At 34.7% G+C, this 576,716-nt stretch overlaps 1 protein-coding gene and 1 long non-coding RNA gene across 8 annotated transcripts; one reads left to right on the forward strand and one right to left on the reverse strand.

The window, feature by feature from the left end:
* Positions 1–489: 489 nt before the first annotated feature.
* Positions 490–315,057, forward strand: GPHR (Golgi pH regulator). 2 transcript variants are annotated; one of them, XM_090412614.1, is made up of 15 exons: positions 490–733; positions 25,088–25,147; positions 50,117–50,220; positions 61,595–61,701; positions 69,012–69,116; positions 105,394–105,514; positions 129,550–129,630; positions 143,513–143,619; positions 158,913–159,001; positions 174,399–174,491; positions 207,598–207,693; positions 212,442–212,531; positions 273,258–273,323; positions 291,625–291,683; positions 314,637–315,057. In XM_090412614.1, exons 1-15 carry the CDS (start codon positions 692–694, stop codon positions 314,779–314,781), a joined length of 1,365 nt encoding a protein of 454 aa, XP_090268740.1. In that variant the 5' UTR covers positions 490–691; the 3' UTR covers positions 314,782–315,057. The 2 variants fall into 2 exon arrangements, with proteins under 2 accessions (XP_090268740.1, XP_090268741.1); XM_090412615.1 differs by lacking the exon at positions 174,399–174,491.
* A 9,992-nt stretch (positions 315,058–325,049) lies between these two features.
* LOC150093928 (uncharacterized) lies at positions 325,050–484,361 on the reverse strand. Of its 6 annotated transcripts, none has more exons than XR_016550335.1 (5): positions 484,273–484,361; positions 396,533–396,878; positions 370,112–370,160; positions 355,216–355,312; positions 325,050–325,199 (listed from the first exon to the last, which is right to left on the reverse strand). It is a non-coding gene; the product is annotated as an uncharacterized LOC150093928 (long non-coding RNA). The 6 variants fall into 6 exon arrangements; XR_016550333.1 differs by lacking the exon at positions 484,273–484,361 and adding an exon at positions 463,864–463,915; XR_016550334.1 differs by lacking the exon at positions 484,273–484,361 and adding an exon at positions 444,764–444,811.
* Positions 484,362–576,716: the final 92,355 nt, after the last annotated feature.

Consider the following 576,716-nt stretch of genomic DNA (forward strand, 5'->3'; position numbering starts at 1 on the left):
ATTTTTACGGTTATTATTTCCATGCTCCTCTATGGATTCCCAGAACTCATCTCTGGAGGCATAAAATATTTTGCTCTGGCTGGTTTCTTGTTCTGCGCAAAATCTTATGCAATGTTTGTTTGAGACTGACTAACTTATCTTCCGCTGAAACAACCGTATAAAGATTCCTCGTTTCATGACGAAAATTGAAACATCTCTTCCAAGCGGACGCATGTCACATTGTTCTTCAAACTGTAATATGGAGGTACATAACAGCAGTTTCTATAAATGAGCCCATATACATGTGATGACTTTTATCTTGCTATTGTGGATGCATATTTTATGCTCTTATCATTAGTCAAAATATAAATATGAATTTAAAAAAAAGGACCAGCTGTACTCGGAGACTGCAAATTTTTGTTGAACAAATAGTTACTGGTTCCGCCACTTTGCATTTTGGCGCTCTTCATCGCATTGGTGGCAATTTTCCGTCATACGTGATCAGTTTGGTTTGTTGATAGTTTTCACATGGATTACAGTAAAGGTTGCTATATTGTGATGGTTCGCCGTTGGTTGCAAGTCTGTGGTAAACTAATGATGATCTGAAAAATAATAATAAGAGCATTTTTTGCTCCCTTTTCGGATTAGAACTTCAAGATAATAACAGATTATTATTTGTTCTTCTTCTTTTATCATGACATGAATGTGAAATATGGCACTTGTGGAAGATACCTTAATCGTTTTCGTTACTCAGGTATTTAAATTTAAGAGCCATAAATGTTTTACACAGTTGCTCATATTTCTTTCAAGTTTGACCGCTCATATTTATTATTATTATTTAACACATTACGGCATTAACGTATAGACATATTACTCATTATGCATGCCTTTCCTATTTCTGAAACTCATTTCTCACATTGGTAGAGCCTCTGCTACTAATGGCTCAGTTAAATAAGTTTGAGCGCGGTTAGTAGTAGTTGGAAGGGGACCAATCGTTCGATGCTGTTGGGGTACTCTCCCTCGATGAGTCTTTGGACTCCCTGGAGGTGTCAAATAATAATGATAAGAGATAATTACTTGAAACAGCACATAACTGAAGGGACTCGTGGTGTGAGAGTGTTGAACCTGGTCATTGGTTCACAGGACATATAAGTAAGGTGTCCTCGTTACCACCATTTGGTGAAAGCGATCATGTGGTATTGACTTGGGAGGTTGCAAAATCTGTGGATTTTTCTGTTAAGAAGTGGCTTATATGGAACTACAGGTTGCAATTATAACAAGCTTCAGAGTGAGCTTGCAGCCATCCCATGGCAGAACATATTGCAGGGGAAAGATGTTAGCAGTGCATGAGATAAAATCAGCGGGTAACTGAGGAAGGCAATATCAGAATGTATTCCCATATTCAGGAAGACAAACAAGGTAGGCATTAGATGGATGAGTAGTAGTATTATGCTTGACCTGAAAAAAAAGAAAATGTTATGGAAAATCAGTACAAGGCTCAAGCTAGGAAGGTTACCAGCATAGTAAGAAAAGCTAAATCAGATTATGAGAAGATAGTAGCCAAGGAGATCAAGGGTAATCCCTAAGAGTTCTTCTGCTATGTGGCAAGTAAAAGGAAGAATGACTTTTGAAGGATAACCTCAGTGGGTGCTGATGATATTGAGGTGACCAATTCAAATGTAATAGTAGAGTTACTGAGTGATCACTTTTCAAAAGTCTATCACCCAAGTGAGGATATCTCTGTACCTGTAGCAATAACTAATGTGAGAATTGAAGCTAAAGAATCAGAGGTATTTAATATATTGCAAAATTTAAATGCAAACACTGCTGTAGGCTTAGATGGAATATCAGCTCTGGTGTTGTGTGAATGTGCAAATGAATTGTCAACCCTTCTTACTTGGATATTTAATTTAAGTTTGAACTCTGGTATGGTCCCTAGGGAGTGAAAGTTAGGCAAAGTGGTTCCTTTGCATAAGGGTGGCTCTAAAACTGTGGTAGTTAATTACAGACCAATCACCATCTCAGGAGTAGTGGTAAAAGTATTGGAAAAGTTGGTTAAAGACAAAATTCAAGAATGGGTGGATCAGGATATGATACTCTATAGAGGCCAACATGGTTTTGTTAAAGGTAGATCCTGCCTTAGCAATCTATTAACTTTTTATAATAGAATAACATCTGAGTTGGACAAAGGAAATGGTTACACAGTTGTACTTCTGGATTTTGCTAAGGCTTTTGACAGGACCCCATGGAATACTGTTGTGCAAATTGGAGCATATAGGGATGGATACTAAACTGATGATTTGAATAAGAGAATGGCTCAGGGAAAGATACCAGAAAGTGGTGTATGGAGGAGCAGAGTCCAGGATGAGGCAGGTGACCAGTGGTGTGCCTCAAACCTCTGTGCCTTTGGCCGTTGTTTAATTTGTACATAAATGATATAGAAAATGGCCTGAAGGGAGATATTCAGTTGTTTGCTGATGATGCAAAGTTGGGTAGTGCAATAAAAAATCCAGCTGATGTTGAGAGTTTGCAGGATGATTTAAATAAGCAGGCAGAATGGGCAAAAGGTAATGGATATCAGTTCGATGTGGAAAAGTGTACAGTTATGCATTTTGGGATTAAAAGATTACCAGCTGTGTACCACATTGATGGAACGGTACTCCAAGAGATTGATGAGACTAAGGACTTGGGGGGTGTTGGTGGATAGGGAGATGAAGTTCAGAGGGCACATTGCTAAGGTGTCCAAAGATTGCATATAGGTCAGATTATAATAAATTTAGTTTAATCCTTTATCCAATTGTGTGCAAACAAGGTTTGCGCCTGAAAGTATTTTCAGCACTGGGGTAAAGTGGTACAACACCAGGCAACTCCTTGCAAAGGTGGAGCAAGCTACCAACACTCCTATCTCAGTATCTCCCATAATGCAAAAACACATCTCCTTGCAGATATGTATAATGTTATGCATTAAGGGAAGGGCCACTACTCAGACTAGTTTTGACCTTTATTGAGGTCTCTTCAGTGGGAGCCAGGCTCAAGTGGAGATACCAAGGCAGAAGCATTAGCAAGGTCATCTCCTCCTATAGGAGCTTCCAAATGGTGTGCCACCTTTTTATTAAATTACTCTGGATTTAGAGAAAGATGTTGAAAGTTTATTTTTCACTTGGTCAGAATATAATAAATTTAGTTTAATCCTTTATCCAAGTGTGTGCAAACAAAGTTTGTGCCTGAGAGTATCTTCAGGACTGGGATAAAGTGGTACAACACCGGGCAACTCCTTGCAAAGGCCTGGCTCCCACTGAAGAGACCTGAATAAAGGTCGAAACTAGTCTGGGTAGTGACCCTTCCCTTAATGCATAACATTATACATATCTGCAAGGAGATGTGTTTTGCATTATGGTAGCTACTGAGATAGGAGTGTTGGTAGCTTGCTCCACCTTTGAAGGAAAACCCTCTACCTCTGTATGAGACTGGCTAACTCACCTTTAGTCGAAAGTGACCAGATAAAGGTTCCTCGTTTCATGGATGGGAATCGAGCCTAGGTCTTTCTCACCAAAGTGCTTTGTGTATACCGACAGCTATGGAGGCTCATATATATGTTATATAGTTTTGATAATTGGAGCAAATTTAACACTTTCAAAGCTATTTTAGAGTTGAAGAGCCTAATAGCATTACTTGGTTCATCTTGATATAATTTTCATATATAGATTCCATAAACAAGTCTTTTCCAGCAAAAGAAGAATAAAAAAGGAATGGAACAAAGTTTTTCTTTTTACTGTCTAAAATAATAGTAATAACTATATTATAACTTAATAATATTATTACATGATAATGTAAAGGAAAAGGAAGAATTTCTCTTAAAAAAATTCTTATAAATTCATAAGTTTGCACAGCCTATGAAGAGAAGGCATCACTTGATATTTGAAATGTTAATGTATATTTTCAGTGTTCTCATAGACATTACAACAAACGATTAACAGTAGCACTAACTGACCAGACACAAATAAAAAGCTATTCCAAGTAGGTATTATTAATTGAGAAATAGGTATATTATTATTTGAGCTAGAATGCCTATATTTCCTGATCATTCACTCTTGACAGTATGCTGACCATTTCATTCAGCAACAAATTTCAGTGATTCTTCATGAGAAATATCTGTGCCTTACTGGAAACTTAATTTTTCATCTTGCAAAATAAGCAAACCAACCAGAAGAATATTTACAATTTTCCAGACATAATGCATTGGCCTCATAGCCTTAGTTGCTTAGGATGCAATTCCAAATAACCAAACCAGTCTGCATCTACTCTCTTGTTAACCCTACTTTTATTCAAATGTGTAGGGATGATCCCCCCCCCCCACTGTTATAAAAAAAATTTCCTCTTGCATATTTAATATCAGATCCCTGTGTTTCTTTCATATCCTGATGTATTTTATGCCTTTATATTTTTTATTTTATTCTGAGCTGTCTTAACTATCTTAGTCACCGGTTTTAGGAAAGATGTGGAAATATTGTAGAAAGTTTGTCATTTGGGTTGGTTGAGTGGTTAGTACATCCATTTTCCAACCAACAAGCTGTGGGCCTGAATTGCATCATGGGCATGGATATTTGTGATTGTTTTTAGGTGGAGGTGAATTTCATCATTCTGTGTGATACCACTCATCTTCTTATTGGAAGACTGAAGTGAAGAAAAAAAAAAGTTCCATGTTTGGACCCTAGAGTAGGGTTTCCAGACTATGTAAAAAAATCAATTAAAATACAACAAATTATAAAAAATTAATTAAAAAATAGAAAAATCCTTAGCTCACTCATGGTACTCTAGGCTTATAATCTTTCATGAGTGAGAGTCACAAAAAAAAAAAAAAGTAAAGAGGTGGATAACTCATAATTAGTCATTTTATAGTTCCATATCTTAGTTATTCATTAATTCTGTACTTTCTTTGCTGTTTGCACATTTTCTTGAAACTCAGGTAACTAGTAATACATTGTATCAGTCTTAATGCACTTGAATTAAGGCTTTATAAAGTATAATCCAAGTTTCTCTGCTTATTAGTAGATAAAAATGGTTATGAAAATGGAAAGGATAACTGTTATGCTGAGAAACACTGATAAATAGAGATAAGCAAGTACTGATAAATACACTGATGAGGAAACTTATCAGTGTTTCTCAGCATAGCAGTTTTACTTTCCATTTTCATAACCACCTTTACAAAATCCCTAACTTCCTCGATGTCCTGGGACACCATCTCACTATGATATATAATCTACAATCTCTGAATCCAGAATGCAAAACCTTACAGTTGGCAACTAACAATGAAACTAATCTTCATTCTCTTATGCTCACACCATTAGTCTGTTGATGTTATCATTGTGCACCACTTCAAATTCATTTTAGGATTTTCCTAAAAATGAATGTTCCTAATTTTGCATCATCAGTGAATAATTTTATTCCTTCCTCCTGTATTTCAAACCTTTCACAGTATCATTAATATGCAAATTAATATTAGCTCAAGAACAAGATTCCTTTTATTTTCTGTAATATACCACCAAAATGCCCCTCCCTCCCCCATACATTACTTTTTTTTGTAATGTATGGGGGAGCATTTTTGTTACTCTTTTTTGCCCTCTTTCTACAGCTTCTTTATCTCCTCCAAATGCAGGAGACTAAATCTGTGCACAGTAGCCAGATGTAATTGTATCGAGGCAGTTTTTTGCAAATGTGATCTTTGAGTTTCTATTCAAATTCCTGTTCGCCATAATTCCAAGATTCCTAGCCTCATTCAATTTTTTTGTACCACAATCCCACTGTATAATATGCTGTTGGAAATCTCATAGTGTGAGACTCGTATAACTTTGTTTACTTGATAGCCATTATCATTTGCTCACATTTCCAGCCTAAGCTGGCCTGGTTGGTCGAGTGGTTAGCATATCTGCTTTACAGCCTGTGGGTTAGAATCCTGCCATGGGCATGGATGTTTGTGTGTGTGTGTGATTGTCTGTGAAATTACTATTTAAATCATTCTGTAAGTGCTGTATATCAGTAACATTTCTGATTTCCCTGCTTATCTTTATATCATCAGTAAACAACTGAACATCTGTTAGATCCTTCCAAATATCAGTAATGTATAGATTGAGCAATAGTGGTTCAAGGACTGATCCCTGGAGTATATCAGTGGTAATCTTAAATCTGGCAGATTCTCACCTCTTATATACCACTTTCTGATACCTGCCTATCAACCAGCCACTTTATATTTCAATCATATTCTCCAGTTTATGCAACAGTCTTCCATGTGGTATTCTATCAAATACCTTACCAAAGTCTAACAGTATCATAGTGTATCCATTCTTTTTATCAAATTCATCTCTAACATTATTAAACATTATAAAATATGAGCAAATGCTAAAATATGACTTCCCTTTATTCCTTGCAAAGTATAGCTTGTTTGTCTATCCATTTCTGAGTTCATACCAACTTTTCTAAACTCTTCACCACCACTATATTATATATTCTTGACATTTTTCGGGGATAACCCTTTGTTCACTCTCCTCTTGTACATGTATTGAAATTTTCTCTTATATACCTGTTATGTACCCCATTAGCAACTTATATGCTTCTACTATATTTCTACTTTTTTACCTCTCAGATATATTTTGTAACCCACAAGCTTTCAGTTTGTCTTTAACTGAAAGCATTCCACAGACCCATGACCATTTTGGTCACTTCTCTCAGGATCCATCAAAAACTTGAAATGTGGAAAAGCAGCTGGAGTAAATGTTATTTGTTCAGAAATGTTCAAATATGGAGTTATAAAAGTTTTGCAGTGGCTACACTGCGTAATCCAGAGAATCTGGTCAGAAGGTTGAATTCCAGATAATTGGAGTAGAGCTCATAGTTCCCATCTATAAACAAAAGTAATAAAGCTGAATGTTAGAATTGCAGAGGAGTTTCTCTACTAAGTGTTCCATGTAAGATTTATGTGAGTATACTTGAAAAGAGGCTGAGAAAAATTGTGGAAAAGAAACTCGGAAAACAAGCTGGGTTAGGCCAAATGGAGGTTGTCAGGATTAGAATTTTACTTTACAACAAATAGTTGAGAAATTATGAGAATATAGCAAAGATCTGTACTTAAGTTTCATAAATCTGGAAGAAGGTATGAAAAGGTGCCCAGAGAAGAGTTTTATAAAACACTACAATTATACTGGGCTAATAATGGTCTAAGAATAAATAGTATACATAGAGGCATATGTAGTGTTGAGAGAAATGGAAAGAACATCTATTCAGGATGAAAGATATCATCTTCCGCTTTTGGTAGCTGAGGAGAGAGAGAGAGACCAGCTGCAAGATGGAAAGACCAGTGAAGCAGAACCAGGCAAATGCCTAATCCTTGAAGAAAAGAAAAAGAAGATACATAGTCTATATTTAAGTTGTAATCGACAGTTAGAATTGAAGAAAATACAGGAAGATGGTTTGATGTCAAATCATGTGTAAGACAAGGATGCATGTTATCTCCACTCTTATTCATCATCTATATGGATCACATTAAAGGAAAGAAAGTGGCATTAAACCTGATATTAGAAGCAGAGATATCAAACTTAGTTCTTTACTTTATGCCAATGATGATGTACTCTTAATCACATCCATTGCAAATCTCCAGGCTTTTATTGAATTAAATAATAGCTGTAACAAATTTGGCATGAAAATTAGAACAGAAAAGACCAAAACTCTTAAAATAGGCAGGAATATAGAAAACCTCAGGTGCATTCTCAATGGTGAATCTATAGAACAAGTAAAATATTTTAGCTATTTACGCACAATTTTTAGTCAAGATAGCCAATTAAATTTGGAAATAGCAGAATAAGCCAAGCTGGTATGGTGGGGAGCCAACTGAATAATTTAAATAGAATAAGAGATAAATTAGCCAAAACACCAAACTAGCAGTATACAAAATAGTGTTCAAAGCAATTTTAAGTTAGGGATCTGAGAGTTGGGTTAGAAATAAAGCATTTGATAAATGACTAGAGACTACAGATATGTGAGTTCTGAGAAAAATTAGAGGAGTGAGCAGTTGGTGTCAAGGGAAGAATCATATTAAAAATGAAGATATTAAAAAGAAACTTAACATTATTAGCATTTGGGAATGGGTGAGCAGAGCTAATATATGGTGTGGCCACTTAAATAGAATGGGAGAAGGAAGGTTTTACAAGTGGATGTTTGATGTAAAGATGACAGCAAAAAGATCCAGAGGAAGATCAAGATCTAGGTAGATCGATTCAGTCAGAAGTGCCTTAAAAGAACAAAATGTGAAATACAAGTGCTGTCAAGTAACATATCAGGAAATTGATGATAAATGATGACTTCAGAAAAAGGTAAGTAAAATCGTGGAAGAGAAATTTGGAGAATCACAAGATGGGTTCATGCCAAATAGAGGTTATCAGGATAAGAGTTTCACTTGAAGACAAATAGGTGAGAAGTCATGGAAATATAACAAGGATCTGTATATTTAAGCTTTGTAGATCTGAACAAGGCATATGACAAGTTGCCGAGAGAAAAATAGTTCAAATCTCTACAATTATATAGTAAATAGGAGTTATAAGTCAGCAGTTAGAATTAAAGGAGTACAGGAAGATGGTTCGATGTTAAATCAGGTGTGATACAAGGATGTACATTATTCCCTCTGTTATTCCTCATCTGTATGGATGACATTATGAAGTGGCATTAAATCTAATGCCAAAATTGGAAATGTTAATTTGAACTCTTTACTTTATTCAGATAATGTTATACAAGTCTGCAGATGTTATACAAGCCCTTATAAATTGGATAAGTGCTGTAATAAACATCAACTGATTAGGAAACCTATAGAACAAAACATTTTAGTTGTTTAGGCATAATTTTTAGTGAAGATCTCAAATTAAATATGGAAATAGACAACAGAATCAAGAAAGCTGGTATGGAGAAGTCAACTGAATAAATATGTATGGAATAATAGCAATATTAGTCAAAACACTAAACTAGAAATAAAACACATAAAAGATTAGGGTGAACAGATGGCATCAGTAGCAGTCATATTAAAAATGAGAATATTAGGAAAGAACTTGAAGTTGCTAGCATTCAATCTGTTAACAGAGCTAATATCAGGTGGTATAGTCACATAAAGGAATAAGAGAAGATAGGTTAGCAAAAGAGGTGTGTTTTTAATGCCAAGAAGGCAGGAAAAAGACTCAGAGCAAGACCAAGATCTTGGTGGCTTGATACAATGAGGTACCTTAGAAAACTGATATATAAGATCTGACAATATTGGAGTCCTGACAGATAATAGATTGATATGGAGGAAAATTGTCCATAAGATGTTCTGTTATGATAGTACATCTCCTGAGAGTACATACCAGGAATGATGGTAGTGATTTAATCATTATGCAGGATATGCAATATTTTTGAATTACCACTGTCTCTAATTTAGCATCGTCAGCAAACAGTGTACTTGTAGCAGTGGGATGCACTTGCACCATGAATAATCTTGAAGGTTCTAGAAGCAGTTGATATAAGCATTGTTTGCTGTTGCTCGTAGTTAGTCTGTAGGCAGTTATAAAAGAAATGTGTGTGAGGTCACTTTGCCAGAATAATGTCTAATGTTAAACTCAAGCAGTGCATTAATCTTATATTCCTTGTGAAATTGAAGAAATCGCCAACCGAATGTTTAAAACTGTTGCAGGAAGTGTTCAGTGATAATGTAATGTCACGTGCACGAATGTTTGAATGGCACAAAGACTTTGCGGAAGGTCAAGAAAATGTTGAAAATGATGAATGATCAGGTCACCCTGTCATGGCAGGAACCGAACAAAACGTTGCAAAAATTAATGAAATTGTCCTCAACGATTGCTGATTAAGCATTTGGATGATAGCAGACACGGTACACATTGATAAGGAGACTATATGACAAATTTTGCGTGAGTAATTGAACATGAACAAAGTCTGTGCCAAAATGGTTCCCAAAAACTTGTGTCAGGAGCAGAAAGATGCCCGGAAACAAATTTGTACTCACATCATGGAATGGCTGACAGCAGAGCTGGACTTGCAGGAGAAGATCATCACATGTAATGAGACGGTGATTTTCCAGTACGATCCAGAAACAAAGAGACAATCGATGTACTGGAAAACTCCCACCTCACCGAGAATGAAAAAAACAAGAATGAGCAAGTCAAAACTGAAGACTATGTTGATCGTTTTTTTTTTTTTTTTATATATCAATGGCATGGTAATGGTTGAATGGGTACCAGAGGGTAAGACAGTTAACCAACATTATTACCTTGAGGTTCTGGCCTGCTGAGAGAACGAGTAAAGAAGCAATGACCTGATCTATGGAAGAACAACACTTGGATTCTCCATCAGAACAGCGCTCCATCCCACAGTGCACTGTCTGTAAATCAGTATCTGGCTGATAAGAAGATCCCACTGTTGGACCATCCACCTTACTTGCCGGACTTAGCTCCATCTGATTTTTACCTTTTTCCAAAGTTGAAATCCTCATTGAAGGTACCCATTTTCAGTCAGTGGATGAGGTAAAGAAGAAAGTGGCAGCGCTACTGAAGCAGATAACACCTGATGACTTGCAGCACTGCTTCCAACAATGGAAAATTCATATGCAACAGTATATAGATAGAGGGAAGTATGTTGAAGGGGGATAAAAATAAGTTGTAATAATAAACCACATTTTTGCAACAGTCTCGTTATTTAATAGTCACATATGTTGGTTATACAGAGCTTTTAATTTTTCAGGAAATGACAACATATACTAGAATCTTAATTAAAAACTTTAATCGATATCTTCCTATATTTCAGCAATGTTGCATTGTCATCTTCAGGGATCACAAAACAATGATATGTGCACGCAGGCACTAACACTAAGCAAATGAGGCTGAAGGAAAGCAACTGAAGTTGGTCCTAAAGGTGTCCCTTAGCAGGCTAAATTGGGTTGCCTTGGCTGTTGGGTGAATGTTCTTAAAATGCAAGCTTCCCAAATTTGGGACAGTCTCATGCACTGAAATTTGTTGATTTTTGTGAAGTTTTTCAGAGAGGGGGGCTGATTCCAGGAATAATCTTTCATACTTGTACTTGCTGCAGTGTCACAAAGTAGCCTTCTTCCAACATATTCTGTGGTGGGTGTCCACAATGCCTGTTCATCAAGTCCTGCGTGGCTATATTGGTGAAACTGGATGTAGTCTTTGTGTTTGGATATCCTGATATTACTTGTCCTGCTTGTTTGGCCATAGTAGGACAGTTTGCAGCTGCAAGGGATGCCTAGACTTACCTGGTACACTCCTACCTGGAGTATACCAGGTAGGTCTAGGGAATGTGGCTGGTCTTTGGTGGAGCAGATAAGAGATGCCAATTTCTTATGTGGTTTGTAACAGATTATCAGGTCATATTTTCTTAGGATTTTTGTTAGCTTTTTGGATGTACCCGAATATAAAGAATGATGATAAATTTAGAGTAATCTCTGTTATGAAGGGGGAGGAGGTTGTGGTTAATTGGTTTTAATATTTTTTGGATTTTTTTGTGGTTGTAGCCATTGGCTAAGAAAGTGTTAAGGATATGGTTCACTAGTTAGGGCATTGTTATCTGAACTGATTAATTTTGCCCTGTTATATAGGATTTTTATAATTCCATGTTGTTGGGAGGGTGGGAGGTGGTGTGACTGTTGGTGAATGTATCTACCTGTATGTGTCAGTTTTCTGTAAACAGAGAAAGCCAGAGATCCACACTCTCCCTTTCCTAGACAATGATTACATTCCAGCCTGATGGATCCCTGGCTTTCTCTGTTATTCCAAGATCCCCTGCCTCATCCACGTCCATCAATAGAGTATGTAGCCTCCCATCATTTTCCATCTATGGATCTCAAATTTCAAGACCTTAAATATAGCTGCATTAGATTGACATCCGTTCATTTGCTCACTTTTCCAGCTTATTCAAGACTTCTTGAAAATCCAAAGCATCAGCACTATTACTAATAACCCTTCCAAACTTCACATCATTTGCAAATAACTGAATATCTCCCTGCAGCCCATTTACAATATCTTTCACATAAAGGTTTTAAAAGCTTTGGTCAGAGAACCAATTCTTGTGGATCCCTCCCATTTTTGACCTTCCTCTTCCTTGATACAACTCTCCCATACACAACCTTTTGTATCAAACATCCCTATGATAGAAAACTTAATGAGTAAGTTTGTCATCCAACATAAGTTCCAGTCTATTCTTTTCATTTTATATTAGTGTTCAAGGAGTTTTGGTTTACCTAACTATTTTCGAGTAAGTTTCACAGCTTACACTTGTAACAAAAATTATATAGAATTTATTCAAAAACTTCAGTATGTTTTATCCAATGTTACATGAACATTGTAATGTTAGATGAAATATATTGGAGTTTTTGAACAAATTCTATATAATTTTTGTTACATGTATAAGCTGTGAAACTTACTTTAATATGCCTAGTGTGCATGTTCCACTACAGCTTTACAAATCCTAACTGTAGTTATTTCTTTGAAAATCTGCATGCTGCAGTGTATATGATTCTTTATATAGAAATTGTATATGTGATCTTTCAGGATTTCAGCATGGGAAAAAAATAATGCAAGTTTAATGTGTCAAAATGTAAAGTTATGCATTTTGGGATGAAAAGATATTGACAGAGGATTCTGGGGTAATAGTGGATATGGATTTGAAGTTTAGAGGGCACATTGCAAAAGTGAGAAACTAGCTCAACGGACCACTTGAAAGTTGGTGACAAATAGAGATAAAGAGATTTATTATTGTTATAGCCAAATCTATAACAATAAGTTGCACAACTACTGTGCACAGATTTTGTTTCTTTAAGAAGTGAAAATGTTATATCGAGTCCTCTATAACATTTTCATATATGCTGAGAATAAGTGACTATCTTTTTATGGCATTCTTCCTTCAGTTTATCCTTAATTTTTGTTGATGAAAACAGGGGATATATGATAGAAATATATATATACAGGGTGTTCGGGATAAATTTGACATATTTATAATTAATTATATTTTTCCGTAAGTTACATGTATTAACACACACTTCTCTTCATTTAAAAGTTTGGACCCTTCTTCATTCATATACAAGATGTCAGAAAGGATGGATAGCTGGAACCCACCTGAATCATGGAAGAGAATAACTTGTATCATGATGATTCGTGCCCGCCATCAAAATAAGGATATTACGACTGCTGCCCAATGCTCCCTGAATACAGTAAAAACAATCAGGCATGAACTAGAGACTTGCAATGGTGACTACGAGGATGTAGCAAGAAGAAAGATCCCTAGCAGACGATCTGATTGCGTTCGTACAGCAGAATTCCTCGCAAATCTGCAGGAACAGGTGTTGAAGAACCCTGGCATTGGAATTCGGGCTTTGTTCGTGGAGTTGCTAACTGTAGTCAAGCCCTGGATAACAAGGGTAGCCAATGGTAGGCCGTATGTATGGCAGCAGGATTCGGCCTCTTGCCACACCTCTGGGAAAAGTCAAAAATGGTTGTCTGAAAATTTCTACGACTTCACCAGTCCAAATGTTTGGCCTCCAAACTCCCCAGACCTTAACCCCATGGATTATTTTGTATGGGGCACAGTTGAAAAAGACACCAATCGCACTTCCAGTAATACAAAAGCCCCAGTTAATGGATAAAATTAAAACAGTTTTTGCGGCCCTTCCCAGGGAGACTGTAGCATCAGCTTGTTCGAGGTTCCGAAGCAGAATTGAAGCTGTGATCGATGCTAATGGTGGTTATTTTGAGTAAATCTTGTTGATAGTATTGTAATTAACTCTGCCTGTAATGTTTTTTTGTCAATTCATTAAATTTAATAGATACAAAGAAGATTTTCTTTTTCCTTACGAAACTGTCAAATTTATCCCGAACACCCTGTATATGTATGACAGAATGATCATTGACTCGGTTAACATACATAGTTTTATGAAGAATTAAATGACTAGAATCGAGATTTAAGCAAACAGATTTTAATATAAACACACTACTAGTTTCGGCCTGTAACAGCCTTCTTCAGGTGACATAAAAGAAAAAACACTAAACATTGAGGGTTAAAAGACTATGAACAACACAGACAGTCTTTATACATAATTAGCATGAAAACATTCATGTTTTCATGCTTCTCTGGCAGCCACTCTGTTATTATTTTGGTGACCTCTATGGAGTCAATAGACTCATTGTGGGAAGCCCATTCAACCAGCAACATTGTCTATCATAATGAGCTTTGAAGTTATTTACACTACCTGCATTCACAATGCACTCCGGCAATGCATTCCACTCACTAATAACTCCATGTAAAAAATCTCCTCACACACACGCCCTTCTTCATCACATCTTTATACAACTTCCTGGGATGGCCTCTTGTTCTTCCCATTTTAACATCCACTCTTTTTATAATTCCTTCTGTATTAATCTGATAGAATCCCTTAACTAACTTGAAGGTCTCTATCACATCTCCTCTTTACCTCCTATCCACAATCAACATTCTCTCAAATGCTCTTCATAACCGTCTGACCGTCTATCATCTTGATTATCTTGCCAAGTGGCCCAATCCCATTTTGATTTCCTAGCTCTCCAAATGATGTCTTTTATTTTTGTTAGGTCTCTTAAGTTCCTTGTTCCTTATTCTATCTAATCTGGATACTCTGAGTAAACTCCTCTTCATTGCTCTTTGGCAAACTTGGCACTTTTTTTTAAATCTGTATAGTGGTTTGTGCCCAAGTTTGGAAACCATTAGTCAAAGTTGGTAGGACAATCGTACCTAATAATTTTCTTTTTAGACAAATTGGAGAGATCCTCTTTCATTCAATGCTTCATTTCCCCAGTAGCTCTTCCAAGCACGGTTTGATTCTGCTCTGAATTTCAAGGTCAAAGCAGTTTGACATGGAGATCATTTATTCTAAGTATTTGTAGTTCTTTACATATATATATTATAGTATTTTCAACATCAGTGGGAATATGCTCATGGTTTTTGTCAATATTTTTATTTTTTGATAATCTATTATTAGACCTATTTCCTTGCTTTTTATGCTTAATTCATTGATCATCAGATTAAGTTGAGAGCCATCTTCAGCAAACAGAATGATGCCATCTGCAAAATGTGGATTGTAATCCACATTTTGGATTACAATCCACATTTTGCAGATGTGGATTGTAATCCACAATTGCAATCCACATCGCATGTGGATTGTAATTGTGGATTACAATTATAATTGTAATTGTAATCCACAATTACACTTACGATTGTAATTGTGGATTACATTTGTAATCCACAATTACATAAATAATTACATTCGTAGCTTCCATAATCATCCCAATCCAGATACCTGAAAATGGCTTCAAGGGGTGCTATAAAAAGTTTGGGAGCAATGAGATCACCTTGTTTGATGCCTCTCTGCATCCTAAAGAAGTCACTGCTTTCCTCCAACCTGATAGTGTCTCACTATTTTCATAAATAGTTAGTCAGATATATTTTTCCTCGATTCCCATGTCTTTCAAAGCACAGAAAAGAAGGTAATGTTCTATGGAATCAAATGTTTTGTTATAGTCAATGAATGATAAAGGTTTATTTTATTCTAAATATTTTTCTACTATTTAATTAACTGTGTGTAGATGGTCTATTGTAGAACATTTTTTTCTGAAACCTGCTTGTTCATATGGTTGTTCAGAGTCCAGATGGTTACAAATTCTTTTGAGGATTATTCTTGTAAAAATTTTATAGTTGTTTATATCTGATAAACAGATATCTGTAAAAATTTTATAGTTGTTTATATCTGATTGTATGCCTTTTTTTTGTGAAGAATTATTCCTGATTTCAGCCACTGATTAGGGAAAGTCTCATCTTTTAGGATTCTGTTGTACAGTTTAAGTAATAATGGTAGTAAGTTGTCCAACCCATGTTTGAAAAGCTCTGTGGGCACTTCATCTGGTTCTGGACACTTATTGTGTTTCATTTCTATTTCTGTTTGTTTGATCCAGTTATGCAGCTTGTATAAAGATCTTTGTAAAAAATCATTGGCGAATGCTTGAATTTCTTTTCTATTGTTTGCAATGTTTCTATTTTTATCTAAAAGACAGGGAATCCATTTTTTGCCTTCAGAAAGGCTATTTTTAGTGAGAGTCTATTTTATATTGCCTTGAATATTTCACTTGTATATTGAATTTTCTCAGATCATTTCAGATTTCTCTTTTGACAAATTCTGCAAATTTAATCTTATCTCTCAATGAATGTAATCTGTTTTTCTTTAGTATCTTAGTTTTTTTAGAGTTCTTATCATTCTTCCTGCCAGTAGAATTCTTTGCAAGTTTAATTAATTGAAGACTTAATAATAGTTTCAATATAGTTGCAAACATCTTGAACATCAGTTTCTGACTGTATCAGATTTTGAGAAGCAATCACTTTTGTCAAATTTGCTTTGTATTTTTCTTTTTGTTGGTCTATAACATTAACTTTTGACTTGCTTGGTTTGATACACTTAATCCTGTTTTTCTGTTATAATTTTCTATTGCCTTGTATGTGGCGAAGGAGTGGAAAAATATGCTTTGGGTTCAGACCTTTTGTCTGGGGAGGGAAAAGAGAACATTCTAGAACAAGACCAAATACATTGCATATCTAATTATAAGAATAGGCTAGGTTGTAATTATTATGTCTATACACAAATGCCAGGAGCATTAGAAACAATGGGGTTGAGTTTGTTGCTTTATTGAATACGATGTGGCCTAAGATTGTTGGCATTAGTGAAACCTGGCTATCAGAATCAGATATGGTAAGTGGGATCGAGTGTAACAGATATACTATTTTTAGGAATGACAGAAGAGATAGGAGAGGAGGAGGAGTACTACTAATGATGTCAGATGACCTAAGTCCAGTTAGGGTAGAAATACAGGAAAACAATGATGGTAACAATTTCCCATGTAGTGATGAGCTTGAGTCTATTTGGTGTGAAGTGGAGGTTAACAGAATGAAATATATGGTGGGGTGTTGCTACAGACCTGGCAGCTCAATTGTAAGGGATGAAGAAATGCATCGCCAATTTAGTCTTATGGGTACCAAGCGAATGATCGTTATGGGTGACTTTAATTTTCCAAACATTGATTTGGTAGAAGAGAAATCTCATGATCAGAAAGAACAGGAATTTATTGAATTGTTGCGAGATAACTTTCTCAAGCAGCATGTGAAAGAAGGAACTCGAGGTCAAAGAGTGCTGGATTTGCTCATAGCATCAGAAGGGATCTCTGTCAAGATTATGGCTATTTTTCCACCAATTGGTGACAGTGATTATGCTGTTCTTTCTTGGGAAGTATGTACTTGTATTGAAGCTCTGATTAAATCAGGCTACATGCTGAATTACAAAGCTGGAAATTATGATCGACTTAGAAGAATACTATCTTTGGTCCCATGGTATCAGTTACTGAATGGAAAAAATGTCAGCAATGCTTGGGAATCTTTGAAAAAGTGCTTGAATTAGGCGGTATCTGAATGTATCCCTAGTGTTCGAAGAATAAATAGGTTGGAAGTGAAATGGATGTGCAGCCTTATTATAGCTAGAGATCCACAAGAAGAAGATGATGTGGAAATAATATCGTGAGAATAAGAATGAAAGGAGCTATGAAATATATAAAGCTCAGGCCAGAAAAGTAACGAGTATTATGAGAAAAGCTAAAACGGAGTATGAAAAGAAATTGGCCATGCAAGCTAAAGGCAATCCAAAAGAATTTTATTGTTATGTCACAAGCAAAAGAAAGAATGGATGTGGAAGAATAACTTTATTGAATGCAGATGGTACACGAGTGTTGGAAGCTAAGGAGATTGTTCAGTTAATGAGTGCTCACTTTGCTAAGATATATCAACCAGGTGTATGTAGTATGGTGCACAGTGCTACTGCTACGTTGGATGAAGAGTTAGAGGTTCATGAAAATGAGGTTGAAGAGCTCTTGCATAACCTGGATAAGAATTTGTCAATAGGGACAGATGGAATATCTGCCTGTTTGTTAAAGGAATGTTCAGCTGAATTGGCTAGGCCTTTCACACATTTGTATAACTCGAGTCTCAGCTCAGGAATGATACCACAGGAATGTATGATGGTTCCATTGCACAAGGGTGGTGCAAAAATGGATATGTCTAACTACTGACCTATTAGTTTCTCTGGTGTGGTAGTGAAGATTTTAGAGAAGTTGGTAAGAACTTGCATACAGAAATGGATAGACAAGCATTCTATACTCTGCAGGGAACAGCATGGGTTTACTAAATGAAGGTCATGTTTTATAACAGTGTTACAGCCGAGTTGGATAAAGGGAATGGATACACTATGATAATGTTTAATTTTTCAAGGCATTTGATAGGATACCACATGATAGGCTGTTGTGTTAACTGCAGAATATGGGATTGGAACATAATCTGTTGACTTGAATCAGGGGATGGTTGACAGACAGATATCAAAAAGTGGTATACAGTGGGTTACCACTGGTACACCACTTTTTTAAGATACACCACTGGTTACCTTAAATCTGCTAGATTTAAGGTAACCAGTGGTGTATACCTCAGGATTCAGTCCTTGGGCCATTATTGTTCAATCTGTACATTAAGGACATCAAGCAGTGTCTATCATCAGATTTGCAATTGTTTGCTGATGATGCAAAGATAGGCAGGGCAATCAGGGATGCTACTGATATTCAGCAATTACAAAATGATTTGAATAGACTGGAAATCTGGGCAAATGAAAATGGCTGTCAGTTTAATGTTAGTAAGTGTAAAGTTATACACTTTGGCGTGATTAGAGTTCCAGTGGCATATTATATTAGCGGGGTTATGCTAGGAGAAACTGAAGAGGCAAAGGATCTTGGTGTATTGGTGGATGGATAAGAATTTAAAGTTCAAAGGTCACATAGCAAAAGTTGCAAATACAACTCAGAGGATAATTGCTATGTTGAAGCGAACCTTGACATGTAAGGATAAGGAAGTAATTTTGCCTCTTTATAAGGCTTTGATAAGACCACACTTGGGTAAGACCACACTTTTATCAAGGGGATAAAGAAGTTGTTGAAAGGGTGGAAAGAAGAGTTGCAAAGATTATATCTGGATTTTATGATTTAGATTATGAGGACAGATTGTGAGTATGTGGATTGCAGACTCTGGTTTACAGGAGAAAGAGGGGTGATATGATAGAGGTCTATAAACATTTGAATGGGTGTTATAGCATTTCAAACGATGAAATTTTTTGCGATATGGAAGGCGGGGAGAGAACACGGGGGGGCATCCATGGAAGTTACATTTATTTGCAGTCAAGAAAGGGATAGGAGCTAGGTTTTTCTCTCAGAGAGCAGCAAGTGAGTGGAATAATTTGCCCTTAGGGGTAGTGTGTGTGCATCTAGTGCAAATGAATTTAAGGGAAGGTATAATAGCTGGGTTGGGTAATTTACAGCCTCCCTCGATGAGTCCTTGACTCCCTGGAGGTCTCAGATGATAATAATAATAATAATAATAATGAGATCATTCCTCTGGTCATTCTGTGATCTGTACTAAATAAATCTAAAATTATTGAGCACCTGTACAGAGGTATATAGGCTTGTATTTAGGCAGAGAATGAAGTCAATCTCCCTCTTGCTATTTCCATCAGGAAAAATATCTGTCTGCCATCTGTTAAACCTCTTTTTGAATACTGAATTCATTATTGTTAAATTATTGCTTGCTGCTAAGTTAAATATAATTCTCCCTGTGCATTTCTAGAACTATAACTATATGGTCCTAGCACTTTGTCCTGTTGTGATGTCCTTAATCCTATTGTGACATTGAAGCCTCCCCATTGCTATTAACTCTTGTATTTTCTCTTTGGAAATTATACTTGATAGATGATTATAAAACTCTTCTATTTCTTTTAAACTATGACTTGAGGTAGGAGCATATACCTTAATGATTGAGATCTCTTTGTTTATGAGTTTTATTTTTAGGCTTGCAATTCTTTCTGAGTATCCTTTGAATTCTACTATATTTTGTTTCCATTTATTTTTTATAATGAATTCTGAATTGCAAGTATTTGTTCAGCTAGGTGCCTAACTTCTGATATTCCAGGTATATCCCCTTTTATAAATTTAAGGGCTTCTTCCAGTTCTAGCTTCCAGAACACTTAAATCTTTCCTCTGATTTAAGTGTGCTAGTGTTTAGAGTTGAAATGTGTAAGTTGGTGGTTTTCCTGTTTTTTTACATCCAATGAAGGCCTTCCAGAAGGATTTGAACCAACACCATCATTTCTCCTGGGAAGATTTGTCAATTTCAGTTTTAGCCTGTTTTGGCCCTGGGCAGTGCAGCTCTTATGTTTTCTGCAGTTACAATTAACATTATCACAAGATTCAACACTCTTGATCCTAAGTCTCCTCTTTCACATACTGTCAAGATTAATTATCCCTCAGTAATGTTATAAATTTTCTTTATTTTCAACTGTATGCTGTTTCATCCTTCCTGTGTTCCTAGACAGGAAGGAGATTTTAAACTCTTCCACAATTGTAGCAAGCTGTGATTTTACTTTGTGCATAACTTTTGTTTGCTTACACTATGGTAAAATATGGATGAAAACAAGAATATAATTTCTTGTGAAGTATAACATAGATTTCATAATAATAATAATTATTATTATTAACCTTCCAAACGGCCAGGACGTCTATAGACGTCCAACTAAATCTGGATATGATTCAGCCCACCTGTTTAAAGAACCAGGATGAGAAGTGCAATTTGACCATCCTGTCCATTAGAAGGTGTGATAAACCCTCACGCTGAAGAGATCGGTTAATCAGATTATCTCACGTTCGTAGCTACCTCTCAGTTGCCTATAACAAGAAACGCACATCCTTGTTCTATGCTGGTTAACTGGATTTTAGTTATATAGGATAGACTAAAAATCGAGAAATTACTTATATTTTTGTTTTCTCTTTTTATTGTACAATACAATTTTAATTTCTGGACAAAATAAAGGTCTTGCATATACCCAATATACAATTCATTTGTGAGATGGCAAGCAAGAGCAGCAGCAGCAATAGCAGTAATATTTTTCAAGATAATTATCAAATTTAGAATTTTTTGATAATAAAAGTGAACCTGGTCACTATAAATAAAGAAATCATTTTTGGCATAAATACTTCATCAGCCTGTAAAAGAAATGTCAGTTTTACTGTGTTAGGATATCTGAACAACAGAAACCAAAATAAGACATTCTTGCTTGAGGCAATTTAGTGCGACTTCTAGGAAACTTTCTGTCTTGTGTTTCTCAAAAGAGTAATCTAAGACTTTTAGCTTTTCCTCTAGGTAAGAGGATTATTGTCCAGCATTTCTAAGACGTATTTCAGAAATAGCAATCAGCAGAAATAGAAGTAGTAATATTTAGATTTTTTTTAAATAAAAAGAAACAGAAATAACACACTTGAAATTTCTTTGTGTGGTATACTGTTTTACATGTTGAAAATACAGCATAGTATTTCTAAATCTTAGAATAATTTCAGCAGACCGCTGATTTCAGATTCAAAGAAAGAGTACAGAATTAGAAGCTTCGATATACAACAATATATTTGCTTTATTTCTTTTGTCAAAACAGTAAACTGAAATAAGAGATTTTGAATGCTGACTGAAAGCTTTTAAAGCTATAGAAATTTAAAGTAGTTATGCAACTCATTTCCAGGACAAGAGAGGGGGGATTGCAGTAAAAAATCCTAAAAATGAGCATAAATTTTTAATCATTCCATACAAGATATCCTTCCTATTATATTTTCAACATATCTACAGTGGTTAAGCACTGGATATTATAGTAATGTGCATCCTACAAAAAAAAAAAAAAAAAAACCTCTGTTGCAATTTTCAGCAAAAGAAGAAGGCGAAGAGTCTGATAAAATACCATTAAGTATAAATTTTTGATACTAAAAAAGATACAATATCGGCAACCGAGTAATGCAGTTTATAATCATTTGTTGTTCATAAAAAAAACAACAAAACAATCGTTCCTGAAATTGAAATGTGACAATCCATATAAAGGTATTTTGCAAAGAAAGAAAGCAAAATGTCATATTTATTTCACTAAATGTTATTTAAAAATATAAATATTTGATAAAATATTTTAAACTTAAACAAACATTTGAAAATTCGCGAAAAAGAATCTATATTATCAATAAAGTGGAGGAAATTAACTATTACTAAAGTATATTCATTGCAAACTGATCTATGGTCATTTCAGGATTGATTATTTATTTTGGCAGATGTGAAACTTCTAATTTTTGGAAAGAGACACAAGAAATAAATTGTTCAGCAAAAAAAAAACAACAAAAAAAAAAACGATCAAATATCCTAGTACAGTGAAGAAAATTCGAACTAACAGAGTACATGTAAAGACAAGTGACACAAACGTTGCTCGACCACAGTTAATCCGCTAATGGCTCTCAAATCGCCATTAAGGGATTAACAGCGGTGGAGGGTGAATACTTGATAAAAGATAGAATGCCGATGAAGTTTTGATTCATGAAAACGTCTGGGGTAGTCTTGCTATTTCATCCACCTTGGCCGGTAGGAGGGTTAACATATAACCTCTGTAGAATCAAAAGGCTCATCATGGGAAGTCGATGAAAAATTATCAGTGCATCACGCTTTAAACCCATAATTTCTATCCTCTCCATACCTTAGAATTCCATGCACTAACCATTCTCCATGCAAAGAACCTGGGATGGCCTCTTGTTCTATCTACTCTATAAAAAATCTCCTCACATTAATATTGTAACAGTTTCTCACCAACTTACATCACAGCCATATCCCCTCTCCTCCTTCTACTTCAGTTCAACTGCAAGTTGCATTCCTTCAGTCTGTCTTCATATCCTACATTCCAGAGACCTGACAGTGACTTATTGAATCCTCTCTGGACCCTCTGCAAGATATCATCTCTTGAAAACCAGTATTCCATATATGACCTGATGAAGTTTGATCTATGCAGAAACAAAGAGGTATTTTCAAGGTCTTCCTCATAATTTCCATAATCCATTGTGATGTTGCCACAATTTTAGCAGTGTAATTCCTAAACTTCAAGTCTCTGTACACCACAAGTCCTGGATCTCTCATCTCTTCTGCTTTCTTCAGAATTTCCCCATTAATTGTATATTTTGCATTTTAAGACCTTATATTTTGCAACATTAAACTGGGAGCTCCACTCACTTGTTTTCTTGCACAATCTTTTCACATCCTTCTGCATGCATCCGTTCTGCTCCTCATAATTCTTCACAACTTTGCATCATCTGCAAACAGCTATGTATCTCCAGTTAAGCCTGCCTTTTCCATTATGAATAATACACAAACTAAATAATAATGGTCTCAAAACAGACTCCTGCAGCATACTCTGTGGTTACTGCTAAATTAATTGCATCTATATTTCAGATTGTTAGGAACCTTCGTAGTTCAGTCAGTATAGACAAAACTGTTTGGTCGGAAAGACCCAGGTTCGATTCCCATCAGTGATGTAAGGAATCTTTATCTGGTCTCTTCCAATGAAAGGTGAGTTAGCCGGTCTCATACGGAGGTAGGGTTTTTTTTTTTTTTTTTTACTTGGAAACTTGGGATTTTCATCCTCAGAACAGATGCATCTACAGATATAGGACACTTAGAGCCATAGGGAGTAACTGCCTTTTCCTCATATTATGGTGGGAAGGTTGGAAGGCTGTGGGAGCTTAAGTGTTTGTTAAAGCCACTGATGAATGGATATTTCAGATTGTTAGGGCACATCATCAGTAAACTAACAGTGGATATTCAAGTATAATATCTTTTTAATAATGTTTATCAAACAGGTTTATAGTTTGCCACTGACTTGGATGTCCTTATAAAGTGGCAATGAAAAACTCCTTTCACTTTTTAAGGACCGTTCTTTTTAGATTCTTGATCAACCAATTCTGGGATATTCTTAGCTCCTTTCCATTCTTTTAATATATGTAGTGATATCCCATCCAGTCCCACAGCCTTATTAACATTAAGCTTATTTACCTGGCCTGATTGGTTGAGTAGATAGCATGTATGTTCCACATAGCATATATGCAAATTCCACTTTAGGCATTGATGTTTACAGATATCTTTTAAGTGGTAGATGACTTTCATCATCAAGTGCGAGACCATCACTCTGCTTATCTGAAGCTTGAAGTGGTTTGAAAATGGTACCATTCTCTCTCTCTCTCTCTCTCTCACACACACACACACAATCTCTTTTCCTACCCATCATAGCTATCATACCATTCATAATCATAGCCCTTCTCCTCAGTTGCTTGCCACCTCAGCAATACATTGATGACTACCTTTCACACTTCTTTGCAAATCGTATGTTCCACCCAATAGTCAGTTCCTGTGCACTACTTCCCTGCTCCACAGCCTCAGCCACTCTTCCTGTTGTCCCTCCTTTCAAATGCACATTTGCTGTGTTCACTGCCTTTAAGAATGTAATCCAATGGTAGCATACTTTCTTCATTCCTTCTCACATTTCCCTCTCTTTTTCCATTATCCTACCTTTCAGCTTTCTGCTGTCATCATTCCATGACTTTTTTCACAGCAACCATCAGATCAGTGACCAGCTATTTAGAAGAATACAAATCATACATCTGCAATCACAACTATGGTCAATCTGGCCTTGCAGACCATGTTAATATGATTAACATGGTCTTAGGAATTAATAAGATTGGATACAACCCACAGGATCCTCTTTTCTCATAGAGGTCCTCATGCTGACAATACATTGGAATATATTAAATAACTGGAAAATATCAAAGTCAGAGGTACTGTGTAGAAATTTGCTACCATGTATGTGTTTGTATGTAGCCATAATATCTAAATTATTAAATTCCTTGTGGTATATGGTTAAAAATGGTGTAATTTTAATTTGTATTTAAAAAAATTCCTTTAATTGTTTCATCTTTTTTTCCCAATGTCATTGTGCAGCAAAACAGTCCCATAATTATAGTGGTTATACTATGTTAACCTTCATATTCATTTCTTTGAAGTAATAACTGGGCTATATGAGCATATTTATTTTTTTAATTGATTTTTTTTTAAAATTCAGGTTCTTTTTTTTGCTGGTGGATGGGTATTTTTTGTGAAACAACTCTTCAAGGACTATGAGGTAAGTTCAGATTCTTTCTCTCTCTCTCTCATGTAATATTACACAATTATATGTGCAGTGCTTTCCTGACTTGAATAGTTTTGCTTTGTGTCACTTGGGGAATAGACCTAAGTTCAAATGAGAAGTTGTAGGTGTTGATCTGAAATTAAGTCAAGACCTGCATGTACACATAGCACAGCACACATTCAGTCACATATATATATATGCACACAATAGGTCTTTGTTAGGGGAATTAATATGAAGGATTTTGTTCACTGCATTGTGTGTGGAAATGTATTCTTTTTGAAGAGTCAACGATTTCTTGAAGGAAAGTGAGACTATGTTGGAAGTGTTTTGAAAGTGAGTGCCAAATGTGTGGGGGTCAGTTAAACGTTATTATTATGCGACTCCTCCAAGGAGTCCAAAGACTCATCGAGGGAGGGCACCTACTCTTTAACTCTCCATCTCCACCACTCATTCCACCAACTACAATGAACCACAACTAACATCATCATCTACACCAATGCCATCTACTATCCATTAATATTTTCACAGACAATCACAAACATCCATGCTCACAGTGGGATTTGAACCTGCAGCCTTTTGGCTGGAGAGCAGATACGCTAACCACTCAGCCAAAGAGGCCAGCATATGATTAAGTAGCAGAGAATGTTGACACATATGACTGATAGTAAGAATGTTAGTGCAATTTCAGTGAAGATCAGGGGAAACAAAATGAGTCATCATTTTGAACGGGGGTCTCAAGAAGAAGGCAGCATGTATGACAGTGCAAGAGAAGAAGTGTTTGTCTTTCTTCTTCTCTTCAAGGGTTAGGCATTTGTCTGTTCCAGCTTCACTGGTCTTTTCATCTTGTCGCTCGTCTTCCCCCCCCCCGGTCTATATCTATCTACCTCTTTTGGTAGTCGATATCTTTCCATCCTAGACATGTTCTTTCCATTTCTCTCTATATTCCTTGATCTTTTCATTTATGTTATAAATATCTAGTTATTTTCTGTCTTTATTTCTTATATGGTCAAAATTTGTGCATCCTTTAATTGTTCTTAAAAATCTCATCTCTGCAGCTTGTATTTTACTTTCATCTTTCTTTTTAATTGTCCATGTAACAGAGTGGGAGCAGCCATTACTTTGTAAAATTTAGTTAAGTTTCTCGTCTTGTTTTTTTATTCAGCTTTTAATTGTTCCACAGATTTTCTGAAATTTCTTTATTTTTTTCATTATATCTTTATCTTTCAGATATGTTATTATAAATTAAAGATCCCAAGAAATTAGAGTCCTGGTTTAATCCTTTTTCCAAGTGTAAGCATAAAGTTTGTGCTTGAAGTAATTTCAGAACTGGGCAACTCATATAAAGAGGCTGATGACTTCACATTACTTGCCTTAGTCTTCCATAATGCAAAACACATATCCTTACGGACATGTATAATGCTATGCATTATAAGATGGGGTCACTACCCAGACCAGTTTCAGCCTTGATTGAGGTTTCATCAGTGGGTGCCAGACCCATCTGATACCAAGGCTGAAGTAATGCAGATGCTTACACTTGGATAAAGGATTAAACCAAGAATTTAATTTATAATATACACAAGTAGAAAAACTTGGGTTTATTATGTTATGTTATTGTGCAGCCTAAATAATTAAACTGTGTCATCTGGTCTATTATTTTATTTTCTATAACTATTTTGATCTTACGTGATCCTGACCTTTAAATTCCATGACTTTTGTTTTCTTTTGGGAAATTTTTGAATTGTATTGTTGGCTTATTTTGTTTAACTCGTAAACTGATTTTTGAAGGTCATCTTCATTGTCTTTGAATATAATATAATATAAGTGGAGGTTTCTGTGGTTTAGAAGTTCATAAGGCATATTCCGGTAATTGGACCACATTTTTTTAAATTAAGCTAAGAGCACAATAAAGAAATAAAACCCTAGATTGTTCCAAAGTAGTTAACCTTTCAACATTTTCTAATCCTCTCATGGATTTGTTTAGAATCTCCTCTGATTCTTTGATTTTAGCACTTGTGTGTCAGATGGCTATATCATCTGCATAGCAAGCTACTTTGGTGTCTTCTGTTCTTCCGAGAGTAGATAGTTTACAATATTTCTAAGTCTTTTATTCAGGATTTTACTGTAAATTTCGTAACTTGTATTTAATAAACTTATTTCTCTGTGATTTCCACGATTATCTCTGTCTCCTTTCTTAAATATAGATGTAATCTTAGCTTTTAACCAATCTGGTGGAACCTCATATTTTCTCCAATAGTTATTTATTAATTTTATTGGTATTGGCCTTGGTACAGGAAGAAAGTCTGATTTAAAATCAGCAATGTATTCATACATTGATAATTATGAAATACTGATAATTATGAAGAACGTGCCATTAAACCTGATATCCAAATTGAAAATGTTCAACTCAGTGTTGATTCCTCAGATGATGTTATACTTCTAAATCAATCCAGTACAAGTGCTCAGAACTTCTTACTGGCATTAATTCCTGGAATGGCAAGTAAAATACTTCAGTTATTTAAGTACACTTTTTTTAGTGAGGATGGTAAATTATTATTATTAAAAGAGACCTCCAGGGAGTCAGGGACTCATTGAGGGAAGCTACCTACTACATGCACCAGCTGTTATACTTGTTCTTGAATTCATTTACACTACTTGCACATGCAACATCTAAAGGCAATCCATTCATGCACTACTCTGAGAGAGCAATCTAGTCCTAATCCCCTTCTTGACATTATTCGTTCTCAACTTCCAAAGCTGCCCTCTTGTACTTTCCCCACAATCCATAAAATGAAAAATTCCGTCGTCGTCGTCGTCCGGTAGCATCCTCTAGCAAGAGGGTTGCAGCAGATGAGCAGCTCTTCTCCATTTCTCTCTGTCTGTCGCTTCCATCATTCTTAAACCAGTCCATTCCACAATGTCATTAAACCACTCTCTAATTGGTCTTCCACGTCTTCTCTTCCCCTCAACTTTCCCTTGTAATATAGTTCTTGTCAGGTGTCCCGAAGAACCTCTCAGAAGATGTCCTGCAAATCTAGTCTTTCTTTGCATAATATTCTTTAACAGTGTTCTTTCCATCCCAACTCGTCTTAAAACTTCTTGATTTGATATTCTTTCTGTATAGCTGATCTTTTCCATCTTTCTATAACACCACATTTCCAATGCATTAATTCTTTCCATATCTCTCTTTCTTAGTGTCCATGACTCACTTCCATAACTTGCAATACTCCAAACTGTTGCTTTAACTATTCCAATTCTAACACCTATTTTAGTGTTCTTGTTTATTAAAATTCTCTTCATTTCCATAAATGCTGATTTAGCTTTGCCTATTCTATTTCTAATGTCCAACTCTGAAGTTCCTTTCTCTGAGATCCAGCTACCTAAATATTGAAATCTTTCCTCCACATCTTATTTTTACATTATCTCCTATTTTTCTACCAATTATCATTATCTTGGTCTTTTTTGTGTTAATTCTTAGTCCATACTCTTTACAAGAGTTTTCAATTTTTTGAATAATTTGTTGTAACCCATTTTCACTTTCTGCCATCACTACTACATCATCCACATATCTTAAGTTATTAATGATTCTTTCGTTTATTTTTATTCCTTCTTCTACATCCTCAAGTGCCTCTCTAAACATTTGTTCACTATAAGTTAAACAATAATGGTGATAACTTGCATCCTTGTCTGACTCCTCTCTCCACTGGGAATTCTCCTGTTTCCTCTCCATTTACACACACTGACACTATTTGTTACCAATATAATCTCTTTAAAATTTCCAAATCATAAGAGTCAATATCAGTATTTTCTAGAATGTCAAAAAGCCTTTCATGTTTCACTGTATCAAATACCTTTTCAAAATCTAGAAATCCCAAAAACAACTTTCCACCATGGTTTAGTGTTTTCTCCCCAATAATTCTTAGACGAGTTATAGCCTCTCTAGTTCCTCTGTTGGTTCTGAATCCAAACTGTTCCTCGTTCATTTCTTTTTCTATTTTATTCCTAATTCTCTCTAAAATTATTTGCACCAGAATTTTTGCTGTGCGAGTTATAAGACTTATCATTCTAAAATTGTTACAGTCTAAAACTCCCGTCTTTTTTGGAATGGGGATAAAAATTGATCTTCTAAACTCCTCTGGTAATTCTTGTCCCTCATAAATTCCATTAATAATTTGCCATAACACTTCCATACCTTTTTCACCTATATTCCTTCCAAGTTCTATCTGTATACCATCTATTCCAGGGGATTTTCCTTCTTTCATCTTTTGAATTGCTAGATTCAATTCCTCCCTCATGATGCACATGTTCTTTCTGCCCACTATGTTCTTTCCTTTGATTTTCTCCTCTTTCCCTGTCTTCGTAAAGTTTACTTACACGTTCTTCCCATCTCTGTAATATCTTCTCTTTTTCTAACAGAATTTCACCTCTTTCATTCTTGATTGCTCCAGTCCTTAGCATCTTTCTCCTTCCTGTCATCATATTAATGTTTTTATAAACACCTTTTATGTCCTTTCTTTCTGCCTTTGCTGTTGTATCTTTACTTATTTCATCTAACCACTCTTCCTTTTTCCTTCTTATCTCTCTTTGTATCTCCCTACTCAAGTCTTTATACTGCTTTATTTTTTCTCCTCTGTTTTACTATTAACTAACGTTCTTCTTTGTGTTATTTTCCTCAAAATATTTTCCGTCATCCATGGTTTCTTTCTTTTCTCTCTTTCCTCCTCTCTTTTAGCTAAATGTAATTCTGTAGCAGTAATTATGCTTTCCTTCAGAATCTTCCATTTTTCACTTGCATCATCATTTTCTTGTATGTTTCTCTCGTTCATTTCTTCCTCTACTTTCTTTGAGAATTCATCGCTGTACTTGGTATCTTCAGCCGCTCCATGTTCCATGATTTGTTCCATTTCCCTGTAGTTTTTTAGATTAATCCTTATCTTAGTTGACAACAATATGTGATCTGTATCACAGTCTGCTCCTGGATATGTTGTCACATCTTTTATAATGTTTCTATATCTTTGGTTTATCAAAATATAATCGATCTGATTTCTTCTACTATTTATATCCTCCCCTGGGGCTTTCCATGTGTACAATCTTCTTGGATGTTTCTTAAACCAAGTGTTCATAATTGCTAAATCATGCTTTCTACAGAAATCCAACAACATATCTCCTCTTTCATTTCTCACACCCAATCCAAATATCCCAACAATATCTTCCTCCCTTCCTCTTCTGATTTTTGCATTCATATCGCCTTGTATTATAATTATATCTTTGATGGAATTAAAAATTCCATCAATCAACTGAATTCTGTATATTCCTTCAGAAGTTTGTAAATTTCAATCATATCACTCCTGTTTCTTCTATTTGCTAGTGTGTGCAGTCTACAAATTCTCAATTTCTCTTCATAATTGGTATTCCACAATATTTATATCATTTTTAACACACTCCTTTGCACTCTCTCTCTCCACAGTATCAGAATCACGATGGAAACAAGGAGACCAAACCTGTGCACAGTAGACTAGTGAGGTCTTATCAAGGCCTCATATAGAGGCAAAATGACATCCTTATCTCTACATGTCAAAGTTTGTTTCAGCATTGGAATTATCCTCTGTGTTGTATTTGCAATCTTTGTTACATGGCCCTTGAACTTCAACTTTCTATCTATTAAAACTCCAAGATCCCTAGCCTAATGATTTTCTAACATAATCCCACCAATGTAATATGACATTGGATATCTAATCTGACTGAAGTGCATGTTGTGGACTTACACAAGGACTTGAATAGATTGTAATGAGTAGGAAAGTGAGTGGATCTGTTTGTTTAGTGTTGCAAAGTATAGGTTCTGCAATTTGGTAAACGTTTACCAACACTGAACTGACAGCCATTTTCCAATGCCCACAATTCTAACCTATTCAAATCATTCTGCAAGTACTATACAGCTGCATTCCTGATTACCTTTTCTATCTTTGCATCATCAGCAAATGTGATAATTTACAGTAAATTAAATTTAAAAATAGGTAATAGAATAAAGAAAGCTAGTTAGGTGGGGAGCCAGTTGAATAAATGGGTATGGAATAAGAGAAAAATTAGCCAAAACATTAAGCTAGCAGTATAACGAGACCGTTCAAATCAATATTTGGAGAGTCTACTAGAAGGCTACTTTTTCCGGGCCATTGAGAAACAGCTTTTGAAAACATAAGTTTTATTTTTGTAGCAGTTAGTGATATTGATAAAATTTTATCAATTTTTCATAGCTTAGTGTACCTGTATGATTACAGAGCTTTGTTGATTTGATACAAATATTTCTTTTACTAAATTTTGAAGTTTGTGAAGAATAACAAAATGATGGTACAAATGAGATCTGTATTTCATGCAGTGCAAAAATCAGATGTAATTAACAGTGTAGAATTTTTGAGAATGGTTTATTGTTGTGAGTGAAACACATATACATGGCATAATATAGAGACTGAACAGGAGATGAGAGAAGATATAGGTATGTTGGAAGAAAATATTGGAGAGTTTAGGGAGAGCTAGGATACAGAAATGGGTTGATAACAGCAGCATTTTCTGTTATTGTTAGCATGGATTTGTTAAAGGAAAGTTATGTTTTTCAAATTTGCTTATGTACTGTGACAAGGTGACAAATATATTAGACAAGGGATATGCATGTACTGTCGTGTACTTGGATTTTGCAAATGCTTTTAATATATTGCCACATGGCAAGTTAGTATCTAAATTGAAATGGAGATTGGATAACAAACTGCTGATTTGTATAGGTATCAGCAAGTTGTATGTGGGGATGCAGTATCCTGAAAGAAGAAAGTCACTATTGTTGTGCTGCAGGGGTGGGGGGTGTCTTGTTTGGGGCCATTTGTTGTTCAATGTGTATGTTAGTGATGTTAGGATTGGTTTAACTGCAGACATGCAGCTGCTTCCAGATAATGCAAAATTGGGGAGAAGAATGAGGAGTCAAGCAGATGTTGTGGCCTTACACAAGTACTCAAATTGACTGTAATGAGTAGGAAAGTGAGTGGATTTGTTAGTTCAGTGTTGCAAAGTATAAGGTTCTGCAATTTGGTAAAGCATGATGGAAATCAAAGTGTACACTTGGTGGGGAGATTTTGAAGTAGATAAAGGAGATGAGAGAATCTGGGAGTGGCAATGGACCTTAAGTTTAAGAGTCACAATGCACAAATTGTGACATTGTGACATTTGAATATGGCAATGATGTGGCTTCATGTGTGCGGAACTAAAGAGCTTATAGTTCTTTTGTACATGGCCTTGATTAGGACTTGTGCACAGATTTGGTCACCTGGTTTTCATGATGATATATAAAGGGTCCACAGAAGATTTACTGTGGTGGTAATCTTTGGAATGTGGAGTATGAAGACAACTGAAGAAAATGCATTTTCCAGTCTAATGTTATGCCTTAATGCATAACATTAGACATATCCACAAGGATATGTGTTTTGCATTATAGGAGATACTGAGATAGGAGTGTTGGTAGCTTGCTCCACCTTGCAACGAGTTGCCCTGGTGTTGTACCACCTTACCCCAGTCCTGAGGATACTTTCAGGCGCAAACTTTGTTTGCTCACACTTGGATAAAGGATTAAACTAAATTTATTATTAGTATGAAGACAAATTGAAGGAACACAATTTGCAAAACCTCTTGAACAGAAGGAGGAGAAGATGGGATATGATTGAGACATATGTCAGTCAGGAGTTATTAATCAGCTTAATGTGGGAGGTTTTCATTGAATGGAAGGGAAGGTAGAACAAGAGGCCATCACTGGAAACTGTATAAGGAGAGTGCAAGTAAAGGAGTGATGAGCAAGTTCTTTCCATGGAGAATGGTTGATGAGTGGAATGCGTTGTCTGAGAGTGTGGCAAATGAAGATAGGCTTATTGAGTTTAAAACACATTTTGATGAGCTCAGTGTGTGCCTCCTGTGATGAGTCTTTTGACTCCATGGGGGTGTCTGGTATTATTAACTTATGGATCTAAGAGTTGGGTTAGAAATAAAATAGTTAATCAAAGACCACTGAAATGAGAGTTCTAAAAAAATTAGTGGGGGTGAACATATGACACCATTGGCAGAATCATATTAAAAATGAAGATTAAAAAGGAACTTGATATTATTATAGCTCTGCTCACACATTCAAGAATGTGTAAACAGAGCTAATAGATCATGGTCACTTAAAAGAGAATTGGAGAAGAAAAGTTAGAAAACAAGTGTTTGATGTCAGTATGGAGAAGAAAAAAGATCTAGAGGAAGATCAAGATATCTAGGTGGATGTAGTTAAGTATTTGGAGAGCAACAAAACAAAATACGTTTGGAAAACAGTTGTTAATATGAAGTTAGTAATAATATAAACTTAATCATTTAGTATTGTCATAGCATTCTTTATACCTCTCGAGTTTACACGTAAAGAATTTGATTATGATAATAATTGATGTAGAGGAAATTTTTAAGTACATGATTTGAGATGATGGTAGTGAGAACAGTCATTCCTGAAAATTGAGAAAGATTGTATTTAGCAAGGTTGTTAGGATAGATTTTTTTCTTGAAGAGTGATGAAAGTGGGATAGCTTGCTAGAGAAGATATAGGTATGTCTTGATTGTCAAATTGATTGTAATGAATAGGAAAGTGAGTGGATTTGTTAGTTCAGTGTTGCCAAGTCTAAGGTTCTGCAAGTTGGTAAAGAATGATGGGATGCAAAGTGTACACAGTGGAGAAATTTTGAAGTAGATAAAGGAGATGAGAGATCTGGGAGTGGCGATGGATCTTAAGTTCAAGGGTCACAATGCACAAATTGTGACATTGGAATATGGGAATGATGTGGAGGACCTTTATGTGTGGAAATAAAGAGCTTATAATTCTCTTGTATAAAGCCTTGATTAGGACTCATGTGAGTTAATGCATATTTCTTATATGCATTAACTCACAACAAACGTTGTGAGTGTTTTGTTGGTGAATGAATTCATGGACAGGTATCATAAGCAATGCATATTGTGTGAATCAAATTAGTGTTTGCCTCCAGCCATGATTCTTTTGATTCCATGAGATACTCTTAATAATAATCATAACGTTTCAAGTTTCTGAATGTGTTTAGCAAGGTTGTCAGGATAGATTTTTTCCTTGAGTGATGAAAGTAGGATATAGGTTGCCAGAGTTTGTTGTGAGTGTTTTGTTGGTGAATGAATTCAAGGATAGGCATGGTAAGTAATGCATGTTGTGTAAATCAAGTTAGTGTTTGCCTCCAGTCATGATTCTTTTGATTCCATGAGATACTCTTAATAATAATATTAACATTTCAAGTTTCTGATCTGTTAGAGTTAGTTTTCCAGTCTTATACTATGTGTGAATATTAACTGTTGCTATGCATGACATTTTTTGCAAACCACATAACTAACTTCTTACCATGTTCTCTGGTATGAAGGTTAATATCATGGTAATGCGACTAGTATGCTGTTTTTCTATTTCACTCACCTGTTAACTTTAGATGGATATATCAGAACAAACCTGATATGTAGGTGTTCCCGCCAGGAGTTTCTATTTACAACATGCTTCATCTGTTTTGTTTAAGTCTATGCCCCTCCCCCCCGTATCATATTGAGGCAGGACCAAGGAAGGCATTACAATTAATAACACCTTTGAAAAATGAGGAAAGTTGTTTGTGGTAGGTCTCTGAAAGATCTGATCAAATCATGTGTCTTAAATTTTTTGTTTGTCATAAGTAACTATGATACCTATCATAAATTTAGTTTAATCCTTTATCCAAGTGTGAGCAAACAAAGTTTGCACCTGAAAGTATCTTCAGGACTGGGGTAAGGTGGTACAACACCAGGGCACTCCTTGCAAAGGTGGAGCAAGATACCAACACTCCTTACTCAGTATCTCCCATAATGCAAAACACATCTCCTTGCGGATATGTCTAATGTTATGCATTAAGGGAAGGGCCACAACCCAGACTAGTTTCGACCTTTATTGAGGTCTCTTCGGTGGGAGCCAGGCCAAGTATTAGCAGGTCATCTCTACGTATAGGAGTTGCCAAATACCACCTTACCCCAGTCCTGAAGATACTTTCAGGCGCAAACTTTGTTTGCTCACACTTGGATAAAGGATTAAACTAAATTTATTATACTCTAACCAAGCGAAAAATAAACTTTCAACATCTTTCTCTAAATCCAGAGTAATTTATTAAAAAATGGTGACACACTATTTGGCAACTCCTATAGGTAGAGATGACCTGCTAATGCTTCTGCCTGGTATCTCCACTTGGGCCTGGCTCCCACTGAAGAGACCTCAATAAAGGTCGAAACTAGTCTGGGTTGTGGCAATTCCCTTAATGCATAACATTAGACATATCTGCAAGGAGATGTGTTTTGCATTATGGGAGATACTGAGCAAGGAGTGTTGGTAGTTTGCTCCACCTTTGCCAGGAGTGCCCTGGTGTTGTACCACCTTACCCCAGTCCTGAAGATACACTTGGGCCTGGCTCCCACTGAAGAGACCTCAATAAAGGTCGAAACTAGTCTGGGCTGTGGCCCCTCCCTTAATGCATAACATTAGACATATCCGCAAGGAGATGTGTTTTGCATTATGGGAGATACTGAGATAGGAGTGTTGGTAGCTTGCTCCACCTTTGCAACGAGTTGCCCTGGTGTTGTATCACCTTACCCCAGTCCTGAGGATACTTTCAGGCGCAAACTTTGTTTGCTCACACTTGGATAAAGGATTAAACTAAATTTATTATACTCTAACCAAGTGAAAAATAAACTTTCAACATCTTTCTCTAAATCCAGAGTAATTTATTAAAAAAGGGTGGCACACTATTTGGCAATTCCTATAGGTAGAGATGACCTGCTAATGCTTCTGCCTGGTATCTCCACTTGGGCCTGGCTCCCACTGAAGAGACCTCAATAAAAGTCGAAATTTATTAAAAAAGTAATTTATTAATTACTTTTTTATTTAATTTTTTACTTAATTACGATTAATTACCAGAGTAATTTATTAAAAAAGGGTGGCACACCATTTGGCAACTCCTATAGGTAGAGATGACCTGCTAATGCTTCTGCCTGGTATCTTCACTTGGGCCTGGCTCCCACTGAAGAGACCTCAATAAAGGTCGAAACTAGTCTGGGTTGTGGCCCTTTCCTTAATGCATTAGACATATCCGCAAGGAGATGTGTTTTGCATTATGGGAGATACTGAGTAAGGAGTGTTGGTAGTTTGCTCCACCTTTGCAAGGAGTGACCTGGTGTTGTACCACCTTACCCCAGTCCTGAAGATACTTTCAGGTGCAAACTTTGTTTGCTCACACTTGGATAAAGGATTAAACTAAATTTATGATACCTATTTGCAACAAGTTTTCCAGTGCCCTAGTCTTTATCACCATTTGGACCAATACTTGGGCACCCAAACATTCAAGAAACTGCTTTGGCAATTATGGCAGTTTTGACAGATCGATTCATCTATCTTTGATATCATCAGAGCAAGACAGATCTGGCACAAACACCCAGTATGTAGCAAGAGCAGCACATTACTGTACTGGGAATTTTTATTTATTTATTTTTGATTTGTCTTTGCTGATTGGATAGGCATAGTTATAAAAATTTACAGATGGAAGATTTATGTAGATAAATATTTAATAGATGTAAAATTTTTGCCTTATTGAAATATTTTAATTGAGTTCTATTATTCAATTCTATTAAAGATGTCTTTGATTCTAAAACAAAAATTTTGCATCTCTTAAATATTTATCCATGTCTTCTATCTCTAATTTTTTGTAGCTCTTTTCTTATGTTTTGTACTCGAAGAGTATGTTTGTTCAGTATGGATAAATTTGTGTCACACCTCGAACATGATTCAGTGTTAAACCTGAGTTGCAGACAAATCACAAGTTTCTTAAAACCAACAAGGGTGATCAATTAACAGTTGAATGATTATGGACATCCAGTGTATGGATAAAACCAACTAAACAGCATTTCACCTCATGCCATAGCTTTCTGTCTTCTGCAGAACCACTGAGTAAGAAAGCAGGAACCACCAAGCTAGACCTCTGATAAAAATCACCTTATGACACTAACATCTGGAATGAGCTACAACTGCCACTATTAGCTACTGCCTGGCAACTATCCCAGCTGGAATACTTAGGCAACTGTGTGTGTGTAGCAAAGATGGGATATCCAAACATGACTTCAGAAAATGGGGCTACTTGAAAGATTAAGGTCTTTGCAAGTGTGGTGAATTGGAAACTATGGAAAATATCTTTAGATGTTCCCACAATTGGATCAACCTTGCACAACCAGAGATTTGGCTGAGTGCACAGATACTGCTATCTGAAGTGGACTAGCATCTAAATTTGAATAGTCATGTTCTTTCTTATATGCATTAACTTGTATTACTATTGTCTTTTTACTGTATATTACAAACTATACTTCTTATTTTATGATTTGTGTAATTTAGCTGCTGAATTTTGCATTGTTTCTAGTGGACAATAAATAAATTGGATACTACACATGAGTTGTAGTATCTGATAAACTAAAGTAAACTAGGAATTTGTATACTCCAGATGATGATGATGACCTTAATATGAAGGTTGAATATGTTGGGGAATTAGAGTAATTATTTATTTGTCTCCATAATTTATTGAAATGAATCCCTAATCTAGGCTGTTTTCTTAAGTATGCTGTCTTATCAGAGTCCATCCTTCGAAATAAGGAAAATTAATGCAACTTTTATGAAATTTCAATGTAAGTGTAAAGGAGAGATATTCAAGTGCAGCCAATTACTTTTCTAAAATTCCAAAATTCATCTCGCACATCCAGAAACTACAATTCTGCCAACATACAGTAAAATAAGTTAAGAAAATTATATATCTGGAAGCTAAAGTCCATATCAAAGGTGGAACTGATAAAGATATAACACAAAATAATATAGCAATCATCCAAAAAAAAAGTGGTATTAGACAAAGACTCATCCAAATATCATGTTAAAACTAGAATAACGAGCTTCAAAGTCGCTATGAAGACCTTGTTATTATATGGATCAGACATCTGGAAACTGAAAAAAACAGGAAACCCAATTAAATGGTTTTCAAACAGTGTTTGAAAAAAATATTAAAAATATTTTGACCACAAATATAATAAAGGATAGATTAGATAAACAAAGTAAAAAAAAAATATTTTCAATGAAAGTGGATAGAGGAAAAATTCCATGGATCTCAGAAGAAAAAAAAAGGAAGAGAGGACTTCTTATATTAATTTGAATGACAGAAAAAGAAAGACAAATGATGGTTTGGAGATCTGAAGAAAGAGAGAGAACTGCAAAATACAGGTCATCATCATCATGCATATCAAGGATTTAGGCCTAGCATGTTACGGCCTTAGAAGTCATCGTTTAAGAGGATGTCCTGGTTTTCTTTTTCCTAATGGCTTGTATTTTAAGGCTTGTTTTGATAATCTTTCTGTTTTCATTCTTTGAACGTGTTCCATCCATTTATGTTTATATTTTTTAATTTTTTTCTATTACTAGTTCTTGGTTTAATTCTTTCATAATTTCTTCTTTTCTTTTGTGATCAAATAGGGTATACTTCGCAGTTTTTCTCATAAACTTCATTTCTGCTGTTGATAATCTTTGTTTGTCTTTTTGTTTTATTGTCTAGATTTTGCTTTCATACATTAAGACTGGTAGGGCTAATGTATTGTATACTTTTAGTCTGGTTTATTTTTGAACTAGGTTTGGTTTAAATATAGAGTTTATTACACGTTATTTTTAAATATTTTGCAATTTTTACGTTTATATCTTTTTCATATGTGATCATACATCCTAGGTAGTTAAATGAATTCACCTGTTCTAAGATCTTGTTATCTATTACTATTTTAGTTCTTGCTGGATCTTGTCCATTAAAGGCCATAGTTTTTGATTTTTCTGTTCATATTATCATACCATAATCTTTGGATATCTCATTTAGATCTAAAATAGCTTTCTGTAAGTGATCTTCATAATTTGTATTTATTATTTGGTCGTCGGCAAAGAGTAGAGTGTTTAAGTTTACTGTAGGAGAAAGTTTAATTCCTTGATGTAAGTTTTTATTCCATTTTATTATTATTTCATTTAAGTAGATATTAAAAAGAGTTGCTGAGAGGGGAAATCCCTGTCGGACCCCTTGGTTTATCTCTCTCGTATATGATAGCTCGTGATTTAATCTCATTTGTATTTATTTATTTTCATATATACTTGTGATAGCTTTTAGGATATTATTTGGTATTTGTCTTTCTTTTAATATGTTAAATAACGTTTCTTTTAACTTTGTCAAATGCTTTTTCAAAGTCAATAAATGCAATATGTGTTTCTAAATTGTATTCTCTTCTTTTCTCTATTATTAATTTTAGGCAGAAGGCCAGGTCTATACATGATCGTCCTTTTCTAAATCCATTCTGTACTTCCAAAATAAAGTTTTCGGATTATTTCATTAGTTTGCTATTTAAGATTCTGCTATATATTTTGTAACAGGAATTTAGTATACTGATACCGCTATAGTTTTTAGGGTCATCTCTATTACCTTTTTTAAAGATAGGAATCACAATTGCTTTTTTCCATTCTATTGGGGGGATACCAGTTGAGTAAACTTTATTTAAAAAATAAGAGTCTTTCTTTGAATCTTGTTCCTGCGTATTTATATAGTTCTGAACCTAGCTTATCTTCTCCAGGTGATTTTCCGTTTCTTGTTTCTTTCAGGCTGATTTCTAATTCTTCTTTAGTTATTTCATTTTTGTTAATTGTTTGCCAGTTGTCTTTTTTAAAATATTTGTCTGTCCACAGTTCTGTGTAGTAATTTAGAAGTTCTTCTAATTTCAATTCAGTGTTTAATATTATGTTTTCTTTGGTATCTGCATTTAAGTGTTTCAAAATCTTATATACATTGTGTCTTATTTTATATAAATTATGTTCTAAATTAGAAACAAATTTGTTCCCTGATTCTCTCTGTCTTTTTCTGACTTCTCTTTTAGCTATGGCTCTTATTCTTTTATATTCTATTTCATCTTCTAATCTTTTACTGCTTAACCATTTGTGATAGACTTCTTTTTTCTTTTTGATTATTTCTTTGATTGTATCATCCCAGATCTTCAGTTTTTTCCTTTTATTGAATTTTTTGGCCTTCATTTGCTGCTGCATTTAGTATTTTTTTTTATATTAAGCCATTCTATTTCTTCATTTTGTTTTATTTTATCTAGATATTGGTTAATTCTTTGTTCATTTAGCCATTGTACATTTGTGTCATTCAATAGTCTAGTTTTATAAACAAATGTTTCAATTTTTCTTTCTGTTCTTGTTACTTGTAAAATTAAGATTACCACCATTTAGGTGGTAATCTTAATTTTATTTTAACAAGGAAGTGGTCACTGCTTATTTCATATCCTCTGTGAACTCTAACATCTAGTGAAAATTTTGATGTCTTTTCATTTAATATGAAGTAATCTAATATTGATTTCCATCCTCTTGCTGCCCAAGTATATTTATGTATGTCTTTATGTTTATAAAAAAAATTCATTATTTTTAGGTTATTATAAACTACCAAGTCAATCAATTTTTTACCATTTCCGTTTAGAGTATGTTCTCCATGTATTCCTATATTATTATTAATTTTTGTGTTTCCAATTCTTGCATTTAAGTCTCCTACTAAAATTACTTAATCATTTTTTATTTATTTTATTATAAATGTTTTGTAGCTGATTATAAAAATCAATATTATCCTGTTCTCTTTCTTCTTCTGGGGCATATAAAAACCAATTATTGTTAATTAGCCTATCTATTTTTATTCTAGCTTCTGTTATTCTTTCATTCCATAATTTATAATGTTTTAACTGTTTTGAAAGGGAGTTATGAATCCAAACCATGACTCCTGCTTGTGCTCTTTGGCCTCTGTCTACTCCACTGTATATCACATTAAAATTTTCGGTTTTCATAGTTCCTTTTAATTTCTTTTTTGTTTCAGTGATTACTACTATTTAAAAATTTTTTTCATTTAATAATTGGTCTAATTCTATTTCTTTATATGCTATTCCTCTTACATTCCAGTTTGCTACATGTATTATATTTTGTCGTTTCCATTTTTGTTTTACCTTTTCCATTCCAGGGTCGTTTCCTATAGATTCAATCCGATTATCTTTTTCTGTTAGCTTACAAGTAGGATTATGTTCTCCATGTCAGGGGACTAGCCTGACGATGGAATAGTTCAGTGGTAGGGCTGCTACCTTAAGGCTTCTGAATTAGCCTTCTTCCGAATTTAAACCCATAGGAGGATTAGGGTATATTGAAGAGGAAAGAGTAGATTATAGAAGAATTATAGTAAGGTTTATAGAGAGGGCATAGTTGTAAGGCCAGAAATGAAAAAACCCCCCATGGGGTCTTTTCATTTCCATGCAAAATACAGGTAACTAGAATATATGAATTTTATTCTCTGGTGTGAGATCACCTCCCCACTTATTGGCGACCTGAAGTGGCTTGAAAGAGTTTCATGTTTGATCTCTATCCAGATTGTGCAAAAATAAATAAAGAGTATAAAAATTGATAAAAATGGGAAAAAAAAAACCTTAGCCCATCCACGGTATAAATGTTCTATAGTAGGGCTTCCCAAACTTTTATGGGTCAAGACCCACTTTCAAAAATGGCAATTTTTCGTTACCCACTCGCTTGTGATGCATATTTTAAAAGGAAGGGGGAGGGTTTGAATAAAAAAAATAGTGCTTTACTCCTTTTAAATTTTTTATTGAATACACTTAATTAATATATTAATTTATTAATCAGATACGTAATGAGGTGTATGTGAAGAATGACTTGTTTTTTATTTTTACTGATGACATCTTTGACGTCCACATTGATATATTATTGTTATTTTCAGACACAAGGTGTTTGATAATTGAAGTTTATTTCAAAATTTGTTTTTAATTCCTGTCATTGCCAAAAATCCAACTTTACACATGTATGAAGTAGTAAAAGGAAGCAGCACTCTTAAAGCTGCGGTAGAAAAAGTTGGATACGCGTTTTGAACAGCTAAAACTGTATCGCTTTTTTACGGTCAACATTCATTTTCAACGAAGTATCTTCGGACAAATCAATTTGCTTTGTCTGCCTTTGTAGATATACCAGTAGCCACATCGTCACTCTGAAATGGATTCACAATCCAGGTGCTTTTCTTACAATTTTTCATTTTGCTGAAATAATAATTGAAACTTTCTGTCAACAAGTCTAGATATGCGACTATTACAGATATTAAGTTGTTAGCTGGTGTCTCTTCATTTTCAATGATAAAAGTTTCGAATGTCTCAAAATAATCATATATTCAGTCTTTAATATTTTTTTCCCATAAATAAAGTTTTTTGGTAAAACCTTGAATTTTTATCATGTACCGCAAATATATCAGCTTCATCCATTCCTTGTAAGTACAAGTTTAGTTTGTTTAATTTCGAAAATATATCTGCCATAAGTGAGCTTCAGAACAAACTTCTCATCATGCCAAGACTTTTTTTTAATAACAGATTGTGTAATCATTTTCAAGTAATCAAGTCTAGTTAGCACTTTGCCCTTGATAGCCAATGTACTTTGCAGAAGAAGAGATTTATGGAAACTTCCCACAGTTTTTCAAATCAGCATGACTGTAACGACTCTTGATGAAATTTATGATTTTCACAGCAGTGTTTAAAATGTTTTTCAAATCATCTGACATAATTTTAGATATTAATGCTTCTCTATGAAGACTACGCTGAGTCCATGATGCATTCAGACTTAGTTTAAGAACACGTGTCACAATACTACTATTTTTACCACGCATTGCTCGTGCACCGTCTGTACATATATCAACACAATTCATCCAATGCATTTCCTTCGATTTTACATAAGTGTCAAGAGTTCCTAAAATTTCTCACTAGTACCTCGAATAATTGGTTTACCAAATAGTATGTCTTTATGTGCCTCATTGTTCCATATAAAATGGATAAAAACAGTCAATTGGGACAAACTTTGGATATCTGTCGACTCATCCAGTTGCATAGAAAAAAATTTACTTGCCCGTCTGAGTGGTTAGAAGATCAGTTTATTAACTCTGTTGATAAACTGATCTTCTAACCACTCAGACATTTCATCGATTCTGCGTGCAACCGTGTTATTTGAAAGTGAAATTAATTCAACCTCTTTCGAGCTCTTGTCACCAAACATAATTCCAACAGCATCTTTTTTTTATCGCTGGGAGTACTAATGACTCGAATGGTGTGAGGCTTACCAGATTGTGCAATTTTCAAACTAATGAGGTATGAGACATGCATAGTTTTTTCATTAATACTAGTGAAATAAGAGAGCATATTTTTTGATTCAGTTCTTTTAGTTTGCTTTCAAAAAATGAAGCAGCTTGTTTTTCAAATCTGCATGCTTTGTCTCAATATGTCGAAATAATTTTATCGCTGGGAGTACTAATGACTCTCGAATGGCGTGAGGCTTACCAGATTGTGCAATTTGCAAACTAATGAGGTATGAGACATGCATAGTTTTTTCATTAATACTAGTGCAATAAGAGAGCATATTTTTTTATTCAATTCTTTTAGTTTGCTTTCAAAAAAATGAAGCAGCTTGTTTTTCAAATCTACATGCTTTGTCTCAGTATGTCAAAATAATTTGTTTGGTCACATACTCTCATTTGCAAGAATCTCACAGCAAATAACACACTGTGGACATAGATCTCCTTTGTCACTCTTCCACGTAAATCCAAATTTGAAGTAGTCAGAATCATATTTTTTTACTGCATTTCATCGTTTTGATAATTCAAAACTTGTTGAAGGATTTTCATCAATTTTCTTTGATTGTTCGTTTCATCTGCAATAGATCCTTCGTTTTGGGTTTCCTTGTCAGCGACTTGCGTTTTCAGCATTACTACAGTAAATATTAAAAAGTAATAATTAGAGAAACACTTATTATTTATATAACATGCTAATTATTAAATTAAGAAAATACACTTTATTTGCTATTACAAACAATAACTTGCATCATTGTGCCTGTTATTTTAACCTGTGACAACATGTAGCTATACTAAGTATGTCGCAACATGTTGTCACGAGTTCGTTCCGGTGAGCATGTCTTGACCTGTTTGTATACTTATCTACATTTTTGAGCTATGTGCTGTAACAAAGTGTAATTGCTGTTGAGAGTTAATTTGATATAGATCTGTGAGCCGAGAGAAACTAGACAGAAATAGTAATTCTCATGTGATCTTTAACTGAATCGACTTTGAATTGTTCATCCGATGACTCTCAATGAGTAAAACTCTCCTAATGAACATGTAAAATACTCTCATATATTAATATTTAATGCGATCCACCCAAAATCAGCTTGTGACCCAGCAGTGGGTTGCTGCCCACACTTTGGGAATCTCTGTTCTATAAGTTTACTTTATGTGGGTGGGAACCACATAAGGTTCCCACCTAAAAATAATCTTTTTGTTTACCATGGGGCACAAAGAGGATAACCAAGCAGATGGCAGAGATTAGAGAGTTGTTCCAAAAAAATGATTGTAAAACTAAACAAAACCAAATAATTTTACAACCATATATTTTAATATAATCTCTAATTCGAAGTATTTTGTAAGAAGTAAAATAGAACTTCATTATTCTCACCAGTAGTCAGTATGTTGTATTTGCAGTCTGAAAGTAATTGCTTATGAACTTTATTATGTTGGATGGCTAGGTTGGATGAAAACAATGAACATAATGGTAATGACTACATGTGCTGGAGGAATAGGAGCAGTGGTACATGATGGATATTCCAGGAGTGTGCTGTGATAAGGCAACATTATTAAAAATGATTAAATTTGTATTAAAAAACTACTTTATTAAGAAAGAGTGTTTTGTTTGTTTGTACATAATATCAGTCCTTCATTTCTGATCTCTGAATGTGTTAATTTGGAAGAAAGGCATACATGGTTTGCTGTCTTTAACAATTTTTAGTTTGATTTCATATTATACTCGATTTGAAAAAGGTACATGAAATACCTTCAACACTGTTTCCTGTGTTGCAAAGGATGAAAGTAAATGTTAGTTAAAAAAAAAAAAAAAAAACATGGTTATCTAACAGGAAACCAGACTAATTGCACTTAGTTTACTGAGTAGAACTAAGCTGTTTGTGCCGTGGAGTGCCTGTAGGATTTTTATTCCCACACAAAGTTCAAAAAAAGAGTGCAAATACTCCAGCATGTGTACTACATAATCTTCGCCCACCTTTAGTCATTCAGAGTGGATGTAGATGTATTGTGTCAGCTTTGCATAGAGAATCATATTATATTATACTGTACATATTATATGTCCTAACACATACTTTGATGACAGTGCTTGACTTATACAGTCACACTATGAATGTCTTGCTATTCATAACAGTTCATGACTATTTTCAAATAAATAACTGTACAAAAATTATTTCTTCATTAATTTCCTGGATGTGTGTGGGAAATTTCTTCCTTAGCACACCTTAAATATATATCCCTAAATAGGTTGGTTGAAGATATTAAACACTCAAGTATGTTGGGGGAAGGGGAGAAGAAACCAAAGTGAAGTTATGTTCAAAACACTTTTTTTGTGTGTGTGTGGGGGGGAGAGGGGTCTTTAAGGGTCAAACCTGTATAACTGAGAGGAGACCTCCACCACAGCCTTTAAAGGAATGCAAAGAACTGACTAGGGCTTCTGATCATGTCCAATCCTCACCTTCTTTTGGTGCACCCTGTAAGGTATCTACCTGGATACTGAATGAATGAGGATGGACTGGCAGTTTGGAATTTAGTCGACCAAATTGTATTCTTATTGGTGTTAACCACAATGTAAAATGATGTTACAACATGACAGAATTTCATGCCAGCTGGGGCATTGCCTGGTTAAACAAAGCCCCAGGTTGTTTTCGCCAGGGAACCAGAGCAAACAGCGAAAAGTCAGCTAGTGGAACAAATCCTAAAACACACCCCAACTCAACATCACCAGAGTTCAAGATCAGTACTATCAACATAAGAAGCCTGAATGGGAAAGAAATGGAGCTAGCTGAGAAATTGGATAAGTACTAGATTGACATAATAGGGATGACTGAAAAAAAAGACAAAACCTGGTGAGATATTTCTAAGCAATAAATACAAAATGTTATATTCAGGCAATAACAATCAGGGAAAAGGAGTAGCTATAGTATTCCATACTAAATACAAGGCTAATCTTCATGAATGGCAGGCAATATCAAGTAGTGATGTAGGCAAATATCAAAATGGGGAACTGATGTGTAGAAGTGGAGGAATTTTTTGAGGTTTTAGAGAAAGCAACTAACATAATGAAAACTTGATCCTTGTTGAAGATCTAAATAGCAGAGTAGGAAATGATTTTCAGACATACAAAGATATTTTGGGAAAATTTGGAGAAAAGAGCAAATCTAATAATAATTGCAAATACCTAGTGGATTTCTACTCAAGACATGGACTGGTTATTACCAACACAATTGACCAACATAAAAATGTGCACAAATTTACATGGAGAGAAGAGGCAAGGAATAAGTCTCATTGACTATGTTATTGTTGATAATGATGTTTTCTCACTGGTGCAGGACACTAGGATGTACAGAGGATTTGAAATTGGAAGTGACCACCATTTATTTTTGAGCAGGATAAAATTGAATTTCACATTGAAAAGAAGAACATGTAAGAAAGTTTTAAAGTGAATAAAAGTTGAGCAGCTCTGAGATGTGAATTGTACACTAAAATACACAAAGATTATTGAAGAAAAAATGAAAGAGTTTGAGAACAGAAACCAAACCTTGGAGATGCAGTGGCAAGCCATGAAGAAAACATTGATTGATTCAGCCAGACAAGCATGTGGTGAGGTTGTCTGCAAGAATAGAAAAATCAGAACTCCATGGCAGACAAGAAGTTAAAGAGGCAGTGAAGGGAAAGAAGAAAGCATATCGAAAGTTCTTTACAAATAAGCCAGCTTGTGCTTTTAGAAAATACAGAGACAAATGTAAGAAAGCTAAACATTATGTAAAACTAGCTGAACAAAAGTCATAGGAAGACTTTGATAAGAACATCAGGAAGGTGTCAAAATATTCTGGAGGCTGTTGAAAAAGCTCCGAAGTTATTATTATGTGACACCTCCAGGGAATCCAAAGACTCATCGAGGGAGGGCACCTACTCCACAATTCTATTTCCACCAACTACAGTGAACTGCAGTTACCATAATCATCCACACCAGTGTCATCTACTGGCCACCACCACCCTAGAATTTTCACAGGCAATCATAAACATCCATGCCCATGGTGGGATTCGAACCTGCAGCCTTTTGGTTGGAGAGTAGATACACTAACCACTCGGCCAACCAGGTCGGCTGGTTGACTGAGGGGTTAACTCAAAATGGAGGAAAGAGTGCTGTAAAAGGAATTAAAGATGATAAAGGCACATGAAAATTGGAGAAAAAAAATCCTTCATGTATGAAATAATTACTTGAAAAATTGCTAAATGAAACAAGCAGTGACAGCACAGTGGTAAAAACACTCGACAGGCATGCAGTCAGGATTACATATTCTAACTTCAAGTAGAAAAAGCTTGAAATGTGGAAAGGCAGCAGGAGTGAATGATATTTGACCAGAAATGCTCAAGTATGGAGGTATAAAAGTCTTCCAGTGACTGCACTGCATAGTTCAGAAGGCCTGGACAGAGTGACGAATTTCAGATGATTGGAGTGCAGCTCTCATAGTACTCATATATAAAAAGGGAAATAAAACTGAATGTGAGAATTACAGAGGTATTTGTCTACTGAGTGTTCCTGGTAAGATATATGCAAGTATACTTGAGAAACGGTTGAGAAGAATTGAGGAAGACAAGCTGGGTGAAGAACAAGCTGAATTCAGGCCAAATAGAGGTTGTCAGGATCAGATTTTCACTTTACGACAGATAGTTGAGAAGTCATGGGAATATAACAAAGATCTCTATTTAAGTTTTGTGGATTCCTGCAAAAGGCATATGACAAGGTTAAGAGAAAAGCTATTCAAAATGCTACAGTCATATGTTGTCAATGGGGCATTATATCAAGCAACATTTTTTGAGTTGTTGTCAGCAGTTAGAATGAAGTACAGGAAGATGGTTTAATGTGAAATCTTGTGTCAGACAAGGATGTACATTATCCCCTCTGTTATTCATTATCTATATGGATCATATAAAGGAAAGCAGTATTGAACCTGATATCACTATTGGAGATGTTGTTATACTTTATCATCATCATGCATATGATGTTATACTTTTAAATAACTCCAATACAAGTCTGCAAGATTCCCTGACTAAATTGAATAACTGGTGTAATAAATTTAGTAAGAAAATCAGCAATAACAAAACAAAGACAATGAAAATAGGTAGAAACATTAAAAATATCAACTGCGTTCTGAATGGAGAACAAATAAAACATTTCAGCTACTTAGGCACAATTTTTATTGAAGATGGTAAATTAAAGAGGGAAGTAAACAACAGAATCAACAAAACCAGTGTGATAGCAAGTCAACTGAATAAATTTATATGGAATAAGAGAGAATTTAGTCAAAATACTAAATTAGCTGTATACAAGACAGTATTCAAACTAGTTTTAACTTATGGATCTGAGAACTGGGTTACAAATAAAACACTTGACCAGAGAGTAGTGATCACAGATATGAGAGTCCTGAGAAAGATTAGGGGTGTGAACAGATTTCATCAATGGCAATATCCTATTAAAAATGAGGATATTAGAAAGAACTTGACATTGTTAGCATCCAGGAATGTGTTAGCAGAGCTAATCTTAGGTGGTATGGCTACTTAAACAGAATGGGAGAGGAAAGATTAGCAAAACAAGTGTTCTCTGCCAGGTTGGCAACAAAAGGATATAGATGGATTGATACAGTAAAAAGTACCTTAGAAAATAGAATATAAGATCTGATACTGTTGGATTCTTGACAGATAACAAATCGATTTAGAGGAAAATTGTAGATAGGAAGTTAGTAATGATGTAAGTTTTTCATGCAGTATTACCATAATATCCTGTACATCCCTTTAGGGTACATGTCAGGAATTTGATGATGATGTGTGTGTGTGCTTGCATCAAAATTAGTTTTATCAATTCAGAAATAATAAAAAGTAAATCAGCATGGTGGCTTTTAAGTGATTCCTGAATAAATCACTTTGTTCTGAATCTCAAATGTAATAAATTGCCACTTTCATAACTTTTAATATTAGTTAAATTCTTAAGTCTACATATATGTTTGAGATGGGTGTACTTTGCCCAATCCTAAGAAAAAACCTTAAGTGAAGGCAGGACAATATGCACGTTGCCATTATAAGCAATTCTTTACTATTATGTATAATTCAGGTATTCATATGTGATGTTTTTAAATGTCCATAATTGACTTTATTGTCCAGGCTAATGTTCAAATTTTAATGTTGAACAAAGCTGAATTTTTAGTTAATCTGTTATTAGAAAGGATTTCCAGCTCCAAATCCACCCCCCAATTGGTTCAAGAGGAGTAAATATTCATCAACATACAGATATGATATGATGCTCTTGTAAATTGTTCTTTCTCTCACTAACGTTAATCTTTTTGATCATTTATTAGTATAATGTCGAATAAAAGTAAACTTTGTTATGTAATTTTAAAGAAAAATTTTGCTGTTATTGGATTGTGATATTCAGTTATGCAGTACTAAGTTAAACTTCCAGTTTTAGGACTTTTAACTCATACTGCATATAACTGTTTAGTAAATTAGGAAAGGAGAACTTATAAAGATACTGTATTTTATAAAAAACGATGTCATGCAAAGAAAAAAAGATCAGATAAATGTAATATATTTTTTTATAGAAAAAGTTTAGTTTGGTAGTTATGTTCTATGATTTTATTTTATATTTTACATCTGTATTTATTTTAATCATTAGGTTCATCATCTTTTGGTGCAACTGTTATTTTCAGTGACATTTTCCCTCTCCTGTACTATGTTTGAATTGATAATTTTTGAAATTTTAGGCATACTTGATTCTAGGTAAGTTAAACTAGAAATTTTATTTGTAATGCTACTGAATTGGAAAAAATATTCTCATTATTATTTATTATTATCATCACTGAACTACCATCAAGGTCCAGTGATGAATCTCTCTAGAGAACTTCATGTGATCCCTCTGGGCCTAACAAAGTCAGTCTCATAATTTAAAAAGTCATTTACTGTATAAATCCTCTAAGCAGTGCATTCTATTCAGCACACCAATCTCAAATTATAATTCAGATCATATTCTATAAATACTTTATTATTATATAGGCACCTCCATGAAGTCCAAAGACTTATTGTGGAAGACCCAAACTATCCACATAATCTGTCATACCTCTCCTTGAACCCATTAACAGACAGAGTGCTCACAACTGACACTGGCAACCCATTCCATTCATTCACCTCTCTCCAAGCAAAAAATTTAGTCCTCACACTCCTAAGCCATGCCTTTCCTCAACTTCCAGAGATGATCTTTGTTCTGCACCCTCTAGCTAAGTTCATATCATATTCTATAATTGATCCTGCATCAATCTTATGAACCCCTTTAAGTAACTTGTAACTTAAATGTTAAAATTTTAAAATGTTAAAATTTCTCTTCATCTATCAATGATCTTTTGCAATCCACACATCTCAATCTCTTCTCATAGGGCACATTCCACAGACCACTCACTAACTTGGTCGCTCACCTCTGAATCCTCTTCACCTCTCTCTGTCATCCTCGAGAAACCCAGCAGACTAGACCTGAGCACAGTAATCTATATGTGGATGTATCAAGCCATTATAAAGAGGAATAGCAACTTCCTTATCTCTACTTGTTAGTATTCTTCAATAACCAAGTAATCTTATGAACTACCATAGTAATATGCCCTCTAAACTTGAACTCTGTCAATCACAATCCCTAGCTTCATCTATTCTTGGAGTATGATTCATCAGTGTGGTACACAGTTTGTAATTGATTTATCCCAAAGTGCATAACTTTACACTTTTCTACATTAAATTGACAATCCATTATCTTTTGTTTATACAGACAGCCTATTTAAATCATCCTGCAAGCTGTCCATATTGTCTTGATTTTATTACTCTGCCTAATTTTGCATCATCAGCAAACAACATATTTCCGATATCATTTACGTACAAATTAAACAGTAGTGCTATTAACACTGAACCTTGTGACACTCCACTAGTCACCTGCTTTCTCTTGACTTCTGCTTCTCCATATACCAATTTTTGATATCTGTCCACAGTCACTCTCTTATCCACATGATCAGTGTCATATCCATCCCCTTTTGTTCTCATTTACATACAGAACTCCATATGGTATTCTGTCAAATGCCTTTGCAAAATCATCATGTAGCCATTTCCTTTATCCAACTCAGCTGTCACTCTGTTATAAAAAAGTTAGTAAATTACTAAGGTATGACTGACCCTTCGCAAAGCCATGTTATCCCTCATGTATCATATTCTAATCTACCCATTCTTGAATTCTCTTTTGGACCAGATTTTCCAGTATTTTTACCACCACAGCTGAGATAGTGATTGGTCTATAATTTGCTGCTACAGTCTTAGAACGTCCCCTTATTTCTTTGCCTGGTCTTTATTATTACTTCGGACCATCTGTTTCCTCTTCTTAGCTCAAAAAATTTCTTTTGCCGTTTTTCCAATTTTTTATTTTGTTCTTTTTCCTGTGAATTATAAGATTCAAGCACACTATTTCTTTATTTATGTCCATTTTGTTCTCCTCTGTTTTCACAGCTGCACATTCAACATTAATTCTGACATTTTCCATCCTACTATTGATACTGTCCACTTTGCTAACATTTGCTCTGTTCTCATCACCTAATAGGCACTCACTTTTGAAACATTTAACACACACTCTCTCTCCAGTTTCAATTTCCTTTCACATATCCTTTGATATTCGCAACGTATACATCTCGCATACACTGCACTGCACAAAGTCCTCAAATTCGAATCATCCAACAATATGGTTCTTTTCCGCCATTGTTCTACCACACAGTGGTGCCATAAGGATAATATCATATTTCAACAAAAAAAAAACTACAAGGTTTACTTACAAATTAAATAACTCAGCCAATCACACATCCGTTTAAAAACAAGAAGTTAACCTAATATTATCACTAAAGTATGAAAAAATTACTTATCCTTCAGAAGAGCTAATAACCATGCAACACACAATACATCACTTAACAGACTCCAAGATTTATATTAGAAGGTGATGATGCAGGAAACAAGATACGATATGGATGATGATGATGCTTTTCATCATCATCATCCATATCAGAAAGTCCTTTTCTCAGAAGCTTCTGCATGATTTCATGATTTGTCATGAAATCATGACATATAATTTTTCATATGTCATTTTCTTAATTATGTGTCATATGAAATCATGACACATAATTTTTCATATGTCATTTTCTTATCTAAATCTCTCTCTCTATATATACTGTAGCTCTTCATGTCTCTCTATTTTCCATGTCAAACCGCATGATCACTCTCTTCAGTTGGTAGCATCATGGTGACATCTTCTATTAACACTTGACAAGATGATGATATTAAGTCTAATACTTGAATCCTGTGTGTTGCTTCAACTACATGCTCCATAAGATAATTGTCCCTAAGGAGCTCAAGGAATTTGATTTCCTTACTGACTCATATTTCCTGCTTCCAGTCAATGCTACCATAGTTAAAGTTGCCTACCCATTATTATCAGCCATCTATAGTCTCCAGTCTCATCTGTCTGAACATTTCTAAATCATTTCTGTCTGCATTCCCTGACATGTAACAACATGCCACTAAATATCTAAAATGTGTGCTAATGTGAACCTCATGCTAAATGGCATCAAAGCTATTGTCGTTATTACTGATCTTCTCAAGTTCCACTGAGAGAATACAGTTTTTTGAAATCATCAGTAATACCCCATCTCCTCTTTTATCTTTTCTGTCTTGCTATATGCTATACACATCACATTATATATATATATATATATATATATATATATTTGTCGTGTTGCACCATCATTTTTTATTTTTGTCAGGTCAAAAATCTGAAATGTGTAAAGGCAGCAGGAGTAGATGATATTCGACCAGAAATGCTCAAGTATGGAGGTATAAAAGTCTTATAGTGGCTGCACTGCTCAGAAGGACAGAGGGACGAATTCCTGATGATTGGAGTAGAGCTCTCATAGTATCCATATATAAAAAGGGAAATAAAACTGAATGTGAGAATTACAGAGGTATTTGCCTACTGAGTGTTCCTGGTAAGATATATGCAAGTATACATGAAAAACGGTTGAGAAGGATTCTGGAAGACAAGCTTGGTGAAGAACAAGCTGGATTCAGGCCAAATAGCGGTTGTGAGGATCAGATTTTTACTACGACAGATAGTTGAAAAATCATGGGAATATAACAAAGATCTGTATTTAAGTTTGGTCAATCTGGAAAAGGCCTATGACAAGATGCCAAGAGAGAAGCTATTTAAAACGCTACAGTTATATGGTAGTAATGGGGCATTATATCAATAGTTGAGATGTTAATCTCAACTCTTTGCTTTATGTTATACTTCTAAATAAATCCGCTACAAGTCTGCAAGATTCCCTGACTAAATTGAATAACTGTTGTAGTAGATATGGTATGAAGGTCAGCATTAAAAAGACAAAAACAATGAAAATAGTCAGAAACATTGAAAATATCAACTGCATTGTGAATGGAGAACCTATAGAATGAGTAAAACATTTCAGCTACTTAGGCATGATTTTTAGTGAAGATGGAAATAGACAACAGAATCAACAAAGCTGGTATGGTAGGCAGTCAACTGAATAAATTTATATGGAATAAGAGAGAAATTAGCCAAAACACTAAATTAGCTGTGTACAAGATAGTATTCAAGCGAGTTTTAACTTATAGATCTGAGAGCTGGGTCAGAGTAAAACACTTGACCAAAGTCTAGTGACCGCAGATATGAGAGCCCTGAGAAAGATTAGGGGCATGAATAGATGGCATCAATGGCAATATCATATTAAAAACGATATTAGGAAAGAACTTGCCACTGTCAGATCCAGGAATGCGTTAGAAGAGCTAATCTCAGGTGATATGGTCACTTAAACAGAATGATAGAGGAAAGATTAGCAAAACAAGTGTTCTCTGCCTAGTTGGCAGGAAAAAGAACCAGAGGAAGACCAAGATATAGGTGGATTGATACAGTAAAAAGTGCCTTAGAAGATAGAAATATAAGATTTGATAATGTTGGAGTCTTGACAGGTAACAGAATGATTTGGAGGAAAATTGTAGATAGGAAGTTAGTAATGATGTCAATTTTTCATGTAGTACTATCATATCCTGTACACCCCTTGAGGGTATATATCAGGAATTTGATGATGATATATATATATATATATATATACACACACACACACACACACACATACATACATACAGTAAAATCCTGTTTTTAATTTCCCGCAATATACGTTTTCCTGCCATTACGTCATTTTCCGTTGGCCCTGTCTTAAAGCCTATTCTTACGATATATTGTTTTCCCACCATTAACAAATTGATATGGACATTATTTCCCATGATTTGCGGTTTTTTCTTTGGTGGCAACACTGATTTTCGAATCAGTCTCCTGTCATTCAAACTGGTTTCTGCAGAAATCTGCGCATTTCTGTTCCCAGATGGTGTTGCTTTCAGCTGTAGTTTCATTTCCACCATCACGGTGACTTGCACACTTGCAGTAGTGATGAGCAATACCGTAGTTTTTCAATCACGGTATGAATTGATATTACAGAATTTCTTCCATGTAATTTAGCATGTGATAGTTGCTTTCAAATTGCAGAGGTGGATGATCCATGTTAGTAACATGGAGAAAAAAGACAGAAAATGTATTTCAGCAGAAGAAAAGATGAGCAATTCTGAGACATGTAGATTGGCATGTCGGAACATGTGTGCAATTAGCAAAAAATCTTGGACTCTCCATGTCCACTTTGAACACGATAGTAAAGAACAGGTCACGCATTGAACTCAATGCAAAGCAATCTGGCACGATGTCAAAAAAACGAAAATATATGGTGAATAAAGGTGGTGGATATTGTCACGATCAAATGTTTAATGCTGATGAAACAGGATTGTTTTGGCAGAAAATACCTAGTCGAACTTACATTGCAAAGTCTGAGAAAAAGCAAAAGGGTTTAAAGCAAGCAAAGATTGAGTAATGTTGTTACTTTGTAGCAGTGCATCAGGGGATCGAATGTTGAAACTCCTCCTAGTAAATCGATCTCTAAGACCACGTGCTCTAAAAGGCAGAGATCTAAAACAGCTGCTGGTACATTGGATGACTAATACAAAGGCCTGGGTAACAACTGCTGTATTTACTGAAGGGTTCAATAATTGCTTTGTATCAGAAGTGGAAACATATATGAAGCAAAAAGCTCTCGATTTTAAAGTTTTATTAATTGTTGAAAATGCACCATGTCATCAGCATTTAGAACATCCAAATGTGCAGGATGTTTTTTCCACCCAATACAACAACCATTATTCAGCCATTAGATCAAGGCATAATTTCTACTTTTAAAAAATGTTACGCTAAGCACATGTTTCAATTTATACTGGATAAACTAGAAAATAAATCATTAACAATAACTGACATTTTGAAAAAATTTTCTATTTTGGACTGCTTAAATCATGCTGCACCTGGTATCATTGAAATAAGACCGTAAACTTTAAATGCCTGCTGGAAAGCAGCTTGGCCTGGATGTGTTGCAAACAGTGCAACCATTCAAACATCTATATTATCAGCTGAAATCATTACTTTGGCACATGAAATTGTGGAGAAGGTTTTGATACATTTAGCCAGAATGATGTAGACAAATTGCTTGTGGATAATGCCTTAAGTGACGATGATATTATTGGATATCGATTAACTTTAGATATCTTCGAAGATCCAGAAAACAATAGTGAAATGGAAGAAAAACCTGTCTCCCTCACTGCAAATATAATTTGAGAAGGTCTTGAACTGTGCAATAAATTGGAAAATCATTTTCTTGTTAATGACACAAATTCTGAATGAGCCTTTAAATTCCAACGTGAGCTGAAGAAATGTATGTCTGGATATCACGAGCTGTATAAAAAATTAGTAAAATCATCGTTGCAAAGTTTAATCACTGATTATATTATCAGAAGATAAAAATCAGCACAGAACGAGGTGAAGCTAATTCTGTTTGTGAAGAATCACTGCCTTAACCATACAGATCTGATGTATTAAGGCAATCTGACTATCTCTTCTGGTGATGAAAGTGATTTCGCACCAGTTCGCAAACATTGCCGAATATTGTCTAATAGTGATGATAATTCTGATGAAAAAATGTAAAAAAAATCGTTACTTTTCAATAAAATTAAATGAATAAAGCTTTAAAACAAACTCAGGTATTCTTTTTTTCCTGAATTTTTATAAACTTGTTTATGCGATTTTAGGTTAGTTTTAATTCATTGCTTTGGTTTTATGCGGTTTTAGAAAATTATGGAATGTATCCTTAATTTTTCAATGTAAGTTAGGTCTTTTTTGTGCAATTTTTTATATGTGGTTTTCTGTGGAATGTTTCTACCTCATAAAAAGAGACCCAGCTGTGTGTGTGTATATATGTATTTCTATTTTATCGTTCTACTATATAGTCATATAAGTTGTTTTTTTAAAACATGTCCAATAGTCGTGAAAACCTAATTTATGAAATGTTTAGCTTTATGACGAGGCTACCTATAGAAGTATCCAAGTTTTACAGAAGACATTATAGAGGATTGCTCTTTATATAAACAAGTTAGTGTTCCTCAAATATTGCTTAATGACATGTCCACAGAGTTCATTAGCTTTAAAGAAACCATCAAGACTGAATGAGCAAAGAGGATTTATTATAAAGCTAAACAAGAACTTCCCCAAGAATAAATTCTTGACACTAAATGTATTATAGCACAATTGAATTCCCATAAGGCATCTTCATCCACCTCCTTAGAACAAATATTAGATAATTTATGGCAATGCATTAAGAATATGCTTATCTCTCAAGCCACAAACAAATGTAAATTAATTTAAAAAATTTGATGGTTTGAAAGCAGACCAACAGAAATTAGTTAAACCAAAGGATCATATTTCTCTCAATGATATTATAATTGATGTCTAGCTACTATCTTTCAAACAGCGAAACAGATATTCTCAGTAAGGATTTTAACTTTGCAATTTCCCTTCATAGTATTCTCAAAGGACTCTTATTATCCAAAATTGAAAAGGTTACTTCTTTCCTTCCATCTCAGGAAACTAAATTAAGACAATTAGAATCTATCTTCGCTATTAACCAAGCAAAACCATCAAAAATGAATGTGTTACCAAAGCAGAACTCCAAGCATTAAAAAATTTAAAAGATAATGATATTATATAATAATGAAATGCTGCAATTATCCTAGATACCAAGGAATATTATTACAAAATGTCAGAGTTACTACATACAGATACTTCATTCTTGAAAATGGTCCAATTCAAGAATTACATAACCAAACTAATAATCTCCTCATAACTACTTTTGAATTCTCTAGAAAATTAAGATGAATTATCTATCTTATCTTTGCATCCTCTCATTCCTTGCCATTCTTATAAGCTATCTAAGAATCTGGCAAAATTATTGAAAGCTCTTACAGGTTTTTCTAATTCTCACATTTTTATTTATTTGTTCGTGTGGGATCCCCCTTCCTTTTCCTCCACTGTCCCTTAGGACTGGTTTAGCCCTCCTAATGAGAGATTAAGTATGTATTTTATGACTGTAGATCCATGTGTGTTCATGGTCCGGTTTTGCCTGTTCTGAGGGATGAAAAACCCAAGTTTCTGGGTGAAAAAAACCTACCAACTCTGTGTGAGACCTGTTAACTCATCTTTAGTTGAAAGAGACCAGATAAAGGTTCCTCACATCATGGATGGGAATCGAACGTCTTTCCGAGCAAAAGGCTTTGTCTATATCAACTGAGTTACTGAGGTTCTATAATTTTTACATTAAGAATTCTAAACACTTTGCTTCCACGATTAAAGACATACATCGACAAAAAAAAATGAAATATTCACCAGCTTTGATATGACTTCTCTATTTACTATTGTATCTGCAGAAGAAGTATTATTCTTTTACAAGATAAATTACTGACAGTTATTGTATAAATTCAGGCTATCACATTTTTAGAAACATGATCTACAAACAAAATTTCAGGTTTGCAATTGTCAACCCTCTGTGTACTATCAAATATATACTTAGAAGCCTTCAAGGAAAAAGCAGTCAACTCCTTTCCATTGAGAACAAGAATGAGAAAAAGATATATAGATGAATTCTTCTTGATTTGCAGCCATGGTCCAGATTCATTCCAGATGTTCTTAAATTATCTTAACAACCAACATCCTAGAATAAAATTTACAGGAACTAGAAGTAAACAGTTCCCTTTCTTTTCTAGATGTAAAACTTAGTCATGAAAACAGATATCTTCATGCTCAGTCCCATTATTATCCACCTCAAAAGATTGGTATTATTTCCACTTTGGGAACCTGTGCATATACTCTCATCAGCAATGAAGAACAGATTACCAAAGAATTAAAGTTGCTTTTATCAATTTTTCAGAAGAATGGTTATCATAAACAGTTAATTTCTAAACTCTCGTTTAATTCTCCTTCACCCCATGTTAAAGAAAGTAATGATGCGAATGGTTATATCACAATTCCATATATCAGCTTTCTAAAAATTGACAAAAATCCTCAAGAAATATAAGATTCATATCTTATTCATCCCTTAACAAAATTTCAATCTTGGCTTTGCCCGGTAACGCCAAAACATGACAGTGTCAGGTGTACTGTACTCTCTTTGGTGTGGCTGTAATTTCCCTTATTAAGGACAGATAGAAAAATTAACTGAGCTTTATATAGAAGAACATCTCAGAGATATCACTCATGGTAGAACCAGAGCACAGCCTTCTCCAGTCATGTTCTTAATTCTTCTGACCCATATGACCATCAATCCACTATACACTCAGTAAACTGGGATAGATCCGAAATCATATATAAACGGTGTGATGAACTTGAAAGAAAAATATTGGAATCAACAGAAATTGTACTAAATCTAGTTCACCCTTAATGTCAACCTCAACAATAGCTTTTCTTATTGTTACTCCTCTGCTATTTAGCTATGGCAGTCACAAGACCATATCCTTGTGCATGAGAACAACAAATGCATCTGGTTGAGAATTCATTCAAATATGAGCAATTTGTTGATAATTTTAAACTTTGGTAGATGCACTCAAGTAATGTTTTTATGCATCTGTTTAAGGCATCCAGTGAAGTCTTCCTGAAAGATGAAACTAGTAGTGCCTTTAGAAATAAATTAGTTATTTTGTATTTTATCATTAGGCTATATAGTCATATAGGTTATTTTTTAAAATATGCCCAGTAGCTGTGAAAACCTAATTTATGAATTATATATATATATATATATGTAGAAAGTTTTTTACTTTGGGTGTAAAATACGTTAGAGATACCAAGAAATTTTATACCTGGTTTTAATCCTTTTCCCAAGTAAGCAAAACAAGGTTTTGCGTGTGAAATATATTCACATCTAAGCTACTTGTATATAGAGGCTAATGAAATTACACGCCTGAAAGGGAGGGGAGTGCTTTGCATTATAGGATACATACTAAGGCAAGTAAAATGCAATTCATAATGGGAGGGTCACTACCCAGACTGGTTTCGACCTTTATTGAAGTCTCTTCAGTAGGAGCTAGACCCGGGAGAGATACCAAGGTTGAAGTAATGCAGAAGTCATATATATCTCATATACAAGTAGACAAAAGGTGCTTGACCTTTTTAATAAAAATCTGGATGAAAGAAAGATGTAGAAAGCTTTTTACCTTGGGTGTAAAACACGTTAAAGATACCAAGAAATTTTATACTTGGTTTTAATCCTTTTCCCAAGTAAGCAAAACAAGGTTTTGCATATGAATTATATTCATGTCTAAGCTACTTGTACATAGAGGCTAATGACTTCATATCACTTGCCTAAGTCAACAAAGGTCGAAACTGGTCTAGGTAGTGGCCCTTCCCATTATGCATTGCATTTTACATGCCTGAAAAGGGGGTGTGCTTTGCATTATGGGATACATACTAAGGCAAGTGATAAAGTCATTAGTATCTTAAATGACTAAGATACTTGTATATAGATGTGAATATATATATATATATATATATATATAATATAACGTGCTTATATAATGATGTTTCATCTGAAATCATTTTTATATATATTATATATATACAGGGTGTTCGGGATAAATTTGACAGTTTCGTAAGGAAAAAGAAAATCTTCTTTGTATCTATTAAATTTAATGAATTGACAAAAAAACATTACAGGCAGAATTAATTACAATACTATCAACAAGATTTACTCAAAATAACCACCATTAGCATCGATCACAGCTTCAATTCTGCTTCGGAACCTCGAACAAGCTGATGCTACAGTCTCCCTGGGAAGGGCCGCAAAAACTGTTTTAATTTTATCCATTAACTGGGCTTTTGTATTACTGGAAGTGCGATTGGTGTCTTTTTCAACTGCGCCCCATACAAAATAATCCATGGGGTTAAGGTCTGGGGAGTTTGGAGGCCAAACATTTGGACTGGTGAAGTCGTAGAAATTTTCAGACAACCATTTTTGACTTTTCCCAGAGGTGTGGCAAGGGGCCGAATCCTGCTGCCATACATACGGCCTACCATTGGCTACCCTTGTTATCCAGGGCTTGACTACAGTTAGCAACTCCACGAACAAAGCCCGAATTCCAATGCCAGGGTTCTTCAACACCTGTTCCTGCAGATTTGCGAGGAATTCTGCTGTACGAACGCAATCAGATCGTCTGCTAGGGATCTTTCTTCTTGCTACATCCTCGTAGTCACCATTGCAAGTCTCTAGTTCGTGCCTGATTGTTTTTACTGTATTCAGGGAGCATTGGGCAGCAGTCGTAATATCCTTATTTTGATGGTGGGCACGAATCATCATGATACAAGTTATTCTCTTCCATGATTCAGGTGGGTTCCAGCTATCCATCCTTTCTGACATCTTGTATATGAATGAAGAAGGGTCCAAACTTTTAAATGAAGAGAAGTGTGTGTTAATACATGTAACTTACGGAAAAATATAATTAATTATAAATATGTCAAATTTATCCCGAACACCCTGTATATATGTGTGTAATGTGCTTATGTAGTGATTTGTCGGAAATCATTTATATAAGCAGCAGCAGTGTCTCTGTGTATTTATTTATTTATTCCTTTGGTTATTTCTATTTTGTTTCCTAGCTCTCGATATCTACATTGGAAATTAGGCCTTTATGCAAGTCTCTTCATGCTCATAGTTATTCTTCCATTCTATTCTGGTTACTTTATTCTGAGTAATATCAGATTTGGTGAGTGCTAGTTTTGCTATTTTTTTATACTGTATTAAAATATTTAATGCATTTTTTATTATTATTATTATGACTAGAAAGGCCGGCAGTGAAGTAATGAGACCGATTGATTATTTTGTAATAATGGTAATAGCTGTTATCTTGTTCATGGCATTTCATTTATTTAAGTAGTATTCATCATGTTCACTTAGGCATAACTAACAGATACACTGCTTAGAAAGAAGTCAGCCAACACCATAGTGTGAATAACAAACGACCATCGTGCCCACCTTATGACAGTGATCAATAGGAATTTTGGACCATTCTTTCTGTAGGCTTGTAATGAGGTCCTGGCTTGTTGTGGGGCAGATATCGCTTGACCTCACCTGATGCTCCAGTTCATTTCACAGATGTTCAGTAGGGTCATCATAGCTCTGTGGAGGCCAATCAAGTGTGGTGACATTCATGTACATATAATCAATATGTTACAGCAGCAGAAGCAGCCTTATGACATGGTGAATTATCTTGCCGAAAGAGACAGTGGTCAGTTCCATAGAAATGCCCACAAAGTAGGAAGCATTGCATTGTCCAGAATGTTCAGATAACTCTTGTTGTTCAGTGTTCGTGGTACCAAACAGATGTCCGAGGCCAAACCAGGAAAAACAGGACCATACCATCACAGGGAGTGGTTTGGAAATTTTTGATAATCTAAACTGTGTTTGCAGATGATACAATGTCTGGAACTTGGCTGTTTGAGTGGGTGAAATTTTCTAAAAAGCAGATATGATATTATTGAATGAAAAGGTATTAGAAATTTATTGTTCTTTCACATCCAAGTATTTTGAAACTTGAAAGCAGTGAGAGCTTGTAAGAATACAATCATTAGCATTGAAGTTACCTTGGTAATGTACTGCTTAAAATACATGAATTCTTTTCAGGAGATTGTGTTTGGTTTTTGTTAGTACTTTTTTGATTAAAGTTTCACTAACCTGATAACTGTTTCACACAATTGGTTCTTATCAGAGGGAGTTCACGCAAAGCAGAAACCTTGTGTGAGCAAAAACCCTTTTCTGAATACTGTAGCAGTCCCATATTTGACAGTTGTCTTTTAAGTGGATCTGCAAATTATAATTGTTGAAGGAAAAACTGCCTTAGAAGTCTTTATTCGAATTAGTGTTTTAAAGCTGCTTAATGAAAGGATATTAAAAAAATTCATTAATCTTTCATAGCAAAATATTTTGAAAGTTAAAAAAAGTTTTGAAATTGACCAGTGAACTTATGAGAATATAACCTTTGGCATTGAAGTTGTCTGATATTGCTGTTCAAAAGGCATCAACTCTGTCCTGGGGACATTGTTGACCTTTTATTAGAATTTCTAAACTTTTAAAAGTTTAAAAGTTTCAAAATATTTAAAAATATTTAACTAAAAAATAATTCAACATATTTAATTGAGGTGCTTTATGACTCCAAATTGAAGTCTGTTATAATTTAACAATTATACTTCAACACACTAACCAAAAGAATGTTTATGCAGAGAACTTTCCAACATGAGATTGCTACAGTATTGAGAAGATTTAGTCCTCAAAATTTCTGTCTAGTCTCTGATGAGAAACAGTTTGAAACATCAGTCAGGTCAGTGAAACCTTAATCAAAAGTGCAAATGCAAAGGCTCCTTGGAAGAGTGCATGTCTTTTAAGTTATGCATTACATCATCATCATTTTCAGATATGTATTCTCAAGAAGTGTATGGTTACTATGATAGTACTACATGATTTACATTATTACTAATCTCCTATCAACAGTTTTCCTCCAAATTAGTGTATTATTTGTCAGCATTCCATTATTGTCGTATATAACATTTTGGTCTTCTAATACACTTCTGACTGAATCAGCCCATCTAGATCTTGGTCTGGATCTTTTCCCCTACTATCTTGGCACCAAACACCTGTTTCGCTTACCTTTTCCTCTTCCATTCTGTTTAAGTTACCATACCACCATCACATATTCTTGAATGCCAACAAGAATGGCCAAGTTCTTTCATAATATCTTCATTTTTAATATGATTCTTCCATTGATTGTATCTGTTTAGTCCCCTGATTTTCTCAGAACTTTTATATCTGCAGTTTCTAATCATTGATCAAGTGCTTTATTTCTAACAACTCTCAGATCTATAACCTAAAACTCAGTGTACTGCTAGTTATGTTTAGTTTCTGTTTCAGTTCACATAACCTATAACCTTGTGTATTGCTAGTTCAGTGTTTTGGTAATTTCTTTTTCCATTTCAAATGGCTCTCCACCATACCAGCTTGTTTATTCTGTTGTCTGTTTCCATATTTAATTTGCTATCACCACTAAAAAACTCTGCCTAAATAGCTGAGCTATTTTACTTATTCTATAGGTTCTCTATTGAGAATGCAGATGAAGTTTTCTATGTTCCTGCATATTTTCATCATCAAAACTATGCAAGAAAGAAAGTTGCAGGAAGAAAAAAAAAATGCTATGGAATTCTTGCCTAGTTGTTGATAATAAATTTCAATTTCAGAATTATTGAGAAAGAGAATTTTTGATTTATAGATACTAGGACACCCTCTTTACTTTATTGTCAAGCTTTGCGTATGACCAATTGTACGTAAGCTAATGTTGTTTGTGCTTTGCCTTCATTTTTTGATAATAACAGAATTAAAATATAATTTTAATTCTGTTAATTCAAAACTATACAAGAAAGCTGCAGGGGGGGAAAACAGTGGAATTCTTGCCTATTTGTTGATAATGAGCTCCAATGGTTAAATTATTATTATTATTATTACGGGTATCTCCATGGAGTCAGTAGACTCATCACGGGAGACCCAAACTATCAAAACAATATCTATCATGCCTCTTCTTGAATTTATTTACAGACGAAGAACTCACAACTGAGTCAGGCAGTGCATTTCACATATTCACCACCCTCCAAGCAAAAAATCTAGTTCTCACACTCTTGTTAACCACACTTTTCTTTAATTTCCAGGGATGGCCTTTTGTTCTTTTATCACATAGCTGAAATATTTCCCCTGCATCAATCTTATAAAAACATTTTAGTAATTTAAATGTTTCCATCATATCCCCTCTTCTTCGGTTATCAACAAACCTCTGCCATCCACAAGCTCTCAATCTATTAATGTAGGGAGTAATTTTTACATCGCTCACCAACTTAGTCACTCTCCTCTGACCCCTCTCCACAACCTCCAAGGTATCCAGGTGACTAGACTTGAGCACAGTAATCCAAATGTGGAAGTATCAACACCTTATAAAGGGGAATAATAACCTCTTTATCTCTGGATGTTAGTGTGTTCTTCAATAATCAAGTAATCCTATATGCAATCTTTGGACACCTTAGCAATGTGTCCTCTGAACTTCATCTCTCTATCCACCAACACCCCCAAGTCCCTAGCCTCATCAATCTCTTGGAGTACCATTCCATCAATGTGATACACAGCTGGTAATCTTTTAATCCCAAAATGCATAACTTTACACGTTTCTAGATTGAACTGACATGCATTACCTTTTGCCCATTTTGCCAGCTTATTTAAATCATCCTGCAATCTTTCAATATCAGCTTGATTTTTTATTGCACTAACCAACTTTGCATCATCAGCAAACAACTGCATATCTACCTTCAAGCCATTTCCTATATCATTTATGTACAAATTAAACAATAACGGCCCAAGTACGGAGCCCTGAGGCACGCCACTGGTCGCCTGCCTCATCCTGGACTCTGCTCCTTCATCTACTTTTTAGCATCTCTCCATGAGCCATTCTCTTATCCATATCACCAATTTAGTATTCATCCTCATCTGCTCTAATTTGCGTAAGTATTCCATGGGGTATCCTGTCAAAAGCATTACCAAAATTCAGTATATCACTGTATAACCATTTCCCTTGTCCAACTCAGATGTCATTCTATTATAAAAAGTTAATAAATTGCTAATGCTGGATCAATCTTTAACAAAACCATGTTGGCCCCTATACAGTATCATATTCTGATCCACCCATTCTTGAATTCTGTCCTTAACCAACTTTTCCAATATTTTTACCACAACTCTCAAGATGGTGATTGGTCTGTAATTAACTACTGCGGTCTGAGAGCCACCTTTATGCAAAGGAACCACTTTGCCTTCCTTCCACTCCCTATGGACCATACCAGAGTTCAAACTTAAGTTAAATAACCAAGTAAGAGGTGTTGACAATTCCTTTGCACATTCACGCAACACCCGAGCTGATATTCTATGTAAACCTACAGCAGTGTTTGCATTTAAATTCTGCAATATACTAAGTACCTCTGATTTATTAACTTCAATTCTCACATTAGTTATTGCTACAGGTACAGAGATATCCTCACTTTGGTGATAGACTTTTGAAAAGTGATCACTCAGTAACTCTACTATTACATCTGAATTGGCCACCTCAGTACCATCAGCACCCACTAAAGTTACCTTACCAAAGTCATTCTTCCTTTTACTTGTTACATAGCAGAAGAACTCTTTGGGATTACCCTTGATCTCTTGGCTAAGGTCTTCTCATAATCTGATTTAGCTTTTCTTACTATCTGGTAACCCTTCCTAGCTTGAGCCTTGTACTGCTCATGGGTGTACGGATCGCCTTTCTCCTTGTAAATTCTCCATAACATTTTTTTTTTTTTGCAGATCAAGCCTCATACTACTACTCATTCATCTAACACCTGCCTTGTTTGTCTTCCTGATCATGGGAATACATTCTGATATTGCCTTCCTCAGATGCCTGCTGATTTTATCCCATGCACTGCCAACATTTTTCCGCTGCAACATGTTCTGCCATGAAACGGCTTTAAGCTTATTCCTAAGTTTGTTATAATTACCTAACCTGTAGTTCCGTATATACCCTACCCTTCTTAAAAGAGAAATCCACAAATTTTGCAACCTCTCAAGTCAATACCACATGATTGCTCTCACCAATTGGAGGTAACGAGGACACCTTACTTATGCATATGTCCTCTGAACCTATGACCAGATCCAACACTCTCGCACCACGAGTCTCTTCAGTTATGTGCTATTTCAAGTAATTAGAAGTTGTATGAATTCCATTTCCTTTTTGCCACGTGATATTTCCTCCTTCCAATTGATATCACCATAATTAAAATCCCCCATAATAATCACTAACCTGGCACTCATTGCACTAATTTGCTGATATATCAATTTAATATCACCCCCCTGTATCCCTGGCCTATAGCAGCAACCAACTGTATATTTGATTGCTTTGGTCACTATTTCACACCAAACTGCCTCAAATGAACTATCATTCACACTTCTATCCTCTTGATATACTACTTTCTTTGGTTGCAACTCATCAGCTATCATTACCAGTACTCCTCCTCCCGTTCTGTCTTCTCTATCCTCCCTGAAAATACTGTGCCCATCACATTCAATTGCAGTAACTACATCTTCTGCTGACAGCCATGTTTCACTGATGCCTACAAGTTTTATTGAGATTGCACTGACTAATGCCAAAAATTCTTCCCTCTTATTTCGAATGCTTCTTGCATTAGTATACAAAAATTGAAGATTCCCTTTAGTTTTTGTACCAGCTTTAGAACTGATATACATTCTACTAATTTCAGTAGTCCCATGTCAATTTTTATTCACTCTATTCTTCAAATTATTCTGCAAAAAAGGATCAACAAATATACATTCACTGCATAATTTTCTCCCTTTTACACTCGGCCTTTTCAATTTTAGTTTCCCTGCCCAGTTACTTCAACTTGTTCAGAAAATAGTAACTTCTTCAAATGCTTATGACTTTCCACATTCAGATGCAACCCATCTCTTGCGTACAGCTCTCTTTTGCCTTCAAACACACTCCATACATCAACAAATTCCAGACCTCTTTTTTTTTTTTGCACATTCTTGCAATCATATCATTCATTATCATCGCTTGTCTACTTAACTCATAATTGTCAAAATGAGGCAGCACACACACACACTATCCTCCCTTTGACACTTTTCTTCTTCATGATATCTAACAATGCTCTTAAATCTTTTGCTACCTGATTAATACTACCACTCAGGTAGTATATCCACCATTTATATCCACCATAACTGTCATCTTTTCTGCATCATGCCCTCTCTTTATTGCTAAAGTCACTCTCTCTATTGTTCCACCAGACAAGCACTCCTCAGACATACCACTCTCCATACCCTTAATCATTGAATCACCATATATTATACCACTCATAACTTCATTCAAACCCAAACAAGCGTCTCTCATGGCCTCATTTTCTACATATTCTAAATGTGGTTAATGTATTGGAAAAGTTGGTTAAAAGTAAAATTAAGGAATAGGTGGATAGGAATATGATACTTTATAGGGGCAGTATGACTTTGTAAAATGTAGATCCTGCCTCAGTAATTTATTCACATTTTATAATAAGGTGAGAGCATATCATAGCCCAGCAGTATCATGGCTACACCATGATACTGCTGGTCTTTGCAAAGGCATTTGACAGAATACCACATGGAAAACTATTAGATGAGTTGGTGAAAATGGATATGAAGGACTGTGGCTGTCTTTGGGGAAGCAGATCAGAATGATAGTTTTTTTATATGGTCTGTAAGTGGGTTACCTCTTATAGACCTTATAAAATATATATAAGCATCCAAACTTATATTTTTTAGGATTGTTGGTAGTTTTTCAGGCGTACCCTGGATATATATAGAATGGTGATTGATTTGTTGTTGTCTATGTTTTGGAGGGGTGGGGGAAGAAGGGATGTGTGGTTATGGGGGGGTTTAATATTTTTTGGATTTGATGTAGGTTGCAGCTATTGACTATGAAGATGTCGTAAATGTCATTTCAAGTTCAGTGGTGAGGACATTATTATTGAAAGAAATAAATTTTGTCTTGTTATTAAGAAAATTATTCGGTTATTAAGAAACTGGCATTTTTTTTAAGGATTAAAAAAAATTGCCAGTCAATAAAAATAAACAGCCCTAATGAACATGGCCTTCATTACTTAAAAAAACAGTAAAAAGACTAATGGAAAAATCATAAAATACTTCACTGGGTGGGTTAGAGCTTGTTGATGATTCTCCACCAACACAAGCATCACCTACCAAAATAATATTCTTTGACAGGTGATATTTTTTAATAATAATGTATTAATTGGGGTTAGGTCCCCCAATATTGAAAAGCATTTAAATTTTGTTCTGAGCATTGCCAGAGCATTCAGACATTAAATATCATTATGTATTATTTTATGTTATTTGTTTCATTTTTATACAACTGTTGGCAGTGCCTTAACTACATATTTTTGTTTTTAGTACAGAGGCAGTTTATCAAACCACTTAGTATATCAGCATGGTTAGGATTTATGTATCTGTTTTGGAAATTAGGCGATCCTTTTCCAATTCTTAGTCCCAAGCATGGTAAGTCTTAATTGGTATGTTCTGTAGTCAAATAACTATTATATGAATAGTTTAACTATTATATGAATATAATAGCCCTTAGTGAGTACATTACTTTTAAGAACTTTAGAATCAAAGAGAACAACTTTGAGGAAATAAAAGTTGCAGAATTGATAAATAGAAAGTGAAAAGCGGTATAATCAAAATATGTAATTTGGAGAAACTTAGCTTCAAATCCACTTGAATAGATTTGGAATTAGCTTTCTAGAAATACTTTTTCATTGAAAGAATGGAAGTGTAAGAATCACTAAAACTGGCTATTGAGCATATGTGCTGGCACTCTTGGAGTGGTGTATTTGAGAATGGAAATTATCAAAGAATGCAGAATATACTTTCTTAGATCTCAAGTATGAATAGGACAGTTGTTAAAAGATGCAAGGGTTTCCTGGTATTAGTCACACTAATATTGGGAAACATCAAAAATAAGAGAAAGTGAGGACTTTTTTACTTTATTTATGTATTTATTAATTAATTAATTTTTTTTATGGGAGAACCCATCCATGAGAGGTTTCTCCTTGAGGGGAGAAAAGAATATGTGGAATTATAAGGTGAATGATTATAATAGACTTAGATACCAGCTTGGGATGGTTCTATGGTTGAAAATCTATCGAACTAACCCAAACTGGTTTGGGAATTAGAGATATCAGCACTGCATGAGAGAAATTTAAGAAATATTTAGTTGTAGCAGTGACAGATTGCAAGCTTCAAGTGAAAAGATAACATAATTTAGTGTAAAATGGATAACTAGAATATCAAACAGGAACTACATATGAAAAAGAAGTTATCAAATAACTATTAAGAGAGTAGATATTATTTCTGGAAAAATGTAGCAAAAATAGGCAAAAATGGCCATAAAAATTAATATTAAAAGAAAGGGTTCATAAAAATTCATTGAAAGATAGTTTACTGAATGGGAATTAATTGAAAAAGAAATTTGTTGAGTAAACAATTGATCAAACACCAATTTAATGAGTGGGAATTCATCGAGCAGCAATTCATCATATGACAATTTGTCATAAACCGCTGTTAATTCATAATTTTGAATTTGAAGATGAATTTCTTTCACCATTTATAGAAAGAGTAATTTTCTTGCAAATTATTGTTTTAAAGTGTTCTGTAACAACACCTAACATTATCTAAGATGCAGACAACATACGTAGATGGTCGTGAAGATTTTTTTTCTTATTTGTTGTATTTTAGAACATTATTCTGTGTTATCTGCTACTCTGTTTATCTCTCTAAACAAAAAAATTTTGTTCTACGTAATTTTTTCACAGTAATAATGTCAGATTGAAATCAAAACTGAAAAATTTTAATATAGATCTTAATTACAAAATTTCATTAAGTTTCATCCACCCAGCATAACACTATCAATGTCATTTCAAAACATCTTTGCCAAAATTTTCTAATAACAAAGCCACATGTAACTAAAACTATGTGCAGACAAATTCTTTTACATGTCCCAAATCCTGAAGTATATCAAATTCAACTAAGTCATAGAATTACCACAATGTATAATTTGGAGATGTTCATTTGTAGTCCTCAGTATAGTTGAAATAAAAATTGATATGATATGGCATGACAAATTTTTGTAAAAGGTTCAAGTATCAAATCTGAGTAAAATTCATCCCATAATAGCTATTGTATGGGTGTCATATAATTTTTTTTTTTTTCAGTTTAGCAGAAATATTTTCATTATGTACAATGAACATCTTTATTCGCATTTCAACATATTCTTTTACACAATCTTCAATGAAGTGCTGCATATATTTTCCATTGAATTTGATTGTAATTTTTTATGTAATAATTAATGTTTTATTATTTATTTTTATTTATTTGATTAAATTTGTGATTAAGAAAATTTAAGTTATTTGAAGATAATTACACAAAGAACATTCAAGATAATTAAAGTGCAAGTTAAACATGGGCATTGAAATGGTAATAATAATTCTGTTTATTGCACTCGACTACTAAAGTTTAGTACAGAACTGCTGAGTACATTTTTTTAATAAATAATAAATGTACATAATGTACATTAATTACATCCCCACCACCAATGTTGCATTGCACTGTTTTTCTTTTGTCCTGCTGACATCCTTCAAGCTTGTGTTTTAGCTTATCTGAGGATGCTTTTGATTTACTTGTAATATCAACATCATGTAAACTGTCCTACTTTGGCCAAACAGGCAGGACAGCAAATATCAGAATCTCAGAACACAAGGATTACATCCGATTTCACCAGTACAGCCACTCTGGGCTTGCAGACCACGCTCTGGATACTCGCCACAGAATAAGATGGAAGAAAGCCACAGTAATACACCGCAGCAAGTTCAAGTATGAAAGACTATTCATGGAATCAGCCTCGGCCCTTAGGAACATGCCAAACCTCAACAAATTTGGATGCATGAAACTGCCCCAAATTTGGGAAACTTTTATCAAAAGAACTTCAGCCCAAAGGCCAAGAACTACCTATATAGCCCGCCAGGGGGCACCATCAGGACTTTAGGAAAATGCTAGCGTCCTAGCCTCAGTCTCATTTGTTGTATTAGTACTTGTGTGCACGTGTCTTTTTAGTAAGTTCCCAAGAAGATGGCAACGTAACGTTCGCCGAAATATCGGAAAGTGTATATTAAAGTTTATTTAATCTATATTTCCAGTATACGCTGTCAATTCCTTAAATATTAGTTATTATGTCTAACCAGCGTATAAGCCTCTCAACAAGAATAACATCATGTAAAGTTTCTGTTTAATGCCACTTATGCTTCTGATTGAACACACAGAAACGAATACAAGTCAGATTCAAAACTGAATCTCTCTCTATCTCACGCACACATGCTACCCTCCCACATGTTCCTATTTTAATCATCTCATCTCTATTTATAGGCAGCAGGCTGAAGTGGGGGTCAGCATGTTTGTCTTTGTGTTGGCACTTCAGAGAACTTTTTATACCTGTTTGAAGTAATTTCTGTTTAATTTTCAGTACTGTTATAGTATCTGCATAGCACAGTTTTCAGCTCTCTATACGTCCCAAGGTTTCTCTTTTTGAATGGCATTTTGTTTATCATTGGGTATATAAAAGCTGTGGGTGTATTTCTTTAGTGATTGTTGTATTTATATGTGAGGTAGTTCATTGATTTGATCTTGTTATCTAATATGCTGTTTTGGTTATTCTGTAGTTAGGGTTGAAGTAGTGTTTTAACATGATTGTGTAGTGGCATAGGTGTTTTGCCTTAAATATTTTTGTTCTGTTATTGATCTTGTATGAGTAAGGCATCTTCTCTTTCTTCTCAGAAAATCAGTTTTATCATTTTATATTACAGTGAGTGTAATCTGTTCAGTTTATAGTCAGTGGCAAATGCATATCTAAAGATGTTTTCAATTAATACTTTATAGATTACTGTTTTAATTTATGTGTAAACTGTGGCTTTTAATTGGTATAGTTTGCTAGCGGGGCAGTGGGTCAAAGTTGTATAACTGAGAGGAGACCTCCACATAGCCTTTAAAGGAATGTGGAAAACCTACCAGGGCTTCTGACCTAAAGTCCGTTCCTCACCTTCTCGTGGTGCACCCTGTTAGGTATCTACCTAGATACTGAACGAACGAGGATGGGCTGGCAATTTGGAATTTAGCCGACCAAATTATATTCTTATTAGCTTAAACCAAAATACAAAATGGCTGGGGCGTCGCCCGGTTAAACAAGGCTCTCATTGTTTTTGCCAAGAAACCAGAGCGAACAGCAAAAAGTCAGCTACTGGAACAAATCTGAAAACACACCCCAACTCAACATCACCAGAGTTAAAGATCAGTACTGTCAACATAAGAAGCCTGAATGGCAAAGAAATGGAGCTAGCTGAGGAATTAGATAAGTACCTGATCGACATAATAGGGGTGACTGAAACAAAAAAGACAAAAACTGGTGAGATCTTTCTGAGCATTAAATACAAAATGTTATATTCAGGCAATGACAATCAAGGAAAACGAGTAGCCATGGTACAAAATAAAGACTTATTGTTACATAGACCATATATTTATAACGTACTTGTGTTCTTACAAATTGCCTACTGGTTTCACTAGTAACTGACTAGCTTTCTCAAGGCTTGCATAGTACAAAAAAAGGTAAATGCAAAAAAGGTTTAAAAAAAGGTTTAAAAATACAAAGAACCGTTAGTATCTGTTAGGTAGCTAGGGTGACACGTTCGCATGACATAACTACTCAGCATCATGAACACACGTTACATGCGCACACGTAATATGATTATTCGTGTACTGTAGCTCTGTTGAACTGAGGGAGTTAATTAGATTTTTCCAGGTATCGTTCAGAATGGTCCCTTGATTTCTGTTTAGGTTACTTCCCGTACGTAGTACAACTGCCGCTTCTTTAAATACTCGATGTCTGTAATCCTCGTCTATGTAGGGCATGGAGCTGTTATTCCATGCCCTAAAAGACCAAAACTGGTGAGATCTCTCAGAGCAATAAATACAAAATGTTATATTCAGGCAATGACAATCAAGGAAAGGAAGGAGTAGCCATAGTATTCAACACAAAATACGAGGCTAATCTTCTTGAATAGCAGACAGTCTCAAGTAGAGTGATGTGGGCAAACATGAGAATGGGGAACTGGACAATGAGACTTATTTGCACCTATGGTCCCACAGAAGGTTCTACTAAGGTAGAAGTGGAGGAATTTTTTGAGGCTTTAGAAAAAGCAACTGACACAATGAAAAAGGAAAAGTTGGTCCTTGTTGGGGATCTAAATAGCAGAGTAGGAAATGATTGTGAAACATACAAAAATATTTTGGGAAAATTTGGAGAAAAGAGCAAAGCTAATAATAATGGCAAATATCTGTTGGATTTCTGCTCAGGACATGGACTGGTTATTACTAACACTATGTTCCAACATAAAAATGTGCACAAATTCACATGGAGAGAAGAGGCTAGGAATAAGAAAAGTCTCATTGACTATGTTATTGTTGATAGTGATATTTTCTCCCTGGTGCAGGACACCAGAGTGTACAGAGGATTTGAAATTGAAAGTGATCACTATTTAGTCTTGTGCAGGATAAAATTGAATTTCATATTGAAAAAAATAACATGTAAGAAAGTTTTAATGCAAATAAAAGTTGAGCGGCTCTCAGATGTGAACTGTAGACTAAAATACACAAAGATTATTGAAGAAAAAATTAAAATGTTTGAGAACAGGAACCAAACCTTGGTTTGGTTCCTGTTCAAGTGGCAAGCCTTGAAGAAAGCTGTCATTGATTCTGCCAGATAGGCATGTGGTGAAGTTGTCTGCAAGGATAGAAAAGTCAGAACTCCATGGTGGACACAGGAAGTTAAAAAGGCAGTGAAGGAAAAGAAGAAAGCATATCAAAAGTTCCTGGCAAATAAGTCAGCTTGTGCTCTTAGAGAATACAGAGACAAATGTAGGAAAGTTAAACACTGTGTAAAACTAGCTAAACAAAAGTCATTGTTTAAAATCATTAAACTTGACATTGTCAGCATCCAGGAATGTGTTAGCAGAGCTAATCTCAGGTGGTATGGTCACTTAAACAGAATGGGTGAGGAAAGATTAGCAAAACAAGTGTTCTCTGCCAGGTTGGCAGAAAACAACCCAGAGGAAGACCAAGATATAGGTGGATTGATACGGTACAAAGTGCCTTAGACGATAGAAATATAAGATCTGATAATGTCAGAGTCTTGACAAGTAACAGACTGATTTGGAGGAAAATTGTAGATAGGAAGTTAGTAATGATATAAATTTTTCATGTAGTACTAACATATCCTGTTCACCCCTTGAGGATACATGGCAGGAATTTGATGATGATGATAGTTTGCTAGCTGTTATCCAGAATTTGGCAGGCAGTTTACATGGCCATTCCAATTTAGATCACCATTGAAGTGAAGTCTGAGGTATTGTATTGACCTGTGCAATAGTTGTGGTTTTAGTAGGATTGGTGTCTCAAATATGGGAGGGCAGATGTTGAATAGTGAAATACTTAACTTCTGTGGGTTGGGTTTGTGAGTTATTGAATATCATTAATTTGGTTTTCTCAGAGTTTATATGTATGCTATTTTCGGTTAGTCAATTGGCCATAAGGCTAATGCTGCATATTGGTGTAGTCATTATGAATGGACATCATGTCCATGTTGTATATTAGAAGTTCACTTTTTAATTGGAGTTGGTTAATGTCATGCTTGTATATGTTAAATAGAATTGGAGAAAGAACTTTCCTGTGGTGATTCATAGGTTGCTGGTAACTCTCTACTGTGGGTTAATCCTATGCGAGTAATGTACCTTCTATTTTCCAGGTACATTTTTAACCATAAGAGTAGAGGTCCACTAATTTCATTGTGTTTTAGCTTGTCCAGTAGGGTTTTGCATATAATTGTGTTGAATGCTTTTGTTAGATTGATAAAAACTTATGTTCTGATGTTATCTAATGCAGCATTTATTATGTCAGTGAAATCTTCCAGGAGCATTGTTTTCCTTTATTCTTTTGAAAACCACATTGTGTTGTTGGGAAAATGTGAAATTTTTCTGTATATGTGAAGAGTTTGTGATTGGTATTATTTTGTGTTTGTGATAATGATGAAATTATTATTAGGAAATCTAACTAGTCGAGTGGTTAGCCTAGTGGCTATGTGCTTTGCAATCATATGCCTGGGAAAGGAGTGTCCTGGGTTCGATTCCCATCGCCGACATGAGGAGCTTAAGGATCTTTCTCAGTCATAGCCATGTTAGCTGGTCTTGGGCATGGACAGCAGGGCTTTTTTGTCCCCAGTTTATTTGGGATTTTTCCACTCGCAAGCAGGCAAACCGGCCTTGTGAACACACACAGCTACAGCCATAGAATATACCTGGTGACATAGGGCTAATCACCTTATCCTCAGGATGGGAAAGGCTTAGAAGGGCATGAGATAGCTCTGTAACATGCCAGTAGGCCTAACACGTAGTAGGGAGAAGAAGGAAATTAATTAGGAAAGTAACGATTCAATATATTGTTGTTAGTGAACCATCTGACCTGATTATTATTAATGTATTTATTGCAAAATGCTGATATTCTGATGTGAAGGGAAAAAAGTTAAATTGGCAACCATATCATGATGTTAATCACTCATAAATTTCATTACCACAATATTTTGGTAACATGTGCAAGATACTAAAAAACAAAAGAGTGTTGTTTTTCACACTAAATTTGTTTCATGTTTGTTTTCTGTGATTAAGTACAGCTTAAATTTTGTATTTTATGTGCATACTTGCATATGGTTGCTTTTATGGCTTATGTTATTTTTGTTTTCAGTTTTGGATAACTGACTAATCTCTCACTTTCTTTCTTTGTTTTTTCACCCTTATTATATCAATTTTTTTGTATTGGAACTCTAAGCCTACAATTGTACCTTATAAAATTATTCTGCAAATCAACAGGTTAATTTTTGCCATTGTTTTGATGTTTCCTCCATTTTCTACACATGTATAAAGCACTTAAAACACTTAAAAAGCATCGTCATTATCATCATCAAATTCCTGATATATATACCCTCAAGGGGAGGGTATATAGGATATGATAGTACTACATGAAATATTACATCATTACTAACTTCCTATCTACAATTTCCTGTGATGCTTCATATATTCTGTTACCTGTCAAGACTCCAACATTATCAGATCTTATATTTCTATCTTCTAAGGCACTTTTTACTGTATCAATCCACCTATATCTTGGTTTTCCTATGGGTCTTTTTTCGCCAACCTGGCAGAGAACATTTGTATGGTCACTTAAACAGAACCCATCCTGTTTAAGTGACCATACTAACGCATTCCTGGATGCTGACAATGTCCAGTTCTTTCCTAATATCCTCGTTTTTAATATGATATTGCCATTGATGCCATCTGTTCACGCCACTAATCTTTCTCACGACTCTCATATCCACGGTCTCTAGCCTTTGGTCAAGTGTTTTATTTCTGACCCAGCTCTCATATCCATAAGTCAAAATTGGCTTGAATACTGTCTTGTATACAGCTAATTTAGTGTTTTGGCTAATTTCTCTTTTATTCTATATAAATTTATTCAGTTGACTTCCTACCATACCAGCTTTGTTGATTCTGTTGTCTATTTCTATATTTATTTTACCATCTTCACTAAAAATTATGCCTGAGTAGCTGAAACTCAGAGAACCTATAGTTACTTGTTCTATAGGTTCTCCATTCACAATGCAGTTGATATTTTCAACATTTCTGCCTATTTTCATTGTCTTTGTCTTTTTAATGCTGACCTTCATACCATATCTATTACAACAGTTATTCACTTTAGTCAGGGAATCTTGCAGACTTGTAGCGGATTTATTTACAAGTTTAACATCATTCGCATAAAGCAAAGAGCTGAGATTAACATCTCCAACTTCGATATCAGGTTTAATACCACTTTCCTTCATAATGTGATCCATATAGATAATGAATAACAGAGGGGATAATGTACATCCTTGTCTGACACCAGATTTAACATTAAACCAACTTCCTGTACTTTACTTCCTTCAATTTTAACTGCTCACAACTCAAATAAAGACTAAGTATTACTTGATATAATGTCCTATTGCCACCATATAACTGTAGCATATTGAATAGCTTCTCTCTTGGCACCTTGTCTTAGGCCTTTTCCATATCTACAAAACTTAAATACAGATCTTTGTTATATTCCCTTGATTTCTCAACTATCTGTTGTAAAGTGAAGATCTGATCCTGACAGCCTCTATTTAGCCTGAATCCATCTTGTTCTTCACCAAGCTTGTCTTCCACAATCCTTCTCAACCATTTCTCAAGTATACTTGCATAAATCTTACCAGGAACACTCAGTAGAGAAATACCTCTGTAATTCTCACATTCAGTTTTATTTCCCTTTTTATATATGGGTACAATGAGGAGTTCTACTCCAATCATCTGGCATTTGTCCCTCTGTCCAGGCTTTCTGAATTATGCAGTGCAGCCACTGTAAGACTTTTATACCACCATACTTCAGCATTTCTGGTCGAATATCATCTACTCCTTCTGCCTTTCCACATTTCAAGCCTTTGATGGCTTTTTCTACTTCAAGTGTGGATGTGTATTCCTGACTTTATACCTATTGAGTGTTTTTTTTTACCACTGTGCTATCACTGCTTGTTTCATTTAGCAATTTTTCGAAGTAATTACTCGATACTTCAAGGATATCTTTTTCTCCCGTTTTCATATCACTTTATCATCTCTATCTTTTACAGCATCTTTCCTCCATTTCTAAACTTCTTCAACGACCTTCAGAATATTTTGCCACCTTCTTGATATTTATTTTATATGTTCCTGCCAAAGTCCTCCCATGACTTTTGTTTAGCTAATTTTACACAGTGTTTAGCTTTATTACATTTGTCTCTGTATTCTTTAAGAGCACAAGCTGACTTATTTGCCAGGAACTTTTGATATGCTTTCTTCTTTTCCTTCACTGCTTCTGTAACTTCCTGTGTCCACCTTGGAGTTCTGACTTTTCTATTCTTGCAGACAACTTCACCACATGCCTATCTGGCTGAATCAATGACAGCCTTCTTCAAGGCTTGCCACTGAATCTCCGAGGTTTGGTTCCTGTTCGCAAACATTTTAATTTTATCTTCAATAATCTTTGTGTATTTTAGTCTAGAGTTCACATCTGAGAGCTGCTCAACTTTTATTTGCGTTAAAACTTTGTTACGTATTATTATTTTCGATATGAAATTTAATTTTATCCTACTCAAGACTAAATGGTGATTATTTCCAATTTCAAATCATCTGTAAACCCTAGTGTCCTGCACCAGTGAGAAACATTGCTATCAGCAATAATATAGAATATATAATATATAATCAATCAATAATATATAATCAATAATATATAATATATATACATATAATCAATGTACATACATATACATACAATGTACATAATATACAATGTACATAAAATACAATGTACATAATATACATACATATAATCAATAATATATATACAATCAATAATATATAATCAAGAAATAAGAAAGTCGATGAGACTTTCTTATTTCTTGCCTCTTCTCGCCATGTGAATTTGTGCACATTTTTATATTGGAATGTTGCATTAGTAATAACCAGTCCATGTCCTGAACAGAAATCCAACAGGTATTTGCCATTATTATTAGCTTTGCTCTTTTCTCCAAATTTTCCCATAATATTTTTGTATGCCTGACAATCATTTCCTTTTCTATTTAGATCCCCAACAAGGACCAACTTTTCCTTTTTCATTGTGTCAGTTGTTTTCTCTAAAGCCTCAAAAAAGTTCCTCCTCTTCTACCTTAGTAGAACTTTCTGTGGGACCATAGACACAAATAAGTCTCATTGTCCAGTTCCTCATTCTCATATTTTCCCACATCACTCTACTTGAGACTGCCTGCCTTTAATCTCGTATTTAGTGTTGCATAGTATGGCTACTTCTTCTTTTCCTTGATTGTCATTGCCTGAATATAACATTTTGCATTTATTGCTCAGAAAGATCTCACCAATTTTTGTCTTTTTTGTTTCGGTCACCCGTATTATGTTGATCTGGTATTTATCCTCAGCCTGCTCCATTTCTTTGCCATTCAGGCCTCTTATGTTGATAGCACCGTTCTTGAACTCTGGTGATTGAGTTGCAGTGGGTTTTAGGATTTGTTCCAGTAGCTGACTTTTCGCTGTTTTGCCCTGGTTCCCTGGTGAAAACACCCGGGGGCCTTGTTTAACTGGGCTACTCCCCTGCCGTCATGAAATTCTGTCATGTTATACCATCATTTTTTATTTTGGTTTAATCTAGTAAGAATAGAATTTGGTTGGCTAAATCCCAAATTGTTAGCCCATCCTCTTTCGTTCAGTATCTAGGGTAGATACCTAACAGGGTGCACCACGAGAAGGTGAGGTTTGGACAGAAGCCCTAATCGGTTTTCCGCATTCTTTTAAAGGCTAGGTGGAGGTCTCCTCTTAGTTATATAGCTTTGACCCACTTAAAAAGTATCATTCTCCAAATTGCTATTTTCATGGGTTCCTTGATAAAAAAAAAAAAAAAAAAAAAAAATTGTCTGTGTCCGAAAAAAAAAAAAAAGTATCTAAAAATTTCACTGCATTCCTTCCAGAGCACTTTGTACATAAATATGGAAACATAATATGTTCTGTTATCACCTCCTTTAACAGAGCATTTTCTATTCAACAATGTCTCTAGTTGCATTTCTAATGAAGTTGATTTAATTTGTTCTACGTATCTATTTGTTGTATTTTATTTTTAATTAGATTTCAAGAATAATAGAGGAAAAAAAATGTGTCTGGTGATATGAAAGCGTAAAATTGAATAGTATTTGAACCAGTAGCGAATTGATAGATACAGATACCAGAAGGAGAGATAATTTATTATTATTATTATTATTATTATTATTTGAGAATTACAGAGGAATTTCTCTACTAAGTGTTCCAGATAAGATTTATGCTTGCATAAATCTGAAAAGGGGTTAAGAATGATTATGGAAGAGCAACTTGGAGAATAACGAGCTGGGTTCAGTTCAAATAGAGGTTGTCAAGATCAGATTTTCACTTTGAGACAAATAGTTGAGAAAGTGTGTGGATATGACAAGGATCTGTACTTAAGTTTTTGTAGATCTATCTGGAAAAGGAATGTGACAAAGTGCCCAGAGAAAGCTTTTCAAAACACTACAATTATGTGGGTTGAATGGAAAATTCTCTCTTCTTCTCTTGTGCTCATGGTGGGTTTAGTTCCTCAAAGATGAATTTTTATCATTTCTTTTTGTCTGCTGTCTTTTTATGAAGTTCTATTATGGAGTTTAAGTGGATGCTTTCTTTAATGTTGTCATTCCATTTCTTTCTTGGTCTTCCTCTGCTGGGCTGTCCTTCAATTCTATCATTTTAATAATATGTTTGGTAGTCTTTCTATGTTCATTCTTAAAACATGTCCAAACCAGCTTAGTTGGCTCTTTTTTTTTAGTGCTGTAATTATTGCTTCTTTAAAGTTAAGTTCTTCTCTGAACTTTTTCATTTGTTTTTCTTTCTGTCCAGTTTGTTCTATTGATTTTTCTTAGGCATTTCATTTCAAAAGCATTGACTTCATCCGTTTCTGTTTTTTTTTTAAGCTCCAGCATTCTGAAGTCTGCCCATTGTTGTCCATCCATTAATGATTCTGTATTTGATGGTTTCACAATAGTATAGATCATCAGTGATAATTGATCCTAGGCAATTGAACTGCTTTGCTTGTTCCATATTATTCTTTCCATTTTCATTTGGATTGCTTCCCTTTTTCTTCCTATTACCATTAGTTTTGCTTTACTAAAATTGATTTTCATATCATATTTGTTACTTGTTTGATGCAGCTTGGTCAGGATATTTTCTAATATTTCTTGGCCGTCTATAGTGATTACTATGTCAGCATGCTTTAAATGTGTTATATTTCTTCTATTTACATGCATTTTTGGAAATTATGGAGACAACTACCGTGTTTGAATAAAAACTTTAGTTTAATATTACTAAAATTTTACAATTCGACGTTTCGACCTTTATGTCAAGGTCATCTTCTGGAGCGTACAAATATACACAAGAAACAAGCTATACTACAATCATACTGGTTCGTTAAAGACACTGACTAACCGCTACCACAATTGTTGGCCTGACCTCTGGTGAAAAAAAAGAAAAAAAAAATTATGCATCAATGCTAGAGTCCTATTATTTGTGTTGTCTACTATATACATATATTAACATCATTCCAGCCAGTTGGAGTGGAATGGTTTCTAATACTAGCGGATTGGCTAGAGTCCTGACTTATGTTGAATCTTTCATATTAGGTTGGCTGAATGTGTGCCATCCAGATCCTTGGAATTTTCATACCATCTTTATTGTTGATATTTGGGTGGTTTATCAGGATTTCGCAGGATTCTTTAAATTTTCTTTTGTACCATGTTTTTGTGTGGCGTAAGGAGCAGGTGCTTTTCCAGTTGATTTGGTGTAAGGTGTTAAGTGCATGGTCTGAGAGGCCTGCTTCACCATAATGGTTATATTTAATGTGTCTAATGTGTTCTTTCTTGCATATAGGGATTGGCCGTCCTGTTTCACCAATGTACGGTAAGTTACAGGTGCAGCGGATGCAATAGACTCCAGGATGTGCTAATGGGAGGAGAGGATCCTTAGAGGAGCTGAATATGGTTTTAAGTTTAGTGGGTGGTTTAAAGGTGGCATTGAGGTTATAATGTTGTAGGATTCTGTTGATTTTTTCTGATAAAACCCTTTAATGTATGGGATGGCTATGGTTTTACTGTAATCTAGATTCATTTTTGTTGTGGTTTTATAGAGTATTTTATTGACAGTATTTTTGTTATAGCCATTGTTTATGAATGTGTCACTAATGATTTTTAGTTTTTGTTTCAGGGCTTGCTGGTTAGAGCAAATAGTTGTGGCTCTGTTTTTAAGGGTGTTTATGACTCCATATTTTTGTGCTGGGTGGTGGTATGAATTCGCATGTATGTATTGGCCCGTGTGTGTGTGTCGGTTTTCGGTAGACCGTGAAGGATAGACTGCCTGAAGGAAGACATGTAACTAGTGTGTCTAGGAACGGGAGTGAATTTTGGTTTTCGATTTCGATGGTAAATTGTATGCGTTCGTGTTGTTTGTTTAGGTGGCTGAGGAATGTGTTTAGCGTTTGTCGCCCGTGCAGCCAGATCGCGAACACATCGTCAACGTATCTGAGCCAGATTGTCTGTCAAAGCGTGGCGGAATCAAGAACCCTTTGCTCAAAGGTTTCCATGTAGAAGTTCGCGATTGGAGGGGATAATGGTGAGCCCATGGCTGTACCTTCCTTTTGTAGGTAGAATTTGTTTTGCCACACGAAGTAACCAGACTTTAGTACGTGGGCAAAGAGGGCCGTAATGTCGGGCGGAAATTTGTTCTGTAGTAGGAGAATTGTGTCATTGATGGGGACATTAGTGAAAAGGGCAGAAACGTCAAAAAAACTGACTAATAAGTCGTCTTTGTCGAGTGTTATATTTTTGATTTTGTTTATAAAGTGTTGTGTGTTTTTTATGTAGGAGGGGGAATGACCTACCAACTCCTTGAGTGTTGCCGCTAATTTTTTGGCTAGGTGGTAATTGGGACTGTCTATTCCTTCCACTATTGGTCGAAGGGGCACATTTTGTTTGTGTATTTTCGGAACTCCATATATTATGGGGGGGGGGGCGTAGTGGGGGTTTGAGTTTTTTTTAACTGTGTCTGGTGGCCAAGAAGTGACGGACTTTAGTAGTTTTTCTGTTTTGTCCTTTATCCTTTTTGTTGGGTTATAATTTACCATTTTATATGTGTTGTTATTGGCTACTGGTTGGTTCATTTGTAGTATGTATGTTGACCTGTCAAGGACAACAGTGGCACTGCCTTTATCAGCTTTCGTTATTATTATGGTTTGTTTGGCTTTTAATGATTTAATTGCTGCTAATTCTGTTTTAGTCAGGTTGTTCTGTATGGTTTTCTTGGTATTTAGGACATTACTGGTTTCTAGTCGTATTTTATCTGCTATGTTGTTAGGTAGGGATCTGATGCCTCTTTCAGTGTGGTAGATAAAATCCAATTTGTTTACCTTTTTAGACGCTATTGCATAGTTCAGTCCTTTATTCAGCAGCGTGAGTTAGCCAATCAGAGGACTTCCTCCCCGAGAAACAACAATGAACAACAAACAAGGGAGACAAGGAGCGACCAACCACCGACAAGCAAGAACCATGTGATTAACCTATCAAGCCACACCCTTAACAACGCCGTTCCAACAACACAAATAATAGGACTCTAGTGTTGATGTATAATTTTTTTTTTTCACCAGAGGTCAGGCCAACAATTGTGGTAGCGGTTAGTCAGTGTCTTTAACGAACCAGTATGATTGTAGTATAGCTTGTTTCTTGTGTATATTTGTATGCTCCAGAAGATGACCTTGACATAAAGGTCGAAACGTCGAATTGTAAAATTTTAGTAATATTAAACTAAAGTTTTTATTCAAACACGGTAGTTGTCTCCATAATTTCCAAAAATGCATTCGGATCACCGTGCAAGCCTAAAAGAAAGGATTCTTCTATTTACAGTTATGCCTTCACACATCTGTAGTCCTTTGTCTACTACTTCTTTTAGGTACAGGTTGAATAAATATGGTGACAATGGACAGCCTTGCATAACTCCTTTTTAAATTTCTATTTGATCTGTTTCTATGTTTTTGTAATTCACTATTGTTTGTGTTTCTGAATAGTAATTCTTGATACAATTTAATAGATATTTGTTGAACCCTCTGTTTTCTAGAATTTTAATGAGTTTGCTTCTGTTCATTGAGTCAAAAGCCATTTTGAAGTCAATAAAACAGCAGCAGAGTTTTTTATTTTTGTCTCTCATAAGATCTACTAATCTGTTTAATGTGAAAATTGCATCTATCATACTTCTGCTATTTCTAAATCCCATTTGCTCTTCTTCCATCTGTTTTCATAGGAATGTTTAACTCTGTTTTGAAGAATCCTGATGAATATTTTATAGCATTGGCTTAGGTCTATAGTTAGTGCAGGATCTGACATCTCCTTTTTTGTGGATGAGTATGATCTGGCCTGTTCTCCATTCTGTTGGTAAATTTCCTTTCTTTAGTATTTTGATGAACAGTTCCCTTAGGTAATTTATTATGCTTTCTTCCCCTTTTTCTAGAAGTTCTTTTTTGAATGTTGTCTATGCCTGGTGCTTTATTATTTTTCATTTGTTTGATTGCTGTATGTAATTCTTCATTTAGTATGTCTTTTGTGTCAGAAGTTTCTTCTGGGTTGAAGGCGTCTGATCTATGTTTTCTTCAGCTGCAAATGTTTCTTTGAAATTATTAGTCTATATTTCTTTTATTGTTTCACGGCTACTTGTTGTGTTTCCATCTTTTTGCAATATTGAAACTGGGTTTGGTGAGTATGTTCTAGTTATCTCTTTAACTATTTCATAAATGGTCTCGAAGTCATGTTTTTTGTATGCTTCTTCACGTATTTTTGCTTTTTCTTCTAAATATGTGATTTTTGCTAATCTACAGTTTTTTGTCTATTTCTTTTTTCAAATTTTTGTATAATTTTTCTTCATTTTTTTTTCTTTTATTTTCTTCATTATCTTCTTTTGAGAGGTTAGTTTTGGATATTCTTTTTTTCTCCCATAAGTTCAAAATCTCTGACGTAAGCCAATCTTTATTTACTTTTGTCTGGTAGCCCAGGTGTTTTTGTTGCTGTTTTTTTAATAATTTCTTTACCCTTTTTTCAAGACTCTGAGACTGTATCTAAAGCAAGATACAGTAGTTCATGGTCTATATCCATTCACTCTTTTTTAATGTTTTGGCATTTTGGAAGGAATGTTTCCATGTCTTATTAATGATTATATAGTCTATACAGTTTTTGATTTTCTCTCTCTCTCTCTCTCTCAAAGATCCGGGAGACTTTTATTTTATGTAATCAATAAAAATGATATTCGCTGTCCTTCCTGTTTGGCCAAAGTAGGACAGCTTACAGCTGCAAGGGACCTGGTAAACACCAGGTAGGTCTAGGGGAAGTGGTTGGTCTTTAGTGGAGCAGATAAGGGACGCCAATTTTCTATACGGTCTGTAACACGAAGTCATGTTTTTTTTTTTGGATTTTGGTAATTTTTTCCGAGGTGCTTCTGAATGGTAATGGATTTAGAGTAATCCTTGTTGTGAAGGGGGTGGGGGTTGTGGTTCACCACTCTACCCACCCTTGGCCAACTTTTTTATGCAGACTTTTGAAGAGAAAGCCTTAAGCTCTGCCCCACAAAAACCAACCACATGGCTTCGCTATGTTGATGATGTGTTTGCTATTTGGCCACATGGCTCTGATACACTCCTCTCCTTCCTAACACACTTAAACAACCAACACCCCAGAATCAAGTTCACCCTGGAAAAAGAGAAAAACAATAGCCTCCCTTTCTTATACACACTAGTCACCTGCCAGCCTGATGGAACCTTGGTTTTCTCAGTTTATAGAAAACCCACCCATACAGGCAGATACATCCACCAACAATCCCCCCCCCCCCACCTCACAACAATAGGGAGTTATTAAAACATGACACAACAGGGCTAAACTTATCTGTTCAAATGACAATGCAATAACCACAGAACTGAACCACATCCTCAACACCTTCTCAGCCAATGCCCCCCCCCTCAAAAAAAATCCAAAAAATATTGAAACCAGTAAACCACAACCCCCCCCCCCCTTCACAACAAAGGATTACTCTAAATCCATTACCATTCCCTACATCTGAGGCACTTCAGAAAAAATTACCAAAATCCTAAAAAAAAAGATGACTTGACCTCGTGTTACAGACCATATAGAAAATTGGCTTCCCTTATCCGGTCCACTAAAGACCGACCACTTCCCCTAAACTACCTGGTGTTTACCAGGTCCCTTGCAGCTGTAAACTATCCTATTTTGGCCAAACAGGCCAAACTTTAGCTTCCTGCTTCATCCTCATTTATTGTGTGTGTAGTGCCTGCATGCACTTGTCTTTATTTTAAGTTCCTGTGAAGATGGCAACGTGACATTGCCGAAATATTGGAAATATAGATTAAAGTTTAATTTAATTTATATCCTGTGTATGTTGTAGATTCTTTAAATTATTTAATAAGCTTATAAAGAGGAATAATAAATTCTACATCTTTACTTGTTATTGTGTTTCAACATCCAAGTAATCTACTATGATAAAGAGCCAAGAGGCTTATTTTTTTTTTTATTTATTATCCCCTTAACTTAATCCAAGTAATCTATAGTTATTTCACCAACTTTTGCAGTATTCTGTTTGAACTTCAATTATCTGCCCACCATTAGCCCCAAGTCCCTTGTATTGTAAATTTCCTGCAGTTGTTTCCGCAATTCCTTCAATGTGATACATAGTATGTAACCTTTTCAACCCAAAATGCGTAACCTTTATTATTATTATTTTCATGACCTCCATGGAGTCATAAGACTCATCGTGGGAGTTCGACACTAGTCAGCATAGAGTCCATCATATCACTCCTTAAAATCATCCAGTCTGCACATTCATCGCCCTCTCAGGCAATGCATTCCATGCTCTTACCACTCTCCATGCAAAAATCTTACTTCTTACCCTTTTTCTCACCCCCTTCTTTTGAAACTTCCAGGGATGGATCCTTGTCCCTTTTCTCATTCTATCATATTAAAAATCTCCTTAGTGTTATAACCCTTCAACAACTTGAATGTATCGATCATACCCCCCCCCCTTTGCCTTCACTATCCATGCCTCAGTCTCTCCTCATAATCATTGTCGTATGGTCCTGATATCATTTTTGTTATGTCTCTGCACCCTCTCCAAGGTTACTTCATCCCCTTCAAATCCCAGTGACCAGATCTGAACACAGAAGTCCAAATGTTGTCTAATCAAAGATTTATACAATGTGACCAGTACACTTTTATTTCTCATGGTCAGTGTTCTCAACATTGCTGCAATTCTCTGAGCTGTCTTCACAGCCTTTGCAATATGTCTTTAGAACTTCAAATCTCTATCCACAATCTTCTCCATGATCTCTTGCTTCCTCTATTTCTTTCGGTATAACTTCACCAAGTGAGTATGAAGCATCCCATCTGTGGATCCCAAATTTTAAACCCTTACATTTAGTTGCATTAAACTGATATTACCATTCATTTGCCCACCTTTCCATCTTATTCAGATCCTCTTGAAGAGCCAAAACATCAACACTGTTACTAATAACCTTTCCAAGCCTTCACATCATCTGCAAACAACTGAACCTGTAGTCCTGTGACAATATCATTGACATAAAGTTTGAACTGTAATGGTCCCTGAACTGTAGCTTCTTGAACTCCACTTGTAACCTTCCTACTCCCTGATACTGCTCCCTGCTCCCCCATATGCAACGTTCTGATATCTATCAGAGAGCCAATCACCAATCCAATTCACTAACCTGCTATCCAAACTCATATGATGCAACTTAAAAATCAACTTGTCATGTGGTGCTCTGTCAAATGCCTTGGAAAAATCCAAAAAAAACTACAGTGTATGCCTACCTTCATCCACTGCTTTTGTTACTATATTGTAAAAAGTAACCAGATTACTAAAACCAGAGTGCTCTTTAACAAATCCATGCTGGCCTGCATAAATAATATTACCATCATTTTCCCAATTCTGTATACAAGTTCTCACCAATTTTTCCAAAATCTTAACAGCTACAGAAGAAATATAAATAGGCCTATAGTTTGATTCCTCCATTCTGCAACTACTCTTATGCAACGGTACTATCTTACCTTCCTTCCACTCCAGGAACTTGTCCCATTGCAAGACTTTCATTAAACAGTCAAGTTAATGGCACAGGCATTTCCACAGCACATTCCCTTAAAATATTTGGTGAAATCCCATCTAGTCCCCTTTCTTATTGATATTTAGCATACTTGGTATTCATAATACATCCTCTTCATTTACTTCTAACACTTCACCACTCATTATCCTTCTAGGAATAAAGCTTGTAGTACCAGGATGGAACACAATAATAAAGGAATCATTAAATAACTCAACTATGACATATGCTTGGGTCACCCAATTCCCATTTCCACCCATCAAGATAATCTGCCCACTATCCTTTTTCTTTCTACTTGCCACATGGTGAAAAACTCCTTGGGATTTTCTTTGGATTGCAGTTCCAGTCTCCTCTCATATTCTAATTTTTCTTACCTTACAATACTAGTCACTTTCTTTGCTTGAGCCTTATATTTCTCATGCAACTGCTCTCCACCTCTCTCTCTTTATACACCTTCCATAATCACTTTTTCTTCTGCAATTCCCCTTTTATCCCTTTTGTTACCCATTTGACTCCAAATTGCTTTATTTTCTTCACTTGATGTATGCAATCTGTCATTACTGTCAACAATTTCTTAAGTATCTCATGCGCTAATGATCCCTCTTCCTTCAAATTTTTTCATCCATTGTATTCATATTGCTGCAAGCTGGTTTCTAAGTCTGTGATAGTTGCCTGCCTTATAATTCCACATATCTTCTGTTTTGATACCTCCACATGCCTAATCATCCTCCAAGTCAGGACTACATAGTCACTCTCACCAACAATGAGGAACAAGTATGTCAATTCATTCACAGTGAGATCTTTTAATGCTATGACCAAATCTAAAGCTCTTAATCATCATGTTCTCTCCTTCACATGCTGTCTAAGACAGCTGTCCATCAAGTAATCCAAAAATTCAGTTTCCTTATTACTGCATGCTGTATCCTCTGCCCAGTTTATATAACTATAGTTGAAGTCCCCCATAATGATTGTTTGCTTCGTACTAGTCAAACTAATTTGTTTAAACATTTCCTGCTCATCATCATCTATATTCCCTGGTTTGTAGCAACATCCCACTAAATATTTTGTCTTATAAATATCTTTCTCACATCATATATTCTCAAAGGCATTAATGTTATTTCCACTGAGATTCTCTGACTTAAGAGCACACAATTCATCAATCATGAGTAACATTCCACTACCACGTTTACCTTCCCTATCCTGCAGAAATATACCATACCCTTCAATTTCTATCCCTGTTAGAACATCCTCCTCAGTTAACCAAGTTTCACTGATACCAATAACTGTTGGAGAGACTAAGTCAATCAATGCTGTAAACTTTATTCCTAATGCTTCTAGTATTTGTATACAGAAAAACTAGTGTAATGCCAGTATTCTTATAGCCATTATTACTCCCCTCATACTCCACCTGGCACTGTAATATAGTATACCCCCCCCCCTCATTTCTCTAGCCACTATCCATTTGAGACCATCCTTGCAAAACATGTGCACTAGTTTCCCTGTATTGACACACTCACTTGCCCAGAAAACAATAGTCTCTCCAAATGCCTGTGCCTATCCGTTTTCAAATTTAATCCATCCCTTGCATACAGAGTTCTTGTATCCTCCAACCTACTTCATGCATCCACATATTGTAGATCTCATTTCCTTCATATTCTTGCTATCATCTTGTTCATCATCACTGCTCTTCTCCTCTACTCCACATTATCATAGCAGTGCAGCGTGTCTAACATCAACCTCAAATCTCATGCTATATGATTCATGCTTCTTTTCAAGTCATTTGTCCCAACCATTACTTCCATCTCCACGCTTTCATCTCTCTTCACTGCCATTGCCACACGCTTTATCGTTTCACCAGGCAAACACTCCTATGGCACTCTATGTGCACATCCCGAATCACATGCCATTCCAATCAGATTTATTTATCCTTCTCTCACTGGCATCTCCAACTCTTAAGACTTCCAATCTCTCTCTCTCTCTCCTTTTTCTCCTGCTCTCCCTAATCCCTGTCACTTCTCTGTCACTTGCTTCCACACTCTCTCCTCGTTTTCTTCAATTTCCTTTCTGCCACACACATTCCTCTTTCTTCAATTTCCTCTCTTCCACTGTCTCTCCCATTCTCTCACCTTCCTCTCTCCTTTGCTCTCTGATGACTTGCTTTTACACTGACACAACTTTCTGCAATTCCTCTCTTCTCTTGTTTCTCTCATCTTCCAGTCTGATATCATTCTCTTACACCTACTTTCAATCTTCTCACACTAGTCAAACCTTCTATCCTTCCAAGATCTTTTCAATTTACCCTCCTCAACTCAGAAGTTCTATTTCTCACTCCACACATTGTGCTTTCAAATGAAATTCACAAACACAATCATGGCCATCAAAAAAATTACTGATTAAGAATTTTTTTTTTTTTTTTTTTTTTTTGTTGTATATGCAGCATTCCCATTTAAAATTTTCACTGGCCGTCACTGTAGGAGACATACAGCTGTTTGCTGAAGATGCAAAAATAAGCAGGATAATTAAGAGTAAGACAGAGATGCAGCACTTGTGGAATGATTTGAATACTAGAATTGTGGGCAAATGCAAATGGATGCTAGTTCACTGTTAGTAAATGAAAAGTTGTGCACTTCGTGTGATGTGATTTCCTTTAGCATATCTTCTCTCCTCCCTTTTTTTTTATTTCACCTATCAGTCAAGCATCCCACAAAGACTCACTCTGTCTTCATAGGTAGTATTCCACAGACCACTCACCTCTGGATGCTCTCCACTGCTTACTCATCCCCAAGAAACCCTGGTAACTATACCAGGGTTTCTTGGGGATGAGTAAGCAGTCTAGATTACTGAACACAGTAATCTAGATGTGGTTGTAACAAGGCTCTATAAAGAGGAATAATAATTCCCTCATCTCTGCTTGTTATTGTGTTCTTCAATAACCAACTAATCCTGTGAGCTACCCTGGCTACTTTAGCAATATGCTCCTCTGAACTCTAAATTTCAACTCTCTTCTATTACAGTTTGGCAAAAAAAAAAAAAAAAAACTACTGAACTTCAACACCCCCTTCAGTACATGCATATGTCATACCACTATGAAGTATGCCATTCGATTTCATGCAGTTTAATGGTGTAGAGTCTACGCCATTACATTTAGCTGCATCAGTGGTGTTAACATTGAAAGAAAAAACATTTATTGTTGAGCATTATTTTTGTATGAACGGAGTTGATAGAGCAAATGGTCCAAACCTATGACATGTTTGTTCATTGTTTCCATAAGTGTGTCCTGAGTAATTTTGTCATTATTGCCTTAATTCAGAGGTTCCGATATACTGGGAGTGTTCTGCCACAATGAAAAGGGCATTTGGGGAGACCACAAACTGTTAACACAAATGAGAATCACAGGTGCGTGCTGGAGCAAGTGTTACTGTCTCTGAATCACAGTCAATGATGAACAGTGGTAAAAACTTTAGATACCAAGTTGGCCATTACAGATAATCCTTAAGGAGCTGGGTTCCTTTTCGTATGTCATTCAGGTGGGTCAGTGTTTAACAGAAATAGATTACGCTGTGTGGTGAGACTGCTGCGCATGCATGTATTCTGGCTGGTTTCAGTTAAGATACATCCTTCCTCCTTAATGTCTGGTTCTTAGACAAAGCACATTTCTATTTAAGCGATCACATAAACAGAAGAACCTAGAGGTTTCTTGGTTTCTCGAGACCTGAATTTGTCCAAGAGAAACCTCTTCACAACGAGAAAGTCACTGCATGGTGTGCGGTTTCTGGCCATGGCATAATTGGGTCCTACTTCATTGAAGAGGATGGTGTAACCATTACCTTGAATAGCCAATGCTACATCAAGAATGCATTGGTTTCATTCACCCAGGATTTGCATAGGATGTGTCTCCTGTAAAAAAACATTCCATTTCATGCACAGGTATTCCAACAGTACAGAGCAACCTGTCACACATCACATGTTCTAGAGCCTGTTTATTAGAACACTTCCCTGGGAATCTTATTTCAAGGTTAACAGAATTCCTGTACCCTTCACGTTCTCCTGATCTCTCATCAGTTGATGCCTCATGGACTTCCATGACCTGCCTTCAAGCCTTGATGAACTAAGGTATAAAATTTACATGATATATCCAGCAGATGTCCAAGCCCTTGTTTCCCAAGATGACAGAGAACCTTCGTATGCACTATGAAACCTGTCTTGAAAGACAAGGTGCCTATTTTGAGCACATTATCTACCATTGTTAATGCTTTATGTGACCAAGATTCCACCGTTAGTTGTGGATATACATATCATCATGTGTAAACATATATTTCTTTGTTAATGAACCCATTTGCTCCATAACATATATCATTCTATTCAGTTTTTTTGTGGCCATACTATACTACTACACCCAAATCCTTGGCTTCATCAATTTCCTGGAGTAAGTAGATTTCCCTCAATGTGGCACATAGCTTGTAATCATTGTATCCCAAAATGCATAACTATATTCTTTCCCACATTAAATTGACATACATTATGATTTATCTGTACTGTCAGCCTATTTAAATCATTTTACAAGCTCTGAACATCACCTTGATTAACCATTACTCTACCCAACTTTGCATCATCAGCAAAAAAATTTGTTGCCTGGGTGGTCAAGTGGTTAACGTACCACTCTCCAACAGGCTGCTGATTCGAATCCTATTGTGGGCAGGGATGCTTGTGATTGCCTTGAGGTGGTAGATGAATTTGTGTGAGACTACCATTCCACTTATTGGAGGCCTGAAGTGACTTGAAAATGTTCCTTGTTTGGTCTCTAGAGGCAGAATTTCCAGACTATGTAAAAATAAATTTTTAAAAAATACAAAAAAAAAAAAAAAGTGAAATTGATAAAAATACAAATACAAATAAAAAAAAAAAATCCTTAGCTCACCCATGGTACAAAATGTTCTATAGATTCGTATATAACTTTTATGGATGGGGGCAACATAAAAACAAACAAAGAAACAACAACAAGAAGGAAAAAAAAAGAGAATATCTTCTCTTCAAATTATTTTCTACACCATTTATGTACAAATTAAATAGCAGTGGTCTAAGCACAGAACTCTGTGGCACACCGCTAGTAACCCTGGATTCTGCTCCTCCATATACTACTTTTTGGTATCTGTCCATCAGCCACTCTTATATCCATATCACCAGTTTCATATCCATCCCTATTTGCTGCAGGTTGCATAACAAAGTTCCATATGATATCCTGTCAAACTCCTTTGCAAAATCCAGCAGTATCATCATGTAACCATTCCTTATCCACCTTAGCTGTCACTTTATTATATAAATTTAGTAGATTACTAAGTCATTACCAACCCTTCACAAAGCATGCTACCTCTCATATTTGTATCCACCCATTTATTCTCTTTTTGACCAATTTTTTTTCAGTACCTTTACCACTACTCCTGAGATACTGATTGGTCTATTTTTTTACAACAAACTTAGATCTTCTTTTATTCAAAGGAATTGTTTTACACACCTTCTACTCTCTTTGGACTTTGCCAGAGCTGAGATTAAAATAAACAGCTATTCCCTGCACATTCTCTAAAACATGAGCCAATATCTCATCAATCCCACAGTTGTATTTGCATTCATATTCTGCAATATCCTAAATACTTCCAATTCTTCAATTTCTGTTCTCACATAAGTTCCTATCACCTCTGTCATAACAATATCATCACTTGGATGATATTTCTGACACATCTCACATCATTTCTGACACTCACAAAACATTTTCCAAACATCCTCTCATTCTCTACTTTCACACTACAAGCCATTCACCCTTAATAAAGAGTATGTTGGACGCTCACCACACTGCACAAAATTCCTCATGTTAAACTCTTTGAACAATAATTCCCTTGCAAAATGATCACTTAGTAATTCAACAATTTCATTTGCCTCTGTTATCTCTCTACCATCAGCACTCATCAAAGTTATCCTTCGATAATCATTCTTCCTTCTACTTGGCACATAAATAAATCCTGAAAGAAATCTTCAGGATTTCATTTTGCCTGCTTGGCTACTTTTTTCTCATAATCTGATTTTGCTGTCCTTATGATGTTGATCATCTTTCTCATTGTATACTGCATAACATTTTTTTAAAATTCTTTTTCTATGTATGTTCTTTTTTTATGTATTGTTCATGTTACTTAAAAGTGAAAGTTTATTCAATTATTTGGTTGGAAACTTAATTTATGGTTTTTGAGCACTGCACAATTTGAAAAAAATTGTACTTTTAAATGAACATTCCACCAGAATTATAATATTCTGAGTCTCACCTTTGTGTCTGTGCTTTTCATGAAAGATTTTTTTTCTCCAGTTGAGTATGTGTTGTTCATGTTACTTGAAAATTTATTAGTGGTTGTTTGGTTTGAAAATTATCATATAATTTTTGCTGACTAAACATAAAATGTTGTTACAAGGTGTAGTGTTACAAGTAGCACATGGCATATAGATAGGTGTTTTATTTTATTGGTACTTTTTTTTGCTTGCTTATGGCCATGCAATTGAGTGCATGTGTGTGTTGTATAAAGTGTTTTCTTGGCAACAGTGTTTAGCAGGAACAATGGCAGTCAAGGCATTATTGTTCAAAGAGTTTAACATGAGGAATTTTGTGCAGTGTGGTGAGCGTCCAACATACTCTTTATTAAGGGTGAATGGCTTGTAGTGTGAAAGTAGAGAATGAGAGGATGTTTGGAAAATGTTTTGTGAGTGTCAGAAATGATGTGAGATGTGTCAGAAGCAGAAAAAGAGACAAATGTTAATGATGAAAGATGTAAAAATGAGTGTTGTTGAGATTGTAGTTGAAGTGAGCCATAGTGGATGAAATAGTAAGAATATGCATAAGAATAAGATAAGAATAAGAATAATTGTTGTAAGGTAATCAGAATGATGAGGTATAAGTGGTGAGAGAAATAATGTGCTTGCACAGAGTCTTTCATGGGACAAAACACCTTCTCAAGCAACTTGAGAAAACTGACAGGAAGGAGAATGAATGGAGAGAGCATGAAAATGGGAATAGGATGGGGGCAGAGAAGAGTATAGTATGAAGCTTTTATGATAAGAGACATGACTGATGAGAACATGGCGAAACCATGTTTTCCTTTGTGCATACATCAAGGATGTCATTGAAGCCTGTATCATGTAGAGGGAAAATAAAAAGTCAGTTGTTTTGGCAGGCATGATTGATATGAAAGGTGAGAAATATGGAATGAAAGAAAATATGATTGAGTGGCTAGAAGAGTGATAGAGTAAAGATTATGAGTCTTATAATGTATTATGATAGGAATGAATCGAAAACAAGGGCCATGATTCCAAGTGAGTCAATGAAAAAATTGTGTAGGAGGAATGGTAGTGTGCAGTTGTAGATGCGTGTGGAGTGAATTTGATGGATGAAGCTTGTATCTGCCTACTGGATTGCAATTTGGAGAAAACATTGTTCAGTGAGTGGTTGGAGATGCAAAATCAAGGAAACTAGAGATATTTCTGAGACAAATGAGTATAAATACAGAAATCATCATTTAGTGTTGGGTGCAGGTTTATAGGTTGAATCTGAATGAGTTGGTAATTAAATTATGGAAGGATAATTATGTTCAATGGGATGTTGATATGCATGTATACAAAAAGCTGAAGCTTCTGAAATAAAGGTGAGCGAGGAGTTTTTGGTCTCCTTGACTTGGCCAAAAAATAATTGGCATCAGTGAAACCTGGTTGACAGAAGATGATGTTGGGATAGAATGTAAAGTATATTTTATTTTCAGAGAGAATAGAGGTAATAGTACCAGAGAGGAATATTACTGATGATAGCTGAAGAACTGTAACCTACAAACGTGGTTCAGAAGAATTTCAAGACTGTGAGTGACTTAATTTCAGATTATCTGTGTGATATTAGAAGCCTACAGGACCAAATATATTTCTGGTTGCTACTATACACTAAGGATGCACAGAAAGATGAGTGAGAAACAGATTAACATGAGTGCACACCAGGCAATTATCATGGATTTCAAATATGGAGAGGAAAGGGTGCATGGAAAGATGGAAATGGAATTTATACATGTATTTAGGGATAATTACCTGAAATAACATGTAAAGGAGTAGATTTGTGTGGAGGAAATATTATGAAAGGAAATTAGCCAAGCAGGTTAAAGGAAATCCTAAAGTTTTTTGCCATGTAGCGAGTAACATGTAGAACGATTATGGAAAGATGATGGTAGGAAAGTGAAAAACAGCAGGAAGAAATAGTTATCACTTTGCAAGAATATATCATTCACTTGCTGATGTAACAGAGACTGATGTGAGAATTGAGTTAGATGAATTGGAGGTGCTCAGCATATTGAGAAATATTAGTATGAATACAGCTGTGGGATGGGATGGCATATTGGCCCATGCGTTAGGGAATGTGAAAAAAAAACTCAGCAGTGTGATGACCAAGCTGTTTATTTTAAGTATCTGCTTTGTAAGGTTCCAAGGGAGTGGAAAGAAGTCAAGATAGTGCAATTATTTAAAAGAGGCCAAAAAGATAGAAATAATAAATTACAGACCAGTTAGTGTTTCTGGATTGGTGGTTAAAATATTGGAAAATTTGGTTGAATACAGAATTTGGGAATAGTTGGTGTGAATATGATAATCTCCGGTGGGATGCATGGTTTTGCAAAAATGATGGGTCCTGTCTCAGTAATTTATTAATTTACTTAGTAATTTATTTTTTATAATAGAGCGACAGCTGTGTTGGAAGTGGCTACACCATAATGCTGCTGGGCTGTGCATAGGCATTTGACAGAGCACAATATGGAAAGCTGTTACATAAAGTGGAACATGTGAGAATGGATATGAAGCAGGGTTATAGATGGGGGGGGGGAATAGTCAGGCACCATAGAGTAGTATATGGTGCCTGATTTAAAGGAAACTTACAGAAGCCTTGAGAATAAAGACATCTAGTGGAGTGCCTCAGGATTATGTGCTATAGTTACTGCTGTTTAATTTGTATATTAATGATATAGGGAAGAATTTGAAGAGGAGTATCCAGTTGATTGCTGATTATGCAAAGCTAGTGAGATAATACTTAATAAAAATTAGCAGTGGTGGTTGATGATGGTTGTCTATTTAATGTGGCAAAGTGTAAGATTATGCACTTTAGAGAGAAAAGATTATATACTGTTATATTGAATGGTACTGGACTGCAGGAAGTTGATGAAGTTTGTGTATGATGGTGGACAGGGATTTGAAGCTCAGAGGATATATTGCAAAAGTGGAAAAAATAAGCTCAAATGATAACTTTGATGTGATGAATATATTGACAAATAGAGATAGGGAGATTAGTGTGTCTCTTTATAAGGCTCTGATTTGGCTGCATCTTGACTGCTGTGCATGTACAGATTTCTTGACATTAGAGCCTTTCATGAACAGTTCCTTTTATCTGTAAATTACATCCTCAAAGTGCATCTTCTAGATGAGTGGTATTCAGAGGTTCCCAGATCAAGGCTTTGAGTAGGATGGGGATGATCAAACAAATCTGTCCAGCCAATCAATATCTGCAGTGTTGCCATGTACCATTTTGAATTGACTGTGGTGTCTCTTTTCCACAGTAAGGAATTAAATCATCTCTCTCTCTCTCTCTGCAGGATTTGAACCTGCAGCCTTTTGGCTGGAGAGTGGATACGCTAACCGCTCGGCCAACCAGTCTGGAAAAATTGAATTATTATTATTATTTGACATCTCCAAGGACTCATTGCAGAGGAGTTTCATTTTGGTACATAAGGGCTATTGCTATTTCCTGTTCAAAGTGTGGAAGCATGTGCCTTGTTTCCTACCTGTGAGCTTTATTGGACTATGTGGTATTGTCTTTATCTGTAAATGACTTCTGCACCCTTTGAGAAAGATGTCTGGCAAGAGAAACAAAAAAGGAAACTTACAGTGAAAAAAAAAAAAAAAAAGATAAAGACCAAATGAAGAAGTAGATTTGATAAAAGTGAATGTAGCATTGCCATTCAAAGGATCCAGAGATTGAGTGATTCTATGGTGAGAAACCATTTGTGATAATACTGATTCATAAGAGCACTCAGTCATCCTCTGCAGATGTCAGCATGAACAGAGTAACGAACTCTCAATCTCCTGCAGTTGGAAAATGGAAAGCATGTTGGCTATCATTAGAGCATGCCTTTGTCCTGGGCTGTCATACAAGAGAAGGTGAAGAATTTGTATGAAGATCTAGCAAAAGATGAAAAGCATCAAACCACACTTACAGCAAAAAACTGTTGGATGCTTTTCATCATTTGCTAGATCTTCATACAAATTCTTCACCTTCTCTTGTATGACTGCCCAGGACAAAGGTGTGTTCTAATGCTGGATCCACATAGCCAACATACTTTCCATTTTCCAATTGTAGGAGATTGAGATTTTATTACTCTATTTATGCTGAGATCTGCAGAGGATGACTGAGTGCTCTTACGAATCAGTATTATCACAAATGGTTTCTCACTAGAGAATCACTCAGTCCCTGGATCCTTTGAATTGTCACTATGTATTGCACAGTTTCAACTTGACTGATGAGACACAGCTGCATATCACTTGGTCACTGAAGTATTACATGAGCTCTTCAGAGTAAAGATAGCAGAAAGAGGTTACACATCTAGGGGTTACAGTCAGAAATTGAAAACTGGAAGTCAGGTTTCCACTGGGAGATTCTTGAAAAAGCAGCCTTCAACTTAATGTATTAATCTTGAAAATAAAGAACTATTTTAATAATTGTTTTATGCTTACTGAATATTTTATTTATTGCTCTATGCCTTAGTGCATTTTTGACTAAATAAATTTTGAAATTCGAATACGAATTTCTGAAACATTGAAATTCGAATACGAATAATGAAGTTGAATTATTCAAGTTTATTATATTAAGTCGAAACATGGGCGTTAAAGGCAAATACAATGAAAAAATTGGAAGCCTTTGAAATGTGGATATTTAGAAGGATGCTCAAGATTCCGTGGACAGAAAAGGTGAAGAATGAAGAGGTACTGAAAAGAATAAATAAAAATCGAGAATTAATCAATGTTGTAAAAAGAACTTCCTACATAGGGCATCTAATGAGAAACCATAACTATAACATTCTCCAGGTAATACCAGGTAAAATCAATGGAAAGAGAAAACCTGGAAGAAGAAAAATAAAATGGCTAGACAATATAAAAACTGGACTAAACTGAACACAGCTCTTAATCAGAGCCACTAAAGACAGAAGTAAATTTGCAAAGGTGGTCACTGAACTACATCAGGAAATAGCACTTAAAGAAGAATTTTGAAAGTTGGAATCTTGATTATTTGGAAATATAATGACTATTATCCCATGTTATAAGTTTCCCGTTTCACACATTTTTGATATATGTGGTGATTCCCAAGAATGCAACTCCATGTATAATGAGTTATCTGTGTGTGTGTGTGTGTGTGTGTGTGTGTGTGTGCGTGCGGACGCATATATAAATCCTCTAATGCCATTTTATTCCTCAAGGGGAATGTGTGGAGCTCTTTTAGTCCTGACTAACCTTTTTGGAAATTGGGAGGCAAATGGTTTCCACTCATAGCTGTTGCTGCAGTCTGAGCTTATGGCTAGTGAATTTTGAAGATATTGGAATGAAAATGAAGCACACACAACTGCCATTCATGATTCTAAACCTTAACACTTATGTGAAATAGTGAGTTCTCTGTTCAGTTTTTCTCAGATGCAGAGTAAAAAAGGCTCTGAGTTTCTCTGAGAAAAAAACCCTACTTGCCTATGTCAGAGAGTGACTAACCTGGAAACCTGTTGAAAAAAAGGCTTAAAAAGTTCCTGTAGTTACTAAAAGTGATAACACCTTTTCTTCTGGTGGTCAGTCACTCGTGGACACATTACATCTTTCCATATGACCGCATATCTGTTAATTCCATGCATGAGAATTTGAAGAACCTGTAGCACATCAATGTTGGCAATGACAAGTTAAGTAGGAATCTTCAAGTGTTTTTCTTAAACAGCATGAGGTTGTAGTCACAATGTGAGGGAAGGCTGTTGCAGAGGAGACATGGGCAGACAAAATGAAAGAAAGAGGATGAGAAGTTGGTTTGATATGTGTGTAAAGCCAGAGTGAATGGATGTTGATCAACAGCTGCTCATGTCTCAATACCATTAAAATACATATTAAAAAAAGGTATAAGGCAGAAACAGAAATCTGTGAGAAAGTAATTTAAGTTAGCTTGTAATGGAGAAGATAGCATCACTTTAATTGTATTGGCCTCTTCTGGATAGTATCAAGAATTTTTAGGGACGTTCTCAGAGCATGTGAGTTTGAAATTTATAGATGTAGTGGTGGTACATGTGAGAATAAAGTCTTTTGAACAAAAAGGACACAGAGTTTCTTGGAGACTGAGGAATGCTATTGATATAATATCTTTGAGTCAGGAAGGCATCAGTAAAGGAGAGCTATAAGGCATCAGAGATATAAATGAACCTACGTAGTGAACTTTCATCCTTCCTGCTGTTCTAACAGGAAGAAAACATTCTTCCTGTTAGAACAGCAGAAGATGTCTAAGTTTGTTCAAGATTATTTTGATGTCATTTGGGTGGAAGAGACATGCAGTGAATTGTTTTCGGCATAGTGCATAGCAATTTGTCCTGCAAATTGTTTATGCAAGAGTTGGAAAAGAAAAAAGATTCCAGGAGGTTACCATTACCTTTGAGCGATTTTACAATGGTGCCATCTGGGTATGCAAGCAGTAGAAGTATGGAAGAGTGGAAGTTGCACTCATTGGTCGTGACAAGGGAACAGAAGACATGACTGCTGTTCTAACAGGAAGAATGTTTTCTGCAATTGGCTATTTTAAATTCAAAGGTAGATTTTAATTTGTTGAGGATGTTTTGCAACTCTTGCAAGCTACAAATGCAGGTTGAGCATAAAGATGGAATTTTTCTCTTAAGCTATTGTGATATGATGAATATTTTGTTTTGGACTACTATGGTTACATCAGAAGATGATTTATAAAGATCATCATCTGATGTAAAATCAAAAAAAATGACTTTCAAAGGAGAAAACCCAATAAGAAGTAAAATAGTGATAGATAATAAAATATTAGTACAAGCAAATAGTTTCAAATACCTGAGACTGTGATAAAGATATAGACATTAAAATGTCAAAGTTTGTTAAACGGCATGATAAATGACATTTAGTACAAAATGTATTAAATGTTGTACTATGGATGGCTACATGTACATTTAGCCATTCATAGTACAAAAACATGCCAAACTCACACTATATAAAACATTCTCTCTAAACCACTTTATTATATAGAAGCGAAACATGAAAAAGAACAATGAATAATGGATTTAAACAGTAGAAATTAAATTTCTCAGGAAAACAGCTGGATATATCAACTGGGGCCATTAAAACAAATGAAGAAATTTTACATTCCATGAATATAAAACCAATGAATTACTATATAAGTAAATATAAACAAAAGTAGATAGAACATCTAAATTATTGAATTGACAATAGCAAACTATATAAGTAAATATAAACTTTGGTATACTTAGGGAATCAAGTGAAATTGGATGAAATCTTCCTTTTAGCAAATTCATTTCAGTTATTCAGTCATAACAAGCATTTGGATCATGAAAGTGGAAATAGTAAGCAGACCATGGAAAGAAAGAGCAAAAACATAGATATCACCCCATTTAGCACCATTCTGGTGCCAAAAGATACAGGTTTTGTTAAAGAGAAAAGAAAACTATTTAAGAAAAGATCTAGTATGTAAATATTGTATAAGGATACATTTAAATTTGCAGTGGGCTTAGCTCTGCCTTTAATCTATTCACCTATAGCAGTGGTTTCAACCTTTTTTACTATGCGAGCTACTTTTCTATAATAAGTTATTCGGCGATCTACTCTCTTATATAGATCACGTTTCCCCCAACCTGATATCTGATTACGCACAAATAAACAACTAAAAAAAAATACACAACTAAAAACTTTATTTCTGTATTTAAAAATTTTTTTTTTTTTGTTTAATTATTTTAATACAACAAAACAACAACAACAAATATATTGGAATAAAATATTTATTTCTCTATTTTGGAAAACCAAAGTTAGAAAAAACAAAAGATTGATTACAAACTCATAAGTTACAGGAAATGCTGGTCGATTAAAAAAAAAAAAAAAAGTTAATGTGAAATTTGGCATTGTTTGGACCTCGCAATATTTTCATAGTCAAGTTGATATGAAGAAATGGCCAATCGCAGACAATGATCATTTGTAATTTGGTTTCTTAATTGATTTTTTATGACGGTCATATTTCTGACAAGTATGTCTATCTGAAACATGACAGAATTTTTTGCGCAATGTCAGTTAATATTGGGAATTTTTCATGTGCATACTTCCAAATGACTTCATTGTTTATTGATTTTAAATGTAAACTATTCTGAATGTTTATTATCTCAAGTTCTACTTCAGTTTGGTTTATATCAAACAGCCCACTAATTTTATTTGAAATTTCTGTGATGTTCCTTGAATGGATTATTGATAAAAGATACAATCATTTCAGTTTTATTAAAATCTTTAAATCTTGAATTTATTTCTTCCTCCACTAATTCTATTTCATGAATAAATTCTTTTAAATCATAGCGAAGCATTTCTCAATTTTGTTCAAAAAATTTTAATAAATATAGGAGATGTCTAAATTCGCCGTCATTTATATTTTTCTTTAATAAAAGTAAGTATTAAGTTTAAGGGAGATGGTAAATCCCGTATTATTCTACAGCCGGGTACGAAACTCGGATCGGAATCCTAGAGTTTCATGCTGAAAAAACTATCAGTGAGCCCACGTGTAAGTAATCACTTGGGTAGTACAACACCAGGGCAACTCGGAGCAAAGGTGGAGTACGCTCCGTCACTATCCTTAATATTCTCTCATAATGTAAAATGCAGCTCCTAGGAGATGTATTACTATTTTACATTATGAGAAGAGGTCACTACCCAGACCAGTTTCAACCCTTTTTTGAGGTCTCATCAGTGAGCAGGTAGACCTGGGATATCAAGGTTTTAAGTGAACCGAACTTACATATATCTCTACTAACGAATTGCTAAACTAGTGTACTTATATATTGTTATTACTACGATAACAAGCCAAAAGGCTATTTTACTGGCGACATAAGTTAAGTTTAAGGGAGATAGATGGTGAATCCCGTATTATTCTACAGCCGGGTACGAAACTCGGATTGAAATCCTAGAGTTTCTAGATTACCCAGCTGTAGAATAATATGGGATTTACCATCTCCCTTAAACTTAACTTATGTCGCCGGTAAAATAGCCTTTTGGCTTGTTATCATATAAAAGTAAGTATTGTTGGAAAGTTTTTATTGAGCTTAACATGTCAATTAAATTTTTATTTCTACCTTGTAACTCTAAATTTAAATTGCTTAATTTTGTACAGAAATTACTAAAAATGATAAGTGTAACAACCATCTTTTATCACTCAATTGTGGATAAATATCTCCTTTTTCATCAAGAAAATTTTTATATCATTAATTAATACAAGAAATCTTTCTAAAAATTGACTTCTGCTGAGCCAGCGAACATTATTGTACAACAGAAGTTCCCTATCATCATCTGCCTGTAATTTAAATAACCATTGCAGGGCTTTTCCTTGAACAGAATTTACAATTTTAAATGTACTATCCAAAACCTCTTTTGTGTTTAATCATTTTAATGATTGTAAGTTGCCTGCCATCGGAAAGTTGTTTGAACTCTTTCTGATTGACTTCAGAGATGTTTATTTACACTTAGAGCCTGCAAGCCTTTCTCATACATACAAGTTTCAATAACAATCTTTCTAATGGCGCCATGTACAGCTTCAGCGACAAAAACATTGGCTTTGTTTTTAACACTGTAACATATTCTTATTAAAGCAGTATATACAGTTATCTTCAAAGGAGTTATTTATAAAAACATCTAATATAAACTCTACCGAGACAAACAAAATTTAACCTAAGACTTAACCTAAGTAAAAAATCGATGTAATGTGCTTTGGAATATTTAATATTTAAGCTACAATCGAGTTTTTACACTTTGCTTATAATCGTATTCACTCAGCTTGCTGTTTGACTTCCACTGATCAAAATTAATTTATTTACCCGGACTTATAAGAAAATTACTGATTTGACAATTTTAACAAAAAATAAATAAACAATAGCAATACACTTAAAGCAAATTAAATATAATACAAAATAATGATAAATAAAATATTATGTTTCCAGTTTTAATTAAATTTGTAAATAAGGAGGAATACACAAGAGATCGACCAAAAACCACTCTGCGATCGACCGGTTGAACACCCCTGACCTATAGCATTTATTTATTTATTCTTAATGATTAGTCTCCAGGCTAAAATGAGTCAGATATCATGTACATTATTATTATTATTCGTGACACCTCCAAGGAGTCTGAAGACTCATTGCGGGAGGACACCTGCTGTACAACTCTCCATCTCCACTGCTACACAGAACCTCTACTACCAATCACCTACATGAACGCTATCTATTGCGCGCAACCACCACCACAGCTAGTATTTTTTGTCTGTAAATTGCGTGTGTTCCGAAGGGCCACATGCAATTTACATTGTTGTATCACTTACTTTATTAATTTAAGATTTACAAATAAATAGCATTTTTTCTAATGAAATGCACCTATCTAATCTCTTTCTTTTTTTGCCTTCTTTATGAATTTAGAATAAATTAATAAGAATAATACTTCTAAATCAGGATACATTAAAATAGTAGTATCATGCTCAGTTCTGTTTAATTTTTCCCTTTAGGCATATTTTCAATTGAACAAGGAATTAGCCGAGTTGGAGTTATTGGAGTAACATTAATGGCACTATTATCTGGTTTTGGTGCTGTAAATTATCCTTATACTTCAATGGCATATTTCATGAGGTATAATTAATAAACATTATTTTGCTTGATTTGTTCTTTTGTAGATTTTCACTTTTTTGTTGTTTTTGTAGATTTTCAGAGTGTATATGTATTTTTATTTTATTTTATTTTATTTTTTATTAATTCATGAAATAAGTATTGGATTAGTGCAAAGAGACAAATTCACCTTTTGGTTATTTTTCATGCCATGGTTTGCTGATATACAAATTACAAATCCAATTGTGTTATTCCCTACTATATCCAGTCTTTATATTAAAGTCATTAATCTTTATATTACAGTCATGAAATGTAATATGGTATGATGCAAAAAAAAAAAAACAGCACAGAAATTCTACATCAATTTCAGTACACGTGCTATGAGATATGGCGTTTGACTGCATGCACATTAATAGAGGAGCACATATATAGAATCTATGCCATTACATTTAGCTGTAGTAATGGTGTTGACTTTGGGAGAAAAGACATTTATTGTTGAGCATTATTTTCATATGAACGGAGGTGTTAGAGCAAATGGTCCAAGCCTACAACATGTTTGTGAGCAATTTGTTCGTTGTTTTTGTAAGCATGCTCCAAGCAATAGTGTCATCATTACCTTAATTGGGAAGTTCCCTGGGAGACTCATTTCAAGATTCACAGAATTCCTGTACCCTTCACATTCTCCTGATCTCTTGATGCATTTGTTTAGGGTATGTTGAATGAATTAATGGGTATTGACCCACCATGACCCACCCTCAAACCTTGATGAACTAATGGATAAAATTACATGGGCAGATATGACAACCCTTGTTCTCCAAGATGACAGAGAACCTTCGCATGCACTACAAAACCTGTCTTGAAAGACAAGGTGTGAGCATGTAATCTGCCATTGTTAATGCTCTATTCGACCAAGATTCCATCAATAGTTGTGGGTGTACATATCATCATGTCTAAATGTATATTTCTTTGTTAATTAGCTTGTGTTTAACAGCAACAGATTATGCTGAATGTGGGAATACTGTGCATGCATGCTGGCCAGTGTCTATGAAGATCCATGCTTCCTCCTTAATATCTGGTTCTCAGACAAAGCACATTTCTATCTAAGTGATTACATAAACAGAAGAACCTACAGGTTTCTTGGTTTCTCGAGACCTGAATTTGTCCAAGAAACCTCTTCAAAACGAGAAGGGGCACCACTAGGTGTGCGGTTTCTGGCCATGGCATAATTGGGCCCTACTTCATTGAATAAGGTGGTGTAACCGTTGCCTTGAATAGCCAATGCTACATCAAGAATACGTTGGTTTCATTCACCCAGGATTTGCATAAGATGTGTCATGTAAAGATGTATCTTATGGACCAAGAAGTATTTTGGTCCAACAAGAAGACCAGGAGACCCATAGATATCAGATTCAATGTGGGATCTAATCCAAAGAAGGTGGTTGGAAAAACAAAGAGACACAGGGACTGAAGAATGTGAGAGGTTACATAGAAAAGTCAGAAGAACCATCAGGCAGCACAAGGAAAAGTTTTATACTAATAAATGTGAAGAGATAGAGTTCCAGATGAGGAGGCACAATTATAAAAGGATGTTTCATTTAGTTTGTGACCTAAAGCACAACTTTAAGCCTAAATTGAATGTCATCAATTTGGGCTTAAAACTAACAGAACTGGAAATCAAAAACAAATGGAAAGAATACTGTGAGTAACTGTACAACAGAAAGAATTAAGAAAATTTGGAGGAGCTTTCTCACCAGGAAAATTTCAATTTGGATCCTCCTCCACTTAAGCATGAGGTTGAAAGAGCAATTAAACAGCTTAATAGCAATAACGCCCTGCAGATGGAATCCCAGCAGAGTTATTTAAGGATACAGGGAATGGAGATATAAGAGTGTTTCATAAATTGAGAAAGAATTGAGGAAGTCATCAACATACTATCAGGATGATAGGTAACTTGTACGGGGAGCAAGAATTTTTCATTCAAAATCCTTGCCTAACTCCATTTCCAACCTGATTGGCTTGAGGTTGGAAAAAGAGTTAGACAAGGATGTCTACTTTCTCCTCACTTGTTTAGTATCTTTGCTCAGGACATCATGTGTGTAGCATTGGATGAGCTCAAGACTGGAAGTATGTTAGGTGGTAGATTGATCAGCATTCTGATCAATTTATGCTAATGATACAGTATGCTAATAATAATGATACAGTATGCTAATGATATAGTACTCCTCTGTAATGACAAGGAAGAACTAGTACAAATTCTTTCTTTTAAGGTTACACGGTGATCAGCATTCATATTTACAAATTTAGGGACGCAAAACACACGTGTTGAAATGATTATTTTACTTATTATTAATAAAATAACACTTGACGTTTCGACCCCTGTATTGAGGTGATCAGAAAGACACATGTGTATAGGAAACCAAGCTACATGCTCTTGCACTCTATAAAGGTAAATTAAATCTATGCTGTTAATTAATCTTTTTCTTAGCCTGACCTCTAGTGACAAAAAAAAAAAAAATAATAATAATTAAAAAATAAATAAAATAAATAAAAGACTACAATGAACTCTGCTAAAGTTCTCCTGTACTAAGATTCTTCTGGATTTGTACAGTTCAGATTGTTATACTACGATTTTCTTCTGGACTTGTACAGTTCAAGTTGCTATTGAATGTTAAGGGGGGGGGGGAACACTTCACCAAGTCTTCTTGTATTGAGATTTTTTTCCCTTTGGCTTGTTCTGGTTACTATAAAGGTTGCAAATGGGTTGCAAATTTCCTCCACATTCTTGGAATGGTTAGACCATCATTTCTGTTCAGATTTGGATTATGTTGAGCATTTCGCATGCTTCTTTAAATTTCCTCTCGAACCAGGTTTTGGTGCAGTGTAGGGACTTGGTACCTTTCCAATCGTTTCTGTGGTATGTTTGGAGTGCATGGTCAGAAAGTCCGGTTTTTCCAAAATCGAGGTATTTAATGTGTCGTTTGTGTTCGTCCTTCTTAATTGGGATGGTTTGCCCTGTTTCCCCTATGTATGGTAGGTTACATGTGCATTGTATTTTGTAAACCCCTGGGTGGCCTAGGTGTGGAAGAGGATCTTTGGAAGAACTGAGTAGGTGTCTTAATTTTGTCAGGGGGTTTAAAGGTGGTTTTTATGTTGTATTTGTGTAGTGTTCTATCTATTTTTTTTTTGGAAATGCCTCTAACATAGGGTATGGCAATAGCATTGTTGAAATCTTTTTTGATTTTAGTAGTATTTCTGTGGAGGATCTTCTGAATAGTTTTTTTTACTGTATCCATTTTTTATAAATGTATGGTTGATCTCATATTCCTGGTTTAGAGCTTGTTCATTTGAACAAATAGTTTGAGCTCTGTTTAAGGGTGCTTATGACCTCTAGTTTTTGTGTTGGGTGGTGATAAGAATTTTTGTGTATGTACTGACCTGTGTGTGTGTGTAGGTTTGTGGTAGACTGAGAAGGAGAGACAGCTTGAGGGAAGACGTGTGACAAGTGTGTCTAGGAATGAAAGAGAGTTGCTTTTTTCTATTTCAGTGGTGAATTGGATACGTTTGTGTTGTTTGTTCGGGTGGCTAAGGAATGTATTTAGTGCTTCGCAGCCATGGGACTAAATGGCGAAAATATCGTTGGTATATCTGAGATAAATTTTGGGCTTTAGGCCTGCTGACTCTAGAGCTCGTTGCTCAAAGTCTTCCATATAAAAGTTAGCTGTTGGGGGAGGGAGGAAAGTGATGAGCCCATTTCTGTACCCTCTTCTTGAAGGTAAAAATTGTTTTACCACACGAAATATCTGGAGCTGAGTACATGGGCAAAGAGGGCCGTGATGTCATGTGGAAATATCTGTAGGAGCAAGATAGTATCATTGATTGGGACATTGGTGAAAAGGGAAGTTATGTCAAAGCTGACTAATAAATCTTGGTCGTTTGAGTGTAATGTTTTTAATTTTGTTTATGAAATGTTTTTATGTAGGAAGGGGGAATGACCTACTAATTCCTTGAGCATGGCTGCTAATTTTTTGGCTAAGTGGTAATTTGGGCTGTCAATTCCTTCAACAATCGGACGTACTGGTGTGTCTGTTTTGTGTATTTTTGGCAGGCCATAAATTCTGGGCACGTGGGCATAATGAGGTATTAGTTTTTTTGTTGTTTCTCCTGGCCATGTGTTAACGGATTTAATTAATTCAGTTGTTTTCTTTTTTTTTGATGCATTTCATGGGGTTGTAGTTTACCATTTGGTAGGTGTTGTGGTCCGATACTAAATGGTTCATTTTTTCTATGTAAGTTGTCCGATCTAAAACAACAGTGCCATTCCCTTTATCTGCTATTGTACATTCTTGATGAAGTTAATGAGATCAGTAAGAACAGAGGACTTCAGCTGAATCCTAGAAAGACAAAGATTATGTTTATTAAGGGAAATACAGACAGGGAAGCTCCTGAGAAACGTGTTTGTACCTTAATGGAGAAAGAATTGAGGAAGTCAGCAAGTTGTTACCTGGGATCCATTATTAATGTGAAGAATTGCTGTTCTGAAGACATTAGAATATTAGGAATGACTAAAACAACAGTTGGATACTTGTCTAAAATCTGTAAGGATGGATCTATCTCCATGGGAACAAAGTTAAGGATTTTGGATACAGCTGTTTTTTTTCCAACAACGACTTATGGATCTGAGACTTGGAAAGTAAAGAAGTCTGATAGGAAAAGGATAGCTGCTTTTGAGATGTGGTGTTACAGATGGCTGTCGAAGATATTAAATACTGAAAGAGAGACAAATGAATGGATCAGTAGAACAAAGCTCCTTAAGAATATTGACAGAAGAAAGTTGAAATACTTGAGACACATTGAAAGGATGGAAGGAGGATGTCCAAGAACAGTAATGAAGGTAAAGTTCCTGGAAAAAGAGGAATGGGTAGACCGTCAACAAGATGGATGGATGGGTGGTGTGTCTGTGGAGTTACTGATCTTCAGAGTGTTGATGCTTCCAGAAAAGCATACAACAGGACAGCATGGCGAGGACTGGTGTGGCACATCTGAGCATTTAAGTGACTATACGGCATCTGTTGATGTCCAATGAAGAGATGGATGGAGAATGTTTCGTATTTGTATCCATGATGGTGCATTGACTTCAGAAATCAACATGTTATGTTTATCCAAAAGATGAAGCTCTAGTATATAAAACTTCAAATATTTACTATAAATCTAAATTATATACAAAAGTTAAAAATTCTATATATTAAGTAATTCACTTTATCTCTCTAAGGAGATCTGACATTCCTATACTGTATGAAATTAAAAGTAGTGAATTAATATTTACTATTCTGAATATCAACCATTTGATACATACAAATAGAATTACTCTATATGAGCTAAAAGAAAATTCTTTTACTTTCTGATAGTTGAATTCAGTTGTAAGGACATACCATCAAATACTTAAACTGAACATATCATGCAGCTAAAACTTCTGTAGATTCACTTGGCCATATGGAAATTCCCTTTACAGCATCTATTTTATCTTAAATTCCTTAAATAGTAGCTAAAGATCTCATTTGAATGTCTTCTTTCTTAAACAAGTTTCTTTAATGCATCTTTTTTTCATTTTCCTGAAGTAGGCATAAAGAATAATCACTCAAAGAATAGGAATACATTTAATTGAGCAGTTCCAAATGCATTTGTAATAAAAGGAACTTGACTGCAGATTCCATCTTGCTCCTTGGAACATATATCACTTTCATATATGAAGACTTGATACTTATACTGTTCTTCAATTATTAAATTCATGGTTCCTCTTTGGAAAGTAGTTCAAGTTACATACAAAAACTTTTCCGAGTTTATCAAACTTAACTTGGTAGTTTGTGAGACCTTTTTGGCTCTCCTTCTCTGCTTGCCTATTCTTTGCTTATTAGTGTTCTTGTTACACAGCAGAAACTGTTCTAAATTTAAAAAAAAAAAAAAAAAAAAAATTGATGCACATGTCTGTTACTGAGATTCAAAGCGAAACTCAAGTGACAACATGGCTGCTTCTAATACAGCAATTGCACACTATGAGGGTTTGACATAGAAATGGTAACAACTAAAATTAATTCAGAATATACACCCAACATTTCTATGTAAAGATTACAATATAATAAGTAATTTAAGTAATGAGCAAATTTATTACTTAAATTCATTTCTCTCATTTATTATGCTACCACTTAACCACATGGTAGCTTCGATAATACTAAGCATATAATGTATTACTAAATGCACACACACACACACATGTATTTTTAGATTATCTTATCATATAACAAAAACATATTTCAATTAATGAATTTCTCACTCAGTATACATAAAACTCTAAAAAACGAATCTCTTCTTTGGTGCATCAATCCGAAAATTGGTAAATATAGCAGCACATCACAACATCCTGTCTTGTGACTTCCTTTTTATCTTTTCATAACTCTTAGTGCCAATTAGCATCATTATGTTATTTATATATGAAATTCTTGGTCTGAATTTTGGCCTCTTTCCTTCTACAGTCCCCTCCATTATTTCTGTAATCAGTTCCCCATGTCTCAAATGGTGTCCAATTAGGCTTTTTCTTCTCTTATTGATGTGTTTCATTAATGACCACTCTTCATGAACTATATTCAGAACTTCTTCATTACTTTTCTTTTCTGTCCAACTAATTTTCATCATCTTTCTCCAGCACCAAAGTTCAAATGCCTCCAACTTTTTCATGTCTTGTTTTGTTAGATTCCAAGCCTCACAACCATATAATGCAATGCTCCATATGTATGTTTTCACTAGCCTTTTTTTTTTTTTAGCTGGATACTAAGTCCTTTACTGGTAAAAATGTTTCTTCTGGTATAGAATGCTTTTTTGGCTAGGATTATTCGTGCTTTAATATCTGATTGGTTTCTTCCATCTTCTGTGATAAGACTTCCAAGATATTTAAAAGAGAATACCTGTTGTAGTTGGTTATTATTTATTTCCAGGTTTATTTTCATTGGATTTGCTTTACTTGTAATTAATAATTTTGTTTTCTTATAATTAATTTTTAGGGTGTACTGTGTGAAGATTTCTTCCATCTTTGTTAGGGTGGCTTTCAGTTTGTTTTCGTTATCAGCTAAAACAGCTATATCATCCGCAAACCGTAGCCAGTTAATATCAATTCCATTTATCTTAATTCCAGTTTCTATTAGTTCTTTCAGTTTATTTATTTCATCTTCAATGTACAGATTAAACAATATGGGTGAAAGAGAGCACCCCTGTCTTCCTTACCCCTCTACGTATTTTTGCTATTGCGGTTTTTGTTGTATTGCTGGCTGCTTCTATTAGAGCTTCTTGATGCTTGTAAAGATTAAATATGAGCCTTCTATCTCTCTGAAAAAATGAATATAACAAGTAAATTGATTGTGAGATTTTTACATCATAACATGCTAGAATATATGATGATAAAAGCAGGAGATGAGCTCAGTCTGTAACTATTACAGTTGAAAGATAATAATACTGAAATTACTGTTGTAAAAATATTATTTGTCTCAGTTGTGAGGAGTATTAAACAGGATAACTTCCCAAAACTGGGATTGTTTTTAGGCAGTTATTCATAACTAAGCTTGTGATGATCAAAACTTTCTTTATATTATCTTTCTAACAAAAATCAACTTTAACACTCAAGTTTTCCATTTTCCAAATCCATGGAACTTATGGAAATTTGTTTAAGTTCCAGATCCATGGAACTTAATGTATTCTTGGTGCGCTCTCTCGACCATACTTGCACAAATCTACCTCTCTGCTTATGTATAAGAGCTGCATGAGCAAAGAATTATGTAAACATTTGGATAAGAAAGAGGAAGAACTTTTTCCTTTGAAGAGCAAAATAATGAGGGTTATTTATAAAGCAAATGGAAGGAGACTTGAAAGCTTATTTTGATTAGAAGTCTGCAAGCTTTTCAGACAGGCCTATGACATATGGAAGGAAAACTCTGGAAATGTCTTTTATTAAAGCCACCTTTATCTCCATCAGTTTCAACTCTGATTTCATCACAAAAAATAACAGATATGGATGGATGGATAGGCTTAGGTGTTGTGGTTATTCATAAATAATGCTTCACAGTGTGAACAATACTAAGAGAAAAAAAAATGTAATTAATTTATTGAACTTAATATTTGGCTGGTTTTCTACCCAGTATCTTCAGGGCACAAATTAAGGACAGTGTGCCAAAATTTGTATAGGATTGTTACACCATCAATTCTATTGCAGTTCACTGAATTCTGTAGAACATAAGCTACCTGAAGGAATTGTCTCTGTGATTTGAAAATAGGATCTGTGTAGTAGCCTCCTCTTGGCCTTCTTCCAAGGAATGTTGTACTAGTCCACTTTTTTGGTTGCCCATACCGAATATGCCTTTTTATTTTCTTCTTACCAAGTAATTTGTCTTGTCTGTGCAAAATGCTGGATCCCTCATTTGACATGGGGGGGAAGGAATACTGTAAAAAGGAGAGGATCCTGGTAGCCTGGAGGGTTCATGAAAGACCTATAAGTTTGCCTTGTAAGTTAAGGTATCCAAGTAGACTAGAGCCCCTGTTTTTTCCTCTTCAACGGTAAAAGCAATTTGGAAGTGGATATTTTTGTGCAAATGTAAAAGGTTTTCATTGTATAAGTTAGCAGTGGAGAAAAAAAATTGCTACAGCAATTCATTTAGAGAGTTCAGTTTGCTTAAGAGTTAAAATATCCTCATTTAATGCATTGCTTAAAGCGATTGCAGATATTGGGGATGGGGGAAATTTTGGAACAGAGCTTTAGTGTATTGTCCTCTCGAACTTAGTGAAAAAAGATGATGCATTAAAGCTCACTAAGTGATTGTTCTTCAGTTGAAGATTGATTCTCTGTAGTGGTTTCAAAGTATATGGAGGTTTTTTTTATATATAAGATGATTTTTTTCGATGTGCTTGTTGAGTTGTCAAATGTATAGCTAGTGAATAAATTAAAGATGCCAATAAATTATATTCTTGGTTTAACCCTTTATTCAAAAAGCAAACAAAGTTTGCACCTGTATTGTCAGGACTGGGCAACTCATGTATAAAAGCTAATGGCTTCACATCACTTACTTTAGTATCCCGTAATGCAAAGCACATATCCTTACAGACATGTATAATGCTATGCATTAAGGGAAGGGTCTCTACCCAGACTGGTTTTGACCTTTATTGAGGTCTCATCAGTGGGAGCCAGACCCAGAGGTGATACTGAGGTTTAAGTAATGCAGAAGTCATATTTTCATATAGAATGTAGCAACATCATTAGAAACATTAACATAGAGATAGAACTGGAAAGGCAGAAACAAGTAGAAGAAAGAAATTTTAAGATAAGAACATCAGCACTTAGCAGACAGCCCTTCAGCTGCATTCTTCAATAGATAATTTACAAAATTTCGCAAAGAAAGGAATATCACTGAATTCTGTGTTGATGGAGAAGACATGCCTACCACTAAAGACATCCTTGAATCCTTTCAAAAACACTGCAAAAATCTGTTGGAAGACAACTCTTGGAACATTAATGGCTTTCCTGTTCATATCCAAGATGGGCTTGACAGCTCCATTACATCATCTGAAGTTACCACAGCCATACAAGAAAATTCCCAGGGCCTGATGGTCTAGGGATAGAACTTTATCATTAGGCCTGGGATTTTATTCTTCCCATTCTAGTTACACAATTTAATTCCTTTCTCTCATCCGGACATATACCATGTGAATTTGTAGCAAGCTATACTGTCCTCATTCCTAAACCTAAGAGAGATCACACCTTAATCAGCAGCTGGAGATATATTTCTCTATCTAATACTGACTACAAGATATTTTTCTGCATTATCAATAACAGGCTCAAAGTGGGAATGAAATATATAATTAAAAGCACACAGGTGTATGGAGTATCAGGTCGAGCAGTAGAATTTAATCTATTCTGCTCGACCTGTATTCAAGCATTTGATAATGTCCGGCATCCCTTTCTATTCTACATCCTTCAGAAAATTGGTGTAGGTAAAAAACTGCTATCTGTTATCAAAGGAGCCTATGCCAATTCAACCACCTGCTTCCTAGTTAATGGGTTCCTGTCAGACCCAATGAAAATTCAAAAAGGAGTCGAGCAAGGTTGCCCTCTCAGCCCACTGCTCTTTGCATTGGTTCTTGAACCTTTCTTACAACAAGTCAACAATACATATGCTGTGCAAGGAATAACAGTTCCTTCAACTAATAAGGAAAATAATGTATTAGCATATGCCGATGATGATGTAGTCGGAACTTTAAAGGATAATGATTCCATTCCATACATATATATTTTTTGGTATCTTGGAAAAATTCAGCAAAAGCAGCGGATTAATTACACTGGCCAACAAAAAAAAAATTTTTTTTCTGCTGATTATGATCTAACACTTGTTTTTTACTAATTTGGGTGTGCTGATTTCAAATATCAAACCCATTTTTCTCTATCACATCAGGTTTTTCCTCTATGGCATTTTCTTTTTGCTAATTTGTAAGTTTTTGATAGTTTTAAGGAGGCAGTACTATTTAGAGGATCAAAAAAATCGATTTTTTAATATTATTTTCTGAAAGTATGTACTTTTAAAAATCTGTTCCTGACTTTTTATTAAGAAATTCGAAAAATTCCTGAAGATATAGCCTATTATTCAAAGCGGTGCGCAGATCAGAATCGGAGTGCTCACTGCTCTCGCTTGTTAGTAAACGAATAAATGCGTAAGAACCTGTAACAGCACGTACTGGCGCTTTGAATACGAGAGAGGCTGATAACCGACCTAATACATTTAGGTGATGAAAAGTAGGCGATGACAACTGCCTAAAACAAATGAATGCTATATGCGTCATAGTGGAAAAGAATGATCGAAATCAGTCAATTGTTAATCGATCGTGAAAGTATGATGAGCGCTTATAACGTTTCAATAAAGTCTCTGGTTTTTTTGTCTTGTTAATTGCATGTTAGTCGGCAGTGAAGAAAATACATCATGTCTACTACTCGAAATTGTGTCAATAGTGTAGATTCCTTCTGCTACATTTGTGGCAGCTTTACTGTTCCCAGTCAAAGGACAAATATCACTGATTTCGTTAAGAAAGTGTACTTTGCATACTTTGACGTAAAAATTGCAGATTAGGACAAGTCATGTGTAGAAAATGTACGACAATGGAGCAAGGGAAAACGCCAAAAATTAGCTTTTGGCATTCCAATGATTTGGCGTGAACCGAAAAATCACGTAGATGATTGCTATTTTTGTTTAGTTCAGACTTCTGGTTATAATAAGAAGAATAAGAAAAAAATTGTGTATCCAAATCTCGACTCAGCAATTCGGCCAGTTGCTCATGCCAATTTATAAAGGACTTCCTTTACTTGAGAACGAGCATGATCGGGATATGCCAGATGTTCTTGAGGAGCAAGACCCAGATGTTGATTTAGACAATGAAAATTTAATTTCTAGTTCTGGACCGCAACGTTTTACTCAAGCGGAATTGAATGACTTATAAAGAGATTTGGGCCTATCAAAGGAATCATCGGAATTGTTAACTTCAAGATTAAATGAAAAAAACTTACTGGAGCAAGATACAAAGATAACTTTTTATCGTAGCAGGGAAAGTAATCTTGTACAATATTTTAAACACGAGTGTGGGTTTGTTTACTGTAACAATGTGTCAGGTTTACTAACTGAAATGAATGCCGTACAACATCATCCAAATGAGTGGCGTTTATTTATCGACAGTTCAAGCAGAAGTCTCAAGTGTGTCTTACTGCACAATGGAAATGTATATGGCTCAATTCCTATTGGCTATTTTCAGTCCACTTAAAAGAAACATATGAGGATATTAAAAAGGTTCTGAAGTTATTAAAATATACAGACCATAACTGGATCATCTGTGTGGATCTTAAAATGGTGAACTTTTTACTTGGCTTTCAAAGAGGATATACAAAGTTTCCGTGTTTTCTATGCTTCTGGGATAGTCGAGCTAGAAACCAACACTGGAGTCAGAAATGTTGGCCTCTTAGAATATCCTTAAATGTTGGGGAACAGAATGTTATAAATCAACCTTTAATCGACAGAGTAAAAATCATTTTTCCACCTCTACACATCAAACTAGATCTTATGAAGCAGTATGTTAAAGCTTTAGATTTACAAGGTGACTGTTTTCAATACATATGTAAAAAATTTCCACGACTTAGTTATGAAAAATTAAAGCCGGTGTATTTGATGGACCGCAAATTAGAACTTTAATGAGAGACCCAAATTTCATCAACTCTATGGATGAAATTGAGAAAGAGGCCTGGACTTCATTTACGATGGTTGCGAATAATTTTCTTGGAAACAAAAAAGCGTGCAATTACAAAGATCTAGTGGAAACAATGCTTGAAAATTTCCAGCGCCTAGGTTGCAACATGAGCATAAAGCTTCATTTCCTATACAGTCATCTTGATAGATTTCCCGAGAATTTAGGTGCTGTAAGCGATGAACAAGGCGAAAGAGTTCATCAAGACTTAAAAATCATGGAAGATCGGTACCAAGGAAGATGGGATTCTCACATGATGGCAGACTTCTGTTGGAGTATTCAAAGGGATTGCCAAAACAGAACACACAGCAGAAATTGCTACAAACAAAAATTTATTCCCTGAAACTCGTGTAAGTAAAATTGTTATTTTTTTATAAATATTCTTGTAATTTTTAATGAATATTGTTAAGTAGTTATGTATCTAATTATCGGCCTCTCTCGCATTCAAAGTGCCAGCACGTGCCGTTGCAGGTTCTTACGCATTTATTCGTTTACTAACAAGCGAGAGTGGTGAGCGCTCCAATTCTGATCTGCACACCGCTTTGAATAATAGGCTATATCTTCGGGAATTTTTCGAATTCCTTGATAAAAATTTAGGAACAGATTTTTAAAAGTACATACTTTCAGAAAATAATATTAAAAAATCGATTTTTTTGCTCCTCTAAATAGTACTGCCTCCTTAAAACTATCAAAAACTTACAAATTAGCAAAAAGAAAATGCCATAGAGGAAAAACCTGACTTGATAGAGAAAAATGGGTTTGATATTTGAAATCAGCACAAATTAGTAAAAAACAAGTCTCATATAAAAGTCAGCAAAAATTGTGTTGGACTGTGTTATTAATGCAGACAACACAAAATTAAAAGTTTATGGAAAGTGGGATCTTGGAGGCATTCCTTTTGGACTAACCCCAGAGAGAGAAAACCCCTCATTATACTTGGAATTCCCTTCTCCACTTACCGAATATTACCAGTCCAAGAACTTATATACAAGAACTTGGAAATGTTAGAAGACTGAAAAATAGGACTGTTCTCCTTTTCTTCTAAAGCCATAGTACTCAAACCCATAATCTTTCCTGCTCATTTATACATAATAAATATTACAGACATCACAGAAGCTGAAGAAAAGCAATTATATAGTAAACCTCTGCAATTTTTTTGGTCTAGCCATTACCAAGAAGTTAAGAAGGAATTTCTTCAACTATCAATGAAGCATAGAGGATTTGGACTTCAAGTCTTAAAATTCTGCTATTTAAGCATTACAGCTTCAAAAATCCATAGAATATTGCAAACTAATCACACATGTGCAGACCTTCTCTGGTACTACTTGGGTTTTCATCTTCCCCTGTTTGGAATTAATGATTATAAAGGTCCAAAAGCTGAGATTGTTCCTGAATACTACAATACTCTGGAATTGACATTCTTTCCATTAAAAAAAAGTAAACTTTGGTATAAAGAAATCTTTAATCTCTTTCACTGCAAAGTTCCACAGTTGGGTACTGACAACAATATTTTGTTTCATAATTTGATTAAGTTCCAAGGGTACCCTAACAGGAAGGATCTTGCTTGGAGAATTGCATATGGTCGCCTTCCAGTCAATGCCATCAAATAGAGGTACTTTAGCATCGGAGATCCAATCTGTGACACCTGTTGCCAATTAGAAACAGTCGAACATGCATTCTACAGCTGCGCTCTTGTTCTGCGTATTTGGAACAGATTATGTAATGTGTTGGGCATGCCACTTTTTACAACAGAACAGGTTTTTTTTTTACAATACCCACCACCTGTCAGCAATGGGAGAATTTTGATTTTTATAATTAATGAATTAAAATACCATTTATGGAAGGTTAGAAAAAACAATGGATTTGAAAACCAGCAATATGATATCCAAATGCTTTATAATATTGTATTGTGGAAATTTTATTGTTCAGTCAGACGTTTTTTGTATTTAGAAATAAGCTTTCTAAATAGAAAGGAGATATCAAAATTTATCACTAAATGGTGTAGACCACCCACATTATGCAATATTCACCAGGGGGATAAAATTCTGTCTATTCTTGCTATGAGAAATTTTTTAAATAGTTCCATCCTCTTAATTCAATGTAGTCTTATGGTGAATTGCAGGGATGACTGGAGAGAGCAATGCCAGGCAGAGAAGGCCAACTCAAGGCAGTTAACCCAGATGGGGCTAACCACCTGGGTATCAGTCATCTTTACGCTTTAGTTTCAATTGGCTTTTTGGTTGTTCATCTATATGAGATTGGTGAAAAAGGAAAACTGATAGCCTTTGGCTATATGATGATATAAAAGAGCTGAGGCCTTTTCTCTCTCTCTCATGCTATCTATCTGTCTTTTTTTCTCCTAATACTATCAGGCTCTCTTGCACCCCTATACTAACTACTCTAGGCCTATGATGAGCAACCCTTTACTTTTTTGCCCCAATAAAGGTCGAAACCGGTCTGGGTAGTGACCCTTCCCATAATGCATAGCATTATATATGTTCACAAGGATATGTGCTTTGCATTATAGGATACTAAGGCAAGTGATGTGAAGCTTTTACCACGAGTTGCCCCAGTCCTGAAAATACTTCAGGTGCAAATTTTGTTTGCTTACACTTGGATAAAGGATTAAACCAAGTATATAGTTTCTTGATATCTTTAATTTATAGTATAACGAAGTAAAAAAACTTCCAACAATCTTTCTCTAATCCAGAGTAATTTAATAATAAGTTGTGACATCTTTTGGCAACTCATATATGGAAATATGACTTCTGCATTACTTCAACCTTAGTATCACCTCTGGGTCTGGCTCACTAAAGAGACCTGAATAAAGGTAGAAACCAGTCTGGGTATTGACTCTTCCCATAATGCATAGCATTATTTGGCTCCCACTGAAGAGACCTCTATAAAGGTCAAAACTGGTCTGGGTTGTGACCCTTCCCATAATGCATAGCATTACACAAGGAGATGTGTTATGCATTATGGGATGCTAAGGCAAGTGATGTGAAGCCATACCACCTTTACCACAAGTTGCCCCAGTCCTGAAAATACTTCAGGTGCAAACTTTGTTTGCTTACACTTGGATAAAGGATTAAACCAAGTACAGTAGGACCCCAGTATCCGCGGTTTCACTTATCCGTGGTCAACCCCGGTCCGAAGATATTAACATACGAAACTTTCATAGTCTCTACAAACATTTGGCTTTGAAATAATGTTGGATCTAATATCCACATTGCTTATGTAATTTTACATCGCCAAAATGAAGTCATATGGCTCTTTCTTTTAGTAATAGTTCGGCTGATCTCAGAGATTGTCCAACACCAGGGCAAATCATTGCAAAGGTGGAGAAAGCTACATACATCTGAGGTTGCTAAGATTCCATTCACATTCAGATAACTTTATTACAGTATGTTGTTATAATTGTTCTGTTTTATTATTAGTTATTGTTGTTAATCTCTTACTGTGCGTAATTTATAAATTAAACTTTGTCATAGGTATTTATGTAGAGGAAAAAACATAGTATATATAGGGTTCGCTACTATCCGTGGAAGACGATGGAACCAAACCCTGCAGATACGGGAGGGGGGGTCCTACTGTATGTAATTTCTTGGTATCTTTAATTTTTAGTATAACCAAGTGAAAAAACTTCCAACAACATATATACACTGATATTTTTGGACTTAGCAAAAGTGTTGAATGAATTACCATATGGTAAGTCAGTTCACGAGCAGTGGGAATAAATAGTGTATTGGTTAGATAGATTGGCAATTGTGTCTCTCTGAACAATACCAGCATGTTGTGTTTGATGGGGCATTGTTACCCCTCAGAAAAGGAGGGTAACCAGTGGTGTGCCCCTAGGGTTCTGTTGTGGGGAGCATATGCTGTTTTAACTTGTTTGTAAATGATATGTCAAGTGGACTGACTGGAGATTATCAGTCGTTTGGTGATGCAGATTAGGGGAGAATTATAAGGAGCACTGCTGATGTTAATTCCCTTTAGGAAGAGTTGAATAGACTTTTGACTTGGACAAAGGAGTGGGGTTGCAGTTTTAATATTAATAAGTGCAAGGTGTGTTGCATTTTGGAGTGCCGAAATATAAGGCTGTGTATTATATTGACAGTACTGTACTGCCAATAGTGGATGAGTTGGAAGTGATGGTTGACAGACTGAAGTTCAGAGTGCATATTGCAAGTGTTGTAAAGACTGCATATTGTAGTGCCACTATGGTAAGAAGTACTTTAAGGATAACGAGATGTTTTGCCACTGTATAAAGCACTGGTCAGACCACACTTGGACTATTCTGCTCAGATTTGGTCACCTAGTTTTCAATGTAATGTGGACCATTGTTTTTTCCAAAGATGAGTGACTAAAGCAATATCAGGACTGCAGTGTTGTATATGGAGGGAGGCTGAGGAAATGTGGACAGGAGCAAAAGAGATAATATGAGAGAGATATTTAAGTTAATGAGGGGATTTTATTAAATTAATCTAGAAGGGATTATAAAAGGAGTAGAAGGTGAGAGGGGAAGAATCATAGGTCATCCCAGGAAGTTACCTAAGAATGTGTTGAAGATGGTGTGAGGAGTAGATTTTTTACATAGAGAATTGTCAGTAATTATAATGCTTTACTGGAATATGTTATTTATGCATGGAGTGTTTAGGATTTTAAGATTCAGTATGGCAAATGTGTTGTTAGTTGAATGAACCTTCCACGATGAGTCTGCTGGCTCCATGAAAGGTGTAATAATAATAATAAACTTCCCCAACAAAGATGTCTTGGATGCCAGTGTTCTCTTACACATGGGCACTATATTTATAATGTCTGCTTTCATACAAAATATAACTTTTTCTTTAAAGTTAAATTAACTTAATGTTATTAAATAAATTTGAAAAATTATTTCTCTTTCTGAGACAATCGAATAATGCACCCTTTTGTGGCAAAAGGACGGGCGATTAGATTAGTCCTGGTTTTCTTGCATACTTGACATAATTTGGAATACTAAAAACATACATTAGAAACATGACAGGTGTCATATTTCTAAGATATGTGATTTGATGATTACATTCCATTTATAACAGGTGAGCAGAGAACTAATTATAACATAAGCCTACACTCTTAAAATTTCATTTTTCTAACAATTTTTTAACAGATGGATGTATTGGTTTATTAGACTATATGACAAATCTATGGCTAAAGTGATTGATAAACAATAAATTACACAATAACCACAGTAATTAACTTTAATGAAATTAAAGTATAGATATTTTGTACTGAAAATCACAGTACATCAGTGTGTAGAAACAAGCAAATCAAAGGAATGGGAATACAAGGTACATATAACAGTCGTGTACCTTGTATTCTCATTCCTTTGATTTGCTTGTTTCTAACACTGATGATGTACTGTTATTTTCAGTATGAAATATCTGTGCTTTCATTTCATTAAAGTTAATTACTGTGGTTGTCATGTAATTTATTATTTATAGTCATGCCACAGTATAGTACCTTTAAAGATTAAAGTGATTGTTATCATTATCAAATTCCTGATGTGTCCAGGATACCATGATGGTACTGTATGGTTAAGTTTACATGATTACTAATCTCCTGTTTGCAGTCTTTCTTTAAATTAGCCTATTACTTGTCAGCATTTCAGTCTTGTCATATCTAATAGTTCAATCTTCTAGGCTACTTCTGACTGAATCAATCTACATAGATCTTGATCTTTCTGTGGGTCTTTTTTCTGTCATCAAGCACTCACTTGTTTTTTTAACCTTTCTTCTCTCATTCTGTTTAGGTGGCCATACCACCTTAGATTAGCTCTGTTCACACATATTGAATTAAGTTCTCTTCTAATATCATCATTGCTAATATGAATTTGTCACTGATACCATCTGTTCATTTCCCTAATTTTTCTCAGGACTTTCATATCTGTGGTTGCTAGACTCTGATTTAGCTATATTTCTAACCCAGTTCTTAGATCCTTAACTTTTAACTGGTTTAGTACTGTCTATCACATTGATAGTTTAGTTATTAATTGCATGTGCTCTTCTGGTTGGTTAGCCAGTTTTGAAGACAGAAAACTCTGAGTTTCTGGAAGGGGAAACCATGTCACCTACATATGAAGAAGGTAACATTATTTTTTCTTATGCTCTTCAATGCATATATTAACAGATCTTCCTGTCTGTCCAAAGTAGGTCAAGCTGAAAGCATAGGTTATAATGAATGAGATAACAGTAAGGAGAGAAACAGTGCACTTACATGGAGTCCTTCACAGGATAAAATGTGACCCCAAGCAACTGGAGAAATGATTGGTATGTGATACAGCAAGAGGGAGAATGGGGAGGGGGAGTGAATGGGGAAAGTATACAAGTGCAAAAGAAGCTGAGAATAGGAGACAGTATTGTATGGATATCTGATTATATGAGGTGTACTTAATGAGAAGGTGAAGGCATCATGTTTCCCAGGAACAAAGATCAAGGATATATGATTATATGTGTGTATATACAGGGTGTTCGGGATAAATTTGACATATTTATAATTAATTATATTTTTCCGTAAGTTACATGTATTAACACACACTTCTCTTCATTTAAAAGTTTGGACCCTTCTTCATTCATATACAAGATGTCAGAAAGGATGGATAGCTGGAACCCACCTGAATTATGGAAGAGAATAACTTGTATCATGATGATTCGTGCCCGCCATCAAAATAAGGATATTACGACTGCTGCCCAATGCTCCCTGAATACAGTAAAAACAATCAGGAATGAACTAGAGACTTGCAATGGTGACTACGAGGATGTAGCAAGAAGAAAGATCCCTAGCAGACGATCTGATTGCGTTCGTACAGCAGAATTCCTCGCAAATCTGCAGGAACAGGTGTTGAAGAACCCTGGCATTGGAATTCGGGCTTTGTTCGTGGAGTTGCTAACTGTAGTCAAGCCCTGGATAACAAGGGTAGCCAATGGTAGGCCGTATGTATGGCAGCAGGATTCGGCCCCTTGCCACACCTCTGGGAAAAGTCAAAAATGGTTGTCTGAAAATTTCTACGACTTCACCAGTCCAAATGTTTGGCCTCCAAACTCCCCAGACCTTAACCCCATGGATTATTTTGTATGGGGCGCAGTTGAAAAAGACACCAATCGCACTTCCAGTAATACAAAAGCCCAGTTAATGGATAAAATTAAAACAGTTTTTGCGGCCCTTCCCAGGGAGACTGTAGCATCAGCTTGTTCGAGGTTCCGAAGCAGAATTGAAGCTGTGATCGATGCTAATGGTGGTTATTTTGAGTAAATCTTGTTGATAGTATTGTAATTAACTCTGCCTGTAATGTTTTTTTGTCAATTCATTAAATTTAATAGATACAAAGAAGATTTTCTTTTTCCTTACGAAACTGTCAAATTTATCCCGAACACCCTGTATATATATATATATATATGATGATTTGTAATATTAACTCGGAATTGGGATATGTTCATATTTATATATACTGACTTAGATCCGTGAACTAGAAAAAAAACAATTAAATTAATCTTTCCTCGCTATTCTGTTTAAGTGACCATACTGTTAAATTGTGAATGAAACTATGTTGTGTAAATTATTTTTTTTTCATTCACATTTAACATTGATTATTATGTATTAATCATGATTTGTATAAAAATTATTTATTATTCCTTAATTTAGGATTACTATTTAAATATTTATTCTAAACTTAACCTACTATTAATTTGTTAAGCAATAATATGTGCAGAATTTATAATAACTAAAATATATATATGATGTAATGAAAAGTATTATTATAATTAATTCTATACGTAATGAAAAGGCTGATTAAGTAGCTCAAATATTCTGTTTATTCTTATTTGTGAAAATTTAACGTTATGTAATCACTCATGTAGTAGTAGAGCATTGTATTACATTAGCGAAATGTTTGCGTTTATTTGTTGTCATGGAGACACATGAAATAAACAAGCACGAGTCGAATAGAGCGTGACCTTCGGACTGAAAGGAGAGGAAAGATATTATATACAAAAAAAAAAGGATTTTGAATTAGAGGAGAGAGGAAGTTTTTGCGGAGCCGGAAGGAAAGTAGGATACAAGCAAAAGAAGTGGAAGAAAATTATAAGTTCTCTAGGGCAGAAATTCATGAGAATAGTGTTTAGAAGTGAGCCAAAACATAGTGAATCATATACTTAGCTGCAAGTGAAGTCAGCTGTGTTGTAAAGGAAAATCAATGCCGTATCCCGATAAATAAAGAACTGGACATTCAATGAAAAATTCTGATTAGTTCCAGTTAGTCTAGGATTGCGTCTTAATTCTATGTTGCCCTGAGAAGAATTATATTGAGATTAACTAGTTTCAGAAAAGTAAACAAGGAAAGATATCAGAGCCTTATTGATGTGTTTTTTTTTTTTTTTTGAGTAGTGAAGCGCAATTAACAGTAGTTCAGCTAAAATCGTTGAAGAATTTTTATTAATGTGTTCCGCTAACGTAAATAAGTTAATTCATAAGTGTGCTCACAATTAATAGATGTATTGAAGATTGTATCTGGTAAGAGTAGTCATACTTGTTTGTTTATTCTAACATTAACATATCTTCGAAGTTCAAAGTCCGAAATAAGATTGCTTGGAATATTGTCTATCTTGATTAGTGCTTCCTGTGAATTTAAACATTAAGTACAGCTGATAGATATGTGGGGACTGATTAAATAAGAAGTTTTGTTTTATTAACTTGAGTTAAGAAAGCATGTGATTTTGAAGCTGTGAATTGTATGTGAAAGTTTAGAACATTGAATTGGCATGAGTGACTTAGCAAGATGTATTAAGTTGATTGTATTGTTTCATTTTAAAGCAGAATTCTTGTATTTGTTATATATATCATATATTAAATGTTTTATTTTGTTGATCTAAATATTGTGTTTGCCTGAATTCCCTTTTATTGCACCGTTCATAAATATTCGAATCTTGCAGGAACCCCAAGTGGAATAGTAAATAATTTGGCCTAAACAAATGAGGAGACTGCTAACTTAATTAAGAATTGATCCTACTATTTTGTATAGACTAATCTAAAAATAGGGTGGCACAGTATAATTATAAATTTCTCTACTTTTGGATCGGTGATCAATTTGCAATTAGTTGTTATATTGATAAGAGTGACTTGAACCAAGATGGCGGATTTAGAACATAACATGAAAATAGAACGTCACGACAATACCACCTGAGATTAGCTCTGCTAATGCATTCCTGGATGCTAACAATGTCAAGTTTTTTCTTAATATCCTCATTTTTAATATAATATTGCCATTGATGCCATCTGTTCATGCCTCTAATCTTTCTCAGGACTCTCATATCTGCAATCTCTAGTCTTTGGTCAAGTGTTTTACTTCTGACCCAGCTCTCAGATCCATAAATTAAAACTGATTTGAGCACTGTCTTGTATACAGCTAATTTAGTGTTCTGACTAATTTCTCTCTTATTCCATATGAACTTATTCAGTAGACTTACTACCATACCAGCTTTGTTGATTCTGTTGTCTATTTCCATATTTAATTTACCATCTTCACTAAAAATCGTGCCTAAGTAGCTGAAATGTTTTACTTGTTCCACATGTTCTCCGTTCACAATGCAGTTGATATTTTCAACGATTCTGCCTATTTTCATTGTCTTTGTCTTTTTATTGCTGACCTTCACACCATATATATTACAAGCAGACTTGTAGCGGATTTATTTAGAAGTATAACATTGTCTGCATAAAGCAGAGCTTTATGCAGACAATGTTATACTTCAGACACTCCAATTTTGATATCATGTTTAATACCACTTTTCTTCATAAAGTGATCCATATAGATAATGAATAACAGAGGGGATAATGTACATCCTTGTCTCACACCAGATTTAACATTAAACCATCTTCCTGTACTTCCTTCAATTCTAACTGCTGACTTACAACTCAAATAAAGACTAAGTATTGCTTGATATAATGCTCCATTGACACCATATAACTGTAATGTATTGAATTGCTTCTCTCTTGGCACCTTGTCATATGCCTTTTCCAGATCGATAAAACTTAAAAATGCAGTTCTTTTTTCTATTCCCTTGATTTCTCAATTATTTGTCGTAAAGTGAAGATCTGATCCTGACAGCCTCTATTTGGCCTGAAACCAGCTTGTTCTTCACCAAGCTTTTCTTCCATAATTCTTCTCAACCCTTTCTCAAGTATACTTTCATAAATCTTACCAGGAACACTCAGTAGAGAAATACCTCTGTAATTCTCACAATCAGTTTTATTTCCCTTTTTATATATGGGTACTAGGAGAGCTCTACTCCAATCATCGGGAATTCGTCCCTCTTTCCAGTCCTTCTGAACTATGTAGTGCATCCACTCCAAGACTTTTATACCACCATGCTTCAGCATTTCTGGTCGAATATCGTCTACTCCTGCTGCCTTTCCACATTTCAAGCCTTTGATGGCATTTTCTTGTGTATCACTGCTTGTTTCATTTAGCAATTTTTTGAAGTAATTACTCCATACTTCAAGGATATCTTTTTCTCCTGTTTTCATGTCACCTTTATCATCTCTAACTCCTTTTACAGCACTGTTTCTTCCATTTCTAAGCTTCTTCAACACCCTGCAGAATATTTTGCCACCTTCTTGATATTTATTTTATATATTCTTGATATATGTATTCTTGAATTCATTCCTGTTGAATATTTTCTGCCATTGGTCTGTCACTTCTTGTTTCATTTAATATTCTTTCATAGTAATTACTCCATTAATTTAGAATATCTTTATCTTTAGTTTTCATATCACCTTCATCATTTCTGATTCCTCATTAAGAACTCTTTCCTTCATTTCTAAGCTTTTTCAATAGTCTCTAGAACATTTTGCCACCTTTCTGTTATTGATTCTCTATGTTCTTACCAAAACTTTCCATTACTCATCTTCTGTATTCTTATCAATTTTTTCCCATAACTTTTGCTTAACTACTTTTACACGGTGCATCACTTTCTGACAATTTTTCTCTGTATTTATTTATTTATTTTTTGCTTGGTAATCAGGTAAATTATAATTGACAAGAAATTATATTGATTTAATCCTATACTCAAGTGTAAGCAAACAAAGTTTGTGTGTGAAGTATTTTTCTTTAATACACTTCATTTTGCATTATGGGATACTAAGGCAACTGATACGAAGTCAACAGCTTCTCTATACAAGCAGCACAGTTTTAACAATACTTGATAGGTAGACTTTTTTTTTGCTTATGCTTTAGTATAACATTTTAGTATAGGATTAGCACAGTAATATAATTTCTTGTCTATTATATTATAATTTGTTTTTCTCTGTATTCTTTCACATATAAACTTACCTTCTAGGGAATTTCATTATGCTTTCTTCTTTTCCCCAACTGCTTCTGTCACTTTTTAAGTTCACCATGTAGTTCTGATGTTTCTCTCCCTGCAGATGCTTTACTATACTTTTTCTGTCTCAATCAACCAATGTTTTCTTTAGTTTCTACTGAGTTTCCAGGGACTGGTTTTTATTTTCAAACCCTTAATTTTTCTTGATCACGATATTGATACATTTTAGTATACACCTCACTTCTGAAAGTTGTTTGATTTGAATTCTTTTTAAAATTTTATCATATACTTTTTTTTTCAATATAACATTCAGTTTCATGATAGCTTTTTCAATTTCATAATTTTCTTCTTATTATTTTCTTATTTTTATTTATTTGTTTTTTTGAAATATAGGTCTGTGACACCATCTGACATTCAAGTTCAAGAAAAGAAAGTGTTACAAACAATGGATATGATTATTATGAAGAAAAAAAGGTTTGCTACTCATGTCAATATCTTTTTGAAATATTTAAAATATACAATAATTGAACATAAGAAAACATCTAAAATGGCTGTTTCACTGGCATAGACTGTGAGTGATACTTGCCTAATGTTACTTGTGCGTTTCATTATTTTTAGTGTATATTACAAAATTAAGCACTTCATTTAGAAGAAACGAAATGCAAGATTTATGTTTATCACCAAGCTAAAGGAACCAAAATATTGTTTTGTTTTGATGAAACAAAAGTTTTGATATGTGCACAGTAGTGTATTAGTAGTTTATTTAGCCTTTTCTTCAGCTTATGCTGCTTTCATTAGGAACTGTTATTACCGAAGGTATGATAACCAGGAGAAGTTTGTACATTGTCTTTTATTGTAGTAATAACCCCAAAAGGTTGACAGGTAGAAATAGAATCCCATGAGGTGAAGAATATTAGGGCTAATCTCCTGATGTGTGGATTTAAAAATGATTATGAAAGGAAACAGAACAAATAAATCTAGAGCTTGCCCTGATCCTTCCACCTTGAGAGTGAACATGGTATTGTCTGGCCGAAGCCTTCCTGGAAAACAGTTGATTGACAAGGAAAAGAGCAAGCCCTCTAAATCCCAAATGTGGAAAACACCTTTAATTGTTTTCAGTTATAACGTACGTACACTCTTAAAATGTGGAAAATTCTTTGAGCTATGCAGAGGAGCTGAACTGAATAAAATCGATACAATTTGTGTCCAAGAACACCACTGGAAAACTGACACAGACTGGAATGAAACTGCATCAACAGAAAAAAAATGGACTTTCATTTATTCTTCAGCAGAAAAACATGGCGACAGCAGCATAGGAATCTTAGCTAGTAAAAAATTATATAATATAATCTCTGCAATAGAGAAAGTTTCAACAGAATATTATCCATAACATTGGACTCAAACCCCAAGGCAACTATTACTTCAGTATACCTGTTCACAGAAGTTGCCGAAGAAGACAACAGATCAAAATTTTATGAAGAACTTGCCACTTATCTTTCAAACCTCCCAATGCATAATTGCCACAATAGGTGGAGATTTTAATGCACAAATTGGAGCAGACTTAGCAGGATCCACCAGAAATATAGGACAATATACATATCACCACACAACAAATCACAATGGACATCTGCTTTCAGAACTTTGCAATGACTACAACTATACCATTCTTCACATCAAATTTCCTCACTGTGCAAACAGAAAATGGACGAGAGCACCCAAATGGATCAAAATCTCAACTCAATCACATACTTATAAATGGTAAACGGGTTATCTCAATACAGAACTGTAGAGCCTACAACAACATCCTCTTTTTTAACTCGGAACACAGAATCATTAGTGCTCACATCAAGTTTCAGCTAACAGCTTAATGTGAGCACTAAGAAAACATCAATATGAATCCCTAAAAAGAGACCAAGAATCCCACACACAAAACATGTCAAACTTTGGAGGATTATCATAGAAACCATAAGACCAAAGAAGCTTTTCAAATTGTGAAACACATCTTAGTAACAAAGAAAGGAAACCCCAAAAATTAAGAATTAAAGATAATAATGGTAAAACTATAGAAGACAAAGATAAAGAATTATCAGAATGGAAAAACTGCTTTAAAAGTTTACTTAACATTAAAAACATTTCACGAACTCCAGTGCCCAGAATCAAAATAAGTGAAGAAATGCCTTTTTTTTGATGAACTCAAAGCAGCACTCAGCAAACAAAAAACATGTAAAGCCACAGGGAATCACAGTCGAAGCCATTCTCCATGGTGGTGACCAGATACAGAATATTTTACTCAATATATGCAATAATGCTCTCATGATAGGGGAAATACCTTCCCATTGGAAAGAAGGTATAATCATACCAATATAAAAAAAAAAGAAACGTAAATAAACCAGAAAAATACCATGGAATAACTCTACTACCTATAACTCTGAAACTTTCCAGTAAAATGATTCTTAATCGTATAGAATCTTATATTTCCCCACTAAGGATTTGTAAAGAACAGAAGCATATTAGAAGATTATTGGAAGATCCTAAAGACAAGAATATAAATTTCATAGACTTCACAAAGCCATTTGATTCCATTTGTAGAATCAACATGTTTAGAATTCTTTATCATTATGTATTCCCAACAAAATCATCGAAGCAATTGTAGCACCTTATCAAGATTTTCACACTCGTGTTCTTGTCAGTGGAGAAATCATAGAAAAATTTCTTATAACAACAGGAGTTCTTCCTCTTTATAATAACCCTAGACTACATTTTCAGAATGATTGAGGACAAATTCGGTGCATTGTTAACAAGCAACGATAAACAACTCTCAGCTATGCAGATGATGTAGTATTAATAGATTCATCTTTATCCAAGGTGCAATAACACTTTGAAAAACTATATCAAGCTGCAAAGATATTTGAATTGACAGTTAACTGAAATAAAACTAAAATACTCACAAACATAGTACAATGTTCCATCATTACAGAACACAACCAACCTTTAGAAAAAGTAGACTTCCAGTACTTGACTTAAATATAAATAATAACATATATAATAATAGAAATAATTAATAATAAATATAAATATAAATAATACTTTAAATGACATAATATTAAGAAAATATAAAGCTCTCAATCAACACAGGAATCTAAGAAATATATGGAAATTGTTCCCTTATTACCTTGGAAACAAAAATTAGGCTTTACAACGCACCCTCTCAGGCTATCTTCTTATATGGTGGAGAAAGATGGAATATTTCCACCCAAAAAGTAATAAAAAACCATTAATTAATAGCTTTAATACAACCTGCTTAAGACTGTTACTCGGTTACTCATGGAAGGATCATATTTGTAATTCCACTATTTTTAGAAGAGGCAAACCAAAAAACCTTGATTGAAACTCAATGCAGACATCAATTTGATTGACTGGGACATCAACTGAGACATCCTCTTTCTCCATACTTTTGACATCTTAGTTTTATACTCATTTATACAGTAAGCAGATATACTGTGACAAACCATACTTTTGACATCTTAGTTTTATACTCCTCCTCAAATGGACAGAGATGGAGAGGAAGATCAACTAAACAATTCTGGCAGTATATTAACCACCTTATCAGCACAGATACTCTCTCCAGGAGAAATAACTTAACTGGTTCAAAATAGTGATGCCTGGAAAGCTACATATAATAATTAACTTTTTCTTATTCCTATTTATTTAGTTTGTTTCCCTATTTACAAAGTGTAAATTGTAAATAAACCATGATGATGAGGTTAAGGGAAAAAAAAAAAATCTGAGCTACCTACTGGATATTGTGTTGCTTGTTGAATAGGTGCTTTATATTTATTAACATACTATCAGTATATGCTACACAGTTTTAGGCTGAATACACTGTTGTATACCGAAACCAGTTTCATTAAAATGAAGCTATGCTTTGGTTTCTTTAGCATAATAAATTGGGATTGATATATATTTATTAATCCCACATTTATATTGTATCATGGATGTAGATTAAGTTGTCATTATGGGTCAGATGAGTGAATTAGTTTAGGTGTTGGTAGTTTTCTGTTCAGTAGTTTCTATGGTATAATTCACAATACCCAAGTAACAAAATAAATAAGATATTTAGCTGCTGATATTTCATTGGTTTTACACCCAGCATTTTTATAGCACATTTGTTACAATGAACAAGCACTAACAATCTTATTTGTGGGAACAGTAACAAAAAATTAAAACAACTAACATCCTTATGTAGAACCCTCTACTGTTGGATAAAGAAAGAAGTTTTATAAATTTAAAGTGAGTTAGTCTTGTAATGACCGTCTCCCAGATTTTTGGTTAAATTAATACAGCCATACCCATTGAGTTTCAGGGAGTGTTTCATCGCTACTACTGCTGCTGACTCCAAAGACTGACTTGTAATGACTTCTATGATACATAGCACTTTGGTTTACCTTCCTCTAATCCTATGTGAAGGAATGTCTAAAACATAGTCTGCTAGTCCCAACTTGCTATGACGCTGGAAGCAAATGTACTTATCTTCTTCAAGGCAGATATCAACAGATTTTCCTGTCTGTCCATACTGATGGAATTCACAGGTACAATGCACTTTTTCCTTTGTACCTGTTTACCATTAGGTGAACAGATGTGGGTTTGCTAGTTTGATGTATAGTTTGAATATGATGTGGGGCTTATATTTATTAAGCATGCTGGCTGTCTTTTTGATGTGCTCTGGAGGTATGGAATAGTAACAGTTTTGCTCTAGTCATGTGTATTAGGAAAGTGGGGGGTATTAATATTTTATCTATTTTCTTTGGGTTATAGTCATTGGCTGAAAATTTATAGCAAAGGTAGGTGAGTTCAATGGCAGGAGCTATAGACAGACACCCCATTACGGTAATTTAAAATTCTTCTCACTAATAACTGTATGTTACTGCTTGCATACTGTGACAAACCATTTTTACTATAAAGATGCTAAGTATAAAACTAGCAAAATATTGATGGCTAAACAAACATCTTATTTTGTTCCTTTGGTGTTGCGAATTATATTGCAAAAGCACTGATATATATTATACGTGACAAGAGATTATATTCTTATTTTAATCCTTTACCCAAGTATAAGCAAACAAAGTTTGACTTGATGTACCTCCACAACTGGTTTCTTGCGTTTAGAAGCTGTTGACTTTACATCAATTGCCCTCAGTATCACAAAATGCAAAGCACACTTCTTTTAGGACATGTATTACTATACATTATGGAATGGATCACAATGCAAATTGCTTTTAACTTTCATTGAGATCTCATCGGTGGGAGCTAGACCGAGGAGGTACTAATACTAAGGTTAAATGAATGCAGAATCATATATTTTCCATATATGATACACTATTTCAATAATGCTTACCATAATAACAGAAAAATTAAAACAAAAATTGTGGAAATTATATCAGCGCACTTAGTACTACAAAAGTTGGCATTCGTATCACATAAAACATAGTGACCACAGCAGCAAATGATAAAAAAGAAAAAAAAAACAGTTAATTGTTAATCCCACTGTCCTCGGAAGAGCTCACTCTAGCTTTGAAGTCAGTGGGATTACTCTGCCTTATCATCCTTTTATTACTAATAATAGCACCCATCTCATTTTCATAAATGTATTATTTCCATTCCTTTACTGTGCATAAGTTATACACACACACTCAAAAATACTTAATTATTTAAATAAAGTTCTTAGTTTTTTATTAACTTTATTTAAAATGAATGAAAAATAAAGTATTGTAAAAATATGTTAATTTTGTTATTTTTTGTTATATTTATATTTACTTATATCAGATCTTACTAAACCTCTAATTAAAATCTTCAATTATCATACTGTCTGCACCATTGTAAAATTACGGTATGTTGATATATATACCCTTACCTATCTACCTTATTTACTCATTTGTCGCTCTTAAGTCTCATTAATTCCTTACTCATTCAAGTCTTCTTATTTCTCTATCTACTGGCCACTATAAACATATTGAATGATAGTGCACTGGACTGTTAACAAAGATTCTGCTTCAGGCTAGAGCCAATCCCTTTATTATAATTCTGGTATTAACTCTGTTTCTAATTTTGGAAAAATTTATTTGTTAACGCTGCGCCATCCAAAATTATTAGACTAGAGAAGCTTCGTCATCTGGGAGAAAACATTCAGAATGGCACAATATTCAATATTCAGACAATTACTATTCCAAATTTCACCAAAACTTATGTGACTTAACTTTACTGCAGTCGTGGCTATCCCCAAAATTCTGATTCGCACAGGTTCTCTTTATGAGTGGTGCATTGAGAACATAGATCAGGCAAGTTATTAGGTTGAAAAGAAAGGATTTATTTATTAAAGAAAACAGTAGAATTACTGATAATTATTTAACTAATTAAGTAATTATCAGTAATTACTTGCATGAGTAAACTAATTCAATCATGGAGGTGTAACCTGGGCATTCTTAATCATTCTCAACATGAAGCAATATCTAATACTAAACACATTATGAATTCCTTCTAATTATGTAACATCCATAGGTAATCATTTACCAAAATCTTATGGTGCCATTTGGCCCTTAAGGTTGCCAGATTTGTTACTTTCAGATTTTTGCTAATGGGGCTACCTGAAAGTTAAGGTGTATAAAAATGATCCTCACACAAGTGATGAACTGAAAAGAAACATCACTAAAGCAATCAGAGCAGTCAGTAATTCCATGTTTCGAAGAGTTGCCTCCAATTTGATAAAAAGATCATGTGCTTGTGCTCAAGAATGAGGTGGAAATTTTGAACATTTGCTTTAGAAATGTTATTTATTTTTGTCTTCGTAAAGATATGATTATAAGCTTTGTTTGTAGCAATTTAGTTCTATAAAGTTGGTCACTAATATTGAAAACTTCTAGGTTATTTTATATGCATGACATTTGGATCACCCTCTATATATGAATATTATTATGCATAAAACAATAATGATAAAAAATTTATTATGACTATTCCTAATTTATGTAATGTGTATATTTATCTAAAAATGTGTATGTGTATATATATATATATATTTTTTTTTTTTTTTTATTTTGTTTGTACTAAACCAAAAATATAATATGTGAATGACAATAGTTTGTATGATAACATTTTGTCAAACTTAAAGCTATGTAATCATTATCTGCCTTCTTGTGTAAAACTGTAAACTATAATTGCAAATCATTACTGTGATTGTTATTATTCTTCTGTTATGTTTGTGCTATGTACAATTTATATAAACTGCACATAGCACTAATTATAAGGATATTAATTGAAATCTCCACATATAAGAAATTATAGTATTATTGCCTAAATTTTATATAATATGCATATAATTTATTTGAGAAGTAATAAAGCATAAAGAATACATGTATGTATGCATGCATACCCCTCCCTCAACACACACACAAAGTTGTAAAATGGTGAAAATCACCATATTATTAAAATACTCCAGATCAGAGAAAGATATAGAATGTCTTTTCACTTGGTTACAAAGTATATTATTTACTAAACTGAATGAGAGTTTTTGCTCTCTCTTTCTCTTTTAAGGTTTCTGCCTGGTCTCTGAGGAGAACCAACTGTTTGAAACAGCTGTCAGACCAGCGAAACCTTGTCTAAGTGGACCAATAAAAAGCAAACATATGGACACTTGGGCAAGCGATCATGTCTTCTATATGGTTCGCGCTAGGGCAACTCATAAATGCCAGTGAATGTATTCCTGTAAGCTCTGATCAACTTTTTTTATGAAACTTTCATAGTTTCTGCATTCGGCTTTGAAATAATGCTGAATTTAATATCCACTTAATTTATATAAAAGTATATTATGCTTTACAAGAAATTATAATTGCAAACCATTACTGTGATTGTTATTATTCTGTTATATAAATTGCACCTAGCACAAATTATAAGAATATTAATTGAAATCCGAGTGAAGTGCATGTAAGAATTTATAGTATTATTTTAATATTATTAAAATAATATTATTCTTTTATTATTATTAAATAATTACATTATTTCATATTATTAAAATTTATAGTATTATTTTATTATTATAAATTCTATATATAGTATACTATAAATACCTTTATAGTAAACAAAGTTTACTATAAAGGTATTTATAGTATGTTTACTATAGAGTATTAAAAATACTCTTTATAAACAAAGTTTGACAATAGAGTATTTTTATGACTGGTCTACTAGTGAATATACAAGTAGACCATTTGTGAAGATACTTCACATAGAAGCAAATTCTGTATATACAAGCAGGACAGTTGAGGCAAAGAAAGTTTGTTAATGCTTATGCTCCTGATGAAGTATAACATTATTATTATTATTATTACAGTAACTTCCATGGAGTAAATGTGGGAAGGTCCACTTAACTAGTAACATTTATATTATACTGAATCTTGCAGTCATTTACCATTCCCGCATTCACAATACATTGCATGTCGGCAATGTGTTGAACTCATCAAGGGAGGCCACATACTTCATGCACCAGCTGTCATACTTATTCTTGAATTCATTCACACTGCTTGCACTCACAACATTATGGCAATCCATTCCAATCACACACCACCCTATGAGAAAAAAATATAGCCCTCACCCCTTCTTAGTGGCATTCATTCTCAGCTTCCACAGATGCCCGCTTGTCCTTTCCTCACCCTCATAAATTGAGAAATTCCATCAATTGAAATCCTGTATGACCTTTTCAGAAGGTTGTAAGTCAATCATATCATCCTGATTTCAACTGTTTGCTAGTGTCCGCAATTTGCAAATTCACAATTGTCTTCATAATCAGTATTCCACAATCCTGATATCATCTTTAGCACGCTCCTTTGCACTCTCTCTCTCCACTGTATAAGAATCACAACAGAAAGTAGGAGACCAGAACTTGGACTATTGTGTGCAGATCTTATCAAGGCCTTGGAAAGAAGCAAAATGACATCCTTATCTTTACATGTGAATGCAATTTTCAGCATTGCAATTATCTTTTGAGGTTGTATTTGCAATCTTTACGTCATGGCCCCTGAACCTCAACTTCTATCTACTAACATTCCAACATCCCTAGCCTGATTTCTTCTAGCATAATCCCACCAATATAATACAGCATTGGATATCAAATCACACCGAAGGGAATGGCTTTACATTTACTGACATTGAACTTGCATCCATTTTCCCATGCCCACAATTCCAGCTTATTCAAATCATTTTGCAAGTACTGCATATCAACAGCTTTCCTGATTACCCTACCTATCTTTGTATCATCAGCAAATAGCTGTATGTTGCTTGTTAGATCCTTCCCAATATCATTAATGTACAGATTGAATAACAGTGGACCAACCACTGGTTACCTTAAATCTTGCAGACTCACATCCCCCGTATACCACTTTTTGATGTTTGTCAGTCATTCCTCACACCCTGACATAAATTTCAGGGATGGCCTCTTGTTCTTTGCATTTCAACTTCCAGTCTTTTTATAATCCTGTCAGTATTAATCTGGTAAAATACCTTAATTAACTTGAAGGTCTCTGTCACATCACCTCTTTTCCTTCTATCAACCAAACTATTCAATCTATATTCCCTCAACTGCTCTGCATAACCAACATTCCAGAGTCCTGATATTGTTTTGGTCATTCGTGTCTGAATCCTTTCTATTATTTGCACATCACAGTGAAAACCGAGGGACAAAATTTGAGCACAATAGTCCATTTGTGGTCTGACCAGTGCTTATACAGAGGTGCCACCACCTTCCTATCCCTACATGCTAGTGTACTTCTTATCATAGCAGCAATATAATATGCAGTCTTTGCAACAATTACAATGTGCCATCGAAATTTTAGTCCACTGTCAACTATCACCCAAGGTCCTAGATCTCATCCATTTTCCAATGCACGTCTCCATCCATACAGCCTCATATCTCTGTTTCCCAAGTGCCTTGCATTTATTAATATTAAGACTACAACCCTACTCATTTGTCCAAGCTAAAAGTCTGTTCAAATCTTCCTATAGAGCAGTGTTTCTCAAACTTCAGATATCCACGTACCCTTCTTAAATTTTTATTATTACCAAGTACTCCTAATTAATTAAAAAATAAATTCATTAATTAAAAATAAATTAAAATTAATACATTGATTTAAAATATTAATTAAAATTAAATATTTATTTTATTTGAATTTATATGTTCATGTAAACAAAAAATGATTTATTTTTAAATTTTGGTTCACTAGTGATGTCAGACGACACACTCATCAATTTCATTTGATCCAGATGCAATATCAACGTTTTTTTGTTGCTTACAGCTACTTGTATTTGCTATATTGCTCTCTTTTGGGGGTTTTATAAATCCGATCTTTAACCAATGATCCACATGTAAGAATTTGAAAGCTAAAAAAAATACTGTATTTACTTGAATATAACTAACTTTTTTCCCAAAATTAAAGCTAAAAAATTGTGTTGCGAGATATGTGCGGGAATTTTCGGAAACTAAAGTTTTTAGAAAAAAACTGAAAATGGTGCAACTTATCAAGAAGCTCCTACTCGCTATCACTACTTTTGGCATCGAGAACAGTTTTTTGTGTGCATCGTCAAAGTCATCTGCCCAAATAGCATAATCTTCTTTCTCATTATTTCAAGCAAAATTACCAGTAATTTACAAGACTTGAGATACGTCGAGTAGCGAAGAACTGCATATGATTGGTGCAGTACAAAAGATAGTGCGAACCAAAGACAAATTAGAATTTCAACAGTTGAGTTGAAATGCTAATTCCCTTCAACCGAATTCCGTAATATCTGAAACACATTCACTATATATTTCTTAGTTTTAACACGCTAACGACGAGGGGGGGGTGTCAAGCAAAACCATATGTTTTACTGGCAACATATGGTTTTGCTTGGTCTATATAGAAGTTTCTGTTGGAGAGGGGATGTGATTCATTAGTCAGTGCCATTTTATCCTGGTTGTCTCTAATTGCACTGTTTGTTGAAAAATATAATGACTCCTTTAATTATGCATAGCCGAAAATTGCCACGTGCCCCATAACGACCTTTTGCGTACACCCCCCTGGGGGTATGCATACCACACTTTGAGAAACACTGCTATAGAGAATTAACATCAGCAATACTAGTGATAATTCTACCAAACTTTGCTTTGTTGGCAAACATTTGAAGATGTCAATCCACATCAAATATCATTAACAGATAAGTTAAACAGCAAACAGGTGCTTAAGGGTCAGAGCTGTATAACTGGGAGGATACCTCCATATAGTCTTTTAAGGAATGTGCAGAACTGCCAGGGCTTTGGACCTAATGTCCAATCCTCACTTTCTCATGGTGCACCCTGTTAGGTATACTGAACCTGGATACTGTTCAGTATCCAGGTTCAATATATATGGGCTGGCAATTTGGGATTTAGCCAACCCAACTGTATTCTTATTAGCTTAAACTTCAATGTAAAATGATGTTACAACATGACAGAATTTCATGACATCTGGGGCGTCACCAGTTAAACAATGCCCTCGTTTTTGCCAGGGAACCAGGGCGAAGAGCAAAAAAGTCAGCTACTGGAACAAATCATGAAACACACCCCAACTCAACATCACCAGAGTTCACGATCGGTATTATCAACATAAGAAGATTGTATGGGAAAGAAATGGAGCTAGCTGTGGAATTAGATAAGTACCAGATCGACAATCTGCCTGAGCAATAAATACAAAATGTTATATTCATGCAATGACAATCAATGCAAAGGAGTAGCAGCTATAGTATTTAATACTAAATATGCAGCTAATCTTATTGAGTGGCAGGCAATATCAAGCAGTGATGTGGGCAAATATCAGAATGGGGAACTGGACAATGAGACTTATTTGTGCCTATGATCCCACAAAAGGTTCTACTAAGATAGAAATGGAGGTGTTTTTTGAAGTTTTAGAGGAAAGCGACCGACACAATGAAAAAGGAATAGTTGGTTCTTGTTGGGGATCTAAATAGCAGAGTAGGAAATGATTGTCAGACATACAGAAATATTTTGGAAAATTTGGAGAAAAGAGCAAAGCTAATAATAATGACACATTCCTGTTGGATTTCTGCTCAGGACATAGACTGGTTATTACTAACACAATGTTCCAACATAAAAATATGGAGAGAAGAGGCAAGGAATAAGAAAAGTCTCATTGACTATGTTATTGTTGATAGTGATGTTTTCTTACTGGTTCAGTATACTAGGGTGTACAGAGGATTTGAAATTGGAAGTGATCACCATTTAGTCTTGAGTAGGATAAAATTGAATTTCATATTGAAAGTAAGAACATGTAAGAAAGTTTTAAAGCCTAATAAAAGTTGAACAGCTCTCAGATGTGAACTGTAGACTAAAATACACTAATTTTATTTGTGTAATATAAAAGTATTTTCAAAGTTTGAGTACAGGAACCAAACCTTGGAGGTTCAGCGGCAAATCCTGAAGAAAACATTGATTGATTCAGGCAGAGAAGAATGTAGTGAGATTGTCTGCAAGAATAGAAAAATAAGAACTCCATGGTGGACACAGGAAGTTGAAGAGGCAGTGAAGGAAAAGAAGAAAGCATATAAAAAGTTCCTGGCAAATAAGTCAGCTTGTGCTCTTATAGAATACAGAGACAAATGTAAGAAAGCTAAACATTATAAAACTAGCTAAGCAAAAGTTGTGGGAAGACTTTGGTAAGAACATAGACAATAAATATCAAGAAGGTGACAAGATATTCTGGAGGTTGTTGAAAAAGCTCAGAAATGGAGGAAAGAGTGCCGTTAATGGAAATAGAGATGATAAAGGTGACATGAAAACTGGAGAAAAAGAAATCCTTAATGTATGGAGTAATTACTTCAAAAAATTGCTAAATAAAGCAATCAGTAACAACACAGTAGTAAAAAACCTTAACAGGCATGCAATCAGAATACATATCCATACCTGAAGTATAAAAAGCCATCAAAAGTCTGAAATGTGGAAAGGTAACCGGTGTAGATGATATTCGACCAGAAATGCCAAGTATGGAGATATAAACATGTTCCAGTGACTGGACTGCATAGTTCAGAGGGACGGATTCCAGATGATTGGAGTAGAACTCTCATAGTACTCATATATAAAAAGGGAAATAAAACTGAATGTGAGAATTACAGACGTATTTCCCTACTGAGTGTTCCTGGTAAGATTTATGCAAGTATACTTGAGAAACAGTTGATAAGAATTGTGGAAGAGAAACTTGCTGAAGAACAAGCTGGATTCAGACCATATAGATGCCATCAGGATCAGATTTTCACTTCACGATGAATAGTTGAAAAATCATGCGAATATAACAAAGATCTGTATTTAAGTTTTATCATCATCATCAAATTCCTGCCATGTACCCTCAAGTGGTGTACAGGATATGATAGTACTACATGAAAAATTTATATCATTACTAACTTCCTATCTACAATTTTCCTACAAATCAGTCTGTTACTTGTCAAGACTCTGACATTATCAGATCTTATATTTCTATCGTCTAAGGCACTTTGTACCGTATCAATCCACCTATATCTTGGTCTTCCTCTGGGTGGATTAAAGTGAATGTAATGTCAAGTAAATTCTCAATGCAATACCAAAATTTGGAAATGGATTTTGCAAATCATTCTTATGAGCTTGCTGCAGCCCCAACTGATGTAATCATTTACTGTAGAGTATTTTGCAAAATCCTGGAGCATCATGGTATAACCATTTCTGATGTAGCTATTTCCTTTAGCTAATTTGACTTTCACATTTTTTATGAAATGTGAATAAATTACTAAGGCAGGACATAGCTTTTTCAAAGCTGTGCTGCCTACCATAGAGTGTCATATTCCTGTCTACAAATTCCTGTATTTTACCTTTAACCACACTTTCCAGTACTTGACTTTAAATTATTGGAAATCACACAATCATTTTCACAATGCTGAAAGTGATTGTGACTTTCTGAAATTTTGATGTAAAACCGTCAATTTCTTTTCCTTTTTGGTTCTCCAGTGAGTAGGTCTTGGAGAATGTCATCTTCCTTGTCCATTTCATTTTTACATTTTTTGTTCTATGAAACTTAGTTTCTTAGAGGATGGTATTTCCAGTTGGATACTAAAGCAGGACAGCTAGTACACAATTGAATTTAACCAATGCCTTCTTCCCCTTCAGCATCTACTGGAAATAGAATCCTTTGAGATCCTGTGATTTACTAGGTTGAGTGGACCCATGCATGCACTGCTTAGTAAATTAGTGGGATGCATATCTCAAAGTTTTTGAATTTGTTTGAACTATATTAATTCTTTATATTAATTTATTCTTTTACAGAATAGCATTAGCAGAAAGAGAAAAGTTGCAACAAGGAGCTGGTCGACAAGCATCTGGTATTTGGGGAATGCTGAAAAGTGTAGCATCATCTCATAATTGTACTGAAAGTATCCTTATTTTTTAATTAATTAATTATTTTTACCTTATATTAGAATAACATGAGTTGCTTAACGACTTGACCTTTATTTTTTTTTTAAATACATTTAAACCTTGGCAGCTAAGAAACTGCAGAATTATTAATCCATTTTGCATTCTTCTAAAAAATGCAAAATGGAATTTGCATTTCATTGTTTTTAACTTGAATGACCTTGTCATGTTTCAAATATCCATCCAATATTGTAATGTTATAAAAACACTGCAGTATTTGAAAGATAAATGGTATTATATAGCAAAATGGAAATGTAGGATTTTGTTGATTTGACTTTACAGTGTGATGCTTTGTTTATCCTTCTTTTGTTTCTAAGAAGTTTTTTCACTTAGTTATAAAGTACATTATATTATTATTACTGGTGTAATACAGATTTCTTCATGGAATTGGAAGACTCATCGGGTAAGATCCATTATTCACACAATACCTGTCATACTTCTCTTTAAACTCACTCACTGATGGACTCACAACCATGTCTGGCAACTCATTCCACCCATTCATCACCCTCAAGCAAAACATCTAGTCCCAAAATCAAACATCCCTTGCTAACTACCCTTTTACACAATTTCCATAGGATACTCCTTGTTCTCTCCCTTCTTGCCATGTACTGAAAAAAATCTTTAGTATCATCCTATAAAATCTCCTTAATAACTTATATGCTTCTGTCATGTCTCTTCTTTTCCGACCATCAGTCTGTTCTCATAGGGAGCATTCCATAGATGTGCGACAATCTGTCAGTCGCCTCTAGATTTCTCCACCAATTCATCCTCATGGAATTTGGGCATCCAGATGTGTGTGCAGTAGTCCAGATATGAACTTACTAAAGCCTTATATATAGGGGAATATATATCTCTATCCCTATTTGATGTGTTCTTTAACAACCACAAAGAGGATGGTCTGAAAAGTTCTCGGCCTTGACCATAGAGGGCAACACTATCAGTACGATTTTTTTTTTCTCTAAGTTGGTACATCTGTCATAAGCATCCATGTGAAATTGAAAGTCATTCTATCAAGTAGTTCGTTTTATACAACTATCTGAAGCAAAAGTGTTGTCTGTATCCCTTGAAATGGATAAAATTGAGTACCTTGCAATTATAAAATTCTTTGTAAAAGAAGGTTTAACGGCAAAAGAAATTCATTTGAAGTTCATAAAAGATTATGGGCATTCTTCTCTTTCCTTTTCGACAATTAAGAAATGGGCTGCTGAGTTTAGACACGGCCATACCAGCCTTGAAGATGATCCACATGAAGGACGTCCAAAAAGTGTAACAACACCAGAAATCATTGATCAAGTGCACGATATGGTATTGGATGACCGTTGAGTCAAAGTGCATGAAATTGCTGAGACTATAGGCATTTCAAAAGAACATATAGGATATATTTTTCATGAAGAATTGCAAATGAAAAAAGCTTTGCTCAAGATAGGTGCTGCACATGCACACAACAGATCAAAAACGCACTCACATGAAAATCTCTGAACAGTGCTTGGAACATTTTAACAAGAATAAAACTGATTTTGTGCGTTGATTTATTACCATGAATGAGACTTGGATTCACCATTACACACCAAAATACCAAAATCCAAACAACAGTCAAAACAGTGGACAGAAGCCGGCAGTTCAGCACCAAAGAAAACAAAATCGGTCCATCAGCAGGAAAGGTCATGGCATCGGTGTTTTGGGATGCTAAATGCATTTTGTTTATTAATTATCTTGAAAAGGGTAAAACAATAACTGGGGAATATTATTCCGATCTTTTAACCAGACTAGACGAAAAAATTCTTGAGAATAGACCTGGTTTGCAGAAGAAAAAATAGTCTTTCATCAGGGCACTGGCCCACAAAGATGTTTTGGCAATGGGAAAATTAAGGTATCTGCATTATGAATTGTTGGAACATCCACCCTATTCCCCAGATTTGGCTCCATCTGACTTCTATCACTTCCCAAAACTAAAACTCTTCGTCGCTAATCAGCACTTTTTTTCAAATCAAGAGTGATTGCAGCTGTAGAGGGATATTTTGAGAGCTTACTAAAAACCAGTACAGGGATGGGATAATGGCGCTGGAATAAATGCATTAATCTTAAGGGAGATTATGTTGAAAAATAAAAATAATTTTGAAATTATAAATTTTTTTTTTTTTTTCATGGTTAGGCTGAGAACTTTTCAGACTACCCTCGTAATATCATGTGTTGTTTTGGCTACCTTCAATATGCCCTTTAAAATTTAACTCCCAGGTCCTTGGCTTCATCAATTTCCTGCAGTTCAATTTCATCAGTATATGAGGGTGTGTTGAGAATTAGTGATAAACACCATGAAGGAATTGAAGTAGAACCATATAACTTACACGTTGCATCATTTGCAATTCTCTGAGAAAAAAGTCTTTCCCCCCTTGTTGCACAAACCAGTCGTTTTTGTTCTAGGTGTTTATCAATCCCCCTTGTAGTAAAAACATCTTGTGATCTCTTGCTTAATGATGCTATTTATTTGTCTAACTCCTACTTGATTTATTCTTCTGATTCTAGGTACTTCTGATACTGCTTTTTTCAAACATCCCCTTGTCCTCCTCCCATGCACCACCACCATTTCTACCCTCCAAATTCTTATGCCACGGCACTGCTGAAAACTGACTTCTCAGCTTGTCGTAATCACCTGCTTTGTAGTTCCACATATGTGGGTGGTCTGAAAATGCCTTGGCCTCGACCATAAATGGCAACACTATTGGGAAGATTTTTTTTTTCTAAGTTGGTACATCTGTCATAAGCATCCATATGAAATTGCAAGTCATTCTATTGTGTAGTTTGTTTTATACAGCTCTGAGAAACCAAAGTGTTTGTCTGTATCCTTTGAAATGGTTAAATTGAGTATCATGCGGTTATAAAATTCTTTGTAAAAGATGGTTTAGCACCAAAAGAAATTCATTCCTACTCCTTCGTTTTCGATAATCAAGAAATGGGCTGCCAAGTTTACACACGGCCTTACCAGCCTTGAGGATGATCCACATGAAGGACTTCAAAAAAGTGTAACAACACCAGAAATCATTGATTAAATGCACGATATGGTATTGGATGACTGGCGAATCAAAGTGCATGAAATTGCTGAGACTATAGGCATTTCACAAGAACATGTAGGATATATTTTGCATGAAGAACTGCAAATGAAAAAGCTTCGTGAAAGATGGGTGCCGCGCAGATCAAAAACGCACTCCCATGAAAATCTCTGAACACTTCTTGGAGTGTTTTAACAAAAATAAAACTAATTTTGTGTGTTGATTTTTTACTGCAGATGAGACTTCGATTCACCAGAATCCAAAGAGCAGTCAAAACAGTGGACAGAAGCCAGTTGTTCAGTGCCAAAGAAGACAAGGTCATGGCATTGGTGTTTTGGGATGCTAAAGACATTTTGTTTATTAATTATCTTGAAAAGGGTAAAAAAATAACCAGGGAATATTATTCCGATCTTTTAACGTGACTAGATTAAAAAATTTGTGAGAAAAGACCCGGTTTGCAGAAGAAAAAATCATCTTTTATCAGGACAATGCACCTGCCCACAAAAGTGTTTTATCAATGGGAAAATTAAAGGATCTGCACTATGAATTGTTGAAACATCTACCCTATTCCACAGATTTGGCTCCCTCTGACTTCTATTCCTTCCCAAAACTAAAACTCTTCCTGCTGGTCAGCATTTTTCTTTGAATCAAGAGGTGATTGCAGCTGTAGAGGGGTATTTTGCAGATCTTACTGAGAACCACTACAGGGACGGGATAATTGTGGTGGAGCATCGCTGGAATAAATGTATTAGTCTTAAGGGAGATTATGTTGAAAAATAAAGATAATTTTTAAATTATAAATTTGTTTTTTTGTTGTTAGGCCGAGAAATTTTCAGACCACCCATGTATATATCCCTTCTTAATAGAAAATTTGGCATGTCTGGCATTCTCCCAGGTCAAGAGTATGTGCTCACTTTCCCCAAGTGCAGGCTGCATAGCTAGATTGGTTGCTGTTAAGTTCTCTGATGCTGTAATCAGAACCGGCACTCTCAAATTATGTAGCATATTCAAGCAATGCAAGGTACAATCCCTTTCAGATGTGGAGATTACAATGCACTATGGAAAGGGTCGCTGCCCAACTACCCAGACCAGTTTTGACCTTAATTGAGGTCTTAGCAGTGGGAGCCAGCTCTAGGAGGTTACTGAGGTTAAATCAATATAATGTCACATATTTTCCATATACAATTGGTGAAATTGTGTATCGTTGTATTAAAATATACTGGGTAAGAGAAAATTGTCAGAAGTCTTTAATATCTGTGTCACATACAAAAGGTGTCAGGACCTATGACATAACTACTATGTGTGGGCATTTGGTTATTAAGTATATTATATTTGATATGAAATTATATTTTTTGTTTTAATCCTTGCTCAAGTGTAAGCAAACAAAGTTTATGTATAAAGTATCCTCATGACTAGTCACATCAGTTTTATGTGGCTCCCGTCCATGAAAGGTTCTTGTATCCTTTCTTTCGTGTTTGCATAGTGATCAGAATCATCATCATCAAATTCCTGCCATGTACCCTCCAGGGGTGTACAGGATATGATAGTACTACAAGACAAAAATTACATCATTACTAACTTCCTATCTATAATTTTTCTCCAAATCAGTCTGTTACTTGTCAAGACTCCAACATTATCAGATCTTATATTTCTATCATCTAAGGCACTTTGTACAGTATCAATCCACCTATATCTTGGTCTTCCTCTGGGTCGTTTTGCTGCCAACCTGGCAGAGAACACTTGTTTTGCTAATCTTTCTTTGCTCATTCTGTTTAAGTGACCATACCACTTAAGATTAGCTCTGCTAACGCATTCCTGGATGCTGACAATGTCAAGTTCTTTCCTAATATCCTCGTTTTTAATATGATATTGCCATTGATGCCATCTGTTCACGCCTATAATCTTTCTCAGTACTTTCATATCTGTGGTCTCTAGTCTTTGGTCAAGTGTTTTACTTTTGACCCAGCTCTCAGATCCATAAGTTAAAACTGGTTTGAACACTGTCTTGTAAACAGCTAATTTAGTGTTCTCACTAATTTCTCTCTTATTCCATATGAATTTATTCAATTGACTTCCCACCATACCAGCTTTGCTGATTCTGTTGTCTATTTCTATATTTAATTTACCATCTTCAGTAAAAATCATGCCTAAGTAGCTGAAATGTTTTCCTTGTTCCACAGGTTCTCAATTCAGAACACAGTTGACATTTTCAATGATTCTGCTTATTTTCATTGTCTTTGTCTTTTCATTGCTGACCTTCATACCATATCTATTACAACAGTTATTCAATTTAGTCAGAGAATCTTGCAGACTTGTAGCGGATTTATTTAGAAGTATAACATCATCTGCATAAAGCAAAGAGCTGATATTAACAGCTCCAATTTTGATATCATGTTTAATACCACTTTCCTTCATAATGTAATCCATATAGATAATGAATAACAGAGGGGATAATATACATCCTTGTCTCACACCAGATTTAACATTAAACCATCTTTCTGTACTTCCTTCAATTCTAACTGCTGACTTACAACTCAAATAAAGACTAAGTATTGCTTGATATAATGCCCTATTGACACCATATAACTGCAGCGTATTGAATAGCTTCTCTCTTGGCACCTTGTCATATGCCTTTTCCAAATCGACAAAACTTAAATACAGATCTTTGTTATATTCCCATGCTTTCTCGACTATTTGTCGTAAAGTGAAGATCTGATCCTGACAGCCTCTATTTGGCCTGAATCCAGCTTGTTCTTCACCAAGCTTGTCTTCCACAATCCTTCTCAACCATTTCTCAAGTGCAGCCCTGTAAGACTATTATACCACCATACTTCAGCATTTCTGGTCGCATATCATCTACTCCTGCTTCCTTTCTACATTTCAAGCCTTTGATGGCTTTTTCTACTTCAAGTATGGATATGTATTCCTGACTGCATGCCTGGTCAGTGTTTTTTACTACTGTGCTATCATCACTGCTTGTTTCATGTAGCAGTTTTTCAAAATAATTACTCCATACTTCAAGGATATCTTTTTCTCCTGTTTTCATGTCACCTTTATCATCTCTAACTCCTTTTACAGCACTGTTTCCTCCATTCCTAAGCTTCTTCAACAACCTCCAGAATATTTTGCCACCTTCTTGATATTTATTTTCTATATTCTTGCCAAAGTCCTCCCATGACTTTTGTTTAGCTAGTTTTACACAGTGTTTAGCATTTGTCTCTATATTCTCTAAGAGCACAAGCTGACTGATTTGACAGAAACTTTTGATATGCTTTCTTCTTTTCCTTCACTGCCTCTTTAACTTCCTGTGTCCACCAGGGAGTTCTGATTTTTTTTATCCTTGCAGACAACCTCACCACATGCCTCTGTGGCTGAACCAATCAGTGTTTTCTTCAGAGTTTGCCACTGAATCTCCAAGGTTTGATTCCTGTTCTCAAACTCTTTCATTTTTTCTTCAATAATCTTTGTGTATTTTAGTCTACAGTTCACATCTGAGAGCTGCTCAACTTTTATTCGCTTTAAAACTTTCTCACATGTCATTCTTTTCAATATGAAATTCAATTTTATCCTGCTCAAGACTAAATAGTGATCACTTCCAATTTCAAATCCTCTGTACCCTCTGGTGTCCTGCAGCAGGGAGAAAACATCACTATCAACAATAACATAGTCAATGAGACTTTTCTTATTCCTTGCCTCTTCTCTCCATGTGAATTTGTGCACATTTTTATGTTGGAACTGGGTGTTAGTAATAACCAGTCCATGTCCTGAGCAGAAATCCAACAGATATTTGCCATTATTATTAGCTTTGCTCTTTTCTCCAAATTTTCCCAAAATATTTTTGTATGTCTCACAATCATTTCCTACTCTGCTATTTAGATCCCCAACAAGGACCAACTTTTCCTTTTTCATTGTGTCAGTTGCTTTTTCTAAAGCCTCAAAAATTCCTCCACTTCTACCTTAGTAGAACCTTCTGTGGGACCATAGGCATAAATAAGTCTCATTGTCCAGTTCTCCATTCTCATATTTGCCCACATTAGTCTACTTGAGACTGACTGCCATTCAGGAAGATTAGCCTTATATTTTGTGTTGAATACTATGGCTACTCCTTCTTTTCCTTGATTGTCATTGCCTGAATATAACATTTTCTATTTATTGCTCAGAAAGATCTCACCAGTTTTGTCTTTTTTGCTTCAGTCACCCGTATTATGTCAATCTGGTACTTATCTAATTCCTCAGCTAGCTCCATTTCTTTGCCATTCAGGCTTCTTATGTTGATAGTACCGATCTTTAAATCTGGTAATGTTGAGTTGGGGTTTGTTTTCAGATTTGTTACAGTAACTGACTTTTCACTGTTCACCCTGGTTCCCTGGCAAAAACAACGGGGGCTTTGTTTAACCGGGCAACGCCCCAGCCGGCATGAAATTTTGTCATGCTCTACCATCATTTTTTATTTTGGTTTAACCAATAAGAATACAATTTGGTTGGCTAAATCCCAAATTGCCAGCCATTCCTCATTCGTTCAGTATCCAAGTAGATACCCAACAGGGTGCACCTTGAGAAGGTGAGGATTGGACATTAGGTCAGAAGCCCTGGTCGGTTCTCTGCATTCCTTTAAAGGCTATGTGGAGGTCTCCTCTCAGTTATACAGCTTTGACCCTTAAGCACCCCGGTGATCGGAATACATTATGAAAATTGTGATACAACTGCCGTGTTAGAGTAAAACTTTAGTTTAATATAAACCAAAATATACATTTAAAGTGTTGACTTTCACATTAAGGCCATTTTCTGGAGTATAATATGTATGTGTGTGTGTGTGTGTGTATATATATATATATATATGTATATATATATATACACACACACACAAAGAAACAAGCTGCACTACAATCTATGCATGCTAAAGTTACTGATCAACCATTAAACTATTTGCCTGACCTCGGGTGCTAAAAAAAGAAAAAACTTCACGACATCAAAGCTAGAGTCCTGTTATTATTATTATCTATTAGGTTACAAAGTTAAATTAAGCTTGAGAGTAACATGTTCATACAGAAAATAATAGATAAATCAATAAACAGAAAATAAAATTGATTAGAGTCCTAAAGTCAGAGTTTGGGATTTTTAAGCCCCCATTATTATTAAGATTGGGATGGTTAATCAACATTTCACAGGCTTCTTTAAATTTCTGTTCATTCCAAGTTTTTGTAATATGATGCAAAGAACAAGTATTTTTCCAATCTGTTTGATGTAGGATGTTAAGAGCATGATTTGAGAGGCCTGTTTCACCAAAATTGTTATATTTAATGTGTCGTTTGTGTTCTTTTTTACCAATAGGGATTATACTTCCAGTTTCCCCAATATTAGGTAATTTACAGGTGCAATAGATGCAATAAACTCCAGGGTATGCTAATGGGTGCCATTCATTGGCATTTATTTTCTGTTTTTATTAATTTTTGATGAGTGTGTGTTGCATGCTCGCTTTTTACATAATCTGGAAAGCGTGCTCTAAGAGTGACCAAGCATGAAACTTTTTCAAGCCACTTTGGGCCTCCAAGTAAGTAAGTAATGCAGTGGTCTCACACCAGGTAATGGAGTTTATCTGTTTCCTAAATCAATCACAAATATCCATGTGTTCATACAGGATTGAAATGAGCAACCTGTTGTGTGGAGATATGCTGCCAACTTGGACAGGCAGGCAAAATTGTCTTAATATGGGAAGTCAACAGCCTCTGTATCAGTAATAAACTGTGGAAGCACATAAGAAGCCTCAAACTTAACCGGTTTTGCATTCCTGTAAAAGATTGATTGTTGATTTCACATCATTTGTTTTAGTATGAGAAGTCAATAGCCTCTATACACAAGCAGATATGTTGTGAAGATACTTCACACAAAAACTTTGCTTACACTTGGTTAAGGATTAAAACAAGAAAATAATTTCTTGTTGTATATAATATATTTAATTTTCTTTGGTGCTTAAGTTTACTTTTTAGTGTTTTTGGTTTATTAAATGCCTGAAATATATGTTTTTATGGTTGAAATTTTTGATTTACAACCAACAGAAAACTTGACTATCTCTGCTTCATTAAAACTCTCAGTTATTGTCATATAAATGCAATAAATGGCTCATTGTATATATATTTTTTGTAGTTACAGGTAGACATTTTAAGAGATCATTACCTTGAATGGGGGGGGGGAGAAAGAAGGAAAGAATGAATGACCTATCAATGTTTATGAATGGAGTGGAGAATCAGAAAAGCATACTTGAATGGAAAAAAGGGGGGGGGGCATGAGGAAGCATTATGCTCAAAACAATTGGGACCACTGGCTGGTTAAGTTGTCAGGTTATATATTAATCATTATATGAATAATGAGATTTGGAAATAGTTATGTGGATTCCAATATAAGTTATTACTGTTTCATTGTAGGATGATCTTCTCAACCTGTTCCTCATTTCATTTTCTGTAAAAATCTCATATAATTTTCACTTGTTATGTTTGCCTTTTACAGTATTACAGTATATATACTGAGTGAAAATTTCAAATTAATAAGGAATACCATTTTTTTATATGATAATCTAAATATATATATAGTATCTGTTTGCATTTAGTAATACTAATGTATACATTAGTATTACTAGAGCTGCCATGTGGTTAAGTGCTGTGATATTAAAAGAAACTTAAATGTAGTTAAATAGTAAACTTGCTTACTGTTTACCATATGTTGCATGAAAATAACACTGTATGAATATTATTGTATGTTTGTTTACAGTAGTTTATCTATGTCACTATTACTATATGACGTGCAATCACTGTAAATTAAAGATACCAAGAAATTATATGCTTGGATAAAGGATTAAATCAAGTATATAATTTCTTGGTATCTTTAATTTATAGTATAACCAAGTGAAAAAACTTCCAAGTACAATCACTGTAGTAATGACAGCTATTTTGTCACTTGTGTTTCATTTTGAATCTCAGTAATGGACATGTTTTTAGAACAGCTGTTGCTGAGTAACAGTAATGCTAGCCAGCAAACAGTAGGCAAGCAAGGAAGGAGAGCCGGAAAGGTATAATAAACTACTGAGTTAAGTACTCTAATCTTGGGGAAAGTTTATCTTCTGTCTCAATTCTTCTCCAGTATTGCCACTACTCTTACACTCAGATGGTTTTATTGACATCATCAACCACAGAAAAAGCCCACCCCCAGGCTTCTTACTTCTCCTCTAATTCTTCTATGGTTGATCCTGGCAATACTCTTCACCCCTCCCCCCAACTATTTCAAAAACACTCACCACACATTGTCTTATTTGGCATTTTGCCAGAAAGAAATCAGAAGAATATTGTTCAAGTTAGATACCAAAGAAGTCTCTTCGTCCTAATGACATTTCTCTAATCATTCTAAAGTATGTGCTCCAGATTCTCTGTCACCTTTTTATGCTTTCATATTTCATTGGTGTTTATCCTACAAAATTAAAATTAACTCACATAAAATTCCTAAAAGGGGGGGGGGGGTTGACAAATCCTTACCATCAAACTACTATCCAGTTTCTCTTACCTCAGTTCTCTGTAAAGTAATGGACAGAACTATCAACATTCAACTTCTACACTCCCTTGAATGCACTCAACTTTAAAATAAATAAAAAAATTAAAAAAAAAAGCCAGTATTGATTCCTCAACTGTTGTTCAACAGGGTATCTGCTTGCCTATGTTGTCCATTTCTGGACAAATACTATGAAAAAATTTTGTGAGTCTCAGGTGGTTGCCCTTGATATCTCCAAGGCTTTTGAGATATTAAAACAAACAAACAAAATAAATAGGAGCTTCTTTATTAGAGCGACAGACCTATGGCCTGTCGCTCTAATAAACAAGCTCCCATCATTGGGTGAATCCTGTGACTTTTGCAACTGGATTACCAGCTTTCTGATGTGACATATTATAGGATGATGATTGAGAATTTTTTCTCTAACTAAAGCTGGGATTTGACAGGGCTCTGTTTCAAAAGATATATTTCGGTAATTACACCACATTTTTTATTATTCAGTTATACAAAATACTGAAATAATAGTTCCCGACAAGTTTCGTAAATCGGAGAATTTACATCTTCAGGGGGTAAATAGTATAACTTAAAGTTTAAACAAGAGAATTAATAAATACAAATCATAACCGTCTGGCTACTCATAAACTCAAATAACAGAATGCAAATATAAAACGTTATTGACGTTGAACAATACTGGATGATGTCACATGTTCTTGTTCTCGTTCATACGGTCCGAGCTCAGATTGAGGTAGATTTTTTATTAGAGCTGACCACACTTGATGGAGAATTAAACCTTGATTTTTATTGCATTGGGTTGGGTTTTTTAGCATATTAGCAGCTTCTTTAAATTTTCTTATATAACTGTTGTTTTCTATGTATGACATTGCCGTTCTTTGCCAGAGTATATCGTGTCCAGTGGAAGTGGTATGGAAAGCAAGACCTGTTTTTTGTTCTCTTTTGTATTGTACTTTGCCTTAACCCCACGTTTCCTACCAAAAATTGATATCATAGCACAAATAGAAAAAGGAATTAGAAATCTACCGGACAACACGGCAGATCTTATCCATATAGAAAGTACAGCTTTACTATTAAAAAGCAGATTATCTCATAGGAATCTACCTTACAATGAATACGCTTGCCTTAAGAAGTTAAAGGACAACAAAAATATTGTCATAATCAAAGCAGATAAAGGCACCGCAACTGTCGTTTTAAATGCTACAGAATATGATAACAAAATGAAAAATCTCCTGGAAGATACAAACACCTACAAACCCTTAGACAGAGACCCGACTTGGCATACACACAAAAAACAAATAATCTAATAAAAAAAAGTGCCTCTATGGATGGAAGAACTTAAAAAATACTTACAATCAAAACATCCTTTGATAACAAGAATATATGGTGTTCCAAAGATCCATAAGACAGATATACCTTTAAGACCAATAGTAGATGGAAGAGATTCACCGACTTCCAACTTGGCGAAATACCTCACCAACATGATCTCACAACATATAGGAAAAACATCTTCCTTCATAAAAAATAGTAAACATTTCATAGAAAAAGTGAAAGATATACATATTGGTCCAACAGACATCTTAGCAAGTCTAGACATTATTAGCTTGTTTACAAACGTCCCGAGACAAGAAATTTTGAATCTCCTAGAAGACCTCTTCCCTCCTGACATCTTATTGTATAAACAATACTTTTTTCAACTATCATGACAGAATCTGGGAACAAAAAGAAGGATTGGCCATGGGTTCATCATTATCACCGGTATTAGCAAACCTATTTATGGAAAAATTTGAAAACAATGCTCTTAAGAATTACCATAAAAAACCAAAAATATGGCTACGCTATGTGGACGATATTTTCATCATATTCAATGGAACAACAGATGAACTTATCAATTTCAAAGATTATCTCAACAATTTACACAACACCATAAAATTCACTTTAGAACAAGAAGAAAATAAAAAACTTCCTTTTCTGGATATTCTTTTAGAAGTTAATGAAGAAAGTAAACTCTCCTCAGTATATAGGAAGCTGACAAATACTGGAAGATTTCTAAATGCAACCTCACAACCACCATCCTTCATAAAAAATAAGCTTAATTAAAACTCTTCAAGACATAGCATAGAATATCTCCAGCACACAAGAAAGATGTAATGAAGAACTAAAATACTTAACACAAATCCTCCAACAGAATGGATATGAAACAAAAATCATCAAGAGAATCCTTAAAATGCCTCCAACTAACAACACAATAAAACAGGGTTACAGATAAGCTAGCCAAATTAATGAACAAACACAACTTAAAAGTAGCCTTCCTTCATATGGAAAAAATCTCAGGATTCCTACATCCACCAAAAACAGGAGTCTACAAAATCCATTGCTCTTGCGGGATTTGCTACGTAGGACAGACAGGAAGATCTGGAAAAATACGCATGGCTGAACACCAAAAAGACGTACAATACAAAAGAGAACAAAAACGGGTCTTGCTTTCCATACCACTTCCACTGGACATGATGTACTCTGGCAAAGAACGACAATGTCATACATAGAAAACAAGAGTTATATAAGAAAATTTAAAGAAGCTGCTAATATGCTAAAAAACCAGCCAGATGCAATAAAAATCAAGGCTTAATTCTCCATCAAGTGTGGTCTGCTCTAATAAAAAATCTACCTCAATCTGAGCTCAGACTGTATGAACGAGAACAAGAACATGTGACATCGTCCAGTATTGTTCAATGTCAATAACGTTTTATATCTGCATTCTGTTATTTGAGTTTATGAATAGCCAGACGGTTATGATTTGTATTTATTAATTCTCTTGTTTAAACTTTAAGTTATACTATTTACCCCCTGAAGATGTAAATCCTATGATTTGCGAAACTTGTCAGGAACTATTATTTCAGTATTTTGTATAACTAAATAATAAAAAATGTGGTGTAATTACCGAAATATATCTTTTGAACCAATTAGTCACAGAAGTCTACGCCTGCAAGGGCTTTGTTTTCTCACCCATCTTCTTACATGCATCAATAATCTACTCCAGTTGACTACCAACCTACACAGCTTTGCTGATGACAGTGCATTACATTCTTCCTCCTTATTTGACAAACCATGTATTACACAAATCAACCATAACCTCTGCCACCCTAAATTCTGATCTCCAAACCAATCTTGGATGGGATTTAACAATCTCATTAGTTTCAATGTGAGCAAAGCACAGTTATGTCTTATCTCCCACACAAAAACCACTTTCTTCCAGTTTTACTCTCAAATCAACAACTAGATCTCTAGACAAGATGGAAGCTCCCTAAAAGTATTTAACTTAGTACAGAAAAGGGCATTTGGAAAGATTAATGACCCATTTCCTACCACTTCGTTCCATCTAGTATCACACATACATGTTCAGTTTTCACTACTTACATCTTTTATAAATATTTTCATGGTCAGTGTTCTGAACTTGCATCAATAATTCCTTCACTGTTTGTTATGTCTATTGAAGCGTGTGCAGCATAAACCCCTCCTTCACAGTTCAACTCCATATCTACAGAACAAATTTCTTTGCCTCATTTATTCCTTCCACTTCTGCCTTCTGGAACAGTCTCCCATCTTATGTGTTTCCCAAGGAATACATTCCCAGCCCTTCAAACTAAATTTGGACAAATTCCTTCTTGTTCATCTATGTTATTAATGTACTATGGATTGCCCAACCTCTTAATATGGGATTATCATAATATCATCATCATCACAAACCATGGGCTCACAGCCCATTGGTGTCTGATTCCTCCTTCAACTATCTTCTTCCACCTTTCTTTGTGCAGTGCACAATGTCTATACACCCATTCCACACCAGTCCTTTATGTCATCTATACATTCTCTGTATGGTCTACCTCTTTTGTTTAGACCATCCATAATACCAAACATGAATGTCTTTATCTTCCGGTCCTCACTCATTCTGCAAATGTGTCCAAATAATTGCAGCTTCCGTTTTATAATCTTCTGCATTTGATTCTCCTTTAATCCTATCATAATATATATATATATATATATATATATATATTAATTCATTTTTTTTTCATGCACTTCTTGTTAGGTGTCATGTTAATTTAATAGTTGTAAAGAAATTTCACAGGTGAATCTGGTAATACAAAAAAAATGGTGTTATACTTCAGACATGAAATAAAATCCTTGAAAGTGTGGTATGGGATTGGTCTATATCAGTGTTTCTCAATGTGGGGCAATTTGAATATTTTGGGAGGCAATTAGAAAATGTACATGTACATATTTATATTATACTTTTTCAGAACTTGGCTGACTATTATGCTAGGGCAGGGACATCAAAATCTTTGAGACGTTGAGGTGGGGGCATGATCCAAAAAATGCTGAGAAACACTGGTCTATATTCATAAGAAATTGTCATGCATTAATTGTTAATTGCTCTGATAACACCTAATTATTTTTTCCTAATAAGGATGCATTCTGGAAAAATGTGATATTTGTATAAACAATTGTATTTCTTGTTTTCATGAAAATTACCTTCAAGAAATGTCTTTTTTTATATTTTATATAGATATTTCATTAAAGAATTAAAAATGTTGAATTTGTAGTTTTAACATGAATATCCTCTTATAGCGAAAATAGTTTCACCTTTAACCCTAGTTTAGATATTAGTCAACTAAAACAGGAAGTGAAAGCTTTAGAAGAACTTAGCAGACAACTCTTTCTAGAGGCAGTGGATATGCACAGCATGCAGGTATTGTATTCATTTTTAATATGATTGGTGCTGCATTCCACATCACTGTGCTGATGAGTCTCTATAGCTCACTAGGTAGCAAAAATATCTTTTAGTTACCAGTTTGGATAGTTTTGAATCCTCTCTAGGATGTGACTTTCAACTGGTTTTTTTTCCAGAACTCATCTGAGGTTGGGATGGGGAGGGATTCATTCATACATCATTCATTTCACACACAAGTTGACTAGATAAGATTAATTGTCTTGTCAAGTGTCGTCGCCTTCTAAGTGGTTGACTACTATAAACTTCTACCATGTATGGTTTTGTGCTTCTCTTTTGCATTCTTCATAAGACAAAAAGGTCCAGTCCTTGATATTTCCCATCCAATCTGTTCTTTGTCTTCGTCTTCTTCTTTGTATCATTTCTAAAAGTGTTTTTTTTTTTGTAGGGATTCATGTCTTAGTATGTGACTAAGGTAGGTGGTTTTCCGTTTCTTAATGGTTTTCAACAGAGTCCATGGGACTAAGGATTCTTCTGAGGATCCACATTTCAAAGGCTTTCAGTTTATTTTCACAGTATTTTGATATTGTCATGGCTGCTGCTCCATGTATAGCAGTCCAAATATATATGACTCTCTACTTGATCTAAAGTATTTCCTCTGATCTTAATATTTATATTTGATATTTTCCCTTTATCTCTTATTATCGGCTTGGTTTTGATTTTTTTGAAGTTGAAATTAAGTCCATATTTTTCACTTAATTTCACTGTCTCTTCTAGTAGATTTTCAAGATCTTTTTTTTTTTGTTTTCAACCAGTAGTACCATATCATCTGAATATCTTAAGTTGTTTATAATTCTTTCCTTGTCTGACACCTTCCTTACTGGGAATTCCTCTGAAACCTAATTTTTTAATGCATTCTATCAGTTGTTCATGTTCTACATTGTCAAAGGCCTTTGTGTAGTTGATTAAACATAAATCCACTTCTTTCTGCTTCTCTAGATATTTTTCTATAGTAGTTCTAATGTTGAAGAGTCCTTCTCTAATCCCTTTATTTTCCTGAAAACCAGTGTGTGTGTCTCATTGATTTCCAATTTCATTTTTATTTCTTTCTGGGATGATATATATCATCCCATAATTTTGCTATCTAACTGATCAGACTAATTGTTCTGTACTCTTCACATTTGATTGTCTTAGATTTTTAGGTATTGATAGGAGTGTCGAGTGCTTAAAATCTTATGGTAGGTGTCCAGTTTCATATATTCTGTTACATATGTCAGTCAGTGATCTTATGGCCTTATCATTTAAAGCCTTTAGGCATTCTGCCATAATTCCATCCATTCCTGGAGCTTTTCCTGGTTTCAGTTTCCTAATAGCATTTCTTACTTCCCTGGGTAAGAATAGTAGACCCCTCCAAATTTTCTTCTGATGGCTTATCTATTCTATCAATATTGTAGAGTTCCTTTGAATATTCTACTCATCTTTCTCTTATTTTGTCTTTCACCATTAGGATGTTTTCAATTTTTTTTTCAGAAAATGACGACATATACTAAAAGATTCATTAAAAAACTTTAATCAATTGATTAAAGTTTTTTCATTAATATCAGGGGCAGCTCGTGCATAGGCACTGTGGAACTGCAGCACCCCCAATTTTTCTCGATACATAAATATATTTATTAATTTATTTATATTTGCTTGTAATATTTAATTTTATCATTGTTGGATCTTAAATGAAAAGATTTCCTTAAAGAAATAATTTATTCAGGATTCAAAAAGTTTTGGCTAAACAACAACGAAAATGCTTGTATATAGGTAAAGATACAAATTGTTTAATGAATCATATGCTAGTACTATTTTATGTAATATTACTTAAAGGTAAACGATGTCAATTTTTTGTAAGAATTTATAATGGAAGAGGTGTTCTTTGTAACATATATGTTAAGGCATGTAACAGAAGTTCAAAGTCCACTAACGAAAGCCTTCGGTGAATTGCGTAGCCTACGGCAAATTGTCTACGTGCAGGGCCGCACGCACGCGCTCGTTGTTTTCCAGGAAAACGCGGCACACGCATGGAATTCTCCAGGAAGATGCAAATAGAAAAAATGACACGTGCACAAAAAAGAGGGTGCCGGGCAGAAAGGCATGGGAGTGAAGAGAGTGCCAAAGGTAGTGGATATAAAAAGGGTTTATCCCCCTTTCAAGGGGCTTTTTGTCTGTTTTGCTTTGGATTTTCTTGTGAAGTCGGGGCGAGTTTGAGTTCGGGATCTTATCGATAGTGTGTGGCTATTCAGGGCCATTGTTTCGAGATGTCGTACGGAAGAAATCGACGAGGAGATAATCGGCAGCATTCCGAGCAAGCTTGAAGGAACTGACCGCCATATACGTCCACATGGATCGATCCGAGCCATGCTGTTTCTAGTCCACGATGGGAAAGAAAGGCAGAACAATGAAGTCCAAGCCTAGCCTGTGAGACAATCGTCTAGAAGAAGACCGGACATTCCGTGGGACGAAGTAAGGATAAGATGACAGAATAAATATACTTCCAGAAATATGGTAATGTTAAAACCTTTTGTAATTTGTTAAGAAAGAGAGGAATATTGTGATATAGAAGAAAAGAGATGTTATGTTTCAGAACTCTATACTTGTAGGAAAAGGACTATAGCGAATAATGGATAACAGTGTTTTAAGTTTTAGGGCTATATCTCAAGTAATTAATTGAATGAATTGTAGTTTGAATTGTTGTGAGTAATGATCTATAAAGTTACCAATGTGATTGAATTAATTTGAGAGAATGTGTAGACTAGTAAGGATATTTGAATGATGCTAACAAATTTTGTGCTATGGAATTAACCCATGTTTAAATTGTTGTATAAAATACAGTTGTTATGCTTAACCTTTTTACTTATGATACCTATATTTCAGTTGAGTTTATTCTTGTAAATGTGTAACCTTAGGAATTTAATAAATGTATCTTGAATATCTTAACCTGGGTTTGTGCCTTGAATTGAATCCAATGCACTGTTTGCTAATATCTGAATCTGAGCGGGATAGAATTATTTGACAGAAACCATGACTGCAAACTAAAGTAAATTAAGTGACACAGATAAACTGTGATAAGAAGCAATTAGTAAATTGATTAGCTTAGTATGTTTTCTGAAGGTTACCTTGGTTAAGAGGAATTTCTAACCTATGGATCTGGCTGGCACAGCTTGATCAAACAAATATTGCTAGAACCTGATTTAGGAGGTGACTTCAGACCGTTATTACTGAGGATAGGGCTCTATTCAGAGGTCTATTCTTTGTTAATTATTTAATATACTTAATCATTTTAAGAATTGGCCAATTGTCTGGATAGGTTTTACAGTAAATCCGAGAGTGCAGTGTTATGTTAGTTTCATGAGTATAGACCATAGAAGTACATAGTTAAAGTGATAACACTACACAGTGATAATTTAAGACTAATAAAATAGGAAAAAGAACACAATAAAAATATAAAATTAAGGAAATGTCACGACATAACATCATCAACAATCCTATACAATTCTCTTATTTTGTATAAAAAATAATAAAAATCCATCTTGTAGCACTTAGGAGGGCAAAGGACGCTAGTAGCACTGTGTTTACCACAGTGTCATATTGGTATGCGCGCAAGCATATGTATGTCATAGTGAGATGCAAGCTATTAGCGTAATGCGACACTATCCATTGCGCAGTTCCACTGTTGTTCATATGCAGTTTTGCACCTCTTCGTAGTGCTTATCGTGTTTACTCCATCTCTTTAAATATTTGGACATTACAATTAAAGGATTTAATTGTAATGTCCAAAAATTGTAAATCCATTTCTTTAATTATAATTAAAGGAATGGATTTTATTTTTAAGTAATTTTGAATTATACTAAATTGTATAATTTTATCGATAATAAACAATATTTTTCATGAAGCAAAACAAGAAGAATATAATTTATTTTTAAGTAATTTTGAATTATACCAAACTATATAATTTTATCAATAATTGACAATATTTTTTCATGTTTACATTTTTTTTTAATTTCTACCATAATTTTGATATTTTATCCAAACACACTGTATTTACAGTGTGTATGTATATTTTGAAAGTTGCAGCCCCCCCCCCCCATGAACCACCACTGATTAATATTTTAGTAGACTTTGTCATTTCCTGAAAAATTTAAAGTCATGTATAACCAATGTATAAGTTTATCTGCAAGAATTAGGATATTTTCATTGGCATCTTCAGTGTAATGAGAGCCTACCCTTTTCCCAGATTTGCTACTTAGCTCCCTAACTTTTTTTTATGAAGTTCTCTGATCTGGTTTTGTGTTTTTTTGTCCAAAATCTCGATTTTCTTGCATTTGTTGTTGAGCCATGGTTCTTTTGCAATCCTGAATTCTTTCCTGATCTCCTTATTAAATTCAGGACGATTTTTGTGTTTCTTTTTTTCTTCCATCATTTTTAGTATCTTGTCATTCATCCAAGATTTACCCACCATCTTATCACATTTGAGAATTGTTTGTTTTACTGCCTTTTTTTATGCCCTCTTTAAATTTTTGCAATCTATCCTCAATCTCATCTTTAGGGTAAGGATACTTGGTGGGATCAGTAACATTAACAGCAGTTGATTATGCCAGTTCCTTTAAAAAATTATCTTGTATTTCTTGATTTTTAAGGGAACCAAGATGATATTTTTCTGTGTGTAGAGGTTTCATTGTGTTATTTAGTTTTATTGCTGCTTTAATGACCAGAGGGTTGTGGTCTGATCCAATATCAGCCCCTGGGTATGTTTTGACTTCACAGATGCTATTCTGAAATCTTTTTTTTAATCATGATATAGTCAATCTGGTTCTTATGCCTCCAGGGAATATCTTCTAGAAGGTTGGCTAAACAAAGTACATTATTCTTGTTATCATTATCAGAACATTATCAGATTGTTTTCTTCACAGCCCTGTATTAATGTTTCTCCTCTTGGATTTCTGTCTTAGGTTTCCCATGGTTTCCCATGCAAGGAAAGATCTTTTCTGAGCCTACTTTAGCATTCAGATCGCTCATTATGATGGTTATATCATCTGATTTGGCATTGTTAAGTGCATTTTAAACGTCTTCATAAAAGTGTTTTACATCATTTGAGAAGGAGGGACATAATTGCAAATGACTCTATGCGCAGGTTATGCAAGAGGAGTGGTGTGGAGTGAGTTTGATGGGCGAAAGGATTTATATAAGATTGATGGTTTGCATCTGAATGGATTTGGTGTGCGGAGACTGGAAAAAGTGTTGTTGAATGAAGTGAAAGTGGATGTGCAGAAGCAGGGAAACTAGAGTTATTAAGGTGGAGGAGGCAGAAGTGGATATGCAGACTTTAGGGAGACAGTTTAGTTTATGAATGTGTATAATATGCCTGAGCAAGTAAAGGACAACATATCCGAATGGGATAGTTAGTATAAGGCATCAGGATAGGGGTGGGACTAATGGGCTTCTGCATTTCATGTATATTAATGCCAGGAGTATTAGGAACAAGAAGGAAGAATTTTTGGCCTTGATTGGCTCTTCCAGGCCACAGGTTATTGGCATTAGTGAAACATGGCTGACAGAAGATGATATAGCTAATGGGACTGAATGTGAGGGGTATGGTGTGTTCAGGAGTGACAGGGAGAATAAAATGGGGGGAGGAGTGTTATTGATGATAGCTGATAAGCTGTAGCCAAGGAGAATAGAAGTGGAACTGCAGGATAGAGAAAAGCGCACATTTGAGGCTATTTGATGTGAGATTGAAACTAGCAGAACAAAATATACAGTTGGGTGCTGCTATAGCCCAGGTGATGGAATGGTGGAAATAGTATGCATAAGCAAATAGAAGAAATGAGTGGAAGGAGGGTAATTATTATAGGTGATTTCAACTATGGTAACATTGATTGGAAGGAGGAGAGGACACATGGGAGGAAGGAATTGGATTTTATGCAGTTATTAAGGGAGAACTATCTGTGACAGCATGTAATGAAAAATATTAGGGATCAGAGAGTGCTTGACCTAGTAATTGCATCCGAGAATTTGGCTGTAATGAATATGACCACGTTGCCACCATTTGGTGAGAGTGATCATAGGGTCTTGACCTGGGAGGTGTCTAAATGTGTGGAATTTTCAATTAAGACAGGGTACATGTGGAATTACCGGGCTGGTAATTCCACATGTATGTAAGGAGTGTTTGCAGGAGGCAATGGCTGACTGTATACCTAGGGTCTGAACAGTAAATCAGGTAGGGGTTAAATGGATGAATAACACCATTAAGCTTGAGCTGCAAAAAAAAAGAAACAACTGTGGAGGAAATTTAAGGAGAAAGGTGACCTGCAGGCACATGAATGGTATAAAGCGCAGGCCAGAAGGGTAACGAGTGTGGTAAGAAAAGCAAAAGCAGATTATGAAAGAAAATTAGCCATGCATGCTAAAGAGAATCAAAAATAGTTTTTTCGATATGTTGCAAGTAAAAGAAAACATGTATATGGCAGAATGATTTTAAAGAATGCCGATTGTAGAGAGGTAACCGAAACAGTTGATATGGTGGAATTACTGAATGAGCACTTTGCAAGAGTATATCATCCAGGTGGTGATATTGCAGGAATGAAGGAACCAACAGCTTACGGGAATTGTGGTGAATGAAATGGAGGTGAATAGTCAAAACCTTAATGTGAATACATCTGTGGGATTGGATGGTATACCAGCTCGGGTTTTACGTGAAGCAGCAAAAGAATTGTCAGTGCCCTTGACCATTTTGTTTAATTTGAGTCTCGGGTCTGGGTTAGTCCTGAGGGGGTGGAAAGAGGGGAAAATAGTGTCATTGCTATAGTCTATAAAATAATGGACAAGAATTTATAATTTTGTTTTCATCCTTTAACCAAGCATGAGCAAACAAAAATTTGCTATATAGTTTGAAGATATTTGCTATATCATGTGAAGAGTTTGATGACTGGGCAACTTGCGAAGAGTTTCCACCCAAATTAGTTTTGACATTTATTGAGGTCTCATCAGTGGGAGTTAGGCATCTGGAATTATTGAGAAATAAATCAATGCTGAAGTTCTGTTTGCTGTAATCAAGTAGCAAATCAGTATATCACTATATTAAAATCTTCTGGATTAGAGATAGTTGCAGAAAGTTTTTTTGCTTGGTTAAAAATTAACTACCATAATTATATTAGATGAGAATTTATTATATTCTTGTTTTACTTCTTAGACATGAGCAAACAAAAGTTTACTCTTGCTTTAGTAAAGTGAAATAACTTTCTAACCAAGCAAAAAAATCTTTCTTCAACTATCAGCAGTACAGCTTCAAAAATCCTTAAAGTATTACAGACCATCATGTATGCACAGATTTCTTTGATACTACCTAGTAATTTATCTACTATTGTCTAGTATTGGTAGCTAATGAATCAATACGTAGGTTGTGCAGAAGGAATGATTGTAGGATTTGTGATCTGTGCTTGATGTAAAGAAGGATTTTTATAATGCTGATGAACTTCATCTAAATAGTTTTGGTGTTAGGTGTCTAGAGAGAGCTTTGTTCTCTGAGCATGATGAAGCGCAAATTCAGGAAAAACTTAAGCAAATTGGGTGAAAGCACATGAGTTTGTGTGAAGGCACCCATGAGGCAATTGAATGTGAGAATTACCAAGTGTGTTTTTGGCATTAGTTAGTGCAACCTAGCTAAAAGTTATAGGCATTAGTGAAACTTGGCTAACAGGAGATGATATAGTTACAGGAATAGAATGTGAAGGGTTTGGTATTTTCAGGGAAGATAGGATAGGAAGGAGGGGTACCGCTGCTGATAATAGCAGATGAATTGCAGCCAAAAAGAAAGGAGATAGGTGGGAGGGTGGTTTTTCATTTGAAGCAGTGTGGTGTGAGATCAAGTCAAGTAAGATAAAATATACAGTTGGTTGTTACTATAGGTCAGGGAGTTCCACGGATGATCTGGAAGGTGTGCATTGGCAAATTAGTACAATGAGTACAGGTCAAGTGATTATTATGGGGACTTCAACTATAGAGATATAGACTGGTAGGAAGAAAGATCTACTGAGAGAGAATTACTTGAGGCAGGATATGAGAGTATTGGATCTGGTCATAGAATCAAAAGAGTTATCCATAACCAAGGTGGCCACATTGCCACTGATTGGCAAAAGTGATCATGCAGTTTTGACTTGGGAAATTGTAAAATATTCTTTCAAGAAGGAGAATATGTGGAACTACAAAGCAGTGAGAGTATGTGAATAATCTCACAAGGATGTGAAAATATTGGACCTGATCATAGGATCAGAAGATCTATCCATAACCAAGTGACTACATTGCCAAGTGACTACAATCTCCCAAGGCAAGACTGCATGGTCACTTTTGCCTCCAGTTGGCAAAAGTGACCATGCAGTCTTGCCTTGGGAGATTGTAAAATATTCTGTCAAGAAGGGGGTATATGTGGAACTATAAGGCAGGTGATTATGACAAGCTTTAGGAGGAAGTTTAAATTTGTGCCATGGAATAAAATGCTTCAGGGTAAGGATGTTAGTCGTGAATGGGAGATAGTTAAGGGTCATCTAGAGGAAGCAATATTAAATGTACACCTAAGGTTATGATGGATAATCAGATAGGAGTTAGATGAATAAGTAATATCATTAAGCATAAGCTGCAGAAGAAGAAAATGTTGTGGACAAGATATAAGAAGAAATGTGACCAGCAGTGGTGGCCAGTGAAAATTTTAAGTGGGGGTGCTGCATAAAAAAAAAAAAAAAAAAAAAAAATTCTTATTTAAATTAAGGGGATATTAAATCCCACATTGTTTTAAAACAGAATAAGAAACTCAAAGATTAGAATCACAGAGTTTCATGCCGAATATAGTAAACTATAAACGTATCGGCGATTACCAGCGTGAGCTAATGCAACTAGTCCTAGTACGTAGTACAATCTCGGGCAACTCGCAGCAAAGGTGGTAAAGTTCTGATCACTATTCTTGGTATTTTCCATAATGTAAAAACACATTTCCTAGGAAATGTATGCTGTTATTACATTATGGTGGAAGGTCACTACCCAGACCGGTTTCAGCCTTCATTGAGGCTTCATCAGTGAGTAGCTGGATGAAATATAAGTAAGTTATATACTCTGCTATACGAGTTGTCAAAAAGGTGCACCCATTAAGTTACTTAAATATAATGTTCATTTCAGCGATATAAACATTATTTAAATTAAGTATAAACTCTGGGGAAAAACCCCATATTATTATAATAATTATTATAATTATATATTATAATAATTATTATAATAATTTAAATAATTATTATAATAATTATTTAAATTAACTAGGGAGATCTTTCTGAGCAATAGATACAAAATGTTATATTCAGGCAATGACAATCAAGGAAAAGAAGGAGTAGCCATAGTATTCAACACAAAATACGAGGCTAATCTTGTTGAATGGTAGTCAGTCTCGAGTAGAGTAATGTGGGCAAATAGGAGAATGGGAAACTGGACAATGAAACTTATTTGTGCCTATGGTCCCACAGAAGGTTCTACTAAGGTAGAAGTGGAGGAATTTTTTGAGGCTTTAGAAAAAGCAACTGACGCAATGAAAAAGGAAAAGTTGGTCCTTTTGGGGATCTAAATAGCAGAGTAGGAAATTATTGTGGGACATACAAAAATATTTTGGGAAAATTTGGAGAAAAGAGCAAAGCTAATAATAATAATGGCAAATATCTGTTGGATTTCTGCTCAGGACATGCACTGGTTATTACTAACACCCAGTTCCAACATAAAAATGTGCACAAATTCACATGGAGAGATGAGGCAAGTAATAAGAAAAGTCTCATTGACTATGTTATTGTTGATAGTGATGTTTTCTCCCTTGTGCAGGACATCAGAGTGTACAGAGGATTTGAAATTGGAAGTGATCACTATTTAGTCTTGAGCAGGATAAAATTGAATTTCATATTGAAAAGAATAACATGTGAGAAAGTTTTAAAGCGAATAAAAGTTGAGCAGTTCTCAGATGTGAACTGTAGACTAAAATACACAAAGATTATTGAAGAAAAAATGAAAGAGTTTGAGAACAGGAATCAAACCTTGGAGATTTAGTGGCAAACTCTGAAGAAAACACTGATTGGTTCAGCCAGAGAGGCATGTGGTGAGGTTGTCTGCAAGGATAAAAAAAATCAGAACTCCCTGGTGGACACAGGAAGTTAAAGAGGCAGTGAAGGAAAAGAAGAAAGCATATCAAAAGTTCCTGTCAAATACGTCAGCTTGTGCTCTTAGAGAATACAGAGACAAATGCAAGAATGCTAAACACTGTGTAAAACTAGCTAAACAAAAGTCATGGGAGGACTTTGGCAAGGAACACGTTCAAAGAATGAAAACATAGAGATTACCAAAACAAGCCTTAAAGTACAAGCCATTAGGAAAAAGAAAACCAGGACGTCCTCTTAAATGATTCAACTATGATTTTTAAGGCCGGAACAGGCCATGCTAGGCCTAAATCCTTGATACGTATGATGGTGATGATGATGATGATGATGATAGAAAATAAATATCAAGAAGGTGGCAAAATATTCTGGAGGTTGTTGAAGAAGCTTATGAATGAAGGAAAGAGTGCTGTAAAAGGAGATAGAGATGATAAAGGTAACATGAAAACGGGAGAAAAAGATATCCTTTAAGTATGGAGTAATTACTTTGAAAAACTGCTAAATGAAACAAGCAGTGATGACAGCACAGTGGTAAAAAACACTGACCAGGCATGCAGCCAGGAATATATATCCATACTTGAAGTAGAAAAAGCCATCAAAGGCTTGAAATGTGGAAAGGCAGCAGGAGTAGATGATATTCGACCAGAAATGCTGAAATATGGTGGTATAGAAGTCTTACAGTGGCTGCACTGCATAGTTCAGAATGCCTGGACAGAGGGATGAATTCCTGATGATTGGAGTAGAGCTCTCATAGTACCCATATATTAAAAGGGAAATAAAACTGAATATGAGAATTACAGAGGTATTTCCCTACTGAGTGTTCCTGGCAAGATCTATGCAAGTATACTTGAGAAACGGTTGAGAAGAATTGTGGAAGAAAAGCTTAGTGAAGAACAAGCTGAATTCAGGCCAAATAGAGGCTGTCAGGATCAGATCTTCACTTTACGACAAATAGTCGAGAAAGCATGGGATTATAACAATGATCTGTATTTAAGTTTTGTCGATTTGGAAAAGGCATATGACAAGGTGCCAAGAGAGAAGCTATTCAATATGCTCCAGTTATATGGTGACAATGGGGCATTAAATTAAGCAATACTTAGTCTTTATTTGAGTTGTAATTCAGCAGTTAGAATTGAAGGAAGTGCAGGAAGATGGTTTAATGTTAAATCTGGTGTAAGACAAGGATGTACATTATCCCCTTTGTTATTCATTATCTTATATGGATCACATTATGAAGGAAAGTGGTATTAAACATGATATCAAAATTGGAGATGTTAATGTCAGCTCTTTGCTTTATGCGGATGATGTTATACTACTAAATAAATCTGCTACAAGTCTGCAAGATTCTCTGACTAAATTGAATAAGTGTTGTAATAGATATGGTATGAAGGTCAGCAATAAAAAGACAATGAAAATAGACAGGATCATGGAAAATGTCAACTGTGTTGTGAATGGAGAACCTATGGAACATGTAAAACATTTCAGCTACTTAGGCATGATTTTTACTGAAGATAGTAAATTAAATATAGAAATAGACAACAGAATCAGCAAAGCTGGTATGGTGGGAAGTCAATTGAATAAATTCATAAGGAATAAGAGAGAAATTAGTCAGAACACTAAATTAGCTGTATACAAGACAGTGTTCAAACCAATTTTAACTTATGGATCAGAGAGCTTGGTCAGAAGTAAAACACTTGACCAAAGACTAGAGACCGCAGATATGAGAATCCTGAGAAAGATTATAGCGTGAACAGAGGGCATCAATGGCAATAACACATTAAAAACGAGGATATTAGGAAAGAACTTGACATTGTCAACATGCATTAGCAGAGCTAATCTTAAGTGGTATGGTCACTTAAACAGAATGGGCGAAGAAAGATTAGCAAAACAAGTGTTCTCTTCCAAGTTGGCAGCAAAACGACCCAGAGGAAGACCAAGATATAGGTGGATTGATACTGTACAAAGTGCCTTAAATGATAGAAATATAAAATCTGATAATGTTGGAGTCTTGACAAGTAACAAACTGATTTGGAGGAAAATTGTAGATAGGAAGTTAGTAATGATGGAAATTTTTCATGTAGTACTATCATATCCTGTACATCCCTTGAAGGTACATGGCAGGAATTTGATGATGATTAAATTAAGGGGATATTAAATCCTACATTGTTTTAAAACCGAATAAGAAACTCAAAGATTGGTATCGGAGAGTTTCATGTCGAATATAGTAAACTATAAAAGTATCGGCGATTACTAGCATGAGCTGATGCAAGGAAAGAAAAAAATTCTTTTTTCCTAATCAGTCACGAATTTATTAATAAATAAATTTACATATTAAAAATTGCTTTATTAAAAATATTTCATCCTCACCACAAACAAACACGAATAATAAAAATTTTGTATAAATAGCAATGACATGTGCAAATGAATATCGGCGTTAGATCGCAGTGCATTTGTTTCATGTAAGATAATTGAAGATATATTCATACTGTCAAACGGACATGAATTTTGTAGTGCGGATTACATAAACCATGACAGCACACTCAACCGAAATGGACACACAACTCCATTGACATGCATAGAAAGGCTGATGTGTTCATTGTACCTGTTGATTAATTTTGATGGTATATATTAGAACATAGAATGATAAGTAAATAATTATTTATTTACTTATTGCTGATATTTCACTGGTGTTATAACCAGCATCTTCAGAGCACAAAACACAGTTTGTCACAGTATGTGAGTTAATATCCGACATAAGGAAATCATTGCTCTAAAAGAGATGGATAATAATACCACATTATCATAACAAAAGCAGAGACAAAGGGAATGCAACCGTGGTGATTGATGCAACAGAAGATGAAAACAAAATGCACATACTTCTACAAGACGAGTCAACATGCAAAATTATAGATCGCACTCCCACCAACATACAAAAGAATAAGGTGCGTAAATTACTGAAAAAAGTCACTTCCTGAAGTGACTTTTTTTTTTCAGTAATTTATGGTAATTTTTTCAGTAATTTTCTTTAGTCTTTTTCAGTAATAAAGCCTAAAGATACAGTAAACAAACTCAAGCCCTTCCAAGTTAAAACACCCAGGATATATGGAGCACCAAAAATTCACAAACAAGGTACACCCTTATGCCCTATTGTGGATAGTATTAATAGTTCCACATACAAACTGGCTAGACATTTATCTAAGCTACTAGCCACTCTCACAAACACTTCTGCCCACCTAAAAAGTATTTTAGAACACCATACCTTAAAAAGCTCAGACTTAATGGTGAATTTTGATATCAACTCATTATTCACAGATGTACCACTAATTGAAACCCTTGATTTGCTAAACTCACACTTTCCCTCTGATATATTTGAACTATTTAAATTCACAATACATGCAGGATATTTCACATGGAAAAGGAAAATATACAAACAATTAGATGGGATTGATGGACTCTGTCCCTTTTCTCCTCCCCCTTCTTGTATGTAGACACCAACTTCTACATAGAACAACTGGAAAAACTAGCTATCAATACAGCTCCTCTCAAACCAACGCTTTGGCTATGCTATGTTGACGATGTGCTTGCTATTTGGCCACATGGCCCAGGCACAATGGATACACTCTTAGGGCATTTAAATAGCCAACCCAAAAATCCACTTTACAATGGAAATGGAAGCTAATAAGGGTCTGCCCTTCCTGGATACGCTAATCACACGTCTCCGAGATGCTTTTCCTTACCATTCCCAGTTTTTAGAAAACTCACACGTACAGGGAGATATTTACACAAACAATTGCACCATCACCCTTTTCAACAGTATGATATCTTAAAAATGCTAACCCACAGAGTGAGAGCAATCTGTTCCAATGACAATGCTCTTGCTGCTGAACTGGCTCACTTATGCCACACCTTCTTAACCAGTGGCTATAATCTGCATAAGATAGAAAAAATACTAAATGCTCCCAAGAAACCCCTCCCACTATCCACTACGGTGAACTACAACAAAACAGTCACCATCCCATACGTTAAAGGCACATCTCTAGATATCGGAAAGATATCTAGAGTTCTCAATAAACATCAGCTATGCACTGTATTCAGACCTTGTGTCAAATTAGCAACTCTCATCCGTTTAACCAAGGACAGCATCTCTCCTTTATCACATCCAGGAGTCTACGAAGTACCCTGCTGTTGTGATCAAGCTTACTATGGTCAAACAGGAAGAACTGTGGACATCCACATCAGTGAACATAAAAAATACATCCGGCACTATTGCTATAGTCGGGCCTAGCAGGCCATGGATACCCCAGCACACAGGATCAACTGGAAGAAAATGAAAGTACTACACAGAAGCTTTTACAAGTCAGAGTAATTTTTCTTATAAGCAACAAAAGCCTTAAAACATGCTCTGAATCTCAACAAATATGACTGTATAAATTTGCCTAAAATTTGGGAGATAGTCATATTAAGACATAACTAGTACCTGCTTTCTCTCTCTTTTTTTTTACATTGAGGGTGCCTAATTAGGACTTTAGTCTTTGTGTTGTTGCTACAATTGTTCAGACTAATCCCATTGTTACACCATGTTGTTGTAATCTCACATACTCTGACAAACTGTGTTTTGTGCTCTGAAAATGCTGGTTATAACACAATTATAGTCATTATATCAGTTATTATAGTCATTATACCAGATGATTATACCAGTTATAATCATCAGTAAGAGCCAGAAGTGATGCCAAGCTCTCGAAGTAATGCAGAAGTCATATTTTCATATACAAGTAGCCAAAAGGTGTCACACCTTATTACTAAAATACTCTGGATTAGAGATAGATGTTGAGAGTTTTTTCATTTAGTTACACTATAAATTAAATGTGCCAAGAAATTATATTCTTGGTTTCATCCTTTATCCAAGTGTAAGCAAACAAAGTTTGTGCACAAAGTCACTTCATGACTGGGTTACTTGTATATATATAGAGGCTAATGACTGCACTTTGTTTGCTTATACTTGGATAGAAGATGAAACAGAAAATATAATTTCTTGGTATCTTTAATTTAAGGCAGTGTTATATAATATATATATATGTCATCAACTCTAAAATCGTTACTTCTTTCTAGAAAAATTTATTTCTTTGTGAAATGAATGAACCATTATCATCAACTTACATTGTATGTTAAAATACTTACCATTTATTTCCATACTGTAGGAAAGAATTGAGTGGTCCAAAACCTTGAAAGGAAAATATTTCAACTTTGTCGGCTACTTCTTTTCTTTATATTGTATATGGAAGATTTTTATTGTAAGTTAACTTTGCATATAGTTACTATTTGTTTTGATAATTTTTTATTAATGTTTTAATTACTATTTATATTATACCAGCTTAATATTAACACTATCAGGGATGTGCAGGCTTGAAGTGAGATCCACACCTCAAGTCTAGATTTTAAATATGCTTGACTGCAAAAGTAGAGCATATTAAGATCATAAAAGTGAAGGAAAAAATTGAATGTATAACATAATGCAGACATTATTAATACAGGTAGCAAGTTTTATCACTTGGCCAAAAGTAAAGTATGCTTGACAAGAAGGTAAAGTCTTGTTTTTATTCTTTACCCAAGCAGGAACAAACAAAAATTTGCATGGTAAACTCATCTGCATTGATTTAACTCTCAGTATTTGCCTAGTTCCAACTGATGAGACCTCAGTAAAGATTGAAACCAGTCTGAATAGTGACCCTTCCCATAATAGAAGACAATATACACATCTGAAAGGGGATGTCCCATGTGATCGATGAAATACTGACGCAGTTTGATGTGAAATCAGCACCTCTATAACCTAGTCATGAAGATACTTAATATTCAAAATTTTGGATGCTCATGCATGAGTAAAGGATAGAAACAAGAAAACAATTTCTTGTCAAGTATAATTTAATATAAAGAGTAGATGTCATTTAACAAGTTTATTCTTCCTTAAGAGCATTAGGTTAATACATTTTTTTTTAAATAACCATTACTAATTTATTGAAATAGCTGGTCATCTTATGGAAGAATTATCTGTTTTTTAATGATAAAAACTGTAAAGCAGCAGAAAGAAATGATATGAAAAATTTTGTTAGACAAGAAATGATATGAAAAATTTTGTTAGACAACCCCAAGGCAGATGTTATAATTATATTTTCTTTTTTCTTGTGGAAAAGCTTAGACATTGGTTATGCATTTTTACTAAATAGCTTAAGGAAATTACAACGTATACTAGGATATACATTAAAATAAATTTTAATACACTTCCAATATTCGGCAACATCACATTGTCATTTTCACAGGAACTTAAAAACAAGACATGTGCACGCAAGCACAACAAACAGTAAATGAGTACGAAGCAAGAAGCTATTCTTTTTCCTAAAAGTCCTGATGGTGCCCCCTAGTGGACAATGTTGGTATTCTTGGGCGATTGGGCTGAAGGTCTTCTGATGTAGGTTTCCCAAATTTGGGAAACATCAACATAGCGAAGCTATATGGTTGGTTTTTTGTGGGGCAGAGTTTAAGGAATTAAACTCTGCTTTAATTTAAGGCTTTCTCTTCAAAAGTCTCCATAAAGAAGTTAGCCAAGGGTGGAGAAAGTGGTGAACCATAGCTGTGCCCTCTATTTGTTTATATAATTTTCCTTGCCAAACAAAATAGCCTGAGTTCATTGTGAACTGAAATAGGGCTGTGATATCGGGAGGAAATTTAGCTTGGATTAGCTCTAAGGATTCTTTGAGTGGAACATTTGTGAATAAGGAGGAGACATCAAAACTGACCATTATGTCAGTGTGTTTGAGTGTAAGGTTTCTATGCTGGCTTTGAAGTGGGCTGAGTTTTTTATGTGTGAAGAGAAAGCCTTGAACTCTGCCCCACAAAAACCAACCATATGGCTTCGCTATGTTGATGGTGTTCGCTGTTTGGCCACATGGCTTCGATGCACTCCTCTTCTTCCTAACACACTTAAACAACCAACATCCCAGAATCAAATTCACCCTGGAAGAAGAAAAAACAATGTCCTTCCTTTCTTAGACACACTACTCACCTGCCAGCCTGATGGAACCTTGGTTTTCTCAGTCTATAGAAAACCCACCCATACAGGCAGATACATTCACTAACAATCCCCCCCCCCTCTCGCAACAATATGGAGTCATTAAGACACTACACAATAAGGCTAAACTTATCTGTTCAAATGACAATGCCCTAACCATAGAGCTAAGCCACTTTCTCAGCCAATTGGTACCCCCCCCCCCCCCCCAAAAAATCTGAAACCAATAAACCACAACCCCCCCCCCCCCTCACAACAAGGATTACTCTAAATCCATCACCATACCCTATATCCGAGCCACCTCGGAAAAAATTACAAAAATCCTAAAAAAACATGACTTAACTTCTTGTTATAGACTATATAAAAAATTGGCATCCCTTATCTGCTGTACTAAAGACCAACCTCCCCCCCCCCCCCCTGCCCTAGACCTACCTGGTGTATACCAGGTCCCTTGCAGCTGTAAGCTGACAAGCAGGACAGTTAATATAAGAATTTCAGAACACAAGGACTACATCCGGTTTCACCAATACAGCCACTATGGTCTTGCAGACCATGCACTGGATACCCGCCATAGAATATGGTGGAAGAAAGCTACAATAATACACTATAGTAAATTCAAATACGAAAGTCTTTTCATGGAATCAGTTTCAGCTCTAAGAAACAATCCAAACCTCAACAAATTTGGTTGCATGAGACTACCTCAAATTTGGGAAACCTCCATCAGAAGACCTTCAGCCCATTTGCCCAAGAATACCAACATTGCCTGCTACGGGGCACCTTCAGGATTTTAGGAGAAAGAATAGCTTCCTGCTTCGTCCTCATTTACTGTTTGTTGTGCTTGCGTGCACCTGTCTTGTTTTTAAGTTCCTGTGAAAATGGCAACATGACGTTGCGAAATATTAGAAGTGTATTAAAATTTATTTTAATGTATATCCTACTATACATTGTAATTTCCTTAAGCTATTTAGAAAAAAAAAAAAATATATATATATATATATATATATATTTTTTTTTTTTTTTTCTTTATACATAGTCCCTTTTGTAGATTAATATTTGGGCAAGTATTGCATTTCTTCTCCTGATATTATATGTAAAGAAATGCTGTTATGAAAGTTTCTTTTTTTTTGTTATTAAACAACAAAATTAAATGACAACCATGGTAATACACTTTAATTAAAGCACAGATGTTTCATACTGAAAATAACAGTATAACAGTAATCATCAAGTGTGTAGAAACAACAAGTAAATCAAAATCAGGAATGCAAGATACATGCAACAATTGGTTTACCAATTAAAAATGGTTGCCTCGAGCATAAGCAGTTCATATTAACATGAATAAATAATATACAAACGATTTTTGATGTTTACATAAATTGAAAATCCCCCAAACTTTTGGGAGAGAGTGACAGTCATTCCAATTCATGTTAAGCCATTATAAATGGCTTCACAACTTTCTTTTAAATGGCTTTCATATTTATAACTGCTTATATGGAGAAAACAAACTGCATCCCATAGGATACTGTGTTTAGTGTCAATGTTATGCTGTGCCAGACCAGACTTTAAGGTTTCACATATTCAATATAGTATTGATGTTCATTAATTCTTTTTTTCCACAGAATGACCTGTCTGCCCAAAGCATGTCAGATTACATTCACAAGGGATTTGGTAAACACCAGCTAAAGATAGAGGTGACAGTTTGTCTTTTGTAGATGGTAACAGATGAGAAATTTTGTTGATAGGAAAATATGTGGAAATAATACTTTAAAATTCTACCAATCAGTTCAAAAATACCAGAAATATAATGGATTATAACCCTGCAGTCTGGAGAAGAATCCTTAGGTGTTGGAACATAGGAATTAGTTATCTGCTAGATTTCATGAGGATTGTAACCATTCAATTCCATTAAAGTTTTGATAGTGAGAAGTACTTCCTGTAAGGAGAAGAGCACACATTATGTGCTCTATTAATTAATGACCTGATAATACCAACTTTTTGAGAGATGTGATAAACAGACTTTTGATGAATGTATTTGCCAGTAAAAGTAGGTTTCCAATAAACACTGGTTGACAGAATTAGAAGAAACACATGTATAAACCACAGTGAAAATTATTTAATTGTAAATATTTCATCCTAAGTATCTTAGGACATCATCAGTACAGTATTTAAACAAAAATTAGGAATAACATACAGTTAGGGAGCATGATTACAATAGAATCTCATGAAAATGTGCATAACGTGCTCAAGTAGTACACAAAAAAAAAAAAACATTAATTATTTAACACAGTTTTGTATGATAATTTCCCATACTTAAGGAATAGTAAGAATGTCGTTGCGGTTTAGGTTTGGTCTGTGTAGTAGGGCTTCAGAACTTTCTTGGTATAAACGTTCATGTTTAAATAAAGATCTATGTAAAAGTTTAGCCTTTTCCCAATGGATCCTATGGTTTGGATTTTCAATTCCGTGTTGAGAGAGGCCAGATTTCTGCGGTTTAAGAAGACGAATGTGGTCTTGATGTTCTGAGATGCGTTTCTGAACAGACCTACACGTCTGTCCAAAGTAAGATAATTTGCATGAGCATGGAATCTCATAAACACCAGGTAACATCAAGGGTGAGAATTTGTCCTTAGGAGAAGGTAATAAGTTGTAAATTTGGTTGATAGGTTTGTAAGTAGTGGCAAAATTGTATTTCTTCATAATTTTAGAAAGATGTTCTGAGATGCCTTTAACGTAAGGTATGGGAATCCTATGCACTTCTTCCTGTCTGGTTTGATGTATGCAGAAGTGACTGATGATTTTTTGAGTTGTTTTGGGATTATATCCATTTAGGATGGCTGTATTTTTGATAACTTCTAATTCCTGGTTTAAAGATTCTTCAGAGGAGCAGAATTTGTGTGCTCTGGAAACTAGTGATTTAATAATGCCAGATTTCTGAGATGGATGATGAGCAGAAGAATTGTGAATGCAGCGACCTGAGAATGTAGGCTTGCGAAAGACGGAAGTGGCGATGGAACCGTCTTCTTTTCTTTTGATGTGTAAATCCAAAAAAGAGATACCCTGTGGAGATTCTTTTTCTAACGTAAAGTTGATGTGATGATGAAGAAGGTTAATTTTATCTAGAAACAGTTGTAATTCAGGTTCGGGGTGATTCCATACTGCAAGTACGTCATCGACATATCTTAGCCAAATTTTTGGTTTGGGTTCAAAAGTGAATATTTTTTCCTCAAGGTGTTCTAGAAACAAATTTGCTAGGTTTGGTTTAATTATTTAACTGTGTTAAATAATTAACTTTTTTTGTGTGTGTGTGTGTGTGTGTGTGTGTGTGTGTGTGTGTGTGTGTGTGTGTGTGTGTGTACTACTTTAGCACGTTATGCACGTTTTCATGAGATTCTATTGTAATCAATGCTCCCTAACTGTATGTTATTCCTAATTTTTGTTTAAATACTGTACTGATGATGTCCTAAGATACTTAGGATGAAATATTTACAATTAAATAATTTTCACTGTGGTTTATACATGTGTTTCTTCTAATTATGAACGCACCACAGGTTTCGTTATTTAAACTGATTGACAGAGTACAAAAAAGCTGTGCAAGTAAGAAGAATGTCCAAGAATGGTAAACTATAAGCATTTTTATTTTTCCATGAATTGAATGTGCAGGTGAAGGCTATTGATCCAATGTAGGAAAGTGGCAAGTTCATTTTTGGAATGAGGCTAAATAGCAAATATGTCATTGACATAGTGAAACCAAAGAGAGGATTGGGGATGAATGGATGAGAACAAGGTATTATTATTATTACAGGCTACTCTATGGAGTCCTTACTCATTGGGTGGGGGCTAAACATCGTGTCAAGTACTATCCACCATCTATCATATTTTGCTTTGAACTCATTCATAGTCATGGTACCTGCAACAGACTCTGTCAACCTATTCCACTCATTCACTACTATCCAAGCACAAAAAAAAACCAGTGCTAACAGGCTTGCTAACTATATTCTTGCTCAGTTTCCAAGGATAGCCGCTAGTTCTCCCACCACTAGACCTGTCCTGAAAAATTTTCCCTGAATTAATCTTGTAAAAATTCTTCAGTAATTTGTATGTCTTGATCATATCATCCCTTTTCTTCCTGTCAACCAGTTTCTGTAACCCACAAATCTTTAATCTGTTCTCGCAAGGTTCATTCCATAGACCTGCTACCATCTTGATCACTTGCCTCTGGATCCTCTCCACTTCTTCCTCGTTGCCAAGAAACCATGGTGACCAGATCTGTGTGCAGTAGTCAAGATGGGGTCTTATCTTAGCGTCCCTGATTACCCTGCCTATCTTTCATCATCAGCAAACAATTGCACATCTGATGTTAGATCCTGCCTGATGTCATTAATGTATAGATTGAATAATAATTTTCCAAGGACTGAACCCTGAGGTACACCACTGGTCACCTCAAATCTGGACGATTCACATTCACTGTATACCACTTTTTGATCTGTCTGTCAACCATTCCCTGATCCAAATTAAGAGATTTTATTCCAATCCCATATTCTCTAGTTTATGCAATATCCTTTCTTGTGATATCCTATCAAATACCTTAGAAAAATTCAACATTATCATTGTGCATCCTTTTTCCTTTATCCAACTCAGCTGTAGCATTGTTATAAAGTATGAGCAAATTTCTTAAACATGACCTTCCTTTAGTAAACTCGTGCTGCTCCTTGCAGAGTATAGCTTGTTTGTCTGCCCATTTCTGTATGCGAGTTCTAACACAAGCAGGTTATTATTCCGATATAGAGGGGCCACTTTTGCTATGTCCTTTAAACTTTAACATCCTATTCATATTTCCGAATTTAGGGACACAAAACACACATGTTGAAATGATTATTTTACTTATTATTAATAAAATAACACAACGTTTCGATCCCTGTATTGAGGTCCCTTGTCTGAAAACTAGGAGCAATCTCTTAAAAATAGTAACATGGAATGTCGGAACACTCTACGAGGCGGGCAAATTAGACAACCTACTCCAGAAATTAGAAGTGATGAAAGCTAATGTTGCAGGTATCAGTGAAGTGAGGTGGACAGATACAGGCATAATATAAGAAGAAAAAATCAGACTATAATCTACTCTGGCAGTGACTTACACCTTAACGGAGTAGTGCTTGTCCTAAGTAATAGAATTGCAAAATCTCTACATGGATATTGGCCCATAAATGACAGAATCATAACAGCCAAAATAACTGCACAACCATTCAACTTGTATATTATCCAAGCATATGCACCATCCCAAGACCACTCAGATGAAGAGTTGGAATAATTTTATGAAGACATCCAAACTGTAATCTCTAGTGCTAAGTCAGATGATATTATTATAATGATGGGCGACCTAAATGCAAAAGTGGGTTCAGAAAAAATCTCATTTTGCATGAGAAACCAAGGGCTTGGAATCAGAAATGAAAGAGGTGGAACATTAATTCAATTCTGTGAAACCAATTACCTAATAATTGCCAACACACTGTTTAAACATCCTCCCAGAAGACTATATACATGGAAAAGTCATCTATAGAAATCAAATTGACTATATAATAATAAGCAAAAGATTCTGAAATGCAATAACACAAACAAGAACATATCCTGGAGCAGACATAGGATTGGACCACAACCCAGTGATTGCAAAAACCAAAATAAAACTTAAGATACCAAGCCAACCATTCATAAGAGAAACTTATAATTCAGACCTACTTAGCAACCAAGAAGTTAAATACTGCTTTATAAAAGAATCCACAAAATCCCTTAACAAGTCTGACACCACAACTCACACAGAAAATAGAACACCAATTGATGAAATTAACATGAACTGGCAAACATTCAAAATAGCATAAAAAGGAAAAGGAATAAACCTTGAATAAATGAAAAAATACTAAAGTTGATGGAACAAAGAAAAAAAGTTAAAGAACTAACCTGAATATAAAAGCATGAATAAAGAAATAAAAAAAGAATGCAGGAAAGCTAAAGAGGAATGGATTAAGAATAAATGTATAGATATAAAAAAATCTTCATAGAAAACACAGAAGCAGAGAAATGTATGAAAAGATCAGAAAAATGACAAGCAGGACAAATACAGTAAATCATGTAAGTATCATTAGGGACTCAAGATACCATATTCTAATGGATAAAAAAGAAATCATGGAAAGATGGATTGAATACACAAGGAAATTATACGAACAACAAAGAAATAATATTCCTGAACAGACTGATTTAGAAGGACCACCTATTTTACTCTGTGAAGTTGAAAACTGTATCAGAAAACTAAAACCATATAAAGCTGCAGGAATAGATAATATCTTGGCAGATTGGTTGAGGGCTCTCGATGAAGAAGGGCTGAAATTTCTAATAAAATTATGCAATAAAATATACGAGACTGGTTTCTACCGAAAGATTTTAATCACTCAATTTTCGTTCCAATTCCCCAAAAAAATAAAAGCCACAAATGCAAAGAGTTCAGGAAAATTAGCTTCATCAGTCAAGTATCAAAAGTCCTCCTATACTTATTCTTGAAAGAAATAAAAGAAAAATAAACATAGAAATAAATGATATGCAAAGTGGCTTCAAGGAAAATGTAGGTACAAGCTAAGGTATTTTCAACATCACAACTATCATAGAAAGATATCTAGAAAAACAAAGATGTGTACTTCTGCTTCATAGATTACAACAAGGCATTCAACAATGTTCAACATGAACAATTATTATAATTACGGCTATTATAGCCTATTTTTGTTTAGGAGTGTCCCTTATTTAAATACATTGGCTATCAATACTCAAGAGGGGTATATATATTTAGGGCATTACTGGTGAGTATAGAAGGCAATTAAGGTAGAATAAAAGAGGTGGAAAAATTTGGTACATACCTTTTTTGATTCTACGATGTCCTCTACTTCCATGATCTCGCTGAAGGTTGTTTACAAACAGGGGTGGGGAGAAGAGGGAGGGAGCGTGGGGGTGTGTTTAGATGTGGGAAAATAAGTTTGGATAACTCGGGTTAATATTAATAATATATATATAAATGGCAGGGTTAACGGGGTGTGGAACCGTTTCGGTCATGTGACCATCCTTGGAACTTTGTCGGAAATGAGTGTGCATGAACAATTAATTGAAATCATTTTAAAAACAGGCATGGATGAAAAAGACATTAGGCTAATAACTAGTTTTTACTGGGAACAGACTGCATCTTTGAGAATAAATAGAGAGACCTCAGAAGAATTCCCAGTTCAGAAAGGTGTGAGACAAGGTGTGTCTTTTCTCTGATTTTCTTTAACCTGTACACAGAAGAATGGCAGGACAGAAGATGAAATTAGAAAAAGGATTGAAATTGCAAGGTCAACTTTCAACAGTATGAAAAATCTACTGACATCTAGAGAATTAAAACAAGGAAACAGGACTAAGAGTCTCCATATGCTACGTATGGTCCACATTATTATATGGAGCAGAGACATAGACACTCTCCAATCCGAGTGTGAAAAAAATGGAGGCCTTTGAAATGTGGATGCTGCGAAGAATTATGAGGATATCATGAAAAGATAAATGAAGAGGTACTAGAGATGGTAGGTGTAAACAGGAGCCTGATGAAAGAAATTAAAAAGAGAAAAGTCAGCTATTTTGGACATATTCTGAGACATAACTGCCTACAAAGAACATTTCTCGAAGGAACTGTTGAATGAAAGAGAAGGAGAGGAAGACAAAGACTGGAGTGGATGAAAAATATAGAAGACTGGACCTATCTCTTATATGAGGAATGCAGCAGAGAAGCACAAAATATGACATGGTGGAGACAAATGGTAGTCAATCTCCTGGAGGGAGAAGACACCTGACAGGACAGGATTGAGGGCATCATCATCAGGTTACATGTGTATAGGAAACCAAGCTACATGCTCTTGCACTCTATAAAGGTAAATTAAATCTATGCTATTAATTAATCTTTTTCTTAGCCTGAACTCTAGAAATAAAAAATAATAAATAAATAAATAAAATAAAAAAATAAAATAAGATATAAAAAAAATAATTAATAAATAAATTAAATAAAAAATATTTGTACAGTTCAGATTGTTATACTACATTTTTCTTCTGGACTTGTACAGTTCAAGTTGCTATTGAATGTTAAGGGGAGAGGGGAACACTTCACCAAGTCTTCTTATATTGAGATTTTTCTTTGGCTTGTTCTAATTGCTATAAAGGTTGCAAATGGGTCCTCCAAATCCTTGGAATGGTTAGACCATAATTTTTGTTCAGATTTCGGTTATGTTTGAGCATTTCATATGCTTCTTTAAATTTCCTCTTGGACGAGGTTTTGGTGTGGTGTAGGGACTTGGTACCGTTGCAATCAATTCTGTGGTATGTTTCGAGTGCGTGGTCAGAAAGGCCAGTTTTTCCAAAATGGAGGTATTTAATGTGTCGTTTGTGTTTGTCCTTCTTAATTGGGATGGTTTGCCCTGTTTCCCCTATGTATGGTAGGTTACATGTGCATTGTATTTTGTAAACCCCTGGGTGGGCTAGGTGTGGAAGAGGATCTTTGGAAGAACTGAGTAGGTGTCTTAATTTTGTTGGGCTTTAAAGGTGGTTTTGATGTTGTATTTGTGTAGTGTTCTGTCTGTTTTTTCGGAAATTCCTTTAACATAAGGTATGGCAATAGCATTCTTGAAATCTTTTTTGTTTTTAGTGGTATCTCTGTGGAGGATCTTGTGAATAGTTTTTTTACTATATCCATTTTTCATAAATGTATGGTTCATGATCTTGTATTCCTGGTTTAGAGCTTGTTCATATGAACAAATCATTTGAGATCTGTGTTTAAGGATGCTTACGACTCCTAGTTTTTGTGTTGGGTGGTGATAAGAATTTTTGTGTATGTTAGACCATCATTACTGGCCTATGTAATGATGGTCTAACCATTCCAAGGATGTGAAGGACCCATTTGTCTGTAGGTTTGCGGTAGACTGAGAAGGAGAGACAGCTTAAGGGAAGATGTGACAAGTGTGTCTAGGAACGGAAGAGAGTTGTTTTTTCCTATTTCAATGGTGAATTGGATACGTTTGTGTTGTTTGTTCAGATGGCTAAGAAATGTATTTAGTGCTTTGCGGCCATGGGGCCAAATGGAGAAAATATTGTTGATGTATTCGAGCCAAATTTTGGTTCAAATACGTCGATGAAATAGAGTTAACGTGCCTAAATGGTTTAGGCATGCTGACTCTAGAGCTCGTTGCTCAGTCTTCCATATAAAAGTTAGCTATTGGGGGGGGGGGGGGGAAGTGGTGAGCCCATGTCTGTACTCTCTTTTTGAAGGTAAAAATTGTTTTGACACACGAAATATCCAGAGCGGAGTACATGGGCAAAGAGGGCCGTAATGTCGTTTGGAAATATATTCTGTAAGAGCAAGATAGTATCATTGATTGGGACATTGGTGAAAAGGGAAGTTATGTCAAAGCTGACTAATAAATCTTGGTCGTTGAGTGTAATGTTTTTTAATTTTGTTTATGAAATGTTGTGTATTTGTTATGTAGGAAAGGGAATGACCTACCAGTTTCTTGAGTGTGGCCACTAATTTTTTGGCTAAGTGGTAATTTGGGCTGTCGATTCCTTCAACAATCGGATGTAGTGGTGTGTCTGTTTTGTGTATTTTTGGCAGGCCATAAATTCTGGGCACGTGGACATAATGAGGTATTAGTTTTTTTGTTGTTTCTTCTGGCCATGTGTTATCGGATTTAATTAATTCAGTTGTTTTCTTTTTGACACGTTTCGTGGGGTTGTAATTTACCATTTGGTAGGTGTTGTGGTCCGTTACCAAATGGTTTATTTTTTCTATGCAAGTTGTCTGATCTAAAACAACAGTGCCATTCCCTTTGTCTGCTTTTGTGATTATAATGTCCATGTTATTTTTTAGGGATTTGAGGGCCAGTTTTTTCATTTTGTTTAGGTCGATAATTTTTTGTTTGAATTTAGTATACAGGATGTTTCCATGCATATTTTTCAGCTAGATTGGCGGGGAGGGATCTTAAACCTCTCTTGATATGATAAATGATATCAAGTTTGTTTACTGACCTCGGTGCAGTGGCATAGTTTAGACCTTTCTCCAGCAGTGAGAGTTCACCTTGGGTGAGATTGTAGTTTCATTGGTTGATAACCAGGCCATGGTCCGATGATGGTTGGTTGCTCCTAACTTCGTTTGTGGGTGATTGGCTGCTCCTTTCATTATGCCGTCCTCATTGTCTTGTGCTTACATGTTGTTGTAGTGCTTGAAACTTCATTATTAATTTTTCCTTGTTTTTAAGTAATATGTGCTTGGCCGAGTCGCCTGGGATCCTGTCTAAAATATCCCAAATTTATGGATTAACATAGCTGGATAGCTGTAATTTTAGTTGAAACTGTGGCTTGGGTAGATGCTAAGTTTTTTCGTGCCTCGTGGATCTGCTCCCTTAACAACGCTTTTTCCAACTGCGCATAGATACATCCTTTAACATCCTATCTCCACTAACATTCCCAAATGTCTCACTTTGTCAATTTCCTGAAGCACAGTTCCGTCAATGTGGTATGTAGCTGGTAATCTTTTCACCCCAAAATGCATAATCTTACACTTTGCCACATTAGACATCCATTGTTCTCCTTTACCCAGACTGCCAGTCTATTAACATCATCTGTATTAACTATTGCTCTATCCAATTTTGCATCATCGGCAAATAACTGAATAGTTCCTCTCAGATCCTTTTTTATATCACTAATGTACAAATGAAATAATAGCAGCCCAAGAACAGAGCCCTGTGGTGTGCCATTAGTCACAGGCCTTCTTTTGAACTCCACTCCTGAATAAACTACTCTCTAATAACTCTTCATCAACCACCCTCTTATCAACTTCATCAATGATATATCCATCCCCATGTGCTGCAGTTTATTGATTAGAATTCCATGTAGTATCCTATCAAAGGCTTTTGCAAAGTCCAGTTATAAAATGTGAGCAGGTTTTGTGAAGAGTGGACATAACCCATTCTTCACAAAACCATGCTCCCTCCCCCTCCCATACTGTATCCCATTTCCATCTGTCCATTCCTGTATTTTGCTTTTGACCAACTTCTCCAGTACCTTGACAACAACTCCTGATATATTCTGATCAATAAGTAATTTGCTACATCAATCTTGAAGCCTCCTTTATGCAATGGAATTATTTTCCTCTTTCTACTCCCTTGGGACTAACCGGAGCTGAGACTTAGATTAAACAATGTTGTCAAGGGCACTGACAATTCCTTAGCACCTTCATGTAAAACTTGAGCTGATATACCATCTAATCCCATAGCTGAATTCACATTAAGGTTCTGTAATATGCTATACACCTCCCTTTCATTTATCTCAGTTCCCATATAAGCCTTTGACTCTCTCATTACTGCAATATCTCCACTGAATAATATACTCTTGCAAAATGTTCACTTAGTAGAATTAAGTGAAGAAAGTGTTCACTTAATTCTACTATTTTGACTGATTCAGTTACCTCCCTACCATCAGCATTCATTAAAATCATTCTGTCATAAACATTTCTTCTTTTTACTTGCAGCATATCGGAATAACTGCTTGCGATTATATTTGGCCTACACTGCTAATTTCATTTCATACTCTGCTTTTGCCTTTCTTATCACACTGGTTACCCTTCTGGCCTGTGATGATGATATTCATCCATTTAACTTTCATATGATTTACTCCTCTTGATTCTTAAGTATGCAGTCTGCCATTATATCTCTCAAACACTCCTTTACCACTTCCCATGCACTATCAATCCAGCCATTGCAGTTATGACCACTCTCGCCAATTGGCAGCAATGTGTTCATATTGGTTATAGACAAATTTTCAGATGCAATTACTAGATCAAGCACTCTCAAACCCCTAGTATATTCCATCACATGCTGTCTGTGGTAATTATTCTGTTGGATTCTGAATGAAGAGAAATGGAAATTGTTAATATATCATTCAGAGTCCAACATAATCTACCATTCCCTGAGCAACATTTTTTTTTTTTTAAAACTAATAGTCTCATGCTCATAATTTGTTATTTATGTAATTTCTTCAAGTTATGTTAATCGATATTTATTTATTTATATGTGTTTGGGACAAATTACAGTTATGGAAAGCTGTGTATTAAAATATCATTAATTTTATGAATTTAATTCCTTTAATATAATGTTAGAAACTGTAATATATGTAATTTTGATATATCCAGAAGATTCTTTGTGGTATGAGAAATTATGTTATTTTTAGTTAGCGCATGTTTACTCTATACTATGCACAAGGCGAAGTTGATGTGAGCTAAACCGGTGGGAACCAGTTTTTGGTGGGAAAAAGGAAGGAGTAGATACGAAAACATAAATAAAAAGGAGAATCGAATAGAGTATAGGAGAACGGTAGCTGAAGACTGGAGGGGAATTTTGACATGCCGAAAACGGTATTTAAAGGACCAGGAATCACTTGGTATTTTAAGTTACCCTTTTCTGAGTTGGATTTTTACCAAAACTTCCCAATGCCTAGCAGTGAAATAGTGCAAGAAATAGATTAATACGTATGAGAAAACAAAGAAATAAGTAGATAACTTAAACCAAGTGCATAAAGATTATGCTCTCCTGAGTCTATAAATCAGTTACGGAAATGGAAGATTCTTTTAAGTTTGTGCTACTACATAGTAAGAGTCAATGAGGACTTAAAAATTGTGTTTCGAACATCTTATGATGTGTTGAAGTTATATCCTGGTAAGATTACCTTTGCTAAGATTACCTTAGCGAGAAGTAACGAATATTAATTCCTCCAAAAGTAAATCATTCCTGGTTGCAGTATTCAGCGAGTCAAGATTTAATATGTGATGTGCTAAGTTTGTGCTACTACATAGTAAGAGTCAATGAGGACTTAAAAATTGTTGTTCGATCTACTTATGATGTGTTGAAGTTATATCCTGGTAAGATTACCTTTGCTAAGATTACCTTAGCGAGAAGTAACGAATATTAATTCCTCTGAAAGTAAATCATTCCTGGTTGCAGTATTCAGCGAGTCAAGATTTAATATGTGATGTGCTAAGACTTTTCCTTCTTCAAATGACAAATGCTATGTTATTGAATTAAGTGTTCATTAACTGAATGAGAATACTGTGAAGCCTATTCGTTGTGATTTAGGAATCTCAAACTTACATGAACTAAAATTGATTAACTGAGCCTAAAGAATTACAAATTGAATGTCTGAATGTTCATGAGTTGTATTCTTCTGAATATCTTGAACTGATTTGATATTTAAAATTGTTTTGAAATGTAACCTTAATCAGAGTAGAGTTATGATATAAGCTCTTTGTAATAAGGAGGATAAGATCTGTTAAATATAATCTTTAATTATAAAGTTTAAGCTCAGCAGAGTAGTATACTAGAATCTCTATGAGAATTTTATATTCGTTCAGTCATAATGTCCCTGTTGGAATATTGTGTTATGATGTAATTTGTGTCATTGCATTAAATAATTTTGTTTGAATTGAATCTTGTATTTGCCTGATTGTTTCATTGCACCGCTCATTAAAATAATTCGAATCTCAGCGGGAACCCTATGTAATAAAAGTAAGAACCTCAGCCTAAATTCAGCTTTATAATAACCTGATACAGTTGAAGGTTAATTTATCTAAGTTGCTTTTGCAATTTCTGAATATGGAGTGGCATAGTATAATATAAAATATCTTCATATTCGATTGACATATCAGCCCTCAACTAATTGAATTTATAACAAGAGTTAATGAGAAGATAAAACGTAATTGAGAAGAGTTACGAATCCAATAATTCCTTAGTAACTGCATAAATTCCATTTCCTTCCTCCCATGTGTCCTCTCCTCCTTTCAATCTATGTTCCCTTAGTTGAAATCCCATATAATAATTACCTTCCCTCCATTCATTGAGTCTATTTGCCAATGCATACTATCCCCCATCATCTTTTCCATCCCCTAGTCAGTAGTAGCATCCAGCTGTATATTTTGTTCCGTTGGCCTCTGTCTCACATTAGATAGCCCTCAAGTGAGCTATTTTCACTGGCCTGCAGTTGGACTTCTATTCTCTGGTTGCAGTTCATTGGCTATAATAAAAAAAAAAAAAAATCTTCCAGATGGTCAAAAAATACTTTATCAAAGGTGGTAAAGTATTTATCATGACTGTGATAAATACCCATGATAGTGCCTTCAATCTGTTTATAGATCTTGTTTTTTCAACTGAAATATTCTGATTGTATAACAAATTCAAAAATCTTTGTTCACAACATCAGGAGGGAAATCATTATATAGTAAACTAGTAGTGTCAGATAACAGAATGTGCATAAAGATATCCTTGATTTTTTTTCAATGAAATATGTGGAATTCTTGATAAATAATGTAGATTGACCAATTATGGGCAGTTAACAAATATGAAAGAAAATTAGCAATTCTACAAGTGGGAGAGCCAATATAGTTTGTGGTGGGTCTTACTAGACAACCTTCTTTATGAATTTTTGGGAGACTGTATAAACTAAGAGTCCTTCCAAAATGGGTATGTAACTTATGCAGAGTCTTTTGATCCCAGCTAACAACTTAATCAATGGGCTTATTTAATTGTTTAATCTGTGTTTTTGTAGGATTATAACTAATTTCTTGATAGTTGGAGGTATCCTGTAATAAAAAAAAGTCACTAACAGACAACTTCTCTTTCACTGCCTGAGCCCCACCAAATGGTGACCAGTTTATCCCCACAGCAAATCTACACGCTAACTTTATAGACTTTTGAACACACAGATTGAAAAAGTCTGCAGAAACTGTTGATATTTCTAATGCTTTTGATTGCATTTAGTAGCAAAGGCTTTCTTAATTACTATCTTATATCTTATAGTCTCCCTCCCACCTTTTTAATTGGATTGATAGCATTGGTCATTTATTTTGCACTATGGTGGAGGTTTTCCTCTTTAATAGATTTCTCTTTCAGTACTGTGGGCTTTGTACTTTCACCCATGACCTCTCACTAACCACAAATCCAATCCTTAGTTTTGTTGGTGGCAGTATAGTCCATTCTGCTTATTCATTCACAAACCATATAATGATCAAATGAGTTAAGCTTCAATCTGTTGTTGTACAAGAAGTGCTTTTAAAACTGAACTTTCCCCCATTCTTAAGTGAAGTGAAGATAATGTAGTGACTTTCAGTGGCATCAAAAATGCTATCTTGTCTTATTTTTTCGAAGAAAGATCTTGTTTCACTTTCTGTTATCATTGATGACAAAATTGCCGAATTGCATCGCAGATAATATCTTACCTTTTGTATGCTTTAATGCAACAACCTGAAATTTGGAAAATGCTTAGCTTTTGAAGTAATTGATATTTTGATAGGGACGAAAGATATGGGTGCTTCACTAATAGGCTTCATATGTGGTGACAGCCAGCAAAAATTATTCTTATTTGTGCATTGGGTTATATCATGGTTTACTTCATATACCTATGTATGTACAGTTCCCTTTGGTAACGAAATTTTTGCTGCGTCATAATGACATATATCACTTCCATTTCATCCCCCTTCTGGTGACATTACTTCCGGTTCACACATCGGTGCAACTTCCCATAGACATCCATGTCACATGAACGACTGTTGGACAGGAAAGAGTCCCTATCAAAATATCAATTAATTCAAAAGCTAAGCATTTTCCAAAATTCAGGTTGGTTGCACTAAAGCATACAAAAGGTAAGATATTGTCTGTGATGCAATTCAGCAATTTTGTCTAGGAGTGAATTCAAGGAAATTGTAACAGGCAGAAACCTTAAGAGAGCGAAAACCCTTTTGCAATACTAAGGAATCATTGAAACGTCGTAAGGTGTATTTTTCGTAAGCAAACTCTCGGTTGGTGTGTAAAAGTATTTACTAAAATAAATTTATAAAAATTAAGTGGATATTAGATCCAGCATTATTTCAGAGCTGAATATAGAAACTATGAAAGTTTTGTAAAAGTAAGTTGACCAGAGAGCTTACGAGAATAACCCGCCGTTATTTATGAGGGTTTTTGCTCTCTGAAGATGACCCAATCAGTTCAAAGTAGCTGTCAGGATAGTGAAAACTAAAAAAAATGGAACCAATTAGAAAGCGAATTTATACATGCCTGGGCAGCACACATGTTTTCTAAGGTGGTTTGCACTAGGGCAACTCGTAAATGCTGGCGGGCGTATTCCCATAAGTTCTCTGGTCAACTTATTTTTACAAAACTTTCATAGTTTCTAAATTTGGCTTTGAAATAATGCTGGATCTAATATCCACTTGATTTTTATGAATATATATATATATATATATATATATACACATACATACAGTAAAACCCCTTTTTTACACTTTTCAGGGGACTGATGGAAAAAAGCGTAAATAACGGGAAATGTAAAAAAACATTAAAAAAAGGCTAAAAGATGATTTACTGCTAGTATGTGGTCTACATACTCGATTACAAAATTTAATAACTGAAAATAAATGAATTTACAATTACTTACATTTATCTATTTAAAAAAATCTTTAATTATTGATTGTTTTTGCTTTGCGTTTTTTTTTTTTTGACATATCGCCAGATTGCTTTGCATTGAGTTCAATACTTGACCTGTTTTTTACTATCATGTTCAAAGTGGACACGGAGAGTCCAAGATCTTTTTCTAAATGCACACGTGTTCTGGCATGCCAATCTACATGTCGCAAAATTGCCATCTTTTCTTCTACCGAAATACATTTTCTGTCTTTTTTCTCCATATTACTAACATGGATAATCAACCACCGCAACTTGAAAGCAACTTTCGCACGCTAAATTACGTAACAGAAATTCTGCAATATCAATTCGTACTGTGATTGAAAAATCACAGTACGAATTGATACAGAAATGTGCAGATTTCTGCAGAAATCAATTTGAAAATCAGTATTGACACCCGAGAAAAAAACGCAAATCACGGGGGAAATATCGTCCACATCAAGTTGTTAATGGCAGGAAAACAATATATCGTAAGAATAGGCCTTAAGACGGGACCAATGGAAAATGAAGTAAATGGCAGGAAAACGTGAATTGCGGGAACGTAAAAACGGGGTTTTACTGTATATATAACTTGCTTAAAAACTTGTTATTAGAACTTAAAACGTACTTGAGACCATGCCATTCTATGTCATTTATTTGTAGCTCACACATTCTCATTATAGAATCTTCGTTTTGTTACTTGTTTGATTTGTTATAGATGATACTCCTGATACCTGGGGGGGGGGGTGAAATTCTGTCATCGTGATCATCAAGTTCATGATATATTATTATTATTATCTGAGACCTCCAGAGAGCTCAGTACTCAACAAGGGAGACTCTACATCACCCAAACCAGCTGTTATAACTTCCCTTAAATTCATTCACACTAGATGCACTCACTACCTCTGAAGGCAAACTATTCGCTCACTCACTGCTCTGTGAGAGAAAGGCCTCTCACCCCATGGATGCCCCATGTTCTCTGCCCACCATCCACATAACAAAAAATTTCATTTTACAATATCCTATAACACCCATTCAGAAGTTTATAGACCTCTGGCATATCACTTCATCTTTTTCCTGTTAACCAGAGTCTGTGTAATCCACATACTCGCAATCTGCCATAATGATCTAACCATGAAGAAATCTTTGCCATCTGGCTCTATCTCTGGCCATTTCTGTCATCTCTCTGAAGCTTGATAATTATGACTTTTCTTTCAAAGACTGCAACCAAGTTCTTTTTGGTCTGTCTCTTGAATGTTTTCCTCCAGTGATTCTGTCCAAGGCTATGTTTAGTAATCTCTGAGAGGAGATTTTCTGGAGGTGTCCAAATCATCTTAATTGTCATTTAAGAATTATATCTGTAATATTTTCTCTATGAAATAATATAGTATCTATAATATAATATCTATAATATTTTCGTGTGAGAAGAGGGGCAGAACTGTCAAATGACCACCACCTTGTTGTGTGCACTTTATGGCTTCAGAAACTAGATGCTACTATCAACGCTGGTAGGCCTAAGAAGCTATACCACATGAAATGGGAGGCATTGGAAAATGAGGCTGTGAGGAAGAATTTTGTAGATGACATTCCCTCCATGTTAAAAGAGATTCCCAAGCATACTGCAGATGTTGAGGAGGAGTGGAAACTGTTCAGAACAGCTGTCACTGCCTCTGCATTCTCATGCTGTGGCAGAAAGCGGCTCGCCGTGGCAATGGGCAGTGAGAAAAGGACACTTTGGTGGAACCAAGAAGTCCAAAAATCTGTCCGGGCAAAAAAGGAGTCCTACCTAACATGGCTTAGGGTCAGGTCACCTGAGATGCGTTTGCGGTATGCTGAGGCACGAAAAGCTGCTGCTGAGGCAGTAAAGACAGCAAAGCAGAAGGCTTGGGAATTCTTTGGAGAAAGATTAGACTCATCCTATGCAAATACAAACAAAGTATTCTGGTAGGCTGTCCGCTGCCTTCGAGGGAGGAAATCGTGCACAGCAGGGGCAGTTAAGGCCTCTGATGGTGCACTTTTAACAAACCGAGAAGGATATCCTTTATAGATGGAGGGGAATACTTTGAGAGCCTTCTTAACCCAAGTGGCCCAGCAGTTGTGGACATCCAAGAGGTGCAGATCGGGGCAATGACTAGTCTCACAGCAGAAGAGGTCCATTTAGCAATAAAATTGCTAAAATCGGGCAAGGCTGCTGGCGATGATGAAATTCGGCCCGAAATGCTAAAAGCCTTAAATCGAGACGGTGTTCTCTTGCTGACTTGAGTGGGTCAGGCTGCTTGGATATCTGGACGAGCACCAAAGCAATGACAGACAGGCATAATAATACCAGTCTTCAAGAAGGGAGACCAGAAGGATTGCAATAACTATCGTGGCATCTCTCTGCTCAGCCATCCTGGGAAATTGTATGCTAGGTGCTTAGAAAGACGATGCAGGAGGATAGTTGAGTCAAAGTTCCAGGAAGAACAACGTGGTTTTCGTCCTGGTAGAAGCACAACTGACCAAATCTTCACTTTAAGGCAAGTCTTTGAGAAATCTTGGGAATATGCTAAGAATGTCTACACATGTTTTGTGGACTTGGAGAAGGCTTATGACGGGGTTCCTCGGGATAAGCTTTGGCAAGTAGTACAGGAGTATGGAGTGGATGGCCAACTATTAGCTGCCATCAAGTCCCTGTATGAATGCCCAGAGTTTTGTGCCAGGGCAGCACAAAGTCTGAACCTTTCACAGTCTCCGTTGGCCTCCGCCAAGGGTGTGTTCTGTCACCCCTCCTTTTCATAATATTTATGGACTGGATTGATAGGCACAGCTGATGCAGTGAGTGTGTCAGAATTGAAAGATGTAGCATTGGATGTCTGCTTTTTGCAGATGACCTAGCTCTGCTTAGCTCTTCAACAGATGACCTCCAGCGGACCCTGGATATGTTTGTAGCTGTTTGTGCAGATGCCGGAATGAAGATCAGTGTGGCCAAAACTGAAACATTTGTGGTCAAAAGACAACCATCCCAGTGCACTCTACATGTAAGTGGAGTCCCAATGATGCAGGTGGAGAAGTTTAAATACCTTGGATCCATATTCACGAATGATGGAAAATGGGACGTAGAGCTAGATACTCAAATTGGCTTAGCAAGCTCAATATTGCGAGAGCTTGGCCGTTCGGTAGTATTGAAGCAGGAGTTTAGCCAGAAGGCAAGGCTGGCTGTCTTCAATACTATCTATGGCCCCATCCTCACATATGGTCATGAGAGTTGGGTAATGACCGAAAGAATGCGGACATGAATCCAAGCGGCTGAAATGAGGTTCCTTCGAGGTGGTGTGGGGCTGACAAGACTTTACAGAGTCAGAAGTTCTGCAATTCGGGAAACCCTCAATACTCAACCGCTGCTTCTCTGTGTTGCGTTGGTACGGGCACCTGGTCAGAATGCCACAAGAGAGGCTCCCTCAGCAGGCCCTCTTTGCCAAGCCAGAGGGTGGGAGGCCACTTGGAAGGCCAAGGACTTGCTGGATAGATTATATCCAAAACCTTGGGTGGACACGTTTGGGAATCCCACCAGAACACCTGAGCTTGGTGGCAGAGGATCGTGACCATTGGAAGTTCCTCTTGCAGCTGTTGCCCCCACAACCCAATTAGGAAAGGTGAGCCTTGAAGATGTATGTATATTTTCTCTATGAACTGCTCACTTGTTTTTGTTCTGACTAACGAGTTATTTATTTTTCTTAAGCATTTCGTTTCAAACGCTCTAATTGTCTTTATTTCTTTCTGATTGAGTCTCCATGTCTTGGCACCATGTATTACTACAGGTATAATAATGGTTTTACAGAATTTTAGTTTGAGTCTTTTTGAAAAGCTGCTATTTTTTCCATATTTTGTTTAATTTATTTATATTAGACTGTGCTATGTTAAGTCTAGATTTTACTGTTTGTGTTGTTGAGGTTATGAGTAATGAGACTGCCAAGATATGTAAATTGCTTTACTTGCTTAAATATCTGATTTTCTAAATTTATTGAATATTTCCTCTCATCTCTTCCTATTTTCATTGTTTTTGTTTTGCATAGATTCATTTTATTAAATATTATTAAAATTAATTGTGTTAACAAAATTCTCCCAGTCCTGATGACATTTCACTGATTGTCCTGAAGGTTTGTGCTTGCTCCAGAGTTGACTGTACTATGTTGCATTTTAATTTTCTACTATTCCACTGGTATCTGTCCAGTAGTCTGTAAATTAGCCCATATTCAACTCATTCTCTAAGAAGGGCATTAAATCTTGCTATCTAATTAGCATCCAGTTTTACTCACTACTGTTCTTTCAAAATTAAAGAAAACTATTGCACTTCATTGCTATTTTGAGTCCTCTCAACTAATGAAATGATGCTAATAAGGATTCTACCATATGGGGTCTTCTTATATGTTACCTGCTTTTGGATAAATGCCATGAAAAAGTTCCATTGTGGAATTTCAAGTGGTTGTTCTTAATATTTCTAAGGTATTTGACTGGATTTTGCAGATGGCCCATCATATGGTCTATCTTCTGATTTCTGCAACTGAGTTGTCAGCTTTCTGTATGGATGCACATATGTGATGGTGGATGCATCTTTAGCTCAGACTTTGCAACTGTTCTTGGTGTTCCACAGTGCTTAATTCTTTCACCTGCTCTCTCCTTTCCATATATCTATAAACTTCTCCATTTGACTGTAAATCCAATAAACAGTTATGTTAATGACAGTACCCTGACTCCCCTTTCTTATTTGCAAGCCTTACACTGATCATCAAAATTTCCAGATTATCAGTATTTGTAAACCTTAATTCTGATCTGCAGACTTTTTAATAGGATGCTGCTGACTGTTAATTTCATTATTGGTAAAACTCAGTCCTGTTTTCATTTCTCTTTCATGCATGTACACACACACCCACAGAAAAAACTAAAATAACACCTAATTTTATCTTTGACAACATCTAAATCTTTAGATACTGAGATTTCTCTTGTTGGGATTACTCTAATTTCTCTCTCACACAGCATAATCCTGTTACAAGTATTGTCTCCTTGTCATCCAAAAGACTAGGCTTTCTCTTTGGCCCAAGGTATTAACTTATCTCTGTACAGCTATTAATTCTGTATAAATCACAAATCCACCCATTCATTGAACATTGTTCTTACATGTAGGGTTGTTCACCTGAGAACTTCCAAAAATATTTGACGTAGTTAGATTGAGCCATCTTTCATACTTCACTCTCTTTGACACAAACGTTCTCTTTCTCAAATGTTTCCATGAACACTGTTCATCAGAATTGGCATTGATAATTTTCCCACTCATTTCTAAATCTGTTAGAACTTGTACAATAGCTATTTAACACTGTTACATTTCAACTGCAGACTTACAGAAAAGAATTTTCTTCCTCTTCATTCATTCTTTCTGCTGCTGTCTTTTAGAGTAATCTTCCATTTTTTGTATTTCCAAAAGAGTATAATCTGTAGACCATCAAATCTGATGTTAACATTTCTTCTTCCTCCTCACCTTTCTGCTTGTCTGGTATGAATGTATTGCAGGTTGAAAATACCCTTTTGTGGATTGGGATTACCAAAAAAAAAAAACATGCATAGAGGATATGATTCTGTATTGAGAAAGAGGATCTTATGGACAAGTTAGCTGTATGCCTTTGAAGAAGATATTAGGCAACATCTGGACTGCTGTGCACAGATCAGGTTACTCGTGCATATTTAGGAGGAAATTGTGTCTGTAGGGTGTAATCAGGACCATCAGATGTTGAGTATGAGGATAGTTTAAGATAGTTTCCAGAGCTTTATTAGACAGATAGGAGTATCAGCAATAGAAAGACTTGGTGAGAGAAACTTATGAGATAGATGCAGGGGAGATATTGCTTGTAGTATATCTTGTAGTTATATTCATAACTACAAGAGTTCCACCAAAAACAATGTCTTCTTTCTCATGAAAGAAGACATTGTTTTTGGTGGCATTAAAATGGTTTTCTTGGCATCACACTTCATTTTTTACATTTTACATTAGCCAGGCACTATCAGCCTGGGGGGGACTTTTGGCCTCAAGCACCACATGTCGCCACTGGACACGGTCCTCTGCGACTGTCCGCCACGTTCTGGTCTCCAGCCCGACAGCCTGCAGGTCTTCCTTCTCCTGATCCGCCCATCTCCTTCTCGGTCTTCCTGGCTGCCTCTCTGATCGGGGTCAAGCCTCCCACACTTGTCTCACAGTCCTTTTAGGGCCCATATGGTACAGGTGCCCCAGCCACTGAAGACACCAGGTTCGCAGCTCCATCAAGACGTCTGCCGAGTTGCATAAAGCGTGTATGGCAGCTTTGGACTGCCCCCTCCAGACTCTGTCTGCCGTGACCCCTCCATAGATACGTCATAGCATCTTGTTCTCGAATACTCTCAGGTGATCAGCTTGTCTCGCCATGAGAGTCCACGCTTCAGCACTGTAGAGGAGAACAGGCCTGATCAAAGTCTTGTATAGTCCCACCTTTGTAGTCGAAGACAGCAAGTGCGAGGCAAAAAGGGGACGCACCTGATAATAGGCCACATTCCAACATTTACCCGATCTGGATATCAGTTCTTTCGTGACTGAAGACAACTTTGTTGTCTTCAGTCATGAAAGAACTCACGTACCTAAATACCTTCACCCTCTCAAACTGTGCAGCTCCCTCTGGATCTTGAGCAGCATGGCGACTCATAAAAAGGTATTTTGTCTTCTCGGTGTTTATCTTCAGGCCAACTTCTTCTGCAGCTTCTTCAATAGCAGTAACCAATGCCACTGCGTCATCCCGTTGATGCGCCATGATGTTCAGGTCGTCCGTCATGTTGGTAGGAACCGTTCTACAGTAGACCAACTCTTCACGCTGCATCAAGTTTTTGAAAAGTGCTGGGAATATAACCGGGACGTTCATAATATTTTCATAGGCTTTAGAAAAGTTTATGAAAATATTAGTCACCGAGACGGGCTTCAGGAGGAAGCCCGTCTGGTAGTCACCAAGTCACTCTTCTGCATATGGTGTGAGGCACATTAGCATAATGTTAGACATCTTACTGCTGTCAACTGGCTACAAGGTGATGTCTAACATTATGTTATAATGTTAGACATTATGGTATATTATGTTAGACATTATGTCATCCCCTATAGTTGCCACATTGAGCCTTATCTCCTTTCTTATATACTGGGGTGATCAGCGACTACTTCCACTCGTCTGGCAGCCATTATTCTCGCCAGATCATCAAGATGAGCCGGTGCAGCTGCTCCAGCAGGATATCCCTACCATTCTTCAGGAGCTCTGCCGGTATGCAGTCCATTCCTGGAGCCTTATTATTTTTCAGCATGCGGATAGCAAGAGTAATCTCACTAAATATCAGCTCTTCAATAAATGGTTCAGCATTTTGATCAGGAGTATAATCCCCTGATATTGACGTTCTAGCATTGACATTCAGCAAGTTCGCAAAATATCTACACCACTTAGTGAGAGCATCTTTTGAGTTTGTTAATAGATTTCCACTCTCATCTCTTATGGTTGCCGCTTGTGTTTGGGCACCTCACATGGCTTTGATTGTCCGGTACATCTCCCATCCATTATTCGTCAACCTGTTTCTCTCTATATTAGCCACTTTCTCATTAAGATACTTCCGCTTTTTTCCTGCATAGACATGTATTCACCACTCTTCTCACCCTCTCATATGCAGCTTTCTTCCTACTATCTGCTAGGTAGTTCAATAGTACTTCCCTTCGTTTCGCTACAGCTTCTTCACACACACAAACACAGTTCCGAGTACTTTTCGTCCTCTGTCGTCACCACTATAGTGTAGCATGTACCCCTGATTGCAGGTCGAGCCATGTCCCGGCCATCGTGCCTCTTGTACAGCACAAAGTCCAATTTTATACTGTCGTAAGACATTTGTCACATTAAAATGAGCTCTTTCTTTCACCAAACTTTGAATATTCCAGGTCCCAAAACGATTAATAATCGTCTCAAAGGCATCCGAATTCCGAGGCTTCTGTGCTGCTTGTTTCGTAACCAGTAGGGTTTTTTCAGGAGGGGTGGTTGACCCCCTTGCTAACCCTCCCCTTATATTAGGATTCTTTAACTAAATTGAGCAGCATAGTACTAGCAACAGAAATCCTTAAACAGTTGCATACAACAAAGTACTATAATAAGCTTCTACTCAAATTAGGCTTAGTTGCTCACACATTCTCTACCACTGCAGTTTCATAAAGTATACTCACTAAAAACCAATAGAAAATTTACACAAACCTATATGCAATGTGCTCAACCTAAACATCATAATTTTAAAAGAAATACTCCTCAACAAAAATATTTCACTAAAACGCATAAACAACTTTATACAGCTAAATCAGCCACATGTCACAATGCCACCTGAGTTACATATATAATTAATACGTAATCTTAAAATTCCATAGTATAGCACCAATTACTCCGGCAAAGGGGAACAGCATCCAGAGATCTGAATGAGAATTGCAGCATTGGATTGCAAAAACAAATGCAATCCATGTTGAAAGAGCTTTTCAGAAAGGCAACTATACCGGTAGAAGAACTAGCGCACCCTCCTATAACCTTTGTTAGGATGTCATCAGAAAATACCGAGAGTATAAGAAACGGTAGGAAAATGTAAATAAAAGATGGCTGAGAAGACCAGTCAATAGCTGCGTGCAAATCTCTCTTAAACTTTGCAATTACATGGAGATAGTAAATTTACGTCTTCATTCAGGTATATCCTACATTTTGGCAACTCCTTATAAAAGAATCTCCTGAATGTATCCTTCAGGACTGAAATACCAGGCATAGCTAATTTTCGTATTAGCTATAAGAGCTGGATATGTTGAAAGAGTTCATTCGGATTAGATTTCCACAATGTAGATCAAAAATTAGTTGATATTCAACTAACACATAATTCTAATGCTGAAATTCTTTTCACGTGCTTCATCACACTTCATCTGTGATAATATGAGGATCTCCATGCAAGATAACATATCTCTTCTTGAACCGACTTACGCTTCTAGCCTCTCTTGACATAAGTGTATCACATCACCTTTTTCCCCTTGATGTGATGCACTTTATCCTACAGTGGCCGTCACCATTTCCCTACTTTCCTGTAAACATGAAAACATCTGCTGCTCAACACCTATTTGCATTCTGGCTCCAAACTTACCAACTTCTCATCCACATCTTTTATTCCATCTACTTCTGTGTTTTGGAACAGTTTTTCCACAGTTTTAAGGACCACATTCTCTAGTTCTTCAAAAAATGTGAACAAGTTCCTTCTTTCTTCTTGACTACACATGGCAGTATAGATTTTGCAACCTCCAGTGAGGGGTATGGAAAGAAGAAGAGGGAACAGTCTACAGATAATATAAGTGATGTATGTCATGGGAAATAAGTCCCAGTCAAGGCCCCTTGAATTTGCTGTGCTCATACTCGCCATTCTCATACTCACAATTTCCAATACTTTAGGGATGGCAAGAACATCATTGCAGAACAATTACAAGAACATCCTACTTCACAGACCAAATCTAAACCGCAATGATGTTCTTGCCATCCCTAAAGTATGGGAAATTGTCATACAAAATTATGTAAAAATAACTGAATTGTAATTTAATTTAAGTTCAGGCCACAATGCACCACTGCACACAATTTGGATTCCATTGTACGTACGTGCCCTATACTTTGTGTCAGTCCTAGTATTGTTCTACTGTACTGATGATGTCCTAAGATACCTGGGACGAAATATTTACATAATAAAAAACCTACTACTGTGGTTCACATGTGTTAAATTTAGTCATAGAGTTAATTACACTTACTATTTTTAAATATTTTGCAATTTTTAGCTCTATATCTTTTTCATTTTCATATGTAATCATACATTCTAGGTAGTTAAATGTATTCCCCTGTTCTAAAATCTTGTTATCTACTATTTTAGTTTTTATTGGATCTTGTCCAAAGGCCATCGTTTTTGATTTTTCTGTTGATATTCTGTTGATCATTCCATAATCTTTGGTTATCTCATTTAGATTTAAAATAGCTTTCTGTAAGTTATCTTCAGAGTTTCTAATTATTATTTGGTCATCGGCAGAAAAGTGAGTGTTTAAGTTCATAGTAGGAGAAAGTTTAATACCTTGATGGAAATTTTTATTCCATCTGAGAGGGGACATCCCTGTCGGACTCCTTGGTTTATCTCTCTTGTATATGATAGCTCATGATTTAATCTTATTTATATTTGCATATATACTTATGATAGCTTTTAGAATATTATTTGGTATTTATCTTTCTTTTAATATGTTAAATAAAATGCTTCTTTCAAATGCTTTTTCAAAGTCAATAAATATAATATGTGTTTCTAAATTGTATTTCTTCTTTTCTTTAATATTAATTTTAGGCAAGGTCTATACATGATCATCCTTTTCTAAATCCATTCTCTACTTCTAAAATAAAGTTTTCAGAATATTTTATTAGTTTGTTATTTAAAGTTCTGCTATATATTTTGTAACAGGAATTTAGTATACTTATACCTCTATAGTTTTTAGGGTCATCTCTACTACTTTTTTTTTTTTTTTTTTTTTTTTTTTTAAAGATAGGAATTACAATTGCTTTTTTCTATTTTATGGAAAAAAGGTACGAGTCGTCCTGGTGTTGTACCACCTTACCCCCAGTCCTGAAGATACTTTCAGGTGCAAACTTTGTTTGCTCACACTTGGATAAAGGATTAAACTAAATTTATTATATTCTATTGGAGGGTTACCAGTTAGGAGTCTTTCTTTGAATCTTGTTCCTTCATATATGTATAGTTCTGAACCTACCTTATCTTCTCCAGGTGATTTTTCATTTCTTGTTTCTTTCAGGCTGATTTCTAATTCTTCTTTAGTTATTTCCTTTCATTTTCATTAAATGTTTTCCAGTTATCCTTTTTAAAATATTTATATAAATGTAACATTTTTAATTACAGAACTCTCATTCTTGTTTCAGTGTGAATTAAAAACAGCTTCTTAATGTCTGGTTTTAATTGACTTAATTTAAGTCTTAAATCGGGTTCAACGTTCAACTTATTCTTGTACTTGTTTTTGATATAAATGAGATAAGAAAGCCCACATCCACAAAGGTAAGTAGTTGCAAACACCAACAGAAATTTTACAGCTTTTTCTGAGATCATTTGATATGCATTTCTTCTTGCCAACCAGAAGTCTGTTAAATCCATCCTCTTGCCTGAGACTTCTCGATCAGTTCATCTTTCTCGGAAGGAGTTAATGTTTCTGGTAGGGTATCATCAATGGAAAACATTCTCTAATCCAAAATTCTGAAGCCAGGTTTTCAGGGAAGTATTCCTTGAAATCTGTTATTAGACTCCCAAGAATGCTTCCTTACATTCACTGCCAGTTCACTATGAAGAAGAATTTCATTCTCAGTTAAGAAAGTATCCAACAATGGAAAGGACCACGTGTTTTCAGTATCGATTTCTTTAATGATGAAGCCAAGTTTTTTCCTAAGAGCTGCAGTTTTATCCTTACCAAGAATAAGGAAGTATGCACACCCTGCAAGCTTGTGTTCAGCTGGTTTAAGTGGCAAAATAAATCTGCCAGGTAAGCCAACCAGGCAAGCCACAGTTCATCAGTGAAATAATTCAAGTCTGAGTCTGAGGATTTGTCAGAGAGAAAAATCTGCACTTCTGAACGAAGTTCAAACACGTGGCTCAATACATTTCCCCTTGACAGCCACCTAACTTTGGTGTGAAGTAAAAGAGAATCATGTTCAGCACCCATTTCATTGCACAAAATGGAAAATAGTCGTGAATTCATAGCTAGCTCTGGGCTTAATGAAGTTAACAATTCTCACACTTTCATTCAATATTGTCTTCAGAGCAACAGGCATATTTCTTGCAGCTAAAGCTTCATAATGAATGCTACAATGTACAAATTTTGCTTGTAGAGATACTTCTTTAATTTTTGCAACAACGCCACTGTGTTTCCCAACCATTGCACGTGCTCCATCAGAACAAACACCAACACATTTATTCCATTCTATATCATTCATTTTCATAAATTGGTGTAATTTTGAAAATATTTCATTTGAGGTTGTTCGAGCAGGCAGTGGTTCACAAAACAAGAACTCTTCCTTCACTGTTTTTCCCATCTATAAATCTTATATACGTAAGAAGATGGGCCATGCTGGTAATGTGAGTAGTTTCATCCAATTGTATGGAAAAATATTTACTGGCCTGAACTTTTTCTATTATCTGCTTCTTAACATTTGAAGACAAATCTGAAATTCTTCGTGATACAATGTCATTGGATAATGGAATCATTTCAAGTTGTTTTGCTGCTTTTTCCCAAAAAATTATTCTACCCATATCGGTAACTGGTATCCAGGTATTTGCTTATGCTTGGAATCGCCGAACTTTATATAGTTTCTGTCGGCATGAAACTCTTTGAGTTTCTTATTCGGCTAAGAAACAATATGGGATGCAATATCCCTTAACTTAAATAAATAAAAATAAATATGTAGCTACCTGTGTGACTCAGTGTTAACATTACTGCTTCTGTAGTGTTAAACTGCCAGAAGAAAAACTATTACAGGTTTGATTCTAGTCTCTGACTAGAGAAACTTTTACTAGAATTTTTTTTTTTTTTTAAGCTTACTCCTGAGTTAGTTGATCTCTGACACAAGCAAGTAGTTTTTTTCTCAGAAATTCAGATTTTTAACCCTGCAGCTTAAAAAAACATTGGCTATTGAACATGCACTATTTCAGATAGTAATACAAGGTGGTCATAATTAAAGAGCAGGTGTTCAGAGCAAAAAAATGTATGGGTAGAAATTTAACCAAACTTGGTGTAAGTATACTCTGGAACATGAGGTTTTCATTTACAGAAAAAAAAAAAAAAAAAAAAAAAAATGTACAAAATTCTGCCACCAGCAGACAGTTGGTGCTAGAATTGTGTGATATTTGCATAATCTCACTGTTTCTACTGACGAGTTAGTGGATATAAGGAATACAAACGGTTTTATGATAATACCGAAGTGCTATGGATCTCACCTTTCTGGAATGTGCTTTGCTAGTCAAGCTTTACTATGCAATGCAGTAATGCTAATGCCTCGTTTCAATAATTCTGGTATTTGAAGGATAGGAGAAAAGGCCCAGTGACAATAACAAATCTTAGAAAAATGATTTTACGATTTGAAAATAGCGGATCTTTACCAGTGAGGCCAGAACGAGGACGCAAATGGATTATTGCTCAACAAGTTGAGGAAGTTGCAACTGCTGTCGTGGAACATGGAATGAATAACGCACACGGGTCCAGCAGTACTCAGGCAGTATCAAGGCAACTGGACATGCCATACTCTACTGTGTGGAAAATCCTGTGCGAAATGCTGAGATTTTCTCGCCTAAAAGATCTATACTCAAGCTTTGCTTCATAGTGATGCAGAAACTTGAATGCAATTGCCCTGATGTTCTTAGCTTGAATGGAGGTTGGTGATGCATGACCATGGAAGATCTTGTGGAGGGACGAGGCACATTTTTATCTGAACTGTAGTGTTAACTCGCACAGTTGTCCCATTTGGTCTGTGAATAACCCTCATGTGTTCCATCAGCCCCCTTTACACTCACTGAAAGTCACAGTGTAGTGTGGCTTCGCTGCATTGTTTATTATTGGTCCGTACTTTTTCGAAGAACTTCACCTGACAGGACCAATGACTTGTACCACCTCTGCTGTTAGGTATCAAGAGATGCTGCATAACTGATCTCAACCCCTGTGACTTTTGGTTATGGGGCCATCTGAAACACATGATGTATGAAGGCATGTTCCTGACTTAAGTAACCTTGAAAGACAGAATAATGCAGCATGTGAGGCAATTCAATGCATATCTGTTGCATTCTGCTGTAGAAAATGTCATTCACAGAATGCAGTTCTTAGAACATCTGAAAGGACATATTTAACCACATCTGTAAGTTATCTGAGCATGAAAATTGATTTGTTGTGTCTCTTCTAGCCATCACTGTTTTATTAATCACAATCCACATACTTATAGTGCCAAATATCCCCTGTTGGTAGAATTTTGTACCATTTTTAATCTTCTGTAAATAAAATCCCCATGAGTGTACTTTCATTAAGTTTGGTTGAATTTCATCCAATACATTTTTTGCTGCAGAGCTCTGAACACCTCCTTTTTAATTATAGCCACCCTGTACTGGTTTCAGCATGTGAGAGATAGGGCCAGTTGTCTGCCATACCACTTTTCATGATCAAGGTTGGGAAATAAAAGCCATTAGTGGATTTATTTTTTATCTATACAAAACATATGTGGAAAACAATATATAAACCAATGTGTAATTGGAGGTTTTCAGTACTTTTAAAAAATTTTAAACTACTGCCAAATTATCCCCTCCCTCAAAAAAAAAATATATATAAAGAAATATTCATTTCTGTGGATGCAAAAATGGCATATTTAAGATGAATCGTGACAAAAAAAATTATCATTTTGATGTTGCTATGCAAATCTTAAATGAGTAAAAATGCAACAATTCAAGTGAGAAAGACGATGTTTTCCCTTTGAAGATTGAGTGCAGTTTTTTTAATTTATTTTGAATTTACATTGAATCTATTTACTGGTTTAACTCTGGTTACTAAGAACTGGACATTATTGTGAATTGTTGCATGTTTTTTATATTAGCATTTCTATCTTGAGAATGAATGAAAAGTATGTGCAAGGTAGTGTAATTTCTTTGTTTATCATTATAGGTGATATTAATATCTTTTCTTTCTTTCTTTTCTTTTTTCAGTGTTCTGTTAATATTGTCTTTGATAGAGTTGGAAAAGTGGATCCTGTAACAAGAGGGATAGAAATTACAGTAAATTATATGGATATCAACTTTGATGTAAGTAAATAAATTCTGAAAATTTTGAACAAAAATAGGCAATTTAGGAATATTATCATAGTGTTTTTGCACATTGGTATCATTTGTTTGTCTGACAGTACTAAGATCCACTGTATGCTACAATGTTCATGACTGCTTTTCATTTCATATTCTCTGGTTAATTTGTCTGTTTGCAGAATGAATATTGAATTATTCAAAAAAACTGGCTAACTCGCATTCATTTGAAAAAGCTCTTATATGATCTGCATGGCAGCAACAGATTCAGGTCTCTTTTATTCATCAACTTTCCATGTATTCAATTATATAGATATCACATCCCAAGATGTGATACTCTATAGCGGGCAGCATGGCTTTGTAAAGGTTAGGTCGGTCTTAGTAACTTATTCACATTTTATAATAAAGTGACAGCAGAATTGGATAAAGGTAATGGCTACACCATGATACTGCTTGACTTTGCCAAGGCATTTGACAGAATACTACATTGAAAACTATTTCAAAAACTGGAGAGGATGGGAATGGATATGAGGCTAGTAACATGAATCGAGGAATGGCTAATGGACAGACACCAGAGAGTAGTATATGGTGGAGTGTTCTAGGAGAATGATGGTAACTAGTGGAGTACCTCAGGGTTCATTACTAGGGTCACCACTTTTTGATTTGTATATCAAAGACATAGGGAAAGATTTAAGAGGGGCTATTCAGGTGAAGTCTTAGCTTCTTTATACGAGTTGCCCCAGTCCTGTAAATAGTTCAGGTGCAAACTTGTTTGCTTACACTTGGATAAAGGATTAAACTAAGTATATAATTTCTTGGTATCTTTAATTTATAGTATAAATAAGTTGAAAAAACTTCCAACCTCTCTCTAATCCAGAGTATTTTAATAATACTTATTTTATTTTAATTATTAAAATAAAATAAGTCATATTTCATATATACGCATATATGAAAATATGACTTTTGCATTACTTCAACATTCTTGCTCTTACTGATGAGACCTCAATAAAGGTCAAAATTGGTCTGGTAGTGACCCTTCTCATAATGCATAACATTATATATGTCCAAAAGGAGATGTGCTTTGCACTATGGGATACTAAGGCAAGTGATGTGATGTCTTAGCTTCTTTATACGAGTTGCCCCAGTCCTGAAAATAGTTTAGGTGCAAACTTGTTTGCTTAGACTTGGATAAGGGATTAAACGAAGTATATAATTTCTTTGTATCTTTAATTTATGGGGGGGGGCAATAATTGATAAAGGTGATGTAGATATTCTACAGGATGATTTAAATAAATTGGCATTGTGGACAAAGGATGATGCTTTTCAATTTAATGTTGCAAAATTAAGGTTATGCACTTCGGTTTGAAAAGTTGCATATGGTGTATCATATTGATGATATTGGTTTGCAGGAAATTGATGAGGTTAATGACTTGGGGATAATGGTGGACAAAATGTTCAAGTTCAGAGGGCATATTGCAAAAGTTTGCAACTTTTGCAATAAGTTACTATTTTACTAGATAGTAAAATGGCTCAATGAATTGCTTGGATGGTGAAAAAACACGTTAACAAGTAAAGATAAGGGAGTTATTAATTCCTCTTTATAAGGCTATGGTTTGGCCACATCTTGACTACTGTGCACACATTGGTCACCTGGGTTTCTTAGGGACTAGGAGGTGGTTGAGAAGATTCAGAGACAAGTGACCAAAATTATGACAGGTTTGTGGAATACTCTCTACGAGGATAGGGTGAAGGTTTGTGAGTTACAAAATTTAGTTGATAGGCAGAAAATAGAGGACATGATAGAAACTTTTAAGATATTAAAGGGGTTTTGTAAAATTGGTGCAAGTGAAAATTTTCAATATATGACAAATAATCAGAGAACTAGGGACCACCTGTGGAAGTTGTGTAAGAGTGTGGTTAGTAGAGATGTGCAGAACTGGAATGGATTACCAGAATTGATTGTAAGTTTCCTGATGGTGAATGGATTCAAGGAGAGGTATGACAGTATGATTTGTGTATATGATTTGATGTTGATTTGGTTATCCTGCGATGAGTATCCGGACTCCATGGAGATGCCACAAATAATAATAACTTTTCTTTGCTTCTTCTCAAATATGCTTTCATAATTCTTACTCTGGAATACCCATTAATGAAAATTTTTCTGTAATTTTTACATGGCTTTATTTACTAATCCCCACCCTTTTTTTTTTTAATTTCATCTCACTATCCATTACAGTGGTAGTGAAAGCTTCTGACACATTGGTACAATAATGATTAATCAGACCAACATTGATAAGCATAGATATGTATACCCCATGTGCTTAAATTATATAGATTATTTTTTTAAAGATGAGGATACTCTGTTCCAATATGATTTGAAATTCAACCTTCTGACCGTTCTGGATTATGCAGTACAGCAAACAAAACTTTTATATCTCCATATTTGAACATTTCTGATTGAATATCATCTACTTTGGCTGCTTTTCCATATTTCAGGTTTTTGATGACTTTTTTTTTTCTATCTGAACTATTGATATGTACTCCTGATTGCATTCTCTTGAGTATTTTCTACCACTATTCTTTGACTTTTTGTTTCAATTCAAATTCGTTTCAAACTTCTTGTTTGTTAAAATATCAATTTACTATTTAATATTTTAGTTGCAACAAAGGTGTGTAAATATCAAACTGATGTATTGGCACTTGTTTGGCAGATATGAAAGATTTGTTTCAAAGCATGGAACTATGACTAATTTTTATGTTAACCATATAGTTTGTAGATGATACTAGCTAGGTAGAATTATTACAGATGGTGCTCTTCAGTAGGATTTAAAACTAAAAGATGAGGAAAATAGATGAATTGCTAAGGTGCCGTTTTAATCTGGCTAGATGTAAAAATTTATACTTGGGGATTTGGAGATGGAGCATTTCATATTCTGGGGGACTCTACTGAAGGAGGATGCAAGGAATAAGAATTTGGGGTTATGGCCAACAGGAAGTAGAAGTTCAAGACAATGTATTCTAGTGGTAGTGAATGCTTCTGACAGATTGGTACAGTACTTATTAATCAGACCAACATGTCAATGAAAGCACATGGTATATACATATCTGTGTTTGTCAAAACACAGATATGTACAGGGTGTTCAGGATAAATTTGACAGTTTCGTAAGGAAAAAGAAAATCTTCTTTGTATCTATTAAATTTAATGAATTGACAAAAAAACATTACAGGCAGAGTTAATTACAATACTATCAACAAGATTTACTCAAAATAACCACCATTAGCATCGATCACAGCTTCAATTCTGCTTCGGAACCTCGAACAAGCTGATGCTACAGTCTCCCTGGGAAGGGCCGCAAAAACTGTTTTAATTTTATCCATTAACTGGGCTTTTGTATTACTGGAAGTGCGATTGGTGTCTTTTTCAACTGCGCCCCATACAAAATAATCCATGGGGTTAAGGTCTGGGGAGTTTGGAGGCCAAACATTTGGACTGGTGAAGTCGTAGAAATTTTCAGACAACCATTTTTGACTTTTCCCAGAGGTGTGGCAAGGGGCCGAATCCTGCTGCCATACATACGGCCTACCATTGGCTACCCTTGTTATCCAGGGCTTGACTACAGTTAGCAACTCCACGAACAAAGCCCGAATTCCAATGCCAGGGTTCTTCAACACCTGTTCCTGCAGATTTGCGAGGAATTCTGCTGTACGAACGCAATCAGATCGTCTGCTAGGGATCTTTCTTCTTGCTACATCCTCGTAGTCACCATTGCAAGTCTCTAGTTCATGCCTGATTGTTTTTACTGTATTCAGGGAGCATTGGGCAGCAGTCGTAATATCCTTATTTTGATGGCGGGCACGAATCATCATGATACAAGTTATTCTCTTCCATAATTCAGGTGGGTTCCAGCTATCCATCCTTTCTGACATCTTGTATATGAATGAAGAAGGGTCCAAACTTTTAAATGAAGAGAAGTGTGTGTTAATACATGTAACTTACGGAAAAATATAATTAATTATAAATATGTCAAATTTATCCCGAACACCCTGTATACTCTATGTGCTTTCATTATATGGATTCTTCTCATCAGGTAACATCCTTACTGCTGTCAGATATGCCCCCCTAGATTTTGAGGGAATGGACTTTACAAATGTTATAAAGGATGGTATAATATACTCTATACCATTATGGTAATGTATAGATTCTGTAGAATGTTATATTTATCCACAGTGATAAATGGTATAACAAAAATGATATTAGGACTAGGGAATGTTAGCTGTATGGAAAGATTAAGAAAGTGTATTCTACAGAAGTTGCTGATAAGAATAGGAGTGATATGAGTGTGACTTGTGCTGAATTGAAGAGATACTGGAGAGATTTTACAAATTGAAGAACCGAGGGACAGGTGTAAAGAGCCATTCTGGGCAATGCACAAAGAACCAAAAAGTTTATTTATTTATTTATTATTTTATTTTATTTTTTTTTAGAGTGAGTGATAGGTGCTTGGAATGTATTGCCATATTCTGAAATTATCTGACCTTAGAGACTTATAGCGCTTATGTAGTGCTGATGTGCAATAATTTTCTAACCTTTTGTAAGTGGGATTATTGTTTTATTAAAAATTATAATCAAAAAAGTTCAACCTCTCAGAATTTTAAAACATTAATTTCTTTATTATTTTATGAAATAGTAAAATATATATTTTTTAAAATTATAATTTTAAAATAGTTAAATATTTAAATTTCTAAAATGTCAGGTGAAGTTTTGGTCCCAGCACATTTCCTTTATTCTTGTTGGTGTGATTGTAGTTACATCTATACGGGGCCTTCTTATAACTCTAACTAAGGTAAGCATATTAATAACTTTTTTTACTTTGCAGTTTATAATATGTTGTTATAGTGTTGCATGTGATATTTTTTTAGATGAGATTTTTGGTTCTTAAGATCTTCCATATCCTTTGTTAAAAATATAGGGCAATATAGCCTTAACTAAAAATGTCCCTGAAAATGTTCTTTGCTAGATAGTAAAGAACAATTTTAGGGAGAAATATCAAAGTATTATATTTAAAAATTATAATTAAAAAACTGGCACAGGGCATATAAGATAATCCCAAAAATCTCTTTTCGAAATGTTTATTTTGTGCTACACTTACTATATAAGATGACAACAAATTTTACACTTACTGTTGACAGCTTACACATTATTTTAATATAATGTAGGCATAAGAATCACTTCAGGTATTTTCTTTACTGTAATTTATGGATGATGTGTTCCGATATGAAACGATTGGTAATATTGTTTATTACATTTATACCAGTCTTCAGTTTCGTATATTGTAATTCATATGAGCACCAGTTAGGTTTCACTAGGATTTTAATGAAAAATCTACATGCTTGTCCTACTGAATATGTTTATCAAATATAAATATTTATGTACAAAATAATTAATATATTGGCAATAATACAATATTGTCAGCCTGGTTGGCTGAGCGATTAGCATATCCACTCTCCAGCCAAAAGGCTGCAGGTTCGAATCCCTCTGTGGACATGGATGTTTGGAATAAGAATTTGGGGTTATGGCCAACAGGAAGTAGAAGTTCAAGACAATGTATTCTAGTGGTAGTGAATGCTTTTGACAGATTGGTACAGTACTTATTGTGAAAATACTAGTGGTGGTGGTGGTAGGCAGTAGATGGCATTGGTGTAGATGATGATGGTAGTTATGTTTCGTTGTGTTGATGGTTTGAGTAGTGGAGACAGAACTGTAGAGTAGGTGCCCTCCCTCAATGAATCTTTGGACTTCCTGAAGGGATCACATAATAATAATAATATCAATATGTTAACATGCCAAAAGCTTATTAGAATGGTACATATCTGGTAGCTTGACAATGTTTTCCATTACTGAATTCAACGATTTTTTATCCAGAGTATAAGACAATCCCTGTCATTTCTAATACTGCTTTAGGTATAAACAATGCATCCTTTGACTCCATGTAGGTCTGGTGTTAATGATAATAATAATAAAAACACCTGAAGAATGAAATAAAGAAATAACTTGGTTAGACTATAAATTATATATTTAGTTTAATCCTTTATCCAAGTGTAAGCAAACTGAGTTTGCACCTGAAGTATCTTCAGAACTGGGGCAACTCGTGGCATAGGTGGACCAAGTTCTCATCACTTTGCTTAGTATCCCATAATGCAAAGCACATCTTTTGGACATGTATAATGCATAGCATTAGGAGATGTGCTTTGCATTATGGGATACTAAGGAAAGTGATGAGAACTTGGTCCACCTATGCCACGAGTTGCCCCAGTTCTGAAGATACTTGAGGTGCAAACTCTGTTTGCTTACACTTGGATAAAGGATTAAACTAAATATATAATTTAAAGAAATAACTTATTGAGTTACTATTTCACATCTTCAGAGCAAAAATTACAATTATGGTAAGATGTAGAGCACTCATTCAGATTTGTTGCAGACACAATTCATATTGTAACTGAGAGGGAATCGGTGTCTTATCAAATTATTATTATTATTATTATTACTACGGGCTACTCCAGGAGTCCTTAGACTCATCGAGGGAGGCCCTAAACATCATGTTCACACAGCTGTTCAACATTCTCACAGTATCTATCATACCTTGCCTTGAACTTGCTCACTGTCATAGCACCCACAACAGACTCTGGCAGCTTATTCCACTCATTTACCACTCTAAAAGTAAAGAACCCAGCTCTAACACCCCTGCTAACCACGCTCTTGCCCAGCTTCCATGGGTGTCCCCTAGTTCTCCCACCACCAGTCCTGATCTCAAAAATATCATCTGAATTAATCCTATAGAATCCTTTTAGCAATTTGAATGTCTCAATCATATCTCCCCTTTTCTGCCTATCAACTAGTTTCTGCAACCCACAAATCTTCAACCTGTTCTCATATGGTTCATTCCATAGACCTGCTATCATCTTAGTCACTCGCCTTTGGATCCTCTCAACCTCCTCCCCATCAAGAAGGAACCGAGGTGACCAAATCTGGGCACGGTAGTCGAGATGAGGTCTTATCAAGGCTTGGTACAGAGGTACAATAACTTGTTTTTCTCTGCTCGTCAAGGTATTTTTCAACTACCAAGTGAATTGATGAGCTGATTTAGCTACTTTCGCAATGTGCCCCCTAAACTTCATCTCCCTATCCACCAACACTCCCAAGTCCCTGGCCTCATCAATCTCTTGGAGTACAGTTCCACCAATGTGGTATACTGCTGCTAATCTTTTCACTCCGAAATGCATAACCTTACATTTTGTCACATTAAATTGACATCCATTCTCCTTAGTCCAGAACTCCAATCTATCTAAGTCATCTTGCAAGACTGACATCTTCTGCATTCACTATCGCCCTACCCAACTTTGCATCATCGGCAAACAAATGAACTGTCCCACTTAGACCCTTCCCTATATCGTTAATGAACAGATTAAATAGCAGTGGTCCAAATTATCCTCTAGATGTGGTATAAAAAATAAAGTTAATAAAGAAATCAAACTATATATGGTTCTTATGAAGAATGACTGTCTCCTAGATCTTAGGCAAATTAATCAGCCATAATTATTGGGGGTGGGGATGCTAATTCTAAACATAATCTGTCATACCTATACTGACTTTTTTTTATTTTTTTTTATTATTTTTTATTTTTATTTTTATTACTTTTTTTATTAGCAGAGTTGTCATTTTCCCATTTAATCTTGTGTGAAGGCATGTCCCTAGCATGGTCTGCTTGTTCTTGCTTGCTATACAGCTGATTACAAATGTAGTTTTTACATTTTTCAAGGCAGATGATAACACTTCTACTCATCTGAACAAATACTGAAAACATCGACACAGACTGTCATACTGGCATAAAACAGATAGTAGTATAACAGATTATAAGATATAATAAAATAAAACTATTTCTTGCACCAAATGATAGGATTTTTCCCCTGTGAGGGGGGGACTTCAAATTTGAAACAGCAATGGTGTAGTAGATGAGTTTCAGACCATAAGATTCTGTGGTTATTATCAACTGCGTGATGTGCTATTTCTTAGATTTATAGATCATCATTGTATTTCTCAGGTTTATTTATAGATCCTTTATTCTTTTCTCAATAAAATGTCATGTTTGTCCAAAGCCTTCTTAGACATCCTTCTCTCCCACTCTTCTAGTGTACAGACTACTTCACTTTATTGTAAATCTATCTTTTCTGTCCATTATACATGGCAATATTCAGGCTCATCATCCATCACAAAAAATGGGCATGATCAAAACTTTTATGAATAGCACTCATGTTGTTTGCTCCACCACTCGTGATCTCAAACTAGAATTTGTCAACATCTAGTATGTTATGTAGCAGAATGATTTCTCCTCACAGAAGATTCAGAATGTCCATAACTTGTACAGGCCTATTCCTAAGCATCCAGAACGTATACGAAGAGTTTCAATTCCTTATGTTGCGAGAATTTCTGAGCTAATTTTGAAGTTCTTCTATAAATATAATTTAGCGCCACATTTTATCTCATCAAGAAACTCTCTTCTTTGTTACCTTCCACCAAGGATAAGCAGTTTTCTCTATCCTTCCCAGGTGTTTACCCAGTTTCCTGTGATTGTGATATCTTTTTCTTTGATCAAACAAGACATTCTGTTGAGAAAAAAACTGCAGGATATATAATAAACCTGACAAGTCTGGTCTAGCACAGCATGAAGTTGACACTGACTACAGAATCTTTTGGTCTAAGACTTATCTACTATACCATTGCCATTACAAATTTTAGAGTTTGTTCAAAGAAAGTGCTTAAGTATTATTGATTATAAGTACTACTACATTGTTCCCACTTGAACTGTAATGACTGTCTTTATTTGCCTAAAATTTAGAAGTCTCATTTTTATTAGTTTTAAGCAGCATTTTTTTAAATCACATCTCATAATCTGATGTACTGTATTATGCTAGTAATCCATTGTTGTTATTTTCAGATATTAACATTTAATTTAATAAAGTCTTATTAAGCATCTTGTGTCTTTGTACTGTTTTTATGTCATAGCGACATTAAACTACTAGTGGGGCCAAAATAGGCCAAGTGGCAGGGACAGGGAACCTTATGCACTTCGGGATGTGCAACAAATGACATCTTTCAGAGAACAGATGAAAATTGCTAGCTGAATCTGTGGGGTGAAGGTTTCATGAAGATTATATTTATGAAGAACTTTAGCTGTCATTTCAGATGGACCCTGATATAGAGGATGGGAAGATTTTTGTTGTGATTTTATGTGCCAGTTTTAGTAGGAATGAGAGATACATATTGTTACGCCCACACTTCAGAGAACCTAGTCTGGTAATCTGCCAAGAATAGTCAATTCATGCTGAAGGAAAGAAAGAAATAAAAGATCTATGAATTGGTCATAACACATAAAATCACGTGCTTTATACGTAAATTTTCCAACTGTTGTACAAGCAAAATAGTTACCACTTTAAGAACTAGAATTTTCGTAAAAGGAAAGCTAATTTTCCAACGTATCATAATAAACACTCATCCCACAGAACACATTGGTTATCCTAATATCGGAATGGATTCTCCTTCTTTTGACATGCACAGAAGTGTGCCGAAGGATCTTGCATCTGTGGCCGTACAGTAGTATTTTATCCATTTTATAGGATGGTGGCCATTGGCTAAAATTTGCAGGTTCACAGAGATAACTGAGTTTTCTGGTAAGGCTGTGTCATTAGAACAAATAACCTCGTCTCTTTGTATAAGTGTTTTTTGAAGATGCCGTACAGTTCGGACAGATAGTGGGATTATTGCTTAAGTAACTTCTTTTTTTTTTTAGTTAATCCCACACAAGAGATTGTGATACCTGTAACACATCAGTGCCATGTGTTAGCATTTATTAATATGTTTTTTGAACAACTGAAGGTTGTAGTTGTTAGAGGAAAATGTGTGGAGAGAGAGAAACTGTTTAGGAGTACAGAGGTTGCTGAAAATATGAAAAAGGAAGTATAAGTGGTAGCAGAATTATTTGCTAACTGATTGGGAAGCCTCCTGATACATTACTAAAGAGTTCAGTCATGTACTGCCTAGTTGCTAGCCTGGTGTACCCTCAAAAAGGGAGAGTTTCGGGGTCTCTACATGTTCATCATATCCATGAGACAGTCATCATCTACACCACATGCAAGAAGAAAGGGGAGGGGAAGAAACTGAAACCATACTCTGGAATTAAACATGGCAATAACCACACCAGGGCCCCCAATTAGCAAGATACTGTTGTTTTACTAAATAATGAAAATTATTACCACCTAGGGATCTATTTGGCATTTCCTCCAAATAGGATGGTATGTATTTGTGATGGTACATATACATTCCTGTGTGTGGGTGGGTTTCCTATAAACAGAAATGGATAAAGAACTGTTCAGTAGCTATGTACTTGGTATGTCTAGGATGGGATGATTGTTGTTGGATTCTTTTTGTTAATGAAATGCATCTTGAACGTTGTTTGTTTAAATATGTATCAAATGTGCCTATGTCATGAGACCAAATAACATAGCTAGACTCTTGATTTGTGTGTAGTTTTGTTAAGTGCTTGGTTTTCTGGAAATTCCATATAGAAATTGACTTTGGTGGTAAAGGAGAGAACATATTTGAATTATTCAAATTCACAATATACACTTAGGTTATTTTTCATAGAAAAATAACCTAAGTGTAGGTTATTTTTATAAGGTACCAAAATAGTCCTCATCATCCTGCCTTTAGCCAGTTTCTAGAATATAGAATTTCTACAAACCAACCACTTTATACTGGGTGTTTACTGTTTGGTCTGATGGCCTGGATATGTTCAATACATTTTTAGTGTATATAAACAGCCAGCATCCAAAAATACATTTCACTGTAGAAAGGGAACCAAAACTGTCTTCCCTTTTTGGACACACTAGTTATATGACTACCAAATAGTTCATTATCCTTTTCTGTTTATGGGAAACCTTCATACATAGTGAAAGGTACTTACATCAATAGTCACACTCTATCATCTATCCCAACAGTGTAGCATCCTCAAAACACTTAGACATAGAACCAGGGATATTTGTTGTTGCTATTATCACACCCTCCATGGACTTGGCAGACTCATTGTGGGAGGTTCATTCAACTGATAACAAATCTATCATATTGAATCTTAAAATCCTTAACACTCCCTGCATTATCAACAGTGGTAATGAAATTAGCAAACAGGTGAAAGAGGGTGAGAGCTAGAGTTTTTCTGTCATAGAGTGATGCGTGATTGGAATAGATTTCCATTGGATGTTGTGTGTGCAAGTAGTTGAATGAATTCAAGAACAAGTATAACAGCTGGTGTGTGTGTGTGTGTGTGTGTGTGGTCTCCCTCAATGAGTCCCTGATTCTCTGGAGGTCTCGCTTAAAAAATGTAAAAAATCTACTCCTCACACTCCCAGAGGTGGCCTCTGGTTCTTTCCCTCTCACCTTCTACTATTTACATAATCCCTTCTGGATTATGGAATCCAGAGGCGATTATGAAAATAATCCATCAAACTCTTGCAATACCCATTTCTTGAACCTCTCTCCATATCTAGCATCCCAGAGTCCTGATATTGTGTTAGATGCTCTCTCCAATGTTTCCACATCACATTGAACACGAGGTGACCAAATCTGAGCAAAATAGTCCAAGTGTGGGAAGACGTGCCTCCAGATTAATTTATAGATGAGATATAGATACTCTTGCCCCATTCCCTCTAGAGGGGGGGGGGAACTCTTAAAATATCTACTTGCTTTATGCTTTATACCCTGGATATGTTCAATACATTTTTAGTGTATATAAACAGCCAGCATCCAAAAATACATTTCACTGTAGAAAGGGAACCAAAACTGTCTTCCCTTTTTGGACACACTAGTTATATGACTACCAAATAGTTCATTATCCTTTTCTGTTTATGGGAAACCTTCATACATAGTGAAAGGTACTTACATCAATAGTCACACTCTATCATCTATCCCAACAGTGTAGCATCCTCAAAACACTTAGACATAGAACCAGGGATATTTGTTGTTGCTATTATCACACCCTCCATGGACTTGGCAGACTCATTGTGGGAGGTTCATTCAACTGATAACAAATCTATCATATTGAATCTTAAAATCCTTAACACTCCCTGCATTATCAACAGTGGTAATGAAATTAGCAAACAGGTGAAAGAGGGTGAGAGCTAGAGTTTTTCTGTCATAGAGTGATGCGTGATTGGAATAGATTTCCATTGGATGTTGTGTGTGCAAGTAGTTGAATGAATTCGAGAACAAGTATAACAGCTGGTGTGTGTGTGTGTGTGTGTGGTCTCCCTCAATGAGTCCCTGATTCTCTGGAGGTCTCGCTTAAAAAATGTAAAAAATCTACTCCTCACACTCCCAGAGGTGGCCTCTGGTTCTTTCCCTCTCACCTTCTACTATTTACATAATCCCTTCTGGATTATGGAATCCAGAGGCGATTATGAAAATAATCCATCAAACTCTTGCAATACCCATTTCTTGAACCTCTCTCCATATCTAGCATCCCAGAGTCCTGATATTGTGTTAGATGCTCTCTCCAATGTTTCCACATCACATTGAACACGAGGTGACCAAATCTGAGCAAAATAGTCCAAGTGTGGGAAGACGTGCCTCCAGATTAATTTATAGATGAGATATAGATACTCTTGCCCCATTCCCTCCAGAGGGGGGGGGGGACTCTTAAAATATCTACTTGCTTTATGCTTTATACAGATGATATTATAATCTGGATAAATCTGCTATAAGCCTGCAAGATTCCCTGACTAAATTGAATAATTTCTGTAATAAATTTGATATAAAAATCAACAATAAAAAGACAAAGTCAATGAAAATAAGCAGAAACTTTGAAAACATCAACTGTATCCTGAGTGGTGAATCTATAGAACAAGTAAAACATTTCAGCTATTTAGGCACAATTTTTACTTAAGATGACAAATTAAATATAGAAATAGACAACAGAATTAGTGAAGGAGAGATCCACATAGCCTTTAAAGGAATGCGAAGAACCGACAGGGCTTCTGACCTAATGTCCAATCCTCAAATTCTCTTGGTGCACCCTGTTGGTTATCTACCTGGATACTGAACGAACGAGGATGGGCTGGCAATTTGGGATTTAGCCGACCAAATTGCATTCCTATTGGTTAAACCAAAATACAAAATGATGGTACAACATGACAAAATTTCATGCCGGCTGGGGCATTGCCCGGTTAAAAAAGGCCCCCGTTGTTTTCGCAAGGGAACCAGGGCGAACAGCGAAAATTCAGCTACTGGAACAAATCTGAAAACACACCCAACTCAACATCACCAGAGTTAAAGATCAGTACTGTCAACATAAGAAGCCTGAATGGCAAAGAAATGGAGCTAGCTGAGGAATTAGATAAGTACCAGATCGACATAATAGGGGTGACTGAAACAAAAAAGACAAAAACTGGTGAGATCTTTCTGAGCAATAAATACAAAATGTTATATTCAGGCAATGACAATCAAGGAAAAGAAAGAGTAGCCATAGTATTCACAAAATACGAGGCTCATCTTCTTGAATGGCAGGCAGTGTCAAGTAGAGTGATGTGGGCAAATATGAGAATGGGGAACTGGACAATGAGACTTATTTGTGCCTGTGGTCCCACAGAAGGTTCAACAAAGGTAGAAGTGGAGGAATTTTTTGAGGCTCTAGAGCATAGGTTCCCAAAGTTGGCAGTACTACCCCTCCCCCAGTGGGTGCTGAAGCCTTCTAGGGAGGCTATAGTGGGATCAGAAGCATTTGGGGGTGTTCAGGCGGTCTAGGAGTCGGTGGCTGTTTATAAAAGAAATTAATAATATATATTTAAAAATTAATTGTTTGTGATTTTGCGATTAGATAATCATTTAAAATTTAAATATTGCATTTTAATTCATTTTATGCCCGTCTTACACGATCATTTTTTTTTTATCAATTTTCTATTTCAATTATTTAATCATTTGAAAATTTACCATGTCAGATAGAAATAGATGTCAATTTTCAATGTCAATGAGAAAATAGAGCATGTATATATGTGTGTATAATGGGGGGGTACAAAATTTATGTCTTGCAAAGTGGGCTGTGGCCCGAAAACGTTTGGTAACCTATGCTCTAGAGAAAGCTACTGACACGGTGAAAAAGGAAAAGTTGGTCCGTTGTTGGGGATCTAAATAGCAGAGTAGGAAGTGATTGTCAGACATACAAAAATGTTTTGGGAAAATTTGGAGAAAAAGAGCAAAGCTAATAATAATGGCAAATGCCTGTTGGATTTCTGCTCAGGACATGGACTGGTTATTACTAACACCATGTTCCAACATAAAAATGTGTAAAAGACTATGCTATTGTTGATAGTGATGTTTTCTACCTGGTACAGGACACCAGCGTGTATAGAGGATTTGAAATTGGAAGTGATCACTATTTAGTCTTGAGCAAGATAAAATTGAATTTCATATTGAAAAGAATAACATGTAAGAAAGTTTTAAAGCGAATAAAAGTTGAGCAGCTCTCAGATGTGAACTGTAGACTAAAATACACAAAGATTATTGAAGGAAAAATGAAAGAGTTTGAGAACAGGAACCAAACCTTGGAGATTCAGTGGCAAGCCTTGAAGAAAACATTGATTGATTCAGCTAAAGAGGCATGTGGTGAAGTTGTCTACAAGGATAGAAAAATTAGAACTCCATGGTAGACACAGGAAGTTAAAGAGGCAGTGAAGGAAAAGAAGAAAGCATATAAAAAAAGTTCCTGGCAAATAAGTCAGCTTAGAGAATACAGAGACAAATGTAAGAAAGCTAAACAGTGTGTAAAGCTAGCTAAACAAAAGTCATGGGAGGACTTTGGTAAGAATATAGAAAATAAATATCAAGAAGGTGGCAAAATATTCTGGAGGTTGTTGAAGAAGCTTAGGAAGAGGAAAGAGTGCTGTAAAAGGAGTTAGAGATGATAAAGGTGACATGAAAACGGGAGAAAAAGATATCCTTGAAGTATGGAGTAATTACTTTGAAAATTTGCTAAATGAAACAAGCTGTGATGACAGCACAGTGATAAAAAAACACTGACCAGGTATGCAGTCAGGAATACATATCCATACTTAAAGTAGAAAAAGCCATCAAAGGCTTGAAATGTGGAAAGGCAGCAGGAGTAGATGATATTCGACTAGAAATGCTGAAGTATGGTGGTAAAAAAGTCTTACAGTGGCTGCACTGCATAGTTCAGAATGTCTGGACAGAGGGACGAATTCCCAATGATTAGAGTAGAGCTCTCATAGTACCCATATATAAAAAGGGAAATAAAACTCGATGTGAGAATTACAGAGGTATATCCCTACTGAGTGTTCCTGGCAAGATATATGCAAGTGTACTTGAGAAACGGTTGAGAAGAATTGTGGAAAAAAAGCTTGGTGAAGAACAAGCTGGATTCAGGTCAAATAGAGGTTATCAGGATCAGATCTTCGCTTTACGACAAATAGTGGAGAAATCATGGGAATATAACAAAGATCTGTATTTAAGTTTTGCCGATTTGGAAAAGGCATATGACAAGGTGCCAAGAGAGAAGCTTTTCAATATGCTCCAGTTATCGCAATACTTAGTCTTTATTTGAGTTGTAAGTCAGCAGTTAAAATTGAAGGAAATACTGGAAAATGGTTTAATGTTAAATCTGGTGTAAGACAAGGATGTACATTATCCTCTCTGTTATTCATTATCTATATGGATCACATTATGAAGGAAAGTGGTATTAAATGTGATATCAAAATTGGAGATGTTAATGTCAGCTCTTTGCTTTATGCGGACGATGTTATTCTTCTAAATAAATCCACTACAAGTCTGCAAGATTCTCTGACTAAATTGAATAACCGTTGTAATAGATATGGTATGAAGGTCAGCAATAAAAAGACAAAGGCAATGAAAATAGGCAGAATCATTGAAAATGTCAACTGTGTTGTGAATTGGGAATCTGTGGAACAAGTAAAACATTTTAGCTACTTAGGCATGATTTTTAGTGAAGATGGTAAATTAAATATGGAAATAAACAACAGAATCAACAAAGCTGTATGGTTGGAAGTCAATTGAATAAATTCATATGGAATAAGAGAGAAATTAGTCAGAACATTAATTAGCTGTATACAAGACAGTGTTCAAACCAGTTTTAACTTATAGATCTGAGAAGTAAAACACTTGACCAAAGACTAGGGACCACAGATATGAGAATCCTGAGAAAGATTATAGGCGTGAACAGATGGCATCAATGGCAATATCATATTAAAAAAGAGAATATTAAGATAGAACTTGACATTGTCAGCATCCAGGAATGCGTTAGCAGAGCTAATAAGGTGGTAGGTCACTTAAACAGAGGCGAGGAAAGATTAGCAAAACAAGTGTTCTCTGCCGAGTTGGCAGGAAAACGACCGAGAGGAAGACCAAGAATAGGTGGATTGATATGGTACAAAGTGCCTTAGACAATAGGAATATAAGATCTGGTAATGTTGGAGTCTTGACAAGTAACAGACTGATTTGGAGGAAAATTGTAGATAGGAAGTTAATAATGATGGAAATTTTTCATGTAGTACTATCATATCCTGTACACCCCTTGAGGGTACATGGCAGGAATTTCATGATGATGATGGCATGGTAGGAAGTCAGCTGAATAAATTTATATGAAATAAGAAAGAAATTAGTCAAAACACTAAATTAGCTGTATACAAGACGGTGTTTAAGCAAATTTTAACTTATGGATCTGAGAGCTGAATTAGAAATAAAACACTTGATCATAGACTGGAAAGCACAGATATGTGAGTTCTTAGATTAGTGGCCTGAACAGATGGCATCAATGGAAGTATCATATTAAAAATTGGGATATTAGGAATCAACTTGACATTGTTAGCATTCAGGAATGTTTTAGTAGAGCTAATCTCAGATGATATGTCACTTAAGCAGAATGAGAGAGGAAAGATTAGCAAAACACATATTCTATGTCAGGTTTTCAAGAAAAAGACCCCCAGAGGAAGCCCAAGATGTAGGTGGATTGATACAATAAAAAGTGCCCTAGAAGAGAGAAATATAATATCTGTAATGTTGTTGTCTTGACAGATAACAAATTAATTTGGAGGAAAATTATCGATCAGAAGTTAGCAACGGTGTTACTTTTTCATGTTGTTATCATAATATCCTGTACGCCTCCTCCTGAGGGTACATATCAGGAATTGGATGATGAAATACCTACTATCCTGGATGGACTAGAATTGGATGATGCATCGGGTATTTTTTCTGGGGAGGAAGAGATGGACACTAACATCCACAATAACAGACATAAATAACTAGCAAATTCTTGCAATGGAACTGTTGCAGATTCTGCCAATACATGGGTGACATCAAGATCCTTGTGTAGAAACATAAGCCAGTGTACTTCGGTCTGCAAACATTTGAAACCTGCCCATGAAGGAGTCTGAGTAACCATAACTCCTTTTTAACAAGTTCCACTTAACATTGACATAGAGTCAGTTGCCACTTACCTCCCAGTAGGATCTTATATTACAGTATGCTGCACCCTCCTGATGTTACCCAGTGCCAGTATTTCCCAGGAAGCCTCTTGTTGAAGTTGCATTTCCTTGTATTTTTAATGGAGGATTTAAACAATCACAATAGACTGTGGTTTATATGTCAGAGGAAAAGTGGTGAAGCACGTACTCGGTAATATACTAAACCGCCTTGAAACTGGAAGTAATATCTTCTTTACATGCCTACTTAACTGCTATTGTCATAACAGTTTGTTCTCCATCCCTCTTTCCTGCTGTTTAAATGAGAAGTAAAAGATAGCATCTGTGGGTGGTGATACGTCAAAATCAATTTTGGTGCAATAAACAAAAGACGTGTCATAGACGTCTTTGTATGTTAAAGGGTTAAAAGTGGCATTGAGATTATAATGGTGTAGGATTCTATTGATTTTTTTCTGATAACCCTTTAATGTATGGGCTCTCTTACGCAGGTAACTATGTATTCCATTATGAATATTGCAATAGGAGATTGAGCTGACTAGAATATCTTCTCACTACATTATGGAAAATTATGGAGACGGCTACCATGTTAGAGCAAAACTTTAGTTTCATATAAACCAAAATGAACACTCAGCGTTTTGACCTAGATATTAAGGTCAGAGAAACAAGCTGCTACAATCCACATGTTTGCTAAAGTCACTGACCAATTGTTATAACAATTATTGGCCTGACCTCTGGTGAAAAAAAAAAAAAAAAAAAAAACTTTTACTACATCAAAGCTAGAGTCCTATTATTATTATCTATTGGGTTACAAAATTAAATTGAGCTGGAGAGCAACATGTTTATATATACAGGGTGTTCGGGATAAATTTGACATATTTATAATTAATTATATTTTTCCGTAAGTTACATGTATTAACACACACTTCTCTTCATTTAAAAGTTTGGACCCTTCTTCATTCATATACAAGATGTCAGAAAGGATGGATAGCTGGAACCCACCTGAATCATGGAAGAGAATAACTTGTATCATGATGATTCGTGCCCGCCATCAAAATAAGGATATTACGACTGCTGCCCAATGCTCCCTGAATACAGTAAAAACAATCAGGAATGAACTAGAGACTTGCAATGGTGACTACGAGGATGTAGCAAGAAGAAAGATCCCTAGCAGACGATCTGATTGCGTTCGTACAGCAGAATTCCTCGCAAATCTGCAGGAACAGGTGTTGAAGAACCCTGGCATTGGAATTCGGGCTTTGTTCGTGGAGTTGCTAACTGTAGTCAAGCCCTGGATAACAAGGGTAGCCAATGGTAGGCCGTATGTATGGCAGCAGGATTCGGCCCCTTGCCACACCTCTGGGAAAAGTCAAAAATGGTTGTCTGAAAATTTCTACGACTTCACCAGTCCAAATGTTTGGCCTCCAAACTCCCCAGACCTTAACCCCATGGATTATTTTGTATGGGGCGCAGTTGAAAAAGACACCAATCGCACTTCCAGTAATACAAAAGCCCAGTTAATGGATAAAATTAAAACAGTTTTTGCGGCCCTTCCCAGGGAGACTGTAGCATCAGCTTGTTCGAGGTTCCGAAGCGGAATTGAAGCTGTGATCGATGCTAATGGTGGTTATTTTGAGTAAATCTTGTTGATAGTATTGTAATTAACTCTGCCTGTAATGTTTTTTTGTCAATTCATTAAATTTAATAGATACAAAGAAGATTTTCTTTTTCCTTACGAAACTGTCAAATTTATCCCGAACACCCTGTATATATATATATATATATATATATATATATATAAATAAATAAATAAGAAAACTGTGATTATTCATACAAATTTCAACCAATTGGTATGGAATAGTTTCCAATAAAAGCTGAAAATTGCTTCAAGTCCTAAAATATGCTAGATACTAAGTAGGCTTAATATGTGCCATCCAAATTCTTGGAATTTTTATACCACCATTATTGTTGAGATTAGGGTGGTTAATCAGAATTTCACAGGCTTCTTTAAATTTTCTTTCATACCAGATTTTTGTATGATGTAAAGAGCAGGTACTTTTCCAATCAATTTGGTGTAGGGTGTTGAGAGCATGATCATCTGAGAGGCCTGCTTCACCAAAATTGTTATATTTAATGTGTCTTTTGTGTCCTTTTTTATGTATAGGGATTGTACGTCCAGTTTCACCAATATAAGGTAAGTTACAGGTGCAGTAGATGCAATAAAATCCAGGATGTGCCAATGGGAGGAAAGGATCCTTAGAGGAGTTGAATATGATTTTTAATTTTATAGATGGTTTAACCCTTTGACATACAAATTATTTTTAAAGTTGGAACTGATAAAACCTACACAAACTTCGTAACGTCTGCGATACGTCAAAATCAATTTTGGTGCAATAAACAAAAGACGTGTCATAGACGTCTTTGTATGTTAAAGGGTTAAAAGTGGCATTGAGATTATAATGGTGTAGGATTCTATTGATTTTTTTCTGATAACCCTTTAATGTATGGGATGGCTATGGTTTTACTGTAATCTATATTCTTTTTTGATGAAGTTTTATCAAGAACTTTATTAATGGTATTTTTGTTATAGCCATTATTTATAAATGTGTTGCTAATAATCTTTAATTCTTGTTTAAGAGTTTGTTGATTAGAGCAAATTGTTATAGCTTTGTTTTTAAGGGTGTTAATGACTCCAAATTTTTGTGATAGGTGGTGATATCAGTTGGTATGTATATATTGGCCAGTATTTGTCGATTTGCAGTAAACCATGAAGGATAGACTGCCTGAGGGAAGACGTGTTACCACTGTATTTAGAAACGGGAGCGAGTTCTGATTTTCAATTTCGATAGTAAATTGTATGCGTTCATGTTGTTTGTTCAGGTGGCTGAGGAATGTGTTTAAAGTTTGTCGACCGTGTGGCCAGATAACGAAAACATCATCAACATATCTAAGCCGCACTGTAGGTTTTAGAGTAAAGGAATCAAGAGCACTTTGCTCAAAAGCTTCCATATAAAAGTTAGCAATTTGGAGGGGATAGTGGTGAGCCCATGGCCATGCCTTCTTTTTGTAGGTAAAATTTATTTTGCCACACGAAGTAATTGGAACGTAGTACGTGGACAATGTCGGGCGGAAATTTGTTCTGTAGGAGAAGAATTGTGTCACTGATTGGGACATTTGGGAAAAGGGCAGAAATGTCAAAACTGACTAATAAATCATCTTTTCTGAGTTTTATGTTTTTAATTTTGTTTATAAAGTGTTGTGTTCTTTATATAGGAGGGGGAATGACCTGCCAACTCCTTGAGTGTTGACGCTAATTTCTTGGCTAGGTGATAATTAGGGCTGTCTATTCCTTTAACTATCGGCTGAAGCAGAATGTTTTGTTTGTGCTTTAGGAACACCATATATTCTGGGAGAATGGGCGTAATGGAGTATAAGTTTTTTAAGTGTCAGACGGCCAAGAAGTGACAGATTTAAGTAATTTCTCGGTTTTTTTTTCCCTTTATTCTGTTAGTTGGATTATAGTTTACAAGCTGATAGGTGCTGTTATAGGAGACTAGTTGATTCAACTGATGGATGATGTTGATCTGTCAAGGATGACAGTGGCATTACTTTTGTCTGATTTTGTTATAATTATATCTTGATTAGCTTTTAATGACTTGATTGCTGCTAGTTCTGTTTATATAAGATTGCTATATAAGGTTTTCTTTTAATTCAAAACATTGCTGGTTTCTAACCAAATTTTATCAGAGTGGCGGTGGTTGGCAGTAGATGGCATTGGTGTAGTTGTGGTCAGTTGGTGGATTGAGTGGTTGAGACAGAGTTGTAGAGCAGGTGCCCTCCCTCGATGAGTCTTTGGACTCCCTGGAGGTGTCAAATAATAATAATATTAATAGGAAGAGACTTAATGCCTCTTTCTGTGTGGTATATAAAATCCAGTTTATTAACAGTTCTAGGTGCTACTGCGAAGTTAAGGCCTTTATCAAGTAATGCAAGTTGACCGTTATTTAAGGTTATCAGAAAAAAATCAATAGAATCCTATACCATTATAATCTCAATGCTACTTTTAAACCACCTATAAAATTAAAAAACATATTCAACTCCTCTTAGAATCCTCTCCTCCCATTGGCACATCCTAGAGTTTATTGCATCTACTGCACCTGTAACTTACCTTATATTGGTGAAACTAGACGTACAATCCCTATACGTAAAAAAGAACACAAAAGATACGTTAAATATAACAATTTTGGTGAAGCAGGCCTCTCAGATCATGCTCTCAACACCCTACACTAAATTGATTGGGAAAATATCTGCTCTTTACATCATACAAAAATCTGGTATGAAAGAAAATTTAAAGAAGCCTGTGAAATTCTGATTAATCACCCTAATCTCAACAATAATGGTGGCATAAAAATTCCAAGAATTTGGATGGCATATTCAGCCTACTTAGTATCTAGCATACTTTAGGACTTTAAGCAATTTTCAGCTTTTATTGGAAACTATTCCATACCAATTAGTTGAAATTTATAATTACAGGTTTTTTTATTTTTTATTTATTTATATATACAGGGTGGCCATAAATTAACTCTCCCTCTTTGGAGGTATCTGTAGCTAAAACTAATACACGGAATGAGACTACATTTTATATTGAGACTTTCAAAGGCATGGGGAGATGAATTTCGCGAAAAAAAGATTTAGTACCAAAAGACAGGGAAGATTTTGGCACTGGCAGAGCTGAAAGCAGTCTAATATTTGCAGTAAATGCAGGTAAAAAGGATTATGCAAATTTTACTCTGCGTACATGACAGCAGTGCCACCAATTCCCCTCAAAAAGGGATTGGGAACGTTCCGGCAGTTATTCGAATGACTGACGAATTGTGCTCAATATGCGTACAGGTCCTATGTCAGCTGTAGCACTGAGAGCTATGATTAAGAAGTTTGAAGAAACTAGATCACTAGGAGTTAGACCTGGCAGAGGACGGAAAGCAGTGCAAGAAGAGACAGTAACAGACATTGCTACTGCGGTGTTCGACGACACAGAGACCAGTACTGGTCCAATTGCTCGTGCCATAGCTCGCAAACTTGATATGGCTTAAGGTACAGTCTGGAAAATCTTACGGAAAATGCTTCACTTCTATCCGTATAAGTTCAGTTGTGTGCAAGCACTAACTACGCAGATTATGATAAGCGCATGACCTTTGAGCTAACGTTTCTTGCCCGAATGGAGGTCGACAATGGCTGGCCTTGGAGAATATTGTGGGGTGATGAAGCTCATTTTTATCTGAATGGGTCGATCATCACTCACAACTGCAGAATTTGGGCACCTGAACATCCCCAAGTGATCCAGCACGTACCATTGCATTCTCCAAAAGTAACCGTGTGGTGTGGCTTCACAGCTGATTTCATAATAGGACCATACATTCAAGTCGCCGCTAGAGGGATTCATAGTGTGTAGTGTTCGTGAAAGCTCCTGATAAGATAAGCGTTATTTTCAGTTATCGTTGATAAATTTATTTTAATATTGTGTAGTTTTGTTTGCCTTGCGTATCTTAGTGCATCTCTTTGTGTGTTTTTGGTGTTTATAATTTGATAAAATACGTTACTAGTAAGTATGGCTCCAGTATGAAGGAAAATGGCAGTCAGTAATGATGGTTCACTATCTTCTTTCAAGAACGGTAATATAAAGGAGATGATTCAGTGTTCTATCTGCGAAATGTACGCTTTGCGGAGTGCAGTCAGAGTGTGGTTAGATGATAATAAAGGCGTGAATGTGTGTAGAAAATGTAGAGAGAATGAGGAATTGAAGTGTATTTCAGATCGTGAGTGTGACATTTTTGTCAAATTTCAGAATGAAGAAAATAGGGATACGACAAGAAACGGCTAGGTTGTACCAGAGAATTGTGAGAGTGTAAATGTAGAAAGTGTGAATGATAGTATTGATGGTTTTACAGAGAATGAAAAAAGATGAGATAGATGCAATGAGTGAGATCGCGTTGTTGAATGGTGCGATACAAAGGGCAAAACAGCAACTAGAGCAATTGGGTGCTGCTATAGACCAGGTGATGGAAAAGATGGTGGTGACAGTATGCACAAGCAAATAGAAGAAATGAGTGGAAGGAGGGTAATTATTATGGGAGATTTCAACTATGGTCGCATTGATTGGAGTGAGGAGAGGACACACGGGAGGAAGGAATTGGATTTTATGCTATTATTAAGGGATAACTATCTGCGACAGCATGTAATGGAAAATACTAGGGGTCAGAGAGTGCTTGACCTAGTAATTACATCTGAGGATTTGGGTGTAACAAATATGACCACATTGCCACCAATTGGTGAGAGTGATCATAGGGTCTTGACTTTGGAGGTGGCTAAAGGTGTGGAATTTTCAATTAAGACAGGGTACATGTGGAATTATCGGGCTGGAAAGTATGACAAGCTTAGGAGTTTGATTGGTTCAGTGCCATGGCATGTACAACTGCAAGGACTAGAAGTTGATAGTGCATGGGAGGCAGTTAAGAAGTGTTTGCATGAAGCAATGGCTGACTGTATACCTAGAGTCCGAACAATAAATCAAGTAGGGGTTAAATGGATGAATAACACCATTAAGCTTGAGCTGCAAAAAAAGAAACAACTATGGAGGGAATTTAAGGAGAAAGGTGACCGGCAGGCACATGAACGGTATAAAGCGCAGGCCAGAAGGGTAACGAGTGTGGTAAGAAAAGCAAAAAAGGATTACGAAAGAACATTGGCCATGCAGGCTAAAGAGAATCCAAATAATTTTTTAGATATGTAGCAAGTAAAAGGAAAAATGCACATGGCAGAATGATTTTAAAGAATGCCGATTGTAGAGAGGTAACTGAATCAGTTGATATAGTTGAGTTACTGAGTCAGCATTTTGCAAGTATATATCATCCAGGTGGTGACATTGCAGAAAGAATGTACCAGTGGATTATACGGGAATTGTGGTGAATGAAGTGGAGGTGAGTAGTCTATTGCATAACCTCAATATCAATACATCTGTGGGATTGGATGGTATACCAGCTCGTGTCGTACGAGAAGCAGCTAAAGAACTCTCAATACCCTTGACCATTTTGTTTAATTTGAGTCTTGGGTCTGGGTTAGTCCCAAGGGGGTGGAAAGAGGGGAAAATAGTTCCACTGCATAAAGGTGGTTCCAAGACTGCTGTTGTAAATTGTCGACCGATTAGCATATCAGGAATCATTGTCAAGGTCTTAGAGAAATTAGTCAAGAAAAGAAAACAGGATTGGATAGATGAAAATGGGATATTGTATGGGAGATAACATGGTTTTGTGAAGGGTAGATCATGCCTCAGTAACTTGCTCACGTTTTATAACACAGTGACGGCTGAACTAGATAGGGGTAATGGGTTTACAGTGATACTACTGGACTTTGCTAAGGCCTTTGACAGGATACTGCATGCAACCCTAATCAGTAAACTGGAGCAGATGGGGATAGATATAGGGTTGGTGAGATGGATAGGAGGGTAGTTGAAGGCGAGATACCAGAGAGTGGTTTATTCAGGAGTGGAGTCTAAAAGACGGCTTGTGACTAGTGGTGTGCCGCAGGGCTCTCTTCTTGGACCACTGCTTTTCAATTTGTTCATCAATGATATAGGAAAGGATTTGAGAGGAAGTGTTCACTTGTTTGCTGATGATGCAAAGTTGGGTAGAGCAATTGTGAGTGCACAGGATGTCAAAATTTTACAGGATGATTTGGATAGTTTGGAGGACTGGGCTAGGAAAAATGGATGTCAATTTAATGTGGCAAAGTGTAGGGTTATGCACTTTGGGGTGAAAAGAATTGCAGCAGTATATCGCATTGGTGGAACCGTACTCCAAGAGATTGATGAGGCCAGGGATTTGGGAGTGTTGGTGGATAGGGAACTGAAGTTTAGGGGGCACATTGCAAAAGTGACTAAATCAGCTCATCAAATCACTTGGCTTCTGAAAAATACTTTAACATGCAGAGACAAACAAGTTGTTGTTCCTCTGTATCGAGCCTTGATAAGACCCCATTTGGACTACTGTGCCCAGTTATGGGCACCAGGGTTTCTTCATGATGGGGAGGAAGTGGAGAGGATCCAGAGACGAGTGACCAAGATAATAGCAGATCTGTGGAATGAACCTTATGAGAATAGGTTGAAGATTTGTGGGTTGCAGAGATTGGACGATAGACGAAGGAGGAGTGATATGATTGAGACATTCAAATTACTGAAGGGTTTCTATAAGATTGATCCAGAAGATATTTTTGAAAATATGACTGGTGGTGGGAGGAATAGGGGCCATGCATGGAAGCTGGGCAAGAGCGTGGTTGACAAGGGTGTTAGAGCTAGGTTTTTTACTTGGAGAGTGGTGAATGAGTGGAATAAGCTTCCAGAGTCTGTTGTGGGTGCTACGACCGTGAATGAGTTCAAGGCAAGGTATGATAGATACTGTGTCAATGTCAAATAGTTGTTCTTGACATGATGTTAGGGTCTCCCTCGATGAGTCTGTCGACTCCTTGGAGTTGCCTGGAACAACAACAATAATAATAATGACAATACTGTTTTGAACATATTACACCTACAGGTCCTGTAACCTGCTCCATTACTGGACAGATTTATCGACAAATGCTAGAAAATTTTGTCATTCCTGCATTGCAGCTAAGACGTTTGGACTCCATAATTTCATTGTTAATGTTAATGTTATCGAAATGTTATTATTCCATTTTATCTGCCTTTAATTTAATTATCTGCTTGTTTTCGGCTCTGCCAGCACCAAAATTTCACCTATCAGCGACTTTTGGTACTAAATCTGTTTTTCGTGGAAATCATCTCCCCATGGCTTCAAAAGTCTCGGTATAAAATTTGGTCTCATTCCGTTTATTAGTTTTAGTACAGATGCCTCCAAAGAGGGAAAGTTATTTTATGGCCACCCTGTATATACAGGGTGTTCGGGATAAATTTGACAGTTTCGTAAGGAAAAAGAAAATCTTCTTTGTATCTATTAAATTTAATGAATTGACAAAAAACATTACAGGCAGAGTTAATTACAATACTATCAACAAGATTTATTCAAAATAACCACCATTAGCATCGATCACAGCTTCAATTCTGCTTCGGAACCTCGAACAAGCTGATGCTACAGTCTCCCTGGGAAGGGCCGCAAAAACTGTTTTAATTTTATCCATTAACTGGGCTTTTGTATTACTGGAAGTGCGATTGGTGTCTTTTTCAACTGCGCCCCATACAAAATAATCCATGGGGTTAAGGTCTGGGGAGTTTGGAGGCCAAACATTTGGACTGGTGAAGTCGTAGAAATTTTCAGACAACCATTTTTGACTTTTCCCAGAGGTGTGGCAAGGGGCCGAATCCTGCTGCCATACATACGGCCTACCATTGGCTACCCTTGTTATCCAGGGCTTGACTACAGTTAGCAACTCCACGAACAAAGCCCGAATTCCAATGCCAGGGTTCTTCAACACCTGTTCCTGCAGATTTGCGAGGAATTCTGCTGTACGAACGCAATCAGATCGTCTGCTAGGGATCTTTCTTCTTGCTACATCCTCGTAGTCACCATTGCAAGTCTCTAGTTCATGCCTGATTGTTTTTACTGTATTCAGGGAGCATTGGGCAGCAGTCGTAATATCCTTATTTTGATGGCGGGCACGAATCATCATGATACAAGTTATTCTCTTCCATGATTCAGGTGGGTTCCAGCTATCCATCCTTTCTGACATCTTGTATATGAATGAAGAAGGGTCCAAACTTTTAAATGAAGAGAAGTGTGTGTTAATACATGTAACTTACGGAAAAATATAATTAATTATAAATATGTCAAATTTATCCCGAACACCCTGTATATATATAAACAAACATGTTGCTCTCCAGCCCAAATTAATTTTGTAACCTAATAGATAATAATAATAATAGAACTCTAGCTTTGATGTAGTAAAAGTTTTTTTTTTTTTTTTTTTTTTTTTTTTTTTTTTTTTTTCACCAGAGGTCAGGCCAATAATTGTTGTAATGGTTGGTCAGTAACTTTAGCAAACATGTAGATTGTAGTGCAGCTTGTTTCTCTGTATATTTGTATGCTCCAGATGATGACCTTGATAATAAGGTTGAAATGTTGAGTGTTCATTTTGGTTTATATTAAACTAAAGTTTTGCTCTAACATGGTAATTGTCTCCATAATTTTCCATAATGTATTCTGATCACCATGTAAGCAGGAAAGAAAGGAATATCTCCTCATTCCTGGTAGATTTTGATCACATGGAATGTATAATACAAGCCATTACAGTGCAGTACCCAAAAGTTGGTTTCTGTCTTTCTCTAAACAGTTGTGGAATTCAGAATGCACAGCAATTGAGAAGGTCCAAAACAAAGCTTGAAGTTTCTTCTGTAGATACCCCACAACATGAAGTTTAATTGCTGTTAAACATGCTTGTGCCTGAGCATGATAGATTTGCCATCAGAGCCAGAAGGACTTCTAGATTAATTTAAAGTGACATCTTCTATCACAAAATCAACAGGACCAAAGAGGTCTGTATAAAACAAAGAGCAGATATTCCAACAACCCATCTTCAACCCTGGAACAGAACGGATGCACAATTGCTGATCCAAAGCAATTGCAGATATACTTGGAGAGAGTTTTATCAAAAAAGTAACATCATCATCATTTTATAGCCCAGAATTCCTGGCTTTAAAAAGCAGAGAAATCATTAGACTTCATTCACTTTGAGTGATCTACAGCAGATCATTCAAGAAAGAAGCGATCTGATTGCTTTACTTCAGTGTCAGGTCTATGAGCTGATTAAACATCTGTTTAACCATCTCATAATGGATTAGCATTCTATTACCATTCTCTATGGATTGGCTACTATACTTATTCAGCAGAATTTCTGTGAGAATAAGTTGCCTTCGCAAGGCCTGGTAAGAAATCAAAAATAAAATACCTTATGAAAGTGAAAGCAACTCTATCTTGACCCTTTCTCCAAGAAGAGTCCCATAAGAGGGTATTAAATGTCATACTATTTGCTGTCAAAATTGACTTGATCATAGAACAATTTCCTCCAACTCTAACTAATGCCATTCTGAGACTATTTTTTCCCTTGTCAAAGGGAGAAGGGATTCAGAGACATAATACATTATGCCTCAGACTATTCATAAAAATTTCTCACTATTTTCATGAAGAGTCTAGAATTTTTTTGAGGAAACTGAGAAGCTGAACAGTTGTTAGAAAAATTGGTGTATATAGGATATCTATATCATATATTTCTTATTATTTTCTGAGAATGTGAGCTCTTCCATGCAAGCTTTTGAGAAATATCTGGCATCTAGAAAGTAAAATCAGGAAATTTTTGTTTAGATAACTAAATTTATTTATTTATTTATTTTTTATTTTTATTATTTTTTAGATATCTAGTATTTCTGATTGCATGCAATCACTGACTCTAGATATTTAATCTAAATATCTAAATGAGATATTTAGTTTTGAATGTATATTGATATCCCTGTACATTAAAAGTAAAATTATTAAATAATTTAATCATAAGATTCAAGAAGTGAATCATACCAGATGACATTATTTGAACTTTTAACCTAATTGACCATGTTACATTTCCATGAGATGTAAAAATATATTTATATATAGTAAAATAAAATAAAAAAAATTGGTCTAATAGTTTTTTTTTTAACCTTCTCTCCTTTTATTTTTTCTCCTTTGGCCAATTTTAAGTTATTTTGCTTTTGCATCAACAGATGGAGCCACCATTCGAATTCTAAATATTTGCAATTGCTAATAGGTCAGAATGATGCTTTTAAGAACAGTTTATATGATGGTTTAATGGATTCTGAGCAACACAAATGCAAAGACTCTTCTCCCATTATTTCATCTCAGTTTAGGTATATTCAGATTAGGAAACATAGTGCGATCATATGTGTATACAAAAGCATTTTAAATATTACACTGGAAAATCTCAGTTACTGTCTCACACTTTCTAGGTGCTGTGAAGAGTAGCCAGTTTTATTGCTACCTTGATATGCTTCATTGATATGATTTATTCAAATGAGCAAGCAAGAAACTTTTATAGGGGGTTTTTCAAATGACAAAAGTCATGAGTTTGCCAGTCTCATACAGAAGCAGGATTTTTCCCTCTAGAAAGCTGAGTTTTTTCTTTTGATAAAATAGATAAACCAGAGAGAAAACACACAAAATTAACAGACATAATATATTAATATACTAGCCTCATAGTCTTAGTTTCTTCAGCCCTAATTGCAACCCAGTCCATCTCATTGAGTGAGCTCTCCAAAATGAAATTTAGATCATCAAAAAGATGTTCGTCAGTAATGATTGTTATAAAAAAAAAAAAAAACCAGTAAACAAATTCTAAATAATGAGTCAACCAAACAAAAAATAGATTTTTATCAAGCAATTAAGCATACCCACAAAACAAATGTTGGAAAATAAGAAACAAAGCATGAAGCCTCACTGGCAGACTCAAGAAAATATTGACTCACTCAGGGAGGCATCAAGTGAAGTTGCCTGCAAGGATAGAAAAATCAGAATTCTGTGGCAGACTCAGTAATTTAAATAAGCAGTCATGAAAAGAAGAAAGCATATTATTATTGTTACGTGACACCTCGAGGGAGTCCAAAGACTCATCAAGGGAGAGCACCTACTCTATAACTCTGTCTCCACCACTCAATCCACCAACATCTACTGCCGACCACCACTACCACCATTAGTATTTCCACAGACAATCACAAACATCCATGAAGGGATTTGAACTCGCAGCCTTTTGGCTGGAGAGCGGATACGCTAACCACTCGGCCAGCCAGGCCGGCATCAGGGAATCAGCATGTTTTTTGAGAGAAAAACGTAATAAAGTGAAGCAGTGTGTGTGTAAAGGTATTTAAATAAAAGTCATGGAAAGACTTGATGTATAAGAATACCCTATGTGGAAAAAAGTGTCCAGACATTAGTACTGTTTAGACAATACTGCATTTATTGTAATATCAATAAGAAGTTCACCTTTGGCCGCAGTTACATTGCGCACTCTCCTTGCCACACTTTTAATGAAATGCTGATAACTAGTTGCAGGTATATTTTTTCATTCCTCCTGCAAAGCAGTGGTCAGCTCATACACAAAAGTTGCATGTGTCATTTTAACCCAAATCTGATGTTCAAGTTCATCCCACTGGACCTCTGTAGAATGGAGTGTGCTTTATGTCAAGGCACATTCCATAAATCATTAAGTGCAATCATTAATAGCACTTGCACTTTTTTCACATTTCTATCCTTTCAGAAAATTATATATCCTTCCATTTCTATTCCCAACATCATGTCTTCCAATTATTTTTATATTGTATACAAACGTATACCAACTAACAATCCCTGGGTCTTTGAGACTAATCTGTGAGCACTAATATTCTGTATTCTAGCTGTTATTACCACACCTCTCTCTCTCTCTCTTCAGTCTGACCACTGCTGTTTGCCCGATCCAGACTCTGATTGCCATTCATACTTGTCTCATCCTCACCTTTACATATTCCATCACCTTTTACTGCTACAACCACATCTTCAACCTCGTATTCATCTTCCTCCTGTTGTACAATCAGTTTAGCTGTGCTATCCTGCTTCACTAGTATCCTTTGATTGTTAGCTACATTAACTTCTTGATATCATGCCTTCTCAGCAAACAATAGCCTTTCTAAATGTCCAACATTAAATCCATTCAAATGCAATCCATCAACTTTAACCATTCCAATTTTTCTTCAAATTTACTCCATAGATTCACAAACTGAATCCCTTTTGCTTCACACAATTCAGCCATCTTGCTGTTCATTATCCCTACTCTCCTTCTCAGTTCACTGTTGTCTTATCTGGACAACATGCTAATGACTTTTCTGACAACACTATTATCTTTTATCTGATGCAACAACTTCCTCAAGTCTCTATCAACATTCTTTTTTCACCATCAAAGTCATTTATGCCAACAACTACCACTAATTCAAATTTTTGATCTTTCTTTCTCTGCAAAACATAAGTTATTTGTTTTGTTGTTCCACCAGGAAAGCATGTTTTATGTTCTTTATTAGTCATGACACCTCTAATGATCAAGTCTCCATATATGCTTATCCTTTGGCTCTTTTTTAATAACACTTACTTTGTCCTTCTCATTCACATTAGCCAATCTCTTCTGTAGATGTTTAATCTTATCTTCCAGGTCCTTGCTACAGAACTGAATTATCTCTGTGATGCTTTTTTTCAGCCAGTGGTTTTACAACCCCTATAAAAGAGACAAAATACTATATATCTCCTATCACACCTGACATACAAGATCACAACAAAACTATTTCCATCTCCTATATTCAGGTTACATCTGGAAAAATAGCTAAAGTTCTTCATGCACTTTCAAATCAATCGCACATCCACCTGAACAACCTTTATTCATTCTCTGAAGAATTAGCCTCACCCTTTTGCAAATCCTTGGGTGTATAAGGGTTCCTTGTGCCTATAGCTTAGTCCACTTTGGAACAGCTGGGTAGATCTCTTAACATCTGCCTAATATAAAATAACGTAAAAACTGAATTTTCTATCATTTACATGACAAGTAAGAGCTGAGAGGATTAATGAAGGATGGTGATTGTAGAGACTGTGTTTCATAGCGTAAGCTATGAAACGCACCCTAACCTGAATATGTATGGTATATAAATTTGTCTAAGAACCAGGAGACAATCATTTTAAACTACATTTAGCTTGACTTCTCTAAATTAACTTCATTTTTTATCTAGTCCCGTCCATGGAGGGCACGTTGATATGACATTGGTCCTTTTCAACTACAATGTTTCTGCAACAATCTGTTGAGTGTTGTATTTCTTACCACAGTTACAGTTTGTGCTCTGAAAATGATGATTTGAAATCCAGCAAAATATTAGTAACTCAGTAAATAATTTATTTTGTTTCTCTGTTGTTTATAATCATTTAATTTGTGTTTTGTTTCTTTGGGCATTTTTCTTTTCATTTCCCAGTAACTTTGCCATTTATGTGTTTAATGTTTAAAAAGTATTATTCTTAAAACTGATGTTCTGTGAAGACTTCAGTATCCTGAAATTTCATAAACAGACTCTACAGTAATTATAATATTCTTCCTTTTGTTTTACTTTGCTTAAGTAATTGCATGATTTTTTTCAATCAGTTTCTTCTTAAGTATTCTAGTTTCCATCTTTACTTTGAGTTATTTAAATGCAGAATATGAAAAGTTAGGGTTGCATAAGGAAATAGAAACATTTTTCAGCATTTAGAATTTCAGCAGAAAAAAAAATGAAAATGATTTAATTCATATCACAATATGCTTCTTCAGTATTTTTTTTTGTAATGATTATTGTGATGTTTAATTACTCAGGTCATGAAGATATAAAGGTGTTTTTCTCTTCACTCAGATTATTGCAGTGTCAACATCAAATTTCATATATGCTGTTGTTTATTTTACAATATTTTTTTAAGCTTAAAGAAAAGATAAAAAAAACAAACAAACTCAGCTTTCACCGCAGGAGATGAAATAAAAATAATTATTGCCCCTCCAGAAATTTTTTTTATTATAAAAAAATCACCTATTCTTTTTTACTCAATGCAAGTTAAAAGAAACTAAAATAGTCCATATAATCCATTAAAGCATATTAAAATAAATATTTTTATTTCATTTTAAATTTCCTCTTTGAAGCTCTGCTGTTATTTTGCATTATTTATGGAATAGTGTTTAATCATAATGATGTGTTGTTTTAATTCAATTTCATATTATTCTAAACCTGATAAGGCATGTGCATGCATGCATGTGTGTACACACACGCTGGATAGTTTGTTAACAAAATTGCCTCCCACTATAGCAAACTTGTGGGAATCTCAGGAATAGTTTGGTATAGTGTAGTTGCTGTAGTGAATTTGATTTAGGATAACATGTGCCTATAAGGATTTGGTTGGTACTTTCTGATAGTTATAAACCAGTGACTTCGCAATAATGATGCTTATATAGTGAGAGTCTAGCATATTGAATTGTTAATTATGAAACTGTTATATGTAAGTTATAGAATAATAACAAATGAAGCTACTTTATTTTAATTCATATTATAATTCTCCAGATAAGATTGACATATGAGAGCCTGTGTAGCTCAGTGGATGTGGCACTTGCACACCACGGCGCTTAACCACACGAAGGAAGACTTGCTTTTGATTCTAGTCGGCGACTAGAAGAATTTTTTTGACTGACCTGCAGAGGGAGATAGAGGAGGTGGAATGTCTTGGGAGAAGTATGATAAGTATGAAAGATGAGATTAGGAGAATGGAAGAGATAAATGCAAGGCAAATCGGAGTAGGGAAGAGAGAGAGAGTTTTGGGAATGATAGGGGAGAGGAGAGAAATTTGTGAATGATAAAAGAGGAGAGAATGGAAACAGGATGGGAGCACTAGAAGAGGAGAAAATGGAAACAGTGAGAGAGAGGTATGGGAGTGGTAGAAGAGGAGAGAATAAAAACAGTAGAAAAGAGGGATGAGAGAGAGGTATGGGAATGCTAGAAGAGGAGAGAATGGAAACAGTAGGAGAGATGGAATGAGAGAGGCATGGGAGTGCTAGAGAAGGAGAGAATGGAAACAGTAGGAGAGAGGTATGGGAGTGCTAGAAGAGGAGAAAATGGAAACAGTAGGAGAGAGGGAATGAAAGAAGAGGAGAAAATGGAAACAATAGAAGAGAGGGAATGGTAAGAGGTATAATGATGGGGACCCAATGATCTGTGGTGTTCAAGATAGGATGCATGAGGAGTGTTTGCCAGAAGGAATGATAGAAAAGGTGACTTTGGCAGTTAAGAGAGCTGAAAGGGTGGATGAGATGATTGTGATGGTGGCAACAAATGACTTGTGTGGTGGTGTAAATAGGGCAGTGAGAGATATGAGATTCTTGCTTGAGGTGGTACGAAAGAAGACACAGAGAGGAAAGATTGTGTGTGTGTTGCCTAGGTATGATAATGACGAACTGAGCAGAAGAGCAGTAATATTGAATGACATAATAGCTACAATGTGTGACAAGAGAGGACTGGAATATGTGGATGCTTGGAGTGCATTTGAGGACAGAGAGGAATTGTATGCAAGAGACCGCTTACATTTGAATGAGGAAGGATGTAGGCATCTGGAGAGATTGCTGTTCTGAAAAAGTCAGTGTGTCTCAGGAAGGATGGTAGCAGGGGTGGCCTCTTGTTGGAATGGGTACTTGGGAAAAGGGGGACGACATCAGTCAGCACTGAGCCCAGTGGAGTCTAGAGGGGATAATGCTGGGTATAGAAACAATGGCATTTATATGCTATATACTAATGCCAGGAGTATCGGGAATAAGGGAGAGGAATTGGTGACACAAATAGCATCAGCCTTGCCAAAAATTATTGGGATCACTGAGACGTGGTTGACAGAAGAGGATATAATAACAGGAATAGAAGTCTCTGGGTACAGCATTTTTTGGCAGGATAGGAAGGGAAAGCATGGTGGTGGAGTACTGCTTATGATAAATGACAACCTATGTCCTCTAAGAGTGGAGACTTTGGAAGGCAGTGACACTAATGATTTTGAAAGCATATGGTGTGAGGTAGAGGTGGGCAAGACAGGATATTTAGTGGGGTGTTGCTACAGACCCACGAGTACAGAGGGTGGGGACCAGGAAATGTTTAGACAGCTAAGTTTGGCAAGTGCAAGAAGAATGATTGTTATGGGTGATTTTAACTTCAGTAGTATAAATTGGAGAGAGGAAGATGCATGTAACAATAGGGGAATGGAATTTCTAGAATTCTTGAGGGACAAATGTCTTAGGCAACATGTAACAGAGGGAACAAGAGGTTCAAAAATTTTGGATTTGGTTATAGCATCAGAAGAGTTGATAATAACTGAATTGACGTCTCTCCCACCAGTTGGAGAGAGTGACCATATGGTTTTGACTTAGAAAATGAATAGACATGCAGGAGTATCAAAGAGACAGGAACGTATAGTCTGAGATGTCAACTTGGGGAAGTTTCATGGAAGGAGGAATTGGAAGGCTGGGATATCATTAGTGCATGGGAAATTATGAAAGAATATTTGTTAGCAGCAATGGTAAGTTGTATACCACGAGTGAACAAGAGGACACAATTTGGAGTAAGTGGATGACAAACAATATTAAACAGGAATTGCATGCGAAAAAGAGGCTGTGGAAGAGATACAAGGAGACAGGTGAAGAGGAGATGCATGAAGAGTATAAGACACAGGCCAGAAGAGTGACTAGTATGGTAAGGAAGACGAAACTGGAATATGAGAGGAGATTAGCCCTAAGATCCAAAGAAAATCCTAGGGAATTTTTTAGATATGTGGCCAGTAGGAGGAGAAATGATTGTGGAAGAATGATATTGTGGGACAAAAATGGGAATAGAGTGACTGATGCACAGGACATAGTAGAATTGTTCAATGAACACTTCATTGGAGTATTTCATCCTGGAGGAGTCAGTTTTAATGATAGAGGGATAGGGCAGGTTCGAGGTTTAGAGGTACAGGAGGGGAGTGTGTTTCAAATACTGAGTACTCTGGATGCCAGTAAAGCTGTGGGACTGGATGGTATTTCACCACGAGTTTTGAGAGAATGTGCTAGGGAACTGACAGTGCCTTTGACCTGGCTTTTCAATGAAAGTCTGGCTGTGGAAAAGGTGCCCATGGAATGGAAGGAAGGTAAGATAGTGCCATTGCATAAGGGCAGTAGCAGACTGGAAGTGTCTAATTATAGGCCAGTAGTTAGTAAGATCTTGGAGAAAGTAGTGAAGGACCGTATACAGCATTGGGCAGATGAGGATAATGTTATCTGTGAGACTCAACATGGATTTGTGAAGGGGCACTCTTGCAATATGCTAGCCTTTTATGATAAAGTTACAAGAGCATTAGATGAGGGAAAGGCATGTACTGCCATTTTCTTAGACTTAGCGAAGGCATTTGACAGGGTGCCACATGATAAGCTGATATTTAAGTTGCATCACATGGGTCTGGATGTCAGATTGGTCAACTGGATTCAGGATTGGCTGTCCGATAAGTATCAGAGAGTTGTGTGTGGTGGGGGCAGTTTCAAGGAAGCAGATAGTTACAAGTGGTGTCCCACAGGGCTCAGTACTGGGACCTATATTGTTTAACCTTTATATCAATGACATTGTCAGTGGATTGCAAGGGGATATGCAGTTGTTTGCAGATGATGCGAAGCTGGGAAGGATTATTAGTAATAGTGCAGATGCGGCAGCCCTGCAAGAGGATTTGAATAAGCTAGATAGATGGACAAATGAATGGGGGTGTCGGTTTAATGCAGCAAAATGTAAGGTCTTGAGGTTTGGGACACATCGATGGGATGCTGCATACTCTATGGGAGGAGTTAAACTGGAGGAAGTAGGAGAGACAAGAGATCTGGGTTTTATGATTGATAGAAACCTGAAATTTAGGGGACATATTGCAAAGGTAGTGAAGGTAACGCAGAGGATTGCTGCAGTAATGAGATGGACACTGACCTGCAGAGATAAAATGGTTATCATTCCATTGTATAAGACTCTGATCAGACCACACTTGGACTATTGTTCTCAGATTTGGTCCCCAGGATTTGAAGGGGATAAATTAACTGTGGAAAGGGTACAAAGGCAGATAACAAATATGGTTTCAGGGCTGTACAATGATAGTTATGAGGATCGGCTGAGGGAATGTGGACTGCAGAGTTTGGTGGATAACAGCAAAAGTAGCACAATGTTAAAAGCTATGTTTGTGTGGATGAAAAAATATGCAGTGATTCAGCTTTGGACTGCTGAAAACATTCCACTGACCATTCATAAGCAAACGATTACCATTTACGTAATAAATGCACAGATATTAGTACTGTACTTGATATTCGACTGGACATGCTTGCAGTGCAAACTTTAGATATTCTAGCCTGAACACAAAGTGATCACAAACATTAGCATTGTATATGGGGATGAGTGCATGAGATAATGGTACTGTACTGCTCATTTGTGTATGTCCGTACTAAAAACATTTGATATGATATCCTGAACTTGAATATGGGCAAAAAGAGCAATTGATATGCTTTAATTTTAGTATGTAAGTTGATATACCAAAATATGGTTGCAAATTAACTGTGGAAAGGGTACAAAGGCGGATAACAAAGATGGTGTCGGGACTGTACAATGTTAGTTATGAGGATTGGCTGAGGGAGTGTGGACTGCAGAGTTTGGTGGATAGAAGGAGGGAGGGGTGGTATGATTGAGACTTTTAAACTGTTTTTAAATTGTTTAAATTCCTACAAGAAAACTTCGCTTAATGCAAATTCGATATATGTCATAATCAGTTAGCACAATTGAGTGAAATGATACTATTTCCCACTTTAAGTGAGTGATTAATCAGTTAACGTGATTTTTTGATGTTATGCGGAATTTTTTTCTATCTATCTGCAGCGAGAGGAAAAGCTGGAAGAGACATGAAAGTGTTGCTAGTAATACAATGATTGTGCAAGACCTGGGATACAACGAGTGTACAATTTGGACTATATTAAATAAGAGCAAAGAATAAAAAGAGCAAGGAAATGTTGCTACTGCTTCTTTAAGCATGCAGATCACCCAAAATAGAAGCCATTTAGTGATCGAGATGGAGTGTCTTCTATCACTCTGGATTGAGGATTATAAGCAAAAAGAATACCTCTTAATACAAGGAATATTGAGGCAAAAGCTCTCAATATTTTTACCTCATTAAAAGAGACCAAATTTCAAGAGGAATGTGAAAGCTTTACTGCGAGTTTAGGATGGTCTGATCATTTTAAAAATCAAGCTGGACTGCATAATGTAAGAATAACTGGGGAATCTGCTAGTGCTGATTAAAATTCTGTGGCCAAGTTTCCTGAAGAATTGCAAAGGATAATTTAGGAAGGTGATTATGACGATCGACAAATATTGAATATCGACGAAACTGGTCTCTTTTAGAATCATTTGCCAACAAAAACTTTCCTAGCCAAAACTGAAGTATCTCAATCAGGATACATAGTATCTAAAGATCATCTTTTATTTTTATTTTTATGCTTTTATTAGGACACAATGCACAGGCTTTAAACTGAAGCCTATGTGAGTTTATTGTGCACAAAATCCAAGATCTAATATTACTGAAGAAATGAGCACAATTGGAAAAGAACTTGGATTTAATGAACTGGATAATAAAGATGTGAGAAACTTGCTTGACTTCCCAGAACATTTAAGCGATAATGATCTCCTTCAACTAGAAGAACAGCATTCCTATGAAGAAGATAAGGAGTGCGAACAAGAAGAGAATTTTATGACTAAGAAGCTAACTGCAAAAGAACTCGAGCTAGTTTTCAATCATTTCTAGTATGCTAAGGAAATTTTGTTTTATGCTGATCCTGATATGGAACGAAGCTTCGAAGCCTGCTGAAATCTTTATAAAGCAATCGCCAGCAATCGCAGATTGCACGACCAGATGAAAAGTCGAGCACAATGCAAACATCTTTGCTTAATTTTTTTATAAAAAATAAGTGGCTCAATCAAATGTTTAGACATTAAATAAAAATTTAAGCAATTGATATTTATTAACTTTGATGATTTTATGCTTTAATATAGCTTATACTGTAATTTTTTTTCCAAATTTACGTTAACTGATGGATGATTTATAATTATTCCTATTGTTTATTGTATTTGTTCAATATGATTTCATTTAGCTTGTATTGATTAATTAATTACTTGTGTTAAGTGAAGTTTTCCTGTAGTTACAGGCATCGCCAGTTCCCCTGCACGTTCTCTTAAAATACAAGCTGACCAATCCCACAGCTGTACTTGCATTCAGATTCTTCGGTATCCTAAGTACCTCTAATTCATCAATTTCTGTTCTCACATAAACCCTGTCACTCTGCCTTAACAATTTCATCTGTCTCTGTTACTTCTCTACTATCTGCACTAATTAAAGTTATCCTTCCATAGTTATTCTTCTTCCTGCTTGCCACATAAAAAAAACTCTTTGGAAGTTCTTTTGCCTCTTTGGCTGATATCTTCTCATATGATTTTGCCTTTGTTACCATGCTGGTCTTGGTCACCTTTCTTGCCTTATCCTTGTACTGTTCATAAATTAGCTGGTCATCTTTCTCCTTATACACCTTCCACAACATTTTCTTTTTTTGCAGCTCATGCTTAATGACTACTCATCCATCTAACTCCTACCCAGTTTATCCTCCTGATGTTGGGTATACAGTGTGATATTGCTTACTCCAGATATCCCTTGACCTATCCCCCATGCACTTGTGAACATCTTTCCCTTGCGGATCTTTATGCCATGGTTCTGCTTTAACCTGCCTACTAAGTGTATCATACTCACCTGCTTTATAGTTCCACATATATCCCTTCTTAATTGGAATTTCCACATGATTTGCTACTTTCTAAGTCAAAACTGCTTCATCAATTTCCTCAATTGGAGCCAATGCAGCCATCTAAGTTATGGACAGATTTTCTACCCCTATAACAAGATCCAACTCTCTTATGCTCTGAGTCCCCCCTCTGTCACATTCTGCTTCAAGTAATTATCTCGCAGTAAGTGTAAAAATTTTATTTCCTACTTGCCATGTGATTTTTTCCTCCTTCCAGTCTGTCTCCGAAGTTTTGAACTTTTCTGAATTAACTGTTCAGAGAAGTTCATGCTAATTTAGCTTAGGGTGTGCAGTTTTAGGGTGAAAGGGTCATACAGGAATTCATTTGATGGAATTTTTCAATTTATGGAGCGTGGGGAAAGGACAAGAGGGCATCCTTGGAAACCGAGAATGAATCCCACTAAGAAGAGGGTGAGGGCTAGATTTTTCTCTCATTGATTGGTGTGTGATTGGTATGGATTGCTATTGGATGTTGTAAGTGCAAGCAGTATTAATGAATTCAAGAATAAGTATGATAGCTGGTGCGTGTAGTATGTGGCCTCCCTCAATGAATCCCTGACACCCTGGAGATCTCTCTGAATAATAATAATAATAATAATAAAACCAACATTGGTAAGAGTTACAAATCTGACTTCATAAAGGCCAGCATCAGAAAACTCATCCAAATGGAAGCCCCTCCTTCTCATCCCTTACTAAGGTGATTTGGATTCGACTTCAGTTCATCTGTGCTTTCATCTCTCTCATCTACAGTGCATCACTGTAGACTAAGCTGACCTCCTAGCATCACTTTTTCCCTCTAACTCCTGCTTAGATGCCAAAAACAAATCTACTCCCACCAAACCAGAATGAAAAATACAGAAAATTTCTATTTCTGTCATGAAATAAATAGACGAAGAATGTGTTTAAGGCTTGTTGAGTCTTGGGGCTAAATTACTAATACATCATCTACTTATCTAAGCCAAACTTTCATTTTTAAAATTGCAAATTCAAGAGCTTTCTGATTGAATATTTCCATATAGACTTTTGCAATGTGGGTAGACAGTGCTGAGGCCATGGTCATCACTTCTTTTTGAAAGTTTAAGCTCTTTTGCATAATGAAATGGAGCTGATTTTTGACTACTTGGACTAGATCTTTTTTATCTAGAACAGGGGTCGGCGGCCCGCAGGACACGTGCGGACCATAAAAGGTTGACCATACTTACACGGCACATGGCCGGTATGTTGAATTATTTAAATAATAAATTGAAAACAATTTTATACCTATACTTCGTGATATCGCTGTGCAACTTGGTGCGAGTCAACCTTGTGAGTCATCAGGAGTGGGGGCAGCAAAGGCGACTTCATCCGACGACAACCGAGATTTTGGCACACTTTTGCAGTCGCATTCCTTGGTCTGTCTTTTAATATAATTGAATAATTGAATAACATCAACTATTATTTTCAGAGGATGTATATTTGTTAAAAATAATTTCAAAAATGGGTTCAAGAACACGTAAAATTGCCGGTGAAGGAAGGAGGTTTAATGATGAATGGAGCAGCAAGTACTTCTTTATTGAAAATGGGGGTAAGCCCTTTTGTCTTACTTGTCATAAAAGTGTTGCTGTTATGAAAGAATATAATATCAGACGTCATTACGAGAATGAACATGAAAGCTAATACACGGATTCGAACCGTGAACTTGGAAAAAATCAAATTAATAAATTACCAACTTTGACTGTTCCGCAAAACATATTTAATAAGCAAAGTATTCATAATGAATCGATTGTTCATACTAGTATGTCATAGGGGAACTTATTGCGAAAGAAGGAATTTATTAAACGATGTTATTAGCTGAAAATGAAAAAAATATGCCTAGAAAAGATGTTATTTCAAAATATTAGTTATTTGCCAGGACTTGTACAAGGCGAGTAGAAGAAATCAATTTATTTGAGCAGCTTAAATTTAAAGCAAAATCATTTGAGTGTTATGCTCAGGCATTGGATGAAAGTACTGAAGTAACAGACACTGCACAGTTAATGATATTTATTTGGGGCATTGATAGTGACTTTGATGTTCATGAAGAATTTGCCAGTTTGTGTGGTTTAAAAGGTACTCCAACCCACAATGACTTGTTCATAAAGGTAAAAGAAACTATTGATTCTTTAGAATTGGACTGGAAAAAAGTTATATAGTAACAATTGATTTGTGACAACCGATGGTGGAAGAAATATTTGTGGCTCTAACACCAGTGCAGTAGATCGAATTTGTGTGGAATTCGACCTACTGCACTGGTGTTCCATTGCATCATTCATCAGGCTGCACTTTGTGGCAAAATTTTATTATCAATGAAAGACATTATGTAGATGCAAATTTGCAAATGGACATTGTGATGTCAACTGTAAATTGCATCTGACGCAACGGTCTGAAACACCACCAATTTCAAGAATTCCTGATAGAAATAGAATTGGAGTATGAGGACGTTATCTACTACTCAGCTGTTAGATGGCTAAGCAGAGGTGCTGTGCTAAAAAGATTTTGTTAAATTTATGTGAAGAAATAGATATTTTCATGATGGAACACGAAAATACTGTCCCACAACTATAGAATAAAAAATGGATTATGTCTCTTGCATTTATGGTAGATATTACAACGTACCTTAATGAACTTAATTTGACCCTGCAGGGCCAAGGTAAATTACTAGCAGAACTGTTTTCTGACATAAAAGCTTTTGAAGGCAAACTATGTCAGTTGAAGAAACATATGATGGAAGAAAATCTACATCAATATATTTCTTGCAAATTTGCATCTACAATTTATGACAAACTCAAAAGGAAATTTTTTTGTAGATACTATTTAAAGATTTACAAACGGAATTTTCAACAAGATTTATGGATTTTCATAAAAATAGCATCGAAATGCAATTATTTTTGAACCCTAAACATTAATGACGTACCAAACCAACTACAGATGGAAGTTTTGGAATTGCAACACAATGAAACATTAAAGAACGCATTTTCGTTAGAAAATGTCCAAAAATTTTATTGATGCTTACCAAAAAAATTTGAAGAATTTATCAGTTTTGCAAAGAAGATGATAGTCACATTTGGAATCACATACATTTGCAAACAAGCATTTTCTGCCATGAGTTTTAGAAAAAAGAAATTTTCTTCTCGACTGACTGATGAATATTTGCATGCTTCGATTCAAATTTGCACCTCAGGTTATAAAGTGGATCTAGATAATTTGGCTAAGGAAAAACAATCACAAAAGGCACATTAATCAGGGAGACACACATATTGTGAGTCATAAACTATCTTACTTTGTTTTTAGGTGATAATAATTTTTCATTGAGTTTCATTTTTGTGCTTGTTTCATATCTCGTACTTTAAATATTTCTGTGTTTTTCAAGATTGATATCATAAAAAGTGATAACTTAAGTATTTTTTTTTCACTCACTATTTTTTTCTTAATTAAATGCTTGCAGTCTGATTATTAAAAATAAAAGTTGAATGTGGCCCATGAGTCTGAAAAGGTTGCCGACCCCTGATCTAGAACATAGTTTTTAATTTTAAAATGTTGACTATTTTTAATGTTGGAGGAAGTAAAACCTGCAAGCTGTGTAAGCATTGCTGCTAAATTTCTTGGCTAGGTAATATATTACTGTCAATTATTTCTACTGCCAGTCTCAATGGTGTGTTATTTTTGTGGAATTTTGGGAACCTGTAGCTTTTCAGTGCCTAGAATAGTATGGTATTAATTTCTCATACCCTCAGAAATGCAAGAAGTTAGCTCTTTTAATAACTGTGCTGTTTTGTCTTTGATTATTTTTTGTGGGATTGTAATTGATTACATATTGCTATCAGACACCAGCAAGTTCATTTTCTTCAAGTAATCTTTTCTTTTTAAAAACATCATACCATTAACTTTGTCAGCTCTTTGCATTGAGTAATTTCTTATTCATTTTGTGTGACTTTATGGCTAATTTTTGTTCCTAAGTATAGGTCCTGAAAGGTGTTTAAATGTGTTTTAATAAGTTCTTTTTCAATATAATAAATCATATCTAATTTGTCATATGTTTCACAATTTATCTACAAAATTTGGAGATTTGTCATCGTCATAATGCTAATTACAGATAATTAGAATTAGAGACCAGAACAGACCATATTGGTCTGTTCTGGTCTCGTTATCCACCTAATATCCTCTTTTGAGGTCTACCTGGCCTTCTCTTTCCAATTGGATTTTATTTTATTATTTTCGGTGTTGGCCATTCGGTTTACATGTTCTATCCAATTTTGTTTGTAATTGTTTAGCCTTTCTTCTATTGATTTTATTTTTGGTTCTTTTAAAATATCTTCATTCCTTTTTTGGTCTGATAATGTGTATTTCTCAGTTCTTCTCATGAATCTCATTTCATTTGTTTTTATTCTTATGCAATTCTTTTACAATATTTAGATTGAGTGGTCTATTTATCAAGCCTATAATCTGTAAAAATTGAAGTTTTTAATTTTATGTAATTTTCTTCATGTGATATTTCACATCCAAGATAACTGAAAGTATTTTTATGTTCTATTATTTTATTATTGATAACTATTTTACTTTTAACTGGAGTTTGTCCACAGGATACCAATGTTTTAGTTTTATCTATGGATATTTTCATTCCAAACTGTTTTATATAATGTTTGAATTATATATTGCTCTTTCTAAATCACATCTTCCTTATCTGATATTATTATTATCTGATCATCTGCAAATAATAGCATATTTATTTTGTTATTGTGGGAAATTTCTATACCTGAATTAAGGTGTTCCACTGTATTAATGTTTCATTAATATAAATATTGAAAAGTATTGGAGACAGAGGGCATCCCTGTCTTACTCCTTCCTCTATAGATTGTTTGTTTTTCAGACATTTTTTCATTTATTTTTATTTAATCATCTTTGTATATATTCAATATTACATGTAGTAAAATATTAGGTATATTTATTCTTTGTAATATAATCAAACAGTATATCTCTTTTTATTTTGTCAAATGCTTTTTCATAATATATATAAACAAAAGATGAGTTTCTAAATTAAATTCTCTTCTTTTCTCTATAAATAGTTTTAAACAAAAAAGCTGCATCCATTGTAGAGTGTCCTTTTCTGAATCAATTTTGACATTATAATAATATTTTTTCACTGTACATTTTCAATTTTACATTAAGTATTTTACTATATGTTTTGTAGCATGTATTTAATAAATTAATATCTCTGTAATTAGCAGGTTTTGTTTTATCCCCCTTTTTAAATACAGGTATTACTATACTTGTGTTCCATTCTATTGGTATTTGTCCATTTGTATATATTTTATTAGTGCCTCACTCAGTCAGTACAGACAAAGCCCTTTGGTCGGAAAGACCTGGGTTCAATTCCTGCTAATGATGTGAGGAACCTTTATCTGGTCTCTTTTGACTAAAGGTGAGTTAGCCAGTCTCATACAAAGGTAGGGGGATTTTTCACCTGGAAACTTGGGTTTTCTCCCCCAAAACAGATAAACTAGCCCTGTGAATACACATGGATTATAGTCATGAATACGTCTCAGCCATATGCCAGTCCCAAGCCCAGATAAAATTGGGGGATTGGGAAAAGCAATGGTGAACTACCCTGCAAAAATCTCACAAGAAATACTTTGTGGGCAATGCCTACAAAGTCACCTATGGTCAGAAACTACTGAAAGGGAAAAACCAGGATATATTTTATTTTAGAATTTTAATAATCTCTAATGAAATTTTTTACAGCACATTTATACAGTTTGGAGTTTATCCGATCATCTATTGCTGATTTACCATTTCTTTATTTTACTTAGGTTGCTCTTTAATTCTTTCATTGTTATTATATCATTTAAAGTATTTTGTACATTTTTGGTGTAATTTTTTTTTATGTTAGTGTTATCTTTCCAAAGATCTGTAAAGTAATCCAAGAATCCTTTTAAATCTATTTCACAATTTATATTTGCAGTTTCTTTGTTTCTGTTTCTTTCTGGTTTTTCTTTTGGCTATTGCTCATCTTTTTTTATATTCAATTATTGCTTTTATCTTATTGTCCTATATGTAATTTATTTTTATGATATTTTTTGTGTGTTCCTGGCATTTCATATGTGCTGCTGATGTAATAATTTTTATTATATTATTCCATTCTTTCTCAATGTTTTCATTTTCTTGTATTTTTTCTAAGTAGTTATTAATCCTCTTTTGGTATAAATTTCTTATATGTGAATCGTTTAGTAGTCTTACTTTGTAACTAGATTTTGTTTCTCTAGTTTGTTTATTTTTTTTTTTTTTTGAATTTTTTGTAACCAACTTGATGGAATCCTTAATTTTGCCTGCACTAAATAGTGGTTTGTGTTTATTTCTAGCCCTCTTCTGACTTTAACATCTAGGAAGAGGTTTGCTGCTTTTTCATTTGTTATAAAGTAGTATTATTGATTTTTGTCATCTTGCACATAATGTATATTTATATGTATTTTTATGTTTGTAGAATGTATTCATTATTTTTAAATTATTATATATCATAGAAAGCTATAATTATATTGTCTGTTTTATTTAATTTTTTGTAATATTTCTTGTAACTGTTTGTAAAAGTCATGATTTTCTTCTTTTCCTTTTTCGGGGGCATACACTCCAACAATTGTTAAATTTGCTTTATTTAATTTTAATCACATTTCTAATATTCTTTCATTCCAGTATGTATAATGAGTTATTTTTACTTTAATTGATTTATAGATCCAAATCATTACAAATCAGTATTTGCACATATTTGTTTGTTCACTCCACTATATATAATATGATAATTAGTTGTTTCTTTTGTTCCTTTAAGTTTCTTTTTTGTTTCTGTAAGAACTGCAATTTCTATATTTCACCATGTTTTTCTTTTTCCAAAGTTCCAATTTCCGGTCTTTTTCCATGTTTTCTGTCTGGTTTGGATTTCATTGAGACTTGAAAGTAATATGTGTTTCCCTATGTCAAGTTACTAGCATGATGATAAGTATCCTAGTGCTACCTTAAGGCAATTAGGCTTGCCTTTTTTAGTAGATAGCGGAAACTACAGCTGGAGAGGAAAGAGTCACTCCCTTGCCCTCAAATTGCTCTAATAGCACTGGGGGAAGGACTAAGAAGGAAGTAAGAGAGAAAGGGTAGAGGAAAGAAGAGTAGAAGACCAGTCATATAGATATGATATACCAAGTGTATATCATATTGTAGGAAGTATGATCAGATCTAGCTCTGGTATCTCTGGTTTTCCATGCCTGTACTCACCAATGTGAGCCCTTGGACATTTGTTGGGTAGCATTAGTTCTTCTTTATTTAGAATGTGCCTCAATAGGTTGATGACACACAGATGATTTTGTGTGTTGCTGACTGGCTGTTGCTATTAATTAGCTTTCCTCCTGGCAAGTAAAGCCTTAAAACTTATATATGGAAATATTCAAGCAGAAAGCTCTTGAATTCGTGATTTTTAAGACCTAATGTTTGATGCACATAGGTAGAGATGATGTATTTGTAATCTGGCCTCATGGTCATCAAGCCATAAAAATACATTCCTCAGTCATGTAAACAAACAACACTAGTTTGCATACAATTCACAAAAACTCCTTACCATATTTGGATATATGTAAATCGCTTTCTATTCTGTCTGTTATTTAGTGTTTATTGCAAATATTGCCAATATGAACATATAAGCTACTGTCACCACCCAAATAGAAACTAAATATAATAAACACCCTGATAAAGAGAGTGGTAACAATTTGCCCTAGTAAAATGGAACTTAAAACAGAATTACAATTGACTAGATCCTAGATGGCAAACCTATGGCATGTGTGCCAGAGGCAGCATGTCCGAGAATTTTGCTGGCATGTCAGCGATTTACAGGTGATATCCTTTTATACGCTTATAAATTATTCAACTTTTTTTTTTAATTATTACAATATGTACAAGTTAAATTTTGTTTTACATGAGAGAGCAACTATGAAGATGTGCATATGATTGGTGCAGTATTAATAAAAGATCACGCGACCCAAAGACGAAGGCAGCTGACAATTGTTGAGTTAAAATGCTAATTCTCTTGAAACCAAACTCCATAACATTTGAAACTGTCATTGTAGGAAGTATGATCAGATCTATCTCTGGTTTGCCATGCCCATACTCACCGATATATTCACTATATATTTCTTAGTTTTAACACATTCACGATGGGGTGTCATTTATTGTTCCGACAGAACTTCTCATTACCGGCGGGGTCAACTCAAACAAAGTTTCAACCATTGAATTTTATGGCTGCTTGTTTGCATTTGAGCTGGCAGGCGAACTCACACACTCATTATATGGCATGTTTCAATTCTTGGTAGAATTTTATTTGAAGTTAGCCTTTGTGATCTGTCATAATGACATCGAGAATTTCAAATGCAATAAAACAAACACTTATTTCATGTAATTGAAAAATTGGACAATAGTTTTTAGTTAGATATTATGTTTCGGCGCAACATATGGCTTTACTTGAGTTTATACAGCATAGTTTCTGTAGGAGGGAACATGTGATTCATTAGTTAGCATAGTTTTTATTCCAGCTGTCTCTAATTGCACTATTTGTTGAGAAATACATTACACGTACTGCAAAATTCTGTGTACCTTATTCAGGGATACAATAAAACTACTTGTTTTTCTTGCATCTGCAATTTAATGGGGAGGGCGTGTTGTTAACTCTGGGGAGCAAGTTACTATCGCTTCAACATGAACATGTTTAAACATTTTTTGCACGCAAGGTATATGCAAAACTTTTTAATGTCTTTTTTTGTAAAGTAAAATCAGGGGTGCAAGTTATACGTGAGGGCAAGTTATATTCAAGTAAATACGGTAAGCATTTTGCCGACAAGTTGACATCCTTCTGCTGCTTTCTCTGCTCAACTGACTTGTATGGTGAGTTACAATGCGTAAATAATTTTCTCACTACTGTTTTTTTTTTTTTTTTTTTTTTTTTTTTTTTTCCTCTCGAACCATCATCATTAAAATCAATTTGATAAGACAATAATGAATTTTACACTGAATAATATACATTTATTTATAAATAAATAAATTAATTTTCTATTAATTTTTTTCCCTTTTAAAAACTGCCTGGCACGTCAGCAACTCAATTTGTAAACTTTTGGCATATGCACATAAAAAGGTTCACCACCACAGGACTAGATCCACCTTTTTTTAAAAAATGGATATAATAAAATGAAAATCGATAAAATTATCAAAAAACTTATTAAAAAAAAAGGTAATGCATCAAAACAATCACAGAAAAGCCACATCTGCCATATTCATCCTACATATTAAAGGGTTGTTTGTAAAAATAGGTTGAAATTTATGGAAAGACAACAACATAACCACCTTTACACTCCCTATAAAATTAAAACACTTAATTCAATCCATTCAAGGAACTTCTGTCTCTCCCCCCTCCACTTTTTACGTTTAGGAGTAAATTAAATGTAATATTCCATACATCAGCAAAACTGGAAACAGCAGATATTTCATTTTCTTTTCTAAGAAAAGAACATGAAACCATATCCATTTAATTCACAGTTGGTAAAACAGGCCTTTCTAATCACGCTCTGGGGACATTCCATAGGATTGATTGGAAAGGTGCATGACTTTTACATCAAACAAGAATATAGTATGAAAAATAATTTTGGAGCACATAAGACCATCATAAATGGTCATATCTAAACAAGAATAAGTGTCTCAAGATTTTTAGATTATCTAGAGTACCAGACTACAGTAACACTAATCTTAGGCTCATACCACTCCACAAATGAAAATAATGATCAACCATTGGTTACTTGAATTTTGATAATAATAATGAAAGTTCAGTGAGATAGCCAACAGTTTTATTTTCAATAATTTTATACAAATTTCCCATTTTCATCACAAACTCTAAGCTAAGTAATGCAAATAATAAGGACTATGCATATTATAATAGACAAGAAATAATATTCTTGTTTAATCCCTTATCCAAGTGTATGCAAACTTTGTTTGCATGTGAAGTATGTTCACATGCAAACCTAGGCTCCTTGCATATGCAGGCTGTTGACCTTGCATCAGCTACCTTAGTATCCCATAATGCAAAGCACATTTCCTCTTGGATGTGTATATCTCATAATATGCATTATGTGAGAAAGGGTCACTCCCTAGACCAGTTTTGTAATCTTTATTGAGTTGTCCTTGTTGGAGCTAGATCCACTAAAGCAGTTAACTAATACTGCTGTTAACTATTTTTGCACAATGGATTGATCGGACCTTAGTTACTTATTCCTTTGTGGTCATAGCTGAAGTTATCTATTGCTTTTTTTTTTATTTTTATGCATGATATTTCAAAGTATTGTTGTGTTCAAGGACATGAGGATGCCCTACCACATTATAGCATGTAAGTTCTGGAAGTCTTAAAATCATGACATTTCTGGTGGTAGTTGAAGGTGCTACTAGTCTGATTTGTAGTTATGGTGTTCCAGGCTGTGTACTTGGCATTCAGGTCTCCTGATGTTAAATAATGTACAACTAGATACTGAAGTTAAATCAGTGTGCAAAAGTTATATATTTTGCATATGCAAATTGTAAAAGGGTGTAACACCATATTTGTAAAATACTCTGAATCAGAAATAATGAACAAATTTTTATTTTATTGATTATTAAATAAATTATAATGGACAGGAATTTTAATCCTATATCCAAACATACTCAAACAGAGTTTGCTTGGGTATAGGATTCTTCAGTGACTAGACTACTGACTTCATGTCAGTTGTCTATAAGACCTCAATAAGGTTGAAATTGGTCTGGGTAATGATCCTTCTCATAGAAATATACAAGATTATAACAAAAAATAGAATTTCTTGTCTATTATAATTTAACTAATAACCAAGTGGAAAAAACTTTCTACAGGACTTCAGAAATGAAAAATCAGGACTAATTACAAGGTGCAATAGGATTTTTTTTTTATAAAAAGGAATTTCTGAATGACTAATATAATAAATTTGTGATTTTTTTTTTTAAGCACAAAAGGTTGAGATATGTTATGTAGTATGTATATATTCCTAAAGATGACCTTAATATAAAAGTTGAAACTTTGAAGATAATTTTATTCAAGTTACTCATCTCAAAATAGTGGTTGATTCTATAACTCTACTATAATGAGTGCTGTTTACCATCCTGTTACTCTGAAAGAGAGGCCCAGGATCCCCAGATCACTCACTTTGTTCCATTTCCATTTTCTTTTTCTTTAGTCAAAGAAATGTTGATAGTTTTTTCACTTGATTATACTATAAATTAAAGATACCAAGAAATTATATTCCTGGTTTCTTCCTTTATCCAAGTGTATCTTGGATAAAGTTTGCATGTGAAGTCACTTCATGACTGGGCTACTTGTATATAGAGGCTAATGACTTCATCAATTGCCATAGTATCTCATAATGCAAAGCACATATCCTTATAGACATGTATAATGCTAAGCATTATGGGAAGGGCCACTACCCAGACTGGTTTTGACCTTTATTGAGATCTTATCAGTGGGAGCCAGACCCAGAAGTGATATGGGAAGGGCCACTACCCAGACTGGTTTTGACCTTTATTGAGATCTTATCAGTGGAAGCCAGACCCAGAAGGGATATGAAGGTTGAAGTAATACAGAAGTCTCATTTCCATATACAAATAATCAAAAGGTGTCATACCTTGTTACTAAAATATTCTGGATTAGAGATAGATGTTGAAAGTTTTTTCACTTGGTTATACTATAAATTAAAGATGTCAAGAAATTATATTCTTGGTTTCATCCTTTATCCAAGTGTAAGCATACAAAGTTTGCTGTGAATCATTTCACAATTTCACATCAATTGCCTTAATATCCCATAATGCAAAGCACATATCCTTACATTACAGACATGTATAATGCTAAGCATTATGGGAAGGGCCACTACTTGGAAATATGACTTCTGCATTACTTCAACCTAGGTATCACTTCTGGGTCTGGCTCCCACTGATGAGATCTCAATAAAGGTCGAAAATGGTCTGGGTAGTGGTCCTTCACATAATGCTTAGCATTATACATGTCTGTAAGGATATGTGTTTTGCATTATGGGATATTACTGTATGCCCATAGATGCGAGACCTATTCAAATCCTCTTGTAACATACTTGCTAAAAAGTTATATTCTCATTTAATCCTTTACCTGAATATAAGGAAATATGGTTGTGCATGAAGTATTTTCATGACTAGTCTACTTATATACAGAGGCTGTTGACTTCTCAGCCTTGCAAACTTTGTTTGCTTACACTTGGGTAAAGGATGAAACAAGAATATAATTTCTCAGCAAGTATAATTTAATTCATAGCCATGTGAAAAAAACTTACTACAATGAGGAGAAGTGTAGACATGCATGGAAGAGTGAAAAAGAATAGAATGAAATGAAGATGGCTATGTGAAAGAGGTAACAGATGATTTGATGGTGGAATTGTATGAATTTGATAATTAGAGGTGTGGTTAATGCAAGGTGCATGCAAAGTTTGTTTTCCTGGAAGTAGAATGAGCAGGTTGATTGAGCACTGGATATGAGGAGTAAACAAGCAAAAGAGTTGGTAGTAGTGGTAGAAATTAATAATTTGGTTGGGAACAAGGAAAATATGAGAATGGATATTAAGGAGGAGTAAAAGATAACCATGTGGTAGGAAGGGTAGTCAGTGTGTTACCTGGATGTGACAATAATGTGTTGAGATGAACGTGTTGTGGGATGATTTTGAGGGATGGATAGAACTGTATATATGAGAGATGGACTGCATTTAAGTGGTTTGGGCGTGAATTAACTGGAGAGGTTGTTGCTCATAGGAAGAGTAATGACTGCAGTGCAAAGATCTAAGGAAGTAAGAAGTGATGTGGAAGAGCAGAAAAGTAAGATTGTAGAGAATGAAGGAGAGCTTGTGAATAGAGAGGTGAGTAGTGTGAATGAAAAGAAAGAGAGAGAGAGAGAGAGAACAGGAATATACAGGACAGACAGACTGAAACGGAAAGAGTCAGAGTGGAGAGAGAGAGACACTGCATGAGAAGTATAGATGCTAGACAGAGAAGTGAATCTGTGAGCAGAAAATATTGGATTGGGATTGTGGGGTAAGTGGGGAGAGCATATTGGTTTCTGTTAGGTTGTGTGATTAGAGCTGATAGGAATAACCAGAGAGAGAGGTTTGGCTGAGTCACATCTGAGAAGTGGTATTAAATGGGTCATGTTACAAAATCAGAAATGAGCTATCCAAAATAAGGAGAACAAAATTGTTTCATTGATAATCAATTGTCCGACTATAAGTGAGATGTGGTTTGATGAGGATGACATCCTGACAGGAATAGAAATGGAGGGGTATGATGGTTCTTATGTTGATAGACAGGGCAGAAAGGGAGGGGAAATGTTGTTGATGGTAGTAGAGGAGTTATGCCCATCCAGGGTGGAGATGCAAGGAGAAAATAGTGGCATTTGTTTTTAGGCAGCTTGGTGTGAGGTTGAGATGGAGAGAATAAAATATTTAGTTTGATTTTGCTGTAGGCCTGGTAATGTGGGGGGCAGTGAGAAGGAAATATATTGGCAAATTAGCCTAGCATAAGAAAAATGAACGTGATAGGAGATTTTAATTATGATAATATAGGGAACGAGGAGATGGCATCTGAGGTGATCGCATGGATGTTGGGTTAAGTAGCTGTTAAGTGGCCCAGATTAAGGGCTACTTAACAGCAGCAATATGCAAATGCATTCCAAAGGTCAAAAGGCTGAATGAGGTTAATGTGGCATGTAGAAGAAAGAATAATTATGCTAAGATGATGTTAATTGATGGAAATAGTAGATTGGTAATGGCTGCAGAAGATGCAGTCAAGGTATTCAGTGAGCAATTTACCAGGATATTTCATCATCATAAGTGACTTGAATGTAGAAGGAATGGGAGAGGGTGGACTGCTGGTGAGTGAGAAGTGGTATATGAATAATTAAGTAAATTTGATGTCAGTAAGGTAAATAGGATTTGATGATGTATCACTGTGTACCTTAAGGAATGTTAAAGCATCAGCCTTACTGCACCTGTTTAACAGGTGTAATGCAACAGAGCAAGTTCCAAAGGAATGGAAACTAGAATGTTGGTGGAGATGGAGGAGACAGAGAGTTGTACAATAGGTGTCCTCCCATGATGAATCTTCAGACTCCTTGGAAGTGTCACGAATAATAATAACTAGAATGTTTTGTAGAATTCAGGTAAGCAGTGGCCCAAACATCCAATTGGTTAGTAAATGAGAGAGTGATCACATGATGCTAAATGCATCACCCCAGATTCTTAACTTTAGTGGGCTAAGCAACACAAGGTGTAAAGGAGATTACGAGATGAAGGGGACATTGCAGTTTATGTATACTAATGCCAAAAGCATTTGGAATAAGGGTGAGGAGTTTGGGGCATTGGTTAAGCTCAACTTGGCCAAAAGTTATAAGCATTAGTGAGACGTGATTGAAAGAGGATTGATATGGTCATAGGAATAGAATGCGAGGAATATAGTGTCTGCAGAGGGGATGGGGGTGGCAGAGGAATCGAAGCCAGAAGTAGAAGTATGTCAGGGAGACAGGAGTGCAGAGGGCAGTTCATTTAAGGCTATCTGGTGTGAAATAGAGCCCAAAAAGATGAAACATGTAATTGATTGCTGCTATATATCTAGGAGGTATAAGAGAGAATGTAGGTGATGTGCACTAGCAAATTAGCATGATGAGTGCAGACCAAGTAACTGTTATATGGGATTTCAACTATAGGGACATAGATTGGAAACAGGAATAGTTACTGGGAGGGAAGGAAATGGAATTTATACAGCTGCTGAGAGATAGTTGCTTGAAGCAGTATATAATGAAGTGGACACGAGGTTTGAGCTTGCTGGATCTGATCACAGCATCAGAGAACTTCACAGTAACCAACATAACTATGCTGCATCTGCTTGATGAAAGTGATTGTGCAGTCTTGACCTCAAAGATTGCTACACATGAAGAATTTTCTGTTAAGACAGGATATATGTGGAACTATAAATTGGGTGATTATGATAAGCTGAGGAGTCAGCTTTCAGCAGTGCCATAGCATAAGAATTTGTAATGGAGAGATGTCGATATTATTTGAGAAGTAGTTGATTGGTGTTTGAAGAAAGCAGTATCAGAATGTATACCCAGAATCAGAAGGATAAATCAGCTAGGTGGTAAATGGATAACTTCATTAAACAGGAGTTGTAGACAAAAAAAAAGGGTGATCAACATGTCCATGAACAGTACAAGGCACAGGCAAGAGGGGTGACCTATATGGTTAGAAAAGCCAAAAGAAATCCTAAAGTGTTATTTTGCTATGCAGCAAGCAAAAGGAGGAAACGAAAGTGCTTAAAATATTGCAGAACCTCAATGTGAACACGGCCATGGGATTAGATAGCATATCAGTCCATATATTACAAGAATGTGCAAGCGAATTATCAGCTCCTCTGATCAAGCTGTTTAATTTGAAACAGCTGGAAAGGTACCAGTGGAATGGAGAGAAGGCAGAATAGTCCCGCTGCATAAAGTAGTCTCCAAGACAGAAGTTGCAAATTATAAGCCAATCAACATCTCTGGAGTGGTGGTGAAGGTATTGAAGAAATTGATGAAAGACAAACTTCAGGGGACTAGGTGGATAAGAATATGATACTCTAAATGATAACATGGTTTTTGGAAGAGTAAGCCTTAGTAATTTGCTAACTTAAATTATTATAATAAAGTGACATTGGAGTTGGATAAAGAAATGGCTACTCAGAGTTATTTGCTAGACTTTGGAAAGACATTTGACAGGATTCCACATAGAACTCTTTTGCATAAATTGGAGCAAATGATGTACCACAGTGCTTAGTACTTGGTCCTCTGTTGTTTAATTTATACATCAGTGATATAAGAAATGATGTGATAGGAAATATTCATTTATTTGCCGATGATGTTAAACTGGGAAGAGTGATGGTAAATGAAGGTGATGCAGTAGTTTTGCAGGAAGACTTAAATAGATTAGAAGTATGGACAAAGGTAAATGGCAGTCAGTTTAATGTGGCCAAGTGTAAGATGATGCACTTTGTTAAGAAGAGATCCCAAGCTGTGTACTATACTGATGGAACTGAACTGCAGGAAACTGATGAGGCCAGAGACTTGGCAGTGACTGTGGACATAGAGTTGAAATTTAGGAGGCATATTGCAAAGTAATAAAAACAGCACATCAAATTACATGGTTATTGAAGAATATACTAACAATTAGGGATCTTCTTCTTCCTTGCAGCTATTTTCTGTCCACTGCTGGATGAAGGCCTCCTCCAGTTCTTTCCACCTTTCTCTGTTCTTGACAATGGATGACCAATTTTTCCCAACAAAATGACAGTTCATCACTTCACCTTCTTTTAGGACGTCTGCAGCCTCGTTTCCCTTCTTTTGGAATCCAGTTGGTTAATATGGTGGTCCATTGCTCATCTTCTCTTTTAGATAGATGTCCAGCCCATTTCCATTTTAGTCACTTATGGTGAAGAATGATGTCAGTGATACTAGTTGTGGTAGTGGTGGACGGTAGATGGCGTTGATGGAGATGATTCGTAGTAGTGGTTCGGTGTAGTGGTTGAGACAGTTGTAGGTGTCCTCCCGCGATGAGTCCTCGGACTCCTTGGAGGTGTCAGGAATAATAATAATAATAATAATATGAGTCTGGCTTCTTATCCAGGTGTTTCACTTATCTTTTAATGTGATGCCTACCATCAACCTCTCCATTTTTCTTTGAGTTGTTGTTAGTGACTAAGTTTCACAACCATATGTGATGACTGGAAGTATACACTGGTTAAATGTCTTCCTTTTTAAACAGAGTGGGACATCATTGTTTTGAAAAATGCTTTTCAGTTTTCTGAGTGCACCGCAGGTAAGTTAAACTCTCCTATTTATTTCCTTTTGGAGTCTACTGTTTAGATCATAGGTTACCAAACTTTTTCGGGCCACCGCCCACTTTGCAAGACATAAATTTTGTAATGCCCCCTATTATACACACATATATACATGCTCTATTTTCTCATTGACATAGAAAATTGACATCTATTTCTATCTGACATGGTAAATTTTCAAATGATTAAATAATTAAAATAGAAAATTGAGAATTCTGTAAGAGCCATTCCTGAGTTGCTGCTTGTACCATATACATATGGTCCTATTTGGTGAATGGGATGACCTACTTTGGCATTAAAATCGCCCATTACTATAGTAAAGTTTGGATTGCTATTTCTTTTTTTTTGTCTAGAGTGTGCTGCAGTGAGTCATAAAATGCTTCTATCTCTTCATCAGTGTGGGATGAGATGAGAATGATCCTGATTTTAAGTTTGGAGGTTAAGTGTGATTTCTATTATTCTTTCATCTATATAATTAAATTCTTCTATAAGGTGTGCAATTGTTTTCTTAATTAGAAATCCAACTGAGTATTGTCCTTTAGTTTTCCCATAATAGTATAAGTAGTCTCCATTTTTTTGTTTTATTAAATGTTCATCTTGCCTGTGAACTTCACTTAAACCTATGATGTTCCATTTAATATGTTTAGTTCTTACTGTAAGATGATAAGGTCTCCCTCTTCTTTAAGTGTTTGACAATTAAATGTTCCTATACAGAGGAAAAGAGGATTGTATTGATTACTGTTATATTTATGAATACTTTGGGCTATTCCAGTATTGCTTATTATTTGGGAAAGCTTCCCCACTGCATCATGCATCATTCCATAAATGGTTTCGATCAGAGTAGTCATATAGTTGGGGAAATTTAGTCACACCCAGTGTTTGCCCATTCTGTCCATAGGATTTATGGCCTTTCTTTCTTCTTGTCATTGTAGTGGAGGGGTTGTGGCCTAATCTCCCACGCAGGCCACATAATGTCTTGGGAGATGCATTTTATAGCTTTCTGCCAGCTCTTTGCTCAGCATTAACTTTGCCATGGCTCATTACAACACTATGTTTCTGGGGGGGGGGGGGGGGGGATTCATGTGGAGGCACGATACTAAGAGACTTCCTGGGTATGGCCCTCCGGACTTTGCCGAAATATTGGCACTGCCATCTATATCAGTTCCATCAGTGTTTTTGACCATGTTGTAGGTTGCCAGCCCACCACGGAAATCCATCCCAGGCTTATCTGTTCTCAACATGCAACAAGCATGACTGATGGTTACTCAGCCGAGATCCTGGTATGAGAACACAGCTAATCCTATCCCCCCCCCCCCACCATTAGGGATACCAAGGGATAGATGAGCTATTATTCCCCTATATAAGGCTCTAATAAGGTGACATATGGACTAAATACCAAGTACAATCTGAACACCGAGATTCTATGGGGATGAAGAAGTGGTGGAGAGGATCCAGAGGTGAGTGACAAAGATTGTTGCAGGTCTGTGGAATGCTCCCTATTAGAATTGATTAACAGTCTGTGAACTTCAAAAACTAGCTGATAGGTGAAAAAGAGGAAAGGAGAGAACGAGGAGGTCACCCATGGAAATTGTGTAAGAGCGTGGTTTGCTAGAGTGTTTCCTTCCCTTCTCATCCGTCCCTTAGGATGGGAGAGTCCCCTAATGAGGAGTTTATGATGAACTAATGCAGCCCGCTCATCACTCCTATGTTGCATCCCATTAAGGGCAAGTATTCATGACTATAGATCCATGTATGTTCACCAGGCAGGTTTGCCTGTTCTGCTGGATGAAAAAACCAGAGTTTCTGGGTTGGGAAAAACCCTCTACTTCTGTATGAGACCAGCTAACTCACCTTTAGTCGAAAGAGACCAGATAATGGCTCCTCGTGTCATGGACAGGAATTGAACCCAGGTCTTTTCAACCAAATGGTTTTGTCTATACTGACTGAGCTACAGAGGCTCTGCAAGGATGTTAGGATTAGATTTTTTGCTTAGAGTTGATGAGTGGATGGAATGGGTTGGCAGAGATAGTTTTGAGTGTTTTTTCAGTGAATGAGTTTAAAAAGAGGTACACAGTGTGCCCATTAAGTAATGAGATTGATTTTTTACAGGACAACCCTTTGAACAAAAGTAACAAATATGTTTATAGTTTTGACTGCTAGAGTGTGTTGTGATTGCAGGTGCAACTTTCAAGTTGGGTGATGCAGCAGTTTTCGTTCGGCAACCGTTTGACTTGTCAGTGGAACATATCAGAAGTTGTGTCATGGAGCAAAAAGCTGTGATAAAATTTTACTGTAAATTTGGAAAAACACTACAGAAGTGTACCAAGACCTATAAAAAGTTTACAGCAATGACTGTCTGAACCATGCACAGGTGTTCTGCTGGTTTTCAACATTTAAAGAGGGGAGAGAGTTCCTGGAGAATAAACCATGCTATGGATGGCCAGTTTCTGCACTGACAAATGAAAATGTGGTGAAAGCTAGGGAAAATGTTGCCCATGACAGGTGATTAACCCTATGTTCTCGCTGTAAAGCTTGATGTCAGTAAGGAAACAACCAGATTAATCTTAGAAAGAGATTTGCACAAGACGAAGATTTGTTCGAGTTTTGTGCTGCACATGCAACACAGTGCTCTCTCTCTGTTCATGTTGACGCATGAACAGAGAGAGAGCACTGTGTTGCATGTTGTCAAAATTTCATCCATACAGTTGATTAAGATCATGATGTGTTGCAAAGAATTGTCACTGGTGATGAAAGTTAGCATTTTCAGTTTGATCTGGAAACGAAAAAATGCCAGAGCATGAAATGGCATGGAATATCTTCTGCCCGACAGAAGAAAGTAAGGTTGTAATAAATTTAGTTTAATCCTTTATCCAAGTGCATGCAAACAAAGTTTGCGCCTGAAGTATATTCAAGACTGAGGCAACTCATAGTGAAGGTGGACCAAGCTCTCATCACTCCTTGTCTCAGTATCTCCCATAATGCAAAGCACATCTCCTCGCAGACATGTATAATGCTATGCATTAAGGGAAGGGCCACTACCCAGACCGGTTTCGACTTTTATTGAGGTCTCATCATTGGGAGCCAGACCCAGAAGTGGTGATACTAAGGCAGAAGCAATGGAAAGGTCATATTTACTTATACGAGTTGCCAAAAGATGTACATGTGAATTATACATGTCTGCAAGGAGATGTGCTTTGCATTATGGGAGATATTGAGACAAGGAGTGATGAGAGCTTGGTCCACCTTTACTACGAGTTGCCTCAGTTCTGAATATACTTCAGGTGCAAACTTTGTTTGCATACACTTGGATAAAGGATTAAACTAAATTTATTGTAGTCTAACCAAGTGGAAAATAAACTTCCAACATCTTTCTCTAAATCCAGAGTAATTTAATAATAAGGTGGTACACATCTTTTGGCAACTCGTATAAGTAAATATGACCTCTCCATTGCTTTTGCCTTAGTATCACGAAAAAATGGTGCCTATCATGAAGAGAGTTTATGTGTACTTGTTACTAAAGTTACTAATCTTGCGTTTTGATTAATTTTATATTTTGCGGGGAGAATTTCGAATGATTTTTAGAGAAGCTTCTTCATTTTGTGACTATTTTTGCTCTTATACTGTCTAGCTGGTAGACTATTGTGTTAGCCAATGCTTGGCATTGCTGGCAGTTCTCTATGGCTGCAGGATTTTCTACAGAAATTTTGCTGGCAGGTCTCTAGACCTGTGGGATTTATATTTGCACTCATATGCAATTAAATCAATATGAGCGTGCCTGAATTGGACATTGTCACTGACTTTGCTTGACGAAGAGCCGGCTATCATACTCATTAATAACCTTCAAAAGAAGTTCAAACTGAAATGGCCTGCTAACCTGATTGATCCTGACATCATTGTAGACTCTCTTAGCAAAGGGCTAGCACTCACTTTCATTAAAAAGCTTCTTAAAAAATTTTAACAAGAATGGCCCGGCTACTTAAACTTATATTCTTTACCCGAAGTTGATGATGAAGAAAATGAAGACTCTCCTCAAATGGAGGAAAAGCTCAATTTACTGGTGGCTGCCTCTAATCTCACCGATCAAAAAGAAACTTAAGCTCATAAGAAGCGCAAAACTCTCGCTTCTGAACCAACAAATGAAGTTGGTATGGACAAAGACTCTCCCAATTCAGACTCCTCCGCCTCACCCAATGAGAAGGTTCCACCGATTATCCTAAGGAAGAAGCAGAGATGGACAACCCTAAGAACCACCATGGCTAACCTACAAATAAATTATAGATTAGTCAAAAATGTAGATGAGGGCATAAAAATTCAGCCTGCCACAGTGGCTGATTATAGAAATCTTACAAAGGAGCTGGACACAAGAGGAATACAATACGATACATTTTCACTTACCTCCGAAAAAAATCTGAAAGTGGTCCTCCGAGGAGTCTCTGAGGATATTGACATGGATGAAATAGTCACTGACCTCAACTTACAGGATCTACCTCCCATAAAGGTCAGTAGAATGTTCAGATCAAATAAGACACCTAGGCCTCTAGTTTTAGTAGAGATTCATAACATTTACAAGGATATTTACAATCTAAAGTCAATCTGTTGACTTAAAATCACCCCAGAACCATTGAGGAAAAGAGCATCTCTGGGCAGTGCCACAGTTGCCAGAAGTTTGGCCATGCCCAAAAGTTGTGCAAAGCTCAGTACAGATGCTTAAAATGTGGCAAGAATCACCTCACAAACACTTGCACCAAGCCAAAATCCACCTCGGCTAAGTGTGCTAATTGTGGCGGTCCTCACCCTGCTAATTATAGAGGGTGTGTTCATCACCCCAAAAACAGATGGAACGATCCAAATAGTCAACCTACCCCATCATCTAGTGCGAGAGTTCCTGAAATTCAAGCTCCTCAGTCCTCCAAAAGTGAGAACATGACAACAGATGCTCACTCATCATTAACTGAGCCCCTTAAGAAAATGATTCTTCAGCATCAATCACACGCATTAATGTCCCCACAAACTCAGTTGGAAACCTAAAAATTTTTGCTGCTTACAACCCTCCAACAAAAACATTGTTGACCTCAGATCTGGATGCCATCCTTGGTGTAAAAGGATTGGTCATCATCGCTGGAGACTTCAATGCAAAACATCCTACTTGGAACAGTAAATCTACCAACAGAAATGGTCGCATATTATTTAATTACTCAAGTTCCAATTGCATAGCCAACTCATCTCAGTCCAATTGGCTCCTCCGACGTCCTAGATATAGTTGTCCTCCAAAATGCCAAATTGCAGTACAACTTGGATTCACTTGACGAATTAACCTCTGACCACAACCCTATTAGGCACAATTAAGCAATCAGAAGGGACTGTTCCCCCCGCCACCACCACCTCACACCTTCATACCGTGGGAAAAATTATCCATTGTGCTCCCAAACTACTTTGGTCCTGTTCCTTATATTAACTCTAAAGAAGAAATTGATTCTGCAGTCAATAAATTTACTCAACAAATCCAATGCAGCCTTATCATCTATCACCTCAAATATGCCTACTTCTAAACCTAAAAGACTTCCAGAAGATATTATGAGCTTGATCAGGGAGAAAAATAAGGCAAGAAAAAGATACTTTAATACCAGGGCTCCCCCAAGATAAAAAGTTACTCAACTGGTTGAATAGTGCAGTGAGAGATGCACTGAAGGCCCACAGAAACAAACTATGAGAAGATGAATTAGCTTCCATTTCACCTGGTGATCAAACTGTTTGGAAACTGTTAAGAAATATCAAAAATAAAAATAAAACTCTTCCTTTTCTCAAATCGGATTTAGGCATATGATGCTTAAATTCACTCAGATGCTGAAAAAGCCGAAACTATAGTCAAAAACTTAGAAAAGCAGTGCAGCCCTTCATATGATAACCTGAACTTCAATCATATTTATAAAATCCACTGCCACGTGAGATTTGTACTAAAACAGTGTGATACCTGTACCAGCAAACTCACACCTACTTCTCCAGCTGAAATCTACGACATCATACAAAATTTTAAAAATAAAAAAGCTCCTGGACCTGATGGCATCCCTAATAAAGTTATTAAACTGCTACCCCGAAAGGCCATCGTACATCTTGCAACAATAATAAATGTCATGCTTAGATTCAAATACTTTCCTTATGCTTGGAAGTTGGCAGATGTGGTCCCTATTTATAAGCCTGGTAAGGACCCACAGCTGCCACAAAGGTATTGCTCCATCAGTCTGATTTCCAATTTGGGCAAAATCGCTGAAAAAGTCATCCTCTCCAAAATTCAAGTTTCTGTAAACAAGCTAAATATCCTACCTATAGAGCAGTTTGGTTTTCGCAAACTCCACAGCACTACTCAATAGATCCATAGACTAGTTGAATACATTACCACCAGCTTCAACTGGCATCAATTCACTGGAGCAGTCTTTCTTGATTTAGAAAAGGCCTTCGACAAATTATGGCACTTTGGACTCCTGTACAAGCTGATTTTAGCCGGCATTCCATTGAATCTGATCCACCTCATTAAGTCCTTTCTTTCTGGAAGACACATGCAAGTTAAACTAAATGGGGTGGTATCTACCCAGTGGCAGATCTTGGTTGGAGTGCAAGTGCCAGTATCGGTGCCAGGAGGGATCCTTGAGGATCCCTCCTGGCACCGATACTTTTCTCGATTTACATGGCAGACATCCCACATAACCCGATGTCATCTATCATTGCTCTCTATGCCAACGATACAGCAATACTGGCCAGATCTCTTAAACCGTATTTTGTTACAAAGAAACTACAAGATAACTAGCTGAAACTGGAACACTGGTTCTCCATTTAGAGACTGCAAGTAAATCCTCAAAAAAGCAGTGCTCTTCTGTTCAGAAAAAATTCAACATCTCCCAAAGAAGACATCTTTCTATTTAACATCAGGATTCCGTGGAAAACAGAAGCCAAATATCTCGGCGTACTGCTAGATAGAAAACTTAACTTCAGCCCATATACAAAATCCTTATGTGCAAAGGCATCAAAAATCATAGCACAGCTTTACCCTCTTATCAATAGGAACAGCAAACTAGATATTAAAATCAAATTGCTCCTCTACCAGTTGATGATTCGTCTCATTATCACTTATGCATCCCCTGCCTTGGGCCATACTTCAAGCTCAAATATCCTTAAACTGCAAAACCAATGCTTATGCATGATCTTAAATGCACCATGGTACATCAGAAATGTTCAACTTCATCGAGACACAAATGTCCCTTATATCTACTCTTTCCTGCAATCTCTCACAGTAAAGTACTTCTCAAAATCGTCCTCACATCCAACTGAATTAGTCCAACAAGCAGCAAATTATGATGAATCAGAATTATGCAAATATAGATAACCTAAGGCCATTCTAGTTCCCTTTCAAGATCTATAACTTGCCCAACTCCAGCTGAGCACATAGCTCATAAATTTTTACCTACACAGTAACCTTATCAGATAGCAGGGATTAAAAGCATTGCTTCACCCTTATAGACAGTAACGTTCCGCTTAGTATCACCACTTCTGGGTCTGGCTCCCACTGACGACCCCAATTAAGGTCGGAACTAGTCTGGGTAGGACCCTTCCCTTAATGCATAGCATATACGTGTCTGCAAGGAGATGTGCTTTGCATTGTGGGAGATACTGAGACAAGGAGTGATGAAAGCTTGGTCCACCTTTACTATGAGTTGCCTCAGTCCTGAAGATACTTCAGGTGCAAACTTTGTTTGCATACACTTGGATAAAGGATTAAACTAAATTTATTATAGTCTGACCAAGTGGAAAATAAACTTCCAAAGTCAGGTTGAAAACATCATGTCAAGATAATGATCTTTTTTTTTTTTTTTTTTTTTTTATGCTGCTGGAATTGACCACCACAAATCTGTTCCTGAGGGCATTACAGCGAACTGCTACATTTATTATTAGTATTATTTAGGAGTAATGTAATGTCTGCATGCAATGTGTCAGGAAAGAACTGTTCCACAGCAATTGGTTTCTGTTGCACGACAATCAGCCCATGCACTGCTGCCTGTGAAACAGTTTCTGGCTTCAAAGTCAGTCTCTGCGATAGAACATCCCCCCCCCCCATTTGCCAGATTTGGGTCCCACAGATTTTTTCCTCTTCCACAAGATGAAGTGTGCTTGAAATGGGGAGCACTTCAGTAACGTTGAGGACATCCAGCATGATGCAACCCAGACAATGAAGGAGGTTCCCATTCAGGGCTTTCATAGTACCTTCAAAAACCTGTATGACAGATGTAAACATTGTGTGAAGATGGAGGGAGATTATTTTAAATCTGTGTAATTGACAATTCTAACTATAGTTCTTTGTTTTGATATAATAATTGTTGTCTTATTACGTAACATGCACATTGTGTATGATAGGTATTGGGTGAATAATGGATCTCCTGCAGTGAGTTTCTTGACTCCATGGGGGATATCTATATAATAATAAGTATAAATGTATTTGCTTATTGTAATTCTGAATGTCATTTTAAGACTATTATAATAATTGTTATTTATTTATTATGAATAATTTAAACCAAGTATAATTCTTATTCTCTGTATTATTTTTTCAGTTTTTTTATGCTATATCAAGTAGTAAGTCTTCCAACATCATTGTATTAGCTCTTGCACAAATCATGGTGAGCATTATTTATTGTAATTTGGTTCTTTAAAAACCTCTATGATCCTATTTGCTTTGCATATATTAGAATTTGTGATGAGTTACTATTTAAATTATCAGGAGTTTCATTATCATGAACTTATTATGCATATAAATTATATAAAAAAATAAAGTATTAATATGAAACACTTATATTTCATGATGAGTGTCTTATCACATTATTAGAGTGAATTTGCAAAAAGAAAAGAACTATTACATTAAGCAAGAATGGAATGACAACAGATGTTATGGAGTGCTGCTCTTCTACTACTCTTTGGCCAGTCACATGATGCTCTTAAGAATTTTAGGGAAACTGTAAATATAGTCATTAACACAGCAATAAACAAATTTCCAGTAGACAAAGGAACACATGGTTTGTTAGAAGGATGCTAAAATACAGAGACAGTTTAAAATGTAGAATTTAGTAAATTAAAAACAAAATTATAATTAAATTATACCATTTGCATAAAAATTGCTATAGAGTACTTATACAGTTAAGGGATTATTTATGTAAAGTGAATATGCAAAATGTATGTAAAAAAAAAATGAATAAATCAACCTATGAATACTTGTGTATATAAATAGATCTAAATATCAGAATGTAAGTAGTTGACATAATGATAGAATTATTATACAATAATGGATTAATACTTACTTTAGGAATTTATTTATTTTTTGCAGAATTTTCAGCTAAGTTTCTTAGCCATTGTCAGTACAGTTGTGAAGTGATAAAAACAGAACTTAAAATTGCAAGCACATGACAGTATATGCTATCAACTGCTGGAGGATAGCTCCATCTATAAACTATTAGAATTCAGAAAAATAAATTTAAATAATTACAGTATTAAGAAATGCATAAATGAGGAGTGTTTCTTAGGATGACTCCCCGAAATTGTGAAAGTTTAAAGCAATAATTTTTGTTGAAGTTTGGACTATGAATGTGCCCTTCACAAATTTCTTTTTGTAATCTTTCAAGAAGAAAACTTTTATTTAGGACTTTAGTTATGTTCCAATGAATTCTGTGTCAGGTGGATAAAATGTGGCTAGCTAAACCAGGCTTATCACTCTTGAAGTAAAATATATCTGCTCCCCAATCCGCTGGTTGGAGAGCAGGTATATTCTCCAAATCCAAATGTGAACATGGATGTTTGTAAAAAGCCTGCTCTGGACAAACTTATATAGCTGCTTCAGTTTATAAAGCTTGTCTTTATTTAATATAGTTATAATCTTTGATTATAATTTTGTTTATAGTTTAGTTATAATTTATTATATAATATTAATTAGTTATTATTTAGTTATAATATTTAATTTAATATCTATCTATATATATATACATACATACATACATATATATATATATATATATATATATATATATATATATATATATATATATATATATATATGTAGAAAGTTTTTTTACCTTGGGTATACTATACGTTAAAGATACTAAGCAATTTTATAACCTTTACTGCGAGTTGCCTCAGACCTGAAAATACTTCAGGCTCAAACTTGACTTACCTACTTGTTTTCTTACTTGGGAAAAAGAGATTAAAACCAAGCTTATAAAATTGCTTGGTATCTTTAACGTATAGTATACCCAAGGTAAAAAAAACTTTCTACATCTTTCTCTCATCCTGAGATTTTTATTTAATAAGGTCAAAGCAGCTTGTGGCAACTTGTATAGGTAAAATTTATAAGTTTTGCATTACTTCAACCTTGGCATTTCAGGGTGTGGCTCCCAATGATGAGACCTTAGTAAAGGTCAAAACTGGTCTGGGTAGTGGCCCTTCCCTTAATATATAGCATCATACATGTCTGCAAGGAGGTGTACTTTGCATTATGGAAGATACTAAGAAAAGTGATCAGAGCTCACTCCACCTTTACTCCGAGTTGCCTCAGACCTGAAAATACTTCAGGTGCAAACTTGACTTACCTGCTTGTTTGCTTACTTCAGAAAATGGATTAAAATCAAGTTTATAAAATTGCTTGGTATCTTTATATATATATATATTAGTATTCACCGATATTATATTTTTGTATTTATTCCCGTTAAAGACTCACCCAATTGTTTGTAGACTTCGCGCAACTCCTAAAATTGAACACAATATACTGTACTAATGCTTCATTGTCCTCTTCACGAGGATAATAAAGCATTAGTGCTTCATGAAGAAGGCACTTTTCACCACGTAAACATTGTCACATTTGTGTTAATAGCCCGGGTGTGCTTTCAAAATGCATACACCTTTGAGGCATTCGAAAAGATGTAAAGAGGGCACAGCATGTCAAATTCTTAGCTTTGTATTATTTTTAAATCACTGAGAAGGCATGACTAGGTGAGCTTAAATTTTGAGCTCACTCAGCACCTAGCGGCTGTGATTGGTTACTGTGTCAACCAATCCAATTGAATGTTGTCACTGTCATGAGTTGAGAGATTACTATATCTGAGGCTTTATTACAAACAGCTGTTACACATGCTTTCTGGAACTGAAAATCTGAAAGTGGATGTTAAGAGAAAAATGTTAATTGTTTTTTCTTTTGCTTGTGCAGTATAGCATCTGTTGAGGTTGCAAAGTTTTTTAACGGTATAGAGACATTTTTATTCTAGTCTTCGGAAACAACAGACAGTAAAAAATATCTATTCCTGAATAAAAAAAATGAATATTCTGTGTATTATAAGACACTGTTTGTTGATTTACAGCAAAATACCAGCATATGTGAGATGTTTGTAAAATGCTAATGAATTAAAAAAAAAACGAATGAATTTAGGATTCCCGAAAATGTGGATAATTCTGATAATGATCGGATGTTTGTATACTGAGTCTCAGTAAACAAAATAAAATTCTTGGAAAACTGAGCGAAATATACACAAACCAGAGAAATACATATAACATGTGCAACAAATTTTATGAGATGATTCGCTGCTCCATCAAACCATATTTATTCCTGCAATACTCTCTCTCATAAGTTTTATTTTTTTTTTATTATGCCATCATATTCACTTATTCATGTTTAGAATTTATAGGATCGTGCTATTCGCTCTACCCAGCAACTTATAGGACACACATATCACAAATGATAATTATTAATTATTCTTTACCATTAATGAAAGCGTTTCTACTCACACTTATTCCTTCCTATTCTCACATGTCTTATAAATGATGTTCACATATTTTCATCTTTGAGTATTTTAAATATACCAACCAAATATAGCATTCTCCTACATTATTGTTTTCTAATCAATCATAGATCAGACTGTTTCCCCCACTCTAATCAGAAGTATTCAAAGTTATCCTGTAATTAATTGCATTGGACCAATTAAGATGGGTGCTGATGCGCTGTGCCCTCTCAAAACTTTCATACATCGATAAAATGCAATTCCACTGTCATGGGTGTCTGCAGGGGGGATTGGGGCACTTCCCCCCCAGGATCCAATAATTAATTTTATCCATTAACTGGGCTTTTGTATTACTGGAAGTGCGATTGGTGTCTTTTTCAACTGCGCCCCATACAAAATAATCCATGGGGTTAAGGTCTGGGGAGTTTGGAGGCCAAACATTTGGACTGGTGAAGTCGTAGAAATTTTCAGACAACTATTTTTGACTTTTCCCAGAGGTGTGGCAAGGGGCCGAATCCTGCTGCCATACATACGGCCTACCATTGGCTACCCTTGTTATCCAGGGCTTGACTACAGTTAGCAACTCCACGAACAAAGCCCGAATTCCAATGCCAGGGTTCTTCAACACCTGTTCCTGCAGATTTGCGAGGAATTCTGCTGTACGAACGCAATCAGATCGTCTGCTAGGGATCTTTCTTCTTGCTACATCCTCGTAGTCACCATTGCAAGTCTCTAGTTCATGCCTGATTGTTTTTACTGTATTCAGGGAGCATTGGGCAGCAGTCGTAATATCCTTATTTTGATGGCGGGCACGAATCATCATGATACAAGTTATTCTCTTCCATGATTCAGGTGGGTTCCAGCTATCCATCCTTTCTGACATCTTGTATATGAATGAAGAAGGGTCCAAACTTTTAAATGAAGAGAAGTGTGTGTTAATACATGTAACTTACGGAAAAATATAATTAATTATAAATATGTCAAATTTATCCCGAACACCCTGTATATATATATAAGGTTTTTTTAAATTAGTTATGAAAAACTACATGACATAAATGCCTTCCATTTTCGGCTTGACAATAACATGCCCTTTCTGTGGAATGTTCCATGACTTATTGGCCACCCTTTATGTGTGTATATGAGTTCAAAGTTGCCATTTCCTTGAATTTTGAAAGTTTTAGAACATTATTGAAATTTGGATTAGGCTGATTGTACAGAGCATCATGGCAATCAGCCTAATCTAAATCACAATCATGGTCCAAAATATTCAAAATTCTGAGAAATAGTGACTGTGAATTCTCTCTAATAATCTAACACAGAGGCATAGCTAGGGGGTGTGTGTGTGGAGGGGGCTGTCTGCCCCGGGCAGCACTTTGAACCTTTTTGAACTTTTGCAGTTAATTCTAAAATACAGTCTTGAGAACTCATTTCCAAATATTGTAATACTACTGTGAATTTTCCTCACAATTGCTGTAAGTATTGCTAGTTGTGAGAGGAATTTTTCTAAATAAAATTGATTAAGAATTACCTACATTACTATGACATAGACTTTGCCAATGTTATCAACGATATTGCTAACAGAAAAGTAAGAAAAATAGCATTTTAGAATGTTGAAATTAAAGTTTTACTTCAAAAATAAACATAGTGTTTTAATTTATTTCCCTATGCGTCGTTTTGATTTTTTATAGTATTTTTGGTGTGTATTGAGAGGGGCAGCAAACTCAGGGACCACCCCGGGCAGCAAAAGCTCTAGCTACACCACTGTCTAACATGTACACTTGTAATATGTATATTCAATTCATACACAAAAATACTACACACACATGCACTCACACATATATAGTTATACACATGTTGTTATTCATAGGTTGATTTAGTTGTCCATTCTTTTTTACATGTATGATTAGAATCCATGTGTTAAGGCTTAAGTGCTGTGAAGAATTCATGTTGGAGGTTTAATGGAATATTATCAGCACTGAGAAAGGATTAAAACTGATTTTAATGCTTCCAATATTTCATCTCAGTCATAGAGATATCTTCATGGATTACAAATAACTTTTTGTAACAACACACTCAAATACAATACAATGATAAGTAAAACAAATGAGTGAAACTAAAGTTCTGTCTAGGTGGTGCGCCCTCTATGGGTGTTTGCAGGTGACCTAGGATGTAAAGAGGGATCTCTGATAATTAATGTCACCTGCAAACGCCCATTTTGGGAAGTTTTATGCAGCCGTATTTGTCTAAATTAGGTTGATTCCTGAGTGCAGATTCAAAAAACAGTCTTTCTTTTTTGAATTTACTATGGTGGAGCATGGTGGTTTTTTTCAGTAGATCATGTGGGTTGTATCCAAAACATGGTCTGCAAGGCCAGATTGATCATAATCAGATGTATGACTTGTGTTCTTCTAACCAGATGCTTGCTTTAGTTTCACTCACTTGTTTTACTTATTTGTATTGAATTTGTGTGTTGTTACAAAAAGTTATTTGTAATTGCTGAAGATGTCTCTGTGACTGAGACAAAATATTGGAGGCATTAAAATTAGTTTTAATCCTTTCTAAGTGCTGATAATATTCCATTAAACCTCCAACATGAATTTTTTTACATATACTTTGCATATTCATTTTACATGAATAATTTAATTGTATATGTACTCTATAGGCAATTTTTATGCAAATGGTATAATTTAATTTTTAGTTTTATTTCATTTTTAATTTATGAAATTCTTATTTTTTTTTAAACTGTGTCTGTATTACTATATCAAGCCATGTGCTCCTTTCTCCAATGGATGATAGGATGCACTCTGAATATATCTAATGGTATGAAAGAAACAAAACAAATCTTCTCTGTCTTTACATAATTAGCTAAGCATTTATTTCTGTGTTAATGACTGTTTCTTTATGGTTTCCATTGTATTGTCTTTCATTAAAATGTTTATATTTCATGATGAATATCTCATCACTTCATCAAAAGTAATGGATGGTTTCTGCCAGTCATGATATGTGATAGTGTTGATGAAGTGATGAGATATTCATCATGAAATATAAACATTTTAATGAAAGACGATACTTTGTTTTTCTTTATGTAATTTATGTATAAGCAAAGGTCTGTAACTATAAATTTTGTTAGTTATCAATAATGATTTTTTAAGTTTTTACTTGCATACTCACAGAGATTGGACATCTGTAACTAGTTTTTGATAGAATAGGGTTGATTTATCATTGTTCTTGTGTATATTCTATCAGTCCAAGCTTTAAGGCAAAATGACCTTGCTGTCATTATAATTTGGCTAACTTACCTTGAGTTCAATATTACTTATAAATGTTCCGCTTGATAAAATATGAGCTTAGTTCTTTCCAACAGAAGAGTAGGTCTTTCTGTTTTATTCCAATAAGGATTTTATTGTTTGACATACTGATGTTTGACAATTGGTAACTTAAAAAAAATTACAATCAATATGGTCCTGAGAAATTAAAGAGGGCTTGTTTCTAAAGTACACTATCAATATCTCAAAATAAAATTCATTATCAAAAAATAAACACATAGCAGCCTCTAATAAATTAGGGTTGGTAATGGATGATAGGATGCACTCTGAATATCTAAGAGTATGAAAGAACAAAACAAATCTTTTCTGTCTTTACATAATTATTTGAAAGCTAGGTGTAGGTAGAAATATATATATATTTCTAAATATATATATATATATATATATATATATTTAATTGCAAAAATTTCTGAAGCTTTGCAGATAGTAACTGTTTTATGTGACTTCATCCACAAAAGGTTGTAAACCTATCATACATTTAGTACCATGGATGAACTAAGGATTACAAATCTGGAAATTGTGTCCTAGACCAAACACTGATACTTTTCAAGCCACTTTAGACTTACATTAAGTAGAGCAGTAGTAGCCTCACTTTGAGCAGTTAAATTCATCTACAACTCAGACATTCACTGACATCCATGACGACAGTGGTTCAGCCAGCCAGGCTTTCTGTCATGGAAGGTCCATTCAGTTTTTGAGGGTTTTTTGGGAACCCTAACAAGGGTTCTAACGTTAAGTCTTTGGAGCACAAAGATTTGCAAGATTTGAATATTTGCAAAAGTTATTGTTAACTGTCACCACAGTAATTTTTAATTTAGGGTAATTTCAAAGAAGACCTTCAACAACATGTAATCATTGACCATATTTATAAATTCCTCACTGGGTTCTTTAAGCAGTCTTTCATATCAGAATTTGCTTGTCTATAGTATTTTAGATTTTCTACGCTTAATCCTGGACAAGGTACTAATAGCATGATCTACAAGGTCAGATTTGAAATGGATGTAATTCGTGTGTTCTTGCAACATATTTCTGCTGCTCTTCCTGATTGTCTGTCTCTCCCAAAGAAGACATTTTGCAAGAATAATAAACTTAGTGGGCCTTGGGATAACAGAAGTTATCTGCCCTTAGTTGAGCACAAAAGTGGAAACTATTTTATTAATCTAAAGACTGGTTATCTGTTCTGAGATTCCTTTGACCAAAAGGATAGTGATGCTGTTATAATTTGCTATAGATAGAGCATGAGTACTGTTATGATTATAAATCAGTTTCTTGATTACTAATGGGTTTATTATCTGAAGCATGCTTAAAAGATAAGCATGCTTCAGATAAACAAATGGTGTTGGTTTTATGAATCGTGATTTTGATTATGCCTAACTTTTTGAGAACAATTGTGGGATTCATTGTGAATATATGTATCATCATGAAGCAGTTCTTTTCTTATAAACCATTAAGGCAGCTTACTATCTGTCTCTCAGATAATTAAGAAAAGTTATTGTCTGTTTCTTTTTTTAAGAATAAATTTGATTTTGGATGTTGACAGTGCATTTAAGAAATTAGTACTTTAATGTCATGGGGATCATTCTACAAAGATATCATTGGGGCCAGTTGATAGACTTCTGAGAGGAAGAAGGTAAAATCCTCGGTTACAATACTTCCATGAAGTAATTAGGTAAAGGAGAACTGAGAGCACCTACAGTTGTTCCATTTATTTTGATTATAGAATTTGCCTTTGTTGTATACGATACTCAAAATAAACTATGAAATAAAAGAAAAAAGGTAAGTAATTATTTAAGTGACTTGTGAAACAAATAATGCTTACGATAGTTCTACAGGTAACAAATCAAAAGGGAATAGTTAATATAAAGCATAGAAGTGGTTTTGGGGACTAGGGATTACTGCATGTTATATATGCTAATACCAGAAGCATTCAGGACAACAGGAGTTTTTGTTGAATTGGTTAGTCTTGGCATTAATGAAACATGGCTGACAGAAGATGATACAGTTAGTCTTGATAGAATGTAATGGGTATAGATATGGGTAATGGGTATTTTTAAGGAGAATAGAGAGAAAAGGTGTGTGTGTGTGGGGGGGGGGAGTTATTGCTGATGACAGCTGATGAACTGCAGAAAAATCAGGCTATCAGGCTTGAGATAGAGCAACAGCACAAAATACACAGTTGACTGCTATAGACCAGGGAATGCAAAGAATGATGTGGATGGTATGCATCAGCAAATAAGTTCATTGAGTGATAGGTAAGTAATTATTAGGGGAGATTTCAACACCATCTCCTAAGTTAGAGATAATTACCTCAGGCACCAGGGATTTGAGAGTGCTATATTTAGTAACTCTACTCTATTAGAGGATTTGTCTGTAACCAAGATGGCCAACATGGTCATCATGATGCCAATCGGTGAGAGTAATCATGTGGTCTTGATCTGTGAACTGACTGTATTGTAGAATTTTCAGTTAAGAAGGGGTATATGTGGAATTACAGACCTGGTAATTTATACCAACTCAGGAGATTGCTAGGGGCAGTGCCATGACATAAGAAACTGCAAGGGTTGGATTTTGATAGTGCATGGAAGGAATAATAGTAGAATGCATACTTAGTCAGGAAGTTATATTTGGTAAGAGTTAAATGGGTGAGAGGCATCATTAAACAGGAGCTGCAAAAATAAGGGAAGCTTATGGAGGGAATTTAAAGGGAAAGATGACGAGCAAGCACACAAGCAGGACAAAGCCCACCCTAGAAGGGTGACCAGTATGGTAAAGGAAGGCATAATCATATTACAAGAGGACATTAGCTGTGCAAGACAACAATGGTAATTCCAAAGAGATTTTTGGTATATGGCAAGTAAGAGGAATAATGATAAAGTAGAATAATTTTGACAAATGCCAATGATTGGGAAATAATTGGGAATTATCCAAGAGGAGATATTGCAGTAATAAGAGTGGCAGGGAATGATTTGGAAATAGACAAACTGGAGTTGCATAAGATATTTCAGAACCGTGATATAAATACAGCTATTGGATTATATGGTATATTATAAAGGGTAGTGTCTTTGACCAGATTGTTCAATTTAAGTCTGATCTCTGGATGGGTCCCAAGGGAGTGGAAAGAGGGAAAAAATAATTCTTGCATAAATTAGGCCCCAAGACTGGTAGCAAATTATTGTCAGATTAGCATCTGAGTAGTGGTGTTGAAGGTATTGGACAAGTTAGTTAAGGGAAAAATCTAGCATTGGGTGGTTGGGAATGATATACTATATTGAAGATAGCATGGTTTGTGAAGGGTGGGCTCATGCTTCAGTAATTTGCTTTTTATAATAAAGTGAGAGCTGAGTTAGATAATGGCTATACAGTATCACTGTATAGCCATTACCTTTATTCCTCATGGAATTCTGTTACATAAATTGCAGCAAATGGGGATGGATATGAAGTTAGTGATGAAGAGATATCAAACAATATTTTATTCAGAAGAAGATTCCCAGTGAAGGCATGCATGTGTCCCATGGCTCTGTACTTGGACCACTGCTGTTCAATTTACCGTATTTTTTCATGTATAAGACAATACTTTTTTTTTTATTTTTAGACCAAAAATTGGGGGTCATTTCATACAATCACTAGCCTTTGTTAACTCTGTCGATTGACGTCACTAACGGTGATTTTGAATAAACCAATCAGAACTCTGAAAGCATTCATACGTCTGCAACTCTCTGGTGGGGTAAGTTAATGCATTAACAATATTTTGAGCACTAGCCCATAAAAATGTCCAAAAATAAAAAAACAATTGTCACATTCTTCAAAAATAAAATAAAATAATTACCTAATTACTAAATATACTTTGAATATTTAAAAAATATCAAATATGTTCTTAATTTTGGGTTCGAAAAAGTAGAGCTCGTCTTATACACTGAAAAATATGGTATATATTAATGACGTGGGAAATTATCTGTGATGAAATATTCAGCCAGTTGCTAATGATGCAAACTTGAGCAGGATGAACATTTCTAGCAGGGAATCATATAATGGTGCAACAATATCATGGAATATAGTGTGATGCTAGAGTAATTGGTAAAGATGACAAGTAATCTTGCAGGATGATTTTAAACTGACATATTGACCTGAGAGCCATTCTTCTTTGATTGTATGGGAAAAGGAGAATGATTGTCAGTTCAATGTGGCAAAGTGTATGGTCATGTATTTTTTTGGGACAATAGGATTATCAGCTCTGTACTGCATTGATCAAACTGCACTGTAGGAAGTTGATGATGCTAGGGAAATCCCTAGGAAAGCTTCGTCAAGGTTCCTGGAGTTTAGAGGTAAGTTACCAAAATGGTGGAAGGTTGTGAAATGCTCCATATATATGATAGAATGAAGATTTTGGGGTTATAGAAATTGGTTGATAGGCAGAAAGAGGGAGATGTGGTGGCATAGAGACATATCATTTACTTAAAGGCTTTTATAGGATTGATACACTGGAAATCTTTTAATAAATACAGGACGTAGTGGGGTGTGAGAACTAAGAATCATCCCTGGAAATTGAGCACAAGCATAGTTAACAAGAGTGTGGGCAGTAGATTTTTTAAATTTTTTTACATTTTTTATTTTTTTAAACCTTGGAGAGTAGTGAATGAGGTGAATAGGTTGCCATAGTCTCTTGTTGGGGTGTGTTATCAGCGGATGAATTCAAAGTAAAGTATGACAGATATTGCATGAATGTTGGTTAGTACTTGATGAAAATGTTTATAGTTTCCCTTGATAAATCTGCAAGACAAAATGAAGTTGTCCATGTTATAATAATAAAATAGAATTAGAAGCCTGGGAATTTTTCAGAGACATTGAAAGGGTTTTTTCGGACAATAGTGATTTTTTGCAAGCTGTAAATTATAGTATAAGATGTGGGCTAGGATTTCACTAAAGATTCACTTCCTTATTTTCATTTGGATTTCTTTCCTTTAAACTTGGTGTGATGGTGATGAGTAGGATGAACATTTCTAGCAGGGCATCATGGTGAATGGTGCAGCAGTGTCAGAGAAATAGCATGCTATCGTGGTTGGTATAAGGATGTTAGCTTTTAAAGGAACATTCAGATACTTATAAGAGGAAATGAAGTACTTTTAAATATGTGTTTAAATTTATCGCAATTTTTTTTTTTCTAAATATAGTAAAATATGCAGGCACTTAAATTTTACCTCTTTATATAAATGTATTTTTTTTTCTAACTGAAAATTATGTTTTTTCTTTTTTATTATTGAAACAGTATTTGGCCAAGCTTGTGTTTTGATACTTATAGTCAAGAATATTGATGTGTAAAGAATAAACGAGTTCTATTTTTAAATTTTATGTTTTAAAATAGATAGATTTCACCTGTTTTGATCCTAGTTACAAAATCCTTGTTGACTTTTATTATTATTATTATTATTATTATTATTATTCAGGCCTCCATGGAGTCAAGAGACTCATCGCAGGAGATCCTTCCTAGAAAACACAGTCTACCATATCACTCCTTGAACTCACTGACTGTTCTTGCTCTCACCACAGTTCCACCCCACCCCCCCAACCAAAGAAACCACTCCTCATCCTCTTGCTCACAGCTTCCTTTTGTACTTTCCAGGGATGGCTCCTTCCTGCTGCTCCACCTTTATTTATAATAAAATAAGAAATTTTGAATGCAATAAACCTACTGAACTGTAGAAATATGATCACATAGCAGCCATCAATTTCCTGCTTGAACTTTTTTGACCAAATACTCTATACAGGTATCCCTTGCTTAACGCAGATTTGATTATCGCGGCGAAATTAATTGTGGCAATCCCTTGATATACACAGCAAGAGTTTTGATTAACGTGCCTTTAAATTTACCACGCAAAATCATGCTCATGCCACGAGGCTGCTAGCCTCGTGGTCATCTAAATTCTCTTAATGATCTGTGTGAGAATGTGGAAGTTTTATTTTTCCCACCAAATATAACATCATTGCTACAACCCATGGACATGGGCGTCATTGCAACTTTCAAAGCCTATTTTCTTAAAAAGCCATTCTCAAAGGCAGTAGAAACAACAATGGGAGAAAAAGCGATTATGCTCCATGAATTTTAGAAAAAATTTAACATTAAACACGCAATTGAGTACATTCATGACTCGTGGGAGCAAGTGTCTTCTAGTTGCATGAAAGCTGTTTGGAAAAACCTTCTGCCAGAATGCACTAATGACTTAGGTTGTTTTCAAAATCCTGTAAACAACGTGGTCAAAGAAATCATTGCAATTGGCGAAGACCTCTGTTTTGATGGTGTTGATGCAGAAGATGTTAAAGAATTATTGGATTCAAATTCAAAAGATTTCAGTGACAACGATCTTCTTGAAATTGAACAACACACATGTGAAGACAATGAACAAATGGAATATGAAGATGAGGTTCCAAAAGAAATAACAGTCAAAGAACTGGATGGAATATTTCGCAGTTTAGAATCGCTTAAGCAGCAAGTAATGAATATGGATCCAGATGTTAATCGAAGAATACTTGTTTGCCGAGGTTTGAAGAGTCATTTTGCTTGTTATCATAGAATTTATGATAATATTTATGATAATACTTGTACCTACATTAGTTACATAGAACTTGTAACTAATGTAGGTACAAGTATTTATTAAACATTTACTTTGCATTCATTTTTTATCTTTCCTAAAAGAATACCATATAAAACGAACTATTAGTACAGTAATCGATCAGGGACGAATTGTACTTTTTACCATTGATTATTAGATTTGATTAACGTGATTTTGATATACACGTTGACATCGAGGGATTAGTTAACCGCGTTAATCGAGGGATACCTGTAGTGGTGAAATTCCAGATGACTGAAAGACCGTCATCATAATACCAATTTTCATAAAGGGAGATAAAGGTGTAAAAATTATAAATATGTAAAAATAGGATAGATTGTAACATTGCTAAGTCATAGTTATAAAATTTTCACATGCATTATTCAAAATAGAATCCAGACTTTAATGAGAGAATAGGAAAAGATCAAGCAGGCATCAAACTGGAAAGGGCTATTATAGACCATATTTGTACAGTTAATAATAGCCTGACTGAAAAGTACTGGACATACAACTTACCTATATACGGCAGTTTTATTGACTTCAAACAGGCATTTATTCTATTGAACAAAATGATAACAACTTAAAGTCTATGACATTTGATTCAAAACTATTATACAAACCTTTATTATGAATTATTATAAAGATACCAAAGCAAGTGTCATATTTAATAAAATAAAAACAGACAAATTTAGAGTCAAAAAAGAGTCATGCAGGGTTGCTCACTCTCACCAAATTTATTTACTATATATCTCGAAGAAATATGCAAATCCAAAACTGAAGAACTAGGTGTACAAATAAATGGCACAAATGTCAACCACATTAAATATGCAGATGATATTATTCTTGCAGAATGTAAAGCACAATTGGAAAAAACAAAAATAAACATTTTAAATGAAGAGTGCAAAACTTTTGGAATGAAAATCAATCTAAGCAAAACTAAAACAATGAAAATAGGAAGAGATGAGGAAAAAATGTCAATATACTTGGAAAATCATAATCATACTTGAACGAGTAAAACAATTTACATGTTTTGGTAATCTCATTACTCACAACTCATCAACACAGAAACAGTAAAATACAGACTTAACATAGGATGGCCTAATATGAATAAATTAAACAAAATATGTAAAAATAACAGCATTTCAAAAAACCTCAAATTAAAACTATAAAACCATTATTATACCTAAAGCAATGTATGGGACTGTGATAAGGAGACTCAGTCAGAAAGAAATACAGAAAATCAGAGCATTCAAATGGAAATACTTACAGAAAATAAATATGACTCACTGGTCAGAACGCAAGACAAATTATCAAGTCAAACATGAATTAAACTATAGAGAAGATATCATAGCTGTAATTCTTAAACAGCAATTAAGATTATTATTATTATTATTTCGGGCGACTCCAGGAGTCATTAGACTCATCGAGGGAGGCCCTAAACATCATGTCCACACAACTATGCAATTACATTCTCACAGTATCTATCATACCTTGTCTTGAACTCATTCACCGTCATAGCACCCACAACAGACTCTGGCAGCTTATTCCACTCATTTACCACTCTAAAAGTAAAGAACCCAGCTCTAACACCCCTGCTAACCACACTCTTGCCCAGCTTCCATAAGTGTCCCCTAGTTCTCCCACCACCAGTCCTGATCTCAAAAATATCCTCTGAATTAATCCTATAGAATCCCTTTAGCAATTTGAATGTCTCAATCATATCTCCCCCTCCTCTGCCTATCAACTAGTTTCTGCAACCCACAAATCTTCAACCTGTTCTCATATGGTTCATTCCATAGACCTGTTATCATCTTAGTCACTTGCCTCTGGATCCTCTCCACCTCCTCCCCATCAAGAAGGAACCGAGGTGACCAAATCTGGGCACAGTAGTCGAGATGAGGTCTTATCAAGGCTCGGTACAGAGGTACAATAACTTGCTTGTCTCTGCTCGTCAAGGTATTTTTCAACAACCAAGTGAGTTGATGAGCTGATTTAGCTACTTTTGCAATGTGCCCCCTAAACTTCATCTCCCTATCCGCCAACACTCCCAAGTCCCTGGCCTCATCAATCTCTTGGAGTACAGTTCCACCAATGTGGTAGACTGCTGCTAATCTTTTCACCCCAAAACGCATAACCTTACATTTTGTCACATTAAATTGACATCCATTCTCCTTAGTCCAGAACTCCAATCTATCTAAGTCATCCTGCAAGACTTTGACATCTTCTGCATTCACTATTGCCTACCCAACTTTGCATCATCAGTGAACAAATGAATTGTTCCACTTAGATCCTTCCCTATATCGTTAATGAACAGATTAAACAGCAGTAGTCCAAGAACAGAACCCTGCGGCACCATTAGTCACAGGCCGTCTTTTGGACTCTACTCCTGAATAAACTACTCTTTGATATCTCTCCATCAACCAACCACCTATCCATCTCACCAATCCTATATCCATTCCCATATGTTGTAGTTTACGGATTAGTATTCCATGTGGTATCCTGTCAAACGCCTTTGCCAGGTCCAGCAGTATCACTGTAAACCCATTTCCTTTATCCAGTTCAGTCATCACCTTGTTATAAAACTTGAGCAAGTTACTGAAGCATGATCTACCCTTCACAAAGCCATGCTGTCCCCTGTACAGTATCTTGTTTTCATCAATCCATTCCTGTATTTTTCCCTTGACTACTTTCTCTAAGACCTTGACAACGACTCCTGATATGCTGATCGGTCGGTAATTTGCAACCGTAGTCTTGGATCCTCCTTTATGCAGTGAAACTATTTTCCCCTCTTTCCACACCTTCGAGACTAAACCAGACCTGAGACTCAGATTAAACAGCATGGCCAAGGGCACTGATAATTCTTTAGCCGCTTCATGCAAGACCCGTGCCGGTATACCATCCAATCCCACAGATGTGTTCACATTAAGGTTCTGTAATAGACTAGTCACCTCCACTTCATTCATCACTATTCCCGTATAAACTAATGGTTCCTTCATTTTTTCAATGTCACCACCTGGATGATATGCTTTTGCAAAGTGCGCACTCAGTAACTCTACTATATCGACTGATTCAGTGACCTCCTTACCATCGTCATTCCTTAAAATCATTTTGCCGTGTACAGTTTTTTCTTGCTTGCAGCATATTGAAAGAACTGTTTGGGATTCTCTTTTGCTTGCAAAGCTAGTTTCCTTTCATAATCCGGTTTTGCTTTTTTTACCACACTTGTTACCTTTCTGGCCTGCACTTTATACCGTTCATGTGCCTGCAGGTCACCCCTTTCTTTAAATTCCCTCCACAGTTGTTTCTTTTTTTGCAGCTCAAGCTTAATGGTGTTATTCATCCATTTAACCCCTATTTGTTTTACTATTCGGACCCTAGGTATACAATCAGCCATTACCTCCTGTAAATGCTCCTTGACCACTTCCCATGCTCTATTGATGTCCAGCCCTTGCAGTTGTACATGCCATGGCACTGATCCAAGCAATCTCCTAAGCTTTTCATACTTGCAGCACGGTAATTCCACATATACCCTGTCTTAATCGAAAATTCCACACCTTTAGCCACTTCCCAGGTCAAGACCTTATGATCACTCTCACCAGTAGGTGGCAACATGGTCATATTCATTACAGTCAAATTCTCAGATGCTATTACCAGTTCAAGCACTCTCACACCCCTAGTATTTTCAATTACATGCTGTCTCAGATAGTTATCCCTTAATAATTGAATAAAATCCTTTTCCTTCCTCACATGTGTCCTCTCCTCCTTCCAATCAATGTTACCATAGTTGAAATCCCCCATAATAATTACCCTCCTTCCACTCATTTCATCAATTTCCCTATGCATACTATCTCCACCATCTATTCCATCACCTGGTCTATAGCAGCACCCAACTGTATATTTTATTCTGCCAGTCTCAATCTCACACCAACTAGCCTCAAATGAGCTCCTTTCACTATCTTGCGATACAACTTCAATTCTCCTTGGCTGCAGTTCATCAGCTATCATCAATAATACCCCTCCCCCCATTTTATTCTCTCTGTCCCTCCTAAACACACTATAACCTACACATTCTATCCCACTAACTATATCTTCTTCCATCAGCCATGTTTCACTAATGCCAATAACCTGTGGCCAGGAAGAGCCAATCAAGGCCAAAAATTTTCTTCCTTCTTGTTCCTAATACTCCTGGCATTAGTATACATGAAATGCAGTGATCCCTTAGTCCCATCCCTATATTGATGCGTTATTCTAAATGACCCATTCCCATTTTTTGTCCTTAGTGCTGGCTCGGGTACATTATATACATTCTTACACTCATCTGTCTCACTGATGTCTGCATATCCATCCCCCCCCCCCTCCTTGGTAGTTCTAGTTTCCCTGGTTATGCACATCCATTTTCACTTCATTCAGCAACATTCTTTCCAGTCTCCGCACACCAAGTCCATTCAAATGTAGGCCATCCATCTTGTATAAGTCCTTTCGCCCTTCAAACTCATTCCACACGTCCACGAATTCCACACCACACCGTCTGCATAACCTACGCATAATGTCATTTGCGATTATGGTCCTCCTCCTAAACTCCTCTCTGTCATACCGCGGCAACAGACTAACCATTCTAACTCTGCACTCTTTTCTTTCGCTACCTTTAACAATACTTTCAAGTCCTCTCTCAGATAGTTTGATAATCTCTGAATTGATATAGTCGAATGATTCCATTCAAGACTATATCAATTCCATGATATAGTCTTGAATGGAATCATTGGAGGAATACAATCAAGAGGCAAACCAAAAAGAACTTGGCTACTATCTTTGAAGGAAAGGTCAATTATGAAGCTTCAGAGAGAGAGGGAGAGAGATTACAGAAATGGCCAGAGATGGAGCCAGATGGCAAAGATTTGTTCATATGGGGGTACTCAACCTGGCATCTGACAGATGAGACAGAAATTGGACTGTAGGTGCAGTTTCTGTGCAGTTTCTGTGCAATTTCTTAGGTTCAAACCATGAAATGATAGTAATGACTAAATTCCATGATTATTTTTGTGTTGGTCTAATTTTCAAAAAAAATTAGACTAACCCTTATTGTTCTGAAATATCACACTAATTATCATGTGAATTTTGTGCATTTTTAAGATATTTATTTAAATGTAAAGTATCTTATTCATTATATCTTATAAGTTTACCCAATCAACTGAAATATTTCTATGATTTTATACCATAGTTCCCATATTATTTTAGGGTATGTATTTTGTATCATCAGTCTTGTTGATGAGAATGAATATGCCTCCTGAATATAGGTAACTAATGTTTTTCACTCTTGTTATGTTACTTTTTGATCAGAGTAATTAAATTAAATGGACTCAAGTTTAGATACAAAAAAATAGCTACATTCTCATTAATGTATATTTGATTTCTACAGTATATTTTTAATATCTGCAGCATGAAAGTAATGGTTAGTTAGCTGTCTATTTTTTTTTTTATTTAAAAATATTAATTAACACATAATGGATTATCTCTTATCCATGCCTCAAGAAGAATTACTTAACTAGTTGGATAATAAAGTGACTGCTTACTACATAGCAGTGTAACAACTATAGTATACTTAGTCAATGGTCTTGCTAATACATTGTTGTTGAATAAAATATAATTGAGAAATGCGTGACTAAGATCACTTATATTTTAGAAAAGAAGAGAGTTTTATTTTATTTTTTGCATGGATATCTTAAAGTAAATATTTACTGCATGAATATAAACCTATTATTGTTTGATTTTCAAGTTAATCATTGAAAACGTTTTACCAAATCATTGGAACTTGGAGTTGCTGTGTGTGTACAGAGCTTATACACACACAAATGTGTTCGTCTGCTCTGCTTGCCCATTATGAGTGAGAATCTTTAGTAGAATGAGTTAAAACAAATCAGAAGCTTTGGTTTAATTGTCAGTTTCATTTGTGTACTGTCATTTCATGTCATGAATAGTTTTTTATATTTACTATACTTATCACATATAATGGGGAATGCTGGTCATTATAAATATGTGTTTTGTCAATTTTCACTGAATTTGTCATAATGAAATATGACCAGTGAGTGCGAGGATTACAATATGCCTGCATCATTTTATCTTATAGATCTCAGTCATTCCATGAGGTAACCAGTTAATTGTGACATGGTAACCTATAATAGATATGCAGTGGACAGTGTAATTTAGCTTATTTCTTACTGAGTTATGGAATATGCAGAATTTTATCATGAATAGTGTATATTAAAACTTGGAAAGTTGAGAAAGAAGTATTTATTTTCTCAAAATATTTCATTATATTGATTCTAACCTAAAGGTTTCTTAATTGTTTTCTGAGTTACTGCTATGTGATGTGTCATATGACATCACTGACTCTCTCTCCATCTGACAATGAATGATACTGCATGGCCATCTTTGTTAAGCGCAGTATAGAACAATGAATTGTAAATCCTGCTACTACCAACATAGAAATGATAGGAATGGAGGTCCAAACTACAAAAGCAGGAGGTCCCCTGATATATAACTCACCAAACATTTACTGGAAGTAGACTTAACTGAAATTCTGTATACAAAACAAAGCAGTGCTAGTAGCATATCTGATTGCTGAGCACATCGAAATAAATGGTAGAATCTCAATTAATTTGCTCTTTCCAGGAACAATATGACCCCAGGACCTCCAGAACTCATGTGTTACAATGTGGCAGGGCTTCCTGATATTCTTGATAAAGCAGTACTACAAAATATCATGCACCAGTATCAAATAAGCACAATGGACAATCTCAGCTCTAACCACAACCTAGTTTTATTCCAACTGTGCTCATAGCACAAAAATATCCCAGATCAGCTCCTGACTATCAACTGAAAAAAAACTAACAAATGCTCAACACAAATCTATTGGCCCAGTTACACCATCAATTCAAAGGAAGAAATTGGACTTGGTTTTGATGCAGGTTTTATTTGCTTTTTCCAAGCAGATAACCACTGCATTCACAGCTGCCATTGCACATGTACCATGCAGAAACTCTGACTAACTTTTGGAAGAGATTAAACATTTCATCTCAGAAGAACAAAATAAGGTACCAATACCACAGAACACTGGCCTCAGAATACCAATAAGTGCTCGACAGAGATACAAACAAATTTCGATATATTCTTAAAAATTATTGAAATCAACCGTGGAAGACAAACTTCAGTCCTTAAACACAAGGACCAGACGCTGTGGAAAATGACATCTCTATTCGCAGACTCTAAACTCCCTTCCACCAATTCATGGTGAATGTAGTCTGGTTTACTGTGGTGCAGAAAAAGTTGAAGCTCTTGCTGACAGCCTAGAGAAACTTTGTAAGCCAAATTATACCCATGGAGATCTTGAATTCATCAATAAAGTGCACTAAAATGCACAGACTGCAAAAACCCGATTCAACTGTCATCTCTTGATGAGGTATACAAAATCATTACCAAACTTAAGAATAGGAAACAACAGGCTCAGATGGGATTTCTAAAAAAAGCATCAAATTCCTGCTGCATAAAGCTGTAATGCATGTAGTTGCTATTATGGATGCAATATTAAGATATCACTACTTTCCAACATGATGGTAACTAACCAAAGAAAATCAGCCCAATTCCTTGTAAACTATTGCCCCATAACCCTGCTCTCCTGTCTAAGAAAAATAGCTGAGAGGGTTTTACTAAAAAGACTACAGGAAGTCATTAAAGAACTAAATCTCATCCCTGATGAGCAATTTAGATTCCAGAAGAACCACTCCGGCACACAACTAGTTCTCAGAGTTGCGGAAAACATCAACATAGGATGCAACTGGAGACAGCACATAAGGGCAATCTTCTTGGATGTTGCCAAAGCATTCAGCAAAATATGGCACAATGGATTACTAAATGTTGTCAATGTGCAGTATGCAACTTCTCACAGTCAAGTCATCCCCCATATACCTACTGTATAGCCTGTTTCCACAAAACAGGTAAGTACTGCTGCCAAAAATGCATGTCTTGTAGTTGAAGGAAATGCTGACTAGACTTCTAAGTCTAGTCAGCATTTCCTGTCATGCCACTAAAATACCACCACCTTTCTTGTGGGAAGAAGGCTTGTGGATCTTTGATTGCTAGAAGAAAAGTTCTGGTTTTTGTCTCTTCCCACATGAAGTATGAGTGACTCCCATCATTGATGTGCCAATCACAACTGTAGTAAACCTGACCCTCTCTCACTCAAGGATACAGCAGTAAAATGGTTCCATGGGCTGGCTTCTGGTTACTGGAATTTATTACTAACCGCTTAATAATAAATCTGGAGGTTCCCTGATCAGCTATTGCCAAATCCTACTGCCACTTACTTTGCTACTTCGTGACTAGAGGGAGACCAAGTACACTAGTTGTAGGGTGGAATTGTTGAGACCACATGTGGACAAAGGGTTGAGTTTCCTCTGTGTGGGTAGTATGTTTTGTGGGTCCATCACCCCTCATTACAAGTCTAATTCCTTTCCATGTACAATGGATTACACCTCAAGGAAACATGATTTTCACTGCAGATAAGATTTCTCCTACAAAAAACAATTTAAAAAAAAATGATATAAAACAACAAAAATCTAACCAAAAAAAAAAAAAATCAAAACCACATTCATTCATTCATTTTTACCAAAAAGAAATTCTATCTACTTCACTAACATTCATGGTCTAAACAGCATCATAAATCATGTTCATCACCACCTACATTCTTCTAAACCAGAATTACTATTCCTAACAAAACCTCAGCTGGCAACCTCAACTATCCAAATTATACAACATAGTACACACAATTCTGGGGCACAATAAACTTGTGGCCCAGAACTAACACCTATCCTGTGTGCCCTTCTGCCAGAAGAGAAGGAAGCACTTATACATGCATCAGAACTGACATTCCATTTTGAGATTGCAAAACCTTGAACCTTCTCCCATTTGATCTGCTTTGGCTCAAAATTTCCTTACTAAACCAACCTGTCATTTTCATTTGCTGTTTCAATCCTGTTCCAAACTCTAATAACTCTGATTTCAACTATTTCTCTCTAAAGCTCGATTTTATGCAGTCAAAATAACCTAATGGTCAGGTTTGGGGACTTCATCATCTACAACTCAAATTGACTTCCCATTTCCAGTTTAATCGACCAAGCAGTCAGAGATGCCGAGGTATGTGCCATTATCAGTGACCTATCACTGATCATCAATTTCCCTACCAAAATACTTGACAATCCCCTCCAGTCTTCCAGCCTAGATCTTGATCTCTTCACACTCTTGAGCTCTTCTTAACAAATATACTGTAGATGTCAATTCTTCTCTTGGTAACTTGGACACAACCCCATAAAAGTCTCCTTCATTATGGAACAGCCCTCACTAGACACAAGACTCTGGGGACTACCCCAGTCTTGTGTCCTTTCACACTATTGGGATGCCAATGGAATGATCTCTGTGACTTCTACTGCTCCTTCCCATGGTGTGACTACTGCTTCAGTTCTCGATCCAAATATCTGCTCAGACCAAATAACATAACTATCCTCACAGGAATGAAAGCTTTCATCCCTCATTCCACCCAAAATTGCTACCCACCATCCAAGCCTCGGTCCTCAAAAGAGTGTACCAATGCAGTACAAGAAAAAAAATCTTCAGCATACCACAATTGGCTGAAGACCAAAACTCCAGTTGTTTACTCTGCCTATATCACAACTCGCAACAGCTGTAAAAGAACCAGCAACAAATCAAAATCAGACTTTGAAAAGGCATAATTACCTCTTGTCCAAATGGTATTCTTGAATTATGATTCCTTGCAAAGATGCAACTTTTGTCTGCCCATGTTTCCACTTTCAAATTCAGATCATACCGTAGCTACTCACCCAAAGACAAGGCTGACTTACTGGCATCAGTCTTCTCTTTGAGTGCCTCCCACCTTACCAAAAACTGCTCACTTCATGTCACCATAGTCAGAAAGATCTGAAGAATCCTTAATACCCTGAACACAAACAAAACATATGATCCCAATGGTATCTCACTGATTATATTAAAAATTTGTGCCCCTATTCAACTGGTACCTTACAGTAAGGAAACTGGCCCCTATCCAGCTCATTTCAAAGAAAGAGGATAAAAGTCAGCCAACAAAATATTGTTCAGTTGCTCTCACTTCCGTTCTCTCTAAAACTAAGAAGATCATCAACATCCAGTTTCTGTACTACCTGGAGACCTGCCAACTAATCAGTGACCAACAATATGGATTCTGCCACTTTCGATCCACAGTTGATCTTCTACCCTCCACCATCCATCTCTGGACTTGAGCCATAGAAAAATTCAGAGAAGCTCATGTAGTCACTCTTGACATCTCAAAGCGTTTGATTAGGTTTGGCACAGGACCCTACTTAGCACTATGCCATTCTATAATCTGCCTTCCATCCTGTAAATGGATCACCAACTTTCTCACTGATCATTTTCTCACTACAACTTATGATCGATGGTTTCTTCTCCTCAGATTTCTCTGCCATGCTGGACTACCCCAGAGTTATATACTCTCACCCACTCATTTTCTCCTGTATGTAAAAGACCTGCTCTCACAAATTTCAAATGGCAGTACACTACATTCCTCCTTTTTATTTGACAAATCTTATAGTACCTAATTGTACTATTTTGATCTCATTTCAAAGAAATGAGATCAAAATAGTACAATTAGTACTATTAGTACAAAATATTATTAGTACTATTAGTACAATATTTTGTTAATTAGTTACATATTTATTAATAAAGTTACATATAATTAGTACTATTAGTACAATATTTTGTACTAATAGTACTATTAGTACAAAATATTGCCAAAAAACTTGGTATACTCCTCCATTCAAGACACTGCTTCACACCTTTACAGATGCTAACTCTATACAAATCCCAAATCCACCCAACCATGGAATATTGTTCATATATATGGGATAGCGCACCAAAATCCTCTCTAAGATTATGCAATGCTATCCAAAAGAGAGCAATTCAGTTAGTTAATGATCAGTCTCTCATGGATCTACTTCAATCCCTTTCCCATAGATGTTCAGTTTCTGCATTAAGTCAGTTCTATAGATATTCCCCTCTACTGGCTTCCAACTTTGAGCAATATTGCACCACCGAACCTGCGCAGACAAGATGCTCTCGTAAAAGAGTACAAAAAAAAAAAAAATGAACAGTAATCCTCTGTTACCAGTATATAAAGACCTCCCACATATAAGTATAAATCAGCTTAAATCCTGATGGCCTCCACTAATACTGGCTTAAGAACTAGTAAATAGATATTTCAATGTTAAATCGAAATGGCTAGAAACTTTGAAACAACAATTGCCACCAGACTTAAACAAGCATATACTTCCCAACCAAAATCCAAAAGGGATTGAGCTTGTTTAAGTCTCTTCCACTATGCCTTCCCCAAAGAATACAACCTTCAGCAATTCAAAAAAAAAAAAGAGTGAACAGATTACTCCTGTCTTCTTACCCTCTTGTTCAAATGTGGCACTGATATATTGTAGGTCTTGCATCCTTTCGTGTGTGTGTGTGTGTGTGAGAACTGAATCTGCAGGGAATCAGATAGTCTGAACTTATAATCACAGCAAGTATCCCTCAGGGGGGGGGTCTCTGTTATCACACCTGCTCTTAATCAACAGTGGCTACTACAGTTGCCATCAAAACAGTCCTATATGCAGACAATATTGCAATAATAGTATGCCCCTCCAACCTAGATTAGCAAATTAAAAACTACAAAAGGCATTCTTGGAACTAGAACAATGGTTCAAAATATGGCAAATTGATATCAAAGCAGAGAAGAGCACTGCAGTGCTATTCACAAGATGATTTAAGAAGATGAAGTAGTAGTATTGGGTGAGGCGTTAATGTTTGCCGCCCCCCCCACCCCATTCCATGGTAATGTAGCTAAATACTTAGGGTACAATTAGATAAAGATCTTGCTTTGCAAATCATGTTGATTGTGTTTGCTCAGAAGCAAATAGGAGAATAGAACAGCGCTGTATTTGTTACTCAACTGGCATAGCTGGCTGTGCACAGAACTTAAACTACTCCTTACAATATGCTGATCAGGCCAATTCTGACATATGGATCATTTGCTTTGAGATTCTACCACTAACAGACTACAGATAATCGACAACAACTTACAAATAGAGTTCAACACATTATGATTCATAAGAAATAAACAGTTTTGTCTAGAGGCCTATATCCCTATGATCACAACTTTTCTACATGAAAGGGCTACAAAATTCTTGCAAATACTGCTATCCATTTATCCACCCATCAGTAGACTACAATGAGCATGATCCTACAAATCACAAATGTCCCAAAACCACTCTGCCTGCTGAACAGATAAGGGTTGTTTTTTTTTTTTTTTTGTTTTTTTTTAACTTGCTGCTCAGAAACCCAAAATGGAGCCAGTGGCCCTTATGGTCTGCAATCTGGAAGTAGACTACAACAAACATCTTGGGACAAATGTCAAAAAAAAACTTACTGGATGCCATAGATTTTCAAATATTTGAAAATATATAATATGAAATTCATAAACCAAAGCTGGAGGGATTTTGATGTACAGGAACTACATAATAATTTAGATTCTAAGACCAAGAATACTCCTCATACTCTCATTTCAGTAAACATTTAGTTGAACAAGCACCTGTAAATAGATGTTTACTGAAATGCAAGCATTTCTAGTCTTGTATCTGCCATGAAATTTAATATCAGGCGAAGATGATTAGGATGTTCTGACAAACTAAAAAAAATGCTTGAATTAAGTAGTAATAGACTGGCTTATGGTTGGACCAAATGTCTGTTGATAAATTCTTATTTTTCCTTGCATCTTAGTCTCAGCAGACTGTCATGGCCATTCAATCTAACACAGATTAAGTGCCATAACTTGACTTCTTTGAAAATCTGCTTTATGCTCTGATAAGGTAAGTTCTGTTGACATAGTATATTATGGTTGTCAATTGCTTGTGTTCTTCTGGCTAGTTTGTTTTATGGGATTACAGCCTCAACCTTCCAGGATGGGAACCCTCCCCACCTCCATACGAGACTGGTTAACTCACCATCATTTGAAAAGCTCTTGAATCACTTGTGTTAGATTTGAGACCATCCTAAGTTAGATGGTCTCATGTGGCCATAGCAGAGTTTTACCCTTGAAAACTTAATTGATTACTTGGAAAGTTAAAATTATTAATTGATATGAGACCTAACACAGAGTCAGGGAAACTGAATTCTGATGAGAAGAATTGTGAGAATCTGTGTGTAAAAGTGACAATATTAGATAACTGTGTTAATGATGGGAATGGTTATTATTATGGAAATGATTATGAAGAGAGAATAATTCTGTATACATCTGGTTTGGACCTATCAAGCTTGTGTAAAGATGTCTACATAAGTAAGGAACGAGATAACAAAAATCTGCAAGTTGTCGAACTGTGTTATGCAGACCACAGAGAAGTGTATGCAAAAAAGCATGCAGGTAAGTTATGTTTGTACACAAATGCTAGGAATATCAGAAACAAGGGAGTAGAGTTTGATACCTTGATTAATATATTGGGACCTCATATTGTTGGCATTAGTGAGAACTGCTCATCAGAAGCAGACATGCTAACTGGTATCAAGTGAAAGGGATATAGTATTTTTAGGAAGAGGAGAGGAAGGGTGGGTGCTGCTAATGATATCAGATGGCTTGAATCGAGTTAGAGTTGAGACCTATTACTGCAATACTAGTAACAATTTTCATGTGGCAGACAGTTTAAAGTCATCTGGTGTGAGGTGGAGTTGAACATGATCAAACAAGATCAGGTGTTGTTACAGACCTAGTGAATTGGTTGCTAGTGATGAAGAAATGTATCACCAAATAAAGATAATGGGTGCAAAACAAGTAATCATAATGAGGGACTTTAATTATCTGAACATTGATTGGGTAGCTGTGAAATCACATGAAAAGAATGAAACTGAATTTATAGAGATGTTGCAAGGTAAACTTCCTCAGGCAGCATGTGACAGAAGGAACTCATAGTCAAAGAGTGTTAGATCTGAGTTTAGTGTCAGAGGGAGGTTTCAGTTAAAGACATAACTATTCTGCCTTCAGTTTGGTGAGTGATCATGCAGTATTCACTTGGGAAGTGGCTTAGTTGATGAATGTTCCATTCAGAAAAGGTTATATACTGAACTACAAAGTAGGAAATTATAATCACCTGAGGAGTGTGCTGGGTTCTAGGCCATAGATCAGTTGTTGGATGGGAAGGATATTGACAGTGCATGGGAAATGTTTAAAAAATACTTAAAAGATGCAATATCAGAATGTGTTCCTAGAGTTTGAAGAATAAATAGAGTAGAAGTGAAATGGATGTATAATCTAATTAAGCAAGAGATTCGCAAGAAGAAGATGTGGAAGGAATACTGTGTGCATATGGATGATGTCAGTTATGATAATTATAAGCAGCTGGCCAGTAAAGACACAAGTGCTGTATGGAAAGCAAAGTCTAAGTGTGAAAAGAAACTGGCTCTGTAAGTTAAAGACAACCCAAAAGAATTCTATTGTTATGCTGCAAGTAAAGGTAAGAATGAATTTGAAAGAATAACTCTACTGAATTGCTAAAGGCTATCAACCTGGTGTATGAAATATTGAACTCACTTCCTTCTCATACACGAGTTTCTTCACAGTGTGAAGAAACTCGTGTATGAGAAGGAAGTACTAGATCTGTTGCGCAAATTGAATAAGAATTCTGCAATGGAACTGATGGGATATCAGCATGGATGCTAAAAGAGTGTTCAGCTGAACTGGCTATTACTTTGACCAGGCTATATAATTTGAGTCTTAGAAGAATGGAAAATTCCACAGGAGTGGAAAGAATGTGTGGTAATTCTATTGTGCAAAGACCGATATATCCAACTATCGACCAATCAGTATCTCAGGAGTGGTGGTGAAGATTTTAGTAAGTTGGTTAGGGCTTGCTTGCATTCAGAAATGGATTGACAGAGAATCTCTATTATGCAACGAACAGCATTCTATAATAATATTACCACTGAGTTAGACAAGGGGAATGGATACACCATGATACTTGTGGATTTTGCTAAGGCTTTTGATGGAATTCAGCATGGAAGACTCTTAAATAAATTGGAGAATATAGGATTGGATTCTATACTATTGGTATGAATAAGAGTATGGCTGACTTACAGATATCAAAAAGTTGTATATGGGAGATGTGAATGACAAATAGCTATTTGCCGATGAACTAAAGGTAGGTAAGGTAATCATGAGTGCCGCTGATATGCAGTACTTGCAGAATGATTTGAATAGGCTGTTATTGTGGGCATGTGAAAATGGCTGTTATTTAAGTGTTAATAAATGTAAGGTCACTTTGGTGTGATTAGGTATCCAATGTCGTATTATATTGGTGGAATTATGCTAGAAGAAATGGATCAGGTTAGGAATCTTAGAAATTTAGTAGAAAGTAAGTTCAAGGGTCAGATAACAAAAATTGTAAATACAACTCAGAGAATAATGGCAATGCTGAAATGAATCATGACATGTAAAGATAAGGATGTCATTTTGCATCTTTACAAACCCTTGATAAGACCTCATCTGGACTATTTTGCACAGGTGTCCAGGTCTCCTGGTTTCCATTGTGATTATGATATATTGGAGAGAGTGCAAAGTAGAGTGTTAAAAATAATATCATAATTGATATTATTTTTATGATTGTGATATGATTGAGACTTACAAACTTCTGAAAGGATCATGCAGGATTTCATTTGATGGAATTTTTCAGTTTATGGAGGGTGGGAAAAGGACAAGAGGACATCATTGGGAAGCTGAGAATGAATGCTGCTAAGAAGGGGGTGAGGGCTAGATTTTTCACTCATTGGGTGGTGCGTGATTGGAATGGATTGCCATTGGATGTTGTGAGTGCAAACAGTGTGAATGAATTCAAGAATAAGTATGAGAGCTGTTGTATGTAATATGTGGCCTCCCTCAATGAGTCCCTGATTCTCTGGAGGTCTCTCTTAATAATAATAATAATAATAATAATATGGCATAACCATAAGAACCCCAAAATCAAAAACAATGACAAATATCTCTGCTTCTGAGTGCTGTAGCTGAAACTGAAAAAAAATCTTACTTGAGGATACCCACATAGAAGAAGTTGATCAGTTTAAATACCTAAGTGATATCTTTAACATAGATAGCAGATTAGGACAGGATATTAGAACAAAAATTGCAAAAGCAGCAATAGCACTCCAAAAAGCACTATGGACAGATAACCTGCTTACAATTACCAAATGATTACACCTTATTGAAATACTAGCTAATTCAGTGTTTCTATACAACTTGGACACTCCTAAAAGAAAATGAAATGAGGTGCTATAAACAACCTCTAAAGAAACTGCATACTGATCACATCATAAATTTTGAAGTAAGACAAAAGATCAGTTCTTTTTGCCAGTCCAAGAGATAACAACATAATTAAGATTCAAAGCAATCAAATGGTCTACCAGTGCAATTTCTTGAAGGAATTGGATAGACAATATAAAAGTTGGACCAGTGCTTCACTTACAGAGCTGAAAGCAAAGTGCCAGTCAAGGAATGAATGGAAAGTTTCTGTAAGGAACATTTCCTAATATCTACTTTATGGTTCTTTCTGCAAATGACCATCGAGTAGACAATGGGATGATGATATTCCATGCCTAAGGTTAGAAGACTGGCAATCCTCAGTTGTTGCCTTTATTTGCTGCCTCTAATTTCTCCCAACCTCTAATGACTTTACTGACATATTGGACTGTTTATCTCTGAAAGTCTATGACATACAATCTGATTACCCGAACAGTGAGATAATTTTCCTGGGTGAATTCAACATCCACAATTCATACTGGCTTCCCTTCTTCTACTTTACAGACCAGGCTTGAAGAGAAGCTGTTTGCTATCAGTAATGATTTAATACAAATTGTTCACCAACCCATCAGAATTCCTGATAATCCTCATCATTCTCCCAACATCCTGGACCTTTTCTTAACTAGTCCAAATATGCTGTTGATGTTAGCTCTCCTCTTGTCAAGTCTGACCATAACCTTGTCTGTGTTTCTTTTCTACAGTTTGTCCTTCTCCCAGTCATCCTTAACCTCTCATCCTGTGGTGCTATTTGGAATGACATTCAGGATCTCTCTGCTTTATTTGCAATGTCTGATTACTGCTTCTGATTTTCTGATCCTAGCACCAGCTAATAACAGTAATTATTCTCTCTGGAATGAGTGCTCTTTTATCCCTCACTCCACTCAAAAAACCCTTGATCCTTGTCCAAACTGTGGTTTTCCAACAATTATGCCAAGTGATCCAAACAAAAGAATCAGCATGTGTCCAATGATGAAGTCAGAAACTCTGGCCTCTCGCTCAGTTTATGCTATAGCTCATAACAACTGCAAAAAAATCATCAAAAAATCTAAAGCCAACTTTGTAAGGATCAAATGCACTAAGCATGTCCCCTGTTCAAATGGCAGTGTGTCCCACATCCTTGTTCTCTCACCAACGCTGTGGGACACAACTTCTATCCTTCCATATTTCCATTTCTCTTACGAGGGTGGTGTGAAAAGTTCTTGGACTAACAATGAAAAAACGAATTTATAATTTCATAATCATTTTTATTTTTCAACATAATCTCCCTTAATACTAATACATTTATTCCAGCAATGCTCTAGCACCATTATCCCATCCCTGTAGTGGTTCTCAGTAAGATCTACAAAATACTCCTCTGCAGCTGCAATCACCTTTTGATTCAAAGGAAAACGCTGACCAGCGAGGAAGAGTTTTAGTTTTGGGAAGAGATAGAAGTCACCAAATCGAGAAATAAGTTGGATGTTCCAACAATTCATAGTGCAGATCCCTTAATTTTCCCCATTGCCAAAACACCTTTGTGGGCAGGTGCATTGTCCTGATGAAAGATGATTTTTTTTCTTCTGCAAACCAGGTCTTTTCTCATGAATTTTTTCATCTAGTCTGGTTAAAAGATTGGAATAATATTCCCCGTTATTGTTTTACCCTTTTCAAATAATTAATAAACAAAATGCCATTAGCATCCCAAAACAATGCTATGACCTTTCCTGCTGATAGAACCAACTTTGTCTTCTTTGGTGCTGAACAACTGGTGTGTTCACCAGTTGTTCATTTTTTGACTGCTGTTTGGATTCTGGTGTGTAATGATGAATCCAAGTCTCATCAATGGTAATAAATCGACACACAAAATCAGTTTTATTCTTGTTAAAATGCTCCAAGCACTGTTCAGAGATTTTCATGCAATTTGTTTTTGATCTGCTGTGAGCAAGCGCAGCACCTATCTTGCACAAAGCTTTTTTATTTGCAATTCTCCAAGCAAAATATATCCTATACATTCTTTTGAAATGCCTATAGTCTCGGCAACTTCACTCACTTTGACTCGCCGGTCATCCAATATCATATCGTGCACTTGATCAATGATTTCTGGTGTCCTTCACGTGGATATTCTTCACGGCTGGTACGGACACGTTTAAATTCGGCAACCCATTTCTTAATTGTTGAAAATAAAGGAGAAGAGTGCCCATAAACTTTTATGAACTTCGAATGAATTTCTTTTGGCATTAAACCTTCTTTTACAAAGAATTTTATAACCCCATGATACTCAATTTTATCCATTTCAAGGGATACAGACAATACTTTTGCTTCAGACAGCTGTATAAAATACACTACTTGATAGAATGACTTGCAATTTCACATGGATTCTTATGAGAGATGTACCAACTTAGAAAAAAAAATCTTGCCGATAGCATTGCTATCTATGGTTGAGGCCAAGAACTTTTCAGACTACCCTCGTACATCCTGATGGTACAATGGTGATATCTCCTACAGTTAAGACAAACTTATTGTATCAGTTTTTTTCCTACCAATTCTGTAGGTAACCAAGGCAAATCTCCCACTATTCCATGAACTATTCATCGCATGCCTCCTCTGAAATTTCACAAGAAGAGCATCATAAAAATACTCAGTTGTTTTGTTACCAATAAGTCTCCTGGTCTTGATGATATTCCTCCAGTTCTATTAAGAGCTTGTACTCCAGAATTTACTCATATTTTACCATCTGTTCGATCTTTCATACTCATGTAGCATCTTTCCTACATCTTGGAAGCAAGCTTTTATCCAGCTGGTTACCAGAAAAAAAAAGGAAATGAAAGTCAGCCATCAAACTACTGCCCTATTGCTCTAACTTACCCTCAAAAATAATGGAAAAGGTCATCAGCAGCAAACTGCTTCACTAATTGGAGACTAACCAATTACTTAGTGATCACTAGCATTAATTCCATCATCTTCATTCCACAGAAGATTTCCTGTGGAATGAGGCTAACCTAAAAAAAGTGGCTAACCTAACCCACTTTTGGACATAATTCATGGAAAAGTTTGGAGAAACTGTAGTGATTATCTTTGATATATCCAAGGCATTTGATTGAGTCTAGCATTGTGACCTTCCTACTAAGCTACCATCATGATATTCCTCTTTCCCTTTGTGAATGGAAGGAGGAATACCATTGTCATTCATTGTGGCTCATTGTGGGTATGGTTTCCTTTCATCAGATTTTTCAGTCATTGCTAGTGTTTCAGTGCCACACTCATACTCCTATACATCAACGATCTCTCCTCCAGTCCTATTCACAACTTTGTTGATAACAGTACTCTTCGCTCCTCTTTTTTTATTTTCGAAATCTTGTAGCACTCAGGTAATTCATGCTTCAAGATCTTTGAACCAATGCCTTAAATACTGATCTCCATGCCATTCTCAGATGGGGGTAAGGATAAGTTACATCTTTCACAGTCATATCCCATTTCCCAGTAGAAAGACTTCTTCACATTTGATTATATCCTGCTCAAAAGTTAGTTTTCTCTTGTTGAGTTTATTTATTTATTTATTTAGCGTATGGCTTACACATGAAAAGTTACATTACATTAATCCTTAATATATATGGACATTGTAATAGACATATGTACAATAATAAGACATAATATAGTCAAAAAAGAGACACTCAAGAATAGGCTACAACTGAATATCTAGGTTGATTATCCAGTCAACTGCACTTGGTGTAACATGGATGAAGTCTGACGGATTGCCACTGTATGCACATTGGACACATTCTCCTGTAACATGATTAATTGTCTGGCGGGATAATTCACAGTCACACCTGGGTGAGGCAATCATGCCCCATTTGTAAAGGTGGTCTGCACATCTGCCATGGTTGGTGCAGATTCGTTTAAGGGCAGACCACGTTTTCCAAGGTAGGTCAAAACCCGAAGGTATCTATGTTGGTTCCACTAATTCATGGAAGACCCCTGTTGAAGTGTTACACCAGGACTCTTTCCACTTCTCCTTCATGTTGAACCTTGTCTCTGTAAGATTTTTTGCTGTTAAGATTGGAGAGAATTGGGTTGAATTTCACATGAAGCCTGTCCCACCACAAGCATGTAAGGTCAACATCCTCCTCTTCTATCTCCAATTAGAATTTTTCATTCTAAACTACTTCTCCCCTTCTTAATTCCTGACACTTTATAAAGCTCATATCTGCCTGACCTTAGAAGACTGTTCCCACATTTGAGAATAGTGGTGCACCTAAGATGACCTCTCTCAGAATGCTTGATTGCATTCAAAAGAAAGCAGTCTCCTCTTAATTGATGACTCATCTCTCACCAGTTGCTTTCCCATAGACTCTGTGTTGCCAGATTGTGTCTTTCTGTAGGTATTTCTGTGGGCACTGCTCCACTGAACTGGCCACTGCCATTCCTCTGCTTTCTTTTAATCTGATATAAACATGAGAAGCTGCTGGTTCACACCCATATACAGTTCATCTCAACTCATTGAACCACTTCAGGCTTCCACTAAGCAGAGTAGTGGTCTCACACCAGACATTGAAATTCAGCTACCATCTAAAGACATTGACAGATACTCATGCCTGTAATGGGATTTAAACGTGCAACATGCTGGTGGGAGAGCAAGCATGCTCTCCACTTTAGTTGTAGCTGATTGACAAGTCTTACATAATACTTATTTACATAAGATCTACATAATTTTAGTGTTCATGTTTTTCGTGTTGTTTAAGCTAAATGTTAACTGCTCCTTGTTTGTTCAAGGTACACCAGTTGTGGGACTGTTGAGCAGTGGCCTATATGTTTGCATCTGTGTGTATGGCATTATATATAGCATAGCCAGAACTTGAAAAATTTCATGCTGCCTAACTAGTCAGGCAAATGTTACTAGTTTGGTGTCAAACTGGCTCACCTGATATATCATAGTTGCTTGTTCAGTTAAAAAACTTTTTTCAATGCTTTGACTAATTTTTACCATTGTTGAATCCAGTATGTTAACTACTTACTATTAGTGTGTTTATTAGTCTACGAGACATGAAGAAAAATCTCATACATTTTACCAGTGACACATGACCATTTCTGCTTTCTTGCTCAGAAAAATTCTTCTCTGCCATTATAAACAAATGGTAAGGTTAAAAACATTTTAAATCAACATAATAACCTGTGGTTATTCTGAATTTATACTAGTGGTTATTCTGAATTCTGCTTGGCTCTGAAATTTTTATGGACTGACAGAGCTGATAATATCATGTGAAGCAGTGGCAACTGAGAGAATATTCAAAACACAGGTTATATTTTTGGAATCTATAATACTGTTGTCATTCTTCCAAGTTTTCATATCCACTATTAATGGTTCAAAGAGTTTACATATTCCATTACGGGATACAAAAAATAAACCAATCACCACTATCAGTTTTTGGGTAATTTCTATTTTATGTTATCATAAAAAAATAATACATGAATGAAATACTGCCTCATGAATAGCTGGTTAATTTGCATTATGATTGAGTGCTTTTTGAATATTTTATAATGCTTATGATCATATTCCATTACAAGAAAAAGTAGTTTTTAATGACTATCATTAAGGCATTTTTAATGACCCAACAGGTCCAATAAGTGAAATTTAAATAAATATGACATAAAGCTTGCCAAAGAATCAGCATTATGCAAATAAAATATAGCACTTTTCTGATTTTTTTACTCATGAACTAAAAATTCTCACTCATCACAGATGAGTGAAAAAAAAGTAAAAAAAGTATAGGCAAGAGGCACCAGGAAGATTAATACATCAGCAGATTAATACAGTAAGTTTGCAATTATGGGGACTTCAATTTTGAAGACATAGATTGGAAGGAGAAAAGATCACATGGTAGAAAAGTAATGGAATTTATACACTTACAGAGAGAGAGAGATAATTATTTGAAGCAGCATATGATGGATGGGGTTCGGGGTACAAGATTGTTAGATTTGGTTATAAGATCAGAAGACCTGTCTATAACTAAGCTGAGCTATTTTTCCCATTTTGCATTATTTCCTCTGAAGTTTAACTCAGTGTCTTCTCCCCCTCTCCCCCCCAAATCTCAAGCTTCATTAATTTCCTAGTGTCTAGTGTAGTCTTACACTTTGCCATGTTAAATTATCCTTTTCCCATTTTCTTAGTCTTTGAATCATCCTGCAAGATCTCTATGCCATCTTTATTAACTGTTGTCCTCTAGTATTTCATCAGTCATAACCTCCCCCCAGTCTATGATCATAGGGAATATTCCACACACCTGTCATCATACAGTCACTTTTCATCTCTGAATCTTGTCCACCACCACTTGGCTAACCAGCCAGCCTGGTTGGCCAAGTGGTTAGCATACTCCAACTAACAGTTTGTGGGTTTGAATCCTGCTGTGGGCATGAATATTTGTAATTGTCTTATAGGTGGGAGATGAATTTCATTTCTGTGTGAGACCACTTCTCTGCTTATTGAAGGCCTGAAGTGACTTGAAAAAGTATTATGTTTGGTCTCTGGAGCAGGGTTTCTAGACTATGTAAAAATAAATAAATAAAAATACAAAAAATATATACATATTGATAAAAATGGAAAAAAAAAAATTCTTAGACCACCCACAGTACAAAATATACTATAGGTTTATAATAACCTTTCATGGGTGGGAACCACACATTAAAAAAAAAAATCATCAGCTAACAATGGATATTTCCCTCATATCATTTCCTGTATCATTAATGTCCAAATTAAATAGCAGTGGCATACTGCAAATCACCTGCCTTCTGCTGGATTCATTTCCACCATATTTCTCCATATACTCTTTGTTGTCTTTTCATCAGCTCTCTTATCTATGTTAATACTTCTTTTTCATCCCTTTTGCTGCAATTTATGTAATAGAGTTCCCTATGGCATTCTGTCAAATGTATTTTAAAAATCCAGAATTATTATCATTTAGCCATTTCGTTCATCCATCTCAGTTATGATTTTATTATAGAAAAAGAGAAAACTACAGAGTACTATATTGGTATCTTTGATTATCAGTTTCTTTTTTTGGAGAAGTTGTTGTCATGAGGTACATCTAATTTGTTTCTTCAGCCTTGGAGCCTCTTTTATGCATTGGATGGAACTATAGCATTTTGCCCTCTTTTCACTTCTTTGCCAGGGCTGATACTTAATTATAGCTTCATCAATCAAAATCTAACATTGAAGCAGTCAGCTAAACATCTATCAATGAAGCAGTGAAGTATGTAACATTTCAATTTCCAATCTGTCCAAAACCATGTTAGACCCCAGAGTGCCAAGCAGCAAAAAAAGATCTAGTATGGGGTTTATTTCAGATGAAATGTGCTTGGGTCAAAGCATGTTATGTAAGACATCAGAGTCAAATCTTGGATCCAGTTTACATCACCAATTAATCAAATGACCAGTGCAAGAATTATGTGGGATAAAATCTGGAAAATTAAAGGTAGATACAGAGCACACTGGTTGTCCTCTGGAACATAATGGATGTATTGTTGTTGTTGATCCCAAAGTTATTGCAGAGACTTTGGGAGAAAATTTTGCCAGAATCTCAGCAACTACTTCATATCCTCCTGATTTTTTTTTTTTTTTTTTTTAATATTGAAAGAGCAACAAGAAAAACAGGGGCTAAGCTTTTCTACCAATGGGTTAGAGCCATACTTTAATATTTAATATTTAATATTAATATTATTATTATTTGACACCTCCAGGGAGTCCAAAGACTCATCGAGGGAGAGTGTGCTAACAGCATCGAACGATTGGTTCCCTTCCAACTACTAACCACGCTCAAACTTACTTAACTGAGCCATTAGTAGCAGAGGCTCTACCAATCGACCAACCTTTGCCGGCTGTTTACAGTCGGCTGTTTGTTTATGAGAACTAAAATGAACTCTTTTATTGTGTCACTGCCAGTGCAGTGCATCTGTTATCAGATGATAAAACCTTCCATCTTCTGTAGATCTCCTTCTTTTACTATACAATAAGTACTTACAGCAGAAGAGTTTCTGGATTCTTGGCATAAGTCAGTTGTCATTGTCATTCCAAAATCAGGAAAGAATCCAACACAAGTAAACAATTATCATCCTTTTGCTCTGACCAGCTGTCTTTGTAAGATATTGGAGAAAATAGTTAATGCCAGACTTCTCTGGTATTTAGAAAGCAATAATCTTTTCTCCAATACACAATGCAGCTTTCGTAGATATTGTTCAACTTTCGACCATTTGGTCCATTTAGAAACATATCAGAGACTCATTTCTGAAAAAAGAACATCTGGTTTCGGTGTTCTTTCATATGGAAAAAGCTTGTGACACAGCCTGGAGGTATGGCTTATTAAAAGATCTCTGTAACCTACAAAACAGTCAAAAATAAACAAAATACCACCAATTATATACTGCCACAAATTGTTTAGTATATAAATTAAAGATGACTCTTTCTTTTAAGGTTACACGGTGATCAGCATTCATATTTAAGAATTTAGGGACACAAAACACGTGTTAAAATGATTATTTTACTAATTATTAATAAAATTACACTTGACGTTTCGACCCCTGTATCAAGGTCATCATCAGAAGGGCACAGGCAGGAACAGATTCTTGCTTGGTTCCTATATAGAAGTGTATAGGAACCAAGCTACATTCTGTTGCACTCTATAAAGGTAAATTAAATCTACGTTGTTAATTAATCTTTTTCTTAGCCTGACCTCTAGTGATAAAAAAAAAATAAAAATAAATGAAATTTAAAAATTAAAAAAAAATTATATATAAAATAAAATTTAAAAAAATTAAAATAAATAAATGAAGACTACAATAAACTCTGCTAAAGTCCTCATGTACTAAGATTCTTCTGGAATTGTAAAAAGAAAGAAAAAAAAACACTTCACCAAGTCTTCTTGTATTGAGATTTTTCTTTGTGGTTGCTATGAAGGTTGCAGATGGGTCCTCCACATTCTTGGAATGGTTAGACTATCATTTTTATTCAGATTTGGATTATGTTTGAGCATTTCACGTGCCTCTTTGAATTTCCTCTCGAACCAGGTTTTGGTGTGGTGTAGGGACTTGGTACCTTTCCAATCAATTCTGTGGTATGTTTGGAGTGCGTGGTCAGAAAAGCCGGTTTTTCCAAAACGAAGGTATTTAATATGTCGTTTGTGTTCATCCTGCCTGACTGGGATAGTTCTCCCTGTTTCCCCTATGTATGGTATGTTACATGTGCATTGTATTTTGTAAACCCCTGGGTGTGACAGAGGATCCTTGGAAGAACTGAGTAGGTGTCTTGATTTTGTCGGAGGTTTAAAGGTGGTTTTGATGTTGTATTTTTGTAGTGTTCTGTTGTTTTTTTTTCGGAAATGCCTCTAACATATGGTGTGGCAATAGCATTCTTGAAATATTTTTTGTTTTTAGTGGTATCTCTGTGGAGGATCTTGTGGATGGTTTTTTTACTGTATCCATTTTTTATAAAGGCATGGTTGATGATCTCCTATTCCTGGTTAAAAGCTTGTTCATTTGAACAGATAGTTTGAACTCTGTGTTTAAGGGTGCTTATGACCCCTAGTTTTTGTGTTGGGTGGTGATAAGAAGTTTAGTATATGTACTGGCCTGTGTGTGTAGGTTTGTGGTAGACTGAGGAGAGACAGCCTGAGGGAAAACGTGTGACCAGTGTTTCTAGGAACGGAAGAGAGTTGTTTTTTTTTCTATTTCAGTGGTGAATTGGATGCATTTGTGTTGTTTCTTCAGGTGGTTAAGGAATGTATTTAGTGCTTCGCGGCTGTGGGGCCAATTGGCGAAAATATCGTCGACATATCTGAGCCAAATTTTGGACTTTAGGCATGCTGGCTCTAGAGCTCATTGCTCAAAGTCTTCCATATAAAAATTAGCTGTTGGGGGAGAGTGGTGAGTCCATGGCTGTACCCTCTTTTTGAAGGTAAAAATTATTTTGCCACACTAAATACCTCGAGCGGAGTATGTGGGCAACAACACGACATCACAGCCCTCTTTGCCCACATACTCTGCTCCAGATATTTCATGTGGCAAAACAATTTTTACCTTCAAAAAGAGGGTCCAGCCATGGGCTCACCACTTTCCCTCCCAATAGCTAACTTTTATATGAAAGACTTTGAGCAACGAGCTCTAGAGTCGGCATGCCTAAAGCCCAAAATTTGGCTCAGATACGTCGATGATATTTTCGCCATTTGGCCCCACGGCTGCGAAGCACTAAATACATTCCTTAGCCACCTGAACAAACAACACAAATGCATCCAATTCACCATTGAAATAGAAAAAAACAACTCGCTTCCATTCCTAGACACACTTGTCACATGTTTTCCCTCAGGCTGTCTCTCTTTCTCAGTCTACCGCAAACCTACACACACAGGCCAGTACATATACTAAACTTCTTATCACCACCCAACACAAAAACTAGGGGTCATAAGCACCCTTAAACACAGAGCTCAAACTATCTGTTCAAATGAACAAGCTCTTAACCAGGAATATGAGATCATCAACCATACCTTTATATTAAAAAAAAAAAAAAAAAAATCGATACAGTAAAAAAAAACATTCACAAGATCATCCACAGAGATACCATTAAAAACAAAAAAGATTTCAAGAATGCTATTGCCATACCATATGTTAGAGGCATTTCTGAAAAAATAGAACACTACAAAAATACAACATCAAACCCACCTTTAAACCCCCGACAAAATTAAGACACCTACTGAGTTCTTCCAAGTATCCGCTGCCACACCTAGCCCACCCAGTGGTTTACAAAATACAATGCACATGTAACGTACTATACATAGGGGAAACAGGGCGAACATCCCAATCAGGAAGGATGAACACAAATGGCATATTAAATACCTTCATTTTGGAAAAACCTGGTTCGAGAGGAAATTTAAAGAGGCATGTGAAATGCTCAAACATAATCCAAATCTGAATAAAAATGGTCTAACCATTCCAAGAATGTGGAGGACCCATCTCAACCTTCATAGCGACTACAAAGAAAAATCTCAATACAAAGAAGACTCGGTGAAGTGTTTTTTTTTTTTTTTTTTTTTTTTTTTTTTTTTTTTTTTTTTTTTACAATTTCAGAAAATTCTTAGTACATGAGGACTTTAGCAGAATTTATTGTAGTTTTCATTTATTTATTTTAATTTTTTTAAATTTTATTTTATATATAATTTTTTTTATTTATTTATTTTTATTTTATTTTTTTATCACTAGAGGTCAGCCTAAGAAAAAGATTAGTTAACAATGTAGAGCTAATTTACCTTTATGGAGTGCAGTAGCATGTAGCTTGGTTCCTATACGCATGTATCCTTCTGGTGATGACCACGATACAGGAGTCGAAACATCAAGTGTTATTTTAATAATAATTAAATAATAATAAATAATTATTTTAACACACGTGTTAAAATAATCATTTCAACACATGTGTTTTGTGTCCCTAAATTCTTAAATATGAATAAATTAAAGATGCTAAGAAATTATATTCTTTAAGGTCAGATAACTGAGATATCACTGTACTATATTGTCCAAATTTCTAACCATAAACTTGAAGTTTTAGTTATGAGTTACTAATAGAAGTGAATTAAGAGTCAAAATACAGAAAATCTAAAATACTGGTATTAACAAAAAGTATTTTTTGTTAATACCAGTATTTTAGATTTTCTAAATTTCTAATGGAGGTGTCATATAATAATTATAATTTTCTTGTATATTATGTTTTGAAAGAAATAATAAAAATATGAATAAATGTAAGCAGAAAGTTCTTTTTAATACCAATACTGATGTAACTTTATTATTGTAGGTCAATTATAACTGAAGTTCTAGGACAGCTCCAGTTCAACTTCTACCATAGGTGGTTTGATGTGATCTTTCTTGTAAGTGCTCTCTCTAGCATAGGTTTCTTGTATTTGGCCCACAAACAGTCACCACAAAGAGATGTGCTGTGATATGGGATCCTAAACTCAACATTCCCAAAATTTTAAACAGGAAACAAGCAAATGACTGAAAATTATTTAAAAAGGAAAATGAGAAAGGCATGCTAAGCAAGGTGGTACCAAGAGATTTGAGGCAAGATTATGGCGATAATTATTTCAATTATCTTGAAGGGGACCTCTTCTTTGCTTGCTCATATAGCAGTTATTGTAATAAGCTTGCACTATAATAGTGTTTCATATGTAAAAAAATTGTTTATTAAATTAAATAAATCCTCTTGGAAAAAATCATTTTGCCTTCTTGTCTTCATCATTAGATGCTCTTCAGCGTTTGTTATAAATAACTCATGGAAACTGTTGGTTTATTATTGTAACAACTGTTATTATTTGCATTATGGTTAATAATAAGTTAATCAATCTCAAAGTCAACAACCTGTGAAAAACTGCAAAGTCATTTCTCTGCAATCATGTATATGAGCCAGGCTTGATCTTACCTTTATCCAGTGCAAACAAGGTCAATGACTTCACAAACAACTGGAAGAAAAAAACAAAGCAATGAAGAAACATGGTACATAGACTACAAAAGAGGAATTCTAGTGCAAAAATTGAGTGGTGCTAACAGCCAACTTGAAAACAAAAGTACAAGTACTGCTTAGGGAGTGGTCAACAACAAACCCCACAGAGACTTTCAGATCTCCTTTGCAAATATACGTGGTCTCTGTTCTAAACTCAACAGTGTCCACTTCTACCTTCAGTCTGCAAAACTCCACCTGCTTTTCCTGGAAGAAACCCATATTTCAGACTCTCCAAGCGCTACTCATCTGAACTTTCTTAAATACACACTCTTCAGCTCAAGGATGGCATTTGTGCATAGGTTCGCTCTGACATACCATGCCAGAGAGCATTCAACTTAGAATCTCCCAATCACAATCGACTTTGGGTGAAAATCGCTCTGCCTCACTCTGCCAAATTTATATGCTGTCTATATTTCTCTCAATGCCACCAACTATTTGGAACCCTTTGAAAGTCTTTGTCCTTCAGTCCAACTTTCCGAGCAGTGAGGTTATCTTACTTGGTGATTTCAGTATACACAATACCAACTAACTCTCCCTCTCCAGCTGCACACACACCATGTGGGTAGAGGCAGATTTCAAATTGGGAAATTGAAAAATGCAGATGATTTGTGTTAATAGTCCATTAGTGCCAGTAGTGAAGAAAGAAGAATCCTTTGAGTCATTAAAAATCATGACTGCTGACATGAAGGAAAAAATGCATCCAGCTGGTTCTTAATGGAGATTTAAACAGTAAAGTAGAAAATGAATTCACACACCTACATTGTAGAAAATATGGAGAAAGAGACAGCAGAGGATGTAGTAGAGAGCTGCTGGTAGATTCTGTAATATAGAGATTAGCTTCTGCAGTGAGTTCTGATACTTTGTGGAGGTATAATATAATAATAATAATAATATCTGCAGGATTTCTGCACAGAGAATGAATTAGTTATTAGTAGTACCATGTTCCAACATAAACATGTATATACATTTATTTATTTATTCATATGGGGCTCCCCCTATGGAGGGTAGGTTGAGTCCTCCTAATGAGGGATTAGGTATAGATATATTTTATGACTGTAAATCCATGTGTGTTCATAGAGGTTTGCTGTTCTGAGGAATGAAAAAAAACCTCTGCCTCCATTTGAGACTGACTAACTCACCTTTAGTCGAAAGAGACCAGCTAAAGGTTCCTCATGTCGTAGATGGGAATCGAACCCAGGTCTTTCTGACCAAAGGGCTTTGTCTTGTATATACATTAGAATACAAAGAAAGAAGGTATTTTAATTTTCTTGTTGTGAATAGTGATATCTTCAGATGAGTTCAGGATATGAGTCTACAAAGGGGTACGAAATAAGTGATCACTTTATTTTGAGCAGGAAAAAAAATATCACATTCAAAATAAAGTATAGACCCATGCTAAAAATAATAAAGCTGAGTAACATTTAGATGTGACTCAGTCCAGAAATAAAATAAAAGGGTTTGATAGTAACAATCAGATTTTTGAGACACTGTGACAAAATCTAAATAAACATTGACCTTATGAAAACTTCATCGTTAATTCCCGCAGCCAGGCAAACATGGTACAGTTGTCTGAAAGGAAGGAAAAATAAAATCCGAACTCTTTGATGGTGGTAAGTTTTCAAAAGAATATAGAAAATATCATGAGAGTAGCATTGTGTTTCAAAAGCTATTGAAAAAAGCTCAGAAATGGAGAAAAGCCTACCACAGAACAAAACAGTGATCATGGAGATGTAAAAACTAAAAATAAGGATATTCTGGATGCCTGGAGTAATATAGAAAAGTAATTAAATGAAAATAATCAGTGACAAAACATAAAAAAAGTATTTTTTTTATTACATAAAAGTATCTGAGTATTTCACTATTGTATGTAGAAAGAAAACCATTCAAAATCTGAAAGGAGGAAAAGTAACTGAAGTAGTGATATTCAAGTTGAAATATTTAAATAGCGAGTTAAAAGTTTTATAATGGCTAATGTGCATAGTGCAGAAGGTTGAATTCTAGATTATTAGAATAATAAAGAGAAGAGTGAATATAAGAAATCTTGGAGTAGAAGCAGTTTTACATGTCCTGTAGATGAGTCTTTTATTTTAGTGAATATCAGAATAAATCAAAATAATTTAGTAATTATTTTGATTTATATCTTTCATACTTTTTTTAGACTGTAAAATTGTGCGTGTATGTGTGTTTCAGCAATTTAATTATGTGACATTGTTTAGAAAGTGTTTTTTCGTGGCACTGATGCATACAAGGAAAATGGTAGCCAAGTCTTTCTTATTTGCCAAGTTTAGTATGAGGGATTTTGTATGCTGTAGTGTATGTTCTATGTATTCATTACGAAGAGTTAATGGGTTATGATGTGAAAGCAGTAGTGGAGAGAGAGAGAAAGTATGTGTTGTAAATGTTTCATGTACAATTGCAAAAAATGCAAGTTGTGTGGAAAGCAGGAAGATGAACTGATGAATATTAAGTAAAGAAAGATGGCAATAATGTTCTGGAGAATGTGGAAGTAGTAAATGTTAGTGTGCAAAATATGAAGGAGATCATGAAAGAAATGGCTGAAAATAATGTGGGTGATGAAGTGATAATGAATGAAATAGCATGTTTATGCGCAATCCTTTACAGGACAAAATGGGAGCTAAAGCAACTGGAGAAATTATTGTTGTGGTACGGCAGGCATGAGAATGAAAGAAAAAGTGAATGGGAGAGAGTATGAAAGTGTGAGAAACTGGAAATAAGGAGAAGGTAGTGTATGGAGATTCCATTATAAGAAGTATATTCAATGAGAAAACGAAGAAAGCATGTTTTCCAGGTGTGAAGATTAAGGATGGTAATGAAGCTGTTAATTTGCAGAAGAGAAAACTTGAAAGAGTTGATTGTTTTTGCAGGAACAAATTATTTGAATGGGGAAGAAATATGCAATGAGAGAGGATATGAAAATTGTTGAAAGAAATAAAAATGAGGAGTAAGGAAGTAAAGATTCTGAGTCTTCTGATTCAGTATGATGGAACAGAGTTGAGAAGACGGGTCATGATTGCTAATGAGCCAATAAGAATATTGTGCTGAAGGAATGGTGTGCAGTTTATAGATGTATGGAGTAAATTTGATATACGAAAGGACTTATATATGCCTGATGGACTACATTTGAAAGGTTTTGGAGTCAGATGTTTGGAGAAAGTATTCTTTAGTGACAGTTTGGAAGTGCAAAACCAGGGAAACTAGATATGTTAGTGGAATGCAATAAAGGATGTGTCTGGCCACCCCTGGGGGTAAATGAGTGAGTTAAGAATGATTTTGCAATGTTCAATGTGATTTCATAGGTTTCAGATTCATATAGGTTGGTAATGACATTACACAAGAGTAATTTTGGGTTCAAGGATGCTGAAATGCATGTACATGAATGCCAGAAATTTCAGAAATAAGGGAGAGGAGTTTTTGGCATTGGTCAGCCCAACTTGGCCAAAAATTATACGCATCAGTGAGAACTGGTTGACAGAAAATTATATAGTTACAAGGAGAGAATGTAAATGGTATTGTATTTTCAGGGAGGATAGAGAGAATAGAACAGGAGGTGGGGGTATTGCTTAGCTGAAGAACTACATTCAACAAAATTAGAAATTAAAGAGAATTTTAGGTCTTGGGGAGATGATCCATTTGATTCTGTTTGGTGTAAGATACAGGCAAATAGAACAAAATATATTGTTGATTGCTTCTGTAGACCAGGAGGTCTACAGGATGACGTAGATGTATGAGTAGATTATGGATAACTTTAACTATGGGGATACAGATTTGAGGGAGGAAAAGAGGCATGTTAAGATGGAAGTTGAATTTATTGAGTTGCTAAGGGATAATTACCTGAAACAACAGGTTATAGATGGAACCAGAGGTTTGAGAGTGCTGAATCTGATAATAGCATCAGAAGATATATCTGCAACCAAGGCAGACACTCTGTGGCCATGCAGTCTTGTTTGAGAAGTTACTAAATATGAAATTCTCTGTCAAGAAATGGCTTATGTTTAACTATAAAGCTGGTAATTATGGCATACTTAGGCAGCATCTTACATGGCTTGAGAAGTTACAAGGAAAGAATGTCAGTAGCTCATGGGTAATGGTCAGAGATTGTTTGAGATCCTCCAGACCTTGAGTCTGGTAGATTAACCAAGTTGGAATTAGTGGATGAGTAGAGATATAATGCAACAGCTGCAACAAAAAAAAAAAAAAAAAATGTAAAATCCAACAGTGGATGGATAGCAGTACAATAATCTGTAATGGGCACCAGTTTTGTAAAGGATAGATCCTGTCTATTATTATTATTATTAAGCGAGACCTCCAGGAAGTCAGAGACTCATCAAGGGAGGCCACATACTACACACACCAGCTATCATACTTATTTTTGAATTCATTCACAACACTGCTTGCACTCAACATCCAAAGGCAATCCATTCCAATCATGCACCACCCTCTGAGAGAAAAATCTAGCCCTCACATCTTTCTTGGCGGCCTTCATTCTCAGCTTCCAAGGATGCCCTCTTGTCCTTTCCTCACCCTCCAAAAATTGAAAAATTCCATCAATTGAAATACTGTATGACCCTTTCAGGAGTTTGTAAGTCTCAGTCATATTACCTCCCCATCTTTCTCCTGTTTGCTAGTGTCTGAAGTCTACAAATTCTCAATCCGTCTTCATAATCAGTAATCCACAATCCTGATATCATTTTTAACATTCTCCTTTGCACTCTCTCCAATATATCAGAATCACAACAGAAACCAGGAGACCAGACCTGCACACAATAGTCCAAGTGAGGTCTTATCAAGGCCTTTTAAAGAGGCAAAATAATATCCTTATCTTTATATGTGAATGTTCGTTTCAGCATTGCAATTATCTTTTGAGTTGTATTTGCAATCCTAGCTACATAGCTCCCTGAACTTCAGCTTTTTTTCTATTAACACTCCAAGATCCCTAGCCTCATCAGTTTCTTCTAGCCTAATCCCACCAATATAATACGACATTGGATATCTAATCATGCTGAAGTGAATGACTTTACATTTACTGATATTGAACTGACACCCATTTTCTCATGCTCACATTCTGCAAGTACTGCATACCAGCAGCATTCCTGATATGCAGTACTTGCAGAATGCTGAAATTTGCATCAGCAAATAGCTGTGTGTTGCTTGTCAAATCTTTTCCAATATCATTAATGTAGAGATTGAATAACAGTGGACCAAACACTGATCCTTGTGGTACATCACTTGTTCCTTTAAATCCTGCAGACTCATATCTTCCATATACCACTTTTTGATATCTGTTAGTCAGCCATCCTCTTATCCATGCTAATATTATATAACCCAAACTCACCTATTTTCTCCAATTTATGCAGCAGTCTACCATGCTGTATTCTGTCAAAAGCCTGAGCAAGATTCAAAAGTATCATGGTGTATCCATTCCCTTTATCTGGTTCTATGGTAACATCGTTATAGAATGTGAGCAAGTTGCTAAAACATAACATTCCCTTACTTAGTAAACCCATGTTATTCATTGCAAAGTAGAGATTCACTGTCAACCCATTTCTAAATGCAAGCCCTAACAATTTTTCCAAAATCTGGAAAAGATTGGTCGATAGTTGGATACATCTGTCTTTGCACCACCCTTGTGCAATGGAATTACCATATATTCCTTCCATTCCTGCAGAATCTTCCCTGTTCTGAGACGCATATTAAACATCCTGGTCAAAGGAATGGCGAGTTCAGTTGAACACTCTTTTAGCACATGCTGATATTCTATCAGTTCCTATTGCTGAATTCTTGTTCAATTTGTGCAACAGCTCTAATACCTCGTTCTCATACACTGGAGTTTCTTCATCCAGTAAAGAGATAACAGTGAGCTCAATGTTGCATTCACCAGTTGATAGCTTTTAACGAAATGGGCACTCATTAACTGAACAACCTCTACTGCATCTATAAACCTTACACTATCTGGATTTAGAAGAGTTATTGTTGCATATTCATTCTTTCTTTTACTTGCAGCATATCGATAGAATTCTTGCCGGTTGTTTTTAGCACAAAGAGCCAGTTTCTTTTCATACTCAGGCTTTGCTTTCCCTACAAGAGTTGTGATTATTCTAGCCTGCTGCTTATAACATTCATAACGGACGTCATCCTTAAGCAAATAGTATTCCTTCCACATCATCCTTTTCTTACAAATTTCTTATTTAATAAGATTACACATCCATTTGACTCCTACTCTATTTATTCTTTGAACTCTCAGGACACATTCTGATATCACATCATTTAAGTATTGTTTAAATGCTTCCCATGCACTGTCGATATTCTTTCCATCCAGAAACCAATCCCATTCCACTGAACTCAGTATACTCCTCAGTTGGTCATAATTTGCTTTCGAGTTCAGCATGTAACCTTTTCTGAATGGAACATTCATAAACTTAGTCACTTCTCAAGTGAGTACTGCACAATCACTGTCACCAACCAGAGGTAGAATAGTTATGTCTTTAACTGAAACGTTCTCTGACATTATAATCAAATCTATCACTCTTTGCCTTCGAGTTCCTTCTGTCACATGCTGCTTGAGGAAGTTTTGCCACAACAGCTCAATAAATGCATTTTCATTCTTCTCATGAGATTCTGTTGCTACCCAATCAATATTTGGGTAATTAAAGTCTCCCATTATGATTAATCTTTTTATGCTCATCTTTTCTATTTGGTGATGCATTTCTTCATCGCTAGCAACCGACCCACCAGGTCTGTAACAACACCCTACTATGTAATTGATCTTGTTAGATTCCTCCTCACACCAGATGGCTTCAAACTCATGGCCACATGAAATACTGTTAGTAGTACTATAAGCATAGGTCTCAACTCTAACTGGATTCAAGTCATCTGATATCATTAGCAGCATGCCCCCCTCCTATCCTCTCTATCCTTCCTAAAAGTTTTACTCTCGACACCAGTTAGTATGTCTGATTCTGATAGCCAGTTCTCACTAATACCTACAATCTGAGGTCGCAACGTATTGACTAAAGCAACAAACTCTATCCCTTTGTTTCTGATACTCCTAGCATTTGTGTACAGACATAATAATGTACCTTTTGTTCTTTTGTGTCTTGTCTGCAGTCTGCCTGACACAGTTGGACAACTTGCAGATATATTCTCTAATGCCTTACACATGTAGTAGTAAGGCATTATTCTCTCCTTATCAACATTTCCATGACAAAGCCCATTCGTGTCATTAACACAGTTATATAACATTGTTGCTCTTATACTTACATTCACACATTCTTCCCTTTATAATTTAGTTTCCCTGACTGTTTTAGGCCTCATACCAGTTATTAGTTTTTCTAGACTCCTGATACCAAATGCATTCAGGTGTAGGCCATCCCTATTATACAAATCCAGGCTTCCCTCAAACTCACTCCACATATCCAAAAACTCACATCCATTCCTTCTACACAGCCTATGCATTCAAATCGTTTGCCATCATAGCCCTTCTTAATTCATTTTTATCATAGCGAGGTAAAATCCTGACAATTTTCACTTTCTCACTCTTTACTCTTGCTTCTTCCAACAACCCTTTCATGAAAATGACAGCAGAATTGGATGAAGAAAATGGCTATACCATAATATTGCTGGACTTTGCAAAGGCATTTGAACAGAATGCCACATTACGAAAGTTGAAGCCAATGGGGGGGGGGGGGGAAGATGACCGACACCAGAGTGTAGTATAAAATGAAGTGAAATCTGGGAGAATGAGGGTGACTAGTGTATTACCTCAGGGTTATGTACTAAGGACTACTATTTAATTGGCATACCAATGATGTAGGGAAATATAAGAGGGATATTCAGTTTGCTGATGATGCAAACTGTAGAGGGCAATAGTTGATAAAGGTGATGTAGATATCCTGCAAGATAATTTACATAAATTTGCAAAAGAAGTTAAAAAAAAAAACATTATTTTAATTTGACTGTTTTCCTGAAAAAACTTAGTTTCACTTCATTGGGAAATAGCAGGAAAAACTACAAGCAAAGTAATAACAGTTAGCATTTCTAGTGAAGAATATTTGAAAACAAAAAAATGGAAAGTGTGCATTTGCTATGGTTTGCTGTATACTGCTGGTAGATACAACTGTGTTGTGATGGATTTTGGAAGATCAGATTTCATGTAAAATCATTCCCTTGTTTTTTGTTACACTGCATAGGATACTTAATTATTTCAGTTGATTTTTTCAATGCTCTTGAGTAAAAGCAGTAATCAAAGGAGAGCATTTCAGTTCCTTGCCATTCTACTAGATGTTTTGTACTGATTTGTGCTTTTTCATTCTCAGTTCCATTTTCTTTCTTGATGGCTTTCGAACAGCATATCTCCTCAAATTTGATAGTTTGTCCTATGTAGTGTAGCCCACAACTGCAACTGATCATGTAGATACCTTGTTTTTTAAGTGGTGGATGTGGTGTAGGAGGTTTCATATGTTTCGAGATTTTGTTGATTGGGTAGAAAGCAACTTTCAGATTTTTTGACAAAGCAATCTTGCTATTTTATCTGGGATTGATTGTATATGTGTATATGAGAGAATTACTGCTCCTGTTCCATCTTTGTTACTGAAGTGTACCTGCATGCATGTACACTTCAGTAACAAATTACCAGTTCAATTACCAATGTATTAATCCCTGAAGATGCCAATTTAACTTCAGCAACATATAGAAAGTAATAATTAAATATTTTTAGTTATCTAGCCTACATTGTTAATTTCCTTAAACAATATGATGCTGGATATCAGTGTGTTGTGATGGATTAAGGAAGACCAGATCTGATGTAAAATCATTCCTTGTTTTTTTGTTATACTGTAGAGGATAATTCATCACGTCAGCTGATTCTTTGAATGCTTTTGCATAAATGCTTCTTATATTCTGAACACATTCTGAAACTAAATCAAATTACCTTATATTAATTATCTAGCCATTATTAGCAGTTGCTCATAATATAGGTTAATGACATCTGAAAAGTAGAATATATATATATATATTGATAAACAGGAATCAATACTACATTTTTGATGATAAATTATGCAAGTATTTTTTAAGTGAATCATACCTGAAATGTAACCATATGGTATATTAGTATTGGTATCATAATAACATAGGGTGATTTGATTTAGTTCAAGAAGCATTTTGTTACTATTATTATTACACAATACCACCTTGGAGTCCCATGAGAATCCATGCTACAAAATTCTATACCACACTACATTTCACTATGCTACATAGTCTACTATCTGTATAATTATCATCTACGATTGCACAGTATTTCCATCTTTAATTACATGTGTTCTCAGGCCAGTGTCTATTTTGTGGAAGGAAAAATTAATTCCAAGAAGGACAACCCTGCTACCTTTATATAAGATTGATAATTTACCTTAGTTGGAAAGCTTATATAAAGATTTCTTATGCATGATGAAAATCAAACTTGTGTCTTTTCTGATTGATTCAAAGGCTGCAGTTATATTGTTCTTCCATCTGTCCTATAGAGGTATTTTATGGAAATTAGTGAAATAGAAACTGGCAAGGTGAATTAATGGTATAGCTTTAAGTACGTAGCTTTGCTTTCTGAATTTAAAGTATGTTCAGTGGGTTAATAATTCACTTAAATTTATCTGACTGCATCAATCATGTAAATACTTCAAATTACATTAAGACTTCAAGAAGCATTTCAATATTTTATTTATATAAAAAAGTGGTGAACTACATATGTACAGCTTCATAACATAATTTCTTTTGGAATTTCTGTAGGAAGGAAGGCAGGAAGGAAGATAATGTATTTCTTTCGTTCAGGATATTCCAATATGCAGTTATCTGAAATTATATATAAAAAAATTAATTAGTAAATAATATATCTAATATTGCCAATTTTAATGCTTAATTGATTGTATGTTTATGATCTACATGGTTTCCTTAACTTGTCACATCTGTAAGTATAAGCTCTAAAAGATTCTGAATCCCGTTTTTCGGATGGGAACAAAATGGAAGAAAGCATTGAATGTTCTTTTACAGTCTGTTGTGGACAAACTGTTACAGAAGAACTCTGTTTTGAATTACATCCTATATATTCAAATAATTGACAGAACACCTTGCCATTGTGCACTCACTTTCATATATCAAGTGATTACACTCAACACTTCTAAAAAATAATAATAAAAAAAAAACAGCAGGCAATTTATAGTGAAGTAGGATCACTACAGATGATATAACAAAATCAAAACAGACCTGGCATTAACAGAACACATAAGATATCTGGTAATGATCCTTACTAGGGGTGGGAAATTAAGTGCTATTGGCTAAAAGTACATAACGGAATAGTACAAATGAGAGAGCATTTAAATTAGCTACATAAGTGTAAACAAACAGTTAAAAATAAGTAAATAATTATTAATACCTGACACCTCCAAGGAGTCTAAGGACTCATTGGTGGGCACTCCACTTTACATAAACCACCGTCTACTTAATCCTCCATCTACACACAACAACATTATGCCAAATCCGTCAACTGCACACAAATATAAAAAAGAGGGAAAAAAAGTTTTTAAAATTGGCCATAAAAATACATACAAAATCTAATTTTGTGGGAAGAAGAAAAATGGAGAAAATTTAGAAATGGATTAAAACAAAAGAATTTTAACCAGCTGTCATTTCCTATTTCAAGCCTATTCCAGATGAATGCAGGCATCATCTCTTCAGGATTAACTATGATATTAATGGGACAATGAAAAATAAAACATTATCTTCATAGATTTCATATTCCTGAGTTCCATCTGTTGATATCTAATTTTTGTTTGTGAGTTATTGGAATCTACCTAGATTCTTTTTGGTACATCACTTCAGGAGACCAGTGGCCAGTTTCAAAACAAAGACTTATCCAAAATTATTATTCAGAATTCCTCAGTTTTGCCAGTAGGATGAATTTTTAATTAATATAACATAGACTAAGTTATATACAAAATTATATGTTAGTAGTAGTAGAATAACATCATAAAAGTCAAAATCTTATGTGCGTAAAATAGTTAATAGTAAACATATGAAAATGCTAATTAAAATTTATGTAAATACATGTAATATGCATGTATTTATGTAAGTGTCCATTATATGAAAATTTTAAGGGGGAGGGAATTTTACACATTCACTATTTTTTTTATAAATTATACAATAAAATACTGAAAGTTAAACTTCAAATTGGCCTTTCTACATAATTACTGACACCATTCTTGTCAAAATATTTTCAAAGTATTCATATCTGTATAATATTTCATAACTGTAAGTTGAAGGTTTACTTGCTCATTTCGATAACATTCATCTGCTATATTTATTGTTCTCCAAATTATGAAAACTACTCTGACCTTTGCACCTTCTTATCTCTCAAGTTTGATTTTCTGCAATCGAGCTATCCATATAGTGAAATCTTCCTGATTGACTTTAATGTCAGCACCCCAACTGACTTCCCTTTTTCAGTTCCACTGACCAAGCTGGAAGGGATGCAGAAGTATTTACTATAATGAAGGTCCCAACATAATCATACATCCAGATACCTGATAACCTTCTCCGCTCTTCCAATACCCTTATTCTTTTCTTAACTACCTTTCCTTCCAGTTATACCATAGAGTTTACCTTTCCTCTCAGTAACTTGGCCAAGAATCTTGTGCAAGTTTTCTTACCAGCAAATCCCAACCTTGTGTCTGAAATTTGCTCTCTTTATGGCATCTCCCCAGTTGTACTCAAAAACTGTGGTCCAGAACCAACTCCCATCTTGTATTGCCTGTACAATCTTTTATACTCAGATGGCATTTATCCCAAAGCAAATATATATATATAAGGGGAGGAAAGTTCTGATAAACACCTAAAACAAAAATGATATTAAAGCAATTGATATTCATTGCCGAGAGTGAATGGTTTGTGGTAACAGAGAAAATATATGATGAAAATGTTTTTTTTAAATGAATCTAAGAAATGCAAGTCACGAAAGAATGAAGTGAATGATAACAAGGATATAAGGCAAGATTGTCATGGAGAATGCAGTAGCAGAAGCAGTGAGTGATAGTGCACAAAATATGACTGAGAGTTTAAAGGAAGTGTTTGAAAGTAATGTGGATGATGAGATGCTAGCGTGGAAAGAAATTACATGCTGATGTGAATGAATTCCTCCACAGGACAAAATGTGAGCTCGAGCAACTGGAGAAACAATTGGCAAGTAGTAAGGAAGGATGGAGCATGAAAAAAAAAGAGTGAAGGAAAAGAATAAAAGTGGGAAAGACTGGGAGAAAAGAGATAGTATTGTATGGGGATTTGATAAGATGTGTACTTAATGAGAAAGTGACAAAAGCATGTTTTCTAGGTGAGAAGGTAAAGGATGTTAGTGATGTAAGTATGCAGAAGAATGGAATGAACAAGTTGGTTGTATTGGTTGTATCACCTCTCAAATCATTTATGATTTGAGAGGTGAGAAATATGCAGTGAGAGAAGATATGAAAGAGTGGTTAGTGGAAGCAAGAAAGTAAAGATTGTGAGTCTGCTGCCTCAGTATGATAGGGCAGAATTGAGAAGGGCCATGATTGTCAATGGGAAGATTGTAAAGAAGGAAGTTTGATGGAGTGAGTTTGACAAAAGGACTTGTATATGCCGACTGCATTTGAATGGTTTTGGAGTTAGATGTTTGGAGAAAGTGTTGTTTAGTGAGAGTGTGGTAGTGCAAAACCAAGGAAACTAGAGATATTAGGGAAGAAGAAATCTAGCATGTGCCTGGCCACCCCTGTGATAAATAAGCATGGACACACTAATGATTACTAGGGGACGCGTTCTAGGGGTTACCCAGGGGATGCGCTCTCTGTAACCCCTAGAGAGCACGTCCCCTGGGTGGTGGATAGGGGAGCCCACCATGTGCGTGCGTGTGTATATGGTGGGATGGTCTGAATATACTGAATAAGGACTCATGGACCAACAGGGCCATAAGGGGCAATCATCTTGATTGTAAGGGAAGCAGCACTCCCATGGACCCCTAGCTGGATTTATTTCCTCTCCTTCTACTACTTTGAGGAAGATCCACTTACTTTAATCTTTCCTATAAGGCCTTATTAGCCAACTCTTCTTATTTTATGACCCTTATGCTATTAGAGTACCCGAGGGCCATGGGATCTTTTCATTTCTGGCCTTACAACTATGCCCTCTCTATAAACCTTACTGGAATTCTTCTATAATCTACTCTTTCTCCCTTCAATATACCCTATTCCTCCTATGGGTTTAAATTCAGAAGAAGGCGAGTTCAGAAGCCTTAAGGTAGCAGCGCTAACACTGAACTATTCCATCATCAGGCTAGTCCTCTGACATGGAGAACATAATTCTACTAGTAAGCTGACAGAAAAAGATAATCGGATTGAATCTATAGGAAACGACTCTGGAATGGAAAATGTAAAACAAAAATGGAAACGACAAAATATAATACACATAGCAAACTGGAATGTAAGAGGAATAGCATATAAAGAAATAGAATTAGACCAATTATTAAATGAAAAAAATTTTTAAATAGCAGTAATCACTGAAACAAAAAAGAAATTAAAAGGAACTATGAAAACTGAAAATTTTAATGTGATATACAGTGGAGTTGACCAAAGAGCACAAGCAGGAATCATGATTTAGATTCATAACTCCCTTTCAAAACAGTTAAAACATTATAAATTATGGAATGAAAGAATAATAGAAGTTGAATAAAAATAGTTAGAGGCTATTTAACAATAATTGGTTTATATGCCCCAGAAGAGGAAGAGAACAAGATAATATTGATTTTTATAATCAGCTACAAAACTTATATAATAAAATAAATAAAAATGATTATGTAATTTTAGCAGGAGACTTAAATGCAAGAATTGGAAACACGAAAATTAATAATAATAGAGGAATACATGGAGAACATACTCTAAACAGGAATGGTAAAAAATTGATTGACTTTGTAGTTTATAATAACCTAAAAATAATGAATTCCTTCTATAAACATAAAGACATACATAAATATACTTGGGCAGCAAGAGGATGGAAATCAATATTAGATTACTTTATACTAAATGAAAAGACATCAAAATTTTCACTAGATGTTAGAGTTCACAGAGGATATGAAATAAGCAGTGACCACTTCCTTGTTAAAATAAAATTAAGATTACCACCTAAATGGCTACAAGTAACAAGAACAGAAAGAAAAATTGAATCATTTGTTTATAAAACCAGACTATTGAATGACACAAATGTACAATGGCTATATGAACAAAGAATTAACCAATATCTAGACAAAATAAAACAAAATGAAGAAATAGAAAGGCTTAATATAAAAACGATACTAAATGCAGCAGCAAATGAAAGCTTAGGAAAGACCAAAAAGAAAAAAGAAGACTATCACCAATGGTTAAGCAGTAAAAGATTAGAAGACGAAATAGAATATAAAAGAATAAGAGCCATAGCTAAAAGAGAAGTCAGAAAAAGACAGAGAATCATGGAACAAATTTGTTTCTAATTTAGAACATGATTTGTATAAAGTAAGACCCAATGTATATAAAATTTTGAAACACTTAAATGCAGATACCAAAGAAAACATAAAATTAAACACTGAATTGAAATTAGAAGAATTTCTAAATTACTACACAGAATTGTAGACAGACAAATATTTTAAAAAAGATAACTGGCAAACAATTAATGAAAATGAAAAGGAAATAACTAAAGAAGAATTAGAGCCTGAAAGAAACAAGAAACAGAAAATCACCTGGAGAAGATAAACTAGGTTCAGAACTATATAAATATGCAGGAACTAGATTCAAAGAAAGACTCTTATTATTTTTAAATAAAATTTATTCAACTTGTATTCCCCCCGATAGAATGGAAAAAAGCAATAGTGATTCCTATCTTTAAAAAAAGGTAATAGTGATGACCCTAAAAACTATAGAGGTATCAGTATACTAAATTCCTGTTATAAAATATATAGCAGAATCTTAAATAACAAACTAATGAAATATTTTGCCTAAAATTAATAATAGAGAAAAGAAGAGAATATAATTTAGAAACACATATTGCATTTATTGACTTTGAAAAAGCATTTGACAAAGTTAAAAGAAACATATTATTTAACATATTAAAAGAAAGACAAATACCAAATAATATCCTAAAAGCTATCACAAGTATATATGAAAATAATCAAATACAAATAAGATTAAATCACGAGCTAGCATATACGAGAGAGATAAACCAAGGGGTCCGACAGGGATGTCCCTCTCAGCAACTCTTTTTAATATCTACTTAAATGAAATAATAATAAAATGGAATAAAAATTTACATCAAGGAATTAAACTTTCTCCTACAGTAAATTTAAACACTCTCCTCTTTGCCGACGATTAAATAATAATTACAAATTCTGAAGATAACTTACAGAAAGCTATTTTAGATCTAAATGAGATATCCAAAGATTATGGTATGATAATATCAACAGAAAAATCAAAAACTATGGCCTTTAAAGGACAAGATCCAGCAAGAACTAAAATAGTAATAGATAACAAGATCTTAGAACAGGTGAATTCATTTAACTACCTAGGATGTACGATCACATATGAAAATGAAAAAGATATAAACGTAAAAATTGCAAAATATTTAAAAATAACAGGTGTAATTAACTCTATATTTAAACCAAACCTAGTTCAAAAACAAACCAGACTAAAAGTGTACAATACATTAGCCCTACATTAATTCCATACATTAAGACCAGTCTTAATGTATGGAAGCGAAATCTGGACAATAAAACAAAAAAGACAGACAAAGATTAACAACAGCAGAAATGAAGTTTATGAGAAAAACTGCAAAGTATACCCTATTTGATCACAAAAGAAATGAAATTATGAAAGAATTAAACCAAGAACCAGTAATAGAAAAAATTAAGAAATATAAACATAAATGGATGGAACACGTTCAAAGAATGAAAACAGATTACTAAAACAAGCCTTAAAATACAAGGCATTAGGAAAAAGAAAACCAGGACGTCCTGTTAAATGATTCAACGATGACTTCTAAGGCCGGAAAGACCTAAATCCTTTATATGCATGATGATGATGACAGTAATGATTATACAATGCTGAACAGGATTTCACAGTCTCCGATTTAAACAGGTAACTATGGGCACACAGGGATGTTGAAATGAGAAATGCATGTACATGAATGCAAGAAGTATCAGGAATAAGGGTGAGAAGTATTTGGCATTGGTAAGCCCAACTTGGCCAAAAATTATAGTCCTAACTTAGACCTGGTTGACTGAAAATGATATGTAAAGGGTACTTTGAAGAGAGGATAGAAGGAACAGGACAGGAGGTGGGGTATTGCTGATGATAGCTTCAGAATTACAGCCAACAAAATTAGAAGTGAAAGCGGATATTAGATCTGTGGGAGATGGTTCATTTGAGGCTGTCTGGTATGAGATAGAGGCAAATAGGACAAAATATGTTGTTGGGTGCTGCTATAGACCAGAGAGTACACAGGAAAATGTCGATGGCATGTATCAGCACAATGAGTGTAGGGCAAACAATTATTATAGGGCACTTTAACTATGGGGACATCAATTGGAGAGAGGAAAAGGGGCATAGCAAGATGGAAGAAGTGAGATTTATACAGTTGCTAAGGGATGATCACATGAAACAACATGTTATAGATGAGACATGGATTTGAGGGTGTTGGAGAGTGACTATGCAGTCTTGTTCTGGGAAGTTGCCAAACACGTGGAGCTCTCTGTCAAGAAGGGGTTTATGTTCAATTATAAGGCTGGTGATTATGAGAGCTTCAGGAGTAATCTTGGAACAGTGCCATGGCTTGAGAAGCTACAAAGAAAGAATGTCAGTAATACACGGTAAGCGGTCAGAGATTGCGTTATAGTAGCAGTATCAGACTGCATATCCAAGGTCAGGAGGTTAAACCAAGTTGGAATTAAGTGGATGACATGACTAGGGATATAAAGCAAGAGCTGCAAAAAGAAAACATTGTGGAGGAAATATAAAGAAAAAAGTGATCAGCATACTCATGAGAAGTACAAAGTGCAAGCAAGAAGGGTGACTAATATGATAAGGAAGGCCAAATCAGACTATGAGAGAGAGAATAGCCAAACAGGCAAAAGTAAACCCAAATTATTTTTTTTGTTATGTAGCAAGTAAGAGGAAAAATGACTATGGTAGAATAAATTTTAACATTGCTCACGGTAAGAAGGTGACTGAACCAAAAGAAATAGTTGAGTTGCTGAGTGATCATTTTGCAAAGGTAATAATTTCATGGAAATTTCTGATTCCATGGAAATTACTGTAATAATAATAATAATAATAATAATATAGCATATTTCAGCAGGATAGGAAGCATGAATGGGATCTGAGGTTAGCATTCAAATGGCTTTTAAAGTTATGGCACAAAGTGAACAGAACATGATATTTAGTGGGATGTTGTTATAGACCAGGGAACATAGTGATGAGCAGGAAATGTTAAGCAAACTATAGCAACATAAATTGAACAGAAGAAATAGCACAGTAATAAGAGACCTGAATTCTGGAATTCTTAAGGGACAAATATCTTAGACAGTATGTATTGAGGGAATATGAAAATCAAGACTTTCTTTTGGTCATAGCATCAAAGGATCTGATTGTAACCTAGATGTCTTACCCTTGGTTGGTGAGAGTAACCATGTAGTCTTTATTGGGAGGATGAATAGACAGGTGAAAGGAGATATGGTAGAGATATAAAAGTTTGTATGTGCAGAAGTATCAAGAAAAGAAAAATTGATGTGCAATTATAATAAACTTAGAAACCAGGTGTCTAGCACAATGAATAGAAAATTTTGAAGGAAGAGAGAGAGAGAAAATGAGCAGTAGTGCATGGGAGCAAGCTAAGAAATATTTTTAGCAGTAATCAGAGATTGCAAGTGAAAAAGTGAACGTGATCTGGAGTCAAGTGGATAAATAATAATAATCTGAAGTACTTACTGGTCCACAACCTGGACTGATTGACTTTCATAACCATAATTTTTTTTAGGATAAGGTAGTCTTATGATATATATTTTTCATTTTTGTGTATAAATTGCCATGTATATTCTGGCCAATTTGTCTGTTACTGACTGAAGAACCAGAGAATTTTTTTTTTTGTGCGTGTGTGTGGGGGGGGGACCTTCCCTTTCTGTATAAGACTGGCTAACTCACATTCAGCTGAAAAAGCTCCAATAAAAGTTTTTAACAGCTCACACCTAGGTCTTTCCAAACAAAGGGATTCCTCAAAACTGACTCAACTATAGAGGCTCTTAAAGTGGATGCATATGGAAATAAAATAGCAATTTCAAATGAAAAAAGAGGTTTCTGGAAAAGTGTAAAGAAGTTGAAAGCAATTACATGTGGAACATAAGGCTCGGGCTAGAAAAGAGACTAGTATAGTAAGGAGACTAAATTGGAAAACAAGAAAAGACTAGCACTGCAATTGAAGGAAAATCCCAAGAAGTTATTCTGTTATGTAGTCAGTAGGAGAAGAAATTATTTTGAATAAATGACTTTGCTACTGCTGTCCCTGTCTAGCAAGGTCAAATGACCAACAGATGATATAGTGGAGCTCTTTAATGATTACTTTATTGGGGTGTTTTATTCTTAGAGGGATGGGGAGGGTTGAAGATTTATAGGTGCATGAAATAGATGTTTTTCAAATGTTGGGGTGTTTTATTCTTAGAGGGATGGGGAGGGTTGAAGATTTATAGGTGCATGAAATAGATGTTTTTCAAATGCTACGTACTCCAGGTGTCAGAAAGTCAATAAGACTGGATAAGATTTTGCCATGTGTTTTAAGAGAATGTGAGGAACAGCCACTGACCTGGTTTTCTAATGAAAGTCTTGCAAATGAAAAATTCCTGATTAGTGGAAGAACAGTAACATGGTGCTATTGCACATTATAATGCCAAAAGACTGCAGGTTCGAAACCTGCCGAGGGCATGGATGTTTGCGATTGTCTGTGAAAATACTAGTGGTGGTGGGCAGTAGATGGTGTTGGTGTAGATGATGCAGTTCACTGTAGTTGGTGGATTGAGTGGAGGAGACAGAGAGTTGTAGAGTGGGTGCCTTTCCTAGATGAGTCTTTGAACTCCTTGGAGGTATCATGTAATAATAATAAAATAATCAAATAGTGCTGGCTTGTAGGTCATTTTTGCATTGCATTGGTAACATGCAATGCAAAAATATTACTGCCATTGTAAAATGGAAACAAAGTTTTGGTGAAAGTAATAGCAGCTGGCACACAGAACTGGATAGATGAATCTAATATTATTTATGTAGGTCAGCACAGATTTGTTAAAAGATGATCTTCTTTCAGTAATGTGGTTGCCTTTTATTATTATTATTATTATTAAAAGAGAGAGAGAGACCTCCAGGGAGTCAGCAACTCATTGAGGAAGGTCATACTATTCACACCAGCTGTCATACCTGTTCTTGAATTCATTGATGCTACTTGCACACAATAATAATAATATTATTATTTTTATTATAATAATAATAATAAATTATTATTATTATTATTATTATAAAAATAATAATAATCATCCAATGACAATCCATTTCAATCGCACACTACTCTATGAGAGAAAAAATCTAGCCCCAACCCCCTATTTGACAGCATTCATTCTCAACTTCCATGAATGCTCTCACGTCTTTTCTCTACCCTCCATAAAATTAAAAATTCCATCAACTGAAATCTTATATGACCCTATTAGAAGTTTGTAAGTCTCAATCATCACTGCTCTTTCTCCTGTTTGTTAGTGTCTGCAGCCTAGAAATTCTCAATCATTTTTGACACTCTCCTTTGCACTCTCTCCACTGCATCAGAATCACCAGAGACCAAATTTGTTATAATGAGGTAACAAGCAGTTGATGAGTCAAAGACATATACTGCCATTTTCTGGATTCTGCAATGCATGGGTTAGATATCAGGTTACCAGATTGGATTGGAAATGGTTTTCTGATAGATAATAGAGTTGTGTATAGGGAACCAGTATCGAGGAGAAGGAATGTCACAGGCATGGTTCAAAGGCTGGCAGTAGGATAGGAATGGTGACTGGACCTTACTGTTCAATGTTTATTCCAGTGATATTGTCATTGGAGTGCAAGGGGATATACTGCCATTTTCTGGATTCTGCAATGCATGGGTTAGATATCAGGTTTCCAAATTGGATTGGAAATGGTTTTCTGATAGATAATAGAGTTGTGTATAGGGAACCAGTATTCAGGAGAAGGAATGTCACAGGCATGGTTCAAAGGCTGGCAGTAGGATAGGAATGGTGACCGGACCTTACTGTTCAATGTTTATTCCAGTGGTATTGTCATTGGAGTGCAAGGGGATATACTGCCATTTTCTGGATTCTGCAATGCATGGGTTAGATATCAGGTTACCAGATTGGATTGGAAATGGTTTTCTGATAGATAAGAGAGTTGTGTATAGGGAACCAGTATCGAGGAGAAGGAATGTCACAGGCATGGTTCAAAGGCTGGCAGTAGGATAGGAATGGTGACTGGACCTTACTGTTCAATGTTTATTCCAGTGATATTGTCATTGGAGTGCAAGGGGATATTAAATTTTTTCTTCAGATGATATGAAGCTGGGGATGGTTGTTAGTAATGGTGCTTATGTTGTGGCTCCTAAGGAGAATTTGAATTAGCTGCGAAGATGAGCAAAAGAATGAGGATATGTGTTTAATGTAGCTAAATGTAAGATTTTTAAATTTTGGCTCCACAGATGGCAGGCACTGGGTTCCTCCAGTATCGATAACCTAGAGTTCTACCGCTATGGTACTAAGAGAGATGTTGACCAGTAGATATATGAAAAGGTGGGTAGAACTATGATCGGACTACATCAGGATTACTGTACTCAAATATGGCCAGAAATTGAAGTTTATCGAGTAACTTTGGAGAGACACGTAGGGAGGGGGAATAACATGAACGACATCAGGGCCTGCAGATTGGTTATGAGGATAGGCTAAGGGCTTGTAACCTACATAGTTTCTTAGGTAGAAGATAAAGAAATCATATGTTTAACATATTTAAGCTGTTAAAAGCTATTTTAAAAGATTTTTTTGTATTGTAGAACAAGAGGAAGGGACAAGAATCCAGCCAAGAAGTTGCAAAAGGAATATTTGTGATAAAAAAAAATAATAAAGAAATAAATAAAAAATCTGAAAGGTGAAAATGCAACTGGAGTAGATGATATTCAACTAGAAATGTTCAGATACGGAGATATATCTGAACATTTCAAACTGAACTTTTAAAAAGATATAAAAGTTTTTTTTGTTTGTTTTATCTCAATTATGCAATATCTACTCTTGTATAACTCAGAAGGCCTGGTCTCTGAAGGTCAGGTCAAATGCCAGAGGTCTCATAAGATTTGATGCAAGCATACTTGAGAAGAAGCTACAAAAAATTATAGAAATCGAATTTTGGGAAAAACAAGCTAGATTTGGGCTAACTAAATGTTGTTGAGATCAAATTTTTACTTTAAGACAAATAGTTAAAAAATCATAGGAATATTTTGCTGATCTGGTTGGCTGAGTGGTTAACATATCTCTTCAACTAGTAGGCTTGGGTTCAAATCTCACAATAAGCTTGAATGTCTGTGACTGTCTTTAGGTAAGAGATGAATTTCATTATTTATTGGTGGAGTGAAGTGTTATATACACTTCACTCCAGGGCCTGTCTTTGTGAAGCAACATTATGTTTACATGATGTGGTTTTTCAAAATTAATAAAAAAATGCTTTCCATTTTTGGCTTCACAAGGATGGACCTTTTCTATGGAATGTTACATGACTTATGGACCCACCATGTATATATAACAAAGATATATTAGTTAAATTTTGTAGATCTGTAAAAAAATATATGATAAGTGGCCAAGAGAAAGGTGGTTCAAAACTACAGTTATGTGGCATAAAAGGAACAGAGCAATGCACAGTCTATATTTGAGTTCCAAGACAGCAGTTAGAATTGAAGGTTGTGTTAAAAGATTGTTTATGTAAAATCAAGTATAAGACAAGGGTGTATATTATCTCCACTGCTATTCATCATTTATACAGATCATGTTAGAAAAGAAAGTGATGTTAAACCCAGTGGCGCACTCAGGATTTAATCTTGGAGTGGGCCCGAGCACTCAAGATTTAATCTTGAGGGGGGGGGGGGAGAGTTGAGTAAACGATTTACGAATACACACTACGCATTGCATATGACCTATGACTGAGCATCTGCAGTGATCGCCAATACATGACAAGTAGTATAGAAATAGAAGACACAACATAGATAAAAAAAAAAGAATTTTAATTAGGAAAAGATTTTTGGAAAATTTTCTGGTGTTTATTTCCTTTTTTTTTTTGGAGGGGGGGGATAGAACCCCTCCCTGGGTGCGCCGCTGGTTAAACCTGTTATCAAAATTGGAGATATTCAACTCAGTTCTTAAGTTTCTGCACATAATGTTATACTCTCAATAAATCCATTAGCACAAATATTCAAAACTCTTTAATTAAATTAAATAACTTCTATAACAAATACAAATTTACTTGTTACAAGTATGAAACTCAGCAATAAAAAGACCAAGATTATAAACGGGCAGGATAGAAAACATCGTTTTGTATGGAGAACCTGGTGTGGTGGGAACCAGCAGAATAAATTGGTATGAAATAACAGAGGTATTAGCCAAATTATTATTTTCGTGACACCTCCAAGGAGTCCTAAGACTCATCGCGGGAGGACCCCTATTGTACAACTCTCCGTCTCCACCTCTGCACCGAACCTCATCTACATCAGCGCCATCTACTGCCCATCACCACAGCTAGAATTTTTTTGACTGTAAATTGTGTGTGTTCTGAAGGACCGATTTGTCTGTATGCGGGATGAAAAACCCGAGTTTACAGGAGAAAAAACTCCGTATGAGCTCGGCTAACTCACCTTCGATTGAAAAAGTCCATATAAAGATTTAACTAAATAGCGTTCCAACCAGCTTTAACTTATAGATCTGAGAATCAGATTAAAAATAACTGATCAAAGACTAGAGACCATAGATATGAAAGTTCTGAGAAAGATTAGTCGATTGAACAGATGGCATCAGTTGCAAGTTTTTTCACTTGGTCATACTATAAATTAAAGATGCCAAGAAGTTATATTCTTAGGTTCTTCCTTTATCCAAGTATAAGCAAACAAAGTTTACACCTGAAGTAACTTCAGGACTGGGCAACTTGTATATAGAGGCTAATGACTTCACATCACTTGCCTATCCCATAATGCAAAGCACATGTCCTTAATGACATAATAATGCTATACATTATAGAAAGGGTCATTAGTCAGACTAGTTTCGACTTTTACCAAGGTCCCATCAGCGGGAGCTAGACCCAGAGGTGATACCAAGGTTGAAGTAATGCAGAAGTCATATTTTCATATACGAGTAGCCAAAAGGTGTCACACCTGATTACTTAAATACTCTGAATTAGAGATAGATGATTGAAGATTTTTTTTCACTTGGTTATACTATAAATTAAAGATGCCAAGAAATTATATTCTTGGTTCAATCCTTTATCCAAGTAAGCAAACAAAGTTTGTGCCTTCAGGACTGGCCTGAAGTTACTTCAGGTGGAAATTGGGGGGGGGGGTCTAATTCCTGGCATCTGGATATTATCAAAAATAATATGTAGGTCGCTTTCTAGATATTACTTCTGAGTGTAGTGAAATCGTTCTTTAAAAAATAGGAATAATTTCTGAATAGCACATTGAAGCTGATTTTCATCTTACTCGAAAATAGCGGATGGATTAGTGATGTAAAATGTATTGAAGTTTGGAATGTGTCACCACTGCAAGGAGTGTGAAGTGAAAGGGGGGGGGGTGGAATGTTTTATCATTAGCAAAACTGGAGAAGATTTTAGGGCAGTGAGAAGCGATTTATGGACAAGAGAGCAAGAAGACTTGTGTAAAACTAGCATATTGGCAGGCAAATTTAAAGACAGAAAGTTATCCATTAGGATACATAATGAAGGACAGGATAGGAACAAGTCATTGGTTACAAAGTGGTTGCTTGAGCATTTGTCAACGTTTATGAAAAAATTATATAACTTACTGTTGCAATGTGATTTTATTACGCTTTTCCATAATGCAGTCAGGCAGCGTTATCTCAAATGCGGTGAAAGTTTTTATTAAACTGAGAAATTAACAGAGAATTTCATAATTCTAAATTTATAACTTTGAATACCAATGATGAATCCTTAAAACACATCAGAATGAAAGGCAAAATATAGTTCTAAAATATAGTTATAAAATAAGATTTTGTCTGAGTTCGGAGGGAGGGTGCGTGTAGGAAGTGACCACTTGAAAAATGTGAAGCAAGCTTTGCACCAACTTTACTATGAGTTTTCAGAGAATTCCTGTGAATTACACATCAGCCATAACCTTTTATGACGTGTGACAAAACCAGCGGAAAATACTGATGTTGCCACATCCGAATTACTGAATAAGTGCAAGTTATGGCGCTTAAATATTATGGGGGTGGCATGTTGCATAAGATGTCATCCGATTCGGAAGTTACTTACCTGGTTCCACCGCTTGCTGCCCGAAAAGGAATGCTCAATAAATAACCTTTGCGAAACAATTTAATATACTACTGAGGGAATGAGAAAGTAATTCTGTGGTTGACTATTTACACCCATAGAAGTTTGATGTTCTATGGGTATAATATAACTGTTTATGATTGTGAAGATCAAGTTCATAAGCATTTCATCAATCAACGCTGAATTTCACAATCAATAATACCTTCTCTCTACTTTCATTTGAACATTGCGCCATGTTGCAGACGGTAACGTTCCACACAGACACATCATATTACTGCTTCCATCTACACACCACACACGCACAGTTTCAGAACGTCGTCACTGTGATTAATAGTGGCTTGCAAGTGAGTTTTCCTCGATCCTGTTATATACTGGGTGCTTTCCATTTTTCGCCAGAGGATCGGCTTCTTGTCCAAGAAAAGAAAAACGTGTTTCAAGATATTAAAAACTTTAAATCAAAAGCAGTACTTATTTAGGTGTTCCATAATCCGTTGTAATTTTTCTCTGTCAGATTTTAAAAACATTTTTAAGTATGATTCTTTTTTATTTTATTTTATTTTAATTTTTTTTTGCCTGATATATATGAAACAGTAGGGTTTGATGAAGCTTGTAATATGATTCTATGAAAATACAAATATCACATTATCTTACAGTGACAACCACACTATGAAAAACTACCCAAATAGTCACAGTATCATACAAAGTATATTCATCTTCTACGATCTCTCTTTCTCTCTCTCTCTCTCTCTCTCTCTCTCTCTTCCTTATACCGTATTTTCATTTCACTGATGCTTTTGACTCGAATGAATATCATAACTCGTTCAATAAATATATTGGATTATTTATACTTAATCATTCGACTGTTTTCATGTAAAGATAAGCAAACAATGACATAAACAAATTGAAATGTGAGACACTTTTCAATATACGATAGCCATTTTTGCAGTTGGGAAAACACACCTGTTAAGATATTTTCAGTTTAAACACAGATTCGAATTTTAGTTGAAAATCTTTGTATAAATTCTGCAGATTACAATTGTATATTATACTTCATTGAGGGCTGTAGCTAAAGTCAGTATAGTTGTACAAAATAATAAATTACCGTAACCGTATGATCAACAGGTAATACAATAATAATAATAAAAGTGCTGCATTCCTTTATAATTTGCCGTTAGTGATATGTACACGCCATACAATGCGCGTTTTTAAAATAACCAAACGTTTACAGCGAATGGTCCTCCTATCTTCTCCGCTTTCAGAAGCAAAAAAAAAAAAAAAAACTTGCTAAATATTTAGCAAATAATTAAACAAACCGAATATGTGTGTGTGAGAGAGGGTCTTCAGAACCCTAGAGAACTAGAACTGCTCTTCCTTCTGGTGCATTCGTTAACGACATCTTTAATCCTGTTTAAATACAAGGATTTGAAAGACCAATAATTAAACCCTTTGAGATATCTAATTGGGTCAGTGGAACTTACACGACACTTGATAGATGGCGTAATTTGCACTAATTGCTTCTGTTGCTTGCAACCTTCTCAAGGGTGTGCGTGTGTATGACCAAGGGAAACGAAGCTGAAGAGGGGAGGATAATGCTTATTATCGCTTATGGAATCTCTGCAATACGCCGCACAGTTTCTACTGCACATTATGGAACGAGGCCTTACTTAAACTTCGTTATGATTATAATAAATGTACACTATAAATAAACATGATATCTCTCTGTTAAACGGTTGCCCAGTTACATTTACAAAGTAAGCAAGTTTTTTTTTCTTTAAAAATTCTTTTAAGTGTATTACAAATAGCTTGAAACTTTGTGAAATAACCAAAAGTAAGATAAAATTGAACGGGTCGATCGACTACAAACTTTATAGTACATTCTTCTTGCATTGTATCATGCAGGAGTATTTTTATAGCTTTGAGGAATGATTGCCTTACTTGCATTCGACGAAAATCCTTCATATTCCCAGTAAAAAGAGGCCCTTTTAATGCATCCAGTTCCAATAAGGTTTTTTTCGAGTAAAATAAGCTTCTCTAATACACCATAATACTTTGCATTTTCATAGAACCACCTTCACTTGCAGGGAGTCTTCTTCTCGGCTTGGGTGTCGATAGTGTCATAATCCAACGAACTCAGATCTCCTTTGCTTTACTACATAGAGCGACACGTGCAAATGACCTGAGGGATAGAGAGGGCAATCATTTAACACTGTCAGTGGAGGATCGGGAGATAGTACAAGTTACATTTGAGACAGCTTCTGATGATGTCTAACGGTACTTATTCAGCATGCGTCAGGTTGGCGATATAATCATCGTAGATGTAGGTTTGGAACTATACACATAGTTTGAGGGATTGCAACAAACTCGAATAAACTGATGGGGGATTATCGTGATGAGTCCAAAGAGACAGACGTGTGCAAATTTATGTCTGTTTAATATTTGTCAGCTGCGTAGGTTCGCATCTACAAGCACATAAGAACATCGTCTTCTTTAAGAATGAAAGAGGGTGAGATGAATCTTTTGATGTTTAAGGATTCGAAAGAAGATTGTCCTCTCTCTCTCTCTCTCTCTCTCTCTCTCTCTCTCTCTCTCTCTCTCTCTCTCTCTCTCTCTCTCTCCTTGTCTGATAGCTTCTCGTAATCTAACTTGGGTGATGGTCGCAAAACACCTCTGAAATTATAGCCCTTACAACGATAAAACGGGAGAAGGGCATCACCCGTTAGATGTACATAAAAACGAACGTTTTTCTTTTGTTTTTGTTTCGATTTTAAAAATATGTACTGAATACTTCGAGAGAAAATATATTCGGAACGACAAACGAAAGCTAGTTTTCTTAATTAAGTTAAATCATCTTAGTAAATAATAATAACTTCTTCATAAATAATAATAAGATGGTTCCATGCATGGATGAAATAAATGTATTAGTTTAAATGTAATATCCTGGTTGGCAAACTATGTTGTTTGGCGACAGATCGGTAAACACTCAGCCAATCAGTCAGGCAAAGTAATAACACAAGTTCATTCAGAAAGAGCATATATGCAATCAGTATCACTACCAAACGAAAGCTAAATAAGTGGATGTTTACTTAACAAATACAATTAGTAGGCTATATTCGTCATCCAACATTACTGCTTATTCACAACTAAGTGTGTTATATATCTTCTTCTTCTTCTTCTTCCTAACATAGATTTTAGGCCAGGTGGTCTGTTCCGGTCTCATGCCATCTCTTTCGATTCTTCTTTTTACACGTATTTTATCTCTTATTCTTAAAGAATAAGAGATATCTCTTTTATATCTTTTTATATCTTCTTTTTCTTAAAGAAAATTCTCATATTTACATGTGACATGTAATATGAAGATTTTCTTTTTTGTAGATTAAAAAACTTGATTTTCTTCACTTCCAAATCTAGATTAACAGCCGAGATGAGGACACAAGTGAGATTTTTAAATGCTAAACTTTATAAAGAGATTTTAATATCAGAAAATTTCTCTTTTTGTGACATGCCCGGTTGTAATGCACGAAGTTAGACAGTCAGAAATCTTTCAACTAAGCTATTTCGACTGTTATTAAATCGCAAAATAATAATAAATTATATAAGTAATGAATTTGCACCTTTTAAATAAAAGTACATTTAATAGTTATTAATTTCTACAAAACCTATTACCAAAGTAATCTATTCCCCCCCCCTCCAGAAATTAACGGAAAGAATGGGATTTTTTCCTTAGGAACGGTTTAATCTTTGTCTTTCAACTGGTTTATGATTTTGTTAACATAGTATAATATAATCTGCTATATCTTGATTTATTTTGATTGATCAAACTGACGCACTCCTTCAGGACGTAGCCAGGACTTTTAAATAGGAATACAGCTTCCTCTTATCATGATAGAAACAGCTTAAAGATCTGGCTGTGCCTTGGAGATCCGTTACGAATGCAAAACTCTCCAAACCAGAGTATAAGAGAACTTTTTCCTATCTAAATACACCATAAACAAGTTCAAAATAATTTTAACATATACTTCCAGCATTCTGATAATCTCATAGTTCTCAGCTTTAAAATTAGTGAAACCTTCAAGTCATAACAAAACGATTAATATTAAGGATTTATCAAGCTAGAAAAACCTGAGTCCCAGAGAAGGAAAAAGTTCTTCATTTATTGTTCAAATGTGAGCTTCGACGTTACATTACAAATATACCATTACAGATACTCTTGAATAGTTAAAGAAAAAATTTCCATAATTCTGGCTATTTTACATGTGCTTGCTCAATAGATCAAGCGAACAGTGACGGGTAGCCTTATCTCACCTAACTTAGCTGATTTGTTCATGATTTATCTTGGGGTACAATTGTTTTCAAATACATTTCTGCACCCTCGTGTTTGGCATCGTTTCGTGATGATGTGTTTGCCACCGTCTGCTTATGAAGATGAACTTAAAATCTTTTTTAAGGCAGATCAATAACATCCATCGACGCATAAATTCTCCATGGAAAAATAAACTAGATAATACCTTAATTTTATTTTCTTATTTTTAGTTGTGTCACACGTCGTTTTCTTGATTGATCATGACGTTGTGATCATGCTGTTTAATAGATTAAACAGAAAAATCGTGTCCACTTTTACCGAAAGATGCATTCATGTGGACTTCCATCATCTGTCTTCCCCAAAAACTTGGTATCAGTAAAAACTCTTGTCTATGGAGACCATTTCAGATGAAGATAACGAAATCAACACATAAGAACTGGCCTTATATTGAAGGTTAAATACAGTACAGCTAACATTACTATGACTAGGCAGAACTCGAGTGGCTATTCCTTATTTAAAAATGATAGCTGGAAAAAATAAAACTACTCTTCTGAAATTTCTGAGCCTTGTGGTATAAAGACCATCTAAACACGAGATGAATTATAGGACTAATAAAGTGTCTTTTTTCCATCTCAGAATTATGTGGTGTTTATACCGAAAAAAAAATTCTCATATCCTAGAAACCTTCATTTATCACCTCCTTTTCTCTAGTTAAGAAATTACTTTCATTTTTTTTTTTTTTTAAATTTCTGGTCTCTTTCTAGTGTTTTCAGAATTTTCTTGCTCCTGTAGCTTAATTACTATCTACGATTTTTGAAGAGCAAAGGGAATGGTAAATACGTGTATATTGTCATTTATCCCCTGGGAGTGGTAAAAGAAAAAAGGAAGGTATCTGTTGGTGTGTTTCTTGAACAAGTGGAGGTCGCAATCATTGAGAAAACAGTATAGAAAACGCTTTTCCAAAGAACAGAATTAGATGGGATAAGAAGTTGATTCAGTACATTTGGAACTGAACTTGCGTATGAATGGATGGATCAACATCTCCTATTTTTAGAAGTAGAGGAATGGTGACGATCGTTTCGGCGAAACAACGCTTGTAAAAATACATTCAGAAAATAAAATGCAGAAGCAGTGAATTAATGTTGTAAACAGTGAATTTATGTTTAAAACCCTAAGTTTATTACAATATGATAAAATAATTTGTCATTCTAAATAAAGTTAAGAAAAAATGCATGCAAACTTCGATGCATAACGTAAACTGTACGACAGTTTTGATACCCAGTAATAGTAGTAGTGACCTCTCCATGACTGTAGAAGTCACTACTAGTAGGAACTTGCTAGCAATAGTTTCCATCTTATTTTATTATTGAGAAAGGCATCCAGGATGTTCAGTAAGTATTATTTGAAAAGACGTATGTTATTGAAAGGCATATTTTACTGAAATCTCACTAAGTATACGAAAAAACAATTTCTTTTAGTGTATCAGGGAGAAGGTTAATGTGCCTATAATGGTAGTTACCCCCCCCCCCCCCCAACACACACATACACACATACACGGAAACAGCACATTTTCTTGTGTTTTTAACTTAATATTATTTAACTTTAATAACTTTAATTATTTAAATTATGAAAGCATAATTTCATCAATCTTTCCCATAAATTACAACATGTTATTTTTTATTAAATCTAGGATTAATAATTTATTTTGTGTCGAATTGCTATTATAAAAAAAAGAAAATAAATAAATAAAAATTAAATTCCTTATCATTTCACTAAATATTTAATTAATAGTCACTTAAATGTTTATAATACGTACATTTCTGTATATTTATTGCCATTCATTAAATGTAATAGTTACACAGTTACTAACAAGACTTATTTCCACATCTATGAGAAAAGGAGGATGTAAGACTATTTGCAAGTTATTGTTTTTCCATATTTTGCAACCAATCTTTTGGAGATAAAACGAATTGTAAATGATAAGGAGGTTTATATGAATTCATGTATAACTTCTTTTTTTTTTTGCTAATACTAATGATAGCAGAATCGCTTCGATCAATTTCTACTTCTGTTTTTGTTTTCCAAAGATTACTATTATCTATCACAATTCCGTGCAAGCCTTACCCAAAGACTAAAGCCGAATGTAAGAAAAAATAAAGGGGGGGGGGGGGAAGAAGAAGGAAAGAAATCGACAGCCATTGGCTATACAGTGTATTCAACTACCATCAACGTTATTCAACATGCAACTAGGTTGGCAACGGAGAATTTAAATAATGTGACCGGTATTTTTATGGCAAGTCGTTTCGTGCGCATCTTGCACGTTCGTATTGTGTATGTAAAGTGGCCCCAGTCGTGAGAGACGGCACATCTTGCTGCATTTTTTTTATCCATACTTTCATTTTTATTCCACACCTACCCAACTATTCAAATTGTAATTAAATATGCCATGTTTTTGTAAAGTGCAGCCAGAAAGGGAAAGAGAGAGAGAGAAAATGGTCTTTTAGTAATATGTCTGCTTATCGATGTTCGTCTGCTCTATGAACACGAGAGAGCACGTTCCTATAATGCAAATATTTCGTGCTACTTTGTCGTTTGGCATTCCATATTAGGTCGTGTTCTTTTTCAAGCTCTTATTTTAATAAAATGGCACCTTTCTAATATATTCGAATTGTTGAATGTGGTGTTTTCATTTAAAAAAATATTATGAGTGTCTGCAGAAAAACAACAAAGAATACAAAAAATAATAAAGCATACAGAAAAAAAAGAAGAATTAAAAAATAAACATATATACCTTCAGCGACATCTATCCACTGCCATGAATAATAGATATTTTTTTTAAAAAATCATGCTATTTGCATTCATTATAGAAAAGGAGTTCTCACATTCAGTTATTAATGTTAATGTAAATCTTGAGAATAATATCAATTTTAATAGAGACAAAACCAAAACCACTAATGATTACACAAATGATTAAAACAAAGTAAACAATGATTAAAATGATGAAGAAATTAAAGAATTTCATGAGAAAATGGAGGAAACTATTCAAGGGAGGAGTGAAAGACAGGGTAGGAAAGGAAAGAATAAGCTCTGTTGTGGGGCCATATGGATATGATATAAGAAATGATAGAGGTGATAGATGTATTGAATTTTGTTTAAAACATAAATTGATAATTGCAAACACTTTTTTATGAACAAAAAAAAGCAAGGTATACTCGGAGATATCCCGATGGTACACATACTAATCAAATAGATTTTATTATGATCAGTCAGAGATATAGAAATGGAATAACAAATGCAAAAGTTACGCCAAGTGTGGATCAGACCACAGATTTGTGAGAATTACAATAAATATAAAGCTAAAAAAGATAACTAACATATTTAGAACATTCAAGTGGAATACAGATAAATTAAGTAACAGTAATAGAAAGACTGTATTTCAGAATTAAATAGCACAGTATATTGAAAAGAAAGAAGATCCCAACAAATGGATCAAAATAAAAGAAGCAACATTGACTGCAGCAGAAAAAATGTATTAAAAAAATAAAGAGTAAATTAAAAAAAAAAGAACATGGCTGACTGGAGAGATACTAGAACTAATGAATAAAAGAACTTGGAAAAATAACCCCAATGGAAATGAAGAATATAAAATATCAGATAGACAAATAAAAAATAAATGTAAAGAAAAAAAAACATAGATGGATCAATAATAATTGCTTAGAAGTACAGAAATTAGATAAAGAAAATAAAATTATAGAGTTACATTCAAAAATAAAATTTCTTAATAACCAAAAGAAAATAACAAGCCAACAGTTAAAAGATAAGAAGAAGAATGCTATTATAAATCCAAAAGACAAGATACAAAGACGGAAAGAATACCTAACAGAACTGTATAATGACCACAGGTCTGGCAAACCTACGATCAGTGTTCATTCAAAAAAATCCAGGTATGCTTAAAGAAGAAATAGTAAGAGCAATAAAAGAACTAACTAATGGCAAAATGACGGGTTGTGATGGAATATCAGCTGAGTTAATAAAAGAGATAGGGAAAAAAAGGAACTGATTTTTTAATAGAAATAATACAGAATATATATGATACATACATACTACCAAAACACTTCATAAGCTCTATTTGCATTCCGATGTCAAAAAAAAAAAATAATAAAAAATAACGCAGCAGAATGTAAAGATTTCAAAACAAATTAGTATCATATCCCATACTTCAAAAATACAATTGAAAATTATAAAAATAGAATGTGTTTTAGAATTAAATACCATATAAGTGAAGAACAAAAGGGATTCATCCAGGAAAAAGTACAATTAATGCAATTTTTGAATTAAAACTTATTGAAAGATCAAATAGAAAGAAATAATAACATATATCTCTGCTTTATAGTCTTTCAAAAATCATTTGACACAGTAAGCCATGAAAAGTTAATAGAAATATTAAAAGCCATTCAAATTGGTACAAAAGACCTCAGAATAATAATAGAATTATATTAGAATCAGAAGACACGAATTATAAACGACATTAATAGTGAAACAATAGATATCAAAAGAGGTGTGAGACAAGGGTGTATAATATCCCCTATACTTTTTTAATATATACAGTGACATATAATGAATGAATATGAAGAAATTGAAATGGGAATAAAAATAAATGGCATTAGAATTAACAATATTAGATTTGCTGATGATCTGATGTTCATAGCGAAATCCAAAACAGAGTTACAAAATATGGTTGAATATTAATCAAAAAGAGTCAAAATTGTGGCTTAGTATTAAATACGGCAAAAACTAAGTATATGGTAATAAGAAAAAAAAAAAAAAAACAGCGACAAAAAAAATTAAGAATATCAACAGGATTCGTTCAAAATGTAAAGATTTATAATTACTTAGGAGTAATGATCACTGACAAAGATAAGGACAATCATGTTTGGTATTATGGATGGTGTAAACAGAAGAGGTAGACCATACAGAGAATGGATAGACGACATAAAGGACTAGTAGTGTGGAATGGATATACACAAAAGTGAAGGAGGCGTCAGACACCAACGGACAGTGAGCCCATGGTTCGTGATGATGATGATGATGATGAATGATCACTGAAAATGGAACAACAATTATGGAAATAAAATCAAGACTAGCCAAAGCAAAAGAAGCATTCTAGAATAATAAATTACTAATGATCTCTGGAATAAATAAACAGACTAAAATAAGAATAATAAATCCTATGTATGGTCCACATTAAATTATGGATGTGAGACGTAGACATATATACAAAATCCATAATCAGGAAATTGCAGGCTTTTGAGATGTGGTGCTATAGGAGAGCACTGAAGATTTCTTGGAACAAGAAAACAAAACTAATGAAAAGCATTGAAATTAATGGGAATCAAAAGAGCATTCATGGAAGACCCTATAAAGAGAAAGTGCAAGATGGCAGGAACACATATAAAGAGGATTAGCAGGGAAAACGTCTCTGGAAGTACTGGAGGGAAAAGTAGAGGGAAGAAGATCTCCTGGTAGACCAAGAACTTCTTGGATTGATGATATAAAGAAATTGATGGATAACAAGCAGGAGCAGCTCGTGGGTTAAAATCGTGGAGATGTTGCAACTTTCGAAATATACATACGCATTGTAAGTACAGTGCACACGTGTTTGGATAAAATATCAAAATTATGGTAAAAATTAAAAAAAAATTTAACATGAAAAAATATTGTTTATTATCGATAAAATTATACAGTTTGGTATAAAATACCAAGGAAAACATAAAATTAAACACTGAATTGAAATTAGAAGAATTTCTAAATTACTACACAGAATTGTGGACAGACAAATATTTTAAAAAAGACAACTGGCAAACAATTAATGAAAATGAAAAGGAAATAACTAAAGAAGAATTAGAAATCATCCTGAAAGAAACAAGAAACGGAAAATCACCTGGAGAAGATAAGCTAGGTTCAGAACTATATAAATATGCAGGAACTAGATTCAAAGAAAGACTCTTATTATTTTTAAATAAAATTTATTAAACTGGTATCCCCCCAATAGAATGGAAAAAAGCAATTGTGATTCCTATCTTTAAAAAAGGTAATAGAGATGAGCCTAAAAACTATAGAGGTATCAGTATACTAAATTCCTGTTACAAAATATATAGCAGAATCTTAAATAACAAACTAATGAAATATTCCGAAAACTTTATTCTAGAGGTACAGAATGAATTTAGAAAAGGACGATCATGTATAGACCCGGCCTTTTGCTTAAAATTAATAATAGAGAAAAGAAGAGAATGCAGTTTAGAAACACATATTGCATTTATTGACTTTGAAAAAGCATTTGACAAAGTTAAAAGAAACATATTATTTAACATATTAAAAGAAAGACAAATACCAAATAATATCCTAAAAGCTATCACAAGTACAGGGTGTTCGGGATAAATTTGACATATTTATAATTAATTATATTTTTCCGTAAGTTACATGTATTAACACACACTTCTCTTCATTTAAAAGTTTGGACCCTTCTTCATTCATATACAAGATGTCAGAAAGGATGGATAGCTGGAACCCACCTGAATCATGGAAGAGAATAACTTGTATCATGATGATTCGTGCCCGCCATCAAAATAAGGATATTACGACTGCTGCCCAATGCTCCCTGAATACAGTAAAAACAATCAGGCATGAACTAGAGACTTGCAATGGTGACTACGAGGATGTAGCAAGAAGAAAGATCCCTAGCAGACGATCTGATTGCGTTCGTACAGCAGAATTCCTCGCAAATCTGCAGGAACAGGTGTTGAAGAACCCTGGCTTTGGAATTCGGGCTTTGTTCGTGGAGTTGCTAACTGTAGTCAAGCCCTGGATAACAAGGGTAGCCAATGGTAGGCCGTATGTATGGCAGCAGGATTTGGCCCCTTGCCACACCTCTGGGAAAAGTCAAAAATGGTTGTCTGAAAATTTCTACGACTTCACCAGTCCAAATGTTTGGCCTCCAAACTCCCCAGACCTTAACCCCATGGATTATTTTGTATGGGGCGCAGTTGAAAAAGACACCAATCGCACTTCCAGTAATACAAAAGCCCAGTTAATGGATAAAATTAAAACAGTTTTTGCGGCCCTTCCCAGGGAGACTGTAGCATCAGCTTGTTCGAGGTTCCGAAGCAGAATTGAAGCTGTGATCGATGCTAATGGTGGTTATTTTGAGTAAATCTTGTTGATAGTATTGTAATTAACTCTGCCTGTAATGTTTTTTTGTCAATTCATTAAATTTAATAGATACAAAGAAGATTTTCTTTTTCCTTACGAAACTGTCAAATTTATCCCGAACACCCTGTATATATGAAAATAATCAAATACAAATAAGATTAAATCACGAGCTATCATATACGAGAGAGATAAACCAAGGGGTCCGACAGGGATGTCCCCTCTCAGCAACTCTTTTTAATATCTACTAAAATGAAATAATAATAAAATAGAATAAAAATTTACATCAAGGAATTAAACTTTCTCCCACAGTGAACTTAAACACTCTCCTTTTTGCCGACGACCAAATAATAATTACAAATTCTGAAGATGACTTACAGAAAGCTATTTTAGATCTAAATGAGATATCCAAAGATTATGGTATGATAATATCAACACAAAAATCAAAAACTGTGGCCTTTAAAGGACAAGATCCAGCAAGAACTAAAATACTAATAGATAACAAGATCTTAGAACAGGTGAATTCATTTAACTACCTAGGATGTACGATCACATAAAAATAACAGGTGTAATTAACTCTATATTTAAACCAAACCTAGTTCAAAAGCAAACCAGACTAAAAGTATGCAATACATTAGCCTTACCAGTCTTAATGTATGGAAGCGAAATCTGGACAATAAAACAAAAAAGACAGACAAAGATTAACAACAGCAGAAATGAAGTTTATGAGAAAAACTGCAAAGTATACCCTATTTGATCAAAAAGAAATGAAGAAATTATGAAAGAATTAAACCAAGAACCAGTAAGAGAAAAAATTAAAAAATATAAACGTAAATGGATGGAACACGTTCAATGAATAAAAACAGAAAGATTACCAAAACAAGCCTTAAAGTACAAGCCATTAGGAAAAAGAAAACCAGGACGTCCTCTTAAACGATTCAACGATGACTTCTAAGGCCGGAACAGGCCATGCTAGGCCTAAATCCTTGATATGCATGATGATGATGATGATGATGATGATGATGATGAGTTTGGTATAATTCAAAATTACTTTAAAATAAAATATATTGTTCTTGTGTTTCAAATTAAGTGGATATTGAATCCCACGTTGTTTCTTAGCCGAATAAGAAACTCTAAGATAGGAAATCTAAGAGTTTCATGCCGAATATAGAAACTATATAAAGTTTCGGCGAGTCCAAGCATAAGCCAACACCTGGTAGACATGCTGGGGCAACTCGTAGTAAAGGTGGGGTAAGCTCCGATCACTGTCCTTAATACAGTGTTTTGGACTCGCCGAAATTTTATATAGTTTCTATATTCAGCATGAAACTCTTAGATTTCCTATCTTAGAGTTTCTTATTTGGCTATGAAATAATGTGGGATTCAATATCCACTTAATTTGAATAATATTGCAACGCCGAACTGAAGCCTGTTTGGCTCTTTATTTCAATTATATTCTTCTTGTTTTGTTTCATGAAAAAATATTGTTTATTATCGATAAAATTATACAGTTTAGTATAATTCAAAATTATTTAAAAGTAAAATCCATTCATTTAATTGTAATGTCCAAATATTTAAAGAGACGGAGTAAACACGATAAGCGCTACGAACACTCTACTACTGGCGCAAACTTCATATAAACAACAGTGGAACTGCGCGACGGATAGCGCTCGCATTACGCTAATAGCTTGCATCTCAGTATGACGTGCATATGTTTGCGCGCGTAGAAATATGACACTGTTGTAAACACAGTGCTGCTAGCGTCCTGTGCTACAAGATGGATTTTTATTATTTTTTATACAAAATAAGAGAATTGTATAGGATTGTTGATGATAAAATTAAATATTACAAGCAAATATAAATAAATTAATAAATATATTTATATATCGAGAAAAATTGGGGTTGATGCAGTTCCTCAGTGCCTATGCACGAGCCACCCCTGGTAACAAGAGCTATTATGAGATCAAGAGAATGGCAGAGGATCGTACACTGGCGTACCATGGTTGCTAACCTCCAAATTGGAGAAGCTGTTTAAGAAGAAGAATGCACTGCTGAAGGCCAACAATGTCAAGTTCTTTCCAAATATGATACTGCGCATATTGATGCATCTGTTTATTCCCCTCCAATATTTGATCAGCTGCTTTACTTCTAACTCAGCTCTCTCAGATCCATAAGTTAAAATAGTTTCGAACACTGTCTTCTATACTGTTAGTTCATGTTTTAACTAATTTCTCTGTTATTCCATATACATTTATTCAGTTGATGTCCCGCAATAGAAGCTTTGCTAATTCAGTTGTCTATTTCCATATTTAATTTGTTATCTTCACTAAAATTGTCTAAATAGCAGAAAGTTTTACTTGCTGCTATTTAGACAATTTTATAGTTCTATAGCTGTTCCATTCACGATGCAGCTCATGTGTTTCAGTGTTCCTCCCTATTTTCACGGTCTTTGTCTTTTTATTGGTGATTTCCATACCAAATTTCTTAAGGCTATCATTGAATTTCATTAAATCCTGCGGATGTGTACTTACTTTAAGAGTATAACATCCTCTGCATAAAGTAAAGAGCTGAGATTCACGTCTCTAATTTTGATATTCCACCTTCCTTCATAAGTGATCTATATACACAATAAATAACGGTAGAGGTAGTGTGCGCCCTTCTCTCACACCTGATTTTACATGAAGCCATCTCCCTGTACTCCCTTCAATTCAAATTGCTGACTTACAACTCAGACTCAGATATAAGCTATGTACTGCACTTCGTAAATCATCGTGTATATCATATAATTCTAGCATTTTGAAGATATTTTCTCTTGAAACCTTAATATGCCTTCCCAGATCTACGAAACTTAAAATACAGATCCCTGTTATATTCCCATGACCTCTCAACTCTTTCATAAATCTTACATAAAATCTTACATAAAGATTTTTCTAAATCTTACATAAAACACTCAGTAAGGAAATTTCTCTATATTTGGTGTTGTTTTATTTCTCCCATTTGTATAGAAGGGTCCAATGAAATCTCTGCCAATTCAATCACCTGGAATTCGACCCTGTGACCTCCCCTTCTGACTTATGTACTGTAAAACTTTTTTCTCCGTATTTGAGCATTTCTGGTCGAATATTGCTTACTCGAGTTACTTTTCCACATTTGAGGTTTTTGATGGCTTTTCTTTATGAAGTATTATTATGTACTGTTGACTACATTCCTTGAATAGATAAATAGTTTTTGCCACTCTTCTGTTGCCTCTTGTTTCATTTAGTAATCTTTTAAAACAATTACTTCAGACATCTATGCATGTGAATTTGTGTGCATATTATTTAGTTAGAACATGATATTGATTATGATTAGTCTCATGCTGAGCAGAAATCATGCAGTACTATTATTATTATTATTAGTTTTAGTTTGCCTACTATTCATGTATTAATTTTCTACTGTATTTTTTAGGTCACCAACTGGGACCAACGTTTCCTTTTTCTTTCTTTCTGTCACCTTCTCTAATGATTGAAAATTTCCTCCACATCTTTCATAGCAGAAACGTCTAAGGGAGACCATTGTCCTTTTCCCCATTTTGATGTATACCATTCCGCTTACCAAACAAACTGCTTATCATTCTTGTGTTTAGCATTGATTACTACAGCTATCCAATCCTTTCTGTGATCATTGTTATTGTCTGAATATAGTCTCTAGTATTTGCTATTTAGAAGAATCTCACCTGTTTTTGTCTTTCGGTAACACCAATTATGTCAATGCTGCTTGTTTTGAATTCCTCTGATGCTGACTTGGAGTTTGTTCCAGTAGCTGACTTTTCGCTATATAAAAAAATATTTTATTATTTATTAATTTTGTTATTATTTTTTGTATTTTTATTATTTTTATGGATATAGCTGTACTATTTTTCTTTGGTTACACCAAAAAATAAAACACGATATATATATGTAGAAAGTTTTTTAACTTGGGTATATTATGTATTCAAGATACCAAGTAATTTTATACAAACTTGGTTTTTTAATCCTATTTCCCAAGTAAGCAAACATACAAGAAGGTCAAGTTTGCGCCTGCAAGTAGTGCAAGTCCAAGGCAACTTGTGTAAATGTGGATAAAGCTCTGATCATGTTTCTTAGTATTTTCCCCTTAATGTAAAGCACATCCCCCTTGCGGAGATGTATGATGCTAAACATTAAAGGCAATGGTCACTACCCATACCGGTTTCGACCTTTATTGAGGTCTCTTCAGTGGTAGCCAGACCTGAAAATGCTAAGGATGAAGTAATGCAGAGCTCATATGTATTTTACCAAAACAAGTTGCCACAAGGTGCTTTGACCTTATAAATATAAAATCTCGGATCAGATATAGACGTAGAAAGTTTTTTAACTTGGGTATATTATGTATTCACTACCATGAGTTGCCTTGGACTTGCACTACTTGCAGGCGCAAACTTGACCTTCTCGTCTGTTTGCTTACTTGGGAAATAGGATTACAACCAAGTTTATATAAAATTACTTGGTATCTTGAATAAATAATATACCCAAGTTAAAAAAACTTTCTACATCTATATCTCATCCTGAGATTTTATATTTATAAGGTCAAAGCACCTTGTGGCAACTTGTTTTGGTAAAATACATATGAGCTCTGCATTACTTCATCCTTAGCATTTTCAGGTCTGGCTACCACTGAAGAGACCTCAATAAAGGTCAAAATCGGTATGGGTAGTGACCATACCGATTTCGCTAAACATTGCCTTTAATGTTTAGCATCATACATCTCAGCAAGGGGATGTGCTTTACATTAAAGGGAAACTATCCACCTTTACCACAAAGTGCCTTGTATATATATATTACCACAAATATATATATTACCTTTACCACAAAGTATATATATATATATATATATATATATATATATATATATATATATATTATAGCAATTTTATAAGCTAGGTTTTAATCTTTTTCCCAAGTAAGCAAACAGACAAGTAAGTCACTTTTGCGTCTGAACATAGTTCAGGTCTGAGGCAACTCATAGTAAAGGCGGAGTAAGCTCTGATCACGTTCCTTAGTATTTCCCCTAATGCAGTGATTCTCAAACTTCAGATATCCGCGTACCCCTTCTTAAATTTTTATTATTACCAAGTACCCCCTTATCAAATAATAAATGAATAAATAAATAAAGTATATTTCAATGTAAATGTCTAGTTTATCTGAATTTATATATTCATGTAAACAAAAACTATGATATATTTTAAATAGAACAAAATTTGGAATAGGTTCCTCTTCATTTTCCCTCCATGAAAATCCACATTTCAAGTAATTTATATCATACTTACGAAGATTTTTCATCTTCTTCCTAGTTGGTTCTCTAGAGATGTCAGACGACACACTCTTATCAATTTCATTTGATGCAGATGCAATATCAACGTTTTCTTGTTGCTTACAGCTACTTGTATTTGCTATATTGCTCTCTTTTGTGGGTTTTATAAATCCAATTTTTAACCAATGGTCCATACTTAAGAATTTGAAAGCTAAAAAAAAATTATCGTATTTACCCGAATATAACTAGCACTTTTTCCGAAAATTAAAGCTAAAAAATCGTGGCGTGAGATATATGCGGGATTTTCGGACACTCAAGTTTTCAGAAACAAAACTGCAAATGGAGTGACTTGCCAAGAAGCTCCTACTCGCTAGCGCTACTTTTGACATCGAGAACAGTTTCCTTGTGTGCATCGTCAAAATCATCTACCCAAATAGCTTCACCTTCTTTCCCATTATTTCAAGCAAAAATTACCAGTAATTTACAAGACTTGAGATACATAAAGCATCTATGAAGAAGCGCGTATGGTTGGTGCGGTATTAACAAAAGATCGCCCGAACCAAAGACAAATTAGCATTTCAACAGTTGAGTTGAAACGCTAATTCTCTTCAACCGAATTCCATAATATCTGAAACGCATTCATTATATATCTCTTAGTTTTAACATGTTCACGACAGGGTGGTGTCAAGCAAAACCATATGTTGCACCGGCAACATATGGTTTTGCTTGAGTCTATACAGCAGTTTCTGTTGGAGGGGAGATGTGATTCATTAGTTAGTGCCGTTTTTATTCCAGTTATCTCTAATTGCACTATTTGTTGAGAAACATAATGATTCCATGCGTAAAATTTATAATCTCTGCATTACTTCAACGTTGGCATTTTTGGGTCTGGCTCCCACCGACCAGACCTCAATAAAGGTCGAAACCGGTCTGGGTAGGGGCCTTTGCCTTTACTGCATAGCATCGTACATCTCCGCAAGGGGATGTGCTTTGCATTAGGGGAAATACTAAGGAAAGTGATCAGATCTTACTCCACCTATACTACGAGTTGCCTCAGACCTGAACTATGTTCAGGCGCAAACATGACTTACTTGTCTGTTTGCTTACTTGGGAAAAAGGATTAAAACCTAGTTTATAAAATTGATTGGTATCTTTCACACACACACACACACACACACACACACACACACACACACACACACACACACACACACACACACACACACACACACACACGTGTGTGTGTGTGTGTGTTGTTGTTGTTGTCAAATATGTGTGTTGTCTAGCTGTTAAGCTTAAAAACACACATATTTGACAACATATTTTATCTTCGGAAACCTATCTGTATATTTGCATTTTTTCTTTTTGCTTCAAACACCATTGGTATTTTGACTGATTTCTCTCTTGCTCTACACATGTATATTTATGCAACTAGCTATCAGTCATAATCCAACAATCCAACATTCTTTGCTATCTGTTTCCATATTTACTTTACTATGTTCACTAAAATGTTTTTCCTAAATTCAGTTACCTGTTTTATAAGTTCACTCTTGAAAATGAAGTTAATATTTTTTTCTCACTCGACTCACATTGTTCTACTCGCACTGCCCTTACCTTTTTGTTTGTTTTTGCAGATTTTCATAACAGATTGGTAACAGCAATTATTTATTTTGACCAAGGGCCGTTGAAAAAAAGTTTTAAGAAGTTAATACATTGGTACAGGGAGTGAGAAAGGAAATTATTAGCTCCTGTGTGGATATCGGGTAACATCATATTCTATTATAATATGGTTCATGTACACTGTGTTGAAATAAGAATCGGTAAACGCCCCTCCACCACCTTTTTGTTTTAGAAACAAACATGATGTGTATATTTCTGTAGTCACACGTGATCAAATTTTCTACATAAAGAAAACTGACATACCCTTATCTTACACGCGAAAATATATCTGCATAATCCTAGATTCAATTCATTACTCCGATACAGAGTTCGCTGTTATAAATAACAGTGAAGATAGTGTACAAACCTGCCTTATACCTGATGTTAAACTTTTCTGTACGATCGTCAGTTCTAACAGCTGATATTCTGTATTTGCTTATTTGCCATATATATTAATATTTGTCTATAATTTGCACATTATTCACGTAATTCATTATTCATGTTCGCTAAGAAATGCTTTCTTTCTGCTTTCTTGCCATATTTCAGGCTTCTGGTGTTTTTTTCCGGAGACCAAGAATTGATAAATACTCCTGTGATTGCATTCCTCCTTAATAACCCAGACGGAGATATTTCCGCCTGGCTAATTCTTTTAATAATATTTCAAGGTGATTATCGCGGAGGTTTCAAACATATGCAATATCTTTATCTTATTGTTTATATCAACCATCTATAATCCCTTTTGTGATATGCTTTCTTCCATTTCAGTCCTTTATAGTCTCAGAAATATTTCTCACATTTTCCCTCTATCCTCTAAGAGAACATTCTGATTTATTATTTATTTGTGCCTTTTCTGGATTATTTTTTAATTTCCTATCTATCTTGGAGTTTTTATATCTTTTGTTTAAATTTCTGTTTCTAGTTTTTATTTCTAACATTTTAATTTATTAAAGTGTCTTCCTCATTTTCAATCTGTGTTACGTTTCCAAGAAGAATATTTTATTTACACCACGTAGTGCACAAGCTATCTTTGTTTGCTTCTTACCTACTGAATCCCACAGCGGAACTATAAACACATAGAACTATGATTGTCTAGCTTCCCACTTTTAAATTTGTCCACATCACTCTACTTGAAATTTTATCCATTTAAAGAGCCTATTTTCTTTTCAGTTTTTTTTTAATCTTCTTTTACCATCCGATAAGATACGTGGAATTCTGCAAGAGACGAACACGCAGTCTACAGTGCAACTAGCCTATGTTTGTTTCGAAATACCGTAACATTGTAATAACTGATATTTCCTCTCCATGTTCGTATTGCCTGACTAGTCGTACTTATTATTTAGAAGCATCGCACCTGATTAAATTTCTTTTCTTTTTTTTTTTTTTCAGTTGACTGCGCGAAAAATATCTTCACAACAGATCTTCTTGCATGTAGAGGCTGTTGACTTCGCATACGTTCCATATATAATCAGTAAACTGCTGTATCACCATTAAAATAATCTAAATTAGAAAGTTGTAGGAAGGGTGATGTAGAGTTGTCGAAGTTCAACAACAATTTCTATATGCAAGTAGATAGACTTGTTACTTTAGGGATACTTTATGCGCAAGCTTTGTTTGCCAACAGTTAAGTAAGGATCAAAAGAGGAATATAATTTTCTGTGAAGTATAATATATTCACCTGATTAAGTTTGCTTTATCCATAATTATGTCGACATGGTATTTATGAAAACATTAAGCAGAAAAACATTTCAAATGTATAAGAGAGAGAGAGAGAGAGAGAGAAAGAAAGAGAGAGTCTCTTATTGGTTGGTGCAATGATGTTTTCTAGAATGTTTTGGAAAGCAGGCTGCATACCATTTACTTATTCCATAATGCCAGACTGCCAGAAGAAAGCCTGCTATAGACTTAATTCTAATTGTCCAATAAACAAAAACAACAACAAAAAAGGTCATTCTTCAGACAGTTCCCGAGTTAATCAATCTTTGACAAAGGAATGTAGAGTTTTTTTTAATACCTGGTAATTCGAAGTTTTTTCTCTCCAACTCAACAAAATCAACCGTAGAACAACTCGCCCTATATTAGAACACAAATACGAGTGTTATGGTTTATAGTTACTCGAAGGCGACACTTGTCTTCCACACTCGCATCCTGAGGTCTTACAAAATTATTAATTGGTCTGAATTCAGCTATCGTTAATGACTAAACGTGGAGACCAGCTGCCAAAAAATGCCCGAAACGTTAGGACTAAAAAGAGTCCAACATGCTTCCTTTCGTAAACAAAAAAAAAAGCGTTAACAGTTTTAAGTTTCGCAAAACGACTGTGTACCATTTTCAGCAATACTTGTGAAGCAAGTTATAAACACTGTGTTAGGAAGTTGGAACCTTCTTTATTTATAGAAAACTTAACACATGCCCTTTGGTTGGAAAAGACCTGAGTCCAAATCCAAGCTGACTCAAGAGCATTTATAATAGATTTTCAGTTAATGATAAACCAGTTTGTCTCGTACAGAGATGGAAGGATTTCTTCCTTCCATAAATATCTTTTTTTTTTTCTGAATTGCTCCTGAGATCAGAGAATCCACAGAACGCGCGTAATCAACAAACATAACGTACTGATCTCATGGCATCAGTTGCTTCGCCCATCATTCCAACATTCTTAATCAGTTCAAAAGATTATGAAATGTACAGTACCAAGCTCTATGAAATGAGCCTCCGTAGCTCAGTCAGTATAGACGAAACCCTTTGGTTGTAAAGAAACCAGGTTAAAAAAGAAACCAGAAACCTTTATCTGGTCTCTTTCGACGAAAGGTGAGTTAGCCGGTCTCATGCGCAAGTAGAGGGTTTTTCGTTCCTCCAAAGAAACAAACCAGCCAGTAGAACACACGCGATTTACAGACAAGAATACTTGGAGGCATAGGGGTAACCGCCTTATCCTCGTATTACGGTTGAGAAGTCCAAGGTGCTTTAAGTGCCTGTTAAAAGCCACTGATGGATGGATGGATTTCTATGAGTTGCATGAATGAAAATCGATCTTCCTTAATCTATTAAGAGGAATCCCCACCCACCCACCCACTCTGGGACAGTGGCGAGAGAAAACGATGCGATAGATATAATCTATCAGAAATCTAATATGTTTTTTCCAGCATGATAAACATTAAAAGTTCGAAACATAGTTTAGTAATGATACATTTCAGAATTACACCAAGAAAAAAAAATAAAATAAAATATATATATATATATATTCTAAGCATTTCCCATTCTACACCAAGACTCCAGTCGGTTTCCTATCAGCTGAAAACTGTTCCTCCTAAAACTACAGTCGGGATCCTAACTGCTCTAGTAGAAAAGCAATTTCTATTCTAGTAGAAAAGAAATCCTCCCAACACAGTATTATCAGATCGGTCAGCTCACATGAATCACGACACAAATACTCTATAAGAGTGACCTGGCTCATTCCGCTAATTGGATTACACGGTTGTTGTTATTGCTGTTTGGTATTACGGCCGAAACAATTAAGGCTATGATGCGAGTGTATTGTCTGTAATAGCGAGTAAGAGAGAAATCCGCCACCTCCGTATGAGACTAGAGGTACAAAGAGCATCTTGTGTAATTCAGGTATTCTGTCGACTGCTCAAATAAATAAACAACGATACTAAAATGAATGGAAATCATAAATAAAGGTCAAACTTTTATTATATCGTGACGTCAGGTTTGTAGAAGAAAGATTATTATAAATTCTTTCCCGTCACCGAGCAGAGGAATACCAAGAAAACAATTTGCCAAAAAAAAAAAAAAAAAACTGCTTAAAAAAATCTACGTAGGCAAGTAGGGTTTTTCTCGCTACCAGAAGAAACTTGTGTTATTAATTTATAAAAAGACCAGTAATTCATCTAAAGTAGTTATATGTTTATCACATCCCCATTTTTGTTATTTTTTCCTAAGCTCTGTAATTTACATTCTACGGTCTATCTTCATAACTAATGCAGTATTCCAAAGTTGATATTATTTTGGTTACTTGCAGAGTAATAATAACAAATAAAAACTTAAATAAAAGGTTAAATCCGCTAACGCCTTTTATTCCCCAAAGGGAGTAGGCGAGAGCCATTTAGTTAGTCCTAACTAATTTTGAAGATTAACAGGCACCAAACCTGTATCATTGGACAATCAAAAAACAGCTGGTCCAAAACTATCAGGTATTTCTATATATGGGATAAGGTAGTACAACACCGGGCGACTCGTAGCAAAGGTGGACCAAGCCAACATCACCCCCATCTCAGTATCTCCCATAATGCAAAACACATCTCCTTGTAGATATGTATAATGTTATGCATTAAGGGAAGGGCCACTACCCAGACTAGTTTCGACCTTTATTGAGGTCTCTTCAGTAGTAGTCATATAAAGGGGAGATGAAAGTGTCAACAAAGTATGATGCAATGTATTATGTTAATTGCATACGTTCTCCTGGCCGATTTGTCTGCTTTTTCGGAACGACAAACCAGTTTCAAGGAGGTGGAACAGAACAAGGTGTATCATGACTCATCAGGCCACATAACTTTTTTCTATTCTTCTAGTGTCCAGTCACGTTGTTCTTGACACCACTGGAGATAAATTTTCGGATTGTTCACAGAAATCAGTGGTTTCCGTATAGGCATGCGACTACTAATACCGATCGTCTTCAATTCCCTGAGCATAGTTCGGTGAGAACAGCCTTCATTAAATGCTTTGGTCAATTGCTTAACACAGGAAGTTCTGTTTGTCCGTACACTCCTTGTCAGGCGATGGCGATCTCGTTTTCTTGATAGGACCATAGTTGCACCTCTTAGAAAAGCAACTGGATTATTTTCCCACCGATTAAACTCCCTGATATTTCACATTTTGTGAAACCAGTCAGCTCTGCTATTTTCAAAATCATGGCTCCAGCCAGACGGGCACTCACAATAAGCCCTTTATTGAACTCCGAAAATTCTTTGTTTTTTCCCATTGTGATCAACACTACTGACGATTACTGATCAGCAGCATTCTTAAATAGTTGCCTAGACCCGTGATCAATTATTTTGTATATACGCTGCGTAAGTGACGTTTACGCATATCTGCATGAAGGTTTCTAATTCAGTGGCCGGCATGTGTATATTATTGTATGAAATACTGTGTCCTACGGTCGATTTCTTGAGTTTACAGGATAAAAATCCAGAAATAATAATAATATAATAACTCTGTTTCGTTATTATCAGCAAGCCACAATTGACGATAAAAGACAAATTGTGAAATCCCCATCTTAATTGCAGTCATGTTATCACCTATTCTCCAAAACTCTTTTCTTGTCTTTTGAAGTATTCCTAAAATGAAAGCCGTCATTTGTCATTTCACTCCACTATTCAATATACAAAACTTGGTTTGCCAACTAGCATATCAAATTAGTCCAGGAAAAACCGCAGTATATCGCAAGTGACTTCAGACAAAACTGGCTTCGCTCATTCTTGCTCATCAAGAATTAGAGGACGAATTCAGTGCAATTAATATTTACTACACTAATAAACTTTACCTCTCATTCAAAAGACATTCCAATAACCTTGAATAACAAACACCAAAGAATTCCCACCCTTAAATTATACTGCAATTTATTCTCTTGAACTAATTCTGCAACGTCACTACAGAAACTTTTTTTTCATAGTAGTTTAGCATCTAGCCTACAGCATGAAGCCAATCAGCGCTCTCATTTAAAAATGAATAAATAAATAAAAGTAAGATGAAAATGTACATTATGTTAATTGCGTACATTCTTAAGGTTTGTGAATAACTAAAGTTGATATTCTGGCAGAGGGCAGCCTGAGCGATATAGTTTAATTCAATTGGAGCAGGTGCTACCAAAGGTATGAATTCAAGACAACCACTTTGCTGAACGTTCCTGAGACCAGACTGTCCACGTCAGTTCTCTCTGAAAAAAAAAGTGGAGTTTTTTTATGTGATTGAGAGTCTAAAGATTTTCTTATTTTTATATTTTCTACATAATCCGAAAAGCCTGCTCTAGAGACTAACTTAGAACTTTTTCAAGCCACTTGAGGATTCCAAATAAGCGAGGTGGTCTCACACAGAATGATGAAACTCATCTACCACCTAAAGACAATCACGAACGTCCACTTCCACAGCCGGATTCGAACCAGCAGCTTGTTGGTTGGAAAGCGGGTACGTTAACCACTCAGCCAACTAAGCTGACAAGATAGTATCAACAGCCAACTTCAAAATCTGGAAGCCTACCAACTGATCAACGATCTCCAGTATGAATTCTATCAACCTCGACCCGTCCCTAATCTCAGTCCTCATCGCCCATCTTTGGACTTGACATGGAAAGCATTGTAGAATCATGGCTAGACTATATTTAATCAGATGTACAGATAATTTTAAATATAGATAGATAGCAGAAGGAACTTTCATTTTAATTTTTATTCCTAAAATGATAAACATTTTCTTTCTTCTTGATTAGGAAACTTTTTTGATTGTTTACCATGGACTTGAATTATTCTTTACTCATATTTCAAGTCTGAGAAAGAATGTCAAGTTAAGCTTTTATTACTTTTTCCTAAAATTTCGGATCAATAAAACGGAAATTCGCGGACAAAAAAAAAAAAAATGCTGATCATTCTGATAATCATTTCAGAATCTAGAATCTAGAAACATATGTATCTTGATGTTTCTTTTTGTCCCTACATACGTATATTATTCCTTCGCTTTCGATTGAGGGATTTTAATCAAATCTAGTATTTATTTTTTTATCTAACAAAAGGTTGCAAACTACCTTAAATGAGTTAATTTTTTTCTATATTTTATTCATTATATATATTTCACATTAATCCGAAAACTCTGTCCTACAGATAAAACCTGAAAGCTTTTGAAGCCATTGAAAGTTTATTTTTCACTTGGTAAGAGTATAATAAATTTAGTTTAATCCTTTATCCAAGTGTGAGCAAACAAAGTTTGCGCCTGAAAGTATCTTCAGGACTAGGGTAAGGTGATACAACACCAGGGCAACTCGTTGCAAAGGTGTAGCAAGCTATTAAAAAAGGGTGGCACAATGGTGTGCCACCCTTTTTTAATAAATTTATTAAAAATTTATTAAAAAAGGGTGGCACACCATTTGGGCAACTCCTATGGGTAGAGATGACCTGCGAATGCTTCTGCCTGGTATCTCAGCTTGGGCCTGGCTCCCACTGAAGAGACCACAATAAAGGTCGAAACTAGTCTGGGTTGTGGCCCTTCCCTTAATGCATAACATTAGACATATCCGCAAGGAGATGGGTTTTGCATTAAAGGAGATACTGAGACAGGAGTGTTGGTAGCTTGCTACACCTTTGCAACGAGTTGCCCTGGTGTTGTATCACCTTACCCTAGTCCTGAAGATACTTTCAGGCGCAAACTTTGTTTGCTCACACTTGGATAAAGGATTAAACTAAATTTATTATGCTTTTGAAGCCACTTCAAGTCTCCAACAAACAATGTTCTGGCCTCTAGCGATGAAATTTATCTCCAACCTAAAGACAATCACTACATCTGTACTGACGGCGGGATTCGAACCCTCCGCTTGTTTGTTGGAAAGTGGATACGCTAACCATTCGGCCAACTAGGCCGCCAATTTGGGTTCTCTATTAATAGTTCGAGTCATATCAATTTTACTTTCGATTGGATCATCTTTAGTGGTCAAATTAGACAGAACAACACGAAATTATATGCTAGAAATCACACCAGTGATACATTAGCCAAGCAAACTAACTGGTCTTGGATTTAATTGTTTGTTGTAATTAATGAATTACGTCAGCATACAAATTACTTTTCCGATTGCCACTGATCGGATATCTTTATATATCTATATAAATCTTATGTCTAAAAAAACTGCAAACACGGAGACCTACTTGGATAAGTTAGTATTGTGTCCAAACAAACTTAAGACTCGAATGCCATTATATTTGCTAAATGAATGTGTTTTCTAGTCGGTTTTCTTCGTTTACACGATGATACAAATTATTGAAATATCTATATTTGACAATTATTCCTCATAACTTGTATTTATGATTTTTTTTTTTTTTTTTTTTTTTTTTTACATTTAAGTCTGACTTATATGTTCACCATATATATTACTGTATGTCTATAATTTACACATTATTCATGTAACAGTCCGCAAAGAAATAACTCTCTGTTTTCTCGATATATAAAAAGGTGTACAAATACATTACGCTAAGCTGTATGGTGCAAACCTGTAATTTTGTTTCTGGGGATTCTTTTGTTGTTTGTTATTTTCATCGAACTGAAAGCTGGTTCTTTAGGGAAAGGAACTTTCTTCAACCTTTCTAACCCACCTTAACTGTATCCGCCCAAGACAGACGGCATTCTATTGGTCTCAAAAAAAAAAAAAAAAACTTCTTTCGGTGGGAAAATTAGAAGACGGGAGAAAGCTGAAGATGAGAGTGAAAAGGAGGGAGAAAATGGGGATGGGTACACTGAGGTAAAAGTGTCCGCAATCTAGGTCACAGTCCCTCTCCTCTATATTCTAATGAATAGAAGAACCGTTAGCGAACCTCACTACCTGACTTCCTGTATTCTTTACCTATCCCTTCCTAGCTTTTTTTTCTTTTTCTTTAAGCTTTCTTTTTTCTTGTTAGGCTGTGGGATGGTGAAAGTTGAACCCATCGCACATAACTTTACTGTTCTGGAGTCGGTGAACTCGTCGCGGGGTTAGTGACTGCACTTGACGCGTTATTCTCAATTCTCAAACCTGAAGCAGAAGTTAAAAAAAAGAAATGGGTAGACGCCAAATATTTAAGAAACATTTCCCACTCATGTTGGAAATAAAATGATGTTTACTGTAAACATCATTTTAAACAACAAAATAAACGACAAAATCATAAACATAACTGATTCTTTTTGAGATATGATTTCTGTAGGCATAAAAATTGGAAGCGCGAGCTACTTGTTTCAATATTGTGATAACTTATCATTATCTCACATTCTACGTCAGCAACTGCATTACATACTAGATAGAAACATATGAAGGGAAAAAATATGAAAATAAATAAAGGACGGAATAAATTATTTCAAAGATATATTATTAATAAATAAACAATTTCAAATCAAAGGATTAAAACAGATGCGTAGCATTTTTAGTTCTTTAATTTGAAATTGTTTAAAACTTAAAATGCTTAAACTTTAAGTACTAAAATGTAGATTTATATATATATATATATATATTTTTATTTATTTTTTATTTTTTTTTCCATACCACTCTCCCACTCACCAAAGATCACGGAAAACCACTTTCCTCCATTTTTGTCATGTGAAATAAATAAATAAAATAAAATAAATAAAGTTTTGTATTTATAATTTCCCGAATAAATCTATTTCTATTTTTATACTTTCATTAATTTCAGTTTCCACATTACCATATTTTAAAAATCGTGTGATAAATCAATAGCTGGAATCTGTTTATATTTTTGCAGATTTTTTAATCGTTTTCAAAATTCTATTTTATTCGATGTGTTTCTAATCTGGAGAAATCTTTACAGAAATTGGTTCGACAACGCCTCTTTTTTAAATGTATTCTTCTTCTTTCAGCTTGAAAATGCGTCACGTTCCATCCCCAAGAATGTAACATCATTTATGCATGTATGTATAAGTATCAAAGGCTGGTCAGTGTGCGTCAAAAAGACGAGAACGTGGTTAAGAATGTTATATTAAGAATTATTGATATAAGGGACAAGATTATAAAGTGTAATCATAACCGCTTGTTTGAGTTGTCATTAATCACCGCGAAGACAAACTGCTAACAATGAACGCTGTGTTGCTTTTGTCAAATGAAGACAAATCGTTTGCCCTACCACCGAATTATAGTCACCTCCTTCGCTGAAGATTACAATCAAAAATGTGGATCAAGTCTGCTGCCGATCTGCGTTTGTAGGCAAATCCTTTTACAACGTGATAAATGAAAGGACTGTGAGTGATTTTGATTTCAGTATTACCATTTAATTATTTTTTATTTTATTATTTTTAAATAATTTGCAACGAAAACAATGCGAAGTGTAAAAGTTTCCAATAATTGCGATATTTTTTATAAATTTATAAAAGTGTTGATGTATTCAAGGCTGTCTCATTTCAGTTTTCATTATAAGCACTTATAAAAACTTTACTGTCCTGAGCAAGTTACCTTAACTAACATATATCAATTACTCTTTTGCCTAACTTTTTTTTTTTTTTTTTTTAAGTGATGAATGTGAACGACTTCCAACATATAATGTCGGGAGATATTATATGTTGGAAGACTTTATATATATATATATATATTATATATATATATTATATATATATATATATATATATATATATATATATATATATATATATATATATATATATATATATACACTGCTTGGAAAGAAGTTAACGGAATTTTGGACCATTCTTCCTGTTTGCATGTAATGAAGTTCTGGACTGTCGTGAAGAAGACGTTCCTTGACCTCCACTTCATCCCATAGATGTTCAATAGGATTGAGATCAGGACTCTGTGGAAGCTAGTCAAGTGTGATGACGTTTATGTCCACAAACCACGCAGTTGCAGCAGCAACCATATGACACTGCATTGTTTTACTAAAAGAGACAATGGTCAGTTCCCTCCTACTTCGTGGCGACGTCATGAAGCATTGCATTGTCCAGAATGTTCAGGTACCTCTCGGAGTTCCATGTTTGTGGCACCACACACAGAGGTCCAAGGCCAAACCAGGAAAAACAGGACCATACCATCACACCACTACCCCCGCATTTCATAGTTGGCGATACGCCCTCTGGTTAGAGACGTTTATCGGGCATCCGCCACACCCACACCCGTCCATCTGCTCGGTAGAGGGTGTAGCGTGATTCGTCGCTCTATGACCCAGTTTTCCAAGTTTCCACGTCCCACTGTACATGCTATTTGCACCACTGAAGACGACGCTGCATGATGGTTTGGGTAATGTTTGGCTTGCATGTTGCTGTCCTACCATGGAAACTAACGTTGTGAGCCTCGGTTCTGAATGTTTGTGTGTTTGTTTGATTCCACTAGATGCTCGGAACTCCGCATTCAACCTGTCGGCTGATGAATGGCGATTTTTGCATATCAGCCTCCATAGCATCCTACGGTTATGTTCGGTGAGTGCGATGAGTCGTCCACAGTGGGTAGCACTTGCAGTTTGTTCCCTGCACTTCCATCTCAGTATAGTTACAGTTAAGCCTGCAAAATGACGTCCCATGACAACGCCTCTTTTATTTCACCCGGACACAGTTGCACTGACTTGGGAGCTACATATTCCTCCAATTTATATTGTCTGCAAACACATGATTCCTTACATAGCACGATGCAATTTGCCCGTGAGGACGTTCTTTGACTATATATACATTTATATATATACGGGAGAAGACGTCCCCACAGATGTTCAATAGGGTTGAGATCAAGACTCTGTGGAAGCCAGTCAAGTGTGATGATGTTCATGTCCACAAATATATATATATATATATATATATAATATATTTTAGCCTTTTTATGCTTGTAGCCGGTATTTATATTTAAAACTGAAATTAAAAATACAGCATTCAGTTATGAGCAAAAACAAATTGATTAATGTACAAACCTGAAATGGTGGAAGATGAAAACATTTTGGCGTTCCTAAGAAATTTTACCTAACCAAAGTAAAGATATAAAAATATATAAATCAAAACACTGTAATTAGACACATTTACAATATGCCTCTGTAAAGCAAATCTTACTTCTAACCAATTTTACCGGTAATTGTTTACCATATTTTTAATAAAGTAGACAAAACTTATATAGTTTTCTCAGCTGAAAGTACTGAAATAGTAATATTTATGTAATCAGATTATTTAACTGATTTGATTAATATTAATAATAAAAACATGCATTAATTATTTTTCCTAGTTTTTATTTCTGAAAACTTTTATGAACACACCTTTTAAAAGTTATTTGGAGATTTGATCACCCACGAAAAGTGAAGCAACTTGTACAAATTATTTTTATTCCACTATTTTCAGCTTAGTCCACTATTAATCAAACAAAATATTTTATGATAGCTCGATATTGGCTGATTTCGCTTCTATATTGCTTTAACGGTAGACGTGTAAATTTCGTATGAAGTTAACTGGCGCTACCCAGTAATTAATGCAATTTGTTTTGAGAAATGGGTTCAACATATAATAATAATAATAATAATAATAATAATAATAATAATAATAATAATAATAACTCTACGATTCGTTTATTCAGATTTTTACAGAAATAATAAAAAATCTGGCTATCATAAGAACTGAAAATGAAATTCAACCATACTGATGACAATGCAGATTAATTCCGAATTTCAAACCGGTCTGTGATTACAACAGATGTTGAAAATATAAGGACTATGTGGGATAAATTCATAAATTTGAGCCGGTTACATTTTTTATAGAAATTCTGTTCTGGTTATTTTATTATTACATGGCACCGCTATGAAGTCTCAGGACTTATCTCGTGAATTCACTCCGCAGTCCTTATAAGTAGATTTTTGTCTGCTAATTGCGTGTGTTCTCTGACCTGGTTTGCCAGTTTAGAGGGAGAAAAAAGTCCAGCTATTCTAGTATCGGACTGACTATCTCATCTTCAGCTGAAAAGCCCTTATAAAGATTCTTCAAGTCCTGGATAGGACTTGAACCCTGATCTTTCTACCGAAGAACGTAGTCGTTACCAATTGCTACGGAGGCTCATTTTTTCTGTAAAAAATATACTTTCTGTCCCTTATTTCTCTCTCTCTCTCTCTCTCTACCCAACAATTTTTAAACGATAAAAGCCCCTTTACAGGACTTTATATATAAAACAGTTCTTATCTAAAAATCTCTATAAATTTAAAAAGAAATTATGGGATAATCTGAAAAAAAAAATTTAGTACAGGAGAGTATCAAAAATAAATATCCATTGAACCTTAAATTGCAGAAATAAATGTCGCCCTTAACCAAATAGAGCTTTTGTAGTGCAAATGGTTGCTAATCGCAAGAGACCACATCCTGTAATTGAAAAGATCTAGGTTCGCATGTAATCTGGGAGGCGGGGAACTCTTTATTTAACTACTACTTAGCCACTGATAGGTGTCAGAGTTTTTATAGTCCTCTTCTGCAAAGCAGACAAACGGGAGAGAAAAACAAATGCAATTATCAAATGCTACCGCATATCATAACAACGAAACTCCTCCATGACCTCGAATATAATATGATGCAATACTGAAGAGGTTTCCATACCACTGGACATTTGACGGACGTAGGAAAAACCAACCAGATATCAGAGCCTGAGCAATACATTCCATATACTGAATGTAGGTATCATAAACAAGCCGGCGATCGGACCATAAATAATATCTTTTGTGTCCAGTTGATATCTTTAGAAGTAGACCTGTTCAAATGGGCATGTTTAGGCATGGTGGCGGACAGATGAATGCTAATTACTAGAATGCATCATAACATTTATTAAGTCTAGTGGTTACCACGCGGAAGTATTTCTTCTTAAAATCCACAGTCGTAATGCTGGGGAAAATAAACACGAAACGTTATATTAGCTAAATTGAGAATTGACAAAACATGGCGTAGTACACAGAAAAGTGTACAATTTCAGGAAATGGGAATGCAAAATTTACATTGGGTAGTAAAGAATTCGATCTGAGCCTTATACGGTAGCCTTAAGAAGAGCCAAACCATCAATTGAGGACTAAACTAACACCTCCATCTTCATTGATGCGGGTGGAGGTTACATCTCTCTCTTTCTATAATAAGAAATCTCAGAGGAAAGATTTCAAGACATCTTTCCTATGAGATCATCAAGACATTTGTCATGCAACCCTGGAATGAAAATCTAACAAGGGGAAGAGAGAAGTCCTATGAGATGTCCTAAAATGCATGGAGGAAATCGACTTTAATACAATACAAGAAAAATAATTTCAATGAACTAAGACCGATAGCAAGGATAAAGAACCGATTTACGGAGTTCGATGTTTTTAGTGGAATCTGGGAAAAGAAGAATAATCTAAGAATCTGCATTGCCTATATGGACTGCAATGTTTTATGCAATTAAATATCAAAAGTAAACATTGAGTGAATTTATTTAGTTTAATTGTTCGGTTTGAACTTGAATTGCTTTAACCGTGTTATCAACTCAATGTTGTTATCCTATTAGGTCAGTGACTTTGATATGGACTATGGCTGTGTTGCATCACTGCATGTTCTTAACATTGTCGTTGTGAATACAAGACCCTCATGAAATTTTTTCAGCATATCAATATGGAAATCATGAGGGTAAATCGGAATCGTTTCTACCATTTATTTATTTGATATACTGTTAGGTTTTCAAAACATGTAAATTAAAGATGCATCACTGATGTGCCTTTCATCATTTTCTAGCAAGTGTCGACATTGCACATCTAATGCAACATGTCATACCTGACATTTCTCCTGCCTGTGACCACAAAGATTAAGAAAGGACCTATTGTGCAAAATTTATGAAATCAGACTGAATATGGGAATAAATATTTATCACGCTACTGGATGATAAATTGATGATACTAGCAGGTCAAACATGGATTTATTTCTTATGTGAATCCTACTCATGAAAGGTATTATAAACTTACAACACATTAGTATTGAGTAGAGTGACGGCTGCACAATCCAGGAATCCCATTGAGAAACCAACCATGGAGTTTTTTGAGTTACTTCAAGCCTCAAATAAACAGTGGTGGTCTTACCTGAGCAGTGAAAATCACCTACAATGTAAAGAATGAATCACTGTCAATGATGCAAAAGGATCTAATCAACCAGGAACTTAAAGCCACTCCAGACAATATCGATGCCATTTCACATAACAGATAAGCAAAAAGCGTATATCTTGATTATATTCGCGTTTCATATTTTGCAGGAGGCATTTACAATATTGTTAATTCAAGTGTTATTAATTCATGCGTTAGAAGAAGGTGATAGCACAGTGGTTGCAAAATAAATAAATAAATAAAAACAGAAATAAAATGTTGCATTCTGTAATAGCAGGCATTATTAAAAATCTGTGGGACAATGGAGCAAATGAAATATGTCTCAATAAGAGTGAATGTGCTTAAATGTAAATTAAGGATTTCTCCTTCATTTTTCTTCAACACACATCTTATATCATCTTTACACTCTTTCAAACCACCTAGCATAGATGCTAGGTGGTTTGAAAAAACATGGAAGCAAGGTCCATTCAGACAGGTAGAGAACACTCAGCAATTAAAGTATCTTTCCATTACCATCACCTGAGCTCTCTCGTAAATGATGGAGAAAGTCATCAGCAGTCAACTTGACCAACTGGAGGCCCACCAATATGAATCCGCCACTCCATAGAGGATCCTCTGGCCAACACGCCCATGTTTCAAAGCAAAGGTGTGATGACCTTCGCATTCTCGCCCCTACAATATATTGATGGCATTTGATGGCACAAGGACCTACTTATTAACTACCATATATTTATCTATCATCCACTCTTTGAAAGCGGATTGCCAATTTGTTCTCTGTCGTTCGCTACAGTTATGGTGAATGACTTTATTTGTTCAAACTTCTGACCAACATCACAGCTCGTAGTATCCCATGGTTGGTGCTGTATATTCTCCAGCGCTCTTTCTCTTATACATGAAGGATCTTCTCTCAATAACCTAAAATTTTATCCATAATTTTATAGATATATGAATCTATGAATAATCTTTATAGAGAAATAATAATATTTCTTGTAAGAAAGATCCCTCTTAACTTCTCCTTATCGTAAAAAGATCTTTGGTATAATTTTTCTCTCTCTCTCTCTCTCTCTCTCTCTCACACACACACACACACACACACACACACACACACACACACACACACACACACACACACACACACACACACACACACACATCTATAATTGAAAAGCCTAATTTTTAGTTACATATCTCCCAATGTCTGACACGAACATATCGCATATTTACCCTCCTCCGCCTCCAAAAAAAAGCTAGGTTTCCTTTTATTGCCAAAGACATCTCTGCAACATCATACATTCTATAAATTACAAATCCATCTAACCTTTTACTTTAAATTTTTTTTCGCATCTTAGTGATGCATCAAAAAAACTCCCTAAAATGCTGATGCTATCCAGAAGAGGACACCAGATTAATTGTTGATCCACTCTCTCAGAGACTCACTTTCTCATAGGTGTTCTGTTTCTTTCTACCTTTTCTATAGAGATTTTCATGGGCGTTTGTTCTATTGAAGTGGCCACCATTATTCTTCAATTTCCATTAAGCATGTAAACAAACGAGTAGCTGTGGTCAACATCCCTATAGTCCGGTTTAAAATTACGAATCAAATTCTCATCGTTCTCATTCCAACTTCCAGCTGCTCGAGAAACATATCAACAAGTTCTCTTTTTGTTATTTACTCAATTGCCCACACATGGCACACGTGTGGACAAATTCATTCTTCTTTTCCTTTCACATATTCCATTCCCCAGGAAGGGTAGAGTCTCCCTGATTAGGAGTCATATCATTTTAATGCAGCCAGTATTGCCATTCATCTGCTGCATCCACCAAGGGCAAGTATTTATGACTGGATCTGTGCATTCTCGGAACCATTTGACTGTTTTGAGGAATGAAAAAAACCTGAGTTTCAGGTAGAAAAAAGAACTCCACCTTTGTATAAGACCGGCTATCTCACTTTTAATTGAAAAGCCATGAATACAGATTTTTTGTGACATGGGATTCGAATCCAAGTGCTCGTTGAACACAAGTCGAACAAAAATGTTGGCAAAGATTTATTTGCTAATTTATTGATCCATGATAATTATTTGCTAATGTATTGATCTATAATAATTATAATAATCATTATTACAGATCAATACAAGTTTCGTCAATTGGAAATCCCAGTAAGGAGGTATTTCCAATTGCTAATTTTGAGTGAAATTTCAAGTGATCATAATATTTAGTTACATTGAATTAGTGTGGTTCATTAACTAAAATGAACTCGCTATATCAGGTACAAATACTTACAAAATATCCTTTTTGATATATTTCACCTTTAAAATAATGCAAAAAAAAAAGGAAAAAAGAATGAAAGAAAAACCGTCTGAACCACTGAATACAGCAGAAGTTACTGGCGTTATGGAAGCAAAGAGCTCTAAAAGAGTTATTGCAAAGAAATGTACTAAAATGATAGTTCTTTTTATTTATACAAGCACATTTAAGAAATCATTATGAATTTAATATAATTAATCCTAACAGCAAGGAAGGGACACAATGCGCTATAAATTCTGCTAACTAATGAATTTTTACAGCAGATTTACAAAAGAGAAACAACAGAGCAGTAAGAACATAAACAGTAAAATCATGCGTAGTTATAGAAACTAAGAAGTAGTGAAAAACATACTATTACAATGGTAATGTTTGGTCAATTTTTCTGCCTGGTTGATCGAGGATACTCCTACTCCAAACGAACAGGCTATTGGTTCGAATCCCGCAATAGTATTGATATTTGTGAAAGTTTTTGAAAAATATTCGATCTTTGGACTGTAGAAAAGGATTTCGAGACTATTCACAGTGATAGGTTTCACGGGAAAAAAATCCTTAACCACAGACTAGTAAGCATTATGAGATCAGTTTTTGTTGTCGTTGTCTATTTGTTATTGTTGTTGTTTACCTCGATTGGAAACACTAGGTTTTAGAATCCTATCATCTCGTACAACGCGAGGAACCTAGAAATCTTTACACAGACTTTTCAATTAAAGACGAGTTATCCAGTCTTATGCAAGGCGGTGGTTACTTTTATCTCGCAATACATTAACCTGACCATAATACACTGGTTTTAGATCCTTGCATTGTAGAACTATGCTCTTTATCATCAAATGCTGTTGAGTTGTGTTGTTTTATGATGACTTATGGCCGCAAATGTTTAGTTTGCGTCAAAGAGGAGGGACTCTCTTCTCAGAGCTGAGTGATTTGTGTTAATGTAAGTTTTCTGTTGTTTTTAAATCTGTGACTTTAATGAGAATTTTTGCCGTTTTTGAACACCGAAAGAATTCTCGTAATAAGACTATAGAATTAGAATACCACAAAGGTCTATGAGTTAACTCTCAAGAAATCAGATGAGCTTATAAATGATTCGACTGAATCAGAAATGTAAAAACAGATGAAAAATTTAATTTTTCTAAAACAATATTTTGTTACATAATTTGTATATATATTTGCATACTAATTTTGATTTCATATGCACCTGATTTGTGGATTATAATCTTTTTTGAAAATTTAAAAAAAAAATTTCAATTTCTTTTAAAATTAAAATACAAATTTAGTTCTTCTCATTATATTTTTTAAAAATTGAAATAGTATTCATATCTTGAGATCAAATCTAAATAAATGAAAATAAAAGTGAAAATTTATGTAGTTGTTCAGAGGAGCAGGCTATAAAATTGTTAAAAACTAACAGATCTGTGATTAAGGATAAACTAATTTTCAATGTGTATGTTTTAATCGTTTAATAATTTCTTAAGAAGGATGTAGCATTGAAACACCAGAATAATAACCACATATTGTAAGAACTATGCTGCACAAAGATCACATTTCCATAGCACAGTACAGCCTGGCACAAAAAAAAAAAAAACAGTACTGAATAACTGAACGTTATTGCTCCCATATTTGGATTGATGCACCAAAATCTCTCTAAGAATTCTCGATTCTGTCCAAAAGAGGGCAATCCGACTAATTATTGACCCCCCTCCTCACATAACCACTTGAATCCGTCTGTCTCACAGACGTTCAGTTTCTGCCTCGTGCCTCTTCGACAGATATTTTCATGAACAGTACTCTGCTGAAATGGCAACTATTATTCCTCCATTTTCCTCCAAAATCATTAAAACAAGAGCCACTGCTAACCGACATCCTTTTAAAGTCCATCTTGAAACTCCCTGAACTAACTTCATGCCTTCTCTTTCATTCCATCTACTTCTGTCCTTTGGAACAGTCTCTCCCCCATTCTGCCTTCCTCAAAGATTACAACCCTCAGCTGTTCAAGAAAAATGTGAACAGATTCCTAGTATTTTCTATTCTTCTTGCCCACGCATGCTATGGGTCATGTGATCTTTCGTGTGTAGATCGTATAAATATATATATATATATATATATATATATAAAGAATGTCGAAGTTCAGTGCTGTTTTTTTTTTTTTTGCACCATCCCGTATATGCTATGTTTTTAAAGAATTGCGTTTTTTTTTAATATACAGTATGTTAAATATTTATTTCAATATTTTGATCAAATATTAATTTTGTGAAAAACTAAGAATGCGTTGGATTTAACCAAAAAAATTCTTTTTTTACACTGCATAATGTTACGTAGTTAAAACGTGCCACTATCAGAAATAAAGATCAGTTTTAATATTAACTGTTGAAAGGGGGAAAAATACGGATTGCAGCATTTTTTACTTTATGTTGATTACCCCCACAAAAGTCATAAACCTAGAGAAGAGTTATTATTGTGAGTGCGTAGGTTAGATAATCTGGAAATGATGCTCTACATATCAAATTACAACAGGTCTTGGATGGTAGCTTCACACTAGGGATTCATGTTCCTTAACTAGTTTAGCGTTGTGTTGATTTTAGAAAGGTAGAAAAGATAAAACTGTATTAAATGGTTTCAAAAATTTAAATTATTTTTATATCCCTAAACTTCAGTACCAACAACCGTTCCCTCTGTTTCCAAAAAAAAACAGAGAATCGACTAGAAATCACACACACACACACACACACACACACACACACACACACACACACACACACACACACATTGCACAAAATTTTAATAAAAGTTGGGAATTTTATTAATTGTCTTAAAGCTGAAATTTTAAGGGCAGTTCATCATGAATATTTAGTGAATATACTTCATTTAGAAGCCATCACTAGTTCTCCCAGTAGGGCAAAAACTCTCAACTTAGGGAATGTTAATGCAGCTAGTTACTGCGAGTGAACTTTATATTATCGATTCTAATTTACTCCATCAAGAGATGTCGGAATAATAAAGATGCTAAAAAGTATTTTTTAAAACATTGAATTAGATTGAGGCCGCCTGTTAGCGCATCACCTCAAGATTCCTGAAATGAGAGGCTCGGTAACCCCCCCCCCCCATAAGAAGAGAATGGTTTTCATTTCGTTGGAGACTGCGACTGTTCTGATGGTTTAGCATTTCTTTTTTCTTCTTGGAGAGAGAGAGAGAGAGAGAGAGAAAGAGAGCGGGAGATGATGATGATGATGACCACCATATCTAATAATTCTGAATATTTATTTTTACAATGAATTTTAACCATTTTTCTACATTTTATAAGTAAGAACTTTATGTTGAGTGCTACTAACTGGTTATCTCGGTTTTGCAACTAGACTGATACTTTCAACTTATTTGAAGAATCCAGTTGTTTCCGATATAAAGTGTATTATATTAGATCTTGTTATTGGCTGTTATGAGCCATCGTTTATGAGAGAAGAATAACTCCAAAGTCATTACTAGAAGAACCATTAACTACCAAATTGAACTTAAAAACTGTACTTTGGAACTAACCCCATCCAGTCTCATCTCTACATTCCTTTATACTCAGCTGACATTTACTTCCACAGTATGGAAGCAATCCTTATATTTATTCCATCCATTCAAAAAAAAAGCACACGTTTGTCATCACCTAAATCTTCTAAAATAACGGAGAGGTAATTAACTGTAGTCTTCTCCACATACTGGAGGATTATCAGTTAATCAGTGTCCACCAGTAGGGATTGTGTCACTCTAGAATCCCAACAGGTTTTCTAGTCTACATCAGCCACCTCTGGACAGGCGCCAAGATGATTTGGAGAAACGTCTGCTGTTGTTATTGACATTTGCAGAAACAGTTGATCGGATATGGCTTACAGACCTGCTCAGGAAGTTGCATCCAGTGATCAGGTAGTCAAGTTTCGTGGTTGTTGTTGCTCCTTCGTAATGTGTCTGAAGGATCATGCAATATTTGCTCTTCGGTGGTAAAGACCTTGGTTCGAACCCTGTCTAGAATGAAAAAGGACCTTTAGAAAGATTCTCCAACTAAAACATGAGTTGTTTGGTCTAATAAACTGGCAGAGTCTCTCTCTTTTTCTCTCTTTCTCTCCTGGCTTTTTTAGGCCATAAAACTGGTAAACCGGCCAAAACACACGCAGTTAAAAGACATTATATATGAGCCTCACAGTCATAGTTAATTTTTACTATGACTGCTCCAGCTATTCTGGAACAGCTTTTCACATGAAGTATTTCTCAACCTCTTGTGCTAGAGGTTCTGTAACGTCTTGTATATGGGATTCATATGTAAAAATAGATTAGCCAACTGAAATTATTTTCTTTCCAAGAGTCCTCATGCTCTCTTGCATAACAATTCCAGCAGTGTTCGAACTAAGAACTTTATCTTCTGTCCCAATAATTAGTTACCAAGTAAGGATTTTTGTCAGGCTTTATATTTTAAGATTTGTCCTATCAGAATAACTAGTTAGAAATGTAATTAATAATAAATCAGAATAATAAAATAGTAAAATTGTTAACGATAGAGCAAGAAAACATCATATTGTACATCATATTTGCAAAGTGAATAACGTAATTTCTTACAGTTCGTTACGAGGTTAAAATGAATAAAAATAAAATAAAAAAAACTATTCAGTGCAGAAAACTTTTAGCAGTTATTCAATATGGTGAATGTATAAAATTCGATCACTATTTTTAAAAATAAATACAACCTCGACTACGATATCACACAATATTGCACATATTTTTAATCAAAATTCTAACAGAAATCTATGACATTCTAAAAATTAATTTGTCAGCTTCAGCGCTTGACCGAGAAATTTATTGATAGATTGATTTGATTTACTACAACATCTTTGCATTCTGGATAAGCAGAAAAGGGACGAACCACCTTCGTTGGCTATATTTGCGTATCAGATCATATTGAACCTTTTGTCCAATTATGAGTGGACAATGTTCTTCCCTGATTCTCTTTAGCAATATACAAGAATCATGTATGGACTTGCTATTCAAGATGAGACAACGCACTTAAATAACTATCAGCCTCACACTCATTCAGCAATGGGACCAAATGAAAAAAGAATTAAATGAAATATTGCAGATACTTTCTGAAGTGCTGTTAAATTCACAAACGACAAGTACCAGACTAATGGAAGAGAAGTCAATTGAGGCCATAAATAAGCAAATAAATTGGCGAGATGGTGTGTGTGTGTTTCTATACAGGCACTATTAAGAATTAAAAAAATTAACGTAAGGACCATTTTATTAGTTGAATACACCCTTGATGCCAAATTACTTAACACAAGTGAAACAACATGCATTAATCAGAAAGTGTGTGTATGAGGAAGAATGATTACAATAAATAGAACAACAGGAAGCTCGTCATCGAAAAAAAATTACTTAATAATGCATATGAAAGAATAACAGGATGTTTAGAGAAAAAATAAAGGGAGTCCTGTGTAACTCTTACCATACATGCACAAATTATCTATAAGGAAGCAGCATTGAATTTAGAAAAGCAAACTCATTTGTATTTTGGAAGATCGTCAGTAATAAGAGGAAAAACATAAAATACTGTAAAAAAGATTTTATAAAATAATTTATAATTTTATTTTATTATAAAATATTATGAGTAAAGTTAATCTCTGAAAAAAAAAAACTTTGCCTGGATGGCAGGAAATAGACTAAGAGCAAGATCTAAGATCTGAATGGATTGATGTAGTAAGAACTGCTTTAAAAGAAATATAATATATTGGAATCCTGATAGATAACAGACTAATTTGGAGGAAAATTATTGATAAGTAGTTAGTAATGATGTAGCCTTTTCATGTAATACTATCATAATATCCTGTACACTCTCCCTGAGAGTTCATGTCAAGAATTTGATCAAGAAGGAGATGGTATTTCACATGGTTGCGCCGTATTTTGGATAAATTACTTTGGCTGGATGGCTTTTACTGGTGCAAAAAGAGCAACCGATTAATACGAGCGTGCACACCAGTTGTATAGCACTACAATTTGCAGTTAACTTCATTGTGGAAAGTTCAAATGACAGTAGGGTTTTAGGGCACAAACTGCAAAGTACGGAAGAATGTGTGTGCAAAATTAGTTATTTAGCAAAGAAAAGTGCATAACGAAGGCTTTAAACCTTGCTGTACATGTTGTGTGAATAGAAGGTGCTTACTCTGGGCCAGAATAGATAAAGCTTGCATAGATGGTAAGTTATTCGACGACTAGGTAGCGTTAGTATAGCGGGAAATAAAAAATGAAAATTGGCTCTAAATCTAAGTAAGAAGAGATTCTATTGCAAGTTACACTTATGGAACAACTGAAGTCTATAGGAGAACGGAAGGATTTAGTCATAAAGAGTTGTCATACTATCTTCTCTGAGATGTTGCTACATGAGTCCCCCTCACACTGTAATGCTCTGAGTTTGCATATGACTGAAATAACGGTGTTAAAGTGAGTTTATGGAGCTGTGGAATTACTAGACTGCTGTAATGAAGTAGGAAACTTGTCATTTTCACATGCAAAGAAAAGAGATTTGAGTTTCAAAATATGTCAAAAATAGAGGACTATTGTTTCCGGATTGTCTATAAAAGGGACTAAAATACATGGCGAATCCAGACTAGTTTTAGGAAGAAACAAACATTAGAAGGGGTAAATGGAAAAAAATATTACAATTAAGGAATACCTATTTAGTTTTTTTTAACACTTCTTGTTTTGTTAGTATACTTTATTTCAATGATTTGCTAATAAAATAACATTTCTTTCAATATTCACATTTATGTTATAATTAAAAAAGGGATATAAATAGGTTTCTTATTTTATTTAATATAAAATTCACATTATTCTGCTTCAATTTTGTTGAAGAGAGAGAGAGAGAGAGAGAAAGAGAGAGAAGCGATCACATCTATTACTTTTCCTCTGGATCCATCATCACTAGTATATAGTTAAAGGTTTATAAATGAAATTTTAGTTTAATTATATAATTTTTTTCTTATAATTATCTGGACAGTTTTTAATATAAAGAAGGTTTTCTTTCGATATATCATTTTGAGTTTGATTTGAATTCTTCTTTTCCATAATTCTTAAATGGAAGTAGTAAACTTCTTGAGCCTTATTTAGTACCTGCAAGGCCACTGCTATATTTATCGGGAGCATACTAATTTCCACACCAGCTTTAAGACACTAGGCAATAACGTGTTATCCTAAGTTTAAACCCGATTAAGTTAGATACACTGTTCTTTATTAATACAGATCAGTGCAGCGGGCTTGCATTACAAAAAATAGTCAGTACAGGTAGAAAAATGAGTATGCAATGAAACCTGTTCAGTCCAACTTGAGATTCGCTCTCTCTCTCTCTCTCTGTGTGTGTGTGTGTGTGTGTGTGTGTGTGTGTGTGTGTGTGTGTGTGTGTGTGTGTGTGTGTGTGTGTGTGTGTGTGTGTGTGTGTGTGTGTGTGTGTGTGTGTGTGTGTGTGTGTGTGTGTGTGTGTGTGTGTGTGCTTTCAGAAGAGAAGCGCCACTGTATACCCTCGCAATCCTTAATAGAGGAAATATCCTGTAAAAGTGTAATTCTTAGGATAATAAAATTTGTAATGTCATATTTACGGCGAATCAGGTGAACTTCACTCCATCTCTTTTATTACTGTTTGCTTGGTACATTCCTTTGGAGAGGGTTTACTCGAGTTTAATGTGCGAGTTCAAAGTATGCATTCTGATATTTCATTATGCGATATATTCCAGGAAGTTCAGCAATGCCAGAGAAAGAGAAAGAGAGAGAGAGAGAGAGAATCTCTACATTTCAGAAACAATTAAGAATTAGTTCAGTACTATAGTAAGTCGGACCAAAAATATCACTATCGTTGGGATTAAAAATATAAAACCAAACCTTGCTTTTTTCGAAATTAATAACGAGGCCTGAAATTCAACTTAAAGGCTACAGATTCGTTCATTAATAGCTTTCTTTCATGACGCCAATGAAGCCATATATTTTTCAGTATTTGAAAATCCAAAAAAATAATCTGGAAACGCTTGTTAAAAGGATGTATATACCTATTTGTCGAAAAAACAGTTTAAAAAAAATCATGATTTGTCAGTATAATTTAGGCGAATTTTGTCTTTATAATACTGACTACATCCACATAGAAACTTCCAAAAGAAGTTCCAGAATAAACATGCAAATAACAAATGATAGAACTTAATAATAAAATATTTTTTTCTGTTTTTACATATAAGTTTTATGTTTATATTTTTTAATTTTTTCTATTAGTGATTCCTAGTTTAATTCTTTCATAATGTCTTTTGTGATCGAATAGAGTGTACTTTGCAGTTTTTCTCATAAACCTCATTTCATCTGTTATTAACCTTCGTTTGTCTTTTTGTTTTATTGTCCGGATTTCACTTCCATACAATAGGACCGGTGGGGCTAATGTATTGTATACTTTTAGTATGAAAAGTATTAAGAATAAAAACAGAAAGCATAAAAAGTTTTAGTATGAAAACTTTTAGTATGAAAAGTATTAAGAGTGAAAACAGAAAGATTACCAAAACAATCCTTAAATTACAAATCATTAGGAAAAAGAAAACCAGAACGTCGTCTAAAGAGATTCCAACGATGACTTCTAAGGCTGGAACAGGCCACTCTAGGTTTAATCCTTGAAAAGCATGATGATGATGACGACATATAGTTTTATATACGCACATCGTCAAGATTAAATTAATAAATCAACATTTAGATACACATGTACAGTAAGCGATTTAGCTTACAGCAACATAATCTATGGTTTCTTCTAGTTAATTGTTCAACTTTTCAAAACTTCAAATGCTGAACATGTTGGCTCAGCATTTAGAGAGCCAATTTTTAATTTTTTTTTAATATGAGTCCCATCCGCGAAAGACTGTAAACCTTATGGACATTTTAAAAAAAATTAGCGCAGTTCGTAGGTGGGTTAAAAATTTGATAATCCGCAAACCTATGTTTGGTCTCTAAAATCCATTTTAGAAATCAAACGTGATACTATTTTCAAGCCACTTTAAGCTTTCGGTATCAGCATTACTTCCAGCTACGAAAATCACTACTTTTACAAACATCCGTATCACAGTTGGATTCGAACCCAGTCTAATGAAAAGTGGAGACGATATCCAGTGTGGCAACAGGATTCATTTTTTAAAATTAATTTTGGCTAAGAAAACTGTATTACTCCTTCCGCACAGATATGTAAAGAATTATTCTTAGTGAGGTCTCAATATTTTGGAAGATGATTATTTCACTATTTCATTGAAACAGTTTGAAAAACACATGAGGACATGGAGGTGATTATCTTTATGTAAATTCAAATTCAAATTCATTCTGTGAAACATTTTTCATCAATATTTTGCTATTCGTTTCACTCAACTCAACTACTGCTTGTTGCAATTCTTATTATTCTTATTACTAATTACTAATAATTAGTTAATAATGGTTCAAAATCTTTGGAAAGAATTTCACAAGATGAAGCGGTCAGCAATCGTGTCCATTCTCCTTGTTCTTTACGTCCTTTACACCTGTATTCTGCAGAAACAATTAAGTCAATCCCATAGATAATGACAGTTACAAAAATGAGCTTAAAACAGGTCAAAATCCCATCTTAATAAAATCAAAGCACACGATTCTCCTTGGGAAAACAGATCTCACATCCCCACTACCAATTAAAAAATTCTGTGTACATCACTCGCGTGTGATAATAATTATTGGCTTCCAGCAACAACCGTAAGTTTCTTAGTCCATCTTACTATTGCGAAAGTAATAGTGTTATCTACATTATTATAACTACATTATCAGTGCATCGAGTTCTTAATGCTATAATTAATTACTTTTAGTTCGCTTAAGGTAGAAAAGTGTGTTAATATAAACTTTTAGCTCCTGATTTGTTTCATTACTCTTATACGCTAGTGAATTCAGAAAAATAAAAAATAAAACATTTCGTGCACTCACTTTAAGGTCCTCTATACATGGTTCCCTGGATGTTATTTTTAGTGATGACAAGGCGACATAACTGAATGCAACTATGAATTTAATCAGAGATCAGACATTAAGTATTAAGTTCCTTTTGGGGCACTCTATCATATAAGTGTACTCCTTATTATGTTGTTTTGATTTTTTTTTTTTTTTTGTCAAATTTTAGCTGGTCACTATGGTTTCAAAGTGACAGGAACAATATGACCACTGGTGGAATCGATTCGCGAATAATGTCAGTCATGTATTCTCTGCTGATTTTGGCCATTATATAAAGGTGGAAAAAAGGTGTGGCTTGTTCTAGGCTTTGATTGATTACTTTCACGCTTGTTTCTCAGATCCACGTTGACACTTAAAATGCAGCAAGCTTTAATCAATCATGTAGCTTCAAAACTATAATTCATGCTCTAATTTGTGTCTAATTTCCTACATACACACGCAAACAGAGAGAGAGAGAGTAAGGCTAATGATAAAATGAAAAATAAGTGGAACGAATTTTCTATTCTGATTTGTAGTTTTATATTTAATTAACAAAAAAAAAAACTTTTATTATCCATATCAAAACAGTCTGAGACCTGTCTGCATAAATCTACACAAACTGATGTTCACGACAATTTAATTATATTTCAACATATCTTAATACGTGTTTCATCAATTACAAATAACAAAGTATTAGACCCTCCCTGTTTCTATTATTCAAATACATGATATTTGAAACAACAGAATATTACGGATTTTTCTGAATGTGCGAGGAGTATTGAGATCTTTTTGGAACTGAAAAGAACATGATAAACCTTACGATTTTAGTATGTTTGCAGACGACATATAAACCTAAAGTACTAGCAGTTAAACACTGCCTGAGTTAACTTGGGTTTTTTTTTTTTGCAATTACTGGGAGGGGGAGAAATCCTGATATCCCAGTATGACACTGTGCTAACTTGCCTTCAATTATCAAGGTCATATTAGAGGTTCTTCCCGTCCTAGATAGAATTCGAACCCAGATCTTTTCAACTGCAAGACATATTGACTAAGAAGCAAATATCTACTTAATGATTACAGAACCTTAATGAAAACTTTATAAATTATAAATACTACTTTTAAATACGACAAACAGAAAAATCTTAGTTATGTATGCAAGTAAATTAATTTTATAAGCAATCAATTTATTTTTTAATTTATTGACAAGAGTTTAGATTACCAAGGGAATTCGACTGCTGTAGTGTAACTGGGGATCTTTCATTGTCATTCAATACAATTTTGTTAACAGGGCCTGGACTTCTCAAGGATCGAAACATGCTAATCTATGCTTATACTTAAACAAAAGGAGTTTCTTTATAGCTCAATACTGTATTGATGTGGATGATACTCCTCTTTAGGATGATTTATTAATAAATATTTCGTTAATGTTCATTTTATTTTTTTGAATACAAATACATGTTTTATTCCAAGAAATATGCTAGCATAAATATGAATACAGCTGGTAAGGGTCCTGTTTTGTTGTTAGAAAGTTTGCTGTCGTTGATTATTTCTAATTTTGAAGATTTTTTTTATTTTATTTTTTAAAAACGCCATTTTGTAAATAACCAGAGGAAACTCACTTCATTATCATTATTAATGATGTATTATCCACCTAGTGCTTATTGGGACAAAGCTACAACCCATTGTGCTTTACAGCAAACTACTAATTAATATGAGATCATCTAGTAAAAGCAAAATGTCTGCTCTCTATATGACTTCGGTAATCCCCATCAGGATCACTTTCAGGATAAACTGAAAACAGTTTAATATCAATTACTTGCTTTAATGTTTACAAAGGTGGAAGAGTTTGAAAGTATTCATGGATTTTTTTTGAAGATAGGAAAGTTACCTATATTTATCCACAGTTTCTTTTTTCTTAGGTAGATGAGTGCAGGTGATTTTGGAGTGCTTGAGGGAGTCATGACATTACTCTAAATTCATAATAGATGTATTTCCATCACTTTAATAAATTAATCATATTAATCAAGTCATAATTACTCCATACTTTAAACATAGATAAGTAACAAGAAGAAAAAGTGCCACTCAGTACTTGCTGTAATACGAATCTAGTTCAAAAAAAAAAAAAATCCTTCCTTGCATTTTTTTTTTCTTTTGGTCAGGATAAATTCATGTTGCATTTCATTCTGTGACTATCAGATGGCGCTCTTGTTCAAACTCAAAAAGGACGCATGTGTGTACAATAGCAAAAGGTTTATAGGAACACACTGTCTGATAACTACACTTACTTCAGACAGTGTTATTATGAAAATTCTTTCTGACTATTCTACTCGCTTCCTGCTGATTTTTATTTTGACTGGTTTCGCGCTCAGAGCAATATCATTCTAGGAGTTGTCTGGCGAGTGACGTCATCGATGTGGGCAGAGCTCGGCTTCGACTGACTATGATTATGTTCGATATTATGCGCAGCAGGATGGCCGGGTGATCAAGAACGCCCCGCCCCCTCGTGTCAAAGGGTGGCTGAGCCAGACGATTTTTTATGAGCATCTGTCTAGATTTTTTCCTCTACCTTTGCTTTTTCGCTTTCGTTATTCTTGATGCAGAGGTGTTCCCCTTTATTTCACGGTGGGCATCTTGAGGCCTGGGTAACATGGAAGATTTATTATCTCGCAAGTCTTAGTAGCGAAGTGGAATACGGAGATGAGATCGCGAGCTCGCCGTCAAGGTGAATAAACTGCTCGAGACAGTGACGTAAGGGTGGACTATTGCATTATGGCCACTGTCGACGCTGGAGTAAAAATGTACGTGTAGAGTAAATGCACGTGCCGGTTTGAAATGGGTGGGGAAGTGTGGTTGGCGGTACTAAAGGGGGAAATGGGGGGGGTCGATAGCATGCGAGTAGCGACAACAGTTTCTTTTATTACCCCTTTCTGCTCGAGGCTTTGACGAAGCCCAGATAATTTTTCTTCTCTATTTTTTTTTTATTTTACTTTTTATTTATCTCCTGCAATTTTGTTCGGAATTATCTGTCTGCCTGTCTCCCCCCCCCCTTCCCCTACAATCTCCCTATCTACAGAGATATTACTAGGAGCCATTTTGGTTTTCCGTGCAGCTATCGAGGGCCATCAACCTCTCATATCAGTACAGTAGAGCTGCAATTAGTTGACACTTGAGCAGCATTTAGGCAACGCGTTTTTTGTGTGTGTGTGTGTGTGTGTGTGTGTGTGTGTGTGTGTGTGTGTGTGTGTGTGTGTGTGTGTGTGTGTGTGTGTGTGTGTGTGTGTGTGTGTGTGTGTGTTTAGGAGAGCTAAGACGAGGGGACCGTAACATTTAACCACTTCAAAATAAACTTTAATATAAAATTTGTCCCATACACAAGCACGTGTATGCTATTAAATGCTACAATATGGGAGTTTGAAAGAATCTAAAACAACCTAGAACACGCACACATACACGGCAAAAAAACGAAGGGTTGGATCATAGACCACGAAAACATAATTTGCTACAAGTGCACCATAAATAAAACCACAAGGTACTTTTTGAGGTTTATTAATATAAATATCACGGAATATATAGGTGAGCAGTCATTTAGGCATTCAGAGATGTTATATGACAGAGTTTATCCACATTGGTTGCATGTTCTTCTTATGAATTTTCGATAATAAAAAAAATTGATAAAAAAAAGTTAATAGCCGAGAGTTAAGAAGAAGAATAAAAATACTAATATATGATTTCATTTTATAAGTTTGGTATATAAAATTAAATTCTCTCCCACAGATGGTACTGATCTGCTATATATTTTGAATTCTCTCGTGTGTGGGACTGACTTATAAAAAAAAAAGCTAAAACATCCGCACGATAATTAATAAAATTGCCTTCAATTTAAGACGTGAAATTTATATTGTGATCTCCTTGTTATTAAAAGAATCAAAATATGTAAATTAACTAGGATAGTGGAGAGGATCCAAAGGTGAATGACTAAGATGATGAGTGGTTCTTGGAATTCTCTCTATGATGATAGACTGAGGATTTGTGGATTGCAAAAGTTGGTTGATAGGCGGAAAAACTGGGATATGACAGAAACATTTAGATTACTAAAAGGGTTTTATACGACTGATGCAGAGGAAATATTTCAGCACTTGGTGGTCAGCATGGGTGTGAGATGTTTCGTTTGTAGAGTGGCGAACGAGTGACTTGAGTTGCCATCTGTTGTGAGTGCTTTGACTATCAATGAGTTCTAGAAGAGGTACGATAAATATTGTGTGGATAGTTTGATCCTTCGCGATAATAATAATAATAATAATAAGTTTAATGCTCACTAATAGTTAGCTGCTGAGCAGGTTTGGTTATTCCAAATATACTCTACTAATACGACTTGTTGACATTACTAATAATATCAGTGACCACACTACAGAATCCTTCCGATAGATAGAAAGTCCACGCTAGAATACGCATTTGTTTAAATTATTTCTCAAAGAATTATTTATTTAATTGTTTTATTTTTTGTTATAATTCGTAAAACAGCATATCATATAATCTTGTTGAATTGTATGGTACATGACCTTCTATTTATTCCGTAAGTTTCTTTCCCAAATAAACTGGGCTAAATGCATTTTTATAAAATCAATTGAAAGCCAGATGTAATCACATAAAGTCATACCGTATTAACTTTAAAATTTACGAAATGCATGGTGGAAAACTGGGGACGGGAACATATCTTTTTGAGGAGCAAGAGTGTATTTTAAGTATATCAGAACAGTGAGGAAATGATTTGTATTTATTTATTTGGGGGAGACAGTAGTAGCAGAATTACTCATATTTTGAAATTAAACTTGGATTTATAATGTCATAACCTTATATGATTTGGCAAATAAAATTGGTCCATTTCCCCCTCACATGGTGATGAATTCAAATTCCCATTCAAAATAGACGTCGGCAGAATTGGAGAGCCAATAGAAATATTAACATACTTTTCTGCTTCAATAGCCTATCCTACTTTTCCTCACCTCTGCCATACAATATAGATGTGATTTCCAACTCTTTTTGAAGAGAAAATTGTTTTGAATGTGTTCTTATTTAATTTAGTACTCCACGAATTACAAAGCTCAACAAGTCTACTAGATTTGAATGATGACCATCTTCTCAAATTCTGGCTATTTCTTAACTTTTCATGTCCTATCCCAGATAATTCTTTTCATAAAGTGGAATGATCAACATGGAATCAGAGACAATCGAGTGCTAATCCGATCATGATCTAACAAAACAAATGGCTTCCACTATTTCAAACAAATAGTGGAGGCTAATAATCTTAATACACTGAAAAGTTATCATTATTAAAAAAAAATGATGTCAATCTACCACATTTAGAACTGTTGTTGGGCTAAATCAATCCAAGAATCAGTCTTCTTGCTTCAAATACCAGAACCGGTAGAAACCAACTATTAAGGCTTACTGTAGGATTGAGTGAATTGAGGAAAAAAAGTAAACATTAGTTATTGTTTTGTTTTGTTTTTTTTCCTTATGTGAATCCCATCTATGAAAGGTTGTTAGTGAACCGCACATGTGTATTAATACTGTAGACGGGTCAAAGTTAAATAATCCGAAAACCCTACTGTAGAGATCAAACACAGAAGTTTTTCAAGCCACTTCAGGCTTCCAGTAAACAGGGTGGTGGTGGTCTCACACCAGGCGATGCCATCGCCTGGTGTGAGATCCTAATTATATAGTTCTTAGCCTATAAGTTTCGTAAGCCTATAACGCAATACTAATGTTATAGGTTTACGAAATTTCGGAAGTGAGATCACAAAAAACTAAAAATAATAAGAAAAAATTAAAAGACTCTGTACATATACGTATTAAGTATGCAATCAAAAATTTTTTTTTCGTTTTTTCTTGAAATTAACAAAATTATTTCTTTAAATTACTTTCTCCAACGATAATAAATTCAATAAAGAAATTTACATATCAACATTTATTTTATTAATTTTGGAAGTGTCGCCTTGCATCGGGTACACCAACTTAGTGCCAGTCTGTATGTGCGCCGAGAATCATTTAGTTGACCAGGTACTGTTTTCATCGATGCACGAATATTACATATCTTGATATAGCAAAGCTCAATTATTTCCCCTAGTGCTACTGGAGTCAAAATCCAATGTATCTACGTAATGATTATACAAACTGAACTATGCAAATGTTGTTATGCAGATGCGTATAAAATATTTATAATTACAGCAAAATTACAGTGACATCATTAAGATTTCTTTTTAATTTTCTTTTTTTTTTTTTTTATTCCAGCCTATTCCCATGATAAAATTAAAGATGATTTAGTCGATCTCATATCTAGGTGACAGTTTTTTTTTTTTTTTGCCTTTGAAAAACAGACAAATAATCTTAGTTTCCTCGTTTATAATCTCAATCACTAGCTAATATAGAAATGCTAATAAAAGTAGGGAGCTGAGTTAGCAATTAGACAAACTTGTTGTATTACACATGAAATACAGATGACTTATAGTGGGACTGCGACCAAGTCCGACTGTATTCGTAGAAATCTTAACGATCTTTGGGCGCTGCTGCCTTCTGTCTCTTCAGTCATATATTTTGCCTATGGTTCACTTCTGTTGTTACACCTCGCTGTAATCTAGAGCGAAGTATGATGATGTATGATAGAACATTAGTTACATGATAATTTACATCACTTTCTACTTTTAACAAGCGATTACCAATCTTCGAAAAATGGCTGCGAGGACTACAAAGATGAAATCCAGAAATTTAATAGTTGATTGCAGATGCACAGTTAATTTCAAGGCGTGCTTTATTATTTTTTTTAGTAAATCACGAAAGACAGTATGCTATATTAGCGCACTTTATGTATAATGAACAAAAAATAAATAAAAATAATTACATACAAAAAATAAGGACACTGAACTTTTAACCTATTAAATCTGCACATTTTATTTCAACAAATGCAACTTTCCGTGAAACCAATCATAAATTCACCCCAAGTTGATTCTAAGAACTGCACAATTACCAGTTTACAATCTTGATTATGTCCATATAAAATATTGCACTTTTATCTTTTTTTTCCCTCTTTTTTTGTTGTTGTTGTTTCATATATTATTCCAAACTCCATGCTTTTTGCATTTGCAAAAAGTTTTTATATGAATATATTTGCAATTTAAGCACGCCTACTTTAATTCTTGAATAATGGTTATGTAAATGTAATTTTTAAGTGACTAAAATTATACTCTGCTGTCAAAAAATGTTCATAAACTTCACTTAGCTTAATAATAGGTACATATATTAGCTTCAAAAGCGTAGAAATCTGGGAAATTCAAAAAAAAAAAATAGTAATAGATCAAACCTACTATACACAAACTACGTAGTAGTTTTAAAAGTAATTAATTATTCGATAGGTTTATCTGTATCTATCTATTTTTTTAAACAGACACATCGATTACAGGCATTAGAGAAATAGCCTTTTCCTTCTAATTATTATGAGGAATCTGTATGTCAGGCAATCCTGATACAAAAATTTTGGTTGGTTTGTCTGTTTTGTTGGAGTAACCCTCCCCTCCGCGAGCTTTCAGGCCTCATCGTAGAGAGAGAGAGAGAGAGAGAGAGAGAGAGAGACAAGAAATTATTCGTAATAATGTTTAATTGCTTGTAAGATGCAACACTTTATAACTCTACAATTAAATAAAAAATTCACTTGAATTTCTTTAATTTTCCTTATACAGATCCATCACAGAAATTATAGAATGTAGCCATTGTAAAGAACGTCTTCTAATTTTTTCCCCCATGGAAGAGCGGGGGGGGGTTCCTATTAGTTAACACCAAACTGTTTTGAGAGATACTGGAAACACAGCTTATCAAGCAAGAATTTCGATGAGAAGGTGATACTTTTGATAATTTTAAGATTACTAATCGGAGGTTATTTTAATTACTTGACTATGCATTCTATGGTATACGAATTGCAACAGCAGCATTGGATTGGATTGAGGTCAGGATGTATAGATCAATACAAAAAAACCCAGATGATGTCACGGTGTATTGTTTCCGAAGATTTTCTTTGGAGAAAAAAAAAACAGATGACAAAAACGTCCACGCAGATCGAGTGAATCACCTAATATCTTGATATCGTTGCTCGCAATATTCCATGATTTCTAATTTCACTGCTCCTTTTAATTTTCTTGAACAACGCAATGCAGTCATTATGTTTCCTGATTACAGTAATATACACACTTGTATATAAAGATAGTAATTTGTAGACAGAAGTAAAAGATAGAGATTCTACAAATTATCAGGAAATGCTTTCCTGTAACAGCACACTTTCTGATATGACAAACACCAATTCGTCCATACAAACTACATATTATCCAATTCTTAAATCCAAGCACTGCAATCATTCCTCCTGTACTTCCCTTTTTCCTATTCTTATCTCAACCGAATAACGACTCCTGTCACTAGCGCATTAGAGAAAGAAACGAACGGTTAACTATCTGGGATCTACAATGTTTGTTCAGCATTAATTTCAAACTTTTATGACTACCTGAAGAAGTCAGTTAACAATTATTAGAATTACTGGCGTACCCCGTAAACGGCGTACAATAACCACGAGATCACGTTATTACAATTATGTGAATGATGCACACATATAATAAGTTAATCGATTATAAATGGTATGATTAACGGCTAACTAATGATACCTCAGTCTGCCTTGTTATCCAATTACTAAAAATAAAGGTTAGAAATGGCAGACCGGACGATAAAATTTATTGCATACATCGAGCATTGAAGTGTGGACTGAACCTCGATAGGCCTTTGTATTTTAAAAAGAACACGTACTAAATAAAGGAAATCAGATCCTCCCCATTCGAGCTATTAATCACTTTTTCCAATTATCTTCCGCTCTTAACTTGAGGTGTTGAAATCGCCACTCCGACCAGTGACCTTACTGAAACCCTATTTCAACCCATAGCAAGCATTTTAATGTTAAGCATGGCAATCAACTGTTAAGACCGACAGTAGTTTGTTAAAGAGTATATACAACTGACTTTCATACCTGATTGCGATGCTGTTCATACGGGGCATTTTCAACATCATCCGGATAAAACTGCTCCATATTTACTCCGCTGTGCACAGTGAGAACGAAACATAAAAACAAACAAATGATAAACAAATTGTATAAAGCCAATTTACTGCGCACAACCAGTTCTGCTGGGATCTTCCTGATTTGTTGATATGACGTCATCAAGTGTTGAGTATTCAGTTCACGTCATAAAAATTACTAGGGGACGGGAGAAGAAGAATAAACGGGGTGCAGGGGAGCTCCTGTAGCTTTCGGTAGCTAGAGGGGATTATTTTCGGAAAGGGAGACCACTGGTGCATTAGAAAGTGTCCCAGTTTCCATGGTTGTCCCCCCACAGGTGAGTAAGTGCTATTTTACGTAAGAGCGGAGCTAAATTCCTCAGTTCTCACATTGGGTGGGGAATAGGGGGGGGGTAGATTTGTGGGGAAGGCAGGTGTGGGACCAGGCTGTCACCCTCTACCCGATCAGCATACATCAGGTGTAAAGCTTCCCTGATTTTTCTTTTTTTTTGTGTTTTTCTGTTTTAATTTAATTCATTATTCGTTCATTTGTATTAATTATATGTGATGGTAAATAAAAAGTCACACACACACACACACACACACACACACACACACACACACACACACACACACACACACACACACACACACACACACACACACACACACACACACCTTAAATGCCAAGTGTATCCACAACACCGTTAGATCACAAACTAAGATCTCCTACTATATTTTTGACGCTCATTGACATGGACCATGAACTATTAAAATTTACTGCATACGTGGAACACTGGAGCGTGGAGCGTATTTTAAAAAAAGAACACGTACTAAATAGAGGAAGTCAGGTCCTCCTCAAGCACTTAGTTATGCCTATAATTACTAAAGGAAGTTGTATTTTGCAAATTTAAGTAGAAGTCTCAAAAGTCATTGCGAACCCAATATATGCTGCTTTAGAAAGATGCAAATCATACTTTTCATACCGAAAAATTAGAATTTAGAAAACAAATAGACAACAAAAATAAAAATAAAATAATACACAAAAAATAATTTAGTTATTTATTTATACTGCTTATTGGAGCCTTTGAAGTAGATCGAAAAATTCCATATTTGATCTCTAGACTAGGGCTTTCGAATTATGAAAAAATAAATAAAAATACAAAATAGTAAATAAAAATAAATTAATTAAATATCCCCATTTCGGCCCAACTATTAATGTACTAGAAGTTTAAAACCTTTTATGAGTGCGAGTCACATGTATTCAAAGATACTGAAAAAATGAAATTTAGCTTCAGTGGGTGAATTGCAGTAGAAGCAAGTAAGCCTATGGAAGACGGTATTCTGTCTGTAAATTTCGTGTGTTCTTCTGGTCGGTTTACGCGATGAAAAACAAGAATATGCATCTGGAAAAAACACTACTCTCCCATATGAGACCGAAAAACTCTCCTGCAGATGAAAAATCACCCATGTAATGGTTCTGACATTCTAGACGGCGTTCGAACCCAAGTCTTTCAATCCCAATGACATCGTCAATACCGACTGAGCTAAAAAAGGATCCCTGTCACTTCATGCTTCCAGTAACTAAGGTAGTAATCTCATATGAGGAAATAAAATTCGTTTTCCACCTAAAGACATTCACGAGACATCCATTTCACAAAGGTTTCGAATCCACATCCTATGGATAAGAGAAGCCAACTCAGCTCGGCCTACATGGTAATAACCACTCGGTTAGTTAGCTGCGAAAAAGGAAACATCACAAGATGTTATATAAAGAGGTTATGTTATGCTAATTTGGAAATAAGTTTCTTTAGCTATCTTTAAAATCAACCAAAACGAACAATTGTATAAATTATTACATCATTAATTTTAACTACTCACCATTCAGGGAAAAGATGACGATGTTCGTAGTTGCTGACGCATATTCCAATGTGTCATTTCCGATGACACATTTTCTACTGTAGCCAAATACTTATCCATTTTCTTTAATCTGATTTGTTCAGCTTTATTAAAGAAAATGACTGTTTATAGTCGTATGAGGATTAAAAATATATATTAACATCTTTTTTAGGTCTTTGCAATCTATATTTGGAATCACAAAACAGTGACACATCGGCACATTTTCACAAAACCGAATTTTTTGTTCAGTTCTTTTTGTCTTGGAGCTAGGAGCAAAAGTTAGTGAGGATAGTATTCTGCCAGCAGCCGTAGTTTGCTTATCTCTGATCTAGAAAGAACAACATGCATTTAGAAAAGAGAAAAAAAAAGGAGTTATCCAATGTTTACTATAAATTTTTTAATAAATAAAATAGTTTTAAAACGGGTAGCATATATTATCTGGGTTAAAGCAATTGATAAGACAAACGAGGAAATATATTTGAAAATTTACGTAAATAATGTGATATAAATATGCAAATGATAATATGTTTTTTAAAAGCAATGACATATTGTGCAGTAATAACTCAATGTATGTCAGTCTAGTCTGAAAAAGACTAGTTTCTATAGTTTTAAAATTCATACATTTCTACAAAGATAACTAAATCTGTTTACATTTAATATAGAAACATATTCACATAAAGTTGTGTATGTTTCTCATATGGGCAATGAAATTTACACAATAATACCAGAATATATAAATAGATGAAGAAATACATAAAAAAGAGCAATAGACAGAAATCAAAAATAGAAAATCGGCAATAAAAAATACAAACTAAAAAAAGCAAAACATATTTTCAGAAGTAAACAAACTACAACATAAGTTTTAAGTACTGTACTACCAAAATAGTTCTCAACGGTTACTATCCTAAGGAGAAGCACAAAAAATTGTAAGGCTAAAAAACATAAAGAGAATTGAATGGCCATTTGAATTAATGTCTTCGTCAGGAAGAAGATGATGATGACAGTATTAATTACACCAGTCATTATAAATTGAGGTATATCTTTAAGCACCAATCATTAAGATGGTGGACTTCTTTCTAATAATAGATTACCAAAAGCAATTTACATTCGTCATTAGAACTTTTTTACCCATCATTTTTACATACTTAGCAACCTCCATCCATAGAAGTCACAGACAAAAGAACTTTCGTCATAATTCTACCGCAGTCTGGGAGCAAGTTTTATATTGGTATGTTCTGTAGGAAATACTTGCCAGACAATATATTTTCACCCTATACTGACGTTTTATTTATGAGAGCGTGAGTGATAGTGTATAAAAAATAGCTGATTATATTTCAAAGTTAAGAAAGTTTAATTTTTTTTTGTTTTAGATATTAGAAACTAAGACCTCATAACTATAATATACGAACCATCTCAAGTCCACAAAATATGGAGGTCAGTAACAATTTCAAGTGAATAAAATGAATATATATATATATGTGTGTGTGTGTGTGTGGGTGGGTGGGTGGGTGTGATATGCCTTGATATCGGCAGCAACCAGCATGAGACCTAACAAGTTAAAATGGCATTTTCGAACCAACATTTTAAAATAAAAAACAAACAAACCTAAATTTTTTTAAAGAGAACCTCAGAAGGTTCAGCTCAACAGGTAGATCCCCTCCCTCACCCACCAAAGGCGATCATAAGCATTTTTAGCATATATAACGTTCACTGTAACTTCTTATAATTTTAATTATAAATTAAATTATAAAAATAACTCAGAATCAGGTGAAATGTTGTATTAAGAATAGTCATTTCGATTATGAATTTAATTACAAGTCATTTTTATAATGATTAAACGATGAGGGAAGCGAAAAATTACGACAACTTATTCAGGAGAGAAGTCCGTTAAAATTTTTTGCAGCTTCTATGATAAGTTCTAACTATTCTGAAGTTATCATAAGAATCCAATCTCCTATCGAAATGAAATTTAACTATTAATTTGGGAAAACGACAAAAAATCAGAAACATATTATTGTAGTTTCCTGTACCTGCTCTTTTTTTTGTGTATTCTCCTTGTAAATTTTCAGATATTACTGATCGTAAAGTATATTAAAGTCTTTGATAGCATGCATTGTAGACTCCAGTTTATATAAAAAAATCCAATCTTCCTTACTCTTATTCTAAAAAAATTTAACGACGAAAAGAACCCTTAGAACTAACCCTTCTCTTCGCAAACGTTACTCTTCTAGCAAACTGTAAAATATGAAGTGTGTGGTGAATTATATTAAGGTCAAAGTAAACTTTCCAATCTTTATTTACCGTGCTGTACCATAAACATTAAGGAAACCAAGTGATTAGTCAAACTGTTCATATAACTTCACTTGCTTACATAGAAAAGGCTACTAAACATCTTAAAGAACAAGCATCATGCCACGCACGCCTGATTTTTATAGCTTTCACTTCATCTTCCACAGGTGTGTTCTCCGATTGACAAACGATACAAGAGATTTACATTGATTACCGATGGTGATGACAATTTTGCTATTTTTTATAATTCAAATTTCAGTGTATACCTTTGATAGATAGATTATTCTCTTCTACTACGATAATTCATTATTCTTCCAACCTGTCTTTTGAAACACAAAATTTATGAAGATAAGCTACCCGGAGGATTCTCTGAGGTAATGAATTATTGGACACTTTATGATAGAAAACATGAAGTTTATGTTGAAGACTGTATTTTGTCTACTTGCGTTCTCTTGTTTGATAGTGACGAATAATTTATTAAATATTTAAAGACCATCAGATATTTCATCTTTCTTAGAAACCGTTTCACTCCCTTTCGGCATCTATCGTTCGTTCTTATTCTCTGATCAGCTATTTCATACTTGAGGATTCTGCTGTATTCTACTGCAATTATTATTGTGGATTTCGGTTAAAACGTTAGCCCTTCATGCAAATTTTAGTTTCAAAATAATATATAACTTGATGCCTTTGAGTTTTTATTATTATTATATTATAATTTAATGAGTTTATATTATTGTGTCGAGAAACATGCGCTGTGACAGAGGTTTATCTCTAATCGGTAATGATTTTCTGAGGACGATGTGTTATAGGTTACAAGGAGTGTAGCATTATTATTTTTTAAAACAATTCTAGTTTTATTAGCACTATATAGTTTATGCAATAAAGACTCCAGTTAAACAAGCACATAAGTAGTCGAAGAATGATTTATATCTGTCTATATTCAATTTAATTGATTACTATTAAAGTTAAGCTGAGAGGATACTTTAAAGCATCTATATTTCAATCGACAAGAATCTTGGGATATTAATATAGATTTTTAGAGTTGTGTATTTTATCCATAGAATTATTTAATTTTTTTTACTCTTCTGTTTTTTTTAAACTCATCCTTTCCTCAAGGATTAGGGTGTTGTATTGTACTGACACACGATACTGTGCTAATACAACACAATTAAGGTTTTTTACTAGTTTATTATCAACAATTTTCTTATCAACCCAAGCTGGTCTATTATCTATCAGATATGATCTTATACTTGTGTCATCTAAGGAACACCTAACTGCATCTATCCATCTAGATCTTAATCTAGATAACCTAAAAATGTAGGTATTTTTCCTGTCAATTTTGCTTCAAACACCTGTTTGGCCAACCCTTCACCTCTCATTCTGTTTATGTAATCGTTCTGTTTAACTAATATCTTCAATTTATCTTCGTATTCACTTTCTTGATTTTCTTAGGAATTCCCATATATATAATTTCCAATTTACGATCAACCCTGTTTGTTCTCTAACCTAGTTCTTCGAACCATATGTTAATGTTTTGTTTATTTCTATTTTGTTCTATCTACATTTATTCAAGTAGATAGAACAAAAGAGAAATAAACAAAACACTAAATTAATAGTATATGTCGACTGACATATACTGTTATTCTACCATATACTTTGACATATACTCTACTAATTCTACTCTACTAGAATTACTTATTGTGCTGTGTTATTCATGTTTCTGTTTAATTTTTTTTTAATCTTTACTAAAGGTTGTGCTAAATAAATAAAATACGTTTCCAATCACAATACATTTGGTATTTTCTAGGCATATTTTCACATTTCAATTTAATTTTCATTTTGTTTTAATTTCAATTTAATTTTCATGTGTTACAATTCTTTAATTTGGATAAAGAAGGCTTCAATGATTTTATGTTTATTTTATAGGATACCATTATCTGCACAGAGTAAACTTCATTTTGATATCAGGTTAATTAGACAGTGGATGCGAATCTCACTGTAGTACGGATATTTGTGATGGGTGATGACTTTCATCGTCTGGTGTGATACCGCTACTGTTCCGCTTATTGAAGCCCGGAAATGACTTCAAAAAAGTTCCATTTTTGATCTCTAAAACAGGATTACCGGAATACTTAATCCTTAGTCCATCTATGGTACTGATGCTATAAGAGTATACAACCTTTCCGGTTTAAATGGACATACAGATAGATTATAAACAATCAAGTGTATAACCCAGCCTTCCATCTACTTTAATGTTGAAATCTATTCATTCATCTTTCAGTAACTACTGACTTACAACTCAAATATACCTTATATATATCGTGTATAAGGTTCCTATATTACAGAATTTTGAACACCCTTTTTTCACCTGAACACTTTATCAAGAAGTACAAATTTAACAGGTGTATTATATTTTCATGTTTTCCTATTAATTAATATTAAGGCAAAAGTGAGATTTTATTTTATTTTTAATAATGAGAGATTTTATATACAAAAATATACCATGTTTTCATTTTTGCTAATGCACCTTTTTTTGCACCTTGATTTCATTTTCTGTAATGTACTGAGAAAATTTTGAAGAAAAATAAGAAAGAAGACAAATCGAATGCTAACTAGATATTCGCTTCTTTGAAAATTCGACAGTGATTGAAAATAGTATATGGGAAAAACATGGATTTTATTTAGTCCAGCAAAATTTAAGCCTTAATATTCTAAATAGCATATTATTGCTAATTAATTAATTATACTTGCAATGTTTGGTTACGTTAGTAATAAATCTAGCAACTACAAATAATAAATATAGTGATTATAGTATCATAATACACAGCTGATGTGAGCTATCAAGAATATCAATTTAATCATTCTCGCCAGCATTTTATGGTGCATCCCCCTTCAAGCGGTGTACCAGATATTAATGACGGTCTAACATAATTTCATAACGAGTTTTTTTTTTCTTCTTGATCATCAGCTTTCTTCCTCATTGCTCTATTATTCAAGTCAAGCACTTCTAATACACTAACCCACTGGATGCTGAAACATAATTCTGCCACTGATTACATCTTTTCGAGTTTCCTCAGAACTCTTATATGTGGTCTTCATCTTCAGTCTTTCATCGCCTGAATTATTTCTAACAACTCGTGCTGCATATTTAAATTGCTTTGAACACTATCTTGTATACTGCTAGCTTAGTATTCTAGTCGATTTCTCTTTTGTTCCATACAAATGTATTCAAATGGCTTCGCACTGTACCACAGTTATATATTCTATTATCTAGTCCCATATTTAATTTGTCGCCATACAAAAATTGTCTAAATATGCAATAAATATAAATATTCAATAACCAGTTACATTTTAAATAGCTAAAATATGTAACCTAATTCTGTGTACTGGTTGTGTTTTCAGGTTTTTTTTTGGTCCTATTTCCATAGCTGTAGTCTTATTGCATATTTTCATATACAAAATTGGTTACAATTATTTAGTTTGCTAAATTCTCGAATAGTTGCAACAATTATAATTACGAAGCTAATGTCAAGTAAAAAACAAAGCGTAATGCTCTCCTATACGAGCATCAGGTTTAATAACATCATCCTTAATAATGTGGTTTACATAATTCTTAAATAACAGTGCAGATAGCCCACTGTCCTAACTTCAAAAAATTACATTATTATCCTGTATATATTCTTCAGTTCTAACTACCTGCAAGTAAATACAGGGGGGTGATAAGATTCCATTTAGTTGGATTTAGTGTTTGGAAGTGTTTTCTTCTTGATATTTTATCATATGCTTTTTTCTAGCTCAACAAAGTGTAATCAGAGCCTTGTTATTTATGCTCTGTTTTATAAAAGAACTAATTACAAATACACAAACACAGTAAAGTGTACTACCTGCGTGGTTGAGACAAGTATACATTTTAAGACATCACAACACGATAAAACCACTTCTCATCGCAAGTGAGATTGAAAGTTAACATTGCACTGATACCTCTTGGGGGGGGGGGGGTTACATGTAATTAAGAAGTTAGCCAAATCTCATACCAGTGGATCACTTCACATTCGAGATTGTTAAAGATAAGGTTGACAAAGATAAACTCACTTCGATTATGAATTTGAAGCAAGCATACTACATAAGCTTTCTCCATCATGAATGACACCAAACTGGTTAATAATATCCAACAATGAAATGGTACTTTGACTGCCAAAAATGTGAAGCTCCTTATAGCCTCTTATAGTTCCTTATAGCCTATATAAATTTATAATTCCATAAAAAAGGCTACTTGGAGAACTATGTATTTTTTTACAAAAACCTAGATTTTGGATTGTATACCATAGAGAATTTATTTATTGTTATTTGTAGCATATGCGTTGTAGTATATTCAAAGGTATCAATCCTTATCACTGCAACAAAACCTAGATTTTGGATTATATAGCATAGAGAATGTCATTTTTACATTTGTCTAATTTTTATCACTTCGAGTAATTTTTAGTCAAATTTTGCTATTAAAATGACTATGTTAAAGCCAAAATTGAAACGACTTGACAGGCTCAAAATTCTATTCAAATTTAAACTAAAATCGAAATGGCTCGACCAGTTTTTATTAAACACATTGCATTTTTAAAAGCTGCTATTCCGACAAGAGAGCAAAGGAAAAACAACTGAAATAGTAATAGTGTTTGGTATAATAATGCTACTTTTGTATGTTATTTTCACTCCTATAAATCTGTGTGCTTATATAAAAAAAGGTAGTTGATAGTAGTTTTTACCGTAACATATGAAACAAATAGCAGGAATGTGTTAGGCCAACGATGCTCAGTTCTGACTATGGAAATGGATCCAATGTGGTCTACAAATTGTTTTTATTCAGACTAGGAATAAAATAACAACTTTACAACCTAATTCATTATATTTATCATAACTTTATTTTTTATCATAAATACAGGAACTGAAAGAGAGGATATCAGCAGGGCCATCATCTCCAAAACAAGTGTAGGATTGTTAATTCAGACTATGTGCAAATTATTTTGTAAATGATCTATAATCAGGCAACTTTAACAAAATCACGTGTACAATGCAGGTGAATATGCAGATTTCGGGGATATTTGTAACCCAAAGATCACTTAGATTTATTTTTTTATTTTGTTATAGTAATTCAATAAAAGCAAGGTTGTTCAATATATTGTTCAATAGTACCGTGGATGAAAAGAAAGAAAAAGATACTTGTTAAGGTTGCATACGAAACTTAGTGCCTGTGTGAAATTTGAATTAATTATAAATTAATTCAAATTTCAAAGACGTGTTATTTTAGGACAGACTAGAATTAGAAAGTCAGTAACTTGAGGGAAAGAGGGCTATTTTTTTTAAAATTTGTATTATTATTTCTTTTTGTCGCTTAAATTGGAAAGGTTTAGTTTAGAAGATTCAAATCAGCAGTTTATTTTCTATTTGGTTTGGTTGATGCAAATGTCTATTTTCTCTGCGGTTATTTAATGTGGGTGTGAACAATTATAGACAACCTCTCATTAGACTGGTTACAATCATTCGCACGTGTTTAATGTTTTTTTTTTTTTTAAGTAATCATAATTGACAAAGGACACACACTTAAGATTCACTTGTCAGGATGATTCTTGACTCCCGAATTCTGAATGAAGAAAGAAAAATAAGAAGGAAAAATATGATATGGGACGGGATAACGTTTGCAACTTAGCAGATGAAATTTTCACTTTCAACAGAGTTCTTTGAATAGCGCAATTTTTTCATTAACATCATAATAGTTTAGTGAAAACAATGGAAATATGGAAGATAACTCTGAACGATTTCCCACTGTATTGTATTTTTACGATAAATTTATTTATAATTTTTTACGTAAACTACATTCGGCCAATCCGGCTTGCAAATATTTAGATTCACTATTAAAATTCCTCGTTTTTTATTTATTTTTTAATTTCCACCAATTCGACGATAAAATTATGAACAACAATATTTATATGCCCACAGCACATATACCACAAAAAAGGCTCTAAGTTCAGTTGTGATAATGTATGGTGTTGCAACACAATAAGGCTATTAAACAATCCATCTTTTTATGGCATCTGCGGATTTTTTTCTTACCTTTATGTTGAACAGAATTGGGATCCTTATAAATACACTTACAATGACTGAGATTAATAATTTATTTTATGAGTTGAGAATATTTTAATTTAGACTGAATTCATTGCAGGTAGATAATATTGCATTTGTTAGCTACGATTTAATTCATTACAGTTAATTATTATTATTTGGAATGCATTTATTGGAGCTACATTCATTATTCATTATAGTTATTATATTTAGTATATCTGTCAAGTATGAAAATATTTTCATTCCATTTATAGCTTATTGATATACAACAGTTTTTTCGTAATATATCTCCTGTTACACACGTCATTTTAGGTGTATGCCAATCTAAGTATCATAAGGTATGTTGCTAGATAAATAATGAAATCTTTTGGATACATAAAAGAGAAAACACATTTAGTGTTTTCCACAAAATGAAAGTGAAAAATGTGAAAAAAATTAAGCCTACAATTAATATGATTGGTAGTATAATTTTAAATAGAAATAAATAGACCCAGTTTATAAAATAAGTACTAATCTCGTTGAACGGAAATGTTTTATAAACTAGAGTAAAGGCTGTTGAAGCTATCCACTAAACATTATGGAAGACGTGTTAAAATTTATATGAGAGGCCTTCACACGATATGATATTAACTACCCGCATTACATACAGAGTATACAGCCTCTTTGTGATGAAAATAAGTAATGTAAGAAAGTATCAGCTACCATAAACTACATACTAACTTCGTACGCAGTTGAGTGAAGATTGTAAAGAAAGGAGATCGGATATGAAATCCTATAAAAAAAAAAGAGAAAGAAAGAAAGATGGAAGCGGAGATTAATAAGAATAAATCCAAAATGGAAAACTAAAAGGGATCAAAAGTTCAATCAAGATTTGAAGACCCAAAAGAATACAATTTAGGAGGATAAACAAAAGATGATACAATGAGTCAGAATCATATAATTGAAAACAACAATAACAACAACAAAAACAAAAACTCAACAATTATCGCAAACATAACATTCAGAGTTAGAGAACTGAAAAGTAATGTTTGTAGAGTATCGTATTAATAAATTCCTTATCCCACTCTCCATTTCTCCTAAATCTAGTTAAATAAATATATTTCTATAATTTCCTACAATTATTATTTTGTTCCTTAGTACTTGCCATTTTTATTTCTTCAGTTTGGTTACTCGTTTCTAACCACCCCGTTGATGGTGCATGTTCTCATCTGTTTCGATATATCGTATTTCTATGATTCTTTTTTAATCGTCTTATCTGTTATTCATTCTATTTTTGCTATTTCTAACTATTCTTCAGTATCTGTCTCAGAATCGTACTACAAATATTTCAGTATTTCAAGTTTAATTATGGCTTTTCAAACTTCGATTTTATTTGTGCTAGCACATTTCGTTAATTTCATTATTCATTTAATCTCTCTCTCTCTCTCTCTCTCTCTCTCTCTCTCTCTCTCTCTCTCTCTCTCTCTTTCTCTTTCTGTCTGTCTCAATACTGATCTTTCGATAGAATCTTTCAAACTCTTTGGCAAAAATTTTCCTTTAACTATTTTCAAGATATTTGAATATTCATTGAGATCTCTTTCTTTTTTTTTTCTTTATCTTAACCTCCCTTTCTCTTTCTGAACAGTTAAATGATTATTATAAATAATATTCCAATTGTTTATTATAATAAAAATATTTCGATTTTTTATGATAATCCTGTTCTAACTCGGTATGATCAGCAGATAGAATACAGATTGGAAATACAAATCTACAAAATCGCGAATGCCAATTTCACAGAGATGATAATGGTGATTAAGTAATTCATATAGTAATTATGCTCTCAGGCTTACAAAAAAAAAAAAAGAAGCGAAATATTTAAACTCGAAACAGTTAAGTGTATTTTTTATTAGATCGTGAACTGAAATCTTTTATTCTCGCTATAAACAACAGTATGTTATACTGGTTTATTAAGATTTTATTTTATAGCATTTATTACTAATTCTATACAACGGATTCATTACAGTTTTTTTTATTTAATTCATTAAAAGAAGTTTTGCCAGTGTTATTGGTTCTTCAGCAAAAGTCAGCTCAAAAACTATAACATAAAAAAGGACAATAAAATGCTGAACACGAATGAGTGCATCGATGAGAACTTTCTGTTAGTCAACAGAGACTGGGATTAAGTAAGTTTCTAAATCCAAAGGATTGATCAATGTAAATTGAAAGTGGATAAGATTATTGCAAAGTAATCTAATGTTATATTAGTAAATGAAAGCAAAAGCAGTAAGATATTGGTGAAATTGTAAATTGATGAAATTATAAATCACAAATCATTCTATATCTGGTAGAGCATTTAGACGTTAAGGCAATATTTTTATTATTCCATAACATATAATTCAATAACAGATACTTTTTTTTTTCGATAAAGTGAAAACTAAAGTTACAATAAATAAATTAATGACCAGGTACATATTAACCATTTGGTTCTGACACTTTAGCCGAAAAGACACACCAAACAATTCCACAAAGATATAGTAGTATATATCCTAAAAATGCAAATTTCAGACATAAAAGAAGAATACAAACCGGAACCAGCAATTAACTGCATCGGAACAAGAAATTGAGAACAAAATGAACACAAGCAGAAAAATTAGGTAATATTGATGAAAAAAAGAAAAAAAATGTATAAAAAGGAGATGACACACACACACACACACACACACAGAGAGAGAGAGAGAGAGAGAGAGAGAGAGAGAGAGAGAGAGAGTTTAACACAAAAAAGAGATGCAGAAATGTAAAGAATAAAACTTGATTATTGACATGCAGGTCGTGGATTTAATACAATAGAGAAGAAAGAGGACCAAATGAACAAAAAATCGAAAAATGCAAGGCGAAATCGCAATTGTAACAAGAATCCTATTTTCAAATGATCACATGGATTCGATCCGAGCATACTCGGAATCCAGAATTTAAATAAATTGAAGTTTGAAAAGATTTTAACGAGTATCGCTATGGACATTTTCAAGTTTAGTTTAGAGTAATAGAGGCCCGAACCAGCTCGTCCTAATCCTGAAGTCTTAAAGGTGGAACTGCCCTTCACCAACAGCTCAATTTCATAATGAAAAATGAGTTATGTATCCATATAATATATAACTCGGTACATAAAAATCTGAAACCAAACGAGTGATAAAAGTTGAAAAAATAAATTAATATAATCAACAAAGATTTAGATTGGGATCAAATAAACAGGAAATGTATTGTCTACATGACTAAAAAATACAACAAGAAAAAAAGATTTAGAAAATAAAAAGGAAAAAAACCATTTTCTGAAGTCTGAAACGAAATAAAATCAAGGCCTTAAAATAAAAAAGAATTAGAAGGTTGTTATATACGTTCTGTTCAAAGTGAAACTTTCCATTTACAGGACGAATTATAGAAAAGAGGGGGGAAGGATTGATAAAGGAACACATATAGACAAACATGCAGATTAATGTCGAGATATAAAATATGATGATGAAAAATGGAAATAGCTGATCGCATACATCCAGAATAAACAAGACATTCCTTGAACAAATTATATATTACTAACCAAAGATAAAAAAATAAAAATCTAAATTCCGTTATGTGCCAGTTTTTTGTTTAAAAAAATAAAAAAGAGTTTCATGTACGTTTTTATCTCTTTCGTGGGAAGACCATCAAATAACGAAGAAAAATGGATAAAGTATAGGAGAAAATAACAGGATTAAATATGAGATGGGTTTGATGTATTGTTTAGAAATCACTCTATTTGTATGTAATAGTAAATCGAGTTGCATATTTCAAACTGAAAGAACTCGGTTCAATTTAAATGTATATATATATATCTTGGTTATGTGTGTTAACTGTATGTATCTGTTGGTTGTGGGCAGTAGAGGAATGTCCCATCAAAATGGCAGATCAATTGGCTTCAACTACATATCTGTTACGGGCCTATGCATCAATCTGTCACGGGCCTATGCATCAATCTGTCAGCATTTTATTAGGCCAATTAATGCAATTACACACGTCCTTATATCGTAGCCGTGTTAAAATCAACATGTTCTTTAATTCTACATTCATATTTTCTAGGAAAAGGTTATCGTGAGATACAGATTGTATAACAAACTAACGGACAATCTAAGAAACTCGTGTGATAGCGAAGGGTTGCAAAATACACGTTTTCATATATACGGTATACAAAAACTCGTTAAATCCATCGACAACTTTAGGATAACAAGTTCGCTTGGCGTGTGATAAATCTTAGCTACTGTGCCGAAGAAGGAAAAAAAAAAATAAAAAATAAAAAAATGGCGTTCAAAGCCATGTCCGTTGCCGTAGACTGCGGCCACTCTCCGGCTTCAAAGCGACGCACCTAGCGCTGCAGGTCGCAAGTACTCAATCTGTTTTCGATATCACTTCATCGGTAAAATGCATGTTGTTTAAGATTAATGCAAATCTGTTTTCCCCATAGTAGCTATTAAGCTGTGAAGTTTTCCCATTCAGCGGGCAGACTCATAATCGAAAAATTCCAACAAGCGTTTATTTATGGGAAGAAATTTCCAAGCAAAACGCTACCTTTAGATTGAGGAGTGTCAAGTATAACCAGCTTTTGAAAATATATAATCTACGAGGAATACGTAATCAAGATACTGTACAGAAGTAAATGTTTTTGTTTTTGTTGTTGCCGTAAACTAAACCAATTAAACTCTTGCAATAAAATTGCAATTAATTCATTTTCTCCGTCAAGAAATAATCTAATTCGAAAAATAAATCTGGAAATCAACATTTTTTAAATGTTGATTTCTGATCTTTTTTTTTTAAAAAAATAAAATTAGAAATCAACATTTCCTTTTAATGTTGATTTCCAATTGCAATTTTTTTTAAAGTAAAATCAGAAATGAACATATTGTTTTAATGTGGATTTCTGATTTTGTTTAAAATAAACACATAATAAATTTGGAAAACAAGATACAAAAGACAAAATCACCTTTTATGAATAAATTGCAATTAATTTACATTTTCCATTATATCAAGAATAAATTGAAATTGGAAATCAACATTTATTTTTAAATATTGATTTCTGATTTATTATATAAAACAAACTGCTGATTTTTTTTTTTTATATTTGAAACAATGAAAAATAACTTCATTGTTTCAAAATCCATCCATGATTATAGTAATTAAAGTAATTGTCTGTTAGAAAAAGAAATTCTAATTTAAAATGTCGGCAAACTATTTTGGTATATGGATATTTTAAAGCCATTTTTAGCCTTCGTTAATACTGTTGTAACAAAATCCATTATAATAGTGTACGATAGAAAATAGCTTCCCCCCCACACCATTCCACCCCTTCTTTCTTTTGTAAAGAACTGAACTAATGATGTAAGTCTTAAATTGCATGATTACTGCAAGCGAAGATATTCTTGGAGCTGAGACAGATTTCTAAATTGATATACGGTAATGAAGATGTAACACCACACTACTATAATTACACAGGAAACAGTTAAAAAAAGCAAACTTGAAAGAAATGATTTTTTTTCTCGGACTATAATGAGAACTTGATAATAGGCAAAGACAGGAAACAACTCTTATCGCTATACTGTCAAATTTAAGACTAAAAGTCGGTTATCTTAAAAGAAAAAAAAAATGAACATTTTTATTTATATTTCCAACAACTTATTTTAATTAAGAGTCGTGAACATGATCTATATTATATCAACTATCACAATGTTCTAAATAAATTTCCATTATCATCGTTGTTCGCATGTCCCAAGAACCGGCAATCCCCCATCCTTCCCTTAGGGTTATAAGAATAAATTTCTCGGCATGTTAGCTTTCCGTTGTATAGTTTAGTTATGGAATGGCATCTTTCCCACCTCCACTCGACCGCATTGAATTCTAAATAATAAAATTTTAAAAGAAAACTTTAACTGGTCGACATCTTTTTTTTTTTTTTTTGTGTAATTAAAAGAAACTTCAAAATTTTGCAAAACTGCATTTCAGTTTTATAAGTAGTTACTGGCCCTTTTTTGTGTGTGTGTGTGTGTGTGTGTGTGTGTGTGTGTGTGTGTGTGTGTGTGTGTGTGTGTGTGTGTGTGTGTGTGTGTGTGTGTCCATCACTTTCTTTCCCAGTTTCCCTTTTCCAAACCGATCTTCCTAAAACATCAGGTTAATAAATGTGCTTCGACTACACCCCATCAACTCTATCATAATTACAGCACCGAAAATAAATTGCACTGCGCAATACAGAAGGCTGCCGCTGCTTTTAGCAGAAGCGTTTTCAATACGTGTAGAAAGTGGGTCACCGAAACTAATATTTATAAGGCGGCAAAAGAAAATCACGAGAAGGCATGACATTTATATTTAGAACCTTCGAAAAGATCAGCTCGGGTATTTTTACTTTAAATGGTGACATGTACTAGTTAGAAAATGCGAAGAAAATAACAGCGTGTCACCTTTGAAAACAATGAACGGATTTCAACGATAGTTCTAGCAAACGATTCATTTCACGAGACACGCCGTCTCGCAAAAATAAAAATGAAATTCAAATGATGGATTCTGATGTTGAAAAACTGTTTATTGATAATTTCTAGTGGTAAGAAATATACAATAATTGAATGCGATGTAGTATGAAACTGACGATTTCCAGTGATAGACATATTACTCATGAAACGAATTTAAATATAAGCTAGAAAAGTTGAAAATAACAATATAAGCTAACCAAGTTGAAAATAACATAATCTAGACAAGTTGAAAATAACAACAAAAACTGACAAGCTCGAAATTAGTCCACTTTAAAATATGATCGAAAAAATGTCGGCATTAAAAATAAGATAAAACAAATTACATAATGTTAAGTGAATTAATTTACTTGGAAATTTTTTTAAAAAACGACTGTTCTCATCAAATCAAGCTTGAGATTAAGGAAAAGACAGACAGACAAGGGATATTCTGATACCTTCAAACTGGTTTAATGAACGTTTTTAATGATCACGCCCTTCTCCCCCAAGAAAAAGGAAACAATCTGAAGTTCATTTAACCCGAAAGGAAGCCTGTAATTGTTCAGCTGACCCTGTAATTTGTTTCATTATATGAAAATCATTCACGTCTAAATTGTGAGGTTATAAATGTAACTGTTCTGTAAGTACGTTTATCACACAGAGGCCAGGGCATGCTAGAAAGAAAACAAAAAGGCAATCTTAATGCAATGGGGCCCCTTTTTTGCTATTTAAGGTTTCAGATCGTCAAACTCAGATAAGATGAGATTCGTTTTTTTTAAATTTTTTTTAAAGTACTGTAAATGTGCTTCCTTCCTCTATATCAAATGATAGCAATTGCTGGTCTTAAAAATTGTCGTAAGGACAGTTCGGCAATGCTACGTGCTATTGGTATGCAGACATCGTATTCAAGACACCTTCCAATTACCTTTTTTTTTTATTATTCGTTACCCTTCCCTTCCTTTATTTGCATTTCATATAAGGTGTAGTATATTTATCACCTGCAAAATTTTATCTGTATACTCTCTCTCTCTCTCTCTCTCGTCTTATGTTTGATTCATTAGCAAGCTATTCTGTATGCTCACGCTTTCTTGTATCTTATTTCCTTCTGTATATCAAGGGGCGGAAAATAATTTTAAGGAAGATGAGCCCTTTTTTTATTTTAAATTAAGTACTGCAACACTTGCATAAATCTGAATAGTCCTGCCCATACATAAGCAGTAATACGACAAACGTATTAATTAGAAATTGTGAATAATTAATATTAATAGTTATTATTATTATATTTAATGTTAACATGAACATTAACACGTTCTACTTCAATGACTGCCACATATTTCACACGCGCGCGCGCACAAACACACATGTACTATAGGTTTCCAAACCTTTAATGATTGTAGTTGACATAACATAATTTCATAGAACAATCTGCAATCAATTACCAATTTACACGACCAGGAATTACAGCATCATATGTGGGACTGATATGAGACACCATCTCATATGTATGCTCTAGTAGATTAAAAACAAAACATGAAATCACGCTGCAGTGATAAATTATTATACTGTAATGAAAATTTTCAGTTTTGAGACCTCTTTTTTCTCGGGGATAGGTTCAGGTCTTACAGGTTTCTATGCTAAAGGATGGCCTGCTCGCCGGAGTATTTTTTTATATTTTAAAATATATAAAAATTATTAAATTTATTAATTAAAAATATAAAAAGTATATTTCTTATTTTTATAAAAAATAAAAAATAAAAAACAGTTCAAATTATGGCCGAAGTAACCATGCTTACTTAAGTCAGTCTATTATTGTTGTTCTCTGACGTGTTTCATGTATGAATAATCCGAATTTCCGAAAGATAAATCCCGATCACCTTGTAGGAGACCTGCTAACGCACCTTTAGTTGAAAGGATTCTTCAGGTTCTACACGAGATTCAAACCCAGGTCTTTCCACCTGAAAGGAAAAGTTCTTACTTTTCCAAATCGTGGATTTGAAAAAGTAAGAGCTCTTAGAGAAAGTTGGTGTCAAGTAAATCAGCTGTAAATTTGAAAGTCCCCCCCTCCACACTGAAAGAAATTTAGAAAATACAGACTTTAAGTAAGCAAATTATGCGTGAAAGTTTCTAGCTAAATAAAAGTTATTGGAAGAATACAAATGATAAATCGCATGCAAGTAAAATCGAGTTTGAAAGGTGCTAGAAAACCGAGAATCGAATTTAGTAGAGGTAATATAAAAATTGAAAAACAGTTATTTCATTATCTGATCACCTTGTTTAATGTATTAAATAATATTGTCAGATTAAGATTAAATAAGACTAAGGATTAATATGTAAACAGTGAAAAACCCCGGAAAGGAAACTTGAAGAACAAGCCTGGTTTGAGACAAATAGGAATTAAAATTTTTATTTTAAGAACATTGGTTCTAGACAGAATATGGGAATATAACAAGTTTTGTATATCGTAAACAAAGGCATCTGATTAAGATATCAGAGAGGAAAATTGTTTAAAATACTAAACATTATGGATCACAAGGGATAATCCATACAAAATAATATACACACAGTTTGAAAAAAGGATGGACTGTTAAGAAAAATGATATGAAGGATTATGTCAAATCAGTCGGTTAAATCTAATTGTTTATTGTTTGTAGGTGACATCATCCTCTGAATAAACTCAATATGTCTTGTAAAAGATTCATTGATCATTAACAATGGTAAAAATTAGCAATAAAACAAGTAATACTATGAAAATAGACAGAAAAACAAAAACTGCAGTCTCAATATTGAGACTCAATACTGCTTGTCACTAAAACAAATAACGCATTTTACATTCGGGCTTAGGTTTTATTACAGAGGACAAATTAAATAGGGAAACAAATAATAAAATAAGCAAGGAGTTCGTTGCAAAAATGACTGAATAGACTGACGTGGAAGAAGAAAGTAATCAGCCAAAACACCAAACTAGCAGTATGCGAGACAGCATTTAAATCAACTTTTATGAAAAGATTTGGGAGTTGAGTTAAACATCCTCCCCCACTTCAATTTATTAAAAAGAAGAAATTCCAATATCTCAGTTATCAAACTGAAGACATGATATCAGAGGTCTAATGAAAATTAGGGAGTAAACAGATAGCACTGATTTTACAAAACTATACTTGAATAACGAAGTTAAGAAGATAAAAATTAAAAGCCAATTAAATTAAAGGTAGCATCTCCAATATTTTGACGTTTTTCTTCTTCGGTTTACTTTTCTATGTGTACATTCAAATTCTCTCTCTCTCTCTCTCTCTCTCTCTCTCTCTCTCTCTCTCTCTTTCTCTCTTCCTGTTTTGTTTTCTAAAGACAGAAAACAAAATGCAGAAAAATACACTTCAACCACAACATCAAACTGCAATAGACTTGAAACGATTCCATTCAGTGTAATCTAGTATGAAATTAAACTCTAATTAGCGAAAAATAAAGCAATGTTCATCTAAAATTTCCCTTTCTTCAGTTATATCCATTTGTTATCTTAGACTAGTTACTATTCCCATAAAATATTAAGTGTTCATAGACCCTATCAGAAAGAAATCACACTGAGAAACATATTATTTTGAAAAACGGAAGTAAACTTTTCGTTGAGTAACATTTTAAGACTTCACTTCGTCGTTAGTGCATGCACTGTCATAAAACCGTAATCCACCTCTCCCGCAGGAGTGTTATAATTTATGGGCGAGCCCTTATGAGCGGTGAAGGATGGCTAATTGGGTATCAACAAATACCAATGATTTGCTATCTGAGTTAATCTCGAAAGGAGAGGACTGACCATCATAAGTCACACGCACACGCGCACACACACACACACACACACACACACGCACACACACACACACACACACACACACACACACACACACACACACACACACACACACACACACACACACACACACACACACACACACACACACACACCGTTTTGCCAGTATCAGTAGAATCATGTCCTTGCTAAGGAAAGTCGTATATCGGTTGATTTCCCAACACGATATTTGTCAAAATGTATTTTTGGTTTTCCTTTTGTTCCCAATCTACCCTAGAACAGGCAAGGACATGATTCATATCCGAAAGTATCTGTTATATTTTACTATTTTCACGAATATTTTCACTAATAATTGAGACTCGGTCCTCGTGATCTTGACAAGTACGGACTTTTATCCATATCCTCAGATACCCTTTAATCTTCTAAATTTTATAACGTGATTCATTTTATGAAAATTACGTTTTTTAATTGCAAACTATTTAGCAGCACTCAAATCTAAACCTTTCAGAGTAATAATTAAAAATATAAATCACTGAATTCCATCGATGTACAGTATTAAATAATGTGTTGAGTTTCTAATAGTTATAATGTAGTATTTATACTAGTAGATACTTTCAACTTAGTGAGTCGCTTAAGTTATTTTGAATTGTTCTGTGAATGGTACATTATATTTTTTTGAGTAAGATAATTGTTTTTGATGCTACCGTTAAATATTAGTTGAGTTACATCAGTATGTAAGAGCAGACCCTCCATACTTGAATACATAAGTGTGTATTTGGACATCAGATGGAGAACTGCTAGTAGATAGGTGATTGGTGGCATTGACGCTGTAACGTGACAAAAGACCACTCTAAGGAATATCATATGCAAGTAAGAGACAACAGACCATAGCAATGCTGAAAAAGAGGATTAGTCCATCTCATAGTTTGCAGAAGAGAGACTATAGTTAGAAGACCAGTCACATGGAACACAACGAAATCGCACTTTACGTAATCTGGATATTTCATCAGAAGGGATTTCATGGACGACCTACAGTCAAAAGATCCGTGATCACAAGCACTCATAGATAGCGACGATTCTAATGGTCCTATGTCTGCAGAAGTTGAAGTCATAAAAAGTTAATCTGATTACATACCCTTTCTTTTTTCATTCAGAAGAAAATTCTGGATCAGGCTAATCATAGCTAATGGTTTCAACAGAAATGCATCTCTGTTGAAACCAGTCACATGGAACACAACGAAATCGCACTTTACGTAATCTGGATATTTCATCAGAAGGGATTTCATGGACGACCTACAGTCAAAAGATCCGTGATCACAAGCACTCATAGATAGCGACGATTCTAATGGTCCTATGTCTGCAGAAGTTGAAGTCATAAAAAGTTAATCTGATTACATACCCTTTCTTTTTTCATTCAGAAGAAAATTCTGGATCAGGCTAATCATAGCTAATGGTTTCAACAGAAATGCATCGTCATAACTGACAATAATAATGTTAGATGTGCTTTTGAATGGACTTGCCTTTAATGATAATGGTACTGGACCGTTAGTTTATGTTGACAGTATGGCAAAACAAACTGTGACATCCCAGATGACGTAGAAAATATCATGTGTTAATGCAAATCTATGGCACAGGACCTTTCCCATTTCAATAGAGTAATAGCTCTTGTTATAAATTTAGCTCTATGAGGACTGGGTCCGATAACAGTATAGTATTGCCTTGAGAGTCGTGATTTTGGAGAGGCGTGCGAAATCATATCATTCACTGTCTGAGAAATGGATACAATCTAAGCTATGTACTGCATCTCACAGCGGTAGGGTAAAGACAGATCAGTGACATACAGTATTGACAATAGTGATTCATTTGATTTTAGAAACAGCAAGTTTCTGTGGGTATTTATGTGCGTATGTATATACTGAACACCAGGTTCTCAAATAAAAACACAGAATTGAATTCAAATGGCCAAATATTGTCATTGATCATTTCGCAAATATACCACTGTTTAGTACAGTGTCCAAATAAAGGAAAACACACCAAAATAAATTTTAAAAATTCAGAATTCTAATGACAACTCGAGAAATATGTAGAATATTATTTAAATAAAGAAGGAAGGAAGGGATCAGATTGTAAAAAAACGTGCTTGTTAAAAACAAAGATGGACTGTATCTTGAGGAGTACCTACTGAGCTGATAATTAAGATCTTAAAGAAAAGAAGAGAATAGCATGACCACTTCACATATTCTATTCAAAAGCCAATTTCTTACCTGTCTTATTTTATCATATTTTCTCCTAGCTGTACTATCTACCCTACTGTTTTTCTTTGGGAAGCAGATATTCCCAGAATTTGATTTTTTTTTGCTAAACACTGTTCTTTCGTTTTGCTTAATTTAAATATTCCCACTCAACAATGATTTCGCTTATGTTACTTTAAATATTCTAGTAATTTTTGCGCTGTGCATTTTCTTTACTTTAGTGTCTTCTCTGAGTTATTTTTTTAATCGTAGCGCCATGATTTCCCTTCTAATGTGCTTTTTCCTGATAAAGGCATCATCATTTCTTGCGTGTTAATATTGAAATCAGGATTCCTGCAGTTCTTTGCCCAAATTATCCCAAGTCACATACTCAATCATTATCTTCTATGTTTTGAAGAATTTCTCATATCGGTGGGTTAGAATATTTTTGAGATGTTTTTTGTCAATGAGATTTACTACACATCTATTTTGATTCCTTGAACTAACATAGAGGATTAAGAGAATATTTATTAGTATCCCTTCAAAATGAACTAGTCTTTTTCTCTTTTTTTTTTATTTTGGAGAGAGAGAGGCAAATTTCTCATGTAGAAATTCAACGTTCTCATCTTCATCCCGAATTCTAGTTCACAGTCGACTTAGCCAGAAGTTAAAGTGCCACAGGTGCTTCTCCAGTCAATGCATTACTTTAGTTGTATCTATCCTTTCAGTAGAAGTATAGAAACAAACGTCTTAGCTTGGAGGCTGTTGAGACACACACGCCAGACATCCCACAAATATGTCACGTCAACCATTGTACGCGAAACTTGGCATCCCGGGGGACAGTAAAAGACGTTTCACTTTTTCCACATCTCTCTAACAGCTGCTTCCAATTTAACATCTCCTACCCTGCAGTCATACAGAATACCCTTTACAGCAAGCATCACATAAAACAAGAGGAGGAACTATGTAAAGGACATGGAGAGCTTCGGTTAGGGAAGCTGTCAGTTTAATGGTGTAAACTATTGGGCCCTCTTAAAGTGTTTCTGTGTGCCGTTAATTATTTAGATATTTATTATTTCAGAATGCACAGAAAGCAAAATTAATCGGAAGGCCGAAGCTAGTGACACACCCACCCACAGAGAGAGAGAGAGAAAGAGAGAGAGAGAGAGAGAGAGAGAGAGAGAGCGAGAGAGAGAGAGAGAGATAAACAGAAAGTAGTTAAATAAAGAAACAAAGATAGATATAAACTGGAAAAGATATGGGTACAGAGCGTGGTGTGAGAGAGAGAGAGAGAGAGAGAGAGAGAGAGAGAGAGAGAGAGAGAGAGAAAAAATCAAGAAATATTTCCAAAAATTATAGCTTATGAATATTTAAAAACATGGATGTTTCAATCTTTCGTATTTGGGAATTTGGGATTACCATAAAAAGAAAAAAAGCAAAAGTTAATACAAATACAGAGAAAGAAAGAAAATGTATTTGAAATATGCATAAATATGAGATAGAAATAATAAGTTGTACATTCAGAGCGAGAAAGAATTAAATAAGCCCACTGAAATGATACAATGTTACTATCTTGACATAATACCTGTGTCTGACAAGATGTGCGTGCAAGATGCACTGAAAAAACGAGCGATCTGTTACAGGTGTATAAAAATGTGCCAAGTTTCTGGAGGCAGGAAGTAATAGATCATAATTATTTAGCGGACACATTAGTTTGACCATAACGAATAAAAACACTTGAACGAGTTCAGAAGACACGCTACTGGCAGAAATAAAAAGAGTCAAGGGAAATTACCACGAGTCCTACTTGCTAATAATTATACGGTAACCGTCGCGATAGCGTTGGCAGGTTATCACCATAGCAACAGAAAAAAAAAGATGAAAAGTTAGCCAGGAGTTGAAGCAGATTACATTTAAAACTGACCAAATGGCTATCTGCTTCTGCTTCTTCTCTGGTCAGCATTTTTATTCCTCTTCGAAGCCCTTAGGTGAATGGGACTTCCCCCCGCCAATAACCACGGCAGGGAATCGTAACGTTAACGAGGAAGCAGTTAGCGCAATGTGTTATTTGTCTGTCCGACCATTTGTGGTTGGCCTCAACCATTACCTGAATGGCCTTTTTCTCTACAGGTGCCAACTGAATGTGGGTCTTAAGGACCCCCACGTTGTGCCCTGCAGATGATATCAAAATCATTTCGGAAACACGCCACTACTTCGGAGGAGGCCACGCAAGCTTATCGGGCTGAAACTCGGCAACACGTACGCAGAAGTTCAAAGCAGTCTGTAGTCTAATTTGGCTTTTCTTCTGTTCAACAAGCACGCTGCCCTTCTTTACTAACTGCTTGCTGTGCTTTATCTTTCTCTGGAAGTTGTGCATCAGCAGATTCCTCTTCTCAATCAGTCCTTAATGTCCTAATATAACTTTTCTTCTAAAATCTGGTAACGTCTTATTCGCTCCTTTCGGATCTTGAGTTTACTACTAATGATATTCTAATCTGGATATTTTTTAACCTCCGGTTTCTTCGACTACGATTCCCTCCCCCTGTTACTTCTTCTGATTGGAATTTTTCTCTTGATGTAGTCGTTTTTCTTTTTTTTAATAACCTAGTCACTTACTGGTTTGGAGTTTTCAATTTATTGATTTAAGTACTCTTCGTGTTCGCTTATAAAGTTGTTTGTTTTCATTTGATTCTTAGCACACACAGATTAAAAGAATTTCGTAATATATTCTTATTTTGATTTTTAATAGACACATATTAAAATTTCTTAATGGATACAGATTTTTAAAAAATTATTAATCGATTCTTATTTTGATTTTTAATAGACAAAGATTGAATTTCCGTTATGATATATGTTAAATGATATATATTAAAAAGCGAAAAAAATATTTCGCATAAGCTTATAGTCTAAAAGTCCAAAGCGGATGTATTTTATTTTTTTATTGAAGGCCCTTGAATGTAAATAGTAAAAAGTAAAATAAATATGAAAGTTTTTGAAGATGTAAATTTTTGATACGTCATAATTGTTTACAAAAACTAAATCTTCACTTCAAAAAAAAAAAATAATAAATAAATAAATAAAAATTACTCTATACATCTGTAATTTTTAAAGCAGGAAAATTTCATGATAATTATTTTCTAACTTTCATCCTCTCACCAAGAAATTCTGGAGTCGTTCAACAATTTACAAACAATACATTTCCAGAACGATGGATTGGTAAAGGGGAGAAGCATACAAATTGGCCTGCTCGATCTCTAGATTTCGCACCTTTAGATTTTTATCTATATGAGGTTATCTTAAGTCTAAGTTTACCATAACAAACCCAGAAACATTACAGAATTGAAACAGAGTATTCAGAAAGCCATTACAATCATCTCGCCATCCTTTCTAGAGTGTGCTATCGAAGAATTTGAACCTAGAATTTAGATTCTATTATACAGTGAAACCTGCGGAGGATTCATATACACGTAAACCACAGTAATAAAATTCTTTAATAAGTAAATACTTCATCCTAAGTATCTTAGGACATCATCAGTATGGTTATTTAAATAGCATCCTTTTCAGAGTTAGACTTTTCAAGTCATTTAACCAGGAAATAATATAATGAGAAGAATTACGTGTGTAAATGAACTGTAGACGTTTATTAGTGTTTAGAATTAAATTTACATCTTCACTTGTTATGCACTTCTTTCTATTTTATTTTATGACCTTCAATAAAAAATATTACTATTTCTTTTTAGATAATTTTTCTGGAGCATCCTCTATAATTACTGCAACTACAATTCTTTCTTATTCCAGTTTCATCTTTATCCTCTCTGTACAAGAGAAATCAGCCAATATGATACATAATACAGATATAAATGTAATCCAATAGCTAAAATTTACCTGCACAACAAGTTTTGTACTATTTCAGTGATGATATGAAAAGGCCAGGATGCATTGAAGGGAATATAAACGAATAAAGAGTAGCCTATTAATATGCCGGAAGAATTGTGATATGAATAATTATTCTTATAAGGAACGACTTCAATTTTTGTATAAAACAGAAATTTTCAGATCATAGAGACAAGATGAATAACAGGGTACTTACTGAAGTTTTTAAAGTTATTAAAGGAATGGCATGAACTGAATTATAGAAATAATTTTTCATTTCCCAGTAATCACGTGATAGGAAATATGGTTTTATACTAAAGAACAGTTGCTGTTCTCCTGTGAACTTAAGAAAACTTTTTTTTTACGCAAAAGAATGGCTGACCAATGGAAAAACTTCCAGAAAGTGTTGCAGAGTTAACTATTTCAAGCACATTCAAGAAAACTCCGGATAAGTATTTGAATAGCATTATAGAATAAATAGCATTCGTTATGGTTGTTACTCAAGTACTTTTCACTGCGAATGGTGAGCGATGGTGAACATAAAGAAATTTAACTCCTGGAGTTAAATTTCTTTATGGAATTTAAAGACGACAGATAAATTACTACTCACATTTTTAAAAGATGCAAAGTACTAATTAAAATGAATACGTATGTACTTATGTACGATACTATGATATCCTTTTGGGATAACTGTGGACTAAACATAATGTTATAATCTCCTCTTCCCAAACAAATATCTCCACATACCAGCAATGTTTTTTATGCGAATTCCACCCACCGATCTAAGTATTTTTCTTAATCTTTTTGCTGTTTTTTTTAATATGCTTCCCACCCAAAAAGTTGCAAAGCTATAGTACATCAGTACCGTGAGCAAATAAAGGATTTTTATTATCTTATTTTTTATATTTTTAATTTCATGTTTTCCATAATCCGGTAACCCTGCTCTAGAGCACAAACATGGAACTCTTTAACACTCCAGCAATATAAAAGCGGGGCGGTAGTCTCACTCAAGAGCAATGAGCATTTAGTGCTACTAAATGTACTAAATTACTAATTATTTGGAATGTAAAATCCTACAATCCACATGTCTAAGAAATGAAAATGTATTTCGTTACAAAAAAAATCACACACACACACACACACACACACACACACACACACACACACACACACACACACACACACACACACACACACACACACACACGATGCCCACCATTTTAAACTCATTATACTCATACCTTATCTGTATGTTGTGATATTAGCTACACTTAATCTAAAACTGCAATAAAACGAATATGAATGTAATTACTGCATTATTGTGATAACGAAGTTGCACAATTCTTCCAATTCCTCAATCATCGGGACTTGAATGGATATCAGAATGCAACAAACTGGTTTTGTTAAAGGAATGAAAAATAATGAGATATGTAACTGATTTATAAAAATAGGAAAAAAATTAACAGACGTGCACTGAGGGATTACAAATTCTCACTGAAATTTAAATGTATACACAAACGCATGTATTAATAGTAAATAGACTTGACAAGCATGGTAGAATTATGTATTGAGTTGGTTGATGTAAACTAAGTAATCCTTCGAATTGATGTTTAAAAATGATATAGCTCCTTTTCAGAGTTAAACTTTTCAAGTTATTTAACCAGGAAATAATATAATGAGCTCACCGCAGAATATAAAAAAAAAAAGCAATCTAAATTTATATATAAAAAAAGATTAAAAGAAATGCATAGTGTTTATGCTCTATACTGAAAACACAATAAAATTCTTATAAATTAGAAATAATACAGTAGAATAAGCGTAATGGGTGTCTTCATTCCCCTTTCCCAACATGTTCATATGTATTTATTTTATCTGTTTGAATTTCGAAATAAATGACCAGATTTTTTTTTCCTTAAAAGCATCTATAGGAATCTTCCAGATTTCTACAAGTGCTTTTAGATAATTTTACCCAGCAAAAGTGAAAATCCAGCTTAGCTCATTGATGGTACTAAATATACGACGGTTTGCCAATCCCTCACATGTGAGATTCAGATTTAAACGGAAAAAAAAAAGAGGAGAGGGGAGGTATAATATAATATATGGATCAACCTTTCATATCCCGTGTGTTGTATTAATAATAATAATTGTAACTGTAAAAATATTTTTTTAAATCCATCGGGTTAGCAAGAATCGTTATCTGCCACGAAAATAAACACAGTAATCAACACCCCTCATTTACATAAAATTTTAATATATTTGTTTAAATCACCCTTAAAATGACTATATATATATGTGTATATATATATAGTAACAAATATTATGGAACAGTTTGAAGTATATTTGTTTAAAATATTTATTTGCGATGAAGAAGTTCAACGTCTGCTCCAGTTTATCTCATCATACATCCAAGTTATAACTCAGTTCTTGTATATACCCTCCAAGATTTTTGGCATAAATGTCTTTCGCATGTGTGCACTTTTATCCTTTACTTAACCCCATAAAAAAAACAAAAAAAAAAGTCTAAGATTACAAAGTTAGCGAAATGTTTTTTTTTAACAACCAACAAACAACCTATTCGGGAAATGGTATCTAAAGAAGCCATCAGGAGTTCCAGAGGCTTAGTTTCTCAACATTGCTAATTTCCTTAAACTGATAATATCATATGCATAATAAAGCATGAGAGATTCGCCAAATTTTTGTTGTACACAAATCACTAACTCAAATTTTGGGAATGAGGAGTTCTGTTGCAGTTGTCGTGACAGGAGGGAGTGTGCATGTGCACAAAACTCTTTGAGCAAGTGATTATCTTCGATTGGATACCTAAGAAATCAAAAAACTAAATAAACGATTTAGTTTAAAACATATCTGCATTTAAAATATTGGCATTCTCTTGTGTAATTGTATTATTTGGTCCATAATGTTAGTTCGTCAGTGGACCAATAATATATGATTCACTGGCGAACTAACATTATGAAGAACCAAAATTACATGTTGATCCACTGATGAATCAATATTATATAATTAAAATTGCCGCTTTCTATTGTATAAAATCTGATTCGAGTTACTCCTCTCAAAAAAAAAATCCTTTATCTCTTCATCCACGTATTGGATCATAGACGTTAGTGCACTGTGCTAATATTAGTTCATTATTATAATCTGGAACAGATCTCTTCTGCTCATGAAGAGATTACAGAACTGTAATTATGTAAGCGGTCAAGGTTTCAAAATAGACGTGACAGGAAGACTATTTATGGCGTCATCACACATTAAACGTTTTTATTTTAGATATTAATTTAATAATTCTGCATATAAATCATGAACGCATTATGACTTAGACTGTAGTAAGGGATTTTGCTTTCGTCTAGAATGGCATAACGTTCATATTAGTCATGCACTGTTTATTAATTCAAACTTGGTCTTGGTCTTTCTTTGTATTATTTGGTCCAAGGCATTCAAGAGAACGAAGAATAGAGAGAGAGAGAGAGAGAGAGAGAGAGAGAGAGAGAGAGAGAGAGGAAATATTATGTATGATGTGATTGCATATATTTCTAAATTTGCTATTTGCTTTCTTTAAGAAAAGAGGGATTCAGTGTTGTCCTTCCCACTGTTATGGAAAGAAAATGTGAGAAATTTACTATCGACACAGTCAGAGTGTATCTGAATTGCGTACTTGATATTCTATGCCACAATGCTGCAGTAAAAATATGAATCAAGCACGCCAAGATAGTTTACAGATGCCAGAAGTGCAACCACAAATCCCTTAAAAAAAAAAAAAAAATTAAACTTGTTAGAACCGGGTGGTAAGAGCGAAAGGGGGGGGGGGAGTTACAGAACCACGTGTAAAACTGGAGCAGTCACGCGATCTGGGTCTCCTTGCTGTCGGGATGAAGGTAGGATGACGGCAGCATCGGGGAGGCCTAAATGTTATCGGCCTCAGTTACCCCAGACCAGGATTTTGAAGCTGGTTACGTCACACCATACCATACCATTGTGTGGTGACCTACTTCTCATATTAAACATGAATGTAACTCCCAGGCCTGATATTTCAGCTCCCTCTCACCTCTTTTTTTTTTTTTTTTTCCTTTTTAAAAAAAAAAAAAACTGTCCTACTGTGTGCAGAATGATGGAAACCTTTAGGGACTGCTGGGGAAAAAGAGAGGGAGACATTTTCTGAAAAAATGCAAGCGGTAACTAAATGTGATCGCTCACACTGTGGATTAATAACGTTTTCGGGGCTGTCTGGTCTTGTTCGGCGTCCTTTATGAGACTCAAGGTCATCTCAAACCTGCGGGGCTTGTCATTATTCGCTTGTCGAGTCTTTGGACATTTTTAATACACTCTGCATGGGTGTGATGCCTTTAAAATATATTAAAATACCACATTTCTTTAGCAGACTGTCATTTGGGAGAGAACACAAATACACTTAGGCTTAGGTGCTTGAATCACATTGATTTCAATATGTTACCTAGAGAACAGATTATTTATTTATTTATTATTTTTTATCTTGCTGGAATGGAGAGCAAGCCAAACGGAAGCAGAAATTTTTTGCTTAATCAATAAGAAGAGAAATTTTGTAAATACAAAATATGAGAAAATAAATAATTAATGATCGCATATAAACTATGAAGCTTACTTTGAGAGACAGAGAGTAAAAAAAAAAGAAAAATGATGACAATAAACATGAGTGATTGAAGAAAAAGAGAAACGTTGAAATTCCTCCACTGTGCATGGGCTAGAGATTAAACAACCCGAAAACTCTGCTCCCGAGATCAAGTCATATCTACAGACAGTATTAGCAACAAATACAGAAAAAAAAAGGACTCGAACAACTGTCCCACATGATCATTATTCAACATTTTAATACTTATATAAATATATAAAATAGAATCTTGGAAGATTTTGCAGTCTTCTAAAAACTTCGGTCAAAATTATTTATTTGCGCTATAAGTTGATACTGTTTACACTAAACCTATTATAATACACGCTATCATCTGAGATTACTTGAACATCGGAAAAAAATCATTGCAGTTTTATGAAAAATGTGTGGAAGTAAATCTGAACTTTATCATAATTTTTCTGATAAATTTCAGACAAGAATAAGGAACACTTTTTTTTTCTTTTTTTTTTTTCTACTAAGACATAGCAATAGATTTTTGGCTCCAATTAGGGGCTCACTTCCGTCTGTCTTTAGGTTATACTCATGTTTAAGTGTTTCCTTACTTGCTGTTAACGTTTAGTTGAACATGCATTCTGGTAATTGGTGAATTTACCGAGGGGGGGGGGGGGAGAATAAAACTAATGGAAGTTAATCCATCACACTTCAAAATCCCCCCCCCCTTCTTGATATTTGGGAAAGTGTTGACAGCTTGGGAAACAGAGCTAAGAGGAGCGACCAATCATAATTACACATGCAATCACCTGTTCGATGGTTCAGTACACGGTGAGAAAGTGCCAGGTTTTATGTAAAAGTAAGACTTAAGATACAAGACGGGCATTGCCTGCAGTGAGTGACGTAATAATCTACAGTTTATGCCGCGCCAGTAATGGCAAAGATGCATAACTCTTGATGAGAGTGAGTGAGTGGCTTTTTTCCTTTGTAACTTCTTCGTAGCTTTGTTTTGGGGAGCGTGCGAGAGAATGAGAAATAAGAATTTAAAAAAAAAAAAAAGTGTAAACCTAATAGAGATGCGTGTTCGGAAGAAAAAAAAATATGGAAAGAAATGAATTAAATTAGTCAAAACACTTCCTGTACATCAACACAAAAACCTTTCTTGGGGGAATAACCTTATTAAATTTAAATGATTATAAAATGATTTTTTTAAAATCCTCCTTAGCAAAAAAATGTTTATTTAACCAATGAGTTAGTTTTCAGGTTCTTTCTCCAAAGTCATAGACTTTAGAAATCAACTCTATCTCACTGTTTTCTTTTAAAACAAATAAATCACTAACATGATAATGTGTGTCAATGATTTGATATTTGATTTACTAGTGCAAGAAGATGCTTACATTATTTTTATTTTTATTTTTAATTGATTTCACAGATGAAGTCGTGCAGCATCTATAGTATATTACCACCATAGAGGTTAGGCATAAAAAAAAAAGAATTTATATTCAACATTTCATTCATTCTTTCTCTTACTGATGACAGTTTCACCGACGAAAGATTTCAAAGTCATACTTTAATGTATTGTAGGTGGACTAAGAATCATGTAAGCCCCAAACCATTCTATAGAGACCGAACATGGAACCGTTTCAATCATCTACAACCCAAAGATATTCACAAACATCTCTGTTGCTGGGGGTGAGATTTCGAACCGTAACCCTTAGTATTAAACTTTAACCTCATAAGTATTTATGAGGTTAAAGTTAACGCATGTTGATAACTTCCTTTCTTTTGCAGGTGTTTCCGCTTGTCAATATCTGTCTGTACTAAGATTCCATTCTCGATTTTTGAGCCTCTTTTTCTCCATCTCGTTCACATGGTCCCTTCTTCATGCGACTCTTGGTCTTCCTTCTCCAGGGCGAGACAAATTCATAATTCTCAATGGTCATAGTTCTTCTCTCATTCTCTGGATGTGTTCATACCATTTGAAGGCTCGTGCCTCCATTCTCTTCGTTAGAGATTCTTCAACCTCCATCTCTGTTCGAATGTATGAGTTCGTCTGGCGGTCCATACACGTAACTCTCATACATCATCTGAAGTAATCCACAGCTTCGACTTTTTTTCTCCCTTTGGTTTTCCGTAAAACTCCAACACGCACATCTATGAGTCTTCATGCCCTCTCTACTCACAGCATATTTTTAGTTATCTTTAAAGTTTTCATTTATTTAGTTTTCACCGAGTCTAAGTACATCTTAAATGTTTGTGGCATACAACATCCCTGTTTGAGTCCCTCGCTGTTTTAACTATCTCTAAAAGTTTGTCCCTAATCTTAATAACGGATCTACATTCGCTATGAAGATTGGACAAACTTTTGACCATCAGTATACATATTGCACGAGTTGTAATCCATATTACAGCATGTATACCGGTATCCACAGAGACAGTACTCAGAAAGCTTATTTTATTTGGGGGGAGGGGTGTAAATATATAATATTTTTATTGGAAAATGTAACAAGATAGCAATATATAAATCTGTTTTACCTTAACTGGAATCCGATGAGTGCCTCCCCTTTCTAGATCTGAAGCTTACCAGATGTTCTGAAAGTATTAAAATCTTACTTTCTAGAAAACCTACTCATACTGACAGATACCTTCATGCTTCTTCCCATCACTATCCTCCGCAAAAAATTGGTATTATTTCCACCTTAGCACACTGGGCCAAATCTTTACTTACAGAAGAAACAGAAATTGAAAATGAACTCCTTTTTCTTAAAAAGACTTTTATTAATAATGGTTTCTCTCCTAATGAGATTGATAAATGTCTTTCTCTCCGTCACTCAACTGCTTCTGAAGATCCCCCCCCCCCCAGAGCTTTTATTTCTTTGCCTTACATCAGCTCTCTTTCACCAAAACTAGCTAAAATTCTCAAGAAATTTAACTTCAGAACTTGCTTCACCACGCTCCCAAAACTTCGCTCCATACTTAGTAAACCTAAAGAGAAACATCTTCCCACTTAGTTTCCAGGAGTCTACAAGATTTCATGTGATTGTGAAAAGCCATACTACGGCCAAACTGCTAAATCCATCCTTCTGCGTATGGAAGAACACCGTAGAGATATTTCCTACAACAGGACTAGAGCCAGCGCTCTCTCTAGCAACGTTCGTTTCTCTGTTAACTCAGATGAAGGCCGCCAACACATTGTGGACTGGACACAAACACTTCTAATATCCGTGTGTGCTATGATGAACTTGAAAGAAAGATTGTCGAATCTAGAGAAATTACCTTAGATTCTTCCCATATTAACAACAGCCTAAGTTTCAATCTCTCTGACGCACACATTGCCTTTGTTCAATACTGGCGCACTCGTGACAGCACGTAGTCAACTTTTATTTGGAACTCAAGCTCGCATTACTGTTTTCAAAATGTATTACTGTTTTTTTGGACTAGTACTGTTAATGCCATTTTTAAGTCTGTTATTTTTTGTATATTTCTTTGATTGTGATACTTGAAGAAGTTGATCCATTCAACGAAACTAGTAGTATCTTTTTAAAAAAAACCATGTCATACCTTTATCTCTCGCTATCAGTCATTTAAACTAATTTATAATATTTTCTACCGAGTAAAAACGAATATATATATATCATTATTATCATCATTATCATATCATATTCCTGATATGTACCCTCAAGGAGTACACATGATAATTTGGATTACTTGTTAATAAGAATCCCAAGTAAACCGACTGGATTTGCTACCCATTTTGATGTAAAAAATATTCCATATTCAAATCAATATCTGCAATGATTGCAACTTAACAAAGAGAATTCAGAAATAAATATTTGTACTTTTCTCCTTCCTAAACTGCTTATTTCACATTAATAGTGAAATTAAAACCAAATCAATGAACTCAAGCTTGAATTTTCTGCTGTTGTTCCTAATATATCTCAAACTAGAAATATTAGGAATAAAAACTAATTTTATGAGAAATTTTACAACTGAATATGCCTATTTCCTGATTTCTATCAAGAAACATGATGCAGTAGAGTCAGACCAACAACTTTTTTAGTGATTGTATATAACACAAAATAGATTTTTTTTAATAATTTCAACTATTAGGAACCATGCAAACTTTTGTGATTTTCTTTGGTGGATTTTATTTTTATTTTTATTTTTTTCTCTCCTAGACGAGGACACTAAACTCCTATAACCTTCTAGACATTTGACTGGCTGGTACTTTGTGACACCTTATCTGGTGTTGAAAACAAAGACAACCTTGAACTTTAGACCAACACAGAGGGCGTCTAGAAGTCTGCAAGATAAGCACAACAGTTTGCTGTAGTGATTTTTAGCGAAGTCAATAGTTATACATCCTGCTTGCTAATAATCATCAAATTGTCTCATAGAATGGAACTTTTGTTGGAGAAACACTGCAGTTAGTCAGATATTGTTGGATTGGCAGCCAACTTAACAATGGATTCATAAATCAGTGACGTAACAAAGTTGGGATATCAGTAACAATTGGCAAGATGAATATGACAGATTACAATAATGAAATTAATGCTGTTAAAAAAAACATCTGTGGACAGGAGCCAGAACATATTAAAAAATGCTTACAAATTTCATATCACTCCTAATAATATATTTACTGAGTCTTTTAATAGTTTAACTGTTTGATATAAATCATTAAAATATAATGAGTCATACCAGAATCGTGATACATTGAGATATATAAAAAAAGAAATGTTGTGTATATATATTTACAAACACAATTTATTCTTTATATTAGTTTTTAAATTTATTTTAACTTTTACAAGTAGCAGATATATAAACGTTAGGAAATAGGTCAAATATCAGAGAATCATATATTAAATTAAAATGAATCTTGCAAAGAAATATAATAGAAATGAACCAAACTAGGAATGCATCCAAAATTATTCTGGGAATAAAGAATTCAAGAATTTTGACAATAATGATATTTTGTGTCCTAAATTTGAAAAGTTCCTAGCAGTCACTGGAATTTTGAACAGCCACTTCAATAAAGAGATGTCTAGAACAACCCAAATAAAAGTATATAAAATAATAGCCAAACCAATTCTGAAATATGGTAGTGAAACCTGGACTTGGGGAGAACGAGATAAAAGCTGCAGAAATGAAGTTCGTAAGCCGCTTGCAAACTATAAAAGACTAGAAAAGATAAGAAATGAAGAAATAAGAAAACAGTTATCCATAATTAACATAACAGAAGACATCACAAACTATAGAAAGAACTGGAAAAACCACATAGAAAGAATGAATATTGATGGCCGAATATTTCTTGGAAATATAAACCAAAGGGACACCGATCAAGAGGAAGACCCAGGAGGAGATGGGTAGAAGACTTTTTAAACCCCTCGAAAACGTTACAGGCAAACAATTGCCTAATACGCGAAGCAAAGAAGAAGAAGAAGAAGAAATTTGAAAAGAGAACACTGTAGCATTCAAAGCATCTTCTCAACCAGAATATGCTTCTGGTTTATGCTCAAACAGTTCAATCTCTTTAGGGTTATAAATTCATTAAAGATTGTTACTCAAATTCTTATCAAGGATAGAAATATATGATTTATGCAAATAACGTAAAGTTTAGTATTTTTACCGAATATCAATATTGCATTAGAGTAACTCAGATCATCATAAAATCTTTACTGCACACAAAATCACAGTTTCCGAATAACTTAGTCCAAAAATGCATTTCGTGATTATTAGGGTTTAGTGAGATAATAAGTTTTTAACACGCTTATTAATGTTTAGCAGATGAGATTAATAATAATGTCTTAGTGAAGAAGAGCGCCCAGTTGGACAGGAGAGAAAATATTATCTGATGTTACAAAAGAGAAGAGAGGAAAATAAAGAATGAAGAACCAGAAGACAGGTATAAAGAGAGATGGAGGAAACATAAACAGAATGAGGGAAAAGACTGGGATTGGTGAATTACACTCAAGTCATCTGAGGTAAGTGGGTGTGTGTGTCTCTGGCTAGTTGGTCTGTTATGCAGGTTTAAAAAAAAGATAAGAGAATTCCCCCCCTCCAGTATTAGAACTCACTCAATCTTTAGCTGAAAAGCACTTAATGTGTCTCTTATTCTTTACAAAGTGAGAGAGAGAGAGAGAGAGAGAGAGAAAGAGAGGATGAGCAGAACAAAACTAAATCTGTCGATAATTATGTGCGATTTTCGACATTATTTCAAAGTGAAATTTAATCTCAGCAATCTTCCAAAATGCAATGAATGCAAAAAGAGAGAAGAATTAAGACGAACGTTACACACATGAAATGCTTTCTTTTGTTGTGTTTGCGAAAAAAGAAATAAAGTCCCCATTCTGACTGACTAATATATACTAATGCACCCTTCCGTACGATACTAAGGAAGAACAGAGAAAGGAGTCACACATCTTGAGAGCGAGACGCCCCAGATTTTAAATTTAAAAAAAAAAAAAGGAAAGAAAGAAAGAAACGTAAAATGCAAGCTGCCTTGGTTCGTGCAATTTTAATGATTCGCTTAACAAGCCAGACAACAGCGTCGAGGTAGCAACAGCAGCCATCACACATATCTTACGTCACAATCATGTCGCGGACAAATTGCAGACGCACACAGGAGTGAATGAATAATAAATACTCACTTTATATTTATGCATAGGATTTTGCTGTTTAGGCCTAGATAGCGTGTCGCTAGCTGCTCCAAACACAGAAACAGGACTCGCCGAGTGTGTTGACAGTGTAAGAATGATGACTTGAAGCTGTTGTCTCTTAATAAAGTGTAACACTCGCGTCGCATGCATGGTGACATCACCCCCTTGCCGACCGCTGAGCCCGCAACAAAAGGGTTGGACTGGGACGCCCTTAGCGACGTCGGGTAATGGGTGTTTGCTGAGAGCGATGCAGGTTTATACATCCAGACACACACAGAGAGAGAGAGAGAGAGGAGAGGAAGGGAGAGAGAGAGGGGAGAAATTGAAGAAACCTTTGATGGAACTTCTCATTAGGATAGTGTGTGTGTATACTGACACAAATAAAAATAGGAACACCTAAATAGTTTCGCGAAGTCAAAATATGCTGTTTGAGTTTGTACCGCAGTGCATACAAAAAGACAGGTTTAATAAATACTATATATTAAACTACTTTTTTTTTTCCAACATAAAGATCTAATTAATAGTTTATTTAGCTTCCTCCACACGTGCTACTCCACCTACGGTATTAACGAAATAGAATATTACTCTTTAAAGTAAATGGAAGTACTACGCATTTGGCAATGCCAAAACATTCAGTTAAAGATATTGAGAAATCTGTGGCTATTCTACACTTGAAAACATTTATGTCCGGACATAATCAATCTTTAACCGGTTTCGCTGCCTAACACAACGTTGCAAAATTTTCATTTTATCCCACTGAACCTTTCTCAAATAACACTATATCATATAAAGTATTTTATTTATGTATTTTTAATAAATTTAGGGTTTTAAGAATGAGAATTTCCAGGCATTATTGGCCACAAGTTTACATGCTTGTGAACGCAAAATTTAGTACATTAACACAACCCTTGAACTAAAGACAGCCTTCTAAACATCCCCTAACCAGAGCTCAAAAACGAATCAAGTATAAATTTAACATACGCTTGAAAATATGAACGTGTAATACATATGCACTTAAATGTAAACAAAATTTTAAAATTAAAGTTATTCAAAATTATTAACACTATAAAATCAAAAGCGTTCACCACAGAATAACGATATTAAATATTAGCAAACTAGGAATCACAAATAGCCGTCCACTTTATTGTCCATGGGACAATATTTTAACGTGTCTAATGAATAGATATTAGGAACCGGTTCCATTAATCCAACTAACTAACCTTTGGGAAAGATGTACATCTATCAAACATAGTGCATAGAGCATATAAAAGACGCTCTTTTTGCTCTTTTTTTCTAATTAGAATATAAAAGTGCACAAAATGTATAAAAGTACACTCAAATATCATAAATAAAAAATTACCAAAATGTGACCTTCAGTTGGAAAGACTTAGATTCGAATGTTGTCTAAAAACGATGAATCTTTTTAAGTTTTTCAACTAAGAGTGAGTTGGCTGGACTCATGAAGGTGACAGGGTTTTTCCCCTTGGATTTCCTAGAGGGAAAAACCGGCCGGAAAACACATTCGATTAACATAAAATATTGGTCACATAGCATCGACTGTAATTCCGCCAATGCAAACACATATTCCGTATCTCAGAATGCTTTATGGATTGCAGGCCAGTCAAGTTTTGTCACAAAATGTATTTTGATGTCATTTGTCAAAAATGCATATTTCTGGTAAACAACCGTGAATCTAATATAAAAGCGTTTTTGTTATAAATTGCGGTGTAGAGGATATTCAGAAAGTTGGATAGGGATAACACTGTCACCATTTCTAAGTGTGGCAATTTTTTTGTGCACTCATTCATGGGAAGTCGGATATCTTGAGTGTAAACGGTGGTTTTACCCGATCTTGCATCCCGTCCACTCCCCTCCATCACATTTCACTGCTGTTCTTTGCTAGAACGCGTCACTGTGTCCACATAGCAGCGGAACCGTTGCTTCCGGGAAGTAATTAATGGGTATAATTACTCGCTCTGTGGCCCTAATTCTCATGAAGCTATTCCAAGGCGAATGAGACATCACGAGGGAAAAAGAGTGATCGGGTTAGCAGTGAAAATTGTTGTAATTTCGCTGAAACGATAATTATGATATTGGCTCCGAAATGCAACGGGTTGACGATGTTATGCACCAACTGCAGACAACCCGATAGTGACTTGCCATTTATCTAACAGAGAGTGCTGATTAAGTTTTGGCTCCGTGCTGCTCGACACACCTTCCCTCACGAGAAATGCTAGCATCTCTCTTTAATCTGAACGTCTTCTATAGACTTTTGAAAACACTTCTATGTGCGTGGACAACTCAATTAATTTTTTTGAGGCCTGAAAAAAAAAAGTGCGCGCAGTAACGAATTAGCGTCATCACACCCCTCCGTTGTCATAGAGACAACTTTCTGCTCTAATTGCCCCTGTGAGATTAACCGATAGTGATAACACTTTAAAGGCTGTTCCACAATTCTCTCCTCTTCCATCTCTCCTCCCCACTCCTTCTTTTCTTTCAGTCTGCTATTCCAGTCTTCAGCTATTCCCCTGAATATTTCCTCCTTTCATTAGTTATCTTTCTTCTCTTGGTATCTTTCTCTATCATTCTTTTTTATCTATTAGCTCTTTTCCCTCTGTTTTCCGTTTCTTACTATTATTTTGTTTCACTTTCTTCTTGTTATATGACACTTACTCCTATTTTTTTCTCCTTCTATTATTATTTTATAGTTTCTTTCTTTTCTTCTGCTTTTATCCTTTCTCCTCTTCTCTCTCTCTCTCTATCTTTTTGCTTTCACCATTTTATTCTTTACATTTCACTCTTCTTTTATTCTTTTCTGTGGCATGTCTCACTTGCTTTTCTTTTATGTTCTTTCTACTTTTCGCTTTTTCTTTTCTACTCATCTTTCATATCTCTGTCTTTCTTTCTCTTGAATTTTGCTCTTCGTTCTTTTCTTTTTTTTTCCATTTCTTTTTCCTCCTTTCCATTCATTCTTTTTTCTTTCATATATTTTCATCTTCCTTTAAGATTTTTCTGATATGAAAACTAACATTCCTATCTCTGTCGTTTTCTGCTATAATTATTTTCTAGAACTTTGAGCTGTAAAAATTCCTAATTTAACTGTATTAAATGCTAAATGAAAAAAAACCAAAGCAGCCATTGAACTAAACATGTTACTTCATATCCCTCTTCTTCTCATGGATAATATAAAACGTTTTAAACTCTTTAGCGAGGACATTTTCATCTTAAGAACTCGTAACTATGTTTTGTTCCACGAATAATAAATAAACAAACCAGTTATCTCCCCAATTCTAAGATGACGTGTACACACACACACACACACACATATATATATAAAACTGTTAAACCGCTAAAAGAACTATTGCTGTTGTACAGTGTCTGGTTGTCAATTTCTAATACCGTTTAGAGGATGGATAATATCGATGAACCCAATTTTACCATGTTATTGTTACAGATAGCGAGTTTACTAAGACATCCTGTTGACTCGCTAATGGGAGGGAATTTCTTGATCGTGATCAATTGGCTAATCCTATTTAACACCATCTAGTAAAACAGTCTGTAATTATAGTGCAAGGAAACATGTTGACGAGGATTTTGGTACAGCATTCTCATGAATTAAACAGTATTTTTTACATAGGGAGTTCTTTTTTTTTGTAAGAACAGTCACTATAGACTGAGTCGTCACTTGAAATTGTCAGTGTATGAGGATGTAGAGAAGACTGAAGAGAGTGATCAGTGAGATAATAATTGGCTATACTAAAATAAAGTGGTTGCATCGGTCATGTGGCTCGTTTCATGACATTTCCTAGGGCAGGTGGGAAGTGCTAGAGTACCCTCGAAAACCCGAGGGCCGGATGTAAAGGTTATAGTTACAATTGCTTGTTACAATCATCAACTTTTCCTTCAGTTTGACTTGAATGCTATTGCAGATGATTCCAAGGAGCACGCGACAATTCCGTTTTTTTTTCCTTCTATTTTTTCTCCTCCTGGACTTCACACGAGACATATGTTTTGTTAATGAGCCTGGTAATAGTCGTTTCCGGAGGTAGAACTAACATTGTTTTAACTTGGTGGGCTGGTCTTTGTTATGCTAGTCAGCGCTGGCTAAATAATTCCAATAATTAAGAATTTCATATGAAAATCTCACCGTAAACATCTTATGCCATTTTAGAAATATTTTGCCAATGAGCTGAGAGGTATAATTTTACTTGACATCTCAATAGTTCAATTTAATTGTTCTTTTTACGTAATTATGCTATACGTATATTTTAGGTATATAACAGTTGTTACAGACCAACTATTATTATTCTAGTATTACGTGTGCAATTCTGACAATACATTTCGATCAGAATATCATTCTCTCTAATAAGCATTCCTGGTGACAGAATTCTATGTGCCAATCTCCACTAAAGGTCGAAAACCTATATTAGAGTACGAGAGGAGAAGGAGGGAAGGTTAGATAAACCGGAAATCCTGTTCCAACATTGGTCTTGTTTTTATGCTATATCGGGTGTCTATTAATTAAGATGGTAGTGTAAATCATCTATATGATTTACACTACCATGGTAAGATTCGAATCCACTCGGCCACTGAATCCAGCAGTTCAGATCTTTCATAGATTTGTCATGCCAAATGCATTCAGCAGAGAATAGATAGTTTAAAGTTTGGAGGTTCTAAATTCTTTCAAGAGCCGCTTATTCTTATGCGTGCAAATGATCATCGCATAATGAGATATCATAATATTTTCGCACTGATAATGTGCCGCCAAGTATTCTGGATTGCCAACAAGATATCTTCTATACATGAAGACATAACTGGAAGTTAAACAATAATTCAGGTCAGTTGCAAGGTGGCGTTGAGTATTTATGCGATAAATATAAGATCTGTTGTGTTGAAATCAGATCAATTTCTTTGCCCTGATCTTAATAGATCTCTATCTTGAAATATCACCGCGGTTCTGTTTCACAGTTAAATAAGCGAAAGAATTGGAATCGATAATTTTAAGAGTGGTATCGAATAACCCTTAAGAGCCTTTGCTATGAAATAAACATTGTGAAGAAATGTTTCTATGAATATCTCAAATGTTGTTTTGAAATCTGCACAACAACCGTTATCATTAGAAGATACATTGCGGACTTTTATATCCCCACCTGAATAATACATACCGTTGTCATTTTATGATGATGAGTCCACACATAAAATGTGATGGTACAACACAATCACAAATACCTCTAAATTAACCATCTTCAAGCAGGTTAAACAATTTAACATTATTTATTTTACTTTCATTTTGTGTCACTTTTCATTGTTTATTTTGCTTCCATTTCGTATTCATTCTCATTATTTATTTATTTTTCCATTTTGTGTCACTTCTCGTAGTTATTTTGCTTCCATTTTGTGTCAATTCTCATTGTTTATTTCGCTTCCTTTTGTGTCACTTCTCATTGTTTATTTTGCTTCCATTTCGTATTCATTCTCTTTATTTATTTATTTCCATTTTGTGTCACTTCTCGTGGTTTAGTTTTCTTCCATTTTGTGTCAATTCTCATTATTTTTTTTCCATTTTGTGTCACTTCTCGTGGTTTATTTTGCTTCCATTTTGTGTCACTTCTCATTGTTTATTTTGCTTCCATTTCGTATTCATTCTCTTTATTTATTTATTTCCATTTTGTGTCACTTCTCGTGGTTTAGTTTTCTTCCATTTTGTATCAATTCTCATTATTTTTTTCCCATTTTGTGTTACTTCTCGTGGTTTATTTTGCTTCCATTTTGTGTCATTGTTTATTTTGCTTCCATTTTGTGTCACTTCTCATTGTTTATTTTGCTTCCATTTCGTATTCATTTCCATTGTTTATTTTGCTTCCATTTCGTATTAATTCTCATTGTTTATTTTGCTTCATTTCATGTTAATTTTCATAGTCAATTCTCATTGTTCATTTTTCCCCATTTCGTGTTGTTTTTTCCCATTTTCTCATTGTTTATCCCTGCGGAGGTCGCGATCGAAAAAATTGCAGCGTAGGTCGTGTGTATCTGAGAAAATATTCGTTACTAGTATGTGCTAACATGCGATAATACTTAAAAAAAACACTGAAAATATAATACATGATGGTTTATTTATTTCAATTACAATCTGGAAATTATTGAACAAAGAAACAAAGAATAAAACAACTAAACCAATACTATACTGACATCGGAGTTCGCGGTATCTCTCAGATACAGTTCACTATCAAATATCATTTTCACTTTCGCATTCGATTTTATGATTCTCATCATCGAACGCGAGTAACAGATTCGCTGAATCTCTTCAACATCTGATGGATTATCCAATCGATATAATTTTCCAGCCATTTTCAACGGTAAATAATAATAATAATAAAAAAAAAACTAAACCAATACTATACTGACATCGGAGTTCGATATCTCTCAGATACAATTTACTATGAAATATCACAACACCTTTACATAACACGTGTTAAACCAAAACTGACCGCATAAATAGTGTGGAATATCACTCGTAATATATGCATGCGCAGTTAGTCATGACCTCCAAGCTATACACTGAATATGTGTAAGAATATTTATATTAAACAATTTGTTTGCATCTGTCAGATCAGCAGCGACCTCCGCAGGGTTATTTTGGTTCCATTTCGCGTTAATTGTCACTGATTTTTTCCGATTTCGCTTGGGTTTAGAAAGACTGCATTTTCTTATTTGGAAGAATATAATTTCACATAAGATTAAAAATAAAGAAATAAATACATTCTAAACAATAAATTAACGAATCAAAATAAAAATGAAAGAAGACACTGAAAATACGAGTGCATTGAATTGTACATATATTTGCTAATACCACACACACACACACACACAGCATGCGATTCAAGTATATAACTACAAACATTTTTAGGCCTAATGAAAGTACACAAACACCCATCAAAAAAACAGAGGGCGGAGCCATCCTATAAGTTTTTATGGAATTTGTTGTTTTGCATATTTATTTATATATAAGTTTATACAGATATGCATAGATACAATGTTTAGTTATTTAAGTAAAGACTCATCAAGCTCACGCTGAAAAAAATAGTACGACAATAATTTATTTCGAACTTAAAATAGCTAGGCAGTACGAAAAACTAATATACATTAAAAACATTTCCATAATTTCATCATTTATTTAATTTTGAATCTCACCACAGTGTGTGACTACCCCACCCTGCTTCTTGGGACCTGAAAATGGTTTGGAAAAGTTCAGTATGTGATTACCTAACCGTTAGTCCGCCCAAAATAATAATCTATGATGCGTACAACTTTTATGGGTGAGATTCAAATAAATAAATAAATATAAGAATAAGTAAATAAATAATTAAATATTTATTTATTTATAAGAGTGTATGTATATATCTTTTGTTTGATAGTTTGGGACGGAAGTGATATCATGGAATGCTACTTTTATGCGGGTTAACAAAGCAAAATAAGACACACACACACACACACACACACACACACACACACACACACACACACACACACACACACACATTATATCATACATTTCAGCATTCCTGGTCATATGCTGGTTGGCGTAGTAAATCCTGATTAATGGAGACTTGAAGTAGCGTGAACAAGTTCGAAGTTGGGTCTCTGGAACAGGCTTCCTGATTATTGTATCCTTAGCCTACCAAGAAAATGCACTAATACTTTCATTGGTAAGATTCCCAAAATAGATTCTGGGTTAGTATAGGTCCAGTCCCATGTTTGAACATAAGCATTGTGTACGTTATCAAATTGTGAAAGCCATGAACTATTTCCTTTTAAATATTATGTAATTAAATTTTGATATAATATAATTTAATTTAATTTGATATAATATAATTTATTTCAGACATAATATATATATATATATATTATGTCTGAAATAGTAAATAGTATGAGTTCTGGGTCCTTACTTGCCTCTACCAAAGTCTGATTAACTCGGTAACCGACTGAAGAAAGGCCTAGAAAAGTTCCTCTAATAGGTGATTAAAATCGAACTTATGATTTTTTATTCGGTTGCCTAGCGCAATAGAAGTGAACACCATTTCTACAGGGCTATAACCAAGCATCCCTAATGAGAAAAGAAAAAAAATAGTCGCCACAATCTCAAATATATGCTTGCATTTAGAATTCTCTTTGAAGAAGTATCAGAAAGATTGTGTACTTTGCAATTCTAACATAGCATGTTTGAGGATGCAAACATGGAAAACAAATTTTTGACCGATCCGCAATCAAATCTCATGGAAAACATCCGGAATAAGTTTGAAATAGCGAATTAAATCAGCGAGAGAGAACCAGATTCCATTAGTGATGGTGTGGCACAGACATGTGCCATCCATGTTAACGGAACACGCTTCCCTGGGTCTACAAAATTTGTTTGTGTATTACTTAACAAAATACAATGTTGACGTAACTGGTGCTATCGCGACTGCTTAAATAAGATTTAAATCAGGAAATAAAGAATAGGAAAGAAAGAATGCGAATTTGAACACGAACATCTAAACCAAGTCAATATACTATCTGGAGATTTCTGTTTGATAATAAGTTCAATAAAATCTGCAGAAACGGCTGTTATGTTAGCGTCTTTTAAAATATTTAAAAAAAAAAAGAGGTAAAATAGTGTACCGGATATGACAAAGTCGAGTTTCGTCCATTAAATTAGTGTAATGACCTTCGTCATTGCACTAATTTAATGGACGAAATGCAAACAAAAATGTTAAGTTTTTTCTTTACTGAAGATTCTTTTGTCTTTACTTTTGTAACTTAACAGAAAAGACAAATCTGATAAAAATAAATAAATAAATAAAGGTATGTAGAAGTGTGTTTTGTTCTGTTCGGTGCTAAGAAGGAAACAAACATGCTCCAGAAGAATTCAAGATAGCTGTCAGAGAAAATTTCATATGACGGAAGAAACTTGATCCGAATAATTAGATCGTCGCAAATAATGTGCGCTTTACTGCATTGAAATGCATTTGGAATACAGTGGATTGCATTTATTGTCTTAAGAAAGTATGAGTGGGTAGCTTTTGTGTTGCCATAGACACGGCATGGAAAATCCTACTGATCGAGATTTCTGTGAAACGTGTTCTTTTTTTTTTTTTTTACAATTTCGAAAGTTGTGAGAATTGCTTGAATCAATAAACAAAGTGGTGAACTATTTTTTAACTATTTTCACCGCCCAGTGTGATACCACAACTTTCCTTAATTTGGGCAGTAGTGTTTAAAAAAGACGTCTTGTTTCCAGCATAGGGTTTCTAACTAATATAGTGACCTACTCACCCCCCCCCCTTCCCTCACACACTAAAATAGAGGAGATATTGTACATGGGTGGTATTGCTTAAAAACGAACATAAAAGTAAACAATGAGAGTTTATTTTACTGTTAGCAAAACTTTCGTAATATTTTATGAGTTTTCAACAATGATCTAAATAGAAATATTCATACAATTAAACTTTTATTCTTCACTTTAAATTGTTATTCGTGGACCAACCTCAATGCAACCTCGATAAAACCTTCTAGTTTAAGTCGTTCTATTAAATATCAATGTTTTTTTGAATATCCTACGTGGAAGAAAAAAACAGATTAGATTGACGCACGAACCTATAACATCAAGATCAAATTAACAGCACAACTACTAAAAAATATTATATACCGCTCAAAACAATTAGGGATATTTTGGTTTTCTTGTAAATTATAAAGAGTTATAAAAATAATTTGCAAATGTAACACGATTTGTAATAAATATCGATTATTTAAACAATATCTCATCAATTACACCCTATACATAAGTAAGAAATATTTATTCATGTATGAAGTAACCCAATAGTTATAATTATTTGCAGAAAAGTATAATTATCAAAGAAACTAAGATATCCCTGTAATTGTTTTGAGCAGTGTATAAAGTTGAGTATGATAACAATTTCAAAGCCTAGTTTCATCATAATTAGATAGCGGTAACTACAATGCTCCTAAAAATTTTATCATAAAATTGGTATTTCAATTTGTTGCTGTAATTGTAATGAATACTGGTTGCAATGCATTTAGACAGTATTTGCAGAACTCGCAGATCTCTCTCTCTGAGTCAGTATGAGCGCAATGCCAATCACCCGGCTACTGTTACAAAAGAATGATCCACCTGCCCAGAACCCATATATTCTGATGGCCCTCCCCTAGAACGTCTACCTAATCCGTGTTTGTACTATTTTCAATCTCGCGCACATACTCTCTCTACTGCCATCAGGAATATGATAAGAAACGCTATGCTGGAACGTGAAATACTCTTTCCCCTCCTACTCCAAGCTTGAGTCGTAACTTATCCACGGTTTCAGGCTAGGGAGGGATGTGGCCCAACGTGAAAGACTGTGAGTGTCAATGTGTACTTGGGCATGAATGTGTCTCGCGACACCCATTAACGTGTCTGAGGGTGGGCTGTAAATATCGGCAGAGAGCCTGCAGGTTGCTTTGGAAGGTACATCACAGGTGGCATCAGTGGCCGGCGAGAAAGCGTGTTTTGACCACCTTCTGCTGAATATATACTACCTTTTTCAATAAAATTATAACACCGTCCCTATAGTTCTTGAACCAAAAACAGTTATCGCCATTTATTTGTAAAAGCGGCATTCAAGTTATGGGCAACCAGTTTATCATTCATAGTTTAATACAGAATCGGACTATTTGCACTTATTGAAATACTGCCGTAAATTTCGCCGTCTTAAAAAATAAAATAGTGAATAACTATTGTCTAAAGAATCCATTCTCTTTAAATTCATCCTTATGATTAACTTCCCAAATTTCTCTGCGTTCAATTGGTTGCTAAGAAACAGACAAACAATAGCTGGAATTAGAATTAACTACTAGAAACGGAGTTTAATTGGTTTGAATAATTGTTGTTAGAAAGGTGAACATTGGATAACATGCTATAAATTATAGAGCAAACAATTAGAATGAAATAGTCACTCCTGGCACGCACTATACGATTGCAATGAAGTGTAGTGAGCAAAATGGTCCAAAATGTACATGGAATAGTTATGGCACACAACATAATTATTGTTATGAATAGCAAAGGGAACTTTTGATATATTAGTGAACAGTTATTGTAACAAAATGTATCGGATATTCTCTATTCATGATATATTTTTAGGCGTTTTTGCCATTTCACCGAATAACCATTTCTTTGGATCGTATTGTTCATGGTGTTGTTGAAAGAAGTTGTGAGCACATTATACAAAGGACATTAAAAAATTAATCATAAAAAAAATTCATAAAATTATTTTTATGAATCCAAGAGCAGTAGGCTCTTTGATTCATAAAAATAATTTTCAAAACATTTATTAGGGAATCTTTTTAAAATATTAGCATTCTATATGAAAACAATTGTGATATTTGAAATATTTGTTCAAAACAAATCATTTTAAGTTCCGCGAAACTCATCACAACTTTGCAGTAAATAAAACCCAATTTTTATTTTATTTATTTATTTTTTTATTTCGCGTAATGCGACTAGCTGTGTTTTTAAATAAATCCTTGTGTTCCAACACTAAAAGAAAAAAACTTGACGGACTGCCCAAGTTTATTTTTTAAATATATAGATAGATATTGGAAGTTATTTTCATCTCTGAAGATCTTCAACGTTCTTACTATCGCTACGGAAGCTTCTAAAATGAATAAAGTTCATCATAAAGTTTTGCAAAGCGAATTCTAGTTATTCTCTGATGGCTTTTTACATGTAAGTTACGATAAGAAAAAAGATTTTAATCTAAGACTGATCGAAAGGGGAAAATATCGAAAGAATGAAAAACACCCTAATTCTCTTTGACGGAATATTTTTAATATACATTCCATTATTCGCTTACAGGAGTGATATCTTATTCAAGCAAGGATTGCATTCAAAGCACTTTGAAACTCATCCGGGAAACTATAAGGGTATTATTATCGTCCTATAAAGAAAAGGGTGGGAGGTAGGGGGGATATTAAACATGTTGGCGCATTCTAAACTCCTCTCCGGCTATCCCGGAGATTGTAAAGCGGCAGGGTAGTAGCGATGTGTCGGCAGGATAAGTATGTTGATCTAACGCGGCAAGGCCTAGTCGCTTTAAGAAAGGAAATACATTACTTGTCCTGATAACGCCAGCCAGTGACATATCCTTGCTCCTTAGATGTGTCATTCCAATGCGAATGAATGCTGATAACAGTTCTAAAAAAAAGCAGATAGCGGTACCTTCAGATTTCTCAAATAAAAAAAAAATAAAAAAAAGGAAAAAACTTGGTTGGTGATGTAGCTAATTTTCTATGGGAAGTTCTATAACACGTTTGCATATAAATCTGATTCAAATTCACTATTGAAAACCTAGCTTGTAAGCATTTTAAAAGTCAAAAATCGATATGAAATTGATGAAATTGGTTTAATTGAAACTGATTTAATTGAAATTGATTTGATTAATTTTATTATAATCAAAATACTGTCATTTGATTTGTTTTCAAGCATTGAGAGTTTGTAATCGAAACGACGGGAATTTTTTAAGTCTCTGATGTTACTTTGAACACCGCACGGATACTGTGATACGAAATAACGGCTATTACTTCTAAGAAAAACACAATCATGTATATCTAGGACAAAGGAAAAACTCTTTCTCTCAAAAATAAGTTTAGAAATGGCTCTGATAGTTTCTTTAAACTGCTGTATGGAAAGGGAGTGGAGTTTCTTTTTTTTTTCTTTTTTTTTATGAGGGCGCAGAAACATCTGAACTTTACTAGTAGCCATTGAGATTTCCGTCTGGCCTTCAGCCACGTATGTTCTGATGCGTGCTGTATTAAAAACGAACGAGAGAAACGCTTGCTTGAGTCTGAATCATGGATTGGCAAACCCCAACTGTCTTTTGATAGATGGGAAACAAATAAATGGGAAATGGCTTTGAAATGAAACTCTTGGGCGCTAATAAATTACGGCGTTGGTGTTTAGTAAACAATTCGTTTTTCTAACTTTCTCTCTCTCTCTCTCTCTCTCTCTCTCTTTTTTTTTTTTTTTGTAGTAAAAGGATAAAATATTGCTCAATGTTAAGTTCGCCTTCAATGTTAAGAAAAACTGTAGTCAAACGGAATTAAAAATTAACTAATTCCATTATTTTAACTATTATGTTTTGGTCGAATAAGAAAGAATAATAATAGATCAGATATTATGATGTTTATTCTTCTTCAACATTTCTAGTAGCTTATTTGTTATTTATTTAAAATTTTTAATACTAATTTCCAACAATGGAGACTAATTTTGATTACTCTTAAGTTTAAATGCAATAGCCGAAACGTTTTCATAAGAGGACATATTAACTGTATATTAACTGAGGTCCCGGACAGATATATTAAAGGCAACAAATCTAGGATAAGCAAATACAATCAATATTAATTTTTGTGAAAGACAAATGAAAACATCGAACGACATTTTATACTGATGTATAATATTTTTTGTAAAATATAAAAAAGTATGATTGGAATGCAGTTGTAGCTCATTGATTGGCATACATTCAATAATATAGATGATAGATTGAATAGTGTAGATTATAAAGTAGGGAGATAGGAAATAGGTGATAAGGAGTGGTGGTTACGAAGTTCAAATATGCAACAGATCTTCATCAAAATTCATACCATAGACGCAGAAAAAAAATGCTTCTGATGTCAATTTTTCCAGTCATTGTTTTTTAAATGTTTCTTATGGTAAATACATATTAATAATTTATTATATTACTACTGATTATCACTTGATTGTATTAGTGTGCGACAGACTAGATTCTATCGAATGAATCTAATGAAAATTTAGAAAGGTTTTAAATTTGAAGCTATTACTGATTCAAATTTGATTGCAAATTGAATATGACACAAATTTGAAAACAGATAAATATAAAGAAAAACTTCTATTTTTTTTTCGTTTCCATACTTGTTATCTAAAATTTATGTTTTTCCAGATAATTTATTCTACTTATTTTTTCAGTAGAAAATAAAAAGAAGGAAGAGTCCATTAGATTCTATCAGAACAATTGGATCTAAAACTACAGAAAAAGGAATTAAACTGATTACTTTTTGGTTCTGAAAGTTTATTATTTGTTTTGAAATGGCAGAAGATTCACTGAATGACATATTAATGATTAAATTATAATTGAGAACCATGAATGGTAAATTTTATTTCTGATAAAAATTTTTAAAATGAAATTTAGATTTTCCTTCATCAAAATTATGAAGTTTGTCGAATTTTTTTCTGACAAAAATATGATTTTTGAATTCTGCACAGAAATCATTGTCGAAATCAATGATCCTTTCTTGAATATTATTACGGATAAGATGTAGGAATAAATAAACAAGAGAAAGAGGAATAATAGAAATATTAACCAAGTAAGAGCAGCCAATAATTAAAAGTAGAACAAACAAATTGCGTTATCTAGTATCTTATCTGCTAGCATCTTATTACATGTTAATTAACTTAGACTAATAAATAATAAACAATAATAAACTAATAACCAATTAGACTATAAACATAAACAGTTTTAGTTACTGTAAGGATACAGAAAAGATTCTGTTTATAAATTATACGAGAACTGTTTAATTTTTTTCTGACGAAAAAAAAAAGAATGTAACAACAACAACAATAAAAAGCGAGCAAAAAAAAACCTCAAATAACTAAACTGCACTCAAACAATGAATAAAGAGTACGTTTTTCACAATGGTTAAAAACAGTGTTGTGGAGATTTAATGATAATTTAGCATGGACACATAAAGGCAACGTAATGGAGAAATGAAATTAACGCATGATGGAATTTTTCCAATCCTTCTTCATTTGCAAATTCTTGTAATGGTTCCACTCTATGAATTTTCGATTTCAATTTACGCTTCCCAGCAAAAGCGGGTGATTATCGGAAAAGTCGCTACACTTAATGATATTAACTGTCACTGAAAATCATAGGCACACGGTTCGAATCAATCAAAAAAAAAAAAAAAAAGTAAGCTCTAGGAAATTGATAAACATTGGCTTCACTGTGGTGTCTTATTGGACTTATTCAGCGGGATAATCTTATTGGACTATCCCGCTGAATTAAGAGCCAAATCTAAAAAAATAATTTCGTAATAATTCTTTGGAATTTTAGTCATATATATATATATATATATAGATAGAGAGAGAGAGAGAGAGAGAGAGAATGCAAAGATTTGGTAATGTGCTGAGCATTGTATTTGTTGTAAATACAAAATCGACAACGCATATATGTGATAATGTCTTTTTTTATTATTATCTATCAATTTTATGCCTGTTGTAATTAAGTATAGGAAAGATGTTTATTAGATAGACAAATAAATATTGTTTTAATTGGTTGGTTTGTCGTCAATTCTGGGGATTACAATGGCCAAAATGAGTTCGTTTTCCACAAATGGTTGAATAAACGATAAATCTGCCTCATCATCTAGATTGATGAATATACATCTCGTTAATATTTCAACTATTCCTTCAATTTGATGTTTTTCCTTGCTCTACTGTACACTACAATGATTATGAAGGTAAAGAAACATCAAATTGAAGGAATGGTTGAAATATTAACTGTGAAACAGCAGATCTAAACGTTTCTGAAATGTGAAAATTGAAAACTGACACAATTTTATATCATACTGAAACTAATTTTACTATTACTAGAACTGTAATGCTAAATATAATCCGTTTCGGTCTGAAACTATCAGCAATAGCGCTTGTTTTTACTATTCCAGTGTTGAATCATTGGCATATAGAGAGATCACCGTGACTACACCTTGGATGTCTTTTTTTCTAAATATTAACAATAATAATAATACCATTAATAACCCCGGTACTTGGGTATTATTTAAGAACTTTTAATCACTTAAACCTTTAAGATCCACGGCCTACCCATGTTGGCTTTCGTAGCTATAATTTTAGGATAAGGTAGTTGGTCTTATGCCTAAATATATGTTTTCATGTATAAATTGCATGTCTTTTCCTAGATGACTTGTCTGGTTTCGGATAAAAAATCCGATTTTCTGGGAAGAAAAAACTACCACCACATGAGACATATTAAACATAGCTATCCTTAATATAAGTAGAAAACAGATTTTAAGGAGATGTATAAGAAACGAGAACTGCTGCAGAAGAATAATGGAATTTAGGGTGTTCCTTTTAATACTTTAAATTACAGAGAAGATAGAGCAAGAAATTATCACAATATAATTACACAATGAAATTTATTTTCAAATGCGCTTGTCTTTTCTTTCTCTGCCCCGTCCAGTTATTCATCTGTATGTATATAAGAAGGATAATTATCCTTAAACTTTTTGTCTTATTATAACATATCTAGCGATATTCTATAACTAATTTTATAACTAATATCTCTCCTTATAGATGTAATATTAATATCTACATCTGTAACCATTAATATCCACTGTAGATCTAATAATATCTACGCCAGTTTCTGACAAATGGATATGGACAAATACATTTTGCTAACAAATGTATTTGTTATGGTGACATGACAGACATATCACGCTAAGACAAAACAATACAATACGCAAATGGATTTAATATGAATTGAAATTTTAAGCAGGTATATTAAGAAAAAAGAAAACAGAGTTTACATGAATTCACTAAAACAAGAAAACAGCAAACAGGTGTGCCTAACTATCATGCAAATTGCAAACTGGGAATAAGGAATTTGTCAGGTTAGTGGAAATTAAGGATTAATGTAGCAGCAGGACACTCTTAAGTTCTTGGAAACTTTGTGGAGGAGAATTAATATTTCCAAGCATTCCATACGACGTCTCTGGGAATTCGTGAGGCAATACAAGGCGACTCTATGTTATTCGAATGCATCGATTCAATGTGGAGAAAAGTTATCCTTCCTAAAATCAAATTTCTCCAATGGTGCAGAAGAATGCTTCACAAAATACTTGATTTTGTCTCTTTAATCATGTTTAAACACAATGTGCAACGAGTCTAACACTAAAACTAGCCTCCCGCGTTATGAACAACAATTCCTATGGAGGGACTTTTAGGCATGAAATTTCTTTCAGATCCAACTGATCCTATTAGGATTTTAAGAGTGTTCATTTCAACAAGGTTAGAGGACTCAGTGCTCTCAATCTTTTGGATAAGCCTATTGGTCTGTACTCAAAAGTAAATGGAAGATGTAGTTAAAAGAACATAAACCATGGATTACCTGACATAAAATCATATAACTTTTAATATAATTTTTTATATACTGTTAAAATGGAAATTAAAATTCTTATGTCTGTAAAGACTGTGTGTGTGTGTGTGTGTGTGTGTGTGTGTGTGTGTGTGTGTGTGTGTGTGTGTGTGTGTGTGTGTGTGTGTGTGTGTGTGTGTGTGTGTGTGTGTGTGTGTGTGTGTGAGAGAGAGAGAGAGAGAGAGAGAGAGAGAGAGAGAGAGAGAGAGGAGTTACCTTCATTCTCTTCATCAAACTATTAATGCTAGAAATATCTGGAAATGGGCTATAGTATTAGTTATTCATGTCTTCCTGACTCCAAAACATGCTTAGTGATTGCTATTACAGTTTGTATAATATTTCCATTTCTTTAAAGGTGCTGAATACTATCTGTAATTGTCCAACATTTTGTTTTCTTCCATTTTCGTCAGGTAGACTCCACATCAGGTATTCTTATTATATCGAGCTTTTTTTTTCTAAAACAGTGGAATACCAACCCAAGATTTGAGCAAGGACTAAATATTAGAATCATGATTCGCTAATCTTCACTCGATTTTTTGGATGAGGAAAGTAATTATATATTACTGGCTTGGTTAGCTAAGTGGGTCGAAGAGAGTATACGTTTCTGCGTCCAACAGATTTTGCGTTCAAACGTCACAGTGGCACAGACAGTTGTGAATCTCTTTGGATGGCAGGGATTTTCACTCAGTGCAAGACCACTATTAGTCGAGGCTTGAAGTGAGATTGCATAAGTACAATGTTTGATCTTTAGAGCAGGATTTCTGTACTGCGCAAACCTTTGTCTGCCCATGATATAAATGTACTACAGGTACTTTATATCACGGGATAAACATAATATAAAGAAAGTAAATCTGGGGGTTATGCTTTATTCTATACGAAACACAATCGCATTGAAATATGTGATATTTCAGATCGCGTAGACTAATATATATACTGTACACAGATCTTTATTCGTACATGTTAATCATTTTATAAGAAATTATAACTGAATATGCGTATCTCTAACTACATCTCTACTTTGTCTATATTTTAGCAATATGTTGTAAGTTATTGAAAATAAAGATAAATATAGGAAACGATTTTAAATAACATTTAACATTAGCATCAACTTAGCATTTAACACAATATGAAAAATATTATTCCACGAAACTAACTGGTTGGTTGAGTTGCATATTTGCCAATAAATAAATCAAAATTAGAACGGCGGAAAAGTGAGGATACTTATCCTACTCCTTTATTACGTGCCCAGCTAACAGGAAATATGTAATAGAGTGTTGAACATTCATCTCCGAGTAGGTTTTTGAATAGCACAATTATCAATATGCCAGTGTTTATCTACGTGTGCATCCTGTGTGGAATGTAAAAATATAAAAGGCGCCGAGTATTGAATGCACAATAGGGAGGAACCTTTCTGGTAGGTTCTCAAGAGGAAGTTAGCACTTAACAAAACTCAAACCCTGAATTAATACGGTCCCACAAGGTACAATAACTTACCACATAATTAGACAATTACCAACACTGCTGTTGCAACATGCACTAATATAACGGAGGCTCGTTTTTTTCCCCTCTCTCTCTCTCTCTCTCTCTCTCTCTTTCTAGCGCTTGCACACACACACACACACACACACACACACACACACACACACACACACACACACACACACACACACACACACACACATATTCTACAGCGGACATGAAGTGCATTATAAACTGGTTACAGTCCAGGTGTAGATAAAATGCTCGACAAAAAATGTTCTCAGTTTCCGGAACACAGTGGGAAGAAGTGGAAAAACACGGGGTATGTGAGTGTGTGTGTGGATAGGATGAAGCCTTGCTGATAGCTGCTGTATGTAATTGTAAAAACCGCAAAGAGGAAACAAGTTCAGTTTTTTTTATAATCTTTAAAAAAAAGTCTCATGTATCAGACAACGTGTGTCGAGACGTCACGGCTGGGCTTTTATTCATTAAGCGTTTATATGACCATGTAGGATGATTTTTATAGGCTCATAATTACTTAGTAGTTAGAATCACCCATTTTTAGAACGTTCTGGTCTATAATAACTCTTTGAGAACACTGAAATGTGTGCAAGGAGGTTCGGGCTAATGATTTTTGACAGCTCGAACAATGCCTGTAGAAGCGGATAAATAGATAGATGTACAGAAAGATACGAGGTACGAGGTAAAGATACGAGAATAAAGGTCTTCATAGTTAAAATAAACTACGAACACCTTTATTTTCCACATCTCTTATTGACTTAATGAAGGGTTCAAAATTAATAGCATGTCACGCAAGGCATCTATGAAAGGCATCGCTGGGAAAACATCAACTCAGTTCGTCTTTAATGTGTTTGATTACTACAGTGTGATAGATATTTCATACATAATGTGAATTATCCATTATTGTCTATATATATTACTGTTATCATATACGTGATAATGAATAAATATATTTAAAGAGCACCGCTTTACCTCGCTTTACTTCCCCGCTGATTTTACGGAGGTTACTCTAAAAAGTCATCACTCCTTATAGCTGTCTTTTATGCTGTGAACAAAAGAGCCGCTTTAAGGGAGCATCTTGGACATGGGGTTTCGGAGCACTGCACCTGCCATATCGCTCGTAAGACCTCCTGTGGTTGGTATTGAGGTAGGACCACTGGAGACCATTTTGCAATGTGATTGTGAGATTGAAATAACTCTGCGGAATTCGGTATAAGCAGAATTTTTTGCTTAGTGGAAAAATATAATCAAAACTGTGAATAAAACTACCTCATACGCTGGTGATTGATGATAATATCTGGATGGGAAATTTTGAAATTCGTTATATTTTTAGTATACGAGTGATTTCAGATGGACATATTTGGCAATATTTATAATTATTTTATAAATCCATCATTTGAAGATGATACGCGGCATCATTTGATAATATGAACATGAAAGAACGAATCGAAGTTCCATCAGATTGGTCAAAAGCTAAGGTTATATTTATATTTAAGAAAGGAGATACAGATGATTGTGGAAATTACACAGGAATAACTTTATTCGATACAGGTTACAAAATATACGGTAAAATTTTGAATAAAAGACAGAAATATTGCAAACAATCTACTTTCAGAAGAACAAAGTGGTAACAGACATGAAAGATCACTTGTACATTATCTATGTTTTTAAAACAAATTATTGAAAAAAAGACGAACATTTAATTTGGAGACACATTTATACTTTATAGATTTTGAGAAAGCTTTTGATAAAATACATCGAGACAAATCATGGAGTATAATAAAAAAAGCAAGAATATCCAATAAAGCAAGAATCCAAAAAGCAAGAATATATATATATATATATATATATATATATATATATATATATATATATATATATATATATATATATATATATATATATATATATATATATGACCTTCAAAAAATCAGTTTAAGAATTAAATAAAGTAATCCAATAATAAAACTTAAAGATTTCACGAACGAAATAAAAAATCATGGAATTTAAAGGCCGAGATCATATTAAATTAAAAATAGTCATAGAAGATAAAATAATAGAGCAGGTGACGCTGTTTAATTATTTGCGTTACATAATAACATATCTAAAGAACAAAGATATAGACGAAAATAAATTTCAGAAAATCTGCGGAAAAACTAAAAGCACACCGAATTAAAAAAAAAAATGAAAAAGAAACGAGGAAAACACAATTTAAATTTTATAAAGTAATGGCCACTTCCATTCTATAATGTGACTCAGAAATATAGACTAAAAAAGAAAGATATAGCAGCAAAAATGAAAGTTTTAAGAATAATTAAAGAATACGTAAAACTAACCTATATAAAAAAGAAGGCATTAGAAAAGAGTTAGGCATTTTACAACTTAAATGATAAAAAGGTAAAGGAATATAGAGAGGAATGGAAATTATATATATATAACTCTGAAAATCGTCTATCAAGTAATATGGGTTAAAAATTCTAAATAATATTTCAGCGCATGCCTATTGTAGATAATTTATATCCTGTACTAAACACAGTTAACTGTCTGTGTCATCAAACAGAACCCAATAGCTTTGTGTGGCTTTTTTCCAGTTACGTTTGGTTCAGGAAAATTTTCGTAAAAGTACCATAATTTATATAAAGATTTATGCGCACTTTGTAGTAGCGTGAGTACTCGTTACACTATTATATAAATATACATCCCTTTACACTGCATTATGTAAATATACATCCCTTTACACTGCATTATGTAAATTTACCTCCGCTTTATATCTGTCATATAATTGTACATTCACCTTACAAGGCATTATATGAATGTACGCCCCCTCCAAATTCATATATAAATGTACATTCCATTATATATATATATATATATATATATATATATATATATATATATATATATATATATATATATATATATATATATATATTGCAAAAATTATATTTTGTAATTATTTAGAAATATTGTCCATCTGTCGTTAATTTTAAAGTCAATTTAAAAAAACAACAACAACTAGCAAACGGCCTAAAAGCTAGCCATATCGGCTGAGAAGAACAACTTCAATCCTCCAACTCTACTTTAAACAGTAAAGAGACAAGGTACAGAGCTGTAAAAAATCTGGGAATATTTGCTTTCTGTTGGTAAGAAAGCCATATTTTTTAATCGTTCTTCACATGGCTGCAATAATCCATCCTAAATATGTATGAGGTTTCCAGAGTGTAAACAGTGTCGAAAATTGTCATTTTTAAAATAAATAAATAACTTTTTATTGACTTTGAACAACATAACCTGAAATGGGTTATTAAAATATAGTTGCTTTAAAAAAATAATATTATATTGTAAAAAATTCAAATTCAAAGAAAAAAATCATTATTCCTTGTATTATCGACATTATACTTGTAATGACATGTGGAAAATTCCGGCTTCTGTAAGATCATATTTAAATTCAGAACAATTCATTTGAATATATCGATGCATAGATTTAAATGTATAAATTGCATATTGATGCATAAATTTAAATAGCTGCTGCATATACAAAATTGTATATGCAGCAACTATAATGTAAAGCAGATAGACAGAGAGAAAGTGTTTATGAAATCATTGAGCAGATGGGGGGGGGAAACCATGGCTGTGATGGAGAGGGAACGAAGAATGCAAAAACAAAAGCAGCCTTGCCGAAAATTACATAATTGCAAAGGGCCTGTCCATTGTCTACAATAAAATTGCTTAATTCACAGTACGCACCATATAATAAGTCATTTCAGGTACTTTGCAATGATTAATCGCGGAAGAAGTGATTAAGACTTGCACAAAGGAAGCTACGACCGATGTGATTACAGTAATAATAATTTCTGTCTACTTTTAGCGTACACAGTCGCCATTAGATTGCGAAATAGGCCATAAAAATACAGCAATTCTACTCTTAGCGAGTCTCCATTCTTGTGCTCATTGCCACCAAACATGCTATACTTGTGCATTTTTATATATTACAGACGAATGATTAGTACTTTTCTTGCTTCGTAGCTGAGAAAATGTCTTTAATTGGGGAATAATTGTAGATGCATTGAGGTGAAAAAAAAAATCACAATCGGAGTTGAAATTTATGTCACATGAATTTTACTTTTCGTGTCGGATAGATAGAGAACAGAGTGTAACCGGAAATATATGTAATGAAGGATAATTATCGGAGATCAATCATCGGAAAAAGAGAGCAACGCGAAAAAGATATATGCAGTTTTATGAACTTATAGACTCACATAAATATCGGTTTGCGTTAACGAGCTCACAATGTAGACTATTCTTTAGCCGTCAGACGATTTGCCTGTCAAACAACGTCAAATCGTCTGCTTACCAAAACATGGATAAGTCGTCTGCGTGACGAACAGTGGCAAATCGTCTGACTCCCAAAGTCGTCTGCTTACCAAAAATTATGTAATTGCATTCACGTTAATTTATGATTTTCTGCAATATTTTCTAAGTAAAGAAATAACGTAAAAGATCTATTATTAAAAAAAGAGAGTAAAATTACGAAATATGCAGCTGATTATTGTTTATATACGTTTGTGTGTATATGAAAATAACGAAGAGGAAAGTAAACAAGACATCAAATCAATCCTACAATTACTATTTAACTGACATGAATGCTTATTTGTTGCCAATGTGCAACTTATCGAACTCCTAGTTCACGAGCTGAGCGCTGTTTTCAACAAACCTAAAATGGCGGATTTTTTGTCGTTTTTTTTCTTCTTTTTTTTTTTTTTCTTTCAAAGAATATGTAGGAGAAGGGAGGAGAAAAAAGATGGCTCTCCAGGCGATTTTTATTTTTGGAAAGCGAAATCGCATCAGTAAGTACAGAAACGGTACGCAAAGTAGTTTCCGGTTAACATGAGAGAAACTTCAAAAATATACAAGATAAATGGAATCTTGTTGGCGAGCAATTTTCTTACGCGGAGATAGCAATAGAAGTAATAAATAATGAAAAAAAAATGCTATAGAAAATATACGGTGTAAACAGTTGCATGTAATGTGATGATAGGGAAATTTATGGAAATATTTATGGAAATTTATAGGGAAATAATAATGTATAATAAACAAGCTTTTAAAGTTTTAATGCAAAATTTTGGTTAATGTGATGAAATTATGATTTTTTTTTTTTTTTGTATATACGGTACGTATCTACATTCAGACATGACTAAGATATTCTCAAACTGGTCAGTTACTGAATATTTATAGCTAAGAATACAAAAATAAATAAATGAAGTGGTAAAGTATGCTTTCAACTTGCTACTATAGAGTTTAAAAACGCATTTATTTTATTTTGATTAGTCTGATATAAATCCCGCTTTCCTACCATCAACTTTACTATCACGTAAACATTATTTAAAGCATTTTTTATTTCATAAGATTTTGAATTCCCAACAGAGATTTAGATTATTTTCTCTAACAGTTATATGCGTTAAAATCGAAGTGCTGCTTGTTATGAAATATATATTACGAAATATATATTTATATATATTTCGATACATAACAAGCAGCACTACACACCCACATTAATACACACCCACAATATATATATATATATTGTGGGTGTGTATTAATTTATATATATCGAAATATATATAAATATATTTCGATATATTTATATATATATATATATATATATATATATATATATATATATATATATATATATATATATATATATATATATATATATATATATTGCTCAGTAGAATATTGTAAGATTTGAGATTTGTCTAATGTGTCGGTTCAATGGGATCTGGTTTTCCTTTATTGCACTGAAGAAATTCGTGAAAATAACAGTAATAAAGCATGCTTTTTTTATTTATATATATTTAGGCATTTAAATCATATATCAATAAATAAATATTTTTGAGGAATCAGATTTCATGAACTAGTACAATGAGATAAACATAATGTATATAAAGTATTCATGGATCTTGTGATTCCATGAGTTCTTAAATGAGTTAAATAGATCAATATTCCAAATGGGACGTTTGCATTCAGTAAATTTCAGAAAGAACACAGAAATCTAAATGATCACTTTACTGATCAATCTGTTGCTTTTCACATGCAAAAGGAAATGATCTAAATCAGAAAATCCACTTCACGAAAATTAAAGCGACTCTAAACTGCACATTGCTAGACAAAGAACTTTAAGGTATGCTGTGTACATTTTCAGTCCTTCTACAGCCAATACAATGAGAGAGAGAGAGAGAGAGAGAGAGAGAGAGAGAGAGAATAATAAGCAATTACTGCAAAATCAACAGGCTCAATAAAAACAAACTGTGTCTTATGTGGTACATGACGGAAATAGTTCTACTGGGCCCAATGTGCGTTTTGATGGCGTTATCAATGATGGAACAATCTCACGATATAATAATACTGATTGATGTTCACATGATCAAAAAGTTTCTGTGAAAATAATTCAATACGGCTCTTCTTGATATTTTGTACGCTGCAGGTGACTGTGATATTGGTATTTTACGAAGGAAGCGAAAACTGTCTCTCCAAAATTGGTCCAGAGAAATTCTATTTTAAGCTTTGAAATAAAGTCAATGTGAACACCAGACAAGGCAGCAATAATTTGTTCTGCTATGCCAGTCACCATCATCTCCAGATTTGTCAGGATCAATGGAAGCATTTTGAGCCAGATGAAGGTTTTCATACCACTATAAAACATCTTTTTTTCGTGTGTGCTAAGGTAATTGTATCCCAAACTCTTCCTAATTCTTGCTTGAAAATGAGAAATGGAAGGGCAGCGAAAGATCATATTAGCAAATAACCGACCCTCTTCATCCACTTTTCCTTCAAAGTTTTTTTCGAATTAAACCCTCAAATCGAGATTTTTAAGGACATCATCGAATCTTTCTCTAGTTTAGGAAACTTTGGTACGAATCCGAGTTTTAATAATATTACTATTATTACTATTATTACGGGCAACTCCAGGGAGTCATTAGACTCATCGAGGGAGGCCCCAAATCATATTCATCACAACTATTCGCCATTCATACAGTATCTATCATACCTCGCCTTAAACTCATTCACTGTCACAGCATCCACCACAGACTCAGGGAGCGCATTCCATTCATTCACTACTCTAAAAGTAAAGAACCCAGCTCTAACACCTTTACTAACCACACTTTTGCCCAGTTTCCATGGATGTCCCCTAGTCCTCCCACAACCAACCCTGTTCTCAAAAATATCTTCTGAATTAATTTTATAGAAACCCTTCAGTAATTTGAATGTCTCAATCATATCTCCCCTCCTCCGCCTATCAACCAATTTTTGCAACCCACAAATCCTCAACCTGTTCTCATACGGTTCATTCCACAGACCTGCTATCATCTTGGTCACTCGCCTCTGGATCCTCTCCACCTCCTCCCCATCAAGAAGAAACCTAGGTGACCAAATCTGAGCACAGTAGTCGAGATGGGGTCTTATCAAGGCTCAATACAGAGGAACAGTAACCTGCTTGCCTCTGCTTGTCAATGTATTCTTCAGCAACCAAGTGACATAATATGACATAATATGCACTTAATTACATTCAAGGTTCCAGTTACGTCAGTTGTTGCTATTATAACCACAATCAGTTTCAGGTTATTAACATAATGCCCATAACCAATCTATAGTTATAACCATGCCTAATCTATAACTAATCTTCATGAATCATAAATATTTCAAGGAAGAGAGTCTGAACCTGTAAAGGTTTATTAGTTCATAAATAAACCCTAGCAAGTTCAGAATCTTTCATGTAATTTTTTTCTTTCTCTTACTCTTCCATTTTTCTATTGTTCTCTCTTCTTCCTTTTAATTTTTTTTTCTCCGCCTTCCTTTCTTCTCATTTTAGTCTCTTTTTTAATGTCTGCCCATTTTCTTTATTTATATTGTATCTTTCTTGCTATTCATCTACTACCTATGATATCCCCGAATAGATGCGTGTATGTGTGGGGAGGGGGGTAAAAAGTGGTTTAGAATGACTAATTTCAAGACAACCAAATAGGTTTTATCATAACACTGTGAGAAGAGGAGGACTTGGACAGAAAAAGGTGGGAAAGGAACCGTCACTCAACCATTAGTAAGTCTGAACGTGACAAATGTCCGTCACCTTAGGTCTGATATGAAGGGGACAGGGACCCATTAGTCTCGCTGTTCCACAAAGGTTTTGTGCGAAATCACGCACCGCAAATTGCCGAAAATTTCTTCTTTAAACCATTAACCCAATAATGAAGGAAATTGCTCCCCCCCTAGAAAATCCTAATTACCTAGACGCCATCATTAATCACAACGAACTTTGTAAGCATACTGTGGTTTGTCTGATTAGCCCCGTGTGTTCCTGGGAACACACGGCATTAACAGTGATTTGAGGACAGATCTGACTTTTAGAACATAGCAGGAAATACCAAGTCACAGATGACTGACTGGTCAAGATCTCCTCGATAAAATATCGACAAAGAAAACGTGTCTTGAACAACATATTATTATTTGGTACACGACACCCTCTTACTAATGAGAACGTTTTTAGTGTGGGGTGCTGCGGCTGGAAAAATATCCTACTTTTTTTTAAGGAGGACTAAATGATTCTCGTTGTCATATTTTTAAAAGAATGAAAGGGTCGGTTGAACTTTAGAAAATTCATTTACTGAAAAAGAGGTCAATCATTAAAATAAACTTCCGGAAAGTGGTGTAGCTGAATGCCTTTAAATCTTCAAGGTGGACGCCCGAAATAAATATTTGGAAGGTATTAATTTAGCAACAAATATACCTAGCTATTAGTACTGAGGTGCCTCTATCGGGAACAACTGATGCATCAAATTATCCAAGGATTTTTTTTTTCTTGTGATTCCTGTATTTATTCTGAGTAGGGTGTGCATTAAGTGTTTCATTACACCAGATTTAACACTAACATTAATATTAAAATGATAATATAGAACTTGATGACGACGTTTACTTACAGAATAACAATGCGATCTTGCCAAAATCGTAACTTAGGTAGTTTTCAGAAGGCATTTATCGTAAAAGCACATCACTAAATGTGTGTGACAGCATCACTACCTTGCCTACTGGAAGAGCGAAGTCGCAGAAAATCATATTTTATCTCCACGGTAGGAATTCTGGCTTATCTAATTCTTAACTCATAAACAAGTCATGTACTATACATATTTAACAAACTTTTGTGAATGGAGCTGTCAAAAAGTATAGTACATATTACAAAGGTCAGACTTTAATCGCAGTTAAATGAGCAGAACGAAGTTTGCATTTCTGACATCTCTGTATAGGCAACTTTGAGTATGAATATATTCCTTACTCCCACTAATATTTTCAACAAATCTGGAATCTGTTCTCTGGAAATCTAACCTAAAAAAGGAGGCTAAAAAATAGATATGGTCAAACAATGCACATATCTTCTCTGCCAGTGATATCGATGATATTGTCCTAATTTCTCCGACTTCTTGCTTTCAAAAATTTTTAACTTTCCATATAACCGAAAAAATCCACGTATTTGAAGAATAATTACTATCAAAACTATAAAGTCCGACTAAATATAACAACATTTTTGAAACAGTAATTGAATATAAATATTTAGAGGACATCATTCAAGTAGCAATGCAACATCACAGGAAGTAGGCAAAAGAAAACAAGTACTTTGGATATCTACTCTGCACATCTGGGAAACTATCGTGAAGAAATATAAATATTAAAATAACAGCGGTATTTTACACCGGCTACATTCGCTATACACTAAATAAGGCTGCGAAACCTACACCCTTGAAAGAAGAAAATATTTAATCATCTCACACAGAAAAAAAAAAAAAACGTAAGCGTAAAGGACTGCATCTAAGATGAAACGATCAGAGACGCATCCGGCACAGTATTATAAAATGATCTAATTGAAAATTGAGATGAACAGAATTTAACAAGAAGCCAGGATGGATGGATATACAGAATCACAAACTGATATTCTAGAATATCATTTGATCTTATATCTGCATACTAACTGTGACAAGTAGAGAACTTATCATAGGATGCCACACTGGTCTTACTAACTTCTGTAGGCAGAAAATCTTGTCAATAGTAGAGTACACCAACGGCTATATAAGTAGGAAACATTTTTCTGAAGTCTCAATGTATTTTTAGCCAATTCGAGCTTTCTATGTGCAAGGCAGTCAATAAGAGCAAACTATTCTGATCCTTGTTATAAATATTTAAAAATAGCTAAAACTGTTTGACTTCCCATCTGAAATTAAGACAATGATTATGAGACGTGAGCTATGGCTCAAAGTAGTATTCATTCACTTAGCGATGAATTCAAAATTAGCATTCATTGTTTATAAAGATGACTTGAATTTCGAAAAAAAAACAAACCAATTAGTATTTTTCCTAAATCGTAATACTACTCACTGAAAGGTAGTAGTTAACAAGCCAAATGCAATCTAAGCATTAAATGTCTTCGGTAATAATTAAAATATTTCTCAAACCACGAAGAGCAGAATAAGAGACACCTGTCTCGTGCGGTTCTTATACATTAGGGACATGTAGTAGATCATATTCTACTTGCATTTAATAACATATGTTAGTGTTTTACATCCTGCTATTATCAAATCTTTTGCGCTTATAAACATCTGTTTTGAGGAAGATCTGTTAGCCAGAAAACACCAAGCTTATCCCTCCTTATTTTTCGCGCCCCTGAAGCTCTTATCTAGTCACTGTCATTTGCGTGACTCTGAGGGCGTTAAGACAACCATTAAAAGACGCCTATCACACCCCTTCTTCTTAGAAGTAACGATACATTATAGGAGATCGCAGAATTTTCCAGGGGCTGTATATAGGAATTCGTCTTCTGACCAAACCAAAAATAAAAAATAAAAGAAATAATAAAATAATAATAATAAATAAATGCTAATCACTTATCATTCTGGCTGAGATGTTCCTAATTTTAAAGATAATATCACATTAGAAAATTTCTAACCGAATATTATTGAGCATTTCTAAATAGGTTACTATCACATAATCATTATTAATTTTGTTAATTGGCAAAAGAAACGCGATATTATTACAGTAGGTCTTAAACGTAACTTAAATCGATAACAGGAAAAAAAAACACATTAACTTCGTATCAAACCATCTCTTTCGAGTTCGTCCATAATTTTTTTTTATATTTTTATATTCCTCAGTTACAAATTTACAGATGATCTATCAGTCACAAAAATTACAAATTCCATAATAAATAGAGGATCTCATTCTCCCATGTTTACATGGGCGAATGAGATCCGAAAGAATTATTAATAATAATTCTTTATTTCAATACCTTTAGCTTATTTATTTACCTTATTCATCCGTCTGCAGAACATGTTTAAATGGCCATCTAATTAATACAGTGGAAAAATATCAGGTCATGCCTTCAAAGCTAATAAATTTATTATTCTTCATTTTTATGAGCGATAGTTATTACTATGATTTCTTTGCTTCTTCTAGCAGCAAATGCATTATATTAAGTCTAATGGGAATAGTTTTCAATAAGTTCGTGCTGCTCATCATCATTACAAGCAAACTGCAATATGTCTCATATTTTATTTGCTTTAAATAAATGTAATAATGCATTTCTCGTTTTTGTGTATGAGATATATATGCAAGTTATTTCATTAGAAAACGCTATACTCCCAATTTTTATTCGATACATTGCTTAATCTGCAAATTCATGAAAAAGTAAATTGTAGTAAAAGTTTTCAGTTTTTGAAAGGGTTGAAAGACTAATCAATATACTCATAGATTGCATCGGAAAAATAAATATGATAAATGTTTTGTTTTGTTTTTTCAGTTGGAACAGAAAATAAAACATATCATTTAATACGTTTTAGAAACTCGCCTATTTTCCCAAAATGTCAGAAAATTAATTATAACCTCCATCTCTCAGCCAGTACTGTTACGTAATTTCTTTATTTTTTAAAATTATTATTTGGCATTGCAATAACAAAGAAAGGAAGTTACCACTAACTTTTCTTACTCAGGTATAATGTCTAGCAACTTAATTAAAAAGGTAAAATCTCAACGTTAAATCTTCCTGTATAACACAAATATTAAAACAAAAATAAACTCGCATCATAGTAACAAAGTAAAAAAATAAGTAAACATATTTTCGGTGCAATAAATAGATTTTTAACTCAAGCATTGTAGTAATCCGAAAAAAGAACAAAGGTAGAAACTCAAGAGGACTTTCTTTGGGGTGTGAGGAAGCTTTGATATTAACGCAACAATAATTACTATTGATGGCTTAATTTAGTCACAAGCACACGAGGCATATTGCAACAGAACAAAGCACGCTTGTTAAATTTTTCGTAAACGATCAGCCAAGCGTCAATCACCAATACCTGAACTTCTTGCAGTCCAGCAGTACAGTAGTGGCATAACTGGAACAGTATGCTGATGTGCAACATTCTGTATAGTAGTTATTTAAATTACTTACATCAGCCAGGTGATAAAATGAGAGTCATTCCTGTCGTCTGGTTAGCACACACACACTGATAGCGCAGCGTCTCCAAGTGAAAAGGGGATGTTAAGATACAGAATATTATCTTCCAACCACTTCCCGTCTCGGTGCTGGAAGAGGTAAAAGAGCGACTAGTGAACTTGAGGCTAATGACCTCCGATTATGCAACATCGATGCACATGGAAGCTGTAACCCAGTCGGATGAAGGAGAACTTAATGTGCGCGAGGAAGAAATGGCAGGCAGATAATTTCGGTGTCGTCAATTGGACTTATAATTCATGTTGAGGCCTGAAATAAACGAGATTAGATATTGGGAATTGATTAGCGATGTGTGACTGAAATAATTTATTAGGATGCCGAAATGTTTATAATGAAGGTCAAGGTTATTCAAACTGTGTCGTTAATGACTTTGACCCTTAATCAGGTATTATCAAAATACCTTCAATTATAATACTTCTTTGCTTCCGTGCTCGCTATAATAACATAGGTTTATTGTGCACCTGTAGAAATATTGAACTTATCAGACGTACAACTCTTCACATTTTTCCCCGCCATGTCTCTTTCACTAAAGTGAGCAGGCTTACGAGGCTTATGAGTTTATCAAGTTTATAAAAAAATTATACCATTTGCTTAAAATTTTTTTTTTTTGCATAATTAAGCATGTGTAAATTTATCCACTGATCCCTCATGAATTTTTTATTATCAATTTATTTTTGTTTCCAAGATTAATTTGTATTTCGTTCGTTCCTAAGATTAGAGATAATGAAGTATCAGAAAGCATTCATTTGTTACTAGATGCGATGTTTCAGGCTCTATCGACTTAGTGGAATTAACTTTCACTTCTATTTCATATTTATTAAAGAATTTGAAATTGTAAATGAAAAATAGTAGGTATCAACAAAAATGAACCAGCTTTTGTTTTGGAACCGGGTATACATAAAAGTAAACAGCATAAAGCTATCAATGCATTGTTTTTTATTTTATTATATTTTTTTAATATATTGTTAAAATAATTACTTCACCAGTGAGTGAATCAGATGCATTTCTTAACTCAACTGGAACTTCAATCTTTCATAAGATTGTGCTAGACCACAATACTGCGCTTGATGGCTTGAAAAAAGTTTCATGCAAAACCCTTAGCTCTCATCCCTGGTTATAATGTGATGAGATAAGAGATATATATCGGAAATTTAGGGGATGGGAGTGTCATAACAACATAAAAGTGTTACAAGATAATATAACTAAACCCTTTTACCCTGCTAATACGTAAGTTATATTTAGATTCAAACGAAAGTCAAGACTATTTTTTTTCTTTTTTTACATATCTTTCATATCTTTTTGTTATCATCATTTCTAGAGGAAATACCCAGCAAGGAAATACCCGCTGTCAGAATTTTATTCCTAATGTTTAAAATATGCTTGTGACATTACACTTATAGCATACTGGGAAAAAACGGTAAGCATCAATAAAAAGAAACTGAACTGAGTAAGAATCAAATATAATATGGAAATACATTACTCATACTAGGAATGGAGATTTAGAATGGAGAGGGGGGGGGAGAATAATGAAGAGATCCAGGAATGAAGAATTACAATGGATAAACTTTTTTCTTTGGGTGCAGAGAAAAAAGAGACTCTTGATAATATGGAATTAGCACACGCCATATAACAATCAAAAAGCTGAAGAATATTTCTAACATCTAAAATAAATAAATAAAACTTAATATCTCTCTAGTGGTTAAACAATATGGTTCTACAGTGAACAACTGTGTTTTATTATTATTATTATTATTATTATTATTATTGGTTATCGATACACTGTCACACATACCGCTGCATTAACAACAAAAATACCTGCCAATGTCCCGAAATCAAACCTGTAATACATGCAAAATACCTTGGTCTCTACATAGATTGCCACTTTAAATGGACAAAACATAGAATACCTACCTACCAAACTCCGGATCATCGCAGCAAAACTCTTCAAAGTAAAAGATCCAACATAAAAAAACACTTATATCACGGTATCTGCGAATCCCTACTCAGATATGGTATTACAGTCTATGCAAACACATCAAACAGCTACCTAACAAAATTAGAAACACTACATAGGAAAATTGTGTCAACAGTGATTTGGACACCTTACACGCAACAACCAATATCCGACAAGCACATGGCGACACACAGAATCTTGAGCATAAAAACCTGAAACACTACATAACATTAATAAGGAATTACTTCAACATCACCTATCGAAACAGCAGAGACACGTATCTTATAACACGATCTACAACAACTCTCTAGATCCCTACACCTTCAGCAACTCATACGGTTCATTTGCGAGATCACATCAGATACCCACGCAACTCAACAACCTACCAAGAAATTTCAAACACATAGACGACTACAGAACATTAAAAAACGAACTCTGGAAAATATACCAACAAAGTTAATATACCATTAACTTTGTTGGTATATTATCACAAATCACCAGCATCCAATGCCTACATCCCATCCATAAACAGTAACAACAATAACATAAATAGTGAAGGCTAAATCCCACCCTCTTCATAAAAGCTAACCCAAGCTTCGAAGTAGGTGGGATTAAAATGCCTCATTCATCTACACGTAATCCTCATAATCAAAGAATGCAGATTATGTAACAAAACAGTCACAAAAAATAACAAAAGGTGTATACAATAATGAAGATACTAATATTTAAAAAAAATTGTGAATATGTAAATAAACTGTATAATAATAAGCTATGATATTGATATTGAAAAAAAATTATTATTATTGCATCCTCCATGGAGTCGACAGGCTCATCGTGGGAGGTTCGTTCAACTGACAACATATTTATCATATAGAATCTTAAAATTAAATTTTAAATCTTAACACTCCTTGGATTAACAACACATTCTGGTAATGCGTTCCATTCACTGACAATTCTCCATGTAAAAAATCTACTCCTCACACCCCTCTTCACCACACTTTTACATAACTTCCAGGGATGACATTTGGTTCTCCTCCTCTCACCTTCTTTTTATAATTCCCTCTGGTGATCTGATAAAATCCTCTCACTAACTTAAATGTCTCTATCATATCACCTCCCTTCCTCTTATCCACCGAAGTCTGTAATCCACATTTCTTCAACTTCTCTCCATAGCCACCATTCCAAAGATTTAACATTGTCTTAGTCACTCGCCTCTGGACCCTTTCCAATATCTCCACATCACACTGAAAACCAGGTGACCAAATCTGAGCACAACAGTCCAAGTGTGGTCTGACCAGTGCTTTATAGATGTGAAACATAGATAGTAAATCTATGTAAATATAGACAGGAAAGAAAAAAGGGCATTCTGGCCGAGTCGTTGGACAAAATTCAAGACTTAAAGTTGTAAAAAATGAATTGGAGATGTAAAATTCCGTCACTGAAAAGAAAAACAACAATGTAATGGTCATAAATTTAGAATCGTCCAATCCTATCCCACATACAGATGGCAGAGAATCTCAGGATTTGATTGATAAGTTTTGAACACGTTCATTATCCTACCGTTTTGGCTGATTGTTAGACAGTGGAATTAAAATAGGAAAGAGATTAAAATGGCAAAATTTATAGTTGAAATTCATCTCTTGTGAAAACGGAATACTGATTTTTAGAATGGTCTTAACTGGTGGAAAATAATCAAGAGATTTTTCCAGGATGAATATGCAATACCTCAGTTTTATTATATTTTGTTTGGTTGTCATGGAAACGTATGGCTCTGCGAATTCGAATCCCTCCGTGGGCATGGATGTTTGTGATTGTCTTTAGGTAGGAGAACACCGCCCTGCTTATTGGAGGCCTGAAGTGGCTTGAAAAAGTTCCATGTTTGGTCATTAGAGCAGGGTTTCTGGATTATGTAAAAAATAATTACGTTTATCCTCCATGGTACTAATGTGCTACCTATGGGTGGGAGTCACAAAAATGACCATGAAATTTTGTAAAGTGATTTGTTTTGGAAAAGCTAAAATTAAAACAAGATATAAAACTGTTTAAAACATCTTAATCATCTAAACTGATAGATAAAAAATCACAAAATAAAAACTTTAAATGTATGGCAATGATGTAACTAAGGTATTGGGATATTAGTGTGTTAGGTAACTAAATGATTATTGAGAACCCAAAGCTGAAAATATGATTATAGAGATGCCTTTAAACTGTTAATAAAATATTTGAAATTTACAGTTCAATTGTTAGAAAAAAGAAAATGGCGACAATCATCATAACAATTACCATTACAGACTCGATTAACATTTATAAACTGAAAAATCCTTAGAAGTTAATTGAAAAAAAAAACTGATTAAAAAACTTGTCCAGAACACGTTGGCTAGGAGCAATGACTGTAACATTGCATTAAAGGACTGTTTAGCAAGTGATCTACATCTTTAAGGAAAAAATCACTTTGCTTAGAACGTGCCATAAAGTTGACATGAGGAGAAGAAACTTAAGACAATTCTATAATTTTTAAACGTAATCGCACCCTACCGTACGTTAGTAATATGGAGTAGGTATAGGTCAGATAACCCAGAGACTAAACATAGTACTTTTTCAAGCTACACCGAATCCAGATCTAAAAATTTTAAAAAAATTTAAAAATTAAAAAAAAAAAAAGTCAAGTTAAGATTGTGGTGTGACTGCATAACATCAATTTCGGTGTAGTGATTTAGAAAGGATTAAAAATAACACAGATATTAGGATAATACTGTCTATTAAGAGATCTGAAATATCTTCATCGTTTAATAGAAGTCATAACAATAAATTTTCCAATATTAGTAGCTCTTGGATGGAGAAATATCTCCTTCACTGAATTCTTCCTGCATTCTAAGTTGAATACACTGCTCTGAACTACGTGTAAAAAAGAGGGGGGGAGGACTAAGAAATTCTCTTCTATGATACACATACACAAATATCTAAAAATTCCCTTAGGCAGTTTAAGAATGTGGCAAAGTAAAAGAGCTGCACTGTGTGTGTGTGTGTAACGTACACAGCTTATAGAAGGGATAGCGAAGATAGGAATCTACCTGACGCTACTTCTGGGTAAACAGATTCCCGACACGGAAGCCGATCGATAAACGAGTGCTACAAGGCTGAACGTAGTTTATAATGTGCTTCGGTTAACCGTTCAAGTCACACGAATAAAAAAATATATATATTAAAAAAACCGCAGCAAAATGGCCGATTTTTGACATCGTTCCCCGTTGGAATATCGCAATTGGTAGAGCCACAAGCACAGGCCCATCCCTCTATCTGATCACTTGAATTTAGCACAGCTTGGATCCCTGTAAGCTGTGTCTTGTCAAGTTACGGAGTCTGGCAGGTGAAGTAGCTGTCTGACGTTTGGTATCGCAGTTGACTGACAAAAGTTATGTCACCTCCAGCGTTCTCACACATCAGGGGACTTCGCAGCTGGTCGTGCACGGAATAGGAAACATTTTCTTATTTGCGGTCAGGGCCCTTAACTAAATGCATCAAGAGATCTACCAAATCATCGTAAACTCTTGATCTCCTTGCAATATTTCTGAGAAAGTCTTGGGAAGCGAGAGAGAGAGAGAGAGAGAATCACATTTTTCTATGAAGGTTTCCTAGAGGATATATTATTTGAAATAAAACTTAGAAAATAAAATATAATAACTATGCATGGATAAAAGAGGGAAGGAGAGAAGAGAAGAATAAGATGAACCGATGTAAACGATTTGCAATAAGTTATAGTGCGTTTTAGCTTTAGGCGCTGAAGGCAATTAATTTTGTTTTGCTTAATTTTGTCATAATGAATGATCTGAGTGAAAACAAAATTAAAAAGATTCAACAACAATTTAAAAGATATTTAATGCTAAATATAATTAAATTTCATCCAGCTAGTTCGGAATTATTACTACAATTCGAAATGTGTTGCCATTAAAAACAACTCCAATAAGAAATGTCCTACGTGGTCATATTGTAGTACAACATCCTAAATCTGAATTTTTTCCCCACTCAGCCAGAGGAGTGTTGCATTATATAATTGAGACATAAAATTCAATATACAAATTGAGATGCCGAGATATTTTTATAAGAATTCCAAATACCAAATTTTAATAAATGTTTAGCCGAAACCTAGACGTAACCTGCTTGCGTGAAATGCATTATAAAAAAAAATAATAAAAAAATTCAGCAACAAACTTGAAGAACTCTTATAACAGTCTTCTTTTATATATCTGATTAGTTTTTCTGTATACTGATTTGCACCATCAGACCAGTCACTATCACATTTGGAATAATTTCACTTATTTGGTATATTCAATAGCTGAATGTACCAATTTTCTGGACTAGGTTTCTAAGCTAGTTCGCGGATGAAGAAACAAGTAATACTTCATTCTGTGCAATGAATTGGGTGAAGAAAGTGAACTTCTGAGATAATTTATCTGGTAATCCATTGCTAAATCTGTCTTTATTTATGAATTTTAATTATACCATGAAAATCATTTGCTATAGACTCTTTTTTTTTTAATTTCTTTTTGCTATTTTCCTTTGACGATTTTTTAAACAACAAAAGATAGCAAGTGGAAATGAAAACTTTTCTTTCTTCATGGGAATATCTTTTATAGTTTTTGAAATATTTTTCTAAAAAAAAAATTGACTTCACATTTTCTTTCCTAAAATTGAAAATTGGTAGAAACGTACGTTGAATTTATTTGGTATTCATGTGATGGCATTCCCTTACACGAACGCAACTGAAGGACTGGGAAGGTCTCACGAGGAGGAATTTTCTAAGAAAATGTTACATCGAGGAGCCAATAACAAACGCCATTATTTACGATATAAATAGTCAGGAATAACAAACGTAGGTTGCACATTTTAAAAAATGCCTTGTATGTATAATAAAAATTATACATACAAGAGAAGAACTGGTGGCAATTACAACATACAAAACACAACCTCTTAGGATGATTGGGATCTTTTTGCAACATTCCGAACAAGAAATTAATATGAACTTATCGGATTAATATTATTCTACTGACTATAAACAATACTAATTCTGTAGTAAAGATTTTTTTGAATAATGTCAAGGGAAGAGTGGGGGCTCAAAAGGCTGAGCACATTTAAATTTTGTCCAGGATAATAACAAGTTATTACTCAGATAATTCGCGGATAAAGAAACAAGCAATACTTCATTCTGTGCAATAGGTATGGTGAATTGAGGTGAAGAAAGTGAAAAACAACAGGATGGGGGTATAATAAGGAACACAAATACGTGAAACAAATTGAGCTATCTAGACGTATAAGGGAAATCACAAGTCTGGTGGTTTCAAGTATAATGCATCAAAAACAACGGGTCTAGTGGCTAGAGGTAGCATTATGTGTCGCAGAAACAGCAGGTGTGCTGTATTGTTAGTAGAAATACTCGTGTGGTTTTTTTCTTCAAGCAATTGTCTGCCAGATTCTGATTCTCCCTCGGCAATTCGCCTCGTCGACTACTTAAATACTGACAGCTGTCCTATTAAGGAAGCGTATTTAATATCGGGAAGTACCCTTCAATCTTTCTGCAGACGAAATCCAGACGAATGAGACAGTGACATTGTAATGACTGCGAAATTAGAAGGCGCTGTCGTGTGGCCTGCACAATAGTCTGCAGGATCCTCTGGAGCCAATGAGAGATCAAATTAAAACAATTTGGGCATTAGGAGAAACAATTAAACTGTCTTAGTGCGAGGGTAACGTGTCGAAATGGTCTATAGACGCGGGACCACACAGAGATTGCGGGATGGGTGGGGGGGGGATAAGATGATCGGTAACTTTAAACACCACTTGTCAGATGAACACGAAACGTTTATGAGTTTGGCCTTGGAAGCAGTTGGTTGGCGAAGTTGTTCCCTTTGTGATCCACTGGATGCTTCTCTTGTTGTGTGGATTCTTAGATGGAGAAGAGACGTTACCAGATCGTTGGCAGCTGTGTCCAGAATTAATGATAACTGCGTACAAACGGCTGTAAATCACTGTAATGAGTCGAGTGTGTATGCGTGTGCACACACACGCACGCACACACACACACACACACACACACACACACACACACACACACACACACACACACACACACACACACACAATGTTATGCTAATCCAATAGCCCCTAATAAGCGGTTCACCTTCAGTATTATGAACCGAATAATATTTAACTGATATACGCTTACCACTGTAATGCATCCGCTTTGGCAAATACCCACAAGCAATTTTCCAATAGGAAGTTGAGACCATCTTTATCTACTGTTTAATAGCCTCGTTATCTCCTCTTCGTTTCTTTTTTTTTTTTTCCTCCAAAAGGCAGATCAAAATTCGAGCACAGACTTTTCTAAATTTTACATCTAAAAGTCGCCTCATTAATCTATTTTTAACGCATAATACAGTATTGATACAGCTATGAAGCTATATATGTATATATTATGTAATATACGTTCAACGTATGCTCAACATATATATCAAACTGTGTTATATCATATCATTTATCCCAGTGTTATAAACACCATTTAAAAAGAGCAAGACGGTACACTATGCTGTACACTGTTGTAGAATATTTAAACTGAATTCTCTTTTATAAAGGCAATTTTATTTATTTTATTTTGAATTTGTAATATTGGAATTATTTGAATATATTGCTTGAATTTGGATCCTAAGTGGACATTCAGATTCAACAAACTGTACTTTTTCTTATAATTGTTTTAATCCCATTATATTTTATTTATTTAATTTTTCATTTAATGTTTCGGTTCTCTTTCATATGCTTTTCAATTATGCATACCTAGCTCAACGACTGAGAGTTAGATGTCACACTTTCTTATAGTCTTTTATCACGGAGAAAAACTGGTCCTACTAGAAAGTGGTTGCATATTGATCACATTCAATCTGTTACACACTTATCATATCTTATATTTCTATTTATTTTATAAATAAAAATGTCTGGAGAATCTGCAGTTGGGATTATTTAATTATTTAAATCCCCTTCCCCAAATTGATGTTTCAAGGTTCTATGCGCGCGCGCGCGCGTGTGTGTGAGAGAGAGATAGAGAGAGAGAGAGAGAAAGAGTAATCCATTTAACAGTCAACGGGATTGATATTTTGTTTCACTTGCTAATATTAAAAGAAACAGTTCTCTCAATAGATTAAACGGATCTGAACATATATCTAACACAAATCATTTTGGCACTAAGAATATTCATTGTCGCTGGAAATTCTAATCTAAAAACTTTGATAAGTTCAAAAGGTGTCATTTATGAGAATTTTCTTCTTTTTTTTCCCAATGCTCTAATCGTCTGAATGGAAGAATATTATCATGTGAGAATGGAGAATAAACTCTCTTAACCTTTATATTTCAATTTAGGTTCACTCATCTCCCTTTTTTTTCCTTTATATAATGAGGACACGATCACAGACGAAGCCGAAATTGGGCACTGAACATAGTTCGTGTCTGCACATATTTGAAACATGATTTTTTCTGCTGTTTCTGCTCTTTTTACTGTGACGAGACAAACCCACTTTGAAAGCCCGAGGATAGAATTCATGACAGTTGCCTAAAACTCGAATCCCCTAGTCGAACCGGTTAATATATGGAAAACCCCTCCAGGTCATGTCGAAACCTGATCGGTAATCTTGTATACGTCGAGCGTATTGGCTTTGCTACAACATTTTCAGCTGCTGCCCAAAGGACATAGTTGTATGATGATTAAGAATTCGGTCTACAGTGACGCAAAGGAGAGAGAGAGAGAGAGAGAGCAGCGGCAATAACAAGTTTCCAGCGAAGGAAAAAAGTGAGTTGGAGCACGTTTTTCTACTTAGACGACGAACTGTTAGCCTTGAAAACAGAAGCAAGAAGATGGTGATCCCTCTAGTGCTTCGCTTTGCTTTTTTTTTTTATTATTATTTTTAAGAGAAAGCAACACACACTTTCTCTTTTCATGTCTTGCACAAAAAGATTTCTCATTTGTGTATGACCAGTTACGACCGTATTTGTAGCATTGATAACTAAGGCTGTATGAGAGACGTATTCCACATCTCCTACACGAAAAAAAAAAAAAACGACATGTTCGTCTGTGCAATTGTGATGTCATCAATACAGCTAGTATTATACTGATGACACTGATCAATCCTCCCCCCCCCCTCCTCCCTCTAAACTGGCATTGGGTCCGTTGCCTAGATGTACTGACAAGCAGGCCACGTGTGGCCTAGTTCTTTTATGGGGAGTTAGAGGGGGAGGGAATGACGTCATTAACTCTCCTGTTTGCTCTTGACCTAAAAAAAAAAGCTGGAAAGCCCTCAGAATATTACGCGTGCTGTACAGACCTAAATGAGATTCATGGCCGACGTGATAAGAGAAAGCGACAAGATCCAGCCATGTTACTCTTCATCTTCACACTTACACACAACTCTAATAGATTTACTGAAGGGTCACTTTTAAGTATTACTAGCCTTATGCTTTACACACTATAAGCGCAAATTGCAGCTCTGAGAGTCAATTTACTAGAAAATTGTTTCGAAAAAATTGCTAATCAAATATAACTGCATTCACATGTACTTATTAATAAAAAAAACTGTTATATTTACTATGAATTTGCAGCTGCAAAATTGTACACATTTTTAATTAACTGGATTTTTCTTCCTAACAGAGTATGCTGATATAGACAAATCTTCCTCAACTCAGAGTCAAAAGATTGCACGCCCATATTTTACATGAATACAATAGAAAATATAAGGAAATAGAAAAATAAAAACGGGTATACGCCCACTCTCACATACAGAGATGGGGGAACAGTGATAAAATCCCAATAAATGTAAAGAATGGTTTATAATAAAGACGAAAAGGTGGGCAGAATGACAAAATTAAAACAAAAAAAAAAGACATTAGGAATTTTTCTCCAACTGGATAAGACGTATCCAAAATATTGTGAGCTCGAAATTATTTGAATATTTCGATCTACCATCGTGTCAAAATTTTAAGACTAATTAGAAAATTATTTATGTAATTTTTCGCTTGCCCATTTACCCCTCCCGCTCTAACTACTAATCATCATCCCCCCCCCCCCACACACACACTACGTATCCCAGTACAAAGTTTATACGAAATCTTTCAAAATCCAGTTACTTTCGATAATAATATAAAATGTAGTGAAGAAACAAATTAAGAGAATCCTCTTTTATGGTTTTATTATAGTTGGTGTAGCAACAGAAAACGATGGGAAATTTCTAGCAGTTTCTAAGATAAAATGAATATACAGATTTCTTGAAATATAGTTTATCAGATCAAAGTAATACACATCAAAGAAATATTATAAGTTAGATAAGAACAAAAAAAGTGATGTCAAATTCTGATATGTTGAGTATAGTAGAAGTAGGTAAAAATAGATTTTTTAAAGATTTCCAGAAAATTAATTTAGTTTTTTTTAATACCTGGATAAGTGAGCTTAAAATTATTTTAAATGCTCGGATTCACCCATACACTAATTTATATTTATTACACAAATATTGATAAACAGCTGAAAAGAGTATTATTAGCTATGAGTCAAATCAAAAAATTACCATCATGTTATCGGCGATTTAAATGTATTTTACACTAGACATATCTATACTTGTTTTATAAATAATTTGAATAATAGCTCATCCATTAAGTTATTTATAAGCTAAGCAATGAAGTTATCTAAATTTCAACCTAGAGTTGTATACGATAATGACTGAATCCTCTATATTCTAGTCTGAAAGTCTCCATTCGGCTCGGCCGCAAAAATCTGGTCACCATAAATTAAAAAAAAATAAGTACATCAATTACAGACATCGAGTGTAACTAATAAAATTTGTAATATGATTAATGAACCTATGTTTTTGACATCTAAACGTGGAGTTAAAATTTCTTCCAAATGAATTTAACTTAACTTGAATATATTTAACAGATGCTAATAACAAAAAGGATGAAGGAAGATTTTACAACGTAATATCGAAAAATAAATCTTGCTTATTTGAAAAAGATAAACAGCCATCGAAGGATAAATTTATTCAATTTTATTCTTCGACTTCCAAGTTTATTTTCTGCTGCAATCTCTTCATTTCATCTTCCTTTCACCCTATACAAATATGATTCTTCTGGAGAGTATATGTGGAACGGGATATGAACCACCCTCATCTTATTCTAGAATCATAACATTTATAGAAAATAAAGAGAATGGACTACTAATACTACATGAACGAAGTATGGAGATTTTCCAAAAAACAAAGTACTTGCCTTATGTTTGTGCGTGAGTTGCGGTGATGCACGTTCTGGATGAAATAGCTAAAGGATACGGGATACGTTATTAGTAGGAAAAATCCAAACATGTGTGTGTGTGCGCGCCCTCCGGGTTACAGTTCTATATTTCTAAGCGTCCAACTGTCAGGCGCTACGGCCTTGAAACAGAAATCTCTCTCATTCTCTTTCTATGTGTGTATGTGTGTGTGTGTGTGTGAATCACAGTTGGATTCTACCTTTGTTTAACCCTGAGTAGTTGGGTAAAAAGGGGAGTTTTTTTGCACGTATGTGCGACACTTGGGTTAAAAAAGCCTTTGATTCAACGGCCTTCCCCATCACATCCGCTTTAAAAGAGAGAGCGAAAGAGAGAGAGAGAGAGAGTAAGACCCCGCAAGTCCCGTTTCCCCCTCTGACCTACATAAGCCTGTCTGTCCGGGACAAGGCAGACCTACATTGGTTTCATGAAAAGGGGGGCCGATTGGCAAACGGGGTTCAACCCTTGACGGGCACACATACTGCCGTGGGAAGTGCTGTTCTTGGTCGGCGTATGCCAGCTGCTCATTACGTCATCTGCATTGTGATGTGTCTGATGACGACGGACAGACGGTGGAGACGTTGAGAAAGGGATGAAAAGGTGGGACAGGAAGAGGAAATGGCTGTCCAAGACTTCTTCGTATGATTTTAAATCAGAAGGATCGAACCGCTGAAAGTACATTCGCCAGCACTTTCCTGTTCTAATTAGCGCCAGTTCAACGTTATATGCATAATGATTAACCTCATTAATTAGGTCAAGCTTTTTTTCAAATCCAAATATTTTTCATAACTTTTCGAACGAATAAGGCCCAACTTCTACAAATATCAAATAACCATACTTTTATTACACATGACTATGGTTATATGGATATCCATACCACACATATCCCAATAAGTGCAGTCCAATTTCATTTCACTAACGCATTAGATCCAATAGATATTATCGCAACTTGGCTTCTTATAAACTTAATTTTGGTATTTCACAGAAACAGTTTACTCATTCCATACAAGGTGAAATCTTTCACTTAAATTAAATCACTAGTTCACTTGCACATTGAACAAAGATCTACACAATGATGAATTACAATGATAGTTAAAAACTATCATTGTAACCACATCTGAAAATAACTCTTTTAACATAAGTTGATAACATCACCATCGCAATGCACAATGGCGAAGAAATAAAATCATTTGCAAGCGTGCTCTATGCAAAACCACTATAAGATCAGATTAACGGCCTGGATGGTCAACAAGAAGAGGTGCGTAAATATTATTTAATAGAAAAAAAATCGAATGAGGTGAAGAATATTTTAACACTGTTTTCAAGTGTTTACTCGATCAAACTATCCACTACGACTACATCTCGATCTATAACTAAAATTTACAAAAGCTGCATACATGTCTCAACAACTAAGGAAATGGAAATGCTCTGGCAATCTCGTAACAGAGAGTGATAATCATCATCTCAGCGAAATGTCCTAAAATGCACTGAAACGTGCTTTTAAAGTATTATTTTTAACTGTATACCTCTTCTGTGGAATAAAAACTACAACCGAAGACTCCTCTTCGGTTGTAGTTTCTTTAAAATGTAAATTCGTTCTGGATTTCTTAAGAAATCCCCCCCACCAGAAAAAAATCATTCTTGTTTACTTCCCTCTCCAAAATCTATCAGCTAATTAATTCTAACAGAAGTCTTCGGAATGGTCACATTTTTCAAACTATATGAACTTTCTCTTGGAAGGATGTATGGTTTATTCGGTAAATAAAGTATCCTACAAATGACACTAATCCTTCTTTTCCCATTTGGAACTGGCCAGAACAGAAACAAACCTCGCTGCAGGTCAGATAGTTCCATCTCTAGAAGTCATAAATTCAGCCCTAAGGAAAACTTTCAGAAGCTTATTATAAATACATAGTAAATCCACAACCTGCTATTAGAAGCTTTAGAAAGCAAAGATGTAATACCAATTACCAACTATCGTACATTTGTGTAACAGCAAAATTTCATAAAACTCTCAGTGAAAAAATAAAAAAAAGTATCATATTTTGCGTACATTGCACACTTGGACTACTTAAAAGTGGCCGTAGGCTTCTGCGATGGTATTGGAACCCAATACTCCATAACATTAGGATAACAAATTTGTTATGTTCTGAACACTCTCGCCTGAAATTACCCATAGGCCTATGTAGAAATTTTACGTGAATCTCGCGAAAGGGAGTTACTCTATTATCCACTTGTATTAGTGGATCATGGGTTGAGCTAAGGGTTAGAAATTCTGGAAACCCAGCTCTAGAGACCAAACACGAAACCTTTTTAAGTCACTTCAGGTTGCTCAGTAAGCGAGGTAGTGGTTGGGCGATGAAATACCCACTATCACTGGGCCCAACCAGCTAAATATCTAAAAGACAGGATGCGCAAGGTCTTCTCTATTGTTGTCAAACGCTCTTATTGGATGCGCCAATGCAATTGTTATTGTTTTGAATTACGGTCGAATGAACTAAAGCCGATGAGGGCAGTGTATTTATGTCTGTTATTGCGTGTGTTCTTCTGACGGCTTCCTGTTTTGGAGAGATGAAAAAAAAACGGAGTTTCAGGGAGGGAAAATTTCGCTACCTTCTTACCTTTCTTCAGCACGAATAATTGACCAACTTGCTCAGGAAACTGCAGATCAGAATCTCTATCAGCAAAAAAAAAAAATAAAACGAACTTTGGTCTATTTCAGAAACATCTCTTCTGTTGCGAAGAACTAGATTTCAAAATTTATATTTACTTATTATTCCTTATAAAAACGAAGTATTCATATATTTCTTTTATTTGTCCATTTTTATACAAAACATTTACCTCAGTTCGACTTTTTTCTATAATATACAACTTTGTCTACATTTTCATTCTGCATGTGGCATATTTTCCCGACAAATTTTCGTCAATTTTTCGACTAAATTTATTCGCTTAAATTTCAACTTCGAAATAGTTTCTTTTTGATACCATTGCGTGTTATTACCAATAATACCAATTAATGCATATTATCAATAATATGTTCCAAGACAGTCCATGACACAGATTCTACACTGATGAGCGCATGGCAGAAGCAGAATCATTGTAAGAACCAGTAAGCTCCTTTTTCGTGTGTCGACTAGCATAAGTTGCAGAACATGTCAAGAACACTAGATCATAGAGTGTCTGTCATTTTGAATACAAAACCAAAGACAGCATTTACTTATAAAAAATCCTGTAAATCTTCGTTATCGTTATCAACTCAGCATTTGAAGTTGAATTAATCACTTCGCTTACTTAATGATATTAGGAAAACATAATTTTAGTTTGCCACAGAGCTTCACTTCCCATTATCGGAAACCACAACATCCAACATCATACGACCAAAGATTACTCTCCAGTTAAAATATTCAACGTTTCGGAAATCTGCAAGCAACACCGAATGAAATACAGCAACACCGGTATTGAAAAATAGTTCCATTTTACATAATCAGAAAAATAAAGACAAAAAAAACTTTCAGAAGAATTTTACTATCTTTGTGGTTCAATTTCCACTCTCCCGTTCTCCTCCTCCTCTTAAGATGCTATAAGAAAGTACCTTTGATCCAACAGCAATTAAAATGTCAATGATATGTTCAAAACCAAAGAAAAGGTGACAGGACAAATAGTATTATTAGGATTCATTTATAAAATAACAGTCCAGAAATTAAAGCCATTCCTGATATATGCAATTGTGACTCTGAATAATTATATCATTCGATGAATTCAAACAACCTTCACTCCATACGTTATCTAGTCTGGTCTCTATTTAAAAAAAAAGCTCAAGTATTAATACTACGTAAAAATGGCACACGCTGCATATCGTTTCAACAAATGTTTTTTTTTTTTTTTTCCCTTTTGGAAAAGGAAATCGTATACTCACATTCATCTTTCCTTAGGAGGTATTGGTATCTTTAATTCACAGAGAACAAACTATTCTAGCTACCTTACATTCTCAAAATTCTGTATCCTACCTTTGAGCAATTTTTGTGCCAACAGGTTGCGATTGGAGATAGAGGCTGTAGTTCTAATTGTGATGCATCAATAGTAGCGTTACAACATATCTTTCATCACTGCGAAGTCTCTGAATGTATCACCTGAACTGCAATCTGGAGAATAGATAGACAGAGAGACTATGCAGATGTGTCTATGTTTGATCTCCCTAGGACACCACTGGTTCCCTCACAAAATGCGTTTCATGAATGAATTCAGGTGAGTGTTCTACCCTGGCTATTTACTCACTAGATGACTGGTGGTTTTGAATAGTATATTTATTTTGGGAGATGAAGTGTCCCAATATATTTTCAAGGACATCTATATAAAAAGCCTATCTAACACATGGGTGCGTGGCCAGTATGACCATATTGATGTGCTGCACTTCCTTGTTTTGCAAGTACTTTCCAGAATACTAATATATGAGTAAAACATTAACTTTTAGTAAAGAAATTAGCTACTTTTGGATAGACTTTTAGGCTTTTCCATGGAATATTTCCACCATAACTTAAAGTTAGGGAGGCTTGCTGGGGTTTTAGCCTGATTCAGAGCTCCTATTTATCCAAAAGTATTCTATGGAATTCAGAGATGACAAACCTATTTTCCATCGTCAAAATAAATGCGTATAAGCTCGATTTTATGGGAAGGAGTATTATGGTGAATATCCGAAAATGAAGGATCTAAGTTTAGAGAATTGCTGTAAATTCGGGAGAATTCTCCAAAATGCAAACACATAATATGACATTGACAGTTTTCTGTAATAAGACCAACAGCTTCAAATTCCGATTCTTGGAATTAGTTAATGCTTGGGAACTATAGGGCTATTAAGATACTGGCCAACATGCATGCCCCTGCAAACATCAGATGCACTTAATGACAATTTTGTAAAATTAAAAAAAATAAATATTTCTGCACATTTAATATGTTGATGATGACCAACACCTTTTTCTACCCACTGCAGGGTGAAAGCTTCATCTAATACTCTCAAAGTGACTCAGTCCATCTTGGAAGAGTGCGTATATACTTGGATGAATGAATGTATGAAGGTGAAAGCACAATCATTCATACCCTTGGCGGGATTTGAACCCACAGCCTCTTAGTTGGAGAGCGGATACGCTAACCACCCGGGTACATTTAATATATTGTTCTGTAATATCTACAATTATTTATGGAATTATAAAAGAGACAAATGAATAGAATAATAAACTTCGCTCTTTGGCCTTCATGGGCTCTGAAAAAAAAGCATTTAACTCCATTTAAACCTCAGCTATACCTAGAATCATTCCTGAAACAAGATATAGGAGAAACATACATAAAAATCTTAAACTCTATATATAGTCATATCACTTCATTAAACTGCAAAAGGAAGAGGGGAAACATTTCCAATAAAAAATGAGAATAAGACCAGGAAATATATAATATCTGCAAAACTCTTGACAAATTGCCTTTTGGTTCTATTGGCAGAAGACGTAGAAATAAAAATAAAAGGAATTAACTCAAGTATCTCGTGAAATTCGGGTGAAGATAAAATTAAACAAAACAAAAGAAATGAGAAAATTTAACTAAAAAAATTAACTAAAATTTAATTAAAAAATTTTTTAACATCAAAAAGAAGGGAACTAAAAGATGGTAGAAGATTCATAAATGTATCTGGGGCAAACTCAAAGATGGACAAATAGAAGAAATAAAAAGACGCCTACTGACGTCTTGTGGAAAGATGAACATCTTCAAAGGCCTCAATATTGAAAGATATCGTCTAATTCATTTGTGAATTAGACGAATTAGTGGAAATATTTCGACCAATGTGCCTTACCCATAAATAATCGAGTGTTGTTATTCAGAAATGGAATGGAATATTCTTGGTGTGACGATTAGAGATAGGCTAGCATTCCATTTGATAAGATCGAGAACAGGTGTAGAGAATATCATCAGTAACACTATGCATTCAAAAGAGAGATGGACTGGACACATTGCAGGGTATAACAATGCATGATGGCCTAAATTATTTACAGAATGGAGACCTGTGGATAGTAGTAGGCAAAGGGGAAGACCAACAAACAATTGGTTATTTCTGTTGTTATTATTATTCTGCTTATAAAGTGTTATTTACTTTCTTCATGTAAAATTGAGGAATGCTATATTTCTAAGATGTTTTTCAAATTAAGATATCCGAAGTCTTACCAAAGTTTTACACAGCAACTTTAGAAGCATCTGTAGGTCAGCTTCAAAAATGCAGTAGGTGAAATGTTCTTAGAATGCTCATTTTCTATAATAATTATAAGGCATAATTCTCTCAGAAAGATAAAAATGTAATCGAGGGTTGTTAATTGTGTTTAAAAGTCGTGAAAATACATTCTCTGATATAACAATAAAATCCGAAATATGGACACCTGATGCTATTGTCCAAATCAGGCAAACCCGAGATGTTTCTGGGAAGATGAAAATTACGACTAGGATCACATAATATGGGTTAACTTAAGTTTGTGTTTTTTTGCATACTAAATGGGAATCAGCTTCTGTCCATTTGAAGAAAGATGTTTATTCCAATTGCGCCACAGAAGTGTTATTGAATGAATAACAGTTCTGGCCGAATGAATAATAAAAAATTAGTGGTAAGCAGTGGGTTGGCAGATTTTATATACAAACTTGATCTTTCTCAATCGTTCCCTTTCTTTCTGTTGTGTGCTGCTCTTGCTACTTCCTCTCTTTCTGTCTTATCAGTTTATCATTTTTTCGGTCTCTTTAAAAAAAATTTAAACCAGGAAGTGGATATCATTTTAAATTGCTGCTCAAGAACATATTCAAAACAATCACGGGTAAGAAATTAAAATCATTACAACCATTAATAACAAGAGGTCATTTGTAGTAACTGATCGGCAGTATAAACAAGGCGGTACCGTTAAATGTTTCTAAACTGCGGTTGAGCTAATTCACGTTAATTTATTCCTCCATCGTTATGGCACCAAACCGCTTGGTAGTTAGGTAATAAGAAAGTAAATTTTCGTGTATTATAAAACATACAAATTACTCTTTTTCCCCCTTAAACTTTAATTAGATCATCTATAAAGCTGCCACGATTTGTATAGGGAGGGAAGAAAAAGAGGGCAACTGACGAATCCATTGTTTGGGGGAAAGACGTCAACTGCTTTAGACAATGTTTCACGCATCAAGATGATAACGATAAGGTTTATTAATGGATGCTTTAATCCACCCGGCGAAAGATAAATTACCAATTAATTTTCGATCGTTAATCTTTTAACTAGACTGCATTAAGCGAAAATAATTAACTTACAGATCCTCTTTCTTACATGGGAGCTCACAAGTTTCGTGTTAATAGCCCTCCAAACCATATTTTTTGTTCGATTTATGGAGATCAACCACGACACACTGCGTGAAATTTTTCTAAAAAGTTTTTTTTTTCACGTGCTTTCGTATACAGCATACCTTTGGCAAATTTCATATAGTCGAAATACACTCAGTTTTGGTGCATAGTTTCTTTGATAGCATCAAGAATTTGTTGAGCTGCACTGATACCTAGTCTCTTGCTCTGTGTGAGAAAATATGAATATTAAACATTCATGAAGCGGGATGGCATGGAGAGAAAATATGCAAAAATGTTCTAAAATATTCATAGCAATTTTTCGGTTCGTTTATCAGCCCAAAAGCAATTCGCAGATCTAAGCGCAGATACAACCCTCTCTCTCCAATTGCAATATACTAAACTCTCTTTCCTTTTTTCTATAACTACTCTTTTTTGATTCTCTTTGGGGCTTTACTAGGAACTTGGCTTTTTCTATCTATTGTTAAAGCTTTCTTTGTTTCCTTCATATTACTAAACAGATCGAACATCTAAAGTACCAGCAGAATATTACACGATATTCTTTTCCCTTCAGGATACCAAACTTCATCTATGAAAAGATTTTTTTGAAGCTGAAAATATTAGAATGAGTGATATTTAGAGCAAAAAAAAAATCGGACAAAAAGCTTCAGAGTTAGGGAATAAAGCAAAAATCAATGTGAAAAGTAATCATATTACCTTTTTTCCTCCTTTGTTGCCGTTAGCTTTGTCGTCCCATCCTGTCTATTCTTTATCCCAGGTATACACTCTTACAAGCGTCAGGAGATGACTTACGAGATGCTCTTTGCTGTCATCCTCAAATAAACAAAACACCGCTTGAAAATATTCTTGTCAAGTTCGAAAAGAAATTCATCTAACAAACAAGCACTTACAAGTTACTGCTGGATGAGACAAAATTTCTTATTACAAACTCAAATATAAAAAGTCAAAACGTTTACACAATTTATTATTTTATATATTTTTTAATCTATACAGTTTATATAATTTATTATTTTCATTATTATTATTTATAGCATTTTTTTTTTCTAAACTATGACTTTAGTGGCGTTCCGGTCTCGCATCAGACCAACACCTCATTTACTGGAGGTCAGAAGCAGCTTAAAAATGCACTGTATGTTTGATCCCTACATGGGTTCTCCGATTATGAAACAGTGAATCCACAAAGAGACCAAATGATTTCTGTTCGATTACATTAGTGGGTGAGATTGATATAAAACAAATAAACCCAGCAGAGATTAACAAACGAAAAAAAGCGACTGAAAATTAACACTATCAATTCTAATATACATATACGCGTACACTAGATCTAGTAATGCAATTATATAAAATTGAGTCAACGTGTCTACTAAATGTAACTTCAGTTTTGGACTACTTCTTCAAGTGTCATCCCCTAGAAGGAGGTTGGCAACCATGTTGCGGAACTTTTTTCTTTCTTTTGCTGCTCTGGAACATTTATAATTCAAGCCAGTCCAATTTAAGTTTTCGTTCTTTAATTATTTTAATTAATGTTCTTTTCATTTTTGCTTTCTTTTAAAACATCTTCATTTTTCATTTTCTCTGTCCATGATATTTTCAACATTCTTCTAATGGTCCACATTTCGAAAGCTTCTAATTTTTGCTCTGCTTTAGAGTCCACGTTTCACTGTTGTAGAGAAGACTTGACCAGATATAGCATTTTTTTAATCTTTTTCTTGTGTCTAAGTTAATGTCTCTGGATGTTAGAACAGTTTTCATATCAATAACGGCTCTTCTTGCTATTTCTATTCTTCTTTTTATTTCTTTAAGGGAATTTCCTCCATCTGTAAACATTTGTCCCAAATATATAAAAGACTGAACCTGTTCAATTTTCTTTTTGTTAACAGTTATGTTTAATTTCTTATTTATTGGTTCTTTTGATATAATCATGCACTTTGTTTTCTTTAGGTTAATAATTAATCCCATGTCTAAGCTTCTGTTGTAAATTTCTGTGACTAAGTTTTGAAGATCATCTTCAGATTCAGTTATAGGAACTGTGTCATCTGCATACCTGAAGTTGTTGAAGTTCCTACCCCCGAACTGCTGATATATCTTTAAAAACTTGCTCACTATATATATTATACTTTAGACTACATCACTACGTTAAGGGGGGGATTACTTGCCTAATTTGGTTCAAATGTTGTTTTTATTGAATTACGGTCGAAGAAATTAAGACAATGGAGCCAATACAATCATGTCTGCTAATTTCGTGTGTCTCTAACTGGACTGGCTGTTTTTCGAAATGAAAAACTCTTCCATCACCGTATGAGACTGGAAGACTCACCTTCAGTTGCAAAAGCCCTATAAAAATTCACCACGTCCTAAACGGATTCAGAATAATCTACATAGGGCACCTTCGAAACCAACTGAGCTACAAACTCCTTTGGTTTAGAGACACAAAATCTGCAGTTCCACTCTAGTACAGATTGTATTTCACGTGATATGTAAACCTATTTCTTCAGAAAGGAACACCTATTAGCTCTTCTTTCGCGAAGATATTTTAAACTTTATGCTTACATTTGCTATTAATTACTGTAAAATTGTACAATAATAATTATAAAATAATGATGATTAACATTCTATAATTACATTTATAATTGAAATGAAATTTCATGTAATTATAAACAAACGTTATTGCGTCATTTTTATCAAAGCATATTGAACTCGTTTCGCAGCACTAGTTATTTTAACAAACAAGTATTTGTTTTTTCACTTAAACAATAAATTACATTCATTTTATTTTCTTGAGTTTATTTTTATATTTCCCTATTTATTAACTGTGTTTCTTTAGATTTTCTTTTACTTCCGTCAAAAACCTAACCTATCTATTACTGCCATTCATAATAAAAATATAAACAGTTACGAACCGAAACATACTTTAAATAATGTGGTTAAATGGTCTACAGAAAAGAAAGAAAGAGAGAGAGAGAGAGATCGGAAGAATGCCTACGATAACATTTATAAGGCGCTTGCTGAATAAAAATCAATGAGAGCGTAAGGTAATGTCAGAAGTCTGTATGGAATGGAAATAATGTATATGCATCCTGAATTTCAGAAATAAAATATTAAATGATAGTAAAAGGATCAAAATATTACCAAAGTTTTATATTTTCTATTTGACATGTAATATTTAACTGAAATTTAATTTATTTTCTGGAGGAAAAGAGAATCTTAAATTATGTAAATATTTAAATTTGTAAACAATTTTAATTAAAATTTTAAAGTTCAAACAGTTAATCTCATGAATATCAAGCTAAATTGTGAGAACTATCTTGAGGTGGAAAGGACCATACCTGCAATTTGGAAACCTATAGTTTAAGACTTTGTTCGAACAAGGCGGAAAAGCTATGCCACGGCATAAGACACTTGTATCATAGGCTTAGCAGCTTCGATGTATTTCCAAAATATTAGGTATTTTTTACCTAATATTTGGCCACTTTTCGCTCGAACGTCATTTATTACAAGATGAGAACTAAATTTCAGGAATAGCTGCAAGGAGTACGTATGGCTAGCAGCATAACTAACCACCGCTAGACATTCCACAGATCACAAGCTACACTGTTGAGTATTGACATTACAATTTGCGTTTAATTATTTTATAATTAAGCTTGTTTTCCGAAAAGAGAAAAGTGTTTTTATTAAATTTTATTTTCGAGCCAATAAAACTGCTTCAGAGACCTTTGAAATGTAGCAAACAGCCGTAATAGAAGATTCCAATATCCACACAAACAAGGAGACGTGCACTAACCGGTGTACATGAAAAGAAGCGCTAAATGGTGAATCTGGCAACCGAAAAAAGTTTTAATTTAAATCTAAATGCCTCACCATGACAACGTCCAGCGCATACTACCTTGTTGTGCAACTGTTTGAGACCATGGCCATGTTCCTTGGCTGTGGCCAGATATTCTCCATATCCAAATGACCTCCTTCTATTCCGCCAAGATGAAATTGGAGAGATCCTAACCGGATCATAATCTTCCTTTGAAATTGAAGATTTCGAAGGAAGATTCCATTGTCTCTAGTAATGACAGAATTGTTAAACTGGTGTATAAGTGAAAAACCCCGAATTTTCGGGAGGGAAAACGCTCCAATTCTGTGTGAAATTAGCTAACCTACCCTCAGCTGAAAAGCCCATATACACGAAAAGTGGAGCCAGTGTAGCAATTAAAGGATCGTGATAACGTGTTTGTCGTGATAAGTTATCACGACAAACGCTGAAGAAAGACTTATGATTCCGTTCTAGTTACAGACCAGAACTGTTATCCCCCCCAGAACGGATTCATAGTCTATCTTTGGAACAGACAAGTAAGGTTTTCGAATGAAGAGCACACATGAGGGTTTGCAAAAAAAAAAAAAAAAAAAAGCAGTTAGGATAAGGAACATCTCCTTTGTTGTAGCGTGCCCTGCAGCGATGATGAAATTACAGATTACTACCCCTATCGATTTTCGAAAAAATTGTCCAAAAATTGTCCAAAATTGGGAAACCTTTTGGGGAATAAAAAGAGCTCTAAACTATTTATTCTCTCATTTATTTTGCTATGTTTATTTTACTGTATTAATATTAAAAGCAAATCTTAAGTTAATTAAACATTTAAATAGTTAATAAAAATTAAATATTAAGTAATGAAATGAAATTATCAAAATTCAAATCATAATCGTACAATTAAGAGCAAAGCTATTTAGGTGATGCAACAGATACTCTATCTCAACTAGAAGGGGGCTACTCCATTACCAAAATAGCTTTGCTTTTAATTTGATATCAAATATTAGCAGCATCATGAATTTTTCAGATAAATGTTGGTATAAAAATCATAATATTACCAATTTTAGAAACTGAACGAAGTCAATTTATTCCGCAATATTTTTTAGATTTCCTATATTTTTGTAAATAAGCAACTATCAATAGAAATGTGTCGGTTCCCTGTAAAAGACGCTTTCCAGCATGACACGGTTACATAAAATTTGGCATTGCGCAAACATAATAATAATAATAATAATAAAATAATAATAATAATAAATTTTCGCATTGGAAGATTTCTATTTCTTATATTATCGTTATCGGATGAGGCGATTATTCAATTAGGGCAATACTTTCCTACGTAAAATTATTCTTCTTAAATTCTTCTTAAGTACAAATTGCATGGGAAATAAGTAGTATTTTTCGTATTTTACACTTATAAATTTATATTTTACTGTTTAATTATTTTTTAATTAATACATTTTAATAAGGACACGTAGTTTTAATGATCATAACTAACACAGAAAACGCATCTAAATATCATCAACTGAAATTGCACCGTAGTTTCTCGTAACTTGGTGAAATGACTCTTCATATTTGCATTCATTGCATAAATTTCCCAACTTTTTATTTTGATATAAATATCACTATGCCATTAATATGCAAAGGTATTATCAGTTTTACACATTTCCCTTCCAAACGGTGATTATGCTAATGTTCCTGCTATTTCTTGTGACGATATTTTTATTTTTATTTTATTTTAATTTAACTTTATTTTAACTTTAATTTATTTTTTTTAACACTATGGCTATGCACCTAGTTCAACTTGGGAGTTGTGGCGTGGTTAAGGAGAAACTCGCCCTGACAGTGTTTGACCAAACTAATAGGAAAAAAAGTCTCTATTGCCGGGACCCCGGGGTGCTGTATTCATAGTAGTAACGAAAGGGGGACTATACCAAGTGGGACTCCCTTTCTTTTTCTTTTTTTCTTTGCGGCAACTTGTACAAAATGTGGCGGATCTTGGAGCACAGTTCTATTTACAAGGGTTGCCTACTGACTCACTTTCCCTGGGACCTTGATCAGCTTCAAGGACAGTAGAGGGTATAGATGCATGAGCCAGCTGTTGCCCCACTGAAGGCCAAGTATCCGTACCGAACGTGGGATTCGACCACCCTGCTAAAGTTTGGCCTTGAAAACAGTCGTAGAAGGAAGTACTAGTTAAGGCAGGATGCGTGAGTATCTAGATGTAGTTGCATCTGGAAGCTGGGGATCGTAGCAGATGAGGGTTTCCAGTAGTCCTGTGTGGATATATTAACGCAGTGAAAAACAGTTAGTGGGCAAAGGAATTAACATGCTTGCATCTTCTCGTTGCTATGGTAACGGAGCAGAAAGATGACCCGAAGATAACGAGTCGGTAATGGATATCAAATTTCATTAATTGATTAGTTGAAGTGTCTTCGATAAAAATTACTTCATTTGTAAAGTCGTTAGTATACACATACATACACACGAGAGAGAGAGAGAGAGAAAGAGAGCTCCGAGGGATTAAAACGAGCTGCTTGGGGTGTACGGTGACTTCAAGGTCGAATGCCTGAAGCTGTTATGAGCTGTGGAAATTAGCTGTGACACTTATGGAAGCCTGTTGGAGAGATGTACCAACAACGCAAGCTTGGAGTACTTGTCATGTCTTCCAGGGCTATCGATACAGTTATCTTGGCAGCTATTTATTGGTTTCTTTCCTGCAAAACGGTAAGAAAGCGCTCAGCGTCCCTTTAAACAGCATAATGGTTGCAGATAAGACGTTCTCTGTTCGCTAGATAAGGTTTGTGCATCACTGAAGCCTGACCGATAGCTCTCTAAGTGGCATTAATTAGAAGGCGATGGCTTAATGAACCTCAGAGCGTATCGGACTATTTTAATCGGCCGCAAAGACACGCGTTGCAAATGTAGGTGTTTCCTTATTTTTATTTTTATTTTGCCGCTATCACCTTAGTAGGCATTGAGTGATTTTTTATTTATTTATTTTCCTTGCATGAATCTTTAAACACGTTATGCGCGTGATCCTTAAATGCATCTATTAAAAGTCCTTTCTTTCCAGGGGTGTCATTGGATAAACCCATGAAAGCAGAGATACTATTACAGGGTCAATATTCTGGGCTTCCTGTATGTTTAAATGTGATTACCTTTTGTTTATTGTCGTTATGATGAAACACACATGTTCTTTACCCCCCCCTCCCCCCCTCAAAATCTCGACACCAAATGCTTTTATATGTCCTACACAACCCACAACCTTGAAATGTCTACTAGACTCATGTTTCGACGATATTTCATTAGATAAATACTCTTGCTTTGGAGAATTTTGTATTTTTGCTTACATAATTTATTTAATTCGTTTGTGTTGATTTTGCTATATTCTGATACTCAATTGTACCAAATTTATCATTTTACTAGTCATTAATTTTTGATTTGGCTACATAAGTTGCAGGCAATCAGTATTGAAAGCAATGAATCCTCACTTTTAGATTCTATTTATTTTATAGGGTTTTTTTTGATTTAGCTTCACTCCTTAAGAGCATTTTTGAGATTAACATTGCTAGCAAAGTAGTGTATTTTTCATGTTTACATGAAATGAATAAACGATGTGTAAACATCGTTTATTCATTCACACTGTTCTTCCATTGTGAATTAAACATCTACAATTTAATGTAATACACTAGGAACAAATGACATAGTTTAGACTCCTGGTCAGATTCGGTTTCACAAGACCGAATATTTTATGATTGAGTCCCCTAACTAAAATTATCGCTCGTTACTGTGATAGTAGAAAAGCCAAAGAGAGAAGAATTCAAAAAATTCCACTCCAGAATTCGAAGCAAAATAATAATGCAATGACCAAAACGGAGAAAGAAAGCTACTATCAAAATAAATAACAAAATATATGTGTAAATTATATTAATTCAACGAAATATGTTAACGAAGCCTTATACCTTTTACTCATAATATTCCAATAATCCTCCCCAAAAAACCTAACTATGAATCCATCCCTGATTGATATATGCGCATTCTATTTCAGATCTCTGTATTGACTTCTTTGGTGAGCCTTTACAGATTTTGGTTTTGAATATGGATAAGGTAAAGTTTCATCTAATAAATCCAATTAAATATATTATAAATTTCGATCGTTATCTAAAAAAGAATCTCAAGAAGAAAACAAACACGTTTTATGTTCTAAAATAGGTTGACTTCGCATTCTTATACTTAACAGTGAGAAGTGCAATAACTAAGTATGGAAATAAGGTGTCGTGCCATAATAGAGTCAATTTTAAGACTAACTTTTGAATGTTGCTCTTTCTGGTAAATATAAAAGTGGATAACGTATTTACTGACTCTTTGCATGCTATTTTTCTATATATACTGATTTCACCTTAGAGAGTGATATTTGATTCGACTTTAATTATTGACTATCTTACTATACAAAAATCCTTCCATTTTGGTGATTGACACGTTTCCCATCACAGCTAATTTTAATTACTGCTATTTTTTCCATGTATTCTCTTGCATTCTTCAAAAGAGTAATATACAAAATGTGTATTTATTTCTCAACACTTTGAAAATGGCGGAGTCGTAATCATAGAATAATGACTTTCATAGAATTATAACCAATTCTACCTAAACTTTAGAATGGGATTTAGTGCACTGTATATTTAAATACACAGGTATAATCTCTGTCTCTTTTTTCTTTCCCCCTTTCTGCGTGTTAGTCTGAAAGAAGGGTGGGATTAACGATCAACGAATTATTTAATGCAAATACTTTCCACATAAAACTAAACTGAACATCAAAAATCCATTGGATTACTAAAAAGGACTCAACATATTATTATAATAGCTTTATGGGAATATGCTAATAACGTTAATATCTACCACTAACATCTCGCAAACCACTAGATTATTTCCAGGTTAGATATAGAATAATAAGATATCACGATTATTAATAATTGATTATGAATTATTAGCAACTATAATAAAGGGATTGGAAATGTAGTAAGCATTATATTCTCGCTTGTTACCACTGAAACTTACATCACATACATACAAGTGAAATGTTTCTAGTATTGCTTACGCCATTCATTATATATATATATATATATATATATATATATATATATATATATATATATGTTTTTATGTTTACATATATATATATATATATATATATATATATAAGCTTTTTTACCTTGGGAATAATGTATATTATTAGGGTTACCAAGTAATTTTATAAACGTGGTTATTTTACTCCTAATCCCAAGTAAGCAAACAGTTAAGTTTGCGCCTGAACGTAGTTCAAGTCTAAAGATAGTGCAACACCAGGCAACTCATTGTAAAGGTGGGTAAAGATCTGATCACTATTCTTAGTATTTTTCCATAATGTAAAGCACATCTCACTAAGAGATGTATACTGCAATACATTATGGGTGGGGTCACTACCCAGACCGGTTTCAACCTTTTTTGAGGTCTCTTCAGTGAGTAGCTAGACCCTAAATACCAAGTGTTTTAGTAATACAGAGCCTTATCAACTTTACCTATACAAGTTGCTACATGGTGTTTTTGTTTTGAATAATCTCTGGAGGAGATATAGATGTAAATAAGTTTATATATATATATTCATTTTCAATATTATTATTATAGATTATTATATATTATATTTTCATTATTATATGAAAAAATGAAATAATATAAAAATATTAATATTATGCACGTTTATGTAGATTTTATTATCATAAAGATTTTTTTTTACTTATTGCCTTAAAATTTATGTTATAAGAATACCTAAATTTTATATTATCATCTGAATGCCTTTTTAAGGTATTTGGTATTTGTATCCTAGTTATGAAACTTAGAATTCTAACACATTAATGGAAAAAAAATAACAACAACTGTTTATATGGAAACACACCATGAAAAAATGCATATCATTCATAAGATATTTCCATACTTGTTTATTTTATGATCGTAAGCCTAGTAGTCCTACGATCTTGAATGATGTCACAATCTAAAATGTGTGGGGGGGGGGGTTGTAATCTGGTGATGGAGAGGAAATGAGAAATTTGGAACGATATTATATCAAAAGAAATCATGGCATTTTATGGGAAAAAAGTACTAATTTTGGCAGGAAGAACGCAGCACCCTAACATCATTTTAAAAATCTTTAAAAAACATTTAAATGCTACTATGTGGATTATTATTTGCAATTACTGAAGGTACAAAAATAGGAGACACAAAGTGCGAGTAATTTAAAAAGTCAACTTTCAGGTATGCATTTCAAATTTTCTTACTTTATTTATATTAGATTTTCTTTTAAAAAATTGAGAGGCTTCTTACGTCGAAAGGTTCCGAGTAAAAAATTAACAATGAAGGGAAGTAATTTAAGAATAGCACCTTAGTTGATTGAAGAAATAAGTTAGATAATGTTGCACTTAAATCTATATTCGCTGTTAGAAATATATAGAACTTGTGAGAGAATTAACAATGAATGTTTTCTAATCTTTCATCGTTAATTCTTTCAAGTTAAAGGAAATTATGAACCTACACATAATATGATAATACTGTACATGTAGTTTTATAATTGTGGCGATAAGAAGGCTAATTTGTACACATAAATCAACGATCATGCACGTCAGAGACATGATAATTTGGGTAGATTATACAACGCTTAATATGTAACAGTGTTGTTAATTTCTTTTTGATTTTTATGCGCCAAAAGTTGACTTACTAATCAACGAATATTTAAAGTTATTTGGCACGGTCTCCAGTGTGGATGCCTAATAACAAATCACGTTTATTACAGCTAAGACATAATTTATGACGTTACTAGGTTTGTTTTATGAGCATGCCGGTTTAGTTTATTTTCGAAAATTTATATTACATATATCTAGCATTATATTTGACTTTATGAGATAAATTTACTTTATTTACATTTCATTTTACATCAGACTTAATTCGAATATTGTCCATAAACGAAGGAAAAGTAAAGTGTGAACTGTTTAAAATAATAACATTTTTTTTCAAAGGCAAACTGTAAAAATTATAATCGAAAATTCAACTGTTATAAATTGTCTCAAAAGAAACTGGAACTAATAACAAAATAACAATTTAGATTTTTGTCAATGAAAAACTTGTTGCATATCGAATTAAAATATATTTGCAGTTTCAAGTTCAGTTGCTTTCGGCTTTGTACAAGAAGCATTTGCTGATGCACTAAGATGATGCATTGTAGTAGATTTCGGAGTTGAATGAAATAAAAAATCGAGCGAGTATGAATCAGATATTGCCAAGATTGATACTTGCTTTTCTTCTATGCTGTTTAACACAGATATTGATCATAAGAAGATATAAAATCTCGAGACAACATCAATAATAAAGATAAATTTACATTTCTGGATTAATGCAATACTTTTTTTTTCTGCTTATGACTGAGTCACAAAAACTAACCTCCAACGTTTAATGTACGAATTGCATAAAACCGTAAAAAACTATAATATAAAAGTTTCTCCTAAAAATATACTGTGACAAAACTGTGATGCTCTAAGATAAACACTATTATATATAATACTTCTAGTATTTAGGCTATGATATGTAACTATTTTCGTAAAATAGATAATAAATTCCAAATAACTGTCGAATAACACAAAGGCAAAAACAAAAATAGAAACACATTATTAAATTTTATAAAGTAATGGGGATAAACATTGTCATCTCGATAGGAATCCCGAGGAAGAAAGATGCAAATAACCAAAACAGGGAAAGCCGAGATGAAATTTTCTGAGAGGGAAGCAGAAAAAAGATAGATTAAGAAATATGGATATCTGAAGAGAACTTAACATGCTAATACCTTTTAATGCAAGACTAAAGGAATACAGGAGAATATTTAGAGAGAGAGAGAGAGAGAGAATAGAGGTGGGTGAAAATTCAGACACATATGAGGAAGCATAGAATTAAGAGGAGCGATCTAGTTATGGCGAGCAGAGATGGTAACGTCTGAAACTGAATTGGACAAATGAAACGTAAAGAAAAGACGAACAAGGATTGGCTTTTCTTTACTTTTCTATTCTTATTTATTTTTGCTACTACCAGGGCCAAATCAACACCTTCTTGGGTCCCCAGCGGGAAGAGAAATGTGAGGCCCCCCTATCACATTTCCTAATGTTCAATGATAATAATAATAATAATAATAATAATAATAATAATAATAATAATAATAATAAGATACTCATCGATTTTGAAGTCCCAAGTAATTCCATTGGTGGATGTGAAGGCGATATATATTCAAAGCAAAAATAACATAGCAATTCACTTCTTCCTACCCACATGCTTCCCCATAGCAAAACTAACATTATAAAGTGACGTTTTTACATTTTGATGTGGCAAAATCATGTATTAAGTCATCAAAGTTAATATTTTGCAAAATCTCATGTTCAATGATCATTAAATTTAGATGGTAACTCATAGCTTAGCACCGAAATAAAACGAAGTTTAATAGCAGTTTTTGTTTAACCGGGTTTCTTGTAACCGGAGTTTGAAAACGACAATCGACAAAACTAAATTAAGCTTTTCAACAGAATTCTAAGTTCTTTCCTCATAGCATTTTCATAAAATACTTTGCATCAAGTTATATTAGGGTTATGTAATATTTTAACCGGCCCTTGTCGAGCACTGAAAATTTTTTTGGTTTCTCTATTTTAAAAAATAAGAGAATGGGGCCCCTAAAGAGCGAACCCCAGGGTTTGCCGTTACCTTAAAACGATCTGCTACTGACTGTCACGAATCAGACTGTCATCTATTTTGTAAGTAGATTAATACATTTATTTTACCATACCCACTTTAACTGAACATTTTTGATGCTTAATCATCTCAAATTTGCTATTATGAAGAAATGTTATAAACGTAAAGATGAAATAAAATGAAAGTAGGCAAAACCTTCTAAAAGGTTTTTGTTTAGGTTTTTACTTTGGTAAACACGGTAGAATTTTGAATGAATAACTGGCAATATAATTCATCATTAATGCATTACTTCTTTTTTTTATGTTATCAATATTCGCTCTTCAATCTGCAAACTATTAGAAATGTGAAAAACTAGAGAAAAAGTAACATTCAAAACTGTAGTAGAAATAGTTTGGTCTGAAATACTTAAATATTAAGGTTAAACAGTTTTATTGGACTGCAATGAGTAATTTACACGCTTTGGATAAAAAAAAATTAAAAAAACTGAACCTAAGATGCTTGGAATATAGCACTGTGCTAAAATAAATTACATAAAAATAGGAATTAAACGAATGGAATGGAATAATTATAAGAGAGTTTCTATTCTCTACTGAGTGTCACTGGAAAGATTTATGCAAGCATACGGGAAAGGAGGCCAAAATTATTGAAAGTCACAATGACACAAATATAATGAGATTATAAATCGTAGAAAAAGCGTATAATAAAGTTCTAGTTGTAAATTTTCTTAAAAAATTTGGGCAATGTAATTGTTACTTTACATGCAAAGATATGAGGGTTGGCCTATACTTAAATTATGAGTTTGTCATAGAACTGAAGGGCGTAGCAGATAGTTGCTTAAATCAACGATAAGCCTCCAAGGATAGTGTACGACTTCTTATAAAATCTGTAAGGAGATTGAACACTACAGTGTCTTCCACTGTTCATAATTTATATGACCACATTATTAAGGAGAATAGTGATATAAAATCTAACGGTAAAATTGGAAATATTAAGCCCAGTTCAGTCCTTTATGCTCAATGATGATATTCTGATAAATAAAATAGTTGTACGTCTTCAACATCCAATAACCAAATTAATATATCGATTTTAATAAGTTACTTTAGTTATTAAAGTTATTAGCATTAGTAGCAGGATTTTCAAGGGCAAAATGATAGAAGAGTTATCACATTTTATGCCTTGGGCCTGGTTTTTAGAAGACAGCAACTAATATATGGATATAAATGACTCAATAGAAGGTGATATAATGGGGAAGAACCAGATGATTATCATCTAGTCATTATTCACTATCCAGATGATTATCCATTCGGCTATATTTAGCAATGCAGACATCATCCGAACAGCAAAATACAAGACATTCTCCAAACCAATTTTTAAGGGTAACATTTGGCCTACTGAAAGTATTTGGCGTACTAAAGGGTAACAAAATGGCCTATTGAAAGTTAGTGACAATGAATAAAATAATCTGGAAAATTATGAGAGCGAACAAAAGTCACTGGATTAGAATTAGATTACAAATGGACAGATTAGAAAGTGAATATTAATAAACATCGAAGAATGTATATGCAGAACCTTGCCATCCCAAATCATGGAATTATATAAACAAAACAAAGATTATATAACAGGCATGCGAAGCTAAAATGAAAGGGAAATAATCAAAATTAAAAATAGAAAGATAGCCTTAGATGACAGACGTTCAAAAGCTAATCAAATTGAAGACCAACATTGGAAAACAAGGAATTGACCAATTTGGAAGAAATTCATAGGAAACTAGTAATAAATCTTAATTGTGTTAGACTATCAAAATATTCCAATAAAATAAAATGATGATCTTCATAAAGGTGTCTTGAAATACGTACCCGAAAAAACTTAGTAGCATAAAAATCATTCAATGATATTGATATTTCACTATCTGTCATCCAAAACATGACGAATCGCAAACAAACCAGAACCAAAGTATGCATTTTGTGTCGAACACATGCGAATGAAAGGGCAGTTAACCACTATTAATGAACTCCAAGTTGACAAAATTATTTTCTTCTCTTCATTCTCTCACTCTCTCTGCTTTCATTCTTTAGGATTAACTAACTTCCCTTATCTTTATATTTCTATAAAGTACAGACGAATAATGATGTTGTAGTTTTGGAAACTTGATTGCATTTCGTCTTGGGAACCAAAAAACTTTCAAATTCTTATTAAGTAACATAGTAATTTTTATATGCTGCTGCACAGGTGCACGAGTTGAGTTGGTTTAGGTTTTCATAAATAAAAATTAGGTGATGCTATTTTATAGGCCTGTAAACTAGTATCTTAAAGATCCATTTATTATTTATGCAGGACAAAGAATCTGAGCTTCCCAGTGGGGGAAAAATATCCAACTGAGACTGATTTACCCAGCATCAGTATAGGACTCGAGATTATAGGGGAATTTTAATCATTAAACTCTTCTCTTGGCAGGTGAAGAGAAGACCTGGATGGCATTCCTTAGTATCGCACCTGCAACCAAAATACGTCGCTATAGTTATATTTCAGCAGACCAAATTTCCTAGTTGATATTTTGTAAGATCACCACTTGTCTTTCTCTTATTTCACTTTTTGTAGTTGATTTTTAATATTTCATATAATCAAACTGGGGAAATTGCTGGTTTTCTGATTGTTGATTCCCATTACTAGATAAAAATAACAGGATAAAAATAAATTTAAAAAAGTATATACGATCACGTTAAAAAAAAAATTCTGATTTCAACAACTGAACAGAAAAGTTTCAGAATTAAAAATTATTTTGCCTAATTATGGCCCTCTTGTAGATTATAATAGAAAGAGTTAATGGTATACTATTACCTTCAGAGCGATTTCGAACGTAAAGAATCCTATAAAGAACTAAACTGCTTGCAGTTTCCGTTCAATTTTAAATATGAATCTAATTTCAAAATAAATGCTTATTATCAAAATTCTTGAAATTTCATAAACTGAACTATACTAGACAGAAGAGACAGATTCATTTTAAAGCATATATTTTTCAATAACCAACCTAAAAACCTACATGTATAAAATTCATTCTGGAAAAAAATAATAATTTCGGATGAGATACACTTCCCATGTCTAGAAATCTGAATCTGATAATTTATCTAAAGATTTTCAAGTGAATCTTTCATCCCTTTTCAACAACCTATCAAATGTAAGATAGAATACAAGCTTTCAAATTTATACACGAAGCTTTTGTATGTAGAGTTCACAAATTAACATGAAATAAAATTTTGGACGTCAGTTTTCCGTTAATGAGAGTGTCTGGGTGTGTGGGGGGGAGGTTTTTCAAACGATTATGTCGGTTTATATAATTGCACAAGAAATAAGAGCATATACTTTTACACATAAACCTAATCATCTGTCTGAGAATATCTAATTCAGCCTCGCTTCGAAAGAAGTATAGAAGAAGCGATATTTGATATGATCTCTATAAGTTAATTTTTATGATGAGACATTGAAAGCAGAAAATAAATAATAGCAACCACGCTCACAGATTCATCTGTAATTGATGCGAAGTAATAACATGGAACTTGAGCAACTGATTTTGGCAAATTTCATGACAAAAATTTCAAATAATATTAAACTGAATTCATACTTTATATATTTCAGTTTTTTTAATAAAATTTTCCAACTTTTTCCAAATGACAATTTTTCAAATTATCATTTGAACTATTCATATTATAAAATGATATATTTAATTAATTATACAGAAAGGCTAAATGTTTTTGTATATATTACGTCAAGAAATGTTAAAAGTTTCTTTATTATGACGAATGGTGGCGCTAGAGAAGTTAGAGAACTTTTTACTAAGGAAGGAATATATTAAAAAAACAGTATATAGAGAGAATTCGCAATTGACAATACTTGAAAGAAAGGATATTTAGTGCATCTGTTGAAGAATATATATATACGGATAAGAACTCATGCTAACATTATTGATCCCTGTGCATGGCCTCGCTTATTCATTAGCTGAATCACAGCTTAGTAAGTCCAATGAGTTACCACTAAGATTTTCATGCAAGTAACTGGTGGCACGTGGTTTTCTGTAGACCAGTATCTTTCTTGTGATAGAAGAGTAAGATCGTGTCCCGCTTAACTTCGTGTATTTTACAGTGGTCAGCATTTGGGTCTGCAGAGAACAGCACGAGCTAAGGAGGGGGGGGGGTTCTCTCAAGTGATGTCTCTGACGTGTTCTTTCTGATATTAATAATGTGATAATTATCAGTCCAAGAGTTATCATTTTATTTATTTTTCCTAGTAAAAGTGAAATATACTGTACATATAAAGATAACTTTGACTACACATACAAATACAAAAACAATTTCTATGACGTTTTCTCCAGAATTATTTTCATTCGTGACACGTTTTGCTTTTCAAACAAATTAAATGAAGTCAAGAGGGCAAGTTCCTTGAATTGTTGGTAAGAAATTATCAATCGCCTCTCGCAAGAAAATCCAAAGATATGTGTGAAGTCATCACGAATGAGCTGACTTGAAGGCTGAGTTATAATCCGTGAAGAACAATTTTAAAAAAAAGTAGTAAATACAATCACTTATTGGCCTTTAATTGACAACAGAATGTGGGACACACACACACACACACACACACACACACACACACACACACACACACACACACACACACACACACACACACACACACACACACACAGAAAAAGAGAGAGGATAAAAAAGTTTCGGCAATTATACTACTGTACGCTATAGTATAGTAAACTTTAAGTTTATACTGTGTTGTAGTAGTAGTAGAGGTTTATATTGAGGACTGTCAGGAAATTTGGTCTCATCAAAATATTTAGATTTTATTATGGAAATTTGGGAATAAAAAAAAAAATTGCAGTTTTCGGACATCTGCTGCACAGGGATGTAATTAAAGTCCACTTTCTTGCTCTGGAGGACAGGGATGCCCTGCCACCACCACGGTCATTAGCGGAACATTTAGCATTGGATCGTAATCCCACCGAGGGAGAAAAGAACACTTCTACCTACGCTTCCCAGAAACAGCAATTCAATCATTAATGGTAAATTCGAGTCATTACTTTTCCTCCTTTTTTTATTTGATAGGATGTTTGGGGGTTATCTCAAAGAATTCCCGCTTCTTTTCAAAACTGTTCTTAAATGTAATATTATTCACATTTATTTGGAATCTAAAGTAGTTTTTTTTTTCAAGTATGAAAACTTCAAGCTCTGGTGACCACGTAGTTTTTAAACTAAATACAGATTTTTAGATTAGGGGAAATAAATTCATGAATGTGCACTGAATATAAAAAAAAATAAAAATATGACGAAGATTCACAACTTGTTTATTTATTTCTGTTCATATTCGATATCCACATTTTTAAAAACTACTGCTCGTTTCAGTTATCAATAACATATAACAAATAATAAATCAATCCGTCGAGTTTATTTGTGGTTCTTAGAGGTGGTGGTGGGATTTTTTATTAGCGGTCTAAATCTGAAGACCCTACTAATTCATACGGGTGGCAAGACTAAATTTCAATACGTTAGTCTTGAAGACATGACAGAATATTAAATATGCATTTAATATTCTGTCATACTTCTAGGTTTGTAAAATATAGCATTGTGCAAAAAAAAAATGGAATATAGTACTGTGCAAAGAATCCCACCATCAAAGGTGGTAAACCTATAGTGCATTAATATCAGTACAGTAGTTAAGCTAATGGTTACATAAGCGGGAATACAAATCCAACACGGATCTTTTTCAAGTCTCCTGAGGCCTCCAATAACGGTGGTAGTCTCTCACGGACAGCGAAATTTATCTCCCACCAAAAGACATTCACAAAATATCCATAATTGACTGGTCGAGCAGATAGCTCGGCCAATCAGTTATGGATGTTTCAGTTCGAATTCCACAGTAGGCTATCCACTCAGCAAATCAAGTCAACATAACACATTATATTATCCTCAATGGCCTATTACGGCTAATAGCTTCTTATAAATCCGATTTTAGTAATAATAGGAATATTAATTAATCCTATCTTGATTGTTTGATAAATCCATCAATGAATGTTCTTGGGTCGTTCAAACCCAGTTCTTTTCGATCAACGGATATCGTTGCTACCGACTACACTAAGAAAAACTTCCAAATTTTCCAGTTGTGAATAATTTACGATAATCTCAAATTTTTGTCTAAATGCTCAGTCGTTAACATATGTTTTTAATTTCGTTTCAATGAAATTTAAAGTTTGTGTTTTGTTAAAAAAAATATATTCAGTTAAAATTTCTAACTAAATTTTTAGAAAAAATACTTTAAAGTAATTTTTAAACTAAGAAATCAATAGTTTCATGTTCCCAATCACTTTCTTGAAGACATATCTCTGAGTACAATGTAATACTATTTATAGTTTATTTTCTCCATCCGTCTGTAATGTGATATAAACTGCTCACTGAATCTTCACTATAATTTAATGGGTTTTATATTTCACCCTAAACAGATTTAGAGTAGAGTTTAAAGGGCACGTATATTGAAAACTTATTTCATATTGATAATGCAGTAAACACTAACCGGGTCTAGTGTGCGCTAAAATCAATAAAAGGATAATGTGAACCAATAAAAAAAAAGGAATTTGGATATAAGTAACCCGCTACTCTGTATTCTAGCGATGTTTAAACTCATATATTATAAAGCGCTTTCTGACTGGTAATTTTCAACAGCTGAACAGAATCGGCAGATATCTATAATTACTGTTGTTTGAGCTTTTGTATCAGGGTTTCATTGATTTTATTGGACACGTTTTGCGATTTTTTTTCAATATAAATACAGTGGAAATCTTCGGCAGGTTGGCACACTGTTTCGAAATGGATGCTCTGCTGATATAGCCTAATATTTTGTTCGTTCTATCTGATGTATCTACTTTCGGTGTATAATTTAAAAGCAGATGGCTGGGGGAAAAATATTTCTCGAGATAATTGTTTCTACAAGCAAAAAAACCTTGCGCATTTGTGCGTAGAAAAAAAAAAGTCCAGAAATAAATAAAAGATCCCATCTAAAGCTACAATAAAAAAAAAAAAAACGAGAAGGAGATAATGTGTAGATTTTGTGATGAATATTATAGCTGCATGCAGACTATCATTTCAATCGAGCCACTTAACAACCCAAGTATGTACAGAGCTGAGCCCTGCTTCTTGTACAAGTAATAGAACGTTCTGCAATGTGTTATTATCGCTTCTGTCACGTGCATTTTATCACCACTGTTTCCTCTGCAATGACTCCCCCCCACCTCGATGGAATGGCCCACGTCTGAAAATGGCAAAAACCTCAGAAGATTTGGAAGAAACCGGTTATGCTATTTTCTTACCTTTCAAGGCCTCGTAGCTGGCTTTTAACCTTCACCTTAAAAATGCGGGGATTTTTTACAGCATTTTTTTATCTTACGTGTAACTCTGGTCAAATTTCAATTTATTGAAAATTAGCGAAGGAAAGGGTTCAAATGCATATAGGAGAGGAGAGGAGGGAGAGACGTTTAGTAAATAAATTAGGATTGCTTAAATGCAATGAAGAAAAAATATTTCAGGCTGAAGATATTAAATAACCGCAGCGAGAGATAAAGAGACAATATCTCAGACACAAAACGAAAAAAAAGGACCAAATGAAATAGAGACGAAAGAGGGATCAAGAGAAGATGGGGAATTTGATATTTCACACACACACACACACGCACACACTCGTTATTTCTCTCTTTGCTACAAATATTCAAATTATATTAATTGCTACACATTACATTAATCATGTGATCATTTAAATAAAATCATTCTGTTATAATAATCATTAATTCATCTCCAGCGTTTCGTAGATTAATCAAATTTTAAGCAACGTCATAAAAGCAGACCAGGACAGACTTTTGCATAAGATGTGCTTCCAATCTTTGAAAATTCTGCTTCCACTTATGCATTTAGTTTAACACCGGTCTTTTTGTGGGACGAAACCAAGAACTGTTATTCACTCTATTATTCAACTATCATATCTTCCCTTCATCGCTGGGTATGAGCTCATGTGTAATTCCTATAAAGTTTCTACAAGTAACTTTAACTAAAATCAAGTAATGATGTTAGTACCAAAAATGAAACACACACACACACACACACACACACACACACACACACACACACACACACACACACACACACACACACACACACACACACACACACACACACACACACACACACACACACACACACACACACACACACACACACACACACACACACACACACACACAAAATATCAAAACCAAAATTGTTCTGTTCAAAGTGTGGTGTTCATAGTGGAAGGAATAACAGTTGTCTTTTATGTGAGGGGAGATTAGAATTCGAATCCGTTCTGGATGATGAATATTTATATAGACTTTTTAAACGATGATGAGTCTTACAAAATATACAAACTGCCTGGTTCAATAATCTTCGTTTCTTCGGCGTCATCCTCAACAATTTAACAACCATCAATTGATGATTTAACGAAAGCTATAAAGTAGCGCAGAATACGAGGCAGTGTTGACACTTGCAGAAATACTGCAAGTGCCACCACTGCAAAAAACATTGCAGAATAACGGTAGATAAATATTATTTCCTTCCCATGCTTTGGTATGCTACCCGAAAACTAGTTCCTGTAGACTAAGTGCGATTGAGGTGTCGCTTACGTCTACCGGACAATTTCTCAAACTATTGCGATCCTTAGGCGATAGATAATTATCATCACCTATTGCAACTCTCTGTTTATTGGAGGTTTGAGATGTATTAACAACAATAAAAAGCACTATGTTTGGAGTTCGCAACAGTATTCGTGGATTTTCTAATCCTTAGCCCATCCACGATACTAGAGTATTATAGGCTTCATATACAATCGCATAAAAACATTTCCAAGTTGGAGGGGTGGGGGAAAATATCTCATCTGGAACTACTCGAGGATTATTTACAATTTTTTTTAATATTAAATTATTGCTGTTAAGTCCATTACAGTTTTTATTTATGCGTAATTCAATTTGGTATCAGCTGGTGGCAAACGTTACAGTCCTAGAAGTTAAACTCATTTCTCTTTTGTGAATTCTAATCCACGAAGAGAGTAAATGTATTCGTCTTATCGGCGGGGTAAGGGCTTGATATAATCCGGAAACCCTATTTTAGTAAGACTAAACATGCAACTTTTTTCAAGCTAATTCAGATCTTCAATAAACAGGGTGGTAGTGATAATGAAATCCACCATCACTTAATGGAGTGGGCATTTCATGAGTTTAAATAATTCAACGCTTTTTAAAGATAAAAGAAAATGGTAAGTATTTTATTCTTATCAACAACTTAATCCCAAAATCATGTACGCACATATTTATTAGCATTAAGAAGGCGTGCTGGTATTGGACCATCAACAAGGAACTAATCTGCTCATAGAATAGGCTATGGGCTTCACATGAGCTGAACAATCCTATGTGACATGACTTGAGATAATGATAACAAGATTCAATAGCCTCTGCAAATTAAGGGAAATCACTTTGAGGATGTCTGGAGTTGGTGTTTACTGTTCCCTTCAAAAGGAGGAGTGAAATCGCTTATCTTATCGTCAATTGACTGCTCAATTTGTCATGTGAATCCACACCGCACTAAGGTGTCTTCTTAGTGCGGCGAGATGATTAAAGCCTTTCCCCCATTTCGCTGCAAGAAAAATGACCGTTGAAGTTGGAATAGCACAAAGTGCAGTGAATTAACTGTTGGGAAATTATTTTTAATGCTTTCGGTCAGCCAGTTTTCCCATCCCTGAAGCCACATCCTGTTGGTTGTGCATGGACCAACGGTAACATTTACTGTATTTGTGGGCAACGGTCTAGCTAACATGCCACTCATCTCTTCCTTTCCCCCCTGTCCAATCCCACGACACTGACAGACAACCGAAAGATAAATGCTGCATAGTCTTAGACCGCTATTCATTCTCTTAAGCTCGGGACATCTGCGCTACAAAGGACTTGTTAAGACAGAAACCCTCTGGCATGACCCGGATTCACGCTAAATCACTGGCATAACGGCTTTGGTCATTTCCTCATACAAAAGGTCCGCCGCGTAACTTTTAAGGGTCTAAGCCAGCCTAAGGGCCACACGAAGCACCGACGTCTGCTTACGATGGGGATGCGATGAAAGATGCTGTGACGGATGTTCATCTTTCGGACTTTCTCGGAGGGTCACAAAAGGCTTGTTTGGAAGCAGGTGAACTGCTTTGCGAAACGAATGGTTAATGGAGCTGTGTGTGTGTGTGTGTGTGTGTGTGTGTGTGTGTGTGTGTGTGTGTGTGTGTGTGTGTGTGTGTGTGTGTGTGTGTGTGTGTGTGTGTGTGTGTGTGTGTGTGTGTGTGTGTGTGTGTGTGTGTGTGTGTGTGAAAGAGAGAGAGAGTTTAGTTGTCTGTATACTTCTGGTGCAAGCCATTGTCTGACAGCTGAAATATCTGCCTCTGGCTATAAAGGATTGTCGCCTGTCTGCGTCTTTAAAAGTTTGGTGAACACCATTTGTATTCATGGTGAGCACTTTTCCCTTCACATTAGCATGACTCTGTTTCATGCATTAACGTCGCTGTCGCATGCACTAATTTTTACGCTCTCTCAAAAATTAACAGTATTAAATATCATCTAGCCAAATCTAGCCAAATATCATTAAACCAAATCACCTGGAGAAGATAAGTTAGGTTCAGAACTATATAAATACGCAGGAACAAGATTCAAAGAAAGACTTATTATTTTCAAATAAAATTTACACAAATGGTATCCCCCCGATAGAATGGAAAAAAGCAACTGTGATTCCTATCTTTAAAAAATGTAATAGAGATGACTCTAAAAACTATAGAGGTATCAGTATACTAAATACCTGTTACAAAATATATAGAAGAATCTTAAATAGCAAACTAATGAAATATTCCGAAAACTTTATTTTAGAAGTACAGAATGGATTTAGAAAAGGACGATCATGTATAGAAGTGGCCTTTTGCCTAAAATTAATAATAGAGAAAAGAAGAGAATACAATTTAGAAACACATATTGCATTTATTGACTTTGAGAAAAGCATTTGACAAAGTTAAGAGAAACACATTATTTAACATATTAAAAGAAAAACAAATACCAAATAATATCCTAAAAGCTATCACAAGTGTATATGAAAATAATCAAACACAAATAAGAGTAAATCACGAGCTATCATATACGAGAGAGATAAACCAAGGGGTCCGACGGGAATGTCCCCTCTCAGAAACTCTTTTTAATATCTACTTAAATGAAATAACAATAAAATGGAATAAAAATTTACATCAAGGAATTAAACTTTATCTCACAGTGAACTTAAACACTCTCCTTTTTGCCGACGACCAAATAATAATTACAAATTCTGAAGATAACTTACAGAAAGCTATTTTAGATCTAAATGAGATATCCAAAGATTATGGTATGATAATATCAACAGAAAAATCATAAACTATGGCCTTTAAAGGACAAGATCCAGCAAGAACTAAAATAGTAATAGATAACAAGATCTTAGAACAGGTGAATTCATTTAACTACCTAGGATGTATGATCACATATGAAAATGAAAAAGATATAAACGTAAAAATTGCAAAATATTTAAAAATAACAGGTGTAATTAACTCTATATTTAAACCAACCTAGTTCAAAACAAACCAGACTAAAAGTATACAATACATTAGCCCTACCAGTCTTAATGTATGGAAGCGAAATCTGGACAATAAAACAAAAAGACAAACAAAGATTAACAACAGCAGAAATGAAGTTTATGAGAAAAACTGCAAAGTATACTCTATTTGATCACAAAAGAAATGAAGAAATTATGAAAAAATTAAACCAAGAACCAGTAATAGAAAAAATTAAAAAATATAAACATGAATGGATGGAACACGTTCAAAGAATGAAAACAGAAAGCTTACCAAAACAAGCCTTAAAGTACAAGGCATTAGGAAAAAGAAAACCAGGACGTCCTCTTCAACGATTCAACGATGACTTCTAAGGCCGGAACAAGCCATGCTAGGCCTAAATCCTTGATACGCATGGTGATGATGATGAAATATCATCTAGCATTGCACTCTCTCTTCACTGCCATCATCACTGATATTACTTTTTCTCTTTCGTACTCTAAAACTGCTAAGTTGGTAACATTATACACTTTCATACAGCATTATTAACATATCCACATTATATTCTTAGATAACTGGCGTAAAACTGACATTAACACACACTCGAGCATTGTCCAAATTCATAGTATTATTAAATTTTTTAAATAACATTTTTTGTAATTATCATTAACCAATCCAAAAACTGTCATGAACATATTCAGTAGCTCAAGAAAATGGCTGATAATGAATATTCACTAAAGAACTAATTTATTTGTGTGCATGTTTTGGAATTGAGGGTGTCCAAATTTTTCACGTTAACCTTTTAATCAATCATTTTATTCATGCATATACATTATCCTAACCAAAAATTTCAATTGCAGTGCATTGAAATATTCCCATATTTCAATGCACTGCAATATTAAGTGCAGAACGCACTATTATACATAATATTACTCCAAAACAGAACAGCCATATACTGCAAAATACATCCACTATTATTCTTTCCTATAAAATGTTGAGACAATAAAGCTATTCTATACTATTCTTAAACCTATCTGAGAATTAATCCAAATATAAATTTTATTTAAGAGATAACTGAAAAGTTAATTTAGTGCTAATCGAATTTTTTTACATTGCAGCTTTTTGTTTATACTTTAGACTAAATTAATCTAATGCTTTAAAATTAAGCAATACAGGGGTTTCAGTCGCCCGTGTGAGACTACCATTCTACTTATTGAATAGACTGAAGTAGCTTACTATAGTTGGTCTCTGGCGTAAGAGAATCTAACTTTTAGATGATCCCTAATTGAGGTATTGATAAGTTTATAATCATTCATGGGAATGAATGGAACTGATATAATTGTGTGATAGCATTAATTAATCTATCACCCAGGTATATATTTTTATTACTTTATTGTTATTATTATATATTTATTTGAAAAAACTATAACACAGTAACGCTGTATGATCCATAGTGTTGAGTAAGCCTAACCAAACTTCATTAGAGCAAAAAACAGCAGTGAAATATTAACTGTGAGTTAACTGGATTCTGTTATTTACTCGGGCAATATCTGATTGCGAAACACGTGCAATGAACGAAATTTAGCTTCTGCAGAAGTGTTCTCCTCAAACGTATAACGAGTATGTGTCATTAGAATTTCAAGCGTCATGAACCAAGTCCCGATCCATGTCGTTTCTTCCAATATTTGAATGCACTCTTTAATGCAAGTTCTTGAAATAGCTTTCAGGATCCAGGGCATTGTGTTTGTATTTTTATTATTCTAGAAATAAATACTGCAAGCCATTAATTAGCATATCTTACTCTTAGAATTCTTTTGCCTTTTTTTTTTTCTTTCATTCACCTCCGGCCTTTTTATTGCTTTCATTCGCTCTGTCTCTGTCTGTCCAAGAGAATAGTTTTAATGATAATTAGTATTTACTTTCAAAAGAATTCTCTTTCTCTTTCATTAAAAGGTAGTCGGAAAGCGTGTGTGCATCATCAATTGTGTCCTCTCACATTCTTAATGAATTCGGTGCCTTTTCACTTTCAAATTCTTCTTTAATGAATCTAAAAATGGAGGAGCTTCCATTTGAAATTGTGCTTAATCAATAAATCGTTCACAATTAATCACGGCTTGCTCCACGAGGCAACTGGCTAATGTTGCAACATCTGAACACTTATCTATGCAAGTACTTGAAAATTTTTCCGCGTGCTCTTTGCTTGGAATGCTTGTCTCTTAATTGTACCAGCACATGAAATAGACCGAAATACACTTCTTTGAATTCTGATAAATTATTCGAGGACTTCAGTAACACCTGTGTATGATTATAAATTATCTTACCGAGGATCATGGCCGGTGCTAGAGATACGATGTTCGATTTGTCCATTCACACAGTCCAGATGCCAAATTAAAAAAAAGGTACCGATTTATAAGCACAGAAATGAAAAAATGTGCTGATTTTCAAAATTTTCATTAAACATATGCTGAATTATTTTTTTTTGTTCGAAATAAGAAAACGCTGACGGTCAGTCAGCGATGCAGAGGATGCTATAATACTTTTCTTCTATTTTCGTCTTTCTCTCTCTGTATTCTTTTCAGACCCAATTATTCTTTTTGTTTTATTTAGAATCTATCTATTCGAGCTTCATCCCCTGTTTCGTTATCGCAGATTCTTATTTTCTTTCTTTTTTTCTCCTCCAATGCCTTCCCTTTTATTACATTTTGTTTCCATTTCTTTCCTTTTTTTTTTCTTTTCATTTAAGAATTAAATTTCGAAAATCTGTTTTCCTTCAATTTTTTCATTCTTTCTCTATTCGTGTTCTCTCTCTCTCTCTCTCTCTCTCTCTTGCACAGGTGTATTTTCTGTCTTTCTTACACATACACGAACACCATTGTGTTTTTTTTTTTTTTTTTTTGGTTCTTTCACTTCTCAATTCCCAAATCACTACACTTACTTTTTTCCTCCTCATCTCTCTCTCTCTCTCTCTCTCTTCTCTTATATCGGACGTAGATATTTTGTTACAGGTTTCTCTCACATATAAGGCTAATAAACCAAGTTTTCATAAGTCTAACTATTGCTAGACAGAAGGATTATTTCTATTGAAATTTACAGTAATCAGTGCGATTGTTTATTAGTATGTCTGTCTGCTTTTTCAGAAAAGAATAGTAATAATAAACAGCAAGTTTCCGGAGGGAAACCGCGCCATCTGCGAATGAAACCAACTAACTCACTTTCAGTTGAAAAGACTTAGAAATATTTGCTTTGTTTGCAATCTAAACAAGATTCGAACCGAAGCCTCAAATAATATCGCCTGTACTGCAGAGGCACACACACACATACTTTCTCTGTATTCTTTGTTTCTCTGACTTCCTCTCTCTCTCTCTCTCTCTCTCTCTCTCTCTCTCTCTCTCTCTGTCTCTCCTCCCATTTATTTTCTCTATCTGTGTTTAAATTATGGCTGATAATAACACGGCTTGTGCATGTGGCTATTTATTTATTTTAAGTAGTTTGAATTTTTTTTTTTCATTCATTACATGACAATAATCGCATGTGCTCTCCTTGATTTATTACACGGGAGGTCTCTTACTCCGCCTACTGGCAGTTGTCACATCCTGTGCTGTGACAAGTGTAGAATTGTTACATCCTGTCTCATCCCTACTTGTTACTCTTTTTTTTTTTTCGCGTTGTCCTAGACAAGCAAGACACACCTTAGAGGAAAGTGTGATCTGAAATCTTATTTGTAATAATTTTATTGTGTGCTGCACATCCATTCGAGCCTATCTTGTGGGCAGACTGCATTTTACACCAAATACTAAGTGGATGCAAGTTACCTACTTCCTGTTCAACATCAACACCCTGTCATTAAGTATCTTCAAGAAGAATGGCATTCGTTGAAGAAGGTGTAGCTAGCAGTAATTCTTTATTTTATACTTTTTTCCTCACTTTTTTTATTCATTTTTTCTGGTAAATCAGATTTCTTAAGCTGAGACAATACAAAATCCACTGTATCGTAAAGTGATTAAGAAATGTTTTGTAAGATTGTCTATCAATTACATGATGGAATACATATTGAAATATATTAATTATCGACCTTTGCGTTTTGGGTGTTTAATTATTACTTCTATGCTAGAGTGTGCGTGCCTGAAGTAAGAGTATGATGTCTATTGAGTCCGACTAATTTCTTACATATTATTATTAACTCGCTTCAATACGAAATCTATATGTGTATTTAAAAAGCAGAACGTAACTGACCCACCACTGAAAACTCAGAAGGGAAATTGTGGTCGGGTATTCTGTTGGCATTGTTTAATACAGTATTGTGTCTCTCATTAATCATCTTTTTTTTTATTGTTAACTCGCGCGTTGTTCCTTTTTTATTGTTTACCGATGTATTGTGGTTTTGTCATTATTTACTATTGTTTCATATCGTTGCTTATTGCACTGTCCAGTGAAATACCATAGATTGCCGTTGCTAATTATTATGCTTTTTTTTTGTTTCTTATTTCGTTTGGTGATTCTACCAAAGATGGTACTACTACCACCAGCTGCGTCCGTATCCTCTAGCAAAGCTATGGGGAATAAACTTTCAGCACTTTTGTTTAGCAAATGGCCCCTCCCAACTAACAAGATTTCTAATGATATTCCCCCTGAAGGACAATTTTAAAATGATTGTTCATAACGGAAGCTGTCAGTCATTGTCCACACTAAACAGTGTGCAGCTTTGGTGTGTTCTTATTTTGAGGTAAGCTTCGCCGATAAAGACGTTGTTTGAGACGTCTTGAACTAGGGGAGAAGATTGGGGGATGGGCTTGTACAACGTGGGTATTGCGTGAACATATCAACAGATAATAACAGAGTCGGGAATGCAGAGATAACAGGATGACCTATGTGAAAAAAACATGACAACTAGCATGCCACTTCATTGACAGCGTTGTAATAGTAATGCTTCTGTTGAGCGTTCATCTAAGAAAGAAACCCCGCCTAGCTCCCCCACCTCTCTCTTCCCCCCATTCCCAGTCACGTTACTGGTTTATGTGAAAGAACGCCGTGTTAATAACAGTGGTCCGGCAATGAGAAGACAATAGCCGAAGAGACACAGCATGTGGTCGCCATAATAGCGCCTGTCTTTATAGAAATATCCACCCAGAGTCTATTTCGGGGGTCTATGTTCAGGGTTCCATAGACAATGGTTCCCATAATCATAGGGTGTGTCTTTAAATAGAAGGGAAACTTCAGTTTTCCTAGTAGCCACAAAATAAAATAATAACAATTTGACACAGGTCAAATACAGCGTTCGTTGCAACGCGACATACGCAAGACTTGCACGATATTCTTCAATTAAGCTCCCGAGAACAGAATTTCGTTGTTGGGAGTTTCCTTCTAGAACAACCTTTGATCTTGGCAATTATAACAAGCACTGGATTTTGTCGATTAAAAAACTCGCTTCCACTGATTAGTAGTTTCATAACCATGTGGTTCGTGTTACTTTTGCAAGCTGAAAACGAGCGTGAAGGGAAACTAATACAATTCAGGTGAAAATAGAAAAACTCTCCCAAATATGGTAGTCTGAATTAATAGAGCTGTATGAAGCACTGCAATAAACTAGAATTCTGCTTTTTGACTCTTCGAGTGGAAAGACAATGACTCTTTGGACGGGAAGTCTAAGTTAGAATCTCATCTAGGATGTAAGGAACCTGTTTTATTTTATTTTTTTTAAGGCTTTTCAGCAGAAGACGAATTTGTCTGTCTCATGAGGAGACGGCGAGTTTTTTCCTCTGCTGGTAACTCTGTTTTCTATCCTTCCCCGAAAAAAAAAAAATTCTGAAAATACACACAACTTATAATGCCTCACCGCCTTTGTTCCTTTGGTGGGTTCTAAATAACCAATCTGAGACGAGCTTAAGGCAGATCATTCTCATTTCCATGAAATATTTCTCTGCGTAAACACTTAAAGATTTGACTTTTAAATTGGGAAAAAAATTATTTCGGTTCTGTTTTAATAGTCACTAAACAGTATGCCTATTAGTTTGCTGTGGCGTGTAAAATATTTTTTAGCTATAAAAAGGCTAAAATCCGTCTTTATAATTTATCAGTCAAAAAAAAAAGTCAAACGACTGCTACAGCTTCTCTTAGGAAAACTGTCTTCGCCTTCAGCATGAGAAGTTCTTCGATTTGAATGCCATCACTAAAATATGATATGTTGAATAGGGAATAAGGTATACTTCGCATTTTACAGATACAAATCATCGATAATGAGGTAAGAATGGCGAGCTTCCGAAGTTCAGTTTAGAATTTCGGAGGGTCACCACTCCTGGAGGATCCGGCTTCGAATCTCGTAGATGCGTAATTCCCTTTATCGAGTCTTTTCAATCAAATGGTGGGTTAGCCTGCCTCATGCGTAGGTGGTGGGTTTACTCTAGAAATCTCGGGTATTTTCCTCTAAAAACAAGAAAACCGGGGCGCAAAGGAGTGACATGTCGGTTGCATGAATTCGTCGTGATCCCTAATCAGGGAACTCTGCCCTAAGGAACGGATGCGTTGAAGAAGAACTAAGGGTGACACTGTACATCTCTGGCAAGGAAAGGTTAGAGATATCTGCTGACTTCTATTTATTTATTTCTTTATTCATTTTTAACCGTCTGTTTCTATGATGATAATGATGACGATGATGATGATAGGGTCTATAGAATCCCCACCTGCTGGGGAAAGGCTCCAGCTTCTCCCGAATGCGGGATGATTGGGTCTACACGTCACCAATGGTAACCTAGTTCATCTTGGAAGAATGTATATTTGTCGACATCGATGCTCAAGGCAAGATTCGAACTTCTAACCTGTTGGTTGGAGAACGGCTACGGCACTCTAACACTTGGCCAACCATACCAGAAAGCGAAAAGTTTTTATGTTTAATGAATGATAATCTAAAAAAAAAGATGAGAAACGAAGTCAAGTATGTGAAATCCCAAAATATATCAGTACGATGACGAAAGGTAACATGACATCCGTTTTGGGTTCGCGTCTTTTACTTATAGTAGTGCAATATTAAGAGAGCACTTGTGATGAATGCCGCCTGCTCCTAAGCCATAGCTAGGATGAGGCTGATGGAAAGAAACTTTGTTCCAAATAATAATAATAATAATATATTGTTTTGACTGTGTATCAATTATGTGAATATATATATATATATATATAAGAAGAATTGTGGAAGAAAAGCTTGGTGAAGAACAAGCTGGATTCAGGCCAAATAGAGGCTGTCAGGATCAGATCTTCACTTTACGACAAATAGTCGAGAAAGCATGGGAATATAACAAAGATCTGTATTTAAGTTTTGTCGATCTGGAAAAGGTATATGACAAGGTGCCAAGAGAGAAGCTATTCAATACGCTGCAGTTATATGGTGTCAATGGGACATTATATCAAGCAATACTTAGTCTTTATTTGAGTTGTGAGTCAGCAGTTAGAATTGAAGGAAGTACAGGAAGATGGTTTAATGTTAAATCTGGTGTGAGACAAGGATGTACATTATCCCCTCTGTTATTCATTATCTATATGGATCGCATTATGAAGGAAAGTGGTATTAAACATGATATCGAAATTGGAGATGTTAATGTCAGCTCTTTGCTCTATGCGGATGATGTTATACTTCTAAATAAATCCGCTACAAGTCTGCAAGATTCTCTGACTAAATTGAATAGCTCTTGTAATAGATATGGTATGAAGGTCAGCAATAAAAAGACAAAGACAATGAAAATAGGCAGAATCATTGAAAATGTCAACTGTGTTATGAATGGAGAACCTGTGGAACAAGTAAAACATTTCAGCTATTTAGGCACGATTTTTACTGAAGATGGTAAATTAAATATAGAAATAGACAACAGAATCAGCAAAGCTGGTATGGTGGGAAGTCAATTGAATAAATTCATATGGAATAAGAGAGAAATTAGTCGCAACACTAAATTAGCTGTATACAAGACAGTGTTCAAACCAGTTTTAACTTATGGATCTGAGAGCTGGGTCAGAAGTAAAACACTTGACAAAGACTAGAGACTTCAGATATGAGAGTCCTGAGAAAGAGTATAGGCGTGAACAGGTGGCATCAATGGCAGTATCATATTAAAAACGAGGATATTAGGAAAGAACTTGACATTGTCAGCATCCAGGAATGCGTTAGCAGAGCTAATCTCAGATGGTATGGTCACTTAAATAGAATGGGCGAGGAAAGATTAGCAAAACAAGTGTTCTCTACCAGGTTGGCAGGAAAACGACCGAGAGGAAGACCAAGATATGGGTGGATTGATACGGTACAAAGTGCTTTAGACGATAGAAATATAAGAGCTGATAATATTGGAGTGTTGACAAGTAACAGACTGATTTGGAGGAAAATTGTAGATAGGAAATTAATAATGATGTAATTTTTTTCGTGTAGTACTATCATATTCTGTACACCTCTTGAGGGTACATGGCAAGAATTTGATGATGATGATATATATGTGTGTGTGTGTGTGTGTGTGTGTGTGTGTGTGTGTGTGTGTGTGTGTGTGTGTGTGTGTGTGTGTGTGTGTGTGTGTGTGTGTGTGTGTGTGTGTGTGTGTGTGTGTGTGTGTGTGTGTGTGTGTGTGTGTGTGTGTGTGTGTGTGTGTGTCAGGACTTGTGTTTCTGATTGATAGAAGGCAGAAAAATTACAACCACCGGCATTATAATTAAAAAAAGTTGTTCCCCAATAGGATACAATAATGTCGTTTGAGAGTGGCGACAACTGGGTATCTTTTCTTAGACACACATATTGTATTTCGTATTGCGGATGTTCGATTATAACACCGCTTCCTTCCCACTATATGACAACAGGTCTTAAAACTATTCTTTCGCCCTGCATCGTTTTACTTACAAAAAATATAAACATCCACTTATCCAAACTTTCTATTTCTGCATATGCTTTCGCTTTCACTTTCACATTTTTTTTTAATTCTGAGGACTTTATGATCTGCATTATTTTTTTTATAAAATCACCCTGAGTTAGCTATCCTACCCTATCCTATTCCCTCAGCCATATGGCTGGTGGGGGTAGTTATATGCTACCATACTAGGGAAATGATTATGAGCAAGGTGGTTTCCCTACGCCTTCCTTTCCTTAGTATATCTTATGACTGTAGCCGCATGTGTTCACGGGACCGGTTTGACTGTTTTGAGGGATGAAAAACCTGGGCTACGAAGAAAAGTCCTCCACCTTCGTATGAGACCGATTAACTCACCTTTCGTGAAAGAGACTAGATAAAGGTTCCTCACGTCACTGACGGGAATCGAACTCTGAGCTTCGTCTATACTGACTGAGCGACGGAGGCTCCAGAGTTACCTACACATTATTATTATTATTATTATTATTAAGACAGACCTCCAGGGAATCATCGAGGGAGGCCACATACTATGCACACCAGCTATCACACTTATTCTTGAATTCATTCACACTGCTTGTACACACAACATCCAATGACAATCCATTCCAATCACGCACCACCCTCTGAGAGAAAAATTTAGCCCTTACCCCCTTCTTAGCGGCATTCATTCTCAGCTTCCAAGGATGCCCGCTTGTCCTTTTCCCACACTCCATAAAATGAAAAATTCCATCTATTGAAATCCTGTATGACCCTTTCAGAAGTTAGTAAGTCTCAATCATATCACCCCCCCCTCTTTCCCAAAAGGAAAAATGACATCCTAATCTTTACATGTGAACGTTGGTTTCAGCACTTTTGAGTAGTATTTGCTACATGGCCACTAAACTTCAACTTCCTATCTGCTAACACTCCAAGATCCCTATCCTGATCAGTTTCTTCTAGCCTAATCCCACTAATATAATACGATACTGGATATCTAATCATGCCGAAGTGAGTGACTTTACATTTACTGACATTGAACTGACATCCCATTTTCCCATGTCCACAATTCCAGCCTATTTAAATCATTCTGCAAGTACTGCATATCAGCAGCATCAGCAACAAATAGCTGCATGTCGCTTGTTAAATCCTTCCCAATATCATTAATGTACAGATTGAATAACAGACCAAGGACGGATCCTTGTCATACACCACTGGTTACCTTAAATTTTGCAGATTCACATTCCCCATATACCACTTTTTGATATCTATCAGTCAGCCATCCTCTTATCCACGCTAATATTTTATAATCCAATCCCATACTCTCCAATTTATGTAACAGTCTTGCATGCTGTATTCTGACAAAAGCCCTCGCAAAATCCAAAAGTATCATGATGTATCCATGTATCCATTCCCCTTGTCAAGCTCAATGGAAACATAATTATTATAGAATGTGAACAAGTTGCTAAAACATGACCTTTCCTTAGTAAACCCATGTTGTTCATTGCAAAATAGAGATTCACTGTCAACCCATTTCTGAATGCGTGCCATAACCATTTTTTACAAAATCTTCTCCACCACCCCTGAGATACTAATTGATCGATAGTTGGATTAATCGGTCTTTGCACCACCCTTGTGCAATCGGATTATCATACATCCTTTCCATTCCAGCAGATTCTTTCCTGTTCTGAGACTCATATTAAACAGCTTGTTCAAAGGAATAGCCAGTTCAGCTGAACACTCTTTGAGCACACATGCTGATATCACATCAGTCCTTATTGCTGAATTATTATTCAGTTTGTGCAACAGCTCTAATATCTCGTCCTCTTATATCCGAGTTTCTTCATCCAGTGAAGAGAGGTAGCAGTGAACTCAATGCAGTGTATACCAGGTTGATAGCTCTTAACAAAATGGACACTCATTAGTTGAACAACCTCTTCTACATCTGTAATCCTCAACCATCTGTATTTGAAAGAGTTATTCTTTCATATTCATTCTTTCTTTTACTTGCAGCATATCGATAGAATTCTTGTGGACTGTCTTTAGCATGCGGAGAAAGTTTCTTTTCATACTCAGACTTTGCTTTCCATACAACAGTTGGGACTATTCCAGCCTGCTGCTTATAATTTTTATAACGGACATCACATCCTTATGCACACAGTATTCCTTCCACATCATCCTTTTCCTTACGAATTGCTTGCTTAATAGATTACACATCCATTGAACTCTTATCCTATTTATTCTTCGAACTCTCGGGATACATTCTGATATCGCATAATTTTAGTATTGTTTAAATTCTTCCCATGCACTGTCAATATTCTTCCCATTCCACTGAACTGAGTATACTCCTCAGTTATTCATAATTTCCTGCTTTGTAGTTCAGCATGTAACCATTTCTGAATGGAGCATTCCTAAACTTAGTCACTTCCCGAGTGAGTACCGCATGATCCCTGTCACCAACAGGAGGCAAAATAGTTACGCCTTTAACTGAAACACCCTCTGACACTATAATCAAACATAACACTCTTTGACTTCGAGTTCCTTCTGTCACATGCTGCTTGAGGAAGTTGTCCCGCAACAGCTCAATAAATGCATTTTCATTCTTCTCATGAGATTCTACTGCTACCCAATCAATATTTGGGTAATTAAAGTCTCCTATTATGATTCCTCTTTTCGTGCTCATCTTTTCTATTTGGTGATGCATTTCTTCATCACTAGCAACCGACCCACCAGGTCTGTAACAACACTTCACTATGTAGTTGATCTTGTTAGATTCCACCTCACACCAGATGGCTTCAAACTCACTACCACGTGAAATACTGTTAGTAGTACTACAATCATAGGTCTCAACTCTAACTGGATTCAAGTCATCCGATATCATTAGCAGCATGCTCCCTCCTCTCCTATCCTCTCTATACTTCCAAAAAATATTGTACCCTTTACACTCGATTCCAGTTAGTAGGTCTGATTCTGATAGCCAGGTCTCACTAATGCCTACAATCAGAGGTCCCAACATATTGACTAAGGCAACAAACTCTCCCCCTTTGTTTCTGATACTCCTAGTATTCGTGTACAGACATAATAATCTACCTGCAAGCTCTTTTTGTATACTCTTGTCTGCAGTCTGCATGGCACAGTTAGACAACTTGAGATCTCTATTCTTTTCTAGTGCCTTCTACATGTAAACACCTTTGCACACGCTTGATGGGTCCGAATCGGACGAACAAAGTAGAAATCGTTCTCTCCTCGTCAACATTTCCGTGCCAAAGCCCATTCCTGTCATTAACACAGTTATATAACATTGTTGCTCTTACACTCACATTCGCACCATTCTTCCCTTCATAATTTAGTTTCCCTGACTCTATGTGTTAGGTCTCATACCAGTTATTAGTTTTTCTAGACTCCTGATACCAAACGCATTCAGGTGTAGGCAGTCTCTCTTATACAAATCCAGTCTTCCCTCACTCCACACATCCAAAAACTGGCATCATAGCTCTTCATACAAAAATATCAAGCAAAAATCCCCAAATGAAAACTAAGTTTAAAAGTTTATCTAGCAAAGAATCAAAATAGAGAGACCTCTTCCAGAATATACCAATATAAACAGTTGACTGTTTTCACATTTCCATTTGGGAAATTTAATTAAATTATGTCTAAGCAAGATAAAAATCAACCCTTAACGACTAAGAAAAAGACAAACTACATATTTGAAACATAGGCTTCATATATTGATACCTGTACGATGAGCTTAACTGAATAACGTGAAAGCCTGTATTACACTAAAAAAAAAAAAAAAAAAGTAAAACAAGCCCTTATTTCGATTTCTATGTAACATCCGTGTAAAGAAGCCCACAGAAGATCAATTAAAGATGTGACCATGATGGCGCGATCTCAAAGTAATACTCCAGCAAGAACAGCAATGAAGATAATGACCTATAGATATAAATGCAATAGTCACCATGGAAATAGAGACACGTGTAATGATCACAAACCGAGCCAGTTACCAAAACTTGTCTCTATGGATACAGTTAATACGGTTATAGTTTACAGTTGAGACATCTTGTGCAGGAAAGTTTACGCAAGCGACTAAGTTCACCATGAGCGGAAAACTAGTGATAAATTTAAATTTACCTTGCTAAAGTAAATTTACAACATACGCAGGCAGTAAATAATCAACTTAGGAGCTGATTACATATACACTCTACAATGACTTTCGTCAACAAGTGGAATCTTGGCTAGTGATGAGAGTCCAATACTATAGTCTAACCAATACTATAATGAAAATATGGGTACTTTTATTAATTTAATTTATTTCCTTTAATTATAATAGCCAGTAAAGTTAACATCTTGCGGTGAAGACAGGCTTATTTTAATAGCTGTGCTACCTAAAATTTGTAACTTATCACATAATGGTATCATTGACGGACTAAAGATAAGACACTACGTGAATAAGATTGTGGTCTCTAGAAAATTTGCCCTAGAGACCATACGCGATAACTTTCTACACACTATTTCGCTATGTTTTAGATTCGTATAAAATTACAATATTACGAGTGGATTTTTTTAATAATATGACGAATAGTTTTATTTTGAAATTGTTCTTAACATTATGCCAAGAAGTAAGCGATTGTGTTCGAAAGGACATGTTTTTTTTTGTTTGTGTGTGTGTGTGTGTGTGTGTGTGAGAGAGAGAGAGAGAGAGAGAGAGAGAGAGAGACTTGAGAAGTAAACCCCTACGCAAGTTAGAAGAATGTATAAGAATGGGGGGGTATAACTGCCAGACGACTGCTTTTTTTTTTTTTTTTTTTCGCTTATACTTTCGCTCCTTAAAATACTTTTCCCCCTAAGAAGTAAGATAGCGCACCTGCTCTTTCTTACCTTGGGGGACCACTCACTGGGAGGAACCAGATTTCTAAGCTTTGTAACGGTTGCCCTTGAAATGTCTTGACCTTGGTTCGGCCTCTGATAAAGTCATTGACAAGGAATTACTAGATTATATAACTCAGTCATTAGGAGAGTGAGTGAGAGAGAGAGAGAGAGAGAGAGAGAGAGAGAGAGAGAGAGAGAGAGAGAGAGAGAGAGAGAGAGAGAGAGAGATGTAATAAAAATGAAACAACAAGAAGAATAAGTTGTAGAAAGTTGTAGAATAAGAAAAATGAGTTGTAGAAAGGAGATATAAAAAGATGCACGATTCATAAACGAAAAACAGAAATGGAAACATAACTTATCTCAATTTGTAACTTCTGTTAGTTTTTTACCCATTTTTCATCTATTTTACAGTAACCAGTTCAAGATATGAGGTCGCAATAAAATCAACAATCTTTGACTTTACTAGAATTTGCTAAATATATTCAGAAACACTACAAACATATATCGAGCCCCTCTCAGACTCAACACGATATTTTGAAAAGAAAGAAAACGAGGAGAAAGGCAAAGAAATTGAAGAAAAGCGTCTGTCTCTCTACATCACCATAACAGTTTAATGTGGTGTGCTTTATTGCACGACCCTTGTCTGAACCTGTTTCCAAGTCTTTATTCATATTGTGGAATTAATATCCGGAAAAAGTTGGATTTTTTCCAAATGTCGTGTTTGGCCTACTTGTGTAAGACTGATCGGAAACATTACTGTAAACGCTATTATTCCATGCTCTGAAGAAACCACACTTTTAGCAATGCCAATTGCTGCTAATAAAGTATTACCTAAAACCATCATTCCATAAATTCGTTTCACTTCTCCTGCAGCACTTTCAGGTCATCTGCCTTCGTATAAGTAACGTAAATATAACGTAGCTTGGTTTACAATAATGCAAGAAACAAGTTCAAGACGTAACATCATGAACAGTCGCTTGGAAATCTGTCGTACCGGTTGCATGAAAGGAAAAATGGTCAGCGACTATCACAGTTGGAGCATGCATTCGCTGCGGTCGCACGTTCACGAAGCTGACCGCACAGAAGACCCCAACGGAGAATTTTGCCGACACAGTCTGGTGGATTAATTGGCTGCCTGCAGCCGGATAACTTGCGGTTAGGCGAAGGAGGGTCACGTTATACACAAGCCTCGTGTTTGCGGTTTTTTTTCTTCTTCTTTTTAACTACGCTTTCTTAACTCCCTGATCTTGAAAATGCTTTGGGCCACTATTAAGTCTAAGGTCCGTTAGCTGCTTTTGCTACGATATATTCGCTTACTTCTGTGTAACGGTGCTTAGTCCTGATGTTCATTCTTTGTTACGTCTCTGTCATTACGCGCAGAAACACCTGTTTTGGCTACACGCAAGCTACGGAAGCACGCCGACCCCTAACCCTTAACATCCATTTGCGGGTCTTCAGATGATACTAAAGTGATCTCTAATAGTTACACCAAAATACGACTTATCCGCAAATGGGACTGCGACCAAACTGGTAAAAATTTTTGCTGAGCACACGAATATATACATTCGTGTGTACATGTACACGTACAAGAAAGCTCTGTGTATACACAAAAGTGATCTGTATTTGTGCATAAAGCAATGTTTATAATCACGAACTATATTTATTATATATATATTAGATTTATAATCACGAACTATATTTAGATTTAGATTATATAGATCACGAACTATAAAAGTAGTTAGTTTAAAACTGTGCATGCATAATTATACCTATTGTACAATACAATTCTGCATACATCAAGAATAGTTACACAGAAAAGTCACTGCTTTTGGGTCAGCCACTCTATGATTCATTTCTTTTAATAATCATAGGTTTCATAGAATATAGTTTACACTTAATTTACACATTATGTGAGTCTCGTTGCCTCTCTTTTAAGATCACTGATTTCAGTATCGAACACCTTGTTCTATTATTTGAGAATTTAACTATCTTCTCACAGGATATATTTCATATTAGACGGAATAGCTAATATGTAGAATACCATGTAATATATTTTCTATGTAGGCAAGAAATATTACACCAGAAAGAGGTATTCTGTTTGTAGGCAGACTGAGTTGGATGTTACCAAAGCAGAGAGAGATAAATTCCTTCTTAGCATTATAAATATATATTTGCACACTTTCTACTTGGGCGACATGAGCAATATAGGAACTATCCCTGAGAATAATGGTAATGTTTTAAGTGCTGTTATTAAATTAGAACATGTTATGGCCTTCGACACCAAATTTTTCGATTTTTTTTTTTTTTTAATTACGACAAAGATAGAGTATGAGTGGACACAAACAGATTAGCGAAAAATGAACTGATAACAGAAAAATTGCGATCAGGGATATTTTCGAAACAAGTCTTGATGTTGATGATTTGATAACATTTTATCTTATATCATCAACAGTTCCACTCCATCAAGATATAATCACATGCCAGATAGAATGCCCCGTTCGTAGATCGGTATCTATTTTAGACGATAATAAATCCGTTACACAGATTCGAGAAACCGTTCGAAAAGGAACAACCAAATGGCAAGTGCAGAATACGTCTTTAAAATAGTATCACACCAAGACAACCGACAAAAATGAAGCAACTTCCCTATATTTAACAAAACAGGTTCATTCTCAGAAACTTCAGTTTTTTTGTTTGCTTAGTTGAGTGGTAAATATGGATATGTTTTCCTTCTTCGGTTATAATTCTTGTGTGGCTTGGTTTGCTATGAAAAGAAAGACAGAAGATACTGTCGTGAAGGTAAGCTCACGTTTATGTTAAATCAACACTTCTAAAATTATCTGTGTTATCTTAAGATGCTACTTTCAAATAAAAAAACAAAAAAAAGGGAAATGTTCGTGATAATATCGCAATCGGATCTCCGTCCTATAGTGTTTGAATACTTCAATAGGTATCGACTTTGAATTCTGTGGACGTAAAAAAAAATATCAAAAAATGATTGGGTCTGAACCAGAAAGAGAAGGAAACTAAATTTTGAATCACTAGTTTAATTTAAATGTTTCTGAAGTGGATATTAACTAATTAGTTAATTAAGTTTGCATTTCAATAATTAAACATAACCGTGTCTCCTTTGCAAGCTTGAAAGCTTGTAACAGTATCGAAGAAGGCCTAAGCCACTCTAAAGCAGCTTCGCAGTCATTTGAAATACTTTCTTTTTAACGCTTCGACTTAATCATGATAATGAAAGATGCACACAAGTGGTAAGTTAAGCGTCTTTTATTGGCGTAAATGGTAATGCTACAAATCCCACCAAAATTGATCACCTAAACATACCCAAGAAAAAATAAATCGAGTTTGAAAAGCTGTCTGCAACTCATCTACATTTTGAAAGCAACGTGAACATGAATAACAGAATTTTTCTTCTAAAGTTACAGGTTTCTAATAAAATAAGAAAAACAAACCCGAATAAGTAAAAATGACGACACTAAATTTAAATTCCAGAGATAAATGGAGACCCGAAATTTGAAAAAAAAAAAGTACTCGTTTGATTTCGATTGCAAAGTATTCGGATTATTTAACACTTAGTTCCTCTGCCCCCCCCCCCCCATAATACTAAGACTGCTGTAGGTTTAAAACTTTTTGCGGATGAGATCCACATAAAAATTCCATAATTTTAAGTAGAAAATGCTATATGCCAGTATTTAACAAGATGGTTTAAAATAAAGGCTTCACTCATAAATAGTCATTAAATTCTGCGTCAGTAGGTCCATTCCATATGAAGTTAATATGTTAGAATATAATTTAATGTTTAAAATAATCGTAATACAGAATTTTAGTTAATTCTAAATATATCAGACAAGTGTAATTCTTCTTTTTTCTTCAATAAATTATTTCAAACTTAGTTTTCGTAAACTGAAATAATCTGAATCTAGTAACACAGACCCTCACTTTTCATTTTAACATGAATATGACAGAGGAGTAAATGCACGTCTGAGATATGCTTCTGTAAGGAATCAGTTGCTAGTTCTATTCCTTGAAATAGATTAGTAAAGCTTTACTGTACTGAACAAATAAACTTCTGACATTCTTTTTTTTTCTATTCCAATGTTATCTGAAGAAAACAAAGAAGATCAGAGCAGTTTCATAGCCGAGTTGACCAGATTACACTGGAATGGCCAGTGGGCATTACAAAGGGTGCCTACAAAGAAGATTATATGAATAATCCTATGGATGTAGAGGAATACTTACCCTGTACGTAAACGCAACAGTCAACAGAAGTCGAAGCCGCCAATTCAGAGAAACTTCTATGGAAATGAATACAACTTTACACACTGAAATACATTAACTAGAGGTCTAATTGAAACAGGTTTGCACGTTGATTGGCGAACACTATCTTCGGGAACGGTATAAATAGCCACCAATTTTATATTTATTATGTTGTGTGCAATGCTTTTCTGGTTCTTAGGTAAAATAAGATCTATTCGATACCACATATTATTCGATATAGTCAGTACCACAATAAAATGTGTAGAGGTCTAAATATTGTTGGTTGGGAGTACGTATTTTTATTTATTTATTATAGATGCAAGGTTGCTTGTGCATATTCCAAAAGAGTTTATCCCTTTTAAGTGCAGGTAGCTTCTGAATATCTCTGTATATAACTTAGTGTAAAAAAAGTGAGAAAGAACGAAGCAAAACCTCCTTAAAATATCCATGAACCTGAACTACCCGGAGATATTGCAGTTCTAACCCGTAATAGTTGAGAGGACGCAGTTCCATTTGCTTTCCCCCCCCCCCCAACCCTTTGCTTCTGTCAGTGTAGCGTGCCTAGACTGAGTCATCTCGAACATCCTTTGACACCTGCGTCTCTCGCGTGAGGATACAACTTCCTCTAGATCAGATAAATGAACTCAGCGACGCTTTCGCATCCCGTTTAAGTAGTAAAAGGTGCGCTGACGGAGAGGACAAAGGTTACCTAAGCAGAAGAAGTACGGCGCAGGTTTTAGTTGGGAAGTGGCGGGGGGAGAGACAGATGTGGGATGGCTGCGAGGCCGATAAACCTGTACTTTGGCGGTGTCGAGCGTAATATAGGAGATACAGATGACACTCCATCACTCACTGTCAGAGCTATCTATCGCAGATGAGAGATGTGCGTCGATCGCTATCGAAGATCCCACACACAGTAACACATATGATCTATCCATCTCTCTCTCTCTCTCGCACACACACAAACACACACATATTCTATTATCATCTTTTACACTGAATCTGCCTATTCAATAATGTTTCAAGTCGGAATGACGGTATACTCACTGAAGATTCATCTATTGTGCTTAAAACCACGTGGGCGTAATTTATCTTAAGAAATAATAATTTTCTAACTGAGAATGATTATTGTTTTTAGGGATTACAAGGTGTGATTTATATAGCGTGGAACCTTAAAGGCCAGACAGATATTTCAACAATGGTTAATGACATGTCTATACTATAATACTGCGAGACTATATTAATATTATCAATCCTAATAATTAATGCATTTATGACATAAATGACAGATTTTGTTCCTTGTTCTCTTTACTGTCAGTCTGAACATCTACACGATATTAGCTATGTAGCCCAAACTTTCAAATGAAGTTTACCATATATATGAGTGTAAGTCAGAAAGATCCATAATGTATGTATTAAAATTAGCATAAGAGTAATACACAACGCACAGAATCTCAACAGAATCCCTCCCATTTTAAATCCACTTGGTCTGCACATACGCTTTACCGTGACTGACGAATTGGGTTATATGGGGTTGTGTTGTTTGGAATTAACTGGGCTATGAAGCCAATTACATCTGTTAACTGAATGCTTTCCCTGGCTGGTTTCTATCTTGCGAGATGATAAAAAGCGAGTGTCTGGAAAGAAGTGACTTCAGGGGAGAAAATATTCAGATGAATATTTTTCTTATATATATTATGTATATATATAACTACATACATATATATCAGAAAAAATATAATACACACGACACTACGTATATACTACAGCCTTTACTCCTTTATCACCAGAAAAAATTAACATCTTGCGATGCTGGAAAAGCCAAACAGGTGGCAATACAATGAAAATAGGTATTGAGGAGGATGAGGATGTATAAACTCCAAACACTAACGGCTGGAGTGTTTTTCCGGTTTGGTCCACAGTATGGAGAAGGAAGACCTCTGAATTCTTCAGCTTATCACGCTGTTTACCATTATATACCTTTTCTTGATAATATTTAAGAACAAGCCCTTAGGAATCCTATAAAAGTGTAAGTATTATTTCCCTGCTAAAGACTGTGGTTTGAATTTTTACTTATATTTATTTATTTTTTTTATAATTTTTTTTTCGTAAATTCCACCCAAGCCGAGGTTTACAACCTCTAGTGCAGGGGTGTCCAACCCGCGGTCCTGGACGGTTTAGTAATGTGGCCCCATAAGATCTTAAACTTTTAACATTATTATGCGATGCGAAAAATATGCTGTCTTTCTTTCCGTTTTGATACAGTAATTTGAGAACAGGTTTCAAGATTTCAGAAAAAAAATTATATTTTTTTTGTATGTTTGCAACTCCATTTTCAGTCGGTATTAATACATTACCTTCGAATTTTCAAATGGAATGTATAGAGTTGCAATCAGATATTCAACTCAAAGAAATATTTGATCATGTCTCTTTGCTAGATTTTTATAAGATCTATCTTCCCAGAGAAAAATATCCTTCGCTTCCCAATCACGCTTTATTCATGTCATCGCTTTTTGGTAGTACGTACATTTGTGAACAAGCATACGAAGAGTAAAGTTAGATCAAAAATTTCTGACGAGAACCTTGAGAGCTCACTACGAATTGCAACCACTTTCATCGAACCAGACGTTGATGCATTAGTTTCGCGTAAACAAGGTCAAATATCTCATTAGTTTTGTGTTTATGCGACCCTCTTTTTTTAATGTTAAAATAAAAAATTTAAAAAAATAAAGGAAGTTTTCTTACCTACGATATACATTAACTATATTATACATTTTATATGCGACAATTCAATTCCTCTTCACTCAATGTGTCCCAGGCAAGCCAAAAGGTTGGACACCATGCTCTAGTGGGTAGACAAAGGATGGATAATCGTGAAACCCTTATTCTAGAGGCCAAACATGGAACTTTTTCAAACCGCGCCAGGCCTCTGATAAGCAGGGTGGTGTCTCTCGCCAGGAGGTGAAATTCATCAACACCTAAGGACATTTGCAAATATCTTCCTCAGCCGTCTCAGAAAAGTATCACCTTCCTCATGTTATCAGCTCAAAATGCAGTTATAAATGTAAATATGCAAGATTCTTTCAGCAACATGTCAGGTTGGTTTTGAATCTGTAAATTTACATGGATACCCTTCACAACTGTAAAATTCTGATACCATACTGATGCAAATAGAATCTCTGCACACTACTCTTCTTTGGCCTCTCTGCGTGAGCATGGATTCTCGTAACAGAGAGGACATGCTCACGTAGCTAATTAGCCAAGACAACTGATTACTCAAGGTCAGATACCTGACTTAAATAACAATGAGATTCATGTTTGAATTGAGCAATGAGATCGGACTGTTCAGGGAACAAGAAAATGTAGACATTGAGAATACTTTCATAGCTTTCCAAAGCCTTCATTATTTTGTTCCTTTTCCATTTTGTATCAAATAACGAATTGTTAATAAATCGATTCCCGCTTTGCAGCGTTATGCTATTCTTCAAAGTTCCATTCCAAAGCGGAACTGATTACTAATAATTAAGGAACATTATTCTTCAACTAGAAAATTACAAGACCGCAAATTGGAAGGGAGAAGTAATAATACGGATACTTATGTGTGTATACCCATTATGGATATCGTGTAAGATCATCTAATTCACCTTCGATTGAAATGTCCTTATACATTTTAATCGCAGTCTAGATAGGATTTTAATCTAATTTTTTTTTTCAGAAGGGTTAAGTTTAAAATTGCAGCCGAAAAACTAGGGCAATTAGACCATTGTATTAAATGCAAACATTCTAGCAGGTTTGTCCATTTTCTAGAATAAAATCTTCTGGGACTTCAGCTGAAAATAAAGGTTCTTCGCATCCTAGACAGGATTCAAACTTGGGTTTTTCCGAGATCTCTGTGTTCTTGATTGTGCTATTGTTTTTTTTTTCTTTTCTTTTGATTCTACTTACATTGTATCTACTGGTCTTTTTTTAAAATAGTAAAAGAATAAAACAATTAAAAAAAAAGTCTTCAAGAAAAGAACTAAGAGTAACCTGGCTGAACTGGGATGTATTCCTGCTTTATCGCGTACTATGGGAAAAAATTTCGAAAAATATATCCTCTTTTTATTCATATCAAGGATCAGGCATTTGTCTGTTCTGGCTTCACTGGTCTTTGTTTGCAGGTGGTCTCTCTCTTTCCACCCTTTGGACTATATTTGTCCACCACTTTTGACAGCCGATATCTTTCCATCCTAAATAGATGTTCTTTCCATTTCTCTGTATGTTCCTTGATATTGTCATTTAAACTATAAATATTCAGCTCTCCTGTGATGTCTTCATTTTAATATGGTCTATAATTTTGTGCATCATTTAACTGCTGCTTGCATAGTTGTTTAATGGTCTACATTTCTGATATTTAACAGATATTTTTAACAGTCCATATTTCTGAATCATATAATAGAGTGGGAGTAGCCATTTACTTTATAAAAAGTCGGTATCACATATTTTTATTTTTACAACCTTCTTTTAATTGTTCCACAGATTGTTTTAATATATATAGATTTAGTTTTTCATCTCTATATTCGTCTTTTAGACGAATACAGAGATGAAAAACTAATATGTTATGTTATTATGCAACATAAATAATTAAACTGTGTCATTTATTATCTTCTGTGACTATTTTTGATCTAATATGATCTCTGCGTTTAAATGCTATGATTTGTGTTTTCTACTGTAAAGTCTTTAAGCTGCATTATTGGTTTATTTTAATTCATAAACTAATTTTTGAATGTAATTTTTTTTTGTCTTGTAGTATAATTTGATCATCGGCATACAGCATTCCATTGCTGTATGCTGATGATCAAAATTATGTCGATATATAAATATATATATTGACATAATTTGATGCAATTTCAAGTTGCTTGTTCAGTATCATCGTTCTTAATCTTATCTGTTTTGAAGAAGAAACATCTTGAGCTACTCGAAAAATAAGAGCTTACATCACAGTTGCCAAATGTATCGTCTGTTATAGATACTTCATTTACCTTAGTCTCCGTAGCTCAGTCGGTATAGATGAAGCTTTTTAGATAAAAGCCCTGTGTTCGAATCTCATCTAAGAAGCGTTGAACCTTTATAAGAGCTTTTCAACTGATTCATTTGAGTCAGCAGGTCTCATATGAATGTGGCAAGGGTTTCCTCTAGAAATTTTCATCCCGCAAACAGACAAAGCAGCCCCGTGAACACGCGTACCTATACCTACAGGGACACAGCAGAGGAATGGCAAACCGGCTGCATTAAATTGCCTAAATTAGTGGAATCAACTCCTCTCAGATGGACGAGAAATGGATGGATGGATGTACTGTATTTACTTTAATTAAATATTTATAAAAGAGCCGATGTATTGCAGTCATCTATGTTGGGAGAACACACATATACAGTACCGAGAGTGAATCTCCCTCTCTCTCTCTCTCACACACACACACACACACACACACACACATACACACACACACACAACGTAAAGGTCAGAGGAGTAGGCACACGCTAAAACTGAAGTAAACAAAGTAGACTGGTTGCTAAAGTAGTTAAATTAAATTAATTTTAAATTTAAAATTAATCCTAATCTAGGCGATGGAGGATAGAGGAACTTCAAGTAATATGAATACCAATTTGACACAAAAAATGGTATTTCGTATTACCCAAATTTCCTCTACTAATGAAAACCTATACGGATGATTCTACACTAGCTACTATAAAGCTACTTTTTCTCCTGATCAGTCTTTTTTCCTTGCCTTGGGAAAAAGTCGCAGTCCATCCAAATAACATTCCTTTAAGACTCTTTTATCTAGCAACTAACCTGTACAAACTTGTAGAGACATGTATTATTTTATGCATTAGCTTAAAATGTGTATTGATTCTTTCCATTAAGGGGTTTATATATGAGTAAATTATTTAAAAAATAATAATTCTACAGATGTCTAAGTAATTCACTTATGGAAGTGTTAATGCTTAGACAGAAACAATTGTAAAGGCGAGTAATGTATTTCTTTTCTGTCTTGTAATTTATTACAATGGAACATTAGCAGATGAGAATCCAATCAAAAACAAATTATCGGTCGATTCTTCAGGTTTATGACTTCGTCAAGTAACTTCTATCCCTACCAGCATACTTTTCTGGGTGTTACCATGGTTGCCAAATGTATAACAGTTATTACTCTTGTGAAAAAAAAAAAAAGGTGCATCATTATTATGATTGCTGGTATGGTGACAAAGTAAAGAGGCAGCATTAAGAGTCTAGCGGCTTATATTGGGATTACTCTTTGATTGCTGTGGTGAGGAAAGGCATCAATCAGATGGTTACCATGTTGACAAAATAACAGTCTTGGTTGCTGTGTTACCAGAGATATACTTTGGCATTCAGAAGCTTTTGTGGTAGCATATTCTGTTCAGTAATTTGATTCGAAATTAAATAAGCAGAGCAAATGACGAACATATGAATAGTTATATAAACTGTTCTAAATATTTAGTGGAAAATAAATACATTATGAGGTCAGTTAGGAAGATATTGGGAGGGATTATTTTTCTCTTATGGGAACAGTTTTGTCTCTGATAACACATGGAGGACTTCGATAACTGACTTTACAATGGAAAGAAGTTCAATATTAAACACGACTTGTCTGGCATAGGAATTGGAAGAAATGAAGGAGGAAGTATCAATCTTTCTTGGTGGATCCACAGTGAATTAAAAAACGCACACACACGCACGCACGTGTGTGTGTGTGTGTGTGTGTGTGTGTGTGTGTGTGTGTGTGTGTGTGTGTGTGTGTGTGTGTGTGTGTGTGTGTGTGTGTGTGATGAATGCGTAAAATGATTCATATAGCGTAAACAAAACAAAAATAAATAAATAATGAACAATTACTTACTTACTAATAATATATTTGAAAAACATGATCAAAGGAAAAACTGTACCTCGGCATATATATACAATATACGACAGACAGTAGATTATTTAGAATATTCAGAAAATTAAAAAAAAACTGTATTTGGATAAACCAAGAATATGAAGAAATATTGGAAAAACTAAGATTTCTTCATTCATCAACTTCATAAATTCCTTCTAAAGTACTAAAAGACTTTTTAAACTCGATAATTAAGTGATTCCGCGTAGATGGTCAACTAAGAACTACGGATCATGAAAACGCTTTAGGTAAATGGAATAGATACACTTGATGAATTGTTAAAAGAATAAATCTAACAATAGGGTAATAATTCTACTTCGTAAATATGTATCTGAATAGCTGATTAAAAATATTCTTAATATTAATGTTTTATTTGTCACTAAAGATGATCATTTTTATAAGAGATCATTTTAATGAGGTGTACCCTCTTTTGGACGGACAAGAAATGGGTGGCAACCATTTCTTGCGAAACGGTTGCCATGGTGAAATGACAACAGATGAAATTCTTCGTGTGTAGTGATGATGATGATGAAGATGATGAGAGAGAGGGGGAGGCAACTGACATATATAAGCTATGTGAAGAAGCCTAGATAATCAAAACTAATCTCGTGTTTGAGAACAAAACATACTGTAATTTAAAAAAAGAAAAAATATAACAAAAAGGGATTAATATTATAGAGCAGTGATTCATGAAAAGTGTTTGGATATAACTTTAATATATAAAATACTGAAAGAAGTGAAGGCAGGGGTTCGGAGGGAAATTCATTATGTCATGCACTCGATTATTGAGAAATACATACCATATAATAAGTGCTAACTTGATCGATTTACAAAAGCCATTTGATATACACGAATAATTTCCGAAAAATATGTATTCAACAATAAAATAATGCACTTTATAATAAAACTGCTCGATGATTTCTTAGATATCATCATTTCCTGATATGTATCTTTATGGAGTGTATACCCTCAAGATCTGACAATACCGGAGACTTGATAAATAACGTTAATTTTGATAATGTATCTATTATATGACATGTCTTCAGTATTATCCCATCTTACATTTCGGTCTTCTGAGGCTCTACTAACCTTATCAATCTATTTAGATTTTCGTCTATCTCTGGATGAATTTCCTTCCGTTCTTCATCTTCCGTTCTGACTTAAAACTTAAATATATAGCCTTGTCTGGATCTACATAATTTAATACAGATACTATTATTATATTGTCTGCTATTTCTAGACCAGATTTTTACGACTGTAAAAATCTAGTCTGGACAATCTATAATTGATCTGAACTCAGAATGTTCTTCCTTATGTTTTATTTTCCTTTTTGTAGATGGATAATGTGAGAGTTCTGTTGCTTCAATCATCTGCTATAACCGCCTTTCCACATTTCTAAACAGGTTTTCTAATATTGAAATATACTCGAGGCTGCATTTCCCTGAATATTTTCTACTACTTTTCTGTCAGTGCTTATCTTGTTTAATGATTTTTCAAAGTAATTACTCCAGACATCCACAATATCCTTATCATCAGTTTTTATATGTCATCTTCATCATCACTGATTCCTTTTACATCTCTGATTCCTCTATTCTTTTAATGAAGGGGTCAAAGCCAGATTCAAAGCTAAATAACTGGAGGACCACACAGCATGTAAGGAATGCGGAGAACCGACCAGGCTTCTCATCCAGTGTCCAATCCTCACTTTTCTATAATGCTCCTTAGATACATATAAAGGAGAGAAATCTACCTAAAATACGAACTCCGATGGGCTGTTAATTTGGAACTAAGGCCACCAAACTGTATTTCATATTGCTTAAATTACGCACAGATGAGATGGATAAATATTCATAACGAGAATATTAATTAATTAAGAACTAACGAATGGCCTAGCATTGATCTGCTAGGCAAAAATGAAGACCTACTTGTTGCGACTTAGTAAGGCGTTTAAAGCTGCTTAAATTAAGTCTTCAAAATAACTGTGAATACTGTGAATCTCTATCAATTCAGTGAAATTGACAAGTTTATTTATAGATGCCCTGAGAAATAAATGCTTGATCATTTCATAAAACTGATATGAAAGTTTGAATAGCAAAATTCATTTTAGAAACTGAAACAGTGGAATTACAATAAAACAGGCATAAAAATAATATTTCTATCGATACCTGCCATTTGAATATTGCTCTATAGAGCAATATTCTACCGATACTTGTATAGTAAAAACAGACTTAAGGGCGGAATGGAGAAGAATGAAAGAGTATTAGACTTTGAAATAAAATGATCCAGTGAAATGTTGAACATCTCTTATATAGAGAATGTTACGGAGGGGGAAATGAGTACAATAACTGAATAGGTCTTTTCCCCACGAGACTTTTAGCTGAATATAAAGAAGACTAAGAGTAAAGTGCAAAACAATATGTGAAAATAGGCTAACTCGACATTAAAAATATCAGATGTGAAGAGCAACAGAACAGAGACAACTGAGTATCTTCTAGTTTCTCTGGAGATATTTTTTATTTTTACAAAGAAAGGGAAATTTAACGGCACCGATTTTTTTTACATACACATATTTACTTCATATAGTTAATATACTGATTTAGTTTATAACATAACATTTTTCTGTTATAACTAAATTTGATATATAAGACAAAACTGAACAACATTCTGGTAAGTTTCTCAGGTAAATTTCCAGTTCAAGTAGCACGCTCAATTATGGTTTATCAATGAACTTTTATTGCACCCGGTCTGTTTGGCCAAGTGGTCAGTGTTCCCCTTCCAAACCAATAGGCTGTGGGGGTCGAATCCCACCGTGGGTATGGATGTTTATGATTGTCTTTAGGTGGAAGATAAATTTCATCGCTTACTGTGAAACCACCGCCCCGCTTATTGGAAGTCTGAAGTGGTTTGAAAAAGGTCCATGTTTGAGGTCTAGAGCAAGGTTCCTGTATTATGTAAAAAAAAAAAAAAATTCATAGCTGGCCTGGTTGGCCGAATGGCTAACGTACCTGGTCTCCAACCAACAGGCTGAAAGTTCGAATCCACTCACTTGTTCGTTGACTGTCTTTATGAATCCTGTACACCGTGAGGGGACATATCAGGAAACTATGATGGTAATATTCATAAAAAATATAAAGCACCCTCAGTCTATCCACGGTATACGATCTTTCGTTGGTGGTAATCAAATATAAAAAAACATAAAACAGGTAGCTATTAATTCACTTATAAGCATATTTGCCATATTTACTACTACATTTCCTATATTCAAGTTCAAAACAAACAAAACTGTATTTTTAGACACATCTATTTTTTTTTTTAATGGAATCCCACGCATGAAATTTCACAAGAGCTAATGACATCAGTCGCCTTCAAAAGTCAAAAGGTAGTAGATGAACAAATCAAAAAAATAAATATCTGTATTTATAGATATGTATATATTTATATATGTATATATATTTTATTCAGATTAGACAATAAAGACTAATAAGAAATTGCTTCATTATAGTTGAATACGACGATTTGTATTGTAAATCGAATTTTATTATTTATTTCTTCTATGGAAATCCCATTCAAAAAATGAGAAAGAGAGTCAAAAGTTATATAAACCAGGATCCTGCTCTCAGAGACCAAACATTACTTTTAGGTCGCTTCAGACTTCCAATAAGTAAACTGCTAATTTGGGAGTTATTCAACTTTAAAACTTAAACAATAAGTAATAGCATACAGTATAGCATATTAATTAGATTTGATATTTAGGTTTCTTTCCCAGTTCTGTCGGAAAAAGTTTTTAATATTTGGGACTGCTGAGAAATATTCAGAAAACATACAAAATCATCGTGTGCAATGCTTTGCAACATATATCTGTTATAAAGCATTTCTTTATTATTTATGCTATTTACTAGTAATTATCAAAGAAAATAACAGTTAACTTAGGGAATGATTGGCATTTTTGTATCAAAGAACGTTAAACACCGATGGCTAGATCACGGAAAAAGCCAACTGAGTTGAATTAATTCGCACGCTATGCCATGTAAATTAGCCATAGCAGCGTTGACACACATGAAGATGACCGTGAGAAAGTTCGTTATTTCGTTACTTACCCTCTCTTCAACCTTTCCGTATCGCCAACCCCTTCTGTGTCACCGTCTTCATTTTGGATAATTGCCTCCGAATACAGTTTCCCCGATCTTAATTACTACTAATGGCCCCCTTAACTGGGGTTCCTAAGGTGTATTAGAGCCTGTGTTATCATACATAATTACAAACTTAGCTCCTTTAATTGCAGAAACCAAAGCAGATGCTGCCCTGTACCCACCTGGCTAACCTTGGATCATCTGAAGTAAAACATGCAGTTCGATATCCCTTCGAGCACCATCTGGTCACAGATCCAATCACAAGCAAATTTAGACGATGATTGTCTGCTTCATCAGACAATTCGACTCTCATTGTTGAATAAATACCTTTGTGGAAAATCTCGAATTCTCCAAATAATATTGTTTTCTTTCTATTTCTTTTCGAATGTATTTTTTTTTTCACTGTCTTCATTTCGAAACTCCTCTCCTTTCTTCTCTCTCTCTTTTTGTCTGTCGTTTCATTATTTTTTCTTCCTATTTCCATTCGTCGTCTTTTCTATTATTTGTTTTCTTTCATTCATTCTTTCTTTTTCTCTTTTCTTCTGACTTTTTTTCATGTTTCTTTTGTTTATTTTTTCCATTTCTTATTAAATTCGTCTTCTCTGCCTATAGATTTCAAGATGTATTGCAGTGAAGTCTACATTCTTTTAACTTTTGTGACTAGTCGTAACATAAACACAAGAAAAAGATTAATAAAGTGCTATATCTGGTTAAGCCTTCTCTACAAAAATGAAACTTGGATTCTAAATAAAGAAGCAGAGAAAAGATTAGAAGCTTTGGAAATGTGGATCATCAGAAGAATGTTGAAAATATCATGGACAGAGAAAATGAAAAACGAATTTTAAAGAAAGCAAAAATCAAAAGAACATAAATGAAAATCATTAAAGAACGAAAACTTAAATATTTTGGACATCTAATTAGACAACAAAGAGGCCAAGATACTTGTAAACCAACAAAACAATGAAGAGAATAGAGAAAAATACAGAGCACTAAAAAATAAAATTGATAACCTATGCAAAAAAGCCAAAGAAAAATGGTTAGAAGAAAAAGCTAAGACATGCCAAGAAGCATACGAACAAAACAACCTAAAAGTCTTCCATGAAGAGAAATTACAAAGGAATTCTCAGCAAAAGCAGCAACAACGATAAACAACAAGATGATTGAAACTGGTAATATTGAATATATAAGAAAAATCTGGTCAATCCATTTTAAGACTATCTTCCACCAAGGAAACAAAACTTACAATGCCAACAATAGAAGAAAATAATGATCATCCAAAAATTTTACAAGAAGTTAGATACGCAATAAAACAGATGAAAAACAATAAAGCACCAGGCATTGATACTGTCCCTACTGAACTGTGGTCATATGGAAGCAGCATATCAATAGAATATTTAACAACCATATTCAATAAAATACTACAAACAGGAGAGATCCCAGATGACTGGAGAACTGGAAAGATCACCCCAATATACAAGAAAGGAGACAAAAGAGACTGCAGAAATTACAGACCAATCAATTTACTCCCTCACACCTATAAAATATTCATAAGAATTATACAAAATAGATTAAAAAACACCTGTGAAGAAATGATAAGCATAGAACAAGCTGGTTTCCGAGGAAACTATTCAACAATAGACCAAATTTTCACATTGCACCAACTAGCAGAGCTCAGCTGGGAAGACCATAAAGAACTATATTGTTGTTTTGTGGACTTTAAACAAGCTTTCGATAACATCAACAGAGAAATCCTTCTTAGAATTCTACTAGAAAAAGCAATAGACAAATATATAATACAGTTTCTGATAAAATATTACTCTAAGACAAATGCAATAATTAAAAAGGACACACTCACAAGAGAACCCATAGAGATCCAAAAAGGAGTAATGCAAGGATGCCCATTATCCCCATGTCTATTCAACATATATCTAGAAGAAGTTGTAAAGAAGGCAATAGACAATGAGTCTGGAATCAATGTCAATGGTTTAAACATAAATAATATCAAATATGCAGATGATCTCGTTCTTCTTGCAAGAACCCCAAATGAACTACAAAAGTTGATCAAGAAGCTAAACGAAAACTGTAAAACGTATGACATGACAATAAATATACAAAAGACAAAAGTGATGAAAATAGGGAGGAACGGAACTACCATAACAGAAACAATAGATGAACTCAAAACAATCAAACACAGAATAGCGATAGGATGGACCACCATGGGAAAATTACAGAAAATCTGGCAAACAAGATATCTAAGTAAGCCAAAATCAAATTATATGAAGCAATAATTATACCAACAGTCATCTATGGAGCAGAAGCGTGGACAGTTAAAAAAAGAGAGGAGAAAAAACTGCTGGCATTTGAAATGAAATGCTTAAGAAAAATAAATAGAACATGTTGGATAGAAAAGAAAACAAACATCACAGTCATACAAGAACTATTCTATAAAAAGAATAATAATAGAAAAAATTAGAAAACAACAACTGAGATGGTTTGGACACACTGTACGCATGGACTCAGACAGACTTCCTAACGTCCTAATCAATACTTTTCCAACTGAAAAGCAAAGACCCGGATGACCAAGAATTACCTGGCTGAAATTAATAAAGAACATCTCGGGATGCAGAACATATAAGGAACTTTTTAGAACAGCAAAGAACAGAGAAGACTGGAAGATCCTGCTCAAGAGAAGACTCAACCCGTCTTAGACGGAAGAGAAGAAGAAGAGAAGAATTAGACAACAACCCATTCAGAAACTAATATTAGAAGGGAAAGTGGACGGGAAAGGAGGGAGAGGTAGACCCAGGAGAAGGTGGTCTGAAGACAATAAGGACTGGACTGGCTTGAATTACCATAAATGTTCCAGAGCAGCAAAAGAAAGAAAAAAAGTTCCGTGCCATGGTTGGCAACCTCCTTCTAGGGGACGATACTTAAAGAAGAAGAAGAAGAGGAAGACTGGTTGGAAATGCCCAGAAGAAATAATTTCTTCTGGGCATTTCCAGAATATTGTTGTTAACGCAAATATCATGATAGGATTTCTGGTCTCGTATTTACATCGACTGTTGTTCCCTACTAATAATCAACATTCATGAAACAAAACTAGGAAATTCCAGATTAACAGTTTATATAAGTTTTTAACAGCTTATATTAGCAATATTACGGACTTGAATGAACTATTCAACAGAAGTCAGCTGTATGCATATGATACTGCTAATGTTGGGATTCCGTAATGAATAATATGACCTGCAATAAATGATGTGCCAACTAATGATGCTGTGTTGATGTCGCATGGACTGATCTGATGTCGCATGGACTGATCAATTAAGGATGATGAATGTCATCATGGAATTACAGTTCCACAAACGAGGTTGCAATTAAATGCAAAAAGTCGTATCTATAGCACAAATAGTATCTTCTATGTGCCTCTTTTCAGAGCAATCTTCAAGCTATGATGTAGTGTATTAAAAGGTATTAAAAGTCCCGAGCGATGTAAAGATGAATTCAAGAAAACTTAAAATACTTTTTTTTCTTCTTTTTTTATAGAATCTCAATTTTCTTTTGATATTTCTTTAAATGTTTCATAGAAGAAATGTTTTCTGGAAATCATTCATATTTTCTGCGTATACATTTTATGTTCGAGCGACCAACCTTCTATAAGAGAGTCTGCAAGGGAGCATTTTTCTTTTGAAAGGCAGGCAGATGAGGCAGCCTTCAATAACCCTTCTGAGATGGTCAGACTGCAGGCAATTACAGGCAAATGCATGTGGGCGATGGTCTGTGACCACTTTTTGGACGTTCAATTGAAACTGGCTCCGTTATAAATCGTTGACGTCAACAAAGAAGGCAGAAGATGCAAATAGAAAAGGGGAAAGAGAAAGAATGAAGAAAAGGGGAGGAGGATTTTCTCGAAGAAAATGGCCAACTCTTGCACAGTTTAGCATCAAAGATACGCAACGTGGCAGCGAGGTTTGGCCAATGACAGACTTCGTTCGCATCACAATACTTGGCAGCCGTCAGAAGCGCGAGTGGCGACGAGAATGCGTGGGTGGGTCAATATCACACTGCCGACCAATGCACGGAGGACAAGAGAACGCAGACTTCAGAGTGGACTAGACATGTTTTGCCTACGAGACTGGTGATCGGTTCACGCTTGACGGAGTAACATAATGTTCACTGTGTCTTGGTCGCAATGCAATGCGATGACGTCTCGCACTCCCTCAGGAAATCCTTCTCCCCCCATGACAATCGGTCTCAGTATTGATAGCCACTTTTTGGTCTCCAACAGGTTTCCATCTCTTCAGCTCACTTAAAAACTAATTTCGTTCAACTGCAAGTAGTTAAAGCCCAGAATTCTGTTACATCTAACACAATCACTTGCAGGTATTTCCATTCCCCACTGAACTCCTCCTTCTGGAAATAGTCATTTGCAGGGCACAAAAGTAATTTTAATAATCGTATCTATTTGGCTAAATGCTCCCCCCCCCTCTCTCTCTCTCATTCCTCTTTTAATCTCTTCCTGTTTCTTCTTCTTCTTCTGTCTCTCTCTCCTTCCTTCCCAATATATTTCCCTTCCTCTTCTATGTAACTGCATATTCTCTGCATTCTTGCCTCCCCCATACCCCTATCCATCACACTCTACCCTCCTACCACTTTTCAGCCTTTTTCATCCTCTATTTCTCTAAATATCTGCATCTTCTCTTTCTTTCGCTTCCCACTCTTCTACTTTTTTTTTAACATTCTTCATCTCATACCTCTCTCACTCACTCTTTCTCTTTATCTCAAACGGCTTTCTATCTTGTTTTCCTCCAGCTTTTACTTCTCACTTTCTCTCTCTCTCTCTCTCTCTCTCTCTCTCTCATTCTCCGGTTTTCCTTGACTCTTATCATCTCTCTCTCTTTGCCTTTGCCTTCAACGTTTTTCTCCCCTTACTTGCCCCTCAGCCAATCCAACAACCCGACATCTTTTTTATTCATTCCTATTAATTCCTGTTATTTAAGCTTTCTTTTCCATTTCTCTCTCTCTCTCTCTCTCCCCTCTCGCACTATTATTTTTATTTTCTACTGCTCCATTCATTCCACCTCTTGTTTTCTGTCCCAACCTCTGAATCTTCTTTCTTCACTGTATTATTCTGTTCTCTCTTTTTGAATCTTTCACTTCTTTATCTGTCTATCACACAATCGCTTTCTTGCTCAATCTTCCCTTCCCTTCTCTGTGCGCTATCTTTCTCTCAAAATCAGTCTCTCTCTCTCTCTCTCTCTCTCTCTCTGTTCTATGTTTCTTCCTCTCTTTCTTATACTCGAGTTCTTCCTCCGCCTTTTTCTTTTCTCTCTATAATCCCACATTTCTTTCGCTCAATCACCTTTGTGTCTTGCACTTTCATTCTTTCGTTCCTACGCACTTCATTTCTTTCTCTCTTTCTCGCTCTATCTTGTGTTTCTCCTTTTATTTTGATTTTTTGCATTCTCTCTCTCTCTCTCTCTCTCACACAGCTTACTACTTCTATGCCACTTCCTTTCTTAATCATTTCTGTTGTCTGTTTTTCTATCGCTCCTGATTTCTCTCTCTCTCACTCTCTATCGCTCGCTCAATCTTATCCGTTTCTTCATTTTGTAATCGTTCACTTACTGCACTTCTTTCTATTTCTTTCTCCAGATTTCTCTTTCTCACTTTAAATCTTTCCTTCTATGTTGCTCTTTCCCTTAATCATCTGTGTGTGTATTAATATTCTCTGTGTGTGTTGTGTCAATATTTGTCTCACTCTTGATTTCATACCTCTCTCTCTCTCTCTCTCTCTCTCTCTTTCTCTCTTTCTCCCAGTCATTCCTTCTGTGTGGCTACTTCTTTTAATCATGTGGATGTGTGTGTGTGTGTGTTGACATTTCATTCACTCTTGATTTCATGCCTCTTAATTTTCTCTCTCCTCCTCAATATTCTCTCTCTCTCTCTCTCTCCCTCTCAATCTTCTCTCCCTCTCTCTTTATATCTCTCTATATATCTCTCTGTCTTCACTCTCTCTTAATCTTCTCTGTCTCTCTCTCTCTATCTCTCTGTCTTCACTTTCTCTGTCTCTATCTCCCTGTCTTCACTTGCTCTCTCTCTTAATATTCTCTGTCTCTCTCTCTCTATCTCTCTTAATCTTCTCTGTCTCTCTCTGTCTTCTCTCTTCATCAATCTCTCTGTCTGCATTATCTCTCTCTCTCTCTCTCTCTCGCTTATTCTTCAAGCTCTCTCTCTCTCTCTCAATATATATATATATATATGTGTGTATATATATATATATATATATATATATATATATATATATATATATATATATATATATATATATATATATATATATATATATATATATATATATATATATATATATATATATATATATATATATATATATATTTCGGCTATTTAGACACAATTTTTAGCAAAGATGGCAAATTAAACATGGAAATAGAAAAGAGAATTAGTGAAGATCGTATGGTTGGAAGTCACTCACTTGAATAAGTTTACATGGCATAAGAAAGGAATTAGCCAAAAACACTAAATTAGTTGTGTAGTATTCAAACCAATTTTAGCTTATGGATCTGAGAGCTGGGTTAGAAATATAACACTTGATCAAAAACTGGAAGCCTCTGATATGAGAGTTCTGATAAAGATTAATGGAGTGAACAGATGGTATCAATGAAAGTATCACATTAAAAATTAGGATATGATATATCCTAGTGTTCTCTCTCTCTCTCTCTGTATGTCTCTCTTAACTCCTCTGTACTTCTCTTTTAATCTGCTCTTTCCGTGTCTCTCTTAATTCTCTCTCTCTCTCGTAACTTCTCTTTCAGTCTCTCTTTCTGTATTTCTCTCTTAACTCTTCTTTCTGTGTCTCTTAATTCTCTCTCTCTCTCTCTCTGTACTTCTCTTTTAATATTCTTTTCCCGTGTCTCTCTTAATTCGCTCTCTCTGTACTTCTCTTTTAATCTACTTTTCCCGTGTCTCTCTTAATTCTCTCTCTCTCTCTCTCAAACTTCTCTTTTAATCTGCTTTTCCCGTGTCTCTCTTAATTCTCTCTCTCTCTCTCTTCTCTTTTAATTTGCTTTTCCCGTGTCTCTCTCTCTCTCTCTCTCTCTTTCTCTCTCTCTCTCAAACTTCTCTTTCTACATCATTCTCTCTCTTTCTCTCTCTCTCTCAAACTTCTCTTTCTACATCATTCCCTCTATATCACACACACACACACACACACACACACACACACACACACACACACACACACACACACACACACACACACACAGCCATACTCAAATACTCAATTTCCTTCTCTGTTTCTTCCTTTCATAATCACTGTTCCCACATTCTTTCACTCTTGATTTCTCTATTTCCACTTTTCTTTTGCAAACTTTCCCTTCTCTGTCTCCCTCTCAATTTCATTCATTCTATGTTTCTTATTTGATTTGATCAATCTTCCTTTCTCTCTCTCTCTCTCCTTCCCTATCAATCTTTCTTCTCATTATTTCGCCCTATTCTTTTCACTGTGTATCGCTTTTCTCTCTCTCTCTCTCTCCCTTTATCCTTTTTCTCTTGCTCTCTCAATTATTCCTTGTCGCTTGTGTTCTCTCAATATTCCTTCCTCTCTCTCTCTCTCTCTCTCTCTCTCTCTCGTCTTTCTTTACGTTTTTCTCTTGTGTTCTCTTCTCTCTCTGTGCTCCCTGCACTGTCTGACTTTTGCGCTTTTTCTGTCTTTTTTCCAAACTGTCACGCTTTCCTTCCCTCCTCTCCTCTGTCAATCTTTCCTTCTCGCCCAATCCCTCTCTGTTAATCTTCTCTTCTTTCCCTCGCTGCACTGACAATTTCCCATTCTGTCTTACGCTCTCTTTCTCTATCTCTTGGGGTTTCAATCTTTCTTCTCTCTAAATATTCACTCTCAATTGTCCATTTTGTCTTTCTCATGATCTAGTCATCTTCCTTTATTTGTTTCGTGTACCCTTTTAAGAATCCCTTCTTTGTTTATTGTGCACTCTCCTTCTTCTTCTTTCTTTATCTATCGTTCTCTCAACATTTTCTTCTGCCTCTTCGTCTCTCTCTCTCTCTCTCTCTCTCAATCTTTGATCTTTTTGTGCTGTTTGTGCGCTTTCTAAACTATCTATTTTTTTCTCCCAATCTTTTCTTCCTATCTCTTTCTTTTTTTCACTGTCTCTTTCAATCTTCCCTTTCCTTCTCTGCAACTTAATTTTCAATGCTCACTCCCTGTCTCTCAATTGCTTTCTCTAATTTAACATAGCTCTCTTTCTCAATCGTCCTCTCCCTCCCTTTCAATGTCCCTCTCAATCGTCCTCTCCCTCCCTTTCAATGTCCCTCTCAATCTTCTCCTCTCTACCTTTCGAAATCTCTCTCTCTTAATCTTGTCCTCTCTTCCCTTCGACATCTCCCTCAATATTTCTTCCCTCTTCTGTCTTTCTAAATCTTCCTTACCTTCTCTGTGACTTCTTAATCTTCATTTTCAATCTCAATTTCTCTCTCCCTTTCAATACCTCTACCTCATTCTTCTCTTCATCTCAGTATTTCTCTTTCAATCCACCCTACTTTTCAATATTTTTCTATTTCTATCTCTGTCTCTCTTGCTCTCAATATTCTCTATAATTAAACATTTCATTCTCCCTCATTTTTCTCTTTCTTCCTTCCCTTTCAACATTTCTCTCAATTTTCTCTTATCCTCTTAAAGTAAAATCTTTCTCGTTATCCATATTTTCTGTTCTTTACCTTTTAATCTCTCTCTCTCTCTCTCTCTCTCTATTTCAGTTTTCTCTTATTTCCCTTTTAACAACTCTTTATCTCTCTTACTTCTGGCTCTCAATCCTCCGTTCTTTCCCTTTCAAACATTTTCTCTCCATGTCTTTTTCTTCAATTGTGTGTTTTAACTTACTTCATTCTCTTTCTGTCTATTCTTCCTTCTATTTTTAGGTGAGCGCAGTGGAACATTGCACCAAAAGGATTAATCATTTTATTTTTTTATCTGCGTCTCTTAATATTGCATAATTCTTTTTTACACTAGACATGGCTTTTGTCTCCCATACGGATTTCTCTCTCTGTCTCTCTCACACACACAATAAGACTGCTATTTTGGGCTGAATACATGTAGTGATATTTGTCGATGCAGATACATACTACAGTATATCAACCAAATTCAACTATAGATCTTCGGTAAACAATTTAAAGTATCATTTTCCACAGAGTTTCCATACTCAATGGTCCTCACTTATGGTAAGTAAATTTTTCATTATTACTATTACTATTTTAACAACATTTAATTATGGCCATTCTGTCTAATTGGAATAGAAATAATTGGGAAAGCATTTCCTCTCTCTCTCTCTCTCTATTTGTCTATATTCCAATCTTCTCTCCTCTTCTTCTCACACACATACACACATAACCAAGTTCTCTCAATAAACTATTAGAACACAGTGTAAATCTCAGGTGAAAAAAATAATAATTACAGGCAGATTCTGCCTTCGGCGCTGATAAAGAAAATAGTATTTCATTTCACTAGATGTCCATCCTTAGACATAACTAAATGCATGCAGGTTTGTATTTATCAATCCATCTACTCAAACACTCTTTAAGCAAGCGGGAGTAAAAGTTAAATGATAAAAAAAATTAGCCGCGCGCGTGCGCACGCACACACACACACACACACACACACACACACACACACACATGGGCTACTCAGTCATACTGCCATGCATAAAGGAAGTAGTGTAAATTATAACGCCCTTGCAGGGATGTGCCCCTGTCTCCAGCGTTAGTGTTTCCTTTGGAAAATTGCTGCACACCCACCTCCGTGTTTCGGACAGCCGTTCAATCATCTCTTAAAAAAGTTTTTCTTCTCACGTGAGCGATGTTCGCCCATTCTTGTACACTTCGTGCCAATAATTGCTTTCAGTGTGCTATGCTACTGTATTGCACAACCCTTCCCGCACGGAGTTGCACCATCCACAAGAGATATGTTTTCACATCATTCATACAATTTCCACCATGATCACTGACAACTACATTATCCTATGAATGGTTTTACTCAAAATCTACTGAGAATTTCTTTTAATTTGTTTCAGTAAATGGGATTCATTCTGGTAATTATTTTTATTTTTTTAATCATTCATTTAAACAGTAAATTCTATTAACACTGTAAAAAGATGGTGGTAATGGAAAGGAGAGTTATTAATGCATTCAGGTGACGAATATATTTCAAACATATATAGAGAAAAAGAAACAAAGATTTGGTTATGGAGAGTAGCGTATTCAGAAGGGAAGAGAGAAAAAGTATATTTTTCAAAGAGGAGACAGACAAATGGAACGAAAGGAAACTAAAATAAAGAAAATGAGACGAATTGTATAGTGAATGAGCAAAAGAAGAGAAAAATATATAAGTATTAGGATATGGTTGGAGAGAAAGAAAGAGCCAAAGACTGCTTATAGAAATAGTACACTGGTATCCAAAAGCTAAGGTACATTTTTACCTGTATATGAAAATATTTTTATATTTATATATATTTTTATATTTAAATAAAATATTTTCATGACTACGGACAAATGTGGACATAAATTTATTGACAGCATAACTAATAAACCTGACCTGACAATATCAATAAATCTGTGGCCTTCTTCAAGCTTTCCAATTATTCTTTTCCGTGTGAAATCATAAGAGGTTTGCAACTATAAGGTTTGCAACTTTATTTCTTCACGAAAAGAGCTTCCTTCAAACACAATTCGCTTAGTTCAGCCTTTTGCTTTTTATCCTGTTGAGTGCTACCACGTGACCCCTTTAAGCGCGATTCGAAAATTTGAATGTGTACTCGCTTCCTATCGAAATCGTCAGTTACACAAATTGCCACAAGCTGTTCGTCTAAATTTTCGGTTCTAATCTTCAGAAATAATGTTTGTCCTTAGGTTTTGGATACCAGTGTATATACTTCTACAGGGGGAAAGAAGAAGAGAATGAATAGTTATATCTATAGCTGTCCAAAACATCATTTCATTCCCGTACGAATGGCACCCTGTTGTTTCATCTGACTCTAGAGCTGGTAGAGCCTCCTCATTAACTACATTTAACTGAGGTAAAGCACCCATGGTGATCTCTGACCTGCTATTAGGGAACAGAGCAGCGCCTCCCAGATCACCCTTGGGCAACTGTCAGTCATGTGAAAGGTCTTTAGAAAACGGTCCGTAGAATAAAAAGATCCAAAAAGGAATTTACAAACGTAAAGTCAAATAGTTTAAAGAGCATTTTTAATGTACTTTTAATGGTTCTCGAGAACTGTTTCTTTGCTTACCGCCATCCATTAGTAATTGTATGGTTAACTGTGCACCGACCTCATTTAATTCTCATAATGATCAATCGATGTGTATGTTCTCATTTGTTTCATCATTTCTCTTACGTTCTATTGCCATACTCAGTAACACAGGAACCTTCAACACGGCCCTGGGCCAAACACAACAAAAAAATAAATTAAAAGATGTCAAGAAAACTATAATTTATTTCTGCCAGTTTGATCAATGCTTGCCGATATTTGGAGACGGAAGGGTCATTAAAACCATCCGTCCAACTGGAATGGACTGGATGGTGTTAAAATTGTCTTGTAGTAATAATTAAACATGCAAAGTTCATACCAGAAAAAAATATACATCGAAGAGAGCAAGTTGGTTTCATTGTACCTATACATTGAATAGTTTTATTCAAAACTGTTTAGTGAAATTTTTCTAATATAAATAATATTAATATCTTGTAATAATGTCTCATATTTTCTAAATATAACTCTGATGAAATATTCTAAAAATACTTAATTAAATGTCACTTATGTAAGAATTTCCTTTGATATTTGTATGCTAGTACTAGAAAAAATTCATGAGCTAGAAATTCATAAACTTCAAATCGGTGCCTATTATTAATTCAAATTATAATTTTAATTAATAATAGTAATTGTTATTAAATTATTTTAATTAATAATAACGTAAGAAATGTTATTACGTCCAGCAACCACGTTTTGTATATTCATTAAAATATCTTTCTATTAATTTATTCACAAGCAAAAGACTGTGTAGTCTGATCAAATGTGATGCTTCTCGGCTGTAAGCTATCGTCAACTGACTGGAATTTTCCTACTGTTTAATGAACTACAAACATTAGGATGAAACACACCTTACTTCTGCATAAACGCTTCGCATTCCTCATGAAGCGTTTACAGTTGTTTGATCTGATTTGAAACATGCCGATAAATCATATACAAGTTCATTTTATAAATGCTACAATAAACAAATATTCTCTACTCTGGATTTCTTTATGTTATATGTCATTTTTGTTATTTAAATAAAGATTCAAATATAAATCTTGCACGAGTTCTTGTAAACTTTTTATGTTGATTAATTTGATACGAAACTTCTAAACGTGTTGCTTTTTTCTGGCCTTCTGACTTTTTGTCATAAAAAATTCACGTGGCCTCCCCCCCCCTCCAACTAGCCTCTACGACAAAAAAACTATTTTTCAGATAAATTTATTTGTTTTGCAACTTCAGTAGGCAGAGTAATAATAACCACATTACTGTCATTTTTATGACATTCCAGTTTGCGAAAGGGTATAAACCTATAGTATATTAGTATAGTGGTGGTGGGGGTGAAGGATGACAAAATCCAAAGACCTTGCTCAAGAGACTAAACGTTTTTTGTTTTTTTTTCAAGCCACTTCGGCGTACAATAACAACATGAGCAATAAAAAAAAATGGTTATAACTAAATCAGTTACAGTAACTGAAGAAGGAAATCTAATGTGAGTAAATGATGGTGGATAATTTTTCATTCCACACTCTGAGACAGTTACGAATATTTTTTTTTAAATTTTCGCTAATGTTGTCGTTTAATTCACCAGGATTATGTATCCTCAGTCCGTGATACCATTTGTTTTCTTATTTATTCATGTTTAATACTGTTTATAACTACGAAACCATTTAAAATGAATAAAAAAAACTGTCATGTTACAATTTTAAAGTGAATACTTTATGCAAACTTTTCGTTGCTCTTTAATAATACTAATAATGTTTCATATTTAATTCATATTTAATAAATGTAATTTTAAAACATTAGAAATAACTTCAAACTTCCCAATAGTTCCCTGACATACTTAAAATGTTTTTTTTTTATCTTTTTCGTAGGATGATTAATTTCGAACAGCGAGCCCCATTTATTTGATGCACTTGCTAATTTCCCCGAGTCCCATTTCTTTAATTAGCTTCCTTCTAATGTTTTTACCTTCTCAAATTAAATCTGCGACGGACTGAGCACATTCTCTCAATTCTAATTATTCCTGCAATAAATTATTTGGCGTTCATTGTTTTCTTGTTCTTTAGAAATGTTCACTATTTTTCTCTGGTTATGTTTCTTTAATTAATTTCTTGTTTCACTCGAGTGATAAATGCATACAGCAAGCAATGTTTTTCTTGGTATGTTGGGTTAGGTATGGCCAGGTGCAAAAGGGGAAAAAATAGAAGTAAATTGCCTTAAGAAGCAGAAGAGAATGTTGCTGTAATCAGATAGCAAATTGAAATAACACTCAGGAATATTGCAGTTGCAGTAATTAAATTCCACTCCTGCGCATAAAATAAATAAATAAAAGTTAACAAGTCTTTTCTCATTTTGGAAATCTGGGAGTTCCAACTTCAATTTTCTTCACGAACTCCAGTATGGTATTATCAAGGGAGTGTGTGTGATTGGCAGATAGGGAGAGAGGGGGGAGCGACAGAGAGATTTTAGGTGAAATATTAAGATAATTTCATCGCCCACAAAAAAAAAAAAAATCGCAATCTTTGAAATTGATGGTATAAAGAGCAACAAAAACATTTCTTCTCCATATCAGGGTTCCCGACATAACTATCTTCATAAATTTTAAAATTTTTGTGAGGAGGGGAGGAGGAGACTGCCACAAAATGAAAGTGAAATAGCAAGATCTAGGGAAAAAGAGAACGATTCAGAATAACATAAAAGTATGCAGTAACTGCTGCAAATAAGGTTCAACTAAGAACCTATCCGGTACAGGGTTAATAAAGAATAAAAGTCTTAGGTATGGAGAAAAGAACTTAAATATATTGATCTAAAGTTATTAGATGCTTCTTAGATATCGAACCCACGAGTAACTAAACAAATTACTTTAACAACAGAATCAAAACTAGCTCTAATATCAAACAGGCGTGAATCAAATAAGGCCCGTTGAATTTGGTTTCTTGTTTAGGGTAATGGAAAATTATAAAGGCACGGTCTTTTGATAATAAACACAGCGTATATGGTGGTGATGTACTATTGTTTATTGATGTCTAATTACTTTAAAATACTAATTTCAGTTAAACTGTTATCCGATATCTATTGCTCCGTTATCAGTAAATGAAATCATCTAAATATTCGAAAAATAAGATCTAATTTATTATTTTCACGCTTCAATTAATAATCTACTTCTTGATGTCCGATTCTTTTTCACAGAGGCAATAGTAGTTCAAAGAAATTGTCAGAGTTGACCTTTACAAATATTGCCAAAGGTACCTTTGAACTCTGAAAATCGTTTCTTGGAAGATAGGTTATTTACTAAACTGAGTTTTATTGTCTCTTCGTTCTTATTTACTGCGAGTTGCTTTATAAATTCGATTTCTGCTTTTACATGCACGATATGCTATGAACTAGTAAAAATTCAATGTAATTCAACAAAATTCATCATTTCGATATAATTGATAATTTAGAAGACGTTGCATATTTATCCCTTGAAGAGTCCAATTTGGACCTTCAACTATACATGTCACTTATATTTGTGGAAAGAAGACACGGAAAGAGGAGACGGTCCCTTTACAAATATTAAATTTGGAATGAGAACCTCAAGTGGATAGATATATAGATTAATGTTTAAATGACGAGGAAAGAGTTAAATTGCGATGTAAAAATGAAGCAAAATAACCCATAGTTTTAAATTTAGTCTTATATAATACCACTATCAGGACTTCGAGTAATTATTTCAAAAATTACTAAAATAATTGAAGCAGTGAAACAAGTAAGACAAACGAGTACATTTCAATATCCGAGCTATAAAAAATATTTATAAACCTAAATACGGGAAAGCATTGCAGTAGATAAAAATCGACCTGAAATGCTTAAAAACAGACGTATAAAAATTATTACAGTTCTACATTGTATAATTCTGAAGTTAGGATATTTGTCTAGAAAAATGGATATAAAATTGAATCTGCAGATAAATAAAGAGTATTCTGGAGAGTATTCAAAGAGAAAAAGTAAAAAAATTGTTCAGAAAAATTATCGTCTCAAATGTGCAAAGTGGTTAACGTGTCGCTCTCACCAACCAACAGGCTGCGAATTCGAATCCCGCCATAGGCATGGATTTTCGGTCTCTAAAACAGGGTTTGTACATGTAAAATATAAATTTTAAAAATATCTTTCTCCCACTTACTGTATTAATGTACTATAAGTTTGCAACCTTTCATGGATGGGAGTATTAAAAAAAAAAGAAAGGTTGAGATGATCAGATTTCAGCTTAAAACAAAGAGATCACGAAGCATAAAGAGTATCATTATTTAAATATTGTTATTGGTTTCGTTATTATGTATCAACAGAATAACTAGTTCGATTGATATATTTACCTAATAGAGATTAGCACACCCCTACCATTTAACACTATTAAATGGTAGGGGTGTGCTAATCTAACCTACGCTCCGATAAGCAGTGGTTGGAAAAGTTCTACTGAGAGTCTGGCCAGTGCAATCTCGGTTGCATTCCGTTATCCAGTAGTTGATGGAGCGGACAACTTGTTCCACTTGTCCTTCAGATTCTCCATTGGGTTTAGACAGAAAATGACATGAAGTATGTTAAATCACCCAAGTACTCTTGGAACTATTCCTGAACTATCTGTTCCTTGTGACAAGGTGCATTATTCTGCTAAAAGTAACCATAACCTGATGGATAAGCTCTAAGCATGAGATGACTTATCTAGAATGAATAATGTTCAAGCTTTGATATCGCTCCATCGATTTCAGAGAACATAAGGGGTAATAAGAAAACTCTTCCGAATTACCATCCGCCTACAGTCATCCCACAGTGGATCCATTGATTTGTGCTACTCTCACTATGCCTCGATTCTACCATATCAAATAACTGGATTCAAGATTAATTAGGCAAGGTGATTTTTTTTGGACTTTACAATCTACCAATACCCGTAGCTATCCGTAGTTGCGTGAGCGTTCGACTTAGCATGGGTCCCCAATTCTCGGCAAACTAGACGATTATGGTCCGCCTATTAGAATACGCGATTCTTGAAATGCTCTGTCGGTTTGTTATATCAAACAGTTTTCGTTCACAAGGACAATCTGCTTTTGCCTTTTAGATTGGATGTTTTCTAGTTATCGTTAGATGCTGTTGCGTGTGCAACATCCGAAGAAAGAGAGAGAGAGAGAGAGAGAGAGAGAGGTTCCATAAAATTTGCAAATGAACGTCTAGTGCCGACTCTCATACTACATTCAACGACATAAGTTGCGCTGTTGGCCATTATCGCACTAAATTACTAACACAGTACCTGCCCACCTACTTAATTTAACCTGAAATGGACGAGATATAACAATATCTTTAGTACAGTGGCGGATTCCGAGGATGAAAAAGCATCTAATTTGATGCAGTTTAATCGCAGTTTAAGCACTAATTTGAATAATTTGAATTATTCTGCTTAAACTGCGATTTGGCAATTAGAATTGATACAGAGATACGTTGTCTTTGTAGGAGATTAACTCGTTAAATTATATATCCGTGATACTACATGTAATAAGATTATTGGCAACAGAAAAGCTAAGATAATCAATAAGGAAATCAAGTAGTAGACAACAGAACAATTTTTAAATTGTTCTGTTGTCTACTACTAGATGGACCCCCCGACCTCTATTCCATTATAAAATCAGACTAGATGGACTTCCCTTCTTCTTTAGGAAATATGCGCCATTTTATATAAACAATGATGATGGTGTTCGACGTACACCAGAAAAAATCACTACTTGGAGAAATCTAATATTTCAATAAAAAATTTGAAGCAAAACATTCATCTTGAAACCTGGAAAGTACTGCTATGGCATAACGTTATCAGCAAAATTAGGAAAGTTAACCAATGGCATCAAGAACAGAAACATATTGAAATGAAATTATTATAAAGAAATAAAGAAACTGTACATTATTCATTTTAAGCAGAGCTAATATCAAATACACTTCACCGAAATCAAGGATGAAGTATCGGCAAAACAACATTAAAATTAAAAAAGGGGAAATATCTAAATGAGAAGGATAGACTGATGGACTTCAGAAGAACTGGTAAAATGGAAACTGATGATCTGCAAAATATCGGTACAAAATTAGAAATAGAACTTCATTGTGTGGAGCGTTCTGCACAGTGGGGTATAGTCCATGAAAGGACGTGAAATAATAAATTCCGAAAAGATAAGTTACTAATTGGGGAGAAAGTGGTGGGGTGGACTGGAAATAATAAAGAGAATTCTCTTTACATACACACTATTAACTTACTTTCTGTCTTTGCTGTTGGAAGAAATACATCGTATCCTTTAAAGGTAAAAAGCATAATAAAAGACTGTATGCCGTTTTAAATAGTGCTTCATCTATACACAAAGAATGCAAATTTACAAGGATTTCCATGAACCAGGCCTTCTATTAGTTATTTTCTGATACTGCATGTTATTACCTAACTTAAATGAATGCTCTTCGTTTATTGATTATTCGTGAGCGAGTGGAAGAAACAGCACGTGTCCTTTGGTCTGAAAGAATCTGATTCCAATGCCAGCTCCAGGATACGAGGGACATTTCATAGTCTTTTGTACCAAGGCAAGTTATACGGTATAATTCTGAAGAGGGGGTTTTTCCCTCCCTGAAAACACAGCACCATGCAATAATAATAATAATAATAATAATAATAATAATAATAATAATAATAAACTGGACAGAGAACTCAAGCAATTTGCTCTACAACCAAAAACCAACCCCACTATGGACATAAACGTTTAATAAACGTCTAGAGGTAGATGATTTTCACTGCCCGACGTGTGATGTGATACCACCATCCTACTTAATTGAGGCCTGAAGTGGATTTAAAAGTTTCCATGTGTGATCTGTAGAAAAGGATTTATTATCTAACCTTAGCACACTCACACTAATAACACGAATCTACACTATGTTTACAACATTTTGTAAGTGGGATTCCCATAAATAAATAAATCGCCGACATGATATGACATACTTTCCTCATACTTAGTTACTCTTTGCTTGAAACAACCATAACCAATAAATGAAATGTTTTGCCTCAATAATGGATTTGAAATGAAATATTTCAAAAGAATAATCGATACATTTGTATATAGTGGTTAAAGTAATATTTGTTGTGATGAGTTCTTGGTATGGGGTACTGGTATTTTATGATATTAAACAGTGTCTTTTCTTTTATGAGAAAACGAAGAATTAAACATAGATTAATCTTACAGAATTTACTAGATCTGAAATAGCATCTTTTATACGTAGAGGTGTTACACTAGTGTGGCTGCTCATAAAGTGGATGGAGAAGGGTGTAAGGGTAAAGTAAGCCAGACTGTTCACTCTTCCGATAAACTCTGCAGCTTCACGAATTCACCTCGCACCTGACTATACAGACAGATCAACGACGCCACACACACACACACACACACACACACACACACACACACACACACACACACACACACACACACACACACACACACACACACACGCACACACACACACACACACTAATCCAGACTGATGACGTCAAGTCACGCACTCAGACGGTTACTGCACGAATTCTAGACGGGCTGTACACTGACCCCGTCCCATGCCGCTTACACGTATAAATAACAACCCAAGACGCAAACACTATCCTTTGTCCGAGATGGATGAAAGATGATAGAACATGATGGGGTATCAGTATTTGTACGAGACATAGGCTTCAGGCACTGTTTCGTGTCTTTTTTTTTATTATTTTGCTGTTTTTTGTTTGGTTTGTTTGTTTGTTTGTTTCGTATATTCCCCAACTCGGAAAAATGTCGACTTCACAGAAACTATTATATTTTCAGACAATCGACAGCATTTCAATTTCAATTGAGTTATGAGTCGAAATTATTTATTTATCAAGCATTTATTCTAAAAACTTGTACAAAAGTATATAACTATGGGAATTATGATACTAATAATACTAATGTAATGTTCTCATGAAGGATAGATGCTTGTGGCATCTATCTTCGAGTGAAAGAAAGCGATAATGATGACGCATTAACTACAATGCGAAGAACTTACGTTTTGAAAAAGAAAAAAAAAAAAGGAAAGTTGGGGTATCGAAATTTCTTCAAGGTAGAGAGGTAGCATATACGTATTTTTATCATCAGCATGGTGTCCTCTATATTAAACTCATTAACTATATTAGCTCATAGTCATTAACTATATTAACAATTTCCTCGTTAACTAAATTAAATACTCCTCATTAACTATATAATCATACAAAGTCCCATTCCTCAGGAGAAAGCTTTTTAAAAAATTTTCTGTTGCAAGTGAATGCTAAAATATCGCTGAAAAACTAAAATTTTCAATGGCAGTGTAGAAAATAAGAGATGAACATAACAAATCAATAATGATTACGAGTACTTCATATTGATTGTTAATTATATATATAATATTTTTTAAAAAAATATTGAATGACTAGAAACCGAGAAAAATGAAAACAAAGTTTAATAGCACAACTAGTTTCAGCTTGTATCAGCCTTCTTCAGATGCATTAGAAAAGAAATAACCAGTAAAACATAGAAGAAATAACTATAAACAACACTATGTTTTACTGGTTATTTCTTTTGTAATGTGCACCTGAAGAAGGCTGATACAAGCTGAAACTAGTTGTGCTATTAAACTTTGTTTTCATTTTTCTTGGTTTCTAGTCATTCAATATTTTTTTTTTAATGTAATGATGTAATGATTGATTTACTCAACCGAGTAAATCAATCTTCCTACATATATATAATTAACAGTCAATATGAAGTCAAATTAAGATTTTTTTTCAGTTAAAAGTTATGTTCTACTTAAAGCTGCTCGATTATATTTTAAGAGACGAAGAGACCAAGTTCCTTGCACTTTTTTTTTTTTTGCAAATAAGAAATAATTAAATCGTATTTATTTATATAAAAAATATAGACATCTAGGAATTTTAGGCGAGATCAGTAAGAAGATTAAAGTTCTGCACTTAGCTTTATGCTATATTTTGAACATGCTATATGTTTAGCATGTTCAAAAGTGTACTAAATACACTTAAATACAGACAAGATATTTTGCCATATAAAGAGACCTCGGGTAGCCATAATTATAGTTTTCATAAACTATAATTATGATGGGAAGATACGCTATGTACATATTTCACTTGGAATCATTCTGCGAACGGTAATCGGATGAAATTTGATTTTTAAATATGTCCCGGAAAGATACCTGGATTCAAATCCCATCTGGGATATTAGAAATTTTCTTTCTCGAACAAGACTAAGTTAGTTGACGTTAGATCTACATAAGAGGGATGTTTCTATCGGAGACTCAGATTTTTCTTCTCAGTTATGACAACCTACAACTGACATAAATACACTGATATTAGAAGGGTCGGGGGGGGGGGGGGAGAGTTCTACGCCTAATTTCAATCTTTGTCTGACTAATTAAATTCTCGAAGGATCATGCGAAAAAAAAATCATAACAAAATTATTGACAATGTTTCCGCTGAATATTGTTCTACTCTCGAAGCACATTAACCAATGTGCTCCGAATAGACAGTTTATTGTTATCTGTTAGCAGGGCTATAGGATCATTATAACTTATTTAAACACTTCAAGTAATCTTTTGGGCTATTTGGAGTTCTGGCTAAAGCAGCTAAGGCTATGAGGCTGAGGTAGTATATTATGTCCGTTACCTGCGTGTATTCTTCTGGATGGTTTGTCTGTTTTGCGGTATAAAAAACTCGGGTTTTCCAAAGGAACTCCCTATTCCTCGTATTAGAACGGCTAACTCACTTTCAATTGAAAAGCTAGACTGATTTGCCTGTTACAGCTAAGCAGTTTGTCTTCGTGCAAACATAAAGTTTATGACACGACAGTTAATGATACCGTCTCTGGCAGATTTGCCTGTACTTGGAGTGATAATAATAAAAAAATAAACGAGTTCCCTGGAAAATCCTGCCACTTTCCGTATGGGAAAGAACGATTGTCTCACCTTTCAGACCGTTAGATTGTAAGTTTTATAGAGATACCTTGTCTTATACAAGATTCGGACCCAGGTCTATCGCCAAAGGGCATTGTCTAACCAGGACGAGCTATAAAAATTCTTCTGGAGAGAACCATGAAACACATTGTTTTGTATTATATTAAGTCTAGTGTATAGCTTGATAAGGAAGTGATGAAATTGTTTATTTCGAAGATCTGCAATAAAAAAAATCCTCAATACAGGAAAGAAATTATAACAAAAAAAATACAAATACAAAATACTTCGAGTTAAAGATGTGCAAAGAGAAAATTATGCATTTTTTTCACTTTTTTATGTCAGATTGTCCTTCAGTTTAAACATCTGCTTCCAAGACTTGTATCCCAAAGTTGGTGTCTTTTTCACCCTCCTCTGTTTGATATTCAGCCGAGCAGATTATAGATTCTAATTTACGATTTTTAGCAGAATCCCTAAGACTCTTCTGTTGATTTCAATGCCCCAGTTGATTTGATTGTATTTTCTGCAGTGATAAAATAATTTTATTATTCCTGTTATGTCATCCAAATTTAACCAGTAGTCCAAAATAGTCCACAGAGCAGAGTGTAAATCCTTATTTGGAAATGAAAAATTCTGATCAAATTTGATACACAGAACAATTAAAACAATAACGTCAGTGAAGAAGTCGCTACTAAATTGAAGCTAACCTTCTCTTTCTCAGTATCTGATTAATTTTTTTTTACATATTTTATTAAGCTTATTTGAAATCTCGTTTATTTTTAGATGAGATAGGTGAGTGACTAGCTGAAATTCTCATGGAAGTTTAAACAAAATAAACAAATCGAAATCGGTTGAAAACGAACCAGGAGAAGTGTTCTGCTGAGAAAAAAGACATCTCCGTGCTTTCTTTTTTTTTTTCATATTTTCTTTTTATTTTATTTTATTATTTTGCTATTTTCAATGTGCTTTAGTCTTTCATGAATCGGATTTAAAGCTTCCGACCTAGAGTGAATGCTGCTGTCAAATAAAAGTGGCGGATTGATAATATTCAACACATAAGTGGAATCTTATCGCAGATCGAATTTCAGCCATAATGAAAGATTCTTTCAAAAATAGTAACTTGCTACAGTACTGGGCCTATTTGAGGCCCAGCACGCACGCACACACACACACAGCTTTACATAAGATCAAAACAAACGAAAGTTATCTATTATTTTGTCTCTTTATCCTCTTTACTTTGTAGTGTTAGCGTATCCTTACACTTTTAAGACTCTCTGCTTAATTCACGCTTGAGAAAGGCCAAGACACTACTTCCTAATTGTTTGGGAATTATACATTAACGCATTTATCCTTTTGATCTTACGTAAAAAATGACAATAACTCGCTACAGATACTTCAGTTATGAGCACGAATCAAATGAGATATGGCCGGTATATAAAAGGTGACTTTTGTCTGATTAGTAGCGATATATGACTTTTACCTCATTAGTATAGTTGGGGAGTTAAGATAATAAAAACTCAATTTAGGGATGGATCCTGTGAAAGATATAGCAATGTATTTTGATGTTTGTATACTTCAAAAATTATCGCCGGTTAAGACAAGAGACGTACATCGCACCAGATTCACTTATTGAGCTAAGTTGCCACTTCCTACTTTCTGTCTTAATGACCGCCATTGTATTTTTAGCCTTTCTTTTTCTCTCCTTGCTGTTCTCGAGCAGCTAGTTAGAATTATCATGAAAGCAGCTAGGGATAGGAGGTGTGAATATAATTTTTCTGCCAAATGAATGCATTTTTTTTTGTGACTATGTTAGGACATTTGCCACTGATCGAAAATACCTGGGTTCGAATCCTATCTAGGATGCGAGAAATCTTCATAAGGACTTTTCCGCTGAAGGTGAGTCCACGAGTCGAATGTCGTTAGAGTGCATAACAGACAATAATAATAGCTCTGTAAGCTTAGCTGCTTCTATTGGATCCAACCGATCCAATCCAAGTATTTTAGGCATATTTCTGTTTAATAAGTGGATAAAAACTAGTGTGATGGACAGGAAAGGCTTTCAAACTCTCTGAGTTTTGAAAGCGCTTTTTTTCCTGTTAAAAAATTGAAGGAAACCCACCCTTCTCCAGAAGAACACAAGCATCAACACATGCACCTGACAAGCATAATAACTTTTTCATCACCTTCACTAATTGGATATAATCCTGAACAGCAGCAAAAATCACCAAAAATCACTTACTATTCCTCTTAAATACTTCAGGAAGCTAATATATATATATATATATATATATACAGGGTGTTCGGGATAAATTTGACAGTTTCGTAAGGAAAAAGAAAATCTTCTTTGTATCTATTAAATTTAATGAATTGACAAAAAAAATTACAGGCAGAGTTAATTACAATACTATCAACAAGATTTACTCAAAATAACCACCATTAGCATCGATCACAGCTTCAATTCTGCTTCGGAACCTCGAACAAGCTGATGCTACAGTCTCCCTGGGAAGGGCCGCAAAAACTGTTTTAATTTTATCCATTAACTAGGCTTTTGTATTACTGGAAGTGCGATCGGTGTCTTTTTCAACTGCCCCCATACAAAATAATCCATGGGGTTAAGGTTTGGGGAGTTTGGAGGCCAAACATTTGGACTGGTGAAGTCGTAGAAATTTTCAGACAACCATTTTTGACTTTTCCCAGAGGTGTGGCAAGGGGCCGAATCCTGCTGCCATACATACGGCCTACCATTGGCTACCCTTGTTATCCAGGGCTTGACTACAGTTAGCAACTCCACGAACAAAGCCCGAATTCCAATGCCAGGGTTCTTCAACACCTGTTCCTGCAGATTTGCGAGGAATTCTGCTGTACGAACGCAATCAGATCGTCTGCTAGGGATCTTTCTTCTTGCTACATCCTCGTAGTCACCATTGCAAGTCTCTAGTTCATGCCTGATTGTTTTTACTGTATTCAGGGAGCATTGGGCAGCAGTCGTAATATCCTTATTTTGATGGCGGGCACGAATCATCATGATACAAGTTATTCTCTTCCATGATTCAGGTGGGTTCCAGCTATCCATCCTTTCTGACATCTTGTATATGAATGAAGAAGGGTCCAAACTTTTAAATGAAGAGAAGTGTGTGTTAATACATGTAACTTACGGAAAAATATAATTAATTATAAATATGTCAAATTTATCCCGAACACCCTGTATATATATATCTTCACTTTCCTTTTCCCGCTTATCCTTTCTTCCTCTTTTTTCATCTTTCTTCTTCTGTTTTACTTTTGCTTCCTTCTTCTTCCTTTATGACTTTCATCCCTATTCCCCCCCCCCAACACATTATATGTTTATTTATTACCACTCCAAGCACAGGTGGAAGAGCGTTTGGGTTCAACTTTCTTATAGGACGCAAGGAACATTTATAAGAGCTTTTCAATCGGTTTCACATGCCAGGTATGTGAAAGTAAAAAAGAAATTTTACTTTCACATGAAAGTAAAATTTCTTTTTCTTAAGAAATTTTACTTTCCAGAGCTAAGCAAAAACCAGCTGGTGACCACCTGGTGATCTAAACAACATCTCTCCACTCTCAATTTCGTTTGTCTCTCTTCATATTCTCTTTTTTATTTACACTGTTTATTTTATGTTATTTTATTTTTTATTTCTGTGTCGTTTGGTGTTTATCTTTTGCCGATTAGTGCTTCTATAAGCAAACATGAGCGTGTAATCATTCTGGTAGATGCCATTTTGTTTAGCGTCCATCTATTGCCTTTATTTTCCTTCCATTATCCTTTATCTAGATGAGTGGTTCTCAAAGAGTGCGCCCTAGAAGATTTCCAGATGTGCCTAGTGGTATTCCAGAGAAATATGTGTCCAGATATAAAAATAAATATAGTTACTCTTATACCTTTTCATTACAGATATACCGCTCTTTTTGTCAACACATGATTATTATGTTAATTAACAGCGGTTTTTCTTGCATAGAGAACAAGAATATGGTTTATTCTTGTTGTGAATATTATTTATTTTAAAAGTGTTGGAAGTGGATGTTATGTGCAGAACCGGCGATAGGGTCTTTGCCGCTCGCATGCAATTTCTATCAAGCGCCTCTGTAACGATCCGGGCGTGTGTGGTTCTTTTACGACAATAAAAATTTAAATTATTTGAAATTTCTTAAATAAATTTTGACAGAACAGCCAGACGTTGGTTCGCTAAATGTAACGAACCGGGGTTGTTGACTAGGCAGTATATTCTTTAAAAACCCGAATATTCAAAAAATTCTCAAAAGTTAAAGCAAATTTTGATAAAGCCACTTCACTTTAATCGTTGAATATAATGATACAGGGATTATAGCCTTCTCACCGACCCGAATCGCTAATAAAATTAAAATGAATTTTAATTTAAAGTTAAAATTTATTTGAACTAAAGTTTAAAAAATTCTTGCATTTTACAAGTTACCAAATTCTTAGTAACTTGTAAAAATTTTTTAATAATTTTTATAAGTGGAACTATCTTTTAAGAAAATAAAAGAAACTCAAGATAGATGAGAAAATAAGAAAAGAATTCAGAAATAATTAGACCATTTAATATAAGTATTCAAAAAATAACATCTTTACAGAATAAACAGAAAATAGATTAAATTGCATAAATATACTTTTTTTTAATTAAAATTCAATGTTTTTGATTTCATATTCACAAAATTAGAAATAATGGTCTTAACGTCTAATTCCGCACATATATCATTTCAATAGCTATTAAAGCCAAAGAAACAAGCCTTTTTTGTGAAATACTTGTTCTTAAGTAGGTTTTAATCAATTTCAACTTTTCCAAGTTGAAATTGATTAAAACTTACTTATTGAAATTGATTTTGATTAAAATTGATTGAAATTGATTAAAACTAACGATCACCGCTCGCAACACTAATAGGTAAGGTTAATAGTATTCTTAAAGCAATTGGAAAGTTAGGGAAAGATAAATTATTGGACACAATAAAATTAAGAATACTGAAAGGATTTTGAATATTTAAATTATCCTTCCGAAAAATATCCCGGAAAGCACATAACTCGTCATATAGTTCTATTGCATTACATCTTTATTGTCGCCGTCCTTCAAGAGAATCTCTAAATTGTCACAATGTTTTCGTAAATCTTCGTTATTAATTTGTAGTAATCTACACAAGAAATTGAAATTATCATAATATGTTTTTAGTTGTTCAAAACGTTCTATTAACGAACACATTGCAACGTCTAGAAGTGTATAAAACACATTCACTCTAAATTTATCTTCTGGCGATTGTGGCGTTTCGTCATTATGCTCGTAGTCAAATTGTCGTGTCTTCTTTCGTCGTCGAACTTCCGTACCAGTTTTAAATTCTTGTTTTCCATCCACCTCTTCACTCAGTTCTTTTGCAGTTTTTAAAACGTCTTTAAAATTTGTATCTGATCAATACTCTTGTAAGAATATTTCTAAGTTTTCGACAGATTCTAAAGCAAGTGTAATGTTCATATTTTTGTCTTGAAGTTTCACTCACAGGGTTTATTCTGTTAAGTAAATCATGCCAAGTTATAAGAGAACAAATAAATTTGTAGTCCTTTATTTTAGCACATAGTATTTGTGCTTCATGCTGAGTTTATTAAAATTTTCATTATTTAATATTTCAAAAAGTGCATTGTATAATTTCTCTTAACTGATATCGTGGAGGGCGGATTGCATTAATTTTACTTTCTCATCGCGTTTCTGATGACTGTTTCAATGTTAAATTTTTTACGAACTTTAAAAGGATTTCCCAACGTTTGTAAGAGAATGGAAATAAATTGTATATTTCTTGAATAATTGCAAAGATAATTGTATCTGCATTCATTTTGGCTGCATTGTTAATGATTAAATTTAGAGTATGAGCAGCACATGGCACGTAAAACGCTCGAGGATTTTTGTTCAAAAGCCAATTTTGGAGCCCATATTTTTTCCCTTTCATATTTGCCCCATTGTCATGCCCTTGACCTCGCATGTCTTCAATGGGAATGTTCCATTTTTCCAGTTGTTCCATTATTGTTGCACATAAACCACGTCCTTTGGAATCTGATATATCTGCAAAACCTAAAAGGTTTTCCCTGATCTTGACAATTCCATTGTCACAGAAAACAAAGCGAATAATAATGGTCATTTGTTCTGTTTTACTTGCATCAGGTGTGCAGTCTGAAATTATGGAATAATATTTAGATTTTCGAATTGATAATAAAATTGTATCCCTGATTGCATTACTTAAAGTTTCGGATATTTCATTTTGACTGTCTTTACTCAAATAGTGTACTCTATTGTTTCGTTGTAGGGCCCTTTCAACACGATTTTCCATAACGGGATCAAACTTCGCAAACAGTTCGACTAAATTTAAAAAATTGGTCGAACCATTATTCTTTTCATATAATTTATCAGATGATCCGCGAAAAGCTAAATTTTGGCTACCAAGGAATTTTATAATTTCAATCAAGCGTTCTAAAACACTCGTCCAATGTTTCTTTTCCATTTCATACATGCTTTGAGTCTGGTAATCAATAGTAGTTTTGTGTTTCAAATTTTTATCAAGTTCCTTCCATTTTACGAAATTTTTTATGTTAGTTAAACTAGTCTCATGTCTATGCAAAGTTGTACTTACATTTCTCCAATCATTATAACCTTCTACAGGACTATTTGATTCAGTAGGTGCGAAACGTTTGTAACAAAAGCAAAAAACAGAATTTAAAGTTTCGGAATAAATGAGCCATGTTCTTGGCACGAGATCCCCGTTTTCCATTTTCCTATTATAATACGTGTCGCCAAATTTACGCCCATATGTATCTCTGGGATATATTATATTTTTCTTTTGAACAGGCCCCATTTCAATTAAAACAACTCGTAAATTTGCATCAATATTTCCCCATTCACCTCGATCTTCTAAATATACAGAGACTAACAATGTGTTAGTTTCGTCAACTACAACTAAATCTTCTCCTAACTGTTTTTCACTTAAATCATGAGTCTTGTTATCTTGTTCAATAGTTGCAATAGTACTTTCTTGAAAACTGGATGATGTGCACGGATCTTCAACTCTGATTTCTGATGTATCGAGTTGGTTACAATCTGCATCAGAATATTTTAATATTTTAACAAATTTATTAAGAGCCCCAGTTTGTTTCTTAATATCTGCTTCTTCTTTCGCAGCCTGACGGCTACAATTTTGTGCACCGGATAACTTTTTTTTTTTTAATTTTTGATTCCATTTCTATTTTATACCCACAAGAAATTATTACACAACACGACACGGAGACGAAATAATAGTCCGCACTGCGCTACTGTCAGTAGGCTACTGAGATGTGTACCATATGACTGGTACGCATAAAAACCGTTCACCGTTTTCACTTTAGATAGACTGCAGTAGAGACACAACATTCTGCAGGCAAGCATTTAGCCTGCTCTTGCTGCAAAATTGTAAACAGCCGGCTGATCAAAGAGGCGGCAATATACATTTTTTTTTTAATTTTTATTCGGTGTATCCGGCCTTATTTATTTTAATATTGATTATTCTAAGAAGTTTTTGTTTTTGTGATAAAAATTTTGTTTCTTAAAAATTAACTTATGAACCGTGCCCGGGTGGCAGCGCCCCCTCCTTCGTAGCGGCCCCCGCATGCACCACATGCTCTGCATGCCCGCTTCCGGCGGCCCTGGTTATGTGCATATTACTTATTTTCAGATAAATACACCCAACTAAAATGGATAGATTTTTCAAAAAGAAGCGTGATATTGAAGAATCAGATTCTGGAATTGAGCAAAAGTTAAGTGCAAGTAAGAAAGCAAAATCGCGGCCTACTCGCAAATATAATGAAAGTTATTTAAGCTTTGGTTTCACTTGGACCGGAAGTGAAGATCATCCTTTGCCGCTATGTTTAATATGTGGATGTAAAATTGAAAATGAATCATTGCTTCCTAGTAAATTGAAATTTTAAAACTATACATTCTAATTTACAAGATAAATCTGTAAGTTTTTCCAAGAGATTGTCTGAACAGCAAACAAAAGCAGCAAATTCTTTTAAAAGTATAATGACTATTTCTGATAAAGCTCAAATCGCTTCTTATCAAGTCTCAGAACTGATAGCAAAAAATATGAAAGATCATACTTTAGGTGAGTCACTTATTTTGCCTGCATGCAAAAAAAGGTCATGACAATGCTAGGAAATGAAGCAGCAATGAAAATAAGCAAGATTCCTCTGTCCAACGATACAGTTCACAGGCGTATTATAGAAGTGTCTTCTGATATCGAGAAAAATGTATGCAATAATAAACTTCAGTATTCAAATTTTGCATTGCAAGTTGATGAGTCAACAGACAGTACCAACAAGGCGCAACTCTTAGCATTCGTCCGTTTTATTAATGAAAATTAAATAGTAATCAGTTTCTTTTTTTGCAAAGAATTAAGAGTGTCTACAAAAGGTGAGGACGTTTTTAACATTTTGAATAGCTATCTCGATAAATGGCAGTTAACATGGAAGTCGTGTGTAGGCATTTGTACAGATGGAGCCCCTTCCATGGTAGGCTGTGTTAAGGGCCTTACATCTTTTGTAAAAAAACAAAATGAAAATGTTATCGTAACTCACTGCTTTCTTCATAGGGAGGCCTTGATGGCAAAAACATTGGGAGAAAAATTAAGAGAAGTTTTAGATCAAGTTGTTCAGATGGTAAACTTTATTAAAACAAGACCTGTCAAATCGCGTTTATTCAAAAAGCTTTGTATCGATATGGATTCACAACACAGACGGCTGCTTTTACACACTGAGGTGAGGTGGCTGTGAAGGGGGAAAGTACTTACCCGTATACACGAGTTACGACAAGAACTTCTTGCATTTTTTGAAGAGATGAAACAATTACATTTTTGTAACCTCCTTCGGAGCGAATTTTGGATTACCAGGTTACAGTATTTGGCCAATATATTTCAGCAGCTCAATATTTTGAATACTAGCATGCAAGGGAAAGAAGAAAATATTCTCACATCCACTGACAAAATGAAAGTGTTTCAGAGAAAACTACAGATTTGGAAAAGAAAAGCTGCTGAAGATAATTTGGAAATGTTTCCATTGGAAAGTAACGCTTGCATAAATGAAACACTTCCAATAATAGTTGAACATTTAACAAGTTTAGAAGAAAAATTGAGTTCTTATTTTCCATCACTTAACACTGAACAATACGATTGGATTAGAAACCAATTTATGGAAACTTCAAGTGATTTTGGTTTAACATTACCAGAAGAAGAAGAACTGGCAGCTGTATCTACTGATCGTGGATTGATGATTAAACATAAGGAATTGTCTCTTGAAGCCTTTTGGATTTCTATAAAAGAAGAATATGTGTCAATATCCAAAAAAGCTTTGAACATTTTACTACAATTTTCAACATCATATTTATGTGAATTAGGATTTTCTACCCTCACCACAATTAAGTGCAAAAAGAGAGGAACTCTTCAATGCATTGACGAGGAAATGAGAGTTTGTCTTTCAAATATATGCCCAAACATTGAAGCAATCGCTAGGACACATCAGGCTCATGTTTCTCATAAACACAATAATGAATAAACTTAAGGTATGTTTCATTTTATTTTTTTTATCGCATTATTTTTTTTCTGTAATATTTGACTTAATTATTATAACATATTTCTCAGAAATTTGTATATAGTGCGCCTACAATTATTTGTAGGATTTTAAATGCGCCCCGACTTCAAAAAGTTTGAGAACCACTGATCTAGATACTATAATTTATGGATTTTTTTTCATTTAATCGTTAGCGCTTTTACAAGAGCAAACATCGTCATCTAGTCGCTCAAGTAGCATTTGTCGTATTCCTTTTATATAATATAGAAGGTAGACTATCCAATCGATGTGCTGTTTAGTTAGATGTAGTTAGATGGGCATACTTCATTTTATAGAAATGCATGGGAAAGATATGTTTTTTGTTTGTTTTCTTTTACAATAAAGCATAAAATAATGAGCTCTGATAGATGAAGTTGGTGCAACAGGTATTCGAAAATAATGGAAAATTATATTACTTGTATTCATTAACAATCACATCACATTAAAAGTCATGTGATTACTAATAAATTAGTAGTTCGTTCTCTAAATGAATTAACATAAATTAACAAGAATTAAACATTAAAAAAAAAAAGAAGCAGCACTTTACCAAAAATCATTTCACCAAAATTCGTAGCATAAACACAAAAGTAAATGATGGGTAACGCCACCTACTGACCTTCCCAGGTCTAAATTTGCTTTCTGACTGAATCACAAATAGCAGCCACAATAACCATAGTGCAAATGAATGCGTAATTGTAAAAATTATGTATTAATTTCGTCCCCTGTACGATTTGTTAGTATGATAATCTCCTATGATAAATCCTGATTCCCCCCCCTCGGTTTTTTTAACCTTCCCTGTTTGTTTTTTTTCTGTTTTAATGTTTTCTTGCTCCATTGTTTTTACCACCCCTCGAATTTTGAAAATCAATCTGACCTCTTTGACTTCTTATCCTTATCCAAAATGTTACTGTTCTTCCAACTAGCTCATTTTCCCCTATTCCGCAAATTAAAACAGAAGAAGGCTAAATTATTTGCTTTTAAGTGATATAATGCAGAATACCAGGCAGCCCTCTCAACCCATCCAATACTATATATTTTCATTAGATCTCTTTCGAAGTACACCACTGAAGTGATCTCGGGGTCACTTCTCGTTTCGGTAACTTATGCCATAATCTTGTATACAAGTTTCTCACTATGGGCGTCAAGTGCAATGACCTTCAGAACTTCTACTACTCGCTAGTTTCTACTTTCCACATCCAAACACTTTCTCTAATCGAGCTACAGAAATTATCTATATTAAAATGATGTTGTACATTCTCCACTCCATTCAAAATACCAAGAATAATACACTTTTGCTACCACTTGTAGTCTTTCACCAGAAAGACATCCATCTAAATACCAAAAAGGTATTCGATCCCTGTACTTCAGAGATGTGCTATAGAGATAACACCTGTTCTGTATTCTCCCTTCACTATTATACTCAAATGACATCTGCTCCACATGGAAGCTCATGTTCAGCACATTCCAAGAGAGAGCGTCTGCCACTCTATTAACCTATTGGCTCACTTAGTGCTCTCAAAATAATGGAGAAGTTCAGCAACAGGCCGAGGAGAAGCTTATCCGCTCTTCAACCAACCGACTGCGGGTTCGAATATGTGATTATATTTAGATAAATTTCATATCCCAGTGTGAGACCGTCGTCATTTTTATTGAAGGTCTGAAGCGGCTGGAAAAAGTTCCATGTTTAGTCTCTAGAGCAGCATTTCCGGACTATGTAGGGAAAAAAAATTGATAAAATAGGGAAAAAACTTATTCTTATCCTACTCACGTTATTAATATAATAATGTAATAATGACTTACGATTTTTCGTGAGTGGGAATCGTATAAAATATCCATTATTACCAATACAGATTCGCTATTCAAGATCCAATGCATATCTCCTCACCTACACTATCCACTTCTTCAGATGTAGTATGGAAAGATTTGGAGATGCCTACTTGATATTTCCAAGACAACTGATAGGATTTTATAAGATGACAATTAGCTAAGCTAAGAGTCATTTAATATCAGTCTGCCTTCCATCCTTTATAATCAGGTAACCAGTTTTTCTCGCTAGCGTTTACTGTATGGCGTGAACAGTGTTCTCGCTCTTTAGATTTCCTCTACCAATGACCTTCTCTCAATGAACTCAAATCCTATCCATAGTTCTGCTAATGAGAAAACTCTTCATTTCTCCTATTCATCTAACAAACCTTGCAGCGCTCAAATATCCTTCAAGATCTTCTATAACCGATGCCCTATATACTGATCTCCATACTATTCTTCAATGGAGTGTTGGCAACGTGGTCATTCAATGCTACATACTGTATTTTTTCTTGAAAAAAAAAAGCTTTTATTCATCTCTGCTTATCATTATATTTGATACACCTAGCTCACCGGGAAGGGTTAAAACAGCTCTCTGTCTCTCTTCTCGAACTGATATTTACCTTCGGTCTTTCCTAGAAAAAACGCACATCTTCATCAGCCTTCAAAATCTTGGTATTTTGGACACTAGTTTCACCAGTCCAGCTACTAGACGGTACAAATTTCAAATCCACCCAATTTGAGAATGCAGCTCTTTTAAATTTTGGTTAGTGTCCCAAAAACCTCCACATTCTGGATGCTGTCCAGAGGAGAGCGGTTACGCTGAGCGACGATTCCTCTTCGATCACTGGAGATGGTCTATTAAATATGCCCATTTACAATGCATCTACTACCGCTGTTCTCTGGAAAACAACCTTCCTCATTAAGTATTACGCGAGAACCACAACCTTCAGCTGTTCAAGATCCCCCATCTCTCTCTCTCTCTCTCTCTCTCTCCCTCCCTCCCTCTCCTCCTCCTCCTCTTGTAACGATTGCAAACACACATACAAGACCAGTTTGTGTTGGAAAATTTTCTCACAGAAATGGATTATCAACATGTGAATTTTTACAGTCAGAAATTATATATGATTAATATTTTTTTGCAATAGTTATTTCAGAAATATTACAGAAGATACGATTCTTATCCAAATGAGGACGCATTACACAACTACTAGTAGTCTTCCATAAACATAACATTATCCGAATAAAAGGCATTGCACCTACTGCTGCAAAATTATGTAAGCATTCACATTATGTAAGGATACGTAATGTGAATACATAAACAAATTAGACTCCAAAACTCTTTTAATTTATTAACATAGTTGATTAGTTTAAATTGTTATAATATATAATAATTCTAAAATAATAAAATTTACAATATTATGACTAAATAACGTATCATTATCATTACATTTGTAAATGAGAAAAAAAAAAAGAAAAAAGAAAAGAGTAGTATACTACCCTGCGAGCCTGATTCAATAGCTATTTCTTGTTAATACATTTTTAATAGTTAACCAGTCATTATTAAACCATAACAGCACTCATTATAAAATTATTAAGATTTAAATATACAAAGACGTTAGTGGATTTGTTTGTTTATTTATGTAATTAAATCGTAGTTAATAAATTTCATTGTATACTTAATTTTATATAGTAGTTAATATAGATCAATGTGTGTTTAACTATTAATAAATAATAATAACAGATATTTAAAATCTAATATCACGAACCAGAATAACAGCATTTATATTACCTGAAGCTAGAGCTCGAGCAGTGGTAAAGTGGGGGGAAAGAAACCCACCTGAAATAACTAGGTTACGTCTTTGTTCTGCATACTAAACTTCGAAAACGCAGAGCAGTTTCGATCATATAAACGTTTTCGACAAAAGCATGCAAACTGCACTCCGAATATGTTTAATTACCGATCAGATATTAACATTCCATACAGGAACACTATGGATGCACTTCTGGTCCAACAAGTGAAGGGATAGCTTTGAATCTATTGGTCCATGTTTGGGGTTTTGCGTCTCACGCCAATGCTTCCTCCATTTTTTCCACCTGCTTTTGTTCCTGACCCCGCTTTCACCGGAGGGACTATAAGGAGGGAGTAACATGAAGATGTTTAGGAAACACTTGTTCTTGCGTGCACACTGTATTAGATAAGACTTTGTAATACACGAGAGAATGAGTTCGTAAGGTATCAAAGTAATACCGTAATTGAGTGAGCTTTAATTATTTAAATATTTTCTTACTAGTTATTAGTTACAAGTACAATTTCATTACACATCGTTGACAAATTTAAAATAAACTAACTATTGCAATCTTGATTTCCATTTTCTTATCAGTTAATTTACGGTAATCATATCATTATATGATCAACTGTATTTGCTTTCTCCCTATGGCAATCTCAATATCAAAAGTCGATAGATCTACAGTGCTCTTTATGTAATGGGAACGGTAAAAGGAAGAAAATCTATTGAATTCGATGAATCTACAGTTAAACTATAAACTGATGAATTGATGAATGGCTACTTACACTTTTTACTCTTTTAAAAGAAAGTGTGGATATAATGTTATTTCGGATTTAAAATTCTCATTATCGGAAAAATGTGATTTCAACAAAATAAAAGGATTCCTGATTAATAGCATTAAGGTTAATCGGTAACTTTTCTGTTTTGAAAGTTCTATAGGAATTCTATGTGTTAATATCAGTGATTTTGAAAAGGTTTACTTGTTGTTCAAAAGAGAAACAATACCTGGAACAAAATACAAACATTCTTTTTTGGATTATTAAGAAGCAAAGAAAGGATTATTCTCATAAAACCAATCCAAGTAAAGAAATCATAATACTGTTCAAGGTAGAAATAAGGGACAATATTTATTTCATTTTTGAGAAACAAGGACCAAATTTAAGCCATCGTTGCGCTGAATTTTATATTATCTGACATCCATTGTAGAAACAATGCAAAGTACTGGTAAATGCAATGCACTGTCATCATCATCATCAAAACGTTGATGCTATTATGTATTCACAAAAAGAAGATAAAGGACATACAAAGAGAAAGGCAAAATATTTGAGCAAACAGAACACCGAGACATTGCAGCATTAGTCGATAATGTTCAACATAAAGTCCACCCTCGCTCTCTCTCACACACACACATACACACTACAACAAGAGGAGTAAAACAGAGAGAGAGAGAGAGATGAAAAAAACTTTTTCTGCATACTAATCCATAGGTGTTAGCGTTAAGCACTCTTGCGCTAACTGAATATGATCATTAATAATGTAATAGGTGTATAATTATTACAATACTTGAGCAGATTTATTAAATATGTTTATATATCTTTGGGGAAATTAAGTAAAATAATTTTATTTTTATGTTAAATTTTATATAGCAACTCTTTCTCACACACACACACACATTCATATACGCATGCACTCTTTTTTCTCTCTCTCTCTCTCTCTCTCTCACACATACACATACCCTCTTTCTCTCGCTGTCTTTCACTCTCTCTTACGCACTCTCTGTCTCAAACTTCTTTATCTTGGGGCCAGCAATACGGTGTAAAAACTTCGCTCTGTCAAATTATTTAATGCACCCCGCCCTGTCTGCTTCTAGTTAAAAAAATAAAAGAGAAATCGATGACCCTAGCCAACCAGCAGCATACATTTACGGAATGATAAGGAGGCTGGAAATCAACCCCTACAGCAAGACAGAAACAAGGGGTTCAAGGCTATGTGCAAGCTATCAGGGCACACGTTCAAGGCCGCATGTCTCAAGGAAGAAGGTCTGATTACCGCCATAAATCCCTTTTTGTTTTGTACCTGTTCGAGAAATGGCACGTTACATAATCGAGGCTCCTCAGGAATGCACATGAAAGAGGGACAACTAAGGAGTTCCCCTTAAAAAATTTTCTCTAAATGTGCCTCATTGTGCAATTTGAAATTGTTTAATTTTTCATCGTTCCATTTCGAATTCAGCCAACCAGCAAGGTTTTGATAGTTTTAATCCTGAAATTAAACTCCAAATATTCTTTTCGTGTCTCAGAAAAGCGACTGTTTATCCAGTCGATTAAAGTTTCCTCATAGACTGGAAATTGCCGTCGAGGGTTAATTCTTTCAACCATGACTGATAAAAAAAAAAAAAAAAACTTATGGACATTAGTGTGCCATTCTACATTCTTAAAAAAACAAACAAAAAAAAACCGTTCCAAATACTAGATAGTTTATGGTTCTTTATGCAACGCAAGTACTGTGTGTGTGTGCGCGTGTGTGATAGCCTTTAAGGTTAACATCAACCTAAAGTAGAGAAGTGTAACCAATAATATGGGCAACATTATTATGCTCATGGGGGAGGAAGAGAAAAAAGAGAGAGAGAGATTTGTGTGTGTGTGTGTGTGTGTGTGTGTGTGTGTGTGTGTGTGTGTGTGTGTGTGTGTGTGTGTGTGTGTGTGTGTGTGTGTGTGTGTGTGTGTGTGCAGCAGAGAGTAGAAGTTTTCCAGGGAAAAATAATATAGCCACCGACCGGTCAACTGAGACTTACATGAAAAACAAATACAAGAATGTCCATCATCCCCGTTAACGTAGTCTCGTGCTACAGCAAAATCCGATGTTGATTATTCGGTGTATTAATCCGATTTTTAGCGACTTATTTCAGTTTCCCATAAAACCTCTTTTAATATACGATGACATTTCGCACAGGCAGAACAAAGTGCACACAATAACGACAGGCGGAAAATAGGATGACTCCCATTTAGGAGTAGGAAAGGAATTACAGATTTATAAAACTAATTTTCATGTAAGAATCAACCATTATTTTCTGAGCGAAATGCTAATGTTTATTTACTATATTATTTATTTATTTTATTTTGAAATTTCAATGAAATCAACAGATGTTGGTCTAGTGCGCAGCTTTTGTCTTGAAGAAGATCTTATGAGATATGTTAAGATGCAAACTCACTTCATGAATCAGTAAATGTAGCAGTCTTTCCTTAATAAGATCTCCTTCTTCTATAATTCTTAATAGCCCTTAAGCGCCCATAACCCTCCAAAGTATCCTTGGATTTCGTAACCATAATTCCCCGGATAAGACGGTTAGCCCTATAGCTATAAATATACTTTTGTATGTAAATTGCATGTATTCTCCTGCCGGGTTTATCTGCATGATAAACAGTATTCATATGAGTAAAATGAATTAATAATAATTAAGTTAGACATATAAACGCGAATCCAAACTACTATTAATTATTCTATGAACATTATGGTCATCTACCTTCTTTGTAATCTTCCAAAGTATACAGAATAATTCTTTAGCTTATTTTTTTAACAATAGGGATCGAAGATCTTCCGACCACTCGAGAATACCAACTAACTACCTTCCAGTCACTCTTTATAATTTTTTATAATATTTTTGTAATAACATTAATATTTATTTATGGATAATATGCTTCTAATATTAGTCATTATATTATCTACAGTATATATTACAAGAATAATTTGAATTAATAAACATAATATTTTTGGGGTATTTTTTATTTCTCATTATGATTTACAAGTAAGAAAATTATGACAGATATTCATAAAATAGGGCGTTTTGCAATTGCATTCTTGTATAGTAGCACTATTCATTATCACAAGTGAGCCAAAAGCTTTTTGTGGAATGATTTCCACTACGAAATTGCAAATTTGATAGCTGAAATCATTGAAATCAAATTTCTGGATGTAATCCGTACATCCATTCCGAGAATTACTAGAGTAGATGGACAAAACAAATTTTATAGGTGCTTCCGAATCTTTCGAACAAGTGACCTTTATTTACATTCCTTTTTCATATAATTCATAATGATTAGTATGATTAATAACGATTAGCCTGAAGTGTATTAATCATTTAAAATCTGCATACTTTTAATAACTTATCTCAAATAAGTTATCCTAGTAGTTGATTACCAAAAATAATTAAATATTATTAACAAAGTATTAAATATCAGGAAAATTCGCCAGTGATTATCCCCCAAATGATCTCTTTCCATTATTATTATAATTAAAGAAACTGTCATGACCCATAAATGACCCATGATGATTATCACCAAGTAAACCATCCTTGTTTTCCTTAAATAAACAATTTAATTGTTATCCTCTTTGTACATTTAATATCTCTAAATTATTACAACCAGTCATTTCACAAATTATCGCCTTTGGGATTATATTATCTGCGATTATCACAACAATATCTGTAATGATTATTAAGCCAATGTTATTACTAGTGATTATTCCCCAAATGATCTCTTTCCATTATTATTATAATTAAAGAAACTGTCATGACCCATAAATGACCCATGATGATTATCACCAAGTAAACCATCCTTGTTTTCCTTAAATAAACAATTTAATTGTTATCCTCTTTGTACATTTAATATCTCTAAATTATTACAACCAGTCATTTCACAAATTATCGCCTTTGGGATTATATTATCTGCGATTATCACAACAATATCTGTAATGATTATTAAGCCAATGTTATTACTAGTGATTATTCCTAAATGATCTGAACTTAATAGTTTTTTCCATTTTTTTTTCAACTAATGTGGTTTTTAGGTGACGCTGGGTGGCGTCCCAGTGGCATACATCCCAAGATATACCGTTAGATGACGTTCTCAATCAGTGCTTTCTTGCAGAAATAAAAAGACCGAAGAGACTGGAACTTTCTCTTCCTGAAGTAGGATCAGGGGAGAGTTCAGGCACGTGTCCTCATCTCTGCTAGTCCGTTGACCCCTGGGGGTTAAAGTGTCGTCTTAAGAGATAGGCACCTCCCCTTCTTCTTCTTCCCCGCCATGTTTTTTTTCTTTGGCGCTCCGTGTCGGTGAAATACGTGGGAGCCACTACGGCATCTCTAATATGACCCAGCACGGCTCCTGAAGAATTATTGTCTAAAACTTCCCCACTTCGTCCCCTATTTCTTCTGGTAGTATATATACAATGAAGCGAAAGAGACGACACCTGTTACTGCAGGGGGAAAAATTTCCCATGTTGTAAAGGTGGGGCATCGAACGGAACTTTCTCAAGGAGACAGA

This window comes from Typopeltis vanoorti, chromosome 23 (genome assembly GCF_054136105.1).
Source record: "Typopeltis vanoorti isolate ZY-2024b chromosome 23, IOZ_Tvanoo_1.0, whole genome shotgun sequence".
NCBI lineage: Eukaryota > Metazoa > Arthropoda > Arachnida > Uropygi > Thelyphonidae > Typopeltis > Typopeltis vanoorti.

Excerpts from the sequence above, each read along its gene's own strand:
- GPHR (XM_090412614.1), top strand. The coding sequence starts at position 692 with ATGGCACTTGTGGAAGATACCTTAATCGTTTTCGTTACTCAG. Across the intron at positions 129,631-143,512 it reads ATTATTATGAAGAAAAAAAG|AATAGCATTAGCAGAAAGAG; the intron begins GTTTGCTACTCA and ends ATTCTTTTACAG. Across the intron at positions 291,684-314,636 it reads AATATGCCTCCTGAATATAG|GTCAATTATAACTGAAGTTC; the intron begins GTAACTAATGTT and ends TTATTATTGTAG.